Source organism: Eretmochelys imbricata, chromosome 2 (assembly GCF_965152235.1).
Source record: "Eretmochelys imbricata isolate rEreImb1 chromosome 2, rEreImb1.hap1, whole genome shotgun sequence".
NCBI lineage: Eukaryota > Metazoa > Chordata > Testudines > Cheloniidae > Eretmochelys > Eretmochelys imbricata.
The window spans coordinates 71,652,527-72,229,242 of NC_135573.1; the positions used below are offsets into that span (position 1 = coordinate 71,652,527).

Consider the following 576,716-nt stretch of genomic DNA (forward strand, 5'->3'; position numbering starts at 1 on the left):
CACAAGTCAGTCAGATGGTCAGGCTGTGATATGGGGGAGGAGGGATTCTTCACTCTCTCAGTTCTGATATCCGTGCCACTAAAATTAGCTTTTTAATGTAGAAATTTCCTGTACTCATTGCAGTTTGTTGGGTCCTGTTAATCTAACATTGTACAGAATATACTTTTGGAGAGTATAACTAGAGACCATCTACAGCAGTGATTCCCAAACCTTTTACTAAGGTGACCCACCAACTGCATCTTATTTTTGTTTTTTGGTTTTTTTGTTTTTTTTTTTTGCAATCCAGCCAGGGTCCAGATTCATGGGGGAAATACAAAATCATAAGCCAGAACCCTTCTCCTCACTTTGAGAGGGCACTGACCACCCTCTGCAGCACCTTCTGCCCTGACACTGCAACCCTAATCCTGGCCTCGTGTGGAGGAGGGGGTTGGAGGGCAAGCCTGCTCCACACTCACCACACAGCAATGACTCCTATTCTGTGGGGCGGGGCTTGGTTCCCCGCTTTAGGGGTTGCGGCACTATTCAGGTTTGGACCAGCTGCCCCTTCCTCATGGCAGAGAGGTAGCTGGGACAAATATGAATGACTGGTGTTGTGACTTGGCACACAGGGTTGCACAAGTTTGGCCCAGCCATCTCTCTATCATGGCATAGTGTTATAAAAATTACAGCACTTATTTTTTTTTTTTTACCAGTACATCCCTTTTGACTCTACTTTCCCCAAACAGTTGAGTTACTAATCTAATACAGGCAATACATTTTCCATTTATCTTTGATTTTTGTTTTTATTTTGGTTAACTGCATTTCTATAAATGGGATTTGGTGTTTCAGCCATTGTAATTAAAATACACGTGCTGATTTAAGTCACAAATTCTAAACAGGTGCCTGTCTCTGTTTTATTTTCACCATACAGGCTATTTTTCCAAACACGATTGTTATGTAATAGGAATCTGAGGGAGGGCAGATGGAAGGAGTGGTTGTACTCTCCCAAGCTCCGACCTCAAGCCAAGCTCTTCACACTGAAGATCCCCAGATGAGATTCCACTCTCAGAAGACTGGATAAGTTCAAAACATGATTGTATGTGCTCTGCTGTGGTTCTCAGGCTTTGCACTCTCTCAGTGGGGTTTGGATACAACACTCAGACAGGCCTGAATTCCGAGCATAAGATGACATATTAAAAATAAACAAAATGAGCATCACAGACTTGGCATCGCCTAACCAAATTGAAATCCTACAGGGGATATGCTGTAATTCTTGCATTAATTTGCTACTGTCAAACCTGAGATCATTCAATTTGGGATGATCCCAGAAGCATTCAATCATGGTACCTACCTCAAAAGTGCCTTTTCTCAGCAACATGCTGCTCTTTCAGCAATCTAACTCATTTTCTAGTGTAAAAGCTATATTAAGAGCTGTTCAGTATTTCAAATGCCTATTTAAAAAGGCAGGTTGTACTTGACTTAAGGCTGAAAAATGCTGCTGAATGGGCTGCTGAGTTCCTGGGAGATCTGGAACAGGGAGGGGAAGAGCAGCCAAATGGTACAGAGAATCTTAGACCATTAACAAACCACACAGATTGAAAATTGCATACATGTACATAATGTCCTAGTTCCTCCTATTAGCATGGCCCAGATTCTCTGCTGTGTCCACCACGGGAGTAGGCACATCAGTCCTCATGGTATTTCTTCACAACCAAGCACCAGTCACACCCCTTCCCAACCCTCAACATGTTCCCTGTACCAGGGACTGTAAACAAAGAAATGTAGACTGATTTTACACTAGATGCAGACTCCCTTATGCCAGAGATGTCCACAGCCAAAGATTTACACTTAGTCTCCACTAACTTTGCCTCCTTGAGGGAGAAGAGCTTGGCCCAGAACCTGCCCCTTGTCTCTCTGTTAGAAGCCGCTTGGGTTAGTGAAAGAATACAGTGCATAAATCCCCACAAAACTGTTATAGGTTTTTACAGAAACTGAAATGTAACATAAAAGAGCCCTATGATAATAGCAATAGACTGCTCCAAGATGTCCATGAATAGGCGCAGTTCTTGTGTGGCTGAAATAATTCAGCATTTAAACTTGACCCTTACTTATAGGCTATTCATGCATGCATCATTATAGCAACTTTATAATAACCTGAATGTAGGGATAAATTAGAGGTACACCACAATGTAGTGCTAGTTCTAGATTGAACATGCAGTATTCTCATTGTAATTCCACCCAGGGATTCAAAACATAAGATCTTAATTTAAAACAATTAAAAAGTAAGAGTGCTAATTTACTTGGTTATTCTATAACTAACATATTTAAAATCTACAAATTCAATATGTAGTAACAATAATTTGAAAAAAATCCCATTGCAATTCCATTCTTAAATGACATCAGTTTCTTCTCATTCCTACTTGGAAGGATAGTGCCTAACTTGCAGGTATTAGAAGTAGTTCAAGGAAACGGGCATGTGGAAAATCTTAACATGTGGGAAATGGATCTGAGGGAATTTTAGTTTGATTATTCCCAATGGAGTTTAGAGTGAGGTTAAAATTGGTGCAATGAACACATTCACAGCGTCAAAAGAAGGCATCTTACATCCATTTAAACTTACTTTAGACTTCCTCAGTCTTATCTCTAAATTTAGTCATATGCACCTTATCAGGACGGTAAGGCCTGTAGAAAGAGATGAATCTGTCCAGCTACACATATGACCCTCATTGCTTTTGTACTTGAGAACTTCATATTCACAAATGGAATTCTATCGTTGCAGCTGCCCTTTGAGATAAAGAAAATCCTGTCCCCATTTGTGGGAAACTGAGGCACTCGTTAGCTTAAGCTACTTGTCCAAAGTCATAGAGGAAATCCATGGCTAAGCTAGGAATCAAAATGAAGTTCTCCAATCCTAGTCCAGTGCCCTGTCCACTAATTAATAATCAATAATGCTTAGCTCTTATACAACACTTTTCATTAATAGATCTCAGACCATTATAAATCCTTTTCAGCCTCTCAAAATATAGTAGTCCTCAAATGTTCCAAAATGTATTTCTCCCAGTATTTGATAGTGTTCAGCCACTTCTGAAGCTTAAGTGTCAAGTTAGCTAGGTGAAAAAAGTCACGTTTTATGTCTTCCCTGATTGTCTCCAAACATTTTAGACTGAAATATTGGAGTTTAAAAGGTCAAGCAGTCAGAATAGAAAGTATCTTTCTTGCTTTTAAGCATTGCCAATCTCATTTAATTTCTGTGATCAGAATCTCATTGCACTATTAAGTGGAAAATGCCCTATGTAATGAATCCCTGGTCTAAAACTAATTTTATTATCTGCATATCTTTGTGGCAGGAGAAAAAGGTGAATTCAAGGAACTTTCTTGTGCTTTCCTAAAAACATCAATCTTTCTCTGAGTGCCCTACTTTTCAGATCAGAACTGTGATTAGATGCAGGTAGAAATGGGGAAGTTCCCTTTTGGTTACCTCTTTCTCAAATCTTATTGCATATCATTATAAGTTTCATTTATTAAGGTAATGGCCAGATTCTCAGAGTTGTGCATGCCATTGAGTGCAATGTGGGTGCTCAACATCTCTGAAAATTTGGACATTGGACTCCTTTGGCATGCCACGCAAGCCTCCTGCATCAGTGCTGCATCTTCCTCCAAGTTGGATTATTACAATGAACTCTACTTGGGGACGCTCTTGAAATGTACCTCAAACTTTAAAGTAGACCAGACTGCAGCAACTTTCCTGCAGAGGCATCACTGTGGAGTGTATTTTTCAGGGTGCTGATTCAAAGCTGCTCATCGCTTTGCAAGACTTGTCTCTATGATCATATAACACATTCTGTATTGGCTACCATTTCACTTCTGAGTACAGCTCAAGGAGTTGGTTATTTAGGCAGCCTTACATGCTCTGGGATCCACTGATCTGAGAAATCACTTCTCTCTCTGACCCATCTTTTGCATTATGACCCACGGGTCCCACTCCTAGATGATATCTGAGCTGGGATTTATCATTTCAGGGTTTTCTCCATGGATTGCCCACAGACTTTTTCACAACTCACTTTCAGTCAAATGGTTTGTCAGAGCTTGAGCTTAAACAACTTCAGGTTTGGGTTTCAGAAGCATTGGTGTTAAACCTATTTCTGCCTCTGTTGAAGACAATGTACTGTCTGCTTGGCCAGGTCTTTGTCAGATCTTGTATTCATAGTTAGAACAATGCGATGTTAATTATGGAGCAGGAGGGTTCCTTAAAATAAAAGTCTGCTGTTATAAAATTGTTTGGCAGCTTTATACATGTAAAGTATCCAGGTGATAGACACCAGTAGAAAATTCTAATAAATAAAAGGCTCTAATATAGCAACTCTGGTTTCTTTTTCCTCTTTAGCAATCTTTCATCTTGGATACATCATAGCTGTGTTGCATACATGCCTTCCAATCAACTCCTTCCCTTCCCTCAGGTCACTGTGGATATAAAACATGATCCTTATATGATGTGACTCAAACGTGGGAGAACCCTAACTTTGGGTCTCCTGCTTTGGGCATGAATAACTAAATCAAGCAAGCTTACTGAAATAGTCATGTGCTGGCTTCATCTTTGTGTAGAATAAGGGATTTTTCTTAATCTGCTCCAGAGGGCCATGACTGCATGGCAAGGAAAATGACCTACTTTTGTTACTAAAGTTGAGATTCAGTGATGGGGCAATGTGGCAAAGTGCCACTATTCATGCTACACTTTGTGAATAAATAGTGCTATCAATCTCTCATTCATTACATTCAATTAATGTTGTTTCCCCTCCATGACCTGCACACACAATTCAGCAAATCTTTTCTCAGGGAATGCAGAGAGGCAAAACAGACAGAAATTTATCATGTCAGAAGTGAGTAACCCCTGCCAGGATTACTCAATTCTGATGAGTTTGGTCTCTAGTACATGGCATTTGTCCCTTACTTCAATGAACACCAACTCCTCTTGGATGGCAAACCAAAAGCAAAAATAAAAAGTCATATCAAGATCTCTAATCAGGATGATAGAGGATAAAAGAGAATCAGCCTTTAAGAATCAGAAGTCTCATAATATAAAAATAAGGTGTTCTTGGTGTAGTGTATGTGAGATGTTTAGTCTATTAAGCCAGACAACTATTCAGACTGTTCACAGATAAATGCCCACAGCCATTTCCAACCTGACTGCTAACAATGTGCCTGGGGTGGTATTGTCAGAGTAACTGCTGTTAATAAACAGAGTAATTGCCATAGCAACATCTTTCTAACATGGGACCCTCATATAGATCTGTTCTATTAAGATGCAAAGAAGAAGAATGTATTTTGCTATCATTGACAGTCTTGTCTTCCCACTGAAGAAGTGAGCATGGGTGGTATTCTTCATAAAGAACAATGAATTCATTAAGCTTTTCATAGCAGGAGGGAAAAGATACTACAGTACTTCTTGAATCCTTGCTATATGTTTAAATCTGCCAAGGAGTTACCGCCTGATGCCCTACGGAAATCTCTAAACATTTTAGTTATAGTGCATGAAACTCTGCTGACATGATTGAAGCTCTTGATCAGGTTTAAAAAAAAAAAAAACCAAAAAACTAATGAATTCCATGGTATGGTTAATCTGAGTAAGAATTTCAGGACAGCATTCAAGGGCATTTGCACAATAATAGGATTATTATTTGATAAGGGCTTTCTTTGCTCCTGCTGCTTTGAGTCATAATTCTTTGTTTCTTTTATCTTTTCCACAGCAACTAATTGTCATGTCATGGAATTATTACTTCAGGTGAGAGAAAAAAAGGAGATGAAATGCTAAACTACACAGATTCCATTAATAAAATGTCTTTTGGGGAATAACAGAAGAAGAGACAATGCAAATATATAACAGAACAGTTTCTAAATAAGATTCCTTTCCAGCATTCTTCAGGAGGTGTCTGTGAGTTTTAATATGTATTAGAAGAGTGTCAGGGGGAGAGAGGTTTCACAAAAAAACTTGTAGAATGAACAAGAGCAAGTCCCAACCTATAGCTGAATTTAGTTAATCCTTGTACATTATTATCTCCATACTCATATGTGTATCAGAGCTGGGCAAAAATTTTCAGCTGAAACTTTTTTCACAAAAACTATAGATTTGGGTTCACCGAAATATTCAGGAAATTCATGTCAATTTCAGTGAATTGTTTCCACCCCCCAAGCCCAAATATTGAAATGGTTCAGTTTGACATTTTTTGGAACAAAAGCTTCAGATTTTGTGGGGGGGGGGCGGAAGGGGGAGGAGGAGGCGCATTTACAAAACTGAGGCGTAGGAGGTGCCTTTGCCACTCCTGTACCCCCGCCCATACCCAATAGCCCATTGGTAGTTAGGACACTCGTCTGGGACGTGGAAGTTCCAGCTTTGAATTACCACTTTGGAGCAGGGACTCGAAACCAGCTCTGCCCCTCACAGTGGAGGGGCCTAACCACCAGGCTATTGGCTTCTCTGGCATAGGTCTCTCTCAATCTCTCCTGCTGAAGTGGTTTCATTTTGTATCAATAATTAAGTACAAGGTGAAAGCCTGTGCTCCTGTACAGGTATAATTCATAGGTGTTAAAAAAAAAAAGCCAAAAATGCATGAGAACGTAAAAATTGGAGGGTAACAGATGGTGAATCCCAGTGATGATTGAATCTGGTGATATTCGGAACAAAAAGAGCACTCAGCCATGCTTATAGCTATTTCCATTGCTTCACATTGACTCAACCCACAGTCTAACTTCCAAGTGGTACACAAACAGAGAGCTTATTATATAGACATATAGATTCATTGGGTCAGAGACAGAGAGAGAGAGAGCATGAGTTTGAGAATGACTCTATAGCCAAGTGACTAGGGTATTTACCTTAGGTGGGTATTTTCCCCTCTCTGTGGTATTTATAAAATCCTGACTTAGGGCCTGAGCAAATCCTACTGAAGTAAATTGTGGGGGAGGGAGGGGAACCCTGCCATTGACTTCAATACGCATTGGATCAGTTCCCAGTAAAACCATTCTGAGCAGTGGGTGGCATGGCCTATATAGGTAGTTTCTCTTCAGAGAGTAAAAGATTTTTCATTATGAAGAGCTTTCTATCTGCTTAGTGAAAATTCTGATCATGCTCAAACCAACTCAGTCACTTTTGAGATAGCAGATCCATTTAAGTTGTTGACAATGTCAAAGCTTCTCTGCTTGGATTCTAACCAGTCTCACTCAGAGCCTCTAGAAAGGCTAGGGGTGACTTTGGACTGTGACCTGTGACTTGGAACAATGCTTCTCTTGGGTGGCAAAATCTACCAGAGAAAATATGGAGTCCATTAATCATGACTGCATTTCTCAAAGTGAGCAATTGTTCGGCCTGTGACCCAGGAGGCAATCCATGGTTTTGATATGCTTGCCATTTAACACCCTGTTGCTAATCTTTCTTTACGGGAATGAGGGGAAGATTATTGAGCAGATTGTGGTGGTGCAGCTCTGCAGTATCTGTGGACCAGAGAGACCCTTGACTCCTTTCAATCCATTTTGGTTTTGTTCTGGGTATAGTACAGACACTTTCTGGCACTGACACATGTTAAGTGTCCATGCTGTCTTTTTGTAAAGACCTCTTGCCTATCCACTGTCTGCCAAGCATCTGTCCTTGATAGAGTTGATCAACATGGTGATGTTGATCCATCTAGAATCCTGGCAGAGAAAGATGCATGAGAGGCTATGTTCCTTTTTGGAGAGAGGACCAAAAGAGCTGTCTGAAGGGCTCTGATATGTAATACATGGGTCTTTTCTGTTAGCCCTTATACCTGATGTGTATTGGGCAGCTTCATTTTTCTACAGTGTTTGGATCATGTTGCCATCAGTACGCTGATGACAATAAGCTCTACATTTTGTTTCTCCAGGCTCAGATGGCTAAATGGTTTGGATTTCCCACTCTCCAGCCAATTCTGAGCCCGAGATGAGCCGCTTGTGCAAAAGTCAATCCCAATTAGAGAAAGATGATACTAGTTGACTGGTAGTCCTGTTAGAGTCTGAGATGTTTCTGGATATCCAGATAGCAACCGTGTCTAAAGTGATTTTTCTCTTCTTTCTCCCTACCCTCTCCTTTCCCTCCCCATCTTTTCTTAGCAGGGAGTTTGTGATCTTTTCTCTCAGATATGGACCAGTTATCCATAACTGGATTATTTCAATGCATTCTACCTAGAACTACTCTTGAAACCCACTCAAACATTAGCTGATGTAAGCAGGGAACCTCATATTATGGTACGTAAACGTAGTTCACACACATGGCAGATTGCACCTCTATGCCATAGATTAATCTGACTTCCCATACCTTTTCTGGAGGTAAAGTTGCTTGGTCTAGAAAGTACTTTTTGACTTAGATTTTGGCTGCCTTAGTGACAGCTTCTTTGTTTTCTGCTAATTTTAGATCACCTAAACCTCTTAAAATGGAAATTCTTAGATTTATATCTCTGGGGACCAAGAGTAGAGGGGAAAAAGTCTAACGTTACCTATCCCACTTGATCTGTCATAGTGTGGTTTATAGGCCTTTAGGGAATGTGTGCAAGACCTATCTATTCTTCTCAAGCTTCTCTTAAGAAGGAGGAATGAGTTTCTTTTCTGTTTATAGAGGTCGGAGTGGCTTCCTGAATACTAATTTGACTTTAGTTTAATTAAGGAATATATGTATGTTCTTAGATTTAAAAAAAACACAAAAATACTCTGCATACAAAAACATCTTGATAGGCACATTTTATAAACTAAAAGATTAAAATATGAGCACTCACAAATTCCACCAATTCAAAAGACTTTAGAAGTTTCAGAGATTTATCCTCTTTTTTAAAAATTGGGGTTCTTTTAGATTCAGGGTAATCTGTCAAACCACTAGCAAGCATTTTAATTATGGAGGAGCAATTTAGAATTATGGCAGTGGCCGGTGCTCACACTACAATGGATGAATCACAAAATCCTCTTATGATGCTACCTAGTCATCCTCTGTAATGAGTTTGGCTTGTTAAGACCAGCAGAGAGCATAAAAGTAAAATGAAACAGAGATAATATGTTGGTACTTGGGGGAAATCTAAATGCAAATTGAATATTTTGGGGCCAAATTCTGGCAAGCACTGGTAGGTTCCTATCACAAAACTCCAGCAGCACAAGCATGAATTAGAAATCAGCCACCTTCTGCCCAAATACATGGATTCACTTTTCCACAGGACTCCCATGAGAGGAGCAGAGGTGGAGCCAGGGGTCTAAACATCAGGTTGAGTGATCCACATGTTCATACATGCTTCCTGACAATAGTACAGATATCGTTTGGGTTTTTTTTTTTTAAGGCAGGCAAAAATAGGTCTTCAGGAATACCTTGTTGATTTTTAAGGCCAAAAGGGACTACTATGATCATCTAATGTGACTTTCTGTTTAACACAGGGCAAAGAACTTTATCCAGTCATTCCTGAATCAAGTCCATAGCTTGTAGTTGAGCTGTAGTGTTTCCTAGAAAGAGATCAAGTCTTGATTTAAAGATGTCAAGTGATAGAGATTCCACCATATTCCTTGGAAAACTGTATTTATTCCATCACTGTTAAACTCCATTGGTTAACTCCCTCAATGTTAAAAAAAATCATTTTATCTCTAGCCTAAATGTATCTGTCTTTAGCTTTCAACTGTGGGATCTTGTTATGCCTTTGCTTACTAGAGTAAAGAACCCTCTACTATCAGAAAGCATCTCCCTATGTGGATATTTATAAACGGAGATGTAGTTACCTCTCAACTTTCTCTTTGATAAACTATATAGATTGAGCTTCTTTAGTCTCTCGCTGTATGGCAGATTTTTCCAGACCTCATTTCATTCTTGTAGCTCTTTTTCTGAACCTTTTTCAACATACTTCTTTGAAGTGCGGTCACCAGAACTGGACACAGTATCCCAATAATGGTCTCAGCAGTGCTATATACAGGGGCAATATCATATCCCTACTCCTACTCAATATTCCCAAAGAATATTCTAAGAACTGTAACATCCCTTTTAGGGAACATATCTATGAAGCAAGTGGCAGCCTGCGGAAGTGAGTCTGGACCTGGGTCTATAGAATTGCACCAGAGTGCTATAAAATATTTGTGTAAATTTTCAGGATTGGGCTGGGACTCTGAAGCCTATGAATGGGGTTGGGCTTTTGTTAGCTATTTTTAGCGCCATAAAATGTGTCTGAGTCTGTAGACCCAGGCTCTGAGACTCGCTGCTGTAAACTATGGGGATAGCAGCCAGAGCATAGCATTAGGTGCTCAGTGTTTGCAGTCAACCTCTTTATAGCTCAGGCAATGAAGATCCAGTTAGTGTTGCTTGCCATCTTTGTGCATTATTTAGAGGTACCCATACCCCAAGCAACTGAGAGCACATCTTACTCTTCTTAGAAGGTATAGCTACCCTCAGTCCCTTGTGAGATTATGGCAAAAAGAATAGGTGTATGAGGCTGTGGCTGCCTTAAATCTTTCCTGGTAAGGAAAATGTGTTTGCAAACCATCCTGACTGGGCTGTTAGGTACTCTCATAATAGAAAATTAATGAGGTTCTTGGTCTGACGCTCCCCTCCCCTCAACACACACACTTTTTATTTTTACACATTCAGGAGCTACTCAGAATTTGTTGTCTCATAGATAGAGAGATCAAACATCGGCAGGAATGGTCTAAATTTACTTGGTCCTGAATCAGTGCAGGGGACTGAACTTGGTGACCTCTCGACGTCCCTTCCAGCCCTACGTTTCTATAAATCTATGATCATATAGTAGTTCCGTGTTGTTCTGGGGGAGCAAACGAAGGATTGGGATTGGGAACTAGGCAGAAACCCTTCATGAGAACCAGCTATCAGACGGCATCCAACAATGATGGCTAAGCACAATAGCTGATTCTCCTAAAAGGATCAGCATTTAACAGTGTTTGTTCTTAAGCCTTCATCACTGAGATTCATAGTTAACACACTATGAGATAAATGGATGAGTTTATGCTTCTCAGTACTGTTGTTTCCAGGCTACCAGTTTACAGATGCAGGTTAGGACTACATGAAAAATGTAGGTCAACTCAGCTGTGTTACTAAAGAATTCTTCTGTCAACTTAGCTACTGCCTTTCGGGGAGCTAGATTAGCTACAGTGATGGCAGAACCCCTCCCATCACGGTAGTGAGTGTCTACACTGAAGCGCTACAGACGTGCAGCTGCGGCGTTGCAACTCTGCTGCTGTAGTTGTTTAAGTGTAGACATGACATCTGAAGAAGAACTCTACATCAGTTTATGTCCAAATGGTTTTATAATGGCCGAGACTTTTTTTTAAAATGAAATGAATCAGAGTTTCTGGTGCACATTGTGCAGCAGGGGGTAGATTCTGTGGGAAATTCTGTTACTATGGGATTATGTAAAAGACAGGGCTTTGGTTATGTGGAAAATAGACTTCTGCACTGTATGCCTCGCTGTATTTCTGAGGTGTGCATTAATCTTCACTGCAGCATGGCCTGCGATCTCTTATTGCTTCATTCTACTCAGTTTAAAAAGGAATCAGTTTTCAGTCTGAGCTGTTAGGCCAAGAATCTTCATTACAGTCTTAATTGTCATTCCTAAAGAGTTTTTAAGTGCCAAGAAAATGGGTGCCTCCTTAGAATTGTGCATAAAGAGTCCTGAAGGCTAGCGTTAAGGGAGCCTGAAGAGCAGAACTGGCAGGCAGAATTTCATTAATGATAATTAACAGCTCCCCTATGTATAGTATGATAGCTTGTTGTGTCAGTTTTTACTTATGTCAGATGGTGGCAGTATTTCAGGTACTGGAAAAAGACCAAAGAATCAGCTGATTTGGGGTATATTATAAGATAGGGAAATACAGCTGGGTATCCTATAGCGTCTCTGAGATAGATTATTTTTGTATATGGATAGCTTATATGCTGTTTCTATGAGAGATTCTCTGCACAACAGAAAAGATGTTATAAAATGAAAATCTGAATTCCCACAAGTCTAGGAAGAGGCTCATTTTTCTTTAAATATTAAAATATATTTTTAATATGAATAGTATTGTAACAAATTTCCAATATGGAGAATCAGCTGTCATGGCTGTAAACATACTTTTCTTCCTCTCCCCGTCCGCACTCCCTGTTTTCATTTTGCACAATATGCAAATCAAGAAGTATTTAACAGGATCTCTCTTTTGTAGACCTGACAGATACTGATTACATTACATAGTTGCCCTCCCCTGGAAATGTCCAATATCGCATACAAATTTTGATAATAGTCATGCGATTTTTGATGAACAGGAATGAAACACTGATTCATCATGGAAAAGATGGCTCTGGTAATGCCAGCAGCACAATGATATGAACAACTATGTCTTTCATTTTAAAAAAAACTGTTCAATGAAGAACCACACATTAGTTTGTGAGTCACTCTACTTATGATTTCAGCATTTTAGGACATTTATTGTGGCATTTTCCCCAGCCTTGCATGGGTTTTCAAGTGAGGGAAAGAGTAAAAAGAGCCCAGCTCCTTAGAAAAATAAGAATTTTCATGTTCAGAAAGTAGAACAACTCTACAGGGCTAACATCACTGTTATCCTTAGCCTCTCCTCAGGGGATTGGGCCATAATAAATAAGATGATAAAGGTGGAAGCTTATACCTTATACTCATAAAAAACAAGGTAACAGTGAAAGCTTCTTATGACATGACGGTTTAACAATGTTTTGAGATGTTTTCAACAAGAGCACCATTGTAAAGACACCTTTTGATTGCCCCTGTGCTGAGAACAGCTCAGCATACTGGAGGATCTAGCCCTGTGTATCTATTAGTTGCTCCAGAGGACACACCTTGAGTGTTCTCCATGTTTCTGAGTACTGTTTGTGGTAGTTATGACATGGCCAAAAAGCTGTGTATGGTGCTCTGTTAACCCTCTCAATGTACTTATGGATGATTTGATGAACATGCTTTCTCATAGCTGATTAGGATTAGCCAGATAACATTCCCTCAAGAAACACTTAACAAACTTTACACTTACGGTTACTCTGAATAACTGAGGAATAGCTCCCAAGTCATCATGTTCTTCCTTTTCCCACTCATCTATCCACAGTAAATGGGTCCATATTGGCTGGTTTTCAGCATATGCTTGACAGATCACTGGACTACCAGGCTGTAATGGGCAACAGTGGACAATCAAAAGGAGTACTAGTGGCACCTCAGAGACTAACCAATTTATTTGAGTATAAGCTTTCGTGAGCTACAGCTCACTTCATCAGATGCATTCAGTGGAAAATACAGTGAGGAGATTTATATACACACACAACATGAAAAAATGGGTGTTATCATACACACTGTAAAAAGAGTGATCACTTAAGACGAACTATTACCAGCAGGAGAGCAGGGCGGAGAAAACCTTTTGTAGTGATAATCAAGGTGGGCCATTTCCAGCAGTTAACAGGAACATCCCAGGAGCAGCGGGGGGTGGGGGAAATAAACATGAGGAAATAGTTTTACTTTGTGTAATGACACATGCACTGAATGCATCCGATGAAGTGAGCCGTAGTTCACGAAAGCTTATGCTCAAATAAATTGGTTAGTCTCTAAGGTGCCACTAGTACTCCTTTTCTTTTTGCGAATTCAGACTAACACGGCTGCTACTCTGAAAAGTGGACAATCAAGTGACCATCAGCTTCACTGTTGGGAGTCCAAATTAGTCTAATTTCAAATTGTCAGAGAGGTTGAAAATCACTTAAAATGGAAACTGAATCACTGCAATTCATCACAACTCTACTGTAAAATCAAAGAGGAAGAACTGTTTTAGGTTCTACAAGATCACTAAACTGAGTGTGAAACAGAGTGGTTATAGGTTGAATGTGGATGGAAGAATTGTCTAGCAATATAGTCTGTTAGACTGGAAAAAATAGATTAGTTTCAAGGGGAAGCAATTAAAGTTTCCATATTTGAACACTTAAATATGGGCAATGGGCTAGAAATCGTACTGAATGGAATAGTCCTGCACTGGCAAAGGATTGTATTTGGTAACAATTGTTTTCACTCTGAAGTCTGATTCCATAATTATGATACCCCAGGATGAGAGCTAGAGAATACTAATTTAAATTGTTAGACACTTGGGGGGGGGGATCTTAATTTTGGGGGTGGAGGGTTATATTGCAAATAGAGCTTGAGCAATGTCCTGGAAGAACTACTTTACTACAAAAAAAATCACAACAGAGCTACAATTCTTAGGACTTGAGGCTTTAAGTGCTTGTGGCAGAGAGTCCAGTATATTGCAAAATACTCAACATAGTGGGAGTTCAATTCAGTAACTCCACACTTGTCCTCTCGCTTAATGTTGTTTCGATCTTCTATCCCTGCACCATTACAGAACATGCTCACTTAAAGTTGTGCAATGCTCCACTATAACGTCATTTGGCTGCCTGCTGGCAGTCCCCTATCAGCTCCCCTACGTGCCCCCCACCTCCTGCCTGTGGCAATCAGCTGGTTTGCGGTGTTCAGGAGGGAGGTGCGAGAAGCAAGGACTCAGCGTGCAGGCTCCCCCTCCCTCCCCTGCCTCCTGAATACCACAAACCAGCTGATTGCCATAGCAGGAGGCAGGGGAAGGAGGGGGGAGGAGCAAGGATGCGGCATGCAGAGTAAAGGGGGAGGAGATGGGGGAGAGAAGAAGCGGGTTAAGGGTAGGGGCTTGGGGGAAGGGGTGGAGTGGGCAGGCTGGGGGTTGAGCCCCCCGTCCCTGGTGCTTGCACAGTAGGGGAAGCTGCCACTGCTGCTGCACAACATGCTTCTCCTAGCCTATGGCACCTTCAGCCTCCTTGCCTGCCTCATTGTCTGCAGTGCCAGTGGGCTGTGTCTGTGTGGGGTAAGGCGGGGGCACCTCCCACTGCTTCATACTCAGGGATGATGTTCCCATTGCTTCATTGTCAGCAATGATGATTGTAGTATCAAATTGTTTCTTTAAAATTGTTTATAACTTATACCTGTATTAAACTGCTTGTTTAAAATGTATGTAATGCCTTTTGTCTGGGGAAAAAAAAATTCCCTGGAACCTAACCCCCCCTATTTACATTAATTCTTATGGGGACATTGGATTCGCTTAACATCGTTTCGCTTAAAGTCACATTTTTCAGGAACATAACTACAACGTTAAGTGAGAAGTTACTGTTCTAGGATTGGCTCAAGTGCATCACTTTAAAAAACTTGATCAGATTGCAGTAGCTCAGAAATGTCATGTGAGAAAAAGAAATAATCCTTATGCTTCCTTTCTTATTAACATGAGGGGATGTGGTGTACTAATCACCTGTAGGTTCTACAATGTAGGAAGAAACATCTGCTGGCTAATTAAGCCACTTTGTACCATTCTATAGCATGACTGAAGCTTATCTGACCCCTTATGTCTTATTAAATCAAGGTTGAAGACCTTACAGATGTATATTTTCTTGGAGAGCTTTCCTTTTTAAGTGAGGAAAAATTGCATACATGTTGAACTGGAAGTGCACCTTGAAGGCCTAAATTTCCTATCAATTACACCAGTCTTACACTGAAGTTAATCTAATAAGTTAAATTACTCTTCATTTGTACCACTGTGAGTGAGGGGAGAATTGGACCCATTGTGTGCACTGAGGTGAAAAAATAGGCTACTTTACAATAGGTTGCTGTAAAGTGACCGTCTACTTGTAATCTGACATTGATAATTGACTTCTGTGTGCATTCAGTCAGAGTACATTCTTATAGGAAAATACTAGCTAAAATTAGTCATGATGATATGATCCATGGAAAGAAACGGTGTTTTAAATGTTTGTGTGTTTTCTGCAGGTACAATAAGTGTAAGGACCAAGGTGTGGGTAGTCATGCCTAATGGTTAGAAGTAGGAGCCTGGAACCTGAGCTAGAGCTATAGTCAGGTGCCAAGCCAAAGGTCAGAGCTGGAGACATTCAGGAGTCAATCCAAAGGTCAGAACCAGGAACAGATGGGGTTCTCGGATAATGAAAGGGACCAGCAGTAAAGAAAGGCTCAGGAGTCAAGGAAGTATCATAGAATCATAGACTATCAGGGTTGGAAGGGACCTCAGGAGATCATCTAGTCCAACCCCCTGCTCAAAGCAGGACCAATCCCCAATTTTGGCCCCCGATCCCTAAATCCCACAAATCCCCCTCAAGGATTGAACTCACAACCCTGGGTTTAGCAGGCCAATGCTCAAATCACTGAGCTATCCCTCCCCTCCACATGTTCCATAGTGGCAGCCAGCCAGGAATTCACCTAGTTGCTCAAACAACTTTCTGTTCCTCTTTCTGGTTTAAGTAGAGCGTCCTAGCCAATCAGTGGCTGGACATCTCCCCCAGTCAGGGGCTGTGTGGGTGGGGCCCTGTGCAAGCTACAGCTTCACTGTCTCCCTTCTCCAATGGTTTAGGTGAGCTGCTGAGTGATGGCTGGGGTCTGATTCCTACTTGGGCATACATGGGCCTGGGTTTCAGGCCTGGAATCCCACACAATAAATTTGTAATCTTTGTTTTCTACATATGCTGTTTAAAAAACCCACAGACGAGAAGGTTCATATTTGGAGGAAGGGACAGCAGAGGTATTGCATAAAATTTTTATATACAGCTCATGTCAAATTCTATCAATCAACTTAGTAAGAATGTTTAAACAGTGTGTGTAACAATCCTGTAAGAGTTCTGGTTTACATAATGGCATTTGTGCCCTTTGTCAGAGAAATATATATATTAGCTTCAGAGACAACTTAATGAGGCTGGCATACTTGTCAGTGGTAAAGAAATTCTGATTGTTGAAGTGTTTTTTATCATTAAACACATTCATAATTCATACATTTTTCTCAGACATTCTGGGAAACTAAATGCCTTCAGAAATTGGTAGCCATGTTAACTGGTGACAAAGAAGTTTGCATTGAGATTGAACAGTCTTTTGGCTGATTGTACTTTCCTAGTCTCTTCCTTATTATCAGATTCCTTAGTCATCCTTTATTTTTGTCCTGTAACTGATAATCAGGTATTTACAAGTCTGTTGTAAAGGAGTTCAGTATGTGACTTTCAATATAGTGGTGTAGCTCTATAGTTGAGTAATGCCAAATTGGGATCTTCTCTTGCATCCATTGCTTTTTCGGAGCAATTTCTTCACTATAAGTACTCCACACTCAGCTGATCCATTGGTTTAAGGCTACTTGGGACTAGATGTCTCATGATGAAAGCTGTGCATTTTAGCACAGTCCAGGAATTCCCTAGTCTTGAAATATGGTTCATCGTTAGTTTTCTACTGTTCTTGGAATTCCTTGACATGCAAATACGTATTTCATGTGGTTAACAACTGATGACCTCTAGTGTATCTTTAAGAGTGACTATGTCTGGAAAATTTCTAATGGACTACTTTACCATCAAGTGATCATGTCTTCCCAAGTTGAACATGTCAATTCCAACTTGTCCAATGGAATTTCACATTGTTCATGCAGAATCATTGTCTTTTTATCCTGGAATCTCTGTACAATTTCCATACCTCCTCACCATTTCTTTGATGTCACTATTCATCTGTGGCCAGAATACAACTCCAGTTTCCTTTTGGAATTGGGCATTCTAGGTGCCATTTGTGTATTCATTCCATTTTTTTTCCCTTCTCATCACTGTGGGAACCACAGTCTGTGTCCCTTTCAAGAGCACTCCTGAGATAACTGAAACCTCATTTTTAAAGTGGGAAGAGGCAGGTGAAGTATTGATTTCCCCGCTTCCCCCCCACCCCCATTACTTATCACTTGTATCACTGCTTGCAGCATATCATCTTTAGCTGTTCCTATCTGTAGTTCATCCCATATGCCTGGACATACGGTGACACCTTTATCATGTTTACTGCTTGTTCCAGATCATCAGACTGTGTATTGTCAGATGAAGCCTATGCACTTGATATTGTCCGCATTACTAAGTGGCACTAGTCCCGATTTTATAGGGTGACCAGATGTCCCGATTTTATAGGGACAGTCCTGATTTTGGGGTCTTTTTCTTATATAGGCTTCTATTACCTCCGAGCCCCATCCCGATTTTTCACATTTGCTGTCTGATCACCCTAAGTAGCACCAAGGTTGAAATTTCTGGGTAATACCATACTTCTGTAGTATCCTTGATAATAATTCTCCAGGTCCCTTTTTGTGTACTGCAGTCAGTGGTTTCTGGGTTGAAGGTATGATTGAGAAACTAATGAAATCTTGTACATCCATATGACATATCTAGTTTCTCTTTTTCAATACGTACATACATCTTCTCTGAAGCTATCATAGCCCTATATGCATGCGAGACTAGCAACAAATCAGTTCCATCATACTGTAATAGCGCTGCTCTCAGCCCTCCTTTTGAGGTATTTATGGAAAATTTGATGTCTTACAATGGATCAAAAAACTGTAGCACTGGCTCTGATGTCATAATGTCTTTAAATCCTTGAACTCTTTCATGTTCTATGTCCACACTACAAGGTAGGGGTGTGAATACCCTGTCTGCGTGTACATACGCTAGCTCTTATTGTGCTAGCACAAGTCTACATAACAGTGTATCCACGGTAGCAGCAACAGAGGCATGGCTGAGCCTTACTGAAAACTGACCAACCAGTTTCAAGTGGGTTTCTTCTCAGCATGAGTCAGCTGAGCCTTCACTGCACTGCCTGTTCTACCTGTTGCTGGCTAGTGTAGATGAAAACTAGTGCAAGTATATGTACATGAACAGGGAAATCACATTCCTAGCACTCAGTGTAGATGTAGCCTTAAGTGAGTTGTAAGAGTTGTATAGTTGGGTCATTGTCATCGTCATATAGTTGGGTATGAAGTAGCTGATATAATTAAACATAGCTAGCAGCCTTTAAATTTCCCTTTTAAGCTTTGGGTCACAGCATGTTCACTATTGCCTGAATCTTTGTTTCAGGGGGCAAGATCCCCTCTGAGGTCAGTCTCTTTCCCAAGTATGTTGCTTCCCTTGTCTGAAATTCTCTTTGGTCATATCCAGTTTAAGGCTCTTGCAATTTCCAGTACTCTTCTCAGTCATTCCTGACTGACAGTGGTAGTGCTGCCCCAAATTATGATGTCATCACTGTACATTTCCACACCTGCTAGCATCCGGCTCATGATGAAATACTTCTGGAGAGGCACATATTACAGTCTTAGGAAGCAATATCTACCTACTGATGTGATGAAAGTGCATATCTTGGAGCTCGCAGTGTCCAAGGGGATCTGGCAAAATCTTGCCTTCACATCTAATTGGTCGAAGAATTTGGCTATTCACATCACTAACAATAGTTTGCTTTTTTTTTCTTGTGGGCAAGTGGAAATGTTCTCTGTTTATGTTTTTGTTCAGCTCTCTAGGATCCACACACAGCCAAAGTCTGCCTCCTTTTTTATTCACAATTACTAAAGATTGCACCAAATCTGGTTCTTCTGTTCTCCAAAATATATCAACTGTTGTTTGTTGCGTGTCTGAGCTAAGGTAACAAGGTTGTTGAAAGAACTGGCTCAACTGGAATTATTTAATCTACGAATATCAAGAAGATTGGTATAACATTATACAGAATAGAGAAACAAATACATTACCACCCTTGGTTGTCAGACTAAGAGCTGGATATCTGCATCTGGAAGGGACATGCTGTCTTCATTCCCCCAGCTAAGTTTCCAAATCAGTATCATTATGTAGTGTTTCAGACAAAGGAAGCTGCATTGCCATTCTCCCATATTTACAACTGGGTAGACTAATAATTCTTCAAGATAATATCTGTTCTTACCCCACCATCATTCTTCCCTGTTGATTTACCCAACAGGAAACATCTGCTATAACAATCCTCCCTTATTAGTTTCCCAAGTCTATATATGCTTATGTAAGCATTATATATAGATATGTTAAGGAAATGGCTTCCAAGAATATCTGGAGTTGTATAGACACAAAGGCACCCAGGATTGTTAAAATATAGCAAAATAGATCAAATGCCTGAATTGGGTTACTTTTCAGTCAAGGACCAGTGTTCTGGGCCTTAGAATTCAGACATACTCTTTGTTGAAGATAAAGATTCTAAAGAATACTTGTATCTATATCTGTATCTATATATAACTGAATCAAATATACAAAAAGAAAGAACAACGTATTAATATTTACTAACAGGTACTAACATTTTGATTTGCAGCTCTTCTTGTCTTTTTCTTATGGCTGGTGGAACTTTTTATGTAGCATGTACCACAGGTTTTGCATTGTCTCTTAACTGTATCTTGGGAGGCAACCATTTCCTATGAACACATCTTATGAGGTTAAAGATTATTTAGATAAAATAGATGTATTCACATCTGCAGAGCCTTACAAAATTCACCATAGGGTTATTAAGGAACTAGCTGGAACAATAATGGAACCATTAGCAATTATCTTTGAGAACACATGAATGATGGGTGAGGTCCCAGAGGACCGGAGAAGGGTCAATATAGCACCTATCTTTAAAAAGGGGAACAAAGACACAGAGAACTATAGACAGGGCAGCCTAACTTTGGTTCCTGGAAAAATGCTGGAGCAAATTTATCAAACAATCAATTTGTAAGAACCTAGAGGATAATAAGTAATGGCCAATATGGACTTGTCAAAAACAAATCATGCCCCACCATCCTAATTTCCTTCTTTACTTGCCTACTGGATGGGGCAAGCAGAATATGTGATATATCTTGATTTTTTTTTTAGTAAGGCTTTTGTCAAATTGTCATGTGATAGTCACATAAATATGTGAAATGCGCTCTAGATGAAATTACTACAAGGTATGTGCATAAGTGGAAGATTGTATGCAAAGAGTAGTTATCAATGGCTCACAATCAAACTAGCAGGATGTATGTAGTGGGGACCCATAGAGGTTTGTCCTGACAGGGATCACTCTAGCTATAGGCAAGGCATCTGCCAAGGGTGGCAGGGGCAGCCAGGCCAAACCTGATTGGTGCTGCAATCCCATGTGCCAGATGACATCACTCTCGCAAATTTGGCCTGGTCACTCTGTTTTCATGAGAGAGGGGCAGCTGGGTGAAACTAGAGTGGCATTGCAACATCACACACTAGATCACAATGCTACTCACTCAAATTTGTCCTGGCTGCCACCTGCCATGGTGGTGTGGTGGAAAGGCCAAATCGGAGTGAGTAGCTCTGTATCCTGGCACTTAGTCCCCACCCCCTTCTACCATAACTATCAAACCATCAGAAGGCTCGCTGCGCTTCTCCTAGAAAGTCTGTCACTCCTTCCCCCCCCCAAGTTGAAAACCTATGTTCTAAAGGACAGGAGGGGATGATGCACTGAACTTTTGCCTAGGGCAGCAGATTATCTTCAGTGGCCTCTGTGTCCTAGGTCATGTACTATTCTATATTTTCTTTAATAACTCGGATAATGGAGTGGAGCATATTCTTATAACATTTATGGATGACACCAAGCTGGGAGGAGTTGCAGGCACTTTGGAGGACAGGTTTAGAATTCAAAACAACCTTGTCAAATTGGAGAATTGGTCTGAAATCAACATCGTGAAAGCCAGTAAAGACAAGTGCAAAGTACTACAGTGAGGGAGGAAAAGTCAAATGCACAACTACAAAATAGGGAATAACTGGCAAAGAAATAAACTGCTGAAAAGGATTTTAGAGTTTATAGTGGATAATAAACTGAATATAAGTCAACAGTATGATGCAGTTGTGAAAAAGGATAATAGGATAATAGTTGTGAAAAAGGATATCATTCTGGGATGCATTAAGAGCAGCGTTATATGTAAGACATGTGAGGTAATAGTTCCATCTGCAGGAGTAACTGTTTGCAGATTTTTTTTCATTGTTACAACCCAGGGCAATCTGGTCTTCAATGCAAAAGTCTTTTAAGGTTCCATACTCACAGGAATATTTGCAGTTTTAAATCTGTGACAGAATCCTCTATTGTTTCCCCTTCTTTCTGTGCTCTCACAAAATATGTCTCTCTCATATGAAACACTTTTTCTAGGGCCACAATGATCATCAAACATTTTCAATATTTCTGCAAAGCTTTTCTCTTTCTCCCCATCACCATCAATATGGAGTACACTGTACTTTTTTGCCTGTCACTATTAATAGCAGATAAATGATTACTTGCCCCTGTGGCCTCCAGTACAGCTCAAATTTCTGTTTGAACCTTCTTGAGGCACATTGAGCATTTCCCCTGATTTTCAGGACTGGTGGGGAAGTTACTTGCAGATGCACAGACTTTGTAACAGCTGGGTCTTCCAGCATGCTGTACCTTCCACTTGTGCTAACATTTAGTATCTTACTGATGAGCAAGCCAGTGTCAAAATAAACATTTTGTTATGAACAGAAACTATGTAACAAAACTTCCTCAGCCTGTGACTGCCATATCCTGAGATTTTTTTTCTTTTGTTTCTCCCTCAGCAGGAAGTATGTGTCAGGAAACCAAAGACTGAATCCAAAGTGTACAGGAAGTTTGGCATCTCTGCTTTTCCTGGAGGACTTATGCTATAGCATACCATTTCTTCATTTTGCTTGCGTGTGTATACCGTGATGGCATTAGCTTTTTTTTTAAGAGCTTGTGTTTAATTATATAATGTTCACTGTGCAGTGTCGTGTGGTCTAAAGGTTTTGTTAGCATGAGTTTAAGATGGCTGCATTACTCCTAGAGTAATAGATTCATACATTTTAAAATTATGATCATCTTAACAGTCCTTATGATCATCTAGTCTGACCTCCTGCAGTCTACAGTCCATAGAACCTCATCCAATAATTTCTGCATCAAGGGCTACTAATTAGCAGTGAAAGTTAATGACATTGCACTTGTAATTGAGGGCATAATATGGCAAAAAGGTTTCTCAGTTGTAATTGAAGGCATAACTTGACCTGCAGTATTTTATTATATAGAATGGTTGGGGTGGGGGAAGTATTACCCCATGATTGAAAAATTTTGGACAAATGTTGTTCAAAATTATATTTGTTTTTTTTATTATTTTTTGTAGAACAATTTGCAATGAAATATATGGAATTATTACATCCCTCGGCCCGCGCTGCTTCCAGCAGCTCCCACTGGCCTGGAGCAGCGAACCGCGGCCACTGGGAGCCGTGATCAGCTGAACCTGAGGACACGGCAGGTAAACAAACCAGCCCGGCCTGGCAGGGGCTTTCCCTGCACAAGTGGCGGAACAAGTTTGGGAACCACTGACTTAGTGCATTACGTTGGAACTTTCCCTTATTTAACATTAAGCCGTATCTTTTTTTTAAAGAACAGGGAATGTCAAGTTTGCATTAAGTTTCTCCCCCCTATCATTTACCCATAAATATGAAATGAGAGAAAGAGAGACTGAATATTAAGTCACCAATGGAAAGGGAAAAGGAGGGCTGAATTAGCCAATTCCTCCACATCCACATTCATATATTTTAATTCTTTACTCAAAGGATTATACACACAAACACACATTTTAATCCTTTGAGTAAAGAATATATGTATATATATATATACACATGGATACATATATGCATATATGTATACATATATGTATAATAATAATGAAAAGAGGTACACAGTGGAGTATCAGCTCAGCTATGCCAGCTTTCTACCAAATAAATCGTCAGCAATTACCTTAAGGCTTCTTTAAACTCCTTTCTGCAGCTAAAGAGGTGCAAAGGGAATTTAAGAGAGGTCAAGGATATGGCCCAATAACTCCTCTAATGTCCTCTAACAAATGTAGTATTTTCTCTCACAATGTCTGTGTGGAAAACTAAAACAGGCTTTGTTTCTAAAATCAAGCTTTTCACTTGACGTTTTTGTAAACTCTAGGGATCCCCTTATACTTAGCTATCTAAAAAGTATTCTGCTGCTCTGGGGCTGGTTTCCCCATCAAGAGAACCCTCCTTGCCCCAGCAGTACCGGATTGGAGGGAACTGCATTGTTGACCCTTTCTCCATGGAGAGGCCCTCTGTGGGAAGTACGGAGCAAGAGAGGAGCTGCCTGATTTCCGTTGGTTCCTGCTTGACTTTACACCAGTCCAGTTATGGCTGCTCAGTGAGGCATCCTAAGGTAGCTTGCTTGGCATATACTACTCCAGAATAATACAGATGGAAGTTCACCATGTTTTATTCAGCTGCTCGAAAGGATTTGTTGGAAAACAAAGAAGAAAGTGATGCCTTAGCTTGGTCAAAGAGATTATTTCCGAGACAGAAAATGGGCTGAGGCTTTATTCTCAAACTACCATTTAAGAAGCATTTATTGTCTCCCACCAAACATATATTTAGTTTAGCTACAGTTTGTTTTAAATAAAAAAAGTAAAACCAAATTATTTAGACTATATTGGACACCACAAGACTACATAAGATGACAGATCTTCCATTGGATGAATGCTGCCAAGTTAAGGGTGCACTTTTTGCGCACACTGTGGGAGTGGCCTGCAGTAAAACATTTGTGGAAAGAAGCTGACATTAGAATTGAAATGGTTTGGGGCTTTAGCAATCAGACATCCATTGAGAACTATATTTAACCATGTATTCGGGCCTCTCATCAGTCAACATTCTTAGTTCCTGAGATGATCATGAAGTGTGTGGTTTTATAGAGGTAGAAAAGGGAATCAATGGTATTTTGACTCCTCTGACCTAGCAGCCACAGGGATCAATAATATGAGTTTGAAGAAACCCAGGCTCCATTTTTAATAACATTTGACTAAGGAACACCCAATGTTCAGTGGCCAGTTCCGACTTCCCTCCCTTTTCTCAAACCCATGACACCTTCCTGTCTCCCCCACTTCCACACTTCCCCTCCCTTATTTATCCCTGATGTCCGCCCTCACCCCACCCCATCTCGTAAAGTATTGATTTGATTTTCTCACTTAATACTAAGGTGGTTAAAATGGTTTTTGCATGTGTATGTTAGTACTGTGCTGTATTCAACAGATGGCAATTTTTAAGTTTTATCATTTTCATTTTTTGTATTGGGATTTTTAAATTGAGGAGTAAAAAAAATAAAAATAATCAAAAATATGAAGACAGACCATGATCACCGTAATATATGGAAAGAGATCTAAAATTTGAGGCTGTGAAAGCACAGGTTTGTTTTTTTTTTTTTAAATGAGCATGGTCAGTTATGGTGCTAAGAGATTGAACAGCAGATCTGAGGAGACAGCTTGATGTTCCCAGGAAGATCAATGAATTTGAGAATTTTATTGATGATCCAAGCCTAAAATCAGCCCTGTAAAACATGATTTTAGAGGAGGACAAGCTGTTTGTTATAGGATGACTGACTATATTAGGTACTTATAGGGCACTAATCCGTGGTAACTACAATGCAGTAGAGAAGACAGACTATGCTACATACATAGCACACTGGAAGACATTTTCCCTTCTTTGGTCATTTCTGAACAAACTTTCAGAAACCAAATATAACTGCTAACTTCATTCTCTATTGTCACTGTTTCTAAGAATAGATCTTTTCGGTTTGCAGAACATGCACCAACAATTAATGTTTTCTTTTTTCCCCTTTCCAAAATGCCATATGTACATGATTTGTAGAAGGGAAGAGTGGCTAAGATAAATGATCAAAGTGAAAATCAATAAATGCAAATCTTGAATAATGAAACAAGACTTAAAGCAAAATGGATCTCCAAGTCACTGAGTGGAAATGCACACAAACATAAATACTGGCCCTATTTTTCATTCTTTGAGCACCCACAGCTACCATTGACTTCTGCAGGCACTTTGGGTAGACAAAGAATGCAGATTAGCTCCAATGAGATTGAGGCTAATGAGTATCTGTGAAATGAAACAGCAATGCAAGTGATTTAATAAGGAACCCTTTTCATTAGTAAATAGCGTGTTTTGCTATTTCATTGCTACTGAGAAACTACTGCAGAATTTTTTTTATATCATCCAAAACTATTGCTTGTGGCCTAAAAATACCCTAGGCTATACCAGAGGTGGAGATAGTACAAATGGATGAATTTATGCAAGAAGCAGTGATTAAAAATCTTCCTGAATACAGTGTTCCTTCCCCCCCCCATTTTGTAAAATAGGATATTTGTTGCGCAGGAGTGTATAACGTTAGGCAACTGGAATGACTCAAAATTAGGTAGGGTTCTTGTATTTTAGAGACCTCTTCTGTAATGCTTGACTAATATTGATTCTTTCCACGGCAGCCATGGTGCTTGGCCAGCAAACCTCAAATAGTACTTACTGAGGTGAGGGAATAGCGGACACTTCAATCTGGATGGACCTATGCACTTACACAAATCCCAGTTGAAATCAATGGAGAATCATGCACAGATGCAGTTGCAGGATCAGCACCTAATTCAGTGTCTTTATTTTTAAATGAACTCAAATGTTAATTTACATTTATCTAGTTTTATACGCTGTGAAAGGGTCGGGCCAGATGGTTATCAGAGAGTAATAGAAGGCAGATATATTAGCCCCAGGCTAAGTAGGTCCCTTTTCCCTGGGAAAGGTAACAGGGAAGGTTCCAGAACAATCAGGAACCTTCTGGAGACAATTAAAACAGACAGGCTTATTAGAATACCTGCAGCCAATCAAGAAGCTGCTAGAATCAATTAAGGCAGGCTAATCAGGGCACCTGGGTTTTAAAAAGGAGCTGACTTCAGTTTGTGGTGTGTGTGTGAGGAGCTGGGAGCAAGAGGCACTAGGAGCTGAGAGTGAGAATGTGGACTGTTGGAGGACTGAGGTGTACAAGCATTATCAGACACCAGGAGGAAGGTCCTATGGTGAGGATAAAGAAGGTGTTGGGAGGAAACCATGGGAAAGTAGCCCAGGGAGTTGTAGCTGTCGCACAGCTGTTCCAGGAGGCACTCTAGACAGCTACATTCCACAGGGCACTGGGCTGTAACCCAGAGTAGAGGGCGGGCCCGGGTTCCGCCCAAATCCTCCCAATTCCTGGTCAGACACAGGAGGAGTCAACCTGGACTGTGAATTCAGAAAAATGGCCAAGCTGAGGGCTGTCATGAAGCTCCAAGGCGAGCAAATCCGCCAGTCAGCGCAATACCCACCAAGGTAGCGCAGGAACTTTGTCACAACGTTCACACACAAAATATAATTTCAAGCTTTTTAAGCACCATGTTTGAGAACTGAGAACAATATTTTTTTTAAAAAAATCTAAATTTAAACTGAATTTAAATCTCACAGAAATGATGCAACCCAGAAGTCCTGTATTACAGTATTTGATTGAGAACAAGTTAATGAAATAAAGGCAGTAGTCAGAGGTATTAGTGAGTGTCATAAATATAAAGGGAAGGGTAAACACTTTAAAATTCCTCCTGGCCAGAGGAAAAACCCTTTCACCTCTAAAGGGTTAAGAAGCTAGGATAACCTCGCTGGCACCTGACCAAAATGACCAATGAGGAGACAAGATACTTCCAAAAGCTGAGGGGAGGGAGAAACAAAGCCTCTCTCTCTGTCTGTGTGATGCTTTTGCTGGGGACAGAACAGGAATGGAGTCTTAGAACTTAGTAAGTAATCTAGCTAGATATGCATTAAATTCTGATTCCTTTAAATGGCTGAGAAAATAAGCAGAAAGAAAAGGAGTACTTGTGGCACCTTAGAGACTAACGAATTTATTTGAGCATGAGCTTTCGTGAGCTACAGCTCACTTCATCAGATGCATACCGTGGAAACTGCAGCAGACTCTATATATACACAGAGAATATGAAACAATACCTCCTCCCACCCCACTGTCCTGCTGGTAATAGCTTATCTAAAAGCCATTTCCAGCACAAATCCAGGTTTTCTCACCCTCCACCCCCCCACACAAATTCACTCTCCTGCTGGTGATAGCCCATCCAAAGTGACAACTCTTTACACAATGTGCATGATAATGAAGTTAGGCCATTTCCTGCACAAATCCAGGTTCTCTCACTCCCTCACCCCCCTCCAAAAACCCACCCCCATACACACACAAACTCACTCTCCTGCTGGTAATAGCTCATCCAAACTGGCCACTCTCCAAGTTTAAATCCAAGTTAAACCAGAACATCGGGGGGGGGGGGTAGGAAAAAACAAGAGGAAATAGGCTACCTTGCATAATGACTTAGCCACTCCCAGTCTCTATTTAAGCCTAAATTAATAGTATCCAATTTGCAAATGAATTCCAATTCAGCAGTTTCTCGCTGGAGTCTGGATTTGAAGTTTTTTTGTTTTAAGATAGCGACCTTCATGTCTGTGATTGCGTGACCAGAGAGATTGAAGTGTTCTCCGACTGGTTTATGAATGTTATAATTCTTGACATCTGATTTGTGTCCATTTATTCTTTTACGTAGAGACTGTCCAGTTTGACCAATGTACATGGCAGAGGGGCATTGCTGGCACATGATGGCATAAATCACATTGGTGGATGTGCAGGTGAACGAGCCTCTGATAGTGTGGCTGATGTTATTAGGCCCTGTGATGGTGTCCCCTGAATAGATATGTGGGCACAATTGGCAACGGGCTTTGTTGCAAGGATAAGTTCCTGGGTTAGTGGTTCTGTGAACTTATCCTTGCAACAAAGCCCGTTGCCAATTGTGCCCACATATCTATTCAGGGGACACCATCACAGGGCCTAATAACATCAGCCACACTATCAGAGGCTCGTTCACCTGCACATCCACCAATGTGATTTATGCCATCATGTGCCAGCAATGCCCCTCTGCCATGTACATTGGTCAAACTGGACAGTCTCTACGTAAAAGAATAAATGGACACAAATCAGATGTCAAGAATTATAACATTCATAAACCAGTCGGAGAACACTTCAATCTCTCTGGTCACGCAATCACAGACATGAAGGTCGCTATCTTAAAACAAAAAAACTTCAAATCCAGACTCCAGCGAGAAACTGCTGAATTGGAATTCATTTGCAAATTGGATACTATTAATTTAGGCTTAAATAGAGACTGGGAGTGGCTAAGTCATTATGCAAGGTAGCCTATTTCCTCTTGTTTTTTCCTACCCCCCCCCCCCGATGTTCTGGTTTAACTTGGATTTAAACTTGGAGAGTGGCCAGTTTGGATGAGCTATTACCAGCAGGAGAGTGAGTTTGTGTGTGTATGGGGGTGGGTTTTTGGAGGGGGGTGAGGGAGTGAGAGAACCTGGATTTGTGCAGGAAATGGCCTAACTTCATTATCATGCACATTGTGTAAAGAGTTGTCACTTTGGATGGGCTATCACCAGCAGGAGAGTGAATTTGTGTGGGGGGGTGGAGGGTGAGAAAACCTGGATTTGTGCTGGAAATGGCTTTTAGATAAGCTATTACCAGCAGGACAGTGGGGTGGGAGGAGGTATTGTTTCATATTCTCTGTGTATATATAGAGTCTGCTGCAGTTTCCACGGTATGCATCTGATGAAGTGAGCTGTAGCTCACGAAAGCTCATGCTCAAATAAATTCGTTAGTCTCTAAGGTGCCACAAGTACTCCTTTTCTTTCTGCGAATACAGACTAACACGGCTGTTACTCTGAAACCTGAGAAAATAAGCTGTGCTGAATGGAATGGATATTCCTGTTTTTGTGTCTTTTTGTAACTTAAGGTTTTGCCTAGAGGGATTCGCTATGTTTTGAATCTCATTACCAATATTTACCATCCTGATTTTACAGAGGTGATTCTTTTTACTTTTTCTTCTATTAAAATTCTTCTTTTAAGAAACTGAATGCCTTTTCATTGTTCTTAAGCTCCAAGAGTTTGAGTCTGTGGTCACCTATGCAAATTGGTGAGGATTTTTATCAAACCTTCCCCAGGAAAGGGGGTGTAACATTTGGGAGGATTTGGGGGGGAAAGACGTTTCCAAATGGACTCTTTCCTAGTAACATACCAGTTAGACGTTTGGTGGTGGCAGCAAAAGTCGAAGGGCAAAAGGTAAAATAGTTTGTATCTTGGGGAAGTTTTAACCTAAGCTGGTAAAGATAAGCTTAGTAGGTTTTCATGCAGGTCCCCACATCTGTACCCCAGAGTTCAGAGTGGGGAAGGAACCTTGACAGTGAGACCGCTGGTGGAGATGGCATCATGCTGTAGAATTTTCTTCACTAATAGTTCAGATATAGTCAACTGTTCAGGTTGGCCTGTTTTAAGGAAATAGCACATGTTCCCACCAAGCATGGGGAAAAAAAAATTTCCTCCTCCACTTAAAGGGGGTAAATGAGTAGCAGTTATATATTTTGCATCTCAGAACATAACTAACCAAACCATTATATTCATAAATATTTTTCTCTCCCTTTGTATAATTCAACAGCATGAGAAATGGAAAAAAAACAATGCTTATTTCTGCTTTGTTTGGCATCAGAATATAATATATTCAATATTACTTATTCATCTTAATAACTTATGGTGCACAAGGTAGGACAATTCCAGAGATATTTTACTGTAGAAGCTGGTTGTTTTAGATCCAGATTTACTGAACTTAACAACTGTATTCATCTGAACCTATGCAATACTGGTGCAGACATCTTCTTTCATCCTGTTGCAAACATTGAATAATGTACTACATCAGTCATATTTTCATCTTTAAAAAGATTCCTGTCTGAGTGCTTTGGGTGCAAAACACCTTATTTACAGCTTGTCATTTGATCTGTAAAGAAAGTATCCCACACCAGTGTAAAGGGTCGTCTTCTTCTCATGCAGCTTCTGACTTGGAACTTGAGAATTCCATGAACTGATCTTTCTCCTTTCAGGCAGGCTGCTGCTGCTACAAGTCAGTGTATATATTCTGGCTTGCCTCCTGTTTTTACTGTTTTCTGTTGAGCTTCTTATTCCTTTTTTCCCCATTTTTGTGTGAGCTTCCAACTGGTTTCTTGTCCCCTGACCCTTCATTAACCAAATCTAACAGCACAGCGCTGACTCCCCACTGTTTTTCTCCTCGTGTGTTCATTTACATAGGAACAAATGATGAGTCCAAAGAGAATGTAAAACTTTATGAAGTCTGAATGGTAGGACATAAAATCCTGTTGCATTCAATTTGCATAGGGGTAAAGAACTATGCCAGGTGTAAGGAAATAGAGAATTGGATCCAAAAAGTTCAAATTGTGCTTAAATATCTGTGTGTGTGTATGTGTGTGTAAAATATATACATATATAAATAAAATTCGGGCCAAATTAACCTTTATCCACACTTGTCTCTTTATACTTCTAATGTCACAGCAGGCTCAACTTTACCTTTGAGCTTTATTTCTGTAAAGACATTAGTTGCCATTTCCAGTTTCTTTAGGTATAAATCAGTCAGCAGAGAGACTGTTAGTCCATTTTTCAGAGTGGTAGCCGTGTTAGTCTATATCCACAAAAACAAGGAGGAGTCCTTGTGGCACCTCAGAGATTAACAAATTTATTTGGGCATAAGCTTTCATGGGCTAAAACCCACTTCATTATTAACCAAAAAAACAAAACCGGATCCAAAGATTTGGAGTATATGCGCACATTAAAGGCCCAGGTATCTAGAATGTGTATGGTATGAGGGAGGGGGGAGGACAAGTGTGTATGTGGGAGAGAGTGAAACACACATTTTTGATTTTAAGGAAAATTCATAGATTTATCATTTTGTGCACCGTTTTTAGTCGCTGAGATAATATCAAAGAACTCTATATACTCTTAAAAGCATAGTAAAGGATTTTAGTTATAATGTATTCTTTAAGAAAAATTCTTACACAAGTAGCAATGAATTCTACAGTTATCCTCAACTATGACTGCAACACATATAAGTAAGGTTCCTGTTTTTATTACAGCACTCATCATTTGCCCTGTTATTTCATCAACAATGCCCAACATGCTTGCTTTCTCTTTATGTTCTTCTGGTGTCCAGTGAACACCACTGTGGCCCTAGGCATCCCATTCTACCAACTGCTGCAATGTTATTTGTACATACTATTTCTTGTAAGGCATCATTTGAAAATCATTAACGCTGGTCAATAATATCATTGGGGCAATGCTGTATGTGGAATTTTCGATACTCACTGATACTATGTTTTAAAGTCTGTGACTAACAATTGTGTAAACCAGGCATGTTGGGGGAAGGGGGGTCATAAACAGATTTTTTTCTGAAAGAAAGGAAAGAGGCCATCACCTCAAACCAAGTGTGGCCAAATTCAGTGGGTTATTCATTTGTATCAGGAGTTGCAGGAAGATAACATTTACATTGTAAAATAGCAACAGGAAACAGCACTAGGGAAAACACCACGTAACACTTTAATCAAGATGGAGTCAGCCCCCCAGAGGAGACAGGAGACTGAACCCCAGAGAATCAATTTGACCCTTGAAACAAAGGCAGATTTTAAGATATAAAGGACACACAGAGTTTGGATTACCTGAGGAGACAAGGAAAACCAGTGCTTTGGATTCTGTGGGGATCCTGGCTAAGAGTTAGCCAGCTATTGCTGGGAAAGGAGGTTTGGTGTAGAAACTACCTTGAACAAAAACTGTAACTTGTTAAGTTAGGTCTTTGCTTTTGGAAAGTGTATTTTTACTTTTCTTTTTTTGTAACTATTTCCATCTTTATTCCTTCTACTTGGTATCACTTAAGCTATGTCCTTTTGTAAATAAACTATTTGTTCTATAAACCAACTCAGTGCTGTGTTTGAATGGCAGGGTGTGCTTACCTCAGTTAAGTTGATAAGCTGTTATGTACTGACTCTATAAGAAAAGCAGCAAACTTACCATCTTCTGTGAATGCACGATGGTAGGGGCTGCGCATGTGGGGAGCTTTGAGGAGCTTGGGGGATGGAGCTCACTGATTGACAGTTACTTTCTAGGCAAATTTTGAGCTGGGAAAGCCTAGGGGGGTTTGCTGGTGAGGAAGATGGCCTGGTGTGGAAGGGAGATGAGACACAGTCTAATCTCCAGCAAAGCTTACTCTTGCTGAGGCAGAGTGGCTCATAGCATTTGCACTGCTCTTTCATCAATAACATCCAGTATCCTTGCTTTCTCTTTATGTTCCTCTGCTGATTAAAGAACACCATGTTAAAGGCACATCTGCAATGGCTTTATCCTCTGATCAAGACTCTGTAGCTTTTAATTCCAGCACATATAGTTGTTCTCATCTTAGCCTTATTCTATCCACAGCAGAATGACAGTAGCAACAAAGATACATCCAAGCATTCTGGGTTAGTCTGTCCTGACACTATAGTCCTGCAAAGGTTTCCTGTTTGTGTGTAGAGACATTTATCACTGTGTGATGCTGTGACCAAAAGAATGCCCACTGAGGTACCAGACACAGTGGTTCATGTGTCAAGTTTGTTTCGAAAATGGTGGCAAACAAATGATGGTGCTATCAGTTCCTGAAGTGTGTATGCCTGCCCAAAACAAGATCAATGTGTGCCTTGCAATATGGAGATAGAACTTTAATAGTTTTTCTTTGACATATAATACTAAATATCAAAGACTAACAATCCAGTCTGTGTATTCCACTTTGCTATGCCAGGTTCTCTTGTCTTGTCTACTACATTTAAATCAAAAAGTCTTAATTACTACCCCTTAGTTGAATATGTGTGCTAGTTAAAAAAGAAATCAAAGATTTACAATAGTGCTTAGTGGAAGTAAACTTTATGGAAATAAGTCCCAAGCTGCAGGTGACAGAATGATTAGCTGCCCTGCTTCTGAAAGGATGATGAACCGCTTCTGTTCACTGTTGTTGAGCCAGAGTATGCAGAAAGAATATTTGCATTCCCACATACAGTGTGTATAATTGAAGAGAAGGCATTCTTTTGAACTTTTTCAGTCAGGCAATGCATTTTTCATACTTCAAAACATCTTGCTTTCAAACCAGCTTCATTTTCAGCACAGTTAGCAGCAGATATTTTAAACAAAATAAAACTTGAGATAAATGTACCAAAGATCAAAGATGTTTTCCCATTTTACATGACACATTGTATCTCTTAAGAAAGATAAGAGAAAAAAGGATGGTTTTATTATTAGTGAACAACCTCTTATGGATTAAATTCACACAGTGGCTGAAAGACCGTGAAGGTCAGATCCTTCACCCAAATGTCCGGTCTATTATGCTAAGATCATTGTGTGAGTGAAGCAATCACATATAAAAAGGAAGGTGGGCAAGAAACAGATTTGATATGAAACATAAAAATTATGCTTTTTGTATACAAATTTCACATTCCACCCCAAAGAGAAATACAGATTTTTTTATTTTATTTTTTGCCATCTAAGCAGTTTTTGCTTTGCAAGAATGAAACACTTGCATCACAGCATGGAGGAAAGGAAAAGATCAAATGATAAATTCTTCTGATCAGATGCATGTAGACTCATAGCAAGGAGAATGTAGAAAAAGTTTCAGAGTAGCAGCCGTGTTAGTCTGTATTCACAAAAAAAAAAGGAGTACTTGTGGCACCTTAGAGACTAACCAATTTATTTGAACATAAGCTTTCGTGAGCTACAGCTCACTTCATCAGATGCATTCAGTAGAAAATACAGTGAGGAGATTTATATACACACAGAACATGAAAAAATGCGTGTTTATCATGCACACTGTAAGGAGAGTGATCACTTAAGTTGAGCTATTACCAGCAGGAGAGCAGGGGGGAGAAAACCTTTTGTAGTGATAATCAAGGTGGGCCATTTCCAGCAGTTAACAAGAACGTCTGAGGAACAGTTGGGGGGGGGGAATAAACAAGGGGAAATAGTTTTACTTTGTGTAATGACTCAACCACTCCCAGTCTCTATTCAGCCTAAGTGAATTGTGTCCAATTTGCAAATTAATTCCAATTAATCAGTCTCTCGTTGGAGTCTCTTTTTGAAGTTTTTTTGTCGAAGAATATCCACTTTTAGGTCGAAATCGCGTGACCAGAGAGATTGAAGTGTTCTCCGACTGGTTTATGAATGTTATAATTCTTGACATCTGATTTGTGTCCATTTATTCTTTTACGTAGAGACTGTCCAGTTTGACCAATGTACATGGCAGAGGGGCATTGCTGGCACATGATGGCATATATCACATTGGTGGATGTGCAGGTGAATGAGCCTCTGATAGTGTGGCTGATGTGATTAGGCCCTATGATGGTGTCCCCTGAATAGATATGTGAACACAGTTGAATGTAGAAAAAGGCATTTGAGTGGGCCTCTCCAAAACAAACACCTGAGGAACTTGTAGGGCTGCAAACATCATGTATGTTTGTGTTCTATTTTTGTGTGGTTTTGTCCACTGGCTTTTTAAGTAAACATAAAAATTAATTGACTTAGGTTTGCTGTAGGGTTTAGGTACCTACTGGCCATCTTAAATTTACCTATAGTTGAGGAACAGCAATAACAACTATGGGATAAGAACATCCTCTGGACGCATGATCAGAAATGTGGTGAGAGCAAGGTCATTCAGAAACTACCAGCTCATCACAGTCATTAATTGTGGAGCCAGCAGCACTAGTCTAAATTAATAGCAGCAGAGTTAGTTGTTCTGCAGTGCTCAGTGGTTGCAACTGATTGAGATTTAATTGCGTTCACAAAATTATTATGTTAATGAGACTCAGTTATATATATCCAGCAAACTAGTATCCATTCCACAGTCAGTCCAGACCAGTTCCCAACTCCTTCATCACAATTAAACCACTTTATGAAGGCCAGGAAAGAAAAAGATTTAGGATGAATATTTCTTTACTCAAAGATTTTTAAATTATAGAACATCCTCAGTCTTTAATGTATCTGAAATACCTGGCACACTTGAAGCCTTTTATAAAAATACATGAAATAGAAGGGACTTGAAGGCTAACAGACTTTCATTTGGAGACTTATTCCAATTTGTTGATATCAAAGTCTCATCTTATAGGTGTATTCATGGACCTCTGAGCTTTCAGAAGAATCGGTTCCATGACTTGATTTCAACTGCAGGAAGTTTGAAGAAATTTAGAGTGTAGTTCATTGCTTTCTTCCAGTCTAAATACACTTTAAAAATGGACTTTGATTCTAACTTATCAGGATCTCAACTGTGTTTAAAAGTCCCTGCTAACAGAGATAACATTTAATAGCTTTTCCTTAATGAGGGCACAGACTCATTATTTTAGTGATTTTTTTTCTTTGTTGATGCCTAAATTGAGAGCCCATTTGTAAGGGGCCTGATTTTCAATGGTGCTCAGCAGTTCTTGCAGATTGGACCTCTTTAAAATAATTTCCAATGGAGCATCCCAAAATGGAGGCACCCAAGTCACGAGTTACTTATTGATAACTTAGCCTGTCATATTTTTGTATATCTTCATGTGAAAGTGACTGTAATATGTCTGCACTTAACTGAAAGATATTCTGTAAACTAAAATGAAAATAATAACATAATTTCTTCATCGGCCATCAGTTTCACTATTCTAGTGTACTCTGCATACATCCCAGAATGCTTCTACAGTATTGAATAGTCACTTAATACTCATATAGCCATTTTCCCAATCCAGCTGCCATTAAAGATCCTGAAGAGCTGTGGGGCCAGGACCCAGGAAGAACAGATGACATAATAGGACAGGCAGTCAACTGTCACTTACATGGTAAACGGTCCTCTTGCCAGTCTTTGTCTCTGTTTTTCTTTGAACTCTAATTTGGGCAGAAGTATTTGTCTACCCCACCATGATGAACCATAATATTGTTTTGCAGTGTTTTTAGTATGCTCCTCCCTGCCATGCTACATCAGCACTTCAAGAAGCAATGGTTTTTATTTTACCTATTTTACCACCCCAAAACTGGATCCATAATAGAAACTCTTAAATAATTTTTGCCTTCTGGCTGCTCTGTGGGGACCTGGGGACAGACATAGGGATGGGCAGGTAATCATTCCTAAGATTCTGACAATCATCACTTTGTAATTGACTGTATTGAGCTATAAACACTACAGCTAGACCCATTCCAACTAAGAATTGGAGTAGTGGCAACTGGTATTAGTATAACCTGTTTATGCTTAAAGTGCAAAATCCTTAGCCACCAATACAATTGAGAGATGAAACAAACTAGAACATGGTCATCTCTGAACCATAACATGGAATCTCATTTGCTCCTAGTGGTGTCATGAACAATGATATGCCCACTGCTTGGTGCATTGATTCTCAAACTTTATTTTTTTTCCTGGTGCTCCACAGAACTAATCTTTAACATCCTGCAGATGGCTACATTTCATATCAGAACTTCTGGACATGGTTTATAACGCTAGCTGATCGGAGTGCCCCTCCCTACAATGATGGCTCTTTTTATCCCTTCCATCCTTAGACATTTTTAATTGTTTTGCTAAATTTGGCAGGCTCTGAGAGAGAAAATAGGGAAAAAAGAGAAGGCAGAGGAAACTGAGAAATCAAGGAGGGACCACAGACAAACCTTATATACAGACCATCTTAAACATACATTATAGCAATGTAAAGACTGAGTGCATTTATATTACAGTTTCATAAAACAGAAAATGCCAAATTCAGATCTGGCGTAACTCCCTTGAAGTCAATGGAATTACACCAGGGGATGAATTTGGTTGATATTGATTAAATAATGGGTATTGTAAACTCACTTCCACATCCCATTTAAAGCAACTGATCACAATATGGGCACTTTTCTATGTTTATTCTAGCTACCCCTTTATTATAATAACAAATGGAAATGTTTCCCATCTGCATACCGATTTTTTTTTAATTAAAGAGAGAAGAGCTGGTTCTCTGACTTATTGCAGCTAACTTTTTACATGTTCATATATTCGAGAGATTTTGAGCACAAAAAGATAATAGTATATCGCTTTATGAGCTGCTGGAGTTGTACTATTTGTGTTACAGCTAATATACTTGGTACTCTATTGATAATCACCTTACAACCAAGCAACTGAAAACAATATATTTGCACCTGCTACTTATGCAGAGACTGACATTCGGTGTCAATGTGGAGTATATTAGAAAGGCAGACAATGTTGGCTTTAACAATAATCCATTATTCAAATAGCACCATGTACTTGGTGCAGAAAATAGAGTTTTAGTTTCATATATCATAATGAATGTGGTTAATATTTAACAAGCACGGTGGGAGAGTGAAACCCCCATACATTATTTTATCCTGAACCTCAGGCAGCCACCATTTTTCCACTTTGATTACCCAGTGAAAGTGATAGGAAGACACAAATTGTTGCCTATAGCAGCATGAGAAAAATATTAGTGTCATATTTTTTTTAATAAAGATAAGCCAACCTGGTTCATCAAATACAGAGTACCATTTTTGAAGACCTATAAGTAGTCTTGGTGTTGTTTTGTCCTCTAGCTTTTCAAAAGGGGAATGTGCCACCTTACTCTTTTCTCAGCATTCTCAAAAGGACAATCTACATAAAATGTTTCAAAAATGACACATAGCACACTGAAAGATTCTGATGGGTTGGGACAAGATGTAACTCCTAGAGGTGCTTGAAAACTAGCCCTCTATAAAATAGGTATTTGCATTTTGTTTTACTAGGGGAGACAGAGCTTGTGGAGTGGATCTACCTTTCTGTATTCTCATACTCCAAAAACAGACACAACAAACTTCTTGTCAAGGACTCTGGGCAGTACAGAGCAAGAAGTAGTTTCCTGTATTAAGAACTAGAACTGCCACTAAAGGGAAAAATCAAAATTCACCCTCAGTTTCAGTCATTTATTTCTTACTAAAATCAATGGTGTTGCATGAGTGCAACTGAAGGCAGAATATATCCTCTGTGCAGAAATAACCACTTGGTATGCACAAAAATAAAAGCTGTTCCTAACTAAATAAGATCTTAACGCATCCTCCCCTCTGAACTTTTCATATCAATTTTTTTTTCAGAGCCTTTGTCTATTCAGTTTATAGAGCCTAATTATTATTTACATTAGGGCCCCTTTACGGAATGCTGGTAGTATAAAAGGGCCTTAAAATTGCTGTGTATGTAATTTAGACTGGGTCTTAAACTTATCCCTGCATTACATAAATACCTACCAGAGAAATGTAAAGGGGCCTTAGTGTACATGAGAATCAGGCCCTACATTCTAAACTCCATGTATTTTTTTTTTCAGTTGAAAATAGAGTGCTGAATCTTTCAAACTTATATAGGACCACCACCTGAGGCAAGCTTTTATGCATTTCTTTGTTGGGCAACTTCATGGGCATGTTGCCTGAGTAACAAATATTTGAAACCAGAACAAAACACCTCAATTTGTGACTCTGACATTAGCAAACCAAATTATTTCAATAAATTTTTAAAACATCCACATCTTCATGTCTATCTTCACCCTTCACCTCTAAATTGACATTTATAAAATAAGATAGTTAAATTATACTACATATTCAATATTTAAAAGCTCAAATGAACTGTCAAATAATCAGTCAACCAGTACTTGCAAAGCCACCTTCACATCTATTAGCTAATAGATTCACTGCTTGAATCAATTTGCAAACATGTCCCAAAGAAACAATTTACTGTAAAGTAAAAGCACGCTCTTCATGTGATGTGTGTACATACAGACCTGTATTACATGGGAGCCACCGCACGGCAAGTATTACTGACAATACATCATGACTGTAATGTGGATGGACTTTGGGCAAAACTAGGTGGGTAACGTGGTGATGTTATTCTTCCACATTATGAACTACTAAAACATATGACTTGTCTGTATCTTTGACAAAATTGCTGCTTCATAACACAACTAGTGCCTACAGCTGATAGAATTAATAACAATCTTACCTTTTGTTTGAAAGATGCCAAAATGTACTGCACTAACCAAGATGCTTCAGAAGCACTGCTGCTTTTGGCTGCTGTCAATCCCACAACATTAATCTACAGTATTCTCTGGGCTAGCCTGATGGCTCGAATGTTGCGGGGTGGAACTTCAACAGGAATGTTGGCTGGCAAGTGATCGAGCTTCACCTTAGAAAGGACTTTGAATGCAGTCCGCTGGTTGGATCATCACTTTCACTAGTATGACCCAGATACTCATGGCAGGTGTGACGAGAACACTGATTCATTGCTCCCTTCAAAAGCACTAATTTCCATGGATTACATTATAATATTTCTTTCCTCCTCTCAGATACATAGGGACAATGCTGCTTTCTTAATGTCTGATGGTGAGTTTTACTTTTGTTACAAGATAATACATTAATTAAAACTAATTATCTCTCTCCCATTAGTATTCATATCTCTCCTCCATAGACTTTCATCTTCTGGGAATATAAACCACAGATAAGCCAGTTTTAGTGGGTGTGGGTTTGGTATATTTTATCAATAGAGGAGCAATTTTATACCAGAACACACTGAACACCATTTTAGCTGTCTATAGCTGAAAAAGTCTTGAAACTACAAAAGAATTATAAAATGTCCATGGAAGATCATCAGCCCTCTTATCACCTCTAGTCTTGTGTTTTTTTTCAGTGCTTAAAACAGTTATAATTGGCTTTCTTCACCTTGTCTACTTGCCATATAATTTCAGGGATTAGCACACCGACTCTTCTATAAATTTGGTTTTATATGCTCACTCAATATACAAGTTAAAGGATGAGCTGAAATCTGTTTTTCTTTATTATGCCAACCCAGAGGAGTCCAAAATATATTACTTGTAAAGCTGCAAGTATCTTGTTTAATTTTAAAATATATAGGTATAAATAGCCACAGTTAGAGCAGATTCAAATGAAAACTCCAAATCCCAAACACCAGCATATTTATCAGAATTTACATCTAGCTCTGAAATTTGTAATTGGCCCCTATTTTTACAGGAGGCTGTACTGAGAGCATAACATTTGAACACCCAGAAATTTGGGATGGATATGTGTCTGCTATTCAGAATGTGGCTCTGGATCTGAATTTTCTAGAGCTGGTATTTGTAACTTTGGGTCGATTAGATTATTATCTGAATAAACATCAATAGAAGCCTCTAGACTTATTGTATTCTCTCAGTTGTAGGGCGATGTTGGTTGGGGGTCATATTTTTGAATGGATATTGCTGTGAAGCCACCTAGGGCAGTGGCTTAGAAGTCAGAGTTTAGCCATTTATGGTTTGCTGCTTCAATGTATCGATTTGAAAATCACCATAGGATGGGTAATCATCATTGGCTCCAACAGCAGACCTTATTTTGGTTCAGAAATATCATTTGTAGTTCTAAGGTCCAATCTATGTACACTGCAACGTCTACCATGCTGAGGAATACGGCCACAGTGAGTGATATTCCTCAACACCATAACACCATGTCAACATAAACAGAATTAACCCATGTTATAACTATGGTCCTGAAACCTCCATCAGCCCTGCTAAAGCCTAAGGCTGGAGCATGATTTGTAAGCACGATTTCATTCAAGACACTTTGTTGGCATGCCAAGCTCTAAACACTTCACTAAGGAGTAGGTATAATTTGTCCAAAATAAGGTTTTACATGCTTTTTGACATATTATCCCCTTTGTCCATTTCTTGCTGTTGTTCATTTTGACAGGCAGCAGTTTACTATATAACAGGATACTGTCTTCAGTAACACACAGGTCAGACCCATTTAAATAATGGCAATGAACCATGACCACAAAATACCATGTTGCAACTGTGTCCCCCATCACAGTAGGATGTATAGTGTAGCTGGAACCTACCAGTAAGTAGGCCATCAGACCCTCGTGACTTGACGACATTTAACTTGTCTAAGTAATTTTTAACTTGTTCTTTTCCTATTTTAGCCTTTGCTCCTACCTCATTTTCACTTACATTCACTCTATTAGATGGCCAATTGCTACTAAACATGTTGGTGAAAACCAAAACAAAAATGTCATTTTAGCACTTCTGCCATTTCCACATTTTCTGTTATTGTCCCCCGCTTCTCCCTTATTGAACAATGGGCCTACCCTGCCCTTAGTCTTCCTCTTGCTTCTAATATATCTGTATAATGTTTTCTTATTATCTTTTATGTTTCTAGCTAGTTTTATCCCATTTTGTCCCTTGGCCTTTCTAATTTTGTCCTGCATACTTGTTCTATTTGCTTGTACTCTTCTTTTGTAACTTGTCCTAGTTTCCACTTTTTTGTAGGACTCTTTTTTGAGTTTCTGATCATTGAAGATCTCCTGTCTTTTCTTTTCTTGGTTTAATTATAAGGAGCAGTTTAGATTGACGGTGGCAAAACAAACTGGGATCCGGTGGGACAGCACCCTATACGCTGTGGTTTGAGTGGATGACACCGCAGAGAATCATAGAATCATAGAATATCAGGGTTGGAAGGGACCTCAGGAGGTCATCTAGTCCAACCCCCTGCTCAAAGCAGGATCAATCCCCAATTAAATCATCCCAGCCAGGGCTTTGTCAAGCCTGACCTTAAAAACTTCTAAGGAAGGAGATTCTACCACCTTCCTACGTAACGCATTCCAGTGTTTCACTGGAGCAAGACTGGCAGGGCCCTGCGTTGCATCACAATATTTACTGGGCATTTAATGACAGCGGTTGTTTTCACAGCATCTGTAAATTCAGGCATGCTTGCAAAATATGTTCTTGGGTCCATTCAGCCCATTCTTGCCATAGAGGTAGGGAAAGGTCGCAGGGCGGAAACAGGATTGGATATGGGTCCAGTGCCAGCTACAGGATATGGATCAAGTATCAACTGGAGCGGGACAGTGAGGCCAGAACATGAGCAGAGGAGAAGGATGGGCTGAAAGCAGTGAGATGGGCAAGGGTACCATTGCCAGTTAAGCCAGAGATGTGAAGGTTTCTCCTGTGGGATTACCTCAACAAAGCAGATGGGGCATATTTGTGGGAGGGGTTTACTGTGAGATTTTGGATCCTGTTTACAGGGACTAGGATATATGTGATGTCAAAATAATTGAAATGAGTGGTGGTGATGGGCCATACTGTGCAGAAAAAGAGTATACAGGAGTTAAATGAGGATAGGGTAGCAAGGCCATTCAAGCAATTACCTATAGAGAACTTGCAGGTTTCCCCTCTGAACTAGGTCCTAAAGAAGGCTCTGGAAGAATTATCGATTAATTTATCACATTTCATACCCATGAGGCAGCTCCATTAACAATGGAATAGACCCAGTTCTGTGTTCCATTTGCTATTCTTTCACTGATGAAGTTGTGTGCATAATTAGATTGTGTGACCTGGACATGCACATGGCTAAGTGTGAGATCAAGCCTGCTTTTCAACTGCTGCTGGTGCATCCATTGGACTTCAATCTTTTTGTGGGGGTTTCTTTTGAGGGACAATTTTATTTTGACAAGGTTATGCCCATGGGCTGTGCAATATCCTGTTCAGAATTTGAAAAAAAATAGTATAATATTGCACTGGGCAGTGATGCAAGCAGCTGGTCTATGCCAAATAATGCATTATTTAGATGATTTTTTGTTTTTAGGCCAGGCAGGGTTGGATGACTTTGTTCACCTGTTGGACACATTTCAGGCCCTGGCTAAACAGATGGGGGTACCACTAGCAGAGGAAAAAAGAGAAGGCCCTTCCACTACATTAACTTACCTGGAGATTGAGCTAGACACAAGGGCGGGCATATCACAGTGCCCTCAGGATAAGGTTCAGGAGCTATTCCATTTGTTTCAGAGAGCTATACGAGCCAAAAAAATTACTATCTGAGAGCTGGAATCTATTATGGGGCACCGTAACTTTGCCTGCAGGGTTGTTGCCCCAGGACAAGCATTGGCCACAACATGCGTAGCAAGGCCACGCATTTCATATGAGTTACTAGAGCAATGAAGGAAGACTTGAATGTGTGGGAACAGTTTTTAAGCCAATTTAATGGGGTATATTTATGGAGAGAGGAATAGGTGGTTTGAAAATTCATTCGGATGCTTCGGGGGTATGGGGGTTGGGGTATTTTACCAGGGCAGGTGGTGTGCCCAGAAATGGCCTACCCTCTGATGCAAAATGGGATAGTGCATGACATGACTTTTCTGGAATTTTTCTCCACATTGCTTGCTGTGGTTATTTGGGGACCAGAGCTGGATAATAAAGCCTGTGCTTCTGAAGCAACAACATGGCAGTGGCACATGTTATCAATCACCAAACTTCCAGATCACACAGGATTATGAGGTTAGTGAGGACATTTGGGCTACAGTGTTTAAGCCTTAACATCTGTTTTTCTTCCAAGTATGTGCACGGGGTTTGATAATGGCATAGCAGATGCCTTGTCTCATTTTCAGTTTGACAGATTGCAGGAGCTTGCACCAGGAGCCAGCAAGGAACATGAGCAGATGCCACTAGCACTATGGAGCCTTGGTGTATGATGATGTTAGTGGCGCAATGATTTCTTGCAATTTCAGGATCTGGAACACTGATCACCAATATGGCCCATTACAGAGGAACGTGTGCTGCAGTATATGGTGTCGTTGGCCACCTGGCAACTAGTGTCCTCAATGATCTTCGCATGGCAGTTGGGGCAGTGGAGTTATTTTGGTGGATGGTGTTCACCTGTCGAACTTGGGGTGAAGATACGTTGTTCGCCGATATAAAGGGGGACAGTGGGAGATGGGAGTTCACTTGTCAGATTTAGGTTCCAACACATTTTTGACTGATATAAAAGATGGCACTGGGAGATGTCTGGAACCAGCTGGGTTTGGTGAGGAGGCAGCCAAACTAATTGCTGGTTCCCCTTGTGTCATAAATATAAAGGGAAGGCAAACCACCTTTCTGTATACAGTGCTATAAAATCTCTCCTGGCCAAAGGCAAAATCCTTTCACCTGTAAAGGGTTAAGAAGCTAAGGTAACCTCGCTCGCACCTGACCCAAAATGGCCAACGAGGGGACAAGATTCTTTCAAATCTGGATGGGATGGGAACAAAGGGTTTGGGCGGTCTGTGTGATGCTTTTGCTGGGAACAGATCAGGAATGCAGCCTTACAACTCCTGTAAAGTTAGTAAGTAATCTGTCTAGAAAATGCTTTAGATTTTCTTTCGTTTAATGACTTGTAAAATAAGCTGTGCTGGAGGGAATGTATATTCCTGTTTTTGTGTCTTTTTGTAACTTAAGGTTTTGCCTAGAGGGATTCTCTGTTTTGAATCTGATTAGCCTGTAAAGTATTGACCCTTCTGATTTTACAGAGGTGATTCTTTTACCTTTTCTTTAAATAAATTTCTTCTTTTAAGAACCTGATTGATTTTTCATTGTTCTTAAGATCCAAGGGTTTGGGTCTGTGTTCACCTGTACCAATTGGTGAGGAGTCTTATTAAGCCTTCCCCAGGAAAGGGGATGTAAGGGCTGGGGGGATATTTGGGGGGAAGACATCTCCAAGTGGTCCCTTTCCCTGTTCTTTGTTTAAAACGCTTGATGGCAGCAGCATACTGTTCAAGGACAAGGCAAAGTTTGTACCTTGAGGAAGTTTTTAACCTAAGCTCGTAAGAATAAGCTTAGGGGGTCTTTCATGCAGGTCCCCACATCTGTATCCTAGAGTTCAGAGTGGGGAAGAACCTTGACACCTTGTGTCAGATGTCCAGTGCAGGTACTCGATAGGGAAGGTACACATTGATCGGCTAAATGGCTTGGTAAAGGACTTCAAAATGAGGTACTGGTTAACGGAATGCAATGAGGGGAGGCCATTCGGAACCCCTATGAATGGTATGGGAGGAAGCCAACCCCCTTTTTCTTATAGCCCACCTTAACCCTCCTAATACAGGGGTGGGATGGATGGTAAAGTCCCAGCAATGAGTTGGCAGAAGCCCCCCCCACCCAGGTAATTAAAGAATAAACATGGGGTTACCTACAGTGTACACTTCTATTTTCCAGGTAGTTCCAGACATCTAATAATAAAGTTTCGGCCCGATTAAAACCATATCAAGTGTCTCCTGGGCTTCTTTTGGTACAGCCAGATAGCAAGGTGTGTTTTACAGTTGTTGCGCTGAACCAGTGAGTGAATGAAACCCCTGAAAGTCAGAAATAAAGACTTCCCTTTTAAAAGAAAGATTGTTTGCCATCCAAGTGAATGAGCTGTGTTACGTTTTACCCATCATCTCATGGGATTGCTATCCCTATCTTTGTGAAATCTGTTTTTGATAGCAAAGTTAATGACATCAGAAAAAATTCAATTATAGGATCTGAGGTTAATTGTGTATTAACTCAAAAGTTATCAATGCCATAATGTTTCCTCTTTATTCATTTTCATGTGCCTTTAATTTTGGGTCTGTGTCAATGCATTGTGTCCCTCCTAGACCTCATTATATTGAGATGCCATGTATATGATGGGTCATATATACGGCATATATATGCCAGATATATATGAGTCAACTGCACCTTCTGCTGTAATCTTTGCCCTAAATTTTCAAAAGTGACTAATGATTTGTGGTGCCCCATTTTTAGCCTGATTTTCAGAGGGTGGATATATAGCTCCTTTTGAAAAATCACTTTTGGGTGTTACAAGTTGCACAGAGAAAATCAGTAGTCCCTTTTGAAAGTTAAACCTCTGGATGAAAATCTTGGCCCTAGTGAAGTCAATAGATCCAGGACTTCACTCTCTGCTGGTTAGGGACCTTTGTAACTGAATCATTTTAGATCACATTTTGTTATGATGCAGTGCATGAACTGGCAGTTTGGCTGCAATGTTTTCCTAATACTTGAATTTAATATAGTCAGCTTTTTAGGCACAGCATGGATTGAAAACCAAGAAACCTAAAACAGGTAGTTTGGATCATTTTACAGAATATTCTTGTGCTATGTAGCAAGGAAAATATGTTTAAAACAAACCAAACAAGATGAAGTGTCAATTGCAAACAAGTTGAGAGGAAATAAATGATATAAGAAGATTCTTTGAGTAGCTCTAATCTGCTCTTGACAAGGTCACTTTTACAAATGAAGAGAAATAGAAATATAGTGCAATCACAATAACACAAACCACCACACAAGAGCATGGAAGTCATTTTATTGTACAAGGAAGAAGAAAGGAATGTTGAAGCATGAATCTTTCCAAGACTACAGATAAAGAGTTGGAAATGATTCGTTAGTCTCAGTATTTCAGAATACTGTATAATTACCACAACTCCCAAACAATTAGGGTCCTTGTGATGTCAGTTCCATTATCATCATAAAGTTTAACCAAGCCAACTTGATTTCACAATGCTCTGAGAATAATCAGTTAATTTGCCAGCGGTGAAATTGTCATAATTCAATGTAAAATTAAGTCCATGACATAAAAAAGTTTGATGAACTCAATCCTGCATGCTCTCATTTCCCACTGACCTGAATCAGTGTAAAGGGTGCTCAGCATCTCACATTGTCAAATTCTATATGTCTTCAAAGGCAGATTGGTTAAATGGGCTCCAAGACAAGCACCAGATGAATAGACTCTACATTGAAACTAATGTCTGGATTAGTTGTAGTGCAGTCTGCAATAAGTATACACAAGGGCATAAACAAACAGCATTACCAGGGTCTAATAACATCTGTTTGAAAATACATATCCATTTATTTTCTCATTAGTTTCCATACAGACCGAAAAATTTTTATCCAGAGCCGCAGGCGGCTGCCATTAACAAATGGTTGCAACCTTGTTATTTTCAAAATACAGATGACCTGCACAGAAGAGGGAAATTAGAAAAGGGAAAAATGAATAGCACTGCCTTAATGGACTCCATCAAAGATCAAAGGTTTGTTTACGCACTAGCAAATTATGATTAGACATTTTAATAAAATACTTTAATCCAGTTCTGGGAGAAACTCCATAGCCTGTGGCGGGAGAGGGCTGGATGGTTGTGTGTGTGTGAGTTGGGGGGGGGGGAGGGATCCCTTCTGACCTTGGAATCTGGAAATCCCCCTTGCTTATTCCCTCCCTTCACGGGCCATGGAGAGAGAACAGGAAGCTCTGCATTGTTCATAATATGTTCATAATAACACTTATAGCTCTACAAAAAGACAATGACTATAATCAAATCTCATGCTTCAGGAATTCACATGGTCACCTGCAGAGTTCAGGAAAGATTTTGTTTTTTGCCCATACGCAATTGGCCAGTTGTATTCTGTGGTGGTCTTTTTTTTTTTTTTTTTGTGTCTTTCTTTGAAACATCGGTACTGGCCACATCTGTAGCTTCCCATATATAAAGGATTAAAGTGGACATTGTTAACTAAGTTTTTACTGGGGGAGTTTTATTTTCAAATGAGAAATGTTTTCCTAAAAAGCCTTTTTTTCAATATTTTGAAATAAAACCCTGCTGACTTCTTTGAAATATTGTGTTTTTCATGAACTTTTATAGCTATATTTATTACAAATAACATTCTTCATTTACTGAAAATAAGTGCTGGAGAAGGGGTTGGTAAATCATTTACCAGTAACATGGTTTTTAATAAAGGTCACATTGACTAACCATTCTGATAATAATTTATGTGAAGTTTTTGATCCTTACTTTTCTGTTAATTTTTTCACACCAAATTTTCAAGAAAGAAATCATGGGTCTGTTTTTTGAACCCTGCAAACTATAAACAGGTTGGAAATGTCAAAACTTTTCATGGAGTTTTCTCTTCTTTTTCGACACACTCTAGTTTTTACTATGGCTTTCCTCATGGCAACACTCCCATTGATTTCAGTGGGAGCTTCGCCTGAATAAAAACTGCTCAAACACTTTAAAATATTAGCCAAATCACTAAAAGGAAAAGAAAATTCGAAGTATACGAATGTCTATCACTTTTACAAAGATGAATAAAATGAAAGATGTTTCAAGAAATCTGATTGGCTTCTGTACAGGGCATTAATTGTATTAAAGCACCTTGCACATGCTAGATGAAACTGCATCACCAGTTACAAAACCCCTCACATCGTGCGTGTGTGTCATCAATGTTAATTTCGTAACAATTGTAACGAACCAACTGCAGAGCACTCCCTAAGAATTAATGATTAGCTGCGGTTAATGGTCCTTGACGAAGCTGTTTGGTTATAAATTCCTTCCAGCCAATCACTAATCCCTAAGAAATGCATCTGCCTTTGCATCTCCCTCAGTATTGTTTAATTAAAAGCGTTGCTAATGAAGCAATAAGAAAACCACCAAACAACAAAGCCTTCTATCATGTGGAGGAGGACAATATTACTAGCTAATTGTTGGGCAAGGGTGTTTAACAACGAATCAGTTGCATGTAACATCATATCTATATGTTGGATAACAATGAAACCTATTCTGCATCTTTCAATAATTGGCTATTGGGTTCTTAGGTGACTCATCCATTATATGAATATAACATATATGTTGAAATAATGTATAGGTTACAATGACCTTGTTCTCTTCTCCACTAATGCTGGTATGGACATTATTATATGGTGCCTAGAGTTGTGTGTGTGTGCTCATTATTATTTAAAGCTGAAGAAATAAGTAAAATAATGTTTTCATACCTTCCTTCACTTACATTTTTCTGTGACTTTGTTTTTCTTGTCTGTCCGTTTTTCAGGGAAGATAATACCATGCACATTTATGGAGCTATTAAAATGACTAATTGTTAATGACTGATTCTAATAATATGAATGACTAAATTATGACTAGATTAGGTATTATTAATGTTACTTAGCACTTGTGCATTACTTTAGAGCAGTAGTTCTTAACCTGGGGTACACACACCACCTGTGGGTGCGAGATGCTCTTTCTGGCGGTGTGAGACATGCCAGATTTTTTTACAAGGTAAATCATCAAAAACACAAATTAAGCACAGGCACATAAGTACAACTACTTTGTTTCATCAAATCTATGTATTTATTAACATTATACATTTTTTAACGATTAAGGTAATATAAAAAAAGATTTTTCAAGTTTTTAATCTAATTGTAGTGAAATTATCTCACTACAAAATACAGCGTACTGCCATGTTGTGGGCTATTTCTTGACGCAAATTAAAATAAATATATAATTCTATCTCTTTCATTCTATAGTTATGATAAATCTAGGTTTAAAGAACTGACCTACTTCAACAATTTTTGATAAGGGGTGCAAGAACATATTTTGAGAACCAAAAGGGTGCAGGCTGCAGTAAAGGTTAAGAACCATTGCTTTAGAGTAACACCAGTCTCCTCCCCTACACCAGCAAATCAAGGGGCAGTAGATCCCAACGCTTTTATTATAACTGTGCAGCTTGTGGCTGTCCTGTTCATTTTTTTATTTTAACTCCTTTAATGTAAAGGGACACGGTCAGGTTAGAACTTCTACCTTAAGAAATACATGTATACTAATGCCGCTTTAGATTGTTAATGCCACAGTCATTTTAAAATTCAGACAACTTTTCACTGTTGCACTTTTTGGACAATGAGACTAGACTATTCTGGTTCATTTCCTTGGTCTCTTTGTTGAGATAGCCCACCTGAGTTGGATGGCGGTACATGTGCTCATTTGGAACTGGACTAAGATCATCAATGTCATTTCATAAGGTCAACCAAACAGCTATGAGTTGGAAGCAACTTTCAGTTGCTACCACTCTGGGCCGGATTTCAACTGGTGACAGAGATAAAAAGCTGTAGATGTCAGTATCCACCCCCTGAGGCATTAAGTTCCCATTAATACATGCATTTGATAATGGTAGATTTCAGACTTACTTAGCAATGTTCAAATTCCTTTTTACAGCTGCACTTATTTTGTTAGCCAAATGAAAAGCCAGCAGCAGACTCAGAAAACCTAAGTACTTCATGCACTGCATTAAGCTGTGTTTAAATGTAGTTTGCTTTGTGTCTTGCCATGACCAGTGCCTTTAGCCAGGTTCGGGTGGGCGTATGCCAATGAGTACCATGTTGAGAAACAATATGTGCTTGTTGACCCAGGAATTGCCTGTTCTAAAAATCTGCTTGATGTTCACTGGATAAGCTTTAACAATGAATGGAAAAAGACAGTTTTATTTTTTGTAGTGGTGGATTATTTTGATGTTTTAAATAAACATGCCAGTTCAAACATTATGAACAAAATTACTTACCTTACCTTAAAAGCACTTATGAGTGAGAGTGGATATTGCTTGTTGCTTACTGACAACTCTGCAGGATACAGTTTTCTCCTTTGTTTGTTTCTTCTGGAGAAAAGCCCATTCCTCTGTCTCTTTAGATGATTAGAACAGCCTTTTCAATGCAGCCCCATGGGCCACTTTCAGTGCAGCACTGTGCAGTGAATATGATTAACCAAAGAGGTAACAAAGCATCATAGCTTATTTCATTGGACTGATCATTTACCCAGTCATTTGATGAATTCTTGCAAACAAGAAAAAAACCAACCACCTCTATATCTATATATTTTCCAGGGGGAATATTCTGGGAAAACATACCTTTTGGTTTCCATATTTTACTTTTAAGGGCTTGGCTTAAGATTGGGGTTTCCTTTTAGATAAACCAACTCTTAAATCTTAGCCTCTAAGAGACTGAATATGTAGACCATCTCCTGGGGTAGGCCTACTTCGTAAAAAGCAAAATGTGATTCTCAAGCATCCTTAACATATCTCCCATGCCCATCCCCTCTCCAAAATAAGTTAGTGCTATGTGTTGAATTTGGAATAAATATTAAACTCACTCTTTTAAAAAATGTTTGCAATTTAAAGCTTCTATCAAATTATTTGTCACTGTAAGCTGTGTTTGTAGCCTATAGCAAGGGATGGTACAGAAGCACCACACCCCAGTGAGAGCACAGAGCTTTGCAACTTTGTTCCTTCTTCTTCACAGAGACAAGGTCAATGAAGTAATATCTTTTACTGGACCAGCTTCTATTGTCTCAATTAATCTCAAAGGAAAGTAATCTAGACCATAACTATGTTTGCTCCCTGTGAAGGAAAAACATAGCACAGCCATTACAGAGACACTGATGATACATCTACATGGCAATAAAAGACCCTGGGCTAAAAGACCACAGCTGGCCTGGATCAGCAGACTCAGGTTCGAGGAGCTAAAAACAGCCATGTAGACATTTGGGCTCAGGTTGGAGCCTGGGCTCTGAAATCCCGTGAGGGTTTGTGTCTCAGAGCCCGGGCTCCAGACTGAGCCTGGACAGCTACACTGCAGTTTTTAGCCCTGCAGCCTGAGCCCTGCAAGCCCCTGTCAACTGACCTGGGCTCTGAGACTCAGGGCCACAGGTTTTTTTTTAATTGCAGTATGGACATGCCTGTTGCAACAACCAGGCAAGGTACTAACAAGCTTCAACAGGACTTTATTTTTAAAGTGGAAACCTCTTTACCAAGCTGCTGCTGCACCCTCTGTAGCTTTCTCCCAGCCTCTCAACTCCTCCCCACTCCTTCCTGTTTCCTGTCCCTTCAGACTCCCAACAGCCAGTGCTCCTAATTCTAATAATTACAAGCAGCATCTATACACCACATTCCCTCCTCTCGTAAGAAACTCTCCCAATTAAAATAAACATTATTGTTCTAACCACAGAAACAAATATGAAACAAGACAAGATACTGTTGGCAGAAATATTACACTGAAAACACTGTAGATACCACATGACATAGTCTCTAGTCCAGACAGGTGGTCGTTTGGGGTCTCTAAAGCCCCAGTTCCAGGGCTAAGTCTTGTTGTGTTGGTACTATGGTGAAGTCATCCAATGAAGAATGGGTGTTGGCATAATCTCCTCTTGGTGCATAGGCAAGTGCAAGATAAGAAGCATTCCATACCCACCCATCAGAAAGTCAATAGGTGTAACATCCCTTCTTCTCTATTATTTAAAGAAGAGCTGTGAATTAATGGTCCCCTTTGTGTAAAATTCCAGGTTTTTGTATTCGAACGAAGGAACCACACTCAAACTTTGGTTCCTTAGCACCCCACCGCTTGTCTGTGAAAGCCTTAGACTTTGCTTGGTTCTGTTCAACTGTTTTTCTCACATCATCCTCATTTGGGGCATCAAGTCATCCCTTTAACAATCCAGCAATGTTCAGTTTAGTATTCATCTGTTTCCCATGCAGTAACTCTGTGGGTGATCTTTGCGTTGTGTCATGTTGTGTAGCCTGGTATGCTTGCAAGAAATCAGTAGTGAAGGGTATCTACAAATACCCTTCCAGTTTAGCCGTTTGCACATGCTCTTTCAAACTTCTGTTAAACTGTTCAATTTTCCCATTGGCTTGAGGGTAATATAGGGATGACTTTCTGTGTAAAATGTTCCTCTGTGCTAGAAAAGTTTCAAGCTCCAGGGAAGTAAATTGACTACCATTATCTGAAACCAGTTCTTTGGGGTTACCTTCCCTGCTAAAAACTGAAGAGAGGAACTTAATTACTGTGGCAGAAGAGATGTGTGATGTAAACACTACCTCAGGCCATTTACTGAAATAGTCTATTGAAGTGATGGCATAACAACAGTCAACTGGAGCAGTATCAAAGGGTCCTACAATGTCAATCACCACTTTTTCCCATGCAGATTAAGGAAGAGGAACAGGCTGTAATGGAGGGGTACATGTCACTGCTGTCTTACCATGCATTTGGCAAGTGACACAGGTTTTTATGAGTGCCTCAGTTTGAGAGTCCATCTCTGGCCACCAGTACAGATCCCATAGTCATTGTTTGGTTCGGACAAATCCTTGATGAGTATTGTGTGCCAGGTGTATGAGTTTTGACTGTAATTCTTCTGACACAAGGATCCGGTGTGTACCTCATAGCACACTGCTATCAAACAAAGAAAGTTCATCCCAAAATTTAAAAAAGGCAGCAAAACTGGGTCAAGGTTTTTAGGGTGACTGGGCTATCTCTTTGTCAGATATTCCCGTAGTTTTTGTTGAATTGGACACGCTGAACAAGCAGCTTGAAAATGTTCTCTTGTAACTGCAGTGAGCGTGCTTATAATAAGCGCAACCACTACATCCTCATCCTCCGCTGGGCCATCTGGTGAAGGCAGAGGCAGGCAAGAAAGGCAATCAGTGACCATATTTTGGTTTCCACACAAAGGCGAATGCCTCCACTCTTCTTCTGCGTCACTTCTATAGGTGAAACCCATTCCGAGGAGTCTCTTCAATAATGTCCTTTTGAACAAGATTTCTAAGTTCCTCTGAAACAGCTTCCCTGACTGAAAATGGTAAGCGTCGTAACTTCTGTCGTACAGGCATCACATTATTCTGCATTTTAACTTTATGCAGAAACCCATAAGCACAGCCGAGTTTCTCCTCAACTTGGTGCTGGGTCCCAGCTGAAACTGGTGTGTGTACCGCAAGAGTGCTTTGCTGAGGAAGATCAGTTTGTCCATTAACTACCCTGAGATTTAAAGCAGCCAATAAATGTCTGCCAAGGATGGGAGTGCCTTTGTGGACAATGTAGAATTCTGCAGTTACACAGCAATCACCAAAAGTAACTATTACTTGTTTTTCAAATAGCATACCAAGTGAAGTTTGGGTTCAGTAATAGGCACAGCTTTAAAGTAATGCAGATAGGTGGAATCAGGTAGTATAGATACGGCTGAGCCAGTGTCCAACATTAGCTGAATAGAGTGTGATTTTCCTGAGGGTATGGCAGAAATGTTTACAGTGCACTTCATCTGTTCTGGAATATGTGCAGTAGTGATTTTGTCCACACTCAGCACAGTAACATCTGGTATTGTAACTGCATGCACCTGTTGATTGAACTGGCTGCTGCGACATACTTTAGGAAAATGTCCAATCTTTTTGCAATGATTGCACTGAGCTACTTTTGCTGGACCTACTGTGTGGCTTGCAAGGTGTTGTGGGGATCCACAGCAGAAACATGCTTTTACTGTATTTTGAATTTGCTGATTCGGTTTTTTTTTCATTAGTTTTCCTCTTGCAATTGTGTGTCTGCAGCGGTAGTGAACTTTTCTGGAAAGGAGTCACAGCCTGGACTGTGCCTCCTGTATTCATGCTCATTATTTTGGCTTCAGCTGTAGCTGACTCAATCTGAGTAGCAATGGTTATTGCTTTTTCTAGTGTAAGTTGTGATTCTAGAAGTAAGCGTTCTTCTACATGAAGCACGGTTGTTTTCTCAATGAGCTGGTCTCTAATCATCTCATCTGTTGTATTCCCAAAGTCACAAATTAAAATCAGACTCCTCAGGGAAGCAATATACTGCATTATAGTTTCCCCTAGTTTCTGCTCACACTGCTGAAATCTGTAGCAATTAGCTACTACATTCACTTTTGGCACAAATTTTTTTTTTAATGAAGTGAGTGCAGTCTCATATTTATGATCTGCAAGGGGAAAAGTGTAAAATATACCCTGCCCTTCTTCTCCAACACACTGGACTAGCAGTGCATGCTTTCTGACTTCAGAAATCTCTGTAGCACGGATTGCAAGCAGATAAGTCTCAAATATATGGCTCCAGGTAGTAAACGCTATTGGAGGCTTACCTGGGCTTTGCAGAAAGGGTGCAGGTGGGTTCAGAGGCAGAAGATCTATCCTCGTCACCAAAATGTTGTATCAACCAGGCAAGGTACTAACAAGCTTCAACAGGACTTTATTTTCAAAGCGGAAACCTCTTTACCAAGCTGCTGCTGCACCCTTTGTAGCTTTCTCCCAGCCTCTCAACTTCTCCCCCCGTCCTTTCAGACTCCCAACAGCCAATTGCCAGCAGTGCTCCCAATTCTAATAATTACAAGCAGCATCTAAACACCACAATACCCCCAGGGAAAACACCCATCCACTGAGCACAGCCATTTCCAGTGTATTGAACCTCCTCTTTTCTCAGTAAAACTAACTGAGATTAGTTGAGTATGATAGCAATGCAACAGGAGTTTTGGGAATGTCTAATAAATGCTCACAAGGAAGCAGTTAACTAATTAGTCCTCTAATACATGCTGTGTTATTTAAAGAGATGTTAACTTTATGAACCAACATGATTAAATGCAATATCAAGCAAGACAATAAAGCATAGGAAGACGACATGTGGGTAACGTTCTATTAAACAAGGAACTGGGAGAAATGAAACTGCAGAAACACAGCCATATCTGTACAACTTAGTACAAGAAAGAGACCCATGTATACAAATTAATCTAATCATCAGAGTCTAATAGCGATCAGTTTAATGGTTACTTTGCCAATATTATTGGTGGGACAAGTAGTACTGCCTATTACTAAGGCTGCCCAACATGTCCAATTATAAAACACTGTTTTCAATTGCTTATATTTTTGCCAGACTTTAACTGTTTGGGCTGAAATTTTCCATTCTAGGAATCCGTTCCATGATGAATTTTTTGGAACTTGCAGCCCAGATGGCTCAGCTTTGGTACTTTGGTCTCATTTCAGTTGTTGGGTTCAGTGTGCAGGTGCTTGCTGGTGTTGGTGGCCTTGCAATATACAGGAGGCCAGACTAGATGATCTTGTGGTCCCTTCTGGTCTTAAACTCGATGAGAATGAGCCTATAGAAAAATGCAGTGTTGTTCAATGTTAAAAAAAATCTGGGGACCTCTACTTTGGAATGCTCTAGTGTCCCAGGCATTGGAGCAGGGGTTTGAACCTTAGCAAAGAGGGGTGGCCTTTGTGTTAGAGATGAGCCTTTTTGCCATCTCTGTGAATCCACCTAAATGTGGCCATGTTATAAGCCTTTGAAAAATCATAGTTTGCACATTAACTGTGAAGACTTATTAGATCTTAACAGCTAAAAATCTCAGAAGATGAAGCATGCTCAAGTTTCTCCCTGCTGACCAGACTTCACAAACAACTTCCCCATGGAGCACCTAAGCCTGTTTTCTCCACCCATAGCTACAGGGGTGAAGACCTTTCACTACAGTGGATTCTCCTAGCTGCTCGGCCTGTCTCTCCTGTGCTCTCAGTGACATGCTTCCTCTACCGCCACTCCCGCTGGTACCCAGACAGTGTGGAGAAGGAAGCTTTGTGATTCAAATGCAGAAAGGACAAGAGCTGGATCTAGGGCTTTGCAGGGGAAGGCTGGGAGAGTAAATTAGGACAAGGAGCCTGAGGGGTCGAAACAGGGGCAGAGGCTTGTGGGACATGGAGACTGGGACTGGGAGCCAGGGAGTAGAGTGGGGACTGCCTAGGCAAGGAAACTAGGTCTTGAAACCAGTGGGGCAAGAGGAAGGGGAGACAAATCTAATAAGGCGCTGGGGTGCAGGAAAAGAACTGTAACCAGTTTGTCAAAGAGACTGGGACAAGAAGCTAGGGGAGGCAAGGACACAGAAATCTGTTGTGAAGTCTGGGGAGGAACACTGGGACTGGGAGGCAGAGGGGATGAGCAACATGGGCAAGGGTGATTGGAGGACAGAAAGGGAAAGAGAGAGAGACAGATCAGGAGTAGAGGAGAGAACTGGGATTGGATGGGCAAGGAGATTGAGAGAGAGGGAGACTGGAACAGGGTGACTGGAAAGCTAAGAGTAAGATTTATGGGGCCAGAAGATCGGAGCTAGGATCAGAAACCTGAGGAGTGGAGACTGGGAGTGACAAGATGAGGAAAATGGGATTGGGATGAGGAACCAGGAGTAGAATAGTGACAGAGTTGGACAGGGAAAGATTGGAGTGGATGGGGAATAAAGGGTGGGTCAAGCTTGGTGGCTGGGGAGGAATGGGCAGAAGAATCCGTGTCTACTAGAGCCTGGAATGGAAGCCAAGATTCCTGAGTCTGACCATTCCTCTACTGGCAAAGGGTCCTATCTTCTTCTAGTGCTGGCCCACATAGAAGATACCAATCTACTACTGCTATCAGTTACTCCATTACCTCAAACATCAGGGGTCTTAGCATTGGATCTAAAGGCTCAAACCCTGCTGTTGACCCATGTGGGTGTCAATACGATGGAAAATGATAGAATTTCTGTTTTTCAGTCCTCAGAGGCGGATTAAGATGTATTGGGATCCTGGGCACAAAGCACTTTTGGGGACCCCGCTACTCCACCTCGCCATGGGGCCCTGCCCCCTGTTCTTCCTCTCAGGCTGTGGTAATAGGGTGTGAGTGTCAAAAATTCACAGTACAAACACACTGGGATCCACACCGCAGGCTAGCAGTGTCAGAACACATGTTCACAATATCATGGGGATGCACTCAATCCCAAGTGTAAGGGTTCAGATAAAGACAAGAGCACCTGCTAACAGCAGGATCTATACCAGGGGTCTGAAACTGTGGGTTGGGCCCCCACAGTGTGTCACGACCCTGTTTTAATGGGGTCACCAGGATTCGTGTTAAGGTTGCTGGGGCCTGGGGCTGAAGCCGACGCCTGAGTCCAACTGCCCGGGGCTGAAGCCGAAGCCCAAGGGCTTCAGCCCTGGACAATGGGGCTTAGGTTACAGCGCCCAACCCCCAACACACACCTGGGGCTGAAGCCACCCTGCCTGGTAATTTTTGCTATCAGAAGGGGTGGGGGGGGAGGGTCGTGGTGTAATGAAGTTCAAGAATCGCTGATCTACATGACTGACCCAGTAAGAATTGCATGACAGGGCTCTAATTCACAATCCAAGTGCAATGGCAGCCAGGCACCAGGTCTTTAGTACAATGATTTGTACTCCCAGAATAGTGGGCTGGAATTAGCCGAGAAAAAGCCCTCTGTGATCATCCCATCTTGGTCTATCTCCCTGCCAATACAGGGCTGCGCCTTACAATATGTATTGTCTAGTCTCCTTTTAAACGTCCCAAACCTTGGGGTTTCCAGCCCTTCCCTTGAGAGACTGTTTCACAGCCTAAGACAGAGTTTGCTCCCTCTTAGCTGTGTCCTATTACTCGGAGTACTGGTTTGTGCAGCACGGGTAACAGACCCAGGTGTCACCTTCCTGGCAGTGTCAGAGTCGTAGGCCAGCCCCAGCCAAAGGGGATGCTCACCTCCATGATCTTGGGGGATGGGGTCTGTTTCACCAGAGAGTGGTGGGAGAAGGCTGTCATGCCCTGGACTCTGGAGAGAAGATGGACATAGGGAGGGGTGCAGACATGCTTTGTTTCTTGCATGCAGTTTAAATTGGAATAGGGAAATGTCCTTGGAAGGGAGAAGGGCCAAGAGCATGGGGGGGGGGGGGCGCTGGGTGTGTCCTCAGGAGACGGCAGTATCCTGGATTGGGGACAGGGTGTGTCCAGGAGATCCCTGTTTGTAGAGAATGTATCCTCTGGGGTGGGTGAACCCAGGCTGTAGTGAAGGTATCCCTTGGGGTGAGGGGATTGCAGGCTCGGGGTGGGTGTCCCAGGGAATACCGGGCTCTGTGGAGTGGTGCACTGTGCAGGGCGGGCACAGGGAGAGGTGGGGCAGAGGCTGCCAGATCTCACACACTCCAGCCCCTGCACTCAGCACTATAGCTTCCGCAATCTGTGAACAAAAGTTGCAAAATCCCGTCCCAGCTGCTGCAGGGCAAAGAGCCCGAAATGCTGCAGCCCCAGCATCGCCCAGCGCCGATACCCGGGAACAGCCCCCTCCAGTGGCGCTGTGGAACAAGCTGTCAGGTGGCCTCTGCACATGGCAGGGGCATCACAGTCTGCTGTGATGGGGCATGGATGAGCTGAGGATTTAAACACTGCCTAAAGGGCAGTGATAGCTGAGGTGGGTCCACAGGGGCAGTTGCATCCCCTCCAAAAACATAGTTTGGGGGATTTGGAGGAGGGGGCAGCGTGTGTGTGTGTGTGTGTGTGTGTGTGCTGAAGCCAGTTCCCCTGGCTCATTGGCTCTCTCCCTCGGGCTGGAGGGGTACCTGGGGTGCTGGTGCTGTGGTGGGGGACAGCTTAACAGGAGAGGAGAGGGAACCGCTGCAGTGACCTGAGCACAGGAGCTGTGGCCACTCAGGCACCTCAGACACCCAGTGCCTCTCTCAAAGCTGTGCTTTGAATACATGCAGTGCAATGTAACACTAGATACTCCGAAAATTGGGTCACAGGTATCTCCAATTGGGCACCCAAAATTAGCGGATATTTTTTATTTGAAGTGCTCTGTGCCTCAGTTCCAAATTTGTAAAATGGGCATAATATCACCCATGTACCTCACAGGGTTGTGCAATGAATTCACTAACGTTTGTGACGCACACAGATACTCTAGTGGTGAGCACCATAAAGAAGTCCAAGAGGAAATTAATAATTCTGTCTTCAGAGCAGATTTTCAATAGGGTGCAATAAAGAAGTCATGGGGCCACACATTGAACAATGATTAGAAATATTGAAGAGCTGCTCATTGAGTAAACACCACCCATTCTGCGCTCTGAAAGAGGCAAGTGCCCTGTAGAAAAAAAGTAGTCTATAACACAGTTATCATAATGAGTATGCACAAATGGGGTGAATTAAGGTTGCACAGCAACCTTAATACTGGCATTCCCTCACTTTTGAGTGCTTGGCTTTGCAACCCTGATAATGTTCTTTTAATGTAGTTTTTTTGTATGGAATAAATTATTATTGTACTTATAATTTAGTTTATATTGAATGACCACTGATACTGTGCTCTCCTTTACTGTTGACTTTATCTGAGGAAGACTAATTGGCATCTAGTTGTAATGGGACTGGCACCAAATACCTTATGTAAGATACAGGCAGTATATCACCACTTGAGAGATAAAAGCTGAAAGTGCTCTACATTTAATAAGGTCAGAATAGAAAATTAAAAAACTGGCTGAATTGGGTTCCATTTATGGGGGAAAAAAACAAATAATTCTGTAGACTTTACATGTCAGTTTTATTGCTGTACACATAAGCTTAGTAAAGCAAAATCTATAATGCTCAGTGCTTTCTTTGTCTGTTGAATTTTGCAGCTTTTCCCATAATATGTCACCAAAGTTCAGCTGCACAACTAGGTACCTATTCTGTGCACCCATGACCATTTAACTGATGGCCATAATCACAGAACTGCCCATTTGTTCTTCCTTAAATGGAAGTTTTTAGATTCCAAAGCACAGCTTGCTGAAAATGTTTATGGCAAGGGTGGCCAGCCTGAGCCTGAAAAGGAGCCAGAATTTACCAATGTACACTGCCAAAGAGCCACAGTAATACGTCAGCAGCTCACCCATTCCCTCCCCAGCCCCCAGTGCCTCCCGCCTGCTGGCAGCCCCCACCAATCAGTGCCTACTTCCCCCTCCCCCCGCGCCCACTGCAATTAGCTGTTTCACATGCGCAGGAGGCTATGGGGTGGGAGGGAGGAGGAGCAAGGGCATGCAAGACTCAGGGGAAGGGGCAGGGGCCTTGGGGGAAGGGGTGGAGTGGGGGCAAGGCTTGGGGCAGAGTAGGGGGTTGAGCAGTGAGCACCCCCCCAGCACAATGAAAAGTTAGCATCTATAGCTCCAGCCCCGGCATCAGTGCCTAGGTAAGGAGCCACATATTAACCTCTGAAGAGCCGCACGCAGCTCTGGAGCCACAGGTTGGCCACCCCTGGTTTATGGGCTTGATCTGAAGTCCTTACATCAGTACATTTAAGTAGCCTTTGGATCAGGCCCTACCTGCATACAATTGCAATGGTTTATGTAATTAGGCAAGCAATTGCCAGTCAGAGGCATGGGTACATTGAAAATCCAGTACAAACAGTTTACTATTTCCCCATGTTTATCCCCCTCCCACCCCCCACTGTTCCTCAGACGTTCTTGTCAATTGCTGGAAATGGCCCACCTTGATTATCACTACAAAAGGTTCCACCCCACCCCCCCCCCGCTCTCCTGCTGGTAATAGCTCACCTTAAGTGATCACTCTCTTGTTACAGTGTGTATGGTAACACCCATTGTTTCATGTTCTCGATGTATATAAATCTCCCCACTGTATTTTCCACTGAATGCATCCGATGAAGTGAGCTGTAGCTCACGAAAGCTTATGCTCAAATAAATTTGTTAGTCTCTAAAGTGCCACGAGTCCTCCTTTTCTTTTTGCGAACACAGACTAACACTGCTGCTACTCTGAAACCAGTTCACTTATGGTGAGCACTCTCCATGGTGCTAGCTCTTTTTGCAACATAAAAAGCTTGGTCAGTGCCAGAAGCCACTGAGGCTAGCTAACCAGGTTGAAAGTCTAAATATCCTTAATGGGGATGCTTTCTCTTCAAATTGTCCACAAAATCCCTGAATCCAAATAACTATCTGGGGGTTATATAGAAATAAACTGTGCCTAGATATTGTTCATGGACACTGATGGACATCTATAAAACTAATAAACCAAAGATGACTCAGACTTTATAGTATACTTTTAAATTACTTTATTCTTTCTAAAATCCTCACCTCTTTGCATACAAAGTCTCTGAAAACAAGACATTAAATATAGCATGTTAACATCATTTGTTTCTCTCTCTGTTCCACAGTGACTGGGTTGATGAGACTGTTATTAGCTTAATATTGATATTCAGTTGTGGCTATCTCAAAGCATATACAGATTTGCCAGAGGTGATATTTTCATTAAATATTTGCTTTTTTAAATAACAGTTGATGAATTGTGTGTGGAGTTAGGCTTCAGTAGTTGTAGTAAGTAACAAAACAAAATGTAAGTGTGATAAAAATATATACTCTTTTCCCTCTGTCATTTTTACAATTATTCAATGACAGCCATTCAGTTTTTGATACTGTGTGGTTTTGGCGTGTGATGTTTTAGGTGTATCATTTAGTTATATTCATTATTCATTCCAATGAAGCATAATTTTATGACATCAATGACATTTTTAAAAGAAAGTGCCTCAAATGGAAAGAGTTCATTTATAAAACTGGAGGTGGGGGGAAGAAATAGAAACAGAATTCATGAAAAACAATTATGCATACTGTTTTTATGCAGGCATTATTAGAGACTTCATAGTGAAGGTTGTGTTGATTTGTTGTTAAAGCAGGATAAAAAACCTCTATATTTCACAGAGGCCTCTCAATCATTCCTGGGAGGAGGAGGGTGCTGTAATATTTACTAATATTTTTCAAAAGAAAAAGTTTAAATATTCTTTTTTTGAAGATTTCACCGGAAATTTTCATTATTTTAATAGTTGTTTGAGTAAACAACCATAGTCCCTACAAGCTCCAAACTCTACATACAGATTTTGATACTATCTCAGACATAAGTAAAATTTTCAGAAGTGACTTAGGCATTTAAAAGCCTGATGTCCCACTGACTTTAAGTGAGACTTAGACTGCCAAGTGCCGAAATAACTTTTTAAAATGAGTCAAGCTTTTATGTATAACTGTGAAAATAAGGGATTTTTCAGTTCATTGGCAATTCTGAAAAACTGAAAAAAAATAGGGTAAAACTAATTTAAATTTTTGGCAAATTTAAATGTTTTGTTTTGATTTCCAACATTTTAAAATATGCTTGATTAATTTTGTAAAATAAAATTAAAGGAGTTTTTTAAAGAAATGGTTGTTTTAAGCCAAAAAATTGAAACACTTCTTTTTGAAAATGTTAGAACAAATTTTTTTTTCAGAATTTTTAGGATTTATTTTACAAAAAAAAAAAAAAAAGGTGACACTAATATGAATTCAGAAAATATAAAATATTCCAGTGGTGCCAAATCTACATTTTTCACTGAAAACAATTTTTCCCTATTCTTCTGTTATGTCACTTAAGTGCTTTTGAAAATATTAGCCACAGACGCTACTCTCATAAGTATATAGAGGGCCCAAATCCATTGCTGGTGTGAGCAGGTGTGACTTCATTGTCTTCAGCAGAGTTATGTCCACTTATCTGAGAACCAGATTTGGCCTACTGAGTTTAATATTTTTTAATCCATCCTTGTCAGAGAATGTGTGACAAGGATGGACCAAGAAAAAAAATGAAAGTGGAAATACTTCCAGATTGGGTAGGATAGATCTGAGAAAGTTGGTGACTGGTAATATAAAAACATTTTCTCGGACATTTATTGTCCCACAACAATTCATAGTTTAAATATCTGGACTTCAGAAAGACATTTCCTTAAGACAAAGCCTCAAGGAAATGTCTCTATAGCTCTATCTGAGGAAGAAGGCTTTATTTTCACTAGTCTTTACATACATTACTTTTGTAATTCACAAGGGAGTTAGGGGGCATTATATATGTGAATCTATGATATGATTATGCACACTGAGAAGGGAATTCTCAAATAGAAAGTGTTCCTGAAATTAGGTGAGAGGAGAGTAAAATGCTGTATAAGAGAATATATTCTCCATGTTTATAGTCAAGTAGCGGAATTGATAATAATAGCATGCCTCCATTTAAATACCATCTTTTCTATGTTTTTTTTTTCTTGCTTCCCCTTAACACGGAGTTATTTTGCAGTCCTAAAAAATGGGGGCAGTGAAATACCAGATTATGGCACTTGGCTGCATATGATTTCTTGTAATGACAAAAGAGAAACATAGATAAGGTATAAAACCACAGGTGAATATCATTTTTGGTCATCTGTACTTAATATATATTGCTCTAATCAAAACAATCATTAAAAAAAAGTTAAGGTTTCTCAAGTGCATATTGGACCAAAAATAATGTCTTGAAATTACTAGTTAAGTCCTAACTTAACTCCTTGAACTGAGATTTAACCTTTGCCACTTTTCCCTTCCCATAACACACACTGCTCCTCCCTCCACTTGCATGAAAGATACCAGAGTACCTTGCACTCCAAGCACAAAGCTATTGAACAAACAAAATGCAACCACTTACTTCTACACAGAGAGCTTCCCCAGTGCTACTGCGCTGACTCCCCCATACGCCAACGCAGCAGTGCTCTGGCATTAGCAAATCAAGCACTTTCCACAGCACAGAAACATGCAGTTCTTCCTCATGCCAGATTGTCCACAGAGCCTTGTTTCTCCCATTTAGTACTCTGGCTGTCAGTCATTCTCATACTTTTCAGTGATAGGAAGCCTTAGAGGTTAGGGAATTTGAGGTGACATGGAGCTGATAAAGCTATGCAGGAGGAGTCCTTCAAGTGCCAGGACATTAGCACAGACAACCCTGATTCCCCCCCCCCCCATGCTCCTCAGGGAACATAGCCCTGTTGGTGAGGCTTGGGAGAGGTTAACAGAACCATAGGGTAGTATGAGGGGGTGAACAGCCATGTGGGGGAACTAGCTGTGCTGTGAACAGGAATGATAGATGTCCTCCCATTTACAGGGATTGGGAGAGCTCTTCATCTGCTCTCGTTGTAGTCCCAGAGTGTTGGGCCTTCTCAGGTCAGTTAAATCAGGTCTGCCCTGTGGTGAATTACAGGAGGTTCAGCATAGAAAAGAGTTGCCTTCTGAGTGAAGCTCATAGTTTCTGTCCTGAAGCTATTTCAGTGTCAAGTATTTCCCTCCCTCCCTCCCAATCCTATGCCTCTTTTTATGATGGGAGAGGGAGATTTGCTGCTGAAGCTGCCTCCAGATTGCAGCTACAAACTCTACTCATGAGGCAGCTTCTCCCTCTTGTAATCTTCCTGTTGTTTACTGGTGCGGAGACAAGCTCTGACAGGCTTGAGGAGATCCACCATTTTGGGACCTCAACTTGGAAGGGTGAAGAGCAAAGACCTCTTAGATATTTTATGGGAATACTGAAAGGGAAGTATGAATGCAGGTATGTAAAAGGAGGCATAGAGCGGAGCATTATTAGGGAAACCAAATCCACTGCTCTCCCTGCTATCTCCCTCCAACTGTGAATTGCTCTGATGAATGATTACCTCTGCCTTGTCTCTGCAGAAACATGAAGTAATACTTTCTGGTGTACCATAGGGAATCCAGTCTTCCTGTGAGGCAGCAGCCAACACCAGCCCCTGCATGTTAGTGTTCACCTTCACATCCCCATTCTTTCATTGACTGCTCAGAGTCCCATCCGTCTACCTTACCCATTTGAGCCCCGTTGCTCCCTATACCCTCACAAGAGCATCATCAACTTGACCCCCCATCCCTCCATGCTCCCTAGATGCCCCCCCCCCCCACACCATACATATGCTGTCCATGAAGCCTCTCTGTCTCCCCAGGGTCTATACTGAGTAGAGCTGGTAGCACAGAGAGGTAGGCTGACAGCATCAGAAAATGAAGCAGCTGATGGTGCTTGACATTAAATTAGGTCATCCCGAAGAAAAGGATGCAAGAAAGGGATGGCAAAAAGCAGTATTTTAGATTTTTTTTTTTGTTTGTGTGTGTGCGTGTGCGAGAGAGAGAGAGAGAATTTTGGAGTTTTTCAAGACTTTGGTGACTTCAGTTCTTTAGCTAGAAATCCGAGGAAAACAGGGAACATGTCGCAAAGGAAACATTATAAAATATTTATCCTGGAAGCGATGAAAAATATTGCATTTAAAATTAGATTGAAAATTCACTTGTACTATGATGAGTTCTTGTGCCAGATTTGGAGACTTAATCCGGTGATTAACTGTAGATCAGAAATATGGAGTTCACTGCAGTGTAGACATATACATCACATTCTCTGCTCCTTGAAGTCTTTAAACCATGATTTGAGGACTTCAATAGCTCAGACATAGGTGAGAGGTTTTCCGCAGGAGTGGGTGGGTGAGAGTCTGTGGCCTGCGTTGTGCAGGAGGTCGGACGAGATGATCATAATGGTCCCTTCTGACCTTAGTATCTATGAATCTATGATGACATAACATAGGCTACATTAATGTAATTACTCTACTCACTGTCAGTCAATAAGTGCTATTAAGATTTTTGCAAATGCTGATCAAAAGGTGTAAGTTTATGAGACTGGCTATAAAAAATATCTACAGGGTAAACACAAAGCAATGAGCTGTCTGTGATTTATCACCTTTTAATAACACAGACATGAAGTATACTTCCAGGTGTCTGAATTTTCTTTATCTGATTTATCCCTTTATCCTAGCTATCTCATTCCACCCTAGCCTTATGTTACTTAATCACCCACTTGTAACTTTCCAATTAGCCTCCTAGTGCCTGCTGGGACTAATCAACAACTTTTTATTTCTATAGTGTTTTTTAACCAATTTCTCAAACCTAATTCCATTTCAATGGCCACAGCAGTTTATGTCCATTCAATTTTGGTGTTTTAATAAACTCAAATTTTTTCCTTTTTAAAGTACAAACTAGTAAGCAAACATCAGCATTACTCCCTTCTTTCCATGTATTTCTATACCAGTGAATCTGCAATTCAAAATAGCAATTCCATTTATATGAGTGCCCCTTTATCCAAAAGTTTCAGAGTCCCCCAGGCTGTTCAGATAAATGGGAACCAACTATTTTAATACTCCCCACACTTTCCCGCTCCAATAGACCTTCTCTCCTATATCATCAATCACAATGTTAAAAAAAACACAGCTGTTTAAATGTTCAATTTATGGTGCACAGGTCTGAAAGACACTTTGAATAGCTCAAAGCATGTAACATTTTTTTTAAAAATGAGCAATTTGCCTCCTTGGAATTATAAAGCTACTGGAAATGTTGGACTCCAGAGATCAGCAGCCTAAAGCCAAAAGTGCTTTTATAGGTTTGACTAAAGGTGTGAGGACAGGACTGGCTGCTAGGGACACATGAGTTCTAATCACAGCTCTGACAGTCACTCCCTCTGTTATTTTTACTATGTCGCTGTTCCCCCCTCTATAAAATAAGGATGTCAATAGTTATAATGAAGGCAAAATAAATAGGTTACAACATATGAAACGAGGAAAAAAGGAGTATTGTATGTCACCTGCTAAATTATAAAGGTCCTCAGATGGATACATGCAACTCCAAAATTATGGCCTTAAATATATACAAAATATTATGCATGATTAAAGGGGAAAAATCAGTGTAAATTAATACTTAGTAGTTAATACATTCAGGATAAGATATGGCAAACATGTACATGCATAAGTAACTTCATTACCATGGGTAGTCCCATTCGCCTCCATGGTTCTACTCTATGTGCATAAGCATTTCCAGGACTGGGCCCTTAAAGCTGGGCTGAAAATTAAGTTCCATGTAAAAGCACTGTAAAAGCATTAACTAAGTAATCCTCACGTCCCTCCACCCACCATGAAGTACTGTGAATAAATAATTATTATTCGTCACATTTTACAAGAAATGGAGAATAGTCTTTAGGTGATTTGCCCAAAAACAGAATGTCAGAGTCAGGATTAACATTCAAGTATTCCTGGTTCCCAGTCCTGTGCCGGCACTATGCCTCTCTCAAAACACTGCTCTGGTTGGAGAGAGATTAGTACTTATTTGCGTTCCAGCAGCATCTAGCGCTCCCAGCATAGATTAGCACCTATTGCGCTTCAGCATTTCATAAATATAGAGTGAGAAACAGTCCCTACCCCAAAGAGGCAGACAAAGGGTGGGAGGAGAAACACGGGTACAGAGAGGGGAAGTGATTTACCTAAAGTCACACAGCTGGTAATAGTAGAGCCAGGAATGGAGCACACATGTCTGTGTCCCACTTCAGTCCACTGTCCACTAGATCATGCTGTCTCACCAATATGTTTTTGTATAGACCAAAAAAAGTCATAGAAGCAAGAGGACACGATCGTGGTTCTTCTATGTTATTGCTCTAACCATCATACTACAGAATCATTTTCTTGATTGTGCATGTTCTTGCTCCCTCTCTCTGATTATTTATCCACAGTGGAACAGCTTCAACAGGAGAGACTGAGGAAGTGCTCCACCCCATTAGAATATCCAGTAGCTCAATAGTTAGAGCACACGCCTGAGAGGTGGCAGATCCCTGTTCAAATCTCTTCTCCCCCTGAAGTGGAGGGGGGACTTGAACTGGGGTCACCCACATACTAGGTGAGTACCCCAACCACCAGGCTAAAAGTTACAACCACCCCCCTCCCTATTTTGCATACAGGGCCTGATCCAGTAGATGAGCTCTGAGTAGCAGATTGGGCCCCACATGTCAGTTAGGCAGAGGAACACCTACCTTCCTCCAGTTTGTATACTGCAGTAGGGCTAAGGTGTCCAGAAGCCCGTCATTGGAGCTGCAGTGTACATGGTCAGAAGCAGAAACATAGGTCTCAAAAAACTTTACTGCAAAAATTTAGGTGCCAAATGAGCTTAGGTGCCTACAGAGCTTGGTGGCAGCAGAGTGGGGATTTTGTGAATCCCAGTGGGACCTGATATAGGATTTATGCACCTAAATCTGTTGTAAATCTACCCCACAAAGAACAAAGAAAAAAATCCCAAAACAAAAAAAAAAATCTCATATGGTCCTTTGTTACCTTTTTTATTCGTGTTAAAGTTTCTGAATCCAAACTGGTGAAGTCCACTTGTAGCTGGATGAAATCCAACTCAGGATGGTATTTGTCAAAGGATCCCAGGATACCCAGTTCCATTGGGCTCCTTTGAAAATCCCTTCTTTAGTTTCCAAAAGGAGTTTCCCATGCTGACAAGTGATCTTTTAACCCTTCAATGTTTGCAGGTAAGTCACTTGAGATCAGTAAAACAATTTTTCTCCAAGAAGCCCATTGAGATAATGAGACTATACTATAGCTGAATCCAGAAAGAAATGAAATGAATGGAATGAAACAACAATGGTGTGAGTAGAACATTTTACCAGGCTCTGAGGGGAATCAGATATTGGAGAAACGGTTTAAATAATACACTGGTTTCTTTTTGTGCCACAGAGACAAGGAACTTTGAAATACATGTTTAGAAGAAGCAGTAGACAGTAACAAGACAGACAAAATAAACTCTGTGGTAGTAATGCATTAGTGCTATATACATAAAGAGAAAATTGTAATTGGGGAAATGGGAAATGCTGGCTACCTGCTTCTTTGCAGTAGTACCATGAAAATACTGGCATTTACCAGTATTCACCCCCATGAATTTTAAAGTACTCATTGCGATCACTTTTCTTGAGTCTTTGTTCCTATTTTTACCCATTGTGCATTATTTCTAGGTTATCACCACGCATAAAACCATTCATGTGTTTTTAGCGCCTTTTTTTTTTTTTACCAGTGATTTAATACATTTGCAGCCTCACACAGAAGTTATTTACAATGTGTTCTTAAAGATGATTGTTAGATGAAACAAACAGGTAAAAGGCTCTGAAAGTACTTTTACATTTATAGCCTGGAATAAGTAACTGTACCCTCAAAGACCATTGCGAGCATTGAACCCCAGTTGATCTCAAACTGATGAGTAATCCCACCTTGAACAACAGTTCAAGGTGGGACCAGTTGTTATGGTGTCTGGTACCCACTAATCTTACCTCTTTGAAAGATAAAGATGACTTCTCATTGGCAACAGTGTTTCAGTGAATGTCCTGATTATAACTAGAACTTGTATACACAATAAATGGATATAGTGTAATTTTCCATAAGCACCAGCAAATGAAGGGCTCATGAAGAATACAGCTTTAATATTATAGACAATAAAGTCAATAAAACTAAATAACAGGTTAAAAAAAAGTCACCATTATGGCTGTTGCATTGTAATGTATTCCTTCATCTTCAATTGGAATAATATATTGATGCTTATTATATGAGTAAGGTATGCTCAGTGATGTCTTTAACCAGTCATTTTCTTTCTTTAAAGCACCTGGGTTGTGTAACTGACATGATAAGTACAGTGTTGTCCCTTAGCCACCATAACTAATTAAGATTTTTTTTAATTTATTGGTGTTGTTTTCATTGATTTCTTTCTTTCTTTCTTTCTTTCTTTCTTTCTTTCTTTCTTTCTTTCTTTCTTTCTTTCTTTCTTTCTTTCTTTCTTTTATTGTGAAAATGAAAAAAGGATTTTACCCTGATTAATACATGGAATGGAAGATGCATCTGATTGAATTAAAACATGGAGGTAGCAGATCCAACAATAGCTGTAAGTATCCCCAGTATGTAAGGGATGTAGAAAGGACTTGTCAATGAGAACCAGCTGCATCAATGGAACACATCATCTGATGTCCTTGCTTTGGTCATTGAAAGAATTCAGTGAAGAGAGAAATTGTTGTAGAATATCATCTCCATTTGGTTTTTCTTTTCTATCTCAGCTTCAGTGATTGAGAACTGCAGTTTTCAAAGTTTCAGGGAACAGGCAATTTCTTAAGTATTTTACTCTTCCTGTCTTGAAAACTGCCAGTTTCAGAATCCATGATGAAAATCTATCTCCTGGTATATGTAGCATGGTTCTGCATATGGGCTAAAATGAGGATGCTGCCTGGAATAGTCAGTAGATACGTAAATTATTTGAAATTTGTGGCTTATTATGATGGCTTTGGGCTGAGAGAGGTAAAGAACATGTTAGTGATGTCAACAGAAATGACAAGTAGTAGCCATTATAAAATCTCTTAATCTGAAAAAGTACCATAAAGATAAATGGGCACATATTTATTGTATGCAGTGTTGCTATTGCTGTGTTGGTCCCAAAAAATTAGAGAGCCAAGATGGGTGAGGTAATATCTTTTATTGGACCAGCTTCTGTTGGTGAGAAGGCAAACTTTAGAGTTCACACAGAGCTCTTCTCTCACCAGAAGTTGGTCCAACAAAAGATATTACTTCACCCAACTTGGTGCTCACTTATTTATTGAGCATTTTCAAGGTGTAGCTGAAAGACTCTAGTCCTCTTTTAACACCAGACTAGCCTCCTGCACCTCCCTCTTCATGCAAATCTTGGGCCAGAGACAGATAGAATCACCCATATTTTCCCCAAGCATGTGGAGTTTCCGACATACCAACCCACAGTTTTACAGGCCAAACTCTGGGGAGAATGGGCCTCCAGGCCGACAGGGGAAGGATGATCAAGCTCTGCCATTCAAAGTGTGAAAGCTTTTTAGCACACAATAATGCTAGACAGGAGTCTAGATCAAGAAGGAAACTTAATTAGGCAACATGTCTTCCACTTAATTAGTCAACATGTCTTCACCCAAGTTATAATTTTGCCCAGATGTAGGAGCTAAAATCTTGGGGAAATTGCCACGGGAGCGCTAAAGACCAATGGTTAGAGCCTCAGTTTATGTCTCACAATACCAAATAACACTATACTAGGAAATCAATTCAAGAACATCTCAGAGGGAAGAATATCCTAAAGAGAGTCACCCACACCTCTCCCTGCAACAGAACATCCTATATCACTGTGCTAGGGCATTGAGATCACTATTGACTCAGGGTATAGAGCAACTTCTACTGAATCACTCCATGCTATGAGGTTTCACTCTGAGTCTTTGTTAAGGGCTTTCCAATCACCCCTCCCTTGATTCAGACAGAAAGCAGAAGTCCGAAGTGCAGGCAGTGCAATGTTTATTGGGGTTAGTGACAAGCAAGCATATCCATAGCTCTGATGCTGCAGAGCCTTTTCCCAGTGTTCCCGCTTCTCCCCTCCTTAGCAAGCACAATTATACCTGTAGTGCACACTCTTGGTCCCACCTCTTACAATTTATGGTCATGTTCCACTTTGGGGGGTGTGAGTCTCGGGGCTTCAGACCACCTCTTTTGTATCCTATCGGAGGGGTAAGGAGTGAGGTTATGTTTCACTCAGGGACAGGTATTTCTTTAGCCTTTTAGTGTTTCTTCTACCTTCCCCCCCTCCTGACTGGTTGCCTGACCTTATCTCGGGAGAGGAGTTTGAGGCAGAACTGTCCTTCAAGTGTATGTGTGTATATTATACTCCCACCATACCCAGAAATCCTTTAGCTCCGTTCTTATTTTTTTCTCATTATACTAACAAACCCATCTGGCTGGGCAGAAGCAACACACAGTGTCTTTGTTCTTTGTTCACACATATTAGTAAGGATATAAGAGTATCAAAAAATCAAATGGGCAAACAAGACCCAAAATTCTCTCTCTGGTGAATATTCAGGCCTCAATCCTACATTAACATTACCAGCACTCCTAACATGGTCTCACCTAACTGACCTTTACCCTCCTTCTGTGCCTTCCAGAGAGCAGTATTCTGATTCACTTCACTCTATATCCTATAAGAGAGGGCAGGAGAGACTGAATGAGTACAACAAGTGGTGGCAAACAGGGGGGCATGACTTGTAACAAAAGAATGAACATGCATACAAACTGGGAGCTGGTTAGCTCCAGGGGCTGGAGAGTGAGACTCCTCACCTCTTGGATGGCAGTTCTACCCTATGCCCAGGTTGTTGGAGCCAATCTTCAAGGAAAAGAGAATAGCCATTTCCCTATATTTAACCTGCAGTGAAGAGATGACCCTGTAGATTTGGAGTCTACAGTTCTGGCTTAGCATCTCTTTGGGCTTCACCCAACCAATCTAAAAACAGATGTTCATAAATATCTTCAATGAACTGAGGGGGTGATCCTCTGCCCCATAGAATCATAGAATATCAGGGTTAGAAGGGACCTCAGGAGGTCATCTAGTCCAACCCCCTGCTCAAAGCAGGACCAATCCCCAACTAAACCATCCCAGACAGGGCTTTGTCAACCCTGACCTTAAAAACTTCTAAGGAAGGAGATTACACCACCTCCCTAGATAACGCATTCCAGTCTTTCACCACCCTCCTAGTGAAAAAGTTTTTCCTAATATCCAACCTAAACCTCCCCCACTGCAACTTGAGACCATTACTCCTTGTTCTGTCATCCGCTACCACTGAGAACAGTCTAGATCCATCCTCTTTGGAACCCCCTTTCAGGTAGTTGAAAGCAGCTATCAAATCCCCCCTCATTCTTCTCTTCCACAGACTAAACAATCCCAGTTCCCTCAGCCTCTCCTCATAAGTCATGTGTTCCAGTCCCCTAATCATTTTTGTTGCCCTCCGCTGGACTCTTTCCAATTTTTTCACAACCTTCTTGTAGTGTGGGACTGGACACAGTACTCCAGAGGAGGCCTCACCAATGTCAAATAGAGGGGAACGATCACATCCCTCGATCTGCTGGCAATGCCCCTACTTATACATCCCAAAATGCCATTGGCCTTCTTGGCAAAAAGGGCACACTGTTGATTCATATCCAGCTTCTCGTCCACTGTAACCCCTAGGTCCTTTTCTGCAGAACTGCTGCCTAGCCATTCAGTCCCTAGTCTGTAGCGGTGCATGGGATTCTTCCGTCCTAAGTGCAGGACTCTGCACTTGTTCTTGTTGAACCTCATCAGATTTCTTTTGGCCCAATCCTCTAATTTGTCTAGGGCCCTCTGTAGCCTATCCTTACCCTCCAGCATATCTACCTCTCCTCCCAGTTTAGTGTCATCTGCAAACTTGCTGAGGGTACAATCCACACCATCCTCCAGATCATTTATGAAGATATTGAACAAAACTGGCCCCAGGACCGACCCTTGGGGCACTCCACTTGATACCGACTGCCAACTAGACATGGAGCCATTGATCACTACCTGTTGAGCCCGACAATCTAGCCAACTTTCTATCCACCTTATAGTCCATTCATCCAGCCCATACTTCTTTAACTTGCTGGCAAGAATACTGTGCAAGACTGTGTCAAAAGCTTTGCTAAAGTCAAGGAACAACATGTCCACTGCTTTCCCCTCATCCACAGAGCCAGTTATCTCATCATAGAAGGCAATTAGATTAGTCAAGCATAACTTGCCCTTGATGAATCCATGCTGACTGTTCCTGATCACTTTCCTCTCCTCTAAGTGCTTCAGAATTGATTCCTTGAGGACCCGCTCCATGATTTTTCCAGAGACTGAGGTGAGGCTGACTGGCCTGTAGTTCGCAGGATCCTTCTTCTTCCCTTTTTTAAAGATGGGCACTACATTAGCCTTTTTCAAGTCACCAAGACTTCCCCCGATCACCATGAGTTTTCAAAGATAATGGCCAATGGCTCTGCAATCACATCCGCCAACTCCTTTAGCACTCTCGGATGCAGCGCATCCGACCCCATGGACTTGTGCTCAACCAGCTTTTCTAAATAGTCCCAAACCACTTCTTTCTCCACAGAGGGCTGGTCACCTCCTCCCCATGCTGTGCTGCCCAGTGCAGTAGTCTGGGAGCTGACCTTGTTTGTGAAGACAGAGGCAAAAAAAGCATTGAGTACATTAGATTTTTCCACATCCTCTGTCACTAGGTTGCCTTCCTCATTCAGTAAGGGGCCCACACTTTCCCTGACTTTCTTCTTGTTGCTAACATACCTGAAGAAACCCTTCTTGTTACTCTTAACATCTCTTTCTAGCTGCAACTCCAGGTGTGATTTGGCCTTCCTGATTTCACTCCTGCATTCCCGAGCAATATTTTTATACTTCACCCTGGACATGCCTGCTAAGGACAGCATTGTGAAATCCCTCCAGGTGACTTTTAAGTTCTTGAGTTTCTGCATTTATCTATATAATCAATAACAGTTAAATTCCCTTACCTATCCATGTTGGAATATAAAGATGAATCTACTAGAATCTTCTCAGTGGCTCATAGTCCTTGCAAAAAAGTTGTATTTGTGTAAACTCTCAGTTCGGGGTGGAATTTGCCTTAACCAAGGCCTTGCTATGGGTATAGGCATTAGGAGGAGGTGGTAACAAACTGAGATCTGGACACCTGCTTCTGACTTAAAGGTGAAGCCTCTATCACAAAGATAGCCACACCCTCTGATTGGTTGCAACACAGATCAAGTCCTTCTTAGGCTTACCAGCTGAGCTAAAAACTCCTCAAACCATGGCAGCTGTGTGTCCTTACCATGTGTTTCATTGGTGTGAAGTCACCATGAGCAAATCTGTGATGACCCAAAAACCAGAGAGGGCAGCAAACATGCACAGGGGATAGAACAGGGCTTCACAGGGATCTAGAAAGATGGGACTAGGAGGGACTGCAGGCTGTGAGACTAGAGGCACTCCTAATGACAACAGTCCTGGATGTGGGAGGAAATAAATGGCCGACAGAGAGAAAAACAGGGCACAGCAGTTGCCCCTCTTGCACTGAAGCCTATTCATTTGTACTTAGTGTACACAAACAATTGGACAGTGGCATCACTAGTTTGCCACAGTCTAACTATTCATGTGCACCTTGCTGACACCCCGTAACAGTTCATTAGAAAGCTTTGATCTACTCCTCTTTGAAACAGGATGAGATCAAAGTGCATTTGCGGACTATTTATGTACATCAGTGGGATGCACATAAACAGACTGTCGGGGTTAGTTCAGGCTAGATTCACTCCCCTGTTTGCTGCAAACTAAATGTTCCTTGATCCAGACCTATTTTTTTTTCCTGTGACAAAGCATGAGAGTCAATGTCTTTTGTACCATGAGACCTGCCTCCTGCAGTAAGGAGCTGATGCACATGGCAGCGCTGTGCTGATTCTATGGCATAGTGCAGAAGTGTCACTAAATAAGCTCCACAGCTCCTGAACTGGGACAATGGGTGGGAAGGGGCATTTGTAGAAAGGCTGAACTGCTGGTTGTTGGAGGAACAGGGAGGAAGCTGACATCCCATTCAGTTCCCATGTGGCTGAAGAGCAGAGCCTTGGGATGGTGGTGGCCTCCTCTTGCTCTGTCCCAGGCAGTGCTCCTATCCCTCAGGCCAGTGTAGTCCACATCTGCCCACATAGTCCTGGTTTCCTTCCCTCAGTGCTTGGAGCATGTAGTCACTCACTAGGTGGTTCTTCTCTCTCTCCTGGGCTTTGTGGAAGAAACAAAGCAGGATCATCACAGGATTTCCCTTACCCACTGAGGGGAACTCTAGAATGAGTAACGATGTTAGTGGACCTCCTTTCCCCCACACCTGCAAGATCTCCTCCCTAAACACACCTGGAGAGGACAGTCTGTGGGTCCTCCTCATACTTGGAGAACTACCTCTTGAACAGCTTGACTAGGCCCTGAATTCAAATAGTTTATATTAAAATTGTTACTTTGATGATTAAACATCTGTCAGTCAGCACTGGCAACCCTCTTTTCTGTATATATTTGCTCAGAACCTATAGACAGTCACCTGTTTATTTTTTTCTCTCCTTCTTGAACTCTATAAAAACAAAGATGAGTTCAAGAGACTAGAATCATCACAGAACCACAGCCCCAGCCCTCAAACAAGCCCTGGAATAAACAGAGTTTGTAATTGCTAGTTTGTCTTTCCTACCCCCCACCGCCAACCTCTGCACTGAGAGGGCTATATCTAGCCCTTCTCACTCCTCAATCTCCCAGGTACTTGCAGAAGGCAAACTGCAACTCCCCTGCCCACTTCATTAATAGTTCTGTAAGGTGTGTGACTTCATCCTGTGTGAAAAATAGTTTAGTGTTATGGTTTTCCTGTATCTATCTATCACTGTACTATTCATATCCTTCTATTTATCACCTACTGTACATACCCTTGTATCCATCCATCTATCCAATCTCGTGTTTCTGCTGTTTTTTCTGTTCTCTATTGGAACAAAGGTGGTTTTTAAGTAGTTAGAAAGAGATGCAGGTCATTACAGCACCACAACCCCAGAGAAGCATCACAGAAAAGCCTTTCTGCCCCACCACAAGAGAGGCATATTTTTCCCTTTGCACTGAAAAGGTCATCTTCTCCCTTCCCCCTGCTCACATGTGTCTTGAGGGGAATGGGTTGCAGAGTCCCCGACACTTAGCCAGCAGTCCCTTGGCAGGATGTATTTTATTATGTATTTAAAACAGTTCATTTACTATGAAAATCACTGGAGTACAAGTCCATTTATATGCCACTGTATGCACTTGAGCTATACATTCATCCGTGCCTCATTCCTCACCATGGTATCTGTGCTCTTCAATGGTTCCTCATAAGACAAACACAAGGGCACATTTAATGAAACTGAAAGATGCTACTGAAGATGAGTGCCATTTAAAGGCTGAGCTTTGTTCCCATTCCATTCCCTAAGTCTTTAAGTCCAAGGAGTCATCTTGACCCAGAAACCCTCTGGCATGTCTTGTCCCTGACCCATGGTCAGAAAAGAGGAAGAATCATCAAGGGCCCCACAAGGGTTGAAAGGCATTCCCTCCTGAGAGGAAAGGTCAGGAGGTGAGTGCAGTGGGATTTTAGTGGTGGTTTGACTCAGGCAGACTGTATCTGGTCAAGACATCCTAAAAGGTTAGAGGATAAAATGGGAGCACAGCTCAGACTTCAGCTGGCACTCAGCTTAGCCCTACATACTGGACTGTCCCAGGGGTTACTCAAAGCAGTGGTTCTCAAGGTTTTCCCCTAAATGAGAGAGAGGGAGAGACCAACCTTCCTTCAATTATCTTGTCTCCAATCCCATTATTCAGTTCTGTAAAGCCCAGGGAATGATTTTGTGGCTACTCAAGTGCCCCTGAGTAAACATGTTAGGGACTCAAGGGATGCAAAGTCCTAGCAGATAGTGCTGGATATATCCACTTGAGATTCACAGCCATGAATCCTCTCCTACAGTAGCAACTATGTTGAGATGGATAAAGCCTCCCTTATAATCTTTAGTCAACTGATTATAGCACTCAGCTAGGATGTTGGAAAGCTAGGTTCATTTCCCCTATCTACTTGTTGGAGGCACTTGGGATTTGAATTTGGGTCTTCTACCTCTTGTCCTACTTAGTGGGTTATATGATATTCTAGAGCAGCTATTTTTCAATCTCAAAAATTAAATATGCAGACACTGTGTTTCCCTCCTTCCAGATGAGTATCCTAAAACTGGGCTATTGTCATTCTCACACTATTGCTAGTCCTTTCTGGAATGTTCACTGGATCAGGCCCCCAAAAGCAAGAGAGGTGGGGTAACACCTAGTTGGTGACTCCTGCTGGGGCTTAGGCACCAAGTTGCTGGGCGGGGTCAGGACTGAGGTGGCTGTCTGTATGTGTAGCTGCTGAAAGTAAGTCTGGCTCTTACAGGACTGTAAGTGCTGCCAGGGTTAGATGGCAGCTGAACAGGGGTTCTCTGAATGTCAGTGATGCCTAAGTGTTAGACTTAGGTGCCTAAAGTGGCATTTAGTGGCCTAACTCCTTTTGTGAATCTGGCCCTTTGTCTAAAATACTTTATGCCCATTTAAAGTTACCGGACATAAACACACCAAGAGCAGCCCTCTATATATGGCATAACCTGTCAGCTGCAGGGAACTTCTGTGGAAAAGCCTGTGTCATCACTCATTTCCCAAGACACTCCATTGCCTCTCATGAACTTCTGGTGACTGACTATATCCAGGAGCAGCTGCAGCATGCATGTGCCAGCAGGTCTGGCTATTGCATTCTTCTTCTAGTTTCCCCAGCCTTTCCAATATGAAGCATACCCTTCAACTGTGCCCCTGTTGGACACCAACAAGTGAGGCAGATACTGGGTTGGCCCATGCTAAGGGATTGAACCAGTGATCTCCAAAGCTAAAAGCACACATTTTCACAGTTTGTGCTAAGATCCCAGACCTTAAGCTAATAGCTGTTACTGACTCACATCCTCGGTGGATTGAGTGGGGCAAAGTCTGATAAATTACTGAAATAATAAATGTATATTTTGGTGATTATAACCATAATTTACAGGTTACTGTAACCATAATTACTGTAACCATAATTTACAGGTTATAACCATTTTTAAGTAGAAAATCTGTTTTGAAAGAGGTATTTTTGTTGTGAGTCATATGTATCCCATTCATATAGATCAACAGTACCTTTTGGACTTCCAAGAACTTAGTTTTGATCCTTACTGTTTGAGCTACAGGAATAATTATCAGCTCCATTACAGACCAGTCACTGGAACAGGTCTTTCCCAGTGAGTTACACAACTATTTACTAGTCAGCAGCACAATATGAGTTATCAGGAATCCTGGATTCCAACCCTGGCTCTGGGAGTAGAATTCTGTATATAGTGAATAGAGATAGGGTAACCCAAATGGTTTAGGCTCTTTGTAATTGAACTTCTGGCTTCTTTTTTCCCTTCTCAGGAAGCTTCTTCCTAGGTTACACAAGAACTTGGTAAGAAAATTATTGCTCCTTCTCTCGCTTTCCTTTTTTGTTGCCCATAGAAGTGCATGGCAATATTCACATTGCAACAGTCTTGTCATCTACTTCAGCAGGCTCATCCTGCCACACAAATTAGCAGTTGTGGCTTAAAAATTGTAAAATGCTCTGTAGACAAAAACTGTAGAACTGATATTTAAGTATTTAGCACATGAGGAGCCACAACGTGGCCAAACGACAGGTCCCAGAGGGTTTCAATTTCTTGCAAAAGGAGTACAAAGAAAAAGGAGCCAACCAGTGGAAAAAGTCACCAAAAGGGATGCTTTTTGAACTCTTCTTATTCTCTTTATATCGGATAGTTTTGGTCTGAAGCTGAACTTCGCAGCTGGTCTCTATTTCTATATTAAGCCAGCCAAATAATTGGATTGGCCAATCCTTTAATAATGGAAAAGTTTGCTTTTGGATCCTCACTTTAGCGCTCAGACCTATGTATCAGTCGGCTCTAGTCAGGTGCAATTATACTGACATTTCTCAGGTTTATAAAGATTCAGCACCGTTCAGTTTCTTGTTGTCTAAGCAGCGCCTATCAATAGAGGAAAGCAGGTGCTATTTAACTGCGCATACGTGGTGACACTAATAACATCAAGTTATTGTACAGCACATAAAGCAGCTACATTAAAAAAGCCAAAATTTTATCAGAGTCATCCTGCACATCTTTTAATCTAGGGAGGAGTTCAAAAGTTTTCCATTAACAGTACAAACATGAATACCATAAACACACTGGAATTATCAGCTTAAAAACCTAGCTAACGGACTGCCACAGCACCTTTCAAAGACTCAGTGTGCACGCTGTGGCACTCAGGAGAGACACAGATACATGATATAATAGCAGTGCTATTATAGCCGAAAGGTGGGTTTCTGAGGGTATACTGCAGGCAGTTTAGATTCAAGCGTAACTCTTTGCCTGAGGCTCTCCCTCTAATCTGCAAGGCCCAATCAAGATTCAGTGTGTCTGATTCCCCACCTGCCCCAAGTTGCTATGCTTTGACTCCTGAGAGCGTGTTAAAGTCCACAGCTAGGAGCTGAGAAAGGAATAAGACAAGGAGACAATGTGAGGTACTAGTGGAGAAACGTCTGTTAAGGGAGACTTGTAGCTCCCCATCTATGTTGTGAAAAAGCTAAACCAACCTTATAAAGAATTAGGGTACTGTGGTGTTTAGATGCTGCTTGTAATTATTAGAACTGGGAGCACTGGCTGTTGGGAGTCTGAACGGACAGGAAACAGGAAGGAGGGGTGGGGAAGTTGAGGAGGCAGAGTGAGAGCTACTGAGGGGGCAGCAGCAGCTTGGTAAAGAGGTTTCCACTTGAAAAATAAAGTCCTGTTGAAGTTTGTTAGTACCTAGCCTGGTTGCTACAACAGGTATCACCCGTCAAGATGGCTGAGCTTGTGCGCCATGCTAATGCAGCACTGTAGCATTTCAAATTTTGTCTCTCTCAATCTGCCTGCCAGCATACCCCACCACTTTGCTGTGGAGAAGGAGTTTTTCAGAGTACTGTCACTGACAGCAGCCATTGGAATTTCTAAAGCTTCTGCTGTTGTTGCCACCAGGGACTGCTCTTGATGACTTGGAAAGTATTGGAAATTATTGTGAAAATTATACACATTTAAAACACATCCATCCATAAAAACCTAATTTCCCTAGCCCATTGGTTTTATTTTTATTTTTCATGTTTATGGGGTTCTCTAAGCTACCATACACCTTTCCCCAAAAGCTAAACCACAAAAGACCACTTTTGTAAAAAAAGTAACAGAAACATACAAAAAACAAGAAATTGAGAGTGAAGGCTGAATTCCTAATATGCTTTCCATTCATAACGCACACTGTTTTAGTTTTCTTTTTCAGCAGCATCATTATCTACATTTTTCATTGTGCAACCTGGCTTTCTGTTCATTTGACTCACTGCTCCATTTCAATCCACAGCAGAGAGGCAAGCAGCCGTGCTGGGGTTAAGGACAGAGCAGCAGCTTGGATGTTTATGACTTGCCATTCAGATTTCAAGAAGGCTTTATATATTAAATTAACCTAGTACTTTGTGTGATGCAACTGAAGAAGTTTTCTTCATCTGGGTAAACCAATTTAAAATGTCTTGTGGCAAAGCCCAGAACCATGACTCAGGAGAGCTGGGTTCTAATTCTGTTTCAGGCTTCCCATGTGCTGCAGTATTCCTTAAGTAGAAACACAAAGATGTTATGAATGTAAATGCATTCCTGTTTATAAATTGCTGTAGATAACTGGGTATAAGCAGCAATGGAATTGCAAAACACTGTGATTATTACATTACAAAACTAAAGCATAGTTCACATGCTGTATATGGAATAAGACTGATAATCGGAATTCCCTAAAATATTTTTTATCATGACCAGAGCTGGTGTCTTTCTGCCTGTAAAAGTCTCAGTTTTTGTCTCAGAATGATGCACTTAAAATGTTTGAGAAAGGATATGGCTCGCAACACTGTAACTGTGGCTGCTTCACTAAAAAAGTTAACAGCCTTATCATTAGGTGGAGAGAGTTTTCTTGCTTAAATCTCACTGCAGCATTAGACCACCATTCACTTCTGCTGCTTCGCTTGTCCTCATTAGGTGTCTCAGGGAGAGCTGTTATATTGGTCTGTTCATTTACCTTTCTTAACTAATGGAAGGTTACAGTACAGTTCATGGTAATGGTACTAATTCTACTACATATGATGTGAGGTCATCTTATATTCAAAAATTTAAGCCTGAGTTTTGTTTAACAGCTCTGATATATATTCTTATCTCTCTGGCCATGTACATGCTTAGATAAAAATACAAAGGCAGTCATGAGCAACTTAGCATCCAACATTCAACAGTAACTGCATTACTACTGTATATCGGGTTCTCACCCAGTACTTGGCAAGTTAAATCTTCAAGACCAACTGTCATTTAGCTTCTGGTACCATAGAGGGTGTTGCAGAGTTGTACTGCCCCCCGGAGAGCTGAGGAACGGAAACACACTGCCTGCCTCAGCAGCCCAATGCATAAGCGGACAATGCAGGTTGCCCCACTTTCAGCATGAAGCAGCCTTCTCCCTCTGTTGCAGCTGACCCAGGCTGTAGTCCTATAACAAGAAAGCCATGGCGTTGCCGCCTTCCTGTCCTCTTTGAGACTGTGTGCCTCTGAGGTGCACCGAAGGAGCAATCCCTCTGTTCCCCTGACTATAAGGACTGCAACTGGAACAGGACCTCCAAGGGAGGTTCTTTGTCTGCTTCCCTTCCCCCGCAAAGGCCTGACACAATGCCTCCATCAATGTGAGGGACCCGGGAGACTTAAGCTCCAGCAATAATGATTATCATGGCAACAGTCACTAGTTTATGTAAAAAACAATGAGCTTTCAAATATGTATGTCTATAACTTACAACACAAACACATTGACACTTCTTTTGTAACATCTATATTATACAATTGTTTCAGTTCTAATTAGGACTTTGATTTCTGAGTGTGATTTTGTGTTAATGCACAGGAAAAGTATTCTAAGTTACTTGAATATGTGATAGAAACAATTATGCCTAAATAAACATAATAAATAAAAGTAAACATATTGCCCATGATCCACAGCCCACTGACTACAAACAAAAGACTCCCTTTGATTTTACTGGGCCTTGGATTAAGCCCATTCTGGAGATCTCTAGCCCCTGAGAGTCATTGCAAACTAGTGAACAGTACTACATGTTTGTTAATAGAACCCTTAAAATGGAATTCAATGTGCATCTGGATTTAAAAGAAGCAATCCCTTTCTTACTGAAAGTTAACCGTATCAGTGTGGGAGATTGGTGAATTCTGAGAAATCCAGCTATGTAGTTTTTCCAACAAAAATATAATTGGCAGATTACATTGACTTCTGTACTGGATGTGTATTTTCAACATCTCTTCAGGATGGAGGCAAAAAAGCAGAAGTACTGAAGTCTTGGGCATTTCTATTAACTTGAAGCATTCAAAATTTCCTGCTTGCTTCAGCTGTAATAAAGCACGGAGATTCAATTCTGTGATTTGGTTTTGATTATATATTGTTCCTTAGAGGTATGAGCTAGCTTGGATGACTGATGGTGTTTGGTGCCTTTGTAATACTGATGTGACATTGTACAGATTCACATCAAACTCTTGGTTTTCTTGCAAAAGTTTAGATAAAACATGAATGATTTTGCCAGACTTGGCCACAAACTTTTGTTATTTATTATCTGCTGATATTCAGTTTAAAAACAAACAAAAGTAACTTTAAAATAAGTGAAGCTATCATAATGGCTCCATCACTTTTTACTCTTAGGGCCTTAACCTGGGGCTTCAATGTTTTCCTGAGAAAAAGCTACAGGATCTTACTCTGAAGACATTTTGCTGCTTATTTAACTTATGTGGCATATACAGTAGACATCCTTATTAAAATTCAGCATTGACCAGTCATTTCCACACTGTTACTACAAAGATGCCCTAGTATAAATAAATAGAAAACTGTGATAATCTCAGATGCTAGAACATAGAAACTTGATGAATACTTTTTTAATGGTAACCACTCTTGCTGAATTACATGACTTAAGAGTGCTTCATTGTTCTGTTATGTAACTCCGTTATGGAAATGCAACTCTACCATTCCAAAATCAATATGAAACACAATGAGCTATTCGGTTAGTCACATGGAGCTTGGGGTCAGCCACAAAAGGGTTCTGGTCAAGCAAACCACCTTAATGCTAAGGAACATTAGAACCTTAAGAGTGAGGAAGACTGAGCTCAAAGTAGTTGAAATAATTAATTTGAGTTAATTAAGCCTGAGTACCGCACATTACACTACTGTCTACTCTATGGCACTTAGTAGAAGGGTGTCTTCCCCCTTGGCAGAGAAGTGGCTTTGGACCAGTTCCACAGCTGTTACTGTAGCTTTGAGGCTTCAGTAGCTTTCACTCACCCTCTCTTTGGTGCCTTGTAGAAGTTAAATAGGAGCCACCTAGCCCCTTCTTTTGCAAGGGAACACGCCACGGCTAGGGAAGCAGGAGCAGGATTTGATCCTAAAAAAACACTTAGGGTCTTCTCCTGCAGTCCTGAACCATGTTCCACTCCCACTGGCCTCTATGAGAGTTATGCAGAGGTACGGCCTGCAGGAATGGGTTTTTGTACAGGACATGACTTTCCAAACACAGAACTCAATACTGAGTGGGGATTCATTATTGAAATATAATTATACTAATATCCTAAAAATGGCCCTGGACGTGCAATTGACACCATTTGGACACACCATTATGCTCACATAGAGTCCCATTAACATCAGTGGGGTTCCTCCCAGACATAGAAGTCCTATTGTGTTGCCTGTGGAGCTGTTTTGTAGTAGTCTGTTAATACTGTATGTTGGCCTGACTCTGGCCTACTGTTTTCTGTTCAAATATTTTCATTTAAGTGCCTCTCGCTAGAGGTCTGTCTGAGATGGGTTAGGCAGCAAAGTGAGGACGTCTCAAGATGGTTACCATCAGTGTTCACTTAAGAGTCACTGAGGGACAATACCAGACTATTAACTCTGGCTTCTGGCTCAGTCTTTTCTCAACCTGTGGAAGTGGTTTGACCAGGTGAGGGTAAAAGCCTGCTACCACCGAGAAACAAAGATCCCTTCCAGGATTTAAAAGAACAATCTTGGGGATACGATCAGGAAACCATATTGAAAAAAAAATAATTCAGCAATAGGAACCCATGAGGTTGTCTAGCGAAACTAGGCCTTCCTAGGTCACCAGTATGAGCCACTAGGACTTTAGGTAAGAATACCTTTGTAGACCATTCTTTTGTTTTACCGTCTTTTTTTCTTCTTTTCCTAATGATTTGTCTAAAGCAAAGGTTCTCAACCAGAAGTTCGGAGCCCCCTGGATGGGCTGCGAGCAGGTTTCAGGGGGTCCACCATGCAGGGCCACTGTTAGACTCACTGGGGCCCAGGGCAGAAAGCCAAAGCCCCACTGGGCAGGCTGAAGCTTGGAGCCCTGAGCCCTACTACCTGGGGCTGAAGCCGAAGCCTGAGCAACTTAGTTTTGTGAGGCCCCCTGTGGTTGGGCCCCAGGCAGTTGCCCTGCTTGCTACCCTCTAATACTGGCCCTGGCTTTTATATGCAGAAAACAGTTGTGGCATTTGTGGGCCGTGGTGCTTTTACAGCATGCTTGGGGCAGGGGTCTAAAGAAAAGCACTTGGTTTTAAGAAAGCTGTTAGTCAGTATACCTGGTCACAAGTTCCTGCAAAGAGAAAACGTGTGCGCTTGAAATCCAGTTGGACCTCAAAGGAGATTACGTAATTGAGATATACAGAAGACTCCACGATTTTATCATGTGAAAGAGGTCAACGATGTGAGCTGAGTATACTCAAGGAAACCAGAAACAGGACAAACATGCACTTAGTGCGTTAAGTGGGGTACGTACTTCATGTCATCTGCAACATCAGGCCTATATTTGTCATGCATTTGACATTTATGGCCCTGATCCTGTAGTCTTACACACCCATAACTATCATTGAAGCCTGAAAAGCCTGTAGGCTAATAGTTTATATTTGATATTCTAGTATGTATTCGCTGTATTGTCAACTTGCAATGTTCAAAAATCATGAATCAATCCCTCCCACACAGAAAAGTCATGGCATTAAAAGAAAAAAGAAAACACCAGTGTTTTTCATTTTCCTTTTGATTTTTTTTTTCAACTTGTGTGTGGTCATCTCAGGTCAAAACTCCACCTTAATTACACACAAAAATGCAGGGGATTCAACATACTCTTCTATCTCAATGGGTGTAGGGAGCTACCATTTTATCCCTCTCTTCTCCACTCCCTAGCTGGACAGGATGGCCAGTCATCATGCTCTCATTCCACCTGAATGTTCCCTCACAGTTGCCTGTCCTGCACTTATCCCCTCCATTTATTTGCCCTCAGATCACTCCCTTTATGCTTTCTGCTTCTCCTGGGGAGAATAAGACCCTGGTACTCTAAGAAGGGGTGGTGCAGTACAGAACCACAAGGGCAGATCCAGGTGGGATCGCTATGTCACAATATGCCGAGGACATTTAACTTCTTCAGTCTGGCCCAGAACCCAATACTTGTAATAAAATTGTGAGAGCTGGCAACACAGTACTGGTTTTGCATGTGGGTTTAATTAAAACTTTGACAAATCTGTGCATCACTTTTGATCCAAACAGGGAATAATTGTTGGGGGAGGGGAGTATACTTCCTCACCAATAAAGTGGCAGTGGTTTGTGACAGAATCTTTCACATGGCATCAAGGTCACAGGACAGAGGCAACTGGGGAGGGCAACTATAGACCTGTAACAGCTTGAGAGCTGCTTTTGCTCTGGAAATAGCTGAGGAACTGATTTTATTCAGGTCTTCTCTGTTGCCTCACTTCATCCCCAAAGCTTCACATGGAATTTAATTACATGGCTTTAGAAACTCCTTCAGAGCTCAGCTTTAAGCCAAATTATTGTATCAATCGCCCTGAGTATTATTTATTTCTATTTTATTATCCTAATTATGAATTTAGATTAGCTGACAGCTTTGACTATATGCACATACATCCTATGTTGTATGCCAAAAACGAGCCAGAAACTGTGACATTAGCTGGGAAATGTGGTGATCTGCTGAAAACATTTGTCAATGCTGAATTGTAAAATATATTGTGAAAGAATTTTAACTCCTTTTAAGGTTCATTGCTTTTCATTGTATTTTTATTTTTTTCATTTGACAGCTGCCACAGGCAATGCTGCAAATTCTTGTCCTAATTATGTTGTGACTATGTAGGTTTCACTTTATGGTTATTAACATTTGACTTTCATTGGCGTTACACCAGATTTAGAAATGTAACTGAGAGCAGAATTTGGCCCAGAACAAGTTAAAAAATACAATAGACTGTAATTATTTTCATATAAACTTTCTCAATTTAATTTATAATGGCATTCCGACAAAACCTTTTTACATCAATTCATTGATTAAATTCTGTTAAAAGTGCTGCTCATTTCCACACCAATATTATTCAGTGGAATATTTCAAACCTTTACTTTCAGTGGAATGATATTTCTTGCTAAGATTTATAAACGTTATAATGGAGACCAAATTTGGTTGGGGCTTTTAGTTATTCGTTATTACAAACTGATTTTTTAGAGGACCAAAAATGATAGACCAATATCATTTTTTTCTCTTGCTTGTAAAATGCATGGCAAATAACTTGGGAAACTGTCCCTCTTTAACTGGAGTGCTTGAAAGACCCATGCCTGTGAGCTGCTGATCATTTTCAACTAGTGAAACATTTCACATGTAGGCACAACTGTATTTATAGTGACAGGTTTCAGAGTAACAGCCGTGTTAGTCTGTATTTGCAAAAAGAAAAGGGGTACTTGTGGCACTTTAGAGACTAACCAATTTATTTGAGCATAAGCTTTCGTGACCTACAGCTCACTTCATTGGATGCATACTGTGGAAAGTGTAGAAGATCTTTTTATATACACACAAAGCATGAAAAAATACCTCCTCCCACCCCACTCTCTGGCTGGTAATAGCTTATCTAAAGTGATCACTCTCCTTACAATGTGTATGATAATCAAGGTGGGCCATTTCCAGCACAAATCCAGGTTTTCTCACCCCGCCCCCCCTGCCACACACACAAACCCACTCTCCTGCTGGTAATAGCTTATCTAAAGTGATAGTATCACTTTAAAGATATCACTTTAGATAAGCTATTACCAGCAGGAGAGTGGGTTTGTGTGTGTGTGTAGTGGGGGAGGGGGTGAGAAAACCTGGATTTGTGCTGGAAATGGCCCACCTTGATTATCATACACATAGTAAGGAGCTTGATCACTTTAGATAAGCTATTACCAGCAGGAGAGTGGGGTGGGAGGAGGTATTTTTTCATGCTTTGTGTGTATATAAAAAGATCTTCTACACTTTCCATAGTATGCATCCGATGAAGTGAGCTGTAGCTCACGAAAGCTTATGCTCAAATAAATTGGTTAGTCTCTAAGGTGCCACAAGTCCTCCTTTTCTTTTTGTATTTATAGTATATATTTTGTAATGAGACGTCACACAGTCCGCCATCCAAACCACAGTCGTAAAAAACTTAAAAAATGAGAAAAACTATGTTTTTTAATACAAATGTCAAATCACTGCTGTTCTAAATTTTCCTGCTATCATGTTCTTGTTTTTTTTTTATCTCCCTTCCCTGTAACTTAATTTTTCAAATTTTTAAATGAAAGAGAAAACAAAAACACATTTGGCAGATTCTGCTCTCATGTACACCAGTGTAATTCCGTTGACCTTAATGAAGTTACTCTTGATTTTCACACTAGTGTAAGTGGTGGAAAAGCAGATCCGAAGGCATTTCAACACTAAATATAAATGTCTAGCACTTATATAACACTTTTCATCCACAGATCTCAAAACACTTTACAAAAAAGGTATAATTATAATTTTACAGCTGGAGAAAAAGTCATCACACAGCAAGACAATGAAATACTTAGAACTAAAACCTCAGTTACCCAAGTCTTAGTCCATTGCCCTGTCCACTGGACTATGTGTTGTTTTTGAGGAAGTCAAATACAATCTTAAAGCATACTGTTCAGACTCAGTTTAATCTTAATTTTTACATGTGATTTGATGAGCAATAGTGGAATCCAAAGACAAGTGAAATTTGCTGTGGGGAGAAATGTAGAAGTGCTGTGAGATCCTGCTGATAATTCAAAGGAATATATCATACATTGTTACCAGAGAGAGGATCTTACACTCTTGAAGGGAATGTCTTCTGATCTACCATTCTGCCTTACAGTGAGAAATGCTGCATTAGAATTAAATCAAACTGGAAGCCTGACCTCCCTGGGGAAACTTTCGTCTTTCCTAGGGAAGAATTCAAACAAGCCAAGGGAAAATAAGAAAAAGAATATTTTCTCCTTTTTTCATGGATTTTTCTGACCTAACGCATGGCACCCACACAATTCATTTTTGGTACACTGAGTACTTTTCTCCCTTTAAATTAAATTGAATTGTGAATTGAAATTCTGGTGCGTGAGACCCATTCATATATATGAAACTTTACTTTATATTAGGAAAAATTCTTTTCCATTGTCAAGGTTAATACAGTAACTTGCATATCTGAAGTTATATTGTTTAATGTGCCTTTAATCTACACCAGTACTGTTCTGGCTGGATCCAGAACATCTTAGTATAATGTGATACCAGACAAACCTATCTTGAAACACATGCGTATTCACAGTGGAAGTTAAACAGGTAGGAAAGGTGCTAAGCAGAGGCACATGGAAATGGAGGAGGAGAACTTTCCCCCTGTGACCACAGAGCCACTTTGAACAGACTCTGTCAGTCCAATGGTTACACTCTGTTCATATCAGCCACTTATGCAGCCTTCCTGTAGGACAGAACACAGAAAGATCTGCATAGAGACAGATCTTCTAGTTCTGTTCCTCCCATAATCTCCCCTTGCTTACACCTCCTTGCCAGCTTATAGGAAACTGTTATGCAGCTCTGGGCAGTTCATGCACCTCTAAATGTCCCTCCCTCATGCCAAGTAGAATTATTGGGAATATAAGATGGGAAACTGAGCACAAATCCACCCAATTTAGGCTTCATTTAACCTTTATTTTCCATCAGAATTATTGTCACATAGTGTCTGAACACACATTTATGCCAGATAATACACACATAAGAAGGAAAAGGTAGGGACCCAAATTTCCCAATTCCAGGGTACCAAGAAACTATTCCGTACTTCATGATCATCATTGCCATCTATGATTCCTGGTCTGATCCGTCCGTTCTATTCCTTCAGTTTCTGGTCCAGTATTTCTACAATTCGGGCCCCTCCTTCACACGAATTCTTATGCATGTCCACACTACATATTCATCAACTTTTCTCCAATCAGCATTAAGCATTTGTCTTATTTTGCACAACTTCTGCTGTTCAGACAATTTTCATATCACGATGGTCCCATGTCACCTTAGTGGTCTTGTCTTTTCCAAGTTACTTTGGTCTTGTTTTCCCAGTAAAGGGACTTTGAGCATTAAAGTTTGTGTATTTGTTTTACTAATTAACTTTTCCTTTTACCTAAAATCTTCCAACACAACATATCAACTTTTTTCTGTCTGCAGTGACATTATTTAAGCAAATCAGCAAATCTATGTAAGAGGAGAAGAACTGGAAAGACAATACTCAGGCCAGGCAACATTAGCCTGGGCCTTGATCTAAGTATTACTTCATTTACTATCCATAATTATAAATTAGCGAATTATAACTAACAAACCTTTTAATCTTATCAATCAGCAATTTTAATTTCTTTCTTTTAATATTGTAAATCAGTATATTTACACACTGTATAGACACACACAAGCATATTATCATGACCTTTATTTGGGGGTATTAGAAAGTGCCTTGACATCAAGCGGTCAATATTTCTTTCTCTTTTTAAAGGTGGGTTTTTAGGGACATTTCAATTCAAAATCCAGCATTATGTATGTAAACTATACATAATATACATATAAAACTATATACTATATACAACTATATATACAACTATACATATAAAATACATATATTTTAAACTTGTTAGTAATCTTGCTCATTGCATTCTGAGGGGTGCTTTTTATTTTAGGACCTTAATAGCCATTATTTCACAAGAGCACCAGACTGGTTTGGCGGGAAGCGATCTTCTGTAGCTGAGAAGGCAGAGGCAGTGTTTAATTAATATTAAACACATAACAGGTATGCAGAAGAGAATCCTAGGTTAGATATACAGACAGAGACATCCCATCCAGCTGGGACAAAAGCATGAGAGAAAACTGCAAAGTAAAGAGTAATCATCAAAAAATTGTTCACAATCAATAATGAGTAGCTGAACTGGTGAGAGGACCAATTTAAATATCTGAGAGGAAAAACAAGAAAAAATACACTCAAGCACTTATAATGACTTTGCTTTTTCTGCATCCTATGAGAAACTAAACCAGCAAAACAGGCTGTGATGTCCACTTACTTAAACTATGTAAATGTACCATTGCTTCTAAGGTACTTAAACTATGTAAATGTACCATTTCTTCATAAGCTTTCATGGGTGAACACCCACTTCTTCAGATGCGTGGGTATTTACCCATGGAAGCTTATGCTCCAATATGTCAGTTAGTCTATAAGGTGCCACAGGACTCTTTGCTGCTTTTACAGATCCAGACTAACACGGCTACCCCTCTGATACTTGACATTTCTTCTAAGAGTTTTCAGAGAAGCAATTCATCTCCATCATCCTCATTCTCCACCGCCACCTTAAAAATACCAAGCTTATGCAGCTTTAGAATAAGTCTATTTTCCTGATTCTTGCTACACTCTTGATTTGCTATCCGAGGAAAGCAACTCTTTGTCTGATTCTTTTCCATTGTCTCATGAAAGGGGGTCAGAAGTTGATATTTTGACCCAAATAAAAGGAAAAAATAATGGCAAAATTCAGGTCTCCACGAGAAGTTTCTGGGTGATAAAGCCATAAAATGGCCAGAGCAGAAGTGCTTCACCATATTCCAAACCATAATGAAATTTAATACAGAAAGTGGTGACATACTGGTCAAATCATTAATTTATGCAATGCGGAGCAAAAGTGAAAATAGTTAAGAATTATTAGGTGTCACTTAGGAATGCAACAGCTGTATGGAAACCCTATGCTGAGGAGGTTACAGTTTAAGCCCCAATTCTGCAATGAGACCCTTGTGTACCCAATGCATTCAAGGGGAGCCTACACTGGGCATAGTTGTCTAGCTGTGTGAATATCATTGCAGGACCAGGGCCTAACGTTAAATATAACATGAGGACTGAAGCTACCAAATACAAGGGAGGATATGAGATGAAAAAGGATAGATTTAAAGCAACAAACTCATACGGTTGTTCTATTTTGATATGTGCATGCCTTGATGGCTCAATATAGTATATATATTAAATGTGTTTGTGTAATTATTATTATTAACTTACTTCTAGTGTGCATCTTCCAGATGGGCCATGTATCTATACGGATGTGTACTTTTCAGAAACTTCTTGAAAAGTCAGCTCAAGTATTTCCCTGTTTGATGGAAGATGAGGGGAGAAACTTTTGGCCAATAAGTCCCAGGACAGTACAATTCCTAACTATTCCTTCTTTAGCTACTCAAGATCATTCACTAGTAGTTTTCATCCTTTCAACTCAGTCCATGTAGTCACGCCAGATGCACACTGGTGTAACTGAAGGCAGAATTTGGCCCAGTGTTTTCTGTGTTGTTCTATGACTTGACCCAGATTACAACTATTTCACAGTCTATCTTAAAAATGTGTTGTTTATAAATTGTTCTCTGACACAATATGAGTACAAGGCGGTGCACAGTACACAGATTAAAGTGCACAAGTACGTGAAGTTGATAAGATATTAATATGTAAACACCACATTTAAATTAATAGAACTGAAAAAGAAAATGAAACTTAGATTTAAAAATAATCACAGCTGAAATTAAATCTTATAATACATTTAAAACATTTATTAAAAAAATAAACAGTGGGCCACATTAGAGTCAACATTTGCTAACACCTAACACCCAGTTAGCTTGTAGTTACAATATTTAGTTCTTATAAAGGGAAAGGCTGTGGTAACTGTTGGTGAAAGGTAAGTTATTAATGGTGATGGCCACTGAATATATTTAATAAACTAAACAAGGGGATATAATTTTGTTGTTTTAATAAAGGGAACAATTTTTTTTCTATCTTGCTTTTGCCTTTGGCTGTAAAGGAATGCAGGAAACAAGAAATATCATTCGCCTGTTACTGCTTACCATTTGTGTCTTTGCCATGAGACATTCCAATGTCTTATGACTCAGAAGGATAAAGAAGTTATTTTCTTGCATAGGAATACACCATGACACTAAAGCTGCCTTGTATGTAGACAGTCGTCTGGATCTATTTCTACGATTAATTTAAAACTGATGTTTCAAATAAAATGTATTTCAAATACTTGCTCTAGTAATAGCCTCAGGCAGATTTCTCAGTCTCCCAACTGTGGATATTCTTGAGACCTATGGCTGTTTTTTAAATTCTTTTTTAAAAGCCTTGATTCAGCTAAAATAGCTGTTATAATCCTTGGATACACAGTAGTTTGGTTTGTGCTCATGAGAAAACAAAAGTTGTGCAATTTAAGCATCAGGCCTGCCTTTTCACACATATTTACGGTTTTGCCCAGCCAGTGTTGGATGGCTATACTCCTACTCCAGCAAAAAATAGAAAACAAAAAAGGTTTCAGAGTAACAGCCGTGTTAGTCTGTATTCGCAAAAAGAAAAGGAATACTTGTGGCACCTTAGAGACTAACCAATTTATTTGAGCATAAGCTTTCGTGAGCTATAGCTCACTTCATCAGATGCATACTGTGGAAAGTGTAGAAGATCTTTTTATACACACAAAGCATGAAAAAATACCTCCCCCCACCCCACTCTCCTGCTGGTAATAGCTTATCTAAAGTGATCACTCTCCTTACAATGTGTATGATAATCAAGTTGGGCCATTTCCAGCACAAATCCAGGTTTTCTCACCCCCCGCCCCCCTCTCACACAAACCCACTCTCCTGCTGGTAATAGCTTATCTAAAGTGACCACTCTCCTTACAATGTGTATGATAATCAAGGTGGGCCATTTCCAGCACAAATCCAGGGTTTAACAAGAACGTCGGGGGGGGGGGGGGGGTAGGAAAAAACAAGGGGAAATAGGTTACCTTGCTTAATGACTTAGCCACTCCCACTCTCTATTCAAGCCTAAGTTAATTGTATCCAATTTGCAAATGAATTCCAATGGCCCAACTTGATTATCATACACATTGTAAGGAGAGTGATCACTTTAGATAAGCTATTACCAGCAGGAGAGTGGGGTGGGAGGAGGTATTTTTTCATGCTTTGTGTTTATAAAAGATCTTCTACACTTTCCACAGTATGCATCCGATGAAGTGAGCTGTAGGTCACGAAAGCTTATGCTCAAATAAATTGGTTAGTCTCTAAGGTGCCACAAGTACTCCTTTTCTTTTTGCGAATACAGACTAACACGGCTGTTACTCTGAAACCTGTCATTATGCAAGGCACTGCATTTAGCCGTATGGAGTGGAAATCTATCAACTGCATGAAAAACTTATACAGATACAGACAGACATCATCTTCCTTTCCAAATGCAAACAGATGGACATCGTACCAAAAGGACTGAAGGTAAAAAATCCATTACAATCTACATACCACACAGACTATGCTGACAGCTTGTGCCACACGCTCTCAAAGAAACTGCGGAATCACCTGATCAACATCCTCTACAGCAAACAGGGAAAGATTAAGAATGAGCTCTCAAAAATGGATACTCTCATAAAAAAACAACCTTCCACACAAACTTCCTCATGGCTGGACTTTACTAAAACTAGACAAGCCATTTACAATGCACCCTTTGCTTCTCTACAAAAGAAAAAGGACACTAAACTTTCTAAACTACTACTACATGCCACAAGGGGCCACAACAATTGTTCCCTCAACCCACCCAGCAATATTGTTAACCTATCCAACTACACTCTCAGCCCAGCAGAAGCAGCTGTCCTATCTCGGGGCCTCTCCTTCTGCCCCTCCAGCCCCATGAACATGGTACAGTTCTGTGGTGACCTAGAATCCTATTTTCGACGTCTCCGACTCAAGGAATATTTCCAACATACCTCTGAACAACATACTAATCCACAGAGACCTCCCTACCAACACTACAGAAAGAAGGATTCTAGGTGGACTCCTCCTGAAGGTCGAAACAGCAGACTGGACTTCTACATAGAGTGCTTCCGCCGACATGCATGGGCTGAAATTGTGGAAAAGCAGCACCACTTGCCCCATAACCTCAGCCGTGCAGAACACAATGCCACCCACAGCCTCAGAAACAACTCTGACATCATAATCAAAAAGGCTGACAAAGGAGGTGCTGTTGTCATCATGAATAGGTCGGAATATGAACAAGAGGCTGCTCGGCAGCTCTCCAACACCACTTTCTACAAGCCATTACCCTCTGATCCCACTGAGAGTTACCAAAAGAAACTACAGCATTTGCTCAAGAAACTCCCTGAAAAAGCACAGGATCAAATCCGCACAGACACACCCCTGGAACCCCGACCTGCGATATTCTATCTACTACCCAAGATCCATAAACCTGGAAATCCTGGGCGCCCCATCATCTCAGGCATTGGCACCCTGACAGCAGGATTGTCTGGCTATGTAGACTCCCTCCTCAGGCCCTATGCTACCAGCACTCCCAGCTACCTTCGAGACACCACTGACTTCCTGAGGAAACCATCGGTGATCTTCCTGATAACACTATCCTGGTCACTATGGATGTAGGAGCCCTCTACAGACCCTGTGATTCTATGAATTGGATTTCGAGATTTTTTGGCAATCCTGTGGTATAGTTAATAGCTATTGAATATGCAGAGAATCCCTGTACCACATCTGGCAGGGTGTGCCTGCATGCACAAAGCCACAGAGAAGCACCACCCTCCTTCAGTATTTGCATGCCTTTAACTCTTATCAAAATCTATGGGAATTTCTCTTATGAAAAAAAAAAACCCTGAAAAACTGGGCAAAAATATATATACATGTACTTAATAAAGTAATTCAAAACCACACCACCATGATGATCAGCCATCAACAGTAATGAAACGATATATGATCATGTAGGACAGTGGGTATGATGATCTGAGTGTTGGATGACTACTTCCATCAAAAAAAAAAAGGAGGACTTGTGGCACCTTAGAGACTAACAAATTTATTTGAGCATAAGCTCTCATGAGCTACAGCTCCTTTTCTTTTTGCAGATACAGACTAACACGGCTGCTATTCTGAATACTTCCATCAAGTTACCTCTTCCAGTTGATAGTATTAGGCTTTCAGAAATAGTTTATTATCCCAAAATGGTTGGATAGTCTGATGGTCTCTCAGACTTGCTTAGAACAATACAACACACACTGAACAACTGAACACAAAAAAATAATTTAAAAAGTATTTATTTTCTATTTTTTCTGGTATGTTCCTTTACAAAAAGAAAACAAACAACAAAAACCCAAAACAAAACAGAGATAAAATTTTATTAGTGGTACATTAATGATCTTAAACAACTATGTGACTTATGTTTGTCACACATACATAATCACAAACAGCCACAAAAACATAATTAAAATGAAATAAATAATTTGAATGGTTTCATCTTCATTTTTAAATCTTTAATATTTAGAAATATATAGCAATTTCTGTTACATTTGTTCAGTCATTTCTTTCCATAAGAAATTAAAACTCATGAGATATACTGCAAATGTGCGAAGGGATAAGAATAATTCAAAAATAGCATTTTTGGAGGTGTGGGAAAATGAGATTGCTAATGAAAATCAATTTATTTATTCCATATCCAGATTGTGCACCTTTTTCAACAATAGTCATTTCTTGAACTAATATACATATTATTACTTTAAATGTATATTCTTAGCACATGAAGTGTTTAAAAGATAATATTTTATGCCTTCATGCTTGCTTTGGTAAGTTGTGGCCAACGGATATATTTTTTCTTAATATATATTACACTGGCTGGGATTTTTATTTGGAAGGTGTTGAAGCTGGAGGTCATACATATTTCTCAGAAGTGACAACTGATTATATTATCTGAAGGAGAATGGTTAGATTATACCTTGGCCCAGTCTATTTTTATCTAGATTATGATACAGGGAAGTTCTGTAATAATATACAGAATCCAAATAGAAAATATTTTTATTCCCTTGAGTAAAAGGTGATAACTAACATGAGTTGAGTGGTTGCTAGCATTTGCCACCAATTACAGCACTATAATGCAGATAGCACAGTATTTTCCAGTGCTCTCAACAGAAGACAACTGCCACATCTCAGATACCACTGCTAGAAAATGGTGACTTTTTAACGGAAACTTGTACACAAAATTTAGTTGAAATTATAGGCCTTGATTCAGAAATGCACTGAATAGCATGCTTAAGACCATTCCTAATCAGGAAAGCACTTATGCACATACTTAGCTTTAATCACTTTGATCTTAAAGTTAATCACAGGCGTAAGCACCCTCCCAGAACAGGGATGCTTTTCTAAATCAGGACCATACTCCTTATTAAGGACACATACTGTCCCCTCCTCCACAGGTACAGCGAGTTCTGTGTGTAGCTGAAGCAGTATAGCTCTTCCGCATGACAGGGATAGGCGCTTAGAAGGCTGCACAGGGGCTCTGCAGGCATGCAGTGCTTCTGGGTGGGGTATGTTTATAGCAGGGCAATGGCTGGGTAGAGCAGCATTACTCATTGCTCCTCAGGTTTTGCACCTTGTGTAAAGGGAAAGGGGCCCATATTAGGCTCAAACATTGGCTGTATTGAGATTCCACCATCACTCTGCAACTCGAAGCCAGTGAAATGTACAATATAATGTACCGTGATCACTATTAATTCATCAGCATTTGCCAAATGATTCCACGGAGTCAGCACACACTTGCCCGAATTAATTCATATTTTTAAACACAGGAAAAGTTGTGGTATCGTAGATACCACTGTATGTAAGTGTTGGGTGCTGCCTTTATAATGGCATCCACTGTACATTCGCATGATCTTATGCCTCTTTGTCAGTTTATTGGACACAAGATACATCTTAAGGCATTGAAGGAATTAACATCATTTGTTTAAAACAATATGCTGTGGATGGCCAGGGTATGTCGACAGTGCAATTAGGTGGTGTGAAGGCAGCATGTATAGACATACCCGAGCCAGCTTTGCTCTAGCTACACAGGAGGTAGTATAACTGCATGGTGGTACCTGCTTGAGTACATTCCCAGGGTTCTGAGTGGGTGGGGGTAGGCCATGCAGCCTCCCATGGTGCTTTGGCTTCACTGCTATTGTTATTCAAGCTAGCTTTGATCCAGCTAGATCTAGCTAGATCAAAGCCAGCTCGGGTATGGCTACTCATGCCGCCATTATACCATCTGATTGCAAGGCAGACATACCCTTAGTTAAGGGAGCTGACACTTTTGTTCCAATCACAGTGAAGCCAAAGGGATTTTGACATTTACTTCATTGGGAGCAGAATCAGGCATTAAGACCCCAATCCTGCAAAGGCTTACTCATATGTTTAACTTTATGCACTGTGAGAAGTCCTACTGAAGTCAAGTTAAGCATGTGTAAGTCAGGGCCTAATTTGGTGAGAAAGTGTTTTGGTGTCTAACTCTAAATGCTATAGATACAGTATATTATAATTTTAAGGAATGAGGCTCACCGTATTCCTAAGAATTCTGGTTTGAGTAGTCCAAACTGAAAGCTAGGGGCTGGGTTTTCAAAGTGCTGAGCGCCCATAGTTGGGGCCCTATATTCAAAAGATCTCAGTCAGCTGAGTACTAAATTCTTTCAAAAATCTGGTCCTAGATTTGTAAATAGATTTAGGAAAGTGAAACATATAATTTCTTCACTGGTCAAATACAGAACATTGTAGCATCAGAATCTACAATACTTTTATAACAGAATTACATCTATATTATACCCATGAAACATACCAGCCTATGGTTAACTCTGTGAAGTTCAGGTCAATCTAAAATTTTCCATCATGACTCAAATCAAGTATTTTAACCTACAATTAACAGTTGTATATCTTATAAGATAGACAAGGTACATTTTGTGTAAAGAAATATTTTGATCAAACTAATTCCAGGCTCAATGCCAGAGATAGTACAACACACATATTATTCCAAGAGTTTGTTTTTTTGTTTGTTTTGGTAACAGAAAGGTTGGTATCAATTGTAACACAGCCTTTTCCCAGAAAATGATAGTTTCATTACTTGTATACAGTTTTTATAGTTGCTTGGATGCACAGAATTATAAACTTTTTAATACATCCAATTGTTTGACTGTAATATTTCCTGTGTTAATACTACTATACATACATTTTGGGGTTGAACACATGTCCATGAAGTGATTAAAATGGGAGACTCATAAATGTATCCAAGAGAAGTTAATGGCCCTTAAACATTTTTATAACGTATTTCACATTTCTCATGACTTTTATAGGCTGTGTAATATATACTTTGAAATTTGCCTCCCTTGGTCCCAATGTTGACTTTCCAATTACCAGTTACCCCTCTCTAGGATGAACAACCTGGCAGGCATATCTATCGCTGAATAAATTGGGAAAAGATTTATTTCTGTGACACTAGTATGTAATGGTGGGGTAATACATGCCAGTCCCAGGACACAAGAAAGACAAGGATATCTCTGTCATTGGACCAACTTCTCCCAATAAAGGATATTACCCCATTCACCTTGTGTCATTAGTATGCAAGCGTTCTTGTATTTGTATACCAAGACAGAAATGCAGTCAGTGCTAATGTTATGACTTCAGCTTTTTGAAATAAAAAATACTGATGAATCCCATAAGTCCATTTAGATCTTCCAAACCAAGGAAAATTTCTGCTTTCCAATTTTCACTGCAGCATCTGTTAAATATTCTATACTTGTTACATGTGCAAAACTCCCTCTGGTGATAATGGCAGTTCTATATACAGATTATGTAACAAATCTCCAGTGTAGCTTGGAAGGGGGGATTTTGCCTCAAACATTTCACTGATCCTCTTCAGCACTATGTAGAATGTGTTTGATTTCAAATCACATTCTGTCATATGAAACTCTTCAAATCTTAGTGCTTTCACATGGAGTGCTATCAGTTATGTTTCATATATGGTACTATATTCAGAGTTTTATATGAATTTAAAGAAAACCTCGTAAATTGAGTTGGGCCAAAGTCTGCTCTCAATTCCAGTAGTAGAATCCTGTGTATAATGTGTACTGGTGTAAACTGAGGACAGACTTTAGCTCTATATATGTTGATTGATTTTTAGTTCTGGTACCACTAGCAATCTATTTATCTAGGTATTTATTTACACCACTACTGCAATAGCTGAGAGCCATAATAATGATTTTTAAAAGGGGGGGGGCAGTAAAACTATTCTTAAAACAAAACTTGTCTCCTGTTTTTAAAATTTTCATTGTTGCATTATAATGTTTCCACTTGATGCTTTCTTGACAGGAAAAGAAGCCCAATTACTATGCTTAACCCCTGAGATGGTGACAGTTTCAGATTCAAAACATCTGGAGTTCATGTTATCTAAGGGCCAAATCCTGGGTCCCACTGAAGTTCATAAGAATTGTTCATAGGTTTCAACAAGGACAGAATTTGTTCTTCAATGTATTGAGAATATATACACACACAATAGTTATTAAAAAATCATTGTTTGCCAACAAGTAGCTGAGATACCACAGTATGGTAGTTAGTATGAGAAATAACCATGCTAACTAGGTAAAATGTGCTGGCAGTTTTTTTAATGGGGCAATCAATGTAACTGTACTTAATGTTCTGTGAGTCAGGCCCTACTGTGAGTATAATGGGCAGACTTTCAAAAAGGTGGGCTCCCTCTTATGTGGGTAAAGCCAAGTGTTGGTGATAAAAATCACACACACATAGAGAAACAAGCAATCAGATATGTCCCAAAAATTCATTTTGAATTGTGCCCCTTCAGAAAAAAAAAAGTTCCTCTAAATGTATGTATGAAGATAAAATAATATACATTACCTGGAACACTGATGGATTTAACCTGTCTGGCACATAAGGCAGAGCTTTAAAAAGTGTGTCCATAACTCTCACCTGATATGTACATTTCTAGCTGATAGAACGCATGGAGGAGTTAGACTGATCCTGCAATTTATGACACATAGATGGATCCCAGCATATGTGCAAGGGTCTGCCCATACATTCTAAATGGAAGGACTGGGACCTAAATGTAGAATTGTTACTTTATATTCATACTAAAGTATTCAAGTTTTTTGTTTTTAAACGGCTGAATCCTTTTCCAAACTTGGGAACTTTTCTTTTCCTCCCCCTAACTGCCACCCCAACATAGTCCAGAAATAACAAAAGAACAACAGAATAATGATTAGTATTTAAAACATTGTACATAAGCTACAGCTGCAGCAGGCTATATATGCTATTTTATTTATAAAATAAATATATATATATATATATATATATTTATTTTTGCAATAAAATTTGTGTGTGTTACTGTAGGTGTATAAATATTTGATTCTTTTGCGTTATGGGGTCATGTTTTTTAAAAAAAGACCCTCAATTTACTAGGTTTCAGCTACATCACACTCATATTCCCAACATTTGATCATATTCAGAGATATATATGCTAGTTCAAAATTAAAGTCATTTCCAAAAAATGGGTATTCAAGTAATGTATCTTTGGATGCATGGAGAGTAGTTCCAAATTTACTCTTTGAGTTTTACATTCATCATGAAGTGAGGCTCTTCGAATAATATATATAATATGTAGTCCTGGATTACGTCATATTTTAAATATAGAAAGCTATTGTGTATTATGTCAATTATTCTAGCTTTGCAGTTTATTTAATTTGTTCCTATCTTAAACTAAATAAATACATAAATAGAAAGGAATAATGCCATTTAATTGATAAGAATTCAAGGTGTGGAATCATATTTCTAGTGTTACTGCTAGTGCCTGTTTTATTAAGAGCCTGAGTGGAACAGAGTTCTTGCCTCCTTGCTTATCATATGGAATCAACATTACATATTGAAACAATCCGCTAGATGTATGTCTGAAACAAAATTCAATACTTAGGTTTTCTGTACAAATACCGTTAGCTGACAAGACCTCCTTCCCTTTAAAACAGGAGAATGAACAAAGCAACTGTTGTACCAGATCTGTCTCTAACTTGTACTTAATTTATAATTGAAATCAAAATCATATCCCACCTATTTTGACTTGAAGAGGGTCCTGTGTCTGTAAAAGTTTCTCCATTATATTTGTCTTTATGTGCTCGACCAATATGGCTATAACTTTATCATTACTATTAGAACAGAATGACAACAAAATAAACAACAATAGCAGGTTTCCAAATAGGAAAACAGTATGAATTTACAAGAGTGTTTAAAGTGCTTTCTTCTTTGCGGAGATACTTACACAAATGCCCTTTCATGCTTATCTCCTTGTTGTCACAAACAATATGCCTCTTGCTTGCTGTTGTGTCATTTATACTATTATGATATTGCCCTACGTTCATACTCAGAGCTATGTATGTTGTCATATAAAAACATCTGAAAACAAGTAAATGACAATTCTAGTTGTGTATTATTACAGACAGCTGAAAATTTTATTAAATACTTAAGTGCTTCACTGTATCGTTTTCCCCCTTTTGCCTCCAGTGTTGCTTAAAGCACTATGTAAGTACAAACAGATCATACTAAAAGCATATCCATCCTATTCCAGGGTTTCAGCTAGGATTATTTACTGGAGTTGCAGAACAGAGATGAATGTATGATCCCATGTGACCATTTTTCTGCTGAAACTGAGGCATGGCTTGCCTTTTGGATTGGTTTCCATGTTCGCAGTTCCCCAAAGGTCTAAATTTGATTAATATTTATACATTGTTATGTTCTGTTGGTAAGTGGCAGTGCCGAAATGCAAGATGTCAAGTAGTATACTTTAATTTGCCAGTACCAGAAGTCGTGGCAACAGCAGATGTGGCAGCTTGACTGCCTACATACAATGGGTCCAAACAAGCCACTTTGGCAGCGAAGAATGAGTGGATGCAGTGAAGGACTGCAAACAGATTGGAAAATTCCAACTCCTGAAAGTGAAAGCAAAGAGATTAAATATAAGAAACAAAACAATACATCACAAAGGCACCCCCGTTACTGAGCTTACATAAGTGGTCTTAATTGTATGACAGAAGGTTACTAACATGGCTGGCTTTCTTTTTCATGGTGGGAAGTTGAACACTGAACTTGCTCCATGCATAAAGAATTGTGCATTGTGGCAAATATGGTTGAATTTCTGAGTTGAATACATTCAAAATTCCCACTGAAATGTAAAAGTCCATCTAGTTCAGTGTAAATTAAAGGAGAAAAAGAGAACACTTTGATGGCTTCTTCTTTTTTCCACATTGCCAAGCAATATATAGGGTCCGTTTACAGACTGTTTATTTGATCACTCTGGACGGTATTTCTAGGGTGTCTAGAATAGATTTTTTTTAAGAATGCTGAGAATATTGTAGAGTCAACAAAAATTGCCAGATCCCCCCAAAGTGACTGTATCTCTCATATTTTTAAGACTGTAATTTTCTCCTGTCCATGACGTTGAGGGATAGATAACTTATCTAGATAATTTTGCCTTGTGTAATTCAATGAAACATTTACAACCTTGTGCCAAATGCTGAAAAAGCCTGAAAGTAGAAACCCCGGCTCGGGGGATTGTGCAGTGATGTAATAAATGGGTGGGTCTTCATTAATCTCTGTTAAAATCTGAGCAGATAAAATCTGGCCATGCTCAGAAGTGAATTTTTAATTGCTCCAGAGTTCTTTCTCAACTCCCCAAATCACTAATTCTCAACTAAAATGACTAAGTTTATGCCAAGTTTCACACATCTGCCATCTGTGCTTTATTTTTTAAAAAAAATCTGTTTAGAGTGTTTTTTGTTTTTAAACATTGGGAGAAGTGAATTGTCACCACTCTGCCAGGGATTTTACTCCAATTTTCCAACAAAAAATTATTTTCAGATGGAAGCCAAGAATGGAAATTCAGAAAGCTTTGAGCATGAGAAAACAGGGTGTTGTCATAGAAGCTGCTTTGCAACATGAACCAACACTCACTATAATAAAGTAGGGTTCCATTTCCTTTTCTACCCCTACTTCTGCAAGTACAATTAAATTATACCTAAAACTCAAGAGCAGAAACCAATACTACACTGGAACACTGAAATATTTATTATATTGATACTAGGTATTATGAATACAAAGCATATAGTTTTCCCTGTTTTTTTTCTCAACAGACTAAGATTTAATTTAATTTAATATGTAATTATTATTATAGTCTGAGAATTATAGTCTGAGAATTATTATATTATAGTCTGAGAATTTTTCAAGTCAATTCAGTAATCTTACTAGCTGAATGTTCCTATATGCTTCATAATTATCATTACTGGACATTACATTTTCAGTGCATTAGCATAAATATTATCAGTTAGCACATGTGTTTCGGTAATTGTAACCCTGAAAAGATTCATTGTTCATGGGCCTCAAACAGGTACCTGTGAGGTTCATTAAGACCTTGTAAAGATTCTGCTGTTATTATTATTCATAAATATTACATTAAAAGAAAGTTATTTAGGTTACAAACTAAAGCACTTAAAAGTTAGGAAATGCCAGATTTATGGTTGTTTGTGTAACCTTAATTCTATCCCCTTGTATATCCACCCTGTACACTAAATTAGGCAGGGATTCTGTGGAAAAAATAGTATGTGATCATGTAATAAAGGAATGTATCATAATGCATACGAGAGGTTTAACTAAAGATTCCAACCAACGTTCAGGAAGTTCCAGTTCTTTCTGTTTTCACACCATTTGCCAGCAAATCAGAGTTTCCAAACTCCATGCAGCAAATGAGAGCAGTCAAACAACCTTGTTAAATTTCCTGATATATAATAACTTAAGAAAATGTGAAGACAACAATGCTTTAAAGCAGCGTCATATGAGTTGTGGAATATCCCTCCCCCCCCAAAATAGTTAATGATCGAGGTGTGGACAGACTCAGTTCTTCTCGAGAAACTCAGCTTTTCTTTCATCTCTATTCTTTAAAAACAAAATCTTGAATTGCTATGGTTGTGAAGAAAGCCTTCTAAATATTATCTGAGGTGCAAAGACGTCTACTTGAGTTTGCAAAGAGCCTGAAGCTATAGCTTTGAGGTATAAACTGCATCATTCATATCAATGCGTACTAACTCAGATATAAAGAACAATAGTTTAAAAGGTAAACATTGTTAACTGTTTCACTGATCATCAAAGCATGTAAGAAAGGAGAGAAAGAATCATGTTATGATGGTCTACAACAGCATTTTCCAAAGTGCTAAGCAGGAATGAATAGACAGGATCAGGGTGCAAAAGACATATAAGTTATGTTGATGCCACAGAACTAAACGATTTGTGTCAAAGTTCTTGTATATTTGTAATAATAATAATAATAATTAACGGCAGTGAGACAGCCTTGGTTTCAATCATTTGCTTAGAGGAAAGGGGGACAACTGATAATCTTGGTTTGTGCATCATTAAAAACTGATTCAGATTTATGTGCAGGCATTTTAAAAAGCATTAATTGAATTTAAGTGCTGCTGAGAATTATACTACATTACACTGTAATTTTGCTCATGGATGGATAGCAGGAAGGATGTCATGGGGCACACAAAGAGCTTACCTGAATTCATGTATCCCAAAATAAATAGAAGACCCAGAGGGATTTCTGTCAGCAGATCACCACCCAGGGATCAACAGAAGATGGTCCCTGATCACCAATCAGGGAGAAAATGATTTTTATCAGGGCCAATCTTACTTATAGTCTTTCCTGCCACCATCAACAACATGAATGATACTTTTCACCTGCATAAACACTGTCAATGTGCAATAAAAATTAGTTTGAACACACAAACTTTTTCATTATTTGTGAACTAGGGAAAACACTGATTTATTCTTGGTTTTGTCAGTTCTACTTCTAAATTGTACTGTTCGCGTCTTTCCCAAACTGTTAACTCTAAGGGCGTGTCTACACTTGCCATTTAAAGCGAAAAAAGTCCCTTTTTTGTGCAAAAGCCATGGGAGCATCTATACTTGCCAATGACTTTTTGCAGTGAAACTCAGAAATTTCACCGCAAAAAGAAAACCACCTCCACGAAAGGCGTACAGCTCTTACAGGTGATGCTTTTGTGGTGATGTGCAAGTGAAGACACGTTCTTCCTGTTTAAACAGACTTTTAGCCTCCGGAGGCTATCCCATGGTGCCTAGGTGACCACTCTGGCCAGAAGCTCTGTTGCCAGGTAAACAGACATCCACCCATCCCCCTGTAAAGCCCCGGGAACTTTGAAACTCCCCTTCCTGTTTTCTTGACAAGTGCTCACTTATCTGGCCAGGTGACAATGCCTGCTCCAGGGAGCAAAAGATCCTCTGCTTGGAGCAATGCTGAGCTACTGGAGCTTGTCAGTGTTCGGGGAGAGGAGGTTGGGCAGGGACCCAGGATGCCCCATGATCACACACACCCCTTCCCCCTACCCGTCAAACTGGAGAGAGCTGCACTGGGGGATAGCTGCCCTAGAGTGCTCCTCTCCTCGGTGAAAGTGCTGCTAACGTAAACACTCTCTGACGCCTGAGGAATTCAGCGAGCACACAAACTAGTGCTTTACTTTCACTAGTTCCCTCTCACCTGTGAAACTTACAGCGCAAAAACTCTGCAAGTGTAGACATACCCTAAGAATCAGTGACTAATTGCCAGGTAAGTGCATTTGCAACTTTACTTGAAAGATCACTAGATACTTATATTGATCACATAGACTAACCCTGATGAGTATTGCCCTAAGAATGCCCAATAGGATATAATAATTACTATCCCTTTAAATAAAATGTAACTAGATCTGAGTTACTCTATTGACTAATTTTAATCTGTTACTAATTCACAGATCACAACATATGAAAGCTAATAGCAGTTACCTTGCATTACTGTGGAGAGGAAGGCAGAATTACTGGGCAGAATACAATAAAACACTAACACTTGCTTTCAAAAAAACTAAATATGTGGAAAGGCTAGGACTTGAGGCTTGTTCTTACTTAAAAAGATATTTTGTGGTAATCCAGGAAAAGCTTTTTAGATTATAAAAGGGATTGGTAAAAGTGACAGGTAATTTTTTCCCAATGAGGAAGCGTTCACCCAATAGTAAAAGGGAGACTAAAATGAGAAAACTACAGAACCTGGGCTGAACTGTTGAACAAGAATAATGTGGAAAAATCTACAGGGAAGGCAACTAAAGCACAGTTCAAGAGCCACCTACTGGTACTCTGGTTTCTGGGGAGGGAGAGAGTAGGGGAGTATAGTAAAGAACTGGAAGGTGATGTTGAAAGCAATGAAAAATGTTCAATTATAGAGGGGACCAGATGGATTTTTCTTATTTCTTACACTTCTTTTCATGTAAGGCGCTGCTGTGATTTTAGAAATACACCTCAGAACAAGTTACGATACAGAATCCTGCATAATGCACTCAAAAGATATAAGTGGTTCTACAATGGTTGATAGTAATCTATTAAAACATTTATATATTCAATAAAAATCGAGTTAGAAAACACAACATATATGTAAATAGATAATCTAATTAGAAATGTTTTGTGAATAAAGTATGTATAGCTCAGTCACCAAAAGCATAAGAATGCTAATTTTTTTAAAAGATCCAAGTATCTTTAATAATGTACCATTTTATGCTTTCAGAAGCAAGTCCCCTATACATAGCTTTGAGGTATAAACTGCACCATTCATATCAATGAGTACTAACTCAGATATAAAGAACAATAGTTTAGAAGGTAAACATTGTTAATGGTTTCACTGCTTATCACAACATATAAGAAAGGAGAGAAAGTATCGTGTTATGATGATCTACCACAGCATTTGTAGAGACACAAAGAGAAAATGAATGGATGAAGACCTAAAGGGTTTTCAAAACAACACAAGTGACTTAGGAGCACAACTCCCATTGACTTTCTATGGGACTTGTGCCCATAAGTCAATTAAGGGCCAATGAAAACTCCACATCTAAACCACTGAAGGAAAAAGAAAAACGTATATGATGAACATACCAACATGCAGCTACCTGGCAGTGATTTCCTAGTGAGGGTTGCATTCTAAAATGTGCTTAAAAGGGGACAAAATTCTTGTGTTTCTTTAAAAGGAGGTCGCCACTTGGTGTGAAATGTCATACGGGGTTAGTTTTTATGTCCTACGTAGTGTTTGTTTGGTTTCTCTTAATAACATATGAATAAGAAGTCTTTGAATTTGGACTCTGGATGAATTTGTTGCTTGACAGTTTTACTTTTCATTGGTAACTAAAAACTCTTTAAAAGTTTGTCTATCTACACAAAACTTGGTAAAGATGTGGATTTTGAACAGATCTAGTACAATGGGTAGTTTTTGTTTGTTTAAAGGTTAGGGTCATCTTTATCTATTGTTCACATTATAATTGAAGATTTATGCATTATGCACACAAACCTGATTGATCGGTGCTGAAGGCACACAAATGTGACTAGTGAGAGGCACAGATTCATGCAAGCTTCACTGATGGAAACAGGAACACATAAAAGCTTCTCCATCAGGAGCTACATTTTTCTGACTGATCCTATCCTATAAGGGAGAAGGGTTGATATGCAGCTGCTGCCAGATAAAAGTCACCCAACAGTACTTGTCCATCCACAATTACACACCTTACTGTTACCACAACTACTGCTCAACACAGACTGAGCACCTCAACCTTAACTTTGCCCTCCTATGGATGCCAGCCTTCTGTCTATCCCTCTACTAAATAACCTTCTCCCAACACAACCAAATACTACACCAAACATCCATCAGTTCTATGGAAGGGGAAAATCTAATTTGGTAACAAGGTGTGTGCAAAAGAGTGAAAGCAGAGCAGAAATTAAGTTTGTTGTGCAAGTTCTGTGTACAGTAATTGGGATAACTCTCAGAGTAAATATACACTGACAGGACCAAGTAAAAGAGAAGACAACACGTCTCAAGTGTGTAAATGTATATTTGTGGACTCAAGCATCTGAGTATGAATGACATGGGCAATAAACATCTTCTCTCAAACACAGAGAAAGAGGACTTGTGTAGGTTGATTTGTTGTTTTCTAAAATCTGATTTCAGTTTCTATAAAAACTGGCATTATATAAAGAGAATGACACCACAGATTTAAAAATATGGTCCACGTGATGAGGTTAACAGTGCTGGTCATATAATGTATACAGCTACTTTAGTACTTTGAGCTAGGAATCTAGCCATCAGAATTTGAGTTATTAGGCTGTACAAATCCCAAGTCTATACAATTACAACCCATTTAGAATTGGTTATTCCTCACCTGAAGATTGCTTTGAAAATCACAGAAAAATTCAAGGCTGTCATTCAGTGAGAGTTATAATTTGGAGGACACAGAAGATGGTTGAGATAGGGGAAAGAAAAGCAGAGATAGGGTATGAAGAAAAGGTGAGTGCATCACAAAAATATCTGAAATACTATATACAAGCAAAGTATTCACACTTGAACAGCAGCACCTCATTTCACCTGTTTTATTTTAGGTTATTTTTGGTAGATGACTTAAAGAACACTTTCAATGAATCTCTATTTCTCCCATTGGAACTGTTCCACTTTGTATAAAATACTTCAAGAAACATCAGAGCAGGGACTTGAACTTGAGTCTCCTGTGTCCCAGGGGAGTGCCATTACCACCCATAGAGTCTCTCTTAATCCTTCTGGCCCAATGATTATTCAATTATTTTATGAAAAATGAAATATACTCAAAAGGAGACATGAGAGAGTATAGCCTCTGGTGGTGGTTAGGGCACCTATGTGGGAGTGGGGAGATGTGGATTCAAATTCCTGCTCCAGATTGGAAATTCAAATCTGGGTCTTCCACATCCCAGCTGAGTGCCCTAACTGGACTAAAAGTTATTGGGTCGGACCACCTCTTTACTCCAGCGTGATTTTTTTTCCCCAGGACCAAACTGAATAAACTATTGATCTGAAAAATTCACCAAGCTCTTGTCTCTAACTTGTGTCAGCAGATAATAGCTCTAAGATTTTGTTTTGATGGCTTGGATCACCTGAGCTCACTGCACATTGGCTATCTGCCTGAAGCCGTGATACATAATATCCCATCTCCCAGCCTCTACAATGAGCACCTCCTATACTGGAAGGACAAGAAGAATAGATTCAGGCTGAAGATACTGCCATGCTAGCAAGATTCTCTGACGATATCTTGGAGCAGCTTGAAATCACCCTCTATGGCATGCTCCAGGAACTCTGGTTAGTGAAAATTTTGATAATACATTGTGATCAGAAGTGGGTTGAGCTGGATATCATTCAAAAGCCCTTTTCTCCCACAAACACAATGGTACCAAACACGGCAAACTAGAACAATTATGCACATATATATTCAAGAAAATGTTTTTTATGCTTTATTTCAATACAGGAATGTCAAACGTGCAGCCCTTGCGAAGTTAAATTGTGGCCCTTGCCTGATACTACTTGTGGCACCTTAGAGGCTAACCAATTTATCTGAGCATGAGCTTTCGTGAGCTACAGCTCACTTCATCGGATGCATACGGTGGAAAGTGTAGAAGATGTTTTTATACACACAGACCATGAAAAAATGGGTGTTTACCACTACAAAAGGTTTTCTCTCCCTCCACCCCACTCTCCTGCTGGTAATAGCTTATCTAAAGTGACCACTCTCCTTACAATGTGTATGATAATCAAGGTGGGCCATTTCCAGCACAAATCCAGGGTTTAACAAGAACGTCGGGGGTGGGGGGGTAGGAAAAAACAAGGGGAAATAGGTTACCTTGCATAATGACTTAGCCACTCCCAGTCTCTATTCAAGCCTAAGTTAATTGTATCCAATTTGCAAATGAATGCCAATTCAACAGTCTCTCGCTGGAGTCTGGTTTTGAAGTTTTTTTGTTGTAATATCGCAACTTTCATGTCTGTAATCACGTGACCAGAGAGATTGAAGTGTTCTCCGACTGGTTTATGAATGTTATAATTCTTGACATCTGATTTGTGTCCATTTATTCTATTATGTAGAGACTGTCCATTTTGACCAATGTACATGGCAGAGGGGCATTGCTGGCACATGATGGCATATATCACATTGGTGAATGTGCAGGTGAACGAGCCTCTGATAGTGTGGCTGATGTTATTAGGCCCTGTGGTGGTGTCCCCTGAATAGATATGTGGGCACAGGACAGGACTAACAAAGAAAATAAGAGAAAGCCACAAACCGTCACCTTCAGCCCCCAACTAAAACCCCTCCAACGCATTATTAAGGATCTACAACCTATCCTGAAGGATGACCCAACACTCTCACAAATCTTGGGAGACAGGCCTGTCCTTGCCTACAGACGCCCCCCCCCAACCTGAAGCAAATACTCACCAGCAACCACATATCACACAACAGAACCACTAACCCAGGAATCTATCCTTGCAACAAAGCCCGTTGCCAACTGTGCCCACATATCTATTCAGGGGACACCATCACAGGGCCTAATCACATCAGCCACACTATCAGAGGCTCGGTCACCTGCACATCCACCAATGTGATATATGCCATCATGTGCCAGCAATGCCCCTCTGCCATGTACATTGGTCAAACTGGACAGTCTCTACATAAAAGAATAAATGGACACAAATCAGATGTCAAGAATTATAACATTCATAAACCAGTCGGAGAACACTTCAGTCTCTCTGGTCACGCGATTACAGACATGAAAGTTGCGATATTACAACAAAAAAACTTCAAAACCAGACTCCAGCGAGAGACTGTTGAATTGGAATTCATTTGCAAATTGGATACAATTAACTTAGGCTTGAATAGAGACTGGGAGTGGCTAAGTCATTATCCAAGGTAACCTATTTCCCCTTGTTTTTTCCTACCCCCCCCCCCTTCAGACGTTCTTGTTAAACCCTGGATTTGTGCTGGAAATGGCCCACCTTGATTATCATACACATTGTAAGGAGAGTGATCACTTTAGATAAGCTATTACCAACAGGATAGTGGGTTTGTGTGTGGGGGGGTGGGGGGGGTGGAGAAAACCTGGATTTGTGCTGGAAATGGCCCAACTTGATTATCATACACTTTGTAAGGAGAGTGATCACTTTAGATAAGCTATTACCAGCAGGAGAGTGGGGTGGGGGGATAGAAAACCTTTTGTAGTGGTAAACACCCATTTTTTCATGCTTTGTGTGTATAAAAAGATCTTCTATACTTTCCACAGTACGCATCCGATGAAGTGAGCTGTAGGTCACGAAAGCTTATGCTCAAATAAATTGGTTAGTCTCTAAGGTGCCACAAGTACTCCTTTTCTTTTTGCAAATACAGACTAACACGGCTGTTACTCTGAAACCTGATACTACTTGTTAGAAGAAGAGAAGCAGGTTGACCCAGAGGCGGATTGAGTAGATGGAATCCTTTATTGTGATACTTGTTCCCCTGGACCCAATTGCTCAGTAAGCACTGAATTGATTACAATACACTTTTTTTCTTTAGATTAGTATGCACACACTTAAATTTGTTACAATACCCCCAAAACACTTATTAAGTAATAGAAATTCCCACTGTTAGTAAACCCACCCCTATTTATTACTTATAGCATTACACGTTACTTTTACCTCGAAGATACATTTCTTTGCAACAATTTGTTGCCATAAATCTCCCTCATCAGCAGTTCTCAGGGGAGGGAGGGAGGGCCTGTGAACAGTTCTCAGGGGAGGGTGGGGAAAGGGCCCTAAGCCAGGGCTTGTTTATGTAGCTGGGAAAGGGAGGAAGGGGACGATAACATTCCTTTTACCTTCTTTTACACAAAGAACATTTTACACAAGAGCAGTGGGGGAGGTTTAGGTTGGATATTAGGAAAAACTTTTTCACTAGGAGGGTGGTGAAACACTGGAATGCGTTACCTAGGGAGGTGGTAGAATCTCCTTCCTTTAGAAGTTTTTAAGGTCAGGCTTGACAAAGCCCTGGCTGGGATGATTTAATTGGGGATTGGTCCTGCTTTGAGCAAGGGATTGGACTAGATGACCTCCTGAGGTCCCTTCCAACCCTGATATTCTATGATTCTATGATTCCTGAAGTCTCCTTTTCAGCTGCATCCTTATCCATCTTTATAAGCAACAGAGAAGGGAAGAATCTGACAACTTATATTTTAGACAAGGAAATACTGAAGAATTTGTAAATTATGTATTAGACAAAGTAATACTAAACAATCTGTAACTTATGTATTAGACACAAAAATATTGCCTACATATGCCTTTGTCCCCTGATAGCATGTCAGCACATTAGCAGCTTATTGTTGTACTTAACCCTAACATATCCCAACACTACCGAGTTATCAATTAGTGCTCAGAACATGCTGCCTGATTAATTTTTTCATGTTACAGGTTACTATAAATGGAAGGAGTACTTTAAGTTGATTTGCCATCATTGGCAAAAAGGAAGTGGTTCAGTAGTACTGGTTATCAGCTTTGTTTATGATGCCAATAGTGTTGTAGTGAGGCACTTGTTAACATGTCAGCATACAGCAAAAAATTACTATCTGCAATCAGTAAGCACATAGTTACATAACATACATTACATAACATAATACATTACAATCCCAAAGTAATTTAGAACAAAATCCTTGGTTTTACTTTGAATTTGATGATTTTTTAGGCATCAATGGGGAGACGAACAGCACTGACTAGTAGCCAAATTTTTGGAGAATACCACTGTGGAGGATCTGGTTAAATACTATGCTCAATGGCACCTTACATGCTATAAGAAGTGCACCCATAAACTCATCTGGCAAGGTTGGAGAGGAATTATGTCAAGCACCAGTAAAAAGTTGAAGATTCCAGGACAAGTGTCAGCTGTGGGCATGTTTCACCTTATACTAGGTCCCATGGTATGTGTTTCAAGAGGAATACCTGCTTCTTCCGCCAGAAGCGCAATGGCATCAATTAAGCACAGTTTCAAGACAGGTGAGAAACTGTAGGAAGCAGTCGCTCTTAATGAGAATGTTGCAAGAAATGTAAAATTAAGTGGGTGTATTGACCCAAAAGATGCCCACACATACGACACTGCATATCACATCAAGTGTTATATCAAGACTGTGTTAAATGCTTTGCATGAAAAGGTAAAAGGAACAGAAACGAATACTGATTTTACTACTGCAAACTGTGTGACTCAGCTGGAGTCACAGCGCTAATGGATGGGAAAGCAGTGCCATTGGTTGATATAGAGGCTAAGTACAGAGAAATAGCTTCTTTGAATGGAATTGAAGAGGAACAAAATGTGAGGGATCATGGACCTCAAACCCAGGCCGGGCTCAGACCACAGTTGCCTTCGAGCAGTTCACCTGAACTAGTGCAGTAGGGGGCCAGTGAAGCTCTAGCTTGCAAAGGCTCCCTGGCCCCAAAGCTCCTGACTGGCAGGGAAAGTCCAGCTCCACCAATTCGCTGGGATACTCTATTTAAACCAGAAAGAGGCTCAGGAAGTTGCCCAGGCAATGAATCCTTGGCTGGCTGTTACTACAGACCCTGCCTGACTCCTGAGCCATGCCTGTTCTTGGTTCCTGTCCTCCTTATTCCAGACCCCAATCTGTTCCTTGTTTCTACTTTCCTGCCTCACTCCAAGCCCCTGCTCCTACGCTGTACCACTGACTCTGGCTTTGACCTTCAGCTTGGCACTTGACTCTGACTCCAGCCCTAACCCTGACTCTGGTTCCAGGCACCTGACTCTAACTATTAGGCTTGACTGCCCATGCTCCGGTCGCTACAGAAAGGCTCTTAAAGCACTTATTGAAGATGAACTGTGGGATAGAGACATACTTTTTAGCAATCCTATTTGCAGAAATCAATCATAGCACATATCCTTAAAAACTGAAAAAGATATATCATCATCAAAAGCAGAACATGCTGATGTCAACAGTAGTATGAAGACTGTTTGCAGCTGTTACATTTTTATGGAAAAGCATTTTGTCCTGCAGTATATGGGCGTTTCAGGGTTCCATAGCTAATGCCAAACCTGAAAAGGACCTGTACTTCTTCTCTAAGTGGTGTACTGGTGATTGCAGTGACCTCAGCACAGGCAAGTATGATGGAAAGGAAGGGGAGCACAAGGATCCCATGTTATCACAAAGCCTCATATATGAGTGCTTGAGTGAAAGGCAGGTTTCCGACACATACACGACAAATGTGCACTGTACGTGGAATTTCTTTCTCTCTAAGTGGCTGTTAGCTTAACAATTCATTCCAAAACCTGAAGCAAATTCCTCATGCAGCTGATGCACAGCATTGGCTTCTCCGTTGACTACGATGACAAAGTACTCTGCCTAGAGACTGAAATTACAAAAAAGGTTCTTCACTACGTGGCACTGCATGAAGGGTTGTACATTCCCCCAGACCTTGTCAATGGTATACCTTGTCATTTTGTGCTGCTGCTAACTTAGATATCGTAGAAGATACAGCAGATGGCAAAGGTACCCTTCATGCTACTGTTACGGTCAGCTATCAGGAGCATCCTAAAGGGGACCAGTCCGATCCTCAAGTGCTGTCTGGACCAGCAAGGAGCTATTCCTTGAAGAAGCTTCCTGACTTCAAGACTCACTCACTTTCCCACAAAGGTCTGAAAATTCTGAAGCCAGAAATCCAGTTTTCAATGAAGCAGCAGTCAAATAGACTATAGTAGATCTTTCTACATTCACTAGCCTTGACCTCAGCTGGTTATTGTGCAAAAGTGTGATATAGACCAGCTGCAAGAAAGGCCTTGAGCATGGCTTCAGCTGAAGAGAGGCATGACATATCTGAAAATGATGTAGACACCCAGGACATAGAATAACCATTTCAGGAGATCTGTCGGGACTGCTAATTGGGATTTGAACCTCACAGCACTGGAAGGTTTTAAGAAATACTTTTTTGCTTTAGATGTAACCAGCTATTCTGCAATGATTGCCTGGTAATTCACTGGCATAAGAGGTGTAGAAAAGTCTGTAGAAAGGAAATATTGGAGGAATTTCAGAAAGGATATTGGGTTGTTAAAAGGTTACCAGTTCCATTCTGTGCACTTGGTTTTGACAAAGTCCTAGAACCTAAAAAAAGATAAATGAAAATTGCTGGGGTTTTGGTGGGCACAACACAATATCCAAATCCTCTCTCTCCGTTATTTCTTACAACCCCAGAACTCAAATATTTTAAAACAAACAATTGTTTGTTTCTTAAACAATTTTCATATGATAGTTCCACGTTTGTCATGTTTGGTACCATTGTGTTCATGGAGAAAGAGCTTTTGAATGATACCCAACTTGATCCATTTCTGACAAAATGGTATTATCAAAATTTCTGCCGACCGGAGGACCTGGGGGGAGCAGTGAGTCCCCATTGCCATGCCACAGAGGGTGACACCACTGGAATTATTATTTGTAGATTTTTGCAAATCAAATGATACCTCTCTTTTCTTTCTATCTATAACTTGCTCATGGAATTAGATTTTACTACATTATGCTCTCAGTATTACTAATATTACTTGCCCCTACCATCTGAGCAGCTGTGTTCCCCATTCCAGACTTATAGTTTTGTTGCCAGAGTCAGGATGGTCCCCCAGTTCTTCCCTTCCTATTGACTTCCCATCCCCCTGAAGATTTGTCTATAAATGGGCCTTCCATTGTTTTGCTTCCATAATGCTAAATTTACATTGGAGACAGGTAGATAGCTACCTTCACTCCTGTCTGGGAGAAAACCTGTTTCTCTCTTTGTTTGGTCACAGACTTTAAAGCATAATATCAATGATTAGGCATGATTCCTCATATAGTGATATTACATAATATTTCACAATGATATTAATCACCAGTGCATCACCAACGTTCATAAAATACCTTATTTGAGACAGTTTTATAACACAGTAATATCGTATACAACCAGTTACTTATTCTTCAATTGCTTATTCTTTGGTGTTCAGGCTCCCTATTCTCTCCCAAGGTATCTGGACCCTAATTATCACAGTCCCTTCTTTCTAGGGCAACCTTTATGAGGACTTATAAGGAGTCCAAACAAAAAATAACAGTAGCAAAACAAAGATAGCACGACAACGAAGAGTCTCATCATACAGACCTGTGGGCATAGCTGCAGCTGGACCCCTCCCTGCTACCTCCTAGACAGCCCTTTATGTTTCCACTGCTCCCGCTAATAGATCAGAAGTAATTGGCTGCATAGGCGCTGACTCTGTGGGTACTCCAAGGCTGGAGCCAAACTCTGGGAAAAATTAGTGGGTGCTCTGCACGCACCGGCAGCTCCCGCCCCAGCTCGCCTCTGCCTCTGCCTCCGCTCCGTCTCTGCCTCTGCCTCCTCCCCTGAGCTCGCTGCGTCTCCACTTTTTCCCCTGGCTTCCAGTGCTTGCGCCGCGAGACAGCTGTTTCACATGGCAAACACTCGGAGGGAGGGGGGAGGGAGGGGAACGCGGCGCGCTCGGGGAAGAGGCGGGGCCAGGGTGGGGATTTGAGGAAGGGGTACAATAGGGGCAGGGAGGGATGGAGTTGGGGCGGGGACTTTGGGGAAGGTGTTCGAATGGGGGCAGGGCAGGGGCGAGAGAGGGCAGGGGTGGAGTCGGGGCAGGGCTGGGGGGAGGCTCAGCACCCACAGGTACCAGGAAAAGTTGGCACCTATGATTGGCTGTGGCATTAAACAATTAGGGTCAGGCCTAGGTAGTGGCCTTTTCCCTGTCACAGAGTTTTATAATAGGGATGTTGAAAAAGAGGGCCAAACTCGTCACTGGCAAGTTTGGATGCAACTCTTTCCACCATGTACACCATTAGTAATTTGGGCCATTGAGGTGTTCTTACTTGCACATCTACAATATTGGTGTTAAAACAAAACAAAGGTAAAATAAAATTTCCTACAAGTTATAATTACTCAGTCTCTGTTTTACAAACTATGCAGAAGAAGTGGTATTAATTGTAGATTATCTCCTCTGCTAACTATACTCACAAGTATAATATAATTGTAAAAATCTAGGCTTGGATAATAGTGGCAACAAAGGCAAATGACAGAATACACACAAAAACCCCAAGATAGTCTATAGTATAGTATAATATAGCTTTTCAATGCAGGCATTTCAATGGGTATATTCCCCATCTGAATGTTGAATGATGTGAAGTTTTGTACTAACATTATAAATTTGTGCTTTTACTTTACAGTGCACAAATGTAAGGTACATATTATTTACTCAGTATGTGTTAAAAGTAAACCTCTGAATCATATAGGTCCAAAATCTATTCTAATTTACAAACTGTGCAATCCCATTTAATTCTATCAGGGCACACAGAGTGGTAGTTTATGAAATCTTTATGTTTCTTTGCTTACTAACCTCAAATGGAAATGATGTGTGGTGAGGAAAGAATCTCATAATGTCAGTGTCTCAGTTTGGAGGGTAAATGGTACTGTGTTTTTTGGACATACCTCTAATAAAACAGAGTCTCGTATTATTTTAAATACTTTGTTTTTGTCAGAAAACAATATCAGAATTGTCTCCATTGTATTAGTTCATCATTTCTTTACAGAACTGAATGAAACTGAGAAATGCAGTGCCTTTTGAAGTTACTGCAGCCCGGCGACTGCATTAACAGCCAGGAAGCTCTTGCAATGGAGAAGAGGGACACTAAGGAGCCACCCGCGCATGCACACCCGCAAATTTGTAATTTAGAGGGAGGAGTAAGCTCTGCCCTTGTTTCTCTTCCTCGTTTCATCTCCTGATTCTCAGGGAATGGAGAAAGTAAAGAGAATCCTGTGCTTCATAATTTCTCAAGCTGACAGCTCTATTTTGTAGCTCTTATTCAGGAAAATCCTGTTTGGCTGCTTGGATCTGTGCAGTCTCTCCAGCTGAGTGACAGCTGGGAAATAGCCACTAGGAATCAGAGCCCCTGGAGGGTATCTGTGATTAATGTTGCCCTTGAGTGATTTTCTCATCAGGAGAAACTTAGGCTTTGCCTTGCAGCCCATCAAGGGCAGGTGGTTTCTTCTAGGCAAGGCTCCATGAACACTCCAGTATTTGCCCTATTAATGGATTGCTTAGTCAGAGTAAAATTGCTAAGGACTATCAAGAAACAAACTATCAAGAGACAACTAACAAACTGGCCAAGAAAAAGCTACAGTACAGAGACACTAAATAAAAGTAAGCCATATTTGCATATTTGTGCAGAGTAATGTAAATGTTAAAATGTACGTTAAATGATTTTTCCAGGTGAAAAGAAATACCTCTGCTAAAGCTGTAACTAAATCTATAGCACACGGTGATGTGCATGACGTCAGAGCATGCTATTTTGCATTTTGTTAAGTCAGGCATGAAATACACTATAAAAAACACAGTCTAGCAGCATTATAAAAATATTAGGTATCAGTGTCACTGAAGGGCTTTCCATTGTCATGCGGGAATATAAACTCCAGGATGATTCAGTTAAAAAAAAAAAGGCTAACTTTGATGAATGGGTGCTGTTCTACATCTTCTGGCAGCAAATTGTTTTTGTAGCTTTTTCTAACACTAAAAGTGATAGTGCTACATAGTCCACCAAAATATTGGAGAATTGCTGGACACATCAGGCTATACTGCAAAAATTTAAAGTGCATAGTTATTTATTCTTTAATATAAACTTCATGCTATGATCTGTGTTATGCTTTGATCATTAGGAGAAAATAAATACAATAAAACTAGCAGACATTTTCTTCCATTTTGCTGCATTGAGAATGTGCAGACATGATAAAGTGAAAACATTATGAAGCAACAAGGGATTTAATAACATATAATGATGATGATAATAAATTATGGCTGGATTCTGTCACCCTCATTCAAATGAGTAACATCTTACACTGTGAGAAGTCCCACTGATTTCAGTGGAACTTATTGCAGAGAAACGCACCGTTCAGTGTAAACTCCACTTGGAGTTTCCCAGCTCCTGGAACTATGGACTGAACCTCTAGGTTTCCTACTCAATGAAAAACACAATAGGCTACCAGAGCTCTCTAATATCCCAGTATGCTTAGAGTCAGGGGTTAGGGAAGAATGGACTAGAAACTCCTGCTGAAGCCAATAGCGAGACTTCTGCATTGCACAATATGGACAAGCAGTTTGCTGGGCCAATGATGAGCCGGAGTGGCTCAGAACCTCAGTGGGAGGGGACAGCCTGACTAGTTTTTTGCTTCATCTTTGTGTTTGGGAGCTGAGTGAGGCAGAACAGCCCAGGGAGTCTCTGATTAACTGCCTTTCCCCACAAAGGGAGTCTTTGAACTGCTGAGCATGGGTCAGGCAGTTCCAGCCCTTCAGAGACCAGCATCCAGAGTGGCAGAGATCCAACCCACCACTGGCTACCAAGAGCCAGCTGAGACCTTCACAGACACCAGAACAGGGAGACAGGAGAGGACCTTTTGTGTCCTGTGCACAGTGATGAGTTGTCTTGGGTGGAGGCACCACACACACACACAAAAAGCCAGGACTCACTTGAGGACAAGGAAGAAAGCACTCCAAGTAGCAAGCAGCAGGGAGAATGTTTGAGCCACAAACATTGGCTTGAGTCACTTGGAGGAGAAGCTATATCAATATGTGTAAGAATGGCAGAATCTAGCTTTTGGGAATACTTAGCACTCATGTAGCATTTTTGTGAGGCCATCACAAAGGTAGGTAAGCATTATGGGCCAGTTTTTAAAGGTATTTAGGCACCACTGATTTCAGGGGGATTTAGTTGCCTTTAAAAAGCTGGCCCTATGATCTTAATGTAGGCATACAGAAATATTCAGTGCCCAACTGTGATATTCCTTCAAAATGCACATTTTGTAATAAATATTTTGTTAAATTTTATCCATAACATGGTTATTTTTAGTTCATCTGAAAGCAAGAACCATCTTTGCATTCCTAGAAATTCCTGAAGAAATACTGCATCATTAATTTAAGTAGTTATAAAAGAAGAGCCTATGGTACTAGAACAGCAGTAAGAGACAGATAAGAACAAAAAGTGAGTGGTTAATTTTGCACTGTAGCTACTTAGAAGTATGATAAAAGTTCCTAATTATTTGCTGAAAGGAAAAATACCATATGACATTGGGTTGGTGGGCTGTGCTTTCCTATTAGCTAAGAGAACAAATTCTACCTATTACTACATTATTTGAAGGAAATAATAATTAGGAAAATGTCTCCCTTTAAAATACATTAAAACCCTAATGTACTCAGGGACGAATTCTGACACCCCTCACTGTTGATGATTTCACTGGGAGCTTTCATGGACCAACTGAGGACAAGATTTGGTATTGAACAGATAGGTGTAACTCATAGTATCAATAATCATGTAATATACACATTACTAAAAGAAAGAAAAGTGTAGGGAAAAAGATTAGATTTTTACAGTGACTACTGTACCTCAAGGTTTTTTTCTTGAATTTCACAACTAACCCAAACAGTGTCTTTTTCCTAACATAATTTATCATGTCATAATTCTTTGATACAGTAATTTAAATTTGTTTTGTTTCCTTTCAGATCTCGTATTATTATTCAGAGTACTGTTCTTATTTAAACTCATTTTGCCAATTCACCTCCAGCACAGCAGGATGAAACTCCATTGGCTTTAGTGGTGCCGCACTGCAGCATCGTGTCTGCCTGGAGAAGTTTAATTCTGTGCTGTTTGGATACAATTAGATAGACATTAGGTTTGGAGATTCTCATTCAAATCACAGTGAGGTTTCAGATTCAAAGGCAATTCTAACTAATAGAATTCTTGTGAGATCAGCTCATCCTACAAGGGTTAGACTATTTGGGATGGTAGAAATCTTGTGTTATCATTTATTCTCACAAGGCATTCACCAACCTATGCAGAAGTCTCACAGGTATTACTATTTCCATGCATTTTCTTTGAATCAAAACCAGAACTGGAAAGGAAACATCTCTGAATTTTGAATCTGACATGGAACCAGAACTGTAATGACAAGCTTTTATATGGCGATTAGAAGCCACCCTATATCTTTCACTCCTGAGAAAGTTCACATGTACTTTGGTCCACATGTACTTTGGAACATAATACACATTATTGCTGCTGCTCATGGAGAGAAGCATGAAGATACGTTAACGTGGAGAACACACCAGTTCAAGATGACGAGACATGCGTCTTGGCTTTCTCTCTTTCTGTGATAAAAAAGTAAGCTGACTATCATGCACAAAACATACATATTGATTTAATTTAAATAAAAGATTAAACCCCCCTCTTTTAACATACTAAAATTCCTAACTAATCAATTGCACTGTGCACCTATTCACACACCTCTGCTTAGTATCTACTGTGTTTTCACTTATTTCACATATCACATTAAGCTGAACATCCTCTCAGCATCAGTAAATTAGACTGAACTTAATTCTCTCATTCCCTGGTTGTTCTGTTGTCAACCAGTTTTAATATACTTCTGGCTTTATAACACAATGTTCTTTTTTTTTACCTTTGCTTCAATCTGCTTAGTATCTGGATTTTGAAACAAAAATTTAATTTTGCTCTTGCCATCATCTGAAGACCCTTTAAGCTGGGAAAACTTGTACCTCCAAAGCACAGCCTAAAGGAAACAAAACATACACAGAAAGGTCAACACAGTTAATGTACAGAAGTGTATTAGAAACAGAGGATCTTCTTCCTAGGTAGTTTTTTAACCTGCCTATGGTACATAATTAAACCAATGTAGCGCCATCTAGCCTGAAGTCCCTTTGATTATGTGGATGTATTATACTTTGGCAGTGTCTGATTCAGATCAGTCAGACTGCATTTGTGAAATGTTCTTTGAAACCCCTTTAGCTTTATTCAACCCTAGTTAATGAAGAAAGGGTCACTTAATTCACTGTGATGTCAAAAAATAAAAGCCTTTTCCCTTGAGGATAAGTCAGACTCCATCTCTTAAGTGCTAACTTGTCATGGAATTACTTTATTTTATTTTGTTTTGTTTTGTTTATTGATTTACTTATTTCCATAGAAGAAGGTATCCAGTCATGTATGTGAGTCTGTATTCATATGAACTACAAAATAAAGCATGTATTTTTAAAAGTAAAAATAAACAAAACAATAGAGATAAAAATGACACTGTACAGTTTAGCACTTACTCACGGAAAGTGATTGTCTTTGGTCCAAATGAGCACTTAATGCACATGCTTCAGTTTAAGCACGTAAGTAGTTAAGAGTCAATGTGTTTGATAATTGCTGAACATTAACCATGTGTTGAAGTACCTTGCTGAACTGGGACCAAAATGCTCAGCCCCTTACAGGATTGAACTTTTAATGTGTTAGCAGATCCAAATATTAAAAGATGACAATATATGACAAAGTTTCCCACTCCACTATGAATTTTGTAATAAGGTTATCAACTAAACAGAAAAGCAGTAAATATTCAATGTTACAGATAAATAGAAATGTATCTTCTTGGTATGATGCAGTACCTTCCCGAAGAATATACAGGAATATTGTTCCTAAAGTCTGTTGCATTTCAGTAACTAGTAATGTTACAGAGCATCACACCCATCAGCCTGGAATCAATATGCAGCCTACAGTCAATTTCACATTTCATGTGTAAGTAAGATGGACAAGAATGTGTCTTAGTGAAATGTAAATGATGAGCAGAACTATTACGGAACATTACGGAACAATCACTGTGCATCTTGTACATATGACTTCACACTACTACTGGCTGCTATTGGCTGAATTCTTTCTCATTGCTGCACTAAAAAATCTGCATATCTACCAAATTTGTTTACATTCACAATAGTGTCTGCATCAGATTCATCTTCCTTTTTTTCCCCTCTGCTTTTGCCTTCATTAGCACTGTACTGTTTCCATCAGAATCTCAAACTGAATAATTTTCTTAAACAGAATGCCTCTATGCTGTAGGGAGAAATACAGAAAAGTGGTGAAAATTTTATCTCAATATTCATTTAGATCCTTATTGTTTGCTGCCACTTGCTACAGAAATAAATGTTAACCTTTTGATAGCTCAGAATTTTGTAAACTTTTTTTTTCCTTTTTGCGCGGGCCTTACTTCCCCTAACAATAGTATACATATCTAATGAGCAACAGCCAGCATGAAGCACAGACTTCTGGATAAATAGGTAAGCAGTTTAATTTCAAATTGACTTTACATTGCTAAGCAAAAATTTTACCTTGCAATTGTTAAAAATAACATTTTTAACTTTAAAAATTGGGTGAAATTGGTGTTAATGAAAGTGAAGGATCAATAGCATTGTGGTATTCAGAAGCTTCCCAACACAGCTCTGTCAATTTGCCTCGCTTTCTACCTGCATCACTCCTACTAGTCCAGTCCTTGTACTTATCTGAACAGAGAATGCAGGTCATACCAAATCATACCCTAATTCAGAAAAGTACTTAAACACACACTTGATTTAAGCATGTGGGTGGTCATACTTCAAGTCAGGCATCTGCTTATGTACTTTTCTGTACTAGGGTCCATAGCAATGAAGGGACAAAAGACTTCTAGTAGCCGGAATGTTCTCACAGCACATTAAGCCATGGGGCCCTTGGGCTAGCTGGATAGAGAAAGTGAGTTCCCCCTTTTAACTGCAGGGATAGGGCTTGTCCAGCAGGCTGCTAGGAAGGGGGTCATTGCCCCCTTTAAGGCCTCTGCCCACCCAGAGAGGATTGCTGGATTCCAGGTAAAGAGACAGAAAGCCGTACAGCTAGAATAGGTTGCAGGGGCCGGGGACAGGGACACTGTCCCTTTCCTCCCCAGCTGACCAGATACAGGGTGGGATTATACCCAGGACAGTTCCAGGAAAGCCCTATTTAACCCAGACCAGACTAGCAGCACCCACCCTCACACCCACCAGCATAGGAAAATTACCAGCTTTTGTCATTATACACCACAGACATGACACTCGTTGCCCCTTTTCTTGGGGCTTTGGGAAGGAATTTTCCCTCTCTGCCACATTGGTTGAGGCGAGGTTGGCATCTTGCCTTCCCTAGAGTGAGTTATGGACCTGGTGGGGTATGGATGGGGGAAGGGAGTTAGGCTACAATGATGCAACACATTATGTAAGTTTGTGGCAGATGTCTAGTGCAGGTACTCTGTGTGCAATGGATATAGTGATCAGATAAAATTAATTGGTAAAGAATTTAAATGAGGCATCCTTTAAAGGGGAGGAGAAAGGGGGTTCAGGGCTCCTATACTTGGTATGGGATGAAGTCCACCCCACATTTTCTAGTTCCCCTTAACCCTTATACAAGAAGGGATGGTGGGGTCTCAGCAGCAGGAGGTATGGAACCAGGACTGGAAAGGGGAAAGGCTGACAGCCGCTCCCCTGGAATATGGAAGTATATATGGAATCACCTGTATTGTACAAATTTATCTGCAGGGTACTTCCACATATTTAAGAATAAAGTTTCAGCCCATTTAAAACCACATCCAGTGCCTTCTGTCTTCTGGCATAGCCGAACAATGTGGTCAGAATGAGATTTCACTTGTTCTTCTATCAGGATTTTTAATATAATTCCTAGAACTGAAAGTTCAAAAAACCCATTGAATAGAGGCAACCATATCTTACTCATCCTGTGTAGTAAGGGATAGAATCTTCACAAATATTGCAAAAAAGGATTCACGAACACAAAGCAATCAATTTGCTTTTGATGGCTGTTCTCACATTTTATTCATTTTTCACAGACATTCACATGAAGCAAGTTATGTTTGCAAAATGTTTGTGAAAATGTGAACATTCATCTGGCTATATATTGGTACATAAATACTTGTACAAATTCTAAACGAGGATTCACATCAAAAGTGTGCCCCATGATCATCTTGAAAGCTTTTTTGGATTTAGAAAGTTTCAGAGTAGCAGCCATGTTAGTCTGTATCTGCAAAAAGAAAAGGAGTACTCGTGGCACCTTAGAGACTAACCAATTTATTTGAGCATAAGCTTTCGTGAGCTACAGCTCACTTCATCGGATGCATTCAGTGGAAAATACAGTGGGAAGATTTATATACACACAGAACATGAAAAATGGGTGTTATCATACACACTGTAAGGAAAGTGATCACTTAAGATATATATAAATGTATATAAATCTCCTCACTGTATTTTCCACTGAATGCATCCGATGAAGTGAGCTGTAGCTCACGAAAGCTTATGCTCAAATAAATTGGTTAGTCTCTAAGGTGCCACAAGTACTCCTTTTCTTTTTGGATTTAGAAGTCATTTGGTAAGGAAACAAATAATACCATGTGACTTAGGTGACCATGTGACACATATCAAATAGGAAATCAAGTATACAGTTTATTCAACCATTGTTCATGAGTGAAACATAGGCTGAAATATGTCTGCATGAGCCATTAGTCAAATTTTGAATAATAAATACATTTGTAAAATTGAAGTCTGTTCACAAATAGAAAGAGAGGCTAAATCTGTTGTATAAACTATTCCCAACTCTATTGTTATTACTTATAAGTACAATAGCAGTGACTACAAACCGCAGGCAAGTTGGGGTATTATTTTACTAGGTACTCTATGGTCAATTCTGGTGTGTGGGGGGGGTCCTTTATTTAACAAGAAATTAAAAAAGGCTATGCCTTTGTATGAATCTACAAAAACTGTATAAGCGTAAGTAAGTACATGTTTTAGGAACAGTATAGCATGTTTCACTCTAACAGACTTGATTTGACAAAGTATTTTAAATACTTTTCTGTAATCAACAACCCAAACGTAAAATATTTTCCCACTCTGAGATGAATGTTCTGGCCACATTCACAAAACTCTGGATGTTCAGAAAACCTGACAAAGTTAACCAGTTCTTATAGAAATGTATAGTATGGCAGACAATTCCACTGAACAAACAAATCTGATATTAGATTTAACATATTAAACAAATGCTGCAACTCCTTTTCCATGTATTATTCAAATATCCCTAGAATATCCCTAGAACTTTATCACTAATGGTATAGCATCATTTCAGACCTTTAGCATCAATAAATACTGGAACATAATCCAAGCAAGTAAAAAAAAAAAACAGGCACGTGGCAAACTAGATACAAGACATACCCTGAAATGGTGATACATTCTGGCAGTTTGGAAATGCCCCAAAATGAAATCCTATAGGATAGGAATTTTGCCATTGATTTCAATTGGAACAGGATTTCACCCCAACACTTTAATTAAGAAAGAGTTCATTATAATTTACCATTTAGCATTTGTGTGTCTTATATTCTGTTGGTGGAAGAGACAAGATTTTGAGCATTGTAGGAGATGACTCAAAATAAAGTGGGCAATTAACACTGTGATGCTGGCAGACCGGGTGCCAGCTCATGCCAAGGCTGACTGCTGACAAATATATGAGCAAGTCTGGCTCATCTGTGTGTTGGTATTGTTAAAATAGGAATTAGAATTATAAGACTGTGTTTAGACTTTATGAAATGCTTGTAAGTTGTTGCATGCACTAATCTCACTTATAATATCTGTATCCCTTGTTATAAGATATTATTTAAGTGTTTGCCCTGTTAACTGTAAGACAGGAGAGAAGCATTTACAAGCGTGAAATACTAGTTTCCAAAAGAAGGCCCGCTATGCTATTGTGGAACATCAGAGAACAAGAGACTATTGTTTGCTCCTTACCCACAAAAAGGAGCCCTGCAAGTGAATTCTTCTCAAACTGAATTTGCAACTTAAGCCAAAGAAGGAAAGGAATAAAAAGCCATAACAAGGAGAAACTGAATCTTTTATGCTGCTTGACTCCCAGGGGCCAGGGTTACTAAGCATAAGCAAACCCCCTCCCACCCGGCGCTTGGCCTGGGGTAGCAGTAAAGGACATATAAAGCTTGTTTATTATAGACTAACTATATACTATTGCTTTTTGAAACTTAACATTGGAACTTATTTGTGTGTACATATGTTTACACGCTTTAACCTTGTAAATAATTTTTATTTTATATTTCTAGTTAATAAACCTTTAGATAGTTTATTACACAAGCATTGTCTTTGGTGTGAGATCTAAGGTGCAATTGACCTAGGGTAAGTGACTGATCCATTGGGACTGGGAGTAACTTGAATATTGTTGTGATTCTTGGCATAAGGAACCATTTATCACAAAAGCAAGCTTACCTGGGAGACAAGATCGCTCACAGTACCCTAGGGGACTGTCTGTGACTCCATGTTAGGGCTGGTATAGTGCTTAAGGAGTTTACCCTTGATACTTGGTTGGTGAAATCTAAGTATGAAACTCACAACCAATTTGGGGTTTCTACCCTCGTTCTTAACAGTCTCCTTTGAGGTTGGTGCTCACGCTCTTGAGCCACTGTGGGAAAACTTGGCAAACACTTCTGCAGTCATAGGGCAATGGAATAGGCAGCAGGGTGTTGCAAGTTGATTAAAAGGACAATGAAACCAATGTCTCCATTAAGTCCATGGTTTTTAGTGTCCAGCAGAGTTATGAATTTAAGTGCTCAGTTTTGTCTTTTGAAAGTGCTGTGCAGGTTTCCTTTGAGGACAATTGGTAATTGTTTTGTGAAAAGGGTTTGTCCATGGGTTATAGGGTGTGTTTGTCTTTTATCATTTTTCAATTAGTTTATTTGAGAGCATAGTGATTGTCTGGTTTCACCCATGTAGTTGTTGCCGGGGCATTTGATGCACTAGATAAGGTCCATCACATGTTGTGATAGGCATATGTAGGACCCATGATTCTTGAAAGGTGTGTTGCAAGGGATATTGATCATCACAGCAATGGTGATATGTGTGCAGGTTTTGCATCTGTTGTTTTGGCAGGGTCTGGTGCCACCATAAGTTGGTGTGTCCTGGTCTGTGGGGAACTTGCTTTTGACGATAAGCTTGGCAAGCCTGGGGGATTGTGTGAAGTTCAGAAGAGGGCTTCAGGAAACATTTCTTCAGGATGTGGTCCCCGTAAGTATAGGTTGTAATTGTTTGATACCCCATATAAGCTCTAGTGTGTTGTGGCAAGTGACCACTAGGAATGTGCAATGATATTTTTTTTCCTTGTATCGAAGCAGGTTCTCCTAGCATATTTGGGAGGTCCGATTCATGATGAAATCTACTTTTCTGGTGGCGTGTCCTTATATTCTTTGTAACAGTGTTGCCTATTATGTCCTGCCAGTGTAACATTGTTATAATTCACCCACCTCTTTTCACTGGTTGTGTATTTGTTTTATAGGTACAGTATCAAAGCACCAAGAGAAGCTACTGCCTCCAGCCTCTGTGGTATTTTGGCATGGTTCCTCACAAGCACACAAATTGATGAATGCTACATTCCTTTTCTCTTTCTAATTCTAGAAGACATGTTCTTCAACAATGCGTAGAAAATGTTCTCAGTTATATCTGAGTCGTACTGCGTTTTGTTACTTATTGCAGTCGTTTCACATTCTTGTACTACAAAATGTGAGCTTCTGAGGAGGTACTACATTCTTCCAATGGTACAGTTAAAACTAGTTTGTTCTGCCTGACATATCAGAAAATAATAAGTAATCCATCATGGTTTCATGACTATTCAGGTTTTTTTTTATCCAGAGAAATATGAATTCTCCAAAGAACTCAGAATAATCAGGTCTGTTTGTGTTTCATTTACTTAACATACTCCTAGCCAGATTATACAACATGAGAGTATAAAGTAATCAGTAGCTCCTTCCATGACTGTTTGATCCAGGCGAGGACTCAGAGAAGTCCTCCCTAATGATGCAAGGAAGCAAAAGCTATGCTTAGTCAGGCTGGGAGCTTAGAGAGTGAGAGAAAATTCTAAACTGTCCAGTAGTTTTCAGAAAGGGCTAACTTCATATTCATTACAGCAGTCCTCCCTCTTCTCTATCACATTAGACCTTACAAGAATCCTGAGCTGTATCTGAAAAAAAATGTGCCCTAACTGAGCCTGTAAAGTAGAATTTGCACAGGTAAATCAGGTATAGTAACGGCATGTGCTGAAGTAAGTAACTACCTAATCGAAGAATGCAAATACCAGTTTCCAGGGGTAAACAAAATTTCTGGAAATGAATCATAGGTGTACACACTTCAGATTTTGGCCCTATATTATGAAGTGTTCAACTGTAGGCATATAAACGAAAATACACCCAGAACAGCAATTCCAACACTCCCTTTCATGAATGCAACACATAATGACAATGGGCCTCATTTGGCCTCCAATTCTGTACATGGAAACAATTAAAGGTGTATGTCAGGATTTTACAATGATTAGACAACTAATTTCCAGACTGTGCGTACAAATGCTATAGAACATGCTTATTATTTAAGGATGCAAAATTGGACGCTATATTTTTAAATATTAGTCTCAATAAATAAGTTCTATTTTTTGTTTTATACAATATACCTTCAAAAGACTTAGCTGTACTTTTTAATCACATTTAGTCTCATTCAGTACTTTGAGTTATTAAATCATACTTTTGTACAGCTTTTGAAGACAAAATAAAATATAGAATTCTTCTCAGTTGCAGTTAAGATTCCTTTTAAGCTAATGTCATTTGTCTGTTCAGTACCATAAGTGGTGCTGCTACAACTTAAACCTAATCAGTGCTAGATACATCTGTCCTGTGGGTCCTTCCTGTCAAGGATAAAAGTAATTGGTAGCTTGGGCACCTGGGATGTGCATTAATTTGGCAACACACTGCTTCTTCCCATATGGAATTGAGAGATTGCATTCCTGTGAAGTGACACTCTATCCATATTACTAGCAGTAGTCTGGAACTGACTAGGATCAAAATTTGGTTCCTACTCAATTTCACACTGCTACCAATCTCACAGGAATGCCTTACTGTAAATAATTATGATCTGAGTCAATTTCCTTTGTCAACAGGTAGGGCTTTATAAGTACAATGGGAAAACCAGAAGAGGACATGGAGAGTGAAAAACAAAGGGGTCCAAAGGAACAGAGAGAGGAAAAATCCCTACTAATAAAATAACCAATCTTGGCAAACTCTAATATCCTATGCACTGTTTACAGAGTACAGTCTATTTTCTTAGTGCTGAGTGATGAACTACAAGATCTTGCCTTTTGTTTATTTGCTGGACTATATGGCTACACCAACAGTGCCTGGTTCTTTGAACTAGAGTTGTAGCCACCACTATTCAACTTTAATGATTTAGCCACATAATAAATTATTATTGTTACACAGAATTGATATTTTAAATGTCCCATCCGTGAACCAAGTGAAGTTCCTGTTTGGTATCTGTGCTGTTAATAGTAATTGTCATATTGGTGATGAGGAGAACTTTAATACATACTGGATCAATTCATTTGGATATCCAGAGTGCACATTAAGTCAGTACAAATGAAAGAAATGGTAGGCTTCTTTTGTATGTCTCGTCATGAGTAACCTTAACATAGACAGAGTTTATTATTTCAGGAACAATAGAAGTCCTGTACTATGTGGCTAAGTATCCATTTGGCACAAAAAACATAAAAGTATTTACCATGCTACTTATTCCTCATAATGTATTCTCTTTTGATGAAGCAATGTGTTTGTAAAATAACAGATGACCACCACAATGTGTTTTGTTGATATACACCTAAGGGGCCATTATGGAGCCTTTTCTTACTTTGTTCCAGCAGCATTGTATAATTTACAGCATTTACAATTTATTATCATTTTCTATAGGAATGAATTCTTCTTCTGATAAATGGACATTTTCTACAGCCATTTTAAAGACCAGTAAATACTCTAGAGTGCAAACACAGCACTTTTGCGCAGGAAGATATATTGCATTATATACACAACATGCACACATGTATATCAGTAACTGTAAATGTGTATATGCACACATGTGTATGTGTATAACATATTCTTTTGTATGTGAATGTGTGCAAATAAACACACACAAATGAACAGATATACAATTAGATGTATAATGCTCTGCATACACATCCACACACCCCATTTCCACCTGTTAGCAGTCCACCAGGTCTACAGTAACAACGTGGGGAGAGAGTGGCTAGAACTTAGTTCAATTGGGGAAAGACCCTCTGACTCCCGTGTATATCAAGGATGCCAGCCATACAATGTAGTTTTTTTTAGCACAAGTGACTATGTTGGTGCAGTTTTGTATTTTTGGCAAGTTATCAAGTTATCAAAGGTCAGTAGTACATATAAAGAGAGGTGACACTGGCTTGTATGTTTCTCCGCCAGGGGCTGGTGTGAGGGTGTCTCAGACCTATGCCAGAAGTTTGCCTCCCTCCAGCCTGGCAGTCCGAGGCCAATAGGATATCTGGTAGCCAGCATCAAAGCTGTCCTCTAGAGTCCAGGATGAAAAGTCAGATGAAAAGCAGTGACCTGCACAGCCATATAAACCCCATATTATAAAAGGACCAACACTGAATATATCCCTTTTGGCTAGTCAAGGGGTAGAAGTAGTTGATATGATGTAAGGAGAGGTATTGATGTTTTGTGCCTATAGGAAATATGGTGGATGGAGAACACAGTGAAGGATTTGAGCTTAGATTGTGAACTCTTCCACACAGGTGAAAAATGGGTGTAATGCAATGGGTGGTAGTAAGAGGAGCAGATGAGGAAGATGGTGATTGAAATTTTTAGAGTAAATGACAGGCTGAGAGCTGAATGAGTCCAAGTTAAAAAATGTGCTCTGTTTGTGATATCAGGGTATGCACCTCAACAAGGAGGCAATGAAGAAGAGAAAGTTTCCAACAATGCTAACAGACACTAGCAGACACAGCAACACCAGAAGAGCTGATATTGGTATGTGGAGATATGAGTGCACAGAGAGGCAAAAACCAAAGGGAGTATGAAATGTGCTTAGGAAATATCAGTCTAGGCACAATGAATGAAAAGGGAAAGTGTTACTAGATATAGAATCATTGTACTGGAGGGGACCTCGAGAGGTCATCTAGTCCAGTCCTCTGCACTCGTGGCAAGACTAAATATTATCTAGACCATTCCTGACAGGTGTTTGTTCAACCTGCGCTTAAAAATCTCCAATGATGGAGACTCCACAACCTCTCTAGGAAATGTATTCCAGTGCTTAACTACCCTGACAGTTAGTAAATTTTTCCTAATGTTCAACCTAAACCTCCCTTGCTGCAATTTAAGCCCGCTGCTTCTTTTCCTATCCTCAAAGGTTAAGAAAAACAATTTTTCTTCCTCCTCCCTGTAACAACCTTTTATGTACTTGAAAACTGTTATCATGACCCCTCTCATTCTTCTCTTTTCCAGACTAAACAAACCCAATTTTTTTCAAGATTCCCTCACAAGTCATGTTTTATAGTACCTTTAATCATTTTTGTCACTCTTCTCTGGACTCTCTCTCTCTCTCTGGACTCTCTAGACATGTGTATTACCAATCAATGGATGGTAGCCAATACATGGTTCCAAAAGAAAGAGTCATTTGGTCATCAGTGGTGCATACCAAAGCTAGATTGATATGTTATTCCTGAGGAAATTTCAGTTGAATCAAGTTATGGACTGCAAAGTGATACCTAGTTAGATGGTATCACAAGCTTTTCACAATAAAGATTGCAAATAAAGCTTCGGACAAGAAGGGAAAGACACAAGATTAAAGTATGGGAAGTTAAGGGGAAATGCAGCAGAGAAGTTTGTGGAAGCAGTACAGGATAAGTACCAGGAAACAGACATGACATAGACTCATAGACTTTGAGGTCATGACCTTCTAGTCTGACCTCTTGCACATTGCAGGCCACAGAACCTCACCCACCCACTCCTGTAATAGATCCCTAACCTCTACCTGAATTACTGAAGTCCTCAAATCATGATTTAAAGACTTCAAGTTACAGAAACTCTGCCATTTACCCTAATTTAAATCTGCAAGTGACCCATGCTCCTGCTGCAGAGGCAGGTGAAAACCCCCCAGGATCTCTGCCAACCTGACTTGGGGAAAAATTCCTTCCTGACCCCAAATATGGTGATCAGTTTTTTATCCCTGCCTGATGGACCTTCCTGTGCATGCTCTAACTCAGTGGTGGGCAATCTGCAGCTCGCAGGCTGCATGCAGCACATCAGGGTAATCCACTGGCGGGCTGCCAGACAGTTTGTTTGTATTTGCATGGCTGCCTGCAGCTCCCAACATGCTAAAGGATTGGCAATTATTAGGTAAGATCTAAGTTATATATTGACCTGGGTATGTGGCTGGTCCTTTGGGAACAGAAGAACCCTTTGTTTGATGAAACTGGTTTTAAATAACCCCTCATCATTAAGTCCAGTGTCTGGGTGTTGAATCCAGGCCTGGAATACCCAAGGAGGCTGCATTTCTGACTTTTTGTTAGCCAGTGTGGTGAGACAGAAATTTACTTTTGTTACTGGTTTGGTATATCTTATGGAAGAATAACCATCAACCGAAAAGGAGGGAACTACCCCAGAAGAACATGGATTGTGGCATCAGCAGAGGTTCTAAAACAATAAAATAACATGTAAAAGAAATAAATCGAGTGCAAATGAAAGCAAATACAAAAAAATCAAAGCATCAAAACTACCCACAGCTGGCTGACAAAAAGATCTATAGCATTGCAAAAGTAGACACAAAGGGAATGTAGTCAATTATTTTAGTTTAATTCTCATTTATAGTGTGATGTTATGATCAATCAATATGTTTATATATATCTTCATTGTATGTTATTAGAGTTAATTTGTAGGATTATAAAAGTATAAGATTGATCAGTATTTAGAGGAATCAAGTATTAGACATGAGTAAGACAAGCTGAAACACAAGAACCTGTAGGTTGAGGTAGGCTGCAAGCCTTTAGATTAGCTTTTTTGGGGACAAGAAATGATGGCATAAATCAATGACTGAGAAATAACCCAAAAGATTATGGGAAAAGAGGTACCAACTGGTAATATTGTGAAAGTATACTTGGGAAGATTAAATTTAAATGATAAAATGCTGCAATGGTAAATATTGTCTCCAACATATGCCTTAACCACAAAATAAAAGTGGTATGCCAATGTTAATGAGAACCTACACAGCCTATAGAATGTGGGGTCCCTTGTGTTTGTAGGGGACACAGACCAATAAGCAATAGAGGGTTGACACTTTCATGTACATGCGGAGAATGTAGGTATAGACAGAATCACAGGATAAAAAGGGTGCCCAGAGTAGGAAAATTGAGCTTCCTATGGGAAACTCCAGCAGGAACCACTCCCATATTGATGATCAATCCATTAGAGAGCCTCTAATACCATCTAGGAGGATGAGAGTATGTCTGTAGGTATAACTGGTACATGGTACTTATCTTTAGGAATTGTATATGCTGTGACATTTATAACTTTTTTGGTAATCTTAATAAAACTGCTAAAAGTAGATGTCCTTGTAATTGTACGTTATTTGCCTATGGTTTCATGTCTTCCTATGGACTTCAGATCCAGAACAAACTGTTGAACTTTAGAGTGTAGCTGCCAGAACTGAACCCACTGCAGTATAATTAACATTAAATAGACTAAAAGGCTCCACAAAGGAGGATGGTACTGCAACACCATTTGTAAATGATGACCAGAGGAAACTTATAATAACACCCAAACACGTGAAGGAGAAGAGGAAACAATACTTTGAGAGTCTCTTGAATGATGCAACTCCCTTTTGGGTGGAGTTGCTAACATGTGATCTTAATGTTGTGTCTGAGTCTGATATACAAGAGGAGCAGAAGAGAAATGCAGTCCAGGTAATGAAGAACAGTAGGGAAATGGGACCCAAAGAAGTGACAGCAGACCTGGTGAAAGTCTTGGGCAAGAGAAGTATAAAATGGATCAGCAGAATAGTTAAAACTGTATGTTGAGACAAGAGAATTCTACAAGTTTGGCGCACACCTATCTTGCTTCCAATACATAAGAAAGGAAGTATCCACTGAGAGATAAAGTTACTGTTGCATGGGATGAAGATAGTGGAGCACATCTGGGATATGAGGAATAGGAGACTAGTGTAGCCCATCCTCTAAGAAGAGTTCGGCGTTAGGAAATTATGAGGAACCACAGATGCTATGTTTGTAATTCAGGAAGTGATAAAGAAGTGGCTAGAGTATCAACAGGCTAGCTTCTGAACTTTGATAGACCTAGAAAAGTATACAATACAGAGGAGAAAAGGATGCTCACACCAGTGCTGAGGAAATAGGTGTGAAGATTTAATAAATATGGTGAATACACTTGATAGATCATGTAAAACAGTGATCTGAAAATGTTTTGGAATGACATGCCCTTTTGAAGTGAAATTCAGACCTCATCATGGGTCAGTCCTTGCTCTGCCACTGTTTATCATGTTGATGGACCATGTCAGCAGGAAGATCCCAATGGAAAAAAATGAGAAACTACTATATGCAGATGACATAGCAATAAGAGCATCCTCAAAAATAGCCTATGGGGAAACAGTAAACTGGTGGTATGACCAACTAAACTGGCAAAGGATGAAAATGAACATGTCTAAAACTGAGGTCATGTGGGTCAGCAGCAGTGCCATGGGGAAACTGGACAGAGATTTATGGAGTGAGACTAGACCATACTGGCCAATCAAGTACCTTGGCAGCTGGAGTAATGGAAGACAGCAAGCTTGAATGTGAAACACAATCCAGTGCGGGGGAGTGCTGGAACTGTGTGGAGTAACATTCAAGTCTTATGTATGCCACCAAGACTGAAAGTCCAGATGTACAGAACAATAAGACACTCTGCAATGCTCAATGGTGCAGAAGCATGGGTCCTAAAGAGACAGGTTCAATGCCTACAGGTGTTTGAGACAAGATGTCTTTGCTCTATTAAAAGTTACATGAAGAGACTGATTTTTAAATTAATGAAGTCAAAGTATGTGATGTGGCTGACAAAATCCAAGATGCACCACTTCACTGGTTCAGCCACATACAGAGGATAAATGAAGAGGACCTGGTCAAGACTGCATGGCAGGAGAGAGTCTGTAGGAAACAGATACCCAGGCAAAGCTGTGGAAGTGATGGATGGATTGCATCAAAGAAGATGGTAAGCAAGTGGACCTTAGTGCCGCTTCGGACAGATGAAGGTGGAAGATACTTGCATGACGACCCAACCCCAGATGATGGGGTAAGGGGAGTATGATATATGTGTGTGTGTGTATGTGTGTGTGTGTATGTATACACATACACACACACAATGCAATGTATATTGTGCAGCAGTGATATGGTCGCATACCAAGGTGATAGGTGTAAACACACATACAATATTAGTTTTTGTGCCCATTACTTTGGTATCTGAGTACCTAACAAATTTACTAATGAGAACATAGGGGTCAGTTCCTCCCCTGTACTCTGTCTGCTTTGCCCATGTTGCCAAACTGCTCTTAAGTCAGCACTAACCAACTTCAGCATAGGGGAATCCTTAGGAGTGAAGAGCCACTGGTATGGGTCCTATGACACCCCACTTCTTGAACTCCAGTACACGGGGTATGACCAGGGCATTCCTATGCTCTTGTGCCAGTCCCCTGGGGATGTGAACAGTTGAGTGTAAGCTAGAGTGGCGACGACTCTGCTGTAACTTAAGTCAGGGCCTGCACTGACTCCCAGATAACCAAAGAGTATGAGCATAAATACTCTTCCACCCCCACCCCACCCCCAAACTATGCTGAACATAGTTCAACCACAGCTCAGGATAAAGTCCAAGGAGTCTAAGAATGAAGCTTTAGGTCTTAGGGATATACTGCTGACCTTTGTCATATTTAAACTTAGGAAAAGGCGAAGACACTTTACATTACTTTAAACAAAATGGAATCTGATGCACTGTAAAATTATATGTCAGTAATATTGCATTGTTGAAAAGGTCTTCTGCTCTGTCTTGGAGATGGTGTTTTGGAGATTATGGGAAACAGGTCAGGTAAACATGCACTTTGTAATTCATAGAGACTAGGGTTGGTGCGTTAGTCACTTTAGAATGGAAAAAAAATCTATTTTGTTCCCTTTTGTAACATGGGTATGAAACTGAGGGGGATGAGCTGAACTCTGAATCCACTCATCTCTGATGGGCCATGCTTGTCATTAGGAAAATAAACCTGAAAAAAAGTTAATTATAAATTATAAGTGAAACCCATCTGAATATTTAAGCAATTTTGAAGTTAATCATTTATAAACAAGGTTGCCAGGAGTCTGGTTTTTAACTTGAACGCCCGGTCGAAAAGGGACCCTTGCAGCTCTGGTCAGCATTGCTGACCAGGCTGCTAAAAGTCTGGTTGTAGAACAGCAGGGCTAAGGCAGGCTCCTTGCCTATGCTGGCTCCGTGTTGCTCCCGGAAGTGGCTGGCATGTCTGGCTCTTAGCTGGGGGGCCAGGAGGCTCCGTGCTCTGCCCCTGCCCCGAGTGCCAGCACCGACACTGCAGCTCTCATTGGTCGGACCCATAGCCAGTGGGAGTTGCTGGGGTGACACCAGTGGACTCAGGCATTACACAGAGCCCCTGTCCCCTCCACCTAGGAGCTGGACATGCTGGTCGCTTCTGGGAACCATCTGAGGTAAGCGCCGCCTGACCAGAGCCTGCACCCTTAACCCCCGGCCCAGGTCAGCACCCCCTCCCATATGCTAACTCCCTCAGAGAGCCCTCACTCCAACCCCTTGCCCCAGCCCTGAGCCCCCTCCCACACTCTGAACCCCTCAGCCACAGCCGGGAGCCCCTGTCTGCACCCCAAAACCCTCATCCCCAGCCCCACGCCAGAACCCGCACCCACAGCCAGAGCTCCCTCCTGCACCTTGAAACCCTCACTTCTGGCCCCACCCCAGAGCATGCACCCCTAGACAGAGCCCAAACCGCCTCCTGCACCCGAACCCCATGCCCCAGCCTGGCGAAAATGAGTGAGGGTAGGGCAAAGTGAATGACAAAAGGAGGGATGGAGTGAGCAGAGGCAGAGCCCTGGGTAAGGGGCAAGGAACGGTGGGGTAAAGGTGTTCAGTTTTATGTGATTAGAAAGTTGGCAATCCTATTTAGAAAGATCCACGGTGCCAAAATGAGCTACACTGAAAGGATGTAGAAGTGTATCCAGATCATTTACTGTACATCAAGAACCCAAGATGTGATGAGCAAAATGTTCAGTTGGGATTACATTAAAGAGATGTAGAACTTGATGTAACCTTTTGCAATTTTGCAGAACCAAGGGAAACATCTCCCACAAACACATTCTGGCAGCAGCAGCTGGGAAACTGAAACAGAAAGTAAAACATTTGCCTTACACTCTTGAACTTTGATGTATGTCTATCCACACCACAATTAGACAGCTAAGGCTAAGGGGCTGTTTAATTGTGGTGTAGACATTTGGGCTTGGGCTGCAGCGTGAGCTCTGGGATCCTCCCACCTCGCAGGACCCAGCCCAAGCCTGAACGTCTAAACAACAATTAAACAGCTCCTTAGTCCAAACCCTGCGACCCCAAGTCAGCTGGCACAGGCCAGGTATGGGATTTTAATTGTATACTAGACATATCCTAAGAGCCTACAGAAAGGAAAAGGAGCCTCTGGGACTTCAGTGGTCCATCTAAATTAGATGCCTGAGAATAAGAAGGCCTGTAGCAAAAGCGGAGATGTCAACTGGCTGGTAGTCTGACAGACGTGCCTGGACAACCAAGAGGAAGGAGTCCTGCACTGGTCTTTTGATCTCTGTTTAACTTCATTTTAATAGAAAAAGAAAGAAAGAAAGAAAGAAAGAAAGAAAGAAAGAAAGAAAGAAAGAAAGAAAGAAAGTTCAGTAACAGCATTCTGTGTGACATCATACATCTTAAATAATGTTAATGAAGTAGCTTAATAAAGCTTTCAAACTTTCCTCGGTGAAGCTGCTAATGGCAGATATGCTGTGAGTACAGTTATGAACCATCTGAATTAGCTTCACATATATGCCACTAGCACAATAAACATTTTTACACAATATGCATACTGACTATTTCAGTTGGCACTTCTTGTGAATTTGTCCACATAAACCACTAAGCAGGTTGCCTTTTCACCACAGCTATGTCATTACTGTGAACAAGTGAGCATGTGGTAGAATTTAATCCTAATCAAACACTTGCTAAGATCATTACTAAGCTATATATTGTAGGGCTCCATTACACTGTAAATCTTGAATGATAAAAAAAAAATCTCTTGCTCTTGAACTTTAGATTTAGAGACTGCTTTAGAAGAACAAACACTTCTTTGAGTTATAACTTTCCTATATCAAAGGGGCAAGAGAATTATATCCTTCCTTATTTATCTTGTAGGGCCATCATAATGCTACTTGGTGGTTTACAAAACTGTTTTGGTAGGTAATTGATATTTTCCTGTAAGGTTGGAAGAATCAGATTTAACTAGCAAGTCTGTTCATTCAAATCAAAATAGCTTGTTTGTAGAGCAACATAAACTGTCAAAAAGACAAACTGCTGTTGGCTCTGTTTTTCAGCTGTCAGCTAGGGAATGAATGAGAGAAAGCAGGAGAGATTTAAGAGAGAGAAATGATATGATTTATATCAACACTGTTTAATCACTTCACACTATGGATTTATTTTAAATAACACAGTTTAAATAGGTTCCATATTTATGTAAGTTTTTGCACAGATTCAGAAAAATGTTTTCTAGATATTTTTATTGAAATATGACATGATCCAGTTTAAATAGGGTTGATACAGATGAAAATCTATATCACTGAGTTAGGGCTACAATTGAAACATTACTGCTCATTAAATGATACTAGACAATGTAGCAATCCATGGAGATTTTTTATGCTTTTTTGTCTTGGAAGTGTAAATTTACACAGAGACTTGCTTACATGTAAACACACACATAAGAATTGCTAGTGACTTTCTTCTTTGTCACATTTGTGAAATTTAGCCCATTATTTGCCCATCACATTGAATAAAATTTATTAATCCACAAAAAAATCAAGTAATTTAACAATGGGAAGTGTGATAATTTGGGATTAAGGTTGTAAGGAAACAAAACAATTAAAATGCTGATACCTTGTTTAAATAACTTAACTGTCAATACAACGGGATAAGTGTCCACTAATGAACTGGAGAGCTATTAATCATACTGGTCCAGATTCTCAGACCCTTACTCACACTGATGTGCAGTTATTCCATGAGTAGTCCAATTGATTTCAGTAGTACTATTTGCTTGAGTGACTACTCACCATTGCAAGTTAGGGGTGAATAATCTGGCCTGTCGGATGCAATAGAAGGATTTCACCGTTTCATGGTGACTGTGGGATCTAAAGTAGTTTTCACATTTCAAAGAGGCAGATTAGTAGGGCACAAATGAGGAGTTACAAGGTCCCTATGCAGCAGAATAAAGAAGCGGGCTTCCCAAATGTGCTGAAAAGATGACACCTGAGTCGAATGAAGGGAAAAGGACATGTGCTCTAAGAAACATTAATGTGCTACAAATTAAAAGCCAAACTTGCCATGAGAACTACTGTGTATGTTTCTGAGTTTGCTAATATACACAGTGTGTTTTTAATTTTTTAATTCTTGTTGGCTGGTTTCTCATCAGTTTTTATTACATATTATTTATATGTGTAGCACCAATAGCGGGACTGGTAATGAAATTTTACCATTGGCAAAATTGCAAATGGGTAGGAAATTCATAAGCACAGATGTGCATTGAAATTCACCAGTTATCTATCTAGGGGGAAGGGATTGCTCAGTGGTTTGAGCATTGGCCTGATAAACCCAAGGTTGTGAGTTCAATCCTTGAGGGGGCCATTTAGGGATCTGGGGCAAAAATTGGGGATTGGTCCTGCTTCGAGCAGGAGGTTGGACTAGATGACCTCCTGAGGTCCCTTCCAACCCTGATATTCTATGATCTATCTATTGCTTTGGTCTTGATGCATAGTACAAATCTTGATGCAAGAAGGAATCAGTCATCTCAAACAGCCTATTAGACTAGATGGATGCCCTGTTCGGGCACACATAACAGCCATTATGCATTTAAGAGCCAGGCCAACTCCTGAGTTATTCTAATACCCAAGTTTAAGTGTTGCTTTTTTTAAAAAAAAAGCTCATTTCCTGTTCAGGCAAACACCCACTGACTTAAATGGATGTTTGTCTGACTAGGGTCCAAGTAAAAATGGAATAAGGAACTCTGAATTTGTTTCTTGTTATTAATCTTTTGGAGAAAACATCATAGCACCTTTAACTTTTAGCCAGAGAATTATCAGATATAGGCAAAAGGGATCTCAGTTTAATGAAAACCTGCCTTAATAAGCAAATAATACAAATATGAAATTGGTACTAAAATATGCTCAGCATAGACACTGAAGAAAATACATTTTATAATAGTATCAAGGCTCATCCTAGCATGAAAATGTCCTATAGAATCCTGGAGCTGTAACAGCCTAATAAGGCCCTATCAGAAAAAAAGTCAATAGTGGAACTGAGAAATTCTCAGTGGTAGCAAACCACAAAAGTTTGAGAAAGATTTTCTTTGGGGTTTCAGTTAATTGGAGTATGATGTGTTTCAAATTCAGGGAGCTGTATTTCTCCTGTAGATCAGAGCATTTGAGGGCACTCAGTTCAAATTTCTGACTGCTTTTTATTGTTTCCAAGCATTAAGTTTCAGAACACAACAGTAGTCCTATTGATTCTGCAGTGGAAACCACAAGGGATTAGTAGAAACCAAAGAAGATCAGATGAAATATTCTAGTGGAAAGTGCTGGAATTTTAACTAGGGGAGCTGAAGCAGGCTGTCCCTTGGAGCTCCTCTGGGTTCTGATGCTGCAAACTAGGGAGGGATGGAGGCATCCATCTCCTCTGAAGATGTGGCAGGTAGAAGAGTGGGCTTTAATGGTCCCTTCTGGTCTTAAAGTCTATGAATATATGAAAGGGGTTTGCATGCCAATCCACATCCAAGAAGATGAAATATCTGGGAGGGAGAAGGAGATTGAAAATGAAAATGGCAAAGGGATGTAAGCCTGGGTCTGCTTGGTGGAAACGGAATCAAATGACTTGTATGTGTTAGTGGAAGCAAAACTGGGACAAGCATATGCAAACAGGTGCATATATATATAGGTTCATATCTGCATTTTTGCTGGTAGTGAAACACACAGATGAACTCAAGTGTCTGTGATAGGTTCTCTTGTGAAAGGTTCTCATAACTCTTGTCTGAAGCTGAATTTAATTTCTTTTTGAAATAATCTTTTAATTAAAAATCAACAAAAGTCAAGTATTCTTTAAATTATTAATATCCTTGTGCCAAAATAAAATAAAAATATATTGGAAAAGTATTTTTCCTCAGTGCAGTGTTCATTAGTGAACATATCTAGTGGCAGTTGGAGCAGTACAAGGAATTTTGTAAAAATCCTAATTTAAAAAAAAATACAGTTTACATTTTTATAAGACAAGTTTTTTTTAGTTTAGTTTCATTCACATTGCTACCCTGCATACTAATCTCTGCTTTGATTTGTTTCCATCTGCATCCTTCCTGCCTAGCCAAAGCTCATTTGAACCCTCCAGCAAAATAAATTTGATCACTAGGCAGAGATATAATAGTTTAACTTAAATCATCTTTGCAAAATTATCCTGAAAAATTATAAACACTAGCTCAAAACTGAGTCACCTGCTCTCACCTTAATAATTAAAGGCTGAGCAAGGCTGAGCAAATTCAACTCATGAAATTTTGCCACTTTTCTGCGTGCAGAATGTCTGTGAATAGATTGAGATTTCCTTAAATTTATTCATTATTCAAATTCACCTGACACATTTTTAATGATTCAACATCATCTTTAATCCTATGGATATATTGCAAACAGTTCACTTGGTGTATCTGAGCTTGTGTCAGTTAGCTGGAGATGGGTCACACAAGCTACATGATATTCTTTTTGTTCTCTGATTGGATGAACATCTCTCTTATCAGGTGGAAGTTCTGGAGCTCTAAATCTCTCAATAATTTCGGGAGAAGGTGCAGATACATAGAATTATGGAATTTCAGAAATTTCACTCTCTCATCCACTCAGGCCTTTTTCAAGGGATTCTTCCTAGAATAATTTGGCTCCTGTAAAATGTATTTACTGGGTGCAGAGGTTACAGCAAATATTTTCTCACTATATTCACATAAAGACATTTTCTGTATATGTGCGGTTCTAGTTGTGAAAGGTACTGTCAGATTATTGTCTAATCATTTAACTGCCTAGGTCACATGCCAGGGCGTGGAAAATCTCTTAGGATACTGGTCTCCTTGTGGTGTTAAGCAGTGTTCCATCCAGACCCAATATACCAAGAGCACTACATTTACTAGCTGGCAATTTTCTGTCATTCTCCCCCAGTCATTGTTACAAAATGTGTGTGTGTGTGTGTGTGTTCATTGCTGTAGCAGCAAAGGTAGCGGCACCCTCTCTTTTGGCTGCACCTAGCAGTCTTATATGCTTTATGGTCCAGATGCGGGCTTGGGCCCTAGCACTGCAGCTTTGGGACTGTATAAGCTGAAGAACTCTGAGTAATAGCAGGGCTAGCAAGTGAACCTGCAGCCATATATATCCCAGCTTCAGTCAAGGTTATAAAATCAAGAAGGTTGTGTGGCAGTTCCATCTGTCAACATTTGTCAAGGTCTGCTGGCCTTTTTTCTGGGCCTATTTTTTCCACCATCTGGCTCAGGCGCTCTGACAACTGCCATTCAGAGATAAGCAAATCAGTTCACCTTGGCCACACTTATAGATAGCAGGAAGATCCTACCCATCACCTTCCTACTTTGAGCCCTCATTCTTCCTTTGCTACTTCTGCCCCCATTCCCAGACATTACTGTGGGGAGTTACCCCTTTGCTTGGTGACTCTTACTTCCTAGTGCTTTCCTTTCTTCCTTTGCACATGGCCCGATGGGGTGGGCTGGGGTGGGAGGTACACAGGTTCACATATAATTTACTGTGCCACACTTGGATATGGACTTGTGCTTGGCTTTAAAATTCCCCACCAAACCATAGTCTCAGATTCCTGTCAAAACAGGAAACGATAATGACAGCAGATAGCTGTGGCTACTCTTGCAGGATCACTCTTTGCCTCATTCAGCCTCATACTGTTGCTAGGGCTATTGTTTTTGGGCTCATTATCCCTCTCTGATTCTCTCCCTTCTCCTCTCACCTCCCCTCTCCTACCTCTTCCCCTGACACTCCCAAACTCACAAAGCAATTACAAACAAAATGTACAAATGCTCATACAAAGCACATTTAAAACTCACTATCTCGAAGTCTTAAAATGTTTGTTAAGCAAAACTCAACTGATCTGATGTGCATGGAAAGTGAATACAAAAGGGACACTTGGATAGACCAAAGTACATTAATTACTTAATTCAAGCAAATAGTCAAGGAAAGATACTCATAATATTTGGTGCAGCTCTATGAGAACTAGATCCAAAGTGCACTGAAGTCAGTCAAAAGACTCCATCTGACTTCAGTGGGCTTTGGATCAGGCCAATAATAATCATAATGTGAAAACTGATGATAATGAAACAACTTGTCTGTCAAAACAAATTACTCGCCTCAGGTGACTGAGTGAGTAGATTTTTTTTAAGGCTGGGTGGGAATATTACAAGGCATACAGACAGAGGCTGAATCCAGTGGCTGCTGTCTGCTCCTTTTTAGGTGGCTGATGTACCTGTGTTATCCTGATGGGAAAGCCAGAAGAGGTACACTTTGATCAAGATATTTGTGCGATGACTTTTTGTATTATAAAATTACAAACACTACACATATAAATATGAAATAATACAGATATGAAATTGCAATAATAATCATACTTTCTACTAGTGCAATGGGAGATGGGGCATGATGGGTTCTCTTTGAGGAATTCCTGTGCCACTATGGATTCCTACAGGATGATTTTGCTTTAAAATTTGATGAAAACCAGGCAACACCAGGAGAATGACATCAACCTGTATCCATATCCTGTTATAGTATGAGGATTTGACACTTGGTCAGGGTTGACACTGGCTTCTCTGTAACAACTGCATTACAGATTGCAACATCCCATATCATTCAGAAACAACCCCGCAGGATTACAAAAAAAGTACAAGGGATTTGACATATGATGGCCTACCAAAATACTGAAAGAACACATTTCAAGGATGGCTTAACTCTCCATCTCAAAACATAATACTTGGAAGAAGAATATTAATACTGTATTGGATGCAGGTCTCAGATCTTTACCTTTGTGGCAGCATCAAAACAGACAAAACCCATGCCGAAGTCAATAGTAAGCCCCATAAGATGACTCTCCAAAACACAGGCATATGTCTTGCACTGCAAAAATCAGAAAACACAGTTACTATACTAAGTAGCACTGTACTTGTCTGTTAGCTCCAGTAAATTCTTTTTGTTTGCTCCAATGCACACATCTCAAAATTATTGTCAGAGAAAGGATTGCGTATATGTATTAGGTCAATTTCATCCCAGTTGTAGTTCAAACTAGTGGATTTACACCAGAGAGGAAATTGTGCCTTTAGAAAGAGTCTTTAATTTTATTTTGAAAAAACAAAAACATAATTCAACAGTAATTTTAACGGATTACTGTAGCAGCTGATAAAAAGAAAGTCTCATTTTATAGCCAGATTTTTCAATGATGTTAGAAGATAAAACAGAGTACCATCACTAAACCTTCTTATATCCAGATTTAGAATAAATAACTGTGTTTGCAAAGAAAATCTGTTTGAGATGCTGTTTGCTTCTTTGTTATCTGCTCAACCTCAGTGGTACAATATGGTGAAAAAGAATTTATGCAATCAAAAGAGAACTTTCATTGTCGACTAGCACACAATATGTAGCTCTAACCATAAGCTTTTATGAGAAAACCTTGACATTTTAAATGGCATTCGTTCTTTGGTTTCTTTTTTTAAGAACATGGCATTTTGATATACGACATGAGAAATCAATTAGTGACATTTTCTTGATCAAACTGAGCTCTCTACTTCAAAGCCGGCTTCAGGTTCGTAATGGCAATCTTGCAATGTTCAACACAAATTCTGATTTCCCTTGTCAAAAATATTTAATTATGTCAAAATCTGATGCACCAAAGTGCTTTTAAAGACCATATTTCACACAGCTGCATCACAAGGGAAATATTTATGGGCATTTTACTTTTCAGATTAAAGTCAGAGACAATTAAATTCCCCAAAATCTTCGCCCTGAAGACCCTAAGCAAGAGCACAGATTGAAGGATTTTTCATTTTCATCCAGTTCATGGATGTTAATACAATGTGCACACTATGTCACAGGACTGAATATTAATTATTAATATTGACGTAAATCGGTTATTGTTGTACTGTTTTTATGAAGACACTTATTTCTATGGAACTGTGACTATCAATGAATCTAAAATAAATAGCATTTATTAAAATTTCTCTTTACCAAGAAACACTCCACCAAAACACTATCTTATTTTTCTCATGATGCTGGCTTCAGAGCTACCCCAGGTGTGGACACCATAGGTAAATTCCTGGGCCCACTAAAGTTAATTGGAACATCTTTATTATTGTTTCATGAGTTTTTTTAACAATTCTAAGACTTTTGCCCCAAAACGTAAAAGCATAGGAGTTGTGGGTGTTCAGAGCTTCCAAAAGCAAGGCCATATTTAGTTAGGTGCCTGAATATGGATTTAGGGGTTTACTTTGAGAAACCCTGGTTTGGAAATGTTGACCTTATTGTCTCCTTAAATAAAGAAACTTAGGATAGAATTTTCAAAAGTGATCAGTGTTGGCCTAACTCTGACGACAATGGGAGTTTTATCATTTACTTCAGGAGGAGCAGAGTTAGGCTGACGCTGAGTATTTTTGAAAATCTTACCTTTAATATTTTAGTAGTTATATGTGTCCTGGTGTATTATTGCATCTTTAAACAATTTTCATTGAAATATGTTATATAGCAGGAAACCTGACAATGACAAACACAGAGTAATTTTCATAGTACAAACACAATAAAGTCAAGAGCTAGGGTATTTGATGGTTGTGGAAAATATGCATTGCAGATATTCATATCACATCTTTTTGACATTTTTATTACTGTAAATGCCATTGATTCACATGAATGAAGTACTATTTCGACATTAACATTGTACCACATAAGGGGCACCCTAAATAAACACACACACACACACATACACACACACACTTATTTATTTACAGCTATGAACAGAATGGCTTTACTTTTTGAAGCACACTTAAATGGGCAGTCCCCTGAAGACAAGGACCACAAACTACATCTTCTTTGTGGAAAGGTTCTTCTGCTCTAAAAAGATGAACCATGTACACCTGCTTCTTAAATTGCAAGAAACATTTATTACTTGATATATTATTCTCGGATTTGAACACAGACATTTTGAAAACTTTAAGCTAAGTACACTTTGTGGAACTGAAATAATTGCATCTTGTTCAGTTAATATGCTGGCTGATATACAGGTGCACTACCTTTCTCTCCAGGATAGAATATGGTGATGGCTGCATCAAGACACATACCATAGTTGTTAGATAAACTGTACAAGCACATCACATAATTCAAGGCTTTCAGCTTCAAATATGCAGACTTCTAGCACCTAAACTAAAGTAAAATCTCCATTAGTTGTCATTAGGGCAGATATTAAATTTTTCTGCCAGTCACTAGACAGAGTGAGAAATGACAGAACAGTTCTAGTTCCTTCCTGTAGGGAGAAGTTGTACACACACACTTCAACCATTTGACCATGCAACATGTGAACTGTAATTTATTTTGATGTGGTCCCATTCATTAAAAAAGTTAACTAATGCTATGTTAAGAAAACTCCCACTTTTATTCAAAAATCAGGGTTTCATTTTGTAGGTTTACCTTCATATTTTATTTGTTGTTGTGTTTTCAGAAGTGAGAGGCAGTTTTCACTGCAAATGTATTGTAAAAATGCTATTATATTATAAACATTAAATCTTTTTCCCATGGGTCAAGTATGGGGGGCAAGGGGCGGGGGAGGAGATGATTTTGGCTTTGGCAACATTTCATCCCATTGAAGGAAAAATGGGTTCACATTTATAAAGTAGCACATTTCACACTCGATCAGATTTATGAATTCCCAAATATTGAAAATCTCTCAGGTTTTTTGCATGCAAAGCAAAAATTGGTAGCGGCAGAGTTCTATTATTAACTCACTACAACATGCATAAAACAACAACTGCTTTATTTACATTGCTCCAGCTACCTTAAGTAAACACGAACACTACACTGAGGACTAAAATTTGTCAAAAAGACAATATCTCAGACTGGGAATAACAGTCTGCTCTAATGGAGCTGACCTCCTATTCCAACAGCATAATCAGCAACTCCACCCATATGGAAGATCAGTCTCAATCTATCACTTCAGCCTAAGGTTTCCGCTCATCTTTTTAACTCCTAGAAATCTTGCAGAGGTATCTAAAACACAATTAGCAGAGTAAAAACAAACAAACATAAAAACAGGTAAAATTTATAATGGCCTTTGACCAAATGAGACTTTAAGGTCTTTGGGACAGGGGCCATCTTTTGTTCTGTGTTTGTACAGCAGCGAGCACAATGTGGTCCTGATCCAGGATAATTAAGGCTCACAGGCACAGTGGTAATACAAATAATAATCCTAAGTAATAATTCATTATTATTAAATTGTTGCAGTAAGTTTGGAATATGCACTATAGGATAAAGGTAAACCTAGTTAACTCTATTTATTCTGGGTGTCTCTTCATATTGAATTATTCTGCTATCTTTAATTCAGCTCCTCCTTCATGAACTTGGAGAGAATAAAATGACGAATACTACCCAGGTGCATGGATAATGCCAAAGTTATTACAGCTTTAAGGAAAACCCTTAAAGGTGTACTAAAAACCATAACAAACCATGGAATGATTTCACATTGATTATTGGCTTCCTACACAAAAACATGAAACCTTGTCAAAAATGTGTCCCAAAAAAACAGCCACAAAATATTTCCTCTCTCAGTCCCAGTGCACTCCCACAGTATGGAATCTTAAACTGGGATCATGAATAATTCAGGAGCTCAGCTCCAGAAGATGACAGCCCAAAGTACTATGTTCCTCAGATCCTACGCCCTCAGTTCACACTACAGTTCCAAGGAGGTGTTTAAATTATGGAAGGCGTGATGTGCTATGAGCATATTGTAAGCTATTTCTGAAGCTTGGAGAACCTGAAAACACTTGGGTTATAGGTTCAAGAATCAATTCAGACTTTAAAACTCAACTTTTCAAGCACAGAACTTCCATGGGGGCAAACTTTACAATGTAATCACAAGACAGGCTACACAATAATACTCATCTTCTGGAGTGAACAGCTAACATAAAAACAAGAACAATAGTAAGAAAGTACATAAAGGAAGCCCATAATGCAAGGAATGCAACATTCAACATAAAATAGTAGGGACTTCAAGAAAGACTGTCAGCCGCATTCAGTTGACTTCAGTTAATTTGAACACTACTATAAATGCTGCAGATGTCTTGGGTTCTTCTCACACTTTAAAAAAAATGCTATAAGACAACAGGGAAAAGGATTTTTTCCCCCACTATCTATGTGACTTCTGTTTTTTCTTTAAATATCTAATTATACGCATGGATGTTCCTTATTGCTCTATAGAAAACTAATTAACTATAACATAGGTATAACATAACTCTACAATGGCACCTCTACAGTATTATAAATTGCATGACATGTTAATGTCAAAGTGCTATCAGCTTTATTGTTTATTTGTCTTCCTGAAATCTTATTTTTTCCTAAGGGAAGTTTGCTCTTTACTTGTGTGTTAGAAGCTGCAGAAGCTATGAACTTGGGTCCCAGGTCAGCAAGGTACCTATCTGACTTCATTGACTTTGACTTCAGTGGTATTTCTCACATGCTAGAAGTGCGGCAAGTGCTTAAGTATCTTGCTGAATTGTGGTCTTAACCAGGTTTATTTTTAAATAACTATATTTGTAATAAACTCTATGGACTGTATTCTTTGCTGTTGTAAATTGGCATAGTTCCATTGACTTCTATGGAGATATGTTAATTTATACCAGTAGAGAAATTTTGCCAATAAAGTGTGACTATAGTAGAGTCCAGCCTACATTTGGATGATATTTTTAAAATGAAAAATTAACAAAATCCCAAATTTAATTAAAATGTAAAAAATATGGATGGCTTATATGCAGAAATATCTGCATATACGTGGGTTTGCACTGAAAGTGAATTGTATATGCAAATAAGACACTGAATGCAGTTACCCATTTGCTTGTGATGTGACTTCATAGAGACTTGATTTTAAATATCAATATAATTATTATTTGAGAGTGCCCGTTTATATTTTTCTGATCATCCATCCATGAGACCCCATTCTGATTTTAACCTGGCTCTTTCCTTGTCACAGAATGATGAGACTCATTGGCACTTTGTAGAGGCCAATCATGCCACTTCTCAACTACCACTGAAAATCTATTATGTGTTTGATGATAAATATGCAACAAAACTGTGGGAAGAAGTCACAAACTATTGAAAGAAAATTAGAGCAAACTAAAAGTAATTCAGGTAATGGAATGGGCATCTTGCCCATCCCCTTTCCCCCCTCATTGGGATGTAGGAAGAAGTTCACATACAACACTAAAAGTGTACACACAAAAGATGAAACTGATTCTGTGAATTTTGGCTTTCTGTCAATTTCACAAATGATAAAATATTTTACTGTCGATAGTTCAGTTTCTCACGTGTGCTATAGCCAAAATGCAACTTTGGCACGTAAAAAAATACTTTCAGCTCAATAAAGACAAGATCACAGTGGGGAGATGTGGGAATAAGACTGTTAGAAGAGGTATTACTGGGGACACTGAAGCACATTAAATACATTTGAAGTATAAAATCTAAGAGGTAGAGCCAAAAATCAGAAGTGGAACAGCAGGTACCCCTATAAGAAAAGACAAAATTGAAGTAACTTGAGTGCTGATGGTTATTATAGATGTTTTGTTATATTTTCTTTTGTGGAATGCCCTGTAGTGCAGTTACAAACATTGCCTCAGGTAATGATATGAGAAGTAAGAGGTATCTTGATGTTTCTGAATTAGGAGATTATTTGTTTTTTTGTTTTTTTTTTTTTAAATAGTAACTGCGTCTACATTTTCCAGCACAGTAATAAAAGTTCAAACTATTCCTTTAAAATGTAACAGAGAGTAACATTTTTAAGTTAAAAATTGGCATTTCTGAGATTAACGGAATTAGCTATATGCATGAAAAGTGACAGCATGTGTAATTCTGCCAAATGGGAACCAGTTTTATAAACTAAACGTATTTCATCTCAGCTCTGATGGTTTTGAGATCAGGAGGGTATTACCATATATAAACATTTAACATTTCACTTAAACAATAAGCGCCCGATGTTCAAATGAGGGCACAAAAAAGATGTATGCATAGAAACTTGTCTTTGAGCACAAACCAGCATTTACATATACCAAATAGGGGCGGCATCTAACACTTAGATGCACAAATATTCTACTGATATGCAAATATGATTTTTTATGTGTGCAGCTGCAAGACTAATCATGACAACATCTTTGCAGATGTATCTAAAAAGATATTTTTCTGATTGCTATATCAACATTACAGCTAGGAATGGGTGAATCAGAAAGAACTGGGAACTTCTATTTATATTTTAACATAAACTATCATTCACTATTGGTCACCTTAATTTCACAGTAAAATGCTGACTGGGCAACTAATATTACCCAGCTTGCTCTATAATTATAGCTATAGAATAGTCCACTACTAATCTCTACTCTGGTATCACCTACTCCTCACTCTGGCATCTGATAATTAAAAAGAAATGGCAACAAACAAGAAATGTATGGAAAAAACAAAACAAAAGTGTTAGGCTCAGTTTTGCCCTCATATTGGTGCAGCACCTATGAACTGCAATGAGAGTTTAATCCTTGTGAGGTCAGAATTGGGTCCTTTATATCATCTGATTGTACAACAATGCTGTCCAAACAGCTGTGTTACCTCCCCATTGTTTAAAGACTCTCTCTCCTGTTATCCTTCTGTCCCTACTTTGCCTATTGCCTTTTGTCATTATTTATTGAGTTACCTATCCATGGTAATTAAAGGCAGAAATTTGAGATGGGTAAGGATGTCCTAAGAGCCTTTGATTACAAACTCCATGGGAAAGGTGACAGTATCTTCTTGTACTTAGAGCTGAGTAATATAGAGAAACGCTAGACAGACATATAATCAAAACACCAGGAACAACTAGGACACTGTATAGTTACAATAATAATAATGTGAGTAATCCATTAGAAGGTTAGATGATTCCATCTCACTTTGGCTTTTTTCTTATTCATTTTCATCCCAGACCATCACTTATTAAGTTTCCAAAACACAGGCATTATGGCAGCTGTCTCACCTGAATTCGTTCAACTTCTAAAAAAGTTGCTGTTTGGAAGGCTTTTTCCCATAGGGTTAGGTCACACTCTAACTCCACGGAAAAGTAGAGGTCCTCTCCAGATTCAGATTGGACACCGAAGCAGTGTTTCCGACGATCCAACAGATCACTGTCCTGATGAAAGCTTGAAGTTATATAATCTGGCATACATCATTTATATTTCTTACTGTAAATATCTATGCCTCAAATCTAACATTATAGTTGAGCATTGCTAACTTTGTACATACTGCATTAGTAGGTGAAAGTTCAGGAATTGTGAAGGAAGGCTTGGGTCTAAATGTTGACATCTGAAGGAATTTGAAACAAGACGTTATGTTGAGAGCTGTGCATTTTAACAACATACTGTACTAGGGTTTACAGAAAACCACAAGCATAACTTTCAACATCTTAACAAGCCATTTCTCATAAAGACTGGGTGTTTATTTTTAAAGTAATGAAGCGTCTATAAAATATGTCTTCTATTTATCCACAGAAGAGGTCAAGCACAGAGTAAGATGAGATTCTTTAAACTGCCAACCTCACCAATGTACCCCACCAATGGAGTGACAGAATACTTCAGCATAAATAGTAATTCTGTCCTTGGCCTCCCTACTGAGACCACCAGAAAAGAGTCCATATTTGTGCTAGTTTACTAAATCCAGTATTAAAAGGTATACATTGTTACAGCCAGCCAGAAGAGATTTTTGTTCATCCCAATAGTAGAGTTGCTCTTTTTAGAATTGTTTGTCCATAATTTAATATCCAGTGAGAGGAGATTACATATACTACCAAGAAAGACATTTGATATCAGACTGTAAAAAATATAGCATTAAATAGTTGACAGGATTTATAATTGAGAAATTTGCAATGAAATCCACCATTAAAAAAACGTATCAATTAATTTTTTAAAAAGTACTTTGAAAAACAGGAACATTGTGGGTTAAAATTCTGGCACACAGTTCACACAAACACACTTGTGAAAACAAGAAAAGAAGCACCCCGAAGGATCACAGTGCAATAAATTCATTGTCACAAATGACAGGCAACAAGGTCACCACTTAAACTGAGCACATATGGCATCAGGAATAAAAAGAAATGCCTTTGGCTCTCAAGGTGGGTAAGGTCATATCTTATCTCGGACCAACTTCGGTTGGTGGGAGACAAGCTTTCAAGCTTACACAGAGCTCTTCCTCTACCAGCTGAGTTAAAGGGAAGTCTCAGTTAGCTACAGTTCATTAGCATCTGCACGCACTGTAGGCCAGATATTAGAGAGTGACTTAGTATGTGATTCAAAACCTACTGAAGCCACAAGGAATCTTTCCATTTACATCTGATAGCAATGGATCAGGCACATAATCACAGACATTTGAACCACAATAACACAGGGAGTAGGTACTCAGATACCATGGAAATGTGATGGCAGTTGTGAACTGCATACATTCTTGGAGGCTCAGATCCTCAACTGGTGTAAATCAGCATAGATCTTTAAAAGACAATGGAGTCATGATGACTTACATCAGCCTAGGATCTGGTTCTCTCCACGTGAGAGAGCACAGTGTGAAAATACAATGTACAAAATACAACATTTGTGGATGCACATTTACAAACTATACATAGCTCTTCCACATACTCGACTATTTAGGATGTTTCAAACTTCTCACAAAATAACAATTGCCTGAATTGACGTATTTATGTAGGACTTGTAAGATTGATTATCTACCCAAACTATCATGGTAATATATGGTTAGAGACTGAGAACTGACCACAACATTTGAAAAAAAATCAATTATTACTTTGGGACAGAATCACTGTCCCGTTCCTTTGATTTTGCACCATTCAGGCAGTGTAAAAAGTGTGAAGCCCACCAATTAGTCCCTTTGTGGGATGTCCCCTGGCATAAAGGGTCTCCCAAAAGGGTGTAGAGCTGACATAGCTGGCTTCGTCTAGTCTCTGGTACAGGGGGTGTATTGAGGGTGAGGGAAGGGGATTGGCTGCAATGCTCGGCACTCTGGCCTGATCCTTCAGGGACCACAGCCAACAGAGACAAGTTAGGGCAGCACCCTATAGTGTTCTAGCCTGCACTGGGGCTGAGGGAGAGAATCTGTTTGTTGGTCCTCAGTGTCTCTTTTTCTGCTGTACTGTGCTGCTCTAGATGGCTGAGGGAGGGAGGGAAGGATGTTATCCTGAGCCAGGCTCACAGAGCCAGTTGAACTATCCTGCTGACTCTGGGGCTCTCACTGATGGGTAGGTAAGCAGGCAATGGGAGCTGCCTGAACTACTTCCCTCCTTTCCCTTTGATGGACCAGTCAGACACCAGGCAAGATGCACAAGAGGTGAACCAGGGAAGGGACAGCAGCTGCTCAAGACCGCCCTAAGCTCACACTAGAACTGCTCCTAGAACTGCAGGGAAGTAGTGGGAGACAACCGGCGAGGTGACAACCCTTATGCTTCTCCCCATAGTGAAAGCATTCCAATTTAAAAATGTGTAGAGCACCACTTAGCAATCTCATTTTTCAATAATAATCAAATACAAATTTTCTTAACAGCCACCTTAAAGGCCAGAAGTTAGAGCCCAAGGGCCATAAGTGTCCCCCAGTCCTCAGGCTGGACACCCCTAGGTGAGAAGGGCAAAGCATAACACTTTTATATTTGGATGGTAGCAAAGAACCAAAAATAAACATTATCCCATAATGTGCACATACTACTAACAACTTAGAAGGTACCCGGAATTGAATCTATCACCATCATATTTAGAACACTGATAAATAAGGCTAAGATTTTGTCACAGGTATTTTTAGTAAAAGTCACAGACAGGTCACGGGCAACATACAAAAATTCACGGAGTCCGTGACCTGTCCGTGACTTTTACTAAAGATAACCATACAAGCTGCGTGGCAGAGGTGCGCAGCCCTGGCTGCAGCCCCCCGCTGTGTGGCAGGAGTGCACGGCCCCAGCTGCGGCCCCTGCTGCAAGCCCTGCGGTTGGAGCTGCCCCCATCATGGGGCAGGAGCACACGGCCCCGGCTGCGCCCCACATCACAGAGCTATGTGGGGAGCATGGCCACAGTTCCAGCCCCAGCCATGGCTCCAGCCCTGGTTTCAGCTGCGGACAGCTGAAGCTGAAGAAGTCACAGTGGTCCGGTAAAGTCATGGAATCCGTGACTACCGTGACCTCTGTGACTAAATCCTAGTCTTACTAATAAATAATAACATATTGCTTATTGAAAACACTCTTGTAACTCTTGTCCAATGAAGTACCCTGTGCTAATGCTAAAGCTTCTGGGTGTTTCTGGCATGTCTCACACAGCACTATGAAGTCTATAGAAAACAGATAATAATGGCTCTATATTCATATTTGGTAAGCAATTGAAGATGATTTATGAGGACTGTCAACCACATACATCCTGAATTTGGCATTCACCCTCAAAGCTACAGTTACATTGCTGCAGGTTTTTATCCCAATGAGTGTCCATTTGCCATAGCAACACACGACTCTCAGCCAATATGAACTCAAGCACTGGAAATGATGCAATCACCATCAGTAAGGGGCTGATGCGTAAAAGTGCTAGACACCCATTTAGCACAGTCTGCAACTCCTGTCCCAGGGCTCAAGCAATGATTTAATTTCAGATTTTAAACTGGTTATGACTTTGAATGTGTGGTGGTCATTATCAATGTCAGTAATACCGCTGCACGTTCAGTCATAAGTTTATTTGAAAGTGTATTAGTGTTAGAGGTTCACACCACATATTATACCAGGGCAGCAACCACGGCAGGGTGAGTGGGGCAGCCACTCAGGGCGCAAAGCCAGGGGAGGGAGGCAGAAAAATGGGATGGATGAAAAAAGAAACAGTAGGAGGCAGAGCCCTACAGTGGAACAGGGATTCACAGGTCCCATACCTGCCACCCTTACTTTTCCGCTGCTTCTCATGGCAGTGCTGCCTTCAGAGCTGGGTGGATGGAGAGTGGTGATTGCTGGCCGGGCACCCAGCTCTGAAGGCAGCGCTGCTGGCAACAGCAGTGCAGAAGTAAGAATGGCATGGTATGCTAATGGGACCCGTGGGACCAACTACCATTTTACTTGTCCATCCTATTTTTACAACCCCTACTCCCCCAGCTTTGCACCATGGATGGCTGCCCTGCTCACCCCACCCTGGTAATGGCCCTGATGGATACGACTGTGTTGAGAATTTAAAAAAAAAAAACATATTTCAGAGCAAAAAAGAGAGATTTTCAAAACTTTCATAACTGACATGACAAGCACAGATGTGCCAGGGCTATGAAGTTCCAAGCCTAGCAGTGCCTGGACTGAGCCCAGGCAAGCTCCCACACAAATTAAGCACTGAATAGCATACACAGGGACAGGAGAGTAGTGCCTGTCTTCACAAGGTTGGATTTAACTCATCAGGGTTTCATGGCCACACTCAGATAAGTCAATGGATCTGTTCAGCAAGGGGCATGACAAAATAAACATGTAAATATGCAGTTTTCCAAAGAGTGAGCCTCACCATGCTAACAAGACTCTGAGCTATACCTATTCCTTTGGCCATTTTCCTTCTGCTAGGCAAAAATTATCCGGTAGCTGAGCAGCACTCCTCAATGCAGGATTGAGTTCCCTTACACTCCCTGAGTTCCCTTACACTCCCTGCCCTTTTTATTACTATTTCACCTGTGCATAGGTGTGCAACACTCCAGACCTGTACCTATGTATCTAATTGTACTTTCTGTTAAATAATGGATAAGCAGGTCAATGGACTGACCAGTGTGTGTATAAATTCTTTGAACAAAAGTGCTATGTGCTTGTCCCATATAAGATATTAGTTCAGGGTAGTATGCCCTCCCCCAGAAAGCATGAGAAATTCTCTAACGGATGCTGTAAATATGAGATAACAATGTCTGGAGTCTTGTACACTGAGCTGGACTAAGAAGCCATCCTTATTAACTAACTTTTCATCTCATGGAAGTTGTTTTGTTGATAAGATGTTTCACTTCAGTACAACTATAATGCATTCAGACACACGCCTAGTGATTATCATAATCTTGTTCTTTTATTATCACTTATTAGTCTGTGGCGGCTTTTATTGAACTTTGTGATGACTTCATATGTGCTGTATGAGACTAATAATGATTTAATTGTAGTATTTGCCTGCGAGCACAATTAAAAACAAATTCTCTGGGAAAGAATTGTCACAAGAAGGGAAAGTTGTACCAGTCTCCTGACTCTCCACTCCAAAAAGGTCATTTTATCTACCCATTTATTTATTTATAACAGAAAGTCCAAAGAAACAGCCTTGCAGCAGAACTGACTGTCAGGAAGGTCTTTGGCTCATGTCCACATGCTGTGTAATCCAGCATCCCTGCTGTCAGGAGGGGTGACTCCTGTTTGCCCAATTAATAATGATGTACCTATTAAGTAAGAGCAATACATTTCTCCCAGGGAAACTAGCATGGTTCATTAACTTTAAAAGATCAAGTTAAAGTGGAATACTTCACAATCATTGGATAGTGGCATTATCTTCATATCTCTCCAGAAAGTCTATTTTCTTTAAAAACTCCATGCTCTCCAGATAAACACTGTTCCTTTTTTGAAATACTCCCTACCTTTTATTTTACTTAAAATGTAGCTGGTAAACACTAGTAAGTAACCTCTTCTTTGGGCCAGTTGTCCAATATGTGAATGGCCTGAGCTTCCACTACAGTCAGTGGGAGCTGAAGGTGTTCAGAACCTAACAGTACCTACTCAGCAACAGCTTCCAAGACTGGGTGACCAAAGTATGCCTCACTCACATGGATCATATTGGGCTAGACGGAATCCCTTCCTCATGCTGGTGAGCCATTTTTGCAGTCCCACTGATGGCAACACTCACCAGCATGAGTAAGGGGTTCACAGTCTGTCCCAATGAGAGTTATTGGGCAAAACAGACTCTTTGGTATCTGGTGACTTTAATTTCATTTTTTAAAATAGATATTCAGTTCAGCTACCACCTTCACATTAATGGAAATGATTTTCTTATATCAAATTTTATACTACGTAGATGGGAAAAAGTTGATAAGTTCCTCTGCTGATTGGTGAAGCCAGCTCAATGACCTCTTTGCATCACAGTAGAAATGCAAAAGGAGCTTACCAGACACAGTAATTGGGCCCAATACTTGTCTAGGTTCTTTAAAGATAAAAAGCACTATACAAATGTAAGCATTAATTCTAGAGCACATTAGGTGTAAAGAGAAGTTAAAAAAACCATTTAGCAGGAATTTTCCACCTCCAGTCATCATTTATTTAGTCACTGAATATTAATTAGTTCTTCACACTCTCTGCCCTGGTTTACTATTATTTTAGATATTAATCTTCCCTCACATTTAGCTGCTGGGTATATCTGCATGAATAAAGAACTCCATTTTCTAAGTGGTTCACATGCTTCCTTTTGTATTCCTCTTTTTAAGAACAATCTCCTTGGCATCACAATTAGTTGCTATGGAGATGATTTTGATAGCACTTACAAGCAGCAAGAGCAGATTCACTTCAGAGTAACAAAGATATTGTTTCATGAAACATTCTTATTAATAAATAATAGGGAAGAGAAGGCATAACATAATGAATGTGTACACACACACACACACACACATATATATGCACCCAGGATCTGCTGCCTGAACAGATACTTTTCTCAGATTTCTGTTTGGTGAAAATAGCTCCTGATATTTATTTGCTGAGAAACATGCTGAAGTGTGTGTGCGTGCTTGTGTGTGTTTGAATACGCTGAGATTATATAATTCTTCTAACATTGCAAAGAAGCATTCATGGCAGTTTTCACCAAATGGAAATCTGAGAAAAGCCTTGGTACAGATGATTGGTGCAGTGAGATGCAACACGCTGAACATTACCTCGGAGGTGCTGAGCTCCCAATGAAGGGCAGCATGCTGCAGGATCAGGCCCTTGAATATTACATATTAGTGTAGGTGGAGAAAGTAGTGACATCCAACATTAAGGTTGCCTGATGCTTTCCTTTATAAGACCCTATTTTCAGTTGCTTATAACTTTGCCCGTCTTTAACTGTTTGAGCTGATATTTTCCATGAAAGGTATCTGCTTCAGGCTGGAATGTTCTTATTAAGTGTCAGCTAAAACAGTTTATCCAATTCTGAGAACGAGGTTACAAAAACTATGTTGTTTTGCCCATACTAAAGAACTTTGTACAACTGTGTTGTTGACAAGCTCTCGTTTCCATGCTTTGCAGCATGAACTTCAAATTCAGAGATGGTGGGTGGTGATGGTGGCACTGATGTCAGGGATGTGCCTTTTGCCATACCCATTAAAATCTGTCATAATTTTGTCACGTTAATTGCTTTTTCAAAATGAAAAGGAGTACTTGTGGCACCTTAGAGACTAACGAACTTCTTTGAGCATAAGCTTTCATGAGCTACAGTTCACTTCATCAGATGCATACATTTTCAAAATGGTAGTTCACACGCGATCAGTAGAGACTTGACAGCTAAATTCTCCAGAGAGTGCACACTGAGCATGCTCTTCACTCCCCATAGGGCAACTGAGTTTGCTCCATCGCAGGGTTGCAGTCGACAAGCAGAACTTTCCCTGCCATTACTCCTCCTGCCTTCTGGGGGCTGCTGTATAGCCAGGTACTGAGAATGAGGAGAATGTTTCTCCTGTTATCTCAGTGATCTCCCTGATGAACCCCAGATAACATGGAAAGAAGGATGAGGCAGTCTGTCTTGAATGCAAAGTGCTGGGGAATGGGGTTGGAGGTGAAGAGATGCAGGGCATATGCTGGGGAAGAGAAGCAAGAGTTCAGCGTACATGGGAGTTAGCAGCAGGAGCCAGAAGGTTGGAGTAGGGATAGGGGCAGGAAGAGAAGGGGACAAATAACTGTGTGGGTCTGTCAGGGGGAATATAGGAGGGAGTAGAGGGAAAGGGGAGGATAGGAGATAACTAGGGTTAAGGGAGGAACTATGGAGAAAGGAAACATGGCAGACTAAGTAGCGGGAGCCCAAGGAAGTGACACAAGAGTCCATGAGGATAGCAGCAGGGGAAGGGACGAGAGCAGGAGCTGAGGAGGTGGGGAGAAGAGAGGCTGAGGCAGGCAGAAGCAGAAGTGAAGAGAACATTGCCCTACAGAACATGAAAATTAACTAAAGTAAACAAGGCTTTGGTCTCTGTTACTGGAGCTATCAATTAATACAGCCTCCTAGGGTTGGATCCTTAGCTTGTCTACATTGCTCTGGCAGCATAAAAACAGACTAAAGGCAGCTGAAGTGCCTAGCTGAGAATTTTCTTTGCATCAGGGACTCTTTCAAATGTACACAACTTGTATAGCCAGCTCTTCATCCTTGCTTTTTCATCCCTCGGCATCAGAGCTATGGCCAATGATTCCTCCCTGCCTGAATATCCCTTTGGCAGTATTCATAGGTGGTAGTATTTTAAGCAGCCTTGAAGCTGTTTAAAGTTATTTCTTGAGACCAAATTGGTCCACAGCAAGCTATGCTGATTGTCAAATAGTATGCGAAGAATCCAGTCTTATATCTATAGATTATATCTATCTGTCATGTATTTTTGTTTGCACTGGTGTGTCATGATAGCTAAATGCACAGCTGTGTCCTGTATTTCTCCCTTTTTCTCATCATATCTATTTATATAATAAAAATATACTGAAGGAGTAAAATGAGTTATTTTTACCACCAAGAGTAATTATTCTGTGCTGAAAAAATTAAGGTCAGAGGCTGCTGTTCTAACTAGGAGTTTAATTTGAGTAAAGAATGCATCATTAGAGCACTCAAGATAAAAATGAAAAGAATCACATTTAGTGAGTCATGCACACAGGGATAGTTGGGAAGTGAGAGTTTGAAATATGACATGAGCCTTCTGTGCCTTCAGGTTGGAGCTGATTAGGAAGATAGTAAGGAAATAACTGCACTGATATGAATAATACCGTGCATAAACTCCAGCTGTTCACCATCCTGACACCTTGCCTGTGTGGACATAATCGTCCTCTATTTCATTTCAGAGCTAATTTGCCATCAGACTACAACTACTGCTCCATGCCAAATAAAATAGCATTTTTACTGTAGGTCTCAAAATATCTGTGATTTGACACCCAGGAACTAGAGAGGAGGTGATCAGACTACGAAGGGATTTACTCTTGATTGAAAGTGAAGACTTCTATGGTGGTAAAAATTAACTTTAGGAAATAAAGGCAATTTTGACTGTCCTGGATATAATATTTTAATCTAATTTGCATAACCTGCCTAAAAGATTATACCACACTGGATTAAAAATTTTAAAAAATGGTCTACATAACAAAATGTTTAATTATGTAGTGCCTTTTATCTCAGAACCTCAAAGCATATTATATTTACACAGGCTAATATTTACAACACATTCCCTAAGGGCACCCACCATTTTAGCTGGATCCACATTGTAGGTCTGGGCTGAAAATATGGGCCTACCTCTATAGTGGTGCTGTAGCAACTCCTATCTTCGTCTAAGGCAGGGATCGGAGACCTTTGGCACACAGCCTGCCAGGGTAAGCCCTCTGGCGGGGCGGGACGGTTTGTTTACCTGCTGTGGCCGCAGGTTCAGCCGATCGCAGCTCCCACTGGCCACGGTTCACCGCTCCAGGCCAATGGGGGCTGCGGGAAGCGGCAGACTGCACATCCTTCGGTCTGCACTGCTTCCTGCAGCCACCATTGGCCTGGGACGGCGAACCACGGCCAGTGGGAGCTGCGATCGGCCGAACCTGCGGACGCGGCAGGTAAACAAACTGTTCCATCCCTCCAGGGGGCTTATCCTAGTGGGCCGCGTGCCAAAGGTTGCTGATCCCTGGTCTAAGGGTTTCTCTTGGTCAATCCTGCTGCATGTAAAGAAAGCCAGAATTGGCTGGTAGTTGGCAGAGCACTACACAGAAAAGACAGAGTCTGTTAAAACAAGTTTCTTCTTGCTTCCATCATTGAAAACATCCCATCCTACCTACTTCCATTCTTTGTCTTTCTCAGATTTTGAGACACTCTAAATGCTGCATCTTTATCTTGGACAAAACCACAAGTGCAAGGCAAACCTGCCTGAGTGTAGTAGTTGGGAAAGTCTAGACCTATGTTTGGGAAAATAATATTCACACATTTTAACACCAGAAGCAAACAGTAGATCATCTAGTCTGACTTCCTATATAGTACAGGTCATAGAATTTAATCCAGTCACTCCTATATTGGGTCCAATAACTTGTGTTTGAGTAAACCATATTTTCCAGAAAGGCATCTGGTCTTAATCTGAAGACTTCAAGAGATGGAGAATCCAGTTAATCCCCTCACTTTTGAAAATGTGTATCTTATTTCTAATTGGAATCAGTCTTGCTTTTACTTCCAGCTATTGTTTCCCATTATGCTTTTCACTAAACAGCCCTTTGGTACCTGGTATTTTCTTCATAAGGTACATATATATCATAATCAAGACACTTCTAGATCTTCTTTTTGATAAACTAAGCAGATTGAACAGTTACGTCTTTCACTGTATGGCTTTTTTTCCCCAGCCCTTGAATAATTTTTGGAGCCGCATATATTTATATTGACTTAATATCCTTTTAATGGGGCTCAATATTACTCTTCTACATATTTCATAATGAACAACTCATTCTAATTTAACTGGAATTTGTTTGATAAATGATGCAGTTTGGACCTACTATACAACATCTGTATTACATGGTAAAGTCTAATATGCCAAATTGAAATTCTTTAATATGAATAGTCTTTATAAAGTAATGCAGATTTTTTCAGGGTATTTAGAAGACTTAGCACAGAGTTCATATTTATTTTGATGTATATTATTGCCTTGATGAAATATTCACATCAGCTTTTGAAATAATTATTTTATTCTAAAAACTTGGAATTAGAATTAATGGGCCACATATTTTAATTGAAAGTCAATGGAAGCTGCATTTAATAGTCGTCTAACTTAATTAGGTATATTTTCTACACAGAAAAAAGAGGATTATAATAACTACATACCTCTTGGTATTATAAGGATTAGTTAGTTGAAGTTTATATAGTACTTTGAATATATTATTCAATATTCTCCTCTAATATTAAGTATTGTAATAGCGGTGTATATTTTGTAGGATCAGGTAGTTCATCCTCAACCACTTATACCACTCTATATGTTTGTATGTGATAAGGAAGAAACTAAGCTTTCCCACATGAGGAAAATCAGTGTCCTGGCCTAAAAGAGAAACTTGTGGTGGATGTCTCTAATCACAACTAGTTTGCTGCTGCCTCATTAGAGCTGTAGTCAGAGTTGGGAAAAATGAGGGGAGAACTAAAGATGACCTGGGACAAGTCTGAAACAGGTTCTCCCATTGTGTCATTGGTATGCCTTGGAATTATAGGAGGGATATTTAGTGGAGAAAGTTGCCAGCATATATCAGGAGAAAAATGCTAGTATAGCACTCAAAGTTAAAAATTATGTATATGCCGGTGACCGAAGTTTTTTAGCCTAACACACTGAAAACATTTTTAAGGGATAACTCATTCTAAGAGAGACTTAGCTAGGTGAGTCTGATATGATCACTAAGATGTTGAATTGCCTGCTATAAAAATATCAGTCAAATAAGTTAAAGTGGGAGGCTTTAAATGTGCCTTTCCAAATACATGATTTTGGTAATACTGGCAAATAAATAAATCCTCAGCACTGGGGAGGAAAGACTGTCAGATTACTATCCATCTGTCAAATTACTATCCAAATGAATAAAGTTGGATTTTTGTCACAGCTGTCATGAGAGTCAAGACATTTACAGATTTTCAGAAGTTATTCATTGCTTTTGAGATTTTGGGACTTTTGTGTGCAAATGAGTGGGAGGATGGATTTTATTTACAGCAAAACAAAATTCCTTAGGACTGCAAAGCTGCACCCTGAACTCCATGGTAATAGAAAACATGAGTTCAGAAACAACTGGTAGAGACGCAAGGAATCAAAGCACTGGGCTCTAGCAGCTCTAATTCCCAAAGCATAAAAGTTGTCCCATCCCTGAGATAAACGGAACATTTTCTATAATTTGGAAAGCCGTGTGAATAAAAGACAATTTGGCAATTCCAAAATACATCTGACATTTTAGCATATATATTCCATGATTTTCTCTCAGAAAACCTACAAGACAAACCTCCATTCCTTATCGATGTACAATTTGCTAGATGCATCAAGATTCCTGTTGGAAGAGTACTTAATAATCCTCCATCTCTATTGAGCAAAGCACCATGCATGTTCTTAACAGGAATGAACTTAAGCTTGTGCTTAAAGTTAAGCATGAACAAGTGCTTTTAACGAATCATGGTTTAAAAGATTTTTGTTGTGCCTCCTCTGAAGAATAAAATAACCTGATTCAGATTCAACCTATTTGATAAATGATTTGTTCTCCTACGACAACTCCTGAGTGGGACACAGTTCATGAAAAAATAAGGTTTACATATTTGTGTAAATCAGTAGTATTTATAGTTCTGCAGTACTTCCCTTTGTGGTGTTAAAACTGCTTTATAAACATAATTTGATTAAATCTCTCAACATTGCTGTAAGATTGGTTAAAATAGGCATAGTGCCACCTATGAGAAATCTGAAGGTCAAAGACATTAAATGGCCTGAAGAAAATAATAAAACAAGTCTGTGACAGTTAGGGAACTTTTTCCTAAAAATTGTCACGACTTTCAAAATCCATAGAATGTATTTAGAAAAATATGGTTGGTTTAAATATTTAGAGTGGCTATAAACATAATATTAACAACAACAGAGAAGGAACACAAGACAGATTAGGCAAAGACAAGGTTAAAGAACATTCAGATAAATTAAATGTATTAAAGTCAGCAGGGTCTAATGAAATTTGCCCTAGGGTACTTAAGGACCTAGCTGAAACAATCTCAGAAGCATTAGCAATTATTTTCAGGAACTCATTGAGGATAACCTAATTTCCTTCTTTTATAGGGTTACCAGCCTAGTGGATAGGAGGAAGTAGTAGACATAGAATCACAGAATCATAGAATTGTAGGAGTGGAAGGGACCTTGACAGGTCATCTAGTCTACTCCCCTGCACTTACGGCAGGACTAAGTATTATCTAGACCAGTGGTTCCTAAATTTCTTCGGCCGCTTGTGCAGGGAAAGCCCCTGGTGGGCCGGGCCGGTTTGTTTACCTGCTGCATCCGCAGGTTCGGCTGATCGCGGTTCCCAGTGGCCGCAGTTTGCTGCTTCTGGCCAATGGGAGCTGCTGTACGTCCCTCGGCCCACACCACTTCCAGCAGCTCCCATTGGCTTGGAGCAGCGAACCGCGGCCACTGGGAACCACAATCGGCCAAACCTGCGGACGCGGCAGGTAAACAAACTGGCCCGGCCCGCCAGGGGCTTTCCCTGCACAAGCGGCGGAACAAGTTTGGGAACCACTGATCTGGACCATCCCTGACAGGTCTTTGTCTAACCTGCTCTTAAAGACCTCCAATGATGGATATTCCACAACCTTCCTAGGCAATTTATCCCAGTGCTTAACTACCCTGTCAGTTAGGAAGTTTTTTCTAATGTCCAACCTAAACCACCCTTGCTGCAATTTAAGCCCATTGCTTCTTGTCCTATCCTCAGAGATTGAGAACTATTTTTCCCTCTTCCTTGTAACAACCTTTCATGTACTTAAAAACTGTTATCATGTCCCCTCTCAGTCTTTTCTTCTCCAGACTAAACAAGCCCATTTTTTTTAATCTTCCCTCATAGGTCATTTTTCTAGACCTTTAATCATTTTTGTTGCTGTTCTCTGGACTTTCTCCAGTTTGCCCACCTTTTTCCTGAAATGTGGCACACAGAACTGGAAAAAATACTCCAGATGAGGCCTACTCAGCATGGAGTACAGTGGAAGAATTACTTCTCATGTCTTGCTTACAACATTCCTGCTAATACATCTCAGAATGACGTTTGCTTTTTTTGGCAACAGTGTTACACTGTTCACTCATATTTAACTTGTGATCCAGTATGACCCACAGCTCCCTTTCTGCAGTACTGCTTCCTATGTAGTCATTTCCCATTTTGTATATGTTCAACTGATTGTTCTTTCTTAAGTGGAGTACTTTGCATTTGTCCTTATTGAATTTCATCCTGTTTTCTTCAGACCATTTCTCCAGTTTGTCCAGATCATTTTGATCCTATCTTTCAAAGCACTTGCAACCCTCTGTAGTGGGGTGATCACCCGCTGTGGCCTTAAAGGAGAGGGCTGTGGCTTGGAGCAAGCAGTTCCCAGGCTGACTGTGGGAAACAGGCTCCGCTGTGGCCATGACCCAATCAGGGCTCAGCTGGCCCTTATAAAAGGGCAGTGGGCCAGGAGCAGAGAGAGTCTCCTCTAGCTGTGGAGGGAGATGGGCCTGGCTGCTGGGGAGTGTACCAGGGTACCTGAGGTGAAGCAGGTTTGGGGAAGGCCAGAGGAGCTGGGAGGCTCCAGACTGGAAAAGCCCCAGGCTGCAGGCCTGGCAGACGGCCTAAGACAGGGTACTAGGTTTGCAACAGGACAGCCCATGGGTAGGCAGAGACGGCAGGTCCAAACCCTCCTTGCCTGTGATGATTGGCTTATACCCTGCAGTCTGCTCCAGTGCGTGGGGGTTCATTGGTGATTGGCAGTAGCCAAAGACTGAGGTGAGGTGGGGATAGTGGGTGTGGATTCCCCGGGGAGGGGAGACCCAGAGACTGTGGGGGTACTGCCAGGGGGCAGCACCCTGGGTAAAAGGGGCACCAGGGTCTGGGAGGGATACGGGGGGCCAGCGGCAAGTGGGACACTGGCCTGAAGAGGGCTTTCCGGAGGCTGGAATGGTTATTCCCTGGATGACCAGCAGGAGGTACTGCAGGCATGAGTCACCACACCGTGACACCCTCCCAGCTTGGTATCATACACAAACTTTGTAAATGTACTCTCTGTGCCATTATCTCAATTACTGATCCAGATATTGAACAGATCTGGACCCAGAACTGATCCCTGCAGGACCCCATTCACTATGCCCTTTCAACTTGACTATGAACCACTGATGACTACTCTCTGGGAATGGTTTTCCAACCAGTTATGCACCCCCCTATAATAGCTCCATCTGGGTGCCACATTTTAGGAAAGATGTGAACAAATTGGAGATAGTCCAGAGGAGAGCAACAAACATGATAAAAAGTTTAGAAAACATGACCAATGAGGAAAGGTTAAAAAACTGAGCACATTTAGTCTTGAGAAAAGTAGAATGAGGAGGGATTTGATAACTCTTCAAATATGTTAAGAGCTATTTAAAGAGGATCACAGTCAATTGTTCTCCATGTTCACTGAAAGTAGTAGAAGTAGTGATTGGCTTAATCTGCAGCAAGGGAGATTTAGTTTAGATATTAAGAAAAACTTTCTAACTATAAGGATAGTTAAACATTGGAATAGGTTACCAAGGGAGGTTGTGGAATCCTTGTCATGGAGGTTTTTAAGAATAGGTTAGACAAACATCTGTCAGGGATAGTCTAGGTATACTTTGGTCCCCCCTCAACACACAAGGGATGGATTAGATGACATCTTGAGGTCCCTGCCAGCCCTACATTTCTATGATTCTCTATACCAATATAAGAGCATAGGTGTATAGAAAGATAATGACACCGATTATTATATTTGATCATGACAAGTAATCTACTCTCTTTTCCCCCCTTTAATAGAGCACTGCTCTATGGAAACTTCCTTCTTCTCTCATCTTGCATCTTGTTCAAATCTTAGAATTTCTTTAGGTTTTCCCTTTACATGGTTTGTGCTGATTAACTTTCATGATCATTCCAATATATATCTAACTAACCCTCCATTTTGCAGTTCTTTATGGATATCAAGATGAAGGGACTCACCTCTCATATTAAATGAATGAAAAGGCCTACACCCCATTTCAATGTGCAAATTATGGAGTAGGTAAGATTTTTGTTTTCCATCCAAAGGGGGAAAAAATATGTTTGTGGAAATTTCTGCATATCATCCCATCAAATGACAAGGCTTGCTTCCCTATGGAAAGGTCCACAGCTTGCTCATAAACCTGACCAATCCCCAGGGATCTACAGAAGACCAGGGTAACTTTCCTTGGCTCCTGAGAAGAATAGTTGTGTTAGAACCCCCTGGATTCAGCTGCTTCTGTAACCACAAGAAGGTGCAGGGTGGGGGAGTGGTCTGTGGTACAGGTAAGAGACTGTGGGGTTGGGGTTTTTTTTTTTCTCATAGGCCATCCATTTCTCTCTTTGGTCCGCCCAGTTTCCAACCCCTCTCTTGACACAGAAGCCAGATGACATGAAGAGGCCTGTGCAGTTTATGGAAGGATGGTATATAGTGCTGAGAGGGTGGCTGTCACAGAAGGAAGGAGATTTTTCTCTATGTTGAAAGCTAAGCAAAACAACTTAGGCTAAGGCATTGCATTCACATCTGACATTCCTGCCCCCTCACCCAAACTCATTCCTTAAGGAAAACAAATTCACAACAAAAGTACACAATGTACTAGGGAAGGAGTTTGGATGTGAGAATAGACAATGTAACTAAGTCATTTTTCTTAGCTGCATCTATTTCAGTTATATCCATGGAGTGTGTCTAGAAGCATGCACTGTTAAAATCAAGCAAGATTTATGATGCTGACAGAAATCCTGAATAACCTCCAATCTCTACAGAGACCCTCTGCGCCATTGGTAATGTGAAGCTGAAACTGCATATTTTTTAATGCTTTTATATTTAGACATAACAGAGGCAAAATCCACGGTACAGACTGCAGGACTGGGAAAAAGTGGATTAATGGAAGAGTAAGGTGATTTTTACTGTTATTTTTTCCCCCACAAATATTTCACCTAAAGAATCCACTCTGGCTCAGTTTCAGACTTCAATAGCTAGCCCAGGCTTGCAGATAACACAGAAATAATTAAATATTAATTAAGTAGTAAATATATACTGAAGATTTTTTCTCCCTCTTTTCTTCTCCACCACCCACCCACCCACCCATTTTATTTTAGCTCTAATTGTATTATTATGGAGTAGTTGAAAAAATCTTAGGCAATAACTGGGTAAGGCCATCAGCCCAAATTAAGTTCCCTTGGCATTGTTTCAGTGGCATAAAGAAAAGTTAAAAGTTGCCCTTAGAGAAACCCTCTCTCTTAGGGGAATCCTCTAGTGATACACAGCCAGTATGGCACATATTATACCATCTACTCCTTCCCCCTGCACATAGATGGTGTTGTCAGGCAGGCCGGGAAGTGAGAGGGGTATGGCCAGATAAGCCTGCAGTCTGTAGCTCCTTAGCCAGCCAAATGACTCCTAAAGGACTGTTCCAGTTGGCATACATTAGAGTGGGTGCAGAGCTATTCTAACATGGGCAGAGAGCTGTTTTAAACCCCAGCCAGCCTCAGCAGCCAGGCCAGAAGAAAGGTGACTTAACAGGACTGAATTTTCTCTTTATGGAAGCCTAGCTTCTGCTATTCATGGGAGAGAAGGCGTGAAGAAATCTGTATCATTTGGAAAGATGTTCAAGGATGACCTCCTAGGGAACAGAGGAAGATAGGGGAAAAGGAGAGATGGTTAATGGGGAAAAGGATGAAAAGAGTAAGCAAGTGAGGGAGGGAGCAAGTTAGCAAAGAAGGGAATGGAGGAATAAGTTTAAAAAATGCTAAAAGGATCTATGTAATATTTGTATTTGTTGTTTTTAATTAAACTTGTATAATAAATGTTTGGATGGGACATTGTCTTGGTACTGACTTCATGAGCACTATTTGTATGAGAAAAATTACTCATGTCCTTAACATTACTGTAAATATTTGCATTTGACAGAATTCTTGATACTTCCACCAAACTAACATTTTAATATAATGTAACTGGGAACTTTTTCTAACACAGTATTTACAAAGGTTGCTATTAAAAAGTCAACATTTCAGATAAGTTGCCACGCCATAGAAATATCACTATTGTTGTCCTATCACAGTGCTGACAAATGATAAATGACTTCTAATAGAGGCCACGTTAAAAAGTTGAGAAATGATCAAATTCCCTTCCACATGTATCAGGGAGAAAAAAAAATAAGGGAAAGTATCGTTTCAAATGTATGGAAAGGAAACATTTCCATAATCTCTGTTTTGTTTTCTCCAATTTTTACATTGCATTTCAAAAAAACGAAAATTATTACACCCCTAGAGAATGTTCAATTTCCGTGATGTTTAAAACATAGAATGTCAATATATAATAAGCCTGAAATGACATTAAATATATAATATGCAATACTGTTACATGCAACATGTGATCCCCTTAAAACCTTGCCATTTGCAGAGATAACTGTTTAAACATTATTTAGTTGTTCATTCTATGTATTGAGAATACAGCAAATGGAGTAAATTATGGTAAAAGTGGTAAATGACAAGTTTTTAAGAACACCTATGTATACATTTTCAGAGCTCTATCCAGGCCACAGGTACATGGGTGCAACCTTCTGTGGCAGTCAATGAAAATTGCATTCATGTATCTGAGGGCAGAATCAATACCAATTTTTGTAGTTGCTCAGTTTAAATTATTTATATTCGCTATATTGGTTGTGAAGTATAAAATGATTTGCCAATGTAAAATACATACTAGATCATGGTGAAAAAACACTTTCCCATGTGGACAGTAACCCAGTTAAACTCATTTTACATCCAATCCTGCAGCACTTTGGAGAAACTTTGCTCATCATGTACCCACTCATGTCAATAGGAGTTTCACCATTGACTCCAAAGGGAGAAGGTTCAAGCTCTTCTTGACAGCATGTTGTGCAATTTATCTAGCTATGATGTTTTCCCCCTTGCCTTTCAGCTGCCACCTCCATAACTTTTTACATTTGCTCCTCATACCTTGAGAATTTTGCACATGATCTCATAAACTGAAAATGTTTTTTCAGCTCGTGTCCAATCCCACGTGGTGACCTTGGAAAAACCAAACAAAAATACAGTAAACAATGTATTTTTTTCTTATTGATACAGTTCATAGACTATTTCATCCTGTCGCAAAGATCTTCTTTCATTGATACACTGTGTATGCACAGAAGAGATACAGAACATTGCCTTAGAGAACTGTTACCAGCCATATTGACACATTTAGCCCTCAGGTAGGCAGTGCTGAGAAGGCACACTACCCCACAGGGAGCCCAAAGAGACACTGTACCTCAGCGAAGCACTGTCCCTCCCTGAGTGTCCTGAAGCACAGTGGGACTTTATTCAGGCAGTGTCATCCTTTACGGTGGTGCAACCAGCTTTTCTGTAGGATCAGTCTGTTGGCTGATAGAGAGTGGGGTGGGGCCAAGCCTCCATTTTCTTTTTGCTGCCTTTGGAGTGTTGTTGGCTGCTGATGATGCAGTCCCTGAGCAGTCCCTGAGCTCTCCTAATAGACCTTTGCACAGGACTTGTAAAAAGGGAATTATTTTTGCGTTTCCCCTCACTGAGCAGACATGTAAAGGCCTGTTGCACACTGCCCCTATGTAGTGTTATTTTTATTATTTATATTGCGGTGAGGCCCCCCAATATACACAAGGACACTACTGTGCTAAGCGGTGTACAAACAACTAACAAAAGACAGTCCCCAAAGTTTTGATAATCCAGAATTTAAGATAAAGACGACAGATAACAGATGGAGAATCGTATTTGTGCTAACAAGTGTCTACTCTTGCACCCCTTCACACCTGAAGCTCTGAAAAATACTTCTGGCCTACCTAAAAGTTTATCCCAGGATATAAAACTTATTATTACAAGTATTAATTTTAAAATAATTGTATTACACAGAAACATTACAGATTATAATAAAGAGCCAATAAAATGATATAAGGGTTAATGAATAGGATTTAGAAAGGACAGAAAGAGACAGCTAACTTTATACAGTGTAGAGAAGAATCAAGAAAGATATGATCACACTCTACAAATACATTCAAGGAAACTGAGAGAAGGAAAGAAAGGAACTATTCATAGTCTCAGAAGACAGAGGAACAAGGAACAATGGTCTGAAAAGTTGAGGTTTTATATTTGAAAAAAAGTTCTTAACAGTAAAAGAAATTGGACAGTAGAACAGAACCCTATGAAAATGGTTGAGACATAATTGCTATTGATATTCAAGAACAGGACAAATGACAGAGCAAATGTATTTGGTCTCCAAGACTTGAAAATAAAAATATCCTTTAAAATGTCTGAAAGAACTTAACCCTTTACCTAAGTGAAACAACAGGCATGCATGAGAGAGGTTTGTTAGATTGTTGAGGTGCTATTGTGGGAAGGCTTGGGTAATATAGCAATCCGGGACTTTATAAAGTGTTTGCCCACTTTTTATGTTGTATTATGCACAATTTGCTTAACTATTTTATAATGATTACTTCAAGATAACTATTAAAACACCAAGATGTTTGCTGGTATCATATAAATTTCTATTTTTCATCTGTTTTCTACATAAATGAGACCTGCTAAAGGATAACACCGTGTCTTTACGGTTAATTTGATTATGGAGTTGCATGACAAATGTGCTGATAGTACTAAATCTTGTTGAGCATATTGATTAAAATAATTGAAACTGACACAAGAGAAGCACGAGCCCAATCACTTTATTTTACTAAAATAAAATTCAGTAAATGAAAAGATCAAAAAGATTAAAGTGTTATATTTGCTCTTTTAATAGAGTTCTAATTATCTGCAGTCCTGTACATTACATGGTTCCCCCTCTCCCCCGTTTCTATTACAACAAACGATAAAAAGGATATTTAGATTCAATCATATACATCCAAATCCTGCAGTCTTTACTCAATCAAAAACCCCATTTCTGTGGAAGGGACTTTTGCTTGTGTAAACAATGCAGGATTTGGCCCTTATTTGTTTTCTCTAAACCTCTCTTTTATATCCTTAATTACATTTAGTACGGAACAAGGGTGTTAGCACTGCATAGAGTATAATTAACTTCTTATCTGGTCTGTAGCCTATTAAAGGCTTGGTTTATGGGTGGCAATCAGAGAAGCCCATACAGGAAGCCCAACAAAGGAAGATTTTCTTAGTATGAGTTACCATCGTGCAAACCTTTATTCATACAAATAGTCCCCTACCTCACATGAGTAATCATAATAAAGTAAATGGGACTACTCATATGAATAAAAATTCTCATAGTGTCAGGTCCATATGTTTTATGTTTGATAAAATGTACTGCAAATATGTTATAAATACGTCAGCATATGTACACATACATGAGGACAGTTAGATGCTGTTAGTTGACAAACCATATTTGATAGAGTGCTACTACTGAGAAATAGGGAATTATGTGAAAATATATAATCACTTTGTATTTGAATCTTACTTGGCTACACAGAGGAATAAGGACAGGCGAAGCACACACTGCCCATACAGAACCTACTCAGACCCCAGCTCTGCGCATGGGGATGGCATATAGGACACTTTACCCTCTGAGCAAGAGGAGGGGGAATAGGTAGAGCCCTGGCTTCACCTCTTCCCAAACACTGCCCAGCATAGTTGCCTAAATGCGAGAATACTTTCTCAGGAGCAGAGGAAGAACTGTGAACTCAGAGAGTGTCTGAGACACAACGCCTTTCTGCACTTGCTCCTGGGGTGGCCATCCAGGGCTCAGTCTAAAAGGCCAGTCTTATAATGAAGATTGGTTTGGAGAAGAAGATGGCCTTTTTCCTAGTGAGAGACTTCTTTTAAGGTGCAGAGTTTATTCTGAACAATGTGTATTCAAAGCAAAAGGTAACTGTAGATTCAAATAGTTCCAGGAGCTTTGGAAAACTGTTGTTTTCCTGTTTTGTTAATATCTATTTAACACAATTGCCTGAGTAACAATTAGGAGAAATGTTTCAGAGTAACAGCCGTGTTAGTCTGTATTCGCAAAAAGAAAAGGAGTACTTGTGGCACCTTAGAGACTAACCAATTTATTTGAGCATGAGCTTTCGTGAGCTTCATCGGTCTTCTGCAGTTTCCACAGTATGCATCCGATGAAGTGAGCTGTAGCTCACGAAAGCTTATGCTCAAATAAATCAATTAGGAGAAATGATATCTTTGTTAAAGCCTTAACACACCTCTCTTCACTTACAGCTAAAAATCTATATCTGAGACCTCCAACAGTTCAACAGTAAAATCAAGGAGACCGGACTTAACACACTTGATCGTTCTAAAATATAAAAAGCAGCTAGGAAATAAGTTAAAGAGGCAAAACTACCTACCTTTTAGAACTGAAAAAAAAAACAAAAAAACAAAGAAGATAAAAAGTGCCATGGCTGCTTTTTAGGAGAAAGTGTTATTTTTCAAATGGGAAGAGGGAAAAAAGAGCAGATAACTCACTCTGTGCCAGCACATGCACTCCTGGTATTACATAGTTTATCACAGGCCAAAAAAGAAACTTTCTGTGAGAGCTGCTTGTAAAAATATTAGCAGCACATCCCTGGTTAGAAAGCAACTTGATTCAGGGAGCTTACGCTACAAAAAACTATAGTCCTTTTATGACTCCCTTTTAAGTAACCCATAATTAGAAGCTGAAAAATTGTAGTATTGAAACAGTTTGATACTAATCTTTGAAAATTAAAAGAAAAAAAAAAGAACATACATAGCTGTCTGATTGCAGACATAACACTGTGCACAAATGTGTTGTGGTTATAAAACGTGACATTTTTATAACTATTGCAATCTTTGAAAATAAAGCAATTTTGTCCAATACCCCCAAACATGCATGCATTGCACTTACTGTCTGGTGAAAATGACTCACACAAAGTTGTTTTTTTTTAACACACTCTTAGTGTCATTCTCTTTCAATGTGCTCTATAGGACATACAATTTTACTTTGGTTTCCTTCCCAGCTCATGGAGAAAAGACCTTTTTTTCTCTGGTTCTAAACTCTAATTTTGCTTTGCCTGTCTTAGAAACAAGGGCCAGAGTCTGATACCCTCTGATACTCTTACTGGGTGGGATACTTTGCTGCACAGAACTTGCAGTCCAGGAGAAAGGAAGGGTAAAGTGGCTTTAAGCCCTGGGAACTGTCCAAGTTACTCCAGCCTTTTGGGGCTGCCCTAAGTGCAGCACGACTGCCTGGAATCTCTGCAATACTGAGTGCTGTGGTCCCTCCTGCCCCTAGCATATCTGCTTTGTATGTGTGTTTGTGTGTGTGTGTCGGGGGTGGGGTGGGGAGGAAGGGTTATGGCCATCTTTTACAAGTGTCTGTGCCAAGAGAATCCTTCCATGGCTAGATCCAGAGCCTTTAGAGCCACCTTATGCTTCTTGAGCCTTTTACCCAGTGTGAAAGGGCCAGACTAGCAATGAAACTCTCATCCAATGTCAACCCTCATGATTTTTATGTGAGTTTGGCCCAGAGCTGGAGGCAGTCAGGGATGTGAGAATCTCCAGCCCTCTTGCAAATGCCAGCTTTTCCTGGGGGAGAAACCCCTTCCGATTGGCTGTCTTCCCCACTGCCCCACCTCCTGCAGAACAGTATAATATTTTTTATGAAAAAAAAACTTCATAAGTCATTCCATTGAACTCAGTAGGACTACTTCTTGAATAAGGTGCTTCTCCGCACCAGTAAGAACCTCAGAATCTGGTCCTGAATGAAAAACATTTAAAAAAAATCAGATCTCATTGAAAAAGTTCCCTCCAAAACTAACAAGTGAATGATTGTGCTGTCTCGGGGTCAGATTCAGTCACGCTTATTCACAGTGAGTGGTAACTTTCAATCTGCTCTACAGGACATAGAAATGTACTTCTCTTTCCCTCCCAGCTCATAGAGAAAAGACATTTTTTTCCTCCGGTTCTAAGCTTTAATTTTTCTCTACCTCATCTCAGAACCAAAGGCCTGTGAAGCTCCACTGAAATAACTGAGACTTCTTGCTCAGGTCCTGATTCATCAAAGCACCTAAGCGTAGGCAGTATAGCTAATTCCAAAAGTTCAAAAATCATGAGATCCTCCTGTGTTTTCGGTCTGTCTTTTGAATTTTTAACTCCCCTTGCCACTCCCAATGTGTGTGACAATTGATGTGCTTATCTTAAGCACATGCTTAAATCTATTCCTATCCAATAAAACCCTTAACTGTGTGTTTTACTGTAATGGGACCTCAGGACTGCTTAAATGTTTTGCTGAACAGAGATTAAAAAAAACCTGCTTAAATGCTTTGTTGAGTTAGGGCTCAAGTGAGGCACTACTCAACATGAGTAAGAGTAGTAAAAATTGGCCCTAAACCTTTTGCTGGTTAAATCTAAATTACATCAACGATATTACTCAGTCCACTTTTCCCTTCCCCTTCCCCTCTGCTGCTCACACACAGTATAAAAAAGTAACATCCAGGATAAAATCTGGAGACAGAGATGTTCTGAAAATTCATTTCCTCAGCATGCAAAAGGCTCTGGTAGTCCCCATGCCTTCACCTGTCTGAATCTGGAAGGTTGGCTATCATTCAGCACAAATCTAACCAGTTTGCTTCAGGCTGGTTGACCTTTCCATAGTTAGCAGCAAACCATGTGTTTCCCTTCCAAATTTGCCAAGTGCTCCAGGTAAGTGGGCAGAAAGGTGCTTACTAGCTGCACTTCATACCTTTGATAATTATTTTACAGAACTTTAACATTTTATTCCCCATAATTTTTCACTATTATAGAAGACATCCTGGTACACAGAGGAAAGATCCACCTATCACTGTGTAAAACACTTGTATGCATATTTAGCGGGGAAAAGTGTATTTAAAATATGAGAAATATACTTACTGGAGGTGCTATAAATTTGTAAAGAGAGGAACCCCTCAGAGCTAGAAACTTTGGTGTGTACATTCGGTCCTGAAGGGAGTCTTGTTCCCGTTCTTCTGTCCAGCCCATATAGACTATCTGACGGAAAAATCAGTAGTGTTGATGAATTCCACATACATTACATGTTCATCATACACATTATGCTGATGCCCTTCAAATCCTATTTAACTAAAGATCCTGAACAGGTGACTCAAAATTACATATTTTTAATTCACTTATAATTACATAATCACGTAAAGAAAGCCTATTCAAATGGGAAACTGCCAGAACAAACTTTCATTGTACAAACAAAAGTAAAAGGCAGATATATATTCAGCAGATATCAGAGGTTTATCATCCCATAAAAAAATTGCTGGAGTCATTCTAAATATGCTGAAAATTCAAATGAAAGGACCTTAATGAAACTGAAGTGTAAGAAACTAAGTAACCGTAAAGCTAGAGTAAATATCAAGTAGCGGTTAAAAGCTCTTATTTGTGTAATCCTGGGTGGTGGTCTGTCACCTTCTGTGGAAAGAAGGGATTCGGTATGAGAGAGAAGGCATGCTATTTGTATTTCACAATTTTATAAATTCATCCAAGGACCTTAACATAATTTTCAGACATTAATCAAATATCATGGTATTTGGTTGATATTATTTTACCAATCTGACATACAGATAAACTAAGGGTCAGCAAACTTCCATGATTTACCCCAAACTACACAGCCTGTAACTGACAGAGTTGTAAATTAAAACACAGTAGCAGTATACTTCACTTATCACTATAAAACAGATTTCCACTATAGTATGAATGAAAAAATACAAGCTAAACCACCCAAATATAATGTATACATATTAAAACTGAAATATTGTATACACCTCATCAACTGAATGCAGCATAGAATTATTCATGTTGTTAGTATACTATCTACTTTAACTATGTACTCCAGTTCAAAAGTCTTAAGTTAGAAGCAACATGCCCATCTGAAACTTGGAAAGTATAATTATAATTTTAAATAATTGGGTTAAGAAAGGAATGCTACCTAATTTTTACTTTGTTTCAGGGTTTTTCTTTTTGTTGTTAGTTTGTGCTTAGATAATATTATTTCCTCCTGCATAATATATTTGAACATTTTCTAAGAATTGTAACAACTATGAAAAACAGAGATAGACCCAATGGCCTCTCTGCCAAACAAAAAAAATAGGCCAACTCCCCTTTCACCATCACCAAAGGCAGAGCAAGGAAAAAGAAGGAACACTGGAGTAACACTGTTATTTCATGGTATAACTACAGCTACACGAACCAGATACAATTTTGTGATTGTCTAATGACAACCTTTGGTTACTATATTTATTCAATGGGAGTTACTGGGTGGATCAACCCTTTTGAAACTCAGACCCCTTATTTAGGTGCCTAACATGGATTTAGGAGTCTGCCTTGAGGCACTTTTTGAAAATTTTAGCCTATATTTACACTGTATTTAGAGAGCTGGGGATTCCTTAAAACCACTATCTCCTCTTTGGAAATTGATTCATTAAATTAGAATGTAACTATACACCCATCTATGGTATGTGAATGACTCAAGACCAAAAGTAGAAGAACCAGAGTATTTCCAGGGTACTGGTATCCATAGCTGTGGAGAAACCATGCACAGGGACATCCATGAACACCTGATAAACTAACTTCCAGTGTAGAAAGTAAGATACCACAGAAAATAGACAAACCAATATGTATTTCATATAGAACTGTTAACGAAATAGACCTGTTAATTTTAGAGCAATAAGATTGTATAACTTGTTTCTACCCTAATAAAGCATGGACTTTTCTCTGTTCAGGGTTCTGATGTATTGCAGATTGAGTAGGGAGATAAAAAGGCCCCAGTCTGGCCAATGCTAACGCATGAGTAATTTTATACACATTAGTCGTCAATAGGACTACCTAAGTACAGCAAAATTACTAATGTGAGTAAAATGACTCACCTTCCTGTTTGCACGGTTTGGGCATGACTCAACCTATGCTATTTCAGGATCCTGGATGGAGAATGTTCCATTGTTTTTTAAGAGCAGAAACAACATACACAAGTTTATTGCTCCAAAATTAATGGGTCTATATATTAATACCAGCTCTAGGGGTATGTCTACTCCACAGTTAAACACCCATGGCTGGCCTGTGTCAGCTGACTTGGGCTCTTGGGTCTCAGGCTAAGGGGCTGTTTATTTGTAGTAGCCATTCAAGCTCAGGCTGGAGCCCGAGCTCTTGGACACTCCCCCATCATCGGGTCCCAGAGCCTGGACTCCAGCCCAAGCCTGAATGTCTAAATAGCAATTGCCCCTTAGCCTGAACCCCACAAGTCTGAGTCAGATGACACGGGCAGTGTAGACATATCCTATAGGGTTTAAATGTGTTTCTGCTTCATTTTATTGTTGCCAGTGTTCTGTCAGACATCAGACTAAATTATCATTATGGTCCCTTCTGGCCTTAAAATCCATTAACTCAATGGGTCCCCTCCAATGAGCAAAATTAAGCATAAAGCTTAATCCTTTTTTGTAAGATTCCAAGGGAAAAGTTATATTACACATTTTTCCTAAGAAGTGAGAGAGACGATCGGAAGTACAGTGAGGCAAGGTTTAAAGAACTATTCCACTGAAAACCCTAATTTATTTCCCTTTATTAATGGTACTTGGGATGTCATTCACAGTGCCAGAAAAATCAGATGTATGTGTCTGAGATTTCTCAGGAACCCGAGGGGCAACTGACTTAAATGCCACTACTCAAGTGAGTAAAATTATTCACACATATAAGACTTTGCAAGGTTGTGACAAGAGTTAGCAAAATATTCTTGCTGGTGTCAGATAAATGGCAAAATGATTGTTGATTTCTGGAGATTGATACAGTTGGAAGGAATTAAACTGAATTTAGTAGGTTCTAGCTTTTGATTGGTTTCATTGGAATTGGATACACAGTGAGATACCACTAGACAGGCAAAAGACCTGTTAAGCAAGTATATCCGAAACAAAGGAATGTGTGTTTTACTCAATTTACATATAAGTAGTAAACAGGGTCCTTAAGACAGCAGGGAGAGGAAATGGAGTAAACAGAACAATTTTCATTTCAGCACACGTAAGTGAGAGAAAGAGTGTGGAGCTTCCTTCATCACCAGACTCCATGTCACCTTCCTCACTGCTTGAATAAACATTACTTGGAATGGTAACCTTCAGAAGAAAATAAAGGGGCAGAAACCCCCAAGTTCTCTCTTTCACCCAAGAAGACAAATGCAGCTGTGCCTTTGGGAGGCTGTGAGAAGAGAGGCCATCTTGAATAAAACCATGAACCAAAATTTGCTAGATTAAGTTTTTGACTCTTAGATGAGTGTTTTCATTTTTATTCGCTGGTAACCATTTCTAACGTTATCTCTTATGCTTGAATTCACTTAAAATCCTATCTTCTTTTGGTAATAAACTTGTTTTATTTTTAATCAAAACTAATCCAGTGTTGTGTTTAAACTGATCGGATTGATAATTTCAGTTAAAGTAAAAAAAAAAAAGAAAGAAAAACTGTTGAATACTGACTCCTTAAAGGGGCAACAAACCTTAATATTTCTCTGAACTGACCAGGAGAGGGCTGAACATTGCAGAACACATTTTTCTGGAGAAATTTGGGACTGGGTGTGTGTTGAGGTTATCCTGCAAGTAGTAACTGAGGCTGGTGGGAGCCAGAGTAGGGTTGTAGACCAGCTGCTCAGGTCAGAGCTGCTGAATCAGGGCTGTTTAGCACACGGACACTCAGGTTGTGATATGCACGCTGTCAGGCTGTTTGTGAGCTGCCCAAGTTGGGAGCTACATCAGCAATGCACCCACCGTGAGGCATACAAGTTTACAGGGCAGGTAGTGACATAGTCACTCACTGTTATGGATTCCACCCCAAAATGTGACAACCACCTGGCTTGAAGATATTTAATATTTTTTGTAGTATGGTAAGTAATTTGTGTTCAGCTGATAGTTTCTTTTTCCCACAACTCTGATTACATTTTATAAAGTTTGTACTTCTACTATTCATCAGCCTAACAGGATAAAGTCACCCGTGCTATGTGGATGTATTGATATTTTAAATTTGATTACTTCGATACTAAAGCAGCCATGAGATATTTTCCCCTTGACTTTATATCTTAAGAGAAGAGAAGAAGTTAAACTGATTTTGCAGACAATATCCTTTATTGAGGATTTATTAACAAAAAAGGGCTTTTCTCTTTCAAGCTAAAATACCACCATCAAACCTACAGAGGAACTATTAATCAAAACACTATCAGATTATCAGTAAGTATAATTATAAAATTCCTTTACTGTGATTTAAATGAATGAAACATAGCAATACTGATTCTAAAGAATAGAAAGGTTGGCCCAATATATGAGTGTTTTATTTTTTTAAATTATTTTCTAACACAGTGGCCTCAAGTTCTTATGAATAAATTAGACATGTGAAACTGGAGAAAGCATAGGTGCTGCACACATTAAGATGATGGGAAAGGGATAAATATCCTGTCTTTCAGGAGATAAAATGGAATCCATAGCCTTGTGATATTTTAGATTTTGATAAACATGCTCACTTTGATTCAAAAACAAAATCTTGAACAACAATGGGAAGCTCATTAATTTAAAATGGACAGTTTTTAATTCTGGAGATCGATGGCTCATTTATGAAGTGTGATAAATATAAAGAAAAACTTTAAAACACAAAAGATAAACCAAGGAATTATGTACCACGGCAGGTCCTTCTGATCCTGCACAAGGATCTGCAAGCATGGACTCCATCACAAAATCTCATTCAATTTAATTGGATTCCACATGGAAAGAAAGAACAATGATTCTGAGTCCCTTTGCAGAACTAGGACCTAAAGATCCTTGGCTGCATACATACAAACACTGAACTCATCCTATATCCAATCATATATATGTAGAATATAATTTAAATATCTATCCACTGAGCTGAAGGAGTATCACTTCTAATTCAGCCAGTAAAGGGAACTGAGTGGCACATCAGGCAACTTCATGTGTCGTAAGTGGTATGGATACTGCACACCCAGAGAAAAGGAGTGGAGGCCCTAAAGGAATAAGGCATGACCAAATGCTATGGACATTTAGACATTTGAATAGCATTTTCATCTTCAAGAAGCAGCAGCTTTGTCTGAGGACTGCCAACCTGCTCAGTCCTGTCACATGGAAAAAAGAGAACAAGTCTTATTTCTGATAAACTTCCAACCACAAAGCAATTTTTGCAGCTGTTGTAATTTCCAAAGGCAATAAGTGATGCAAAATTTATTAATTAAGTGCAAGTTGATTCTGCATTAAGGACTCAATATATTATTACGGGTTCTCAGATGAACCATGGACACTTGAAAAAGTCTCTATATCTACATGATAAATGAACCAGAACCCTCCTTTCAGTCAAAAATCCATATACACCCAATTCAAAATGTATTTACAGGATGCAGACGCTGTAGCTGAGCAGGACAATACTTCATAACCTGATAACGTGTATTTATTAAATCCACATTTCATATCTTCCCAATATGTTGTCAAAATTATTTACTTACATAGTCTAAAAAGAGTCTCTCTGTCTAATGTATCATTTTCACAGTTTTAACGTGAATGTTTAATTTTACTTTATAAAGAATGAAAAGATATTAAACTCAAGAAAATTATGACAAAATAATGCTAAATAAAGGTGAACTTGATAATTGGAAATAAAGCAATTCAAAGATCAGGACAGAATTACTGCCACTTTCCCTGGGAGTTCTCAGACTAACAAAATATTATGCGCAGCAGTGGAGTGGGGCAACAGGACAAAGATACAGCCAGAGGACAAATGAACATGTTATACAGCAGGAAGGTAGATCTTGATGGCTTGGTGAAGAGCTTTGATAACTGTCGCCCCACTGCTACCGACATTCTTGTCCCAGCTTAGTACTCCCAGAGTTTATCATGGTTTATGGTTAAACAAAAAATTCACTCAAACAAAACAGCTGGGAAGAAGATTGGAGCCTGGTTCAGCTACAGTCAGTGGCAAAAGCAGCATTGACTTCAATAGGGTCAGGGTTCCCCCACAAGTGAATAACTGTTTTTAAAGATATCAAAAGATTCCATTGTGTCTGTATGTGAGTGAATAAAAGATCAATAATAAATATGAAGAAAAATATTTTGCTCACATGTAGACATGGAAAAACAAATGCCTAGCAGAGCTGGCCAGGGTTCTGAAGTCTGGCTCATTCAGAAAATCTGTTCCTTGAAGCAGTCTTGCCATTTTATATCTGTAAATGATTTTCTGTCTTCCTCACTAAGCAAACAGGATTATTAAAGACAGGTTCTCTGCACTAGGAACAGAAGGCCAGGTTTACCAATATATAAAAGAGAAAGGCCACACATCCATCTCCATGATCCTTTCTCAGTGATTCTTATGCATTCTATTCTTACTTTTTCTGCTATGGAATGTGGGGTGCCAATAAGGCTAAACTATAAGGAGATTTAATTACCGCTCAAACTACTTGATATTGAAGATCTGTTTGCTTGTAATCCAGTCTGAGGCCTACCTTTTTGGGGGATGCTGATTGAGCAACACATTGGAGAAAATCAGGAAAGGATGAGATTTTTAAATGTTTTACACTCTGGTGTAAGTGGGCTTATGGCCTCAATTACATCGTTAATTTTTGTAATGGCTAATAATTAGAGCTGGTCAGGATTTTTTCCAGCAAAACAGGTAAGTGCTTTGCTGAATCGGTCACAAGGTAAGGTCCACCCGATCTATGAGACTAAGTGAAGTGAATACAATTGCTTTATAGGGATTCTGTTAATTTCTTTTGGGCAGATTCCCATCTTTGTTGTTAAATAACTAATCACCAACTCCAAATGCCCCCTCATATGGAGTCCTTCAGGGATCATATTGAACAACAGCAGCAATGTGTATGCAAAGTCACTAGGAGAATAGATAAGGCAGCATGCCTTGATGTATCCTCAATCTGCAGATACTCAGATCTATCTTACTGTCCTATATGATCATTGTTATTCCATCTCAGTGCTAAAATTCTGCATTGCATGGTGCATATAACACAGCTGATTGAGTCTCAACGTGGATATGACAAAGCTCACAGAGGGGTAAAATACTTATTTTAATAAAAAAGAATTGCCATTTTGTTCATGTGTGTGGAGGGGAATTACTTTCACAAAGTTGTTGCTTTATTTCATTTTAGAGAATTATTCTTTCATTTCCCCTCACCCCAGAGAATTTTAGGCCTCATTCTTATATAATAGGACTGATTCTTGCAGTAGCTATGATAAGAATCCTTCACATAATAACAGGTTTCAGAGTAACAGCCGTGTTAGTCTGTATTCGCAAAAAGAAAAGGAGTACTTGTGGCACCTTAGAGACTAACCAATTTATTTGAGCATAAGCTTTCCTGAGCTACAGCTCACTTCATCAGATGAGGCCTTTTCTTCACATAATAGGGACTCATATGTCTATATTTTCATAGCATTAACGTCACAATTCCAAATAAATACATTGGGAATTGTGCAGCTAAGTCTCCAGAGCTCGTTGCTTTGAAAATGTATATTCATTGGTGTAAATACCTTGTTTAAGTAAGCTTTTTCTCCTTTCAACATTTGTTTAGAATGTTTCGCAGAAAACAGAGACATTCCACAATAGACAAGGGTTTACTGCATGTGGTGTTTGTGTGTGTGTGTGTGTTTGTGTGTGTTTGTTTGTTTTTAAGATGATGCTTCAAATAGAGCTGGCAATCTTCATCCTTCAGTGCTCAACACAGGTGTATTCTTTTCTCAAGTAATCCACTGACAGGAATGCGTCAGGTTCTATTAGTATTCATCATGCAAGGTTTTTTATATGTATTTTGTGATGGTCTTCATTATAGTCCCAGGGAATATTTGTATGTGTTTAACACCTCCCCCCATATATTTTATCAAAAGCAATTGTTTACTGGACAATTTTGTCTTCAGTTCTAAGCAATATACTAGGTCAGTAATTTATTATGATTGAGATTGTTGTGTTTTCCTGACAAAGCAAAGGAGAATTCTTTCCCCCAGTCCTTGACCTAACAATGATTTGGCTTATTAAACTCTGCAGACAAGTACTCAAATAAGATAAACATTTAGGCTTCTACAGTACTCTCACTATATGATTCTTAAAACAATCCATATATGGGACAACCTGGTAAAAACGTAAATACAGTGAACAAATTGAGCTGTATCTTTAATCTTGCATGGTGCCATTTTAAACTTAATGGGAAGTATTACAGCCTGCTTTATTGACATTAAAAATCTGACTTGATGTAGGAACTGCTTTGTATGGTAGCACAGACTTAGTGCACTTTAGAGTCTCTCACTCCTTTGCACTCACTTTGCATTGCAATGAGGTATAGCAGATACTTATGTGTGTGGTCAGTGGCATAGAACATAGGTTCTCAAGTGAGGGGACTGCGTCAAACTTTCAAGGGAGGCATGGCTACAGATACCAGAGGTGTGGGGGAGGGTAAAGGACCATACCCCTCCTCCTTTTTAAACAGGGGAATTATGCCCCCCACACACACTTTTGAGAACTTGAATTTGACAGGGGAACAATGAGGAGGGGATGTGCCCCTCCACCTTGGCCCCTGACAAGCTGGATGGCGTAAGGGCAGACCTCTTTCCATGCTGGCAAGACAGAGCGGGGACCAAACCAAATCTGAGTAAGCAGCATTGCCACCTGGCATACGAGGTCACTGCACCGCTCACGTGTAAAGGTAAGAGGTACTGTTATAGTACCACTCGACTTGCATTTTGATTTAAGTAATTTGACTGATATCGCCTGATCCAATGCATTAGCAACACTAGGTGGCAGTATCCTCGCTATTGTAAGGCGGGGTGAGATCAGAGAAAAAAAGAAAAAAAAAACCAAGGCTAACATGGGGCGTGATTCAAAAAATGTTGTGAAACCCTGGAATACAATAAAGAAAAAGAAATATGAAAAATAACTAAGACACTAGCACTCAAAGTAATTACTGACATTATGAGGGGTTATCCTTCTCCCCTCCCTACTGTTTTCTCCTAGCCTAATACCCATTTCAACACCTTATGTTTTGGAACCCTCCATGGAAGAGTAGCCCCCTCATACATGAGCTGCTTACTGCTAGATTATTTAATTTTAAATGAACTCATTATTCCCATTACAAGGGGATCAAAGGATTAAATAAATTAATGTATTTAATGTACTTGAATTTCCTTGCTGGTAAGAATTTAATTTCCTCTTCACCCTATTATCATAGGTAGCTTGAAAATAGGGGTTATTTTTAAGTATAAAGTAAACTTTTGAAAAATATGATGGGGATTTAAACTAAAACTAGAAAATAATTTTCAGCTATTTGCACATTAAATTAGGAGGATCTTCCCATTCTTCTCCATGTAACTGAAAAATAGACTGATCATAATATGAAAAAATTGAATCATAATATTTGCTCACTTGAACACAGAAGAATATAATCACAGAGGGAGTAAACATTTTAAGCAGGCAAGAATTACTCCACTGAGAACTACAGGCAGTACAACACAGAGTAACCAGCCAGAATGATATTTGCAGTTTATTACTGTACTATGTTTCATAGCTGAGCTCTGTGACACTCCTGCAGTGCATTTCTAGCAACTTCAGATGTAACCTTAGTTCAAAGCTCATTGTGTTTGCTAATTGAAACCCACATTTGTGAAAGGGTCACAAGCATAAACTCAGGTTGTTTCCCATGCCCCTTGGCCTTCTGCCATCCCCTAACAAGTCCAAATGACTTGTACTTCCCTCACTAAAATTCTGGGTGGCCCTCTTTGCACCTTCCTACTTTTCATGTCAAGTACGGTTAGCCATTCCTTTCACATCCATCAAGTAGTTGGAGTAGTGTCTTCTACAAGCTGGGTGCTTAAAGAGGCTACTGGCTACAGAATTTGCCTGCCTATCTGTCCCATAGTGCTTTCACTCCCTGTCTCTATTAATCAAGGAGATGAAGATACCTCAATCCCTCACCGTGGCTGCAGGTTAGTAGGTAGAATGTATTTTCAAAAGAGTCTTTTTCCCCCTCATTTAAGTTTTTAAAGTGCTCACTCATTGCAACAGATTCCTGTAATGACAAAGCCAATTTCAAGACTAATTGGATAACCACATGCATTTGTCAAAATGACAGAATTGAAACAAGAACTTGTTTTCCCCCTAAGGATTATTCAGGTCAATGAACAATTTCATGTAGTTAAAATTCATTACAGTATGAATGTGTTGTTGTTAATACAGGACAGATTAGCGTTGAGGAAGCATGGCTCCCAATGGTAAGGATTCTTCCAAAGGGGAAAAAAAATACTTACCATTCCTGATACACATCAGAAAACTCGAATGGAACTTTCTTTGCAGAGCCAAATTTTGATGCAAGCAGCAGGCTTGGACACTGATTTATACTGCCACTTTTTCTCAAAGTAATAGGAGATGGCAGTAAAAAAAGATTTGGTCTAGTTATGCCTTAAGGATTAATGACTGAATCATTTTTAAATACACCAACTAGAGTGGGCAGTTATCTTATGCACAAATGTGCTGAATGTGTCATAACACAGCATGAGTTACTTAAAATTCTCTCTGTGTCTGGTCAAAATGGAATTAGAATGCAACACTTGCCTAGTTAATAGTTAAAGAGCCAATTGGTGAAGTTAATATACTTTTTGTTTTCTCTAGAGTGATCTGGCTTCTTCACTTCCATAAACTTCCTTTCTTCTTGTGGAGATTTTTCTTGTTTACTTGTCACATACATCATCTTCATAGCAGTTTAACACACCCTTGATCAGGTTAATTAGGCTGCTAGTTTTATCATTGAAGGGATCCCATCCTTCTGCCTTCAAAAGAATTTTACAGCCAACTTGAAGACTCCAAGACATTCTTTGTCATTCTCAACAGAGCAGCTGTCAACATTTTGATAATGAGAGGATCCCCATACATTCTGGCTACAAAAACTTACTGTATATCATAGTGTCATCATCCTCTCTCATTGCTGCTGCACAACTGCAGCCATGGGAAAGTATTTTCTACTGAAAAAAATTATCTCTGTAAAATAAGGACAGATTTTGAACTGACTGCATGCCCATTTCTCATCTACTGAACTTATTAATGGAGTTAAGTATGGTTGTGAGAAGGTGACAGGGTTCTTGATATTTAATGTAGAACAAGCTTTGTGATTTTCTTGTGGCCTGTCACAGGGTGGCTGGCCACTATAAATTAAGCAGGTCCAGTCCCTCTGAGCCAGAACAGGTGTTCCCAGTTTGGCCAGTTAAGAGGACGGGACATCAGGGAGAATCAGAAATGGGGAGACCCGGTGACTCAGAGAAGTCAGTCAGGAAAAGGGTAGGTGAGAACTGCCAGAGACTAAGACTGGAAGAGATTCCTGGGAAAGGCTGAAAGTAGGAAAGCAGCAAGAAGGATTTGCCAACTGACCTACCCAGAGACAGGCCAGAGAGCAGCAGAGAGAATTGCCTGTTGATGCCTCTAAGCTGGAGAACTGAAGCAGAGGGCCAGAGAGGGCTGAAGGCAGAGGACCGGTGAAAAGGCTTACTCGTTCATCTCTCCACATTGGACAGCTGGGTCAGAGGAATGGAGTGGGCTCATGGTCCAGGGGGAGTGATGAATGCTCTTTGGGTTAGGATGGTCTCCCTGCAAAGTGGCTGTGGGGGTTCCTGTTGGGAAGAACAGGGTTGTACAGCACCTGGAAGGGCCTGCGTGGCTGTCCTGACACACAGAGAGGAAAGACCTGACAAAAAAAACAGGTATGGTGGAAGACACCGTGTGGTATGTGGACCATCAAGGGACTACAAGTCTTGGGATTTTAGGGACTATATGCACAGGGGATGACAAATAGTCTATTTGTGGGGACTTATATTTTATAATATGTGTGTAACCCTCACACCTCCTGGGTGTGGTACTATGTCCCATCTAGTGGCAGGAAGAGGGAGAGCGAGAGAGAGAGAGAAAGAAAAGAGTCTGCTCTACAGCCTTAGCTAACAGGCATATGGCTTTTAGCTCATGCAGTAGAGGCTCATGAATTTAGCTCCAGAGAGCTCAGGTTCAACCTCGCCCGTCGACGACCGGGGTCTGTCGGTGTTACATTTGTAGGGTGTCTGTAACATAGCAGCTCAGGTAGAGTATTATTATGGCAAAAGAGCCTGGGATCGAGTTACTGGGGACTCAGAAGGAGAGAAACTGAGACAGGTGTGCCAGTTGTGCTGTGGAGCATGCTCCAGGAGGGGCTGCCCTATGACTACACCTCAAAGAAGATAAAAGATAAAATAGACAGAAAAATCTGTATCTGAGTAGTAGAAAGGTACTCCCCCTTAACTTCAGAAATTGTTTTGATCATGTTTAGTACTATCCAACCTCAAAGCATTCACAAGTCTTTCCCCCGACATGTACACACTGCAGAATTCTTACTTATATATTTAGTGAAGAGTTGTCCGCATTTATCCATGACTTTGTCGCCTTCAAAAAGTTTATTGTAACATGATTTACTTGCTGTATTTAAAAAAATAAAAATAACCGTAACAACAACAAGCCACAACAGTGTGTTTATAAGTGGATGCCTCGTCGCTCCAAAGCTAACCGATCTGAGCATGCACAAGCTGCACATCCTTTCCTTGGGTCCCAATTTAGGCACTGACCCTGGACACACTTAAGCACCTGGGTAACTCTGTTCATGAGCAATTCCATAGACTTCAGTGACTTCACATAAGTAAAGTTATACATGTGCTTAAATGTTTGCACGATCAGGGCACTGATGCGATTAGCAATGCCTGAGTGTATATAACTGTTCATTTTCAGAACCCAATATTCAAATGTTCATACTCTGGTGAAACCAAAATCAAATTTCTCTGGAATAATACCATAAACTGCTCCTGAGTGAAGACCATTGGCAAGCCAAATTTTGACTTTTAAACCTCAGGCATTTTAGCTGCAAAGCTGTTAAAGAGGTTGCCATTTTTATGATGTTTAGGAATAAGGGAAATGACTTATTAATACTCACTCTGCTGTGGCATATTGCCATAGTTGGGACATCCATTTTAGCAGCCTGTGCATAGACACATAAGACTCTGTAAGCTCAACGAGTTTTAATTTTTTTAAGACAATAAGAGCCCAAATTCACCATTTTTTGAGCTTTGGAATGTATAAATATAAAACAAAATTACCCATAGTATTACATTGCAGTGCTGAGGCTGATTCATCTTTTGAAAGAGAAATCAATGTTTGTAAATGAAAGAGGACAAAGTAATCAAGGAATGAAATTTTACTTTCAAGCCTATCAGAGGGAAGTACAAACCATGAATAATAAAAGAAAAAACTGAACACTATAAAACATGTACTTGGCAATGTCACTTTAAATACAACTTGTATCACTGGTACTTTTTTCTGACCCACAAATTATTTGGAAGGCTAAAGGTCAAAATAGTTTTTTACACTCTGAGAAGCTTTTAGGAGCTAAACATTCTTGGCTAAGGTTGCTGAGCCCCTTCCGAAATGCAAATGATATATAACTGGGGTAAAGTCATGTGGGCTTGATTCACTGCTCACTGAAGTGAATGGGAAGAGTTCTATAGACTCTTCAGTAGGCATGGATAGGTCCTACATACTCCTTTGCACAGAAAACACAAAAAGGTGCCAGAGAGCAGTACTTGTCAGAAAACCACAGCTGGGAAGGGAGGGCCGACAAGACCATTCGGTGGTTAGAAGAAAGAAAGCTATACAATGAATATGATACAGGCCTACTGGACAGGAATTAATTTCTTAAACCATAAGCTTTTTAAACCACACAAATATCTAAGAAAGGAAATATTACACATTATTGTATCAGGTAAAAAGGCCCTTTGAGGAAGAGGTTCATTCTCAAAAGTGTGTATAATGAATCAAATATAGTTTGAATGAATCCATTTCATAGTTACCCAGACAGTACAATGGCTTCCAGAGACAATTTACCAATAAATAATTTGTTAAAACAAACCACAAATCACTATAATACAAACCTCTTCTAGAATCAAGAACACAGAGCCAGATGTTTAAAGGAATTTTGGTGTTGCTCTGCTCATCTTTGCAAGGCCTAACTGACTTGGGAGCCTTCCTGCTGAAATCATCATAAAATTATAGAATATCAGGGTTGGAAGGGACATCAGGAGGTCATCTAGTCCAACCCTCTGCTCAAAAGCAGGACCCATCCCCAATTAAATCATCCCAGCCAGGGCTTTGTCAAGCCTGACCTTAAAAACTTCTAAGGAAGGAGATTCCACCACCTCCCTAGGCAACGCGTTCCAGTGTTTCACCACCCTTCTAGTGAAAAAGTTTTTCCTGATATCCAACCTAAACCTCCCCCACTGTAACTTGAGACCATTACTCCTTGTCCTGTCCTCTTCTACCACTGAGAATAGTCTAAAACCACCCTCTCTGGAACCACCTCTCAGGTAGTTGAAAGCAGCTATCAAATCCCCCCTCATTCTTCTCTTCCGCAGACTAAACAATCCCAGTTCCCTCAGCCTCTCCTTATAAGTCATGTGTTCCAGACCCCTAATCATTTTTGTTGCCCTTCGCTGGACTCTTTCCAATTTATCCACATCCTTCTTGTAGTGTGGGGCCCAAAACTGGACACAGTACTCCAGATGAGGCTTCACCAATGTCGAATAGAGGGGGACGATCACGTCCCTTGATCTGCTCGCTATGCCCCTACTTATACATCCCAAAATGCCATTGGCCTTCTTGGCAACAATGGCACACTGCTGACTCATATCCAGCTTCTCGTCCACTGTCACCCCTAGGTCCTTTTCCGCAGAACTGCTGCCTAGCCATTCGGTCCCTAGTCTGTAGCTGTGCATGGGGTTCTTCCGTCCTAAGTGCAGGACCCTGCACTTATCCTTATTGAACCTCATCAGATTTTTTTTGGCCCAATCCTCCAATTTGTCTAGGTCCCTCTGTATCCTATCCCTGCCCTCCAGTGTATCTACCACTCCTCCCAGTTCAGTATCATCCGCAAATTTGCTGAGAGTGCAATCCACACCATCCTCCAGATCATTTATGAAGATATTGAACAAAACCGGCCCTAGGACCGACCCCTGGGGCACTCCACTTGACACTGGCTGCCAACTAGACATGGAGCCATTGATCACTACCTGTTGAGCCCGACAATCTAGCCAACTTTCTACCCACCTTATAGTGCATTCATCCAGCCCGTACTTCTTTAACTTGCTGACAAGAATACTGTGGGAGACAGTGTCAAAAGCTCTGCTAAAGTCAAGATACAATACATCCACTGCTTTCCCTTCATCCACAGAACCAGTAATCTCATCATAGAAGGCACTTAGGACCCAAATCTGTACATACATGTGAGGATCTGGGTCCTAAGTGCCTAACCCACTTTTGAAAATGAGATTTAGACTCCTAAATCAGTTAGGCATTGCAAGACTGAGTGGAGTAATGCTTAATTACCTTTTAAAATCTGGGCCATATTAACACTGGACTACATCTGGGTGTAACTGATTTAACAAACTCAGCAGTTCTCTTGCTATACAAAGTATAATGGAAATCTCTATAGAATTATCTCATTGAAGTTAAATTTTACAGGCATCAATTCCTTCCACCAAGTGCATATAACCATCTTCCAGACAGGTTTGCTAAGAGAGTGACATATTGAAGAGGTTAGGTCCTATTGATGAATTACTGCAGTAACAGTTTGCAGCCACAAAGTATTACCCATAAACTATAAAAAGCTTAGCAGATGTGAAGATATTCTTTGCATCTCTAAATTCTCTACAGTATGCTCTCATTCCACTACCATCACTGATGCCACAATAAAAATATGGCATTATCATAAACTGGCAAGATAAAAATGTAATAGCCAAAACAGTCACACATTACTGTACTGAGGTATTCAGTTTTAAAAATAATTTATGGTACTCAAGCATGATTGCTAACTAGGAAATACAATGTACCTTTCTTGATCTTAAAAATTCTTAGTGTGTTTCACTTAACAGTAATTACACATTACAACCAAATCTATTACTTCCATATCCAGGAGTTGCTGATCTGTTGCAGCTTCATTATCCACCCCGAGGCACGCCGAACACTTAGCCAATATTCTTTTGAGTCAAAGTACATTTCAAAGACTTCTGGGAATAAATTCTCATCAGCAAGAGGGACAGAAAACATTACTGCACTGGGAAGCAGGATGCGGTGGCAGCAATTCCTGGCGAGAGCTCACTACCCTCAAACACATCAGCAGAGCCGTCTTCTTCCAGTGCTCAATTTTGATCTAAATGAAGAAGTTGTAGCTTTGGACAAAATTTTAAAAAGCAAGCAAGTGCATTTGATAATGGAAAGTGAATTTGATGAAATGAGAGAAAAGTGTATAGTACTAAAAAAAATCACAAAGCAGTGACTAAATGCCACAGTTTGGCATTACTAATGATTACTATTATTGGTATCCACTGTATAATGCAGATTAGGTGAAACAGAGGTCACAGCTTTCAATTGTTCACCTTTTGTGAAAGTGAACTATGTTGGAAGAAAACAATCGAAGAAGGCAATAGTATAACCTCACCCAAACATCTGGAGGGAAAGATATTAGAGAGACAAATATAAAACTTTAATAGGCCTGAAAAGCTATATAATGCTCTTATCCCATGCTTGTAACAGACACTGAATTTAACAGATAAAAAAATCTCATAACTAATGAAAATACACACTATTATAATCATAGCATACTTCGTTCTTGGTCACACACACATAATCTCTAATTACGGGAGAATATTATCAAAGATATAATTTCAGGACCCTCTACTATTGCTATTTAAATGGGAGAGGTCTCAGTGTACAAGAAGATTCATAATTCCAAAGCCATTATGATCATCTAGTCTGATCTCCTCTATAACACAGGCCATAGAACTTTCCCAAAATAAAAACCTAGAGTTTATCTTTTAGAAAAACATCCAATCTTGATTTAAAAATGCCAAGTGCTTGGTAAATAGTTCCAGTGGTCAGTTACTCTCACTATTAAAATGTATGCTTTCTTTCCACTCTGAACTTGTCTAGCTGCAACTTCGAGCCATTGGATTGTGTTATACCTTTCTCTTCTAGATTGAAAAGCCTATTATTAAATATTTGTTCCCCATGTAGATACTAATGGTCTGATCAAATCACCCCTTTAACCTTCTTTTTGCTAAACTAACTAGACTGAGATATTTGAATTTATCTCTATAAGACATGTTTTCTAATCCTTTAATCATTCTGGTTACTCTTCTCTGAACCCTTTTCAATTTATCACTATCCTCCTGAATTGTGGACACCAGAAATGGACAAAATATTCTAATAGTGGTTGAAAAAATGCCAAATACAAAGGTAGAGTGTTCTCTAATCCTACTTGAAATTCCTCTGTTTATGCATCCCAGAATTGTATCAGCTCTTTTGTCCACATCATCATATTGGGAGCTCATGTTCAGCTGTCCTCCACAACTCCTAAAACTTTTTCAGAGTCACTGCTTCCCAGGATAGAGTCCCCCGCTCCTGTAAGAACATTCTTTGTTCCTAGATATATACATTTAGCCATATTAAAAACACATATTGCTTTCTTGCACCCAATTTACCAAGTGATCCAGATTGCTCTGAACCAGTGACCTGTTCTCTTCATTATTTACCATTCCCTCAATTTTTGTGTCATCTACAAACTTTACCAGTGATGATTTTGTTTTATCGGTGACTGATAAAAATGTTAAACAGCATAGGGGCAAGAACCAAACCCTGCAGGACCCCACTGGAAACATACCACACAGAATCGGTCATGATTCCCCATTTACAGTTTCATTAAGATCTATTGGTTAGCCACTTTTAATCCACTGAATATGGAGCAATGCATAAATACTGCAGGTAAAGGTATGGAATCCTCAGAATGCAGATATAGTATATGAAATCTATTTATATGGACACAGCAGCAAAATGAGGACAGACATATGCATGGAATTAAGTGGCAGGCCACAACTTTAACACAAAGGAGGGAAGCTACCCGCCCATCACCCTACTTTCCTACACCAGGCATTTAACTGGTTCCACTGTGGAGGTTACAGGATTCCTTACCATATCACCCATAATGTGGGGTAGGCTCACCTCAGCCTGCCCCCGCAGGACTCAGCGTTCCCTGAGTCCTAGCATCTTCCCCACCATGAGGGGGATACAGGATGCAGGAGGGTGGGAACCTCAAGCGCCACCAGGTCTCAACCTATCACATGAGCCCAAGGCCCACCAGCAAAATCCTAGGACTTTTACCTCTGGGAGCTGTTCATTTCATTCTTTTAACTGTGATGGAAACCAGCCAGACATTGCAGCTAACAAACACTATCACTCAAGTACCTCAGGTAGGTACTAAACATGGTCCTACACAACCCACTTTGGCTTGAAGGTGCTGCCAAGAAGGCAAAAAATGCACTAGGCTAATTGGCCCATGGAGGCGGGTGGGGGGGGGGAATCCTTCCTGATCCACAAACCAGGTGCCTAATTCTAGTGAAAGAGGGGCTGGGGCTCAAGCAACTTTTTTTTTTTTTTTTACATTCATGACTGACGTGGTGATCCCAGACATGCTGGGGCTATGAACGGCCAAGCCTAGAGGTGCCAGAGCTTAGCCCTGGCAAGCCCTGGTACAAATTAAGTACTGGGTGGCCAGCTACACCCGCAGCATCTGTTCGGCCAGGTTCCCATTCTTAGTTTGGATGAGTAGTATGGGCTGATGAAACAGAGCCAAAGGAGGCTCCACATGGCCCCTGCTCTGGGCTAAATTCTAGGAGCTGGGGAATGCTGGCCAGTCAGCACCCTTCTCCCCTATGCGGCCCGTAGGTGTCAGAGACTCCCGGGGTGGGGGGAGCTACTATCGTCCCAGCATGAGTGTCTCCCTTTCTTGCCACTGGGACTATCCCCCTTTCACCGCTGATCCCAGCAAGTTCCCCCACATGTTGATGCAGGTGGGTGGCATTGTCCTGAATTTCCATTCAAGCAGCTTACAATAAAGTTTGCAAATTATAGAAACACTGAGTACTTCTAGTTCCTGGTGCAGGAGTGCCTGGTGCTGGAGGCGGACTGCCACATGCTACGGGATATCACAAAACAAATAAGATTAGAAGAAAACACTGCTATTCAAGCTTATGAAATAATCAATATGTTTCAATGAATCCTACTGTCTATATTTAGGTTTCTTTCATACTCCTTAACCTGCCCCACAGATAGTTTCTCACCCTATTGAAGTATTTCATAAGCTACAGAGACTTGCTATCACAGGCTGTGAAGACCTTCTTTTAAAGAATTAGTCAGGGTGAAGAGAGAAAAACTATTATGGCTTATTAACAATATTGCCACATAGAATATTCAGCTCCCATTGCAATTAAACGGAGAAACTATTATTAGCCATTCTTTTTAGGACTTTGAGCTGAGCATTTTCGTTATATGACAATAGCTTGGAGAAATACAATGAATCCAGTTCTATAAAAATAAATTAAACATATTTGTCAACTGTACTTGCAGAAAATGAAACTAAAAATGTATCTCACCAACTGCAAGGAAGGAATGTTATTCAGTAATGTCTGCCTTACTGAGTTGGAGCCTAAAACATTTCTTTGGTGGTTAAAAACACCGCAATGTCTGTCATGTATCTTAAACTTATTATAGCTTATTAACTAAATATGGTACTGTTGATGATTATATTATAAATCTATTTTTCTATGGCACTTATATCACCAAACCCAGAAAGTCAGATTTCTTAAAATAATCTAGATAATTTAAGAATCACAACCAATTTATTTTAAATTGTTCAGTAGGTCAACTCTTCTCTTTCAGACTTCCATTGTGGAAGATACTCTGATAGAGCTCTTCCTACGTACCACTACCAGCTGAAGTATTTTAGGGATATGAGTGAGTGGAATGCCACCACCAGTCTGAGCCTCCACATATGCAAACACTGGAACATGAAGGACTGATCCCACCATTGCTTCTCCATCACGAATGGGGGAAATGCTGAAGGCATCCTTGCATTGAACTTTTTCAAATCTCTCTGACTGTTCTCCACTGCTTTTGAAGTCCCACCTTGAATTTGTTATATTTATTTTCATTAAAAACCTCAGCTTTGCCTTGAGCATGAGACAAAAATTATCCTTAACAGCATCAGAGTCCATTGCAATCATATCTAATCAGATTTTTTTGAAAAATGCACAGGGTTTCATCATTATAACCACAATTTGGATTTCGTAGTCTGATTTTTATGTTCTAAATGCATGTCACTAGGAGACAGTCTGGCAATAGGATTTAAAAATAAATGCCTCAATCTTTTGAGGACTGGGGGTTTGAAAATTTGGTATTCTATGTGTTGTAAAATAGCATGGGCTTCATAAATCTTTGCCCAAGAATATATAAACCAAATGTTCTTCTGTGTGCTAAACCTATACAACATATTTATTGCTCGGTAAATGACATTCCTGTTACAGTCTCTGTTACTAGCAGTAACTGCTTAAAAGGACAAAAAGTTTTATGTAACACATTATGAATTGAGATTGACTTTTTAAAAAAAAATCTTTTACACAGTATTTGTTTAGCTAGTCTATTATTTTTAATGTCAGTTCCACTTGGGATATCTTTACTAATTATTGCCTCTCAGCTTTGTTTTGTTCCGCAGTTACTCCATAAACCAACATTACAATAAGTATTTCTACTGCCTACCACATTACTTTAGGAATCATATACTCATAGGCATAGCTTGACTGTTATATGTGGAGGGGGGCTAGTGTTGGGTGGGGGACAGAAGCCCCAACCGCCGCTGCTGCAAAGACCTAAGCCCAGGAGCTGCAACCACTCTGGCACAGGCTGCCACAGCTGGACTTGATGGTGTCACTCAGTGCTGCTGCCTTCCTGCTGGGGCTATTGCTGCTGCCAAGGGGATGCTGCATGCCAGGCTCCCGCTTTCCCTCACCACACGGACACACACAGCAACTTGGGCTCCACCGGCACTGCCAATCCAGCCAGCACCCCGAGCGGCTGTGGGGGGAGGAGGAGGAGGAAGTCGAGGGGGGCTGCTGCAGCACTGAGCCTTGCCCCCCTGACCACGGCATCCCCCTGACCATAGCACCCCTGCATAAGGCCAGCCCTGTTGTGGGAGGGGGGTGGCAATGCCTCCACCCCAAAAAACCCCTACTCTCATGCAGGGTTAAGACTGCCTTCAGCCTGAACTTTAACTTTTTCTGCCTTTGGCCTGCCTAACTGTGTAAGCTTGACAATGTGTCATTTTTATACACATATACAGACTACACAAACTGGTTTTTTTTCTTGTCTACTGAGAAGTTTCTAATTTCTGTGCTATGTAAAACATACATACGCAGAAGGAGAAAGACATTGTTTAGCTAGATAAAACTATAGTTAGGATTGTAAATGCAGTATTTCATTAAGAGATCAATAACTAGGACTTTAAAAGTGCATTGATATAGGGCCTTAATAGATTTTCTTCCCTGGCCTCCCATGAAAAACAACACTATTATTTGTAGGCAGCTGTATATTTGCACGTTCTAGGCAGCAGACTGAAGAGATTTAATTCAGATGATCAATATTTTAATATGATGATGCAATAAAATGATGCCAAATATTCTATAAAAGATATTAAGAAAATGAAAAATGGAATAAATATTTTATCTCAATTAGATGATGAAGTTTAAATATGCCACAGTGTGAAAAGGATACACCAATAAAATGTCTAGTGTCTACTGAGTTTCTGCTCCTGGTATTAAAATAATGATAAGAATAATATTAACTTTTTGATAGCATTTAATCTGTGGATCTCCTTGCACTTTACCAAAGGAGGTAGGTAGCATTATTTTCCTTTTACCATTGTGGAAATTAAGGCAAAAATAGGTGAAATCACTTGCCCTAATTCACCAAGCAGCCCAATGGCAGAGCTGGGAGTACAACCCAGGTCACCTTAGTCCCAATCCAGTGCCCTATCCAACGGGGTGCACTGCCTCCAATTACACAAATCTCTCACAATTGTATTTCTTGTCCCACTTGTTAAAGAAAAGAGGAACATCAATAGTTGACTGTGATAGGTAAAGCTGTGCAGTGCTATATTTTTAGGCGTTAGGAAGGGAAGTGACAGATCAGGTTTTCATAGACGCCACAATATTATAGAAGGTGCAATCCAACTATTTGAGCACATATAAGACAGGGAATGAAAAAAATAAGATGCCATTGTAGACATTCCCTCCCACTCCCCCCCCCCCGGTAAATTGTAATTAAAAATAACTTCAAAAGGTTCTTGGAGTCCCATGTGTTTCTTCAAGAGCAGATACTACTAGTTAAAGTATCTGCTTCATTGGTTCCAATTAGTTTATTTAATTGACACAATTCCCCAAGAAATAATATTTGTGTAGACTTATTGAAGATTTTCATTCTTGTCTAATAAAAATAATATTATCCTTGGGAACTTTTAGACTCTCGCTCCATGCAGTAAAGAAGGCATCACAATAAGTGGTTACAGTGACTTTAGTTCTAACATCATCTTCAGCTGAAAATTCGAAAATGATCATAAAGAACAAATCCACATCTGGTAAGTATGCACTAAGCTGAGTTTATTAAGTTGAGCTTTACAGAGAGTTGGGTGTTGTCCCCATATTTGGCCTTTCTAAATATGCCTAGATATAATGGAGAAACCTGCCTTTTAAGTTGAAGTGTTATTGTGACAAGTTCATGTTTTGGGTTAGTCACCTCTTTTCGGCACCTCGTGTGAGGACAGAGAGGTCCACCACATGGCCATCATTTAGGACATCTGTTTGTAGACAAATGCTCTGCTTGCACAACATTATTTCTTTGTGAAACAGGCTTGCTTCAGTGCCTGTTTTGATGGGAGTTAAAAAAACAAAATCTAACAATAAAATGTAAGTGACCAGAATGCAAACGTAAAACTATTAAAATCATAAGTGAACATTTGTTGCTTTACCAAATGCTGCTCACACTATCAACTATTGGCTCAAACATCTTCCAAATATCACTTTTTAGAAAAAACAGAAATCCTTTATTTGTCTTAGTCATTTGTAATGGGCCTGTCATTGTACTATTTACACTTCCAATGAAAGCATCCAACTTCTTTGAAGACTTAACAACGCCAATATACAACATCTAATACTTTTTTCTTTAAAAGACATACCAACAAATAACATTTGTTGGTGTTTACAAACCTACTCTAATACAGACATCTTTTCTTCTACTTTACAGCCCATCTCCTCCATGGAGAGAAAGAGGGGTGTAAGTTTTAAATATATGTATATTTCCTTTTTTGTTCAAGTGAAATGTAAATACTTAATCAATATAAGAATTTCTAGGCCTTAAGTTATGGAGTAATCTATGCCTAGTTGCATGTAAGGCTGACAATGTAATAGAAGGCAATGATCACCGCAGAATTTACACCGTATTGTGCATTTCTGCTTAATTCAACAGCACAAATTCAGCTTCCCCTCAGAGTTTTAATAAACACTTGACAATAGGAGCTTCATTACAGACTCTTCCCCCTCAAATAAACCCGATCAAAAACTTCACTGTGACAACAGATGGTGATAGTACAGATGTACCATAGGACCTGAAAGTTCATTAACTGTCAGTTATGAGATTCAGAGTGGCAATTCTGAGGAGCAACAATTATGATGTATTGAAAAATAATTAACTCAATAGACCTGCAAAGTCAAAAACCCCAAATGAGGCAGAACATAAACACGGTCTCCCATGTGCTGCTAGAACCATATTAAGGGTATTTTATTTGAGTAACATCTCACTTTTTAGCAGAACATCCTGTTCCATCATTTCACTTTTTAAAATATTATAAAAGTGATGTCTTTTGGGAGGTTATAATCCCACAAGCAAAACATTTGTATGTTTCAGCACAGATGACTATCACTCAAACAGATGTTAACCTATCAACCTGCCCAAGTAATGACATTCACCTTTATGACTGGTGTAAAGGTCCCTTTATTTCTTCCTGAAGCTGGCATTTTTGGTGGCTAATGAAATGGCTAATGGAATGGCAATATAGCAGAAAGAATGGTAAAGCTTCAGCAGTTTTTGGATGGCTGGATGAATTTTCACCTGCTACAGAAATTTGCCTCTTAAAACAGAAAGAAACATTTATGTAGTGTGTAAGCACAATGTGCAAATATTGGACAGTATATTCCAGTGCTATTTTCTTCAGTATAATTACTTAAAGAGCAGTTATCTGTTTTACTTATAAAAGGTTAATCTTGGCTATTTCCTCTAAACAGAGTATCAATTATATCACTCAATAGCAGCGTCTCATGTACATATCATTTTCTTTTTAAGTGGGTCAGCTCATCACTAATACCATGTAATTGCAATTTGTGCTTTGCCTCTATAGCACAGAAGGGTGATGATCATAATGTACTGGTGAGAGTGAAATTTAATGTAGAAGTAAATCAATAACATAGAAAATTACTCAGCTGATTATAATATACTCCCTGATATTGAATTTACCCCCAAGGTTACGCGGGGGGAGGGGGGGGGTGAAGGCACACAAGTCTGAGGGTATGTAAAGGAAATCCACAGCAGAATATAACCAAACATTGTACAAACCTAACCAAATATTCTAGCTACTTCTCTGTGTGGGAGTGCAGTAAGGGGAACCTAAGGAGTCACCATCTCCTTGCACAGCACAGCCTCTGACTGCACTCTCCTGAGCACAGACTCTTCCCTTGCACACCTCAAAGGTTGCACTGCACCATCAAAGAGGTTGGACATACTGGGGTGAGCAAATGTGCCCCATTTTAATATGGTACAGCCTGTGTAACCCCATGTGCTCCACAGAGCACAAGGAGGGATGCTTTCCTGCTCCAAGAAAATGGGAAATTCTGTACCTGAGACTAAATTTCTCCCCAGTCTTCCCTTGGAGCTGCACAGTTCTCTACCATCCACAGCACAGGGCTGTCCTTTAAAGACACAGGCATTTTCTTCTTACCTGTGCTTAAGTCTCTTGATCTTTGAGGAGTTGTACAATATTTTTTTGTAATTAAGAGAAAATAAGTTTAAAAACTGAGATCATAAAAAAATTGCAGCAATGCAGATTAGTTCAGGTATTTCTTTGCAAACTGTCCGGTAGGTAGATATAAAATAGATTAAGACTTGATTTTACGTACATAGCACTTTTAACACTCAAAGTGATCCTCCAAAGTACTTTACAATAATGTAATAACTGTGCTCAGAAAGCTACTGGAATGTTCCCTTAGCTCGTCTATAAATATGATCCTCAAAAAAAGAAGGGAATACTGATCAGGTTACTATCTTCAGAAAAGCGTGATGAATCCTTGAATTACCAATTGGAGAGTATTTACAAATGGGCAGAAGAAGGGACACCTGTTTCATGATTAACATGGTACTGCCTGTGTTTTAGCATCATGTAAATAATCCAGAGTAATTTTAACGCATGAGATATAAAAAAATGTAGTATACATTTAAAATTGGGGGAAGAAACTGCTAGATTTTAATCCAATATGGGGCAAAACTAACTTTGAATCCAGCCCTTTATAATTTTCAAGGATGATTAGATTCAAAACCATGAATGCAAGCCCTCTCTCACTGGTATTAGAATGGATCTAGGATGGATAAAAAACTAGAAAAGTTTGGGTGCAGCTGAAATTTCATGAGAACAAAGGATTTTGAAAGTTTCACTCTTTAAGAAGGTGCCAGGTCTCTGAAATTTTCAGTCAAAAATTTCACTTGGCAGCACTGAATATGTTACCATTGAATCCAAACTCAGCCGCTAGCTATGATTCAGCCTTAAATCTAAACCCTAACTCCATTTTAAAACTAATTCTCATCTGAACAATATCTCAACACCCTGTTAACTTTCCAATCATGATGCACGTTCCATGTGGATCACAAATGAAAACTGAGAGTCCCAATAGCTGGTGAGGGAACATACCCAGAATTAGCAGCAAGATCTCCAGCAGCTGGGAGGCAGGTGAATTTGGCTCCCCTTGCCAAGAAGGGAGGTTGGTAGGAAGGTCTGTTTGAGATCTCTAATCCAGGAGGTCTCTGGCAGGCTGTGAGGTAGATTTCAGATTGAGATTTGTCCATTGGCAAGAAGTTACAGACTTATTAGGATGAACAACATACAGGAGGGTTGGGGTACTCATGAAGGGGTAGTGTATGAGATCAGGACCCGCAAATGGATATACACTACATGTCCTTTTACCGAGGAAAAAAAGTATATTAGTCTGCAGTGTTGTAAGGGTCAACAAAGAAGTCAGTGTTACTTTTTTGAACTCACTCTAGCCTCCTGTCTCTCTCAGGAGCTGACATTGTCAGTGCTTCATACAACAGCTGCAAAACAGTGATGAGCTCCAAGAAAAGGTGACATCTGTGTTTCCTGCCAAGGAGGAACAGGTCAAATATAGAAGCCCTTGGCTATCACCCTGAGATATTCTAACCTTCCTGCCTATCTGATAAAGGGCCTGATCCTCTTTCCACTGAAGGGATTTCCGCACAAAATGTATGAAACTGTAATTTAAATCTAGGTTTTTCTTCAATTACTTGTATTTATTTTATTAGATAGCATTAGATATGGAGAATGGATAGGGTTCCGAGAAAATAAAAATATCATTCGGTTCTAAGATTGTGCTTATTTTACAGTGGTATTTTTTTTACAGCCATCACCACACTACTGTTATATTCTCCTTCCTCAGCCTCCCCTAACTTTATTCTCCCCATTTCCCAGAACCTTCCTGACACCCAGCCCCTTAAGGACACATCCTATTCCTTTGACCCTTTTCCATCATAGAATCATAGAAGTGTAGGACTGGAAGGGACCTCAGTAGGACCTCAGCAGGCAGGAATAAATAATAACTAGACCATTCCTGAGCGGTGTTTGTCTAATATGTTTTCAAAACCTCCAGTGATGGAGATTCCACAACGCCTGTTACCATTTTGTTCCAGTGCTTAACTACCCTGACAGTTAAGTTTTTTTAACCTGAGCAGAATACAGAGAACGAAAAAGAGAGAGACAGACAGGCTGAAGGACCTGCTGAAAACATAATGTCTGACCGTAGAAGGTGAGGTTTTGGGGTCAGAGGGGCAAGCTGAAAAGAGTGTTTCTGGTGCTGCGATAAAAGCAAGTTTTTTGCTGTTTGATTCCGTCTGTGGACTTTGCACATTCTTTGTAAATAAACAGAACAGCATCAAAGAATTGCACCAATTTCTCTGCCTAACTGGAACAACCTAAGAGACCCCAAATTTTTGGCTAGCTGTTTAGCTCAAAAAGGGCTAATGCTATTTTAGCTATAGCTTTTATAAAATGATAGTCTAATATAAATATATTTAATCACTTTCAGTGACAATGACCTGTTCAATCTCCTCTCCTCCTTCTAGTTTTTACAAAGTAAAGTTCTGGCACCAACTCAGTCTCTTTAGATGAGATTCAGAGTCTATATTTAAAGAAAGTGCACATTTTGGTCCATATTTTTGCACTATGAAAAAACAAACACCTAATATATTTGCAAATTTCACTGCCAAGGGAAAATTGTGTATGAAGCTTCTATACACCCAGATCAACATAGATGAAAAAGCCAACTAATGTATGCACATCTGAAGCATTAATAATGTCTAAAATTAATAAAGTCAGTTATTTTAGTAGCTGAAATTTTAGCAAAGGAGGATATTGATGAGAAAGTAAATGCCCCCGTATGGAAAAACCAGCAATATCTTTTTGAATCTTTATATATTCAGCCAAATATTTTTGAATTTTGCAACTGATTTTGATAGCCAAATACTCATACAAGCCATTCCTTATTTGTAATAGTAAAATATAATATTCTCCATAACTTGTTTGTCAGCCGGTTTATTTGCAATAGAAGTCAGATAAAGATGTTTAAATTAGAATAGCTGATCAATATGGGCTCAGGGCAAGCATGTGTAATTTTACTCACCTGAGTAGACCTATTTGCTTCATTGGGACTTCATGTGTGTAAAGCTGTTCACATGTATTAAAGTAACCCATTTTGAGCCCTACCCTAGTTTCTGTTATTGTTTACTATATAGCACCTTACGTGTTCATGGGTTTTTAATTGGACATAAAAAATGAGGAAGCTATTTTCCTGAAAGTGTTTGCATACTAAACAAATAAAAATATACAAAGTTTGAGCTAATCACTATAGCTAAAATATGATATTGTTAAGAAAATCCCCCAAACTAATTTCCCAGTCAGAACAATTTCAGAGTTCATGGTTTCTTATTACATGGGCACATTAATAATGTACTTTCATAAAACAAACCAGTTAGTTCCTGTATCCCCATAGTTATTCAACTTCAGATAGACAATAACTCATTTTACTAAAATAAATGTGGCAATGACAAAGGTACACAAGACTGTAATTTAATTAACAGATAAATAATGTGCGGTTAATGGAACAACAAAATGGCTTGATCCTTCTCTGAAGTTCATGCTGGTGCCAGCTATATATTAGAAGACAGAAACTAGCCCTAAATCTGTGTGTTACTGGAATCTTTTCCTCACCAAACAGATATACACTATTCAATTAAGACCACACAATATTTATCTTCAGTTCAAATCAAGCCAGGAAGGACATCTGATTTTGAAATCACAGATCTCCCAAATTCCTGCATCCTCATAGATCAGTAAATTATTTTCTTTCTATATATGAAATTCTCTAATCTGTCTACCTCCTTTCAAATTGATATTTTGGCTGTCTTCCCTGAAATTCTCTATAGTAAGTCCTGAGGGAAGAATGAATTAATTGCAGACTCCTTTATAGATAGCATGCCCAACAAGCTACTCAAGTCAAGAAAGTTATTTTTAAGCCAATGAAACTCTAATGAAGAAGAACCAAATGCCATTCTAATCACTGGTGCCAGGAGGTTCAGAATAGCAGAAAGCATTGCATACGTATATACTAGCCTGCTGAACCATTATATTTATTATTTATATTTGTATTATTTTTGTTGATTGGTAATTAAAGTTGAGTGATGAATTCAGAAAAAAAATCCCGATCATTAAAACCTTAACTTGCTAGTTATCTTTTGTTTACTAAGCAATTTTGTCTTTCCTTATTTTCAGATCAGTCAGCAGCAGCCTTTATGCTACTGAATACTAAGTGATTTTACTGTAGCTGTTCTTGAAGAAGCTCAAGGTGAATTGACATCTTCAGTGAAAACAGATTTCTTATAGATACTTATGGTGCAAATACATTCTCTACTTCTGTGGATGATTAACAATCTTTTAGGAAGAGTGAGAGTGAGGGAAAATTCTTTTAAAAATCCAGGTCAGCTTTAAAAATGAAAGTGTCACCAAAGAGGAGAATTTTTCAGAATGTCTTCATTCTCAAGACACAGTATATCAGTATATAGAATATAATAATCCCACTCCTCTTTTCATTATAAAAGTAGAAACAAACGTAGATGCATTTTGGAAACAATGGACAAAATCCTTCTTTTCTTGAACACCTCAACATCCCTTCATTTCAATGATCTAGTGTAAAGGAAGCCGATTAAGAGCTAGCATCCCTATCTTCTCTGAAAAAAACAAAACAAAACAGAGCAACAAAACAATTCCAACACAGATGCTATGCAAATTATTAATTTTCCAAATGTTTCTCTTTCTTACCTGCTGGTTTACGGGAAAATTCCTGTTGATTTTTTTTATCTATAAAAATGAATAAACAATTGATTAATAAATATACTAAATAAATGCAACAATAAAAGGCATTGTGGATGACATGTGAAACACTTGTGAGATATTGTCCTCCAGATTACACTGGTGTAAATCAGGAGAAACTCCACTGAAGTTAATGGAGTGATACCAGTGTCTAACTGTTGTGAATGAAAGGAGAATTCCTTAACTCAGTATATTGGATTGAGTGAAACAATTGTCCAAGCTTATAGAAATTACAATACATGCAACTTTCTTTCTGAACTTTACAGAATCAATGGAAAACAATCTCTATTTTTAGAAATTCACAAACCTTAATTTTAAGTGTAACCTTTGTGTAATATTTATATTTGGGTAAAAATAGCTTTTGGGAAGCATCAAAATGTCTAACAACATGAGAACAGCTCTCAGTCCTTGAAGTCATTCAAGCTACATTGATCTAATAAATAGCAAATACCTACCCCTCCTAAAAACACACGTTAAAAAGTAGAGATAAGCGCACACTAAGCCCATGGAATCATGGGCAATTTAGATGTCATGGCTAGCTGCTACTTCTATTTTAGTAGCACCAAAAGCCCAAAGCACAACACTTCCAACTATGGGAGAATCTGAATGCGCAAGAGACTTAGCTGTTCCTGTAAAGAAGAGTAAATCCATCCATTCGTGTGTGTGTATACACACACACACACACACAGAATATCAGAACAAGCTTAAAGGGAGCAAATCTTGCAACTCTACCATCTGCATTCTTAGATGAAACTTTAGAATTGATTTTAGAGTTTATTTTTCTCTCTCCTAAACCATCTTACTGCCAATTGTCTCTGTGTCTTAGAGGAAATGAGAAAAATGCAATTCAAACATTAAAGGATAAACCATATTGTCAACTAGACATCAACGGCAAAGCCATCCAGGTCCCCAAACCAGAACATAACATTTACACTACTCCAATGTAATGCATGACATTTTATGGGAATGAATCACTAGAGAACGTGTTTCCGCCAAAGTTTATAATCTCATCTAAATAAACATCCACACATAAAGCTGAAAGAAGCACTTCAGTGGGTAAACTTAAAAAAGAAAAAAGTACTTTACCACAGTATCAACCCCCTCACCAGTTTATCAAGCGGATATTAAACACTCTGCAAGTCTTGAACAGGCAGTTCCCACAGCTTTGTTATCAAAGCATATTTAACACTGTCAAAAATTTGCCAGCAGCTGCTCAGTTTATTTTTGGTTCACCCTGACTCCAAAATGTCATGAGTCTCAAAGCAAAGGCTCCCCACAAAAGTCTTGGTATCCTCTGTCTTCTGGGTTCATCCTTATTCAGGGAAAGAGAGTTGGAAGAGGAATATTCCAGCTGTTCCAAAATATTCAATACAATTATTGGACACTTATATTAAACATAAGCTTCATCTACACTTACTGCAGTGAGTAGAGTACAGACCCTAGATCCCCAGTTAGCATGGATATAAATAGCAGTGTAGATGGTCAGACATGGCTTAGGTGAGTAGAAGAGAGTGCCCTACACACCTGAACCCACAGGGTGCATACCCTACACGGCTCCTACATGCCCTAGCAGTGCCTCCCATATCTACACTGCTGTTTTTAGCAGTGTGGTGTCCTGCTGCATCCCTGATGTCAGAGACTTTACATACCACAGTGAAAGGTTCCAGCAGTGGGGAAAGGTTGTGGGGAAGGGGGGACGCAGTGGAGGAAAGTTCTAGCAGGGGGAGGCAGTGATGAAAGGTGCAAGCAACAGCCAGAGCGTTTCCCCACTGCCTCCCCCCTACTAGAGCCTTTCACTGTGGCATGTAGCTACACATATAGTGTCTGTACTCTACATGCCACTGTATGTGTAGGCATAGCCATATAACAGATGATGTACAAAGATTTTGAGCCTTATGGGTTTTGTTCCTAAATTCAACTTCTATAGAATAACCCCCTGTCATAAATATAAAGGGAAGGGTAAACACATTTAAATCCCTCCTGGCCAGAGGAAAAACCCTTTCACCTGTAAAGGGTTAAGAAGCTAAGATAACCTCGCTGGCACCTGACCAAAATGACCAATGAGGAGACAAGATACTTTCAAAGCTGGAGTGGGGGAAAAACAAAGGGTTCTCTCTGTCTGTGTGATGCTTTTGCTGGGACCAGAGCAGGAATGCAAAACTCCTGTAAAGAATTAGTAAGCAATCTAGTTAGATGTGCATTAGATTCTGCTTTGTTTAAATGGCTGATAAAATAAGTTGTGCTGAACGGAATGTATATTCCTGTTTTTGTATCTTTTTGTAACTTAAGGTTTTGCCTAGAGGGATTCTCTATGTTTTGAATCTGATTACCCTGTAAGGTATTTACCATCCTGATTTTACAGAGTGATACTTTTAGTTTTTTGTTCAATTAAAATTCTTCTTTTAAGAACCTGGATTGCTTTTTCATTGTTCTTAAGATCCAAGGGTTTGGGTCTGTGTTCACCTATGCAAATTGGTGAGGATTTTTATCAAGCCTTCCCCAGGAAAGGGGGTGTAGTGGTTGGGGGGATATTTTGGGGGAAGACGTTTCCAAGTGGGCACTTCCCCTGTTCTTTGTGTAACACTTTGGTGGCAGCTTTTAACCTAAGCTGGTAAGAATAAGCTTAGGGGGTCTTTCATGCAGGTCCCCACATCTGTACCCTAGAGTTCAGAGTGGGAAGGGAAACCTGACACCCACAATAACAGTGTTCGTCACTACCTGTAGGTACCATTAAAGTCTTGCCATAATTAGGGCCCTACCAAATTCACGGCCATGAAAAACAAGTCACGGACTGTGAAATCTGGTCTCCCTCTGCGAAATCTGATATTTTGTGTGCTTTTACCCTAGACTGTACAGATTTGACAGGGGAGACCAGCGTTTTTCAAATTGGGGGTTCTGGCCCAAAAGGAAGTTGCAAGGTTGTTTTAGGGAGGCCACTGTATTTTATGGGGCCACCCTCACTTCTGTGTTGCCTTCAGAGCTGGAGAACGGCAGCTGTTGGCTGCCAGCAGCAGCACGGAAGGAAGGGTGGCAATAACATGCCATGCCATCCTTCTGCGTGGCTGTTGGCAGTGGCTCTGCCTCTAGAGCTGGGCTCCCAGCCACCAACTGCCACTCTCCAGCTGCCCACCTCTGAAGGTAACGCCACCACACCAGCAGCGCAGAAGTAAGGATAGCAGTACTGCAACTCCCCATCCAATAACATGGCGACCCCCACAACTCCTTTTTGGCTGCAGGCCTGTAAAATTTCTGTGTAAATGTTTGGGCTCAGACTGGAGCCTGAGTTGTGGGACCCTGAGAGGTGGGCGGGTCCCAGAGCCCAGGCTCCAGCCCAAGCCCAAATATCTACACAGCAATGTTAGTCCCAAAGCCCAAGCCCCATAAGCCCAAATCAGCTAACCTGGGCCTGCCACGCCCATGCTTTTATTCTGGTGTAGACATATCCTTACGTGCTTCAGGCCAGATTTTTTTAAAGGATTTAGGCATTGCTCAGCTGAGCTATGCCTAACCCCTAGATCGCCCTCTGCATCAAGAAGTTTTCAGCCCCAAATTTAGCCTCCCTATAGAGTATGTGAGGATAGTTAAGCACCTAAGAAAGGGATTTTCAGAACCTGGTGAGCTGAGTTGGGAACCATCTAAGCTAGCCAACTGTTGCTGATTAGGTGCACGTGGCTGACAGGACAGAGAGAGATGCCTCCCTTTGCTCAGGATCCTCAGCCATGAACACCTTCTGGGATTTAGGCCCTTGAGCCAGGTCAGACACTTTAATTAGCCCATGTCATAGCAGCCAAAATTACTTTTCTTTCTCTCTCACACTCATTCTGTTTCCCTTTGCCCCTGGTTGTCTTGTGTGTGTGCTGTGCTGCCCCTCCCTATCAGTGGTCTGCATCTGACCTTCCTCATGCAAGAACTCACCACAGGCATGGGAACCAGGGGTGCCTGAGCTGAGTCTTTGAAAATATCAGTGGAGCCAACACAGTGGATTTAGTAATCTATCTGCCTGCTAATGTGCCTAAACTGCTTTAAAGAAATCTGAACCTTAGGCTCTTAAATCCTGGGACTTAGACATTTTTGAAAATGTTTACCATTAGCCTGGAAGAAAATGTAAAAAAGATAAACAACCTACCAAAACTTTACACTAAATTGATCTTAACTCCTTGACAAATGTAACAAACACAGGAACAAAGCAAACGTGGCCAAGTAATTTATTGATCTGGAGTAATTTGGAGAGATTTTCAGAGGCACAAAGGGGATTTAGGCATCTAACTTCCATTGAAAGTCAACAGGAAGTGGGTACCTAAATCCCCTTTTGTGACTTTGAGAATATTCCAGTTAAATAAGAAACTGCTTACTGCAAATGTCAACTATTTAATTAAAGTTCCTGCATTTTAATTAAAGTTTCTGATGGTCAAACGTGCAAACGTGATGGTCACAGGGCCTAATAACATCAGCCACACTATCAGAGGCTCGTTCACCTGCACATCCACCAATGTGATATATGCCAGCAATGCCCCTCTGCCATGTACATTGATCAAACTGGACAGTCTCTACGTAAAAGAATAAATGGACACAAATCAGATGTCAAGAATTATAACATTCATAAACCAGTCGGAGAACACTTCAATCTCTCGGTCACAAGATTACAGACATGAAAGTTGCGATATTACAACAAAAAAACTTCAAATCCAGACTCCAGCGAGAAACTGTTGAATTGGAATTCATTTGCAAATTGATACAATTAACTTAGGCTTGAATAGAGACTGGGAGTGGCTAAGTCATTATGCAAGGTAACCTATTTCCCCTTGTTTTTTCCTACCCCCCCTCCTCAGACGTTCTTGTTAAACCCTGGATTTGTGCTGGAAATGGCCCACCTTGATTATCATACACATTGTAAGGAGAGTGATCACTTTAGATAAGCTATTACCAGCAGGACAGTGGGGTGGGGGGAGGTATTTTTTCATGCTTTGTGTGTATAAAAAGATCTTCTACACTTTCCACAGTATGCATCCGATGAAGTGAGCTGTAGCTCACGAAAGCTTATGCTCAAATAAATTGGTTAGTCTCTAAGGTGCCACAAGTACTCCTTTTCTTTTTCCCAAATGTCTGTTATTCTTGTAAAGAGATGCTGGAAGGCCCTGAAATAATCTATCATGGGTGTGTTAGATGTAATCATGGCCTTGTCAGTTGATGATTATATGGCATGAGGAATAGGCTGATCCTCATATTCCTCCATGAGGTCTTCCTCCTCGCTAAGACATTCTTGTTCATCAAACTGAAGGAGCTCCTGAAGGGATGATTGGGACTTCCTAGTAGAAACTGCAGGAGGAAATGACCTTATTCTGAAGTTGTCAGATATGGAGCAGATGGCATAGGCTGAGGTTTCATGGAAACCATTAGGGCCAGGCCTGTGCCCCATAAGGGAGGGGGAAATGGTGTCACAAAGGTGGGAACCAAGAACTGTGTGATCACTCTGGACCATGGGATCTGTGGAAAGAGGGACTTTATCCATGGGCACTCCCAGAAATCAGTCTGGGGGGGGGGGGAGACCTCCTAAAAGAAGGGTGCCTACTACCATGCAGAGTAGAGAATGAAGATGAAAAGAACTCTTCCAGTGGAGAAGAGCCCTGAGGTGTAGAAAGAGGAACAGCCATAGATGTTATAGTACCAGAGACAGGTACTGGTACAATTGAGGTTGAGTAGAAAGATATTTTTATCTTTGGTACCCATGGGGGCTGGGCTGCTGTGGGGTTCCCTCATCCCCATGGTAGCTGAAAGCTGAGTTGGTGGGGGGAAGGCTGGGAGCTCCAGCCCCAGGGCAGAAAATGTCATGGAGGTTCATGGAAGTCACAGATTCTGTGACCTCCGTGACATAATCATAGCCTTAATCATAATAAACGTGTTTGTACTATAAGTACCACTGTATGTCAGGATGCCTGAGTTTCTATACTTGACATAAACGGAAATACCAGCAGTTACACCCGATAGTATCCACATTATTGGATGTACCATATCAGAAAGCTACCCTGACTGTTTCTGGAAGCGACAAACACATTATGTTTGATTCACTCAGAAGATGTGCTAAGAGGACAGCCAATGCTATGAGTTGCAAACAAATGAAAAAAAAAATACTAGATTAACCTTGGAAAGAAGTACAGTTAGTGTCAAGACAATACCTTGGACAGATGAAATGGAATAATTGTAGTTTATATCATAATCTGGTAGCTTAGTTACTAAAGGTATCAATCATTTTGACTGGAAAGAAGCAGGCAAAGGCAACACAGCAAAACATCACCTCACAGTGTGTGTAATATATTCCTCGAGTATCCAAACTTGTAATTTAAAGCGGTTTTACTACATGCCTAAAAAAACCAGTATACAATGAAAATTTATGTAAATGATTTGTAGATGAGCTACATTCCTTTTAGCTTTTGATGAAGAAAATTATATAGACACTTGAGTCAAGATGCAGTACACACAGCAACTTCCAATCCAACCAGCTTCACTTCATGCGTGAGGGCCTCTTATTTGAAATAGGATTCTGCTTTACATATGTTCAAATTATGTACACTACACTATCCCTATCCATGGATACTTTCATTAACCTACACAGCAGCTGCAGCACCATTCTCTAGAGAAACTAGTTTCTGGGGGCAGTAAGAGGCCCCTCATAAATACTTTGTTATTTTTTTATTTGAATTCCAAAAGCTCAATATTATGTCTAAAAATGTAAGGAAAAATTCCCATCAAAATTTGACCTTATATTCAATGGCATGATATTTTACCTAGTTGGTTGTTATACTCTTCTATTATTGGAATGAAAGTCCATGACCCAAGTTCAGTTTAGAACATCTAACAGTTCTAAACTCTCATAGTAAGAATATGATGCAGCTTGTCTAGAGGTTAGAGCAAAAAGATTTGGCACTGGGAGTCTGTAGGTCTGTTCCCCAGTTTGCCACTGATTAACTGTGTAACCTTAATCAAGTCATTTAATCACTCAGTTTCATTTTCCTCATTTGTAAAATGACAATAATAACTTACCCACCTTTGTAATGGATATGAAAGCTCCCAAGGATGAAAAACGCTATGAAAATGCCAAATATTCTTCTTCTTATTTAATGATTATGTTAGGATTAAGAAATGTCACTGATCAAATTTGTTTTAGTCGTCTTTGAAGCTGGGGCCAATATTTTTTTAAAAATGTAAATATATATGCCACATTTTTACAATTACTTTGTGATACAGATTACTATTTAATCTGTTATAGTACTTTTGTTTTTAATATAAACTGGTTTACAGGGTAGCAACAGATATTTACATAGACACATATGAGAGCTGGAGGACTGTGTCTTGAAAATTATCTTCTATATTATACATTTTCTTCATGAGTTTGTAGCTCCAGACTAAAGAGGGGTGGAGGGTCATGCTGCAAAAATCACTTCTATATTTGAAAAAAGAAAAGGAGTACTTGTGGCACCTTAGAGACTAACCAATTTATTTGAGCATGAGCTTTCGTGAGCCACAGCTCACTTCATCAGATGCATACCGTGGAAACTGCAGCAGACTTTATATATACACAGAGAATATGAAACAATACCTCCTCCCACCCCACTGTCCTGCTGGTAATTACCAGCAGGACAGTGGGGTGGGAGGAGGTATTGTTTCATATTCTCTGTGTATATATAAAGTCTGCTGCAGTTTCCACGGTATGCATCTGATGAAGTGAGCTGTGGCTCACGAAAGCTCATGCTCAAATAAATTGGTTAGTCTCTAAGGTGCCACAAGTACTCCTTTTCTTTTTGCGAATACAGACTAACACGGCTGTTACTCTGAAACCTGTCAAAAAAATTCTATATTTGAATGTCCCCCACATACAGGGTTGGTCTGATGCAGGATTTTGGGGAGAGAAGTTGGCAATTGAAAACATCTAAGGGATTAGGATCTTATGGGTATCCCTCCTGCATTCTGTTTAGAATAATTGATGCTTTCATGACTGCATGGAATTAAATAAAAAACTAACAGCTGGCTCACATTCTCTTGCTTATACCCACACACCTTTATTTGCTTTCAGGGGCTTGTTTGCTATTACAGAATCCATGGTAAACTGAGTACAAGCTTTGGCCAAATGTCTTTAGTAAACTGAGTAAAATGACCTTACTTCAAATTCTTTTAAAAATGCAGTAGCAGACGTTTAAGCATACAGGTTTGGACTATGACATTGACCAGCTTTATATTCAGTGTGTTCAGGCTTGCAAGTTCAGGAGTTTTCATTTTGGTAAATCAATGACATTTGACAGTTCGGCATCAATGTTTTATAATCAATCAATGTTTTATAAGACAGAAGGCAATAGAAGGAAATACATTAAAAAAGAGAAGTATTTTACACAATAATATAAAATATAGGCCAATGAAACTCCACTTCCTGACTGAACTTGATACTCTGTAGGAATTCGGCTGGTGATTTTTAAAATATATGTAACACTTATGCAGAGGTGCCTGGGTGTACGAGAGATTGTGCTGCTAAACTCCAATACATTTGGCAATTGCCATTGGCATAGACAAATGTCTGTATCTGAGGCAACAAGGTTAAAGAGTTTTTCTGTAGGCGTGAGTGGTAACATAAGAAATCCCATCTGGGCTTGCTGCATTTGGCATTTGAGTGAATCACAGCCACCTTTTGCTTCCTTATCCAGCCATGAGAGTGTCATTTCAGAGGAGAATTCTTCCTAAGAAGGAAATCTTTGCACTACCTTAATGAGAAGAGACTGTGATTCCCCTTAGTTGGCTTGTTTTTTAAATAAAAAAAAGTTACTAAACTCTTAGCTTCAGATGCCTTGAATCTAGTTCCCTCCTTAAAGGTTTAGTGTCCTTTCTGGCAGCTGTACCTCTCCTCTCATCTAGCTAGCTTACCGGCTAGCCTCCTAGTGACCATGGCAGAAGGGGCATACGCACCCCATGATAAGCTCCCAATTTAGGATGGGTAAAGAGAAGGTATTTCAGAAAAGGAGTTCAGAGTCAGATGCTGTACGAGATGATTGCCTATAGGGATTTTAAAAAGTTGCAAACTTTTTAAAAAAAAAATCAGGAGAATATCTTTCCACTCTCCTTTTTATTCAAATATGGCAAAATTGTTTGGCTCAAACTTCTCAAAGTTCAGCTTCATGCATAGAGAAAGAATGAATTTTTTCAGCTCACTAGACAAATGTTGGAAAGTTATAAGTGATTTAAAACAGGGCATTAGAATGAATGTGTTTATGCAGCCTTACCTATAGTGGTCTCTACAACTTTATTCTCTGGGGCCCTCATTCTGCAAAGCATTTAAGCAGGTAATGGAATTAAAAATGGAATGAATTCCCACTGACTTCGAGAGACTTATCCATGTCCTTAAGTACTTTGCCAGATAGTCATGGACATAAGTAGATAGCTAAAGTTAAGCATCTGATTAAGTGTTTTGTTGCACTGTATAATATATTTTACTTCTAAGAGTAACAAAGTCCTTTGCAAATGTGGAAATGCTAATTGGGAAAATTCCAATGAAACTTGTTGTTGTAGAAATTTGCCAGTTCGTTGCAATTGAAATGTTTCAGAGAGGGGTAGATTTTAAAGTTCTGATGAAAGCTTGTCTACCCAATACGTCTATCCACCCTCCCAGCTCCTCAACAATCCAGGCTGATATGGTGCAGAGAGCCCAGAAGCCTTAGGAGTCTACCCCCCCAGTCTCACAGTTCCTTTGCATCCTGGATTCCTAGGGTTTCAAAGGTGCAAGGTGCCTAGCTCCATGACAAGCTGCCAGGTGGACTGCCCCAAAGATAGGGCTCCATACCCTTTTGTGGGGAATTTTGGAATCTGGTTTTCATTCTGAATCAGAATTAAACCAAATGCCATAATATTGAAATTCTCCATGAAATGGATTACCCTTCTATGCACAGATCTAGTGGTAAAGAATATTATACCCATGATGGAAACTAGAGCAACAAGGGTTACGTGACTTGTGCAAGGTCACACAGATTGTCAGTGATAGAACAAAGAATGAAAACAAAATCTCAGCTCCAAGTCTCCTGCACTTACCACTAGAGTGCTTTGTCTCCTTATATTCCTATATCAATTTGGAGCTGAACTTTTCAGCTCAGCAATAGATAATTTTTATATTTACAAATGTTACAACAATCCAGATGAAGCATGCTCTTACAAGTAATGACCAGGTTCAACTCCTCTGGCCCTCATTAATGGCTAGGAAAAAATGTTAAGGAGGTAATTATTGGTTAGTAGCATGTGTTTAATTTTTTTTTAATTCTTTTTATATGCTTTTACTCATTGTCTCTTTTGGCATGTTTAATTATTTTTTTCTTTCAAATAATTTTGTTGCATTCCACGTACATTTTAAGTGATATATGCAAAGGTTTGGATACAACTTCCACATGATGAAGTAAACAATACTGTTGAAATTTTGATCAGCACTAAAAAGAAAAAAACCTTTAAATTGACATTCAGATGCTCAATATAGAAATTGTCTGTTTACAGTATTTCCTAAGAGAAATTTGAAGATAGCTAGAAGAAATATTTGTCCTTTATTGTGCTGCAGTACACCTCACCTATCACTGCCAATTGTTCCACAAATTTTAATGAAATATACAGATTAATACAAGGCCAGATTCTGTCACTCTTACACACATTGTTCTGTGAGCAGTCCTACTGAAATCATGTTCCTTTTACCTATACCATCTTTACTGTAGTGGTCCATTAAATGGCAGCTACTGTTCTTTAAATTATTACTCAGTGGAAGAAAGGGTAGCAGAATCTGACTATATATTACTTACCATATTATTTTTGTTACATATATTGTAGGGTCAGTGTTGTGCCATCATAGTAAGGATTGTACTTGGTTCTGCCACTAAACCCAAAGTTCAAGGTCTTTGTTCTATATGAAAAACGCAGTGTATCTTCCCCCTATTTTCATCTCTGAGTAAATCTGAATTTTGAGGAGTTTCAAGAAAATGTTAGTTCCCAAGTTATAATCAATAACAAAATTGCCCCACTCTAAAAATGTTCACATTCTGAGTGTCATGATTTGTTTAGCCCCTCTAATTTAAGATGGGTTGAGGTCTCTGGTGTTATGTAATTATTATTTTAACAAACAAAAAAACCCCAAAACAGTTACCATGCTTTGTGATTAATAGGGTCTGTTGAAATGCAGTAGCTGTTGGATCAGGAGTTCTGTACAACTGTTCACAGATCTCAGTTTTCTCAATCATGAGTGATTTTTACAGAGCTGTACAGAACAGATGATAGGGAGAAAGGCTGGGGCACAGTGAAGGTTGTGCTGTGTTCTTTGTTGGCTGTTTGAGCAGTGAGATATCTCCCGCTGGGTGGAGGAGTAAACATCATGCCATGTTAGATGCTTTAAATGTTCATTTCTTGCTTTTGTCATTTTGTGTTAGGTATGTTATAGAGAGAGCAACCTTAAATTACACGAGGTTGTGCTTTTGTGTATTAATTTTATATTACAAATCTTTAATTTGTCAAAGTACTTGGCAGTGAGAGGGGATGAATACTATTGCACTGTAAAACCCAGAGTAATGTAAGTTTCAGAGAAAAGATGATGTGGATTTACATATAAATAATCGCTTGCATTTGACGAGCTAAATACAGCAGAACTGGCATAGGGAAGAGGAAAGCTGTGTCAGCACCCCGTTGGAACTCTGGCAACTGGACCTACTTTAGAAATCCACTGCATCAGTTCACTCTCTGACTACCTTGGCCACATCCCATTTTCAGATGTTGGCACAGAGTTAGGGAACCTCTGCCCTTTCCTTCAAACAAGTGGAGTTGTGACTGTTTTACGCATCCAGAGATGGGTCCTCTGGTGATATCTCTGTCTCCAGGCAATTTGGTTACTTTGTATGCTGGCATGAACTGCCAGTAAATTTAGCTGAGTGAATCTCTCTCTCTCTCTTAGTCAGAGAGACATATATCAGTTTACTTTTTCTCCACTTAAGGACCTGTTCTTGCAATCCTTACTCAGGAACAGTTTTGCTTAAGAACTGCAAAATCAGGGCCTAAAACTTCATGGGTTCTGCCACTTTCTTCAGGTCCTAAATGAATGCGGCCATCTTAGAAGTTTAAAGAAGAGTTCTGCTTTATTGTACATTTCAGACTTAACTATGATAAAGCAATATACTAATGGTTACATTTCACTGCATTACACCAGGCACAATGTCAGCTCCTTAAAATCCTCTCTCTACTGAGAACAATTTATTTATAGGAAAAACAATTGTAAAAAAGCATTTTAGTAAAAGGATGCACCTCCTCAGGAGAGAGGGCTGTCAGAAACCTGAAAAAAAGTTTAAGCCCTTTCACCATACGTCCATTTGTCTCAATATGTTTTTAGAGCAGAAACTCGTTATCTAATTTTTTCATAATAATATAATAAAAAGATTGTTTAGACAAAAGTAAAGATTTTGATTTCAGTAAGAAGCAATAGTCTCTTATTGTCTTCCAGAAGAAAAAGTCTCATAAGTTAATAAACATATGCAGGCTATCGTTTCAGGATATCACAATGTGTAAACCAACTCATCTTCCTCATTTCTTCATAACAACTTAGTAAACCATGAATCACAAAATCAAGTAATATTGTCTTGGTTTATGCAGCCAGTTTATTCGACAACTATATATTTTGAAGGAATGAATGTACAATGAATCCAGTGCTCCACAGCAATATTTTATACAATGCTTTCTTTCTCATTGTACTAATGAAGTTTCTGTAGTTAAGCACAGAATACTACCTCATACTGAAAAAGAAAGCACACAGTACATGCATGCTGTGGACATTACTACAATACAATACCTCTGAGAGAAATTATATAATAAAGTGTCAGTAAAGATATACTGGACCACAACGATGAAAGCAGTGTAAGAATACAAGAATTATAAAATACCCTGTGTGTCTAACATTGCAGGAAAAAAACTGTATGTTCTTTGAGAAATGGCATGTAGGTAAACTATACCAGAGTGTAACCTTTGTTCTAGTGTGTCCTGATGTTTGAGTTTTTACCTAGGCAGCCTTAATGTTATTTTTAAAAAGGTGGGTTTTTTTATAAATAGATTTGTGTTGTATTTCCAGAACAGAGGCCTCTCTTGAGCAAACCAACTGAACACTGAGTAATCCCATCCCTATTCAGCAAAGCATGTGCTCTGGTGCTTTGCTGAAATGCAGTCATATGTGGGAGCTGATGGGAAGAAGAGAGCCCAGTGTTTATTCAGGGGTGGGAAAGAAAATAGTCAGAGCTCAATGAGGACCAGAAGTTTGTATGTAAAGGCAGAAGAGGACACAGTGCCAGAACTTTTATTCTCCCAGTCTGAGTAATGACTTATCTAACAGCAATTAGGCATTTGTGCATGCGATGCAATTAGTAAAGGATTTTCCATTTGAGCTGTTAATAACTGCATGAACAAGTAATTAAATGCAGTCATAACCAAATGAAAAGAGTTTATATTGCAGAAACCACATCCACCCATATACAAAGGCTAGGATGCCTCATAGTACCATTTTGTTTGACCTTGCAAATTTCTATACGCAGCAAATGAATTTGGAGCAGGGATGCAACCTTTTACACCTTATGACTAGTGTAATCAGGAAATGGTTTCCACATGTCTACTGATTTCTAGAGTATTTCTTTTCTCTTTGTACTAGATTCAATTATAAAGAATTTACACTATTAAAAATTATTCCTGTTAAACTGTTATTACTTCAAATGGTCTTGTAGTCGTAGGGGTAGTATCCCTGCCATTAGACATTACACTGGGTCTGAAAGAACATGTTTTTCAAGGCCACCAGGCTTCAGGTCTTTGAAGCTGCCCATGTTCTGTGAGGGAACTGGGATTCTGAATGCAGGGGTGTCTTCTCAGTTTGCAGTTCACGTACCCGCTAATGCTGCCCATGCATGCACTTTTTCAGAAAATTCTGGGGCTGCCCCTTGGCTTTTGTGTTAGCTGGGCTGCAGCCATGGCTGACACAGTATTTTTAGAGAAGCATATAATACTGGTCGAGCAGGATGGGTAATCATGCAGGTATCTCATACTGCGAGATATCACCATCTATCAGTTTCTGAATAACTAAGAAGAACTTAGACACCTAAGTGGCAGTTAGTTGCCTAAGTCCCAGAGTCAGGTCCCACTAGGATTCTCAAAGCCCCCACTCAGCTACCACTAAACACTGCAGATGTGTACACTCACTTGGCACCTGCCTTTTGCAGTCAAAGATTCCGAGGTTCCTATTGGTAACTGTGCATGTGCACTACGCCCCACCCCAGGCATTCAGACGTCTAAAGCCCCAGAGCAGTGCATGAACTGGGGGAAGATAAGTGATCCTGTGCCTAATTCTCCTGTGGGGCTCACTCCAGTAAATACCTTCAGAGCTCACCTGCCGGTCTGGGTCCCTATAGACGAGATTACATAAAATGGCCCGTGAGAGGTTGGGAGGGAGCAGAGCAAAGGAGGACCTCCCTCATATCTTCCAGCCTAGGTGCTGAACTCAGACTATGTGAATCTCAGTGATTTTCTAGGTGCCTAGAGGTTAGGAATGATAATGCTCAGATATTAAAGCCTTTTAGCTGAAGTGAGAGGGATGAAATGCTTTAGGATCAGAGGGTTTTCTCTTCTGTTCAAATCTCAGCAGAGACAGACTTCTTAGACTGCAAAGTTTCTGATCAGATAAAAGGACCAAATTCAGGGACATTTTATGGATCATTAATATGATGCAAGGGCAATTTTCTCCATAGCACTTCCATGATGACTTGATAAAGCTGCAAAGAAACTTCTAAGTCATTAAAACACAAAGACTTAATGGTGTTGAGCCAGCAGTGTCGGAAATGTTGTTCTAAAGGTGGATTCCACCTCCACAGTTATTAATGTAACTGGAAGTGCATCTCATTTATAAAAGAAAGGAAGACGACAAAGGCTTATGTCTCCTTTGGGACTAGGTTTTGCCCTACAAGATCTCCAGTTTCTAAAAATGTATCCTATTTTACTGGCAGGACCTGCTACAAACTTTTAATGCTCCCCTGACAGTTCCTGTAGGCACTCCATCCAACCAGGAGGTCCATTCTCTTCTGCTGATTTTAACTGCATTTTGCATTTCACGTAAAACCAGCTGAAATCTGAACAGATTTTTTGGCACATTATAATTCAAGCTGACAATGATACTTAGGTGTCAATGCTGCTGACATCGAGGTAGTTAATCAACAAATTGATTATAACTAGGTATACTATTGCTTCAAACATTGTTGATTAACTGGTCAATTTACAAGGAATATTTACTAACTTTCAAAATGTAATGTCAAATGTATTCAAGATTATCTTGGTCAACAGTTTTCCAAAAATACAATCCTTACCCATCTAGGTCTCACCTAGAGATATTGGGTATTGTCTAGGATATGAAGGAGAAACTAGTGAAGAAAGCACATGATGTGATAGGACCTAGCAGAAGGATATACTTGGTATTTTGGGAACCTGTGGGGAAGGAAGAGGAGATGGAGGGTGCAACGAGAGGCGAGTACATGAGGCTGTGCAAGGGTTAGGGAAGAAAGTATCAAAATTAGGTTCACTGCACTTTATTATTGGATCGAAAATGTTCCAGTAACTGAATAATTTACCCATTGGAATGCCAAAGTACGTTGCATTCATATAATAGTTCAGGAAGCATTTAGTTTAGTTTGCAGCAAGGGAGAATTCAGTTAGATATTAGGGAAAAATTCTAACTATAGGGATAGTTAAGCAAGGGAACAGGATAGACAAACATCTGTCAGGGATGGTCTAGGTATACTTATTCTTGTCTGAGTGTGGATGAATGGACTAGATGACCTCAAGTCCCTTCCAGCCCTACCTTTCTATGATTCAGTGTCAGGTCACTGTCATAAGAGACATTTTTATTCCCTTGAAATAAAAGTAAAACTTCTATGTTTAAAACCACATAGAAAAGGCTCAAAGACTAAATCAATTTCCACAGAAAATTGTTTACCAAGTAAATAATTCTACATTAATGGGGACAGACAATAGTTCACTTCAAAATAATTCCCCAGCTCATCCACTGCCATTCGCCTTTCCGCCAGGGCTAGCTACCCTCCTCCATACCCTCATTTTATATTTGTCTACTAATGAGCATCTGCCACCGTCCCCATATATCATTCACCCATTGATCCCCACGCTGCTCCATTTTCAGTCCATTTTCATCTACAATTCTTCTTTGGACCCACATTAATGCCAATTTTGAATTTTACAATATTTCATCTCCTAATTCTTAATGTTGGTGATTAATTTCAGCCTCATTTTTTTCACCAGTATTATTCAGCTGCCATTAAAATAATTCTCAGTCAACAATCATGTCTTAGAATCAGACTCTTTCATAAAGATTTGTCATCACTATTGTTTAGCCATTCATTTTATTCTACAATATGCTACATGCAAGTTTCTAAACTCTAATAACAAAGCAAAATTAAACTCAGAAAACCAGTCCCTTCTTTACCATACAAAAATCCTCCCACTTACAGAACTTCAGTTGTGAAAAAATATTTCTCTTATACTATTTTCAGTGAGCATCTGGAGTGCAAACAAGTCTCTGGTCACAAGAAAACTTGTATAATTGCATAATTTAAATACCATTTTCACCAAAATTATGCTATTCACTATTTTGATTGTATTAGCATTCTAATTTCAAGTATTAAAATGGATCCAGTTGAGTTATAAACTTCCCATAAAGTGTTAGTCTTTTAAAATGTTTAGGGGACTAAATCAAAGCCTGTTAAAGTCAATGAGAATCTTTAAGTTGATTTCAGTAAACTTTGGATCAATTTCTAAAACATTCAGGTGGGACTTTCAAAAGGGCTTAGTGCTGTTCTAACACCACTCCCACTGAAGTCAAAAGTAATACTCTCATGGAATTCAATGGAGCTGTACTAGGCCAAGACAGAGGACTCCTGAAAACTATACCCATAAACTTTCATATATCTATATCTCAAAAATATTTGAGCTATTTCACTCAGACTTAAAACATGCCCACATTTCTGGCCTCATGCTAACCTTGGAAAGTTGCAGGTGAACATTATTTAGAGTTATTTCCTTACTCTCTGTATTGAAACTTAATGAAACTTTTCTTCCAATTTTCAGATGGCTGTAGGGAGTACAGATACTATACTGTTTTAGAACTTGTTTATCAAAGAAAAGTAACTGTTATAATTTTATGGTAGTAATTTTGCTTGAGTACACATAGATTACATTTAGAAGAAAACCCTGAGAGCCATTTATGTTCAGCTGCTGTACTGGGAGAGACTTCTAATATCAAAGAGAAACACTACAGACTATGGTATATCAATTATTTAAAGAAAATATTAACAAAACATTTAGTTTCACCATACAGTGGGGGGTTATGTTAGCCTAAGGACATTTCTGTGCTACTGTTTGAAGTCCATTGTTTATGATTTCAGGAAAACATACCATTAGAAATTGTTATTGTAAGACAATGAAGCATAAATATTTTAATAGAATGCAAATTCCATAAAAATAAGCAAAACCTTCTGGTTTAATGAGTAACCTGTGTATTTAACACGAGAGAATTAACTGAGTGGTGGAAGATTATTTATTATGTGACTGATTGAGTATTGGATTCCACTGTACGCAGGCATATTCATGTGTTATATATGCAAATTTATTACACTGAAAAATAAAGAATGCTGCATCCATATTGCTCACACCCTTCAAGAAGGGTATCCTGTATCAGAATGTAGAAGCTACATTAGTAGAACTAATCAGGAATTTCTTGACTCAAGATTTTATCATCAAAAATGCAGATTAATCAAAACTGAAACTTTTCATGGGAAAAGGTTGGTTTTGATATTTTTTTTAACCAAGAAATTATTGAAATTTCAATTTTTTTCTCCTCATTTAGAATAGAAAAATCTTCCAAAGTCTTTCAAATGTTCATGGGATGGGAAAACTATTTCCTTGACCAGCTCTAGGTGTTGGCATTATTTATTGGTGAAAACACAGAAAAAATCATGAGGATAGTTATCAAAAATAATATCATGCACTCATATAACACCTTTCATCTATGTATCTCTAAGTACTTTACAAAAGTGGTTAAGCAACTTTATCCCCATTTTAAAAATAGAAGAACTGAGGCAGACAGATAAATTAATCCATGAATAAGCATTATTCAGTGAGGGTAAAGGTATCAGAATCTAGCTTTAAATGATTTTCTAAGACCACCCGTCGAGCTACTAGCAGAGTCAGAAATAAAGACCTACTCTGGTTTTTTTTGGGGGGGGGGTGGGGTAGAGACACCCACATATATGAAATGGCAGTATCATTAGCAACAGGGTTCCTGACACCCAAACTGCTGTTCTAACAGTAAAGAATTTTGCCTCCCTGCTTATCTCTTTGTATCAATTTCATCTCCATCTCTAGTACTCATCTTCACATACAGCGCTACAGTGAAGATACTACTATGCTAATGGGAAAGCTTTTCCCATCAGCGTAACTAATCCATCTCCATGAGAGGCAGTAGCTATGTCAAAAGAAGGAGCTCACTCATCGACACAGCACTGTCTATGTGGGGGGTTAGTTCGGAATAACTACGTTGCTCAGTGGTGTGGATTATTTCCACCCCGAATGACACAGTAATACTGATATAGGTCAGTAGTGTAGACCTGGCCTTACTATTTTCTTGAGGATATTACACAATAGAATATAGATTTACTCAGAGTCTTACAACTAAGTAAATCTATATTCTACAACTCAGTTAAAAAAGACCATACTCATTATAGCTGATATTTTTAGGAAGGATGGAAGGAAGGAATGTGGGGAACCAAATTAAACTGGCTGGAACAAGGGAGTGATCTGGCAGATTAACAAATGTTCTGATTTACAGTATAGTCTACTGAAATGGACCAAGGCCAGAATTTGTTAGTTGCATGTGGCAGATATTCTGACTGGCTAGTCAAAAGGTTTTCATCAAAACTGCTTTTGATGGAAAATGGGGTTTGGTGTGAGTGAGAGAGAGAGAGAGATACAATGAATTATTTTCTTTCCATGGACAATTCTGAACTATTTCAATTTGAATATACTGCCATGTTTACTTTTAGGAGTTGTATGTTTCTCCTTTATAGGCTGGGCTCCCCAGCCAGACTACATCTTCCATGATGCAACTGCCTCCGCTTACCATGGGAAGAGAGAACTGGTGCATCATGGAAGATATAGTCCAACCAGGGAGCCCAGCCTGTAGAAGAGAATGGGAGCACAAGGCAACCACGCTACAATTCTCATCAGGCACAATGGCAGACTTTCTGAACTGAGACATTTTGGTTTTGATTTTTCACTCAAAAGTTGAACTTTTCAGTGGAAAAATTTGATATTTCCCCCCTTTATTTGGTCAAAATTTTCACAGGAAAAACACCCTTTTTCTGATCAGTTCTACATGTGTTCCACATGCTTTAAACTTAGGGGCTCAAGGATCCTTTCTAGAAAACTAGGAACATAGAATGACACAGAAGTAAGAATCATTAAGCTCACTGTCCAGGTGCTAATCATGTGCCATGTCCAGGTGCCAGTCATGTCTGTGATACTTCTTCTAATGTTCAAGCAAGGGTGTGTTTATTCCTCTCTCTGTACTACCATCCTCTCTCTCACTCTGTCCCTTGTTATCTCCTCCTTCTCTTTCAGGGTCATAATCAACTGAACAGCAGAGAGAGAGAGACGAAGAGTTCTTTCCTGAGCAACTGGAGGTCAGCACTATTGTGGAAGACAAAGCTAGTGCATGCTTCAAACCTTTCTGCTGGGAAATCCCAATGTGCAAAGCATCTGCTCACTTGCAGAGACACTCAGAAGGTGAGAAAAGCAACAACTACAATGGATGGATGAATGGAGAAACAGGAAAAGGAAAATAACAGTTGCTTTCCTTTTTTGTCCTTCTCTACTTCATTATGTGGCTGATGCCACTGCTTTCAAACAAATGGAAAATACTGGATTGGCTTTGCCTACCCTGAGGAATTTCCACTAGTAAAACATTGAATGAAAAGAAACTGAGAACACTATATGAGCTATAGGATACTTAATTCACAAACTAACTCAGTGGGCTTCAATACTCAGGTCTGGCCAAGCCATACTTGGTGGCCATACGTTTCCTTTGAATTCCCATAACCCCATGAAGCTGTTGGGCTCCAGTTCAGTCTCTTGTGTAAAGTTAGAGCAGCCTCAAGGGGCCATTCAGCCATCTATGGATTGTTAGAGAATAGCAGCAGGTGAGATAGAGCAGTTGTAACTTACGATACCAGCCATGAATTTCTCTACCCTTTGGCAATCCTCAGCTGCTCAGTTGAAAACAGCTTTATGGGGCCCACTTGTCCGGCTTTGGTGGCATCAGCAAGAATTTGGCCATATGCTAACACACAGAAATGTTATATATACACACGTAAACTACAGTTAGTAGAAGCTGAAGTTGTGAAAGGACACACTCCATTTACCAAAAACCTTAAAAGAATGCAAACAAGAAGCTAAGGAGAAAGACTTGTGCATTCCTTTCCACCTTCATATTACCTACAATATTATTCATGATGCAACTCCATGAACTTTCTGCATCCATCTAAAACCAATAGCAAAAACAATGTACCCCAACTTCATCAAAACTGCACACACTAAAAACCCTTCACAATAACTTCTTATGCTTTTATATGTATTGTGTCAACAGATCAACACACTGAATGTCATCAATTCCAAGCATTCAGGAAGTTGCTGAGGTCACTGTTAAGCTTTTGTGTTTGAGTACAAGTTTGATGAAGTTAGGGTGCACATTTCCTTTTCATGTCTACTGAAGATGGAGTGACAGCCCTTTGGAACACTGGAATGCGTTATCAGTAACTTTGTAAGTGTGTCAAGATGGCTGATGTTAGTATAGTGCATCCTGCACTTTTCTTGGCAGGGCAGCTAAGACGCCACCCCTTGCCCCTGTTCTTGGGCCACCGAGGTCCCTGCTAGTGGCCCGAGAAGGTGGTAGAGGAGGGAAATGGGGGAGGGGTCTGGGTTTGCTCCTCACTCTGAGCCCCAGCCCCTCTCAACCCCTACAGGTTCTTACCCTCTTCCCCTTTGGGTGGGGTACCTTCGGTCCTTAGACACTGGGGAAGGGAGTCTCCTTCCCCTGCTGGGGCAGGGTCTCCCTTACTTCAGTTCTCTGATCTTTCAAGCCTCACAGCACACCTCCAAGCTCCAGTCCTCTCTCCTTTTCCCTGACTGCCTGAAGCAGGGGGGTTTATTAGGTTCCTGACAGGGCCTTAATTGACTGCAGGTTCTCCAATTAACCTGTAGCCACCCTCCCTAGTCTACAGGGAACCACACCTTAATTAGCCTTGGGATTATATATTTCCCCTCTAACACTGCTCCCTGGCTCTCCTGTATCACAGTAGGCTATACAAAGATGGAAAAGTCTTTCCTTTTCAGGTCTTATTTCCATTATTTTAAGGTTTTGGGTGAGTGGTGCATGTCCTACCACAACCTCAACAGCCACAAAACAGTTTTCATTAGCTAGTTTCCTAGGGGTTTTTTTTAATGCAGCTTTGGTGTACCTCAGTCCATAGATTCCCAGTGTCATGAAGTAGGAGAACGGCACCTGCCTGGTAATCAGAGAGGAAAAACTGCACTGTTGAAGCTGCTCCTGAAGATTTTGACCCTTCTGACGGGTGGGGGAGGCTGTAACGTGCCTCAGTAAACATTTTATGCTGATGCATAGATACCAGAGCAACCCTCCATGGTCAACAGTGATGATGTAACCTCTAAGCTGGAGGGAACCTACATGAAGGAGACTGTGACATCCTTCTCTTCCCTAGACGCTCTGTAGCCTCTCACAATTTTTTGGAAACTAGACACAGCCGCAGAAGCAGGATGTGTGCTGCATTGTACCACAAGGCATGCAGTGTGCATTGCGATCCCTTTCCTCTGGGCCTCTATGCCTGACAGTATGACAAATCTTTCTCAATGTACAAAAATGCCAGTGTGGGACACCTTCAAATATGAGAGCTGTCAGGCTGGCCAACATTGGGAGCTGAATAAATGACCTCCAAAGTTAGAAGCATAAGTCTTTGTAGGTTGTCCTAAACAGCCAAAATTTCAAACAGGAAAAGGAAAATAACAGACTCCTATCCTTTGTGGACTGGGTACTGGGGGCATGGGCATGGGTACTGGGAGAGTGGAACACATAGCACACTGAACAGTAGGTTACACAGCCAAATGCGTTGCAAATGACTGAAATGTGAACTTGTGTGTTCTGCTTTTTCACACTATAGTTTGCAGATTATCACAGTTTTTTCATAGAAAATGTGTATTCGAGAGTACACCGAGTACATCACATGCACCAACGCCAGGCCCCCTGAATCAGCAGCAGTGTTTGACCTCCTTGACTTTCAGATCCCTATGTTAGATTTAAGTGCTAGCCCCTTTGAATAGTACCTGGAGGAGGTCATGGCACACACTTTCCCAGTGTGTTACACAACTAGTTACTCTTCAGCAGAGGACTATAGTGGCTAGAGATATCATAACTCAAACAGGTTTAGTCACTCAGAAAGGCAGATTGGGGTTTCTCATATGAGAGACTGTGTTCTGTGCTTTCACTGACCTATCAGCTCTCTGATAATGAATTAAAAACAGAAGTAGGGGGAAGGGAATAGGTTTCATCAGCAGTTCCGAACTGCCTTCTCTGTTGGGGCTCATAATCTTAGTGAATTGCATGGGAATTCAAACAGTTAGAAGAGATGAGATCTGACCTGTCAGTTGCCTCTTTCCCAGCTCAGGCAACTTTCCCCTAGGCCAGTTGGACATTTGCTGAATCTCTCAGTCTCTCTGCTCCAGACATGAGTGACAGTACTCACAGCACAGCAGATCTGTCATCAAATTAAAACCCTTTGATTTCAGTTTGGCACACATTTTCTGTTATGGACAAAAAGTTATGAAATACTCTGTAGACAAACACTGCCCACGCATAACCAATATTCTAGGAATTGGCACATGAGGAGTAACAATGTGGACAAAGGCCGGGTCCCAGAGAACGTTAGATTTCTTACACAAGTATTAAAAAGAAAAGCAGCCCAGTGAATAATCTAGTGAATAATCACCAAAGGGGATAATATTTTAATTCTTCTTTTTGTATCAATTTATTTTTCATCAAACCACCACGAAAAACTTCAGTACTGTAGTGCTCAAAGCCTATAGTCTGTGGTTTGTTTTTTGCTATTTCAGTGACACTTTTTACAAAATTAAGTTTTAAAGATGTAAAGATAAAAATTTTAAAAAGTATACGAACACGCATAATAACTAATGTATTTAAATATTTCCAATAATTAGTGAATGATTACTGTATAACACTTGGAAATGCAGCCTCTTTCTTCAAAGTATTTCAAATACCTTTCCCTGAAGCAGAGGTCTTCAGAGATAATGATTTTGTAAAGAAACTAGCATACTGGGAAAAACGAAGAACTGATGTCACTAATTTGGCAATACTGGTTGTGGCTCCAGTTATTATGGTATTTATGTTCTATTTATTTTGGGTATAGTTTCTATAAAGTAATACATATATTGAATTAATGTAAATTCACAAAATTGCAATAGTTAGATATTAAAAATGCAATAAATAGACATTAAAATAGAAAAATAAAAATAAAATAAAAACTGCTGTTTTTCAGTCGTAGGTAAATAAAAGCCACATTATTATTTTTTTAATTTTATGTCAACCCTATAATATGAATCTCCAGCCTAGAATGATCTGCTTCCCTTTTAACTTCTTGCTAGTAAAATTACCTCAAAGAAGTATTAATTAAGAACTGTGGGACAAATTCAGATCTTATGTAAGCCACAGAAGCTACCAGTGCACTCCACTGAACCTTGTCACTTTGTACTGATCCTGGCTCTCCAATGCTCCTGACACAGACCCGGGACAGCGTGACTTTAACAGAACCATGCTGAGAGGGCTCATGAAGCCAGTGTCATTCCTTGAGAACCCTCCCACTGCTGCTTAAAGGTGAAGGAGCACCAAGAGAAACAGAATACAACCACTAGCCATATCACATTTGCTTCCTGGGCTCCATGAAGCTGGTAGAAGATGATGCATGCTCCCTACGACCTTCCTCTGCCAACTCGAGGATCCCTGGAGAGTCTAATATACAGATTTGGGAATGCTGCTGTGGAAGAGGACAAGTGGAGGAGACATGCACAAAGTCCCTTCCATACATAGTCCATGAATTCATTTTATCAGCCTCCATTACTGATAAAATCCAAATTTTGGTCACAAATTTTATCAACCAAAATCTGGGATTTCCATTTTGGAACAGATTCCTCTATCCTCTCTGCTATCAACCACAGCGCAGTGGTCACCTTTTTGCAATACCTATTTGCTACGGATTGCCAAATTCAGCCATTTAAATATGTCTGTGATTTGTCTCTCCTTTTGTGAGAATTTAACAAACTATTTTAAAATACTTAGCCCTTCTAACATTTAAACTCATTCTTTGCCCATTCAAGCATATTCCACACAAAGAGATACTGTGGTACCTACATGGGCTTTGTGGACTGTTTTTTTTATTACTGTTTTCTTCACTCACAGTGATGCTTTTTAATATCCAATCCAGACACACCAGTTTGTATTCAAAACAAGAAAGCCTACATATAGAGAGTTGGAAAGCTATGAATTAATTATGTTACAAAGTTAGGAGGTCATGGAAGTTTGAAGTAGAAAGAAGCATAAATAGAAATGATAAAATGTGTGGTTGTGTATGAAGCTTTTGTTCAGTAAAACATCCCAAGGGTTTGGTTTATAAAGAACACATTTCAAGTCGTAGTTTGGAAGAAAAAGAAAGATTTCTGACTTGAAAATCCCACAAGTAAAGATACAAAACCTAATGCACTCTTCAGGGGGACATATAGTGTCTGTTGTTCCTTTTCAACAGAACAAACCAGACTACAAAGTGTAATTAAAATACTCTCTTACTATTTTAGCTTTGTTTCTGTATTCCGTTTTATGCTGGTTAGCTTATTGCATTGTTTTAGTGAACTAAAAAAAAAAAGCTTATTTCTAGGTCATTGTAATATATTCACGTTCTCTTTATTGTTCTCTCTTTTAAAGCTTGGTTATTGATTAAATTCGTAAATTTGATGACTTTGAAAGATCAATCTTGATCAACGTCTATTCTCAATTATAGTTTTACTTTAAAATTTGCCAAATTTATTGCATATGATGGATCCTAAAATTGTCCATTATCTGAGCCAAATAAAAATTAACAATTACTTTGATATTAACCAAATACATCAGATTAATATGCTTTCTGGATTAAACCCTGAAGTATTTATTTAGCAAAGCAACACACAGTTTGAATTCATAAAGAAAATAAAGGCAAGCAGGTTTGCATATAACACATTTTATATTTACTACGCACATAAAACCCCTAAATTAAAAGAACATTATTAAGGTTGTAAAGTCCAGGAATCAAAAGTTAGGAAATGCCAGAATTAAAGTTGCCTGTACAACCTCAGTTCAGCTACCTTGTGTGTATGCATTTTGAAACAGTCTTTTATTACATCATCATGACACTATTTTTTCTACAGGACCCTTGCCTCGTTCAGTGTACGAGGTGGACAGTGCTCACTGAAGGAGCAGCTATTCAATATTTTGTTTACTCCTCATGATGCAGTATGTGGCCCCAGGTCTTATTTACTGCACATTATTCAAACCCTGCTCTGAAGACAGAATTATTAACTTCCTCATGGACTTTTCTTGGGTGTTCATCAATATAGTATCCATATGCTTTAAAAAAAAATCTATACATTTTACAGAGGCACAAAGATTAAGGCGAAAAGTCGCCATTAATTTTTGGTGCTTAATTTGAGGCAGTTAGGACTTTTAGCAGCAAACAGCATTATATAGCACATTATATGTTCAAAGCACTCATATATTCAAAGCAGTGAGCTATGACTGTTGGGAGCTTCTGCAAATCAGACTCCCAGGGTCTAAAATCAGGCAACCAAAAATGAGACACAGTTACTGACCACCTATGTAATAACTGGTTTGAGTGAATTGTTTAGCATCACACAGGATGATCTGGAGCAAAGGCAAGGATAGAATCTAGTTTTTGACGGCAGTTTTTGAACTGCCTCAACCAAGAGAACATCCCTTCCCTTCCTGCCACGCTCTGCTTCATTCACTACAACCTAACTTCTGCAACAAATGTGTGTAGGACCTAGTCTGTTCCAACTATTTCCTTCATTATGAAACCCTGACTCATTTCTTAACTTCTGAGTGCCTTTTGAGTTCCTGCTCCCAAGCATGGGGTTCTCAGGTAAGAGGTTACCAGCATTTTTCCCTCTAGCTTTGTTCTAAGAAACGGCTGAATTGTTTTGGTTGACATTTAAATAAAAAGCCTGAGACAGACACATGGCATGGAAAATTTCAGCCCAAGTGATATTAGATGGTGCTGCTACCAGCCCTGACGCTCTGTCTCTCTATATATAAACATATATATTCCATGTTTTATTAACCGTGCCAAAAACTCAGCATGCTCAACTTCCCTACATTATTTTTATTTGTATTACCATAACACCTAGAAGCCTGGGATTACTTAACATATGACCCTCTTCCCCCCCCCCCAACATTTTTGAAAACTATCCCTGGGAAGTTGTAGCTGAGCATCCTCATTTCATGGGCACCCCTTTGTCTCTGCTCATCGTGTGACATGGGGTCCTTGTCTCTGGTGCCCCTATTAGGCTCTCTGCTGGACATGCAATAGCCTTTATCAGCCTGTCTCTTCAGACTCCTCTCTGGGTGCTCTGTGGCTTGGCTCTCCAGCCAAGTCACATAAAAGTCTAATCCCTTTCCAGGGCAGCACAGGCAAGTCCAAATGAAAGTCCAAATGGATCTTCAAACTAACAGACCTTCCGCCCCTCTCAGGTTTCACTGTAGTTCTCTCATTTGCCCTACCACAGGGCTTCCTTTGCAGGAAGGAGTATCCTTTCCTTCCTAACCTGCTCTGGTTGTTTCTTCCTCTGTTGTATCCTGCCTGTTAAACCCAATCCCAGTGCTTTTCTCTGCCAGAGAGACCTGTCTCTTTTGCAAGCTCTCCCCAACTGAGATCCCTCCGTTTACTTATAAGGCCTAGCTCCACCTCATCTGGCCAGGAAGCAATGAGTTAATCTCTCTGTCACCGCAGGTGCGGAGCATGACTAACTGGAGTTCTTTTTCTGTGACCCAAGGATCTCTGGATGTTAAATGGCAGAGGGTACAGGAATACATAGATGCCCTGGGTTCACCAAAAGAGTACCATGGAAGGGCTCTAATGAAAGCCTGTGTCACCTTCGTCATCATAATCATTGCTGGATGTATATATGCTGAAAATTATGTTCTCTAGACTTTTTAGTTAAAGGCGGGTCACTCAAAGGTGACATATCTTGAAACAAACTTCTCCAGACAGAAGGTAGAAGATACTTATCGCCCTGGTGGATTATTGTTTATTGTGTGTTTTACAATAGAAGTTTATTGGCATACTGAGTCAAATGCTAATGAAGAGCTTGCAGAGACTTCAGAAGGAAATTAAAAGAACAAAGTAAACAGCAGGGGATGAAAGAGACCGTATTTTTAGGTGAAGTTCAAAGGTCTGGTCTGGTACATCTGAAGGTGCAGAGAGACATTCTTCTATCTGGGAGATCAAACCCCTAGCAGGCTTGGTTTTGTGAAAGGAGGATCTCAGCCACCCTGGTTGAAAATGCTAGGGAAAAAGTCTTGGGGTAAGCTACCCTATAGAAATTGGGGACGGTCTTGTGTCTAGAAAGCATATTATGATTTTGTCTGATATGTAACCATCTGTTTCCAATATTCTTGCTTTCTATCATTTGAAGCTCTGTCCTTTGATGATAAATGTATTCTTGTTTTCCTTATAAGTATATTTAAATGCTGTGTGTCTAGTGATGATCCTGACTTGAACCCTGTAAACTGGTGTGTACTATTTTTTGGGGAGTCATGAATCTGAGAATTCTATGAGCGTTCAATGGAACAGGGTTTGGGAACTCCAGAGTGACGCACAGAGGACTCAGTGGTGTGTGGCTGTTCCCTATCCAGAGAGAGCCAGGACTGTGGAGGTGTTGCCAGAGGCTGGTGGAGTCAGGGAGCTCATTCACAGCGAGAACAGACAAGACTTCCTCAGGCTAAGAGCAGATGGTAGCAAGGTGCTTCACAACCCTGGGTATATGTGTGAAGTGTCATATTTTCCTTGCCTTGCAGGTGATGGGCATTAAGCTCCATTACAGACATGCATCCCTTTTTACTGGGTTTTCTAATTTTCTGTTTGCCAGAAAACTAGGTTAGAAAGCTGGATAAAATTTTTTAAAAAATCGTATTAATAAAATTTTATGAACCAAAATATTGTTCAGTATCCAATTCGTACAGAATTTTTTTCTCAGAGCTAATATGTGCTACATGTACACTTCAGAAAATTTTTTTTTTAAATTCTGTAATATAAGGAAACCTGAACCACAATCCTAGCAAATTTGGATTGATTTGGAATCTTACCCTGAATCCAGATTCGCCTTTTTAATCTGATCTCATATCTGGTTAAATAGAAAATAAATACTTTTGAGAGAAGACAAAACTCATCTTAGGTTGCAATAGAAATAGAGACTGCATTTACAATTGGAGGTAGAGGTATGATTCTCAGTTTGGGTAGACTTATTTGTGCTAGCTCTCATTGAGCAAGCATGCTAAGAATAGTGCAGTGGCCCTGACAGCATGCTGGGGCAAGTGGAATCCCGGGCTAGCCACCCTGAGAATGAATGCATAGGGTTCAGGCAAGTTTGCACACAAAATATAGGAAAAAGCGGATAAACCATGCTGCCAGTCTTTTCAGCCAATGCTAGCATGGCTGTTTACATGCCAGCTTGATGAGAGCTACTGTGAGTATGTCTACACAGGCTGGGAACCACACCCCTAGCTTCCAGGGTAGAAGCAGCCATTGAGAGAATATTCCACTAAGTACACAGGGTGTCATGGTTACAAGGCTACTAGCACCTCTGTCTCCTTTTTCATCTCTCTGAGTGCACCCCCCTCAGGTATTAGGCCACATAATCAATGGATCTCGGTAATACCAGAGTACAAAATATACAGAAATGTTTGAGTAGGTCATGCTGTTGGGGGCGTGTAAAAAGGCGAAAAAAGAATGTAAAGAGCAACTAGTAAAAGACACAAAAATTAGCAGCAGGGGTGTTGGGTTTTTTTAAGTATATCAGAAGCAGGGAGCCTGCCAACCAATCAGTAGGGCCACTGGATGATCAAGGTGCTAAAAAAGCACTCAAGACAGACAAGACTCTTGCAGAGAAGCTAAATGAATTCTTTGCGTTGGTCTTCACTGAAGAGGATGTGAGGGAGATTCTCATACCTGAGCAACTCATTTTGGGTGACAAATCTGAAGAGTTGCCCCAGACTGAGGTGCCAATAGAGGAAGTTTTGGAATAAATCGATAAATTAAACAGTAATATGTCACCAGGAGCAGATGGTGTGCACCCAGGAGTTCTGAAGGTACTCAAACTGCAGAACTACTAACTTTGATATGTAACTTATTGCTTAAATCAGCCTCTGTACCAGATAACTTGAGGATAGCTAATGTAACACAGATTTTTAAAAAATGCTCCAGAGATGACTGTGGCTACTGCATACCAGTAAACCTAACTTCAATACCTGGCAAAATGGTTGAAACTATAGTAAAGAACAGAATTATCAGATGCATAGATGGACATGATAGGTTGCGGAAGAGTCAACATGGTTTTTGTAAAGGGAAATCTTGCCTCACCAGTCTATTATAATTCTCTGAAACTGTCTACAAGCATGTGGACAAAGATCATCCAGTGCACTTGAACTTTCAGAAGGCCTCTGACAAGATCCCTAAGCAAAAATCCTGGGATAAGAGGGAAGATTCTCTCATGAATCAGTAACAAGATAAAAGATAGGAAACAAAGAGTCGAAATAAAGGGGTCCATTTTCACAGTGCAGGGTGATAAATAGCACGGTCTCCCAAGAAATCAGTGTTCTTCAACATAAATAATCTGGAAAAGGGGAGTAAACAGTGAGGTGGCAGACCATACAAAATTACTCAAGACCGTTAAGTCCAAAGCTGAATGAGAAGAGTTTAAAGGTATCTGACAAAACGGAGTGACTGGACAACAATATGGCAGATGCAATTCAGTGTTGATAAATGCAAAGTAATGCACATTGGAAAACATAATCCCAACTATACATATAAAATGATGGTGTCTAAATTAGCTGTTACTACTCAAGAAAGAGATCGTGGAGTCATTATGGATAGCTCTCTGAAAACATTCACACAATATACTGCAGCAGTCAAAAAAGCGAACAGAATGTTAGGAACCATTAGGAAAGGCATAGATAATAAGACAGACAATATCATAATGCCACTATGTAAATCACCCATACCTTAAATACCACATGCAGCTCTGGTCATCCATCTCAAAAATATTTTAAAATTGGAAAATATGTAAAGAAGGGTAAAAAAAAAGATTAGAGGTGTGGAACAGCTTGCTGTCCTGGGCAACACAGTATGGGGAGGAGGTGAGCCGCCCTCAGTGGTGAAAGAACAGGTTAAGGACTATTTAGAAAAGCTGGACATGCACAAGTCCATGGCTCCAGACCTAATGCATCCGAGATTGCTGAGGGAATTGGCTGCTGTTATTGCAAAGCCATTGGCCATTATCTCTGAAAACTTGTGGTGACTGGGGGAGGTCCGAGATGATTAGAAAAAGGCAAATATGGTGCCAATCTTTAAAAAAGGGAAGAAGGAGAACCTGGGGAACTACAGACCAGTGAGCCTCACCTGAGTCCCTGGAAAAATCATGGAGCAGGTCCTCAAGGAAACCATTTTGAAGCACTTGGAGGAGAGGAAGGTGATCAGGAACAGTCAACATGGATTCACCAAGGGCAAGTCATTCCTGACCAATCTGATTGCCTTCTATGATGAGATAACTGGCTCTGTGGATATGAGGAATTCAGTGGACGTGATACATCTTGACTTTAGCAAAGCTTTTGATATGGTCTCCCACAGTATTCTTGCCAGCAAGTTAAAAAAGGTATGGATTGGATGAATGGACTATAAGATGGATAGAAACCTGGCTAGATTGTCGGGCACAATGGGTAGTGATCAATGGCTCGATGTCTAGTTGGCAGCCGGTATCAAGCACAGTGCCCCAGGGGTCAGTCCTGGGGCCGGTTTTGTTCAATAACTTTGTTAATGATCTAGATGATGGGATAGATTGCACCTTCAGCAAATTCATGGATGACACTATGCTAAGGGGAGAGGTAGATATGCTGGAGGGTAGGGATAGGGTCCAGAGTGACCTAGACACATTGGAGGATTCTGATGAGGTTCAACAAGGACAAGTGCAGAGTCCTGCACTTAGGAAAGAAGAATCCCATGCACCGCTACAGGCTGGGGACCGACTGGCTAAACTGCAGTTCTGCAGAAAAAGGACCTGGGGATTACAGTGGATAAGAAGCTGGATATGAGTCAGCAGTGTGCCCTTGTTGTCAAGAAGACTAACAGCATATTGGGCTGCATTAGTAAAAGCACTGCCAATAGACTGAGGGAAGTGATTATTCCCTTCTATTCGGCACTGCGTCCAGTTTTGGGGCTCCCACTACAGAAAGGATGTGGACAAATGGAAGAGAGTCCAGCAGAGGGTAACAAAAATGATCAGTGGGCTGGGGCACATAACTTACAAGGAGAGGCTGAGGGAACTGGTCTTGTTTAGTCTGCAGAAGAGAAGAGTGAGAGGGGATTTGATAGCAACCTTCAACTACCTGAAGGGGGTTTCCAAAATGGATGGAGCTCAGCTGTTCTCAGTGGTGGCAGATGACAGAATAAGGAGCAGTGGTCTCAAGTTGCAGTGGGGGAGGTCTAGGTTGAATATTAGGAAACACTATTTCACTAAGAGAGTGGAGAAGCACTGGAATGGGTTATCTGGGACGTGGGGGGGAAATCTCCATCCTTAGAGGTTTTTAAGGCCTGGCTTGACAAAGCCCTGGCTGGGATGATTTAGTTGGTGTTGGTCCTAAGTTGAGCAGGGGGTTGGACTAGATGACCTACTGAGGTCTCTTCCAACCCTAAACTTCTATGATTCTATGAACAGCTTCCATAAGAGGAGAGATTAAAAAGACTGGGACCGTTCAGCTTAGACAAGAGAGGACTAAGAAGGACAGAAGGTATGATAGAGGTCTATAAAATCATGAATGGTGTAGATAAAGTGAAAGGGAAAGTATTATTTATCCCTTCACATAATACAAGAACCAGGGGTCACCCAATTAAATTAATAGGCAACAGATTTAAAAGAAACAAATGGAAGTACTTCTTCACACAACACACAGTCAACCTGTGGAACCCATTGCCAGGGCATGTTGTGAAGGTCAAAAGTATAACTGAGTTCAAAAAAGAATTAGATGGAAGCCTAGGAACTCTTGAGACCCAGCCTGGTGTCAGTTTTCCTTCCACACATCTCTCCCCTCACCCCCAGCCTATCCTACCCCATCAGGAAAACGAAATCTCTTTTCTCAAAGCCCTACCACCCCTTCCTGAGCCCAACTGACATATTGCCAAGTGGCTTTTGTTACAGGGCCTAGGCATGAAATCTTCCATTTGCCTTCTGCTGCTTTCTGCCAGTGGGCCAGTCAGGACATCTAGGAAAATGCCCCTGTAATTGTTCCATTGTTTGACAGTTAGACTTGTTCACAGTCTTAATGGCTTACCATTACAAGTCTCCCAAGTGTGGGAGTGTGCTAAAATTGTCTGCACAATCTCTGAAATCCTATATATACACACCATATTTTAGGTTTAGATACAGATTCATCACTGGGCACCCCTGTATTTGTCACACAGGGCCAAGCCCTCATCTGGAGAAAGTCAGTGTATCCCTACAGAAGCCAGTGGAGCTATGCAGCCAGCTGAAGACCTGACCCATAATGTCTCAGATTATGTTTACCCTAGGTACAGTAACAGAGTTAGTTGGGTATAACAGTTCTCACATAACTAAAATAAGCATATTTGTAATAAATCATGAAATTCTAAAACCCAGCCTCACAAACACATATGTAGTCCCATTGAGTTTGTGTTGGCATGGCAATCATTACAAAGGAACTGTGATCAGGTTGCCTCTATGGTACCCCTTTATAGCACATCAAGATTCCTCCCAAGGTGTCAAGGTTCCTCCCTTACTCTGAACGTTAGGGTACAGATATGGGGACCTGCATGAAAACCTCCTAAGCTTATCTTTACCAGCTTAGGTCAAAAACTTCCCCAAGGTACAAAGTATTCCACCCTTTGTCCTTGGATTGGCCGCTACCACCACCAAACAAATACTGGTTACTGGGGAAGAGCTGTTTGGAAACGTCTTTCCCCCCAAAATACTTCCCAAAACCTTGCACCCCACTTCCTGGACAAGGTTTGGTAAAAAGCCTCACCAACTTGCCTAGGTGACTACAGACCCAGACCCTTGGATCTTAAGAACAATGAACAATCCTCCCAACACTTGCAGCCCCCGCTTTCCTGGGAAATGTTGGATAAAAAGCCTCACCAATTTGCATAGGTGACCACAGACCCAAACCCTTGGATCTGAGAACAATGAAAAAGCATTCAGTTTTCTTACAAGAAGACTTTTAATAGAAACAGGAGTAAATAGAAGTAAAGAAATCCCCTCTGTAAAATCAGGATGGTAGATACCTTACAGGGTAATTAGATTCAAAACATAGAGAATCCCTCTAGGCAAAACCTTAAGTTACAAAAAAGATACACAGACAGAAATAGTTATTCTATTCAGCACAGCTCTTTTCTCAGCCATTTAAAGAAATCATAATCTAACACATACCTAGCGAGATTACTTACTAAAAGTTCTAAGACTCCATTCCTGGTCTATCCCCGGCAAAAGCAGCATATAGACAGACAGAGACCCTTTGTTTCTCTCCCTCCTCCCAACTTTTGAAAGTATCTTGTCTCCTCATTGGTCATTTTGGTCAGGTGCCAGCGAGGTTACCTTTAGCTTCTTAACCCTTTACAGGTGAGAGGAGTTTTCCTCTGGCCAGGAGGGATTTTAAAGGGGTTTACCCTTCCCTTTATATTTATGACACAAGGTTTATTGGTTGACCCTGTTTTGTGTTGTAGTGTTTTTTTGTTCTGGATTTTTTTCTGGACCTTAACACCCCAGAATGGGTAGGACTGAAGTGTGCATTGGTCTTTTCAGGGCTTGTCTCCAAACAGTCCATACTTCTCTTGATCCCTCCAGGTCTGGCTCTCCTTTCTAGCAGTGACTCCTCTGGCTGACAAGCTGGCTCAGTGTCTGACCTACAACCAGGCTTCTCTCTCACCAAGAGAAGGAGAGTTCTGCTCTCCTTCCTGGTCAGCCCTGAACTGGTGTAGTCCGCTCCTTTTAACCCCCCTCTCCATGCCTGACATTTGCTGCAGGTGTTGTGGGGCAGAGCCAGCTGGCTCCACAGGCTCTTCTTAACCCTCTCATTGCCAGTGTGGGGCTTATCCGCCCCTGTCATAATTATAAAGGGAAGGGTAACCACCTTTCTGTATACAGAACTATAAAATCCCTCCTGGCCAGAGGCAAAACCCTTTCACCTGCAAAGGGTTAAGAAGCTAAGATAACCTAGCTGGAACCTGACCAAAATGACCAGTGAGGAGACAAGATACTTTCAAAGCTGGAGTGGGGGGAAAACAAAGAGTTCTCTCTGTCTGTGTGATGCTTTTTCCAGGACCAGAGAAGGAATGCAGGTCAGAACTCCTGTAAAAAAGGCAGTAAGCAATCTAGTTATATGTGAGTTAGATTCTGTTTTGTTTAAATGGCTGATAAAATAAATTGTGCTGAATGGAATGTATATTCCTGTTTTTGTATCTTTTTGTAACTTAAGGTTACAATGACCAATGAGGAGACAAGATACTTCCAAAGCTGGAAGGAGGGGGGGACAAAGGGTCTGTCTGTCTGTGTGATGCTTTTGCTGGGAACAGAACAGGAATGTTTAAATGGCTGGTAAATAAGCTGTGCTGAATGGAATGTATATTCCTGTTCTTTGTGTCTTTTTGTAACTTAAGCTTTTGCCTAGAGGGATTCTCTATGTTTTGAATCTGATTACACTGTAAGGTATTTACCATCCTGATTTTAGAGAGGTGATTCTTTTACTTTTTCTTTAATTAAAATTATTCTTTTAAGATCCTGATTGCTTTTTCATTGTTCTTAAGATCCAAGGGTTTGGGTCTGGGTTCACCAATGCAAATTGGTGAGGATTTTTATCAAGCCTTCCCCAGGAAAGGGGGTGTAGGGCTTCAGGGGCATCTTTTGGGGGGAAGACGTCTCCAAGTGGGCTCTTTCCCTGTTCTTTGTTTAACACGCTTGGTGGTGGCAGCGTAGGGTTCAAGGACAAGGCAAAGTTTGTACCTTGAGGAAGTTTTTAACCTAAGCTGGTAAAAATAAGCTTAGGGGGTCTTTCATGCAGGTCCCCACATCTGTACCCTAGAGTTCAGAGTGGGGAAGGAACCTTGACAGCCCCATCATAGGAAGTTTTTGTAAATCTGCAAATATTAGCGGGACATGCTGACATGAGCAATTATTCAATAGCTCTTTATAGATTGGACCCTTTATAGATTAAATGCAGTTTATCACTTCCAGCTCTGTGTTGTCTAAAATTAGTTTTAGTGATTGGGCAGATATCCAGCTGTTGTAAATTGGTCTAACTTCAGTGAAACAGAATTATGTCGATATGCACCAGCTGAGAATCTGCCCATTGTGCCCATCTGACAATAATAATAAGCCACCACAGCACCTGAATTTCTAGACCGATGGTGGGTATCTATAGCCCTTGTGTAGTAGGTGACCAAGCAAAGAGTACTTTCAACCCCAAGAAGTCTAATAATAGCCTACTAATGATTCATACCCTGATGTGGCTTATTGCTACATTTCTCATTAATTTATCCTTTAAAAAAATCTTTTTTTTTTCTAAAATTGTTAGTGAGGAGAAGGATGAGACTTCCAATGTATCTATCACTAGGAGACATATTTCCTGGAGGAATAAGAGAAAAGAGGGACTAAAAGTCATTTAACTTCTATGTAGTCAGTTTCCCTACCTGAAAAAAATAGGTATAATCTGATTTGTCTTGAAACCTACATATGAAGAGTGCTACATAACAACTAGGCATTTTTGTTATTCTCTCTCCGTCTAGTCCTAGAAGCCTGGATACTATATCAACAGCAGTTAGTGATTCAGTCACCTTCAACACTGTCTATTACAAGAAACTCAATTTGGAGTACCAAACAGTTCCCAGTACAACTGAATCTGGGGTGAGTGTCTAGAAGTCAGAGTAGCAGCTGTGTTAGTCTGTATTCGCAAAAAAAGAAAAGGAGTACTAGTAGCACCTTAGAGAATAACCAATTTATTTGAGCATAAGCTTTCGTGAGCTACAGCTCACTTCATCGGATGCATCCGATGGAGTGAGCTATAGCTCACGAAAGCTTATGCTCAAATAAATTGGTTAGTCTCTAAGGTGCCACTAGTACTCCTTTTCTTTTTGTCTAGAAGTCCCCACTCTACTGTTGAAAGGTTAGTTTGACCATTTGGCAGGAAAGAGTAATTTAAAATTATCACTTTCTCCCCTCTCTTCACTCCCTCTCTGTAAAATCCCAGCTGCCTTTCCTCATTCCCTCCCAGGCTGGTACTAACATTTTTGTCCCTCTCCCCATTAACTCTCCCTTTAGTATTTAATATAATGAGTTTAGAGATTATGGTTTTGTTTTTCAGTGATAAGGTCCCAGCTCTGCTCCACTGGGGGTTGCTGTGTGGGAAGAGCATTATCTAAAAGGACTTAGCAACCAATCAGAATATGCATTTGGACTATCAGTAACTGCAGACAAACTTTAATTCAGCTTAGACAATGGAGGGAAAATAGCCTTACTGCTATACTTTAAATCCCACATAGGGGCCAAAGAAAAAGTATTCTCGCATTTTTCTTTTCAGCTCAATGTGCACATAATACTACCATTTATCATTTGACTACATACTAGCGAAGGAGCAGCTATTCCTACCTCTGAACCAGCATAATTGAAATAACACTCACAAAACAAACACAAAAGGTATTCCCTCTGCATCAGTGTAATGCAGCTGGTTTGGCAACGGAATGTATTTTTTTTTAAAGCTTACAACATTCTAGAGGTAAATTATGGCTCTACTGTTTGAAGATATATTTAATAAAACCCAAGGCTTTTTCAGTTTATCCTCTCTACGGATGTGTTTTGCTCTCATACTGCTTGTAGTTTGGGGCTGTAGTAATATATGGAAGCATGAATGATAATATTTTACATCAAGTGACACTGTAATAGCTGTGAGACTAATAAGTAACATTACTGCAGAGTGGTTCTTTCCTTTTAGTTCATAATAAAAACGGACATATTGTGAAAAAATAATTTGAACATTTAGGGGCAAATGAAAAGCATACTATCTGCCAACTCTGGTAAAAATGGGGCTTCATGAGCTGCCTGAATGCCTACAGTGACTAAATCAAAGCTGTATTCCAAATCCAAGACCTGTCATCTTGCACTGTCACTGTGATCAGAACACATAACAACTGCAGTACTCATGAAAGCACTTGGACCTACTGCGAGTTCACATTAATCCCAGACAATGTCAAAGCTAGTTTACAGTGTTATGGATGCAGAAGCATAGCCACTTACATTTCATTTTCTGAAGCTGTTCCCCGGCACCACCATTGTGAGAAGCACACTCTTCCCACTTGGTAGTATTATTTGCCCAAATTAAAGGGCTTCTGGGTAAGCTAGTGAAACATACTGTAATTTTATCAAGAAATTTTTGAATTTCATGCCTTTGCTCTGAGGCTGCACATAATGTAAATCTGGATCAACCAGTCAGAACTACATCCCAAATGGTGTAAATTACACCATAGTTCAAAGCAAATTACAGAAAATGTAAGTGAATACCTAAGAAATAAAAGCAAACCATAGGAACACATCAATGACACAAAAACATGAGTCTTCAAATGGCAGATTGAGCATAACCCAACATTTACAAGAAGTGGAAGAACAGGAGGAGGAGGAGCTGATTAAAATAATTTTGAGTGTTTTGCATGCATGAAAACTTTCAGTCAGGTCATCGTGTCTCAAGAAACTATGAAAACAAAAATGTACATCCAATCTTTGTACTGCGAGCGTGTTCAATTTTGAGCTCTCAGATGAGGTAAATGTTTCCAGAAGGAACATAACAGGAATGGGCAAACAGTATGGGAAAGAGGGCCTTCAGGATCTTCTTCCCATTACAGACAGGAATGATGGGAAAGAGGTCGCAAGGTCTTTGGAATCACAAAGATGTATGTTGTTTGGGGGACAGCTGGAAACACTTTAAACTAAATAGAGCCTGTTTTACATGAAATGTGCAGACTTTTTGCCTTGGTAGAAAATGCCAGATAACAAGTTTAGGACCATTCAGTACATAACATTTCTCCCACTTCCAGACCGGTCACATTCATCTTTAGGTTTCCATTTCTTCCTTACAGGCTGTCAACTAGAACTGGTTGAAAACTTTTCTAGAAAGCATTTTTTTCACTGAAACCAAAATGTTTTGTGGAAATATATATGTTTCCTGACACACTTTTTGTCAGGATTTTCCCAAGTCCAGGATGGATTCTGGGTGTAGGGGGAGCAGAGGAGGCCAGAGGAAGGAGAAAGACCCACAGAATAGACAATAACCTATTGGTTAGGAAGCTCACCTAGGCTGTGGGAGAGCCAGGTTCAAGTCCCTGCTCTGCCTGATTCAGATACATCTGGGAGGCAGGAAAGTATTACTATACCTAGGGCTGCCAGTTGTGGTTGGAGGTTTCATAACATTACATAATCTTTAATTAAAGATTACTCTTTAATTCCTGGAGACTCCAGGACAATCCTGGAGGGTTGGCTGCCCTAACTATACCCAATTTACAAAAGAAGAATGGAGGTAAAGAGATGAGATCGCTGAGTCAGGAAAGCACTTAAGCTTGTGTTTAACTTCAAGAACATGCTTAAGTCCCATTGACTTCAATTGAATTTTAAACACAGGCAAATAACTTGCCAAAGGTCACTCAGGATCTGCTGAATCCTAGTCCAGTGCCTTAACCACAAGGCCATTCTTCCTCTGCAGGGCAGTATGGCTGTGGCATAGTAATTTCACAGATATGTGACATCTTGTAAGATTTACCTGGAAAGTGTGCAATATCACCATTTTTACCCATTGAATAAACTGAGATACTGTAGTAAATCTCACAAGATCTTATACACGTTTCTGTCGTACATTTACAATTCCTTTTTGTCACCACTTTATCTCTTGGATGACGTATGCAGGTTTAGCTGTCTTTCTGGAGTTAATGTTTGACAAAATATTTTATCGTAAAGTACTAGCTCTACGGTAACAGTCATAAGCAAAACTATTACTTTGCTGAAGAGTTTCAAGGAAATGATGAAAGGGGAAAGGAAAGACATGGCAGAGATACTATCACACTATGTAGAAATATTTCACAGAAAGAGGAATGGGCAAGAGTGACAAATGGACACAGAGGATAACCCACCAAACATACTGTTCAGCCCTACTCTAGGCAGATACCTGATGCACTGTATTTACCTGTAACAAAGATTTAAAGCTTCTGTCTTTTTTTCGTGGTTGCAGCACTCATATAGCTCATTGTGCCACAGAATTATTTTGAACTGAGCTGAGCTTGATAATGATCTTTGTTGAAATTCTGTCCCCATTGAAGTCATTCAGAATTCTGAAATGATTGAATCCCTCGAGAATATACTGTACTGATGATTGAGGCCCTGGCAAGTGGTGGACACAAAAGGTCCTCATAAAGACCATGACCCCTGAGTCAGTCCCTTGGCTCCTTACAGCACAGTTCCCTTAAAAGCCAAGGTGCTATTTGCTGCCACCTTCACACAACTACACAACTTCCCCTCCACAGGAGTAGATATTCAGCAGAAGTAAATGAGCAGAAGTTAACATTTCTTTGAGCAGAACTACTCAAACAGCACAGGGCAACCAAGAACCAGGTGAGGACTATAGCTGGGTGAAATTTTTTAGTCAAAAATCCAATTCCAGAGCAACTAAAGCTATTCACAAATTCATGTCAAATTAGGCAGATAGTTTCAGCTGAATAAAAAAAATAAGGAAAACAATTTCAAAAATATTGAAACAGTTTCAATTTTAAAAAGCAATCAAAATGACATTTGAAACATCATTCAATGCCAATTATTTTTTTTCCATTTCTTGCTGAAAGAAAAAAACAAAATTCAGCTTTGGTTCAACAACTTGGGGTTTTTTTGGATTTTTTTAGTTCTGCTACTAAATGAAAATATCAATTGCTTGCTCAGCTATAGTTCTGAAGAAACTTGTGGCTCACACCCCACTGGCTGAGAACAGCAAAATCTCCTGTTGGAAAGTCCCAGTGGGAACCTGGGTAAAGGAAGGAAGGATCAGCTTGCTTGTTCCTCATGCTCCTGCTACTTCCAGCTTTACATTCACCCTCCTGCCCAGCATCCAAACTGGCAGCTTCCCATCCTCCTTCCACCCACACAGGTCTCAGTTAGAAGAGACCAGAGGGCTGCTTCCAGGTGTTTTGGAGCCACAGATCACTGCTTCTGACATCTCCAAACTAAGCATTGTGCAAGCAGGGAGGAGAGGGGAAAGTCTTATCCTCCCCCATGCAAAGGTTTATGGGATTTGAGTCACCAAATGGTCTTTCTGCCATTTTGTGGGTCATAAATTAAAAGTTCTCCAGCTGAGTTCTATTGGCTGAGAAAAGTATTAACTTCTGCCAGACCATTATTCTGCAGCATGCTACACTGACCCGCTGTTCCTTACCTGTACCCAAACACTAACCAACAGAGCTTCAGCCACGCACAGTTTCTATGGAAGAGGCTGTCAGGAGTTATTAAGACTTTTCTGACCCTTATTACTTACATTTGCTCAGTGCTGTGCCTCAAAGTAAAGGGTAAATGCATTGACACAACCACTAGGAGTAAGTATGAATGTAATTCAAACCAAAAAATCAGCAGAGTAAATATCTATTTGTTTGTCTTCTCGTTTATAGGAAGGCCTGTAACCTTTTTGTCATTTGTAGCCTTGCATGTCAAGTTAGAATAGAATCAGTTGTGACCGCAACTAAATGTCTTATCTTTCTCAGGCAAAAACATCGTTAACAGCAACAGTATGTGAATGTCAATATCCATTCTGTATGGAGATGAATCAGAAGAACCTCTCATCTCATCTGATCATTGTGCAGAGCAATGCAGTTACTTTCCTCATATCTGTGTCTCCAAATGATCGTATGTTCACACATCGCTGTATGATGTCAACTGTAATTCTTACTGGTAATTGATATTTTTTAAAGAACAGTATGACCGCATTATAAATAACAGAGTCCTTATCACTTCCCATGAGTTCAGCCTGGCCATGGGCAGGCTGGACTTCAAGATATACATATAGACAATTATTACGCAGAGGGATTATAAACCCTGACAGACCCTCAATTAAAGCCATTCCACTGTGAGCCACGGTGCTAAAACAACATCCTAAGATTTGCACAATAAAGGAATAATTATCCATTTACCTCTTACTGTAGAGTGTTGCCTACATTTGTTCCTAGTGTTTTATGGAATCTACTGTGGAATTATATATTGTGCTCATTTTAAAATATTGAAATAAGACTTGTCATGTAACCACAATGTTTTAGCAAAATGAAGTTACTTTAGGTAGCTGTGATTACAGCATAATCAGAGCCATTTAAAGCGATGCCAGATGGTTGTGTGCAACAACGCATTATTATGAGAAAACAAATGCTCTATTGTAAATAGCAAAAATAGTTTATAGTACGATCTAAAGTTCGTAACAGAAAGAAAGAGCATCCTCATTTGTCAGGATCCTGGTGAGACTAGCAGTCTTATGCAGCAACAACATTACAGGGATGAATAAATAGCCAAGAAATTTGGCTTGTATCGCATGGAAGCTTACAGATGGTGGATGAATTCATGTCTATCATGTTTTTTCCAATGCACTGACTTTTACATATTGCTGCCAGCTGGAACATAGTTTTGCAACTAGAATATAAATCACCTTCAATGTGCTCCCAGCATTTGAAATAAAAACAAATTTTGAAGCAGGTAGGGGAAGGTAATTCAGATTGAAGGAAATCTTATGGGACCTAAATTAAAACCCAATGGGCTGAATTGTTCATTGGTGAGTTACATGGCTTATAATATGGATAAGTTTAGCCCCATGTGTATTTGCCCCCCTTGAGTAAAGAAAAACATACAATGCAAAAGTTGATACACAAATGATATCTAATCTACCAAATACCCTGCCATTTTATCAGTAAGGTAGTTTGGAAAAGCTTTTGCATTAAATGTATCCTCAGTAGAATATGAAACATCTCTCACATAAGATTAAACCATGAATAAAGTAAAGAGCATGAAGCACAAATGCATTATTAATGTTATGTGTTGATATGAGGAAGCATCCAGAGGCCCGGATCAGGACACCTGTGTGTTAGGATGATGTGCAAACACAAAGGTAGGCATGATCCCTGCTCTAATGGACTTACAAGGAAAAATATATTTCTGTTTTTCAAAATGTATAAAAATAACATTTACTTTTTACTTGCAGACATGCATAACCAAGTCACCTGATCTTCCTAAATTTCAAGCTCTGTTTCTCTAAATCTCGTAGGTACTACTAAAAAGCAAATAATCCTGATAGTGAAGAAGTGGACAGTATAGCTGGGGAGAAAATCATTTCCCTTTCAAAGAGTTTTCAAAAAGTCTGATTTTATGATAGACTGAGCTGACTTCCCTGAGGAAATCTCAAGCATTGTTTATGAACAGATAATTCTATGCTTAAACCTATAAGACATTTTACAATAGCGATGGTCAAATATGATTTGGAAATCCACTGAACCACTTTGATCTATACTTACATTGTGCTTTGTGAGGTTGGAAATGTTAGTTGCTATTGCTTGTAGCCAGTCCATACAGTCTTCAGCAGAGAGAGACTGAATTATTCCACTGCAAACTCCATCCACAGCAATTATTTGGAATGCATTTTGCCTATAGACATTTCATAACAGATCAGGTCAGCAGAAAAAGTCATCTGTTCTAACATATCATCTTAACACCACATGTAGAAAAGCTTTTCTTTCAACCACAATGGTCCACTGCTGAACTCTCATCTTAGTTATCTCATTTTATATATATCTAACTTTAATTAAAATGAATATAATAACAGGTCAATTGAGATTATATTTAACTTTTATAGATGGCAGAGCTACAAAGATAAGAATGGTTGCTTGGAAATCTTGACCAACATTTTCAAACCTGACTATTTAAAGTTAAATTCCTAAATCTGTATTTAAGCAGTTGATTTAAGTTCTTAATATGGATTTAGAAGACACCCAGGTTTGAAAGTGTTGGCCCTTAGACTGAATGATTACTCAGTTCTGGGAAATTTTATGATGCCTCTACATCAGTTATAGAACAATGTTTTCCCCTCAGAATTCCAGTTCATAGAGTCTCCTCAAAATACTTACCTGAATAGTCTCAGAAGCTAAATAAATGAGAATATCTGGTGCATTTTTAAAAACAATTCAATATTTATACAACTGTATTTGGGATTATTTGGAAGTTTAACAACTGTTATATGAAGTGAAAAAGTACAAGTGTAAGAAATTCATTATCAAACATTGAAAGCAAGGTTTCCTGAAATGTCATATAATAAAAATTTCATCCCTAAAAGTTTTGATTTTAAAGCCATTCTTCAAATGAAGTTAGCTTAGTGTCTAAATTGTTCTATGCTGGTTCCTATAAGTGATAGAGTTTTTGTTTTAAAATTATCCTGTTCTAAACTACTTATGAAAGGATTGGAGAATTCAAAATTGATCCACAATGATTTTTTTCATATTACCTTTCTGCAATATTTGAGCATAAACTAAATACAATGGAAGTCTATGAGATACTCATTGACATAAGTGACAGGTTTCAGAGTAACAGCCGTGTTAGTCTGTATTCTCAACAAGAAAAGGAATACTTGTGGCACCTTAGAGACTAACCAATTTATTTGAGCATAAGCTTTCGTGAGCTACAGTTCACTTCATCGGATGCAACCGATGAAGTGACCTGTAGCTCACGAAAGCTTATGCTCAAATAAATTGGTTAGTCTCTAAGGTGCCACAAGTACTCCTTTTTATTGACATAAGTGGAAGCCTTCCAAGTAGCCTAATCTGGGCAGTTATATAATGTGTTGTCATGCATTACAGACTGATTTACTGTAGTTGAATGCCAGGCAATTACAAAGCAAGAAAGAACATTTGTATACTAAGTACAAAGGGACTTAATTTCTTCAGTAAAGAGCCTTTCTGGAATGCAGCCTATAGGAGGCTCCTGGGTCTCTGGTTTAACAGCCACCGAAGCCGAGCCTCATTTCATCTCCCAGAACAAGAAATTGCAAAGCACATGGAGACTATTGCATCCCAAACTTGGCATTCTGTGAGAACTCCATCCTTCAGCACTAAATTCATAGTTCAAAATTAGGCATGTGTCAGTCAGGTACTGTGAGAGTAGCTCATCCACAATCAGTCATCCTTAAGAGGAAGATTGGGTCTCACGTAATGAAATCAGTTGCTGACATCATAAAATATTTTGTAAAGATTCTTTCTACTTCTTAAAACTGCATTATAGTTCTGTGGAATGTCCAGCTGCTGTATATCTAGTACACGAGGGTTCTTTGTTTTAGTGAGTTAGTAACTCCCATATTCAGGGTGACTGTTGCGTTCATCCACATCTAAGAGCAGAGCCAGTCAAAGACATGCCTGTTTTCCCTTTAAATGCCCCCATCATAACCTCAAAGGCATGGAGTCTTTCTGAACCATCCAGAAAAAAAAAAGGATAGCAGTTCCTTGAAGGTTCTCTCCTCTTCCATTTAGGTTGGAAAAGGTGGGGATTAGGGTAAACTACTGGCTCCTGTGCATGCAGGGGAGTGTATATAAGCCCTGTTCCTCCAGCCTGAGCCCCCTTCCCATGATTGGATTGTTCTGGTCAAAGACACATCTGTTTTCCCTGTAAATACCCCTTGTGAAAGTCAGGCCCTTACTTCACATAAACTCAACAGAGACCATGTTCAGGAAAACAGACTGATTCTCTGTTTAGAGCAGAGAATGTTTTCTTCAGGACTCCTGGCAAGCAGACAGTCCGAGTCCCTTCTTAGCAAGGTGAAAATAGAATTTTCCTATTTCTTCTTTGCAAGGAGGGAAAACAAAGGATTTTTCATCCAACAGAGTCAAAGAGAAGTTCTGGCTCTCTTTTAGGCATGGAAAAAATAATCAGAAATTCCTTCTTGACAAGGGGAAAAAGTCCCTTTTCAGCAGGATATTGGGATACACACACTCACTCACAAACACATGCATACACACGCATAAAAAGGTTGACCACCTGGTTTCAGGGAAGCCAGTTCTGACCCCTTTCTTATCATCAGGGAGTAAATGCAGCTTTTCCTAAGCCAAAAAAAACCCCAAAAACAAAAACAAAAAAAACCAAGGCCTTCTACTGGCTGAAGCTTAATGAGCATCAGTTAAAGGACTCTCCTCCAGGCCTGGGGATGTTGAGATGATAAGAATCTCTTCTTTAACCCCAGTGAAAAGTTGGAATCCCTTTGCTGTTCATATACATGATCATGTAGACACAAATAAATCAAACTCAGGGTTTGTGATATATAGAAGAAAAAACCTGATTTGAAATACCCTTTGGTTTGCACCATGTTTTTCTATTCTATGGTACAGAAAATATTTAAGAACATTGGTTCTGTCTGCCAGTTGATTTCTTGCTGAATTAGTTGCCTGAGTAGAATTTGAGTTCCTGGGCTTCTGCAGCATGAAATTCGTGGAAGGTTTTAAATCAATAAGTCAAAAAGCATAAATCTGGCAGCATGTGGCTTTATTTTAAGGTTAAAGTATTAGTATGTTGCAAATGTTGCTCTTTGATTAGCTTATACTTTAATCCATGTTATCAAGGCTGTGTGCAAGAATTTGGGTAATCATAAATGTGAGCATGTGTATGAAACAGAATATTTCTGTACAGTAACATTTTTAAAAGGTGGTGTAAAAAAACCAAACAATTGAAAGCATATCAAAGTCTTTTTGAACACTGTCCTGAATTAACCTTCAAATTACTAGAAGTTTCCTCTCCAATACTGTGCATAAAGTGGTCCATTACAAGTAGATAAGTGATGATGATGATGATGATAATGAATACAATAATGATACTTAGTTAATACTTATATATCATTCTATATTTTCAAAACACAAATATGAACTAATTGAGACATAAAAAGGCATCATGTAATACAATTTGTTTAGTGAAAACAGGCTTTTAATTACTAATTAAATAATGTGCAATGAATCTATTTTTACTCAATATTGTTTTCAATATCCTCTCATTAATATTGCTTTCAATAGCTTCAGTGTTTTCAGTCATCATTATGAATTTATCTGCATTCCTCTGATAACACTTTTGAGACACTATTGTATTCCAGAGTAATTTTCAGTAATCAGAAGGGCCAGAATCTGGCTTACCCAACACAACTAAAAGCTGTTTTTAAACAATTGTCCACCAAAACATAATTTTTTCTCATTGCCAGCTCAACTTTCTTCCATGTAAATTGTGTTGGGTTAATTGTTCATGTTACATAGTTAATTGTTCATGTTACATAGTTAATATAGGAGGATACAGGAGATTGTGCAATTATTCTAGGATGAAAACACATAACATTATTTTACTTTGACCTAGACATACTCATAAATTTCTTTTCTGGAAATCATGGGCTGGATTTAAATCTCAGATATATGGTTACTTTCTTAAAAGAAACTGCTATACCTAAGTATGAACTCCATAAGTCTATGCATGTTAGAACCAAAACAAATAGAATATAATTGTATTTTGTCAGTGTTCAAAATTAAACTTTAAGGCCCCAGATCCAACAACTAGTTACATGCATGCTTAACTTTAACCATGTGAGTAGTCCTCACTGAAGTCAATTGCTTAGCCCTGGTCTACCTTGGGAGGGGAGGGGATCGATCTAAGTTACACAACTTCAGCGGTGAGTCAACTGCTGCCGGTCCCCCATCGACTCTGCCTGCGCCTCTCGTGGCGCTGGAGTACAGGAGTCGACAGAAGAGCGCTCAGGGGTCAATTTATCGTGTCTACATTAGATGCGATAAATCGATCCCTGCTGGATCCATCACTGCCCACCGATCCAGCGGGTAGTGAAGACATACCTTAAGTTGAGTTTACAGCAAAACAGTGTTCAAATTTGACCGAAGTAATGACATGCCTTCCATTTCCCCAGAGAAGTTTCCTGTCCCCATTTTATTCCCATTTTTTAAATTCTCTCTTTCTCTCTCAACATCCATCACTACCTAGTAATGAGTAGTCAGGGTATGATGTAGTCCTCATTCTTCCTACACCAAGCCGAAGAACAGTAAATGAAGCTAATGTCAGGAACAGAGGAGGTGAAATCAGACAGTTGGTTTAACTGAAACTGTTGGCAAATTCAGTTAAAATTTGGCAAATTGTTTCAGCCAAAAGCAAGCAAAAAAGGAAAAAAGAAAAAGCAATGGGGAAAAAATTTCCAAGAGAGTCAAAACATTTTGACATTTCAAAACAACACATTTCGATTTTTCATTTTGAAATGATGTTTCGTTTAAAAATGTGCCTACATTTAACACAAAATAAATAAATAAATAAATAAATAAAACCACCTGAAAACACAGGAAAATATTTTGTTTGACCCAAAACAACCTTTTTTTTTTTCACATTTTTTTGGTTTAGCCAATGAACCAAAAAAAATATTTTTGCTCAGTTCTAGTCAGGAATACCAGCTAATCATGAAATCTACATGGTAACTGATTTGTTACCTTTTCCATCAGAGTTTTGTATTTTAATTCCTGTGATTCCTAAATGCTTAAGAACAATTTTGTCTTAGTTGGTTGGAGGCACAGGTGGCAGACTGAAGTATGGACATGTACTGGGCTAGTGTGCATGTACACAGCTGCCTCTTAGTTACTTGAGTAAAACTCATACTGACACCTATTAGAAAATGTCTATTGCTGTATGTTGCTGGCAGAATTGAAAGCAATGATATCTAGGTGTTCAGACCATTAAAATGATGAGCTTATTAAGCTTGCTTTATAAGATTCCTGAACAAAAATCAACTTGAATGCAAAATATTTGGGAAGATTTTCAAGTATAACTATTATTTTTTTAACTTCCTTGCTGATGTCTATTAAAATTGGCTTGGGAGCCATGATCAACAGTAGAATGATTATTAAACTAAACCGAGACAAGTAGTCAGAGGACTGAACAATCAAGCAGCTCTATGGCCCATGACTATGGGGAAATATATATTTATCTTTTCAACTGAAGTGCTGATTTACTAAGTTACCATTAAGATTATATCTATCCACAAGCAAGACAAATTTGAAGCATACATACTTATTTACCTGCACAAGTCTGATCCTGGGAGGTACTGGGAAAAACGGGAATGAAGGAGCGGGATTAATCGGAGATCACACCATCTCTTCTCCCACCTAAGCCCTGGTGATGTTGGCCATGAGGAACATGATAGCGTATCCTGGAAGAAATTTTAAACACTTCTGATTTTTGGCCTTCATCATAATCATCTACCATAGAGAGAGACAGACTTTTTTCCTTCAAGTATTTGGTGCCTTGTTTTATGTAATAAAATCTTTCCTGAAAATTCTATTTGATCAGGTTTAGTAAGCTGTGGAGTGATCCCACACTTCTTTTTTTTTCACTTTTGATTGCAAAACAAAAACTGAAACAAGTATGGTTGTAGGAACTGCGAACAACTGCCATCCCCTCAACCAATGCTCTATATTGTAAACTATAGAAATGAATATTACAAGCCTGGGGAAAACAAAAGAACAGAATCAAATGTTACTGAATCATGTTATTGCAATGAATAGCCAAGGAAGGTGTTCAAAATTCAAAGGTAAAGGACAATATTTTGAAGTGTTGAATATAAAAGTAGCTATTCAAAATGCCACAATTTAGGCTTATCATACGATATTTCATAAATATTTTGAAATTCTCATGTTTGACAACCTGCAATTGCTTTAGTACCAAATTGTAAAATGTCTTATATTTCAAGGGGTCACCATATTCCTCCCACTTATCATGTGTTATATTAATATGCAGCCAGGAACATATACATTAGATATTAGAGGAAAAAACATTTTAATTATAAGGGCAGTTAAGCTCTGTAATAGGCTTCCAAAGGAATACATAGAATCCCTGAAGGGCCAAAATCCATTGCTGTGGATGAAAAATCTTTACCACAGTTTCTGTTCAGAACTTTTAATATAGGCCCGAAGTCCACAACTTGGCCTGGGGCATGAGGGCTAGCTAACAAAGAACAATACATGGCTAAGAGAAAGCTGGGGTAGACAGACAACCTTGTGTGTTTCAAGTCGATGAGCAGAGTCAGCATAACTCCAGATGATGAGCCCTAATTGGGTGTCCTTATCGCGAGTTACAAACACACAAAGCGCTGAGAAGGGTCTTAAAGTTAACTCCCTGGTGCAGGAAGAAGATAGTGGTACAATACCCCTCAGACACCAGAACAGAGTTTGGGAAGAGGCCATGATTGACATTAGTAATGACACCCTCCCCTCACAGATGTATGCCAATCCTAGTCCATAGAAATGCAAGGATAAAACTATAAACAATTGTTATTTTTAAATACTAATTACTGCTTTTTTGCTTTAAATCTCCAGGAATGGACCTGTTGATCAACCGTGAGAGCTGCTACCTCATTCCCCTGGACCCCAAAATTAGGATTTAACCTATATACTTTAATAGAGATAGTTTGAGGGTAATCACCTGTGTATCAGCAATATGTTAATCTAAACCATGGGTGGAGCCATTATGCAATCTTTTAGACCATTTTCTTATTGTGCTTATCTTGTCTTGCTGCTAGAACCTATCCAGGGGCTTGGGGACTCCCACCCCATCACTTCTCTCCGCCCAGTGAGCATTCTATATAATCTATTGTAATCAATTGTTTTGCAGTGTCTCTGAGCCAAATAAGCAAAGTGACACTCCTCCAGCGCTGTGCGTAATAAACTCCTGTGCTTGACTCTACATGGTGTCCATTTCTGTTCCTTCAATCCCCATTATTGGAGGATTTTAAGAACAGGTTGGACAAATACATGTCAGGCATGGTCTAAGTATACTTGGTCCTGCTCCAGTGCAGGGGGCTGGATTTGTTGACTTCTCAAGGTCCCTTGCAGACCTATATTTCTAGGATCGTATGGACATAATTAAAATGACATTAAAATAAAGCAAACAGAATATCTTCACAGTTTGCAATGTGTACATGTGTTTTGCATATGCTCCCTTGACCTGCAGAATACAACACATTTTACTAGAACACCCCAAGGCAATTTTCTACAACAGTAATTTTACTGTCAAATTTTAGGTTTCTACTCTCTGTTCTTCAGTTGTTTCCAAAATGCTGAAGAATATTTTTGGGGCATGCATTGTCTTTTTAATTAGTGCTTGTGCTGTGCCTAGCACAATGGGACATAAATCCCTGATTTGAGATTTTTAGGTACTACTGTGATATTATTACTACCACGAATAATAATAATAATAATTAATAATTAATAACTTAATTATATTAACATTATAAATGGGAGACACATATTATTCCCCACTCCCTTCTTAGTCAAAAAAGGCAGAACTACTTACAAACAAATGAACAAAAACTGCAACACCATTAAAGCTGAGAGAGGTGAAATTCAGACCCCAATGAAGTCAATGGCAAAATTCTTATTTAGTTCAGAGGGGCCAGGATTTCACCCCAGACCTGGTGAACATTTCAGAAAGTTATGAATGAAAAAGGGGTTATAATGGAAATACACAGACAAGATTAACAACAGCGATCACGTCCTAAAGCTATACTGTATCACATAATCACATACTATGTTTAACCTGTGCCTGAATGACGCAGGGGGCCTTGTTACCCCTACATATCACTGAGGAAATCAGTACTCACTGTCCGTTCTGTCTACCAAGAACCCAATATGCTTTAAGTTATACCTATGTATAATTTACTCAGTGAAAACAGCCTTTTAATTGCTAATTGCATAATGAATGTGTAATGAATCTACTTCTGCTTAATATTGTTTTCAATATGCTCTTATTAAATATAACATTTTCATTGTATTACTCTAGAGAGTTACACTCTGGTAATTATGAATGAGATATAATTCATACCATGGCATAGGGCCACAGAATGTAATACCAGGTGCATCAATGCCCCATTCTGTGTGTGTAACTCGCATGGAAAAATAGAGGTCTGTGTTGTGTAGGCATGTATAGTGCCAATAGAATGGAGGGAGTTCATTACTGAAAGAACCCCTATCATTATGCATATTCCATGCAGGCAGAAACTTGTGTTTTAAAAATGTAGCCAAGTCAAAAATATTTTTATCAGACCACAGCAGACCGAGAGATGCTTTTTCATTATGAAGTAGGGTCCTGGTCCCTGGGTTTTCCCTTCCACAGGGACCCCATCAATTTCTGTCACCTCCTTCCTAATGACAGGTTTCAGAGTAGCAGCCGTGTTAGTCTGTATCTGCAAAAAGAAAAGGAGTACTTGTGGCACCTTAGAGACTAACAAATTTATTTGAGCATAAGCTTTCGTGAGCTACAGCTCACTTCATCAGATGCATTCAGTGAAAAATACAGTGGGGAGATTTATATACACAGAGAACATGAAACGATGGGTGTTACCATACACACTGTAAGGATAGTGATCAGGTAAGGTGAGCTATTACCAGCAGGAGAGCGAGGCAAAATACCTTTTGTAGTGATAATCAAGGTGGGCCATTTCCAGCAGTTGACAAAAACATCTGAGGAACAGCTGGGGGGTGGGGTGGGGAATAAACATGGGGAAATAGTTTTACTTTGTGTAATGACCCATCCACTCCCAGTCTTTATTCAAGCCTAAGTTAATTGTATCCAGTTTGCAAATTAATTCCAATTCAGCACTCGCTCCTTGAAGTCTGTTTGTTAAGTTTTTTTGTTGAAGAATTGCCACTTTTAGGTCTGTAATCGAGTGACCAAAGAGATTGAAGTGTTTTCCGACTGGTTTTTGAATGTTAGAATTCTTGACGTCTGATTTGTGTCCATTTACTCTTTTACGTAGAGACTGTCCAGATATAATTCATACCATGGCATAGGGCCACAGAATGTAATACCAGGTGCATCAATGCCCCATTCTGTGTGCGTAACTCGCACACAGGCCTAGGTGAACAGAACTCCAGGCTGGCAGCAGGCTGAGCGGGCGGGCGGTGTAAGATCAGCATTTTAATTTAATTTTAAATGAAGCTTCTTAAACATTTTTAAAACCTTGTTTACTTTACGTACAACAATAGTGTACTTATATAATATATAAACTTATAGAGAGAGACCTTCTAAAAAATGTTAAAATGTATTACTGGCACGTGAAACCTTAAATTAAAGTGAATAAATGAAGACTCATCACACCACTTCTGAAAGGCTGCCGACCCCTGCTCTAGTATCTCCTCTGGACTCAGGGACTCAGTTCGTAACCACTTTCGTGAAAGATGGATGAGGTCATATAATTGGGACTGCGGGGTTTTGTTCTCCTGGTACCTCCACTCATGATATCACTGGGCCCACACTGCGGTTGTTACCCCAGATCTGGCCAGGATCTTTGCTTTCAGCTGGAGGTAGTCTGCCGCAGACTCTTCAGGCAAATCATAGTAGGCCTTCTGGGCCTCCCCACACAGGAATGGAGCGAGGATGCCAGACCACAGTTCTTGGGGCCAAGCCTCCCGCAGGGCTGTGCTCTCAAAGGCCAGGAGGTACGCCTCTACATCACCATTTCACGTCATTTTCTGCAGCCAGTTGCTGGCCCAAATCATCTGCGTCACATCACAGCCACGGTTCAGCTCTGTAAGGGCAGTTTACCAGTTCCCGCAACATAGCCCGGTCTTGAGCAGCCTGGTCCATCAGTAGGTGATTAGTCTCTTGCTACAGCCTCACTGCCTCCTGTTGAACGGCTGCCTGGACACGGGTAGCCTCCTGCTGGGCAGCCATGGCTTGCATCAATGTCCGTACCTCAGAGATTCACAGCGGCCCTCAGTTTGGCCACTTTTGCTAGCGGCTCAAACCTGCCATTCACTCAGCTAACCTCATCACTGGCCAGCATGAGGAAAAGGAAGGAGAACAATCCCCACAGTCTCTGCTGGTTCACTTAGTGGGTGGGGGGCCGGCCAGGGACCTTCCCCTTAGATGGGATGCACGGTCCAGGTCAACTCCTCCTGTATCCAATAGGGAGTTGGGGGGATGCGGGGAACCCGGGCCCGCACTCTACTCCGGGTTCCAGCCCACAGCTGTCTACAGAGTTTCGTGTAACACCTGTGTGACAGCTACAACTCCCTGGGCTACTTCTCCATGGCCTCCTCCCAACACCTTCTGTATTCTCACCACAGGACCTTCCTCCTCATGCCAGATAGCATTTGTACTTCTCAGTCCTCCAGCAGCATGCCTTCTCACTCTCAGCTCCTTGTGCGCCCCTCACTGACTAAAGTGAGGTCCTTTTTAAACCAGGTGCCCTGATTAGCCTGCCTGTCTTAATTGATTCTAACAGCTTCTTAATTGGCTCCAGGTGTCCTAATTAGCCTGTCTGACTTCATTGGTTCCAGCATGTTCCTGATTGTTCCAGAACTGCCCCTGTTACCTTACCCAGGGAAAAGGGACCTGCTTAACTTGGGACTAATATATCCGTCTTCTATCACTCTCCTGTAGCCATCTGGCCCGACCCTGTCACAATATGCCTTGCCCTTTAAACTAGGTCAGTTTTTTAACCAGTGTAGCCTTCTTCCTCGATTTTGGGGTTGTTGCTTTATACGCATCTCCTAAGGTGTTCTTAAATGATTCCCAATTATCATACAAATTTTTGTGATTAAGTTATCTCTCTCAGATGATTTGGCTCATAATTGTTTTCAGTTTTGTGAAATTGGGCCTATTAAAGCACAAAGTATTTTATATATATTGTTTGCACACTATAAATGTGTTCAAGTCATGATCACATGAACCTAAGCAATCATTAATCTTTCAGTTCTGTGATCAGTTTCTCTTTATCTGTTGAGACAAAGACTAATAAAGAATTCCTCTGAGTTGGTTGTAACACTTCTTGAGTTAGGAAATTGTCATGTATAATGTTTAAAAATTACAAGGATCTTTTAGTACTGGTAGCATGAAACCTCCTACATACGTCACTCAAATTGAAGTCCCCCATGATCATGCAGCTTTGTTTTTCTCTACAAATTCCAGATAGGTGTATAAGAAGTGGTCATCCTGTTCTCTAGTGAAGTTTGGTAATCTGTAGCAGACAAAAACTTATACCCTCCTCATGTGCTTTACCTATTAGAATATTGATCCATAAGCATTAAAAATAATTTTCTTCTGAATTATGAGTGACTTGGGAACAGGTAATACCATTTTTACATAGAGTGCCACTCCCCATCCTCTTTTAACCATTTGATCCTTCCTAAATAGGTTGCAACCATTGATTTTAATATTCCAGTAATGTGAATCATCCCACCAGGTTTCAGTAATACCAATTAGAGAGGATTTCTAATTCTAATTCCTCATTTGTTACCCAGGATCTTAGCACTGGTGTGAAGCCAATTAAAGAATTTCTTCTCTTCATATCCTTTGGTTCTGTAATAAATTTTGTTCTCAACATAGATTTCCACCACAACTTCAAGAACCATCACCTGTTCATTAAACTCTCTCTGAAACACTTCCACACTAGCATCAACTTCCTGGACACCGCTATCAGCTGCAACAATGGAACCCTACAGACAACTATATACAAGAACCTCTGGATCACCACACCTTCCTTCAGAGATTCAGCAACCACCCCAAATACCACCCCAAATACACCAAGAAATGTGTTATCTATAGCCAGGCACTCAGACACCACAGAATATGCTTTGAGGAAAAAGTCCAGGATATGCACATTAACACTCAAAATTGCCTTCACCAAACAAGGACACTCCACCAAAGAAGTAGATTACATCCTTGAACAGGCCACCCAACTACCCCGAGAGAACCTGCTTTAGTACAGAAATAAAATTCTCTGACCCCACACCCCTACTTGTCACTATCACCCCAAACTGGAACCTATACAGGGTATCATCAAACAACTATAACCCATACTCAATGTGTACCCTAGCCTGAAAGAAATCTTTCTTGAACCCCCTCTTCTGGCCTTCAAAACTACTCCCCAATCTCCAAGCTCATCATCACAAGCAAACTCCTCACAGACCAGGACACACCAACTTAAAGCAGCATCAAACCCCACCAGAACAGATGAAAAATCAGCAGACATATCTTCACTGCTACAATGATCAATACCACCACAACACACTTTGTAAGATACATGGGTCCTACACATGCCTATTACAATATCTAGTGTATCTCATCCAGTGTGCCCAATGCTCCAATAACCCCGGGGTTATTTGCAGAAAATAATGTATAAGCGCGGGCCTAGGGACGTACTGGCTGCCGCTTCTAGCAGCTCCCATTGTCCTGGAGCAGCAAACCGCGGCCACTGGGAGCCGCGATAAGCTGAACCTGCAGACGCGGCAGGTAAACAAACCGGCACAACTCGCCAGGGGCTTTTCCTGCACAAGCAACGGAACAAGTTTGGGAACCACTGGTGTAGAGCAATCTCTTTATTATGAAAGTGAAACTAAATGTAGATTTTTTTTTTTGGTTACATAATTGTACTCAAAAATAAAACAGTGTAAAACTTTAGATCCTACATGTCCACTCAGTCCTACTTCTTGTTCAGCCAATTACTAAGACAAACAAGTTTGTTTACATTTACGGGAGATAATGTTGTCCACTTCTTATTTACAATGTCATCTGAAAGTGAGAACATGCATTTGACTGGCACTTTTGTAGCCAGCGTTACAAGGTATTTACATGCCAGATATGCTAAGCATTTGTAAGCTCCTTCATGCTTTGGCCACCATTGCAGAGGATTTGCTTCCATGCCAATGACGCTGTCATAAATATAAAGGGAAGGGTAAACACCTTTAAATCCTTCCTGGCCAGAGGAAAAACCCTTTCACCTGTAAAGGGTTAAGAAGCTAGGATAACCTCGCTGGCACCTGACCAAAATGACCAATGAGGATACAAGATACTTTCAAAGCTGGGGGGGGGGGAGAAACAAAGGGTTCTCTCTGTCTGTGTGATGCTTTTGCCAGGAACAGAAAAGGAATGGAGTCTTAGAATTTAGTAAGTAATCTAGCTAGATATGCGTTAGATTCTGTTTTGTTTAAATGGCTGATAAAATATGCTGTGCTGGATGGAATGTGTATTCCTGTTTTTGTGTCTTTTTGTAACTTAAGATCTTGCCTAGAGGGATTCTCTATGTTTGGAATCTGATTACCCTGTAAGGTATTTACCATCCTGATTTTACAGAGGTGATTCTTTTATTTTTTTCTTCAATTAAAATTCTTCTTTTAAGAACCTGATTGCTTTTTCATTGTTCTTAAGATTCAAGGGTTTGGGTCTGTGTTCACCTATGCAAATTGGTGAGGATTTTTATCAAGCATTCCCCAGGAAAGAGGGTGTAGGGTTTGGGGAGGATTTTTGGGGGAAAGATGTTTCCAAGGGGGCTCTTTGCCTGTTATATATTTGTTAGACGCTTGGTGTTGGTAGCAATAAAGTCCAAGGGCAAAAGGTAAAATAGTTTGTACCTTGGGGAAGTTGTAACCTAAGCTGGTAAAAATAAGCTTAGGGGGTTTTCATGCAGGTCCCCACATCTGTATCCTAGAGTTCAGAGTGGGGAAGGAACCTTGACAGACGCTCATTAAAAAAATAACATGTTAATTAAATTTGTGACTGAACTCCTTAGGGGAGAATTGTATGTCTCCTTCTTTGTGTTTTACTCACATTCTGCCATATATTTCATTTTATAGCAGTCTCAGAGGATGACCCAGCACATGTTGTTCATTTTAAGAACACTTTCACTGAAGATGTGGCAAAACGCGAAGAAGGTACCTGTATGAGATTTATAAAGATAGCTAAGGCACTCAACCCAAGGTTTAAGAATCTGAAGTGCCTTCCAAAATTTGAGAGGGACGAGGTGTGGAACATGCTTTCAGAAGTCTTAAAAGAACAACACTCCGATGCAGAAACTACAGATCCCAAACTACCAAAAAAGAAAATCAACCTTCTGCTGGTGGCATCTGAGTCAGATGACGAAAATGAACATACTTCGGTCCGCACTGCTTTGGATTGTTATCAAGCAGAACCTGTCATCAGCATGGACGCATGTCCTCTGGAACGGTGATCAAAGTGGGAAGGGACATATAAATCGTTAACGCAACCGGCATATAAATATCTTGTGACACCTGCTACGACAGTGCCATGCGAATGCCTGTCCTCACTTTCAGGTGACATTGTGAACAAGAAGCGTGCACCATCTCTCACAAATGTAAACAAACTTATTTGTCTGAGCGATTGGCTGAACAAGATGTAGGACTGAGTGGATTTGTAGGCTCTATAATTTTACATTGTTTTATTTTGAGTGCAGTTATATTTTGTACATAATTCTACAATTGTAAGTTCAACTTTCATGATAAAGAGATTGCACTACAGTACTTGCATTAGGTGAATTGAAATACTATTTCTTTTGTTTATCATTTTTGCAGTGCAAATATATCTTAGAAAAAATAAATATAAAGTGAATTTACTGTACACTTTGAATTTTGTGTTGTAATTAAAATCAACATATTTGAAAATGTAGAAAAAATCCAAAATATTTAAATAAATTGTATTCTAATATTGTTTAGCAGCACGATTAATTGCAATTAATTTTTTAATTGCATGATTAATTGCAATTAATTTTTTGTTAATCACTTGACAGCCCTACTCTATATAGATACTTTTGTATGATGGTGAGGATGAAAATGGTACCTCTTAGCTAGGCTAGCCCAGACCTTCATACAACCCGCACTATAGTTACCTTATTTTTGTCCGTTGTATAAGAAAAGGAGCCAAGGAGACATGCAGGGGAAATCATATGTACTAATGCACGTTCAGTTTTCACCCATGGGAGAAAAAGGGTGCTAGCATGTATAACTTATGTATCTCTTTGTATTTGTCTTTTTTTTTCATTTAAATACATCAATTAAAAAAATTAAGCACAAAAAAAGAAAATCTCTATCCCAGTTTCACAGGTGGAAGTGAGTGGGATAAAGATGTAATATCTGAGGTGTTATTTGAACCACTGGGTTTTTGACTTTCATCCTTCATTAGTTGTGATGTACCATCAAATGACATTCCATTCAACACGTGTGAAGTAAGCTCATTTAAACCATATTTTAAAAAACAAACATATTATATAACATTTTATTATTTTACTCTCCAAAATAATTTCACAGTTGGATGAAGCACAAATATTCTATGAAAACCTGTGGCTGAAATTAGACTGCAGCTATTTGGTACCCATACAACAAGAGTTTCATCCTAGACATGATTAGGTTTAATTATTTATTGGTAATAATGTTTGTTGAAAATGTAACCCTTCCCCTATTCATTTGTTATTCATAAAAATTATCAAATTTAAAAATGGGCAAACTTGGTCAAAAATGTTCACCTTTGTGTTGTGCAGTAATGGTTCAGTCAGAATATTCATGATTTGTGGTTTGTCACAGGGAATTGTTTCTGCTCCCTGATTACATAGCTGTAAGATTTTACATGGGAGAATAACAGATAATGAATGGTGAATAGCAAACACCTCCTAGTATGCATTTTTGAATGAAAATAAATCCCCAAAATTTCACAGGTATTTTCTCAAATTACTAAACATTTTTATGAACCGGAAGTTATCCAAAAACTTACAAATCACATATAATGGAATCCACTCAAATAGCAGTAGAGTAAAGTCACTGACATTTACTTATGAATGTATTTTTTAATATTCCTTGACAAGCAAAGACCTGATCCTGAAGTCTGATCCATGGAGGCAGCCTTTTTTGTCAGTGCAGAGACCCAGTGAAGTTAGAGTCCAGCTGATTGTGGCTTGAGGATGGAGTATACATAAGCACTTATCTTTCCAATTCAAACTCTGATATTTTATTGCATATGTAGAGGTTTATAACATTACTGGTAATATGCTGTAGGAGTTATAATGGATAATTCCAGGTGAAAGGTCTTGCTTATCATAAAAAGCCCACCTATGAGTTGTTTGATACAACAAAAAGAGTATGACATGTCAAATATCATCTTCCGGGACTCTATAAAGTGACCACCACTTTGTTTTTCCTGCATTTTAAAAATATAATCTTATATTCATGAGTTAAAGTCTTTTCCTACATTGTGAAGAGAGTGTACCATACTCTCCAGAGGTATCTCTGAATATTAATCTGAATATTTATCTGTAGAGTTTCACCTTAAAGTGACAGTTTGCCATTATACTATCACTTTTTATTAGAATTTGTTATGCTACTTAATGAAATTTAAACTACATCCCTTTTAAGAAACATGCAAAAAGGTACACTTAAATATTCCACTTTATGAAAGAAAATCTTCTTTTGATTGTACCAGAAAATGAGTTTTTAGAAGTGACAACGAAAGCATGGTTTGAGTTCAGCTGAAGGTTTGGGAGATGGTCCAGAAGAGTTCTTATTTTATTTGAAGAAGGCTGCCTAGCTCTAATTACTAAGGTCACCAAATATAAGCTCAGTTGACTTGGCTACACACGGCAAGCCAGGGTGTGAATGTACAGTGTTGTAGCCTGTTGCTCACTGACAAGCCATGTGGACCTTGGTACTGTACACCAATCATTCTCTAGCATGCCTTGATGTACTTCAGTTTGAAATAGCAGTATGTCAGACTACACTATAGAACTTTTAGTGTGCAGTAGCAGGGTCCACACAGCATGTGCGGCAGGCTAGAGTGCTGTACATTCACACCTTGGCTTGCTGTGCACTAACTGTGTAGCCAAGTCAACTGAGCTTATATTTGGTGACCTTAGTAATTAGAGCTAGGCAGCCTTCTTCAAATAAAATAAGAACTCTTCTGGACCATCTCCCAAACCATCAGCTGAACTCAAACCATGCTTTCGTTGTCACTTCTAAAAACTCATTTTCTGGTACAATCAAAAGAAGATTTTCTTTCATAAAGTGGAATATTTAAGTGTACCTTTTTGCGTGTTTCTTAAAAGGGGTATAGTTTAAATTCATTAAGTAGCATAACAAATTCTATTCTCAATCTCTGCATAGAATTTTTAAGGTACATAGGGTCAGACACTCAGCTGGTATAAATTGTCATAGCTTCATTGACCTCCAATTGAGAATTTGCCTCATTATCTCTACCATTCCTGTCCATGTCCCATTTTCTGCACTGGTGAGTCACAAAGAGGTTTCTGTAGAAGGGAGAAGATTTTACTTAACTGCCTTCTGTAATCAGTGGTTTCTCCTTGGCTAAGCAGCTCTCTGCCACATCACTTAGCTCAGTGTAGGGGGACAAGAGACAGATATCTATGTTTCATGCTTAGCAAGAGAGATGAGATGGGGAAATTTTGTTTTAGGAGACATTTCTTTTCTCAGGAATAAAGTAATTGGTTTGCATTCTTGGCGTGTGTGTGGGGGGGGGGGGGGCAGAATTCAGTAGTATTTTAAATTATTTTCAAGGTATAGGCTCTATTTTTGTGTGTTAAAATATAAATACAAAGTAAATACTGAAAATGTTTTGTTTTGTATACGCTATGTATGTTTTGTGGGATTATTTTTAGAACTTGTAAACTGTTTTCCCATGCCATGGAAATTTTCAAAAATGATTGTGGGGAACTGGGAGGGTAATCTGGAAAAAAATTGGATTGTGTCAATGACACATTTCAATAATTTCAAAAAGTTGAATTTCAATTTTTATATTTTGCCTATACATTTTGAAATGAAAAGTAATTTTGACCCCCAATCAGAATGTTTGTGTTTCAACAATGTCAAAATGGGATGTTTTGACAGTTTCAAACTTTTTTCATTTTTTTTTTCAAAACCAAAAAAATTGTCACAACGAACCTTTTCCTTCAAAAAGGTTCAATATTGACAAATCAGCATTTTCTGGTGAAAACCATTTAACTGACAAATTCCCAACCAGCTGTAACTATTTTATAGTTCAGCAACATCCGGAGTGACTTTGAAAGTTTTCTTACCCTTACTTTTTAAGAAGCATTTGAAATGCAAGGGGCACAAATTAATTGATTATACAAATATTCAATAAGAATGCTCTCTAATTTCAAAATATCTGTTTTCTCACTAGTAGCTAATTAAGGCAGCAGTGGAAGAGCTGCCAGATCCACTTCTCTAAATATATAACACTGACGTTCCTTTATATTCTGTGTGTGTCTCATGGTAATTATACCATGCTGCATGTTGTTTCTTTGGCAGTTACTCTTCAAAAAAGGCCAAAAAAAAAAAAAAAAGAAAAGAAAAGAAAAATAGTCCCTAGCTCACCGGTTTATACATTTAGACAAGTTTAATTGAAAATCAATATAGGATGCCTCAGAACAGGATGAGTCAAAAATGTTATAGGTATATCCAAGACTAAAGGGAAACTCTTATTCACCAACTAAATCCAGTGTTATTTAGGTGACCCCCATCTTTTCCCATGCCTTTTCTGGGATATTATCCATCACCTCATTAATGAGTTAGCACTGAAAGGTAAAACAATCTCTTACCGTATTGTTGGGATGGTAGTTGAGATGCAAACCGCTGTCACAGAGGGGAGATGATGTGCCACTGCTTTGGTCACTAGGGACACCTAATAAAAATAGTCATGCATATAACATTGTCCTATATTACAGGATGTTAGAATTTGTATTCAGACAGTTACATTTTTGTCCTAAGCACTGTCATGGGTACAACTAAGCTATTCACAGACAACAGTTTGTTTGTTTCTCTTCTTACTTGTGAAATATCCACAGACTGATTTTTATGTGTTTGTTATTCAAAATTAGCCAATGAATACTGACACAAATAGTCAGCCTATGGATTTTTCACAAAGTATTACTATGAGCATTAGCTTCTAATCATTCACACTCTGATTAGTACAGAGAGAGACTCTCACTGGATAGCCCAGTGGTACGGAAGTGGATTAGGATCTGAGGGTTCAAGTCCCCACTCTGCTTCACTGTACATTCCAGACAGCGCCTATAAGCAGGCAAGAGAGTTCTTCCTGGACCTGAGAAACCTTCTTGCAAAACAATCACTGAAAAGGAAATGTATCACAGAACATTTTGGTTTTGACAAGACAACTGTTTTTCAATGGAAAAGTTTCGAAAATATTTTGATTAGTTCTGCTTGCAAACAAAAACATTGCCTGTACGAAGTTTGTGAGAAATAAGGAATTGATCATGAATTTATGCAAATAAATTAAAATATTTTAGAACAGATTTCATACACCCACACATAATATATATATAGACACACACACACACACACACACACACACACACTAAATAGGTTTTAGACCTAAAAACTATTTTTTGTTCTCATAATTAAAAACTAAACGTTATCTTCACACTTTCAGAAAAAAGGAAGTTGAAAGAAAGCAGAGGTGAATAAAGACATACTCACACATATAGACAGGCACAGATATACTGTAGCTATCTACAAAGGTGTACCAACAATTATAATGTATTATAATTAGAAGCAGGCAGCTGCTTCCATACACATCTTTCAGATGCCCATTGGGGCTAGTCAACTAAACTTCTGTTGCACTAAAACAAAATACTATTCAGCTCAGAGTTGAAGGTATATCACCACTAAAGCCCCTGAATGAAATTTAAATTGAGAAGATAAGACCTTAAAATATAAATGTGCAATCTCAGTTTTACATTTAGAATATATAAACCGTTCCAATTTCAACGCCATTGTATGTTTGAAAGAAGGATCTTTAAATACTTTGGGCCCAAACCTTAGCTCGTGTAAACTGGTGTAGCCCTACTGATTTCAGTAATGCTATGCTGATTCACACCAGTTGAGAGTATTGCCTCCTGTTTCTCAAGCAAAGATAGCATTAGCTTGCAATGAATGTCAACACAGCACCTGGTGATATTAAAAGTTCATATTCAGGCCACAAAAGTGGCTGCAACAGCTCCTGCCAATTACTGACCGTGCACAGGAAATTTGGAAACTAACGGTAGAGGTTCACGTGAACAATGAATAGAATTTTCTTGTGGCTAATCACAAATGCTTACAGGCACAATCTTCATTCAGGGGCAATTTGAGAAAAGCAGGCGCCCTTTTCAGAAAGGACACTGTTAGGGTCACTTCTTCTCCAGCATTCCGAAGAACCTGAACCTGAAGATTCAATAGAGAAGGCATCAATACATTTTTTTTAAAAAGACAGTAACAGTGGTAAACAAAACCCAAGTTATCTCTCACAGCTCATATTTGCTCTCTGACTTACTACAAGATACATAAAAAAAGAAACAAAATCATGAAGCCTACCACAGTCTATTCTCCAGTGTCCTTAAACAACTTTGTTTTTATCAAGTGTTATTTTGTAAACCTTTCCCATCAATGCACAGAGATTTTATATTTGTAGCTTCCATGAGCTCCTCATAAATCTACAGGAATTGTGTGTAAATCCCATCCTGGGGCACTGGGTATACAGAAGCAATGATGATAGGATCACAACACATTAGATGCAGTATCTAAAACTGACTTTGCAATTGTGCTGTGCTGTCATTGTTCCCCCATATCTCTTGGCACAGTTTAGACTGTGGCTGCTCTAAACTAAGCCTTTTTGGCTATGACCCTCAAGAGGCCTTTCTGCTAGCTAGGGATTCCCAGAAAGCAGTGTCTTGATCCTGGCACACTCTCTGTGCGGGGTGGTGTAGCCCGCGCCTCTTCCCGCAGCCTCCATTGGCCTGGAACGGTGAAGTGCGGCCAGTGGGAGCTGCGATCGGCCGAACCTGCGGATGCTGCAGGTAAACAAATCGTCCCAGCCCACCAACGGATTTCCCTGATGGGCCGCATGCCAAAGTTTGCCGATCCCTGGTCTAGGCATTTACCAATAGGAGCTGAATACCTCACAACAGCTAGTCTATGAGGGACGTGAACACATTATATAAGGGGAAAATGCATATTATTTTTCCCTCTTTCAACTCCCTAAATGTCTATTCCTAGCTCCGTGAAGTTCTGGGATAAGTATGATGTCATACTGTTGTGCATGCTGGGCCATCTCATCGGAGCAGGAAGGGATGACCATAACAGGGTTCAAAAAAGAACTAGATACATTCATGGAAGATAGGTCCATCAATGGTTGTTAGTCAGGATGGGCAGGGGTGGAGTCTCTAGCCTCTGTTTGCCAGAAGCTGGGAATGGGTGACAGGGGATGGATCACTTGATGATTTCCTGTTCTGTTCATTCCCTCTGAAGCATCTGGCATTGATCACTGATGGAGGACAGGACACTGGGCTGGATGGGCCATTGGTCTGACTCAGTATGGCCGTTATGTTCTTATGATGAGCTTGAACCTTTAACATTTCTATTTATGTAAGTATGTATTTGGGAAAAGGAGTGTTTGTACAGATGAAAAAATAAGTTACTGGATTAGGCCCAGGATATTTTTTATTCATATATATGAACACAGTGAAGGAGAATCCAGCTGTCAGTGATAAAGTCATTGATAAGCATTTTATCTTTTCTGCCATCCAACCATCATAATGAAGAAAATGGGGACTTACCACACGTATCAAGTTTCTTTCAGTGGATTTGTCAGTTATATCTATTGCAGTGATAAGTTAGGAAGTGTTTCAAGTTTGCTTTGAAATGTAAGATAAGAGGATATCTTTTGCACAGTAAGAGAATATTAACTGATTTCTCAGGCCATCTTAGAGCACTTTGGTATTATCACAGTAACAAATTCTGCTGAACCATTGCCAGTACCTACAGTGCATTAATTGTAGCATAGTAATGAGTGGGGAGCACAGAACTAGGAGTTGTATGCTGCTTTGTGCAATAAGGTACAGCTCAACTGGGAACCGGCAGTGACTTACAAGGGGTGAGTTTGGCCCTCAGAGTTGGGATTTCAGGGTTCTCTTACTGGCTTTGCAATAACTACAACCAGGAACAAATACTTTAACCTCTTTGTGCCTTTCCACACATGTAAAATGGGGATGATAACTACTCACCTCAGAAGAGTAATGTAAAATATTTATTAGTATTTGAAAAGTTATTTGAAATCCGTGGGTGAAATGTGCAATACATGTGAAAATAATTTAAATTAAGTGCTATAAAACATTGTTTCAGTATGGAATGCATTTCTAATAAATAGAGAGAGTTGTGATTGCCTAAAAGCATGAAAATGAAAGGCTGAATATAGCAATATTAAGTTAACATGAATAAAAATGGCATTAATGAACATTTTGCTTCATATAGGAAGAAAAAGTGGGGAAAGGGAGACCAATGGATTCTCTAGGTTTTTACGTACTATAAATTATATTTCTTGGTCTTCAAATATTGTTTAGTAAATATTTACTAGACTACTACCTGCTGGCCATTAGTTTCTTTCTCTTCCAATGGTAATTGCTTTACTTTTCAAAATAAAATCATAAAGGGAAAACAAAACTAGTTTTTAAAACTGATTGTGTAGAAGAAAATAGCTTACAGTGCAGCTGACTTGATTTTGCTATTGCTTAAAAACAATAGGTGGACCTCATCATCCATGGGATATGGCATCTACAGGGCTTTACACCAGGCCATACAACTGGTTTGTTATGTGACGCTGGGCAAGTCACTTAACCTATCTGGTCACTTGTAAAATGTGTATATTACTACTTACTTAGTTCTGAGAGCTCTATTGCTTAATAATATTCTCTCTATGTATTGGAGAGACAAGGTGGGTGAGGTAATACCGTGTATTGGACCAATTTCTGTTGGTGAGAGAGAGGAGCTTTCAAGCTAACATAGAGCTCTTCTTTCGGTGACCTTCACCTTCCCCTTTGTGTTAGTTCGAAAGCTTGTCTCTCTCACCAACAGAAGCTGGTCCAATGCAAGATATCTCTCTAATATCCTGGGACCAACATGGCTACAACAACACTGCATCTCTCTATATAGATCTTTTAAAATGTAGGACTAAACCATAACTCTAAATGGAAGTTTAAAACACTTAAAAGGGTGAGTAGAGGTATGTGGTTAAATTTTCCAGTAGCCTGCTAAATTCTATACTTCTCCTCCACTCCTTTATACCAACAGTCCATTGATCTTTCTTAGTAAAACTACTCCAACAGTTGACAGAATACATTAATGAAATGCTCATTTTCTGTGTCTTGTTAAAGCACAACCAGCAGTTTAATTGATGAAGGGCTATCTAGTCCATAACGAATTACCTTAATTTAAAACAGAAAGTGGCTATTTTAAGAAACACCACTCCATAATAACTGAACAGGTGAACTACTAAAGACGCCAAGTTCTGCAGATAATCTGAATTATAAGTATTTCATATAATTCCTTGAGCCAAATTCAGATCACCTTAATTCTCATTTGGAAAAGAGGTTTCCAAGTGGGGTGCACTAGTTGCATGCTACCACACTGTTTCTCATTCCACCTGTGCAGTAACCAGAGATGTGGTTCTAGGGAAAAGCCTATTGTCCTGTGTATGATCAGGCCACAGTAGTAAATACACTCTTTGATTTGGTCATGCTAACACCAATTCAGATTACTTAGAATAACTTGTACGGCATAGTGGGCTCTGCATGGGGGTTTAATCAGGTTAAAGTACAGATCACACAAGAAATGCACTATTTTTGTTAGTGTTAGTCACAGTTCATCTACCATAACACAGAGTATGCCCTGAATTTGGCCCATTCTCTATAACATAAAACATAAGACTAAGGCAGCAAGGTTTGGGGTCTTGTTTATTTTTAAAGCCACACAAAACCTGTTCAACAAATAAATTATTTCTTTCAACAGAGTCACCTAGAAAATGTAGTTAACCCAGTTTAAGGTTCTATATTTTTATCAGTGCACAATGTGGTTATGCATCCTTAACCAAACTAAAAATGCTGTCAGTTTGCAGCAGACAAAAAGCCAAACTGATGCACCAGCATATGCTTGATGCAGGAATGGGAGAGTTGCACTGTAAAGGAGCTGGTTACAGCTCCCCAATTCTCTGTCTCATTCATCTTCAGCCATGGCTGTTCTAACCTAGGCTCAGTTGTGCCCAAGCAACCATCTGCTGGCTCAGAATTCATTGGTGCTCCAGTCAATTCTATTCAGTCCATGATTCTGTGGCTAGCAAAGTAAGTAATTTAAGTTCCTTCTCCTTTTAACATCAAATGAGTTAAAATATGGCAAATATTAAGTATTATTATTTCCACAAATTTTTTCAAAAGACCCAATACTAAAGTGGGTAGCAAGATGACAACCTGTTTCCAGAAAATGAAACAGCAGATTTGGATAACTTGGGTGTCTCCTCAAAACATTTGGATCATGTAGCTAAGTATCTAAAGTATTGGGCATTTACCAGAAATTAACCTGAACCCTTGGTGGGTCATCCATCTGTAGTATATTCTATGGAGAGACAAAAAGGTTCTTATAAGAACCAGTTCAAATGTTAGTCTGAATGTTAACCAGCCCATCCCTCGGCCTGCGCCGCTTCCTGCGGCCCCATTGGCCTGGAGCGGTGAACAGCGGCTAGTGGGAGCCGCGATCGGCCGAACCTGCAGACGCGGCACGTAAACAAACTGGCCCAGTTGGCCGGGGCTTTCCCTGAACAATCGGTGGCCCTAGTTTGAGAACCACTGGCCAAACAAGATATGCATCTCTCTCTCTCCCTGTCTGTCTCTGGCATCGCACCCAAGACAACAAAGGAAAACAGCCATTGGACTCCGGCGTGGAGGGTTCTGACCTGAAGAGTTTGGACAGTGACCTTTCTGGAAGTATGTGGTGAGAAATTTCACTTGACTCTAATATAGTTTGTTAAATTATACAATAGTAAGCATTTTATATTCATTTTTCTCATAATCATTTCTGAATTTTATGCCTAATTACTTGTACTCACTTAAATCTATTTCTTTGTAGTTAATAAACTTGTTTCAATGTTTCCTCTAATCCAATGTGTTTAAGTTAAGTGTCTGGGTAACTCCATTTAAGGTAATAAACTGGCATATTATTCCCTTAAAGGAATGAAAGACTTAATATATTTGTCCTGTCCAGGAGAGGGCTGTGCAGTACAGAACATACATTTCTGGGGGAAAATCTGGGAATGGGGTGTGTGTTGGCATCACTCTGCGATATAACCGAGGCTGGTGATAGCCAGAGTGTAACCCAAATGTGGCTGGCGGGCTGCAGTTACACACAGACACTCAGGGTGTGGTTTGCATGCTGGAAGGTTGTTTGTGAGCGCCCCACATGGGAGCCACTTCAGCCAGGTAATGTAAGGAATTGTGCCCCAGTATGCCACAATGCCTCACGCAGCTTATACAACAGCCTGTATGATGAACAGACCCACCTCAGTAAACCCACCAGAACCAGAATCAAAAAGTAGTAGATACACAAACTCAAAAACCCTCAGTTGGTGTAAGGTAAATAACTTCCCTAGAACTGTGGAGGACCTATATGGACCCGTTGGGGTAAGGTTAGAGGGTTATTCCAAGTCCCTAGAGATTGCCTCGCCCAGCTTCAATAGGGAAACATATTGGAGATAACAACAATTGGCACGGTCCTAGTTAAACAGGGGAGGAGCACACACTGAGGGAATGCAGGAGTGTCCCACTCCTTCAGCATCTCTAGCCAGTCACTGGCAAGCTTGGAGAGGACAGGAGATAACTGGACCCTCATCCTCACTTTTTATTAATGTAAACCTTAACCTGGGCCACTTGGGGCCTCTTTTTGCTGAGTTCCAGGGTTGTAGAGATAGTCTTTCCTCTCATACGCTGGGATGGCTCAGTCTGACCCTTCTGGATGCATTAAGAGTCATTGCCTCTGACGTATGTGAGCATTCCTTTGTGCAGCTTTGCTGGAGAACATGGGTCTTGGATCACTGCTCCATGGGTGTGAGAGTCTCAATTTCCATGATTTGAAGCAGATGAGGCCCACCTCATCAATGCTCCACTGTGGATGAAGAGTTGTAGGAGGAGGGGAGAAAGAGGACATGCCCTTCATCCCAGATGGAAGAGCAGAGTATGATGGGGAGATCTCGATGGACAGAAACTCAGATCCCAGCTGGGACCATTCACTTTGCAGCTGCTGGTGAGTCAGAAAGGCACATCCCCTTCTCCCTTATACAAGAAGCACACAGGTAAGACTCAGAATTGGAGTCTGGGGACAGTAAGACTCCAGCCTAATTGAGTTTGAACTGGAGGATGGAGAGAGTGTCCCTGGGCCCCTAGCCCTTAGCCTGCTACTAGTCCAGTGTAGGCCCCAGGGTCCCAAGGATGGGGTTCACCTGTGGCCCACAGGAGGGAAGGGATCTGATGAATGTCTCGTTCCATTATGCCAGGGTAGCTACTCAGGTCCTTCCACCCTTGGCTGTGATGACTAACATCCCCTGCCCAACAAGGGATGTGGGGTAAATTGGCTAAACCATTGGCCCTGGTTGCCCAAAGACTAGGCAGCCTGCCAGAAAAAGTTTCCTCCCACCCCCAGTCAGATAGACAACACTATCACAGGCTTGGGGTGGAGCCCATGTCTCAGCAGGCCATGGAGAAATCAGGGCAGGAGACACACTCATCTCCAGTTACTAGCACACCCTCTGGGGCCTGATACACTGTACCTATCTCTGATGACACACAAGCAGGAGACATGGGAGCCAATGCTCCGAGATCTTTTGTGAGGACTGATCGACCTCTTGGGATGCATTTAGCAAAATAGGTAGAAAATAAAAAAATATGGAAAGGAGAATTTATGGATTTATTCACCCTACTTTTTTGTGAGGTTCAGGCAGAGAACACTTTAAAGGGAAAAGAAAGATGATGACAAACCCTTCAGACCTACGTTAACTCTGATCCTTGGAAACTGGGCTGTGACATTTTGCATATATACAAGCATAATTTGTGAGAGAATCCCTGAGAGAAGTGTTAGCTTGTTCAAGCATGAGGACTTAATAGCAAAGGCTCACGCTTCATACAGGGGTATAACCTGGTCAAGATATGATAAAGAATTTAGACAGAAGATGAAAGAGGAGCCAGAATTACCATGGAATTAAAAGACCGGGACCTCTGGCTGGAGTATATTGCTCCTTATCATTGTGTCTAGCTGGCTTCTACAGACAGTGGGTTGACAGTGCCAAAACCACAGGCACTAAGATAGTTTCTTTTGCATTTAATGGTGGGAAGTGTTTTTGTTCAACACCACTGTAGGAAGTGTTGGGGTCAGCATGGCGCCTTCCTTTGCTATAGAGGCAAGGGAAAGGCTCCATAAGGTGGTAAGAAAGGAAGTCAAGAAGGGTGCAATATTTCAGCAGAGGCAATGGGGGGATGTAGCACTTATGGGAAAAGGCCTCCTTTCCCCAGTTAAATCACAAGCATTATAGACTATTCTAAAAAGATGGACACAGCTTATTTATTAAATGGATTTTCAGCTTGTCAAGGTTCCTCCCCAACTCTGAACTCTAGGGTACAGATGTGGGGACCTGCATGAAAAACCTCCTAAGCTTATCTTTACCAGCTTAGGTCAAAAACTTCCCCAAGGTACAAAATATTTCCCCCGTTGTCCTTGGACTGGCCACTACCACCACCAAACTAATACTGGTTACTGGGGAAGAGCTGTTTGGATGCGTCCTTCCCCCCAAAATACTTCCCAAAACCTTGCACCCCACTTCCTGGACAAGGTTTGGTAAAAAGCCTCACCAATTTGCCTAGGTGACTACAGACGCAGACCCTTGGATCTTAAGAACAATGAACAATCCTCCCAACACTTGCACCCCCCCTTTCCTGGGAAATGTTGGATAAAAAGCCTCACCAATTTGCATAGGTGACCACAGACCCAAACCCTTGGTTCTGAGAACAATGAAAAAGCATTCAGTTTCTTACAAGAAGACTTTTAATAAAAATAGAAGTAAATAGAAATAAAGAAATCCCCCCTGTAAAATCAGGATGGTAGATATCTTACAGGGTAATTAGATTCAAAAACATAGAGAACCCCTCTAGGCAAAACCCTAAGTTACAAAAAAGATACACAGACAGAAATAGTTATTCTATTCAGCACAATTCTTTTCTCAGCCATTTAAAGAAATCATAATCTAACACATACCTAGCTAGATTACTTACTAAAAGTTCTAAGACTCCATTCCTGGTCTACCCCTGGCAAAGACGACTACAGACAGACACAGACCCTTTGTTTCTCTCCCTCCTCCCAGCTTTTGAAAGTATCTTGTCTCCTCATTGGTCATTTTGGTCAGGTGCCAGCGAGGTTACCTTTAGCTTCTTAACCCTTTACAGGTGAGAGGAGCTTTCCCCTGGCCAGGAGGGATTTCAAAGGGGTTTACCCTTCCCTTTATATTTATGACACAGCTGATTTCCAAATTCCATAGAAAGAAGCAAGTTGTCATATTTGGGCTGAGGATATCAGATCTGTTAAAGGATTTGAGCCTGTAGTGCAGACAATATTTGAGCAGAGGTTACAGTGAAGAGAGTAGTGGGACTATTCTCAAGCCTTCCAAAATGACATTCATGAATAAAAGTTTTGTTTCTGGTGTGACAACCAATCTGTTGTTCGGATAGCGAATGGGCAGCCAGCTAAGTCTACTTAATTACCTAGTTTGTACTTGCAAATCCAATTCTATTTAGGTCACATTTAAAGAGACCCACATGACCTCCATGCAAATCAGGTCATGGAGTTGATGGATAATAAGACTGCAGGTTTGCTTATAAGGTATCATCACAGTAATGGCATGTTGAGATGAATGAGTGAGTACATGCAGTGGAAGGAGGACAGTTTATTAATATTTAACAATGATTGAATGCAAATATAATATACAACAGAAGTCCACAAAGAAATATACAACCACCTTTTAGGTACACCCATTCCAAAAGACAATTAAAAATTCCAGCAAATGAAGTTGGGTATATATTATATATGCTAGTTTTTTCTAAAGGAGCAACTATTTCTAAACTCACCAATGAACTCGCCTGCAAAACTTAGTGAAGTATTTATTGAGATAAATCTTTCAGACAGCTCAACCCTTTCAATTAAGTAGTATTATACACCTCAATCAGCATTACAAAGTACAGTAATATTTCAAATCATGATAGCAATAGAACTGTGATTACTGATTAGCTACATGTTTATGCTCTCAACATTAAGTTAGAGATGTGTCAGCAAAAAAGTACAATGCCCGCAAATGAGAATAAAAGTTTTGTAAAACAGAAGCATGAAAAAATGCTGTGACATCATTTTTCCATGCTTCTCTCTTACTAATGCTTGATACCATTAATAAATGCCATCCCAAAGAACATCGCTGTAATCAGATAACACATTCCCACATCATGTACTCTAAATCCTAGCTCTGAGTTGCTAAATACTGTATTCACTGACCTCCATAGTATTTCAAACCATATACAGGCCATCAGCTCCATATGGAGATTATGAAAACCAAGGAGTTTAAAAGTTATGTATTTAGATTCTGGCCTGCAAGAAACTCCACCCCAAAGGGCACCTATCCAAAACACCCTTGGCATACAATTGAACAATATGTTTAAACGCAATAAGAACCTGGCAGTTACAAAACAAAAGTCACCCAAAACAGCAGGACTTCTCCTTCCTCCCTCCCCAGCACACACCATTTCATCATGTAAACTTAACAACTCCTTAAACCCCTCACCACACTTTCCCAGCAAACATAAATCCCACTCCCAACGGCTTCAGCTCTTTACCAATATCCAGTCAGACTGACATGTTTTGCACCTTGTCCAGAAGGTCAAAAATATCAGGTGATTTTGGATGACCCTGGCGGGGGCTGCAGAACCACATAGAAACCATTTCAAAGGAAAGAGGTCCTTATAGAGAACAGTTTGTCAGCAGCCCCTTTCTTTTATAATGAGGGGGCTGGGGTTCAAATGAGCTTCTGCTGTGGCAGGCAGTTTGACATGGGGAAAGAGGCAGGACTTGAGACATTTAAAGTTCTATAGGTCATAACCAACGCCTTATACTCCACTCGAACAGTCAGGCAGCCAGCACAGATCACAGAACCCTGGTAATGCATATTGCCACTGCAAGATCCTGTTTAATAAACCTGCTACTACATTCTGAAACCGTTTGTTTCCAGATTGATTTAAAGTGAAGCCACACGTAGGCTGTACTGCAATAATCCAGACTTGAAGTGACAAAGGCATGAACAGTAGTAGCAAGGTCCACATCTGAAAGAAACGGGTGTAATCGCCAGGCCAGCTGCAGATAGAGAAATACTCTTGGCTGTTGATGCAAAATGATGATCTTATAATAGATGAAGATCCAACACAGTGTCCAGATTCTGCACTGGAGTAACAAAGGATGGGCAAACACCCTCAACAAAAGGGGCTGGGGAGCATCAGCCTTACCATACTTTTAGTTGCTTCCAACATCGATCTGGACTGGCGTTTCAGCCTGCCAATTCTAGTCCATGTTCCAGTTTCTCCCAAACATTGGGCTAGAGTAGTTATTCATTTTTTCATGAATGTGCTAAACTATCCGCTAAATTTACCAAATATTTTCTGGCCAGATGTGGACTTTCCTTCTCTTGGTATATGCACACAGCACAGTTCCAAGGCCAGAATTTGAGCCTTGCGTTAAAAACAAAATGAAAACAAAACAAGTAGTGTTTGGCTCACTATTCACAACAAAGAAGTTATTCACTGAATTTAGTTTTCTCTGTATGTTCATTCTTTGTCCATCAACAGAGCACAATTTACAAATGTATTTTCTGTTCAAAGGTTTTATGTGAATATATTTCAGCTTCTGGAATGCTCACCGACTCTTCGCTTCATGTATGGCAATGGGTATTTGATATTCATGATTAAAAATGTGTACCTTTTGCTTGAACACTCAAAATCTGTTCCATGACTGGATAGACAAAGCTCTTCTAATCAGATTTCTTGTGTGAATACTTGAAATTAAGAATTTAAAATTCATTTACTGTGAATTTCTGCAATATTTTTTAATATTTACAGTTTTGGTGACTGTTCCCACTGAATCAAATTTATTTCAAAAATCCTGAATACACACACATGTACAGTGAGCATCGAGCTTGATAGCCAGCTAGTTACCAACATGTAATCAAATCTAATGTATGATACTGTATGGTGTGCTGTGTAGGACAAGGATAATATACAGTGCTGAGACTGATATATTTTAACTAATTATCTTATTTTATGCTTTCTAGTGAAAGGCTAACTGTCAAGAATTAAATACTTACTAGGCATGTAAAGACTACACATTTCACTGTTCAAAATAGATGTGCACATATCCGTAAAAGGGGATTCTCTCAGATTGCTCCTATGACAAATATAGGTGTCACCAGGAGAAAAACACAAATAATTCTTTGCCCATTTTCATGGAGTTTAATAAGAATTTGAGTGTGAGAATTTCCAGTGCCCAAAATTTTAATGAAAAATTAAGAAATTAAGAAGAATGTACCCAGTTACTGGATCTATGCCAGATATGAAACAAATTTTTAGGATGGCATCTAATTTATTTTATCCTCTCCTGCTCCATATCTGCTTCCAATATTACCTCCTGAACAGCTTATGAATGGGTGCCACAGTAGAACCCTAAGAACATTTAAAGCAGGGATCGGCAACCTTTGGTACGCAGCTCACCAGTGAAAGCCACTGATTCGGACAACTGCAGCTTCCACTGTCCCCGGTTTGCCACTCCAGGCCAATGGGGGCTGCGGGAAGTGGCATGGGCTGAGGGATGTGCTGGCTGCCACTTCCCACAGCCCCCATTGGCCTGGAACAGTGAACCGCGGCCAGTGGGAGCTGCAATTGATCAAACCTGCTGATGCTGCAAGTAAACAAACCATCCCGGCTCGCCAGCGGATTTCCTTGATGGGCCACGTGCCAGAAGTTGCTAATCCCTGATTTAATGTGTCCTCATTATTTTGCTGATTAACTAAGGATAATCACAGAAGAAATAAACACTTGTCTCTTCCATACAGATTCTTTTCAAAGGCTTGTAAGGCACTAAACATTAGGGTGAAACTCAAACTCATGTAGAAATCCTGCACAAGGTCTTTGTGCTTCTGAAGTCTCCCTGTAGCCCTCATTTGAGCATTGACATAACCCTTGTGTTGGTCCTCTGCATAGGTGAGTGTTACCCATTAAGCCTCACAGTACCCCTGTGAGATGCTGTAGCTAAGTATTATATCCGCAGGCTCTTGGATTTAAAAGTAATAATACTAGTAGATCTTTATACATCATTGTACAAACAGGAAACACATACAGAAAGGTTAACCAATTGCCACATATCACACAGCAAGACTGACAGAACAAAGAATGAAACTCAGATCCTCTGCCTTCCAAGCCTGATTCCCCACTTTAACAATTAGACCAAACTTCCTCTCAAGAGACATAGACAAATAACACTCATAACTGGTAACCTGCTAGTCATTCAGTTCTAAAATTGATACTAAGAAGAATCCAGTAAGTGACTCAAAAAAGTATTGAGAATGCTTAAGAAAATCAGATAACTAGGTCCTTGGTGTGGTTGAAACTCAGTTGTAAATTATTTTTCTCACCATAATTTTTCCCAAATTAGCATAAAAATATAAATTTCTGAAATCCACTGGTTCACAAAAAAATTAAACTAGTCAGTCTCAACAGCGATCAACATTTTTTAAATCAAAGTTCTAGCCTTGGTTAAGTTGGTATTTATAATAGATACACTTTCTACCAATAGTGTATACTTAAACATCATAAAAGTACTGTCCCAGGAGAGGTGAAAAGTATGTGGTGATAATACCAATGTTCTGCAACTGACATGGGGTCCAATAGGCCTTATGTGGGCCCAATATAAAATGTAGAATATCACGGTTTCTAAACATCCAAATCCAGATATCAAAATTCTATAGAAATGTAAGCTTTTCTTCCATTTAGGACTAAGAACTAAGACAGTGCTACTACGTCACTTCCAATTCAAATATTGACCAGGTGACAAATCTGAGGAACTGTCCCTGGTTGAGGTGTCAATAGAGGAGGTTTTGGAACAAATGAATGCATCTTATGTATAATAGTCACCAGGACCAGGCGATATTCACCCAAGAGTTCTAAAGGAACTCAAATATGAAATTGCAGAATTACTTATGGTATATAATCTATCACTTAAATCAACTTCTATACCAGATAACAAAAGGATAGCTAAATGTCACACCAATTTTTTTAAAAGGCTCCAGAGGGGATCCTGGCAACTACTGGCCAATAAGCCTAACTTCAGTACCAGACAAATTGGTTGAATATATAGTGAAGAACAGATTTATCAGACACATAGGTGAACACAGTTTGTTGGGGAAGAGTCAATGTGGTTTATATAAAGGGAAATCATGCCTCACCAATCTAGTAGAATCCTTTGAGGCGGGTCAAACAACACATGGGCAAGGATGATCCAATAGATATAATGTACTTAGACTTTCAGAAAGCCTCTGACGAGGTCCCTGACCAAAGGCTATTCAGCAAAGTAAGCAATCATGGGATAAGAGGGAAGATCCTCTCCTAGATCAGTAACTGGTTAAAAGATAGGAAACAATGAGTAGCAATAAATGGTCAGTTTTCAGAACAGAAAGAGGTTAATAGCAGTGCTCCCCAGGAGTCTGTATTGGGACCAGTACTGTTCAACATATTCAAGAATAATCTGGAAAATGTGGTAAACAATTATGTAGCAAAGACAATCCAGGAAGTTTTTGGAAAGTGTAGGGGACAATTTCCTGGTGCAAGTGCTGGAGGAACCAACTAGGGGCAGAGCTCTTCTTGACCTGCTGCTCACAAACCAGGAAGAATTAGTACGGGACGCAAAAGTGGATGGGAACCTGGGAGGCAGTGACCATGAGATGGTCAAGTTCAGGATCCTGACACAGGGAAGAAAGGAGAGGAGCAGAATACAGACCCTGCACTTCAGAAAAGCAGAGTTTGAGTCCCTCAGGGAACTGATGGGTAGGATCCTTTGGGAGAATAACATGAGGGGGAAAGGAGTCCAGGAGAGCTGGCTGTATTTTAAAGAATCCTTATTGAGGTTACAGGGACAAACCATCCCGATGTGTAGAAAGAACAGTAAATATGGCAGGCAACCAGCTTGGCTTAACAGTGAAATCCTTGCTGATCTTAAACACAAATAAGAAGCTTACAAGAAGTGGAAGATTAGACAAATGACCAGGGAAGAGTATAAAAATATTGCTTGGGCATGCAGAAGTGAAATCAGGAAGGCCAAATCACGCCTGGAGTTGCAGCTAGCAAGAGATGTTAAGAGTAACAAGAAGGGTTTCTTCAGGTATGTTAGCAACAAGAAGTAAGTCAAGGAAAGTGTGGGCCCCTTACTGAATGAGGGAGGCAACCTAGTTACAGAGAATGTGGAAAAAGCTAATGTACACAATGCTTTTTTTGCCTCTGTCTTCACAAACAAGGTCAGCTCCCAGACTACTGCACTGGGCAGCACAGCATGGGGAGGAGGAGACCAGCCCTCTGTGGAGAAAGAAGTGGTTTGGGACTATTTAGAAAAGCTGGACGAGCACAAGCCCATGGGGCCAGATACGATGCATCCGAGAGTGCTAAAGGAGTTGGCGGATGTGATTGCAGAGCCATTGGCCATTATCTTTGAAAACTCATGGTGATCGGGGGAAGTCCTGGATGACTGGAAAAAGGCTAATGTAGTGCCCATCTTTAAAAAAGGGAAGAAGGAGGATCCGGGGAACTACAGGCCAGTCAGCCTCACCTCAGTCCCTGGAAAAATCATGGAGCAGGTCCTCAAGGAATCAATTCTGAAGCACTTAGAGGAGAGGAAAGTGATCAGGAACAGTCAGCATGGATTCACCAAGGACAAGTCATGACTAACTAATCTAATTGCCTTCTATGATGAGATAACTGGCTCTGCGGATGAGAGGAAAGCAGTGGACGTGTTGTTCCTTGACTTTAGCAAAGCTTTTGACACGGTCTCCCACAGTATTCTTGCCAGCAAGTTAAAGAAGTATGGGCTGGATGAATGGACTATAAGGTGGATAGAAAGTTGGCTAGATTGTCGGGCTCAACAGGTAGTGATCAATGGTTCCATGTCTAGTTGGCAGCCGGTATCAAGTGGAGTGCCCCAAGGTTCGGTCCTTGGGCCGGTTTTGTTCAATATCTTCATAAATGATCTGGAGGATGGTGTGGATTGCACCCTCAGAAAATTTGCAGATGACACTAAACTGGGAGGAGAGGTAGATACACTGGAGGGTAGGGATAGGCTACAGAGGGCCCTAGACAAATTAGAGGATTGGGCCAAAAGAAATCTGATGAGGTTCAACAAGGACAAGTGCAGAGTCCTGCACTTAGGACGGAAGAATTCCGTGGACCGCTACAGACTAGGGACCGAATGGCTAGGCAGCAGTTCTGCAGAAAAGGACCTAGAGGTTACAGTGGATGAGAAGCTGGATATGAGTCAACAGTGTGCCCTTGTTGACAAGAAGGCCAATGGCATTTTGAGCTGTATAAGTAGGGGTATTGCCAGGAGATTGAGGGACGTGCTCGTTCCCCTCTATTCGACATTGGTGAGGCCTCATCTGGAGTACTGTGTCCAGTTTTGGGCCCCACACAACAAAAAGGATGTGAAAAAATTGGAAAGAGTCCAGCGGAGGGCAACAAAAATGATTAGGGGACTGGAACACATGACTTCTGAGGAGAGGCTGAGGGAACTGGGATTGTTTAGTCTGCGGACGAGAAGAATGAGGGGGGATTTGATAGCTGCTTTCAACTATCTGAAAGGGGGTTCCAAAGAGGATGGATCTAGACTGTTCTCCATGGTTAGCAGATGACAGAACAAGGAGTAATGGTCTCAAGTTGCAGTGGGGGAGGTTTAGGTTGGATATTAGGAAAAACTTTTTCACTAGGAGGGTGGTGAAACACTGGAATGTGTTACCTAGGGAGGTGGTGGAATCTCCTTCCTTAGAAGTTGTTAAGGTCAGGCTTGACAAAGCTCTGGCTGGGATGATTTGGTTGGGGATTGGTCCTGCTTTGAGCAGGGGGCTGGACTAGATGACCTCCTGAGGTCCCTTCCAATGCTGATATTCTATGAAAGTATGCAGAAGATACAAAACTACTCAAGATAGTTAAGTCCAAAGTCTACAAACTGGATTACTGGGCTACAAAATGGCAGATGAAATGCACTGTTGATAAATGCAAAGTAATGCACTTTGGAAAATATAATCTGTACTATACATACAAAATGATGGGATCTAAATTAGCTGTTACCACTCAAGAAAGAGACCTTGGAGTCAACATGAATTGTTCTCTGAACACATCTGCTGAATGTGCAGCAGCAGTCAAAAAAGCTAACAGAATGTTGGACCCATTAGAAAAAGGATAGATAATAAACAGAAAATATCATATTGCCTCTATATAAATCCATGGTACTTCCACACCTTGAATACTGCATGCAGTTCTAGTCATCCAATCTCAAACAGATATATTAGAAATGGAAAATGTACAGAGAAGTGCAACAAAAATTATTAATGGTATGGAACATCTTCCATATGAGGAGACATTAAAAAGAACAGGACTAATAGGCATGGAAAAGAGGAAACTAAGGGGGCAGGGGGAAATATCATAGAAGGAAATATCTGGTGTGCAGAAAGTGAATAGGGAACTGTTCTTTACCCCGTCACATAACACATGAGTCAGGGGTCACCAATAGGCAACAGGTTTAAAACAAAAAAAAGGAAGGACTTCTTAACACAACACACAGTCAACCTGTGGAACTCATTACCAGAGGATGCTCTGAAGGGCCTAAACGATGATTGGATTAAAAAAGAATTAGATAAATTCATGGAGGATAGGACCATCAATCACTATTAGCCAAGATGGTCAGGTATGAAACCCCTTGCTCTGGGTGTCCCTAAGCCTCTGACTGCCAGATGCTGGGACTGGAAAACAGGGAATGGATCACTTGATAATTGCCTTCTTCAGTTCATTATCTTTGAAGCACCTGGTATTGGCCAGGGACAGAAGACAGGATACTGGGTTAGATGGACCATTGGTCTGACCCACTATGGCCGTTCTTATGTTCAAAGCTTCTTTGGAAAATGTGTGCTATACTTATCACTGAATGGCAGTAGAGAAAAAAACATTTACTGAAATTGAAAAAACTAGAGGAGATATTCCTCTTTGAGTTCCAGTGGTCTTCTTACAAATTCTGCACAATCTCCAGAACAACCATCAACATTTTGCACAGCACCAGAAAAGTGCTTAACAAGATGGAATAGGTGAATATAATTTAGTTTACACAGATCTAGAAAAGGCAGCTAGATATTTCCTAATGTATCCCACCAGATATTATGGTGATAGATACTAAAACCTTTAAACTGAACTAAACTAAAACAGAAAGTATTGTTTATATAGAGAGTTGTACTACAAAGTTAGGAAAGCTTTGTTATAAGTAAAGTGAAAATTCATGAATATTACCAGCATTATGATAATGTAGGTACACAACTGGCTATCTTCCACTAGCCTGCAAAGAGAGATTTCTTATTTTAGGCACAATTTCTGAGACCATTCATAAGCAAGTCTATGACTCTGTCCACCCATCAGAGGCATCGGCAACAGCATACATTGCTAATGAGAAAGTGCTGAAAGTTGTACATTTTTCTCAAACAGACATTGCTGAGAACATACAAAGAAGCTGAAATATCTGGAGAAAGTTTAGGTCACTTTCCTGGGCCTTGCACATGTCTTGTTCACACAGACAATGATAGCTATATAACAAAACATACTTAAGGATTTTCACCTCAAAATATCCGCCACTTAATCTACTATTTGAATTTAAGAGTGCTCTACATTTTCAAAATCTGGACCATATTTTCATACACAGATTGCCTATGACAGCTACTCTCACACACACAACTGCATAACATCCCTATGGCAACTACAACTGCTTATGTAGAATAGTAATATTAGGAAAGATATTCATGTATTTTATCTACCTTTTAATGCAGTTTAGCCCCTGGAAACAATTAGAAGAAGCTAGCACCACATGACTTGCCAGCTCTTCATAGACCACTGGCAACTGCTCAGCAGATTGCCAATGGTCAACAGACCACAGTTTGAGAACCTATCTTAGTTCAATCATACACATTTTCTTGACAATGAATGCAGGTGACAACCCTGTTGGGAATGTCAGCAAGACTTGCACTAATTTATAGGCCACTAACAGAAAACTTGAGACACTTTCCTGAATCCAGCAAAAGATCCAAAATCCAATGAATTTAGGATATATGTTCATACATACCAAAAGGAACTTTCCTATTGCATGGTTAAATATGTTCTTGATTACAAAGGTGTAACCAAAAGCAAAATAATACCGTATGCTGATCTTGAAACCCTCTAGCTGCCACTAAAATAGTCAGTATTGAAAGTATCATTAGGCTCAGTTATCTCACTCAGCAAGCTATTAAAGTATTAGGTGAAGAAAATGAGTGAAAGCTAAATAATGAGTTAGGTCTTAGCCATACCCTGAACTTACTTGGTCATATGACCAGTGATGAAAAGTTGGCAGTGACTGAGAAATTTAAAAGAGACAATATTAATTACATTGTTAGAATCTTTTATGAGGAGCAGAGAGTCTGAAAAGTGCTTGGATTGGGGAAAATGTGATGGCATGTCTCTTCAAAAGCCATTGTAGTTCTTAACTTTTGTTTTTTTCAACTATCAGTCAGGAAATATGGGGAAATGATCATAGAGACATAAGTGGTTATGCCAGAGAAAGGGTACCATACAAGACTCAGAGGAAAGAAAAGACTAAACCCATAAGTAGGCTAGTTAAGTTGTGGTACTGCTGCTCATCATGTATATATTCCAGCTACCTCTCCACAGAATCTCCATAGTAGTCGTACCATATATGGCTGTAGGATTTCTGTAGCACCAATTAATGGCATGATAGAAATGGGTAGTGACTAGAGCTGATTGAAAATTTTACCATCAGAACCCTCTTCTAACAGAAATGTGTGTTTTCAATTAAATGACAAACTGAAAAAATATAATTTTATACTGAATACCAATCATTTTTCAGTTTTTGGCTAAAAGTTTTAAAGTTTTCAACAAAAAGTCGAAATTTTCCATGGGGAAAAATAAACCATTTTCTAATAGTGACTAAGGATAACCAGCAGTCATTGAAGTAGGACTAAAATTTCTAAAAGGGCAAGTGCTCCAGATAACATGTGGGACAGCTATAATGAGGAAATAATTCAAATCAAATATTACATTTGATTAATAATTTGCAATAAATAAAATAATAATAATAACTAAATTAGAAATGACTAAATTCTAGTTTATTCACTATGGGCTTGACCTTGCAAGGTCTGAGCTCTCTAACGCTAACTCAGCAAAGTACTTAAGCACCCATTTAATTTAAAACTGTGAGTAGTCCCATAAAATCAACAGGACTACTCACATGCTTCAGATTATGTGTACAATTATGTGTTTTGCCTGATCAGGGCTAATGCACAGCACCTTTTGGGACTGGAGTTCTATTTGAAATTATTCAGCAAATCTATTAAGTGAATAATTTTTGTTCTGCACATGGTTTCTGAGGAAGTCATAAGGAATATTCAAAATGTGCACGTATTGGTTTGTTACATGAACCACATGACATTATTTCTGTTCCTATTTGAAGCTCTGAATTAGGAAACTAACATGCTCCTAAATGCTGTTTGAATAGGAAGGGACTTCAGAACATGCTTGAGGACTTTCTTGAAATTTTGTCTGAATGATTTGTGGAACTAAGCCAACACCCTGATGCTAAAAAAGATCCATGAAGACATAAGGGCTTGCCCATGCTAAACTCCCATTGTAGGACTGGGGTCACATACAGAGCATATTGAATATTAAAATGTAAAGCCTCCAATGTGAAAATTGCTTTTGGGAAATATGAGCTCAACATTTACTTTTCATGAGAGTTTGCACTAATTAGTTCTCAAACTATTGTACTGGTGACCCCTTTCACATACCAAGCCTCTGAGTGCAACCCCCCCTTATAAATGAAAAACACTTTAAAATATATTTAACACCATTATAAATGCTGGAGTCAAAGCAGGGTTTAGGGTGGAGGCTGACAACTTAGGGTGACCCCTCATGTAATAACCTTGCGACCGCCTGAGGGGTCCCGACCCCCCGTTTGAGAACCCCAGACATACATATTTATGGAGAGTGAATATAAGATCATTAAAGAGGTTGAAATCAAAATCCATTTTCAAATTTGAATCAAAATGTACAGACAAGTCTTTTACTATTGCTCAGCTCTAAATGTTTTGGAACTTCACCTTACATAAAGCACAATCTTTTGACAATCTTGTGTTTGAAGCAATACTTTAGATCAGGGATTCCCAAACTTGGTTTGCGACTTGTTCAGGGTAAACCCCTGGCAGGCCACAAGACGCTTTTTTAACCTGAGCACCACCACTTCCCACAGTTCCCGTTGGCCGGGAATGGTGAACCGTGGCCACTGGGAGCTGCGAGCAGCCTTGCCTGCAGACGCTCAGGTAAACAAAGCATTTCACGGCCCACCAGGGGCTTACCCTGAAAAAGTTGTGAACCAAGTTTGGGAAACCCTGCTTTAGATCAATACTTGGAGCTACCTCCACTTATTTAAGATGCCCAAGCTCTAATCTCTGTTGAGAAAAGCATTTTTAGTTCTGCAGTTAGATGTGGTCAAATGACAAAAGAACTATATTGTCACCTGAAAGCCATGTAAATACCCTTTACTGCCACTCTGTATGATGGCAGCATTTCAGGCAAAGATGAATAATTGCGCTACATCTAGTTGAAGTAGATTGCAAATATGTAAAAAGAACAAAATGTCCAAAGCACTAAAAGACCCCAATTCAGCAAAGTACTTCACATGCATAACTTTAAGCACATACTTAACTGCTTTGCTGAATCTGAGCTCCCAGATCACCTTGTATTGACATACCTTGTGAGATCTGACAAGCTAAGCAAGGTCAGGTTGAGATGCTACTTGATATGAGAGCTCCAAAGGACACCTAGATATTAGGCAATTGCTGCTGGCAATTCAAGAAACTGACTTTTCCTTTTGAGTCATTATTGAACTAATTCATGACTCCAAGATTAACTATATTATTGAAGGCACCATATTTTGGATGAGATGCAAACCCAAGATTTGACTGCTGTGTCATTAATGTCCTTAGCATTTGTAAAAGTAGGTTTTTACCACATCCTGGACAAATTCTAAAGCCCCTCTTCATCTTGCCCCCCCCCATTTCATTTGGGAAAGGTATGACCTCCCTGTCCTAAATCTTTTATGATGTTTCTTGGAATGGTAAATCGTTGATCCATTTTACCTCAGAGATGCCTGCATTCAATGACAGATGGAGTGATGCCTCCATAGGGGAGGGATAGCTCAGTGGTTTGAGTGCTGGCCTGCTAAACCGAGGATTGTGAATTCAATCCTAGAGGGGGCCATTTAGGGATCTGGGGCAAAACTTGGGGATTGGTCCTGCTTTGAGCAGGGGGTTGGACTAGATGACCTCCTGAGGTCCCTTCCAACCCTGATATTCTATGACTTTGTAAAATTTTTGGATGCTTCAGGAAGAAAGGTTCTGTACACATGCTTTATTCTATAACTCTCTCTCTCAGATAGTGATAATGCAGAAGTAATATAATGAACACAGCAAATTTGATATTAGATATTTATTTATGTAAATATTTGTACAAGAACTTGAGTAGGTAAGAGAGATGTGGTAAGCGTATTTTTTACTCAAAGTGTCTGTAGAAGCTTGCAGTATACGAATGCACTATATTTAGATTAATTATGTAAAAGGAGTTTAAATTCAGAACAACATTTTGCAATGATTCCAAAAGTGTGCATATTGTTTTCCAACACACACCAGCATGCTGTTATTTGTGGAAATTTATCATTTAGGTATTTGCTTTCTGGTGTCTATCTGATGACGACTGTTGTTGTCTTATGTATCAGTGTCTTTGTTGACTCAGCCAGGGCATATAAAGTAATATAGGACTGTAGTTTACTAAACAACATGTTTTGTTGTTTTGGGGGTAGTGTTTTCTCATTAAAATCTTCTCTCTCTAGCCTATTTCCATAGGCTATTAGTCTCAAATATTTATCAGAGAAAAACAGTAACAATATGAAAAGGCAATGGTCACAGCAACTGCTGCAGGAATCTGTACCAGAAGTTTTACAAAATGGGCATCATTAGTAAACATTAAATGAGAGGACCATCCTGTTTCTACCAGCATTTCACCTACTATCCATGAAACTTTTACTACTGCATCCAGTTCCACTGGGCCCTTCCTTGAAAAACAAACACCTCATGTAGAACAGCAAGTGCTAGCTTTTAAACTTGTATAAAGAAACACCAGTGCTATCAGGGTTAGAGTGGAAGAAGGGTACACATCTGGAAAATAGGTACTAAGAGACCAGTGTTGACATACTGATACCAATACACCAGTACCATACTATACCATACTAGTGGTTGAGAAGTATGGGGTGGGCCTTCTGGAAACCTCCATGTATCTGTCTGGAACAGTCCAACACTGGATACTATTGAAAAATACATAGGGTCCATTCTCCTTTCCTCTTCCTCCTCCACCGAACAAAACTGTCAAAAGACAAAGACCCATTGTAGAGAAAAAAAAAAGACCTAAAGAACTTTCAGGTGTAAGTACTCCCTCCCTGTGCCCTTCTGAATTAATTGTGGCCAGAACAATTGCCCATTTACTAACAATCACCATCAGAAGTATAGTATGCCACACAGTTTCCAGTTAGAGGAACAACAGTCATTGTATCTCAGATACTGCTGTGTGGTGAGTATTTGTAAATGTTAACTTTTTGCTGGTGACCAGTGTACATGTAAATTGCTTCACGTAGACATGGTTTCTAAGGGATCATTAAAAGATTTTTCCCCTTCCCACACTTGTTTTCATTTCAATCTGCAAAATGCTTTTATACCTTGATTTGTTCTTCTTTCTGTTCACTGGACGTGGTGCCAAATGCTGATAATGCTTGTTTGTGTCCATGTGTCCAGTTCCAATGGGTTATTATGGTGTATTTATTTCAAGTTAACAACACAGAGGTGGCTGTGTATTCTCAAATATAAGCCACACATTTGCAGTTTTAGGTTAACTGAGGTTGGGTGCTCTTTATGCATATTCTTATTTTTACTTGTATGGCACTACAGTTATGCATAGCACTTTTCAAAGCAAATAAACATGGAGTCTCCAGCCCAAAGTCAAATCAAATACAGCTCTGTATTTACAAAGTGATATCTTGCAAAAATGTTTTGGAAAAACTACTCGTGTTGATTTCTTGCGGGAACAAAAGGAAACTGTAGAGAAAATAGTATATCAATGTAAACCAGGTCACAAGCAAAGTGGTCTACACTTGTAGTGTAGATAAGGCAGGCTACACTACAAAACCAACAAACCAATCAGTGATCAGTCTGCTCAAGAGAAGCTCAGTAATAAAGTTGAACAGTAATAAAGTAATAAAGGAGTATCAGAGGGGTAGCTGTGTTAGTCTGTATCCACAAAAACAATGAGGAGTCTGGTGGCACCTTAAAGACCAACAGATTTATTTGGGCATAAGCTTTCATGGGTAAAAAACCCACTTCAGATCTCAAGAAGTGGGGTTTTTACCTGAAAGCTTATGCCTAAATAAATCTGTTAGTCTTTAAGGTGCCACCAGACTCCAGAGTAATGAAGTTGTATATCAAAATGGGGCCGAAGAGCAATGACAAAACTTCTTGAATAATACAGTATGCTACCTGCTCACATCAGGCTTCACTTTAGCTCCTACTCTCTGATCCTCACTTTTCTGAGCATTAAATGCAAACAATCATTTTAATCCTTGAAGATATTTTCCGAGCTAATCAATGAAGAAACAATTTTATTAGTAGATTCATAGATATTAAGGTCAGAAGGGACCATTATGATCATCTAGTCTGACCTCCTGCACAACGCAGGCCACAGAATCGCACCCACCCACTCCTGCGAAAAACCTCTCACCTATGTCTGAGCTATTGAAGTCCTCAAATTGTGGTTTAAAGACTTCTAGGAGCAGAGAATCCTCCAGCAAGTGACCCAGGCCCCATGCTACAGAGGAAGGGGAAAAACCTCCAGGGCCTCTTCCAATCTGCCCTGGAGGAAAATTCCTTTCCGACCCCAAATATGGTGATCAGTTGAACCCTGAGCATATGGGCAAGATTCACCAGCCAGATACCCAGAAAAGAATTTTCTGTAGTAACTCAGATCCCACCCCATCTAACATCCCATCACAGGCCATTGGGCCTATTTACCATGAATATTTAAAGATCAATTAATTACAAAAATCATGTTATCCCATCATACTATCTCCTCCATAAACTTATCGAGTTTAATCTTAAAGCCAGATAGGTCTTTTGCCTCCACTGCTTCCCTTGGAAGGCTATTTCTAGTGTATGTCTCATTGCTTCTGTTTCACTCAATCCAATTCACGATGAAGAAGTTTCTTATATTAGAGGTTGTTAAATGGACTGCCAAGTAGTGAAACAGATGGATTCTCAGTAACACAACTCTTGTTTAACTACAAATATTTTGAGGGGGGGGGAATAAAATAAATATAAATTATGAAAACATGTAATGCTGATTAATGTATTTTAACTCTACAGAATCAATGAAAGCAATGAATGAATATCAGACTTTACCTGAGATTGGCACAAGATTAGTTAAAATGACAATTTACACACCATAGGTAGATTTGGATTTTTATAAAAAAAAAAGAGTCAAAGACACACATGCAAGATTACAGCTGCAGAATGAATCATCCCAGTATGAATGATTGTCTAAAAACAATGTATACAACATAGAATAATATGGCAAATTATTTACAACAGTTTGTATCCTTGCCAGTCTACATACACTCATTTCAGATAATTATGAAACATTTAGCAGATTATGATTAATTTCAAATACCATGTACTAAATACATTGTAAATATATTGGTCATGCCAATAAGTTGAGGTGGTGGCAGCATAGAAAAGAAGAGCTGGGGGGTGGGGAGGAGTTATTTAGCTACTTGTGAATACATATCTTTTGGAGTATAACTTAGAAGTACTTTTATTTTCAATTATAAATTTGGGGCTTATTAATGTTCTGATTACAGAATACCAACATACAAGAGGTCTTAGAATTCATGTCTAATTTTATCAAATTGGGAAAAGGGTAATATATCATTATATGATACAACCTATGCAATATAGCATAGAGATCAACACCATAATAGTGAAAGATGGTGTACTTAAAAAGTGTTGTCATCACCATGGTCATATAACACATGAATCATAGGTGATTCACAGAGACCTTTTCCATTAGATGATCTCGAAACACTTTACGAACAATACTAATGAAGCCTCACAACAGTCCCATAAGGTCAGTATTATCTCCACTTTGCAGACAACAAAATGAAGACAGAAAGGAAATAGGATATGGCTAAGGCAAATCACTCAACAAGTCAAATCTGGGAATGGAATCCAGATCTCTGGACTCCCAGTCCTGCGCCTTAACCACTACATGACAATTGTTCTCCAAATAATGGTTGTGGAAAGCGGTTACTGAAACAGAGGAAGAATTACATTTTGTTTATTTAAACAGCACACACTAACTCACTGTTTTTAAAAAACCAAACCAAACAAAATCAGATAAGAACTTTCAACCTATGGGCTTCATTTCAAAACCTGTATTTGCTACTTTGTAACCAACAACACACAAAATAAGAATGATTCTAACAATAGACAACAATTGCCTTGCAACCTTGAAACCACTACAGGCTATGAAGTCAAAACACCTATATTGACATGTGGAACTCTCGTTTTAATTGATACGGTACTTGGCACAATGGCAGCAGAAGCTAGTGTGTCTGAACACGGTCTTGTCTAGATTTGCATTAGATGTACAAGCATACTGAATTGTCCTACCACCTTCCAAATCTCTCCTTTGAATAATAATAGTTTACACTTTTATCCAGGCTCTAAGATCTTTACAGACTTTAATTATTGATCATAACACCTCCATCAGGTAAGGAAATATTATTCCCTTTTTCATGTGGAAGACAAAGAGGGGTTGAGTGACTAGTCCAAAGTAACACAGTGAGAGAGTCAAGTGGCAGTCAGGATTAGGACTCCAGAGGCTTGAATCCTAGGTCCTTGCCCTAACTGCCTACATTATGGTCTCCTTTGAGTCAAGACATCTAGATGTCTTGGGGAGCAGTGATATATACAGAGTGACAATTTTAAAAGATTAACATAGCAATGTTTTAATCGTCACATGCATTACAAACCAGGTTCAAGATGCATGTCATGGATCCCGTATGTCCCATTTATGCTAGTGATGTAATGGCACTGACTGCACTCCAGCATTGAACAACAGAGAAAGGATAATAGCAAACGCTATTACACATGCTATAGGACTGGCAGTGGTGAGGGGGGAACAGAAATGTCTAAGGAACTGGAATGTCTAAGAAGGAATAGGAATAGGAATGTCTAAGAAGATTTGTTTTTGCCTACTGGTCAAATTGGTTTAGAAGGATTTTCTAACTGCATTTTTAACAGAGATAATAAAAGAGGATGAGGGCCAAGTGTAAAAATAAGTAAACATACACACCCTATTCACATGACTGCAGATCAATATGCAAATATGTAATTGTGCAAGCAAAGTATCCATGTGTACAAATTTGCATTCATGTTTCTTTTTCTTTGTTTTGTTTTTTGGGAAAGTGGATGTTGACCATCTCTTTTTACATGCATGGTCATATTTTTTAATTATCCATGTATCATTGAAATGTTTCCAGCAATTGTTCCTGTAGTGCCTAGGCACTAAAATAGCACATCAAACTGTAGTCCTAATTGCAACATATCACCACCTTCCCCTCTAGAAGTTACACAGAACTCTCTTTATTCTGGGTAGGAATTGAACTTTTCCTTCCCAACACATAACAATAATACCAAAAAAAAAAAAGAAAAAGGAGAAAATTCTAATTCTATTATGGTACATTTTATTATTATTTTTCTGCCTTTTTGGCATATTAGGCAGAGATTTCATCTCACAACAAGCTTCAGAAAATACAAAAAGCAACATCCTAAACAAAATAGTTTTATGTCGCTGTCACTTATCCTTAAGCACATCTGGTGCATTCAGCATTTGCACATTCTCTTTTATGTATACTGTTCCAATCAAATCTGGACTGAAAGATGATCATTTTAATGTTCACATAAAAAGTTTTTGTCTGGGGTCAACTAAGGGCATGAAGCTATCCCCCCCTCCCCCTCAACTTCTGCATAAATGCCAATCTTATGGTACTGTACTACATGGACTCACAGAATGAGAGGTCATTTGGGGATTCAGATTGATATCTGCAAATAAAAAAAAATCACAGACAGTTGTGTAACTTATTTTAGGGCTTGTTGATACAGGGATTTTAGTGTGCAGCAAGCCAGGTTGTGAATCTACAGTGCACAACATGCTGTCCACTAAAGTCCTATATGATCACTGTTACAAGCAGCTCAGGATGTTCACTGTGTTGTAGCAGTGTCCACATTGCGAGCTGGTGCACAGCAAATTAGTGTGCTGTAAATTCACACCCTGGCTTGCTGTGCAGTAGCTCGCAGTGTAGACAAGACCCTAGAATTTACTAATAACTTATAGTTCTGATATATTTTAGATTCTGGCATAACAAAAATTCAAGATGGAATTTGGACAAGAGGGAAAATGAAAAATAGTACCTGAAACAAAATTCTGCTCACTTGCTTACCTCTAAATGAGACTGAAGGATGTTTGTTGTATTTCAATACAAGCCAGTTCCAGCTGTAATTTCCAATAGTGAATATAGTATGTGAGGAGGAACAATAAGCCATTTGTCTCTCCTAGGGAAAAAAACCCTCCTAAATTATGACCAAATCCCTAGAGGAGATAAACACTTGGAAACTCCTATTAACTGCTATGAGAATTGCGAAATGCTCAGCCTCAAACAGGATTTGACTCTTAGAAAGTAAAAGCAAAGCACACACAATCTAATATAAAGTAAGCTCATTGGAGCAGGAACCACCTTTTGGTTCTATGTTTGTACAGCACCTAGCACAATGGGGTGCTGATCTGCGACTGGGGCTCATTGGCAGTATGCTAATACAAATATAGAAAGTATGTCAAAAGTATCAAAGGAAAGAAATGGGTTTGTTAGAAAGCAGAATAATGGCTGTTTATGGAAACAAATGGATTGTCTTAATCCATTTCCAGCGTAGCCACATCACAGAAACCACCATCACTGTTGGCAATCATTAATACCCTTTATTTATAGTTTCAGAGTAGCAGCCGTGTTAGTGTGTAATCGCAAAAAGAAAAGGAGTACTTGTGGCACAAGCTTTTGATGAAGTGAGCTGTAGCTCATGAAAGCTTATGCTCAAATAAATTTGTTAGTCTCTAAGGTGCCACAAGTACTCCTTTTCTTTTTATTTATAGTGTCAACACAGAGGCCAAGGATTAACGGTCCAATCTTGTTGTTGCCGAAGTCAAGAGGAGTCTTGCTGTGGACTTCAATGACCCATATTGTCCCATCTGGACTCCTCTTTCCACATGAAACGGGCTCAGTTAGCCCCATGCCACTGCAATCCCAACCTACCTCCTGCAAAGCAGATCCAGCAGCGGACTCTCTGCAAGGTATGGGGCATAGCTGCAACTAACCACTTCAGGACCGTATGTCACTACTTCCTGATGGTTCCAGGGGAGGAGTGCAGGACAGAACCCCCTCTTCCCAAATCTGTCTTGACTAGTGGGGATTGGGTGAGTGGGCCAGGCTAGAGTCATGCTGGGATGGCTGTTTACACCTCTGGCTGCCAGTGCTACATTTGAAGTACTCTCAAAGGAAAACTGTCTGCAGCTATCTTGGATGGAGTATCCAGAACTCCATTTGTGGCTCCCAATCATGGCCGCTGCTGCCCCAGTGGTACGGTATGGGACCCTTAAAAGGACAAGCATACGCACCAGCAGTGTTCCAGCTGGTAGTGTGTTGGAGGAAAGAGACATCCAGCCAGGAGCTACCCCTAAAAGTTAGGCACCTTTGTGATCCTAACTGCCCCTTTATGCAAGCTGGCAACTGACACACCCAACATGCTATTATCAGAATATTTAGCCAAACAGTGTCTGGTCAGATATTGTATAAAAACTGTGACCTATTCGTTATCAATATCATTGTGTGATGTGTACGAAGAGTTATGTACGAATACTGATAATATGTTCTTAAAATGCATGATGGAGGCGTTTGATGAACACGTTTGTCATAGACAAAGGAAATTTGTTCTGCCTGTTTGCCTGTGTCTTCATTGTAAATTGAGTAAAGTGATGCCAGAAACAATGGAAGTTCATTTGCATTTGAGGTCTGGTCTACACTAGAAAATTAGGTCAGTTTAACTACGGCAGTCAGGGGTGTGGAAAAATCCCCTTAGTTAAGCTGACTTAAGTCCCCATGTAGACAGTGCTACGTCGATAGAAGAATTCTTCTGTCAACCTAGTTACCACCTCTTGGGGAGGTGGATTAATTACACAAGTGGGTGAATCCCTCCTGTTGGTGTAGGTGGTGTCTACACTGAAGCGCCACAATGGCAGAGCTGCAGCCGCATGTCTATAGTGTTTTAAGTGTAGACAAGCTCTCAGTCCACAGGAAAAGATAATTGAGAGGAGAGTGAGGAAGAGAGGATGGCATCTACTTCCTGGAGCATAGGCACCAGGGAAGAAAAAAAAAATTCTGAGGATAAACTTCAAACATATACATTTCAAAGATTTACTGGACTATAATAAGGTGGGAGGAGAACCCCAGAGTTATCCATCATGTAAGGCACAAATGGGACCCGCACTCTTGGAATCTGAAAGGGTGGATCTCTCAACTATGTGGCTTGAGGACGTGGAGAACTGACTATAGCTGAGAAATTACCTGATACAAGAATTGTAATCTGTTAAATTTTAGACACTAGAAAGCGTGTTTTATTTAGTTTTTATTCATCACCATTTCTGTTTCTATTATCTCTGCTCAATATCACTTAAATCTCTATTCTTTATTACCAAACTCATGCTTAGTTTTACTGTAAACTGTCCCAGTGCTGTGTATCAAGGTAAATAGTGTATCCTCAGTTGGGTTAATAGGCTTGTGCATTTGTACTGTCTCTTTGGACAGTGGACTTAATAATTTCTGTGAGTGTCCAGTGAGAGGGACTGGACCACTACAGGGAACTATGGAACTGGGGTTCACTGAACACTCACTAGCAGAGTGTTGAGGAGTTTGCTGGTGAGCTGGACATACTGGCATGGGAGGGAGCTGACACACAGTTTAAGCTCCAGCAAAGCTTTCTCCTGCTGAGGCAGAGAGGTTACACAGTGGCTGCTGTTTCTGGGCACCTCAGAGAGTGTCACAGCACCCTAGATGGCTGCCAATGTTGATGACCCCTAATTTCAGCCCTGAAAGAGTCCAGACTAAGCAAAGGGTATAGAAGTGGATGGTAAAAGGAGTAATGGGGAGGTCAGGGGTAGAAAGATCACCATGATCTTAGAAAATTCCTACAATGCACCAGGTGCTACTGCAGGTGAGGAGGCAAACTGAAGAGATGATGTGGGGGATCTCTATGAGGTGTTCTACATACAGATTTCCTTCCCATAAGTCTCCTCCCATGTTGATATGGACCAATGCGAGCAGGAGGAGACTCCTAAAGACGTATTCATCACAGTGCAGAGAACATGCCAAAGTTTCCATGCACTTAAAACCAAAAGGCCTTTGGCTTAAGTCATACATAACCTCCACAATGGGATATATATTTACCCTCAAAGATCATTAAGACTGAACCATCCTCTCACACCTATCTTAGGCATCAATATCCATCGTCACCCCACTTGAACCCCTCACAGCACCCTCGTGAGGTAAGAAAGTGCTATTATCTTCATTTAACAGATGGGGAGCTGAAGGCACACAGAAACGTAGGTCCAGATTTTTAAAAGTATTTAAGCAGCGCAGCTCAGCATTGCAATGCCCAACTAATTTAGGAGCCCAAATCTCATTTTTTAACAGAGATTTAGTCAGTTAGGCATTGCAAGGCCAAGTTGTACAACATCTAAACTCCTTCCAAAATCTGGACCTCAGTGACTTGCCCAAGATCACACAGGAAGTGTGTGGAAAAGCAGGGAATTGAACCCAGGTCTACCAAGTCATAGGCTGGTGGTCTAACCACCGGACAGCCTTACCTCTCCCCTCTACTGTTGATCCCTCCAGGCTCAGACTATGGCACATTGGTGGCGCAGAATGAACTTTGTTCCTCAAAAGAGGACCTCTGTCTCCAAGGCTCTGAGACCAGCTAAGTTTATTAAGAAAGTATGAATAGATCTATACCTACTACATAAGGCAGCACTCACTTGGTTAAACAGTTTAATAAAAATGTTCATGTTAAATCATTTTTTTATTTGCCTAGTACAGTTGTCAGTAAAGCACAGTGACATTCCAGGGACAATTTATCATTGACGTAACACAATATAAGAACATAACATAAGAATGGCCATACTGGGTCAGACCACAGGTCCATCTAGCCCAGTACCCTGTCTTCTGACATGGCCAACACTAGGTGCTTCAGAGGGAATGAACAGAGCAGGTAATCATCAAGTGAACCATCCCTGTTGCCCTGTGCTGCACAGGCTCATTCACTGCTCAAATATGTAGATGAGACCCTTGTTTAAAACATATCAGCATCCTGCAAAAAGATTTGGTAGGCCTGAAACTTTTCATGAATAAAAAGAGGGAAGGAGAAATGACATGAATGAAAACATATAGAATGCTGTTTGCTGTTATTTACACATATTTGAATCTTTCAAGTTTGGCTTCACTTGGAAGCATCACAGAATAATCATTATATTGGTTTATTTTTTAAAAAAGTATTTTAACGGCTACTAAGACATAGAAATAAAAATTACCATATTGTAATATCATTAGCTTGTGGCGAGGTCTTACACTGCTGCACAGGCAGTTAGAGAGCGGCAAGCCCTCAGCTCCACCAAACTTGTACAGTGTAGGCCTACTCACACCACCCCTGTTGCTGTGACTGGGCTCGAGGGGGCACAAAAGTGGTTCAGGTTCCATTACTACTTTTCCTCATGAGCAAGTGACTCCACTCCCTCTATTCCCCAGCCAGCAGAGCTGGTAGGATACAAGTGGGGAACATTTTGCACCCCGCAAAGAGCTGTAGTATCTCCTTCCCCATTGCAAAAGAGGAATGCGGGAGCAATGTTGCCTTCAAGCTGTATCTAAGACAAAATGCCTCCTTTATCTTATGGGTCTTAAGCTAGGTTTATCTACCATCTATTGCTATGGATATGATTATTTGCATGGAAGACTATTTCATGGTTCTTTCATTTGTATATGCTATCAAAGTAGTAAAAAGTTTGAAAACAGACATATAAAGTAATCTCTTAACACACTAAAAATGCTCAGATGTCAGTTATTTGTTTACAAGTTATATTTACACACTTTCCAGGAAAGAAATACTGTGAAGGCCAAACATATAGGTTTACTAAGAGAGAGAGAAATAAAGATCAATCTGGGATAGTGTTGTTAAGCTAACAGGAGCCAACACAGCTTAACTTTCATTTTATATCCTACTTACATAATCAGATGTTCCTTAAACTGCAGCTCTACCTGGATCACAGTCTCAGAACAGAAATGACTGGCAGCACATCACCACAGGTTTGAATGTTTCTTTGTGTGTGGATGTGTGAGTGTTCTCACCTTTACTAGTCCCCTGTTTTCCATTCTTGAAATTCCAATAATTCATTTCAATCCCCTTGAGGGATTTACCACATTAATTTAAATGATGATTACAGTAAAGCGCGTGAAAAGATGAAAATCTGATCACTATTGGAAGGCCGAAGCTGGAAAATACAGTAAATAAGGGCCTATGCACACAAAAGCGGTTATGATTAAGCCTTTCTTAGAGGAAGCTATATACTGAAGGATGGTGAATCATTTCCATCCCAAATCCCAAGCACAAATCCAAAAGTGAATGTGCACTCTGACAAGTGGCATTAGTAGAATGGTTTAATCTTTCACACGGCACTAATCTGTTTCATCAGAACTTCATCTCAATTTGTCTGTTGCCATGCTGTCTGCATTTCAATGGCAAATCTTCAACAGCCTACCATACACCACAATACAATAGTTTTAAAATGTACCACGCTGTTAAATGAGTATAGATCTTCTTTGCAGAGGTGCTGGAATAATTTGTATAGTGGGGGTGCTGAGAGCCATTGAACCAAACTGTAAACCCTGTATATGATGGAAACCACTTCAAGCCTGGGGGTGCAGCAGAACCCCTAGCACCCCTAGTTACAACACTTATGCTTCTTTGTATTTGTGATAGAGACTAAACTTCTGTACATGTCCCTATTACAACAACATTGTAAAACTTTGCCTATAAATTCCCTGGATTTAAATTGAATTTAGGTATACTCTTTTATAATCATATTTATCTCCCCTCTACAATACAGATTTCCCCATTCTAAAAGGACTTAGAGGAGCCGAACTCCCTACATTATAGTTGAAAGTGGAGGTCAAAGGGGACTGGCAAATAGATTAGGAGCCAAAACATAGGAGACTTTATAAGGCAGTCTTGATATGAGAGAGGACATTGTATGTCTCTCAAATACACACTATGCCTGTCTTTTCTCCTTAATGTCCTGCTTTTCCCCAGAGCTATTGGTTTAATAGAAGGACGGTTTCTTTGAAAGCTGATATCCATAGGAGGAAAGACAGAAGAATGACCTTCCTTGGAACTTCCGGCCAATCTGGAGTGATTGACAAAGCTTTTCAAACTGAAATGAAAAGCTAGAAAGCAACAGTACTGATGAAGTTTAATAGAGACGGCCAGACAGAGCAAGCTTGGAATAAGTTCATCCAAACTTCCAGTAATAAAGTGCCCAACTCTACTCGAGGAGAACAGATTTGAGGGCAGTAAAGAAAATCTATGGAGAAGGAATTGTATTAAGGGCAGGGCCATTTGGCAACCTAGGAGGCATAATCCGATCTGTGAAGAAAGAGTAATGATGAACAACACAATGATGTCAAGTACCAGAGAGGTAGCCGTGTTAGTCTGGATCTCTAAAAGCAGCAAAGAGACCTGTGGCACCTTATACGTCTGTTAGTTTATAAGGTGCCACAGGACTCTTTAACGCAATGATGGTGCACTGAATGTCAATGTTCTTAACAACCCCAATGATTAAGAAAATGAATCCAAGCTCACCACTTCTTCATGCCTGCATTTTCTTACATTAATTCCATTAATCTGTTAAGGGGAAAGAAAGACAAGACTGACTCTGTATATCATAAATACAGATTGTAAATTACTTTTCTGGAAAAAAATTCTAAACAAACATTAACAGTTTTACATACCTGTAGAATTCCATCTCCTATAAAGAGCAAACCTGAGAGTTCAGCTGTAAACAACAGAGAGCATATTTTTCACTTAGATATTTTGTCCAATACAGCATATTGAAAAGACATACACACACACTTTATCAATTTATCTAGTGTATATGCCCAGCTTGGGTCAGCTCTGAAAATGTAAAATGAATAATGAAAATTTAAAAAACCCTAAAATATATCAATACATGGTTTTGATTCAGATTTCTTACTGCACCAATATTTCTAACTACAAATACCAATGTATAGAGTTTACCAAAAAGTGGAGGGGAGAGGGAGAGAAAGATGTTCTGTACAGTCTTATCAGGAGACTCCCAGCAGACCATCTCTTGGTCTCCAACCTCCCTTAGAGCCTGAGTTCAGCAGATGTTTAAGTGTTTTGCTGAATCTAGATTGGTCCCTCAATGACTGAGAAAAGATGGACTTTGCAATGGGGAAGATTAACATATCCAAGCTCCAAGGAACCATGAAGGGAAAGACCAATCCTTATAGAAATCACTTTCAAACACTTTACTTTCCCTTTGCATATAATCAAGCAAACTCCAGGTCTTGCATTTCTGTCAATCTCAGCTGCATCTATATATTGGGAGAGGAGGGCCTTCAGGTAATGGGGACCCAAGCCACTTAGCGCTTTTTATGGTAAAAATAAGCACTGCAAATGACATCTAGAAACATATCATAAACCAATGCCTCTGGGTTCCAAGTAGGTCACAGAAGGATTTTCTTGATCCCAGCTCCCTCTATGATGCCCAGTTTAACATGCATGTAGAGTGTATTACTACTTGTGGTCTGGACTTGAGGTGGCAAATGGTAGCCAGGTCACACTAGAAAGAAAGTCTTACTCTTTTAGCCATACAAAGATGAAAACATCTTTTCAGTGTACACCTTGTACACTCTGTTCTAGACAAAGGGTTGTCTGCCTAATCCCAATGTAATGTTTTAGTAGTTTGTACTCAGGGCAGTCAGAGACTGCTTCATTCCTTCCATAATTATTACTATTTTCTAAACCTTCGCTCCTGAATAAACAAACACACACAAGGAGAGAGAACAAAATCACCAAATATGTGTATTCTTAATTCTAATGCCAAAGGGTATGAACTACCGGTAAGCATGTACTAGAATGCACAGGATTAGTTTTTTTTAAATCCCAGACCAGAGCCGGACTGTAAATACATTATATAATAGAAATACATTGTAGATACTTTATTTTTCCAGTATTTAATAATTAACCCAAACCACTTACTAGTCCATACCTTTAGAAGGAATGAATGATAATACAATGCCATCTGTTTGTATGGCACGTTATACAGAAGTAAAAGAAAATCCCTACCTAGAAGAGTTTGCAACCCAAGGGTTAATCCTGCAAACATGTATGTATAGAAGTATTTTTACTCACATGAATAGTGCCACTGCTGGCAACATTATTAATATAAATAATGCTACTCCACTGTATGTTTGCAGAATTGATCACCAGATTAGACATAGCATAGAAAGGCTTAAAACAAGTCACCAAGAGCAAGATCCTGACTTCATTGAAGATAACAGCTAAACTGTCATTGATTTCAATGGAACTGGGAGTTTCCCCTCAATCTTTCTGTTTCAGGGTCTGAGACTACTGTTTCTCATACATGGGATGAGCTTCACATATGTGAATTGAACTCAAAGGGTGGATGTTCAGCATTCCTGAAAAGTCAGGACCCTTTTATGATCCCCAATTGGACACCTGTGTGAAAGTAATTACATACCTTATGAAGCTGCCTGGGTTTTGTTCTCTCTTTTCCCTCTGAATTTAGTTTATAGGTCTGAGTGATTGTAACCCAAATACACACACCTGGGAACCAGTTTGTGTTATCAAGGATCACGAATGACTGCAGCAGCTGCAGCGGGTTAGCCCATTAAGGCAACAGGATAGAATTATAAATGGGATAAAGGAAAGGACAAAGCCAGTAAGGAGGTAGGGCCAGTTACTGTCTAGGATTTGAGAGTGAGATTATTAATGCTGACAACCTCTGGCATGTCTCTTGATGATTTATTGTTCTGTCCTTTTCCTTTCAAAATGGGGAAGGGCAGAATCACTAAAGATACTGTAGTTTTTACCTGACTGACTAGAATACCAGCGCTATAAGCCAGGCTTGCCCCTATTCAACTCCTTTCTCCGCCCCACCCCACCAACCAGAAAGAGGAATTGAACCTGAGACTCCCATATCTCAGGTGAGAGCTCCAACCACTTGGCTAAAAATTAGATGGCGGGTGGTGTATCCTCTTCTGGTCATTTGGTGTGCAGTGAGACAGGTGTCTAATTCATTCTCACAAGAAATGACTAAGAAGCCTAAGGCCTCTGACTTCAACAGAAAGGTTCCTGGTGGTAAATCACATGCAAAGATAGTCATCCTTCCGCAACCTGGACTTAGGTACCTATCTCCATGAGGGGGGCAGGGTTTAGGACGCACCCATTTCCTTAGCATCTCACATTGGCTAGCTTAGGTAGTTCCCTGCTGGCTTTTGTGGATCACATTCTTAGGCATCTGCCCCATTCATTGTATAGAGAGCCAAGGTTTCTAACTCAGGCTTTGTGGATGACAGTTGTATTGCTGTGGTTCTTCTATGTGTCTAAAAGATAGACCTTGCAATTCTCCCTTTTGTGGATCCAGGCCATGGGGCTTAAAGCTTAACTGAAAAGTTTTAAACAATAGCCCTGTCCCTAATTTTCAGTATCTCAGATGTTTAATTCTACCAATAGAATCACCTTTTCTTCAAAAAAAATGAGGGTCTTTCCTTCCTGAAAACACATGGGCTAGTGGCCTCATGCACTAAACCTGTTTTTTTTCCCCCAGAGTTCCTCTCTCAGTGTCACTTTGGATCTTCTCTGGCCTCTGCAGCACTTGATGAGACCCACCATTATCTTCCTGTTCATTGGCCTCGGAGGGGGATTGGAAAGGAACTGTAGGGATGGACAAGGTTTGCAAAACATAAGAGTCATGGGTTTCAGGTGGATGAAAAAGGTTTTCCTCCACCCTAGAACCCCAACTCAGCCCCACATCACCCATCCAGGGCAGGGCACCCCCAAGTGGACACCTTGGTAAGAACAGATATTCCCTAGGAAAGATACCCTGGAAATTAGCTAGTTTCCTAAGGCTTAAAAAATATTCAAGTTGCCACACCACTAACACTGTATATGTTTAGGCAAATGCAGTTCAAGAAACATTAGTTGAAAAAGAATAGGAAATGTTTTCCTCCTTAACATACTAGGTTAAACTTAAATCCAGAGTATTGTATTTTCCCTGTTGTGGTTGATGACATTTTAATAGATAGGTGTAGGTAGCCTAACACCATATTATTATTTATACATCCCCCCCCACACACACACAAATGTATATAAGATACAAACAAACAACATACACACACACACAATTATCAATTACTTTATCATATATTTTTGATCATATCATCTGCCCTCCACCAACTAATCTGTCTCTGTGGGACTCACTCCACCAGCTTTGCACCACTGCCACTTTATGAAAAACAAACAGTGTAGCAGAGAACATTGTCTCTTTTTCCCTCAAAAAATGGAATTTAACCACAAAATTACACCTCTCCAAGATCCAGGGGCCAACATCAAGTCCTGAACCAGTGACAGCTTTTCTATGCATAATTTGTGTCAGCACCAAACATGGTGCTGCCTATGGTGCCTGCCAGTTTTGCAGGGGACAGAACTAAGGCTCTGCCCTTTCCCATCCCTGACTGCCCACTCCCAAGCCAACCAGCACAGGGAAACCAACAACAGCTCTGTGTAGGCTATTTCCCCAACCCCATGCCACTGCCCACACTGTGGGTATCCGTTCCAGAGGGATAAGGGATGCAAAAAGAACCACAATCTGGATCATCATCTTTTAGCAAAATTAAAAAAAAGATCATTTTCATATTAGAAGAAATGGCAGAAGTATGATTTTTTTGCATGTTTTCATTGTGAAAAGATATCTTCACTCATAAAAAATTGGCCCCCATTCTGCACTTTATTGGGCAACCTTAATTTAGAGAAAGTTCATTATGTCACACATACACAAATGACACATCAAAGCAGAGCTATGAACAATTTGCAGTATGTTATCTCAAAACAGTCAACACTACCCCCCCAAAAAAAAATTAAGACTCCACTGCTTTAAGTAATGGGTTGAAGCCATAAAACTGCACCTGTTATTAGGCACCTACCTCTTTGTTCTTTCGAAATTTTGGAAATGACCACTGGAATATTATGTTCTGCTCCACCCTAGAATTAGAAAACAATTATATCTCACTGAAATTATTTTCATTCATAAATATGTTTATAACCCCTAATGCATCTTGTGCATTTTCCAGACACAAATAAAATGCACTGACTCTGTGTAATAGCTTTCTTTCTGTTTTTCTAATAGGATGGCAATCAGTTACTTATTGCCTTACAGAAAATCAGTTGAGCAGGTTGTTAACTGAATGATAGACCATAGTCTATAAAGGTAAAATAAAACTCACTGTAGGTTTCTCCAAATTTTCTACAAATTAGTATATCAAATCCATGTTATACAAGGGGAAATGGGCATAATGCTGTAATGGCAACCATGCTGTGATAATTTTTATTTTCATGCTGGCAAGAAACAGACAAACAAAAGGCAAAAAGCAAGAGGTTTGGACACCAGATTTTGTTTTTTTATGTCTGTCACTGCACACAAAAAGTAAGCCCGCAGTAGTATAAGTACAAGGAACAAAAAAGGGGGCTCTATGTAATGGAGCAGCAGGTATTCACTAAAGAAAACAAACTGGACCATCTAGTATAAAGAAGCATTCAGCTTTACTGTTTCACTCAGTGTTTCCTGTTGGGTTTGTAGACCTGTATGGTGCTTTGACTAACATTAAAAATAAAGGTAAAATAAAAAAAAAGAGATACAGTAAAGGAACGAAGAGTAGGCAAGTGTAGGCAGAGATGAAATTTGGGGGCTTCCAACCCCAAAACTGCAAGTCCTACCCTGGCCAATTTTGGAAGTTTTCTACAAAGGTCAAGGCTAATCATAACCTTCTTGCTCTTTTCTTTGTGGAGGTCAGCCTAAAAACGTAAATCTGATTAATACCGATAGCAACTCAAATCACTAAAACTGACAGTTTGTCACTGTCATTTTTGCCTAAAGACTTTGTCATCACTTTGCCCTCAACAACACCAAGGGATCCATGACACCACTGCATTGGGTCCCTCAAGTTTGAGGATCACCCCAGACTAATTCACAGCTATAGGGCACAGCATTACCTCCTGGGCGACTCTTGATGGCCTAGGGATGCTATGTATGCCTGTAGATGAGTGGTCTCCTCTACTGAGCAGTTACTTTGATCTCTTATGTGAATAACATGGTCCAGTGGCCTAAGCATGGAAATGAGAACCAGATGTTGCATTCTAAGTCCACTGGCCCTTCCTCGTGGTTATCCAACTTATTTGGGGCAATGTCCCTTGAAAAATTTTTACTGTGTCCCTCTCCTCTTCCAAGCCCTCTTGGGTCTTGTTGACTTCCATCTCTCAGAATAGCCAGATGGTCTCTCTTCATATCTGTAGCTTCCTTGGAGGTGGAGACAAGAGTAGGAGCTGCCAGGTAAGAGACACTATCATCTCCATTCTCAAAAATGCAAATGTGTCATTGTGACAATGATGGGAAGTGGCCTGAAATTTTCTTGGAGCAGTAGAAGGGGGTTAAGGCTTCTGGCAGTGGTTGAGAACACAAATATTTCTTCAGGATTTGACTGTAAGCTAGAGAACCCATAGACATTCCCTAGCAACTGGATGCAAGGAGGGAATCCCCATGCTTTCTACTGCCAGTGAATGGGGGAAGCTACTACAGGTATGCACAATGCATAAACTGCCATATGTGTGAGCTGATTGTTCAATAAGTAAATAGAGAACCTAACCCCCCCTCGATTTCACATATGTTCAGGGATTCAGTTGAACTGTTCAAAACTGCTAAATAAATGTACACCTTTATGTTTTAAATATCCTTTTTGGTTTTTCTCATCCATCATCATCATCAACAAAAGTAATAGAGCTTTCTTTGGCTAAGAAAACCCAGCTCAAGTCAGCTAACTTTACAGGTCTCACATTCAAATACCGCCACTTACATGCACACATAATTTTCTCCACAACCTCAAAACAAAAATCACTCACTACCAATGCCTTTGCAACTCCCCCGGCCTATATTCCTCCTTTACACGTGTCATAAATATAAAGGGAAGGGTAAACACATTTAAATCCCTCCTGGCCAGAGGAAAAACCCTTTCACCTGTAAAGGGTTAAGAAGCTAGGATAATCTCGTTGGCACCTGACCAAAATGACCAATGAGGAGACAAGATACTTTCAAAGCTGCGGGGGGCGGGACGACGGACGGACGACAAAGGATTCTCTCTGTCTGTGTTGCTTTTGCTGGGACCAGAGCAGAAATGCAGGTCAGAACTCCTGTAAAGGGCTAATAAGCAATCTAATTAGATATGCATTAGATTCTGTTTTGTTTAAATGGCTGATAAAATAAGTTGTGCTGAATGGAATATATATTCCTGTTTTTGTGTCTTTTTGTAACTTAAGGTTTTGCCTAGAGGGATTCTCTATGTTTTGAATCTGATTACCCTGTAAGGTATTTACCATCCTGATTTTAAAGAGGTGATTCTTTTACTTTTTCTTCAATTAAAATTCTTCTTTTAAGAACCTGATTGCTTTTTCATTGTTCTTAAGATCCAAGGGTTTGGGTCTGTGTTCCCCTGTGCAAATTGGTGAGGATTTTTATCAAGCCTTCCCCAGGAAAGGGGGTGTAGGGTTTGTGGGGATTTTGGAGGGAAAGACGTTTCCAAGTGGGCTCTTTCCCTGTTATATATTTGTTAGACGCTTGGTGGCAGCAATAAAGTCCAGGGGCAAAAGGTAAAATAGTTTGTACCTTGGGGAAGTTTTAACCTAAACTGTGGAGAATAAGCTTAGGGGGTTTTTCATGCAGGTCCCCACATCTGTACCCTAGAGTTCAGAGTGGGGAAGGAACCTCGACAAAACGAGTACACAGAAAATCAGTCACGCCCTTGCGCCCAGTGCATCTTAGGGCTGAGGCACAGTGCTTAGGACTTTGGTTTTCCTTTGCCACAGATATTTCATCAGTTCCTCCTTCACAGCAGCCTGACCTGCCTGCCTGCCTCCCTCTCTCAAGCACTGGTCCACAGGGAGGAGGGAGGCTGCCTCTGGACCAGCTAGACCAGGCCTTGCAGTATCCTACAACTTGTTTAACACTATATAAATAGGTGCTTAAAGGAGTATAAAGCAATACTTCAGAGAGTAAAATAATATTACTCCTTTTGGCCTGAGCAGCAGGCCAAACATGTTAGGCCTTGTAAGTTGTTCCAACTGGAAGGAGAAATTGGTGATGGAGTTAGGTATTTCTCTGATGCAATTTTGATTTATTTATTTACAAAGTGCTGTTTCCCTGAACATAGGAGGAATCAAACAACAGGAGACAGTTTCCTTTCTCATTCTTATAAGCCTCTTTCAGCCTGTACCTGACCCAGAACCTCTCTCGGCTTCTCCCAGAGCCACACACAATGCTTGTCTAGGTTGTCTGCAGATTCCTTCCCTATCTGTTTCTGTATGCTTCTCTGCTGTCTCCCCACATACACACCTATTCAAATACTTCCAGACTGATATTATTCATAAACCTGTTTCTATGATTTTCAATGAAGGCAACAGTTACACCCACTTGCTTCAACAAATTTTATCCCAACCTTTAACAATTAACATCCCTCTCTGTGTCTTAGTCATGGCACAGGCACCAGAGGACACCAGCCTAAAGGTTAGTCAAAGGAGGTATAGCCCCATAGTATGAGAGACAAGAATCTCAAAGGAGACGGGAAATGGCCAGCCTCTCATATATAATATTGTGCATCAGATTATACTGTAAGTGATTTTGGAAATCTGCAGATGTTCCATGTGGCATCTTGCTAGACGCTGTTGCAATACTAACCCTGATTCTCCCCAAAACTCCCTAGTAGATCAACACACACATATAGGTTTAAATTCTACTTGTAAGTAACAACCCATGGAAGCTACTGGGGTTATTATGCCTAGGGCATAATGCCTCAGAGCAGTGAGGAGCATGGCTGTTAATATGCTCTTTGACAAGGTTCAGCATGAACTTCTCTCCCTGCTCTGTGAAACATGAGGCTGGATCTTCTGACTGGAACAAAGCTCTGCTAGCTTTGTGAAATCTAGTACCACTGGCCTGGAGCCAGGCACAATTGAACCCACAAAATCATTCTAATAACTGGTCTCTAGTCTGTTGTGATGTGCATTTTCTTCCCCAAACACCTCCCTTAGTTAACAAACTCATACTCAGCTGCCTTCTTATGCAGAATATTTGGTAAAAAAGAATAATCAAAACAAGGGAGGAAAGAATATTGTACAGGTCTCTGAGAGCCAGGAGTAATATTATAACTGTAAGGCTTAATGTCTTTAATGAACTATCAATCTTATTGCCTCCTTCAGTGATAATGCTACACTCTGTCAGATTACTGAGAAGCACAATGTCCTTTCAAAAGTTATACACCTCGCAACATAGCTCTCCGAATCTGTGCAATTTAATCTTCTCAGTAAGATATGAAAACATGACTGACCTACAACAGTTCATTCATCAATCTCTAAATCTCACTCCGGGCTCATCCTTTATCACAACTATTCATTAATGGGTGTTTGGAAGGAGATGTAAAAGTTTTAGACAATAAATCCATCTGAACTACTGACTGAAGTTTGTTTCACATAATTGACCTCAGAGACTACATAAGGAGCCCAGTTCTACTCCAAGTGAAGTCAATTCAAGTTTTGCTGTTGACTTCACTGACATCATGATCAGGTCCAAGGTCTAAGGAGAAATTGGGTCTGCATTCCTGCAAAGAAACACATCAGCTTTCCTTTAGTCACACATAAAACAATTGATCTCAAAGTGATGTCAAAACTACAGAAGTAGACAATATAAATTGAAAAAAAATCTTCATTCTTATGCTATTACACTGAGAAGTACTTAGTCATTCATGCAGTCCCCCACTGAGCTAAACTAATTCTCCCTCTATTGCAATTGTTGATGGAGCTGCACCAGTGGTAATGCAATGGGGGAGATTTTCCCCAAAGACTACTAACCAACAGCTAGGCAAGGAGCACTGAATTCCAAGGGGATTATAACCTATCTTCCTTCTGCTCATAAGAAAAAGGTCTGTCTGGAGGCCAGGAAAATATGCCATATAGTGAAAGACTTAAGAAGCTCCATTTAGTTTATCCAAGAGAAGATTCAGAGATGAATTGGTCATGCTCTACCATTACGGATACGGAGAAAAGATTTTTCATAGTATATAGCACTTTAAAAAAAATTGGCAGCAAAAAGTATAATGAAATCCAGTGGTTGGGAGTTGAAGCTAGACAATTTCAGATTAGAAATAAGGTGCAAATTCTTTACCATTAGGGTAATTAACCTTGAAACAACTTACTTAGGGATGTGGTGGATTCTCCATCACCTGAAGTCTTAAATTTAAGACTAACCATCATTCTAAAAGATATACTATACTTCAAACAGAAGTTATGGGCTCGATGAAGAAATTACTGATTGATATTCTGTGGGCTGTGTTATTCCCATAGACGAGATAATCATTCTTGTCCCTATTGGCCTTAAAATATTAAATTCTATGAATCAATGTGGTTAGAAGGATCTTTGTGTTGTACCACAGATGAAGGGAAACACGAATGGTCAGTAGCTGTCCAAGGCTCAAGGATAGGCCTGGAAATCACAGGATAGAACATGATCTCATACGATTTCCAAAGTTTCTTCCTTTTAGTTGGGTCCGAATAGAAGATTTTTGGATATGTTGTCAATATTTCTATCTGTATTTCAGGAAGAGCTAAAGCACACATTTAAAAAAAAAAGAGTTAAGAATCCTACCTACTCTCACCTGTTGGCTAATAAAAGTGTGGGAGTCATGGAAAAACACTATTGTCCACCAACAGGAAGAAGAATAACTAGATAGATAGCAACCTTTGTATGGAATACCAATATTCCAGATCAAGTTGAGAAACATTTTGGTATAGTCCTGGAGATATTTGATTCATTATCAAACATAGATAAAATATATATTATCTCGCTATGTGTGCATATAATATTTGACTGTATCCCTATCCCAACCCTCTCTACATCCCTTGTCTTCTTAATCTAAGAATCTTATGACTCTCTGTCTTCCTATATGTTTATAAACTACGTTATATAATAGGGCCGCAGTTCACAGATTTTAAAGTCAGAAGGGACCATTATGGTCACTTACTCTGATATCCTGCATAATACAGACTTCAGCCTTGGAGTTTCTGCATCAAGACCATCTCTTGTGGTTGAGCAAAAGCTTTTTAAACACACAGCCATGCAATCTTTATCTAAAGACTTCAAGTGAAGAAGAATCCACTATATTCCTTTGTAAATTGTTCCAGTGGTTAATGTCCCTATCTTAAAAATACAGGTCCTATTTCTAGTCTGAAATTATGGACCATCAGCTAGCAGCTATTAAAGCTGGGGTGGGCAACCTGCGGCACACGGGCTGTATCTGGCCTGTCAGGGCTTTGGATCCGGTCTGTGGGATTGCCACCCCCGTGTCACTGTGGGCCCCTCACCACTCCCAGAAGTGGCCGGCACCACATCCCTGTGGCCCCGGGGGCGGGGGGGGGGCAGATGGCTCCATGTGGTGCCCTCACCAGTAGGCACTGCCCCCCACAGCTTCCATTGGCTGGGAATGGCAATCTGTGGCCAGTGGGAGCTTCGGGGAGGTACCCACAGGCGAGGGCAGCGTGCAGAGCCCTGTGCCCCCCTCCCACTTCAGGGGCCAAAGGGACATGGTGCTGGCCACTTCCGGGAGTGGTGCAGGCCTAGGGCTGGAAGGGAGCCTGCCTTAGCCCCGTTGCGTACCGCTGCCACACCAGAGCTGCTGCAAGGTAAGTGCCCCAATCCCCTGCCCTGAGCCCCCTGCTGCACCACTCCTGCACCCCAACCCCCTGTCCTGAGCCCCCTCCTGCACCCCACACTCCTCCCTGCACCCCACACTCCCTCCCGCACACCCAACCCCCCTGCCCCAGCCCTACATTCATGGCCCTGCATGCAATTTCCCCGCCCAGATGTTGCCCTCAGGCCAAAAAGTTTGCCCACCCCTGTATTAGAGTCAATTCTGATTGACATTCTCTGTGTGATACAAATAAAACATAATACGTTATATAATCTGAAAAAAAAATTCTTGTATTTTAAATGCATGATTCAGCAACTTTACTACAATTTGTTCCAACTCCCTTGGCATATGATTATTATTTATTATTTGTATTGCACTAGCAATTTGAGGCCTTAATCAGGGGCTTGGGACACACTGGGGCTAAGCACTTTACAAACACAACAACAATATGGTCCCTGCCCAAAAGAGTTTACAAGCTTAGAGATCAAAACTTTCCAGATATTCTAAAGTAGAACCTTTTCATTTAGTAGTTTATAATGGTCATGTACTCTCCAGGAAAACTCCTTGAGAGCAATGTACATATTTCAGTGGAGATAACGTACTTCCCAAGGACTCTTTCACTTATGTTCAGTAATGTTATTTTATTTGTTACTATTTGCCTGTTACTTAAATAATAAGATTATTGCAACCTATCCACCCCCAAATTTTGCATTCTACAAGTGACTTCATAGTACTGTATACTTAAAAAAAAAAACAACAAACTGTTTTTGTGAGTTTTCATACAAAGTTCACCTTCCAAATCTCAAAAATCCTGACTTCTAGGCCCAGGTACTGTTTTTTTTCTTATACTAGCAACACAATTTCACTCATCCTATTAGTAACCTGACAATGACATGCCGTACTTTATGATTATTGAGTAAACAACAACACATAACAACATTTCAGGAGAACAACTTGCTTGCCATTGACTTAGTTCATAAGCAGTTTTGGGCCCAAAATAGCAATTAGTTTTCCATGTGTGTCGGGGGGTCCTTCGGGGTCAATAAGATAAAAGCAAAGCATCAAGACACATTTTAAGAACTAATATTTCTATTCAGCAATTTTATTATCAATGACAATACAAGGAAGGGCACATTCCTCTCTTTCTCTGGGACATAATGTCAGCCCTAAGACACATGCACAAAATAAGTCTATATTCTTAAATTCATATGCATAACTTAAGGCTCTTTTGCACTCATACATAGTATATTTGATTTTCTCCACTGCTATCTTAAAGCTGAAGAGTGCTGTGTTTAGAATAAAGATAAAATTAATGACATATTACCTACACTGTGATTCAAGGTTGAAGTAAGGTATTCAAAATGCTTAACTCTTTCCCTCTCTTTTAAGAAAGAGCTCACACAGGCCTTTAATGTCCCTTAAATCTTCCTAAGGAATGAAGAAAATAAAGTTGCTCGATACATTGCTGCTGTTGTCTCATCTACAGCTAAATAAACAATATGAAGAAACAATAACACTTCCAGTCTTATTAATGACTAAAAGTGAATTAATGTGATATTATTTGTAACAGAATTGATGATGAACTCATTAGCGGTTCCCTGTGCCTGCCACTGTAATTTAGCATTCATTAACAAGCACTTGAATTAGAGTATTTTTGAACAAAAGAACAGTCTGGTGCAGTTGCATACCCTGTTTCATTTTCATGTAAAATCTTATTAGAGAGACCCGCATCCTCAATCTTAAGGGGATGTGACCTCCATCCATTCCATTCCACCAGGCAATGTTTCCACTGATTGCCTATTGTGACAGTAAATAAATATTTTAACTAACCCTTTTAGAATTTGTTTGTGCTATTGTTTCATGTACTGTGAAATACAATTTGCCTTCATTAAAATACATTAACTAGAAGACAAAAACATGTTTTGTGCAACCTGTGGAAAAATAAAACAAACAAAAAAAGCATACTACCTTTATACTTAATCCAAATCCTCCTACAGTTTGTCTTCTAATTGTTACCGTTCTTTCCTGAAAAAGTTAAATCAAGTTCAGTTAGTTTTAATATTTCCTGCCACAATATCTACATTAATTCTTCTATGAATAGTTTACATCCCCCACATCATCCTGTCTTGTCATAAACTGTCAAATCCCAAGAAACTCATGCTGCAGGTGAAACAAGAAGAGAAAATATGGAGTTCTTGTCCCAATCTAAAACTCATTTGTTCATTTTTATGATACTGTTGAATGAACAGCAATGACTGAAATAATCTTGCCTGAGTAACAGGTGAATCAATATTTATAACATAACATCAACATTTTCCCTGCATTATGCTTTCTTAAAACTCAATGTATAGAGCTTATATACTGCAGACTTATACATTAGTCTTGCTTATGTATATTTACAAAAAGACAAGTACGAAATATTTTATAGGCTCGTCTGCCCATCTTCATTCTGGGATAACATTTAATATTAGCTACTTTACATAATTTTGACCATTATATTTCACTTGTACACATATACCATTCACAGAGATGCATATATATATATGTACACACAACTTTTGATGCCTTTACATCTATGAGTGCATAAAATTCACAGCTCAAAAGCCACATCTAATTATAAACACACACATGGGTACACACATGCACATACTCCTGTGTATGTGTGCGTGTATATATCCATATGTGTATTTATGATTTTATTGTATTTATGTGTGTGTGTGTCTATTTGATATAAATATAATATAAAATTAGGACACATACACTGCAAAGTGAATAGGTCTCCTATTAGCTTTCTGCCTAATCTGTAGAACAAATAATCTGGCAATAGCCTAAATAAAGAGCCAAACTACAGGCTTTTTCTGTGCCCATGCAAGGGTGTAAAGAGACACAGGGCAACGCTTCATGAGCCTTCTGTAGAGCCTTCTGTAGAGCCTCTGCTTTTCTTCTTTCCCCACAGGTGGACAGATGAAGGCAGGAAATGATGTGTGAGGTAAGGTCAACACACTGAAATCATTGAGAATTTGGATTTACTGAATTTAGGATGTCGGGGAAAATACATATGCCACGTACATTCTCTATTTGTGATCAAAGTGAATGATGTAAGTATAGAAAGAACAGTCATGAGCAAATCCATTGTATTGGATGGGGAGACAGCAGGGATGGATTGAATCCTGCATGTTAATACTTTACATATAATTCAACAAAAAGATATTACCTCACTCACCTCGTCTTTCTAATACTTGACACAGTAAGTTCTCATTTCCAACGTGTTAACATCAGTTAATCATAAAATCATAGAATCACAGAAGATTAGGGTTGGAAGAGACCTCAGGAGGTCATCTAGTCCAAACCCCTGCTCAAAGCAGGACCAACCCCAGCGAAATCATCCCAGCCAGGGCTTTGTCATCTCTGGGTAAAGGCTATTTAATTTTGTTTACACTTTTTAAAATGTTCCGGTGATATATGCTGGATTGCAAGCCTGAAGACTATACCCCTGTATTTAGCCACAACCAGGTACAGCATAAACACACTTGCCTACCCTGCCCTATAATTGTGACTTTCTCCTGGTTAGGTAGCAACTCTAGGGATGAAGGAATAATTCGCTATCCAAACCCATTAATTCTTTGGCCTCTCTACCCAGTTTGCCTTCTTGGGTGTCAATTAGTTCTCACTAGGATGTAATTTTTATGATGCCAATACACGTACACTAGGAACTGGGCTGAGACCACAAACTTACTTCATTTAGGCCAGCAAACTGCTCTCACAAAAAGCCTTTGGACACCAAGATATTATAGTGATACCTGATAAGGATAACATAGAAACAAAAACTAATCTGGGCCAGAACTCCTCATCTTTAGCTTTTCCATTTGTGTGATCTGTTGGGCATTACTGCTCATCCAGTGAGATTACTCACATGTATATCAGGTTGTATCAATTGTGGTATCTCTGTTGTCCCCCACTTCCTTTCCTATCAATCACCAGAGTCATCACATGTTAAAGAACACAGTCTGTTTCTAGTTTTTGTAACTATGCAGTTGTCACATGCACAGAGGCCTGGTTGAAAATCTCTTGTAAATGTTTTTATATAAAAGTGTACAAAGCCTAAATTACGTTACAAAATTAATATATATTACAAACAAATTCACACCACTTGGTTCCACTCCTCAAAGTTAAAATAAAAACTCCAGCCCATAAAACTGCCATTCATAAATGGAAATGGCAAATAAGAGATTATTTGCCTATAATAAATGGAGGATGGAGTACGTATAACTGAGGAAATCAACAAATCTACCTCAGAAAACTGCTAATTTGCAATGTTCACCCATCAGAAATCTTTTCTGTTGTAGGAAGTTTATTCTTAGTGAACTAGTGGTCTAAGGTAAATGGTGGTTCTATGCAGAATAAATTCTTAAAAGGCAGTATTTTGTATTATTTTAAATGAACTCTACTACACCTTTAAGAAGCCTAATAGAAAAACTGTTCTCCAAAATATTTGTGACTCGTTTTGTCCACCTTCTTAGTGTTAAAATCATTGAAAGCTCTTTCTGGCTTCCTCATTATATAAGCATGTGTAGGGTCACTAAAGCCACAAAAAAACCCAAACCAAACCAAAACAGGAAAAACAAAACAGTATTTGGGGACTTGTTTGACCTCACACAGGCATCTGATAGGAAACTGGACATATTTTCTTCTGAAGACAGTCCTTAATGTTTATCAGGAGAAGAACACTTTAAAAACACCTTTTTTTCCAACACAGATAGACAAAATTCTGTAAAAATAAATAAATGGAAGCGAAAGCAAGATCTATACAAAAAACAAATTTAAGATTGGGGCAGGCAAATATCAAAAGATTTCAAGCTGATTTGGTTTGATCAAGAATCTGAATATTTGAATGGTTTTTATCAGAAACCTAGCCAAACCTCTTCAGACTGCAAAATTGGGATGGATATCTTTTGCAAATGCTTCCCACAACCCTCCTGAGCTTTAGAGGTGTGTGTAGACCAGCAGGGGAAAGAAAAATTCTGGCCCTTTAAGGACTGTAAATCCCCACCCCTCTTTGTGTCTTGAAAAGGGGAGGAGATGGGCTCTGTGGCTGATGGGTTGGAGAGAAAGTACAGCCTAAGCTTATTGGATCCACTGCACCCAAAGGAGGCTAATACGCTGCACTGAAATAGCGCAGGGACCAGATGTAGCATGAGGATCAGGGGGTTGATGGCAGGCCCCACCAGATATCATGGATTACAAAGAAAGGATGACCTATACTGGATGAGTAATTGGTGGATAGTTCCCAGATAAGCTACTTAATAAAGTTACAGCCTAGTTAAACCATATTCCCAGTGTCTTGTGTTTTTTTCCAGTATTGTCTAGGGCAAAAGGCCCTGTTATACCAATCAGACCAAGTGAGTTTGCCTACCTCTGAAACTGACTGTTACAGATTTAAGACCAATGGACTAGAACGCTAAACTTTGGGGAAAAAAAACTAAAATCATGTAACTGGGGTCATGTTAAGAAGAACCCAATGCATGCGGGATTCTTGAATGAACTTTTGTTTCAAGAACTGGGAGTGGACTGCTCAGAGAGACAAGATGGGTGAGATAATATCTTTTATTGGTCCAATAAATAATAAAATATTGGACTAATAAAAGATATTGCCTCACCCACCTTCTTTCTAATATCCTGGGACCAACACAGCTACGACACTTCATAAATTTGGACTGTTAAAGGAGATATGTTTTGAGTGAAATTAATGTTGACTTGTTTGCAAACTGAAAGTTATTTAAATCAGGAGAATTAATGGAAAATTTTGGAAGGACTGGTATGAATAGCTAGTAGTTTTTCATGGACTGAGTAGTATAAAACACAGAGTAACCCAAAAGAGGCTGTTCTTTGCATTTGTTTTTATTTCTTTGTTTGGTGTAATTCTGTTTAGTTTTCTTTCTGGTTCTAACTTGCAATTTGTCCTGCACACTAAGGTTTCCAAAATAGAAGATTATCATAACATGTGGTTACTGAGCTACTAAAGCCTTAAGTTATGCATATGAATTTAAGAGAATAGATGTATTTTGTGGATGCCTCTTAGGGCTGACAGTAAGGCTGACAAGCTAACAATTAAGGGCCAGATCCTCCAGTAGCATAAACAGGAGTAGCTTCATAGAAGTGATTCTAGTTCTACGGGAGAAAGCAAAAGTATCAAAGGAGTATGTAGGCCCACAGTAAAATGTAAGTAAGTGCAGAACGAGAAAGAGGAAATTGTAGTAGAAATTCAGCCCCCCCACCCCAAATTAAACCAATGCTATTTACAAGTAACTTAGAGTGAATGCGTATAATGGTCTACACTGTGTGCTACATGCAGTAATTGCTGGGCACAACAGAGTTGGGAGGCTGCAAAGCAGTGGCTTCTGGCTTCCCCATTTTCAGGCTGGTTCTACATCTGGAGGCTGTTCTATATTATACCCTGCCTACCTCTCTCAGATAGGTATCATTTAGTGAAGAACAGCCAGAATGCAGTATCCAAGGCAACAAGGTGAATTTGTGGGCAAGATGAAGATTGCAGAAACCACGAGAAAGGAGCTCATGTTTATCCATAAGTCAGACAGACACCTATACTAGAAACATATAATGTTGAAGCAAGAAACATTATAATTTTTAGTTATTCATCACAGATTAATGTGTCATGAAAGTTTCACAGTTCTAAGAAAACCTATGAGAGCTAAGTCTGATATTTGAACAATACTCTTTGTAAACTTGTAGAACTGAGTTTACCCATGGAAAGGAGACTCCGTCACAACAACCATAAGAGATTCACATGTTGTTTAAATGTCTGCCTGTGAAGCAGTCCTAGCAACTCAAGATTTTCAAAAATGATTAGTGATTTTGGGTACCCAGACTGAGACACTTTAATGGAGCCTGATGTTCAGAAAGTACTGACCACCAACCCTCTAAAAACTTAATTCCCTTTAGAGGTGTCTCACGATGGGCAGCCAAAAATTGAGGCACCAACACCTCATTATCAGTCACTTTTGAAAATATTGCCCACATAGCTTATTGAAACTGAATTATTATTTTATTAGAGTAGTATTTAAGGGCTCTAATTAGGACCAGGGACCCAGTCTGCTAGGTATTGTACAAACAAGAGTACCTATAGTCTAGGGTTATGAAAAGATGCAAAACATGAATAAAATAGACAAGCCAGAGTGGAAAGTGAAATGAGCGCACCAGGTAAGTAAAAAAAGATTATATTTTGCATGGCAGACAGTCTCAGTTGGCAACTTACGGATGTTAAACAAATTGAATATTGGGTAACTGAAGTGTGGAATATTCAAACATTGAAATGAAATATATTCCTATACTAATGATTACATTTACTATTAGTTAATAAAATAAATTATCAAATCTTCTCTTGTTCTCTAATATTAATAATTATGTATGTACTTGATATAAGAGAATTCACATGAATCTGTAACTGATGTGGGGAATAAACTCTGGGAAAAGAATTAAGACAGCAGTTAGCTGGTTCTCAATAGTAATTATTAATTAGTAACTGTGACACAGTCGGGCCAGATGGCTATAGGAGAGTAATAGAAGGCAGATATATTAGCCCCAGGCTAAGTAGGTCCCTTTTCCCTGGATAAGGTAACAGGGAAGGTTCCAGAACAATCAGGAACCTTCTGGAGACAATTAAGACAGGCTGATTAGAACACCTGCAGCCAATCAAGAAGCTGCTAGAATCAATTAAGGCAGGATAATCAGGGCACCTGGGTTTTAAAAAGGCGCTCACTTCAGTTTCTGGTGTGTGTATGAGGAGCTGGGAGCAAGAGGCACTAGGAGCTGAGAGTGAGAACGTGGACTGTTGGAGGACTGAGGTGTATAAGCATTATCACACACCAGGAGGAAGGTCCTATGATGAGGATAAAGAAGGTGTTGGGAGGAGGCCATGGGGAAAGTAGCCCAGGGAGTTGTAGCTGTCTCACAGCTGTTCCAGGAGGCACTCTAGACAGCTGCATTCCACAGGGCCCTGGGCTGGAACCCGGAGTAGAGGGTGGGCCCAGGTTTCCCCCAAATGCTCCCAACTCCTGGTCAGACACAGGAGGAGTCGACCTGGACTGTGGGTTCAGAAAAACGGCCAAGCTGAGGGTTGCCGTGAAGCTCCAAGTTGAGCAAATCTGCCAATAAGCACAAGAGCCACCAAGGTACAGCAGGAATTTTGTCACAGTAACATTTTCTGGGTATTAAACTCCTGCAAGGGTGAGCCAGTAAATCTAGTGTGTTCTGTTAATTTGCCTATAGGGTACTGTTTGAATTTCACTTGGACTGAAGAACCACAATATTCCAGAGCTCTTTATATAACTGATTCTCCAATTCTCATATCTTTCATGTTAAGATACAAAAATGATGCTTTCAAATTGGGACACTGGTGATTATGGTGGAAATGTTATTCTCCCTACATGATTGAATACAATACACACCCTTAAGTATTATTTCCCTTATGTTCACAATGAAGACGAGGGTTAGCTTCATAGTGAATGTGTATAGACGTGGAAGGGTGGTGAATAAGAGTGCATGGAAGAGAAGGAAAAAACAAGAATGTGGGGAAAGGATAATGGATTTGAAGAAGAAAAAAATGGGTTCATGGCAATAATACAGAAAAAGATAACTAAAAAGAAGAAAAAGTATATCACACATACTGTAAGAATACAACAAAACAAATATAATGGACCTGTTGACAACAGCAGCAGAGCCAAAGCTGAATTGGCATTTGAAGTTAAAATCGTCTGTGTTCATACTTCAGTGGATTTATTGCCTATCATTACTAGCACTACAATTTTACACAAGAATTGAATGTTCATGTTGTCTGTTTAGTGAAATATTTACTAGATGCTTCAAAAGGAACATTTTTAAATGTTCTCATTTTGAATTTTTGTCCTGTTTTTGCTTGCATGTATTTGGATTCCTCGACCTGAAGAATCACTGTCCCCATAAACTCTAAACTTCACAATTACTCTGAGAACATCTTGGGCACAAGTCACTTGTGATATTTTAAAATTAAATACATAGTTATACCATTGGATTATGACCAAAAGCAGTGCTCAGATCTGCCAGCTACTTCCATTTTGTGATGCTGCCAGTTTGTCTCATCATCTCTGCTCAACTCGCACAACATGGAGCCAGGTTAAGTGGCAAGGGTCTGAGAGTGGACTCTGTGGGACAGATGGCCCCTATTATACCAGTGGAGGCTTGGGCATAGTGGAGCTTCCAGCTCCTCCACACTTACATTGAGTAAGGAGAGTGATTGGCTAGACTACTTAATGTGCTGTATAATTAGTGCAAATTGGCCAGCGTGGACCTGATCATTCAGCCCTCTGCTTGTTCTCACATCAAAAAATAATTGCCATTACTACAGCATAGGCCCTTAGCTAGAATTGCTCATCTCAGTTTTTCAGAGTTCCTTTAAAAAGGCACACATCGCTCCAGTGCTGTCACAGAATCACAGAATATCAGGGTTGGAAGGGACCTCAGGAGGTCATCTAGTCCAACCCCCTGCTCAAAGCTGGACCAATCCCCAACTAAATCATCCCAGCCAGGGCTTTGTCAAGCCTGACCTTCAAAACCACTTACGAAGGAGATTCCACCACCTCCCTAGGTAACGCATTCCAGTGCTTCACCACCCTCCTAGAGAAAAAGTTTTTCCTAATATCCAACCTAAACTTCCTCCACTGCAACTTGAGACCATTACTCCTTGTTCTGTCATCTGCTACCACGGAGAACAGTCTAGATACATCCTCTTTGGAACCCCTTTTCAGGTAGTTGAAAGCAGCTATCAAATCCCCCCTCATTCTTCTCTTCTGCAGACTAAATAATCCCAGTTCCCTCAGCCTCTCCTCATAAGTCATGTGCTCCAGCCCCCTAATCATTTTTGTTTCCCTCAACTGGACTCTTTCCAATTTTTCCACATCCTTCTTGTTGTGTGGGGCCCAAAACTGGACACAGTACTCCAGATGAGGCCTTACCAATGCTGAATAGAGGGGAATGATCACGTCCCTGGATCTGCTGGCAATCCTCCTACGTATACATCCCAAAATGCCGAAACTGTCAATCCAGTTTCTTTCACAAACAGTACTTAGTTTTTTAAAAACAAAACAAACAAAGGAAAGAAAAAACACAAAGTCACTCTGCCCCTGAATACCTGATGCTCACTGAGAAAACTTTTCACACACTATACTAATTAATGATGCTTTGGCTTTTGAGAAGTTTTGTGTTGCTTTTTGTCATTAGACTGTCTGATAAAAGAAAAGACCCAATCTCTATGAGAATAGGCAGGGTATTTTGATCTCTCAGATTTGGCCTACTAAATAGCAGTTCCAATACACTGTTATAATGAGTCACATTTTTCAATAGATGCAGAAAAATAGAGGGGATTGGACTGTCTCTAGATAATAGTTGTTTAGATCAGTCAGTTCTGTGTCATTCATTAAAAGCTGTCCAAGCTGGAAGTGAACCAAAGTTACCACTATCTGATGGCTTTTTGGTGGCTTTTGTGAAAAGAGTTGGAAGTCTCAGTCCTCTTCCTAGTTGACAGGTATCCACATTACAAAAATCACCATCACAACTGGCATCTTTGTTGCCAGTTTCAGTCGAGAAAACAAAGATGAACTACCTTTTTGTTCAGGGTTAAGGCAGCTTTCACTGGCACTAAGCTGTATTATTCTTCAGAACTAAGCTAATATTAAGAAAAAAATATGTTAAAAAATTTGAACAAATTTGCTTCACTTGTGTTTACCTTTCTCTAATGTTTCCTTTTTACCATTCTTGTAACTGAATTTGACTTAAATTTAAATATCTAGTGCTCAATCTTTAGATTATGTATTCATTATATTGATTATTTAAGAATCCCCAGTTATCACTTTGATGGTCGACATGTTCTTGTCCCACAATCAGGTCCAGTATTATTCAAATTATTATATAGTTGGGAACCCCAGTGTGGACAGTTGCAACACTCACAAAATAGGAACTATTTTATATTTACAAATATCGTTTATTCATACATTTAGCATAGTCACAAACACCCCAACTCAGTAAGGTAAATTGAGATACTACAGAATGTACATCTACACATCCATATAATCACATCATCCCCTGTAGAACAACCTGAAGTGTTAGCCATTATCTTCCTCATCACCATCACCTTCCCCATCATCACCAATGACCATCATTCTGGTACCTCCCAAGGACTACATCTCACTCTCCTACTGCCCCCAGGCTGTGATGCCACTTTTATAATACACTGATGCCGCTATGTTTGATGCATATTCAGTAGGGGATTTTTCCTCTCTTTCCTTATTTGTATTTCCTCACCTTACTAATGTTGGAGTGTCTTTTTCCTATAGGTCAGTTGTCATAAATATAAAGGGAAGGGTAAACCCCTTTGAAATCCCTCCTGGCCAGGGGAAAGCTCCTCTCACCTATAAAGGGTTAAGAAGCTAAAGGTAACCTCGCTGGCACCTGACCAAAATGACCAATGAGGAGACAAGATACTTTCAAAAGCTGGGAGGAGGGAGAAAAACAAAGGGTCTGTGTCTGTCTGTATGCTGGTCTTTGCCAGGGATAGACCAGGAATGGAGTCTTAGAACTTTTAGTAAGTAATCTAGCTAGGTATGTGTTAGATTATGATTTCTTTAAATGGCTGAGAAAAGAATTGTGCTGAATAGAATAACTATTTCTGTCTGTGTATCTTTTTTGTAACTTAAGGTTTTGCCTAGAGGGGTTCTCTATGTTTTTGAATCTAATTACCCTGTAAGATATCTACCATCCTGATTTTACAGGGGGGATTTCTTTATTTCTATTTACTTCTATTTTTATTAAAAGTCTTCTTGTAAAAAACTGAATGCTTTTTCATTGTTCTCAGATCCAAGGGTTTGGGTCTGTGGTCACCTATGCAAATTGGTGAGGCTTTTTATCCAACATTTCCCAGGAAAGGGGGGGGTGCAAGTGCTGGGAGGATTGTTCATTGTTCTTAAGATCCAAGGGTCTGGGTCTGTAGTCACCTAGGCAAATTGGTGAGGCTTTTTACCAAACCTTGTCCAGGAAGTGGGGTGCAAGGTTTTGGGAAGTATTTTGGGGGGAAGGACGCGTCCAAACAGCTCTTCCCCAGTAACCAGTATTAGTTTGGTGGTGGTAGCGGCCAGTCCAAGGACAACGGGGGAAATATTTTGTACCTTGGGGAAGTTTTTGACCTAAGCTGGTAAAGATAAGCTTAGGAGGTTTTTCATGCAGGTCCCCACATCTGTACCCTAGAGTTCAGAGTGGGGGAGGAACCTTGACATGGTGGCATAGTGGTGGGATTAACCTGAAATCATTTTGAGATCCAGTTGAGATTTTTTGAACTAGAAATACAGATTTTAAAAAGAAATTATTTTTTCCTTTGGAAAGGAAGTCCAGAAAGCAGTTGAAACTGAAAGCAGATTGTTTTTTCTCTGCTTTGTGGCCAAGCAGAGACAAAAGGGGATTATCTTGTGAATTGCAGGTTTTCTTTGCCTGGAGGCAGGGTACTTAACTCTTGCAGGGAAATTCACAGTCTTCCAACCCAGAGGTTTTTTTTTCTTTTCTTCCTAAAAGTAAATAGGGGGTGTGTGTTCTACCCATTTGCTTTTTCTTTGGGCTGGGTAAGCAGGTTTCCAAGTAGTTGGAGGTTTTTTGCTTTAATTTGGGCCCAGAGCAGAGACAAGGGAATTGTCTTTTTCTGTAGGCTGACAATCGCTATCAGAGAATAGGTATTCTATTGCAGCACAGCAAAATTTTACAGCCAAGTTTTGTTTGTTTATTTCTAAACCTCGGGTGTAAAGTTAGTTAAAAACAGAGAGGTTAGAATGACCAAATCCTCAGCTCGACTACAGCTGGAATTAGCCAAATTTCAGGCTGAGGAAAGACAAAGGGAACATGAAAGACAGATAGAACTCATGCGGCTGAAGAAGGAACAAGAAAGGGAGACAGCGAGAGAAGCAGAACAACACCAAGCGGCTGCTCACAGGAGAGCTATGGAAGCAAGGGACAAAGAACTGGAGGAGAAGGAAAAAGAGAGGAAGTATGTGGAGGAGATGGAGAAGATAAAGGCTCAGCAGAATATCCCAACAAACCCTAGTAATCCTTCTCCAAGTACCACTTCCCATCCCAGAAAGTTCCCCACCTACAAGGCAGGCGATGATATTGAGGCCTTCCTAGAAAACTTCGAAAGGGCCTGCCTTGGGTACAACATCTCTACTGACCAGTACATGGTAGAGCTGAGGCCGCAGCTCAGTGGACCCTTAGCTGAGGTGGCAGCTGAAATGCCTAAAGAACACATGAACAAGTATGAACTGTTTAAATCCAAGGCGAGAGTCAGAATGGGGATAACACCCGAGCAGTCTCGTCGGAGGTTCAGAGCCCTAAGGTGGAAACCAGACATGTCATTTACCCGACATGCCTACCACATTGTGAAACATTGGGATGCCTGGATATCAGGAGCAAGTGTTGAATCTCCAGTAAATTTGCCCTTCCTAATGCAAATGGAACAATTCTTAGAGGGTGTTCCTGAGGAAATAGAAAGATACATCCTAGATGGGAAACCCAAAACTGTAATTGAGGCAGGAGAGATTGGAGCCAGATGGGTGGAGGTGGCAGAGAAGAAGAAAACTGGTCGCAGTTGGAGCGGAGACCAGAAGGGACCACCCCAGACCACACCCTATTACCGGGGGCCGCCCAAAGCCCCACCTACCTCCCAAAGAACCCTCCAGACCCCTTATCGTCCCACTACCCCGTTCTCCAGCAACCCTCCTCGCCCCAGTGACCCATCAGCTGGACGATGTTTTAAGTGTAACGAGCTGGGGCATGTAAAGGCCAACTGCCCCAAGAACCCCAACAGGTTACAGTTCATTGCACCGGAATCACACCAGAGGTCCACAGGCCCAGATACCTCCCAGATACCCTTGGAGCGGAGGGAAACTGTGAGTGTGGGCGGGAAGAAGGTCACCGCGTGGAGGGACACCGGAGCACAAGTGTCAGCTATCCATGCTTCCTTAGTGGACCCCAATTTAATCAAGCCAGAGATCCAAGTGACGATTCAACCCTTCAAGTCCAACTCTTTCAATTTGCCTACAGCCAAGTTGCCTGTCCAGTACAAGGGCTGGTCAGGAATGTGGACTTTTGCAGTCTATGATGATTATCCCATCCCCATGCTGTTGGGGGAAGACTTGGCCAATCATGTGAAGCAGGCCAAGAGGGTGGGAACGGCCACCCGCAGCCAGGCTAAACAAGCTGTGAGGCCTAGCTCTGTTCCAGAAACTTCTATCAGGGCCCGGTCAGAGGTGATGGACCCAGACCCCCGGCCAATGTCTGCAACAGCAGTAGTGGATCCAGTCCCTGAGACCCAGACAGAACCAGTCCCAGAACCAGAACCAGCCGAACAACCAACACCAGACCCCGTGTCAGCACTGAATCCAGTACTTGCAACCTCAACACCAGAGGGCCCCACCGAACCTGAACTGGCAGCAGCCGATAACCCGACCCAAGAGTCGGGTCCCAACATAGTGCACCAGCGGAGAGCGGTTTACAGTCAACAGAAACAGCTCCATCCCCTATATCGCTTCCAGAGGGACCAAGCCTAGGTCCACAATCCAATGAGGAACTGATGTCTCCAGCATCAAGGGAACAGTTCCAGACCGAACAGGAAGCAGATGAAAGCCTCCAGAGAGCTTGGACGGCGGCACGGAGCAACCCACCGCCTCTCAGCTCTTCTAATCGATCCAGGTTTGTTGTAGAAAGAGGACTTTTATACAAGGAAACTCTTTCTGGTGGACACCAGGAAGACTGGCATCCTCAGAGACAGTTGGTAGTTCCAACTAAATACCGGGCCAAGCTCTTGAGCTTAGCCCACGATCACCCTAGTGGCCATGCTGGGGTGAACAGGACCAAAGACCGTTTGGGGGGGTCATTCCACTGGGAGGGAATGGGCAAGGATGTTTCTACCTATGTCCAGTCTTGTGAGGTGTGCCAAAGAGTGGGAAAACCCCAAGACCAGGTCAAAGCCCCTCTCCAGCCACTCCCCATCATTGAAGTTCCATTTCAGCGAGTAGCTGTGGATATTCTGGGTCCTTTTCCGAAAAAGACACCCAGAGGAAAGCAGTACATACTGACTTTCATGGATTTTGCCACCCGATGGCCGGAAGCAGTAGCTCTAAGCAACACCAGGGCTAAAAGTGTGTGCCAGGCATTAGCAGACATTTTTGCCAGGGTAGGTTGGCCCTCCGACATCCTCACAGATGCAGGGACTAATTTCCTGGCAGGAACTATGAAATACCTTTGGGAAGCTCATGGGGTAAATCACTTGGTTGCCACTCCTTACCACCATCAAACAAATGGCATGGTGGAGAAGTTTAATGGAACTTTGGGGGCCATGATACGTAAATTCGTAAATGAGCACTCCAATGATTGGGACCTAGTGTTGCAGCAGTTGCTCTTTGCCTACAGAGCTGTACCACATCCCAGTTTAGGGTTTTCCCCATTTGAACTTGTATATGGCCGTGAGGTTAAGGGGCCATTGCAGTTGGTGAAGCAGCAATGGGAGGGATTTACACCTTCTCCAGGAACTAACATTCTGGACTTTGTAACCAACCTACAAAACACCCTCCGAACCTCTTTAGCCCTTACTAGAGAAAACTTACAGGATGCTCAAAAAGAGCAAAAAGCCTGGTATGATAAACATGCCAGAGAGCGCTCCTTCAAAGTAGGAGACCAGGTCATGGTCTTAAAGGCGCTCCAGGCCCATAAAATGGAAGCATCGTGGGAAGGGCCATTCATGGTCCAGGAGCGCCTGGGAGCTGTTAATTATCTCATAACATTCCCCACCTCCAACCGAAAGCCTAAGGTGTACCATATTAATTCTCTAAAGCCCTTTTATTCCAGAGAATTAAAGGTTTGTCAGTTTACAGCCCAGGGAGGAGAGGACGCTGAGTGGCCTGAAGGTGTCTACTACGAAGGGAAATGTGCTGGTGGTGTGGAAGAGGTGAACCTCTCCATGACCCTTGGGCGTATGCAGCGACAGCAGATCCAGGAGCTGTGCACTAGCTACGCGCCAACGTTCTCAGCCACCCCAGGACTGACTGAACGGGCATACCACTCCATTGACACAGGTAATGCTCACCCAATTAGGGTCCAACCTTACCGGGTGTCTCCTCAAGCTAAAACTGCTATAGAACGGGAGATCCAGGATATGTTACAGATGGGTGTAATCCGCCCCTCTGAAAGTGCATGGGCATCTCCAGTGGTTCTAGTTCCCAAACCAGATGGGGAAATACGTTTTTGCGTGGACTACCGTAAGCTAAATGCTGTAACTCGCCCAGACAACTATCCAATGCCCCGCACAGATGAACTATTAGAGAAACTGGGACGGGCCCAGTTCATCTCTACCTTGGACTTAACCAAGGGGTACTGGCAGGTACCGCTAGATGAATCTGCCAAGGAAAGGTCAGCCTTCATCACACATCTCGGGCTGTATGAATTTAATGTACTCCCTTTCGGGCTGCGAAATGCACCCGCCACTTTCCAAAGACTTGTAGATGGTCTCCTAGCGGGATTAGGAGAATATGCAGTCGCCTACCTTGACGACGTGGCCATATTTTCGGATTCCTGGGCAGACCACCTGGAACATCTACAAAAAGTCCTTGAGCGCATAAGGGAGGCAGAACTAACTGTTAAGGCTAAGAAGTGTCAAATAGGCCTAAACAGAGTGACTTACCTTGGACACCAGGTGGGTCAAGGAACTATCAGCCCCCTACAGGCCAAAGTGGATGCTATCCAAAAGTGGCCTGTCCCAAAGTCCAAGAAACAGGTTCAATCCTTCTTAGGCTTGGCCGGTTATTACAGACGATTTGTACCGCACTACAGCCAAATCGCTGCCCCACTGACAGACCTAACCAAAAAGAAACAGCCAAATGCTGTTCAGTGGACCGGAAAGTGTCAGAAGGCCTTTAACAAGCTTAAAGCGACACTCATGTCTGACCCTGTACTAAGGGCCCCAGACTTTGACAAACCGTTCCTAGTAACCACAGATGCGTCCGAGCGTGGTGTGGGAGCAGTTTTAATGCAGAAAGGACCTGATCAAGAATTCCACCCTGTAGTGTTTCTCAGCAAAAAACTGTCTGAGAGGGAAAGCAACTGGTCAGTCACTGAAAAAGAATGTTACGCCATTGTCTACGCTCTGGAAAAGCTACGCCCATATGTTTGGGGACGGCGTTTCCACCTGCAAACCGACCATGCTGCACTAAAGTGGCTTCACACCGTCAAAGAAACTAACAAAAAACTTCTTCGGTGGACTTTAGCTCTCCAAGATTTTGATTTCGACATCCAACACATCTCAGGAGCTTCTAACAAAGTGGCTGATGCACTCTCCCGTGAAAGTTTCCCAGAATCAACTGGTTAAAATCGTCCTTGAGATGTGGAAAATATTGTTAGTCTTTATGTACTTGGTAGTATATTTAGAGATGCATGTGTCTTATTAACTCTGTTTTTCCTAGAGCTCCAGGAAGAAATCCCAGCCAGTGTTTCACCCTAGCTGAGATTTGGGGGGCGTGTCATAAATATAAAGGGAAGGGTAAACCCCTTTGAAATCCCTCCTGGCCAGGGGAAAACTCCTCTCACCTATAAAGGGTTAAGAAGCTAAAGGTAACCTCGCTGGCACCTGACCAAAATGACCAATGAGGAGACAAGATACTTTCAAAAGCTGGGAGGAGGGAGAAAAACAAAGGGTCTGTGTCTGTCTGTATGCTGGTCTTTGCCAGGGATAGACCAGGAATGGAGTCTTAGAACTTTTAGTAAGTAATCTAGCTAGGTATGTGTTAGATTATGATTTCTTTAAATGGCTGAGAAAAGAATTGTGCTGAATAGAATAACTATTTCTGTCTGTGTATCTTTTTTGTAACTTAAGGTTTTGCCTAGCGGGGTTCTCTATGTTTTTGAATCTAATTACCCTGTAAGATATCTACCATCCTGATTTTACAGGGGGGATTTCTTTATTTCTATTTACTTCTATTTTTATTAAAAGTCTTCTTGTAAAAAACTGAATGCTTTTTCATTGTTCTCAGATCCAAGGGTTTGGGTCTGTGGTCACCTATGCAAATTGGTGAGGCTTTTTATCCAACATTTCCCAGGAAAGGGGGGGGGTGCAAGTGTTGGGAGGATTGTTCATTGTTCTTAAGATCCAAGGGTCTGGGTCTGTAGTCACCTAGGCAAATTGGTGAGGCTTTTTACCAAACCTTGTCCAGGAAGTGGGGTGCAAGGTTTTGGGAAGTATTTTGGGGGGAAGGACGCGTCCAAACAGCTCTTCCCCAGTAACCAGTATTAGTTTGGTGGTGGTAGCGGCCAGTCCAAGGACAACGGGGGAAATATTTTGTACCTTGGGGAAGTTTTTGACCTAAGCTGGTAAAGATAAGCTTAGGAGGTTTTTCATGCAGGTCCCCACATCTGTACCCTAGAGTTCAGAGTGGGGGAGGAACCTTGACATCAGTGATCTCAACTTATTATCATATACGTCTGTTCATTACCAGGGCTCTTTTGTGGTCAGGTATCACATTTGTTATTTCTGTCCTAACTGGTTATTTTGGTTCTTTGCAATCTCCAAGTTGTGGTGTATCTGTTCAGTTTAAAAGGGTATTAATTTAGGAAAGCCCCTATGCCAACCTGCTTTAATGCATCCTCTATGTTAAAGGTTGCAGCCATATATGGACCTTATGCTTTAGCTCATCACTATCTATCCAGGTGAAAGCTCCCAAACATATGTATGCTAATTTTGCCTTACCTCAACGTACAGGATGTGGCCAACAGGTCCCTTGTGTTACAGCCAAAATATATTCTAATATAAACCTATAAACCTATTATAATAAAACAAATAAACAAACCCATAAGAAAATAATAAATTTATAAGAAAAGATATTTAGGCAAGCAAGAAAGGTAGCCTTAGATGCATCTCATGTACCTGGTATGTACATCAGTTTGTTGCCAGGACTCATGTAGCTGTGGTCAGAACTTCCCCTTAAACTCTATTTTCAGCTCCCCAAATACTTCGGGTTTTCTGCTGGGCCATTTATCTGTGCAAAGTTTATCTGTTCAAAGTTCATAGGCCTCAAGCCTCATGCTAACTTGCTGAAGCTAACAGATTACAGGATACAGGCCTGTAGGTTTCTTGCATTACTGCTGAATATAATGCAAAGCAGAATATAATGCAAAGGCAAACTAGCTCACTGGGCTACATACATATGTACATAATTGATACATACATAATTTTTAAGCTTCCACACTCAAATACTCATGGAAAACAAAATTAAAATTCACAGAATGCTGCAAAAATGTACCTACCGATATTTAATTATAGCTTACTATGCAACAACACAGAATCAGACCAGTCAGACTGAATCAGTCACCTGTGCTTTATAATTGTGGAAAGAATTTGAACTCTGGTGGTATTTGAACAGATGCCCTTTGGATTTTAAAGCAGTAACTCTGCCACCAAATCTAAGAAAATCACTAACAGCCATCAGTAATACTTACTGTGATAATTTAACAATTAGAATAAGTCCAAGAACTACCATTTCAGACTACCCTAGGACTTTTCAGTGAACCCCAGAACTTCAGAAAAGCACTACAGAATACCAGTAATCAATGTCTCGTATTGCGGAATTATAGCAATACTTTGTCAGCCTGAACACACTGTTTTCATAGCAGTCTTACCAAAAAAGAAGAAATACTTTAAAACATCCATTGTTTTAGAGTATTCGGTTTTCATATTGTTGATTTTCTGGACTGGCATGGGGATGCACTTCAGCAAAAAACTCCTTCACGGTAAGAATTAGTAATTCAACAACATCTATTACAGAAACAACAAGAACGATGCTACAGAACTTGGTGGCTCCTCATCTTGGTGAATTAGTGTTTTTCATAAAGTACTGTTGTTGTAGGATGCCACCATCAAGCACACCTTCTTGTGGCCCAGGAAATGTGTTGTCCTCAACTCCCTCTTGGTTCTTTCAATCATTTATTCAGACCTGAACACCTCAAACAGATACCCCTTTTGTGGGGTATAAGATTTGTTAACTCTTTTAGAATACAAACTTTAGCCCCTCTTTAGCCCTTGAAGTCCAAGCCCTTATGGGGTGTGTATAAGGGTTCAGGTAGGATTCCAACCTGACTTTCAGGAGTCTCCAGGCCTTCTCCAGGAGCTGGGTTGTACTTCAGGCCAGCTACAGATCTCAGCTAGCTTCTCCACATGTTGGCTCAGTTTCCCACATTTATCTTGCCCTCCTTCTCAGGGCTCGTCACAGTTGACTGGGAGAGAGGGGAGCCTTGCCCCATCCTGTGCTAATCCTGGGCCCTAAAGGGACAGTAACAGGATTTCTCCCTCAAACACTAAATATTTTCCAAGACTACTTCCTCTTCACCAGTATCTGCCTCTGTCATTTCCTAGGCCTTTGCATACATCAGAACTCCCCAAACCTTAAAGGACCATGCCATGAACTAAGGGTTGGCTAGCCCCTTGGCTCTACCATCCTTAATGAGAACAGACCACTCCGGTTACAATTATGCTTTATAGCTCTTTTATTGTAATTTCAGATGTGCTACTGAAGTGTTGGGATGTTATGAATTTTCATTTGCTTAACTTAACAATGTTGGTCTTGGAATTCTTAAATTCATAAAACGTAAATCATAATTCTATGGATGCATAGCCATGATTTATAACAAATACAAACTGTATCAAGGGGTTTTACTTTTTTTCTTATTTTCTCCCTTGGCCCTCAATGTATCCACTCTCAGTACAGCCATCTTATAGAATCATAGAAATGTAGAACTGGAAGGGATCTTGATAGGTTACTATAGTAGTCCCTCACTCTCAAGTTGGGAGGAAAAGCACTTTATCTCACTGCATCAGGCAACAGTAGGTGGGCTCGGGCCCTGTTGGCTGGGGCCAAGCAACAAGCAGTCTATAGCTTGCAGCCTCCTGGCTGTGGCAAACAACATTTAACAGTCTGGAGTTCTGGCCCCCAGGCAGGGTAGAGCAATAAGCAGTCTTTAGCCTAGAGCCTGCTGGCTAAGTCAGACAGCAATCAACAGTCTAAAGCCCACAGAGTCCTGGGTGGGGCAAACAACAATCAAGGCACAGGCCTTCAGGCCTAGAGTGAGTGTGTTGCCTATCCCCAGATGTGGGGAAATGGAAAAGGGGGTAGGGGGAACCTGGGCCCACCCTACTCCACTGGGTCCCAGCCCAGGTTCTTGTTAGTGGCAGGGGGTTCCACCACTGGATTGGTGGGGAAACCGAAATCTGCTGCCTCGCTTTCCAGCAGCACAAGTTGCTTTCTACCCCACTTAGCTGGAGTTGCTCTGTCAAGCTGGGGTTCTGTCTCACCATGTTGAGCTGGTTGGCTGCCACTTCTGGGGGTCCTTTGTCTCTTCACTTAGTAGGGCACTATCTGCTCAGCTGCTGGTTCAGAGTCCCATAGAAGGCTCGGCTCCCTATAAGAGACATCTGCCTCCTCCTCTGGTGCAACCTCAACTGAGCTGCAGGGCCCTTCCTCTATACTTTGGTACTTCCGGCGAGGGGGTGAGGTGAGGTGAGTTTGGCTCCATGTACCATGGAAAGTCCAAAGAGAGACCACTCTGCCTCACTACAGTTATCTAGTCCAGTCCCCCACAATGAGGGGTATTAGAAGTATTATCTAGACCATTCCTCTCGTATTATCTAGACCATTCCTGAGAGGCATTAGTGTAACCTGTTCTTGAAAACCTCCAGTGATGGAGATTGCACAACTTCCCTAGGTAATTTCTTTCAGTGCTTAATTACTGTTACAGTTAGGAAGTTATTTCTAATGTCCAACCTAAATCTCCTTTGTTGCAGTTTAAGCCCATTACTTCTGGTCCTATACTCAGTGGTTAAGGAGAACAATTTATTACAATTTATCTTAAAGCAGGCTATCCATCTGCATGCCTGAATAGATTGGACTTTGGACTTAAGAGCTGATCTTAAGAGGCCTGGGTCTTGTACCATCTGTGCAATATTTTGCCTTTTCTTTTTTCTTTTCTTTTTCTTTGAACAGCAAGTAGACAGTCTCTTGCAAGTTTAAGTTCATTGCCATTCTAGCAATCTGCTAGCAAAGAATGACTCTTATGCTTATATAAATAGTATGACATAACTGAGGGTTTGTTTGTTTTATATTGTTTAGTTTTGATTTGGTTGGGTTTTTTAATAAAAAGGAGTAATTATCCTGATTATTACTCAGACAGGGTCTTCAGCAGTCATGGAAGTTTCTACCAACTGCAAGTACTTCTCCTTATTTTTAAGATTGCAATGCTGTTCCACATCATAAACTGACATTTTGTGATAGTCCAGTACTGTGAAAAGCATTTTTTTTTTCTGGATGTAGCTTACCTAATAATCATCAATCATAGTTTTATATTTTTCTCACCCCAGGTAACCATGAGTACCACTAGAAAAAACTATTGGCTAGGAGAGTCAGTTAGGTTAGTGAAGCTACCACCCTCTGCCCTTTGAGTTTCACAAAACTTTCTTACCTAACACTAATACATTTAGTACAGGGTGCTAGAGGACAGGAAAACTTCTCTTGAAAGATTAGTGCTACTTTATTCCCATTCAGTTGATTTTTAAAAATAAATTTTGTTTTAGCCACATATTCGAAACCTTACACAACAAAAGAAGGTACAGGGTTCCTTCATATCTCCCCAGCACTTTGAAATTAAAACCTCTTCTGCAATAAACATTAAACGGACTTAATTAAGGCCTACTTTCTAATAGCCACTCACTCATATGAGGTAGTACCTCTGTCATAAATATAAAGGGAAGGGTAAACCCCTTTGAAATCCCTCCTGGCCAGGGGAAAGCTCCTCTCACCTGTAAAGGGTTAAGAAGCTAAAGGTAACCTCGCTGGCACCTGACCAAAATGACCAATGAGGGGACAAGATACTTTCAAAAGCTGGGAGGAGGGAGAGAAACAAAGGGTCTGTGTCTGTCTGTATGCTGCTTTTGCCAGGGACAGAACAGGAATGGAGTCTTAGAACTTTTAGTAAGTAATCTAGCTAGGTATGTGTTAGATTATGATTTCTTTAAATGGCTGAGAAAAGAATTGTGCTGAATAGAATAACTATTTCTGTCTGTGTATCTTTTTTGTAACTTAAGGTTTTGCCTAGAGGGGTTCTCTATGTTTTTGAATCTAATTACCCTGTAAGATATCTACCATCCTGATTTTACAGGGGGGATTTCTTCATTTCTATTTACTTCTATTTTCTATTAAAAGTCTTCTTGTAAAAAACTGAATGCTTTTTCATTGTTCTCAGATCCAAGGGTTTGGGTCTGTGGTCACCTATGCAAATTGGTGAGGCTTTTTATCCAACATTTCCCAGGAAAGGGGGGGGTGCAAGTGTTGGGAGGATTGTTCATTGTTCTTAAGATCCAAGGGTCTGGGTCTGTAGTCACCTAGGCAAATTGGTGAGGCTTTTTACCAAACCTTGTCCAGGAAGTGGGGTGCAGGGTTTTGGGAAGTATTTTGGGGGGAAAGATGCGTCCAAACAGCTCTTCCCCAGTAACCAGTATTAGTTTGGTGGTGGTAGCGGCCATTCCAAGGACCACGGGTGGAATACTTTGTACCTTGGGGAAGTTTTGACCTAAGCTGGTAAAGATAAGCTTAGGAGGTTTTTCATGCAGGTCCCCACATCTGTACCCTAGAGTTCAGAGTGGGGGAGGAACCTTGACAACCTCAATGCACAGCTAGTCCCATTGATTTCTATGGTACTGTTCCTGGAGGATCAAGTTCAGGAAATCACTTAAACACCTGCTGAAGTTTGTCACTATACAGGAAGACATGTAAACATATTCTTCACTTTAAAGTTAAGAATGTGCTTACACTGACTTCCTAAATAAGAAAGTTGCTGAGTTGGGACCAAAGGAAGGTATTATTCCATTTGTAAGGGTAGCATAATCTGATCCTAACATGCATTTTAAATTTAATTTTAAATATGTACTTATAAAGGATCACAAGCTACTATGTCTACTGGTTTGAAAAGTTTAATTGTATTATTGTTCTTCACATACAATAAATATTTTTTTCCTTTATAGTACATTTTATAAATGATTCAGTGTTGGAAACAGACCAGAACACATCCATTTATAGTACCCATGTTTTTAAAAAGGCTTAGATCATTCATATTAACTAGAATGACATGCAAAGAATACCCAACACTCATCAAGAACTAAACAAAACAAAACAAAATCTGACAAGTAAAAGAAGAGGAGCCCCACTGGACCAGTTTAATCAGCTTAGACAACTAGAGCACATGATTCAAGATGATTTAAATGGCCTATGACAAAAGGATAGTTAACAATCTGTGAAATGTCTATCATCCTTAGTTAGAACGAACCTATTGATTTAGTACCTTGTCTTAATCCCAGACGAAATCAGGGTAAAGGGCTCAAAAGTGTCTAGCCCCACAGTGGCACTGCCAAGAGAATAGAAAATCCTCATCACCACATTGATATATAGCACATGCATATTGATATAAACTATGCAATTAATCTGGGGCAGGATAATCAATTAAGCAAATCATTTGCTAACTTTTACAATAATCTTCTGAAAAGACAGAAGACAACAATTGTAAGGGAGAGCCTTCATGTTTAATGAAAAATATTAAATATGCATGTCATGAAGTTATTTAAAATGCCAAGTTCAGCATAAGTAATAGATGTCACAGCATATTAATGAAAGTCATTTTGGAAGTGATAAAATCTTTTAATAAATACACCCAGAACTGTCCTGGTGAAGGGACAGTGCTGCAGTGTGGTGCTATTAAGGGAACAACCAAAGCCTGAGTTTGAACTTATGCTCCCTTCTGCCTGGGTTCATGGAGGCTCAATGTGCTGCTGAGGGTAGTCTATGAAATGGAAGGCACAGCCACAGATTTTATACAGCACTCCATGGTTGATAAAAGTGACAGCCACACTCCTCATACAGTACACAAACCAACATCAGCAAACAGTGATGTACACATTTCATTCATACAGGACTGAACAGCCAAAAGCTGAAATCACACCACACATGCAAATAACCAAGCTGTTCATAGAGATTGTGTCCATATCCTTTCAGTGCATATAGGGAAGCCTATTTATTTACTCATATTGAGATCTTTAAAGAAGTGAAGGTGATTTAGTCACCCCTGTTCCCTTTAATCTGTTTCCCATACGCCTCTCAATAGTTCAACCAAAGACTTTTTTTTCTCAGAGGGTGGGTATAGAGAGGAGAGTAATTTACTTTGTGGAGAGATCATGGGGAGTTATTTTAGTACTGATGACATTTTGTTGGCTGATTTTTGGTATGTGCTTTTTATATTGTTATTGTGACAAGGTGTCACGGTTCAGGAAGGTCGGCTCCAATCCAGACCGGTTAGGGACTGTGTCACCACCGGCCCTGTAACTGCAGATGCCTCACAATGTTTGGTTGTTGTAGCTCTGAATATGGGCCACTCACAACCAGCCTACCAGCATGAAGGTCAAACCTTGAATGTCTTCTTGTCTGAAAAGCCTGTTCTGACTTTGACAAAATGTTTGCGCTGTGTATGGCTGCATCAGACACTGGTTTAGGGACGGTACTAATGCACTTGGGGAGAACAAGAAGAAATGCCCCATTGTTTCCTGAAGGAAGAAACTGACACCCACTGAGCTGAATTATTCTGTCATAGGGAAAGAATGTTATGTCATTGTGTGGTCAGTCAAACAGTCACAGCCATATCTTTTTAACAGAAAATTCAGGGTACTAACTGACCATTCTCCAGTAGTCAGGATACACAAAACTAAAAGCTCCAATTCTAAGCTACTATGGTGGAGCATCATACTCTAAAAATATGATATGGAAATTGTACATGTAAAAGGGAAAATAAAATATGTTGGCAAATTCCCTGTCTGGGGAAGAGGGCTTTAACCTACTGTCTCCGGGTCAGCCAGTGGCTAACCTTCCTGCAGCTTTGTAATGGAGGAGGTCTGACTCAAAGCACCCTACACAAGACAGAAAATATTTTATTGCCTCTATATACATTTATGGCACACCCACCTCTTGAATACTGTGTGCAAATCTGGTTGCTACATCTCAAAAAAGATATATTGGAAAAGGTACAGGAAAGGGCAACAAAAAGATTAGGGGTATGGAACAGCTTCCATATGAGGAGAGATAAATAAGGCTGGAAAAGACAGCTGCACCTTTGAGCCTTTGGGAGAGATCCAGTCACCATCTTGCTGGAAGGCTGTGGGGAGAAAGGCCATCTTCAACAAAGCCTTAAACCAAAACTTGTTAGATGAAGTTTTCGACTGTTAAATGAATTTTTATTTGCTGCTACCATTTCTAACCTTCTCTCTTATAGTTGAATTCATGTTAAATCCTATCTTCTTTTGGTAATAAACTTGTTTTATTTTTAATCTAGGTCAATCTAGCACTGTGTTTGAACTGAACTGTTTGGTAACTCCAGCTTATGTAATAAACTGTTGCATATTTACTCCTTAAAGGGGCAATGAGCCTTAATATCTGAACGGTCCAGGAGAGGGCTACTCATTGCAGAATACAGATTTTTGGGAAAATTGGGGGCTGGAAGTGTGTTGAGGTCACCCTGCAAGTAGTAACTAAGGCTAATGGAAACCAGAGTGGAACTATGGACTGTAGACAGGCTGCTAGAGTCAGAACTGCTAAACTAGGGCTGTCTAGCACACAGACACTCAGGGTGTGACCTGCATGCTGGTAGGTGGGTTGGGAGCAGCCCAGGTTGGGAACCACAACAGCAAAGCACTGTAGGGCACACAAGGTTACGGGGAAGGTGGTAACACAACCCCTTGCTAGTCTGGATTGAACCCCAGAATGTGACAGTTATTACAATTTTATTTAGAGATGCTATAAAATATAGAGGAACAACAGCAATGATTATTAATTAATACATACAACAGTCCTAGAAAATTGACAGATACAGACACTGTGTAGTTCTCTCTCACAAGATGTTACATGAAACCTTGTGATAGCTTCACTTAGCGGAATGGGAGAAGAAAGCATTTATAATTGTTGGGAGTAAACCTAAAAAAATCTCTTAAAATATAATTATAGTCTGTATGGAAAAGTCAATAGAAATGAATAGTAACTGGGTTTCATGAGTTTTGGAACCATCTTCTAAAATGTAATAAAAATATATATCCCAGGTATAGAAGTCTGTCAGTTATAGAATAACATCCTTACTCTAGGTTTTTGAACTAACAAATTCTATAGGTCTCTAAAGTAATTTCTATAGCATATCATTAAACTATAGAACCACATTACTTCATGCCTATTAAAGTCAATATGTCATTTAAATGAGAGTATTTCTGTACTTTTAAGTGAGACTACTTCCGGCACTTCTATCCCCTAACAACAAACTGTCGTAACTAAAACTATGGTAATACATCATACATGGATGACTCAGTGGTTACAGTACTGAAGGGGAGTTAATGACTCCTAAAATAATACACTGTTCTAGTTGAACTCAAAGTGATAGCCACTGCATGGACACTGAACCTAAATAAAGTCCAGAGTCATGGTAATATATTATGGAACCAATAGCAGCAGAGAGCACCATTCATAGAGCCTGATCCATCAAAGCATCTAACAACATGCATAACTTTTAGAATGTGATTAGTCCATTGACTTTAAAGCAGCTACTCTCATATGCAATTGCTCTCAAGGATCTGGATCATACAGTATCACATGGAAAAACATTAGCTATATCATTTATATGTTATCCAAAATACGACGGTCTCAGCATTCAAACAATACCGCATGACTGAGTAGTGAAGGGCACACCTTACAGCTACTTCCTAGACCAGTACTGGTAAGTATTAACTGTAGTATATTTGCATATACTTAGACATAGCTCCATCAAAGGGAAGACCAAGTTGGGTGAATTATAAAATATATACACTGTTATTTCATTTATAAAATAATCCTTAATGGAAGGAATAAAAGACTACTTACACCAGAATAGAAAGGCTCACCAGACACACAGATCACATCCTGCTCCTGGATCATCAAAATATCTTTGGCTAAGTGCAGTCGCACTTTGAAAGGCTCCTGATTACCATCCTGCAGCAAACAAATCCCTGTCTTTGTCTTCAAAGGAAGGAACAGAGAGAAAAGTTTGCTTAGTTTCCAAATTGTATTATCAGCAACGCCCACATTATAAAGCAAATTAATTGATATTTCCTAGATGGGTTATTAGTAATGGAGTCACCATAACTTAACTCAATATTTCCAACAGTTATCACAAAGAGGATATGCAATTATCACAATTACTTGTAACAGTTGGCAAACGTTGACTTTTTAAAATGCTGTGAGCCTGACCCTGCTCATGAGTTACGAGTTAAGAAAACTTTTGCCGTTAGCTTCAATGAGAGCATATACTTTGGTGGCAGATAATTAACTGCTGGATACTTAATCCATCTGCTCATGAGATAAGAATAGCCATCTACTAGTATATCCAACCAAAGGAAGGAAACTGAGTTTAACATCTCCAAAATATTTGTACATAAATAAAAAGAGTAATTCACAAAAGCCAATAGTTTACTGTCATGTACAATATCTAGTTTGTACAAAGTGTACTTCACTCATGCTTTTGCAGAGTGGATAAAAATCATTTACACTAACAAAAATAATATTTGAGCACTACATATTTGCTGATGAAGTTTGAAAGAAAATTAAACCTCACTGAACTGGTGGAAATGACTGGCTAAGTACCTGGAACCAGAGTTTGAAGTGCTAGACCAGTTTTGATATTGTTGTATCTTCTTCTGATCATTTCAATTTATTTAACTAGTTCAATTCAACGATTGGTTCATTCAAAGTTGAGAAAATGATTGGGAATTGAAAAAGCAGGAAAGTGTATTTTCCTCCTCCAATTTATGAATACAAATTCAGTGTAAGATGATGAGTTCTACTAGTTCTAAAATCTTGAAGGACATGGTGAGGAGGAACAATCAGCTCAGCTCCAACTACAAATAAACACTTCCTTTGTTTAATAAATCAATTAGTTTGAAATGCAAAATGTTTTGATAAACTTCCTTTTTTTCCTTGTGTATCCACATGTTTAAAGTATTTTTACATAATATATACAATTTTAAAATACTGTTTTATACATTTTAATTGAATTCCAATTTCTATCCAAATGTATCTTGACAGAAAACAGAAGTAAAATATTCATCATCATCATCATCATCATGAGAATAAATGCATTATTCACCATTTTCAAACAAAAAATAAAAATTATACATCTGAATAATGTACATTAAGCTAAATAATTGCTTAAATCAATGTGAATAGACATAATGTATCTTTGGATTATCAAAAAGAAGTACTAACTTTAGTGTAAAGGCTATAGTAAATGGCAAATCAACATGTCTCAGTGATTACCAACCAATTAGAAGAATCAACCTTTCTTTTGCAAAATAACTAACAAATACAAATGCAAAACAAGATTAAAATCAAATATTTAAATCAAGGTTTCCTGATTGCTGATTTAAATCATGATTAAAATCAATTATTTAAATTAATCCACCCTGTGCTTTTGTCATACTTTTTAAACAAGGCAGACTGCAGTTAAACAGACAGGGAAAAACTGATCATAGAACCTAGCTTTGTCTGGTATTCTGCTTCATACTATGGCTTTTACTTTTTATGTTTTAAAAAACAGTGTTACAAATCAGAAAATCTGTAGGGCCTTTCAACTTCCATCAACATGGTTTTAACCTAATGCACAGTGGCATTGTGGACTTGTCTCTTATACCACTTTTACCTGTAGACTATACATGAAAGGTCTGGGAAGTCAAGTGGCTGAAGGAGTGTATGCATACAGTACTTATTAATCTTTACGTCAGAGTCTGTGTTGAAAACACACAGCAAAAATCTCTCTGTACAAGACTTCATGCAATGCCCACAGCCAGAATGACAGGAACCCGGGACTTTTGTGTGCATAGGGTTTTTTGGTGTGAGGAAATTGTTCATAAGCTGATATTAAAAGGACACTATCAAGATCATTTTACAAAATTAAAAGAAAAAAAAACCTTTATAAAAATCCTCTGGGAGGCAAACAAATATTCTTTTTTTTCTATTACTTTTCTCTCTTTTTTTTAGCAAATATGTTTGTACAACCCCAGCAACTGGCAAGAGGCAGGTAACCACATTCCGAGGTGTCAGTTCTTGCTTAAAATCAATCAGTAGGGGTGGGGCATGTGTGTATGAGAGAGAAAGTGCTACAGAATGAAATTGTCCTTATTCTAGGGCGTAAATAAGCAACTCTTCACTCGCTACTGGAGCCCACCTTTTGTAACGACCTAGGATAGCATCAAAAGGTGAGCTTGGATCTTTATGAAGGTTCAGAGTTCAGCTCACTTCTGCAACAAGTTCGCTCTGAAAATCAGAATCATTCTGGGAAATTCCAAAAGTCCAGAAACCATGAGAATTATACACTGCTAATAAAACATGCCAGGTGAAATCCTAGCCTAATTAACATCAATGGTAAAATGCCCATTGATTTCAAAAGGTGCAGGATTCTACCTGCTGGATATAAAAAAGGTTTCTTTTCCTCAATCTAGGGAGGGGTGAAAGTCAGGGAAATGTTAGAGCTCACTATGAGATGCTCTGACAAGGAGATGGCTAAACTGAGATGTTCGTTGAATCTGATGAGGGGAACTGTAGCTGCTCCTTCGCAGACAAGGAGTACTAAGGGGTTTTAAGGAGGAGCTCCCAATAATAAATTGATGAAGCCTTACTTCAAGAATGTGCAGAAAGTACGTGTGTGTATATACAGTTGAGTGAAGAGGACGGGAGAAGAGAGATGAATTTTGTTGCTCTACATGCTGCAAGGCCCAGAAGGGATTCTGGAGATGCAGAGTGGTCTCTATACTGCTCCACACTGACACGTACTCTGTTCTGTTACTGCTGCCGTACAAAGGACACAATCATGGATTTCCTGTGGACACCAGCAATCAAACCTATACAACTTGCCCTCTTACACTGGGAGACAGTTAAATGTGGCCTCAACCCCCACATAGAGTTGCCAACCCTCCAGGATTCTCCTGGAGTCTCCAGGAATTAAAGATTAATCTTTAATTAAAGATGATGTCATGAGATAAACTTCCGGGAATACAGTACGTCCAACCAAAATTGGCAAACCTACCTCCAAGTGCGGTATCACATCCACAGTGAGCCACACCAAGCACAATCACAACAAGGCCCATAATCAGACAAAACCAGGCTAAGCAGCAGCCTGGCTCAGGTGGAAGGGAGCCCCTAACTATTGTGCAGTGCATCATGTCAAGTACTGATGGGTGAGGCAGAACAGGAGCAGTACACCTATAATTGACCATGATAGATCTAATTTTGTCACAACCCAGCCAACTCCTCCAGAATATTGAGGAAAACCAAATATGTAAGTTCACACCAAGTTCCTGTTATCAAACATACAGAGATGCTGGTGCTTGACCTCACCTTCTCTTATCAAGAGGACAAGGCCTCCTGGAACAGATGGCTGCTGTCATTTGAGAATAGCAGCTAGGAAGCCCTTGAATGTTTGAAGGATGGGGCGAAAGGGCAAAGCTTTTCATTTTCTTCTTTCATTTTCTATTTTGGTGGGGGGAGAGGGTAATACATTGTTTTCGTATTTGAAGCATTCCAAATGGCCCACCTTTTTGTTATTTCAAAGGCTTTCATAATTTTTTCTATAGTATTATTGAATAGGCTATAGACATATTTGGTTTACTGAAAGCTGTTTTCTTAAATGAAAAAAGGAATTATCTTTTCAATATCTCTTTTGATAAAACTATGTATTAAAACATGACAGTTTTTGAAAAGTTATAAAAACACTTGTAATGTCAACATTTCATAAAAAATGGCCTTTTAGGAAAAAAAGTCTGCTTAAAAACTTTGACCAGCTGTACTCAAATCTGGCCACCAAGTAAGTTAAAATGAGCTCTAAACCCCACCAAATCTACAATATTATTATTTGAGCTCGTAACATCATTTGTTTTGTACAAGTGATATTCCTGAGGGCATTCTTCATCAACAAATTAAAAATTCTGCACAAACTATTTTAAAATTCTGCACATTTTATTTGTCAATAAATAAACGCAGAGGCTCCAGCATGGCAGTGGGAGGCACAGGCCACTGGCTCCACGAAGGTGGGAGCTCATCCTGCAGCCCCCCTCCTGCCCTCCAGGACATGGACTCAGCGGTGAGGCTGCACCCGACCCTGAAACAGCACAAGGCCTGGGCCTGCCCCAGAAACACCATGGGGCCCTGCCTCTCTACACCAGGTGTGGGGCAGTCAGGCTCAATCAGGCAGGATCCAAGTGTGAAGAGGCTCAGTGTGGAGTGATCCAGGTGTGGGGTGAGAGGATTCTGTGTGGGACAATCTGGGTGCAGACATCTCAGTGGGTGGGTCTAGGTGTGGGGGGATCTGGATGCACAGAGGATCATTGGGGGGTTCCAGGTGCAGGTGCAACGAGATTCTGCAGGGCTTCCAGGTGAAGGTGGTCGGGGCTCAGTGGAGGGGTCTGCATGCTGGGAGAGTGGGGCTTGGTGGGGTGAGGGTCTGAGTGCAGCTATTTGGGGATCAGTGGCGTGGGGGTCTGGATTTGGGGGCTCACAGTGGTACAGGAGATGGGGTATCAGGGTGGGCATTTGAGCTCAGTGGGAGGTGGTCTGGGTGCAGGGGTGAGGGCCAGAGGCAGGGGGGCTCCAGATGCAGGGGGGCTCCAGATGCAGGGGTTGGGTTTCAGTGGGGTGGTTTTGGTTATGGAGCGCTAGGGGGGTTCTGGATGAGGCATGGCATGGGTGTCTGGGTGTGGGAGGTCTGGATGCAGGGGGGTTGAGTGGATGGGGGAGAAGCTCCCCATACAGTGACCCCTCCCCCCACAGCTGAGGAGCAATGGGAGGAGGAAGCAGGGGAGGATGCTGAGATTCCTGAAGCTGGGGGAGGTTTCTGGGGGTCGGTTTGACACAGCCCCAGCCATTCCTTGTAGGGGAAGAGGAAGTCCCATCCTTTCCTGCCTCCAGCCCAGCCAAGACTAGCAGATGATCTTGGCTCAGGGTAAGAGCCACTGACTTGGCGTGTCCACAACCCTGTGGTGATTTACCTCTCTGCCAGCTGCTCTGGGTGCCTGAAATGATGTACCTGTGCTGCTAGAGAGTGGTGCATGTGCTCTTGCAGCTTCCCTTTGTTTCCCTGTCAGAAAGTCATTATTCTGCAGGGAAGCAAAGAAATTTGCAGGGGACAAGAATTCTGTGCACGCACAGTGGCACAGAATTCCCCCAGGAGTAAAGTGCCAAGAGGAAATATTAAAGATCACTATTTTGTAAGTGCTCAACATCAAGAACTCCCAGTGAACTTAATGGGAGCTTCACCTCGAGAGCCCTTCAGAGAGCAGATTCACTATGTGGTTGTGCGAACATTTACTTCTCTTTTTTAAAAATGGAAGATCCACAGAATGGATTAAATGGAATGGCTAAACGTGGCCTAATACATATACAGGGGGAGATTTTTCAAATACAACAAGGCAGTTAGGTGCCCCCAACTTCCACTGAGAAACTCTTTCCTGCAGAATATGATAATGTCTATACTGAAGGGATAATTAAATCTCTTCAAATATTCTCCCTATGACTTACTTCCTTGTTGGAAGAAATCTCTTCCTGACGTGTATGTCACAGGCAGATCCCTGGGTTGCTTCCTGTTAGGGGATCTCTTATGGCAGCAGGAAGTGGCTCTGAATGCTCAACACAGAAGGTTAGGAATAACTACTGTTGGCCAAGGAAGGCCAGTCGTAAGTACCCACAGCCCCTAAATTACCTGCACATATCAGTGGGACAAGTACCCACAGCCTGTAGGAGATCTATGGCTGGCAATGGGGTAAATTCTACCTCTAATACATTGTTTTTAGAAGTTGTGCTTTACTTGACTGCACATTTCTGACTTGGTCAATTACCTGATAAAAATCTCTAGAGAAAATTCCTGCACAAAACAGAGGGGCTTCTTTGCATGAATTAAGTGGCACATAACCGTAGCAGACACAATTAGGCATTGCAATCAAATTAAAAGTCAGTAGCTAGAGGCATGCGGGCAGAGTTTATTCAGTCCGAACAAGGAAGCCCACTGTGGGAACAGCAAAACATTTTGGTCCTTTGGAAGACTGATCACACATGCTCACAGCTCTAATTTACAACAGAACACTCTAAAAGGTAATGAAGCACAAGTAGCTAGTCATGAAAGCTGGTCTGCAATACAGCTCCAAATTAAATCCTCTGTTACACTGTCACCCTTCCTCTCCTACCTGTGAGCAGAGTTAATAGATATGTAAAAGGAAAGACCAGAGCACTGAAAGATGGCAGATTCTCAAAGAGGCAACTAAGGATTTAATTAGTAATGGAGCAAATAAATTCAAACCAAGCCCTTGAGAACACAAAAATGTCATTTAATTTTTCCTCATTTTTGTCCACCCCTGCACTGCCAGCAGGCTCTAGAAATGGAAGCAGCAAAACTGTACAAGAACAAGAACTACTTGGGAAATTTTTAGCAGGGGATCAGATAATTTGGATATGATTTGAAAAAAACATTTGAACTCTCACATTTTTAGTCAGTCTCTGAACCAATGGAGGACGACCCAGATACTTGATTTAAGGTAGAATTAGAATGGAAAAAAATCAATACTTTTCCCCCCAGTATGATCCTGGTTGAACCCTAGCAGTTGGACTGCCTGGCCTAACTTCTCTCTATCTCCCCACCAGTACAGAATTGTTTCATCCATATTCAAGACATTTTTAAATCCTAATTTTAAAAACCCACTAAAAGATGTTCCACTGCTTCCCTTGCCAGACATCTATATTCCAATCTATTTAATTGTCAGAAACTGTTTCCCAATATTCAGCCTAATTTAATACTTTCCATTATTCCTAGTTACACATGTATTCGGGGAGGGAGCAGTGAGTGGCTGGATGTACATGTTTGTGAAGTGCCTGGGATAGACTGGCTGGATGCATGTGGAGAAAACAGTGAGTGATGACTGACTGGGTTTGTGCAGAGGAGGGGAATTGAATGGTTCATGTGTATGGTAGGCCAACGAATAGCCGGGTGCATGGGCGAACAAATCTGTAGCTGTGCCTCGAGCAATAAAGTTAGTGCCTTTGCTTTGCACACCATCACCTCCTTAATCGGATTATAAATCCATTAATTTGACCATGGAGGAATACTGATGCTGCAGTGTCTTAGAGCCTACATAGGGGGCAGGGCTTGTAAACTACTCGCCCTCCCTCAGTTGGTTTAGTGGGAAAAGAGGAGGCGAAGTTGGGATACTTCTCCACACCAAATGGTGCTGGGTTTCTCACTAAAGACTAGCACGGTTAGAAGAGCCCTCCAGCTGCTCTAAAGGCACAGGGGGCACAGCCACGCACAGAGCATTATCAGCACTAAGAGAGTGCAAAGAAGAGCTTTAAACCATCTTTGCACACCACATCTGATTTCCAACATGTGCATTTTAACCATATGCAAAGATCTGGCCCTAGTATCTTTTAAATAATATTTATTATAAATACTTAAAGATAACATTTTGATGTAACATTTTAGGCCTTCAAAGTGTTTAAGAATCTGAGGAAATAAAAAGCAATAATTAAAATAAAATATTTACACTAAATACAGCAAGTGATCACTGAAAGCATGGTCTGCTATGAAACAAATGCAAAGATCTTCAGTGTTTGAGAGATGATTTAGACATGATTATTGGGTTCAAAACTAATTTTGAACAGGTTTTCAAGTGTTTCCCCCCCCTTAATTTGGTATATGCTAGGAAGACGTCATTCTTTTTGCAAGAGGGATTTTGTTTGTTTGTTTTTGTTTTGTATTTTTCCCCGTCATTGATGTTAAACAAGAATCACAGTGATTGAATTCTTTACATGTGTTGACCGTGGGAGATTTATTCAGTGTGCTGTGCCATGGGTTTTTATCTGTGACGTCAATATAAGTTTCTCTTATTTTCTCTATTTCTTGCTCTGAAAAGAATAAAATAGTTTTTTTTTCCTCTTCCTATTTCACACCAGTAATGCTCTGATGTCTTTCCAGCAGCCACAAAACAGACAACTCAATAAAGTAGTGAACAAGGAGAACCAACAAAAAAAGAGAGAAAGGGAACTTGCCAGTCAACCCCAAAACGATTTCTCCAGCCATCCCCCAAAGAGAAAAGAAACTGGCGAGTTTCTGCTTTTGTCTGGGTCAAAATGTCTCTTACATATACTTGTAGAATAAACTTCTGTAACCCCCATGAAATACAATTTTCAATAGGCAGAAGCTGGGACCAGTGAGGGGATGGAGATTTTGTATGGAGAGAAGATTGCAGGAACCAATCCAAAAAACTGCATAGTATGCATCTGACAAATATTTACACTTCTTCACATTTGCAGATATGCCCATTATACAATGAATAGTGTAATTATGAGATAGAAAATGGACTCAGACGTATGAGGAGGTAGTAGGAATGGGGTACAGGAGGCAGGCTCGGTGCCATCGCTAGATGTCAATGACACGTGAAGAATATTTTTCAAATGGTCCAGCTACTTATGCCGCTGGGATGTTGTCAGTCTGCCTAAGTGGACAGCACTTTAGTTTCAAGGAAGATTTGGATTCAGCCCACAGGCTCATGAATGTGCTCAGTGTGTCAGTGCTCAGTTTGTAAAAGATCTGCTAAAAGCCTGCTCTTGTTAATCATCCTTGTGTGTACTGGAATTTTCAAACCACAAAGGATAGAAAGTCTTTCCTAATTCACCTCTTCTACACTGCAACCTAAAACTACCTCAGGAAAACATTAGATTTCTGGCTTACTCTTCTTCCTCTTTGCTCATTCTCCAGTTGTAACCTAATGTTCAGACCTATAAAAGCTCTGGCATTTTCTGAACCTTTGTTTACTCCAGGAACTGTTTACAATGTATACATTTTGCACATTTATTTCAGTCAGATAAACTCTATATTGAAATGAGACATAGGTTGGGGAACTATTCTTTCATATTAAGGGTAGAGGATTTTCTTACTACTACTAATAAATAAATAAATAATAAGAAACTCATAGGAGGTTCTTACTGAACTAAGGCACTTCCTTAGATAAAAACTCTTCCCGTCCTGGCAATCTAGCCCAGATGAGTGTGATCTCTGAAGTCTGTTTAAGACATTCAAACTGGATTATTTCATCACAGTGGCAATCAAGAGATTAAAACTGCTGATGAGAAATCATTGAAGCTTATTGTGTATATATTTGTTATACATGAATTTAGCAAATGCTGCACCAATGGGATTCCGCTACCACATATCACCTTCATAGGTCAATCACCAGACAGTGACCTTTTCATTCTAGAAAAAATTCCTCTAGTGGCTCTACTCAATGTGTTTCTTCACAGAAGAGTCATCCTTCAGGAACTGAGACCCCACTCCTACTGTGGTTGTAACAATGGGGGATTCTCCTGAGTTTGCCATTGTGAAGCAGGTGGTCTGGTTTGTAGTCTCATTTCTTGACATCCCAGATGGAAAGAGCTCCCACACTCTGCATGTTTCTCAGACAATTGGTTCCTCCACTCCTTCCATGCTGGGACACCAGTGCTGAAAACCGTTCAGCAGAAATTGATGTCAGTTCGACCCTCGAACTCCCTCCCAAACAGCAGACCAGGAAGTATAAAAGACCTGCACTTCAGGTCTGCAGCTCTCAGAGATGGCTCCATCTCCTTCAGCTGCTTGGTCAAGCAGAGAAGCAGCAGCTGGCTCACACCATATGATAAGACTGTCCACCAGGATAAGAACCATCTCCCAGAGGGACAGGAGCATTAATTACTCAATACGATTGATCTCTGATAATGTGTGTTTTAATTGACAGTTTCTATTTCAAGTGCTTAACAAGTTATTTATTGAGCTCTGTTGGAAATGAAGACTAGGTTAACATAAGAATACATTTTTGAGTCTAAGTGCTATGGAAGAATCTAAACTGAAGAACCTCAGTGGGTACAGCCACAAGACAGTGGCTGTTATCATCAGTTGACTCTCCCCTCTACCTTATGAGAGTGAAATTATCTCAGAAGTCCTTGTATTGACCTTTGAGACAAAATAAACATATTCATAACTAGATACACAATTGTTTGCAGTGTTGCAGTAGCTGCGTTGGTCCAAGGATATTAGAGAGACATCTTTTATTGGACCAACTTCTATTGGTGAGAGAGACAAGCTTTTGAGCTTACACTGAGCTCTTCTTCAGGTCTGAGAAAGATTGTCAGAATGTCACAGCTGAACACAATGTGAAACAGGTTGTTTAGTTTAAGGAGTTAACATGTTGTAAGAGACCATTTAAGGTGAAGTGGGGAGTTAACATTTCTGCAGTTGTAGGACAAAGGAGGGTTAGTGGGTTGTAGATTGTTGTAATAAACCATAAATCCAATGTCTTTAGTGTCTAAAAATGTTATGAATTTAAGCTCTGAGGTTTATCTTTTGAAGGTGTTGTGCAACTTTCCTTTGAGGATGAGGAATGAGAGGTCACATATGAAGTGATAATTTTCTGAAATGTGTTCACCCAGTATTGATATGGTGTCTCTTTAGCTACAAAAACAATGAGGAGTACTTGTGGCACCGTAGAGACTAACACGTTTATTTAAGCATAAGCTTTCATGGGCTAAAACCCACTTCATCAGATGCGTGGAGTAGAAGTATATATAGACAAAGTCCATGAAAAGATGGGGGGGGCCTTGCCAATTCTAACGAGACAATTCAATTAAAGTGGGCTATTATCAGCAGGAGGAAAAGTCACTTTTGTAGTGGTAATAAGGGTGGCCCATTTCAAACAGTTGACAAGAAGGTGTGAGTAACAGGAGGGGGGAAAATTAGCATGGGAACATTAGTTTTTAGCTTGTGTAATGAAGGTGCCACAAGTACTCCTCGTTGTTTTTGCTGATACAAACTAGCACAGCTACCACCCTGAAACCTGTCTTTAGCTACAGTTAGTGGAAGAGGAACAAAAAGTTCAAGTATGGTTCCGCAAGAGTGGATTGTCTCATGAGATTTCTGGTCCTTCCTGTCTGTCGTGTGTGAGAAGGAGAAAAATGACAAACATTTAAAGCTACCAATAATTTTACTTTGGATTGACGGGTTAGCAATATTCTAGCTTAATCATTGTGTCCATTTTATTTTTGCTAACAATAGAGGCTAATTTCCAAATGACAGTCTCTTTACTTGCTGTCAAGCATGATTGAAATAAAGTGAATTCATATGAAACATCTGCTGTCCTATAATTTTAATCACAAAATATGTGTCCCATGAACAGAGCCGAAATGTGTACCTTTTATTTAATATATACTGAAAACAAAAACTAATCAGAGCCTCGTATTTTCAGGTGTACAATGCAGGAGTTTTCAACATTATGATGCATTGTGATCATAAACAGTGTTCCCAGTTATCACCTTCTATTCAGCCTTTTGTTTGTTCTTTTCAGCCTGTAAACTGCAGTTTCCCCTTCTGATTTTTGCTATAATAATGTATTTATGAGGCTATTCCAGGTTGATGTAACTGGCCCACTCCTAATAACGAAACACAGAGGCTCATGAATCACTACAGTTGTGAGAATGTACTATTTTTTTTTTTTACATCATGTATATTCAAAGGAGAAACTGGATATCTGCACAAGCATTTGCAAATTTATTTCTGGAAGAACTTCTGCCATTTTGCAAGAAAAAAAAAAGTAACATGTTTTTGTCCTTGGAAAATTGTAAATCTTGGTTGGTTGAGATTATTTTGACTTGCATTGAAATTTTGAAAATGTGTGTATTTTGCATCAAAACTACCATTTCATTTTGGCACAAAATATCTGGTATTACTGGGGTGGTGTGGGAGAGGGGAATTAAGAAATGAAAACAAGTTTTCAGTTTTTCTTAGTTGACCAAAACCAAAACACTCCCCAAACCCCCAAGGATTCTCCTTTGATTTTGATAGCATGTTATGTTGCCAGCATATTCCTGTTTCTCCAGTGCTACCAATCCTCATAGGTTTCAAGCAATAAACACTCATCTGGGACCTGATTCTGCCACAAGGTGAATGCAGGCAGACCCTGCACATGTGTGGAACCCAAATGAGGTCTATGGGAGTGTTTCCACACAGAACTCGTTGCTGGATCAGGGGCTTTAATTATAGAATAATAGAACTGTAGAGCTGGAAGGGACCTCGAGAAGTCACCCCATGTCGAGACAGGAACATGTAAAACTAGACCACGTAAAACTAGACCATCCCTGACAGATATTATCTAACCTGGTCTTAAAAACCTCCAGTGACAGGGACTCCACAACCTGCCTTCGAAGCCTATTCCAGTGCTTAATTATCCTTATAGCTGGACTAGTGTAATACAGTATAGTATAATCTGAAGTATAATTAGATCTTTTTCCTAACATCTAACCTAAATCTTCCTTATTGAAGACTGATTCCTTCTTGGTCTACCTTCAATAGACATGGAGAACAGTTGATCATACCATTCTCTTTATAATAGCCCTTAACACATTTGAAGGCTATTATCAGGTTCCAACTCAGTCTTATTTTCTCAGTACTCATAATTACCTCATTTGAACACTGATAAGTAAACAGGCATATAATCCACTAGAAAAGCATGCCGCCAGCATATAGGGATTATCTAGTCATGTTTACGGACTCAGTTCTAATTCCTTGCACTTCAGAAATAAAAGATTGAGAACAGAAGACTAAAAAGTATATTAATGTTCATATCACTTCTTTGAAAATAAAACATTCTGATCCTACCTCTTCACAGGAGGTCCTGAAATCCATGTGCTATGGCACAGCAAGTAATATTTGTCTAAAATAGACAGAAAGATTTTATTAGAACTCAGTACTACAAACTAGAACAAACAGATTGCAAAACATAAAAGGTAGTTATCTAAATTAAGTGGGAAGACACTGCATTCCTCTGTGTGAGCTTTGTTTATAGTCATTGCTTAAAAGCAGGAATGATTAAGTCAGCAGGAGGGTAAGGATGCATACGGAGCTGGTAGAAATTGTTTCTGGATTTTATGAAGTCCACCTACTGATTTTATTCAGTGTGATTAAGGGAGAGCTGATGTTCCTATTAGCCTCTCCATTGCACTAGCCATCCAAATGTACTCTTCTGTATTACGGACCTTTTATCTGAAATGTTGTCCCCACCCCCACCCCCACTTATCTTTGAAAGTAAGAATACTTGAAAAGAAATCTTTCAGAAAGAAACAATTAAGTTTTGCTTTTCATAAGGTTCCCTTCTATAAAAAGTTGATTTTTCTCCTCCTAATTAAAAAGCTTTATGCATGAATACATTTTGTTCCATTGGACTCACAAAATTGTATTCCCAAACATTATCTCTGCAAGAAAGCTAACTTCAATTATCAGAGAAGTGAATTTAGTGAAACATTTAAGTACTGAAGGACTGAATGTTACAGAAATCAGGAATATGTAAAATGTCACAGCACACCAGATACTCAAATTATTGGTATGATGGGTCTGCACCCACAATACATTCATCCCAATACACACCTGGCATGCATTTAGTCATTTTTACTTATGAGATAATGTTTATGGAATAAGTAGTTATTAGAGGATAATAGTGTCCTGCTGCAATATAAATACTGATGCAAAAGAAAGAGGCATTTATAGAAAATTATTTTCTAGGCAAAACAGACATTTATTTTCAAGTCTAGAAATACTATTATTCTGACTGACTCATGCAATTCAATCATTTAAGAAGTTCTTTTTTATGATTTTTATTACAGTAGTGCTAGAAGCCCCAACCAAGACTGCAGCTTCTTTGTGCTAGGCTTTGTCAAACATATATAGGCTTGACAAAATTCAAGTTATATTTATAGTTTTGATGGATAATATCAATGTTTATTTATAAGCTTTTTTTATGTATCTATTTAAATTTTCACAGTTGTGCAAAATCATGCATTTAAGCTTTTTCATTTTTTAATCAATTTAAGTTTTCACAACTGTGGGAAATTACTGTGGGAATCAGTAATTATTTAATGACAGTAGGCACTGAGGTTCAAAAAGTTAAAGCTTTATAATAATGGTTATAACACAAATAGTCAATATGACATGTCAAAATATACAAAGTAAACATCCTTAAATCAAATTCCAATATATTTTCAAGTACCTTCTTTGTTTGTTTTTTTCACTTTGTCTAGCTATAAATTTCAATTTTTAGTGTTGGAAATATTGTTTCACTGATTTGTGCAGTCAAGTCATTTACTGACATTTACCAACAACATTCTAACCCTTCCAAGTCTAAACATATAATAAAATATAGTTGTTGCCCCAAATGGTGTAAAATCTAAGACCACAATCATGCAAAAATGTTTGTCTTTCCCCGCTGTGTGTGTGGTGCCCTTGATTCATGAGGTACAAAGTTAAGCACATGCATAAGTCTGTACAGATCAGCTTCTGCACGGGGGGGATATGGGCAGGTAGTTTGCTGGCCCAAAAATGAACCAAGTTTGCTCAGACCCTCAGTGGGAGGGGACAGCCCAACTCAGAAACAAGATGACTAGTTTTATTTTCAGTTTTGAACTTTAACTTGTGAGAGCGGAGAGAAAAGCAGAACAGCTCAGGGAGTCTCTGATTAACTCCTCCTCCCAACAAAGGGAGTCTTGGAACTGCTGCTGAATCTAGTGCATGAGTCAGGCAGTTCCAGTCCTGCAGAGACCAGTGTCCAGAGTGGCAGAGATAAAAACCAGTGGCAGCTACTGGGAGACAGCCATGACTTACAAAGGTCTCCAGCCCAGGGACCTATGAGAGGACTCTGCCCCAGCCAGGGGTGAAGACACAGTCCAGACACCTTTATTATGTAAGCCAGCCAGTGTTCACAGCACTCATCTCCACACTAGGATTGCCAGGTGTCCGGTTTTTGACTGGAGCGCCCAGTCAAAAAGAGACCCTGGTGGCTCTGATCAGCATTGCCAACCTGGCCTTTAAAAGTCCAGGCGGTGGGGCTGTGGGTCTAAGGCAGGCTAGACCCTACCTGTCCTGGCACCGCGCTGTGCCCCGGAAGCTGCCAGCAGGTCCGGCTCCTAGGTGGGGAGGCCATGGGACTCCACACTCTGTCCCTGCCCCAAATACCGGCTCCACATTCCCACTGGCTGAGAACTGCAGCCAATGGGAGCTGAGGGGTTGGTGCCTGTGCCTGAGTGTCAGAGCTGCATGCGGAGCCTCCTGCCCCGCCCCCCCAGCACCACCTAGGGCTGGACCTCCTGGCCACTTCCAGGGAGGAAGCCTACCTTGTGCCTTAGCGCCATTGAACAGGAGCCTCCCGAGATAAGCCCATGCCCCAGTCCCAAGCCCCAACCACCTACCCCAGCCTTGAGCCCTCCCCCCAACCTGGAGCACCCTCCTGCACCCCAAACCCCTCATCCCCAGAGCCCGCACTCCCAGCCCAGAGCCCAACCCTAACCTTTTTGTTCCTCGGATCCCGTTTTCCTGCTCCCAGTAAAGTACCCCCTTATTATACTGTTATTTCTGGGTACATCATTCTTTTTGCTTTGGTTTGTGTTGATGTATTTTGTTTCTTCTGTCCAAGGGTTTTATACTTTTGCCTGTTAGTAGCATTATTTGTTTTTGCAAGGGACAGGACTGTTTGTGTTCCAGGCAAATCCCCACATGGAGTCCTACATTCTCTCCAGCCGGTAATATGTACAAGTTTCTACTCCCCTAAGTAAAGGGTAGAAGATGTGATGTATGTTGGAAATAGATACATGCAGGTATAGGGCTAATGTTCTCTATTTATGGTGCTCAGTTTGTTTTGTGATCTCGCAACTTGTGCTCTAAATTAATTTCCAGCATTATTAGGCTTCTCAGGTTATGATGCAGGGGACTGAAAGAGACACATCATTACTCCCTCCTCATCTTTTTTTTTCAAGCTCACCACGAGCTAATAGACATATACATTTATAGTTTTGATCTCACAGTACTCAGTAAAAGCACCATTGCTATTATAATCCTAAAGACTTTCTTCACTGAAGGGTTAGACATACAGTGGAACAGGTTCTCTTGACTCATTTACTGTACTCCTTTCCAAATGTTATGCAAGCTGAAGTGGGCATGCAACCCACCGCACCTTAGAAAAGTGTTTTGAAACCTAATCTTGCTTGTTGAGGCTTGTGCTCCAGAATCTATAGGCTTATGTCCCTTTAACTGCCACACAAGTTGTACAATGATTTTCATACTCAGGTCCTATGATTGTCAGTGCATGAGCTATGGAAGTATTTAGAACTACTTGTGCCCATCTTAAAGGTGAAGGGTGAAAGGGTCAAGATGTGGTCCATAGGGAAGATTTGAACATTTTCTTCATACCAGCACATGGGATATAACTCCATGTTATTGATTTTGAGCCCCGTAACTAACATGCATTCAAGAGACGGAACAGTCATTATGAATAAAGCTAGCTGTCTTCACCATAGAACACACAAGTCACAACAACACAAAAATGAAGTCAAATTCTAGAAAGTTTCTCTATTAAGGACAGCACTGGCCATTAAGAATGTGCTTAAGTGCTGCCTTGAACAGGGATAGACATAACACATAGAATCATAGAATCATAGAATATCAGCGTTGGAAGGGACCCCTGAAGGTCATCTAGTCCAACCCCCTGCTCGAAGCAGGACCAATTCCCAGTTAAATCATCCCAGCCAGGGCTTTGTCAAGCCTGACCTTAAAAACCTCTAAGGAAGGAGATTCCACCACCTCCCTAGGTAACGCATTCCAGTGTTTCACCACCCTCTCAGTGAAAAAGTTTTTCCTAATATCCAATCTAAACCTCCCCCACTGCAACATGCTTAAGTGCTTCCTGAATCAGAGCTATAGACAACAATGTTATACATCCTAGTTTGAGAATAAGAATCTCTCTTAACAAGTCACATAAATTGGCTAAAGAGCTCTTGACATCAGAAAATGTAAACATTTATTGGGGAATAAGTTGTCTGTACTAAATACATGCAATCCATGATGAGCTAGCACATTTGTTATACTACAGTATGTACTTATTTTTGAATATTTATTTTTTAAATAGTGGCTTAAGGGAACATCTGAGCTTCCAAATGTACAAAAAAAAACAACCAGGGAAAGTAAGAGTGGGAAACTGTAGAAGAGATATATAAATAAACAGAGACTTTGAAAAGTTAGTAAATTTTTCTCTTTCCTGTCTAGTTGTCTTGTGTCTTGCAGGTACTTAAATACTTCTAAATTACCAGACTTGTTCAGGCCATCTCTGCTGATATATGCAAACGATATAACAAATGACAGATACTGGAACTGACTTTGACGCTCCCTCAGGGGCATGCACAAGGGGGGGCAAGCAGGGGAATGGGGCCCCCCAATAATCATCGGGGGCACAGAACTCCTCTGGCCCCAGGGGTGCAGTAGTGGGGGGGTGGGAAGGATGGACCAGAAGATCTCCTCCCAGCACCATGGCCACGGGGGGGGGGGGAGGGGAAGAAGGGGAGGGAAGAGCGATCTCCTGTTGCGGTGCGCAGGCGGGGGCACAGAGCATGTCCCCCCTAAAGGGATAAAAGTTAAATTTCTGCACACGCCCCTGCATCCCTTGGCAGAACAAGCATTTATTAAATTCTGAACTGCCTTATTCAAGCATTCTTGTTCTAAAGGGAAATCATGACTAAAAACATAATAGTGTAGTTGAAGGCTATGGCAGCCCTTGCAGACAAAGCAATTCTGCTTCATTTAGGATAATGCACTGAGTAACTGAGCTATTCTGATCTTCCTTTAATAAATCAGGTCGTATTTCAGTGTTGCGGAAGATATAATTTCACAAAGTAATTTCATGATAGGGTATTTTAATACAATTTAGTAAACTGATAGGTGACAAAAGATTATGTCATGCATTTTCAGTAGCAGTAATAAACATGTAAAATTTTGAACATGCCATTAGCCAAGTATCTTTCTCTTGGTTACAATCACACAATCAGAATACAATTTTATTTGCACAAGTACGTGTACATAGAGTGATATATTGATAAATGAAGTTTAGATGATAACTACAGCTTACATTACTCTGGGAATAATACACTTGCCTGGGAATAGTAATTCTTTTTTGGGAGTGGGATGAGTAAAATACCATTACATTTTCTCCCACATTATTCTCCTGAATGGGCAAACAACTGCTTTGACTCAGCTGGTAGAATTTTCCTGGCACTTAGTCAGCCATGCTTATTGTCATTGTGAAAGCTCTCGTTCAGGTTATGTTTGAATTTTCAATATAACCTCCATTGCCTTCACATGCCCAGAACCACAAACTACTGCAAAAGTCTCCTTTGGAAATGAAATGTTCCACATTTGGGACCCGATCAAGCAATGACTTCTTCACAGGCAGACACAGACCTCTTTCGACCAGGTATGCCCCCCCCACCACACATCTCCAGACACACACACACTCCCCATTATCTCCTCTCCTCTCAGATAGAACTCATTTCAGGGTAGGTGTCTTGATGAGATTTTCAAAGATTTGACTCACTGGCACTTATGCCTTTGTCAGCATCCCCCTTGGTCTTAACTCAAGATTAGGTGTTTTTCTAAAAGCTATGCTCTATGAATGACTTTGGGAAGTTCTATGGCCAGTGTCATACAGGAAGTCGGATTAGAAGATCACAGTGGTCCCTCAGGGCCTTGGAATCTTTGACTTTGGGGCGGGGGGAGGAAGGGAAATCCCTTCATCCAATTTTTAATTGTTAGGGAGTGAAAACAAACAAAACTGCCTTTTTTGAACTCTGCAAACTTTCTTGCTCAGCAGTAATTCAAAAACTACTCGAAGCAGGGAAAAAAATACCCTTCAAAACATTACATATAATTGGTACTTCTTGAAAAATAAACCCTCTTTTAGGTTTTGGCAGGAAAAATAATCTAAATTATAAAATACTGGGGGAGATTGGCAGGAGTTTCTGAGCATTTTTAACTGAAATTGTAATGAAGTTCTCTCCACAATGTCCAATTTGCCCTAACAGCACAAGGGATTGGTGCTAGAATACTTTGCAGGAGCATGCGTGCACCACAGTCCTCCCAAAGAACCAGGTTAAGGCCATGGTTTTCAAATCTGGAAGCCTAACATGAAATTCCAAATCCATATTTACATATCTAAACATTATTTTTCAACCAGGTCTCGTTATTACAGGTACCATATCTTTTGTATTTTTTTAAATATGTAACTTTTACATTTAATTATCAAAGCCATTTACTATCATTAAGATCATTTTAAGCACAATCTATTGCTCTGACTTACTTCAAGATTTAGACTCCAGTCCCACAAAGACTTATATACACAGATCACTGCACCGACACACAGCCCGAAATACCCAAGGCTTGTTTCCACGGCAATTTAGTGTGCAGCAAGCCAGGATGTAAATCTGCAGCACACTCGCCTGCCATGCACTAACTGACCATATGGATCCTGCACTAGAAGTTCCATGATGCACTTTGACATTCTGGTGTGCTACAGAACTGTTAACGCATGGCAGCAGGATCCACACAGGCATCCGCATCAGGCTAAGCCACTGTAGATTTATATCCAGGCTTGTCATGCATTAAATAGCCATAGAGACAAGCCCTCAAAGTTTGAGGCTATCAAGCGTTATGTACTTTAAGGTCTCTGGTTATAGTGCTGGAATTTAGATGAACTCTGCAAACTCACCAATGCTGTGAGCTCTTCTTCTAGTGATAAAGAAAGTACTGTAATCAACTGCTAAAGCTTTTTCATGAAATGTCCAGCTCTTAGAGAAGTTCATGCTTCAAAAGAACCAAAGTTGGCAATTAGTTGCTAACAAGCTTTTCAAGTGTTCAATTAATTTTAAATTGGCTAAAACAAGAAGAACATTTACTTGTCATAATTTATTATTTTAATTGCAAGTGTTCTTAATCAGCAGGCCCAATTAAGAATTCACTGTACAAACATAAAGTTTGTCAGGTAAGAATCAAGGAGGCACAAGGCAATATTAAAAGACTTAATACATGTTGCAGTAGCTATTATGCTGGGCTCCTGGTTAGGACTGGTTATTCAACATTCACAAATTGATTTATTCTGGAGTTCAAACTTTCTTTGGCTTGTCAAACTTGGGTAAAATTGAACCAATAAGTAATAATAATTAAAACCTAAATCCAGATTTAAAAAATCTGGATTTGAGAACAATCTAGAACAGCAAAATTCACTAGTAATGAATCTATGAGCCATGACGAGGCAACTTTACGCAGGTAAGTTTGTCTTATGATCATGGCACCGGATGGGGGCCAGCCCGGCCAGGAGATCTCTGGGGCATAGAACTCTGTTCTAATTCTTCTCTGACCTAGGATAATTAACTTAGTGCAAATTTTTATTATATAATTAAATTCACTCTGTCAAATTAAGATAATCCTTTGCCCCCTCTGCCCCCTCCCCCGGAAGACACTATCACACATATATTCCAAACTCTTTCTCACAAGCAGTTTAAAAATTAGAGTGACTTGAGAGGGTGGACATTGGTAGGGCACATATGGCATGTTGCTTAGGAAGGCTGCCCTGGAATGTGGAAAGAAGAAGGAGCATGTATCTGGAAACCAAAAGCAGTGGGGTGGAAGCAGACTGGAGAGCATGAGGTGGGGGAAGAATGCTGTCTGAGAAGTTGGAGGGCGGAGAATATGGGGCTGGCCAATAAAAAACCCAGTAGGCCAGCAAGGTGGAAAGGAGGAGAGGCCCCACCCAAAGCAACTGCAGAATTGTTCAGCTAGGCCTTGATTTAATGAAAGGGTTTTAGTGCTCTTTGAGTGTGCCTCCCACCCCCAACACCATTTACACTACCTGGGGCCCCGCTGGCATTTGCTGATCTGGCCACCTGTTATATCCGCCCTTCCTCTGTCCTACACCCAGACCTCCTGTCCTCCTGGGTATACAAGGGAGTCCTTGGAAAACAGCTTGTGACCATCTTCCTCAGTTCCTGTACCAGGAGAATCCTCCTCTCCATCCCTGCCCACAAAACATACACATACACAGATGGATCCAGGCTGTTAGACCCCCTTCATGCCACTCTGTCCCTTATATCTGGTGTAAGAGGGTGGGGTGAGGGTAAAAATCTCACTCTGGAGTGTTTTGGTTTCCCTAAATATCTCACAAGGGATTTGGGAGAATAAAATAGTATTTGTAAAGCACTTTTAGTTTTTCATATATAAGGCTCTTGGGAGTTGCTTAAGTAGATCTTACAAATATAGGAGCCTTTGCTCCTATTTCTTTCCCAAATACAGATCTTTCTCTTTAAAACTACTCTGGACTAAGGTCCAAAAGAGGAGATTATACTGTTTGTTGGCAGATTTACTGTCTATATGTCTGGTTCAACCTGATGAGAAACAGGAGCTAGAAAGAGGAGAATCCAGCTTTCTAATGAAACACATAGCACATGCATTTAAACCTTGAACCTCTAGAGTACTACACTTTTGAATTTCAGGAGGATGAATGGAAAAGCTGTTTTAGGAAATCTAAGGTTTTCTATCCCTTCATGGCCAAGACAGTGAGACTGATGGAAAATAAGGCAGACTGGCTTCCAGTTGGAGGGATGGGAAAAGTATTACCAATAAAAAATTAAATATACACTAAAATATTCCTAAAATATATATTTCACAGAATAAACTAACATATGCAGAACACTGATGTGTGTGTGTGTGTGTGTGTGTGTGTAATACCTTTATTGGAACTGTTTGGGCTAACTTCTAACTCGCTAAGGGTCTGATCCTGCTCTCATACAATTCAATCACAAACATCCCATTCATTTCAATGGTGACTTTAGGGTTCAATCCCGCATTATCTCCAACTCATACTGATAAAACATTTACACTGTACCACACCTTATGCATGTATTTTATATAGATACTGAACCAGATCCTTAGCTGATGTAAGTTAGGGCCTGTTTACATGAACACTTAGTTCAGGGCAAGCTGGGATGTAAACCTACCTCACAGTAGCCTGCCACACACTAAGTGTCTGTGTGTCCCTGCTGACAGGCACTAACAGGTCCTTGGTGTATTTTGATTTACCGCCACTTCCACTGGAATGTGTATAATATTATATATAAATAAAAGATGTTTCTGCAGCCCAACATCTCCCAGTACTACACATGGGCTGCTCTCCTCTTTGCAACTTCTGAAGATAGTTTAAAGCTGCAGCACAGCTTACGCTGGCTATGTTCCTTCTCCTGCTTGCTGACAGATCTTCCTGAATGGAAGCAAACAGTGGTGTTCGCTTAGGTCCCATCCCATTTCTTTTGTCCATGAGGGCGGGGGAGGGTTGATGCGGACAGTTTGGATATTTTGTTTTGCTTCAACACTCCTCATTCCCATAGATGACAAATGAAAATGTTCATAAGTTAAACACAGATCACTACGAAATGTATTCAATAAATCATAATATGACTCAGTTCAGAAAATGTTAACCTGTCCAAAAGATCACTGCATTTGTGAACAAAATTCAGTGAGGCAAAGGCTCTCGACATATACATTGTTTTTTCAACTGTTACTATCATTTGGTTACAGAACTTGATTGCTTGTCAATAGATTTCTTAATACATCTCATTTGGAAGCATATAGCGGATTGTGGAAGACACTGTTGGGTAGCTACACTAAGGCTTTTATAATTTCTGAAATATTAACTTGCCATCTCAAAAGAAACCAAAGTTTATGCAGCGAGTTTTCTCCCCTATATTTTTCACAGAACCTGTGGGGATGGCTACCAGTTCTCATCTCACTTCATCTTTACCAAGTCTCCTTCACATTCAAGCAGTAGGTTACCAATTGTCATGACAGTACTTCTAATTCTTCAGAATAGCTTTGTGTTGGGATGTGTAAATGCCACACTGGGACACAAGCGGTTAAGGAGCAGGTCTGGGCCCAGATGATCCTCTCCCGCAGCACCAGCCAAGCACACTCCAGCTGGAGAAAGAGCTAAATGAGGACCAGACACCTCAGATGGAAGCCAGACAGAGGAGGAGGAGGAGAAGACCTGTCTTGGGAGCTCCTGAGTAAGGGTACAGCAGGAGTCCTGCTGCAGGGAAAGGTCCGCAAATGGCAGCTACCCCAGGCCCTTCACTCTAACTTCTGGTAGATCTTTTGTGAGGTTTTGACCACACCTTGGACTGGGAAAAGAAGTGGTAGGAAATGGCCCAGGGAGGCAGCCACAAAGCCATCCAGGGTGTTTCCTACTGCTGCCTCTTTTAGGGCTCAGGGCTGGAGCCTGGTAGAGAGGGAGACTCCAGGCTCCCCTACCAACCACACTTTCTTGAAGGGGGAACATACTCCTTCCCCCCACCTTCAAGATAAGGGAGGGGGGCATAGACGTAATACCTGAGTCAAGGTTTTGCCATCCACAGGGGCCAAGCTGAAGACCTTTTTTCTGGGGATATTAGAATACATATATATTTTGTTAGACTCTGTTATTGTGTAAGGGGGTGAACTCAACTGGTAACCTGGCTGGAGGATCAAGTTGCTACGTACTGGATGGAGGACCATTAGATCATCAGAGTGATTGCTGGCAAGGGAGAGAGCTTGGAACCAGTGACCTAATCACTATGCAGCACCACTGGTTACCCCCCGCCCCCAATCACAAGCTTGTAGGTTGACTTTTGTTTAAGATTTTGATAACTGATGGCTGAAGAATGAATAGCTGTACAGGAATCCAAAACCTGTAGATGAAGGAAATCCAGCTTTAAATTTGTTACATCTTAACTTCCTTGTCCAAACTCTCTTTTTTGGTAGAAACCCCACAAACACAAAACTTTGAACAAATACCAGCATCTGTAAATATCTAATGCTTCCAGCAGATTGTGTATCAGAAGCTGTCATAACCATAGGGGAAGCCTATATTTCTCCTTACCTGTAAGGGGTTAAGAAGCTCAAGTAACCTGGTTGGCACCTGATCAAAGGAACCAATGAGGACAAAAGATACTTTCAACTCTGGTGCGGGGGGAGACATTTTGTTTTGGGTTCTTTGTTTCTGTGGCCATTCGCTCTTGGGACTAAGAGGGACTGGACATCAATCCATGTTCTCCAAACCTTTCTAAACAAGTCTCTCATATTTCAAACTTGTAAGTAACAGCCAGGCAAGGCATATTAGTTTATCTTTGTTTTCTCAACTTGTGAATTTTCCCTTTGCTAGAGGGAGGTTTATCACTGTTTTGTTGTAACTTTGAGACTAAGGCTAGAGGGGGTTCCTCTGTGCTCTTTGAATTTTCTGCTACTCTGTAAGGATAACTACCAGCCTAAGTTTACACAGGTGATTCTTGTACCTTTTTCTCTTTAAATAAAATCCTTTTTTTTTTTCAAAGAACCTGAATGGTTTTTCCATTGTTCTAAAACCCAGGGGTATGGGTCTGTAGTCACTTTGTAATCAATTGGTGAGGGTATATGCTCAAGCCTTCCCCAGGAAAGGGGGTGTAGGCTTGGGGGAATATTTTGTGGGAATAGGACTCCAAGTGGTCCTTTCCCTGATTGTTTGTTAAATCACTTGGTGGTGGCAGCGATCCCCAGGCAAGAAAGGAATCTGTGCCTTGGGGAAGTTTTAACCCAAGCTGGTAAGAATAAGCTTACGGAGTCTTTCATGCAGGTCCCCACATCTGTACCCCAGAGTTCAGAGTGGGGAAGGAACCCTGACAGAAGCTTGCAAAACAATTCTAACTATTCAAGAAAAGAAGGGTTTCCTAACATCTATCTGTGGAACCGGTAAGATTATCTGTGGTCACAGACATAGGCCTCTCACTTCTACTCTAGGGTTTTGTTTTGTTTTTTTTAAGAAAGGAAATTTCTTGCTATTACAGTTGCAAAGAAAACCTTGAAAATGTGACCCAGATGTAACCGATGCAGTAATTGTTGTTGGAGCAGTGTTGGTCCCGAGATATGAGATACAAGGTGGGTGAGGTAATATCTTTCACTGTACCAACTTCTGCTGGTGAAAGATAAGCTTTCAAATGCCAAAGCTCTTATGTCTGCCTCAAGTTGCAGAGAGCCTGAAACTATACCTCAGAGGTTTGACTTGTCCTAATTGATTCTCATTCAGATGTCAAATGACAATTTAAATGTCAACACTGTAAACTACTGCACTGCTCAAAGAATGTAAGAAAGAAGAGGAAGTATCTTATGAAGATCTGCACAATCTACTCTGAGTGACTGCCATTATCATTGATTTCATTTTTCAGCTCCCAGAAGTTTGGGAAATACATGGAATGTACTGGATAAGATAAAATATTGCCTGATGTACTTTCATAGTTTGTTACAACTTAACACTTGTGAGCTTCAGTTGCAAGTTGAATTTTTGGCATACTTTCAATGTTGGTTTAAGTTCATATTACTGTTTGAGAGGAGGGCTTTGCATAAGTGACTTGCATACAACACAGACAACAGTTTGTTTACCTGTGCAAGGCAATGGCCTATGTTTTGAGACTTTTGAGAAACTGCATCCTTGTCATTCAATTTATAGAACATCTGCTAGGCCACCATGTCACATTGTGCTCCTGTGTCAGACTTGAATATGACATCCCTGCCATTTACTTCCAACAAGTCCTTCCAGCTCTCCCCAATGCCATTGCTGTCACTTATAGTGAAAGCATGCAGCCAACCCTTTGCCTGGGCTTCACAGACGTCAACAGTTCCAAAAATAGTCTTGTCCTTTGTTCTGCTGCATGATCTTTCTGAAGCTGAGCTTGCTGCCTTAATCATTCCTTTTGTGACAGGTTTGCCAAATCCAAGACATTAATACTTCTCATAAATGTGCCCCATACACATCCACAAAACACACATTCTGTTCCTTTATCTGAGGTTTGTTTTGATATTTGGAACTTGAGTTTAATTGGGGTGGGGGAAGAGGGGGCTCAGTGCCTGTTACCTGAATGTTTCATGTTTCATGCCTCAGCATATACTGTTATCATTTGAGGGATATTCACTTTACTTGTTCTAATTCAATATGTCACTGGCTTTCCGTAGGAAGTATGCTCTCCTTACAGAAATAGCTAAGTTAAAGATGTGACAACTACTCCTTTCAAGCAACAGAAATTCACAAAGTATCCAAAAACTTCACTTCAATGACCTGTTCGTTTACATCAGTCATAGTAGAAGCAGTGAATTTTGATAGTTCAAGCAATCTTGTGACAAGAACTCCTATTGAAAATGTGGCATCATCATCATCTCATGGCTGATGAAGCAAATTCAGCTACAGGGAAGAATTAGAAGCCCTTGGGAGAAGCAGTAGCTTTCCTACAGTGTACTTACAAACTGCATTTTATGTCTAAGAAAATGAACGGTGTGCAACAAAAATGCATTAAATGAAAGTTAAGGCTTTTTAGTACACCATAATATGCACATGCCAAGCTGCCAGGTAGAAAATGCCCTGATGATATTTGACCAATGATATTGTAATTTACTCTCTGCCAGTGCCTCCACCCCTTGCCCCCATCCCTCCCCAAGACTTTCTTGCTGTGCCTACACCTGATGTTGCAGTCCCTATCCCACACCTTGATCCATTGTTCTACAGTTTCCCTCCAGAGGCCATATGGGTGTGCAGAAATGATCCAGCTAGTATCTTTAGTGTTGCTCAAAAAAATTCCCCCTCTCTTCACCAAAGCCATGTGTATGCACATGAATAATATTTTTTTAAAAAAATCCCAGAAGAAAATGTGGTTTCCAATAGGCAAAATTCAAAATATTTTATTGGTTTTTTTTAACAAATACTTTGGCTTCCCATTGTAGGTTCAGTTGATTTCCTTCTTCTTATTTATTTTCCATTTTACTCCCCCTCTTTCTTCCCTCCCCACTGGCAATATCAGTGAAATCCACAGGCAGAGTATATCTCTAATTTGCCTCTAGTGCTGCTGTTCCATAGGGGATATCAACCTATTCCCTGTATCAGTTACTCTGTTAGCTCAAGTGACAGAACTGGGGAAAAGGGAAAGGAAAGGAGAGGTCAGAAAGTGTGTGCATGCGTGTGGGGGAGAGAACCTTATTTTTGCAGTTTGTTTTTCCTCATTTTCTCACACTTACTATTTTCAAATTGTTTCCAGTTTTCATTTCAATCATTTTGAATTTTCCTGGAGGAAACCTAATATTTAGACAAAAAATTCAAGCAGGCTTTTTTTTTTTTTTTTCAGGAAAAAAATTCAGTTTTCTGACTTACTTTAATATACAGAGACATATGATAGATAAAGAGCCTGATAAAGTGAGAGGGAAGTTTGTGGAAATTTTATAAGCCATATGGCTACATACTTATCAAACTTGTACCTTCTTATTTATTGTAACACCTTGATATTAAACACATTTTAAAAGGCTTTCTCTGTCTCCCTTGCTAACTGTCTCCTTTTCTGTTCCTTCACTCTTTGTGTGTGTGTGTGTTTGTTTTCATTTCTTTCTGTGGTGTCTCTTTCTCAGTATGTTTCCTCTTATTACAATTTGATCTACTTTGTACTCCTCTGCCTTCTTACATCTCTATTTTTGTTTTGTTCTCTTCCTCCTTCCTACACATTTGTTCACTTTCTCTCTTTCTTGTTCCTTATGCTCAATATCTCCCACTCTTTCCCCTTGCCCAACACCTTCAAAAGACGAGCCTGATTACCAAAGTTATAAATTTAAATTGACACTAAAAATTATGGCCTTAAAGACGCTAGACTTATGAATTAATACAACTATCTAACCCATTACCCTCCCGCTCCCCCTTTTTTCTGTACTATGACTACAGGGTGTTAATGGGCCACTTCACCTTGAATGCAAAAAACAAAACAAAACTGAGGAGTACTTGTGGCACCTTAGAGACTAGAATATGTACTAATTACTTGTGACAATCTATCAGTTCAATCTTGTATGTAGCTGTGACACTCTCAGTAGCTTTTCCAGATCTGAAGAGCACCTTAGCTCAAAAGCTCGTTTCTCTCACCAACAGAAGTTGGTCCAGTAAAATATGTCACCTCACGCACCTTGTTTCTCTAATAGCCTGGGACCAACAGGGCTACAACACTGCGTAGTTTCTCTTTAGACTCAGTCATTCATACACTCCTGTTAGCCTTTATCTCCACTTAAACTGTCTACACTATACATTACTTTAGTATAACCTATGTTGATCAGGGGTGTGAGTAATTCACACCCTGAGTGACATAAGTTATACCAACCTGAGCGCTGGGGTAGACAACACCATGTTGACGGGAGAGCTTCTCCTACCGAAATAGCTCATGGAGGCAGAAGTTATTAAGCCAACAAAAGAGCTCTCTTCTATTGGCTTAATGAGCTGATGTAGCTGCACCACTGTAAATGATGTAATGTAGACTCAGACATACTAACAATAGACTTTGGTATCAGTCCCACAGGAACTTCTTTCGAACCTCAAAGGCGTGAGGAAGGTACACAACATGTGGATGGAATTTACACCTCATTCCTGCCCCCTGCAGGCATGTGGAGGCAGCAGGAGACTCTAAACTGCCCTTCTTCATAAGTAGCATGTATAATGAATTAGTAAACATGTTCCTTTAGAGATTTTTGTCACTCTTTCTACCAAGGATTTAACTCTATAATACATAGCATATTGCCTTCTCTACATGCATTACATGTGTCACACACAGGAGCATGCTCATTTGCTTTGTGGGATGGCACGTGCACAGTCTGGTCAGCACTAGGAGCTGAGAGAGGCTCATGGAGGATGGAATCTTTGGAAATTTTTGTAGTTAAGCTCTACCAAGTCTCGATGGAGCATGTGCAAAATGTGATTTTTCCAAGGCTTATAACTTGGTCCACTTTGGGATGATTTTCACAGGAAGAGTAAAAGGTACATCCCTGACTCAGGGTATGTCCACACTGCAATTAGACACCTGTAGCTGGCCTGGGCCAGCTGGCTCAGGCTAAGGGGCTGTTTAATTGTAATGTAGACATTTGGTCTCAGGCCTGGGCTCCAGGACCCTATGATGTGAGAGGGTCCTAGAGCCCAGGTTCCAGCCAAAGACTGACTGTCTACACCACAATTAAACAGCCCCTTAGCCTGAGCCCTGCGAGCCAGAGTCAGCAGGCATAAGCCAGCCGCAGGTGTCTACTTGCAGTGTATACATACCTATAGAGATCAATCTCCTGTCAAATTTTAAGTCCCTGCTCCAAAGCATGAGATGCTAGAGCTTTTCAAAAGAAAGACAGACCAAATATTTAAATGGGAAAAAACACCATAATAAAAAAAAATCAAAGCCCAAATGGTTAAAGTTTGGGAAATGTTATAAGCAGCTGAGTATACAGTCTTGTGGTGGGAAGTGTTGGGCAACCTTAATACCTACCAGGCCTGCCTATAACATTTACATAGCATCATAGATGAGCACAGAAGTCTACAAACAGATACAAGCAAGTTCCCACTGCTTTTCAGATTGCAGTCTAAATTAGATCAAGAACACAAGAGCATGTCAAAACAATATTGGATAACAGGACTCTAGGGAAGCAATAAAAGAAATAAGATGAGGAGGGGTGTTGATGCAGGAAGTTTTATTCCTCAGAGCACTGTTTCCCAAACTTGGGACTCTGCTTGTTTAGGGAAAGCCCCTGGTGGGCCGGGCAGGTTTCTTTACCTGCCATGTCCGCAGGTTTGACTGATCCTGGATCCCAGTGGCTGTGGTTCACCGCTCCAGGCCAATGGGGGCTGCAGGAAGCTGTGGCCAGTACGTCCCTTGGCCCACGCCGCTTCCCGCAGCCCCCATTGGCCTGCAGCGGTGAACCGCGACCAGTGGGAGCTGCGATCGGCTGAACCTGTGGATGTGGCAGGTAAACAAACTGGCTCGGCCAGCCAGGGGCTTTTCCTGAACAAGCGGCGTCCCATGTTTGGGAAACACTGCCTCAGAGAATAGATCATTTGATTATTTTACATTTCTTGCTGGTTTCCCCCCCTTCCTTTTGTTTAATATTTATATTATTTTAAGCTCTACATTTTCCTTGTGTGATCTGCATATTTGACATTCTCTATGCATTTTGACAGTGTGTCACCACAAAAGCTACTTCCCAATAAATAAACTCGACTGCATGATATCATAATAGGCCTCTCACAAATTCCTAGTTTATAGAGTTCATAAATAAATAGAAGCGTTCTGTTACAACCAAGTAAGAACTCAAATGCAAGATCTAATTATGCTGATTAAACTTTCAGCTTACACATGTCTTTGTTTTAGAAGTTGTCCAAATATCTCGGGTAAGAAAAAATTGGCAACCAGTACGTCCATTATGTGGCTCTCTCCAGATCCTGAATAATTTCCCTATGCAGTGTTGGGGTAGTCATGTTGGTCCCAGGATATATTAGAGAGACAAGGAGGGTGAAGTAATATCTTTTATTATCCCAGCTTCCGTTGGTAAGAGACAAGCTTTTGAGCTTCACACAGAGCTCTTCTTCAGGACAGAAGAACGGAACAGGCAGATGGGTATGTGGAGATATGAGTCTGCCAGTTCCACTGAGATTGTCAGACCCCCTTGACACAGCATGGCACTAGAAACTCCATCCAGAATTTTGTTTTCTTCATTCACTTTTAGAGCCTTTTATGATCCAGAATGACTCTGACTTCCCCCATGCACTTCCAAATGATGAAGAAGATGACTACAACCCTGAGAACTTTTCTTTGAAGGAAGTCCTATGGCTCCTTCACTCTGAATCAGTTTGCTCTTAGTGGGATCAGTGGAGACAGGGAACTAGATGAAAGAGAAGTGTGGTAGGGCCTGTAGCTGACAGAATTAGAGTCGGTTGCCTCGGAGCCTCTGCCAAGTGTGAGAAAGCTCTCTCATATATAGGCCACCTTTTTGGTTTTACCCAGTGCTTGTGTGGTTGTTCTGCCATGCCTGATGAGGGGCAGAGGAGCCGGGCAGGGAGGCACTGCCCTGGAAGCTCCAGGTGGCTATGACCACCATGTTGCTCAGACCAGGTCGAGGAGACAGACACTCTTTGCTAATATTGTAAACGATGAGGGGAATAGCTAATATGCAAATCGATCTAATATACAGGATTAGCTAATATGCAGGAAAAAGAGGACTAAAACATTAACATTTACTAACATCATCACATTTTTGCACTGGTTACAATGGAGTTACTCCTGAGTCTCCCTCCAGGGAGAGGAGAAATGTGAGGGAGGGAGCTGCCTTTCCCCACCGCCAGAATCTTTCCCTATACTGGGGAAAAGATCTGGCAGAGGGGAGTGGGACACTGCTAAAAATAGCAGTGTAGATGGGGAGGCACTGCTTGGGAGCCATGTAGGGTATGCACCCTAAGGTTCTGGCATATCTTTTCTCTGCTCGCCTAAGCAGTGCCGCGCCCTGTACACTGCTATGTATACCCATGCTAAGGGGGCATGCAGTATATGTACTCTACATGCCACCATAACCTAAGACTTACTGGTCTGGTCATATTTGAATTACAGTTTTGGGTATAGTATAGGATAAAAAGATTTTTCCTAAGTGCGGTTAGGGTCAAAACTATCAACATTTCATCTTTGAAGAACGCCAACATCTGAATTTTTGGAACTTGTGTACTCGGGAGTAATCCAGATAAATAAATTATGTAAAATCCCCAACACACACTGGTTAACATGATTACTCTAGAGATTCTCAGGGAGGAAACATTTATATTTACAGAATTTTGTTCTACAGCATGCCTTCTGAGTAAAAAAAATCTGACAAATTTATAAATAACACCGTAATTGCTTTAGCTGTGGCTCAAGGGGTCCATGTTTGATGGAGACTCAAAAGGAACTCAAGTTCAAAATATGACATTTTTAAGGCTGTTAATAAAAAAGGTAGTGTATCTACACGGATGCTTTTTCTCTCATTGTTTTTGTATTTATTTTTTATGATTTCCCTCACTCCCCTTTCAGTAAGGACACTAAAGAATAAGCAACAATAAAAACTGAAGGCTAAGATTTAGTCATGGGTATTTTTAGTAAAAGCCATGGACAGGTTATGGGCAATAAACAAAAATTCACAGCCCGTTACCTGTCCATGACTTTTACTATAACTACCCCTCACTAAAACTTAACAGCTCCTGGGTCCGTGGGGCACCATTGCTCTGGGGGCCCCGTGGGCAGATAGCTAGCACCTGCTCTGGTGGTGGGGGCTGACTGCCTCCCACCACCCGCTGCTCCGAGGCCCCCGGGGACCACTGATCCGATGGCCTCTGGGGCAGCCCTCAAGTGGCCGACTGCCCCCAGGGCCAGCTGCTTGAGCAGCCCTGGGGTCAGCCACACCAAGTTATGGAAGTCCGGAAAGACACAGAATCCGTGACTTCTGTGACAGACTTACAGCCTTAGGGATAATAGATGTAAGACTAATACCAGGGTTCAAAATAGATAGGAATGAGAATAGGTCATGCTGGTGGCAGGGAATGGCACTATATGTGAAAGAAAACAGAGTAAAATATAATAAAAATCTTAAATAAATCAAACTGCACCATAGAAGCCCTATGAATAGAAATCCCATGATGGAACAATAAGAGTGGACCAGTAGAATATACTACCAAGCACCTAACCAGGATGGTAACAGTGACTGTGAAATGCTCAAGGAAATTAAAGAGGCTACAAAGGCAAAAAATGAAATAATGTGGGATTTCAGTTATCTCCATGTTGACTGGGTATGTGTCACCTAAGAAAGGGATACAGAGATATACATCATTAATGACTGCTTCTTGGAGCAGCTTTTCCTGGAACCCACAAGAGAGAAGCACGTGTTAATCTAATCTTAAATTGAGCACAGGCTCTGGTCCAAGAGGTGAACATAGCTGAACTGCTCATTAATAGTGAACATAATGTAATTAAATTTAATATCCTGGTATGGGGGGAAAATGCCGAAGAAACCCAGCACAGATGCATTTAACTTCAAAATGGGGAACTATACCAAAAATGACAAAGCTAGTTAGACAGAAATTAAAAGGAGCAGTCACAAGGATGAATTGCCTGCAAACTGCATGGAGATTATTTAATATCATAATACAGGCTCAAACTAAATGTATACCTCTAATAAAACACACAGTAGGTAAATAAACACAGTAAAGAGAGTAAGAAGATCAAAAATGCCACCCTGGCTAAATAGCAGAGGAAAAAGGACATTCTTTAAAAGTTGGAAGTTAAATCCTAATGAGGAAAATAGAAAGAAGCATAAATTCTGGCAAGTCAAGCGTAAAAGTATAATAAGGCAGGCCAAGAAAGTACTTGAAAAGCAACTAACTAAAGACAAAAAAACTAACAGCAGTTTTTTTGAAGTACATCAGAAGCAGGAAGCCTGTCAAACATCCCGGGGGGGGGGGTCCTCTGGATGTTCAAGGTGCTAAAGGAGCATTTAAGAAAGATAAGGCCATTGCAGAGAAGCTAAATGAATTTTTGCACCAGTTTTCACTACAGGAGATGTGAGGGAGATTCCCATACTTGGGCCATTCTTTTTAGGTGACAAATCTGAAAACTGTCACAAATTGAGGTGTCAATAAAGGAGGTTTTGGAATAAATTGATAAATTAAACAGTAATAAGTTACTAGGACAATGTGGTATTCACCCAAGAATTCTGAAAGAACTGAAATATGAAATTGCAAAACTACTAACTGTGATATGTAGCCTATCACTTAAATCAGCCTCTTACCAGATGACTGGAAGGTAGCTAATATGACACCAATTTTTAAAAGAGGCAATTATAGGCTGGTAAACCTAATTTCAATACTAGGCAAATTTGCTGAAAACTGCAGTAAATAACAGAATTTTCAAACACATATATGAACATGATATGTTGTGGAAGAGGCAACATAGCTTTTATAAAGTAAAATCCTGCCTCACCAATCTATTAGAATATTTTGAGGGGGGATCAAACATGTGGACAAGGGTGATCCAGTGGATATAGTGTACTTAGACTTTCAAAAAGCCTTTGACAAAGTCCCACACTCAAGGCTCTTACACAAAGTAAGTAGTCATAGGATAAAAGGGAAAGTCCTCATGGATCTGTAGCTAGTTAAAAAATAGGAAACAAGGAGTTGGAATAAATGGTCAGTTTTCCCAGTACAGACACATAAATAAAGGGATCCCTCAAGGATCTGTACCGAGACCAGTGATGGTCAACATATTCCCTAAGTCAAGGGTTGGCAACCTTTCAGAAGTGGTGTGCCGAGTCTTCATTTATTCACTCTAATTTAAGGTTTTGCGTTACAGTAATCATTTTAACTTTTTTAGAAGGTCTCTTTCTATAAGTCTTTAATATGTAACTAAACTATTGTTGTATGTAAAGTAAATAAGGACCCGGGCAGTATGTGTGCCATGGAAAATCAGCTTGCGTGCCGCCTTTGGCACATATGCCATAGGTTGCCTACCCCTGCCCTAAGTGGTCTGGAAAAAAGGGATAAAACAGTGAGGTGGCAAAGTTTGCAAACAATACAAAAATTACTTGAGATAGTTAAGTCCAAAGCTGACTGCAAAGAGTTACAAAAGGATCTCACCAAACTGGGTGATATGTAACAAAATAGCAGATGAAATTCAACATTGATAAATACAAAGTGACCCCAACTATATATACAAAGTGATGGGGTCTAGCTGCTGTTACTACTCAGGAAAGACAACTTGGAGTCATTGTGGATAGTTCTCTGAAAACATCCCTTTAATGTGCAGCGACACTCAAAAAAAGCTAACAGAATGTTAGGAACCATTAGGAAAGGGATAGACAATAAGACAGAAAATATCATAAAGCCACTATATAAATCCATGGTTTGCCCACACCTTGAATTTTGCGTGCAGTTCCAGCTGCCCTATCTTAAAAAAAAAAAAAGATACATTAGAAGTGGAAAAGGTGCAGAGAAGGGCAACAAAGATAATTAGAGGTATGGCACAGCTTCTATATGAGGAGAGCATAAAAAGACTGGGACCATTGAGCTTGGAAAAGAGATGAATAAGGGGGAATATGATAGAGGTCTATAAAATCTTGAATGGTGAGGAGAAAGTGAATAAGGAAATGTTATTTATCCCCTTTATATAACACAAGAGCTGTGGTCACCCTATGAAGTTAATAAGCAGCAGGTTTAAAACAAACAATAGGAAGCACAGCTTGTGAAATTTGTTGCCATGTGGATGTTGTGAAGGCCAAAATTATAACTTGATTTTAAAAAAAGAATTAGGTAAGTTCATGGAGGATAGGTCCATCAGTGGTTATTAGCCAAGATGGTCGGGGATGAAACCGCATACTCCCGGTGTCCCGAAACCTCTGACTTCCAGAAGTCGAGACTGGATGATCACTTGATCAAGAGGGGATGATCACTTGAAATTGCCCTAATCCATTCATTCCCTCTACAGTGTCTGGCAAAGCCACTGTCAGAGACAGAATACTGGGCTATATGGATTGTTGGTCTGACCCAGTATGGCCATTCTTATGCTCTTTTGTATTTTGGGTCACCATATTGAAAAAAGTCAGCATTTAGTTAGATGTAGCATAGCATAAAACTAAATATGGTAGGTAAAATGATGGAATGGTAGTAGAAAAGAGATATTAGTATTAGACTGGGATTGGTCAATCCTCAGAGATGATTAAGAAGTGATACGACAAGTGTTTAAACTAGCCCTGGGTTATAACATTACATCTGATTATCTTTTTGAGGTTAGTGGACAGGCCAGAACTGAGGGTTTTTTGCTGACTTTTCTCCCACACTGATGAAAAAGAAAGGAAGAATTTTCTTTATTCAATATTGCCAACCCTAAGTATAGTTAGTAGGTTAGTAGGTTCCTTCAACCTCCACACTGGGTCAGTGATGTTGCACTGGATGATGATGTTCCACACTGGGTCATGATGTCAGTGATGATGCTCCACACTGGGTCAGTGTAGGTTAGTAGGTACCTTCAGCCTCCACACTGGGTCAGTGATGTTACTTGTTTAGCCACATCACTAAAATATAACACCTTCCAGGGTAACAGAAGTCCAGACATACAAGCAAAAGATTCTTCTATCCTCTTCAGCCCACCTTTTGGGGTACCTTCAATTCTTTCCCTTGTCTTATCTGTTAAAGAGTGGTGATTACCAGGTTGCTTTCCCTGAGTCCCACTCAGTCTGCTACTCAGCAGAGTTCCCTGCCTTCTACAAGAACCTTCTTCCTATAGTTCCACTCTGAATTCTCACAGCCATTTTTATGTTCATCAGGCTATGACCTAACCACATTAGTCCAACCCACTCAGATTGGGGGGCAACTAATTATGGCACAGGCAGGGTGGCTCCATTTTATTGGGGCCAATCACCTTGTGGTAGGTGGCAATTCTGGATGTGCAGCACATATATAATTCCTTTGGATGTGTGTGGAAGTTATTCAAGGAAAACGCACTTCATGATCACCTTCTTCTCCCACCCCACTCCGAATGGACTTCTTTTCTCAACAGAAACCCCTCCTTCAAAAGACTAGCTTCTTACATAAATCTGTTTAATTATGTTCACTAATAATACCTGGACCAGAGTGATGTTAAACCTCTGATCTGTATACAGCATGCACCTGAAATATGTCCTATGTTAAATGTAGACTGGAGATCCTTGGGGCAATAACCATCCCTTTTCTTAGTGTTGCCAGCACTGTCCCAGCCTGTCAGCAATATCAACAAATAACAATTAATAAATAAAACCAAAACACCTGCTTCTCTTGCTATCTTCCAACCTTCTTTACTTTTGTCTTTATCTACTCCATGATCAATGTCTCTTTTAGTCATCCCTCTGTCATTCCTCCAAAATCCATTTTGCCTGTTTGTTACTTTTCTATAGTAGTTCTCCCTCTGTTCAGACCCGTGTCAGATGAAGTTTTCATAGGCTCCAAATTCCTATGACCTCGCCCTAGTTTATATCAAAAAAGCTCAGTGGTGCTGCTAAACTAGGTTTTAAACAGCCTTTCCTAGATCATACCATGACCACACAGTCTTTGGTGATCAATAAAAATCCCAAAGCTGGAATTGAATGATTATTCTCCAGGATTAGTACCCAGAACTGCAATTTTCCTTTTTTAGTGATAGCTAATTCATTTTTTAATTCAGAAGAGGGAGTACATCACATTCCCCAACTATGGGAAGATTGCAGATCATGTCTTTTACTCTATTATGCTCTAAGAATTGCCTGAAAAAGCAAGAATTTTTATCTCACACATACAAAGATGCCATTAGGTATCATCTCTCAAAAACAGATGGTTGTTCAGAAACAGAAGAGGCATTATTTTGGAAAACAATTTAATCTTGATCTGACCAGACCAGCAGGCAGAAATTTGGAAAACACCTAACCCAAAAGTCACGCTGTTCTTGCTCCTGAATAGGGAAAAACAAAATAAGATAATGCTTGATGTGATTCACAGCACTGTCTCAAGTCATTCAAAGGACTAGTTTCCCTAATATAAAAACATCCAATGGATGGGCTGTGTTCAGGAGGGTACCTATTGCACATAAACCTTAACTTTAATTTAACTGTGACATCATAAGTTAAATAAAAGTGCAGTTTGAATTTAGGCTCTGGGCCAAATTCTTCACTTTCTACTCCACAGTAGCCTTTATTTAAAAATAATACATAATTAATTTGGTTACACAGCTACAAATTCTCATTCACTGACAATGTTCTCCCCACAACTTTGTATGTATGTGCGGGGGAGGGTTTCATGTGGGCTTTGTCTGACCAGGAGGAAGAAAAGGAGGCCATGACTCTTTTAAGGATCCCCCCCTCATTTAGGTTAAGGGGATGTGGGTCACACGAACCAGGGACGGACCAGAAGTGTCTCAAGTGGGCCAGTAGTTCATGGGAATGTGGTGGAGGGAGGGTATTTATATTCTCATCCCATGAGGCAGAGATGATTTTGTTTTAAACGGTGCTGCGTGTCTGCTGTTGCTCTTATAATTTTTGTTATTTCAGGAATAAGCAGAAGCTCCACCCCTGCTGCCCCCCACCCTCCACTCCCCCTACACACTACAGAGCACAGTAATCCCATGGTAGAAGCCTTCATAGGTACGGTTCTAAAATATGGAACAAAGCATCTTAAAACACACGTTCCACTTTCAGATTAAAGCTATGCAGCCCATTAAATTCTACCATCTCCTTTTTTTCAGACTTCTCAGAACTACATCAAGTCCATTCACTCGAAGCAGGTTTTGCATTCTATTGAGAAGAGCCTAATCACAAAAATATTAAACATATTAGGTTGTTAGAGCGCCACATTTTGCTACTATTCTGTACTAAGACTGGAAACGGTCTAGGGACCGAAATGGTTTTCCCTGATCCTCAGGCACAAAGGACAACTGATGTCAATAGCATATGGTTGGAGTGTACTCACTATGCTTTTACCATAGTGACCCAGGTTGAAATTAAATGCTGCAAGCCCAGGGACAGAAGCTGTCAACGGTATGGCTGGCATATGAATTCAGCTAAGTACAGTCAGTTCTAATTAATGAAAAGCATAGGCTTCTTGCCTAGACAGATACTGCAAAGAGTTTATAAGAACTCTCTTGGTAGTAATACCAGTTAGCAGGACTGTTATGTAGGGAAAGAGGTAATTTATGTATGTTGGCTCACAAATTAATATACTATTTTGTTAATTAATACAGTTTCTGCGGGGTTCAATGACTGAGAATTTCTAACCACTGACAAATTTCTATAGAAAATTGCATTCCTTCTCCTCGCCACATATTTTCCTCCTAAAACCGCTCAAATCAATAAAATGTGAAACCCTACATTAATGCAAGAGTAGGCTAACAAATTCAAACAAAAAGAGTCAAGAGAGAGAGCTGCAAAACTAACTCAATGTTACTTTGCCACATTGTATATTCTGCACAGTATAGTGTTCTAACAGTTAAAGCAGATATAAACAACTACACATATACAATGGGGCTAAGTTAATGTTGGTTTTGGAACTTCAGTGTTTGTGTGATGGCTGCCATAACAGGGACCTCCACAGCTAAAGGATAAACTGCCACCGCTTGAGCTAAAGCTCCATAAAGAAAGCAGTACCAACTTATATCCTAAACGGATCAGCACAGAGGGGGACTTGTAACCCTCTGGCGACCGTGTTACATTTGCATATGAAAGTCAGGGCTCCCTCCCCACTCTGAACTCTAGGGTACAGATGTGGGGGGCCACATGAAAGACCCTCTAAGCTTATTTCTACCAGCTTAGGTTAAAAACTCCCCAAGGCACAAATTTTCCCTTGTACCTTGGATTAGGTAACACTGCCACCACCAAGTGATTTAGACAAACTCACGGAAAGGACCACTTAGCATTCCGACTCCCCCCTAATATCCCCCCAAGTCCCCGAACCCCCTTTCCTGGGGAGGCTTGAGAATAAACAAGATGAGCACAGACCAACCTTGGTTTTTTTAGGACACACAAAAAAATCCAATCAGATTCTAAAAGGAACAGAACTTTATTAGAAAGAAAAAAGGTAAAAGAAGCACCTCTATAAAATTAGAATGGAAGATAATCTTACAGGGCAATCAGATTCAAAAACACAGAGGATTTCCCTCTGGGCCAAACTTTAAGGTTACAAAAATAAAACCAGAAGTACTTCTTCCTCTCAGCACAGAGAAAATCACAAGCCAAAACAAAAATAAGCTATCACATTCCCTTGCTCGTACTTACTAATTCTAATGGAGTTGGAATGCTTGCTTCCTTGATCTGTGTCCTGCAAGCGCACACAACAGAGAGATCAAAACCTTTTCCCCTCCTCCCCCAGATTTGAAAGTATCTTGTCCCCTTATTGGTCCTTTTGGTCAGGTGCCAGCCTGAACTTCTTAACCCTTTACAGGTAAAATGATTTTGTGCCTCTGGCCAGGAGGGATTTTATAGTACTGTATACAGGAAGGTTGTTACCCTTCCCTTTATATTTATGACAAAGTACAACAAAAAATGAAAAGATATCAATTCTATAACTAATAGGTAGGGCCCTACCAAATCTGTGGTCCAGTTTGGCCAATTTCCTAAACAGATCAGCACAGAGAGGGACTTGTAATCCTCTGGTGACCATGTTACATTTGCATATATAAGTACAACAAAAAGTGAAAAGACATCAATTCTGCAAATAATAGATAGGTCCCTACCAAATTTTTGGTCCATTTTGGTCAATTTCAGTCAAAGGATTTTAAAAATTATGAATTTCATAGTTTCAGATATTTAAAATCTGAAATTTGACAGTGGGGGTCTGACCCAAAAGGGGATTGTAGGGGGAGTCTCAAAACTAATGTGGGGAGGGTGGTTCTGTTGCCACCCTTACCTCTGCACTGCTGCTGGTAGCAATGCTGCCTTCAGAGTTGGGCCCTCGGCCAGCAGCCGCCACTCTCTGGCTGTCCAGCTCTGAAGGCAGAAGCATGGAAGAAAGGATGGTGTGGTATGGTATTGCCACCCTCACTGCTGCATGCCTACCTTTTATTTTCTTTGGTAATTATCTCTGACCTTTTCTGCCTTCCACTTATAATCACTTACAATCTCTCTGTCTGTAGTTAATAAACCTGTTTTATATTTTACCTAAAACGGTGTTAAAGTGTGTGGGAAATCTCAGCTCAGTTTACAAAGGCTAGTGTGTGTCCTCTCCACATCTAGGGAGGAGTGGACTGGGTCATGAATTTTCACTAGTCAGGTTTCTGACCAGGGCAAGACAGTACAGTTCTGGGTTGCCATGCTGGGGGTTTGGGAGATTTGCTGGTGCTTTTCTCTGTGTGATTTGTGAGTGGCTCAGGGAGCATTCTTGCAATCTAGCTGGGTATGGGGCACCACATGCTGTTGTACTGAGTGCTAACAGCACCTGGAGGGGGTTGCTGCTTGTCACTAGCAAAGCAATGTGAGAGACAGCCCAGGCTGGAGACTTAAGAGGGCACAGCAGTACCCCAGTTCCAGGTTATACCCCGGGGATCCCGTCACACTGTGAATTTGGTGAGGCCCTACTAATAGGCACAAGTGGCCAACTGCCATTCAAGGTTGATCATAAGCTATGAACCTGAAGATGCAGCGGGGCCCAGTTAACAAGAGGTCATCAAAAGTAAGCACTACAGACCCAAGGTCACATTCAGCTCTCTTGCACCTCTGTAATGCTCACTAATTCAGCTCGGTTGTAAAAGTAACTGAGGACAGAATGTGGCTCTAATTATAAATGGCATACATGAGCATTTATAAACTGTATATTTCTAAAAAAAAACATAAGACAAGGAATATGAGATTTGGGAGAATGTTTTTCATGACTTAGAAAATTCTCAGCCTTTATACAACTCAGGCAAGTTATACTGATCTTTTGGTTTAAGGTTGGAGACTGGTTTAAAATTGCAAGTCACATTGCACATTTTCCTCTCCCTCTCCCCACACAATTCATAGGGGGAAAGTTTCAAAAGGGCCTGGAGTTCAGGCCAAGAGACAGGAGAAATAAGACAGCACACTTCAATTGCTGCATGCACCTGCCAAGTTCTCCCCCCGCCCCTGAATTCTTTTTTATGTTCTCAGTATGAAATTTTTGATTGCTCCTAACTTCGGTACATTAAAACCAACTCTTTTCAAACCAGACACTAATCTTCAATGACTACTATGATGTGCCAAGTTTCATCATTCAGATTGCAGAAAGGCTGTTTTGATGCAGGACAATTCAAAAGAATGTGTGTTTGTTTGTTTGTTTTTAAATGAGAATGTGTAATTTCCCCATAACATTAAAAATCAATCATAGGATTTTGCTCAAACTTGCCAACTAATTTAATCTTCGTGAATAACCCAAGCATAGAAAAATTCAGGCCCGGGGGTGAATGTTTCAAACTTACAAGTACATGAAAGTGAGGTTAAAAGGGGAACTGTTCCGCATAATTATTTTATATAATTTACTATAAATATGTTTGCTACAATAATCGGGAGATTGTGATTCTAGTTGAAGTTTAGCAGGAACAACAAAGTTACACTGTCACAATCTTACATGGAAATTGTAGCATAGCTTAAGTTCACTTAGGAAACCTCCAATACAGACTCTAGATAGGGAAAAATGGATTAAGTCTCTGAAATGGCCTACTTTCCAGTTAAGATAATAGGATATTTCCTTTTCAAGCATTACAATGAGAATGTTAATATGGGATTTTGACTGAAAATTAAGTATGGCATAACATACTCAGGGAATGTCAAACCATTCAGTGGGTTTCAGTCTTACAAACAGAACAAAATACTTTAAAAAACTTCTGGGCTGAATTCTGGTCTCATTCACAGCAAAGTCAAGACCAACTCCATTGGACAAAATAGAGTTACCCCAGATTTACAGCAGCATAGCTGAAAGAAGAAATTGGCCAAGTGAGTACATACAGCGTAGCTAGAGTTTAAACATATTTTTGCTGGTCATTGATGTGACAAAGTGGGATGTCTATCAAATTGTCATTTCCATTTTGCATTGTAACCTGCATCTTGGGTTGGAGCGATCTTCATTTCATAGTGTAATCTCCATTTTGGATTAGAACATCCATTTTCTAAAAGGCACTTGGCATCTGGTTGAATGACTATGACTGAAACCGTCATAATGCTTTTGAGTGCCATTAACTACTTTGTGTCTCAAGTACCAGACCATTATCCTAGGAAAATGGACCCTACACAGAAGCCTGACCAGAGAGAAGGGGGAGGGCTAGAATTTCATAGCTGGAGCATGGGGAGAAAAAAGGGCAGATTGTATTTAAGGAGCGCTTCTCTGACCCAGGAGGGCATCCACATGCCAAAAGACTAGGCTAGAGAGACTGAACAGACTCTGCTTGTGCATAAAATGCTAACCAGACAGACTCATAGAAGGGGTGAGATTGGACTAAGGAGAAGGGGGAAGAGGAGGGGTAAGTGAACACAGCACTGTTATTTTGCAAAGATTTGTAACTCTGTAGTCGTGCTTTCTTAAGAGTACAAGTGACTTTGGTTAAGAAATTCCTTTGCTAAAGTTGCGTTCCTTGCTTGCCTGCCACATTGTCCCTGAAGGGGTTAATTGAGATGCTCAGAGCATCCACAGTGAGATGCATTCTAAGGAAATGTGTATAATCAACCAGTGTCTTGGAAGGGCTAAGTAATGGTTTTAGGGTCCAAGGTGGCTGGGCTGATGTGCTCTGTGCACTAAGAAAGGGTGGCGGACAAAGGGTCTGTTCCTGGGAGTGTTCTTTGGAGGCCCAGAACTACAAACTGTGAGGTGGGTCTACCCAGACCCAGAAGTTGAGTCCACTCATCAGACAGGGTGTCTCACCAGAGAGATGTGACTGGGCAACGTTGTGACAACTGAATGCTGAAAGACATTGTAAGGACAATTAATCCTTACAATGCCAGCACAATTCTGAGGTCCAGAGTAAGGCACCCTTACTCACTGAGTAGTCATTTACTTCATGAGTAGTCCCATCATTGGGCTACTTGAAGAGTAAGGGACTACTCAGTGGCCCAAATTGTGCAGCTGGCTGCTTGTGGGCAGACCTGATTGAGGTCACAGATCTAAACGGAACAACTAACAGAATTATTTTCTCTTTCACAATGCTCTGATCACTTCAGATAAAAGGAGACTCCATTGTAAAGATTAACTAAAGCGATCATATTACAAATTAAAATTATTTTGATTCTGTAAACGCTTTGGAGCAGGGACTGTCAGGAACTATATGTTTGTCCAGTGGCCAAAACCAATGGAGCCTCATCATATAAGTGTTAAATATATATTTTTTTAAATAAAAGTACAACCACAATGATTTACAGCTGCATGGTCTTTTTCCTCCCATTCTTCAAATTCCACTGGAATACATTCACATGTGAGGTGAGGAACAACTCCCATTTGGATCACAGTGCTATGCAACAATTTAGGAGAGGAAGTTAATGTCTTACTCAAATAGGTTAAAAATTGTTGAAAATCATTACAAAAAATTAATTGGATGAAAATGTGTTTAAGAAGGAGGTTTTTACATGAAATAAACACATGTAAGTATGTTTAGTAACATCTCTGAAATTCTGAAATTTTAGCAACATCTCTAAAATTCTCAGATTTGTTTTGGTCCATGCTCCAATAGATAAAAAATTCTAATCAAAGAAATACCTATGCTTTACAAAATTATATTTAGTGTCTGGACAAGTTAGGTGTATAATAAAATCCATAAAAACAAGCCTTAATTCTAGTATTGAAATATTACAGTTCCAATTCAAACAAATCTAGAATATTTTGATACCGTAATTTAAAACATAGGAAAAAAAACTTTCAGCCACTTGGGCGGCATTACTCTGGATTTACATCCGTGTAACAGAGGAGAATCTGTCCTCTAAGGCTATGTCTACACTATTTGCCTGGACAGTTATTTAAAATGTTTCATTCGGAGACACTTCATAAATAATTTAGTTAACACCTATATGTTTGTGTGAGATTAGCTCTATTAGTGCTTATTTTCAATTTGAAACATCACTCAAATAAGCAAATTTAATTTTGTTAAAACTGAATAATTTTGTTACTTGTTTTTTTAGATGAAATGCTACTTATTGATTATAATTACAGATTAATGACTATAAATGACAAATTGTTGACTGAACATCTAAAGAGATCATCCTACCCCAAAGAGCATGTAACATTTAATACTGGTTGTAAAAGTCCCTTTATTACAACTAATGATTAATACCAAGCTTAATGAAAAGGTTACAGTGTCTGTGTGTTTCTAGGATTATCAATTCTGGCATTTGCTTCTTTTTGGAAAGCAGTTTCATGTTTAGTTTTGAGAGGCACCGAGCCAAATTCAATCTCACTGATGATGGTTTAATCCATTTATTTCAATAGATTTCCTCCTGATTTACATCAGTGAAATTGAATCAGAATTGAACCAATGTGTCCCAGAGATTAAAACTAGGGGGGATGGGGCCGATACCTGAACTCTCATTCCATCTCTGTCACTAAGTTGTTCAGCAACCTTGAGCAATTCACTTTAGTTGCTGCCTCAATTCACATACTTTAAAAGGGCTTAATTAGTGTTTGTAGAAAGTTTTCAAACAGGCATTTTGCAATCAAGTGGAGAACCCCACCTCCAGAACTCCCAAGACCTTTTCAGAAGAAAGCCTTTTTTTCACTAATCCCATCAGAACTATCCATGGGCAAACCAATTTGATAAACAAGGAAAGGCATTATTTTTCACTAGTCTCAAACCAAATCAAAACTGAAACTGAAATTTGAAAAAGTTTGGGTTGTCGTTATCATCTGTTTTTCTATCATCTGTTTTTGTACTGCTTGGTTCTTACTGAGACCAGAAGCAGGTGTATAAAGTGTTCTGTCTCTCTCACAGACACACAAACATGCACTCCTCGCAATAGGTCTATCTTGACCACAAGAACAAAAAACTCCTCCTAGATGTTTCTCCAACTCAGTTTAGCAGACCCAACCAGTTAGAATAGTTTGAATAAGATTCTGATAAACATATGGGTGCTTTTTTGAACCAAATATTTGAGATTTTTCCATGTTTTACTCGTGATAGAATCTCTCCCTTTCAGTGATAACGATGGGTCGGGCATAAAAGAGAATCAACTTAAACAATAACAGAGTGGAGAGATGGAATGTGAGCTTGCCCCATTAGCAGAGGTCTACTAGGCTGCACTAGGAGGTTTAAAGAACATGTGCTTCTCAAATAGCAAACTCAAGAAGCAACAAACTTGTAATCCCAAGACAACAATGGGCTGGTGTCGCTTCTAAACAATCTTTTCCTTCAATCTAGCCCATTTCTAGCTGTCCCTTTCCTGAAGAGCCTCTCATATTCACCAAATTTTCAAACAGTTTGTACACAGCTGAAAAGGGGGAAAGATCTTATACAAGTAGTCTGTAAGATTCTTCTTTGCACTTCTCGTTACTGAATTTCATCTTGCTGAATTCAGACCAATTCTCCAATTTGTCAAGGTAATTTTGAATTGCAATTCTGTCCCCCAGAGAGCTCGCAACGCCTCCCAACTTGGTGTCATCTGCAAATTTTATAAGAATACTCTGCATTGTATTATCTAAGACATTAATGAATATATTCAATAGTACTGGACCAAGGATTGACACCTTGGAGACCCCACTATATACGCCATCTCTGTTTGACAGCAAATCATTGATAAAGTACTTTTGAGTAGAGTCTTCCAACCAGATGTTTACCCATTTTCAATGCAATTTCATCTGGACCATACTTCCCTAGTTTGCTTTTGAGAATGTCATGTGGAACTGTCAAAAGCAGTGGTGGGCAATCTGCAGCCCGTGGGTCACACGCGGCCCGTCAGGGTAGTCCGCTGGAGAGCCACTAGACAGTGTTTACATTGACCGTCTGCAGGCACGGCCGCCCGCAGCTCCCAGTGGCCATGGTCTGCCATTCCCAGCCAATGGGAGCTGCGGGAAGCGGCAGCCAGGACATCCCTGTGGCCCGCGCCACTTCCAGCAGCTCCCATTCGCCGAGAACGGCGAACCGTGGCCACTGGGAGCTGCAGGCAGCTGTGTCTGTGGACGGTCAATGTAAACACTGTCTCACGGCCCGCCAGTGGATTTTCCTGATGGGTTGTGTGTGGCCCGCGGGCTGCAGGTTGCCTGCCACTGGTCAAAAGCCTTACTAACAATCAAGATATGTCATGAACTGCTTCTCCCTTGTCTGCTAGGCTATTAACCCTGCCAAAGAAGGAAATTAGGTTACATGAACACACACAATTTGCAGAAGTACAGTTCACAATTCATATGCAAACCGCACTTGATGGGAAAGCTTTCTGTGCAAAGTGGAATTGAGAAGGTTCCTTAACAGAGTAGCCAAATGCTACAGGTTGTGGCTTCCAAAAACCATAGCTGGAGAAATATATTTAAAATCACAACTTTAACACTAGAAAGTGCAGCTTCTTCATGACTATACTCTGTTCTCAATAATGCTCTCACTGGCAGCTAAACATTGCAGATTTTATACATCTAACAGAAGAGACAGAGGGTCAGGAAAAAATGTTGAGGTTCCAGGAGAAAGGTTATTTTTATTTTTAATGCTACTGAAATAGCACATTGATCATTCGGGAATAGCCATTGATCAAACTGTCCATTTAACTGTGGAGGAAAATTAAAAGATAGAAAGGCAGATCTGCAGGGTCTCAGTGTGTGGATGAGATGGTGGTGTAGGGAGGAGTTTAGATTTATTAGGAACAGGGGAATGTTTTGGAGAAAGGGGGAGCCTATACAGGAAGGATGGGCTCCACCTAAACCAATATAGAACCGGATTGCTGGCACGTAAAATTCAAAAGGTCGTAGAGCAATTTTTAAGAAAAGGGCTGGGGGAAAGCCGACAGTTATGGAGGAGCACATGGTTCAGACTGAGACATCCTTTAGGGAATGATCTATTAATGGAGATTCTCTATATTCAATAAGGAGGAGAGGATGGAAGATGATAAAATATTGTTAGAATCTGATGAGAAAGTCAAATGAAAAGGAGTCCAGTTCTATTACATCACATAATGGCAAACAACTAATTTTTAAGTGCTTATATACAAATGCTAGAAGTTTAAATACTAAGATGAGTGAACTTGAGTGCTTTATATTAAATGAGAGGTTTCAGAATAACAGCCGTGTTAGTCTGTATTCGCAAAAAGAAAAGGAGTACTTGTGGCACCTTAGAGACTAACCAATTTATCTGAGCATAAGCTTTTGTGAGCTACAGCTCACTTCATTGGATGCATACTAAATGAGGATATTGATATAAGCAGCATCACATCACATGATGGAATGAGAATAATCAATGGGACACAGTAATATCAAAGTACAAAATATACTGGAAGGACAGAATAGGTCGTACTGGTGGGGGAGTGACACTATATGTGAAAGAAAACAGAATCAAATGAAGTAAAAATCTTAAATGAACCAAACTGTACCACAGAAGCTCTATATAGGAATTCCATGCTTGAATAATAAAAATGTATCAGTAAGGATATACTACTGACCACCTGACCGGGATGGTGATAGTGACTGTGAACTGCTCAGGGAAATTAGAGAGGCTATTCAAAAAGACAACCCAATAATAATGGGGTATTTCAACTATCCCTATATTGATTGGGTACGTCACCTCAGGAAGGGATGCAGACATAAAGTTTGACACCTTAAATGACTGCTTCTTGGAGCAGCTAGTCCTGGAACCCACAAGAGGAGAGGCAATTCTTGATTTAGTCCTAAATGGATCACAGCATATAGTCCAAGGGGTGAATATAGCCGAACCTCTTGGTAATAGTGACCATAACATAATAAAATGTAACATTCCTGTGTGGGGTGGAGGGGAGAGACATAAAAGCAGCCCACCATGGTAGCACTGAATTTCAGAAAGGAGAACTACTCAAAAATGAGGAAGTTAAACAGAAATTAAAAGGTACAGTGCCAAAAGTGAAATCCATGCAAGCTGTATGGAAACTTTTTAAAGACACCATAATAGAGGCTCAACTTTAATATATACCCTAAATTAAAAAAACAGAGGACCAAAACAGTGCCACTGGGACTAAACAACAAAGTATTAGAAGCAGTTAGAGGGAAAAAAAAAAAAAGGTAACCTTTAAAAAAGTGGAAGTTAAATCTTACTGAGGAAAATAGAAGGGAGCATGAACTTTGGCTTGTGAAGTGTAAAAATATAATTAGGAAGGCCAAAAAAGAATGTGAAGAACAGCTAGCCAAAGACTCAAAAAGTAACAGCATTTATATATATATATATATATATTCAAGCAGGAAGCCTGTTAAACAACCAGTGGGGGCACAGGATAATCAAGATACTAAAGGAGCCCTCAAGGAAGATAAGGCCATTGGGGAGAAATTAAATTAATTCTTTGCATCGGTCTTCACAGCTGAGGATGTGAGGGAGACTCCCCAACCTGAGCCATTCTTTTTAGGTGACAAATCTGAGGAATTGTCCCAGATTGAGATGTCATTAGAGGAGATTTTGGAACAAATTGATAAATTAAACAGTAATAAGTCACCAGGACCAGATGGTATTCACCCATGAGTTCTGAAGGAACTCAAATGTGAAATTGTACTGTAGTCTGTAACCTATTGTTTAAATCAGATTCTGTACCAAATGACTGGAGGATAGCTAATGTGACACCAATTTTTTAAAAAGGCTCCAGAGGTGATCCCGACAATTATCGTCTGGTAAGCCTAATTTCAGTACCCAGAAAATTGGTTGAAACTATAGTAAAGAACAGAATTGTCAGATGCATAGGTAAACATAATTTGTTGGGGAAGAGTCAACATATTTTTTGTAAAGGGAAATCATGCCTCACCAATCTACTAGAATTCTTTGAGGGGTCAACAAGCATGTGGACAAGGGGGATCTATTGGATTTAGTGTATTTAGATTTTCAGAAAGTCTTTGAGAAGGTCCCTCACCAAAGGCTCTCAAGCAAAATAATCAGTCATGGGGTAAGAGGGGAGGTCCTCTCATGCATCTATAACTGGTTAAAAGATAGGAAACAAAAAGTAGGAATAAATGGTCAGTTTTCAGAATGGAGAGGGATAAATAGTGGTGTCCCCCAGGGATCTGTACTGGGACCAGTACTATTCAACATATTTATAAATGATCTGGAAAAGGGAGTAAACAGTGAGGTGGCAAAATGTGTAGGTGATACAAAACTACTCAAGATTGCAGTCTGCTTTGGACTTAACTAAGAGCTACAAAGAGATCTCACAAAAGTGGGTGACTGGGCAACAAAATGGCAGATGAAATTCAATGTTGATGAAAGCAAAGTAATTCACATTGGAAAATATAATCCCTACTATACATATAAAATGATGGGGTCTAAATTAGCTGTTACCGCTCAAGAAAGAGATCTTGGAGTCATTGTGGATAGTTCTCTGAAAACATCTACTCAATATGCAGCAGCAGTCAAAAAAGTGAACCAATGTTGGGAATCGTTAGGAAAGGGATAGATAATAAGACAGAAAATATCATATTGCCTCTATATAAAGCCATGGTACGCCCACATGTTTAATATGGGGTGCAGATCTGGTCACCCTATCTCAAATATATATACACGTTGAAATAAACTGGAAAAGGCACAGAAAAAGGCAACAAAAATTATTAGGGATATGGAACAGCTTCCACATAAGGAGAGATTAATAAAACTGGGACTTTTCAGCTTAGAAAAGAGACAACTAAGGGGGGATATGATAGAGGTCTATAAAATCATGACTCATGGAAAAAGTAAATAAGGAAGTTTTATTTACTACTTCTCATAACACAAGAACTAGGGGTCACCAAATGACATTAATAGGCAGCAGATTTAAAACAAACAAAAAGAAGTATTTCTTCATGTAATGCACAGTCAACCTGTGGAACTCTTTGCCAGAAGATGTTGTGAAGACCAAGACTAACTGTGTTCAAAAAAGAATTATACACTAGGTGAGGACAAACTAACCATACTTCACAGGAAGACAGCTGTTCCATCTGCATAGTGCTGTACTGCTGGCATTTTTTCTTTGACATTGTAATCATTTAGTACACTGTAAACCTCAAATATCTGTGACATTAATGCTAGCTACTTCATAGTTCCTCTTTTTTCCAGAGATGGGAATACAATAGAATCTCAGAATTACGAACACCTTGGGAATGGAGGTTGTTCGTAATTCTGAAATATTCATATTTCTGACATTATGGTTGTTGTCAAAAGTTTACAACTGAGCATTGAATTAATACAGCTTTGAAACTTTACTATGCAGAAGAAAAATGTTGCTTTCCCTTTTTTTTTTTTTTTTAGTAGTTTACATTTAACTCAGTACTGTACTGTTTTTTCTTCTTTTTTGTGGGGGGAAGGTGGTTCTCTGCTGCTGCCCGATTGTGTACTTCCATTTCCAAATGGGGTGTGTGGTTGACTAGTTAGTTCGTAACTCTAGTGTTCATAACTCTGAGGTTCCACTGTACAATCTATTGTAATGAGCCTCAATATGAATTGCTAGTAAAGTTTTAAATTCAGAAACAGAAGGCTGCATTAGTGGGCCAGTCAAGAGGACTCAAACATAAATTCTTAGTGGTAGATAGCTTGAAACTTTCATGTAATATCCAACTTTGTGTTGTGAGTCACAAGACCTCAAGTAAAAATTAGATGTTAAAGTAAAAACATACTTACTACAGATCTTAAAAATCAGGTATGATACAGACCTACAAGCTGGTACGTTTGCATTATTGCAAGATGGAGTAAGGAAAGAATCACACAAGTTTGGAGACATGACAAATGCTTTGGCTGCACACATGCTAGACACCACCTAAAAATCTTGCAAGGATAGACTTAGAAGTTTCAGCTCCAAAGAGCAAACACTGTACCAGTTGAGCTAAATGACACTGTTTGATGTAGCAGTATTACTACATCCTCTTTAAACCAGCTAACTTTGCATCCAGAATAGGTGGTACATAAACAGAGTAGAGGAGTCAAATAGAAAACCTATCTAAGTAGGAGAAGATTAAGCAAGTTGAAATCTCAGAAAGATATCTTTGAATAGACTGGATATTTCAGAAAGCATCCTTAAACAGGCCCAAACAGAACATATTGAAGCTGGGCTAACACCAGCAGAAAACAGCAAAGGTGCCTGATGGTTTCAAGATTCTCTCCCACCCCCAATCCCACAGTGGTGGCCCAGTGTTGTATTATTAATGTACGCTTGAAGAATTCTGTAGTGTGTGTGGTACTAGAATGTGAAGCAAATGTTAACTGCACATCTTACACGTAAAGTTTTTAAGAAAGGTTAAAGAAACAGCAGCTCAAAACCAACACATTTTTAGAGAGAAAAACAGAGAAGTCAGAAAGAAGTATTGGAGCAACAGACATAAGAAAAACAAACATGCTTCAAATGTCATGCCCATTTAGCAGAGATTAACATAAACCTGTCATAACATCAAGAAATTTATACTGCCTCAACATTATACATTTTATGAACCAGATAATTTTTTTTAAATCTGCTGACTGTTCCTTCAGGTCATTTAGAGTTCCATAGCAAGGAAACAGAGCAAGAAAGAACTTCAAACACAGAACCTGTATTTTTTGTCTTTGGTTTAGAACATAATGTTGGCAATTTCATTATTTAAGTGGAGAAAGTATACTTGATGGAATATGGCGAACCATTATAAAGTGCACAGAGATGGCAGTTTGAGTCACAACCATATTCTAGGCTTTGCCATGTGCACTTCTTAGTAAGATGTTATACCCATTACTTTTGAGTTGGATACATCTAGAGAAGTAGATTATTGCTAGATAAAAATGTTTCGCTATCTTTTTTCATTGTTTCATGCCATGCCAGGTTACACTACATGAAGTCATGTCTCATTATATTACACAGGACATAATCTGAGATGTAGCAGTGAAACCTAACACTAACAGAAATGAGAAGACTTGATACATAATGGCTTATTTTTACCATTTCTGCTGCATAAAGCAGCCATAACCCCAATTAAATCAGCTAGTAAAAAAAGATAACAGATTTGCATCATAGGAGCTGGATTATGTGAGTGAATCTGGCCCTATATTAGCTTTTAATGTACTGCTTACTGTGAATATAAACATAAGAACATAAGAACAGCTATACTGGGTCAGACCAAAGGTCCATCTAGCCCAGTAGACTGTCTTCCGACAGTGGCCAATGCCAGGTGCCCCAGAGGGAATGAACAGAACGGGTAATCCTGAAGTGATCCATTCCCCATTGCTCCTTCCCAGTTTCTGGCAAACAGAAGCTAGGGACACCATCCCTGCCCATCCTAGCTAATAGCCATTGATGGACCTATCCTCCATGAATTTATCTAGTTCTTTTTTTAAGCCTATTATAGTCTTGGCCTTCACAACATCCTCTGGCAAAGAGTTCAACAGGTTGAGCAGTATCATATGGAGTAGTTGAGCAATATCATATGGAATAGTTCAAGATTCATTACCAAGATTCCTAGTTACCTCGTTTTATTAATTATTTAGCTGAAAGTTGACAAAGATCAACTTTTTCAACACTCCCAAAATCAGAGGTGTAGAAAACTCAGGAGAGAACCAAACTGCCACGCCACTTCAGAATAATAGAGCCGTGGGCTGCATGTAATGAGATGTGATTGAAAAGAGACAAATAGCATCAATAAAAATTAAGGGGAAACTAGCTGAAAAGTTGCAAGCCGAAGAAAGAAAGAAAGAAAGAGGACTGATAAAGAGCAAGGTCTTGCATTGTGCCACTGTTGTAAAAATGAAGCAAAGCAAATTAAATAAAATGTAATGAAACCCAGTTCTGTTCTTGGACACAGATATAGGTGATTGCATATAAGATAGGGAATGCTACTTTATAAATCCCTCGGGCAACCATATTTAAAATACTGTGTGCAGTTCAGTTTATGAAGGATATACTGTAGCAAAACTGAAAAACTATGCAAAAGAAAGGCAGCACAGATGCACATTTTTGGAGGGAAGTTAACTGGAAGATTTTTGTTGAAGGAAAATTTTGACAAAATAGAAAAAAGGTTTTGTTTCCAGCTCTAGCTTGGAGTTCAAGAAACAAGAAGAAAATAACAAAGCCAAATGTTTACAGTGTACAAAAGATAACTTGGAAGAGTTTATTTATATCATTGAGGTATCAACATAACAGAAGAAAAATATGTATTCATGTTCTCAGAGGATTGCAGGACATGGAGCAAATAGCTAAAAGAACAAATGTAGACTACATATTAAGTTACTGGTGCAAAAGTAGAATGAAAGTGGAACATACTGCTAAGGGAGGAGTTCAAGATACCAACACTGCAGATATTCCATAATAAAAATAGATAAAAGGCATTGGTAGTAAAGATGCAATGAGTCATTCTGCAACATGCCAGGGTGAGGGGCAGTGGGAAAATCAGATTGGATTGCTCACAAGTTCTTTTGGGGCTTTACTACATATGACTCTCATCCACACCTTTATTATTTGTAATAGCAAGCAGTCCATCTTTTACCATATTCACACCATCTGGTCACTACATGCAGTGCTAGGTTATTTGTTAACTGGTTAATTATTTGATATAGATATATTCCCTATAAATACACCATATTTTTGGTTATGGATTCCAGTTTTAAATTAAACCAAAAACAAAGGAAACATGTAATTGTAACATTTCCAAGCATTGTTTTTAAAACAAATCAGAAGGGGTAAAAATAACCCCTAGGAAGTGACATGGTTTTTGGAAAAAGGATCTTGGAAAAACATTGCACATCCTGTTCATGAGGGCTACTGTAAACTACACTGCAAGGATACATTGACCAGTATGGCTATTCAGAGGCATGTTTTTGTTTGTTTGTTTGTTTTGGGGGAGGGTGGAGGGGAAGAGGGGGTTGAGCACTTGCAGAATGTTTCCTAAGCCACTTACTACTACCCTCCCTGTTCTGTGCAGCTAAGATGACAGCACTGGAGAGCTTGAAATGGAAGAGATCCAAACTTAATTTAATTCCTGTTCATATGATCTGCTCTATGATTTCAAGTTGGCAGTGTCTCTTAAGGAACAAGTAAAAGACTATTCATTTTAAACTATTGACAAAACACCAGAAATGCATGAACCAGCTCTGGCAGCTTCATTTAAAGTCATAAACCAAGTTATGCCAGAGTTTAAAATGTAAGACCCATGTGTTTTGTTCAATGGCATTACAAAATGTACATTTAGCAGCTGGTAATTCAAAAATCATGTTGTTTTTCCATGACATGTTCGTGGCATTATTCAAATAAATATACAACGGAATTAAAGAGCGGATAACTCTGCTGTTTGCATGACATATGTGCTAATTAAAGGCAAAATTCCCTTTGAACTAGGGCTTTAGTGGGGCAGAGATATGGTCCTGGCTGTCTGCACCAGATGGGTGAATATCACCTGAGGCAATTCCTAATGTGACTCAGTAAATTCCATTATTGAAGCCACTGATGTGTTTATAGGCTGGCAACCATTCACTGCTCAGCAAGGAAGTTACTGAGGGGAAACAAATATACTTCAGGTGAGAAATTAAGAGAGCCAGGCTTAATGCATTTTCTTTTTTTTAAATTTGAGTCTTTGTTTTTGTTTCATTGCTAGTGATGAAGCAGCAGATTTTTGCTCACTTTATACAAATCTCAATTCAGTTCAAAACCTGATTTCTCTAGGAGGTCCAAAAAGTTCTAAGAAGCCAAGTAGAAACAGCAGCCCAAAAAAAAAAAAAAAAAAAACCAACAACAACAACAACAACAAAACCCAAAAACAACCTAAAATCCAGGAGTCCCTAATTATGATCATTTTATAAAGCTGTTTAACCTATAAATCTGGCATCTCAGATTATTTCCAGCCATTCTGTCTTCTAAAATTGTACCAGACATGAATAAAGGTCATGACAAGTTACATACTTGCTCCATTTAAACATAAAGTTCTTTTTGTGAATGGCAGAGGGAAAGTGAGGAGAGAGACAAGAATTACAAACTTTCAGCCAAATGGTTACAGCTTTATTTTAAGTAAAAGGTTTCATATCTCCTGAAGACAAACTTTCATCTTAACTGGGAAAAGTTTTTTTTGTTTTTGTTTTTTGTTTGTTTGTTTGGGGGGGGAAGCAGTGGAAAGCAACAGCTACTCTAAGCAGTAACTGATCCACCCATTTTTCAATACTCAAATGCCAAGCATCACCACATTTCTTTGGCCTAGCAAACCTGGAGTATTTCAAGGCTATAGCCATTGGAAGTGCTGACCGTTTGCACAAGGCAGCCTCCAGGCTCAGATAAGAAACAGATGCCCATGCAATCCACAACTCTGAAAAGGGAGCGAGAAGGTGGGTGTAAGGCAGTGCTAGCCCACTGGGGGCCCTAAGCGGGAATAATTTGCCCCCCCAACACATAATTAAAAGCATATGGGGGCCTCCCTTGAACTACTCGGAGCCCTAAACAATTGCTTAGTCTGCTTATGCCTATCACCGGCTCTGGTGGAACTCAGAACAGCATGTGATCCCCACCTGATCCCCAAGCTTCCCATTAAAATGATACTTTTGGCACTGAAACTTGACAGCCATAAAAGCTGGGGTGTATCACATTAGTGTCCACTTACTTTTATCAGTGCTTGTGATAGCGATCTGGTATGACAACTTTGTTTCCAAACAAAGACTGAAAAAGCTGTTATCAGTAGCCCATTGATTTCATATTAGGCAACAGCTTGCAAGATTAAAACTATTGATCTGTGGCCTCCTGAGGGAGACAGAAACCCTTGAGAGTATAGTTAGGTACCTTAACAGACTGACAATAAGATGCAAACTTGAGTTTTAATTGATGGAGTATATGTACAAAGCACTGGGTTGTCTACCTGAAATGAACCACAGAAAAGATACAATCTGAGAACAGGTAGTGTAAGCTTCTTTACACTCCACCACCAACATACCTGACTTGCAAGCTGAATGGATCACTCGCTGGTGGTGAGAAGTTGGTTCACTCTTCATGCTCTTTGAATTCTTGCCTTCTTTGCTGAGAGTGCCACAAAGAATGCCAATTTATGCATACTGTATAGTGGTTGTTTTTATGACATGAACACCAGTCGAGTAGGAACTGGAGTGATTCCACTATTTTATTATGCATATGCCACAGAACGGTCATCAGATGGTAGGAGTTTCGGATAGCTACCGAAAGAAGCCAATAGAATTGTGACTTGAAAATGAGACTCCATTTACTAATAAGAAGCTCAACTCTGAATCCAAAGCCCATTTCTTCTTAATTCGTCCAAACCCCTTTAGGATGAGCTTTCCAGGTAAGCCAACCGGTTATTTCACTGTTAGACTAAATGTGTGTTGTGTTTTCTTACTTTCTCATTCAGTACAAACTACCTAGAATTGCCACGAGGGAATGCAACGTATTTCTAAATTTATGTTCTCTTCTGACAGCTCCATCGGAGCAGACCTGGCTGTCACATCAGGACAGGAGTAGCAATAAAAAGAATGTTCAAGTCTTTCCTGAGCATTCAAATTCTATGAAAGCAGTAACAGATCTCTGACTAAGCAGGGTGAAAACTATTTGTGTACAGTAAAAAATAATGAGCTATCTGCATGTTAAGCTTGTCATGGTCACAGATACAGGGTCCACAAGCTAAGGAAGAAACTGGATTAAAATCAGTATTCTAGCCAGATTTCCACAACATCAAGTGTTTGTCATGCTACATTATAAATCAAATGACAGGCTTAAAGATTTCAGTATTTAAATTTTTAATAATTGGAATCACCGGTATAGGGGTCCAACACCACTTCCAGTCATATTCACTGATAAGCTCACCATAACATCCTCACAGAACAGATTCAAGAAATATCTTTAAGCAACTATTAAAGCATAAAGTCCCTTTCCCTCTCCTTCATGAAAAAATAGAAATTCTGGCTACTTTTCCTGAGTCAAACACATCTTACTCAGTAGAGCCAGAAAAATGGGGCCTCACCTACCAAGTGTGGACATATGGTATGTTCTTCCTGTCTTCAGGTATGTTGGCAACAAGAAGAAAGCCAAGGAAAGTGTGGGCCCCTTACTGAATGAGGGAGGCAACCTAGTGACAGAGGATGTGGAAAAAGCTAATGTATTCAATGCTTTTTTTGCCTCTGTTTTCACTAACAAGGTCAGCTCCCAGACTGCTGCGCTGGGCATCACAAAATGGGGAAGAGATGGCCAGCCCTCTGTGGAGATAGAGGTGGTTAGGGACTATTTAGAAAAGTTGGACGTGCACAAGTCCATGGGGCCGGACGAGTTGCATCCGAGAGTGCTGAAGGAATTGGCGGCTGTGATTGCAGAGCCATTGGCCATTATCTTTGAAAACTCGTGGCGAACGGGGGAAGTCCCGAATGACTGGAAAAAGGCTAATGTAGTGCCAATCTTTAAAAAAGGGAAGAAGGAGGATCCAGGGAACTACAGGCCAGTCAGCCTCACCTCAGTCCCTGGAAAAATCATGGAGCAGGTCCTCAAAGAATCAATCCTGAAGCACTTGCATGAGAGGAAAGTGATCAGGAACAGCCAGCATGGATTCACCAAGGGAAGGTCATGCCTGACTAATCTAATTGCCTTCTATGATGAGATTACTGGTTCTGTGGATGAAGGGAAAGCAGTGGATGTATTGTTTCTTGACTTTAGCAAAGCTTTTGACACGGTGTCCCACAGTATTCTTGTCAGCAAGTTAAGGAAGTATGGGCTGGATGAATGCACTATAAGGTGGGTAGAAAGCTGGCTAGATTGTCGGGCTCAACGGGTAGTGATCAACGGCTCCATGTCTAGTTGGCAGCCGGTATCAAGTGGAGTGCCCCAAGGGTCGGTCCTGGGGCCGGTTTTGTTCAATATCTTCATAAATGATCTGGAGGATGGTGTGGATTGCACTCTCAGCAAATTTGCGGATGATACTAAACTGGGAGGAGTGGTAGATACGCTGGAGGGGAGGGATAGGATACAGAAGGACCTAGACAAATTGGAGGATTGGGCCAAAAGAAATCTGATGAGGTTCAATAAGGATAAGTGCAGGGTCCTGCACTTAGGATGGAAGAATCCAATGCACCGCTACAGACTAGGGACCGAATGGCTAGGCAGCAGTTCGGCGGAAAAGGACCTAGGGGTGACAGTGGACGAGAAGCTGGATATGAGTCAGCAGTGTGCCCTTGTTGCCAAGAAGGCCAATGGCATTTTGGGATGTATAAGAAGGGGCATAGCGAGCAGATCGAGGGACGTGATCGTTCCCCTCTATTCGACATTGGTGAGGACTCATCTGGAGTACTGTGTCCAGTTTTGGGCCCCACACTACAAGAAGGATGTGGATAAATTGGAGAGAGTCCAGCGAAGGGCAACAAAAATGATTAGGGGTCTAGAACACATGACTTATGAGGAGAGGCTGAGGGAGCTGGGATTGTTTAGCCTGCAGAAGAGAAGAATGAGGGGGGATTTGATAGCTGCTTTCAACTACCTGAAAGGGGGTTCCAAAGAGGATGGCTCTAGACTGTTCTCAATGGTAGCAGATGACAGAACGAGGAGTAATGGTCTCAAGTTGCAGTGGGGGAGGTTTAGATTGGATATTAGGAAAAACTTTTTCACTAAGAGGGTGGTGAAACACTGGAATACGTTACCTAGGGAGGTGGTAGAATCTCCTTCCTTAGATATTTTTAAGGTCAGGCTTGACAAAGCCCTGGCTGGGATGATTTAACTGGGAATTGGTCCTGCTTCGAGCAGGGGATTGGACTAGATGACCTTCAGGGGTCCCTTCCAACCCTGATATTATATGATTCTATGATACTGGTGTGAAGAAAAATTGTTGTAAACCAAGAAATGGGTTAGAAAAGAGATTGAAGTTTTGGCATGTTTGGTGAAGTGGAGGCATTGCAGAAGTAGACAGTTTACTACATCATGACAAACTGCAATAGAAAATGAGAATGTATATAGAAGTTTGCAAGGGAGTCCCTAACACACACTGCTTGAATTCATAGGGCACAGAAGGGATGAACAGGAACTTCTCTGAAAGCAAAGCTTTAGAAGTCTTTTCGTTTCAAGTTATTCTTATTCTGTTTCACTGCTTTGTTACCGCCCCAACATTCCTTTATTAGGACTTTGAATGAGCAAGATAATTCATCTGATGTTTACAACGAGCCCACTGCATGGTGAAATTTGAGTCTGAGCTGGCCGAATACTTTTACAACGCAGACATGATCAGTGAAGCACAGAGTTACAGTTTGTCTATCTCTAATGATGAGTCTCACTACTTTGATTTAAATAGCACCTCAGAAGCATGAGACAGAGCAATGTCATGACTGCCAAGTACTTCATCTGAGGTGACAGCCACGTATCTGTCTCTGCTATTGCTCTATCACTCATAAGCAGGGCTGCAGGGAGCAAGAAAAGTTTCTTCTAAAGTTCCTTCTTGTGAATAGAATATTAGGGGCTGTTTGGGCTGCTGAACATGTAGACAATTCCTCTTCCGTTCTCACTGCTCTCCTTGCTGACTCCCATGCTGTCATTGGGCCTCTCTTGCACAGTGAGACTGACTAGAGAAGAGAAAGAAGTCTGCTGTACATACAATATGCAAAAAAACCCCTAAGTTATTATGAAACCAAATATGCCCAAATCTTCAAACATATCCAACTTGCGATTTTTATTACTATTATTATATAGAGTAGCTACCTTTTATATTTACATGACTCCCAGCTTCAGTTGTGCTTCATTAATAAAATGTGAAGAATAAATTCCTTTCTTAGTTATGCTGGTATAAAATGAGTAACACCAGTGCAGGGCAGGAAAAAAAGAATTTCTCATATCATTCAACAGCAGCAACCCAAGGCATATAATGTAATGGCATTAACAGATTTGGGTCCAATCTTGCCAGGGCAGTGTTAAAGACACTCGGCACCTAGCAGATGGCGGTCCACACTTTAGAAGATCAGGCCCTTGTGAGAGAGTCCTCCATCCAATTTTCCCCAGCTGGGAAACAAAGTATATATTAGAATGTTGGAAGCTGCCTTTTTTTTATGGGAAAAAAGCCATTGCCACGTCAAACCCAGTGGTTAATTTTCATGCCAATTCCAATTTCAAAGATTTTTGGTAAGGAAAGTATGCAACTTTTATACTTAGTTTATTGGGAATTAATTATTATAATGGATAGAGTGGGCCACAGCTAAACCACAAAAGCTCCAATTTACTCTGTGCTGCAGAATACTGTTAGAAGAGTTCAAAATTGTTGTGGAGGAAAATAATGATATGAGGAGAATATATAGGTGTCAGCGAAAAGGAAGGGGAAATTGGCTAAAATAAACCTGTGGACCAGTAGAATAAATGGTTATGTAGTCAAATTTAAGACTAGAGGAAGATAAAAAGCATGAAAAGAGCTAAGAGGGAAATACAAGGGATTTTCAGCGCCATGGCAGCTTGATGCAAACAAGTGGGAAATGTTAATATGGGGTTTCAATACTGAAGGATATAGACCATTTAGAACAATCAGGAAGAACAAGATAGGAGAAGAAAGTCTTTTTTATATAGTGAAAAACCAGACTGAAAACAATTGAGGTGGTTGAACTTGAAAGAAATCCATTGATGTAGAATAATTTTGGCTTGAAAATAAATCAATAAAGTAATTTGATATTAGAAATTTATTATAAAATATTCCGAAGGACTGAAATAATGAGTAAATAACCAAAATAAAATCTGTTATAAAAAGAATAATTAAAATCTATTTGGATCTAAACCAGATAGAATGTAAAGTCAAGATTGTAAAAAAAAGATGGTAGATGCCTCCTTAAATAACATAAGATATTAATAAAGGGAATAGAAAGGGAAAACCGTGAATTGGACAGGAATGGTGTCCCTAGCCTCTGTTTGCCAGAATCTGGGAATGAGCAACAGGGGATGGATCACTTCATGATTACCCGTTCTGTTCATTCCCTCTGGGGCACCTAGCACTGGCCACTGTCGGAAGACAGGATACTGGGCTAGACGGACCTTTGGTCTGACCCAGTAGGGCCATTCTTATGTTTGTATGTAATTTATTTTAATTAAAACAATTTGGGCAGAGAAGGAGATTTACAAAATCAATTACCATAAAATAATTACACCGGTACATGTGAAAACAGAAGTAAATGGAGGTTTAACAAAAAGTGCAGGACAAATGATGTTAAACTACATCCTAATACATTCTGGAAAGAAGCATAAAGGATCCATGGAATGGAAAGAAACAAGGGAGGGGTGGGACACCAAGGAGACCTTGGAAACGTTTAAAACTAAATTAATGTATGCCTGATGTTTACACAGATAAACTAGCAACCAACTCTTGGTATAATGAGCAAGGTTGATTGCCAAAGAAACACCAGTAATAACTAAATGTATGTAGTAGCCTTACAATAACATTCGGTGGAAATGGGGGACAGGAGAGATTAGAAAATAAAACTAAGTGTTCAAAAGCATTAAGTAAAGATGAAGAATGAAGATTGCCCAAGAGATAACATGCGTAATACAAACATCAGAAGTATATTTTCTAAACACAAAACAAGAGAATATTGAAGAGGACTATAACAGAACACAAGTATTTATTGACAAAAGGGACACATCAGCTAAATAAATCAATGTCATTTAGTTGGTTATGGATCTAGAAAAAAAGTGTGTGAAGAATACAGATGTGTAAAGCTGCATTTAGTGTGACTGGGGAAAAAAAGTTATAGAATGTAAGCCTGTTACAATGAATCCTCTGTTACATGAGTAATCCTTGCATACAAATAATTCCAGTGTTCTATTTGTGCAGGTAAGGATTTGTAGTACCATGATTTATAGCAACATCCTTGCTTTGGTACTAGTATGTTTGCAGTAGTCAGGGGCTATGTCTATTGAGAACCAAATAGGCTATGAGGCCAGAATTATCTAACACTGGGCCTATGATGTCAATCAGGAAGCTAGGCTGGGCAACTTGTCAGTGAATTATTTTCCTTCCTTTGATCCCTCTTCTGCTCCAATTTAAGTCAATGGCACTGGGCTTTTAATGTATAAATATCTTAGCAGCAGCAGCATGAAGGGAATGACAAAATTACTTGATAACAAACAAGGCAAAATGGATGGGAAGCAAAATAAAAAAAATAACCTTTCCGGAGGCAGATAAGTTGCTTCTTACAATGTAAGATAGTGAGATGTATACTATATTAACTCTAATATGGATACCATTCTTAAAAATAGAATAAATACACAGCAGCCATGTACTACAAAAGTACTGAGCTGGAGAAGGATCTGGAAATCGTTGTGGATGCAAATATCGGCAGTAGGTGGAACTTAAGTAAAATAATTCTGTTCTGTAGAAATAGAAGTACTGAATGTACTTCAAGTCAAGGAAAATATTCTAACACTTTAACAGGGACTATGAGGTCACATCTGAAAAAGCAATTCTTTTTTTAAGTATATTATAGAATTGGAATGTGTATAGGAGATAACAGCTAGATTAATAGAGAGTTACTGAAAATGATTAAAGAAAAATTCAGTTTTTTCTCTACAGGAAGAAGAGAACTTACCAACATGAACATAATGAAGTGAGGATTGCTACAACACTGTGTGAGTTGTGATAAATACAAGAACAGAGAGTCAGGACTTCGGATTAAAAAAGGGCAAATACTAAAGAAATATAGGTAGGATTCCATCAGCCTGTGAAGTGAAGGGTAATGATAAATAGTGCTGGGTGAATTTAAAGAATTAGTATTAGTCTCTGATCATTCAGATTGTTATCTAAACCTTTTAAATAATCCTCTCCTTCGATAGTCTACTCATGTTAAACCTTAAACCACACATTTGATGTTAAAGGGTCCTAGTGAAAGTTGATCTGCGGGAGTCAGACAATCAGCCCGTTCCTTTCCTCTTTAAGTAAATACTAGATGGGCCACCCATTTCCATCTTCCAGGTGGCAGGGTTAGGAGGGGGAGGCCTTCTTCCTTTTTCTAGAGAAGGTAACAGTGGGAGGTGGGATGCAGCAACTTCTGAACTTAGTCTCGGCTACCCTTTTCTTCTGGGAAGAGAGAGGGAGGAGGGATTCCAAATCTCCCTAGACCAGCCATAAAGGGGAGCTAAGCATTAAGAGTGCACTAAGGTCTATGTTATTTTCTGTTCATCTGCCGTACTGGTTTCCCCATCCATACTATATTAACAGCCCAACGAAAGATTACTGTAAAACTAAAAGAAAAGGAGTACTTGTGGCACCTTAGAGACTAACCAATTTATTTGAGCATAAGCTTTCATGAGCTACAGCTCACTTCATCGGATGCATAAAGTTCAGGCTGATTAATGATGGAAACTTACAAGCACAAGAGAATCATATCCTCTCAATACTGTAATGCTCCAAAGAAAGGAGATAGTCAGGCCAAGTGAAAAAAATGCATAGATGGTGCAAATTAAATGATGGGGACAGGGAAAATTAAAAGCTTTCACCAAATGATGTTGAGGTAGCCGACCAATTTTAAATAATTTTCACAGACATTAATAAAGTTTGCTTCTAACAAAGTATGAGATTCCAAGTTAATCATCAATCTCCAAAAATTGGCCCCAATCCTAAAGAGCTGCTCTGTGGGGGTGACTTCCACGAAGCCTATGGGGCTCCAGGTAGGCCCAGCTGTCCACCTGCACACAGCAGCATGTAGGGTTTGGTTTATCGTTAGCAAAAGTCCCAACCGCTGTGGATGTGGAAGCAGACTTCTCAAAAGGATCAGAAGACCTTCAGCATCAGTAGCAGCAGCGTCAAAAGGCCAAGTAGGGGAAAAGAAATCTACTTCCTATTTCTCCTTGTATTTACACAAAATACGCACATGCGTATTCCTGCAGCTCTTGTGGGGTTAGCTAGCTGTGGACTGAATCACGTAGAAAGGAGTGAAGGAGTGAAAGGAATGAAGGAGTGAACCCCACAAACAAGCCAGTTGGCTCAAAGAAGGGACGGAATAGGGACACATCCCTATTGTATAAATTGTACAGTTGACCTTTAAAAATGTGCTCTGTACCACCCACCTCATACCCTCACCTAATGATGCTAATTGAAGCTCTATGATCCAAGCCATATGTCTATGTGCTGTGCCACAGATTTTTTTTTAGGGGTGGTGGTGGTGATGGTCAAAGTATATTATTTACAATGTTATGTAGTTGCCTCTGGCACCTAGTCCACTGTTAGCAAGAAGGGAAATGTCCTGGCTTTAGTTCAATTGGAATTTAAAAGCTTTTTTCTCTGAGCGTCTAAGCAAAGATGGCAGCACCGTAATATCAACATTTAGAAAGACAATACACAAATAGATTTTAAAAAAGTCACTAAATATATGTGACCAGTTAGAAACCTTCTATTACTTCACTGGAGATTCTGTTACACCATGGATGTATTTGGCCCAGGGTGCCATTTTATTTATAAAGTATCACAGTTGACTTTTAAGAAAAAGATAGCCATGTCTGTTGAGACGCATAAAAGCACCAAGTATGTGATTCCTATTTCACGTGAGATTTAAGATTGGATAAACTCACAAATAACCCATATTTCTTTGGAGTAGGTTTTCAAAATGTTTCGCAGACTGCTTCAGAGTATTAGCTTGCGAGAGATGACTTAAATCTGCTATAGAAGACTTCTAGACCTGGAGATTATTTAAGCCATCCCTCCTACCCCATCACCTGCCTTTTATGTATGAAAAGGCATTTCTTTTGTTTCAAAGTTGGCAGAAAGAAACCTAACTAGTTTATGAGGGAAGGACCCTGCAGCAAGCAGAGGCCACATATCCACACTAACTCAAGAAACTGAGAATCTTCCTCAGATGTATGGACTGAATCTGCCAATTTAGGCAAGTACTTCACATTAAGAATGCACATACTCCTGTTGAATTTAATGGAACCACTCGCATTTAAAAGTGAAGCATGTTTAAGTATTTCCAAACTGGGATCTTAGTTTGTTGCTTCTTTGTTTCCCCGTTCTAAATCTATAGTGCTTTGCTTCCCCGTTCTAAATCTATCAGCACAGAGGGACACTTTGTCCTCTCTGAGATTCATTACCTTTTTATCATCAAGAATTTATGTAGTACAGTAAATAAATACCCAGCACCTCATAAGTGATAGAATACAACACTACTTATGCTATATTACACCTTCTTGACCAGAAAAGTAAAACAAATATCCAAAAATGTTATATGAGTTAAGAGTATGGAAAAACGGCCTAGAATACTTTTCTTTTTTTAAATACTGGCATTTTAAAAATGTTAACAAAGTGTTTGTGAAGTTTCTAGACGAGGAGAAGGCCACAGACAGGCAATAAATAGCATGTTGCAATATATCTAGAAACAAAAGATAATGCAAGCCAAACAAGAGAGAGAAGAGGATATGCTACAACCCTGGTCTTGGAAATATTGTGAAGATAGCTAAAAATATGGTCCATGTGTTCAGATTCAAATGACACACACACCCCACACACAATACCAGGCAGGTATACACAGAGGTACAGTCCTTATCCTGGAAATTTTCATGAATAAAAAGTTGTTTAAGTGCACAGTAGACTCTCTTTCTTAGAATCCAATGGAGAAAACTAGGTGCTTCAACCCCCCTATTAGTAGAAAATTAGAATGTTGTGGTAGTGATTTTACAGGCCTAATCCCAAATTTCATCCCTGAGGGGTATGAAGTAGAATTAGTATAAATGAGAATAAGCTTGAAATCAGATTCTGTTAAAATCCCATCGTTACCTCTTACTCGAACAGTTTAATGGGACTAAATCAGGGGCCCAGGATAAGCTTCATCCAAGAATATTAAAGGAACTGGCATATGAAATTGCACACCCATTAGCAAGAATTTTTAATCAATCTGTAAACTCAGGGGTTGTACCATATGACTGGAGAACTGCTAACACAGTTCCTATTTTCAAGAAAGGTAAAAAACTGATCCGGGTAACTACAGGCCTGTTAGTTTGACATCTGTAGTATGCAAGGTCTTGGAAAAAAATTTTGAAGGAGAAAGTAGTTAAGGACATTAAGGTCAATGATAATTGGGACAAAATACAACATGGCTTCACAAAAGGTAGATTGTGTCAAACCAACCTGATCTCCTTCTTTGAGAAGGTAACAGATTTTTTAGACAAAGGGAATACAGTGGATCTAATTTACCTCGATTTCAGTTAGGCATTTGATACAGTTCCACATGGAGAATTATTAGCTAAATTGGAAAAGATGGGGATCAATATGAAAATTGAAAGGTGGATGTCAAGGTTCCTTCCCCACTCTGAACTCTACGGTACAGATGTGGGGACCTGCATGAAAACCTCCTAAGCTTACTTTCACCAGCTTAGGTTAAAACTTCCCCAAGGTACAAATTAATTTTATCCTTTGCCCCTGGATTTCCACTGCCACCACCAAAATTTAACTGGGTTTACTGGGAAACATAGTTTGGACACGTCTTTCCCCCCAAAATCCTCCCAACCCTTCCACCCCACTTCCTTGGGAAGTTTGGTAAAAATACTCACCAATTTGCATAGGTGACCATGGACCCAAACCCTTGGATCTTAGAACAATGAAAAAGCATTCAGTTTTCTTACAAGAAGACTTTTAATAGAAGTAAAGGAATCACCTCTGTAAAATCAGGATGGTAGATACCTTACAGGGTAATTAGATTCAAAACATAGAGAATCCCTCTAGGCAAAACCTTAAATTACAAAAAAGACACACAGACAGGAATAGTCATTCTATTCAGCACAGTTCTTTTCTCAGCCATTTAAAGAAATCATAATCTAACACATACCTAGCTAGATTACTTACTAAAAGTTCTAAGACTCCATTCCTGTTCTATCCCCGGCAAAAGCAGCATACAGACAGACACAGACCCTTTGTTTCTCTCCCTCCTCCCAGCTTTTGAAAGTATCTTGTCTCCTCATTGGTCATTTTGGTCAGGTGCCAGCGAGGTTACCTTTAGCTTCTTAATCCTTTACAGGTGAGAGGATTTTTCCTCTGGCCAGGAGGGATTTTAAAGGGGTTTACCCTTCCCTTTATATTTATGACACTGGATAAGGAACTGGTTAAAGGGGAGACTACAGTGGGTCACACTGAAAGGTGAACTGTCAGGCTGGAAGGAGGTTACTAGTGGAGCTCCTCAGGGATCAGTTTTGGGACCAATCTTATTTAATCGTTTTATTACTGACCTTGGCACAAAAAGCAGGGATGTGCTAATAAAGTTTGTGGATGACTCAAAGCTGGGAGGTATTGCCAATACAGAGAAGGACCGGGATATCATACTGGAAAATCTGTATGACCTTGTAAACTGGAGTAATAGTAACAGAATGAAATTTAATAGTGAAAAGTGCAAGGTCATGCATTTGGGGATTAATAACAAGAATTTCTGTTATAAACTAGGGACGCATCACTTGGAAGTAACAGAGGAGGAGAAGGACCTTGGAGTATTGGTTGATCACAGGATGACTATGAGCCGCCAATGTGATATGGCCGTGAAAAAAGCTAATGCGGTCTTGGGATACACCAGGCGAGGTATTTCCAGTAGAGATAAGGAGGTGTTAGTACCGTTATACAAGGTACTGGTGAGACCTCACCTGGAATACTGTGTGCAGTTTTAGTCTCCCATGTTTAAGAAGGATGAATTTAAATTGGAATAGGTACAGAGAAGGGCTACTAGGATGATCCGAAGAATGGAAAACCTGTCTTATGAAAAGAAACTCAAAGACCTTGGCTTGTTTAGCCTAACCAAAAGAAGGCTGAGAGGAGATATGATTGCTATCTATAAATATATCAGAGGGATAAATACCACAGAGGGAGAAGAATTATTTAAGCTCAGTACCAATGTGGACACAAGAACAAATGGATATAAACTGGCCATCAGGAAGTTTAGACTTGGAATTAGACGAAGGTTTCTAACCATCAGAGGAGTGAAGTTCTGGAACAGCCTTCCAAGGGAAGCAATGGGGGCAAAAGACGTATCTGGCTTCAAGACTAAGCTCAATAAGTTTATGGAGGAGATGATATGACAGGATAGCCTAATTTTGGCAATTAATTGATCTTCAACTATTAGTGGTAGATATGCCCAATGGCCTGTGATGGGATGATAAATGAGGTGGGATCTGAGTTACTACAGAGAATTCTTTCCTGGGTGTCTGGCTGGTGAGTCTTGCCGACATGCTCAGGGTTTAGCTGATCACCATATTTGGGGTCGGGAAGGAATTTTCCCCCAGGGCAGATTGGCAGAGGCCCTGAGGGTTTTTTGCCTTCTTCTGCAGTGTGGGGCATGGGTCACTTGCTAGAGGATTCTCTGCACCTTGAAGTCTTTAAACCACGATTCGAGGACTTTCTAACTTTACAATGTTAAAACCAAAGTACACTTCTTTTATCCTGAAATTTCTCACTCATACATTTCTATCAACCTCCTTTTCCTGGTACCTAGATACTGAGCACAATATATCCAACACAGAGGAAAATTAGAACTAAAATCCAATATGCTCCTTGAATTATACAATATAATTTCGGGGAAAAAACTGTTGTTTTTTTCACTATTCCATGCATTTTTCTCATTACTTTTTGTCCTGTCCTAACAAAAACAGTATTCTCTATAAGTGTTCAAAATATGCTTGCCTAGCTAGTCTCTAGGAATTCATCAATAGGATCAGTTTTATTAATATTTTATTACATTCTAAAGGTTGAATGTTATGAGGTCTCCCAAGTCAGTGTGAAGCCCTATAATGGTTGAGAACTTTACCTTACCTAAGCTTCTACTGTTTTAAAAAAAGTACAGTGTCTGGTCCCCTTCCTTGCAGCAATAGCCATGGATGATTTTTGCAGTGAGGTAGTGAGGAGGAGACTTTGGGAAATGTGAATCCTAGAGATGGAAGGTGAGGCTGATACCTCAAATCCACCGATTTTGAAGTGCACAGCTTCCTACCCATAGCAACTTCATCTAAACCAGCTTCCCTCATCCCCCTTAGGCAGCAAGGGACAATTTCTTCAATATTTCTCCTCCAGCATTCAATCTCATCCACAGCTGCAAAGGACATGCAATGTTATATATGGTGGTATACATACAACACCATGTAGATGGTGGGGGGAGGAGGCAGGAGGGCAGATGGCAGCATCTTTACACACCAATCCCAGAGGTAGGATATATGGTAACATCTGGCCCCATATTCATGGTGCTTCTTTGACCAGGGAAGCAGGGAAAGTTATGGGCTAAAGAAACACAGATGGAAAATCTATAGCATTTATAACTTCTGTGAGCACCATGTTAAGATTGCTTCCCTACCAACCTTGCAAGACAAGGGTTTCAGATTTAACGTGCCCTGCTACATGTCCATTAGAATAACTGGGAGATGGCATCCAGCAGCCCTTCTCCGAGCCCAGTGTATAGCTCTAACTTCCTTTAAAGATGGAGGGAGAGCACATTTATCTCGTTTTACTCTTTAGAGAAGATCTGCTATAATTTATAATGATTAAATAAAATGGTCAGAATAAATAAGTATAAGCTATGCGACCATTTTTCCATCCCAAAGTGCAAACACTTCCAGGGAGGAGTAACTGTCCAAGACTGCCTAGAGGGGCAGGAGTCAGAGGTGCCACTTCCATGTTCACCACATTTGGCAGTGCTAAAAGGGTCAAGATCCACTGAGACCACTGGTTTCTGAACAAGCCTCTTTTAAACACTGAGCTTTTTGAGCCATATGAATACTATGCCAATAAAGATTTTAGGGCCTGACCTCAGGGCAACAGAAGTCTTTCCCAAAGGATAATGCAAATGCAAGCTATAATACGTAAAGAAGATACAATACAACACAGGAAGCCAATTATTTTTGGCCAACATTTCGATGTAAAGCAATGCCAAGTTATATTTCAGACCAATGAAGAAACTCATGGTAGACTGATTATTAATTTAAAAGATTCAGAAAGTCTGGTAAAATCAATGACTGGATACATGCACTGTGAATCTTTAAAGTGCCTATGCTTTTATATAAATCTAAATTAAATCTATTTAATCATGTACTGCCACTGTATTTTCAGCACTAGTTCAATAGTGAAGCTCTTATCTCTCTGGACCATATCACTGTTTTCAATAAAATGCCCCTTTGTGCTACAGAATCTGTGTATAAAACCACCACCATTCTCTAATCCTACTACAGAACATTATTTGCTACCACATGACTTATTACTTTTGTACTAAATCATGATTCTTTTTGTTAGAGGTTGTCAGAGACCAATACAAAAATGTCACATTGTTGAAATAGAACAAAACTAGGATATTAGGAAAGTAGAAACAAGTTTTTGATGGAATCCTGTCACTACAATCAGTGGCATACAGTTGGATAGCATCTAGAAAATACATTAGTATTAAACTGAACCTTTGGAAAGTAGCAATTTCATTTATAAATCCAGAAAACATTTTTTTTAATGGAAGTGCAACTTTTTTTAAAATTTCTTTAAATCGGAGTATTCTAATTGCCACATCCAAACTATAGTCTCGGGAGTCAAGCACACATACACTATATGACAGGCATAGTTTGAAATCCAGAAATGAATACACTTTCATACTCAAAATTTAAGAGTTAGTTTTTTAGAAAGGTATGATGCTGTAAATGTTCACTGCACAGAGCAGATGGAGTATCATTTGTAGGCAGGCACATCATCCAGGGCTGGAAGTAAGGTGGATATCATAGACCTCGTACATTTTGTCAGAAGTGGCTAAAGGTGAACTTTCAGCCTGCAGCACACAGAGGAATAATAAAAGAATGCTCAATCCAAATTAAGTGTAATTGGCCAGCACACTGACTTCCATTTCTCTTGGCTATTATTGAAGATATTAAAACATAAGTGAAGGTTTCCCCATGCAGTTAAGTTTCTATTTCTCCAACTTGAAGTGATATCGTACTTTGGTCCTTATTTCATCATAATATATTACCAAGCAAAGGACAATTCATCTAGCAGCATTACATCACTGCAGGTTCAAAGAGGAACAGAAGAAAGCCCTCCCACACTGTCTGATCATTAGAAGACTTGGTTAAAAACAATCATGAAAAATAAATCTTAAGAACTGAGTATGTCTGACTATTTCCAAATAAAGTTCATATAAGTTTTCTGAGATCCAGCAAAACAATTTGCATGCATGGTTTACATACGTATTTTCAACAAACCTTATTCTCTGACAAGTCTCATTGATTTCAGTGGGTCTACTCATGGAGTTGGTTTTACTCAAATAAGCAAGGCTACTAGAATCTGACCTATGGTAGTACACAAAGCCTGGCAGGAAGTATTTCTCTTACTTATATAAGCTGCTTCTGAGAAGAAAAGCAAAAAATTACTAAAGCAAAAAAGCACAGGAAACAGTGATGCCCAGACTAATGATGAACAGTATATGGGAATTTTAAAAAGGAAATCTAGAAGAGGGATAGGAGGCTTGGAGCAGGGGTTCGAAAATGGTCTTTGGAACTCTTGCTAGAGGCGTTTGTAGAGACGGAAGTGTTTGGCTGCTCATTAGGGATTCATGTCGCTAAATCCCATCAAGGTCACAGCTGTCAGTCACCTCCAGACAATGTGCAAGGTGGCTAATGCAGTACTGCCTGATGCTACCTGGAGAATCCTGGTTGGCTTGGAGCAGATTCTGCATTACATTTGGCTGCCACTGAAGGAATCCTTTGTACATGGAGCCCATTGACTGCAGCAAGCATTGGGAAAAGAAATGGAGTTCAGAATATAGTTTCTGTGGAGCTACCAGAGATCTGAAAAACATATATATATCTGCTTGATGCCCCTGTGCTATAAGAACTTCATGAGCTGCAGACTGCAGGGAGCATGGGCAAAACAGCAGAGGAAGGAAACAGAAGCAAATAAAGGCCTGTGAGGCTAATCCACAATATGGAATTATTCAACTCTGTACATGTTCCCTGCTGCCTCCGCTCCTTCTTCTTTAGGATCAGTGGCAAATAACTGAGGGGGAGAGGGGCTGTCATAAATATAAAGGGAAGGGTAAACACCTTTAAATCCCTCCTGGCCACAGGAAAAACCCTTTCACCTGTAAAGGGTTAAGAAGCTAAGATAACCTCGCTGGCACCCGACCAAAATGACCAATGAGGAGATAAGTTACTTTCAAAGCTGGAGTGGTGGGGAAACAAAGAGTCTCTCTGACTCTGTGATGTTTTTGCTGGGACCAGAGCAGGAATGCAGGTCAGAACTCCTGTAAAGAGTTAGTAAGCAATCTAGTTAGATATGTGTTAGATTCTGTTTTGTTTAAATGGCTGATAAAATAAGTTGTGCTGAATGGAATGTATATTCCTGTTTTTGTATCTTTTTGTAACTTAAGGTTTTGCCTAGAGGGATTTTTTTATGTTTTGAATCTGATTACCTTGTAAGGTATTTACCATCCTGATTTTACAGAGGTGATTCTTTTACTTTTTCTTTAATTAAAATTCTTCTTTTAAGAACCTGATTGCTTTTTCATTGTTCTTAAGATCCAAGGGTTTGGGTCTGTGTTCACCTATGCAAATAGGTGAGGATTTTTATCAAGCCTTCCCCAGGAAAGGGGATGTAGTGCTTGGGGGGATATTTTGGGGGGGTAGACGTTTCCAAGTGGGCACTTCCCCTGTTCTTTGTGTAACACTTTAGTGATGGCAGTGTTTAACCTAAGCTGGTAAGAATAAGCTTAGGGGGTCTTTCATGCAGGTCCCCACATCTGTACCCTAGAGTTCAGAGTGGGGAAGGAACCTTGACAGGGACACAAAAGGGATTATGATAAGGAGAGGGGGGTGGGGGGGGGAAGGATCTGTGCCTGGTGGTGCGGATGCTTGTTGTCAGGAAGAATAAGGAAGGATTTTGAGCCTGGAAAAGAGTTTTCTGAGTCTAGAGGGTTGTATGTGTCAGAGGATGGTATTCTGATTATGGGGGTGTCCTGTGGGAGAGGCTTTACAGGTGAAGGGAGTGGTTCTGATCTTGGGTGAGTTAAGTAAAAACTAAAGTGGTTCTCATCCTGAGAGTGTTGGAATATGCTGGGAAGAGAAGTTTGGCGGGAGCTGGGGTGGGCGGGCTTGAAGAGGTTCTGAATCAGGAAGGGGACAGGTTGAGTTCAGGGAGAACTGAGTCAAATAGTGGTAATGTGTGTGTGTGGGGGGGATGATCAGGTAGAACTACAAGGGAGGAAGAGGGATCAATAGTATAACCCTTCCTTCCATTGTAATGGGTTCCAAGCTTGGGAGAGGAATAATCGGTAGATGCAAGAAGAGAGAGTCCTTTTCTTTTGGCTTTCTCACAAGCCTGCTTTATCCCCCTTCTAAACATTACCCTGTAATACCCAGCCATAATATCCTAGTTTTGCTGGTTTGAAATACGGTCCTCCTGAAGAGGAGAATAGAAAGATGTATCAAAGGGCACCCTTCACTGCACCTGCCGCCAGACCATTTATTTTGGCAACCAGTCACCACTGTGTGGAGAGCTTGCTGGTCTCAATATTACTGGTTGGCTCTCCTTGTTTTCAGCCATTCTCTTACATGAAGTACACTAAAAATTACAGAGTGTATTTTCCTATTGCTTTTCCATGTAAACAATTGTTGTAGCTACCACAGGGATATTATGCAATCGTGAATTGGAGGGAAAGGAGTACATGGGATTACACACACACACACACACCCTCAGCACTTTTCATTTTAAATGAAAGATACACTTTGTTGGCCTTGCCTTTGCTACTATAAATTTTTAGCAGAGAGTACATATGATTTATTAAGAACAATTTTCCTTTTCAGAAGAGAATTTTTTTTAAAATGGCCCGAGCTGCTTCATTCACTCATACGCTTTTGGAAGGGGTTTGGATATCCCTTCTGATGAAAATAGTGTAGGAACCCAAACAGAATAGAAACAAGAAGGGGAATACAAGAATAGTTCCATGAGACTATCTCTGGATTGAGATGAATTTTTTGACCAACTCTATAGAAATGTCAGATTGGTCCAATCCTGCTCTCAGTGAAGTCAATATTGAACTTTTCACTATTGAAATCAGAGGGAACAGAATTTGCCTACAATAGTTCATTCCTCCTGAGAGAACTAGGAGGGCTTGAAAGAAGAGACCTACTTTTCTGAGAGATTGACCATGAAGACTAAACCTCTTGAACTAGACTAGATATGGCTGGGTGGCCATTAGTGTCCCAATAATCAGGACAGGAAGTTCCAATTAAGAAAAATGTCTTTGATCCCAAGCACATATTTACAGATACAAATGTGTGTGGGGGGAGAGGGGGGCGGGTAGCGAGTGTTGAAAGACTGGATTAAAATGTCACCCACAAACTTGCATGTTGCTACTGAGCTCAAACCTGGTAAAGTTTGGGATGCCTATTAATATATGGATAAAACTATTCAGTTTGAATGTGTGTAATTATGTCTGGCAATGACACTTCCTATCATGATAACATTTTGAGGAGATGCAGTCCTCTCTGTGTGTGGCTTGCAGTTCATATCATGATAAAAAAATGTAATGTTTTCAAAACAAAATGGGCTTCTAAAAAGGAAAATAAGGATAAATTTCCCAGTATAAACAGGCCCCTCTTTATCAATTTATGACATCTGACAAAAACATGTACTGTCCACAGGCCAGGAGACTTAAGTTGGAAAATGTTGGCCACCCTCCAATATGTAATTTTAATTTACAACCTGAAGTTCAGCTACAGTAGTGACTCAGTTCACCTGTAACCCTAAAGTCTGACCAAACTAAACTATAGCCATTTTGGGTGCATTTAGCCACCATTAATTAAAAACAAAATGCCACACAAATAAAAATAATCAGGGCTCTTACGGGGAAGGCCAAATTGCTGCAGGTGCAGCTTTGCTAATTGAAATACATTAAAATAAATTAAACCATAAAAATAAAAGTGAATAGTACTACCTTGGTTCTAATTACCCCAATGAATAAATTTGATTATTTACTAAAAATACTAAAAATGATTTGCTAATAAAAATAAATGATTTATTTTAGCTAAAAATAACCCAGTAAAAATTACTATAAATTCTGTATTTTATAAACAATTAGTTATAAAAAAATAAGTAAAAGCAAATGCCCCAAAGCAGTCAGAGAGCTTTTCTTCAGGCAAGGAGCTGATACCTAAACTCCCCATAAGCTGGATGGAAAAAAGACCCCTGGAAAACCGGCTGGTGTTCACTCAAAACCATCTCAGACTTTGGGTAATTATGTTTGAAGTGTTTTAACCTATAGCATACCAAAAAAAAAAAAAAAAACACCTGGGCTCATGAATTGCTGTTTATTTTCATGGCCATAAGGGGATATGTGGTTCTGCATGAAGCAACCCCAATTAAAGCAACAGACCTCCCAAAATAGACCCTACAGGAAGGTGAGGGCCAAAGGGAAAAAAAGAGAAGAGTGTTTTGCGAGGGTGCCCATAGCCTGGAATAATGACCATTTTGTCATGCACATGTGCTCAAGATGTGGGATGGGATGTCTGAAAGAGATTGTGTGTGTGTGTGTGTGTGTGTGTGTGTGTGTTAGTGTGTGTGTATAGTGAATAAAATTCAGGAAACAGGGTTCAAGGTAAGCCCCCAAAATGCCCAGTTGTGCTCCCAACAAGTGAACTACCTTGGGGTGACTCTGGGACGGGAGGAACATTCCCCTGACCAACAGAGAGTGGAGGTGATTCTTAAACTTCCGATTGCCACAAATGTATCAGCTCTTAAATACTTTTTAAGAATGGTTAATTTCTTCCAAAATGTTATGAAGGGGTTTTCAGAAAAGGCAGCACCGCTGCATGAATTGTTAGAGGGAGTGGAGTGGGATTGTTGCTCTCAACAGCAGGAAGCCACGGTCCAGTTAAAACAAGCTTTAACTCAGGCTCCAGCCCTAGCATATCCTGGGGTAGGACAGCTGTTTTTGCTGCAACTGGCAACTACTAAGAGAGGGATGGGAGCTGTACTATATCAAAACATGGTACAGGGCTCTGCCCTGTGGAATATGCCTCCTAACCTTCCAGTGAGGTGAAGAGGAGATTCACCCCCTTTAAAAGGAGATTTTTGGCACTAGTTTGGGCTTTGCAGCATTGCTAGGGTGACCATATTTCCCAAAGGAAAAATGGGACATTGTGTGGGGCTAGCTCAAGCCCCCGCTTTCCCTGTTGGACTGGCCCGAGCTGCTCATCCAAGCCCCCCCAACCCACATGGAGCTGGCCCAAGTTCCTTGCCCAAGCCTGTTCCTCCTCCCCACATGAGGCTGGGGCTAGCACCGGGCTGACATCGCCACTCCAGGCCTCACACTCACACATATTACTCTACATCCCACTTTTTTAGTAAAGAGGGAGCAAACAGGAAAAATGCCCATTTTTGCAAAAAAAGGTAGGGATGGCCAGGAGAGGCTTAAAAAAGGAACTGTCCCAGTCAAAAGCATTGGGAATTCCCTTACCCTTGGGAATATCTGGTGGAATTGTACCGTGTTACTGAAAACTGCCCACTCTCCAGTAAAATATGTGCTCACTGGCAAAATTAACAATGGTTATATATCCAGCCCTAGCAAGCCATAAGTAAATCAGGGCTGATGAATTTGCTGAGCCCCATGTGGGTGCTCAAAGCACAGTTAAAAAATAATTTAAAAAAAAAAAAAACACCTCTCCAAAAAATAAGGTGGGGGAGGAGTTACTCAGACACATTTAGTAGTAATTAGTAAGTAAAGTTAGTAATTTTAGCTTAAATGTCTAGCAGTACCTCCCACTATATAGGGAGAGGGAAAAGTTTGTTTTGATTTGTGTTTTAAATTGTTAACTGTGTGAATGCTGAAAGACCTTGGAAACTGTGCACTCTTGTGTGCTGCTTTTGCTGGCATTTGGATTGCAAATCTGCTTATTTAGTGGTGTAAATGCGGAACCTGTTATGTTCAAAGCATGGGGAAACTTCCCTTTAAATAACAGCAAAATGTAAGCAAACAATACCCCTAACATCACTCATCCCAACATCCCAGGAGAAAAATCACTTTTTTAGGCCCCTTGAATGAATATAATTCCACTGCAGTAAAATTGAAAGGCTTCAATTTGGACAATGTAAATATTAGCATGGAAATGAGCGAAATTGGCAACGTGTTATGGTTTGGGTTGCAAATGGTCTATGCTGGCAAGTACAGAATCCCTACCATTTTGGTGGCAATACCACCATCCTCATATATGCATAAGGGCTAGTGGGGAGAGGGTGCAAATTTGTTAATGGGGGCAAATTGGATGGTATCCAGTTGGGTACGGTTGTCTCCGAGTAAAAACTGACAAGGTGTTATTTAATTGTAGTAAGCCCAAAGTAATTTATGGACTGACATCTCCAAGCAGACAATACTGGGGAAAAAGTCAATTCATTTTAGACTGAAACAATCCCTTTTACCCCCAAACATTGGGCAATAAAGTCAGGATGAGGAGAGTCTACAAATAACACTACCAGAAGGAAAATGGGAGGTTATTCTGCCCTGAACTTCAAATGTCCTAGGTCCTCAAAAAAAAGTACAACAAAAATAAAAATATATAAATAAAACAATTAATGCCTTAATAAAATTAATATGTAGCCCAATATAACAAAAACTGGCTCCTTCAAAAATCCATAAAATAATAGGCATAAAAATATTAATTTTAAAGCCCCCTGTAACCAATTTAGTCTGGGTATATGTAGTTCAAACCAATATAAAAAAGCAATAGGTAATTCAACCATCCCACACCCTAAAAAAAAAGTAATTATGAATCTCACTTTAGCAAACATTTTGGTCCTAAAATCCCACTGCAGAAAGTTTGTCCAAAAATTATATGAGAGCTAAAAAAAAATTAAATATATCTTCATAATGTCTCCAAGTTGCACAAAATTCAAATGTATTGTATTTGTAATTATTTTTATTCATATTAAGAACTTTTATTTTTGTGCTAATTGCTTTATTATATATACGTAGCAATTAGCACAAAAATAAAAGATCTTAATATAAATAAAAATAATTGCAAATACAATAAGCACAGTAGAGCACCACATACAAATATTGGCAATACCCCATAATATTGGCAGTGGTGGGCAACCTGGGGCCTGCAGGCCATATGCGGCCCATCAGGGTAATCTGATTGTGGGCTGCGAAACATTTTGCTGATGTTGACTGTCCGCAGGCACTGCCCCCCGCAGCTCTCAGTGGCCACAATTCTCTGTTCCCGGCAACTGGCAGCTGCGGGGGACGGTGCCTGCGGACGGTCAGCGTCAGCAAAATGTCTCACAGCCTGCAGACAGATTACCCTGATGGGCCACAGGTTGCCCACAACTGCCTTAATCAGTTAAGCTCCATACAAGACAAAGTGGCACAAGTCTTGAAAAAATGGAAGCAATCCCAAGGAAAGGATCACTTCTGCCTCTTGCTGACTGCTGACGTGCTCTAGGACAATGTTTCCTTGGCTCTGGCATGCAGTAATAAAACCCAGAAACCACAAAGTATGGACCATAAAAAAGGCCCAGTGGTAATACATAAATAAATAAATAAAAGCCTGCTTAAAATATCAAAAATTGAATATTTTGTAACAAAAATAGTTCAGAGTCACAAACTATATATTTTAAAGTAACCAAAAAAAACAAAAACTTTTTGCCTTTAATCCTTTTGCAAATAAATCTGTTGTTGTTTATGTGGATAACAGCTGTGTATGTCTTAAAAGTTGGTGCCCAGTGCTCATAATTATGTGTACAATATAATTTATAATCCCCTCAAAATAGTGTTTTGCCATATTGTATCTATTAAATGTAATTTTAAATGCCTAAATTAAAATACAAATCAATTAACAATAAAATACACATCATACTCTTATATAATGACTGTACCTTTACAATAAATTTAATTGTAGTAAAAATATTATTTAAGCACCCCCAGTTATGGAATTATTTATATGTCAGTAAGCAGGAAGCATGCAGGATCATGGTCACTGTGCATTATTCTGCCAATAAATTTTAAAAGTAATTAAAAAGGTTAGCAGAAATTCAAAACACAAATGGTGGGAGACATTGTTGGGCGTGTCCCGCCCAGCAACAGGAAACTTTACTTTAGCCTTACATACAATTGTAGTGATTCTGATGTTTCATGTGGCATTGGTGGCTTTATTCCTGGCACTGGCATGCTGGATAAGGAGAAAGATCAACTGGTTGAAAAGCCAGTATTTCTGCAGACCCTGAGTACGCCTCAAAAACAAATAAAGAAGGTCTGATCTCTAATAAGGCAAAATAAGGGGTAAAAAGAGAGTGCCAGTGAGAAAATTATTGCTTGGTCTTGGTTGAAACCCTTGAGCCTATGCTGGGGCCTTTCACTAGCAACCAATTAAACTCATTGTGTATGAATGAAGGTTCTAATAGTAAAAACAAAATATGATCATCACAAGGAGGGGAGTGTAACCCCAAAATTTGACCAAACTAATCCACAGCCATTTGGGGTATTAAGAGCCACCATTAATTAAAAGCAAAACACCACATAGCTAAAAATAATTGTTAAGGCTCTCATACGCAAGGCCAAATTGCTGTGGTTACAGCTTTGCAAATCAAAATAAAAAAATTAACAAACCATAAAAATAAAAAAGTAAATAGCAAGCTTATTTCTAAATACCCCTAACAAATGTTATGTTATAATAACTAAAAATACTAAAAATGATTTGCTAATAAAATAAGCAATTTATTGAAGCTAAAAATTATAACCCACTAAAATTACTATAAATTATATATTTTATAAAAAGCTAACTATAAAAATATTAAATAAAAATATATACCTTAAAGCAGCCCAAAAAAAGTTTTTTTTTTGGGCAAGGAGCTATCTCCTAATCTCCTCATCAGCTAACAGAAAAAGAGCCCCGGAAGCCCAGCTGGTGATCATTCAAAACCATCTCAGACTTTGGGTAACTATATTTGGAGTGCTCTAATCTTACAGCATATATGTCTATGTGCTTAAAAACTAATAAAAATGTAGTTTTAGGTAAATGATTGATACAAACCAGAGTGCTTTTATCAGACAAAAAAAGCTTTGTCCCCATTAATTTATTCCTGACACCGCCTAAAAAAACAGTTAAATTACTACTACACTGGGTTCTAAAATGATGGTAACACACCTAGGACTAGGAAAGGGTGAAATAATCCTTAGTCTGATCGAAAATTTAACCAAACTTGGAATTTTAAAAAATGAGCTTCTCAAACACTTCCATACTTTCTGGCTCTTGTTAGCTGCTTAAGTTTCAAAACATCATAAGAAAACCTTCCCGTAGTTTTCCTTTACTCAGCTTTACAGACTAAAGAGGTCCAAATAGTTCAAACAAACATGCAGACTTTTGGAACTTACCTGAATAGAAATTCCAAGTCATTTGAGGTTTGCCTGTCACTACAGTAGATACATCTGTTTAAACATTTTCTCAACTGGTATTGAAATGCAATGCTGAAAAATGACTGCAAAGAATGATTGATGACTATACCCAGTTCCTAGTAAGTAGTAGGAGGAAGATGTGGTTCAATTGGTATTTTGTTATAAATTGAATTACAGGAATCCTTTCCACTTAAAGAATGGGATGAGAGGTAGTTAATTTGGAGTGAAACAAGGCTAAGAGGAATGCAACTTGACAAAACTTGCATTTTGAAGAACTAATGGTGATTAAATTAAAGGCGGTTAAATTGTTTCCATGAATTAAAATGAGAAGTCTAACGAAATTAGTATTCTAAACAAATGAATATTTCTGTGGTGATCCAAACATTGAATGTCAGACAGATTTTTGAGGAACAAAGAAGCTAGATGCCCAGCGTGTGGCCCTTTGGGGTGGGGGGGAGGGAAATCAGCCTGACTGGGAAACTCCACTAACTCCACTAATTTTCCTCTCTAGAATGAGGACAAAAAAACTAAACAGCAAAAACATCAAGAAGAAAATTGAATGTTTAGAATCTTAATTTTAATAATCAAAAGCTTGACTAATAATGAGGGGAAAACAATTGGTTTTCTCACAATACATTTAAAAATGCTTGTATAAATTGGAAGAGTTGTAGTTTTAAGCTTATGCACTAAATCTGTTTGAACCCACACAGATGCAGTTTTGCATATTATTTACCCACATAAAGATTTTAGGACTGGGTGTAATATTAGCAAACCATATTTTGATACTTCAATGTGCACTGAAAGTCCATGAGTAGTCTAATAGACATGGAAAGAAAGTTTGATCCTAGATAACGATTTTGCTGTATTAATTAAATTAAAAAACCAACAAAAAGTTGTCTGTAACAAATGACCTAAAGAGTTTGATACAATTAATCTGGAAGATAACTTGAAGTAGTTAACATTCAGCAGGCAGGTAGCTTTTGAGGGGTAGAGGTAGACACGGGACTCACTTTTAGAACCTCAGAGTTTCAAACACCTCGGGAATGGAAGTTGTTCTTGACTCTGAGCAAAATGTTATGGTTCTTTCAAAAGTTTACAACTGAACATTGACTTAAGACAGCTTTGAAACTTTACTATGCACAAGAAAAATGCTGCTTTTAACCATCTTAATTTAAATGAACCAAGCACAGAAACAATTTCCTTAACTTGTCAATTTTTAAAAAAAATTCCTTTTTATTTAGTAGTTTACATTTAACACAGAACTGTACTATATTTGCTCCCCCCACCCCCGCTGCCTGATTGCATACTTCCAGTTCCAAATGAGGTGTGTGGTAGACTAGTCCGTTTGTATCTCTGGTGTGAGTAACTCTGAGGTCCTACTGTACTTCATGGCATATTTTAGATTACATGAAAATCTGTGATCCCGTGTAGAGCATATAAGTGATTGAAGAAGAGACCACATATCCTTATCCCTTCTCAGGGACAACTTAAATCTTGCTAACATTGTTTTATGAGGGAGATAAAGAATTGTGGAAAGTACAGATGACAATTTCTATCAAACCCCTCCTCCAGTACCAAAAAGCTTGAGGGTTTTTTATGTTCATTATGTCTAAACGGAGGGCATATGAATAAAGATCAAAGCAATGAATGCCCGTGCATCATTTAAATCCAGACTTAATAACATCCCATGACAAATAAATACCATGAGAACATTAGCTATCATAAGTCATAACCTGTGAATATTAAGTAAAGGTAATAAAAGACTGCAAAACACAATGTTAAGGTCATTTGCCACAACCTGTAGATTTTCTTTTCTTCATACTGTCAGGAAGGAGTTAAAATTCAGCCATCAGAAAAGCCAGAAACTGCTGAGAAGCAAGGACATAGTTTCTGTCAATACCTGATAACTTAGCTCAGCTTATATGGTCAATGCCCACCCAGTAACTCAGTTCTTAGAACAATGCTAACCCTCCCTTCACAACCCACTGGATGTCTGTAAGCACTCATCCCACCCCCCCACCTCCTTCTCCCACAAGGTAGCCATAGATGCTTGATGCAATAGGTTCACCTCTATTCATACGTGCTGTTCTTATTTTTATCTTTGTTTAGGGTTCTCTCTTGACTTGTAACAATGTCTGTCTCTGTATGTACAGATAAATGCAAATGAATTGATAAGAGAATGTGTATAACTGGTCACTATGGCACCATATTTTTGAAGATGCTTGTAGGTCTTCCCGGTACCGTGAGTAACCCCTCTTCAGTATTGTCTGTGCTTGCCTGATTCTTGGGGAAAATAATCTTTTTGCCTAACAATATAAACAGTAATAAAATATTAAAGACAGTACTGGCTTATAATATATATATCCTGAGCTTTGACAAAAGCCTTTCAATATTTAACTTCTCCAAAGATTAAAGTCTATTTCTCAGCATCTAGTTTAATCTATTTTAGGCATATCATTAAGGCCTCCAGAACCATCAAGGGTCATAAAACTTCAGAAAAGAGAAATATTATTAAATGCCATTATTGTAGATTATAAACTCTTTGGGAATATGTTTTCTTGAACATATGAAAGCATGCGGAGCACATTTTTGGCACTAACAATCTAAACAGCAATAATTACCATTTTAAATCCCAGCAGGAAGGGGTACTGGAATAATTTTTTAGTGGAGGCACTGAAAGCCACTGAACAAAGCCTGGAGGCATTTGGCTGGTATTCTTACTCCGAGTCAGGTGGTTCTACTGCATCCCTTTTTAGCAGGGCACCCTTCATGTGTCTGACAGTAAATCCAAATAAAATACTTAGAATTAAACATAAGTGTCCAAATGTTTATCATCAATGAAAAGTTTCTAGAATTATTTATAAAATTCTGTCAACATTTTCCCGCACCAACTCTAGGTTTACTGTGCCTTTCAGATGAGACTGCAAGGTGACAAATGGGCAGTAATGATCCCATGACTTAAAGAAAAAAAACCCAAGATGTGATTAGCCCCAGTCTCCTTGGCCAAGTTTCCACTATCTGATATTATGTAGTGCTGTATATAACATCCTCCACCTCAGTAGTAGGTACTGCTCAATGATGAAGTGATTTTTATTCAGAACTGAAGTTTGCAGTCCGCTGTTAGGATCCTTTAAGTTGAGAGATGCTATATTGGTCTCTTTTAGGTACTTATATACCCCCCATCCTTACCTGAGTGCCTGACAATCATGTTAAGCATTTATCCCTTACAACACCCCTATGAGGTACTATTATCCCCATTTTATAGATAGGGCACAGAGATCAAGTGACTTGCCCAAGGTCATATAGGAAGACTGGCAAGATACAGTCTTGAACCAAGGCTTCCCAAGTGCTAAACTAGTGCCCTAGCCACTGGGCCATCAGTATCAGTGCAACTGGAACTAACACCACCCAGGACCAAACCTCAGCTGATGTGAAGCCAATGGAGCTGTCAATTTATACCAGCTGAGCATCTGACCTAATCTGTTCCATCTTGCAGAAGACTACTAACAAGGGTTGCATGAACATTTGCAATGAAAAATAATTTTTATGAGCCTGGGTTTGAACTCAATTTGCAGCACATCTTGGCAAACAATTCAGTTTGAATCCACCCTCTTGCTCAGCAGATGTGACTGGTCCATTGTAAAAATCTCAAAACTGAGCTTGTAGGGTCTGCACAACCCTATATCCAAGCATCTGAGAATTAAATTCACCTGTTCTATTCTTGGACTTGTCTGCAGATAGTTATTTTATAAATTAAAACACAAGTTACTGTAACACGATGACTGCACACATTTGAGAAGAACTGTAGTAGAAAGTATTTGTTTTGGATGATTCATCCAGAGTGGGAGAATCATTCAGTTTACATAAAAAAAGGAATAGCTCATCTTTGCAAAATAAAAATAGTGGCGGGATTAAGAAAACAGCTCAACACACTATGTGTAATTGGTGAGCTCAACAGATTTGTAGAGGGGACTCAGGCGCTCTATAATTAGATAATAGTTCAATTATAGTCTGATTTTCAACTGTCCCCATGCTATTTACCACTGCGCCCCCCAGCCACCCCCCAAAGAGAAATGTAAGAAATTCTCCTCAAAATTTCACATTATATTGCATCCCAGTTTAGAATTTTTTCTTCAAAATGTCACAGAAGTGCCCCACAAGGAGTTTTTAAGATGGAGGACTAGCTCTCAGCTGATGCAAACAAGGCATAGCTCCATGAATGGGACTATGGCAAAATACACTAGCCTACAGACTGGACCAATGTGTTTTCAAAGTTTCCCTCTCCTTTAATTTAAAGATTTTTCTAGCTTCATTCGCACCTTATATGTTCAAAATGGCTTGAGCTATAAATTCCAGAATAGTTTTGTTCCTATGACAGGGAGAAATGTTACTAGTAAATCAGGTGACAGATTAGGTGTAGAATACAAAGTTCTGAAGAGCTGTTTTTTGCATGTAAACCAGAATACATTTATACAATACACTGACCTGGTGCCATATTGTGCCACAGCAGCTGATGGACTGAGTCATTGGAAAGAGTCATGGGAAGAGAGGAGACTGTGTGGGATGATGCAGTCATGAATCCAGTATGGAAGATATATTCTCATTCTCATAATGGAGGTATTCTGGATTGGCAAGAAAAAGGGATGCTTGGAAAGGGGAAGAAAGGAGGTTGGTGGAGTATAAAGGAATGGCAGCGAAGGGTTTAGGACGTGTTGGGGCCAGGGAGCACTGTTTTCAAGGTTTATGTGGCATATTTTATGTACATAAAATATTTACATATAAACCTGGACCTGGACTGGAGAACAGTGCTCCCAGAACAGCAGTCTAAAAGTAGGCGTAGAAGAGGTTTAGGAAACATGGTGAGATACAGGAAAGGTGTGGGGTGATAGGATGGCATGAGAGAAGTCAGAACGTACAGCACTACTGTTATGCAAAAACTTGAAGGATGGGTTTTCAAAAAGTTTGGCCAGCTGACTTCACTGGAAAAAGAGTTAGACCAATGCTGAGAGCTTTTGGAAATCCCATCAGACATGTAAACTGAGACTGGAGAGCATGGCTCCAAGACAGTTTCACACCCCTGGACTCCCTCCTGGTACTTTCCCCTGTATGCCCAGATCCAAACTACCATTGTGATGTTTGAAAAGGTTAACACTGGATCCCTTTTAAAATGGAGGGTATTCATCCTCTACATCTCCACTTCCCTCCTCCAATAAAATCTATGTTAAAGTTAAGTGTAGGAAGTGAAGAAAGGGAAAGCTAGAGTTATATAAGTCACATCAACCTTAACACCCAGTTCTTCACTCACACACATGTCCCCTCCCCACCGCCACCAATTAAACACTTTCTTGCTGACCACGGGCATACCAATTTTAACACTATCGCTGTGGCTTTGTTAGTGTTCTACATGCCTTGTTCTATCTGCTATCTAGAGAAGTGATTACTACTCTATATAACATATGGAGAATTGAAAATATGATTTACACAGAGCATTGCTTGTATAAGTGGGTTTAGATACACATTTGCTCTGTATTACTAACTGTAATGGTTTGTTACAACAACAATTGATGTTCTCACATATGGGACAGTTTTATTATCTTGCATAAGATTTAGGATTTTTCATAAGCGAGCTTTGTGTCTAATGAGATTTATCTTAAAAGGGTTGTACGGAATTATTTTGCTCAGGGGAAAAAAGATTGTTCCGTGTGCATGATGTTTAGTCTGGAATTGTTACAGTAGCTTTGCTTTTTGGATGGTTTGTTATACCAACATCCAAGCTTTGTACAGTATTTGTATGAATAAAAGCAGAGTATGAGAGTTCTTTATGCATTTCATGAATCAGAATTGTGGGATGAATACATAAATGTAGACATAATAGCTGTTTGTGTAGTGGTCAGTGATAATGTTTGTACTGGTGGATGTGTGTGCAGGAATAGTGATAGAAAACCTCTAGGTGTGAAGAGCAGCTGAAATTCTCCAAACTATCCAGAGTTCTTGAGTCTGCAGCATTGGACTGGAAATGACATAAGAATAGTTTATTCTCTGAGATTATTTAATATTTCCAGTTAAAATGGAATTACATATGAGAACAGGCCTTGTTTTATTTAGGCATTTCTTCTTCTAATCCTCAAAAGAACAAGGACAGGTATAAATATAAGGAAAAAAATTGCCTGTTTCCCAGTTCTCCAAAACAAAGAAACCCAACTAAGAAGAAAAGGAGTACTAGTGGCATCTTAGAGACTAACCAATTTATTTGAGCATAAGCTTTCGTGAGCTATGGCTCACTTCATCGGATACATTCAGTGGAAAATACAGTGAGGAGATTTATATACACACAGAGCATGAAAAAATGTGTGTTATCATACACACTGTAAGGAGAGTGATCACTTAAGATGAGCTATTACAACAAAAAGACTTCAAAAACAGACTCCAAGGAGAGACTGCTGAATTGGAATTAATTTGCAAACTGGATACAATTAACTTAGGCTTGAATAGAGACTGGGAGTGGATGTGTCATTACACAAAGAAAACTATTTCCCCATGTTTATTCCACCCCCCCCTCGCCCCCCATTGTTCCTCAGATGTTCCTGTTAACTGCTGGAAATGGCCCACTTTGATTATCACTACAAAAGGTTTTCTCCCCCCACCCCCCGCTCTCCTGCTGGTAATAGCTCATCTTAAGTGATCACTCTCCTTACAGTGTCTATGATAACACTCATTTTTTCATGTTCTGTGTGTATATAAATCTCCTCACTGTATTTTCCACTGAATGCATCCGATGAAGTGAGCTGTAGCTCACGAAACTTATGCTCAAATAAATTGGTTAGTCTCTAAGGTGCCACAAGTACTCCTTTTCTTTTTGCGAATACAGACTAACACGGCTGCTATTCTGAAACCCAGATAAGAAGATTCATTTTCAGTTTTAGCCAACAGGTTAAGTATGTTCTTATTTTATCTTTGGGGTTCCATCCAGCGCTAGTATAGTAGCCGATATCAAATGAATATAGCCTTTCAACTCTATTTGTTTACTTTTTAAAAATCTTATTTCCTTACAATAATAGTAATCTATTTTCCCCATTGGCATGTTTTCTTTGTATTAATCTATGCTGTCACTGAGGGAATTCAAAGCAGGAAACATTATGCCCAATCAGGGTCTTCACAATAAGGTTTTGTGATTGTGACTTTTTCCTGACCTTACCTAAGTCTTTTGTACAATTTGAAAAAAGTGTGTTCTTGAAGAACAGACATTTTCTCTGGGGCAGGTATGTCTGTGCTTTTACTTACAGACCACACAGCAAAAATGACATTGTGTCCGAGAGGCTGAAATGCCATTTTGGTTTCAGACATCCATCTTTTATTTAACTTTCACTCCTGACACAGGCTGCAGCTTTTGTCAGAAGGAATTTTGGTTTGGATTTTAACTTTGTATTTATTGCAACAGAAGGCTCTGACACATTCAAGTGTGGTCCTTTCCTTAACTTATCCACTCAGTTAAGAGTTCAGTTTACCCTGATGAACTGACTCAGGAAAAAAGCTAGTTGGGAGGTGTGGAGATAAACTAATAATAACACTATTTTTTCCATGAATTATGCTTTCTCCCTGACTAATCACCCTTTCCACAGAATCTTATGGCTGCGGAGATAGGCAACAGCTTGGAATAGGAATTGCCATACAGTTTCTGATCAGTGATCCACCTAGTCCAATATTCTGTCCCTGATAGCAATGAGTACAAGATGCTTCAGAGGAAGATGCAACTTCCCCTCCCACAAGCAAAAGATCCCCTAACTGCCTAACTGTAGGGGTAAAGAAGATATCCCCCTTATCTATGCTACTTATATGTCCCCTACCCACATTATCACAGTGTCTTAGACTCATACTTTAATGTATGTATTCACACGCCACCAAGGAAGTATTATCCCCATTTTACAGATTGAGAAGGGAGGCACAGTGGTACTAAGCGACTTACCTCAAGTCACACTGGAAATTTGAACCTAGGTGTCCCAAGTTAGCACCCTAATCACTAGATCTTCCTCTCACCCCGAATCATCAGTATTTATATCCCTTCCAAAACTCTAATTATTATAAACTCTGGATACTCTTGTTATCCATATAAATGTCTAATCCTTTTTGGAATCCTACTCACCCTCATTGAGGATGGGGGGAGGGTGAAGCCATGCTCCTCTTTCATTGCTTTTCCTAGAGGCTGAACAAGTCTTACTTGTTGATCCCTGCCCTATGCAACCTTAGAGTAAGAGGCACTCACAATTGGCCTTCACATTGAACCTTCTCCAAAGAAACAATATTATATGACATTTTTCTTACTAAGGTTGGGACATACATTGATGTAGCATGCTAGTATTGTCACCATTCTTATAATCGATTCTTACTGTCATTTAAAACCTGAAGAACTCTGTGTATCTCGAAAACTTGTCTCTTTCACTAACAGAAGTTGGTTCAATAAAAGATATTACCTCACCCACCTTGTCTGAGATAATTCAAGAGGCCCACAAAAAATACGTTATAGATAACATACATACTGAAAATTCCCTAACCTATAATGCCTGGGAGCCTGGGTAGGCCCTTAACACTTTTTAAGGTCAGCAACACATGCTAGAGGGGAAAACACTATGCTCCTTTTTGAGATGTCCAGAGTGCACTCCATTCAGCTATCCTGACAGTTCAGTACAACTCAGGTCCCAGTGCTTATGCTGTTGAATACCAGCTCTACTTAGGCATTTGGTGTGCTTTATTTCAGTCATGCAAAACTCTGAAGTTAAAACATTTAGGGCCTCATCCAAAACCCACTGAAGTCAATGGAAAGACTCCCATTAATTTTAATTTAGGGCTTTGTAGATAGCAAATTAACCTTCTTAAAGGCCATCTCTCAGGATGATCTCTTGTTGCTGCTTAATACCTTTTTTCTTATTTGTTACAAATGAGTTGAAATGGCATATTGGTAATGTAATTACCTCTGATCACTGTATCAAATGGAGATGATACAGTAGACGGTAAAACATGAAGCACCTGAATACAAAGCATTTTCCAGTACATGATCTAGACCGTAAATGAAGACAAAATGTTAATACATATAACAATGTATTTTTAAGTGGCACTCAGTGGCAGTACCTGATGTTGGTATTTTAGTTTCAAGCAGAAATATTGACAAGTCTATTGGAAAAAACTGAAATGTCATTTAACATCATAGGAAAAAAATGTCAAAGACAGTAAATCTGTAGCATGCCTGCTAGACCAGACCACTATGAACATTTAGAGCATACTGATGTGTTCATCATCTGGAACTCAGTATTCATTGGCAATATGAATACAATCTGCATTTGGTTTTCACACCCATCTAATGTATTTACATAGAGGTTCATTAATTAAATGGTGAGAAGTTTTTATATAATATGATTACAGTATGAAGCATGGGATCATCTAACCTACCATGAAAGAATGACAGAGGGGAAACAGAAACTAGCACATTTTTTTCCCCTAAATTCACACACGCACATTTATTCCCTGGGAACCATCCTCCCTAGGCTGCCCCACTTCCATGAATCAGGCAATAGGGAAGCCATGGCCCAGGAATCAGGGAGTCTGGCTCTCTGGGCTTCCTGGCTACCCATAGCCATACCAGACAGAAGTTTGTTTTGAATCTATCAAAATAAATTGTTACAATTAAAAAAAAATCTGGATTTCTGTTTCATAAAGAATTTTGGAATTTTTTTCATTCCAAATTAGAACAAAAATTTTCAAAATTCAAAATCCTCCAGGAAACAGTTATTGTTCTTGGCTCAGCTCTACCGACACTCTCTCCCTAGTTCTGCATCTCAGTCTCTGTCCAGCCAGTCCCAGTTCTCCCTGGCACACTAACTCCTTGACAGCCATATCTGTTTTGTTTCCTCCTGCCCTGTTTCCCTCATCCCAATCTCTTTATTCAGACAGTCTCACTCTCCCTCCCTCATCCTATCTCCTCATCCTATCTCAGTGTCCTTCCCCTCTCATCCTCCATCAACTGACACCTAGTCCCTGTGCCAGCACCCACCCCCTCATTTCCCTCACCAACTCCTGGGCCCAATCAGTGTCTCCTCCCTTTCTCCCAGTCCTAATCTCCTTGCCCAACAAGTCCCAGCCTCCCATCCCCACCCAGCTCCAGCAACAACCTTTCTTCCCCCACCATCAGACTTCGACCAGCCAGGCCGAGTGCCTGTGTGGGGAGTGGAAGTCATTACAACAGAGACATGATCCAAGCTTTCAGCTCTGGTGCTCAACCATAGCCCATCCCAAAGCAGTTGGCTGCATCTATTACTGGGAACATAATGGTCAACACCAATCACCAGGAGTTCATCTAGTCCAGTATCCTGTCTTCTAACTCTGGACAATGCCAGATGACTCAAAGGGAATGAACAGAACAGGGCAATCATGAAGTGATCCATTCCCTGCCATCCAGTCCCAGCACCTGGCAGTCAGAGGCAGGGACACCCAGAGCATGGAGTTGCATCCCTGATCATAGTGGCTGATATACATTGATGGACCTATCCTCCATTAATTTATCTAATTCTTTTTTGAACCCAGATATAGTTTTGGCCTTCACAACATCCTCTGGCAATAAGTTCCACAGGCTGACGAAGAAGAAGTGAAGAAGTACTTCTTTTGCTTGTTTTAAACCTGCTGCCTGTTGATTTCATTGGGTGGCTCTTGGTTCATGTGTTATGCTAAGGGTAAGTAACACTTCCTTATTCACTTTCTCCACAGCATGCATGTTTTTATTGACCTCTATGATATCCCCCCTTAGTTGTCTCTTTTCCAAGCTGAGTGGTCCAGTCTTTTTTTTTATCATATGGAAGTTGTTCTGTACCCTGAATAAGTTTTCTTCCCCTTCTCTGTACCTCTTACATTTTTAATATATCTTTCTTGAGATGGGCGACCAAATCTGCATGCAGTATTCAAGGCATGGACGTACCATGGATTTATATAGTAGCATTATGATATTTTCTGTTTTATTACCTATATTCTAATTGTTCCTAATATAGCTTTCTTTTTTTCTTTTTTTCTTTTTTTCTTTTTTGACTGCTGTTGCACAATGTGCGGATGTTTGCAGAGAACTATCCGCAATGACTCCAAGATCTTTCCTGAGTCGTACCAGCTAATTTAGATCCCATCATTTTGTATCTATACTTGGGATTATGTTTTCCAACATGCCATTAGTTTGTATTTATCAACATTGAATTTCATCTGCCATTTTGTTGCCAGTCACCCAGTTTTGTGAGATCCCTTTGTAACTCTTTGCAGTCAGCTTTGGACTTAGAATCATAGAATCATAGAATATCAGGGTTGGAAGGGACCTCAGCAGGTCATCTAGTCCAACCCCCTGCTCAATGCAGGACAGATCCCCAATTAAATCATCACAGCCAGGGCTTTGTCAAGCCTGACCTTAAAAACTTCTAAGGAAGGAGATTCTACCACCTCCCTAGGTAACGCATTCCAGTGTTTCACCACCCTCCTAGTGAAAAAGTTTTTCCTAATATCCAACCTAAACCTCCCCCACTGCAACTTGAGACCATTACTGCTTGTCCTGTCATCTTCTACCACTGAGAACAGTCTAGAACCATCCTCTTTGGAACCACCTCTCAGGTAGTTGAAAGCTGCTATCAAATCCCCCCTCATTCTTCTGCAGACTAAACAATCCCAGTTCCCTCAGCCTCTCCTCATAAATCATGTGGTCCAGACCCCTAATAATTTTTGTTGCCCTTCGCTGGACTCTCTCCAATTTTTCCACATCCTTCTTGTAATGTGGGGCCCAAAACTGGACACAGTACTCCAGATGAGGCCTCACCAATGTCGAATAGAGGGGAACGATCACGTCCCTCGATCTGCTGGCTATGCCCCTACTTATACAGCCCAAAATGCCATTGGCCTTCTTGGCAACAAGGGCACACTGTTGACTCATATCCAGCTTCTCGTCCACTGTCACCCCTAGGTCCTTTTCCGCCAAACTGCTGCCTAGCCATTCAGTCCCTAGTCTGTAGCGGTGGATTGGATTCTTCCGTCCTAAGTTCAGGACCCTGCACTTATCCTTTTTGAACCTCATCAGATTACTTAACTTTCTTGAGTAATTTTGTATCATCTGCATACTTTGCTACCTCAGTTTACCCTTTTTTTCCACATCATTTATGAGTATGTTGAACAGCACAGATCCCAGTATAGATCCCTGGAGAACACCACTATTTACCTCTCTCCATTCTGAAAACTGACCATTTATCTCTATCCTTTAGTTTCCTGTCTTAACCAGTTACAGATCAATGTACCTTCCCTCTTATCCCAGACTGCTTAATTTGCTTAAGAGCTTTTGGTGAGAGACCTTGCCAAATTTCAAGTCTCTGCTTCAAAGCATAGGGGGCATAGACCTGTGCAAATAAAAGGTTACTAGAATCTTTTTCATATTGGCAAAGCAGTGATGTTTTCCCTAGCCTTGTTCTCAGAAACAGCTGAATGATTTTGGAGGAAAATTCAGAAAAAAAGTTGAGCGTAATGCTGATACCCAGCATGGAAAATTTCAGAGTGAACAGTTAACGTTTGGCAAAGATATATGCAACCAAAACCAGAGCCTTATAATGGGAAGTGTCAACTAACCTTAAGAGGCAAAACTACCAGCCCCACCTGTAATAACTGAAGATAAAAATTCACGAGTGTACATATAAAAACATCTCATAGCCTATTAATGAAATATACAGGTTCTTTAACTGAACTGTAAAGACTCAAAACCAGGTGGTAAATAATAAAGAAACACTCAGCAGATATAAGATTGTATAAAATAGGTAAAAATATATGTACAAAAGACTTAAACGTTGTTTTTTTCTAGTCTTTAACAGACTAAAACTAAATATTGTTATTGGATGAACACTGATTTTCACCTCTAAGTGCATTTAATAGAGTTAATATATCTAGTTCTTAAAAGCAAAACAAACACATTAAGAGTGGAGGATACCAACTCTATAAATAAGCTCCACTTTTGCAGCTATGTCATTATATGAAATAGGAAAAATATGCTAACTGCCAGAGCTTTGGAATGAACTCATGCAGAACAATGAAATTATACAAATTAACAGACAATCTGATGATACATAATTAACCTCTGATTAATTACTTTAATTTAGGCACCAGGATTAATTTTTTTTTGGTGAAAACCATAACAAGCAGAAAGAGCCACACAAGGTGTTTTCAATAAAAGTGTCTGAATTTGCCAACATTCTTCTTAACTCAGATCATCCTTTCCCATTATTACATCTCTCCTGTTCAAGGCTTAAATATTGTCAGAGTTTGCTCTTATTTTTAATCTTACCTCTGCTGGAATTCGTAGTCATGCTTTAAATTCATTCTTGTCTTTTTTGCTGCCATTAATTTTTTTATGGGAGTCCTGAATCCTGATTTCCTAATCTTGGGAACATGGAACATGGAAAGTAGGCCACACTATCATTCCAGAAAAATGGGACCATAGTATATTCTCAACTACTCCACATTATGACAGGTTTGAGACGTGTCAGAGTACTATTAAATGTGCCGAATCATGTAATTGAGGCTAGCACAGTACCATTTAAGTATCCTACTATAGCAATGGAAAATGAAAATAGAACAGCATCACAACTCATTTTACAGATCCTGAAGTACTGGTTTTATAGTTTGTCTTGTTTCCAGATTGTGTCTGATATTTTGGTTGTGGCTGTTGAGCAGTATGTGTATTACATTAGTAAACACCTGTCCATGCCAAAATCCAATTCAAAGTTGTAGTCCTAGCAATCTAAAAATGTTAGAACTTATTTTATCCTACCTCTCTAACTTCACTTATTCAATTCACTTCTCCAGTCTTTATCTCTGCCTTTTCCCTGTGATTCTTCACAGTTGAAGACTGTTAGCTCTTGCGCCGCTCCTCTATTGTTCCCCTTCAGAGTCATCTCTTCTCTGTCTATCTATCCAGAGACCTTCTGTTTTATTTAGCTTCTATTAAGGCTTTCAGTGAAGCATTTTAAAGTGCTCTATGGGTGCACAATAGAAACAAATTATAGAATATTGTTGAATGCCAAACCATCAGCTTATTGCTTTTTCAGCATCAAATTAGAACTTCTATAGACAATTTTGAATACTGTATTTTAATAGTGTCAATAAATTTCTGAAAACACAGTGTGGTACAAAATATTGAGGAAACAATTTTTTTTTTAGGATTCACTCTTACCATAATTAATTGAACTTCCATTACTATTAATGGGAATTATGGTATATGATCATAGCACTGTTTCTTTCTATATTAAGGAATCTGCTTATATGCCAAGTAGGCAAAATTTCAAACAAAACAAAAACATATTCATAAACATAATTCATTCGTGTGAATTTGCTTTATATTCACAGCCCTATACACAGCTTCTTTTCAAGTATTAATATGAATGTACATTTGCTTGCAGAATGTGTGTATCGAGAAAATGTTGTGAATACCCATGCAATTTTATATTTGCATGAGTATCTCCCCAGAAGAGTTTGAACAGTCATCATGAAAGCTCTTTGAGTTTGGAAACCAGGGAAAAGCACTGCCTGCATAGAGCACATGGGAGGAAACAATTATTAAACCAAAGTAACATCCTGTTTTCAGAAGACCTCAGTTGTTCCTTACCTTAATACAGCTGACATTTGCTAGGCTTTGGCATCAAACAGATACACACACCCTTTCTTTCTCCTTCCCTCTGTAGGCCTATAGAATGGTGCAACATTATTATTTCAACATTTCCCATTATTTCATTGACATATATGGCCAATTTAAGGTCCTGGCAGTCAGACACTGAAGGCCTTTGCAATTCCCTAGAGTCAAAGAACCATCACACATGCACACTGTCTTTGACAGGGAAGTAGCATCTGACACTGACCCTGGGCAAGTCAAGGATTTGGCTAGAAAATGCAAACCCAATTCCTCCAGTACCTAGAACCAGCAGCTCTTCTTAGATCTTTAATGTTGCCTCTGGCACCCTGAAGTTATGTCCCTGAATTTTTAATACAATAGCAAATAAATAATTGAAATAAGTAAATTAAATGCCTGTACCAACAAACTTTTAATGCTGAAGTGCACATAGCGGCCTAAAGTGACAACCTACTATTTTTTTTACCCTTATTCTCCTTCCCTCATTCATTCTGCATTGCCACTTTATCACATCTTGTCTAAAATTTAGGTCCCAATCTTGCCAAGCTACCTAGCTCTTATACCAGCACTTTTCATCAATAAATCTCAAAGGTGGTCAGTACTTGAGTACATGCAAAACTTTGAGAAATTATCTGCCTGCATGCATCAGCTTGCAGGACCAGTACCTTAGTTTAAAGGCTTTGGAGTAGTGACTTCACCATTTAAAGATACTGCAAAGTGCTGAGCACCTTCAGCATGTATGCAACCTAACTGTTTTTAGCAGTAGATTAAAGTAGCTATTGACCTTTGTGATAAGTGGTATATATAAACTCATGATAAATAATAAAATTAGGGCTGTCAAATTAATCATGATTAATCAAATGATTAAAAAAATAATTGTGATTAATTATTCTGCTAAACAATAGAATATCATTTATTTAAATATTTTGGATGTTTTCTATATTTTCAAATATATTGATTTCAATTACAACACAGAATACAAAGGGTACAGTGCTCACTTTATACTTATTTTGACTACATATATTTACACTGTAAAAAACAAAGAAAATAGTATTTTTCAATGCCCCCATTACAAGTACTGTAGTGCAATCTCTTTGTCATGAAAGTTGAACTTACAAATGTAGAACTACGTACAAAAATGACTGTACTGAAAAACAAAACAATGTAAAACCTTAGAGCCTACAAGTCCACTCAGTCCTACTTCTTGCTCAGCCAATCACTCAGACAAACAAGGTTGGTTACAATTTGCAGGAGATAATACTGCCTGCTTCTTGTTTACAAAGTCACCTGAAAGTGAGAACAGACGTTCACATGGCACTGTTGTAGCTAGCATTTACAAGATATTTACAAGATGCAAGATATTTACATATCAGATGCACTAAAGATTCATATGTTCCTTCATGTTTAACCACCATTCCAGAGAACGTGTCCATGCTGATGATGGGTTCTGCTCAATAATGATCCCACGCATGTTCATTTTCATCATCTGAGTCAGATACCACCAACAGAAAGTTGATTTTCTTTTTTGGTGATTTGGGTCCTGTAGTTTCCACATCAGAGTGTTGGTCTTTTAAGATTTCTGAAAGCATGCTCCACACCTCGTCCCTCTCAGGTTTTGGAAGGTACTTCAAATTCTTAAACCTTGGGTCGAGTGCTGCAGCTATTTTTAGAAACCTCATGTTGGTACCTTCTTTGTGTTTTGTCAAATCTGCAGTGAAAGCGTTCTTAAAATGAACAACATGTGTTGAGTCATCATCCGAGACTGCCATAACATGAAATATAAGGCAGAATGTGGGTAAAACAGAGCAGGAGACATACAATTCTCCCCCAAGGAGTTCAGTCACAAATTTAATTAACACATTATTTTTTAACAAGCATCATCAGCATGGAAGTATGTCCTCTGGAATGATGGTCGACCCGTGAAGGGGCATACAAATGTTTAGCCTATCTGGCATGTAAATACTTTGCAATGACAGCTACAAAAGTGCTCATCATCTTGGACGATTGAGCCTTGAAGGCAATCCACTCACTCACTACAACAGATCAAAATCATGAGCTCCATCTTGTAAACTCTCCAGGATTCTGAAAGCAGAAATTCTGTCAGTAAAGGTCCTGTAAGATCAGGTCACTTATCTGGACACTATAACCAGCAGTTACTGGAACTGAATTACATGGGGCTATGCATTATTAACAAATGTAGAGTTTAGTCCTTAAGCTGTTTGAACATTACCAGCACTTTACAAGTAGCATGGTGTGCTTTCACACTTTTATTTGTAATATCAAATACTTTATGCATTGACTGCTCTGAAGTTTCTAGCCTTTATCAAGAGGTACACATCTGCCTTTGGACGTACAAGATGCTGCAGGATTTCCATCAGATCTTTTAGAAAAACATCAGATTTGGCGCAAAGCCACTGCACATTTTATGGCTATTATGCTTTTTGAATCCAGTTTATGACTTAGTACCCATTAAGAAACAATTATCTTATTTAGCTCCTAACACAAAAGATGATATGCTTTAATATGGCATTAGATGACTCACAATGTCACATCCTTCTATATAAAATTGCCTAATTCAAGCCATGCAGTCAGAGGAATATTCATTGTAAAGCCTGACTGAATGAGAAATCCTTGCAGCATGATTTGTAACTCAAATCAGCATGATTTGTAAATTCAAAGGCAGGGGGATGGAACTGATAATGCTCTGCTGCCCCAGGTTGTGCTGTCCAGGACAGCATGGTGAACCTCAGCTGCCACAGAGGGCCCAGGGAGAAAGGTAATCTCTTAGAAAACTGGATTACCCAGACATTGTGGGATTTTTTAAAAAAATTATCACAAGCAATTTGTAAATGGAACTGCATAGCCTCTTGCGAGCATGGCACATGTATTTTGTATCCACTTTAGTCCACCCCACTCAGGAGGTGGGTGAGACATTCTCCAGTGTGCAACTTGAACTGCTGTGTACCTTACCTCTCCAGCCTGGGATACCTTTTACATTGCTTGCTAGTGAACAGAGCCTGTTCACTCACAGCCACCAACATGCAAAGTCACTCCCAGCTGAATACATAAATGCTATACCCAGCTTTTCATGAATAGATACATGGTAACACCCGCATACCCCTCAGTCCCAGTCTTTACCCCCAGAAATGTGCAAATTGTACTTTTCAGCAGCCCACCGGTTGGCACAAGCTCATACATAATCCATCATTGCAACAACTGGTAATGCATATGCACTAGCCTGGTTGACCTGAGTAGAGATTTCTGAAACACTTCAGTCAAAACACACTGGTTGAGAAAAAACAGTCAAAGAAGTTTAAGATAGATTTGAAGTGATTATAAGTGGTGAGGAATAAAGGTCAAAATTGGTTAAAAAAATAAAAGGATAAACAGGCAAGCTAATTCCTCAATTTTACCAAGCTAAGTGACCTTGAAAACAAAACAAAACAATTTTTCCCCTCATCCAAAAGCTTACAGCAGTATGTACTAGCTGAAAAGGCTTCCACGTAGAACCCCTGGTTCTAAAAGCTTCCTTTGTTCTTTCAAACATTGTAGCTACTGTGAGCAGAGATTGAGGGGGAGTTAATTTGTGTGTTGTGAGCTCTCCATTCTTAGGGCATGTCTACTTTAGAATCTGAAGTTGACCTATGTTGGGGCGACTTACAGCCACCGTAATAATTACTGTGGTGGGTCATGTCCACACTACCCTCCTATTATCGGTGGTGCCAGGAATCTGGGAGCCACCCAGACTCTGGGCATGGAGCTTGCAACCAGGAGCCTGGATGTGGTGGCAAGCCAAACCAAGAGACCGGGGTGGGAGGGGGAGAGCAGCCAGGCTCCTGGCAGCAGGGAACCAGGCAGTCAGGGGGGCAGTACTGAATCTGAGAGCTTCCCGGCAGTACCGAGGTGGAGGGGACCCGCCAGAAGTACTGGGGAGTCAGAGGTGTAGCAAGGCACCGGGAGCCTCTGGGCAGCAGCTGTGCTTGGAGGGGAGTCTGGGGAAGCCAGGCTCCAAGCGGAATGGGTGCAACCTGGCTGAGACCAGGCATGACAAGTAAATTTTTTTTCAGTCTGTCCTGCTGGCAAATGATTGTTTCAGCACTTAACAGTTTTCTAACACCTGTGGTCAGTCCCTTGTTGTGTCTGAGGAGCTAGTCTGTTGGCGTTTCACAGAATTACAATATATTTCAGTTACAAACATCGTAAAATCTCATAGCTGTACACACATTTTAACAATACAATGATGTTCAGCAGATTATGTTATTTCAAATGATACCTTATGAGGCATACTTTGTACAGAATATATCAGTCATGAAAATGATGAACATGGGGTACAGTATGTCAGTGGGATATTATATTCTGCGCCAGATGCATTACTGTAATAGCTACAGAAACTAACATGGAGGTGACAAAAGCATGGTCACAGTGCAATGTCTGCACCTGGGAGAAAGGTTGTTGTATTATGGCTGGTCTCAAATGGAAAAAAGGAACGAGAGGCCACCTCTGCCAAATGCATATCATGAAACCATACAGAAATAGTAGGACCCTGATACTCTGAACCTTGCCGGAAAAAGACAGCACAACACCCTCGAATGAAGGGCCAGGCACAATCTTCCTCTATTCCTCCAGATAATTTTATACCCCAGTGCATTTCTTCAGCCTTGTGTGGATGAAATCTTATCCAATATGTTCCTAGCCATCGCCAAAGCTCCTGAAGGCACTGAGGCAGCAGAAGAGCTAGAGGTAGGACTGAGATGCAAAGTTTAGAACCGAAATTTATAACTCGTTGTAAAGCTTTGAAGATGTCCATATCTGAAGCTTTCAACTAGTGTCTCTAACAGACGGATCTATATTCAATTAAAGTTAAAGCTATATGCCATCTTCAGACTGGTTACAGCCCTTGCCTCCCAACCTTTCACACAAGAATTACATGTATTTAACAATACAGGGGACAAAATTCAACCCAGAAATACCTAATATTTGAAAACCTTCAGGGATGAGGTAAACTTACAAAACTCTATTGCTCAGTGTAGAGCGAGCAGAAAATGTTTAAGGTAGCAGCACCTATATTTAATGTTGCTCAACACTTTCCACTTGAGACCCTGTTTTCAGTTGTGTAAACTGTTCTAGCTGGAATTTACCATGCCAGTTGCTTGCCTCCAGGTGATTTTTTTTTTTAAAGTTACACGACAGTGGTTCAGCCATTTCCGAGAACAGGTTAAAGAATAATACGTTGCTTTGTCCATGTTAATTATTTTTTATAAGAATTTAGTTGAGAACCTCTATCCCCTCAAAGCTTTGGAGCAGGGACTTAAATTAAGCAAGGAGGTGCCTTTGTGTCAGGGATTAGTCTTTTGCCATCCACATGAAGATTTGACCAAAGCTGACCAAGTTATGAATCTCTGAAAAAAATATCAGTTGGCACGTATTTAGTAGAGGCTTGTTAGAGTTTGGCATCTAAATTCTCAGAAGGTTCCATCTGCACAGAGCACACTCCATCATCTCCCAGCTGCTGGGGTTGAGCAGCACTTTTCCGGAAATTGCTCCTTTCAGTTGCAGGGGGCTATTCTCATGCCATTTCTACTGTACTCAGTTCTTTCCCCTCTCTTCTTCCCTCCCCTCTACCCCCATTCAGGTGCATATGTAGCTTCGAGGAGAAAGAGGAGGCAACCTGATTGGAATGCAGACAGGCAAAGACTAAATGGAGTAAGATGGAATATACGAGGTTGGGGGGGAGGATAGGAGTCTAGGGAAGGGAGGTTAGAAGAAGGAGCACATGGAGTGGGGAAGAGAGCCACAACAGACAGGGAGGAGAGGATAGGAGCTGACCTGAGGAAAATGGGCAGGGGGCAGAGACAGGAAGGAGTGGAAGGATAGAAGAAGGCGGGGGGGGGGGCAGGAGTTGGAGAGGGGAATGACAGGGACAGAATGGGACAGGGAAAGTGGGGTTGGTAGCAGAATGGTTTGTAACATTCCTCTATAGACCTGAAATTGAACCTAGGATTCCAGGGTCTTGATATTTCTATGCTGGCCACCAAATAGCTGTAAAACCCAATAGGCAAAGTGTGTGTCTCTACTCCTTTTTCAGCCGGTCCACACAGAAGATAAATTTCTATTGCTAACAGTTACTCCGCTAGCTCAAGCAACAGAGGATTGTACTGTGGATCTAGACATCTCAACTCTGCTGATAACCCAAGGTGGGGAGCAGCATGGTTTCATGTGGTGATTTCTGGTTTTTCAGTTTGCATTAAAAAACCCCGGAAGTTACATCCCAGAATAAAACCATTTAAAAAGAATGCTAATATTGGGGAAAAAAACCCACAAGTTAGAATAAGTCAGTATTAAGGTTGCCCATGCAACTTTAATTCATCTCCCTTGTGTGTAGGCATTATGATACAGTCTGTAATTACATGATCACACTATTCTTTCCACAGGACCTCTGCCTGATTCAGTCCACAAGACAGTCTGTGCCCTGGGGACCAACCAGAGTTGTAAAGTGAATGAGCCTGTTATCTGTAGGGCCTCTCCTCAGTTGCAGCAGTTGGGATGGTCTTGTGCTAAAGGCAGTTGAGTGCTATGCTAGAAAATTGGATTCCATCCCTGCCTCTGTCACAGAATTCCCACGCGATGCTGGATAAATCACTTAAACTAACCTTTTCACCTGTGGCTACTATGTGATCCTCATACTGATTACCCAAATTGAGACACCTGGGGTCTGATTCGCAGAAGTGCTGAGCACTGATTTCATAGATTCATAGATATTAAGGTCAGAAGGGACCATTATGATCATCTAGTCCGACCTCCTGCACAATGCAGGCCACAGAATCTCACGCACCCACTCCTGCGAAAAACCTCTCACCTATGTCTGAGCTATTGAAGTCTTCAAATCGTGGTTTAAAGACTTCAAGGAGCAGAGAATCCTCCAGCAAGTGACCTGTGCCCCATGCTACAGAGGAAGGCGAAAAACCTCCAGGGCCTCTTCCAATCTACCCTGGAGGAAAATTCCTTCCCAACCCCAAATATGGCAATCAGCTGAACCCTGACCATATGGGCAAGATTCAACTGCCAGATATCCAGGAAAGTCAAAGATTTGCAGAAGTCAATGGGAGTTCTGCTCTGAACATGTGAAATGCTATACAATACTCCGGGGAAAAAAGTCAGGCCATAGCCTTCTCAAACGGAGCCTCCAAAATTAGGTGACATTTGACAAATTTGGCCTTAATCTCTCTATGCCTCAGTTCTGCCTGTGTAAAACAAGGATAATAAATAGCACCTCACCTCACAGATGTGTTGTGAAGATAAACCCATTTATGCTTTTGAAGCAACCAGATATTATGATGACAGCAGCATAGAAAAGCCCATAAGGAAATTAATATTGTAGTCCAAGGTTTCAGTGGTGTGCAGTAAATAAGACATTGGGGAGCGGGGAGGCACAATGAATGATGAAGAGAAAAGGAAGCATTTAAATAACCACACATTCGGTGAGCACTCTCTGTCCTATTCCGTTGAAAGAGACAGGTGTCCTGTGGAACAAATAGTATGTGATCATAATGCACATACACAAAGGTGCCAAATTAAGGTTGTTCAGGCAACCCAAATGCTGGCATTTAATTCATCAGAGCTTGACTTTGCAATCTTCCCATTCTTTTAACACAGCTTTGATGAAATATTTGTTAATAATTGTCCATTTTTAGTATATGTCTCTGTAATACAGTCTATAAGATTACATAATTTTGAGGGGTAAAGTATACTATGTTCAACTGTGCTCTAATAAACAAAGGAAATTTGCCCTTGGAAAGGACATCATAGATGTTTATGGAATTATGCATATAGTCAGAAAGTAATTACTTTAATGTCCAGAAATCACTCTCTCAAAAGTTAGGGGAGAATATCTTCAATCTGCAAGATAAGTGCATAAATATTGATATCAGCAGGGATAGCACTTCTGTTTGCAGTAGGTATAACTAGAATGTGAAAATTTCTTTGTTCTTGCAGGTTTTAAATTGCTCATTTGGAGACCATTTCCAGAACAAAATGCTTCCAACGTCTAGCACTTTCATTTTATTTCATTCACAAAGTTCCTTTCTGGTGCATATGCAAGATTACTGATTTGGTTTCAGTGCCCAGTTGTGTATCCCTGCTATTTTTTTCATAATTAAAGCAATTGTAAGGACAGTGTGTCAACCACTAAACAACTCATGCAGAGCCACCGATTTTTGCTGTGCATCATCATGTGTACTTTTGTGTAATTTCAGAAGTCCTTGATTATGCTTCACAGTATAGTCAATCAGAAGGATCTCTAAAGAGATTTTCATTTCAATTACACATGCCTCATTATCATGCTTTCAGCAAACTGGAAAGTACATTACAAGGTGAGAGCCAACATGATGAGATGGCAAACAAAACGCATAAGTATCTTATAAGGATTCATAAATTTGTGAGAAATGACATTAATTTGTGATCATATTAATCATTAATACAGCATTGTAAATGTATATGGCATTTTACAAACATCACCTGCAAGCTCTTCAAAATGTCCTGCACTAGAGACAGACAAGACAAGACCTGGGCCAAGGGTTCAGTGAGGTATATGGAGAGACAGAATTGTCAGGGGAACAAGTTAGGAAGAATTCCTAGAAGTAGTGGTTTTAAAGTAGCATTAAAGAGGGTTTGGGGAAAGAAGTAGTAACTTAGCAGATGGGAAATGGGAAACTATTGTAAACATGGGGGGGGGCAGCGTGAATGGGCTACAAGACTAGGAAGAGGTGACAAAGGGAGCTAATGAAGAAACCACAATTGCACTATTTAGCTCTCCAACTGTAAGATAATGCCAATTGTGGAAGTACATCAGCAAGTACCATCAGTGTGTGCTACTGACCAGAGCCAAACATTAATTAATTAGTGTGATGATGGCACACCAGGTGCCAGCTCACGCCAAGGCCCCAGGCCTCACTGAACATTTAAAAAGGCATGGCTGGAAACCAGTCCTGCTTCTCTGTGTGTCAGCATTATCAAAATAGATATTAGATGTTAAGTTGATAAGAAAGAATTTAGACTTTATGAAATGCTTGTAAAATGCTGCATGTATTGATCTCACTTACAACCTCTATAGCCATTGGTGAGTGTTTGATTTGTAAACCTCTGTAATTGTGTAACTCAATCAGGAAAAGAATCTAATCATAATGTAAAGTGCTCATCCTTCATACAAGATGGCCCACTGAAGGCAAATGAGGCATTGTGTACTATCAAAGGACAGAGGCCCTGTTGATTGCATTCTTAACTCCCTCCCGGAAGGAGACCCCTATGCATGAACTCATGCCATCAGTTTGGACTCTGGGGTGGAGGGCTTTAGGAGTTTACATTTGTTACTGGGTTGGTGAAATCTAATCACAGAACATACCACAAATCTGGGATGTCTGCCCTGAGGCTGCTACTCATGGTCATGTGCCACACCAGACAGTGTGATAATTAGTATAGATGTGTGATGAGATATTAGGATTTTATTTTAACACAGCAGCCAAAGCACTACAAAAATTTTAGGAAAAATAATTAAACTTAAAGCTAATGCAGTATAATATATACTAGAGTTAAGTGATGCAAATGCTAAACAGAATATGTATTTAGAAGACACAAGTAGCAGATAATCCACACACTGAAATTAAAATTTGGTAGCGACATATTGCAAGCTCTTCTGCAGCTTTAATTATTTATCTATGGCTTGCTGTATTCTCCCACTGAATAAATTATTGGCATTCAAGCAGCTAAGCAGAGTAGAGGCCATTTAAAACTGTGGCAGTGTGAGATTCATCTCATAAAGTTTATAATCTATTAATTAGTGTAAAGCGAGGCTGGATTTCAAAGATCTAAAGAAGCTCTGAGTGCAGTTGAAAACCAGCACATTTAGCTCAGACCTGTCTTGCTAAAGAGGATTACGCACTGTGAATACTGCTGCTCCAGTGTAAAAAGCTACTTGTGTGGCTAGAAGAGGACATACAGACTGTGGAAGCAAGTGGGATGTTTGGTGAGCTTATTTGCATATCAATAGTAAAATGTACTTCCATCTCACAGCTATTTTAAGCAATGCTGATGTTAGAACTAAGAACAAATGTAAAGGTGTGTACAGTGAGTTCTTTTCTGCACTGTACTTCCAATCAGGTGGCTAAATTCACTCTACCTTGAATATACACACAAAACTACAATTTTATAGAAGCATTTATCAAAAATGGTACAGGTTGTGTGTCAAGCAAGGGGGAGCTATCCTGGCTTCTGCAGCTTGTATTTGGGCACAGAGACGTGATTTAAAAAACATCATAATATGTGCCAGTGTAAAGGATTTACTTCCATTTTCAATGGTCAGAGTTTGGCCCAAAAATTGCACTGAAATTGTGAGGACTTCTTGCATAGCTTCAAATATTTTGTACCTTGGGACCATCTCAAGTCACATATTGCAAACACTAGATTTTCTTCAGTTTCTTTATCCTCATTTCTTTTGCTACACTTCCTTCTTAGGATTCATGTTAAAAGCCTCTTATTTTCTTGTTAGGTCCAAAACACATTTAGCATTACAACAGTTTTTGTACTTCCTCTAGAAATGTGCATCTTTTATTAACTTGCATATTAATTTGGGTAACTCAAGATAACAACATACTGATCCTGTCCTCAAGATTTTAGCGTGGTACTTGTCACAGGCAGGCCAAGTAGAACTCCCCTTGGCTGGACACTCACTAGGCCGCTGCATTTGGGCCACATACACTAGGCCCATGTGCTCTTAAACTTCTCTGCACTTCAATAGTAGGCTGTCATACTATCTCTTCTTTAGCACATTTCCTGGGCACTAACACTGTCCATCACCCCTTAACAGGAATGGGGCCCTCACAGTCCAGCTGCCGTTGGCCCCCAGGACCAGTCCTAATCGCAACAACCCCACAGCAGCTTAATCAAAGCCCTTCCCAGATCTCCAGGCTGGTGGCCACACTGGGTTTATAGTTACTTCTTCAAGGACACATGACAATGAAGCAAAGAGACACTTGGGCTCTAAGGATTCCCTCCAAAAAAAACCCCCAAAAAACCCACACCACTTTTGCTTTAGATAGTACAAGACATAAACAGCTCTGTACAAAATAATACACATACCTCTACATAATTCTCTGCCTCAGTTTCCTTACCACTCTTGAGTAATCTTTGGGCTTAGGTTAAAATCCTCCCTCTCCCCCTACTCTCCAACATATAGCTTCTCCTACAAATCATGGACTCTCTCGGGTTTCTTCTTCCTCTCTCTCTCTAAAATTGCCAATGTAAGACCCTTTCTTTTATAACCTCCAGACTCCTTTGTCAGGTGATTCCCTGATCATCCTCATCAAGTGATCAAAATCTCCGACCAGATGATCCATTGCTTAGTTACCATTGAAGTCAATGGAAGTTTTGCCATAGACTTAGGTGGGGGCAGGATATCATCCCCAGTCATTTAACTGAGGTCTTCATTAAAGACAGAAGAATGGAAAAATCCTAAGCAACTATATGGACTGGAGAGACAAATTTAACGTGAGTTCTTATCGTGCTGTAAAATCTTTTGAGAAGGTACATATTACAGCATAAGATATTTTATTTTAATTAGAAATTGTAAAATGTTGAGTTAGTTATAAATTGCATTTGTTACCTTTTTTGTGCTTTATTTTCATTAGCATCTTGTAATCTTATTTACATTTTTTTCCTGCTTAATTGACTTGATGTCTGCTGGGAAGCATGATGTCATTTTAGTCTATTGGGTTGAAGGCTGGAGGAGTACAAGTGCAATTGCTCTCCTGAAGCTGTAAGTCTTCTGCTGAAATGTTAGCTTCGCCCAACTGTGTGTTGCTGTGGAGTTTTGTTTGTTTTTGTCTTTCAACCTACCTCTTCTTCTCTCCACCTTCTCCCTCCCTCCCCTGGACCCTTTTTCATTTAGTTTCTGTAATGGCTTGAAGTTAAATTATGGGAGGGGCTACTGATCTTACCAAGCTTTGGCTACAATCCTGCAAACTGCTTTGTGTAGAATGACCCCCCTGTACCTACATGGAATCCTATTTGTGAAACTGCATTTATTTGTAACTTTTATTTATTTATTTGTACTTTTGTTTAATCAAAAGTACTTGTTTTGTTTTCAGACAAACTTCTTTCTTTTACACATATGAACATATTAATTTGTGTTTGAGTGAAACAGTATGATATATTACTGTCACGATCAGTTTAATGACTTCCGGTAAGCCTGATTTATACCAGTTTTATGTGGAAAAGGTTTAGTTATTCAGCCAAAAGTTAAATGCTCCTTAAACTCGTTAGGCCTGAAAAAAGCAGACTAGTAATCTCCTGGCCAAAGGGTTGCTAAAGTGTTTTCAGTCAAGCCACGTATGCACTTAGAATTTTTAAAAATGTAGAATGTATTCTTTAAAAAAGGCAGAATATTTAGAACTTTTAAATGTTTAGAAAAGTGTGGGGGAGGAGGAAGGTTCATATTAGCAATTATTATAGTGGAATCGCTTAATTCACCCCAATGCTTCTCTATTGTTTTGGAATTTAAGGGCAAAATCCTGACCTGCTTAATCTGTCAAAACTTCCACTGAAGAGCCAATAGAATTTTGCTTGATTAAGACCAACAGATCTAAAAAGTAAGACAGACCTAAACCTTTGATTAGGATGTATCATTCCCTCCTTACGTGGGATGAACTCCCATTCGTAATTATTGCTGAGGACAGGCTGTAGTGTTGCATTTAATTCCTTGTTTGTTTTGTTCTTCCTCGGCTATCGCTTTTACTACCATTCAGATCTGTACTTTCTCCTGCCAGTATTTCACCCAGCACACAGTTTGTGAATTCCTCTGAAGCACTCATAAAAATATATAAAAGGGACACTGTCTACCTTTAGACTCGCACATATTTTCCCCACTTTAAAAAAGGTTTATTTAGCAAGTGTAGTAGGTTGTTGTTGGGTTTTTTTGCATGAAAATGAAAAGCCCGCCTTTAAAATGTTAAACATACCTCTACAATGTTGTGAACTCAAGCCAACCACATTATCTTAGCACATGAAAAGTGGAAAGTCAAACTGTGTGTGTGTGTGTGTGTGTGTGAACAAATTATTTGAGTTTTATGTCAGTTGTTACCTTGGTTACCTTTTAATGGCAACCAAAATTCCATCAGTCTAGCTAATCTTGTTGGTTAATCAGCTCCAGAGCATGTGTCCTACACAATTAATCTTTATCCCCAATTCAATGTCGTTGATCATAAATGCTCAATTTACTGCCCTGAACCTTTGAGATAACTGAACATTTTCTCTCTGTATACAAATTACAGATTCACCTGGCACTAGCAGAGAAAAGCATTGTTGTACATTTCATATCTGTCAGACACCAGACAGGATTTCTGGATATCTTCTTCAAAATATTAGTTCTTTTTGCCTCAATACCATTTGTACACATATCTACAGCTCAAACCAGGTTGTATCTGCATTTTGAATCATCTTACCTAACTTTTTAAAGTCATTTGGTTTATGTTTTGCTTCAGAAAACTGCCAATTTACACTTAATAGAGGTCCATACCTCAGCCAACTGTTAAGATTTCCCATATAACGAGCTCAATATTCTCCTTTATTACATGGCCGGTAGAAGAGAGCAAATTGGTGGTAAGTGCATGCAGACCAAGCCAAGAGACAGCACAGAGGGGAATCACAACACCTAGCTCTTATATAGCACTTTTCATCAGTAGATCTAAAGGGAGGTCAGTGTCACTATCCAGATATTACAGGAATAGTGGGGCTCCAGGGGGAACTGGCAGAGAGAGAGATAAAGTGAGTTGCTCAGGATCACCCAACAGGCAGAGCTGGAAATAGAATCCAAGTCTCGTGAGTTCCACTCCAGTACTCGGGCCATCGCAGTGTCTACCATCCAGAATCACCTCCAGGCTGTAATGCCGCACACTTTGTGGTGACTACAGAAAGGAGGAGTGTGGCTGTTGAGAAGGGAGCCTACTTAAAGAAAAGCTGCTGCCCTGTATGATGTGTTACAGTCTAAAGTTTTTTTGTTATGTAGCCTATTACAACCTCACTTAACAGTGAATAAGTTACCAGTGACATATACTGTTTGACCTGTAACACCTGTCAAAGAAAAGGGCTACGGGTGACAGCCGATTGGCAGCTGAGACAACTTTTGGACCAGCACTGAATGAGAGATGGGAATTCAAAGATGTGTGTAGCACTTGATGCTACCCAAAGAGGCTGGGATCCACATGAGTTGTGGATTATATCGGAATATTGTTCAAGGCTATTAAATTAATTTAATAAATACTTTATCTGTTTTAGAAGTACATTTTTAAATGTGGATGCCTCTCCCTTTGTCAATACTAAACCCAAATATCCCAATAGGAAGTGCTCAGCAAGATGCACTGCCCAAACTGGAGGGAAAAAATATAATCGTATCTTAAGGATGCTCCTCCCAGCATGCTGCTCTGGCTATCAGGAATGTGACTGGCTCAAGGATTTAAAATTCTCTAGTCACTACCAATTCTTGTGAGCCTGTTTTTTTTTTTTTCTTTTTTCTTTTTCAAGCTTAGTGTTTTATTGTAGGGAAAACACCACCCTTTTTCCATCCCCTCATACAACCTTTTTTTCCCCTATTCTTTATTTCTCCTTCTTTGTGTTTGAAAATAGATTACTATTTCCTAGACTGCTCTGCTGGCTCCAGTGATTTTTTTTTCTCTTGATTGACAAGGTAGGAAGGATGGCGTAGCCTCCAGGCCACCAAATACTGGAGTTAGGAGGCAGTTTATATAGCCTTTCTGCAAATGTCAGGGTTGGTCCAGGTTTCATGATAACTTACTGCTCTCTCAAGAGTGAAGCTATTAAGATACACAAAACAGGCAGGTCACCAGATTGCAGCAACTGTGAAACCACAGGAGTCATTGCTAGCTTTCTTACTCTCTGCTTCTTCATCCTAACAGCACTTCCTCTTTAGGGCTCCAGGACAAGAGCTGAAAGGTGTTCCCTACTAGTCTCCTTATTCAGTAACTAGTACTTTAGCTTTGGTCTTTTGTTAAATCCCACAAGTAATTCTTAAATGGGGCTATCCTTCCTTTAACACTAGGTGTGTTTGACAATTCTGACAATCTCCTCAGTTACAATATTCTTTGCATTTTTATTAGGGTTGTCAATTAATTGCAGTTAACTCAGGCGATTAACTCAAAAAAATTAATCGTGATTAATCGCACTTATGACTATGCAATACCAACTGAAATTTATTACATAGTTTTGGATATTTTTCTACATTTTTGACATTGATTTCTGTTACAACAAAGAAAACAAAGTGCACAGTGCTCGCTTTATATTATTATTTTTGATTACAAATATATGCACTATAAAAATGATAAACAAAAGAAATGGTATTTTTCAATTCACCTCATACAAGTATTGAAATGCAATCTCTTTATCGTGAAAGTGTAATTTACAAATGCAGATTTTTTTTGGTTACATAACTGCACTCAAAAACAAAACAGTGTAAAACTTTAGAGCCTACAAGTCCACTCAGTCCTACTTCTTATTCTGCCAATCGCTAAGAGAAACAACTTTGTTTACATTGATGGGAGATACTGCTGCCTGCTTCTTATTTACAGTGTCACCTGAAAGTGAGAACAGGCATTCACATGGCACTTTTGTAGCCGGCATTACAAGCTATTTATATGCCAGATATGCTAAACATTCCCATGCCTCTGCATGCTTCAGCCATCATTCCAGAGGACATGCTTCCATGATGATGATGCTTGTTAAAAAAATAATGTGTTAATTAAAATTGTGACTGTACTTCTTGGGTACAATTCTGTATGTCTCCTGCTCTGTTTTACCCACATTCTGAATATATTTCATGTTGTAGCAGTCTCGGATGATGACCTAGCACATGTTCGTTTTAAGAACACTTTCACAGCAGATTTGACAAAACGCAAAGAAGGTACCGATCTGAGATTTCTAAAAATAGCTACATCACTCAACCCAAGGTTTAAGAATCTGAAGTACTTTCCAAAATCTGAGAGGGATGAGGTGTAGAGCATGCTTTCAGAAATCTTAAAAGACCAACACTCTGATGTGGAAACTACACTACAAACCACCAAAAAAGAAAATCAACCTTCTGCTGGTGGTATCAGACTCAGATGATGAAAATGAACATGCATCAGCCCGCACTGCTTTGGATCGTTATCAAGAAGATCCCATCATCAGCATGGAAGCATGTCCTCTGGAATGGTGGCTGAAGCATGAAGGGACATATGAATCTTTAGCACATCTGGCACGTAAATATCTTGCAACGCCAGCTACAACAGTGCCATGCGAATGTCTGTTCTCACTTTCAGGTGACATTGTAAACCAGAAGCAGGAAGTATTATCTCCTTCAAATTGTAACCAACCTTGTTTGTCTGAGTGATTGGCTGAGCAAGAAGTAGGACTGAGTGGACTTGTAGGCTCTAAAGTTTTACATTGTTTTATTTTTGAATGCAGTTTGTTTTGTACATAATTCTACATTTGTAAGTTCAACTTTCATGATAAAGAGACTGTACTACAGTACTTGTATGAGGTGAATTGAAAAACTTTTTTTTGTTTCTTACAGTGCAAATATTTGTAATAAAAATATAAAGTGAGCACCATACACTTTATATTCTGTGTTGTAATTGAAATTAATATATTTGAAAATGTAGAAAACATCCAAAAATATCTAAAATAAATGGTATTCTACTGTTGTTTAACAGCGCGATTAATCACAATTAATTTTTTTAATTGCTTGACAGCCCTAATTTTTATGCTTTGATTTTTTTCCCTCGTATTCTTTGTTCCTTTTATTTCTTCTGTTATTCTTGGTCTTTGATTTTAGTGGCTTATTAATAATTTTTCCTTTATCTAATATCTACATTTCTCTTCTATAAGGGATTTTATTTCATACAAATATTCATTTCCAATCAACATTTTCAGGACAGTATGAATTCTTTCCAAGAGCTGAGTTTCACTTATTTGACAATGAGATGATTACATTTATATAGCTGATTTCATCTTCAGCGGTCCCAAATAATGATGGTCTGGAGCACACTGCTTTTGCCAGAACTATGTTTGGACTCTGCACACAGATCTCTCATTTACTGGGGGAGGCGTATTTTGGAGGTCAGCCACCTTCATGGAGCTCTAAACCTGTAGAGGGCATACTGTGGGTCTGAAGGAGTCAGAGACTGAGTGGATGATAGAGAGAAACTAATTTTTCCCACTCCATCTCCGTGAAGCTTAAGCCTGAAAGATGATAGTCTGGGGATGTTCTGTCCGTATTCCACTAAGCCATACCTCCAAAAGGCTCCTGGGGCAACTACAGCCAGAAAGAGTATGATTGGACCTGGGGCCAGAGCATGTGTGGAGACACAAGGGCTGCATGTGGATAACCTGGGTATATTGTAGATCCTGGGACTCTGCCAGGTTTGAGAGGTAGTTCCTGCTGCATATTTCATAGAGAGGACTGTGGGCAAACACCAATGGCCCTGTCCAAACAGTGCTGAAGGAAGGCTGTTTGGGGATTCTTACTGAGATTTCCTCCCCAAATCCTTTCTTGTGGGTTTTTCCTCCAGAGGGGATGATCTAAGCCTACCTAGTTACATGAATAGTTTCTCCACCACTAATAAACCCACTTCTTGGGTAGAAGAAAGTTATTTAACAGAAAATAACAGCACTTAACAGTTTAGGATGGTCAGGAAAGAAAACCACCATATCGTCTAGATACCACAGTTTAGTTTTGTACTTGGTTTTAGTAAGGAGATTACTGAATTCAGTAAGATTTCCCCTGCCAGAGTGTTTCCACAGTTTTTTCCTTCTCAGTACCCAGGCAGCTGAAATACCTAGAGATAATTATTTTCCCCATCTCCAGAGATTTTCTCTTTTTGCAAAAAGATCTACTAGTTTATCTTTCAATCTTAAGGTATTAATATTCCTATGGCTGTTCATTAATTGTGCCATATCTTTCAATTTGTTCATTTCAAGTCAACCTGGCTGCTGCAATCCTCAGACTATGCACATCTCTTCCTATAGAGTTCTCTGATAGTAAATGGAAAACAACATTCCTCCAAGAGAAAACATCAAATACAAACTTGGCAAATATGTAAGTATAAAAGAACAACAAAGTATACCACATTAACACATGTGTATCTGACATGTAAGAAAAAATGCATGAGTGTACGTTGGATAACTGGAGAAAAATTAAGTGATCATATAATGAAAGACTTTTGCAAAACCTGCACACAGGACAGAGAAAATGTTCTTCAAGAAACCTCAACTTTGCTATTTCTTGATTTCTGGAGCTAAACTACACATGCATACTTTTCTGTTCATTTAGAGATTATATATTCCTCTGGAGATCAGTGGTGGTAGTGAAACATCAGATCCATCTATTTTCTCCTTCCCATCATTGTGCAAAACCAATCAATTCCCTGCCTTCATTCTCCTCCTACCTACTAAGAAAGGTCCGTTGACTGTTTCATACCTCTTCCTCTCAACCACGTATACACTCAGTATTAATAACAGTGCATACATACTTAATGCTAACTTTTATTAGACATGGTCCTAAGTGGCCTCCCAGAAGCTGTCATAACCACCATAGACATCCATCAGCTTCAAGAGAATATCTGGGTCCCTAGGTAAGGTCCAGGATGCGGAATTTATTTTTCATTTCCTAGAACTTAGGACAAGGCTTGCATATCATTTAAGTTGTTTACTGGGAAACAACTGACAAAGGAAGAGTTTTACTATTTTGCTGTGAAACTTGTCATACAGAAATGGAAAAGGCCAAATTTTGCCCTTGGGAAGAACATGACTGGGTGCGCTGCTTTAGAAATTCTTAACATTCCTTTTTACTTATTTGGAATTTAGAACTCGGGGATTTCCAGGGGAGAGGAGCTCTTGAAACTGTGTTAGTTTGTTTTGGTTAAATAACCCCAGAGCTCCTGATGTGGTGGCAGCTCTATTCTTTTCCCTCCATGTTAGCTTGAGGATGGCTCTTTATTTAATTTGTAGCTCCTTCTCTGCATAGAAAGTTCTTGCTCTTGTGGAAGTTCAGCAAGTGAAGGTAATGCAGAAGGATACAGAAAAGATTTATGCCCCTTTCCTTCTCTTTAGAGCAGCAGGTGGCTAACTTTTCCAACCCTCCTTCTTAGCAGAAAGGAAAAATTGTTCTTTCCCTATTTAAAGGATTAAATGTTCTCTGGGGGATGTTGTGGGTGGCTCAGCTAACATGACAAGAACCCCGTATTACTTACGGTGGGAGGGAGTTTCTGTTTAGTTTTTCCTTTTTCCCTGGCTCAAAGAAGTAGACGTTCTTATTGCAGAGAAGAGCACGTGATAGGGTTGTATTTAGCGTTTGTTTGTTTTTCTTAGCTTGAGCAAGGAAGACACTGAATCCCTTAACTACTTCCTGATAGTTGTGATGGTTATTGGTTTCTGACCAGCCTAGATATGGCTAATTTACGGAGTCACAGGTGAGTAAGATTCATTTAGCAAGAACTGAGGCAGCCTGGATACTATTTGTTACTTGAATGGCTTCTGTCACAGAGGCCTATAGTTTATTTGGGGTAGAAAAAAGTCTTAGTTGGGATATACATATAGTCCATGTTAACTTTGTTTTTTTCCTGATAATAAATGTTTGTGTACACGCTGGCTGTTATCCACTAGCTCACAGTCACCACATTTTGGAAACCTCTCTCTTCACTTGGGCTACAAAAATAAGTGAGATTCTTCATGACACATTTTTGTGTGCAAATACCATAGGATGCAAACCTGGGTACCTTCAAAACTGCTGTTCCTGAACTGAGCACTTGGTCTCTAATATGTTATTAAATTAAAAGCTGAAAGGATGTGTATAGCAGAATGATAAACCTTTGAAATAATTTCAGTGGCATGAATAATTAACAGGGCTGCTATGTTCCCAAACTCCTATGCATTCAATCATATCCCAACATTCTTATTACAATCATACAAATATTTGGCTTCTTTTTATGATAGAAAAGGTTTATGTGGTCATTTTTCTCTTTCCAAATAATGTGTTCTTTTCCATTCCTACTTTTATCAGGTAGTTACGTCTTTGTACTTGAAGTCTAGAGGAGCCATAATTTTTTGTCTTCTCTTGGCTTCTCTGCCCACTTCCCAGTTGGGCTGAGCTAATCCAAGTCCTGCTTGTCCTTATTAAAAGCATGGGATACTCCTCTATACATATTTATTCAGTATTCTGTAATTCTACTATGCAAGTAAGTCTCTTGATTTGAACAAACTTAAGTGACTAACCATATAGTCCCTTGAAATTACTCTAAAGGCTTCTAGTTCTACAATTACTTACACAAAATAAAAAGCTCTTTACAAAATGATCGTGCTTTCATCACTTTTCCAGTTCTGTTTAATGCACTACAAATTAAAATTGGTAGTCAATTAAAATCTTGCTTTATTTTTCTTTTTGCAGTGCTCATCCACTTCCTTAAAAAAAAGAAATACACATTACAAAATGTGACTTAAAAATGGAGGTCTGTTTGATTGCAGGAAGTCCACGAATACAGCAATGTATTGAGCACTTTCACTTGGACCTACAGAAATCAAGGGGAGTCTTAACACTGATTTCAATACAGCCAGAATTTCATCCTGTAAATCTTGGAAGGCTGGATAGTACAATGGTATTGGTAATGGGCTACAGAACCTTTCATCTCTAGGTTACTAGTTCAAATCTGATTTAAATCAGAAATGACTAGCAGTTACCAAAAGATGGTTACGTTTGGGGTCCTGTGTTAAACAAGTTAGTGATCCCAGTACAGTACCCAGGGGACAGTTCTACACATAATAAAAATCATCATGACATCTGACACAATGGTTTTAGTTCTAAGCAGAATAGGCAAGGAATGAATAGTCATGGAAAGTAAACTCCGTTCCCATTGGTAAGCAAGGGAGTCATCCCAAATGGCAGTTAAAACTATATAGCATGCCCTCAACTTCAGGTACTACTACACACAGTTATGTTCTAAACAAATATATACCATTTACAGGTGATGACATCCAGTGCTATGTTCCTTTATTGTTCCAATCACATGATAATACAGCTTTATCATCCCATTTTTATTCTGCTTGTTAATCTATTTCTGACTTCCAACCTTCTAAATTTCTGGGCAGCTTTCACAAAAGCTGTTTTATAAAAAGAACCTCCCACAAGCCATGTTTTCTTCTGTCTTCCCATATGTTGTGTTTGCCCCCCAAGATTACTCCTGTCTAACACCCAAGACAGACACACTTCAGTATGGACCTATCGCCAAGTAAGTGTCATATAACTGGAGAACTCTTTTTGAACTCTCCAGTCTAGAAATGCCTGCCCTATGTCAGTGAAAAGGTGGGAATGCCTCCTTTGCAGCTGTATAGTTTAAATAATTTGTTTATAGCTCTGACAACCCACAAGAAATCAGATCCCAAGTGTGAACCGTAATTTATAAAAAAAACCAATAGATTACCTTTAGAGGATTATTTAATACTGTTTTTTTCTGAGATTCCAAAGCCTGCACATTTGGACTCCTGGCAATTAAGGCAACTGATTTACCCCACAAATGAAAAATAACTTATGCACTTAACTGGTGCCCATAAGTCTCCTGTAAGTATGGTAAGGTTGGTGAGGCTGGAATTAAAGGATGCCTCAAAGTGCTAATGAAACTAATATGGTGTATGTAGTGAGCTTCTTTATTTGTTGGGAATGAGAGTTCCTTGTGGAGAGGCAGTGTCTGATTGATGTATTGCACGTTAAAGCATGTTAAAGCAGGTTTCTTAAAAGCAAGGAAGTGATCAAGTTAAGTTACCTTAACTGGATTTTTAAAAAAAGTTTTTTTTATTGGTGGGAGTATTTCCTAACTATTTAATTAACTCTTCAGAATACTGTATAAAATATACATAGTAGAGTTAATACTGAAGGTAGATTGACCCTCGATTGTGTAGATCTCCTCATGACACCTCGCGGCATTGTCCAATACCATCAACAAGTGATTGGCTACATCCTATCAAGTCACTATAAAAGAGATAACTGTTGTTACCATCTTAACCAGAGAACCCAGACTCTTCATATACATCTGCGAGTGGAATACAAGTAACTGTAGCTAGAATAAATAGGTGCTCTGAAGGAAGACCCAAAGAAAGCCCACTAGCCCTGTGGGCAGGGGCGGCAAGTTTTATGGTGCCCAGGCTCCAGCAATATTCAGAGTCCGGGGGCCCAGCTCCACCAATGTTTAGGGCTGAGTCTCTCCCCCGGCCCCGCCTGCCACCGCCACACACCTCCCCCAGGTGTCCCCCGGCCCCCACTTGCTGCCCCCACACGCCCACCCTGGGGCCCCGGCTCCCTGCCTCTCCCCTGCAGACGCATCCTGTGTCCACTCTGCCGGCTCCTGGCATCAACTGCTGCTGCAGGGTCCTAGCGCCCCCCATCCACCAGTGGCAGGGCAGGCTGCCCTTACCCTCGCTTTCCACCTCAAACCCTTACATTTTCCAGCAGGACCCTCCACCAGCACAGCCCCCACCCCCACCCGCAGTTACCGCTCCTGCCCCATGCTGGGCAAGGGGCAGCCCCATCCCTCACCCCCAGTTAGGCTACAGTGAGGGGCAGCAGCAGGGAAGGCGGCGCACATGTGATGGCAGACCCCCCACCCCAGCACCCACCACAGGGGAGGCAAGGGGGCTTCCTGGATCTGAGAGGGTGCCTAGGAGCATGTGCGGTGACAGTGGTGCGGGGTGAGCATGCTCCCAGGGGGAGAGGGTGACCCCTCCCCCAAATCTCACTGCTGCTGGTGGAGAGAAGGCTGTGGGGGGGAGTCCTCCTCTCTGGGGCAGCCTGCCTGTACCCCAAACTCCTCATCCCCAGCCCTGCCCCACCCCAGAGCCTGCATACCCAGCCAGAGCCCTTACCCCCCCCACCCCAACCCTCTTCCCTAATCCTGAGCCTCTCCAACACCACAAACCCTCATCCCCAGCCCCAGACAAAGCCCTCACCCCCCCACCCCCGCACCCATACCCTCTACCTTACCCCTGAGCCCCTCCCAAACCCCAAACCTTTCATCCCTAGCCCCAGCCAAAGCCCTCATCCCTCGGCACCCTAACCCTGTGCCCTAGCCCTGAGCCCCCTCCTGCATCATGCACCCCACAGCCCTCACCCCAATCCTCTACCCTAGCCCTGAGCCCACTTCCAAACCCCTCATCCCCAGCCCCACCGCAAACTCCTCACCCCTGCACCCCCTCCCTCCGCACCCCTTCCCACTTCCAACTTCCTCCCAGAGCCTGCATCCCCTCCAACCTCCCTCCTAGAGCCTGCGCCCCTTACCCCCTCCTGCACCCCTGCCCCAGCCCACAGCCTGCACCCAGCACCCAAACTCCCTCCCAGAGCTTGCACCCCTCCTGCACCCCAAACCCCAGCCCAGGGCCTACACCCCCCCGACCTCCTCCCCCTACCCAAACTACCTCCCAGAGCCTTAGGTGGGGGGGTGGAGTTTGGGTGGGTGGAGTTTGGGGGGGTGGGGGCAGGTTCTGGGCACCACCAAAATTTCTACAAACCTGCCACCCCTGCCTGTAGGCCCACTAGACCTCTAAGGTACCATGAATATCTGCATAGAAATCCAGGCAAGGAAGGCCCCAACGGGCATATTTAGTCTCTGGAACACTTGCTGTTCCCAATGAAGATGCTAAGTGTTTTATTATCCTAGTCCACTCTGCTTTAGAATTCCTAAATCAATTGCACTACGATGAGTGTGTGCCATATTTCAGGGTAGTAGCAGGGTTTGCCCAGGAAGGTTTGAAATGGCTCTTCACTCTGTCAAAAGCAGCTATAGGACTATATTGCATTTCTTCACATATTATTCATAACCAATAATATTAAAATTAGAAATGAGCCAAATCCAATTTTATAACAGCAGTTCATTTTAAATGCCACATGGTCATCAACCCTGTCATAAAATTCAATGTCCTGTACTGTGTAAGCACCCAGTCCTGATCACCTTAATCCCATGCAAGGACATGTCTCCTTGTCACAGGAACTCAAGGTAAAATATAGATAACGAGGCTGGTAACGAGAAAGGGAAAACATGTAGTTTGCCATGAATTATCCAGTGAATATGCAAGTTAGTCAGATTACACAGTATGTAACTGAATCAGAAAGAAGAAAACACAGCGGAAAATCACAGATGAGTAGTTAGACATACACCAGGGATATCTGCCAACAATCATAGCTACAAAACAGACTATATCGGACAATGGTTTTGTTATTGGATTCATAGCAAGAAAAGTAGATTTTCATCGTAATCCTATATCAAATACAGGAGTGTTCTAGATGATTTAATGAAGATTAACAAAACATTTGAAGAGTAAATACAGATCTTTCCATAATATTGTAATGCTAAAATGATTGTAGTCACAGAATGCTAAAAGATATGCCCAGCTGATTCAAGTTCATACCACAGACTCCTATGGAATACTACACCAATTCTTTCTCATGTTTTTTTTTCCCCCATGATCTAGCTGTAATACTTTGAAGTGTGTATGTAGTGTGTGACTTATTCCCTCTATACTATCCATGCCTTCCATTATCCTGGAACAGTAAAATAAACATATGGCAAGCTTTTAAAAAAAGATAAGCTAATGTCTTTACCTAAAGAACAAGTTTTAAACTACATCACTTAGCTGAATGAGAAGGAAAGACTACGAGGCTTGTGACAATTTTAAAGGGGAAAATGATATCCTTCAGCTTTGCCAAAGGGACGTTCATTTTTCGCAGCCAAAAGTATAGCAAGATACATTCTCAGACTCTCTTGAAGAAGGTCAATAAAACCAAAAAGCTTGTATTGTGACATATCACACCTGAGAAAAGAAAATAAGGAATACAAGAAATATTCACCGGAATTTTTATAGCACAGTATTTCTAGTTACTGAAATAAACATCTGACTGTACAGTTCTAGTATTGTTTCAGCCCCATTTACAAATGATAGCTTTTTATTCCTTTTCTTGCATTATAGACTGTTTCCTTTCCTTCAGTCATCACACACACACACACACGCATGCGGCTACCTCCTCAGTTATTCTACCACTATGTTAATAGCTCCCTCTCTCAGGTAGTCACCTGTCACTTCAGTGACATGTGCAGCCTCTTCCATTAAACTGAACTGGACTTGTTCTGCCACTCTTTGGGCAAATTAAGCAACACATTTCTGGCTACCCATTTTTTTTTTAACCAAAATACACAAAAATGGACCAATGAAATACATAGTAAAAATAAATTCTTTTTACCTTGAGCTTCAACATTTGTTAAGGAACACCTGTATGCTAGGTCAATTGTCATATGTAAGAACACAAACCAAAGCTCACAGAAGTCAATGGAAACACCCTTCATGTATTAGAAACACATCAGGGGATTAACTGTCTTTTCTATCAATTGTTATTACTTTTTCATCAAATGTAGTGGACTCATACAGGAATGGGAATGCCTGACTAAATTGCTACTGCAGTGGCCTCATATGCTTGCTATTGATTTGTAAAATCTCCATGCAGCACCAAGAAATGATTTCCAGGAATGAGAAATGTCTGATTTTTTTCATGTGTAGTGTCCTTTAGAAAAAAATCTTAAATGTCCAAATTTGATGGCATAACACATTGGTAACAATCATTTCTTGTACTCTAGAGCCCTATAATAGGATAGTGCTTTCATATGTGTGTTGTCTGTTATGACAAGTGAAGTGCTGGAAGTGCCTCAAACTGTGTCTCAGATATTTCTTGTTCAGTAAAGGCACAACATTTTTTATGTTTAAAAGGTAAACTTTAGCTGGTCAAATTTGGCTGTGTCATTTTCAAGTGACCTGAGGGCTCCTGCAGAGGCGACATGCTTAGTATTTGATGTGTATAATGCAGGCTACGCCTTGTACTGGATCTGCTGAACTGCGTTCAGAATGTCAGACAATTGTTGCATCTTACACCATGACAACACCACCATGTATATTAATGACACTCAGGAGGAAAGTGATACGCTAACCAGAGCCACTAAGAGATGGAGGATCCGTACTGAAACTATGTAAAAACAAGAGCTAAAAAAGGCATAAGCCTGTGCATAGATGTTGATGTTTAATTTTCTGTTTTCACTGAACTACAATCTGGTTAGACACATGAGCCTGTGTGAGCCTGCTATGCTTGACTCTTAAGAAAATGAACAACACAATTTCATGCTTCTCAATAATTCAAGACAAATGTTCACACTAGTTTTTTTGTTTGTTTGTTTTGGTTTGGTTGGTTGGTTTCTACATCCATAAAGAAGAATGAACAAAAAATGAACAAAAAGAATCTGGGCAAAATGAACACAGCATACAACTAAAGGAATGACACACAATCAAATTAAAAGTGTGAAACAATAAAATATGCTGGAAAAGATTTTGGGTAACATTCTTGTACTACATGGATGCAGATTCCTTGGATCTCAAATCTGAAGGTTTCTCTTTACCCATCGTGGATTGGTAAACTTTGTCTACTATTTACTAATATACATAATACTTCAGACCATTTATAACATTTTACAGTATTCAGCTATTTGACTTGGGTTTATCTGTCAAGCACACATATTTTCATGATGACAATAATCTACATGAAGGTTTTCCAGGGTTTCTAACTCAGTTTGTCAATGAAAAAGAATACAATCAGCTTAGTTTAAACCAACACGTTCAGTCTGATAACCAAACCATTCAGAGTGTGTTAATACCCAAGATGCACTAAGCACTTTCTAAACCCAAGAGAAGGTAGTCCTTAACCCAAAAATCTTACATTATAAAGAGACAGATGAAAGAAGAGAGGAAAGGGTTTATAAGAGCATTTTAACAATAGTTATTACCAATACAAACAGAGTGTTGCTTTTTTATTTATTTTTGTTTTAATTAAACACATTAAATCAGCATTTTTCCTCCACAATTCAATTGTCTTGTCTTCCCCTATAGCAGTTCCTTGTTTTGGTCTGTGTCATTACACACATTCCTCATTTCCCTGTGCTTCATTAAAGATCATGCTGGGAAGGAGGAATAACACAACTAACTACAGCACAACTAGTGCCTCAAACGGCTCTCCCTATCCCCCACAAGTTATACATATTATAAAGAGGTAGAGGCCATAATCCTTTTCCCTTCTTTTCTCAAGGGTTACTGTAGCAAGAGATATTTTGTTTATATGAGGTGAAGAAATATACCTCAGATGTTTGCTTATAAGGCCTTTTCTAAAGCAAAGGGTGCAAAACAACTAATACCTAAATGCTTGAGTGTGGGAATTGAGGTGTTACATAAGGAAAGGGGGAGAAACAAAAAAACACAATAGCAACAACTTCATAAAAACAGAATGAAATCATGTTTGAGTTATGCTGTGTTCCCAGATTCATTAAAAAAATTCATAAGACTCGAGTTGTTTGTAAAGTCACTTTTGTGTAGTTTCTTCAGCACTTTCATTGAACTCATTTCAATATTGCTGCTTATTTTCTAGCTTTGGGAAGAGAAAAAACATTTAAATTGCAGCTCCTCATGCACTTAATCATCCGGCAAGAGTCCATCTTCTTTTCAGTATGACAGTTTCAGACAGATAGCTGATTGCTTGAATTTCTAAGCCTTCCCTGCCTACATGCTTACCTAAAATTCCATCTGTTCATTAACACTGTTACTAGTAGGGCAAAATTCTTTCTTTCTACCTGCTGAGAAAATGCATACAGTACACAGCAGTAAGCAGAACTGACACAAGGAATTTGATATCAAGATTTCATAATAAGTAGAAGTTTTTATGCCATTAATTCCTCTTGTGCCCTGAGTCGTAATCTATGATTTTCACAGTAAATGCAAAAAAGACATTTATAAATGGCAAACAGCCTAAGTAGTTTATTACTTCCTGATTTATAGTATTCCATTATGCCGTTTTATATAATCAAGGAACTTTCAGGAAGCACATGAACTAACCCATCAACATTTCTGTGGCCAGGAGTAATACAAGATTGCATCATCCCTGGGTTTTGCTCCTCTGTTTGGCCTCACCACTATTTTCCTTTTCCAAGGATCTCATACTATTAACATTTACTAATATACATGCTTAGTTTTTAGCATGTGAATAGTCCCAGACAGGTCCATGGAATTACAGGCAGGCCTATAAATTAAGTACATATGTAAAAATGTCCAGGATTGGGGCCTCAGTCTCTTCGTTCCTTCTCAAACAGGAATGGAGATTAAAAACACTGAAGCACAGTACCAATAGATGATCCAGTGCTGAGTATGTGATGCAAACAATCTAGTGATATTGTGGTAAGGGCTATGGAAGAGTGGAAGTATTTTGTGGCTGTCTGCCCTTGAAAAGGGCAGAGCAGTTCTTACTCTAAGAACCCTTGGGGGAGTGGGGAGAGAGCCAACAGGCTCAGAGAAGTACACTGTTTGGACACACATTCCTTAGGGGAGATTTTATTAAATAAAGGATACTCTATATTCTGGTAAAAAGGACAGATAGGAACTGAAGAGAAACAGTCTAATGAAAAAGTCTCATTCAGTTACATCATATGGAGGCAGACAACTAAATATTGACAAATGTTATAAGTGCTTGTATAAAAATGCTACAAGTCTAAATACTAAAATGGGTGAACTTGAGTGCCTGACATTAAATTAGGCTATTGATACAACAGGTATCGCAGAAACTTGGTGGATTGATGATGATCAATGGGACACAGTAACACTAGGGGAAAAAATGTAAAGGAATGACAGTAGGTCACTTGTCAGAGGAGTGGCATTATGTGAAAAAAAGTCAAATATAGTCAAAATCTTCAAGTGAATAAAACTGTGCCATAAACTCTCTAGGGATAGAAATTCCATGCTTGAATAATAAGAGTATAGCAGTAGGAATATACTGCTGACCACTTGACTAGGATAGTGATGGTGACTGTGAAGTGATCAAGGGGATTAGAGATGCTACTAAAACAGAAAACCCAACAGTAATAAGATTTCAGCTATCTACATATTGACTGAGTTCATGTCACTTCAGAATGGAATTGGAAATAGACACCACTGACTGCTTCTTGGAGCAGCTAGTTCTGGAACCCACAAAGGAAGAGGCAATTCTAGATTTAGTCCTAAATAGAGCACAGGATCTGGTGAAAGAGGTGAATATAGCTGAACCATTCAGTAATAATGACCATAATGCAATTACATTTAACACCCTGGTGTGTGGGTGTGGGGGAGGGGAGATACCAAAGAAATCCACCAGAGTAGCATTTACTTCAAAAAGGGAAACTATACAAAAATTAGGAAACAAGTTAAATGGAAAATAAAAGGAACAGTCACAAGCGGAAAAAGTATGAAAACTAAATGTATACCCCAAAGAAAAAAAACTAGTGAGAGGACAAAAAAATGATAGCATGGCTAAACAGCAGAGTAAAAGAGGCATTCTGAGGCAAAAAGGCATCCTTTAAAAATTGGAAGTCAAATCCTATGGAGGAAAATAGCCATGAGCATAAACTCTGGCAAGTCAAGTGTGAGTATAATTAAGCAGGCCAAAAAAGAAATTGAAGAGCAACTCGTAAAAGATACAAAAATATTTTAAATACTTTAGGAGAAGAAAGCCTGCCAAACAATCAGTGGGGCTATTGGATGATCAAGATACTAAAGGAGCACTCAAGGAAGACAAGGCCACTGTGGAGAAGCTAAAGGAATTCTTTTCTTCAGTCTTCACTGCAGAAAATGTGAGGGAAATTCCCACATCTGAGCCATTCCTTTTTGTGACAAATCTGAGGAATTGTCCCAGAGTCAGGTGTCAGTAGAGGTGGTTTTAGAACAAATTGATAAATTAAATAGTAATAAGTCATGAGAACCAGATGGTATTCACCAGAGAGTTTTGAAGGAACTCAAATATGAAATTGCGAAACTACTAACTTAAATCAGCCTCTGTACCAGATGACTGGACGACAGCTAATGTAAACCATTAAAAAAAAAAAAGGTTCCAAAGGCAATCTTAGCAATTACAGGCCAGTAAGCCGAACTTCAGTTCAAGACAAATTGTTTGAAACTATAGTGAAGAATAGAATTATCAGACACATAGATGACTATGATTCAACACAGCTTTTGTAAAGGAAAATGATGCCTCACCAATCTACTAGAATTCTTAGAGGAGGTCAACAAACATGTGGATAAGGGTAATCCAGTGCATATAGTGTACTTGGACTTTAAGAAAACCTTTGACAAGGTACCACACCAAAGGCTCTTAAGCAAAGTCAGCAGTTATAGGAGGAAAGGGAAGGTCCTCTCGTGGATCAATAACTGATTAAAAGTCAGGAAACAAAGTGGAGGAATAAAATTATTATTTTCACAGTGGAGAGAGGTAAATAGGGGATCCCCCAATGATCTGTAGGAGGACTTTTTCCTGTTCAACCTATTTATAAATGATCTGGAAAAGGGGTGGGAAACAGTGAAGTAGTAAAATTTGCAGATGATACAAAATTACTCAAGACTGAACTCAATTATGGATTTAACTACAAAGGGATCTCACTAAACTAGGTGACTGGGCAACAAAATGGCAGATGAAATTCAATGTTGGTAAATGCTAACTAATGAACATGGTGGTAAAATAATCCCAACTATTCATACAAAATGATGGGATCTAAATTAGCTGATACTTCTTAGGAAAGATCTTGGAGTCACTGTGGACAGTTCTATGAAAACATCTACTCAGTCAGCAGCCACAGTCAAAAAAGCTAACAGTGTTAGGAAGCATTAGGAAATGGATAGGTAAAACAGAAAATATCATTATACCACTATATGAATCCATAGTGCATGTTTATACTGCATGCAGTTCTGGTCTCCCCATCAAAAAGATATATTAGAGTTGGAAAAAGTCCAGAGAATGGCAACAAAAATTATTAGGGATATGCAACAACCTCCATAGGAGGAAAGAGTAAAAAGAGTGGGACTATTCATCTTGGAAAAGAGATGACTAAAGGGGTCTATCTGATAGAGATGTGTAAAATCATGAATGGTGAGGAGAAAGTGAATAGGGAAATGTTATTTACCCTTTCACATAACACAAGGACCAGGAGTCACCTGATGAAATTAATAGGCAGCAGGTTTTAAACAAAGAAATGGACGTATTTTGCACAATGCACAGTCAACCTGTGAAATACGTTGCCTGGAGATGTTGTAAAGGCCAAAACTATAATGTGGTTTTTAAAAGAATGAGATAAGTTCCTGTAAAATAGGTCCATCAATAGCTATTAGCCAAGATGGTCAGGGATGCAACCCCATGCTCTGGGTGTTCCTAAACCTCTGACTGCCAAAATCTGGGACTGGATGACAGGGATAAATCACTCAAAATTGCCCTGTTCTTTCATTCCCTGTTAAGTATCTGACAGTGGTCAGTGTCAGAAGACAAGCTACTGGTCTAGATGTAGCATTGGTCTGACCCAGTATGTTCTTCTGAAATGTTCACATCCTGAATTTCAAAATTCTATCAATTTTGATTACATCAGAATTAGTCAGTGCTGTGGGAATAGGTGCTTCTGGTGGGCAATTTCTCTATCTTTCATCCCATACACACAGTAGCAACAAAGATCTCCCTGCTGAGAATAGGGTGTTAGTCATGATTGGAGTTTGGCAGCATAAGGAATTGTGACTCTGCCAGACCAGGTGCCAGCTAATGATAAGGCCATCACTGGCAAACACATAGCTGGAGTCCAGTCTGGTTCACCTGTGTGTTAGCATCATTAAATTAAATGTTAAGTTGATAAGCATGTGTTTAGACTTGATGAAATGCTTGTAGGGTTCTGCATGTATTGATCTCACTTGTAGCATCTGTAGCCCATGGTATAAAGTTATGTTGAGTGTTTGCATTGTAAATTTCTGTAATTGTATAATTCAAACAGGAAAGAAGCATTAATTAATACAGTGTGCTGGTCCTGCACATAAGAAGGCCCATGAAACCAAATGAGCCATTGAAACAAAGGATAAAGATTGTGTTGATTGCCCCCGCACACACACACACCTGTACACCTTCATGGAGAGGCATGGATAAGTATTCCATCAGTTTTAACTCTGGGGGAAGGGAAGAAAAATGCCTTCCCAAAAGGAATTGTATCACTATGCTGCCTGGAATTTGGAGATGGCAATATTTCTAATCTTAAACAAGAGATCCCCAAGCTGCTTAGCCAAGGTTACCCCTAAAGGACATGTAAGGTTGCATATTACAGCAGCTTCTATTATCTTTTGGAACTTCACACACACAAATGAGTAGGTCTATGTTTACCTGCTTTCACTTTGTAAATAACTCCTTTGTCTTAGTTAATAATCTTTAGTTAGTATTATAGAATTGGCTACAAGGGTTACCTTTGGTCTGAGATCTGAGGTACTACTGACCCGGGGTAAGTGACTGGTTAATGGGGACTGGGAGTAACCTGAATATTGTTGTGATTTTTGGTGTAAGGGACCATCTATCACAAAGGCAAGCTTGCCTAGGTGGCAAGATAGTCCCCTTGGGCACTCCACTCTGTCTGTGACTCCTTGTTAAGGTTGTTATAGTGCTTGAGGAGTTCACACTTGATACTTGGTTGGTGAAATCCAAGTTTAGACCACACAACTACTTTGGGGTTTGTGCCTTGGTTTGTAACAGTCTGCCCTAGGGTTGGCACACAGTCATGAGTCACACTAGACACCTTTACAGAGAGGACTCTTCATCTGAGGTAAAAATGAATTAAAAAGTGTTTTAGAGCTAGCTGAATTTTAAGTAGCTAAATCACATCACAATACATGAACCTGGAAAATGGCACTTTACTCACCCAGTCCTGGCAAGTTTCCCTCTCAAATCATTCAGTCTGATTAGCGATAAAAAGACCAACCTTGCATTAAGCACTTTAAAAAAAAAAGCACATAACTAATTGGATTCTCAAACACTGAATTCTTAAAAGCATATTTTAAGGCTTCATCTCCTAGATAAGTAAAGGGGAATTGGAGGGAACCAAAGCTTTTTTTCCCCCTCTTCTGAAGGACCATTTCGGAGTAAAAGAAAGTATTTTCTCTGTAAATTGTTTTCTCTGCTGCAGTTGTGTTCAGCTTACTGTGCTGACAATACTCAACTACTGAGTGAAAGGCAGCATGGTGTCATGATTGAGCATCCTATCTGATCCATTAAGACATAGAAAAGAAGTCTAATGTCGTAGATAATGAATGTTAATGGTAGTGAACAGGAAGGGCTAATGGGTTTTATATCACTCAACAGTGTACAAGACAACTCAGTATGTGTTTTCAAATGTTACTGTTGAGCTGAAGTAGAATACAGTTATGTCAGCATTGTGGAATTCATGAGCTTAGCAATACATATTTTAAGTTACATTCACAATTGTTTGCTAATGTCCTTCCAAATATAATGTGGACCCACTGTGCACCTAAATATATTGCATACCACTTGTACCCTTACAAGAGCTTATTATTCGGTCATTAGTGGCACAGGCTGGCCTGCTGCTTATGTATATGTGATCCTATACATTCTGCAAAAGTGTTAAATGCAATTTCCAAGAGTTCCTTCACTTTAGATAGGACATAAGTGGAGAAGACTCAGACGTAGCCAGAGGTGAAAGTAAGCCGGTCCGGTCCGGTCCAGCGTACTGGACCAGCTTCCCCGGCGGTGATTTAAAGGGTTCGGGGCTCCAGCCACTGTGGGGAGTTTCAGGCCCTTTAAAGCACCACCTGAGCCCACTGCCAGAGCCCCTGGGTAGCGGCAGCAGGGCTCTGTCGGCGATTTAAAGGGTCCGGAGCTCCACTGCGGTAGCAGCGGCCGGAGCCCCGGGCCTTTTAATTTGCCCCTGAGCCCTGGGGCTCCCAGCCGCCTCTGCGGATTGTAACTCCGGGGTGATTTAAAGGCCCTGGGGCTCCAAGCCACAGCCCGGAGCCCCAGAGTCTTTAAATCTTGATGTGAAGGCCCACCTCTTCCGGTTGAGGCCCTGCCTCCTCCGGTTGAGGCCATGCCCCCGCTCAGGACTCCGGCGTACCGGTAAGTCCTTTAAGTTGCTTTCACCCCTGGATGTAGCAGATCTGGTGTGGGAGGCACAAAATGTGGGACTGTAACCTCCATGACAGTGTCTGTCACATAATTCCCTAACATGTGGAAGAATCTCCCTAGGTACTACTTGTTGGTTTGTGCTCTGTGGGAAGAGGAAGACCAGACTGGGGGATTTGCACTCTCTGTAATGTTGTTCCCAAGGGGCGACACATCATTTTAGATTTTTTTTTTAATAGTTAGTCTGTTGGAAGATAATATAACTTGCTTAACTTAAACAATCATCAACTTTCCTGTACTTGCTAGATTATTTTAAAATCAGCCTGGGATCGGGTATACCAACCCCACAGTGAGCCAGAGTTAATGGGCTGGTTTTTGTGCCCTGTCTTGCTACCCCCTTCCCCACCCCACTCATCATCAGGTAATTAAGGAGCAGTTAAAAACTGAAGACAACAGCTCAGTTGTTGACTGACAAGGAAGGAGTAGAGAACTTTCATCCTTTGCCCCCCTCCCTCCTTCCTTTCCTGGAAGAGACAGCCTTGGACTTCTGTAGTGACTGAATGGCCAGAGCCCTGGTGGAGGAAGTTGGGCCTGACACAGGACTAGTAAGTTTGACTATTTTTTCTGTCCTTGATAATAAAAAGACTTCGGTCCTAGGCTTGGCTGTGTGGCAGAGGCAGGAGGGACGTACTAAGACTGTTGCAGGGAACCCCTACCCAGGAGGAGTGCAAGGAAACTCCCTCAAACTTTAGTCTTTTTGCACACCACTTGAGTCTGTCCAGTGGTTTTTTCTTGGATACTGAAGAGCACATGGTCACACAGCCATACCTTATAAATACAACATTAAAGGGATGTTAACTGCATGTATATTATGCCATTTTTATTTATTTACAAAGTGTTATTCTATTAACTCAAGTTCCTTGCCTTTCAGCTACCACTGCTTCTGGATCTCAAGACTGAAAGTTACTTCTAAAGTTAAGAGAAGTTCATCTGTGCAAGAGAAATTCACATAGCTGGATACCAAAACTTGGGTGGTTACCAAACCTTTTGTCCCCAACACTGTTCTGCTTCTGTTACGCAAGAACATGTGGACACCTCTAATTGTGCACTCGAAGGAACCAGAGTAAAGCTGATCACGACAGAGGGTCCTCGACTGCATAACTTGCTACCTCTGGCAATTCATCAGTGGCTGAGTATTAGATTTTAGAGGGTGGGTATCAGTTCAGTATAGCATGTAAGCCTATTCCTAGCTCCATCCCTAATCAAAGTAACTTCAGTATATGTTTAACTTTAAGCATGTAAAAAGTATCTAAGTTGAAGTACCTACATAAATACCTCAACAAGGGATGGAGTTCTGAATCAAGATCTTAGTGCAAGATTTAACTTTCATGCCAATTCTTTGCTGAATGGGGTTGATCAGATACATGGAGAGGGGGAATTCTGGCCTCATTGGTGTCAATAGATATTTCACCCAGTGGCAAAACTCCTAGCTCCATTCTAGTTACTGTCTTTTCTGATCTGAGAGCTGTACTGGGTTGTCTCATCTCCCATAGGGCATGGGGATAGGCACATACACAAATATGAGTAAAATAATATCTTAAACTTTACTCACAGGTTTTATTTACGTGAAGATGTTCCACTTCTGATCTGAATACCAGCATTTATCAGCTGCAATGGGAATTATCAAACATCATCAACCTATATCACTGATCTACCCTAGAGACATGGTTGGAAAGTCCAAGATTAAGGCACAGGTCTAAAACTATATCTGTATTTTTCCTACCCTAACTTGTATGTCAAACATACAAAAGAGCTTTATAAACTAGTGTTTCCACAGACACAAAAAACAACGCACCATTTTTTTTTTTTTTTTTTACACTGGTGCAAACAGGCAACTTCACTGAATTAAGTAAGATGTTAGGAAAACTACAGTTTACTTTACATCTATTGTGCAGCACTTCTATACAAACAGGAAGCTTTTCAAAACTGATGAGGATGAAAACAACAATTCATTTACAGTGATTAAATGGTTCTGGCCACGGAAGTGCAAAGCAGTATCATCAGGCAACCCTGTTCCATCTAAACTTTTTTTCCCTCAGAAGAACTCTACTGCTTTGTTCTTTCTTCCTATCACAGGGGTGGGCTAACTACAGCCCACAGGCTGGATCTGGCCCACCAGCCATTTTAAGTCAGTCCTCAAGCTCCCGCAGGGGAGCAGGGTCTGAGGCTTGCCCTGCTCCAGTGCTCCAGCTGGGGAGCAGGTCAGGGGCTGCTCCACACAGCTCCTGGAAGCAGCCGCATGGCCCTACTCTGGGGCTCCAGCTGGGGTGTGGGGTCGAGGGCCGCTCCACGTGGCTCCCAGAAGCCATGGCATGGCCCCACTTTTGGTGCCCCAGTGGGAGCTGCAGGGGTGCAGGGGTGGTGTCTGCAGACGGGGCAGCCTGCAGAGCCGCTTGGCTGCACCTCTGCATAGGAGCCAGGGAAGGGACTTGCCACTGCTTCCAGGAGTCGCTTGAGGTAAGTGCCACCTGGAGCCTGCATCCCTGAGCCTCTCCCCATGCCCCAACCCCCTGCCCCAGCCCTGATCCCCTTCCTGTCCTCCGAACCCCTTGATCCCAGCCTGGAGCATCCTCCTGCACTTCAAACTCCTGATCCCTAGCCCTGCCCCAGAGCCCGCACCTCTAGCCGAAGTCCTCACTCCCGCACCCCACTCCCCCACCCCAGCCCAGAGCCTCCTCCCACACCTTGAACTCCTCATTTCTGGCCCCACCCCACAACCTGCACCCCCAGACAGAGCACTCATCCCCTCCTGCACTCCAACCCAAATTTTCTGAGTATTCATGGCCCGCCATATAATTTCTATTCCCAGATGTGGCCCTCGGGCCAAAAAGTTTGCCCATCCCAGTCCTATTATGTTTCACATTCATTTGAACTACACTACCCAGCTCCTGGAAGACTACTTGGTCTCTTTGTACTAAAGTGTACAGGATTAGTAAAATAGTGAAGTCTCATTAAGTAAAAAATGAGCTCCTGTGAGGACCGGTCTACCCACAAACTTGCACCATATAACTACCTCAGCCTTTTAAAACTGATTGAGTTTTTGAATGGTATTTCATTAACATTCTACATGTGAACACCTTTTTGGAATAAAAGTGACTAAGGTAAATTTAACTAAGGTTGGTAACAAATTAAATAACTAAACTGATTTTAATTTGCACCTTTTTCTTGTCTTTGGCTCAACTTCAGAGAGAGGGGATAGCCAACAACCAGAGAAACCAGGCAGAAGAATTCAGCAGGTCAGCCAAGGACCTACCAGCCATGGAAACAGGCACTCCTGTGAGGATCCAGCCATGAGAGAGACACCAGAAGGGGCGGACTAAAGGTGTTCTGAGGGGTGCAGTGGCACCCAGGTCATACAAGGTGGCTGTGCATGAAGGACAAGGAGATACTTATAAGCCAGCAGACACAACCCCAGATAGTCTACTGAGATAATCAGAGAACAGAGACACAGAGAACCATCTGGAGGCCCACCCCACAAGAAGAGGAGAAGACTCCACAGAACTATAGTTTGCTAGACTTGGAGTCAGAGAGAGAGAGAGAGAGAGAGCGCGCGCCAGCGCACTCCCAGTCTGGCTGCCTGTGGAGGAGACCAGACTATGTAACCAACTGCACCTGTGGTAAATATGAGACTCCAACTCAGCTATATGTAGCAATCTCTGGCCAAAGGGGCAGGGTGGATAGGGGCCTGGACATTGTTTTTTTTAAATGTTTATATTAATATTTGTAAAATAGGGAAGATGTATCTAGATCAGTGGAACTGGAGTCAGAAGGCCAATGTTGCCTGCACGGATTGTTGCAGATAGGACACCAGTGGTGCAGGGAATGTGGGGTGCTAGGCTGGAAGCAACCCAGCCACATGGACAGAGCAGTGCAGAGGGTCTAATAAAGTTCCACTTGTTCAACCTAAACTGCATTCATTTGCTGAATGAAACATGCAGCAGCTTTAAAAGTCTTTAGTAGTATTTTAATATCCTGTTACGGAGGAGAGGTGTGGCACTGAGAGCGATTGCTCATTGACTGGGTTTAATGTGGATGGAGTTAAGGAAACAATTTTCCTGGGAGCTCTGGAAGCCTGAGTGCAGCCTGGAGGCCTTGCAGAGAGGTGCAGTAGTCCTGACACATCTCATTTAGCCTGGACAAAGGCTTGTTCCAACTCAGGAAGGTTTCAGTTTAGCTGGCAGCTATAACATTTTGAAGATGCTACAGGAATTTCTGTAACTTAAGATAACAGTTCCTATGGGTCCTAAAATTAAGTACATATTTTCTTTTTATTTTAAAACTCAGACTTTTACTGCCTATAACCCCATCACCATAGCTGAATCTAACCTATATTTCACATGCAACAACCTCCCTAGATAAATATTAGAATATAAAGTATTTGTACAAGATGTTCCAATATTAATTATCTGTTTCTGAGTTTTGCATGGGTGCAGTTTAACCAGCTGTTATTCATGTAGGTGCTAATTTTGGACCAGGAATCAGAAAGCAAGGAGATGGTGCTATTTATTTATTAATTTTTACTCAAAGGCATGCTGGGCATTTCCCATGTACTGGCTTCCGCACAGGTTGTCTCAGCAGCTCTTCCAAGAGCTCCATCAAGAGAGGGGAGATGGGGTTTGTCATTAAAGGACAGGACTAGAACTTAGGAGTAGAGCTGAATGTAAATTTTTCATTCAAAATGTATTGTCAATGAAAAATAGCTTCATCAAAATGGAAAATTTCCATGGGACATGCCATTTTCTGCCACTCTTTTGGCTTTCCATCAGAAAACTGATAACTTGAGTTTTCAGCGACTGACCATTTTCAGCTCAAAATCCCAAACTAACACTTCGGGCAGAGTGTTAATTTGTCATGTTCTTAAAAAAATCAGCTTCCAGATTTAAAAAAACAACAAAAACAACTTTAATAAAATGTAGACAAAAGTAAAAAAACAAAAACAAAAAACCCCACAACCTCATCAAGGTTTTTTATGGGGACTAAACATCTCCTGAGCAGCTCTATTCAGTGATCTCGAGTCAGATCCTGGCTCTGGCACAGATTTACTGTGTGATTTTGGGCAAGTCACTTAATCTTTTAGTCTCAATCCCCTTGAGTTAGGAATAAAGAAGATAGGAAGGCCATTAAGTGGCCCCTAGGAGGAGAGGAGAGAGGCATCATGTAAATATAAGAACAATTGCAGAGATGTTCAGGTTAGGACCATGGAAGTCTAGCATCCTTTAAAATACAGTGGAGTGAGTAGTCTCTGGTTGCAGTGTGAGACTTAGAATCATAGGATCAGAAGGGACCCCCAAGAGGTCACATAGTCCACCCCCACCCAACTCAGAGGCAGGATTATGCATACCTAGATCATTGCTGTCAAATGAGTCACACTGCTCATAAATACCCTTGTTTTATAAAACTGTAAAATGTAAGGTGAAAACTAGGTAGATGAACTTTTTTTATTTTTTTTTGCAGCACTTAAGCTACAACTGTAGGGTCATTTCAAAAGCATGTGTTTACTTTTAAATGACTGACTAATACTTTGTATACCAACTCTGTTTAAAACATTTACCATTATATTCATGTATATAGGGAGGCAGTATTTGTATACTTTTCTTTTGTTACCCAGGACTCAAATGTGAGATTCTGCATCCCAGTGTGCCTAATTAAACAGATTGTGGGTTTGTTTACACCTGAGTTAATCCACTGAAATTAATGGAGTATACTGTTCTGCTGCCTGGAGTGGCTCATGACCATGAGTGCCTCCCTCACAGCAGAGTGGCAAAAGCAGGGAAGACACCACAAACTGGTGGTATGTTCTATAATTAGAATTCAACAAACCAGAAAACAAATGGATCACTGCATCAGTCTTAGAATAGAATCACAGACAGTCACTTTAGGCTCCCCAGTTTATCTGTCACCAAGGCAAACTGGACTTAGTGAAAAATGGTTACTTACAAACAAACAAAAAACACAACATATTCAGGTTGCTTCCAGGCCCAAGAGAGCAGTCACTTACCCTAGATAAACTGGTATTTTAGCTCATGCCAAAGACAAGGCCTACAGTCAATTCTGCAATAAACCTTTTGTTAGTTTACTAACTAGGGAAAAGAAATAAAAGTTATTTACATGTTAAAGAAACAAGCATATAAGACAAATGAGTTTCAGTCTAAATCCTAAGAGTGACAGAGTTGTAGTGGTCAAATTAAAATGTCTTTTTTCATGGCTAACCCTTTTTTCAGGGCCAAGCAACATAGGAATCTCCATGCTTTGTCATCAGACGTCACCGGTGTGGTGCTCTGCTCTGTTCAATGATGATGACAGTTGGCTGCATGCGTGTGTTCCCTCTGTGTGCTGCCCCGGCTCTGTAGATCGCTGGCACAGCAGACCCCAAGAGAACCCCCAATGACCACAGACTCCGATAAGGTACGAAGGCATCCGGCCAGGTGTATTGTCAAACGAAGCACAGGAATAATTTCCCCCCAGACTCTACAGGACATACTACGAACGTGTGCCCCCTGACAATAGACCAGCTCAGTCAGTGGTGGGATTTATCACTGTCCCCTAGGCCAAACAAAGACAGCCCATCAGGGGTACACTTTTATACACAGATAACAAGTTACACATCACTCCTGACGTATTGAGGTGCAACCCCTTTACATGTCAAGGTGCCACCTTTACCAAGTACATTTTGGTTTGAGCAAAACAACTCTATCCATCCTATCATCCTTTTAACCCTGGGTCAGCATGTTCCTGTGATCTCTGTGGAACGTGCTAGTGCTGGAGTGTTCTGGTACCATCCTGGCCTGTGTTTACACCACTTGTTCCCAGTACCTTTTAGGTATGTGTGTTTTTGGAGCATCAGCCCTCTTCATGCCAGATTTTGTGAGCAGGGCCTGCCTCTTGCTCACAGCTTAACTTTGTTTTATATCAGCAAAGTCTTGACCATTACTTTTGCTCTGGTCATAGGCCTCAGACTGGGCCTCTGATACAAGGACTTATGTATAAGAACCTCATCTTACTGCATGCTTATGTTTAGGAATCCTTGCCCCTCAGAGTCCAGACAGCATAAAAGAGATTCAGTTTCTCCTTGTCTGGGATTTATCATCCCCTCCTCTCCAGAGTCCAAAACTGATGGATGAGTTCATGTGTAGGTCTCTCTAGTGGTGCTGGAACAATTTTTGTATTGGGAGCGTAGCGCTGAGAGCCATTGAACAAAACTGTAAACCCTGTATATGATGGTAAGCACTTCAAGCCAGGGTGCTTCCACACCCCCAGAATCCCTAGGTCCAGGACCCTGGGGTCTCTCCTTCCTGGAGGGAGTTAGGAATGCAGTCAATAAAGTCTCTGTCCTTTGATGCTATACGACATGTCAGTTGCTTTCAATGGGCCATTCTTGTATGCAGGGTGTGCACTTTACCTTAGTAAATGGCTTCTTTTCCTGTTTGTTGAGTTACACAATTAGAGGGGTTTACAATGCAAACAGTCAACTTTATTCCGTGGGCTATAGAGATAAGTGGGATCAATACATGCAGCATCCTACAAGCAAAAAGTCTAATCACTAAACACATTCATATCAACATACCATCTAATATCTATGTTGATGATGCTAACACACAGGTAGACAAGACTGGTTACCAGCTATGCATCTGTAAGGGTTAAGTGAGGTCTGGACATGAGCTGGCACCTGATCTGCAAACACCACACCCACCAGTTTAAAAACAGCTGAGAGATGGAAATCCTACCAATAATTTCTGGATAGAAGCTGCACTGGTGAAAATAATCAGAAGCTGAAGGTATTGCTTATGTTGGTCCCTGCTTGGCTATCGGTCCCTGCTTGCTAACAGTGCAGATGAACATTTGAGCAAGTGACTGGAAACCTTTCAGTTACAGGTTGATTTTATAAAACACCAGCTCTAATATGCTAAAGACAGAGATTATAGAACATTTTTACTATTTCTGCCTGCTGCCTATTTCACAGCATGCTACAAGCTGAGACTGGAAACCCCTGCCAGAGAATGCTGTTTCTAGCTCTCTTAATCCAATGCTTTTGGCAACACCTGATCCAGAAGTAGATAGAGGAGACTTAACAGTGGGAGGCAGAAATGTAGTTGAAGAGGTAGAGATTCATGTACCTTTCAAAGAATCACGTTGCACCACTACCTAGTTTGTGTTCATGCATGCAAAATATGAGCGGGCCAAAACGGGAGACTTTTTTGAAATGTCTTTTTTTATGGACAAAAACATGAAATGATACATATTACATATAAAAACAATTAGAGTTGGTTAAATTTTCAAACACATTGCAACAAATGGACAGTTCTTTGCAAAAAATAAAAATAAAAAAATCTTGACAAGTTTTCCCATTTTTCAACAGCATATGTATACATTATATAAAATTGGTTTGCAACATCTTCAGTTTATTGTGTGTGGGAGAGTTTAAATTTAAAGTGTTTCATAACAATTAAATAGAAAATGTTTCAAAACAATTATTTTGTTTAAGAGTTGTTTTACATCATGCCACGTCATGCTGGGTGAAATCTTGGCTCCACCGAAGTCACTCAGTGGCAAAATTCCCATTAACTTGAATGAAGCCAGCATCTCTCACTGTGTTAAACATAATGTGCAGCAAAGAAAGAAGAAAGCAACCCTGGTGTGTTTGACAGTGAAGTAAACTGCAGTCACTTTTCAGCATTGTATGTTGGAGTGGGTAAATCATTTAGCTTTGCTGTGCTTCAGTTTTGTCATCTGTAAAAGGGAGTTAATTAAGTAACTAAAATTCCTTTCAAATACGTAAGTCAATGAAGTATATTCTTCATTATCCATTAGTCCTGCATATGTTCACTTGTCATATATTTGTAAATATTGAAACAGCTGAGATTCTACAGTATAGCTAAGAGACCAAACGGGAAAAGTTAACGCTTACAAAGTGGCAAAGGGTGCTTGTTGAAAGTGATAGGTGATTTCTAAATAGTTTGAGAGCTTTCTTAAACAAAGGGTATGTCTATGCTACAAACACGACAGTAGCACAGCTGGAGCTGTGCCTCTCTAGAACTGAAGAGTAGATCCTTACTGCAGTGAGGGAAGGGGGGTTTCTGTCAAAGCAGTAAATCTACCCGCTTGAGTGGCAGTGACTAGGCAGATGGAAGCATGCTTTCAGTTTACACAAATATAAGTTGATATTGGCACACCATTACTCCCTGGTTTGAAAACATGACCAGGAAAGATTGAAAGACCAAGGTTAAAACAGAGATGTCATAGTTCCTTTAAAAAAAACCACAACGTTAAATAAGAATGGGGGGTTGGCTCCCTGCCGTACCAATCATAGGAGTCCCCAATTGTACCCCGTTCATTCCTTTAGTGAACACCTCTTTTTAAGTGCTTTTCCAAGCCATTTATCCAATCACTGTATTCCTTTCCTATGGAGTACCTGAACTGGACATCTGCCACAAGGAGGCTCCAGCAATTAGCTTGGCTGCCTTCCCCCCCAAACCCAGTTGGGTTCCCAAACATCTCCAAATGATGTGCATCTTTTATATCAGTTAAAAACATGACAGCACCTAAGTTGGACAGGTGAACCCCATCTTCCCGAAACAACTCTACTGCCCTATATACTATGCCAGGATGTGAAATTACTGCCCCTTCAATGGTCCAAAGGAATTTAGGTACCTCCATGTTCACATACTTCCTTGCCCTGTCCACCCTGGGAAGGAGGGCTCATGGCTCCCCGCCAGACTCTATGCTGAAGCATGTCTGACCACACAATGTTAACTCCTACTATGACTGTTCATTTACACATTTCTTGGATTGTATTTAAACTGTTACTGCTGGATTTGCTCACACAGGGTGTGACACCTTGGCACCCCAGTATTCACCACTGTCATGTAATTAGGATATATTTCGTAAAAAGTATGCCTTGTGGGGTATCATTCTAAAACTTTTGATCTGCTAGACATTAATATCTCACTGGATGTGCTATCATTGTTTGTAAAGTTAGGCTATGTATGTGTTACTGAAACATGTTGTGAGGTTGAAAACACCCACAAGCAGCCTTTCAGGCTGTAAAAAGACCAAACAATGTTAATGGCTTATTGAGGAAATTCACACAAGCACACGGATTACCCCAGAAACTGTGTAGAAACCTCTCAGAGATAGCACTACCCAATGGGAACTGTTCGACCCAGGTCACAGCAAAAGAGCTTCCCAGCAACTGGGAAGACAATATAAAAGGGAGAAAATGACATTATCTAGGTACCTCATTCTCCCTACAACACACCTGGAAACAGCTGAGGAATAAAGATTGAACAAGGGGGAATTGATGGTCCCAGGCTAAGGGATTGCTAGCCTGTGTATGAAAACCTGGGACACCCAAGCTGCAAAGCCAATGCACCTTATGCCTTAAGAATCTGCCAACCTGTTTATCACTCAGAGTGAGAATTTGCTAATTCATATCCTACCTATCTAGTATGTTAAACTCAGTTTGTAGTTTTGTTTATTTACTAGGTAATCTTCTTTGATCTGTTTACTATCACTTATAATCACTTAAGATATATCCTTTTGTAGTCAAATATATTTTATATTTTAATCCAAACTAGTGTGCATTTGACTAAGGTGTTTGGGAGAATCTCAGCTTGGTTACTACAAGTGTGCATGGTCCTCTTCACATTGAAGGAGAGGCAGACTGGTTGTTAAACCCATATCTAGGTCAGATTTGACCAGGGCAGGACAGTACTGCTCTGGGGTCCCAGGCTGGGAAGCTGGTGGTCAGAGAGCCTGCGTGTAACTGCAGCTGGGTGTGTCCCTACCTGTATGAATGCTGGTGAAAGTGAAAGTTGGGAGGGCTTTGCAACTTGTCACAGCACCACACTGTGAGAGGAAGCCCAGTCTGGTGGGTCAGAGGGCTCAGTGGTACCCCAGTTCCAGGTGGTGCCCCGAGGGGAACCAGTCACACATGGCTAGAGATAGCTAAATAAGCATGTACACATGTGAACTGGACATCTGAACTGGACAGAGACCTCACCTGGAGTACTGTGTGCAGTTCTGGTCTCCCATGTTTAAGAAGGATGAATTCAAACTGGAACAGGTACAGAGAAGGGCTACTAGGATGATCCGAGGAATGGAAAACTTGTCTTATGAAAGGAGACTCAGGGAGCTTGGCTTGTTTAGCCTAACTAAAAGAAGGCTGAGGGGAGATATGATTGCTCTCTATAAATATATCAGAGGGATAAATACCAGAGAGGGAGAGGAATTATTTAAACTCAGTACCAATGTGGACACAAGAACAAATGGATATAAACTGGCCACTAGGAAATTTAGATTAGAAATTAGACGAAGGTTTCTAACCATCAGAGGAGTGAAGTTTTGGAATAGCCTTCCGAGGGAAGTAGTGGGGGCAAAAGATCTATCTTGCTTTAAGATTAAACTCGATAAGTTTATGGAGGAGATGGTATGATGGGATAACATGGTTTTGGTAATTAAATATTCATGGTAAATAGGCCCAATGGCCTGTGATGGGTTTTAGATGGGGTAAGATCCAAGTTACCTGGGAAAGAATTTTCTGTAGTATCTGGCTGATGAATCTTGCCCATATGCTCAGGGTTTAGCTGATCGCCATATTTGGGGTCGGGAAGGAATTTTCCTCCAGGGCAGATTGGAAGAGGCCCTGGAGGTTTTTCGCCTTCCTCTGTAGCATGGGGCACGGGTCACTTGCTGGAGGATTCTCTGCTCCTTGAGGTCTTTAAACTACAATTTGAGGACTTCAATAGCACAGATATAGGTGTGAGGTTTTTTTTGTAGGAGTGGTGGGTGAAATTCTGTGGCCTGCGTTGTGCAGGAGGTCAGACTAGATGATCATAATGGTCCCTTCTGACCTAAATATCTATGAATCTATGAATCTGCATGGGCACAACGGGTACACCTAGAAACTGACTGGAAAAAAAAATCAGATAAAAGCCCACAATTAGCTAATTTGCATGAACACATTCCTAGCAGTTTGCACAAATGTAAGTTAATACTGGCACACCATTACTCCCTGGTTTGAAAACATGACCAGGAAAGACTGAAAGAGCAAGGTTAAACAGAGATGTCATAGTTCCTTTAAAAAAAAAACACAATGTTAAATAACCAAAGTTGGAATTTATGTTCGTCATGGATTCTTAATGGCAATATATAACAGAGTCAATTAACAATAATGCAACAATAAAATAGCAGACCAGCACTAGAGCCATGGCAGGTTTAGACAAGACATTACTGACCAAGTGGTACTGCTGGAGTGAGGTAGATTCTTGGCTAGTATAAGTCAGCCTAGCTCCAGCTGAGGATCTTGTCCAGAAAGTGTTTAGTAGACATGGAGCCCACACATAACCTTTGATCTAAAGATATCTGAATACAATAGAACATTTACATGATAACAATAATAATCAAAATGCTTTGTTCAGTTTCATTAATATCGCAACATACACAAACATCCTGTGTGATTTAACAGAGTATATTTTCTCCACTTCCCAAAATACAGTGGTTTCAAATAAGAGAGGTATAGGATTATATGTTGTTGTTGACTTACAAAAGAAAGTTTCTTGCAACACAATCACAATTGAAGCACATTGTTAGCATTATGTCTACAGAATCACGAAAGAGCCAGGATAATAATTTGCATGCAATACCTATAAAATACAAACCAAAAGGTTCACAATAGTACTTTCTTCCTAGAACCTCAATAGATACGCTAGTTAATAACACTTTCTAAAAGCAATTGATTGCAAATGACACAGCAGAACATGGAAAGCAGACAGTTATAGTGGGGGGCCAAGATTTTTCTAATTCAAAATGTAGGTTTCTAACTCCATAGTTAGGCACCTAAATAAGTGACTGTGTTTTCAGAAGTGCTGAGTACTCAGCAGCTCCCATTGGCATCATAGTTTATCTCTGAGACATGTAAGTCTGCAGCCACTGTAGCAAAAATAACTGATTTAATTTACAAAGTATCAGGTATTTCACCAATATTTAATATGTATGCCATGAAACAAATAATTGCACCTGACTAGTCACAAGAGGAATCAAGCAGTATGTATCTGTACAACAGCTGTAGATAGAAAATACAATTTGTTGCTATCAGGAGGTGAATTATTTCTCACAACTGCAATAATGTCTTCCTTTGCACACATAATCTTACAAGAGCTTTCTGTTAGTCTTTATCTTATTTGTAACAACGAAGAAAGTAGACTTGATAAAATTAAGGCATGTGTGCATCTGAGAAAGAGAGTAATTTAAATTGTATCAGAATATGTGAGAAATAAACCCAGAAATTAGAAGGGCTATGACCCTATTAAACGTAGGCAATGCCACAACACAACAAGGCAACATTCTAAAGTTTTTTATAGTTACATCTCATGGTTTAATCTGAATCACAATTAGGTATTCCTTGATTTATAATACACAGTGTGGGCTGGATCCTGGGGACCAGCTCTTTTGGAGCCACCACAGCTCAAGAGTGGGAGGCTGATGTAAAGGTAGCTCGAAGCCACCTTTGTAGCTTTCTGATCTTTGGGTGTTAGGTATTAATTCCAAGGAATGATTTAGAGCAACCAGCAGCACTAGGCCCCAATGGCCTGTTCTGCCAGCTAGAGTTTGCTAGATTAACAGTGCTCCAGCCATGGCCCTTACACACATCCTCTATGCTGGGTGGGACAGTGTAGAGTAGGCTATGCTAGCTCTGTGTCACCTGGGGATTCAGCATACCTGGGGTATCTCCAGCTGGCCACTTAAATGGATTTTCTGATACTTTAAACCTCTGGAACAGTCTAGAATAAATGCAAATCCAGGCTCTGGCCATTTGTGCATAACTAAACCAGCTTCAGTCTGTAAACTGAATTTCTTTTTGTACTAAAAGTAGAGATTCAGAACCCTAAAAAACTATTTGCTGAAGTGCTGTTTAGTATGATATTATGGTATTGTTCAATAAATGGCTATCATCTGTCAGTACTTCCTCTTGTATCCAATTCTCAAGTTTCTAGTCCAGCCAATAACTTGCTCTGACCAAAGTGACAGATTCAATTATTCTAGCTGAAGAATGAAGGAAACAATCTTCAAATGTGAGTCGAAAGTTAAGGTTGCCTTTCTTACATGTAAGTGGCATAAAAAACATCTGGGACCAGTTTTCAGATTCTGTCTATAATGTATGGCAAAAAGGTAGTTTGTGGGTAATATTATCAGGATGGTACTCCACAAAGTCCTCACCCACACTTTGCATTGATCAGGAGGCTGAAAAATGCTTTTTGGTACGTACACACACAATCTCTGTCTTCTCTTAACAGACACAATTGGAAACAGAAAACTAATGATTCCAAGCAGATAATTTGGCAGTGAATGTATGTCAGTCACTGGGAAGAAGATAATCTATTAAGTTTGTCTTTAAATGAATAATATTTTTCAAATATTAAGTCATTTACAGCTCTTTTAGTAAATAAAGTTGTTGATCAAGTTGCTTCATCATTGTATCATGAACAGCATTGTATGAACTATATATTTAAGACAGAGAGTGTGATTCTCATGTACACTAAGGCCCCCTGACACCACTCTGGTAGTACAAAGGGGACTTAGTATAAATGAGAATAAAGGATTTTTTGCGTCTGTTCATAACAATTAAGATTCTTAAATAATTCTGCCCTGAAAAATGCACCATGATGGGAAAATGACCAAAGGAACTGCACCTGTGTCTGGAGTTTGCTCTATGATACTCTCTCTACCAAGATCATGGAGACCAAAAGCACAAAACTGACGGGAAAAATGTTAAGCATGCATTATTTTCTACCGAACCAAAACTTTACATCTTTGATCCGGCTGTGAGCCTGGGAGCCCCTCAATACCAACTAGCAGAGGAAACACCATACAATAATTCACATCAGGCCTGACAAACCCACTGCCCCAATACACCATTGTCACAATCTGTATGTAAAAGGTTTCATGTAAGATATCCTATGCACACTGGTAACATGCTGGTCCCAAAAATCATTGTGTGATATATGTTCAGGGTATATACAAAGGTCTATAGATGTGTCCTGGAAATATATTCTTAAAATGTGTTTGGCAGGCAGCAAGTAAGCCCCGCCTCCTCAGGCAAAGGAATGTATATTTACATATCTGACCAGCCTGACCACTGGCAGAGGACAATGATGTACATTTACACATAAGTAGGCAGTGTACCAAATTCACAGCCCTGAAAAATCGCATCACAGACCGTGAAATCTGGTCTCCGGCCAGCCAGCTGTGAAGGCAGCAGCAGTGGAGAAGTACAGGTGGCACGGTACAGTATTGCCACCCTTTCTCCTGTGCTGCTTCTGGCAATGATGCTGCTTTCAGAGCTGGGCACCTGGCTAGCAGCCACCAATCTCCTGCTGCCCAGCGTCAGGCAGCAACAGTGCAGAAGAAAGGGTGGTAATACTGCGACCCTCTACAATAGGCTTGTGATTCCCTTTTGTGTCAGGACTCTCATGTTGAGAAACGCTGCAGAGAAATCACACATTTTTTGTGAGTTGGTCTTGGAATAAATAGCAAATTTCATGGATCTGTAAGTAGACCCATACATATAAGGAAAACAAAGCATTAAGCTAACAATCAGGGAGAAGATTGTTTAATGATCATGAAGCTGGGCGGGAGGGGATTTGCATTCCAGGGAGCTTTCCTGTATCTTGAGACAGACAATGCTATTTGGGGAATATAAAGACAGGCAAAGAGCCAATCTGGTTATTCATCACTGAGGGAACTTAGGGTTCAGTGCCTTCTCAGCCTATGAAAGCTAGATAAGAGTCGTTGGAAACTGACTATGGGTGAGAAACCTGCTTAGACAAAGATCACAAACTGCTGAAATTAAGTTTTAGTCACTAGAAAGCATGTTTTTTATTTGTTTACTTGTAAGCATAACTTCTGTCTTTTATTCTTACTGATCACTCTGTTTCTTGTTAATCAACTATTCTTGTTTTATTACAAAACTCTCTCAGTGCTGTGTATTACAGTGAAGTGTAAGTCTGCAGATAATCTAACAGGCTGGTGGGTGTTTTCTCTTTGGAAGCAGCAAGCTTAATAGTTTGTGTGAGTGTCCAAAGAGAGGGACTGGACACTGCAGAGAGACATCTCGGGGGAATTCAGGAATGGGGTTCACTGATTGTTACCTATTGTCCCTACTTTGGGATTGGCAGAGTCCTGAAGAGTCTGCTGATGAGCTAGAGTATCACACAGCTGACATATAGCTTAGCAACAGCAACACTCCCAATTGCTGAGGGGTAACACAGAGGTTCACAGCTCTGAGTGTCCCCAAGCAGGATGTCACACTGGCACTTTCCATATTTTCAGAAAGATTTCTTCTCATACTTACATGCAAACAAAGGTTATTCCAAACCAAGACTTAGACTGGGCTCACCTCAAACTACATAGTTACTACTGACACCTCCACAATAAGTAGTTCTCTCTCACTAACATAATCCAAGCTATTATTTTGCTTTGCCTGGCTGTAAAATAAAGAGAAAAGGACACCTGTTCAAATAAAATAAATGGCACAAGGGAGGTTCCAGGAATTGAGAAGCTTTAAGGAACAGAAGGGCCAAAGCTTTGATCTCTCTCATAGTACACTGAAATCCCTAAGCCAGGTTCATTGTAGAGTTGCTACCACAAGTCATGGCCAATTAAAAAGACTGTTGATGGAGGCAGATGTACTGTGTACTAGAAGGAAATAGCAATAACATCAAACTTTAACGAATTAGCTTTTGATGCTCTATTATATTTTAATTAAGAAGTATTTGTAATCTCTTGGGGGGGGGGAGGGGAACCAAAAGCTCAATTTAATTCTGCTGGTGGTTAACAAAAACCCATTACTTTGAAGGGATTGATAACAGTTGAGATGACAAACACTTGTATGTTGAGATTTGCCATCACGTTTATCATTCAAGCTTGTCAACAGCAGGAAATTGCAATTCTCACAAATAGCTATTCCCTGCTGAAAATGTAGAATTAGATGTTCTCTGAAGTGTGCAAAACATTTCCTTGTTGGGGTTAGTTTTGGACACTATCATGTGTTATGAGTTTTTTCATATGATCATGCCACGATGGAATACACAATTATACAAGATCAATAGGATAGATCTAGTTCATTTTGTTTAACCTAATTTTGAAAATTAAACTGAAATATTTCCTTTGATTTTTAAGGTTTGAGACACACAATGAGTCAACTCCAAAGTATTTAAAAATCTTCTTAAAGGTGGATGGCAGCACCAGTAACCACCAGCTTTGTGATATAAAATCTATGGTGGAGAGCCAAATGCAGAATTTAAAGTTGGGGGAAAGAGCAAGAGTCCTAAGTGTGTGTGTATGTATATATATTCTCTCATCTCAGCGCAATGTTTTGCATCTGCCTTCTCTAGAGTGGAAAAGGAACCCAATCTGAGGCACAACGCTCTTCCTAGGGCTTCATAGCTCCACTGCACTACTTATGGGTCTTTGATTTAAAAGCCAGTCTGGTCCTAAGTGTTTACAGGATGGAGAAGAGCTTGGTGGTTGTTTTTTTTAAAAAATATCAGTCGGAACATATAAAGTAACTACATAAGATTCACTAATTATGTATTTGTGCAAGACTCAGTCTTGATAGCTGTGTAATTTGAATGCACGGGGCAGTAAGTGATTTTATATGACCAACCCACTGAAATATGTTAAATTGTAAATAAAACATCTTCAAAGAGAACACTTCTTAAGGCCAAATCTTCAAAGATTACAGTAGAGAAGACACACACAAGTTCACTCAGCAGATCTCACAGAAGGCTCACAGTGCTGTGAAACTTCAGACCCTAAGCAAAGGAGAGAAAAAAACTACCTCATCTCTGAATGGCTTCACAAGATGCCACTTGTAGTCTGGGCCTAAGACTTGAAGACCGTGAATATTGAGCAATAAATCTTCGTATCCTAAATACTGTCCATAAATATTTATCACATCTAAGTGAATAATTATTACTATTAACATTTAAGACAAAAGTATCGAGGAAAATATATTTTAACATGGTAAAAAATGTATGCCATTTCTCCACACATCAGCATAGAGAAATGCCCAGTATGTGCTGGCCTAGTTCAGCTCTGTCCAAAAAGCTCTATGCAACAGTACCAGTGATAGATACCACGGTTCTTAAGCCAACATTCAACTGTATATTGCTTGCATAGGTGGAAAGTAGGAAATTCCAAGCAGTGAGACACGAGGGAGAACATTTTTAAAAAAGAAAACAAAAATATTCTTATAACTGTGGATAATTCACCCAGAGTTAAGCCCACCTCCCCCTCCCTACACACAAACCAAATGCTGGACATCAGATTTCCTTGACAAATTCTAGTGCCATCACATGGATTTGCTACAAACACTAGCAATTATGGGTTAACATAATTGAATGCTAGCACCATAAACTATGGCAGTTCATGTATTTATTTTGCAAAAGCATGCCACCGTGAGGCTAAGCACCCCTGCAGTCACACCATGCAGTATACTGCAATGGTTTTTACACAAAAATATTCCATGTGAGGTATCATTTGAGAGCTAATATCACACTGGTCAATAATATCATTGTAAAATATATGTAACAATGTTGATGGAGGCAGATGTACTGTGTACTAGAAGGAAACAGCAATAACATCAAACTTTAATGAATTATCTTGGGATATTTTGGATTCTCCCTAATATTATGCTTTAAAAGCAATGGTTCTCAAACTTGTTCTGCTGCTTGTGCGGGGAAAGCCCCTGGCGGGCCGGGCCAGTTTGTTTACCTGCCGCATCCACAGGTTTAGCAGATTGCAGCTCCCACTGGCTGCGGTTCACTGCTGCAGGCCAATGGGAGCTGCGGGAAGTGGCGGCCAGTACGTCCCTCGGCCCGCACCACTTCCAGGAGCTCCCATTGGCCTGGAGCAGCAAACCACGGCCACTGGGAGATGCAATCGGCCGAACCTGCGGACGCGGCAGGTAAACAAACCGGCCCGGCCTGCCAGGGACTTTCCCTGCACAAGCAGCGGAACAAGTTTGGGAACCACTGCTTTAAAGTTTCTCACAAAAGGGTGTTTAAACCAGGTTTGTCAGAGGGGGTTGATAAACAGATTTTCTCCAGACACAGGAAAGAAGCCAACACCTCAAAGTAGGTATGACCCAAATTCAATGCGTTATTCATTTGTATTGGTCATTGCAGCAGGAAGAGATAATCTGTGCACTAGCAAGCATCAGTGGGGGAGGAACAGGAACCAGAACAAGCTGCTGTGTTTTTGTCTTTTTAAAGGAGCAACAGATCTTATTACTCCTCTGAATGTTCCACGAAAGGGCTGGACCTTTCAGGACAGATGGTTTTGGAGAAATTCAGGAATGGGGGGGCAGGGTTGTGTGTGGAAGAGAGGGTGTTGGGATCACTTTGCTAATAGTAACCAAGGTTGGTGGTCACCAGTGTGTGGCTCTACTGTAACAAGCAGGCTGCTGGAGTCAGAGTTGCTGAACCAGGGCTGCTGAATGCTGACTGGGAGCTACACCAGCAGAGCATTATAATGCACTCAGGGTTATAAGACAAGTGATGATAAAACCTCTCAATGGTCTGGGTTGAACACCAGGTTTGACAGCCACCCTCTGAGTACGGCTATTAGTTATTTAGTATTTCAAAGGGAGTGTCAGTTTTGCAGCACTTTACAAACGTCTATTTATCAAGGTTTTCAGAATTTCGTTGAAGGTAATGGACAAGCAAAAAAATTTAATTATAGACTAGGATTATTTGAAACTGCCTCTGCTCCCAGTTAGTGAAGGATAATTTAGCCCTCTCTTTACAGCAAGCCTTTTAACAGCCTGATGAAAAAGCTAGGGTGAAGTTTCCTCTTTACAGCTTTTAAAATGTAACTAGCCTGGTTGCAAGCATCTAACACTGGCACTATGGAAGCGGTATTTGTAATTTGTTTGCAGATTTTTGGCCCTTCCATTAATAAAAAGCCTAAAGCTTTCATGGAGCGTAATCTGCTCTGAAATGCAGCTATTAGGAAACAAAGATATCTGAAACCTTCCTTTTGGGTCAGCAACATTTTTCCAAAAAGTATGACACTGCAGCTGGGATTTTTAGAGGCACCCACAGGGAGCAGGTGTAGCACTGGTTGGAAATATTTCAACTAAACAGATTTTCAGTGAACAATGCTAATTCATTGAAACAAACATTGTGGGAAAGGCTCGGTTTCGGTGAACCTTTTATAGGGAAGGTTTCTCAGATCCAAGATAGAACTTCTGATCAAAGCCACAGAAAGACTGACCCCAGAATAACCAACAGCTTGGTACTTAAGGCACTTACCTGGGATGTGAGAGCTAGGTTCACACCCTTGGTCTGAGTCAGGCAGAGCAAGGACTTGAAGCTGGGTCTCACAGTCCATGAGAGTGCCCTAATCATTAGGTTATTGGCCTCTGAGATGGGCCTCACTTTGATTTTTCATGAACAATTTTGAAAGGTCTCAGTTTCATTCCGATGCGGAATTTGATTTTTTTTCTGAAATTTTCATGGGATGGGAAAACTATTTCCCACCCAGCTTTAGTTGGGTGCACAGATCCCATTGAAATTCAGTCATAGTTGGGTGCCTAATTTGTTTAGACTCACATAAAAATCCCAGCAGGCAGATAGATCTCTGTTCTTGAGTCACTTAACTTTCTTTGTTTTTATTTTTTAAGGTTAGTTCTCTGTTATTTCACCTCCCGGAGTGTGTCTCTCATCAAGGGTGAAGAATATCATGCTGGCAGCTCTGGGATATAAGTTTAAAAAAAAACAAAAAACAAAAAACAAACTCAGCTGTCAATTTTGAAGCCTCTTAGGAAGTAACTTCATAGTATAGCAAGATCTGGTAAACTACACATGCATCCAGGAATTTCACAGGATCAATCTCTCAACATTGTAAGTGGTATTGTGATTTAACTTTCTACTTCTCTTTAAGGTTGAATGCATTACACTAGACCCAGACTTCTGGATCTACCCAAGATTTTTGTGATATAGTAAAATATACCTGATGGACTGTAAAAGGATTCACTCACTGCAGGAGCACCTCCTATGGTCAGGCCTGGCATAGTAGCTATCTCCTCATATGGTGTTGCCTGTCAGTGGTTGCACCATCACCGCAGTTGTCTCCCTTCCCACAGCTTAGCCCTCCAGCCAGGGTTAGTCCACCTCTTCTGGGGTAACAGAATCCAACCAAGCTACAGTCTAATGACCTTATAGCAGGTCTTCCATCTATCCCTGGGCTCTGTGATCCTTACACTCCTTACCTCAGATGGAGTCATCCCACCTTCCCCAGTGAGTGATAGGAGAACCCAAGCTTTCCCTAGGCTCCAGCCAGAGATACCATAGCTGGCAGTCAAGGTCTACTCCCTCAGACTCCTTGTTGCCTACCCAGAGCATTTCTACCTCTTCTATCCTCCAAACAATGACTGCAGATTCTCTCCCTACAGCACCCTTTCTTCTACTACTTCTTGTATTTAATGACATAACAAACTCACATTCTGAGGCCATAGCCATCAGGTGCTGGATTTCATGAAATATAGTTAGTCTCTTTTTTCCCTCAATTTTTTTTTTTTAATTGTAAGGTTGCTTTTAGTGTTACCCAGTAAGAGCATCAGGAAAATGGGGCATTTTAGTGTAAACTTTGTAATTTTTAGGTGCCTGAGTTTGTCATACAAAATCTCCCTATCAATGTTACACTCTTTAGACTCTGAGGATGTGATCAACCTCCTTTGACCTTGCATGTCTCACACAGCCTGGCTTTGTATTTATTATTTAAGGAGAAATTACCGAACACTGTGGCTTAAACAGTAAGTATGTGTAGTAGAGCTATCTCACTCTCTCTCAGGTTCTTGCAGTAGGTCAGCATTTTCATTAAATATGCCCCAGAATCGAAAACTTTTCCACCTTATTTCCTTTGTCCATAGTTCCTGACACTCCTCTTTTATTCTCTTCATTTTTAATTAAATTTTTAAACATCTGTTCACTTAGAGGGACCTCTATGTCAATTTTTGTTGTTGTTACAGCATTTTTGCTACTTTATCTGCCACCTCGTTTCCTGCTATCCCAACATGCACTAGTATCCATGCTATTTCAATGTTTACTCCTGTGTATTCCTGATACTGAATATGAGACCTGTCTCCATTGTCATCTTGTCAGATTCACTATCCAATATAACACCAACATTATTCCTGCTAGTTTTACAGTCATAAAAGCTACAAAATTGAATCATCTAATGGATTTCTTTAGTCCAGGCATTGGGACACAGAATGCTCTCCCTGCTCTCCCAGTTCTCTCACCATTCGACCCATCCATAAATATTTGGCAAAGCTTGTTCCATTTACCATATATATAGCAATTTGCTATATTTCAGTATTTAGTGCTCCTTCCCCTTGTCATATCATTGTATAGTTCCACATTTATATTATGGACAATATGCATTTTCCACCTATAATGCATTTTCCCTTCACTATATATGCTAATTTATTTTCTTTGTTCCTTTGTCTATATTTTAATCTTATTAACATTAGGCATTTTTGGTTTCCCCATGTCATGCTGTCCACTAAATTCCCCATGTTCTTTATATATTTGTTAGTGTTTCCATCATCACTGTTTCCTCTGACTTTTGCCCAAATGGTTAAAACCAATAATTTCATTCTTAATGCTACAGGCATTTCACTAGCAGCTATCTGCATTACACACAAAGGAGTCATGATGAAGGCACCACATGCAATGTGTAATGCCTGGGCTAGAATTGAGTCTAGCTTCTTAGTGAGCTGTAGCTCACGAAAGCTTATGCTCAAATAAATTTGTTAGTCTCTAAGGTGCCACAAGTACTCCTTTTCTTTTAGCTTCTTTAGGTTTGTTTTTGATGCTGAACTAAATGTTGGCATCTGTACTCAATGGATTGATCTTATTCATGCTCTATAAAATATTACCATTGCTTTCTTATCCATGTCCCAGGTGGTTCCAGAAATACTTCTAAGTAGATAGAAAATATTGTAGATAAATGTAAAGGTAAAATCTATGTGATCCTTCCATGTTAGCTGGCTATCACAAATGTCACACCCAGGAATTGTAGCACTTAACTATATCTATTTGTTGTCCACATAGAGTTTACACTCTTTTAAAAGTGTGTTGACCAAAAATTGCTGTCCAGAGTGTTTACACTCTTAAAATTTTCTTTTTAATGACAATCATTCCTTTAGTTTTGAGATTTGAAAAATTAAAGGCCTACTTTTCCCATTCCACACTTTTCCTAACTGCTTTGTTAATTCACTTCTCAGCTATTTTCTGGTTCCTGTTTTTAGACCATATGGCAGAGTCATCTGTAAATGAGGAAGTGCCTATTCTTGCACTCATCCTTTTTGGGAGATCATTTATCATTATATTGAATAAGGTAGGGCGGATGACACTCCTCTGTGGAGTACCATGTGTATATGTTACAGTAAGCTTTCCCAATTCTGACCTACATAGTTTTTACTTGACAAATCCTTTATCCACCTATACATTCTTCCTCTTATGCACATGGATGTTATGGATTCAATAAGCCCTCTTTCCATAATGTATCAGATGCATTTTCAATATCAAGGAAAGCTACTCATAAGTTCTTTTTCTCATTCTGTGTGTGTGTGTGTTTCTGTCTACTATATGCTCAACTGTATTCCTTCCCCTCCTGAACTCACTTTGCAGATTGTCCATAAATCCATTTCTCTCTAGATAGTTAATCTTTCAGTCACCATTCTTTTTATGACTTTATCCACACATGATGTAAGAGCAATTGTCCTGTATGCATCAGGTGTTCTTCACAGCTTTCCTGGTTTCCACACTGGGACTAAACTGTATATTTCCACTCCACTGGTAGCTCATCTTTTCCACATATACTGTTGTAAGGGTTGGCAGTATTTTCAGAGCCCTCTTTCTGCTACGAACTTTCTGGTTTTATAATCACCACCCAGCCCCTCCCTAGGTGGACTTCATCAATTAAGCCTGGCTTTCTTTCTCTCATAGCTGCTACCAGGTGTGATATCCGGCCTGTCAGGTCCACATTAACCTGTTCATGGCCTGTGTGAGGTACACATCCCATCACAAGGACACAGTTACCTTCTTTTTTTATAACTAAGCACAGCTCGGTCTGGGACTATCAAACCAGAAACAAATTAGTCCTCCCGCTCTCTTTCTATATACAATGCCATTCTGGGTCATCAAGCAGGCTCATCACCTTCCATTTTATTTTCTTTACCAAGTCAATTCATTGCCTTTTTAATACGAGGTATAGCAGACAACTGTGACTGCCTCTGTTGTGGTGTCTTTAGAGTTGTGGTAGCTATAGATGAAGATAGATTCACTTAGAACCCTTTCTCTTCTCCTACACAATTCTGATCTGTCATATTTTCCCCTTTCCTCATGCATTTCAGTCAATCCAACAACTTTCTTTTTTATTATTATTTTTTTATAGACCGAACGGATTCAGATAAGTTTACCTACGATCCCAAAAGGGAGCTGAAAGTATTTAAAAATCACACTAAACCCTTGAGTTTTGAGGTTCGCCAATCATTAAAAATTCATATGAATCCTCCCTAAAACAGACAAAAACCAGACATTTATTTCATCTCTATTAAACCTGAGCAAGTTAATTTAATCTGGGTGCACTGCAATCCACTAGAGTGTCTCAGTTAGATATGACAAGCATAAAAATAATTAAGTTATTTCCTCAAGAACAAGCATCATTCTACAACTGGTTTGGTTAATTCCACTCTGATATAGGAAGGAATGTGTCCTCTTTCTGTTTAAAGAAAAAGGCAGTCCTCAGAACACAATAAGAGATCAACCACAGTCTGTGCTGTAGTGCTCTCTAATGAGTCATGTCATGTCTTTTCCAATGGCTTGTTAATTTTTTAAAAGTACATCATTAAATTGGTATCTTGAGGCTAATTTCATGTGATTTTTTTTAAGCAGGCTGGAGGCTTCAGTTCTAAGATCAGGGGTAATTTGGGAAGTGGATAGGTAAGATAAATTACTGATATTCTATGTCTACCTGCTTACATAAGTTGATGTGAAAATATCTGCGTAGCCAGGAAAAGAGACCTATTCTTACAGCACATCAAAATGTCTCTCTTGCATTCAGTTTCACGATTCAGTGAATATAAAAACAAAACAAAAACAATTTTAAGAGTGACAATAGTTAAGTTTTTTTTTAAATCTCTGACCAGAAGCTATGGTTAAGTTTAACAGAGCAGTATGTTGGGTACCAAAAGCACCTCTAGCACTATCCTCCGGTTCCAGTTATCTCTGCTCTGAAGTACCAGCCTTCTAAAGAAAGATTACACTTCAAAAGACACTACCATTTTCTACTGCTAGATAGTGAGGTTGGAGGCAAACAATAGTGAAGGATAATTCAGTGACAGCCCCATGTATGTACTTGAGAGCATAATCAGAATCTAAATGAATAACCTTGGGTTGTGTTCTTCCAGTCAACCAAAGTTAGATGTTTTTCTCCTACTATAAGCGTGAGTGCAACGGTGGCAGAGACGGTTCTCCACTAACCCCACTGCTGTCCTTGCTTATGTTCTCTAGCACATTGATATATCATTAGGAAATCAAGGGGAAATATGCTTGCATATAGGAAACAGATTTGGTTAATGAGAATATTATTTACACACACTTTCATTGTCTGTAGGCTCCTAATAATCCTGAAAAGTGTTTTAGAGTTAGCGGTCTTACTGACATGTATTATCTACTGCTTGGTAGAGTATGACACTAAATGGGAAGTTTGCCTGGACAAGGATTAGGTAAAAGCTGATTAAGGAATTCAGCATTTGGCCCATCTGTATGGCTTTGCATAACTTTGCTTTAAAAAAAAAAAATCAGAATGAGTTGAGATTTCTCTCTCTGCTTCATTCAAACCAAACATAAGTGGCTATTTTAATGTTCTGTTTGGCAACCAAATGAAAAATCAGTTATTCACGCAGCTCTGCTAAAAAGCTGCATTATTCTCTAGACAGGCCACCTAAGCTTAGGGAGGAAACAAACCTGAATTTTTCTCCATTTGCATAAGAATTTATACTGGAAGGATTTCAAGATATGGATGATCGCTTGAAAAATTACAGCTCTTCAGATAGTATTTTACATTTCCTAAAAATATGCATGTGAGATTACAGATTTCTGAGAAACAGATTAGTTAAGAACTTTAAAACACTTAATGCTAAATAGTCCCCAAATACAGCCAAAATTCTTTTTAAGTCACGAATATCCCTTACTGGAAGTGACTTGTTATTTATGGAGTTGCAGGTCTGAAGTGCCAAAACATAAGGGTAAGGCATGTCTGGGCCTCTTAATTAGAATAGCGCGTTACACCCTAGTGAATTTGTCTGTCCTTTTGGTGAAGTCACGGTTTTGATTTTTTTTTTTTTTTAATATCAAATGTTGGTATGGTGCACTGTTTATGGGTAAGCTTTTGTTTGCTAAACTTTTTATTGTATGAATTATCACGGTCTTTACTCTTTCTTTGAATAACACTGGTGCTAAGTAATTGGGAAAAGGGTCGGAACAGTGTGAAGCAGTGGGTTAATATTTATGATGCCACGTTAATGTTGATTGCCGCAGTTCTATTTTTTTTTAGCAACAATGATTACAAGCCTCCAGCTCTCAGCTACATTTAGTAAAAAAACATTACCTTGGCAACGAACAGAAAGAGAAGAAGAAAAATCCATCTACTTTAATAATACACTCACTGGTTTAAATCTATAATATAATGAGCTATAGCTTTGCATAGGGGCTACTTGGACATTATTACACCTAATTTTATCTGATTAATTGTGACAACCTGTAAATGAGGTTTATTGTTAAATTAGATATTTTGCAAACCATAGCTGGCATTGCAAGTTGTTACTTCAATGTCAACATTCAATCGTGGCAACAAGTATGAAAAAATATATAGGTATTGTAGCTTGAAAATGCAAAAATCATTTTTATAAGACTCAGGCCTATACATCCAAAGCCATTATAAAATTTTGAACAGCACTGCAGTATCAGGATACTGTCTTCCAGCTGACTTTCTCAAGCATTGTAAATATTGTAATCTCAAGAGAAGCATTTATGAAAATATTTACTGCCTCCTAATAGACTTTCAAAGGCCAAAGCATTTACAATATGAGCTGTTGGAAATAAATTGTTCTTTTAGATGTTCCCCCTGACTCAATGGTGGTATTTCTATATCCCAACGAGTCCTCCCTCATTTTTCACTTCTTTAATTCCCCCTAATTTTGAGGATTCTTATAAGAACTCCAAAAAGAAATGGATGGATGGAACTCCCATCACCTGAAGCTCCCATTGTACTCAATGAAGTGTGTGATTCTCAAATTACAGTTATTTTTATTTTATTGTCTAAATACCAATATAACTTTAATTAGCAAAGTTTGGAAATTTTGGACAATACAATGCAGTGCACTATTCCATAATGATCTTTCTAGCCAATGAAAAAGTATTATTGATTGGTTGTAGAAATAATTTCATCCATTACTTGATGGCTCCCTAGAGTACTCTTTATATGACCCAGAAAAGGAATGGACTAAATGAAAGAATCCTTGTTTGAAATTCTATGGCCTGTGTTCTTCCAGAGGTCAAACTATATGATCATAATGATTCCTCTAATTCTTACAGGCTATGAACGTATACTACCTCACCATTGTTCCACACCACTGAAAACTTAAGGGAATTGGAGACTAAGGTTAGAAATTAAACCTGGATGTGGCATCAGTGAAACCTACCAAGTAGCCCCAAGGTTTCAGCATTTAAACATAAAATTGAATTATGAGGAAAAAATAGCCTTTACTGCTTCTGTGTCCATTATTGGTAATCCTCCATCACAGAGCTAATACACTGGAAAAGCTCATTAGAAATGCTAATGTGCAACATAATCCAATACAATTTATCTCCATTTATTTGCAGCACAACATAAATGTTATGGGTCTTTCTAGTCTTGTGATCAGTTTGTTATAATAACTTTATACAAGTTGAGAGCCACATATTATGTATACAAGCAACATTATAAAATTCGTAAAATGCAATTTGCCTTTCTTTAAGAGTAAAACAAAGCATAATTTATTTATGGCTCTGAGTGTCTGGAAATATAACATGGAACAATAAGCAGAAAGTCAAAATGTCTATAAACACCAATACATATTTATACAATAGGAAAAAATAATTTAAGAAAAAACAAAAATGAAACAATTATATTAAAAAATGCTGAGGGCCAAATGCACAAAACATCTGCTGGCCTCTAATGGAAGAGAAAAATAGGTGAACATATAATAACTAATACTGAATTTACTCTAACAATCAGATTTTTATTATTCAATATATTTGAGATATTTTGCAAATACAAATGGCATGAATTTTATTGACCACTAAAGTGAAAAATGGATGTCACTGGGTAGAGAAAAGGTATGCTACAGTATGAGGAGCCACAGTGTTAGCTTCCCTATGTAGATCTGCTAATGAAACTCAGTTTTGCCATGCAATATACCCTGCTACCCCAATCCTGAAAACATCCCAGGCCAGAAAAGGTTGCTAACCATTTTACACATGCTGGGTTTCCACACAAAGTCAATCTTCTTAGAGCTGAATTAGTTTCAAATTAATTTCACTTTCTGATCTGTGACATTATTGCTAAACCTCAAAAATAAAAGGATAGAAAGTCAGTTCCCCCCATGCCACCATTTCAAAATGATGGTTTCAAGCTCATCTGTGTAAGGTATTTTGAGGTTCCATGTAAAAATGGTAGTGGTGATTTCAAAGAGACATGGGTATACATTATATAGTCATATAAAGGGAATTTATAAAACTCTTAAAAATGCAGCCATTAATATTTCTCCAGAAGTCAGCAAAGTATTGACCTATTTAAGGTCCGTCTATGCTCTAGATTGAGAGAATTCCAATGAAAAAAAAAATAGGTCACTACGTAACGGATATGGATGCAGTGCAAATGACCAACCTTCCTCTTGTTTTTAGTTTCTTCTTTCCCTGACACTTTGTTCTCATTTCATTTCATTTCTGTATAAAAACCATGGCAACACTTATCATAGATACACTAGGTGGCCAATTAGGGAGGCACATATGTGGTGGGGTGGAGGGACAGGTTTCTGGCCAACCCCTCTCCTAAAGCAGCAGGTCCCACCTGCACCCTACATCACATGGATTTTCACAAAGCTGAAGTTTTGCTTTTGCTTTCAGTAGTAACAGTGCATGGAGACATTGAAGAGGGATAAGCAAAGAACAAGTGATCCTGAAGGTGAAATTGAGAGGGAGGGACATGTAACAGGAGCAAACAGGCAGCAAATGGACAGAGGTGAACTGAGGATATGTAAGGAATATGGAAGAAGAGCATGTAGAATGAAGACAGAAGGATGAGAGCTTTTTCATGGGGGGAGGAAGAGAGAGGAGGGCACAGAAAAAGGAGGAGGTAAAGTGATGGGGAAGAGACCCCCAAGGGAGGGAAAAGTGAGTGAGTGGGGCTGGAGGTTTCTATATTCCTAACTATTACCCAAGGAGTCAAAAACATGGGAGGAACAGAAAATTCCTCAGCTCCAAAATGATAGGGAGGGCCCCCTACACCAGGCATATTCTGGAGGAGAGGAACCTTATGTCTGTGTCTAACTCTCTCCCATGATGTTTTTCTCCAGCATTGGTGGACCACTCAAGTTACTTCTCCTTTTCCAGCATTGTTGAAGCTCGCAGAACCACAATGTGACCACTGATTTGTAAAAGGATAAACACAGCTAACAAACTCAATCTTGCCAAGATAATGCAATTTTGATCATAATTCTCCATTATCTGATTTTCAGGAAAGTCTAGTGTTTACAAGAAAACCCTCCCCCTTTCAAAAAAGGCAAAATGTCTTGGCATCTTCTCACTCCAACTAGGCCAGGTACTCAAATTAAAATGTGAATTTAAAAATCTGTTTCAAATACCAGAGTCTAACAATAATTATTGAGACAGTTTAGTTCTGTACCATTGTTCCTTTCTTAGCCTCATAAGGTTCCATTTGACCCAGTTTCAGAGGGGTTTTTTGAATCTACTTTTATCTTCTGTTCAATGAAGCTGGTGAAACTTACTGTATTCATACAGATTTACTGCATTAACATAGATTTATATTAAAAACAGCATGTCCTGCACTGTTCCCTCTAAGCTGTGTGCGTGTATGTGCGTACACAGATCCTAAACCCTGTACACATAGCGAAACACAGTGTGCACAAAAATTTGCACAAAAGCACAATAATTTGCACAGAAGAATTTTTCTGTACCTACGACCTGTCAAAAATTAGAGGGAACATTGTCCTGCAGAGAAATCTGTTATTTGTTACATTGATTATCTTTTTGCCATATACTTTTAGTACTTCAGCTTACAAAAAGGAGGTCTCAAAAATATATTCCCTAGTAATTTGACTGCATAAGTAGTAACAAATTACCTATATGGCCTTTTATTTATTAATGTTCAAGTAGGTGTTTCCACTAGTATCTTGGAGATCCTTCTTTTGTCATTAGTATATGGAAGTGTCTGGATTCTTTCTGAGGGAGGTAAAATGTTAAATTTCAGAAGCTTCAGAAGCTTTGCCTAAAAAAAGCTCACAAAACCAATATTCATGAAAAGCCAAATTGTACTGTGATGCCCTAAATCTCTCTCTCTGATGGAAGGCCTGTGCCTTAAATTTAAAATTCCTATGCTATCTATCCATTTTATATGAGCATGCAGCATATCAGGCTACTGTAGTCACTGGAATACTAGAAGATACACAGTGAAACAGTATATAAGTGTTCATATTAATTCTCCCTAACTGAAAAATGCATTCCATTCTGGAAGATGTTCTAGAATGCTTTTTTCAAGTAGAAGATTCTACTAAATGTAACACATTCATTACCAGTCCATTTGTTTGTACTTACATTTATGTTTTGCACTGAATAATAAATATTAAATATGTATATACAAAATAAGCCTGTTTAAGCATCTGTGGCTCATATACCCTTCCATTCTGGAATACCTGGAATCTGGGAGGAGGACTAACTGAGCTCCCTTTTTCACTCCCCTGGACCCCACACAGCATCAGGAAACACCTGGCAGCTGTTTCCTGGCTCCTATATCACTCCGCAGCATCAAGACAAGAGATAAGAAGCATACACAGATGGAAGATAGGCACTTACAAACCCCTCCATGGGCAAGGGGGGAAGCCAGGAGATATGAGGCCATGGAGTTTCTACCACTTCATGCAGTCATGGAGGGTAGATTTGGCTACCTGACAGCAGGGGTGAAAGTAACTTGAGGACACTTACCGGTAGGGGTCCGGGGTGGCTCTGGCTCCCAGAAGGGGCAGGGCCTCTGGCGGAAGGAACGTGGACCCTATGAGATCATGGAAGCCGTTGCGGAGGTGAATTATAAGGTGAAGCACCCAGACTGCCAAAGGCCAAAGCAGATATACCATGTCAACTTACTCTTTCGGGAGATGTACCTGGTCGTCCTGCTGGCTCCATCCCAGGCAGATGGCCCACAAGGGCAGGTAAAGATATCCCCCAAATTAGCCCCGGAACAACGAAAAGAGGTCATCGAAATGATCCAGCGGAACCAAGACGTGTTCTCCACAAAACCAGGCTGTATGATGCTGATCCAACACCATATCATCACCTGTCCCAGAGCAAGGATGACGATAAAACCATGTTGCATACCAGAGACAAAAAGAGAAGAAATTAGGGCAGAAGTAAAGAAGAAGCTGGAACTTGGGGCGATTGAGGAATCACACAGCAGTGGTCTAGCCCTATCTTCTTGGTCCCCAAGCTTGATGGCAGCCTGAGGTTTTGTAATGACTTCCGGAAGTTAAATGAGGTATCCCAATTCGATGCCTATCCAATACCACATATTGATGAGCTGGTGGATCAGTTAGGCAAGGCCCGATACTTGACCACCTTGGACTTGACAAAAGGCTACTGGTCAAGGAAAAAATGCCCTCTACACCCCATGGGCTTTTCCAATATACCATCCTCCCTTTTGGGCTCCATGGGGCCCCCGCGACTTTCCGACGATTGATGGACAGATTACTTCGACCCCCATGCCAAGTATGCTGCCTCCTATTTAGATGATGTGGTAATCCATAGCCCTGACTGGGAGACGCATGTGGGGAAAGTGGAAGTGGTACTAGATACTCTTAGACAGGCTGGCCTTACCACTAACCCATCCAAATATACAATAGGGTTAGCCAAGGCCAGATACCTTGGGTATGTAGTTGAAAGGGGCCTGGTGAAGGCTGAATGGAACAAAGTTGAAGGCAATACAGGAATGGCCTTGCCCGATCTGCAAGAAGCAAGTCAGAGCATTCTTAGGGATAGTGAGGAACTATTGCCAGTTCATCCCTCACTTCATCACAAGGGCAGCGCCTCTGATGGATCTGATAAGAGCTTGGGGCCCGGAGACAGTTAAGTGGACTGAAGCGGCAGAAGAAGCTTTCACAGACCTAAGGACGGCCCTTTGCAGCCATCCAGTGCTCATAGCTCCAGATTTCAAAAAGGAGTTTCCTACAAACAGACACCTCAGACGTAGGACTTGGGGCCATCCTTTACAGATGGTGAGGGATGAGGAGCACCCAATCCTTTACCTTAGGCGAAAGCTCCTGCCCAGGGAGCAATGGTACGCCATAGTAGATAAAGAATGCCTAGCAGTTAAATGGGCCATGGAGATACTACGGTACTACCTGCTTGGCCAGCAGTTCACCCTTGTGACAAACCACGCCCCACTCCAATGGATGCACACAATCAAGGAGAGGAATGCATGAGTGACTAGATGGTTTCTATCCCTACAACCTTTCCACTTCCAATACAGCATAGAGCTGGAAGCCAACATGGCAATGTGGACAGCATGTCACAACAACACTGTCTCATCCCAAGTAGCCCAACCCTGTGGTGTTGAGCAGGGGAGTGAGGATGTGTGATACAGGAGGGCCAGGAAGCAGTGGTAGAGGGGAAATATATAAGCCCTAGGCTAATTAAGGCATGGTTCCCTGTAGACTAGGGAGGGTTGCTACAGGTTAATTGGAGCACCTGTAGTCAATTAAGCCCTGTCAGGAACCTAATAAACCCCCCTGCTTCAGGCAGTCAGGGGAAGAGGAGGAAGGAGAGAGGAAGGGAGCTTAGAGATGTGTTGTGAGAGCTGAAAGACCAGAGAACCAAAGTAAGGGAGAGCCTGCCCTGGCAGGGCAGGGATACTCCCTCCCACAGCATCTAAGGACTGGGGTAACCCCACCCAGGGGGGAAGGAGGTAAGAAATTCACAAGGGTTGAGAGGGGCTGGGACTCAGAGTGTGGAGCAAACGCAGCCCCCTTTCCCGCTTCCCTCCTCTACCACCTTCCTGGGCCACTGGCGGGACCTTTGGCACCGAAGAGCAGGGGCAAAGGGTGTTGTCTTAGCTGCCCCCCCCCCCCCCGCAAAGAAAAGTGCAGGACCCACCATACAAACATTGGCCATCTTGTCACTATATATATACCCAAATCATGCATTTAGAAGCATGTACTTGATTTACCTTTTCTTGAAAGCACCTAGCATGGTAACAAGTTGATGCATACACTTATAGTAAATTAACCTGGCTATATTCTATTGTAGTCAGTAGATCTAAAATGAATACTTTTCTCTTAATAAAAGTTTGACTGCGTTAGTCTAAAGGCAGTTTGTAAATATTATAGTTCACCTAGAATCCTGTAGTCAACTTACTAGTGAAGGTAGTGACAACTGTTTACTCAGACGGACCTTCACTGACAATTCAGGTGAGTGAACTTAAGAGTCATAAAAATAAATGTAACAGTAATTTACCATTTTCCTGCATGTAGTGTCTTGGTTTCCCCTTGATAGATTAGTTCTCCAGCTCACCTGTTGTCTTCCCCTGACAGTGTAGTAACCAACATAAGTGTTGTGTAAACATGACCGAAGATCCTAATTGGGTTTGCAGTTCTGCACACTACCCTCTTATTATCTTGAACACTGGTCTGGGACCTGAACAAGGATTTATCCTCTCAGATACCCCACGGAGAGATTAATGGAATAGGAGAGTCACATTTGAGGAACCAGCAGTCTTTTTACATGAACCCAAAACAGGTATAGCAACAAATAATAATAAATTATAAAAAAATTGTTTCACGTTTAAATAAACCCTCATTTTAAAATGTAAAATACAATAAAATATCAAAGAGAATGAAAACAGTTTTAAAAAATGAAATCCAAATCAAAATATTCTGATTGACAAAACCACCCCCTCCCCCACAGAAATTTTGTTTGAGGAAATTTCAAAATTTCAACTTTTTGTTCAAATTCAGAATTTTTTTAAAAAAATACCAGAATTTCCTGCAGAATGGACATTTCAAGTTTCAACCAGCTCTAAAGACAAGTTATAAACTAGATGGAACAGCTACTAAGCAGACTCAAGATGATAACCAATTTCAATATTTAGTCCTGGGTCTAGCTAACAGATTGTCAGTCAGTGTAGGTCAATCCCAGCTACCCAAACCTTGTGTCAGACATTAGAGACTTCAAGGCAACTGTTAACTAAGAGGAAAACATGGCGTATACCACTTACTAGGTTTAAAAAGAGATTTCATATTCCTAGCATATCACAGAAACTTCCGAGTCAACAAGGGAAGTAAAACTAAGCAGCAAATTTGACTAAGGGACAGCCTCAGTCACTGTAGCCCATAGAGCTAGCTTTAGCATTTTATTTTACTTCACAGTAATGTAAGGAACTTACAGAATCCTGTAAGATATCTAGCTTAAGCAGATAGCATTAGGCGTGAGCCTCTGAACTCTGGCATAGATAAATGGCCCAACCATTTTCCCCATCTGAGTTTTGGGGAACAGGAATAGCATGCTTAAGGGGGAAGTTTGTACATAACAAAACCAAATAACCACAGGAACATTGAACTCATACTAAGCATGGATAATTTAGGATAGAATTGTTGGCTGATGCTTAACCATGAACTTGCCTTGGCAACAAGTTAATGTATATGGTAATAAGCTAAAATTATTAATCAGTTTGAATGACTATTCATGACAGGCCATAGGCCCTATAATAAGCCAGACCATCATGTAAATAGGGTTGGTCAATTTCGACTTTGGTCTGGATTATCTGACTCGTTTGGCATGCCAGGGACAGAGCAAGTTCTTTGTATTTCACTACCAGATCTCCACAGAAGGGTGGGAGTATATTAGTAAATGCAAGGGATGGTACAAAAGAAATATATAACAGTAATAAAAAGTTAATATTGTGGTTTGGAGCTTCTGTCTTTACTAATTGTGCCAATAAAATGGCTAAAGCTTTGCTTTGTCCCCAGTGTAAGTGCCTTCATTGTGCACACCATGGTTCCCAACCAGATATTGACCTCGATAATCTTGATTTTTGTTGTGCTGGATTCTGGGACTAGAACCCTACCACCCCCAACTCTGTTAGTCAGTAATAGTTGGAAATAATTATCAACCACTAAAGAATTGGGCTACAGTCACAATCCTTCCCCAACTTTGGTCTTTCCCATATTGAGCTCCCACTATTTCTTATACAGTCCCTGCAGGCAGTCACCTGACTCCTCAGTACTATGCTCATTCTGGCAACTAGAACACAAAACTCTGGCCTTAAACTCAGGCCATGTCTCTGCAACAAGCATGCTGAGCCATGGATGAACTCAAAGGACTATGATTCTGTTAAAAGACATTTATAATTATGAAGATTATTCTACTGCCAACTTCCTATATGCCACTGGGTAAGTCACTTAGCTTCTCTAAGCCTCAGTTCCACATCTGTAAAATGGGGATAATAGTATGTCAGCTCCTCATTGGAGTGTAATGCGGGGAGGGGAGAGTACATTTTTTGATTGTGAGGTGCTCAGGTATTACAGTGATGAGGACCATATAAGTATCTAAGATAATCAAACATGAAAAATTCAAGAAATGAGTTTTCCTTCTCTATTAATATCCCAACCACTGTAATAAATCCTGAAAAATTGTCCCTTTGTTATAATTGTGAGAAGTCATAACAAGAATAAGTCCACATGATATCAGTGTAACATTTTACTGTCTTAAGAGCAATAAATTGTAAACAATCAATTGCAAAATCTCACACTTAGTTCTTCCTACTCTAGATTTTCAAAATAGAATATTTAGTATCAAAACAATATCAAAAAAGCAAATTGTGTACATGTCTAAGAAGACATAGCTTGCAACCTTTTTATCCTTTTTATTAAAGCAAAAAAGTGTATATTTTCCTCACAGCTCATGCAGCTGTTTGATGACAAGTTTGTCAAGATGAAAAATGAAATGTGGCTCCTGTACTTAAGTTGACAGTTTGTACTTTGATGATAAAACTTATAAAAAAGCAATATTTGTTATATATTTTCATGGAAAGCCACCACTAAGAAAATGAACACTTGGATAATGAAATTCAAAATATGTGGGTTAAAAGCAGGCTTGCTGTATGTGTGATAGATATATTACTTGTTCATTTAGCTTAAATGCAATCTTTGTTTCAAGATTTGTCTTTTTCATATGCTTGATTAAAAAAAACACAAAGACCTCTGGATTCTTACCACCTTATAAAGGACTTCAGTAACAAATATAATGCTCATGAGCCCTTCAGCATAGCAAGAACTTTAATACATGCACAGGACTGAGTGAGATCACTAATTTATGTTGCACATAATTATATGAACTTCAATTATACTGAATATAATTATGAAGACAAGACAGTCTAATTTCACCTGGGAAGCCTTTATTGATGGATCATTTTAAAAGATATTTACTAGTAATTTCATAATCCAATCCAAATGAGAGGTTTCGCTGCCCTATTTAAATAAAAAGATAAAGGGACACTACTAATGGCAGTAGAAGGGGCCAGAGAGAGAACTCAAGACTAGATAGCAACTATACATAAAGAGGAACCTTGCAGTTTGAACTACATCTGAAGATCAAGGACATGCAGCAAAATCAGAACTTCCTAATTTGTGTGAAGGTAAAGTCATAATTTGCTTCCAGTGAAGTGTAGTGAAGTGAATTGTCAATTGAGTTTGCAGGCGGAATGGCTCAGGGGATTGGTAGTGGTATATGAAGCTTTTCATCACTAGGATGTTCATGAAAATCCCACTCAGATTCAGTAGAGACAAAGTCCTTAATCTCTGCTGGTTCTTTGTTGATCTACAAGAAATGAGCTGTGATCATGGTCCAGTGTCTAGGGGCACAAGCATGCATCTCAAAATCAGCACAACCAGCACTAAACACTGTTCTTGGCAGGCTCTGTAAAATACCAGTGATTGTTCAGGCAGAGAAAGACAGCTGTTATCCTGTAGAGCAGGTCAGAAAAGCAAAACGTTTCCCAAGAAAGATTTCATGGAAAAAATTCCCAATGATTTTTTCCATTTTCCACATGAAATTATGAAATGCAAAATATTTCAGTTTTTGGATACTGAAACAAAACAACGTGTTACGTTATTTTGGTTTTAAATTTTTTATTTCAAAAGTTTCTGAAGGACTCTTTTTAGGTCAAAATGGAAGTTTTCCACATGAACATTTTCGACCAGCTGTACTCTCTTCTCACACAGAGAGAAGTATCCTTTTAGGCTAGAGCTGAGATGCATTAGAAGGTAACTTGAATGCTAGCTGCTGGTGCAGTACCTCTTTTGTGGAGAAAGCGGAGGGGTAATTGGTTTAATAAATGTGTAGATTCCAAGGCCAGAAGGAACCATTGCGATCATCTAGTCTGACTACCTTTATAACAGGCAATAAAACTTCCACAGAATAATTCCTAGAGCAGATCTTTTGGAAAAAACATCCAATCTTGGTTTAAAAATTGTCAGTGATAAAGAATCTGCCACAACCACGGGTAAATTTTTCTAGTGGTTAATTACCCTGTTAAAATTTGAGTTCAGTTGTCAGTCCATGAACTTCTACAACAACTAAATTTACAACCAAAAGTTAAAATAAAATTATCTTGACTGAGCCAATCCAATAGTTGTGCATGACAGTGAGAGAGAAGGAACTTATTAACAATGCAGAATGCAGGGAGTGTGTATATTCTGGCCTTATGTCCTTGATGTGAAGTCTTCCCCATACTGCTCAGGTTTTCTAAAGGTAAATACTACAAGGAAAAGTGAGTTTTCAGAAGAAAAGGCTTAAAACAATTTTCTAAGGTAGGGAATAGACTTTACTCTTTGGTTTTGAAAGAAGTCGGAGAGCAGTAAGATGGAACACCCTTCCATGGTGCTCAGAAGAGAGGGAGAGGAAATGAATCCCAGAATAAAAATAAGGGGATGTGTACTGCAAAGGGGTCCACAACTATTGGGTTCCCTACTGTTACAAAACAGAGCGCTTGGTTGATCCAGTTGAACAATGCAGCCCAAAGTGAAGAAGCATCTCTCAGAAGTGTATACTCAGTGGTGAGCAAGGGGAGAACATAAAAATGACTTCAGTTAGATTTGTGGATGTTTAGTACTAGAGATGGGCAAATTGATTTTTCACTGTGTTGGCAGTCCCAATAAAAATTAAAAGTTTTGGGTTCAACCAAAAATGAACTTCTTTTGGCAAACTGAAAAGAAAAAAATGGAGTCAGGTCAACATGAAATGTTTTTGATCTGACACCAAATGATTGAGCATTTTTAAAAATAAAGGACAAGATTCAAAAAACACCAGGAGATGGGGATCTCCCTTATAACTTTTAGCCCAGTGGTAAAGGTACTCTTCTGGGATGTGGAATAAAGTCCACCCTCTCTGCTGGATAGGAGAAAGGATTAGAACAGTGGTGAGCAACTTGTGGCCCATGGGCCGCATGCTGGTGGGCTGTGAGATACTGTTTACATTGACCGTCCACAGGCCTGGCTGCCTGGCTGCCTGCAGCTCCCAGGGCCTTGGTTCACCATTCCCAGCCAATGGCAGCTGCGGGAAGCTGTGCAGGCCACAGGGATGTGCTGGCGACCACTTCCCGCAGCTCCCATTGGCCAGGAATGGTGAACCATGGCCACTGGGAGCTGTGGACATCCATGCCTCTGGACAGTCAATGTAAACACTGTCTTGTGGCCCACCAGTGGATAACCCTGATGGGCCATGTGCAGCCTGTGGGCCATAGGATGCCCACCACTGGATTAGAACATGGGTCTTTCACATTGCAGCAGATTATCCTAACCACTGGACTGTAGGATACTGTCATTTTTTCCTCAATCTTTTCTGTTGAAGCTATTCCACTGTATATAAATACTAAATAGTCATTGGAGCCGGGACTTTAACATGGGTTTCCTATACCCTAGGTGAATAAACTAACTACTAAGCAATAGATTCTCTCAATCTTTTTCCCTGTCCAAATGACTACTCATTGTCATCACGAAGAACTATGAATTGTCCCTGGGAATGACAAGAATTGAGGTACATGGGCAACCAGGTATGGAAGCTTACACAACACTTCCTAGTGCTATATCAGGATATGCCTTGTGTTGTCTGTCCTTCATTTGCAGGACCTTTAAATCATCCATTTTTGTTAAATGATAAAATGGGCAGCGGGGGAGGGGGATTCTTAGAGGTGAAATATTATCGACGTAATTCATATCAAGACAATTTCAGATTTATGTTTTGCCAAAATCTTTTTATGTTTTGCTAAATTTTAACAGTACACATCTCGCACATTTCATAATACAATTCACTTCATTCAGCTATTGTATTGCTCAAGGCCAATGCTAAATTAAATTCAATGAGGAATTGTAAAGCTGACAGCCAAAATAAAAACACACATCCCATATACAGAACCGATGCAATAAAATGTTTGAAAAACAAACTTGGATATTCTGCTTCTTATATTAAGATGACAAACATGGTAATGCCTCAAAAATTAATAGCCTTCAGGAGAGCAGAGAGGCAAACAGATTAACTGTGGGTCTCAGTAACATTCTGATTCTTTTGGGGAAAACCACTAGGACAGCCCTATAAAAACGAAACGTATTTTCTCTCCTTGGCAAGAGCCTCAAGAGGAATAAGCTAGGCTTGGAGTAGGGTGACCAGAGGTCCTGACTGTATTGGGACAGTCCCAATATTCAGAGCTTTGTCTTATGTAGGCACCTATTATCCCCCACCTCCTGTCCCAATTTTTCACACTTGCTATCTGGTCACCCTAACTTGGAGCAAAGAACAAACTGAGAAGGTGTGATGTTATTGACATGAACTGGGACTGTTGTAGATCACTGTTGCAACCAAGGTCCTGTAGTGACTCCAAATCTTGTATAAATGAGGTCAAATAAGGTGCCTACGACAAGGTTATGGTTTGCTTGTTATGATTATGCTATCTGTATACATGTATCATTTTTGTATATAAAGTTATAAGTCCGGGATCAGCGACATTTGGCACACAGCCCACCAGGGTAAGCCCCCCGGCGGGCCGGGCCAGTTTGTTTACTTGGCACATCCACAGGTTCAGCTAATTGCAGCACCCACTGGCAGCAGTTCACCGCTCCAGGTCAATGGAGGCTGCAGGAAGCAGTGGTCCGCACATCCCTCGGCCTGCGCCACTTCCCACAGCCCCCTTTGGCCTGTAGCAGCGAACCGCGGCCAGTGGGAGCTGCGATCGCCTGAACTATGGACGCATCAGGTAAACAAGCCAGTCCGGGATGCAGGCCAAACATTGCTGATCTCTAAGTATTGGCTCTATACTGTCTGTATTCCAAACTTGTGCTATGCTTCTGGGTGGCACCCCAGACAATTTGGCATCAGCACTGCCTAGCCTGCTTGATGGCCCATTAAGGACCATCAGCTATACAACTGACCCACTGAAAGAAGGCAGATACACATTGTGACTCAGCAAGGCATTCAGGGACATGCCTATGGACAGAACTCTATGGTTTTTCATGTGACGTGCTGGATAGCTTGTCTCTGGAACATAGAAAGAGGCAACATGGCAAGAGACTATAAAAGGCTTCTGCAGTTCCTCCATCTTGTCTTCAATCCTGCTTCTTACTTCTGGAAGAACCTTGCTACAAACTGAAGCACTGAACAAAGGACTGAACGGCCCATCCCAGCTGTTGATGTACTCCAGAGACTTGATTTGAACCTGCAGTTTATTCCATCACTGCTACAAGCCTGAACCAAGAACTTTGCTATTACTGTATGTAATTGATTCCATTCAACTAGTTTTAGCTCTCCTCTATATTTCTCTTTTTATGAATAAACTTTTAGATTCTAAAGGATTGGCAACAGTGTGATTTGTGGGTAAGATCTAACTTGTATATTGACCTAGGTCTGGGACTTGGTCCTTTGGGATCGGGAGAACCTTTTTTCTTTTACTGGAGTATTGGTTTTCATAACCATTCATCCTAAGTGGTGCTGGGGATATTGGGAAACTGGAGTATCAAAGGGAATTGCTTGTATGACTTCAGTTTTACCCCTTTGGATAACCAGAAGTCCTCTCTGTTTGGCTGGTTTGGTGTGCAAAGGACCTTAGCCTTGGGCTGTAACTGCCCTCTTTTAAGCAATTTGTCCTGAATTGATACTCTCAGTTGTGTCCCACCAGAGGCAGCATCATTACAGAAGGTTAAAAAATAAAAAATAATCCAAACATATACTCCAAGCAGCACCCTCAAAATCGAGGAAGAGAGAAGAGCAGAGTAGAAGATTCATGAAGTCACTAGGGACAATGTTTTCCAAATATAATTGAAATGGAAGGTGCCCATGCACTGTGGTGATGGGGGTCAGTGTCAAATCCTTTGACAGACAGAAGATTAAGAAGAGAATATACAACCCTGACTAAAACTGGATATAACCTATCCCTCCCTCCCCCTGACATTTGAAAGCAGAGGAGCCAAAACACAATGAAAAAGAATGACTAATAAAAAACAAATAGCTAACTAACAGAGATTAGAAAACAGACAAGTGTAAATGTGGTGTGACTAAGTTCCAAGCCTGTAATTGTGGGTCCCACACTTCCTGGCAGATCCAGGTGCCTCTGAAACTCACTAAGGCCCCCATGTGACCTTCCTTTCACTGTGTAGTGACACGAGTCACAACCTATTGAGTTACTTTCATCACAGGCCAGTATGGAAGATGGAAAGGGGAAATACCCCACAGTCTTTGTTGCTCTGTAGAGCTCAGTAGGCACAGTTTGCCCTCCTGAAGGGACTAAGTCTTACTTCCCCTTTCAAGGGGATCTCTGTAGAGGATGCAGGGGCTGGGGGGAGACCCAGGCCCACCCTCTACTCCGGGTTCCAGCCCAGAGACCCTAATGGAAGCAGCTGTTGGTGGTTTTCCCTTCACTGCTAGATGCTGCTTTGATTCCTAGGGCCACTTCCCCTGTGGTCCCCTCTTCCTAGCTTCACCCTTACCTCAGGATACAGCAATGCTGCTGCTTCCTCCTCCAGCTCCTTTCACCTGGGGTCTCCCTAGGGAACTGGAAAGGAAAGCTTTTAAACAGTCTGAGTGAGACCTTGATTGGATCCACCTGTCTCCATTAGCCTAATGACCATAACTGGTTAACTGGCATCAGGTGTCTTGATTGGCCTGGAGTAGCCTTTGTTTGGCTATCCAGGGAACAGGGACCTGCTCATCCTCAGGCTGATATACCTGCCTTCCACTACTCTCTTATATCCTTCTAGTCTGTCTCCGGCACAGTGGATAGTCATTTTAATTTCATTAAGTGACACAAAGTTGGTGGCAGTTCAACCACAAAAATAAAAACAAAGTTTTTCAGTCAGGACTTCCTCAACATCTTGCTCTTGAGGTTTCGGAGTATGTTGTTTAGAAATAAGATTTTTGTTTTATAACTGTAAAACAAATCCAGTTTGGGTTACTACCTCAGGCTTTTAACAAGGGACTTCAACTTTAGTGAAATTCTCAGGCCTTTTCCAGAATTTCAGGCCTTGCAGACCTGCAATTGTCAAAATGATACTGAATAGAAGAGAGGAGGAGGAGAGGGTTGGTCCCAAATAGGCAGTCTGTAAAGAACACAGTTCTTGAGCTCCTGACATTTGCCCTTTTCCAGCATCACTTAAAATATATTATTTCCTTGGCCCAAATTTTGAAGAATGACCAGTGATTTTTTGATGCCTCCATTTTTGGGACACCAGCTGCAGATATCTTAAAGTCCCTTGATTTCATTTTCTGGCTGACTTTTTTAAAATTATTTTTCTTTATGTCAGTTTTTCCCCTGACATATAACAAAGAGACACCTTGTGGATGAGGATGAAGTAGCCAAGTTGAAAACCTAAGGATATTTAATTTTGAACTGTAAATAGGTGTGGAGCTCTCCCTACCTAGAGGCCGCCTTCTTTGACTATCAAGTAGCTGTTTTTTACAGAGTTCCCCGTTCACCATCTAAGGCCATGTCTATACTTAGAAGCTTACAGGGGCACAACTGTACCAATACAGCTGTGCCGCTGAAAGAATGCTCGTGTAACCATGTTATGCCGATGGGAGAGAGCTATCCCACTGACATAATAAAACCAGCTCAGTGAGCGGCAGTAGCTATGTTAGCAGGAGAGTGTCTCTGCTGAAATAGTGCTGTGCATATAAGCACTTATGACGGCAAACCTTATGTTTCTCAGGGGTGTGGGTTTTTTCACACACCGGAGTGACAAAGTTTTGCTGATATAAGTGTTGTGTAAACATGGCCTAAGACCTTAATAAGGTTTGCAGTTACCAACAGTGCCCTCTTACTATCTTGAACACTGGTGTGGGATCTGAACAAGGACTTATCTTCTCAGATACCCCACGGAGACATTAATAGGATCGGAGAAAGTCACATTTCAGGAACCAGCAGTCCTTTTTCACATGAGCCCAAAGCAGGTATAACAACAAACAATAATGAATAAAATAATAATAATAAAGAATTATAAAAACATATATTTTGTTTTTTCATGTTGAAATAAACCCTCATTTTAAAATATAAAATACAATAAAAATAATATCAAATAAAATGAAAACATAAAATTAATTAAAAAATGAAATCCAAATCAAAACATTTTGATTGACCCAAAACAATTCCCCCACCCACAAAAAAAAATTGTTTCTGAGGAAATTTCAAAATCGCAAATTTTTGTTGCAATTCAGAATTTTTTTTTAAACATCAGAATTTCCTGAGGAATGGACATTTCAAGTTTCAACCAGCTCTAGAGACAAGTTTGAACTAGATAGAGCAGATATTAAGCAGACTCAGGATTCTGACCAATTTCAATATTTCAGTCCTGGGTCTAGCTAATGAGTTGCCAGTTAACAGAATGTTTATATCCCTTCAGTTAGTATATGTCAATGACAGCTACCCAAACCTTGTGTCAGACATTACAAACTTTTAGGCAACAGTTAGCAAGGGTGACTAGATGTCCCGATTTTATAGGGACAGTCCTGATATTCAGGGCTTTTTCTTATATAGGCGCCTATTACACCCCACCCCCTGTCCCGATTTTTCACGCTTGCTGTCTGGTCACCCTACTGTTAGCTAAGAGGAAAACATGGAATATACCGTTTACTGGGTTTAAAAACAGAATCTAAATTCCTAGTATATCACAGAAAAACCCCAGGTCAGCCAGGGAAGTAAAGTAATGATGAAACTAAGCAGCAAACTTGTCACACAGCTTCTAATAGCCCCTTACACATAGGAAACAGGTGCAAGTTGGACTGTTAGGCTACTCTGCCTTGTGCCTGTGGCCCCAGGACCCGCAAGCTTTCCCTAACCACATCTGAGGATCTGGGTCATTAACTAACTGATAATCACAGGGCAAAAAGGAGTGAAGCAAACCAGTAGCTCATACTGAACGAGAAATCAGAGCTAGTGGGGATATAAAAAAGGATATAAAAGGAGCTTAAATACTAACAAAAATGTTGATGATGTTGGCAGCTTATTAATGGAAAGTCCTTCAATACTACTGTATTGAACAAATGAATCATTGCAGCTGAGTGGTAGATGAACTCCAGTTAAGCATTCAGACTCATTATAACCTGCTATGCCTGCCCTCCATCACAGACCCGTGCTGCTTCTACCTGTGCCTGACTCACACTGCAGTTCCAAAATACCACTGCAAAATTTTGGGAATTCACAGTTTACACCAGCTGAGGACATTGTCCCTAACAGTTTCTTGTTCCTTTCTGATGTGTTTTTATGCATCCACAGTGACTGTTCCCCATGGAAACAATGACACTGGTAATCAGTGATCAAACAGCCTCCTTAAAGCAAAGTATTATTTACTTAGATGATGTATGCATTTAAGAGAAAACCGATTTTAAAACAATAAACAGACTGCACGCTTGTCTAGCTTACCAGGTGTTTTACCATCTTCCACACGGGGATCCTGATCAGTCCAACTTCCTATAGACTCCTCTGAAGAGCCTGCCTCTGTGTCAGCTTGTCCATTTCAGAGCTCAATGATTACTCCCTAGACACTCCCTGGCAATAGAAAAGCCTCCCCTCTCCTCAGAGGACTTTTAACTGTTCAGAATTTTTTGCTCTCTGAGCACCCAAACTGGCAAAAGGAAGGACTGCATCTTCGGAGGAGACTGGACATAGAATCAAACTCAATAGCTTCCTCCCATTATCCTTCAAGTGTGAGCAATGTTGTTCTTACCAGGGGAGCTATTGTGTTGCCTTCCTGCATAATGCCCAATGAATTCAAGCATTCTAGACATATAATAAATATTTCACTACCCCCCCCCGCCCCGTATAAGTTATACAGTCTCTCTGAATAGCTAGGCTATATATCAGTATTCTTAGGTTGTTACAAAGCATCTCCATATCCATCACAATAGAGTATTAAGATTTAAGAATCAAATATAATGAAGCTAGACCTTTGTGATTCATTTGGGTCTTACCTGAGGACAATTGTTCCTTGGCTGGTACTTAGAAAATGCTGGATACAGCATTAGAGGTGTCCTTGTAATTCTACCATGCATGATCTTGGTGCTACTCTTTATATACATAAAGCTGTCCTAGTTTCTGTAGTTAAGTGTTGGTTGTACTCTTACTGGCTGTCCCATCTGAGAATCAGGAAGTTGTATCATAGTAGTATTTGGCCTGCTGTCACCGCTGTTCAATTCTATTACCTATTCCACTTCTTTAAAACATACTTCTTTAAAAGTATGTTTGTTGTAGGCAATAGAGCCCATGTGCAGCTTTACATGAGAGACTCTTTTGAACTCCTGCTCATGCCTTTTGTCGGTCTACACCTCCAGTTCAGTACTGCTGTCCAGGAGTCTCTATTTTGGGTGAGATATACATCTTCCACTAATAGATTTTAATGCCAGAAGAGACCATTCATGATCATCTAGTCTGACTTCCTACACATTGCAAGCCACAGAATCTAACCCAGCCACTCCTGCAATAGACCCATAACCTCTGGCTGTGTTACTGAAGTCCTCAAATCCTGATGTAAAGACTTTACGTTACAGAGAATCCACTATTTACTTTAGTTTAGTGATCCAGACCCCACGCTGCAGAAGAAAGCAACCCCAACCCCCCACCAGGGTCCCTGCCAATCTGACCCCAGATATGGCAGTCAGTTGGACCCTGAGCATTTCAGCAAAACCCAACTGTCAGCACTTCTGATGTTTTCAAATGAAGTTGTTCTTTGCCTGTTTGCTGCTCCGGCATCTACCAATTTCCAACTCTGACTGACTGACTTAACAGCAGTGAAGAGGCTCCAATGATAGCTAAGCAGCATGGTCACCTAGTGCTCATCCCTCAGAATGCGAGACTTCGGAGAGGACCGATTTTTGATAATTCAAGGAAAAGTAGTCTGATGTAATAAAATTAATTTCCTTACCTGTAATTTTATCTTGTCCATGTGAGCAGCCCTGATCTGAATTGAATCAAGCTGAATCCTTACTGGAACTTTCTATGGCTCATATTGTGCCTCCATACAAAACAGCTGGAGGCTTCCCAGCGAGGGTTTTTTGTCCTTTTTTCTCTCCCTTTCCAGCCTAGCAATGATTCTGGTAAGAAGAATCCTTAAATGGAATTCAGAATAACCATGAAATTACCCCATTTTAGCACTTTTCAGCATTGCTGTGGTTGAAGTGGGGTCCCGTGTTCATATCAAAGGGATCTGTATTCTTATTCCTACTCAGCTCAATGCACATACAGCTTCTCCTGTGTTCAAAGGCAATATCTGTCTGTGGAGACTTGAGGTTCAGTTACAGCAGGTTCCTCTTTACAGATACCCACAGTCAGTTTCTCTCCTATTTCTTCTTCCAGAAAATGATAAAAAAATAGTCCAAAAGACCCAAGGGTTTGGTCAGTCAGGGGAAGGTTATACCTAATACATTAGAACCCTAGATTACTTCAGTGACAGCTGGTGAGAATACCCAAACCTTGCATGGATAGAGCTGAATAACCATCATCCTGCTTGCCAGACACAGCTAGCATATGTACATGGGTCAGGGCTTGGGCTGTCTTCCAACTCAGTTGGTTGTACTCCCATAGCTTGTGGCATGCTTAAGGCCCACTGGCTGGCCTCACTGCCTAGCACTCAAGGGAACAATCTGTCTCATTTATGCATCATCTGTAACCAGAGAGGAAACACTTTCATTTCACCTTCTCCCTCCTCAGCTCTCTCAGGCAGGGGCAGCCAGGATTTTTCCCAGTGTAAAAGATCAGTTTTAAGAGGTGGCTTGCTTCTTAGCTACACTGAAAATCTATGGCACTGGAAAGGAAACAGGTTCCCTCCACTCTCAGAAGTGTATGGCAAATAGTAAATTAATTGTCTTCTGCAACGGGGTAAGGAGGTAGCACAATTGCATTTCAATAACTCTGAGTACACAGAAACAGTGAGCTTTAACCTGATGTGGGGGCTGGACCAGGAATTCAGGAGAAGCAAAGTTGGATTTTACAATAATGGCTAAAATGAGTTCTCTTTTATTAGAAAACTAAACTATGTATATTTCTTACTGATTTTTTTTATGTTAATAGTGATTCTAGGGATTTTGGCCTAGACTAATCTTTAAAACCCCTGCAACATTTATGTCACTGGAAACCAAACAATTAGATAATTATTTTAATTGCAGCATCTTTTAGACATCATCCCTAATAATGTGATAACCAGCTATTTTTTTGTAATATTTTTCTCTCAGTATAAATTGAATTGGTTACAAACAGCTGTTCTTAGATGTCACACAATGTGTACATTTTGAGACCACTACAGAAACTACAGAATTTTCATTCATGGATACTAAGTTTGAGCTCATATAGTAATGCTGAACCGTCCAGGGATAGTATTACTTGTATTCAGATTTATGTAGAAGAGTATTCCTTTTTAAATATAAAATATCACACCTGATAGCTAGTAGAGGTATAACAAGATCCAATGGCTGGAAGTTGGAGCTAGATGAGTTCAACTGAAAATAAGGTTGCACATTTTAACTATGAGGGTGTGACAGGGTGCTGTTAGCAGCTATAAATAGACCCCCTTTGGGGATGCAGCACTCTGGTCACTTAGGGAGTGTCTATACTGCAATTAAAGACCTGCTGCTGGCCCATGCCAGCTGACTCAGGCTAAGGGGATGTTTTATTGAAGTGAAGATGTTCGGACTTGGGCTAGAGACCTTGCAGGGTCTCAGAGGGTGGGCTCTAGTCCAAGCCTGGAGTCTACACTGCAATTAATCAGCCCCTTAGCCTGAACCCCATGAGTCTAAATCAAATGACATGGGCCAGCCATGGCTATCTAACTGCAGTGTAGACATATCCTTACAACATGCAGGGAAAAGGGTACTTAGGGTAGGAGGGAATTAGGTAACCTCGGTTTGGAAGTTCAGTGCGGATCACTTGCACCTCTAGGGAGCCTAATGAGGTAATTAGCTCAGCAGCTGGATACCTGGGAAAAGAAAGCAAGCAGTATAAAAGGCTAAGCCAGAGATCACGCCCCTTCTACTTGCAATGCATTGTCTCTGGAGCATAAGGCAAGAAATAATAATAAAGGCACTTGATGAAGGTACCCAGTGGAGTATGTGTGCTGTTTAATCACCAGGAGGCCTTATCAGCCAGGGTTTCCAGGGCTGGAGGGAAAACCCACTCAGGTTGGATTCTCTATCACTTTACATCTTTCAGTCAAGATTAGGTCTCTTCTACAAGACATGCTCTTGTTCAGCCAGAAGTTCTGGGCTTGATGCAGGAGTGAGTGAGTGAAATTCTCTGGCTTGTGTAATGCAGGAGGTCAAACTGGATCATCACCCTGGTTGGTCCTTTCTTGCCTTAAAATCTAGGATAATTTAATGGAAATTCCTTATATTAATTAGTATCTTACAAACCTAGGCCCCCCCCACCTATAAATAATTAAGTGCATGTGTAACTTTATTCCTGTGAATAAAACCGAAATAGTTTAAATTAAGCCACATAAAAAACCAGACAGTTATATTTTTCTGAGCCTATTCTTCCCACTTCAGTTTTTCAGACTAACAGACACCAGCTGTTCCATAAATGAACCTCCCATTGAAGCTAAACAGAGTCAAGTGTGGGGTAGAATAATGTTATATGGGTCAGATTTTTGGCGCTGGTCTAATTTTTGATACCTTGTCTTGAGGCTGGAAATAGTTCCATCCACATTTTTGCTCCAACAATAAATTGCAAGCACAGGTAGGAGCATTTAGACATCCACTTGTTTTCAATAGACTCACACAGATAGATACAGACTAACGAGGCTGTTACTCTGAAACAGATAGATATGTAACTACTTCTGTTTGTATCTGCAATATGATTGCTCAAAGGGAATGTAGCTGAAAATCTGGTCTCTGAGCAACAAATAATTTCATACTAGCACTACTGTATCCGATAATTATGATCCAAACCTACAAGCATTTAAACATATGAATAACTTTACTAATATGAATAAGCTCATTCAATTTAGTCAGGTTCTAACAGAATCTGGGCCCTTTGTTTACTGAAATATAATTACATATTTAAAATAATGAGATTATTCTGTGTTTTCTTAAATTCTGTTTTATGTAAATAAAGTTTACTAATGTGGAAAAAATCAAGAAGTAGCATAATATAAAAAGTAGGGATTCTTTCCAATTATTTAGCTTATGCTGTAGTTAGGATGTCATTTTTATGTTGAATCATAAAGGGAAAGAAAGTTTTATAATAGGCTTGTACAGCTACATGGCCAGTATGACACAACAGAGTTTAGGCTGGTACAGTCCTTTATACAAAATGTACTGAAATGGGAAGTTATTTTATAAAGCAAAATTTAACCTTATGAGATTCCCACTGACAGAGCTGTACAAAGGCGCAGCAATTCTGATTCTCAATGTTTTTTTGGGGTTTAATTTATCTTGGTTCATAAAGGCTAAATTTAACTGCATTTTGGCATTCAAACCTCAAAGCAAAATTCAGTCAAAATTGTTGAATTGTTGACTTTGCCTTAGAACCACATGCAAGTTTATTATAGTAGCAAGTTTGCAAACCTTTGCTGAGTTTTACTCTGTAACAGACTATAGGACATTCCTGGTTTTGTAACTAAACTTTTACAATGCTACTATTTTTAGCCAAGAGTTTGGGCGGGAAGGTCGGGGAGGGGGAGTTTTAGAATCCAAAGTAGAACTCACAGGCAGTTAAAAAAGAGTGTAACATACATACCAATCTTAGTGTTTACCCATTCTCTGAATGGAAAAGTACTGACCTAGAACTTGGAAGACCTACATAAAACCCATATCTGTAGCTCCTTTCAAGACCCGACTACTTTATCCACTAGTTGCTATTAATCTAACAGAAATTAGGGATGGGTTCAAAGTCCAAGGTTTTGTGTTGCTCCAGATCAGCTCTAACAGTCATTGATTCTGGGTTGGATGATCCTGACAAGGATCAAATTGATAGTGTCAAATTTATCCATTGAAGACATATCAAGAGCCATCTGTGTCCAACAGCTGGGGTCTAATCAAGTACTCCCTGTGTCCCTAGCCTTCACATGGAGCATTGAAGAGCCCAGAGGAAGAGCACATATTTATATTAGGGCCTGCACTACAGACTACAGTGAAGGCCAGGAATCTGGTGGAAAATTATGCTGCATCTGTTCAAAACTTACATGTTGAAGGGTACGTTTCAAGTTCACTTTTACAGCCTTAAATGCATACTAAAGTAGGCTCAGATTTATTTATGTTTTGGCACAGTTCCCCAGCCTTAGAAATTACAGCAAAGTATAACTGGATAAAAGGAACTGTCAAATATAAATAGTTCATTTTTTCATAAACAAGTACAGCAGATTTTCTAGATGAATACTCACAAGGGAACTAGTGACAGGGTATTTCTTTAAAATGAAATAATTTCCCCCACATATACATTCTAGGAAAGTGCTGCTTATTGGTCTAAGGAAACCTGAAGCGAGTCCACTTCATTCAAAATACATATTTTTACCTGGACCCAAAGCATATAACGTGAGTCAACCTTCCCTAATAGGGTACTTTCTGTCTCTGAAGTAGCAAAGCAAAATGTGCATCAGGGACTAGTATAAGTACCACAGTGAGTTCTCATGGGGGACTGAATCTGTGACTTTCAGTGCCAGAAGAATGAACCATTACTACCTGAGCTAAAGGAGTCACTCCATTGGTTGCCAGCATAGTAGACTCACAACATCTATTGCCCAGCCATGGTCCAACCCAGTATGACCATTCTTATGAGGTATTCATAGCAACACTGACCAGCAAATTACATACTTCCCCTGGTGAGAGTAAGGCTGGCCTGAGTGTCTGAGGTCCACAGCCATTCAAATCCCAGGTAAGCCACTATTTGTAATAGCTGACACACTGGGTTGTCACTAGAGCTGGTAGACATTTTTCCAATGGAACAGTTTTCTGGCTGCAAATGCTGATTCAACCAAATGAAAATGTTGCATGGGAATGTATTGATTTTGTCAAAATTTGCAATGAGAAATTAGCAAAACAGTTTTGATAAGGTTGAAACGTTTTACTTTTGCTTTATCATTTTGGCTATTATATATTAATGTTATAAATTATGATATAATATAAAATATAAAAGTTGAAATGATAAAGATGAAATGAAAAATCTCAATAAGACAAACAAAATATTTCAAAATATTTCATGTTGTGAAAAAATCTGAGATTTCAAAACCAAAATTTGAAATCTTGGTGTTTCCTATAGTATGGAAATTCCATTTTTCTTCCAGCTCTAGTCATCACTACAGATAGAACCTGGGACCTTCAGCACTAAAAGCATGACCTTCTATCATATTAGATAAGAAGCAGCAACTTTAGTACCTAAATGTAATATGCTCATTCTCTATAGATTCTCTGTGGCTCAGCCACTAGAAAAAGATGAACTTACACCAAACACTGGATTACATTACCACAATGTGTGTGATTTTGTACTGAATATTCACATTGTGAATTTCCCCTCCGCAATAAATACATCATGTGAAGCCCATATGATGAGTTGTTATTTTAAATGGCTGCTGTCTGGAGGCAAAACTGATTCATATGTATTTTGTGAATAGAAAATTTAACTGATTGCAAACCACATGGACCCGGTAAAAGGGCTTTACAAGTTTTTTTACTCTCCCTAGATTAAACATGAATTACTTCTTGCACATAGCCCAAATGAGTAGAGTCCTCAGTTGTGTACAATGCATAATTTAGGAAAACATTTTGAAGGCAATATATAGCATCAATAATACGATTAATTAAAAAGATTAAATGTACTTACTGGTTATATAGTGCCAAATGTGTAATAAGCACTTTAGGGATGGGAGTGGTTGCAGAGTGATGAAAATATTGGCAATCTCACTCATAAGAAATTACAGGTCCAAAGGTTGGCTTCTGTATGTTACATATGCAGTGTAAGACAATTGTTTGCTTACCTTTATATCTATGGGTAGCTGCTAACCAAATAATAATACTGACTGCACTAGTATCATTGACTTGGATTATTTGCCCAGAGCCAGACTGGGCCACTGAAGGTATACTGCTCCCAATGAAGTCAACAGAAGCTTTGCACGTGCATTTACAAGCTGTACTTTTCCCCAGAATATTTCATAGTGCAAATCTTGCATGACTTATTCATGTAATCAGTTGCATTAACATGTATACAATACACTTAAAGTATTCTGTCTATTGGACAGAGGCTACCTATCACCAAGGGATAAACAAATATTTTCTCTATATCTTTGGGACTATTTTTTATAAGCTGTGTTGACAATGATTTCACCAGTTGGCAACTATGCCTAAAGTACCTAGCAAATATTTGGAGGGGAGGATTTGACCCATAAAACACTGTAGCACAGTGGGACTATTTTGCAAACAAGCTGAGCAGCATTTGTCCCTCTATACAGAACAAATTTTCCACAGCTCCTTTTAGGTGTATCCTTTCTATAAACATATCCGTAGGGAAAAAGGTTGTTTTCTCTCTTTATTCTACATAGCTTAGTGCACAGTTCAGGTATAGTCTCAAAGGCCATGATTCTTAGTGGAAGCAAAGATGTGCACAATATGGACAAGGAGGTGGTGCAAGGAGGGGTGCAGAGGTAGCTTTAAACCACCTTTCCAGTCCCCTGATCTTGGACTCTCTGTGCACCAGACTGCTCTGTCTTGTTCAGAGGAATCCCAGTCACACCCAACACCCTCCAGCTCTGTACCATCACAGGGAGGTGGAGTGGTGTAAGAGCAACTGCAATGGCTGTGGAGTATGGGAGGATCCTCTACACTGAGATACTCCTCCAATAGACAAGTGAAAAGTGGTCCTAATGATTTGGGCCCAAATACTGAAAGGCTGTCATCCTACTAAGTGGTGTATTCTTCTCTCAGCAGGGCCAGATTAACGCATAGGCAAACTAGGGAACAAATCTGAGGGGAGGCATTTTTTTAAACCAATGCGGATTTGTGTATTAATTGAAAGAACTTCACTCGAGTGATGGCATTGCAACCTGGCACACGGGGTCACAATGCCACTCAGTTTTAGCCCGGCCACCCCTCTACCCTGGTGCAGAATTCCACATAATTCTCCATGAGAGAAGATGGCACTTGGTACAGAAAATGTTTCCTTCTGCTTCATGGCAGGGAGACAAGTTCATGTTTGTCTTGGGCCCAGTGATGGGTCAATCCAGCCCTGTCTCTGAGTACTGCATGAGAGCAGTTATCAGAACCATTAATGGGAATTATGACATTAAGACAAGACCTCTGAATCTGCTCTCCGAGATACACATTTTCAGTTGGCAAAGAAGTTTTATAGCCATCTCCAAATAGTCATGAAGCAAAGGTGTGATGAGCAAAGAACCGCCGACAGTGTGAATAATATTTGGTCAGCATATCTCTGGTTAATATTCTCAGCTGAGACCTTGAGTCAGCAAGCATTCACATGTGGAGGCCAAAGATGGGCATGGCATGACTGGTTAGCATAAACCAACCTTGTAACTGTGGAAAAGGTGAGCTACCTATAATATAGAAGGGGAAAAAGAGGCATTGCAACATACAAAGATTGCACAGAAAAAAATTCTGCACACAAAATGAAATCAAAAACGTCTGACCATTTTGAACAGGGCAAAAAAATTAACTTTTCACAGAGGCAGTTAAGTATCACGCTTGTTGTCATTATGTAATGGACATTTTCAGCAAACTGTTTTTCCCTTTTGTGAAACTGGAAATACATCACAGCAAATATGGGTAGTAAAAATGAAGGGATACGTTCCACTTCGACATATCCTTGTCAACTGCATTATTTAATAATAACCACTGAATTGTCAGTGCAAATGCTCTAACATTCCCTACAGAGAGGACAGGAAAGGGTGCAGTTGTAAAGAAAAGCCTCAAGAAAATGGAACTGTAGGGCTGTTGACATGATTTTTGGAAGCTTTCAAAGTCAGTGCTTTCAGGAGTGACGGTGATATGGTTTGATGCTCCTGCATCCTCAGAGATACTCAGGTATTTGGAAGTAGGAACAAATACTAAGGTACCATGCATTTCAATTCTAATCACTCTGTCTTTTGCTCGGTGTCACCTTTATTTAAATCCAGGGCCACAGACAGAATCCCAGAAGTAGGATTAATATCCCTAGTGAGCAAAAAAGCATTTTAAGTTGACAGTTCTTATAATAATTGATGATTTTGGTCACAAAGTTAACTACCATAAAACCAGATTTAATGCATTGCTCAGAAATGATAGCTACAGCAGTATCTGTTTTTATTCAGTGTTTGTTAATAAATTTACTTTTGGCATAATGTGATAAATGTAGCAGAGAAAATGAATTGGGGCAGATTTGAAATTGCAGAATTGGAGTTATTGTATGTTCTAAGAAGCAAAACAACAACAATAACAAAATAAAGATAGGAGTTTTATAGCCTATGAGCGTTACTGAAAGATGAAGCTGAAGTGAGCCCTTGCATCAAAAGCTTTGCTTGCATATGTTCGAGCAAGCAGTATTTCTCTGAATGAACTCTAAAAGTTGTTTGAGAGGAAGGATATAAAAAGCGTGAAGATTTCACTCTGTCTCTCTCCTAGGTGACCATATTCAATCGTAGTCACTTGATAAGTTTTCTATCAATATAGAATTTGTTTGTTTGTTTTTTATTTAGTGGATTTAGTTGATCTTCTGTTTATTGACACATGACAATTATGCTTCCTCTCCTCCTTCCAGAAAGCACCTCCTGTGACAACAAAGATGTAACAATAATTTAATGTTTCTCCATAATGGAATATAGAACACCTAGTAAGTGTGGTGGAGAGAGCTACATAAATCTTAGCCAAACTTCAAAAACTAATATGTACAAAAACTAGAGGAGCATCCACTGCAGTAAAAACAGTGATTCACACCAAGGGAAGTATGATAATAAAGATACAAAGCAAGCATATTTATCTTCATAAAGACTAACTGTGCTGTTTTACAGTTAAAGTGGTATAGAAACCAGAGACTAGCCAGAGCATAAAGATGATTTTCTTTGAAATTTCTGTAAACCCAGCAGGGCTCAGACTGAGGAAAGACTGTGAGGTGTACACCATTCACATTGCTAATATAGGTGAGAAAAGGGGACAAGGAAAGAGCAGACATTTCCCAAAAGATATTGCAGGTTGCTTAAACTATCCAGATAATTTTAATTTTTCATCCACTATAGAATAGGCAGAAAGATTTGGCCAAAAGGTGTATCTGTAGTTAATCATGTAACTGAAATACTTTTTAAAATCTTCAAAAATCCCAATTCACTAACACTGGAATTCATCCCTATATATAGAGAGAGAACCAAAGGTGGCCTCTCTACACAGGAAGCATTTCCCCCTAAAGGAACACAATATTTTTGAAGATTTAAAGAACTTAATTATGATCCCAAGAACTGAGTCATACACTGCCAAAATGTGATTTGAAAGGCTTGTCAAGCCTATAATCTGTGGTCTCAGGTTTTTGTGTTTCTTGTATATGTTTCATGGACTAGTTTAACCCTAAAGCTGTCAGGAAGCTGTCTTCCTAACTCTGATTTAGAGTTTTGAGATGTCATCATAGGTAGCCAGGGATATAGCGACAAATAATAGCCTTAAACCAGGTCATAGTAAGCAGCTGTAAAAAAAAAAAAAAAAGACTGATTCATAAAACAATTTTGCAATATTCAATTAGACACATGTATGCTTATGAGGGATTTCCAGAAGTTATTGTATTATTTTTAAACAGTTCAGTTCATTTTAAATTAATCATAAAGGGCAATGGAAGTATAGCTGATGTATACATAATGTACATTTCAAAACTGAAATAGTAATGCCTATTTCTACCTATGCTAGACTATTAGTTTTCCTACCAGAAGAGTATGACCCTCAGAAAAGTGACTTAGGATATTAAATTACTTATGTCAAACTTAGTGATAATGAAGTTTTAGTGGGATTTTATTTCATAAAATTTCATTAGTAGCTTGGGTCATATTGATCTGCAATTAGATGATGTATTGTGATATTGTATAGGGATTCTGAACCCTTATTCAGGGCTTGGTAAACTGAGCAATGTCCATTTTCAGCAGGCAGATATATAAAAAGAAAAACTCTGTTTTCAAAACTCAAAATCCCAGGGTCTATTTAACTAAACCATCTCAACAGCTGGGAGCTGGAGGGAAGGTGGAGTAGGGGAAGGGGGAAATGGTCAGATAAAAATTCTATTTTTTCCTAGCCCTCTAATATAGAAACCAGGTTGTGTTCCATTTTTGTAAACATTTTCAGTCAGGTTTTGATTTTGGAAAGCCAAAAGCAGGAAAGTTTAGTTATGGCTTCCATTTTATTTAAACCAAAGTTCCCATCACTTATTTTGATTTGTGAAGCTGTGTAAATCTTTTTACAAATTGCACAGAATAACTAGCATTGAATATCACATTAAGGTTAATTTATTATTCTGCAGAACACAGGAAAAAGTTAACTTTCAACCTTCTGTAGTTATGTTCTCACGTACATAGGGTAAAATCCTGAACAAAACCTGAATAAAGATAGCTGTGCAGGGGAAGAATGTGTGCTAGGAGACCAATGCATGGTACAAAGAGAGGCTATGAAACTCCCATGCTCCTGGTAGACTCTAGCATGTTCCTTGGTGCATGTCCAAGTAACTCTGCTGGCTCCTTGAGGCTCTGCTGATTGCTCTTTGTCCTGAACTATGTGAATAGCTTGTTAGCTGTGGTTACTGCTTGTCCTGTGCTGGGAGGCAGAACTGGCCTCTTCGTACCCATCAAGTCCCTCTGGTCAAGAAGAGATGGTTAGAGCACTGCTCAGTATCATTCTACCCCGAGCTCCAAGTTGCTGGCCATTGGAGGATTGCAGGATGTGATAGGGTAGAAAGGCACTTCAGAAGCCCCATTGCATAAGGGATTAACCCATATTCCTGCCCATCCTATAAAACATCTACTTCCCTTGAAAAAATGTTGGTTGATCATTGGAAAACTGAAAACCAGAAAATATTACTGATAATTTTCTGCTTTTCTGGTCATTTTTGCTTTTATTTGCTTTCAGTTGCTACCGATGTGGGGGAAAAACAGTTCTTGTGCATTCAGCTTTCCAATGAAAAGCCAAAATTTTCCTTGGAAAAATAGCTCATTGTCTGACCAGCTCTGGCAGTGGGGAAGTGGCTGTGAGGGCAGCTATCTGAGAGGCAGGGAAGTGGGAGGGTGTCTCCTTTCCCCTTTCAACTGGTTAAGAAGCTGGAAAGGTCTCTGGTAATTGGGACCCACTTTGATGGGTGGCTTATTTTGGTTTGGAATCTTTTGCATGTGAATCAATAAAAGCAAGCCCTGAAGAAAAGAGACTGAAATTTTGCTGCTTGTGAGTATTATTCATCTTTCTCAGGTGGTGGTTCTGCTTATAGGGGATTATTTTCTAGATTACATAACTATGGTATTTCTCCTGGTTGGGTCCCCTGTGGCATTCAGTGGTCTGCTTTTCATTTGGGGTCTGAATTGTAACTGATCAGTATTGAATTTGTATAACATAAGCCGCTGCATAACACAGAATAAGAATGGGTTCCAACTGATGCATGCCAGAGTCTCTTAAAAGTACAATTCCCCACATCTTCCTTCTCAAGTCAAACATAACAATAACAGTCAACAATCAGCATTAACATAATGCACAATTTCAAAAACTTATAATGATCTATTAATTAAACCAAGTAGCAATGTTCAATTAGCCTTTGAGGTACCCTGAGCTGTCGTGTGGTCCTGTGGGTCTCCCAGCATCTATGGTTCATAGTCCTAGAGCACCCCAAACCACAGAGACCCCTCCTAGATCTTACTAGAGTAGAAATAAATTACCACAAAGAAACAGTTTAAAAGCAGCTCCTGGCCACTAAGAACTCCCAATACAGAAAAGCCAGGATAAAAATGCAGTAATTTCCCCAAAAAATGGCCGGCAGTGATCTTGTGGCTGAACATGCCAGACAATTTCACATGGGGGTTTAATGTGCATCCTGGATTCAACATCAGAAAACTGAGGCCAACAGCAGATCCCTGCAAGACAATTATTTCTGTTGCTGAAAGGCAAGATCTGCAAAAGGCTACATCACTGAAACCAATTGTATAATGACATGAAACACTTCTTTGGAGGGGCAGTGTAACCAAGTGGGCAGAGCACTGGACTGGACTCAGAAGTCCTGGGTTCTGTTCCCAGTTCTACCACTGGTCTATTGCATGTCTGGGCAAATCACATCAACCCTCCATGCCTCAGTTTCTCTATGTGTAAACTAGGGACAATGATACTGACCTCCTTTTTTAAAGCACTTTGAGATCTACTGATGAAAAGCCCTATATAAAAGCTAGGTCTTATATTACTATTGTCCCTCAGACCCTAAGGTTTGTTACCCCAGGTAAATGGTGAGCCTTAGAACCAGTTAAGCAAGAATATGTGAAGAGATGCCTACAGTAATTAGAAGTGGCCAAAGGATAGCTCTAAATGTCTGCTAATTGTTAAAAAATGTGTTTGGTCTCTATAGGTGAGTTTGCACGGCACCATGTGTTTCTTTAACTGATTTAGCCTAGGAAGACAATTTCTATCACACCACTCTCCACTGAAGAGTGTCATCATAAAAAGATGAGAAGGGACAAGTATGTTAGTCATCTCCTCCCACCCCATGTCAGAGTGGGAAATGGACTTGATTCAAATCATACTATTTTAACACATCTTCCCTCTTTGCTGGTTATACTCAGACTGAATGTTTTTTCACTTCTATAGCTTGCCTCCCTGCATGGGGAGACTTTAAATATCTTAAACCTTGTTAAATTCTAAGACAAAATATCAAGACAGAAAGAAAGAAAATAGCCTCAACCTAGAAAAATGCAGACTAATACATCTAAAGAATGGTCATGCAGAACACATTCAGTGGGAGAAAAAATAGTTTATCAAATTAGACAGGCTTTTAAAGTGCAACATGGCACCAATTGGGGCTGCTTACACAGTCATCACATGACATATCTAGGGATAATAAAATTCCATTACATCACCACAATAATGGGCACCAGAACACCAGCAAGAGGGTGATATATTGGAAGGAATTTAGAGAAAAGTAATAGAATGGAATTAAAGGTCTTGAAGGGTTGACTTCCAGTTTTCCAAGAGCCATAGTTACATCAGATAGAATGAATAAATAATAATGCAGAGACCTAAATCCTTGTTGCTTCAGGGCATAAACCAACCTCTAATTGACAAAAGCAAGATAACCTGCCCATAAGTGGAATTTTTATGCCATAATTGTCCACTACAGAGTATCCGTGGGGGGAAGGGAGGGACCTCCCTGCATATGGGCGGCAGAGGGATAGGAGGGGGAACAAAGGGAGGTACTGTGAATCAAGGGGAAAGGAGCAGCTGGCTCAAGGCTGAGAAGAAGGATTCCAGGGGTCCCCATGTGCTCCCAGGCCCATTCCAGCCCCATGCAGGTCCCACTCTCTGCTCCCAAGCCTGATCCTGGGCACTGTGGCAGATACTTCAGCCTTTCTGGGTCCTGCTTTCACCTCCTTTCCACACTTCTCTCCCCCTGCTCATCATGTCCATGGATTTACACAGGTGCAGAACCTCCACAATATTTCCATTGTGGAGCCATTAACCTCCCCACCACCACCGCCCCAGGTTCCACCACACCTGGAGTTTCTTGCACTTTCCTCTTGAATATCTGTGACAGCCAGAGATGGGATATTCGTCTAGATGGATCAGTGACATTTATGTTCTTTCGTCTAAAATGCATATAAATAAGTGTGTGTGTTCAGTGGCCATTTCACTATGGATCTGATCATACATGGGGAAATGCATGCACCAGCCCAGGCTCTACACAGCCATAATGGTCTGCACTTGTTTATCCCTTTGACCTATTACCGTCTATTAAATTTCAGTTTCAACCTTTGGTTTATGAGGCCTTGACATCATGAGTAAGTGCACCACATTCTTTATGTTTCACCTCTGCAGATTGTATCCATTATAAAAGGTTCAGCTCAGCAGGCTGCCAAAGGCACTGCATACCTTCAAAAACTCTGTGTGGTTCTAACTATGGCAGTGCCTACTGATTAAGTTACATGATAAAGTGTTTGTTTTGGGTTTTTTTTGTTTTGTTTTTGGGTTTTTTTGCAATTCAGACCAACACCTACATCTGGGAGCAACACCTTCTGTACATGGACACACTGGGACTTCATTCCCAGAAGTGCTGGAAATAATAAAGGGTGGATACTTTGCTGGCTCAAAATAGCATAATTCAAACTGGCATAGCACCATTCATCTAGTCCTGTTCCTATGAACCACTTATTCCAGTATTCTGTCTCTGACACTGAATGAGTCATACTGATTTAGACTGGCTGAGAATCTGGCCCTGATTCTTTAACCTGCACTATTGTAACTAATGATATTTATGGTTACTATTACTTTCTGGTGAGCTGTGATGGAGAAAACAGCTGGTGGGAAGCAGGTCTAAAAACAAGCTAGTGGGGAAATTCTGCTAGTTTGCCCCATGATTTGGAGATGGAGCCCATGGCTTAACATTCTTCATATTGTGTATATGTGTGTAAAATGATTAACTGTGTGGTACTAGAGTTTGTGTAAGCATGAATTATTACTTTTATTTCCAAAAGTAATACCTGTTAGAGGTAATATTTCTGGGAAAGATGTTCTGGCTGGATATACAGATAAAAGGGAATGCATGTGCACATAAACTCTGTAAGACAGAGGTAGTGAGTATTTTAATAACCATGTATCTCTTATTCAGAATATCACCTGTGGCTCATATTAAAATTCCATACTGTTATAAGCCTATCTGGGTTGTTTTCTATAATTGATCTCAGTCATCCCTTCATTCCTTTTCTATGTTTATAAGCCTGAGGTAAAATTTTTGAGGCCACCGTCCATTATACCCAGCAAGAACCTGTTACACACTGTGGACAGCAGTCATAACTACCCTGCTATCTGCAATATAATAAATAACTGTCAAAAATGTTCAATTGTAAAAACATTGCGGGCAATTTAGCAAACTCCATAAAATAAATATGCTGGCTGTGCAAACGAAGTGTCACACAAACAAAATTGGAAAAGCAACCTGGAGTGAAGTTACCATCACTGAAATGAATGACAGTTATGTAATAATTGACCACCTGCTGTGTAAACTGGGAAGCTTCATGATAATCGCATCTACTTGTTTTATTGAAACCAACCTGATCTTATTGATTTTTGCATGACTACATAAACAGAACTGCCACTTGGTAACCGTAGGGGGTTTAAAGTAAGGTTAATACCACTATTTTGGTTGCATAATTTTTTAGCCTTCCAGGCAAAGAAGAAAAAGAAAAATTGGACTAAAACCATTTTATTTAATATTTGTATTATGGCAGCTACTAGAGGCTTTACTCAGCAGTAAGCCCCCCTGGGCAGGCATTATGCAAACAAATAGTCCCTGCTCCAACAAGCTTACAATCTGTTTAGGACCTCACATTGAAAAATGACTGATTTTATAAAAATACACTGATGAAAAGTGCCAACCCTGAGTGCATAAAGTTAGGCTCCATAATAGAAACAAACGGATTTGCAGGTGCTCAGCAGCCACGGCTGCCATTACATTCAGTGGAAGTTGTAGGTACTCCTCATTTCTGAAAATCTGGCCACTTTTATTTAGGTGCCAAAAAGGATTAGGTGCCCAACAAAAGTCTGAACATTTTGGCCAGAGAATTCAATCCAGCCTTTTGATATATGAGTATGCAATGACATCTATTTTATGAAGTCAGAAATTGCAAACGCTTACACATGAGTAGTAAAGAGCATGATCCAAAACCCACTGAGCTCAGTGGTGGACTGGCACCAGCTGATTGTATGATCATATGAGCAGTATAACTCCGCTGTGTGGGACAGCCTACTGGATAGTAGGACTGAGTCTGAGGGTGCCATTTTGAGGAGCATTTTAAAAGAAGCACACAGCACTCATCTATTGTACAATACACCTGCTACAATAATAAGAAGTGAGTTAAAGGCCAGAAATATTTTGCAAACTACTGACAAATAGGTCATCCCATAACTAAGAACATAATGACCATACTCTGTCTCTGCCAGATGCTTCAGAGAAAATTAACAGAACAGGGCAATTATCAAGTGATCCATCCCAAGTCATCAAGTCCCAGCTTATAGCTGTCACAATTTTAGAAAACACCCAGAACACGGGATTGTGTGCCTGACCATATTGGCTAAGAGCTATTGATGGACCTATCCTCCCTGAATTTATCTAATTCTTTTTTGAATCCAGGTATACTTTTGGTCTTCACAATATCCTTTGGGAATGAGTTCCACAAGCTTTGGTTAATTTTTCTTCAAATTCTTTTTTGGCCTGCCTAATTGTACTTTTACACTTGACTTGCCAGAATTTATGCTCCTTTCTATTTTTCTCTCTAGGATTTGAATTCGAATTTTTAAAGATGTCTTTTTGTCTCTAATCACCTCTTTTACTCTGTTTACTATAGTGGCACTTTTTTGGTCCTCTTAGTATTTGTAATGACTGTGACACATTTCAAAGATATGAAAAAAGGTATGAGAGTGAAAAAATATTTATATTCAAGAACAGAGGAGGTAAAAATACATTCAGCAGTTGCAACCAATGATGTAACTGGCGCTCAGATAATACTGTGAAATACAGATCCATAAAAAGGGAACTGGAGGAAAAAGGAGAGTGGGACTAGAGAAGGGAAAGCAATGAATTTTATTTCACAAAGAAAATCACATATCTCTATCCTTTTTGTTTCATCTCTCTAAAATTCCTGCTCTAGCCAACATCAATAAAGTAAATAAAATTCAGTTTATTGTTAACCCAATTTTGTTCAATGACTAAACTTTTCATTTTTGGTTAGAAACCAAAGTATTACACTATTTGCCTGAAATATTCTCTCTGATGGGGTGCTGGGAAAAGCCGGGGAAGAGAAGGAGCATACCAAGAGAGAATTATGGAGGTGGAAAGTGAGTGAGGAGGGAAAAGAGAGTGAGTTTCAGAAGTGTGGATGAGACCAGACAAACCTTTTTAATACTATCAGAACTACTCCTTGCAGCAAAGGGAGTGCTGCTAATTTTCCTACCGAAGGTAGAGCTAGAAAAGATACTGGGGTTTTGATGAAGGATAGGTGGTTGAGACACAGCTAAGAGTGACACTATGCCTGTAGATGTGGGGAAGTAAACATAGGAATTGGAAGAAGTTATTTATTCTCCAGTGCCAAGAGGGGGTCACAGACAGCGCAATTCCCTATAGCCTTATATGTTCTAAGGGTGGAAAACTCAGTTCAGCTGGAATCCTGAAGTGACAGGCAAAGGTACTGCAACCTGCAATATAATACAACCCGCAATGCAAAGACTACAGTGTCTGCAATTGTGCTGTTTGACTGGATAATACTGGTGGGGAGTTAACACATTAAATTACCAGCTGCTCTGCTTATCTCTATTAAATATTTTTATTGAATTTATGGTAAATCTATTGAAACACTGTCAGACTGACTGCTGAGCACAGGAGACACCATCAGATTCCTATTTAAAAATGGGTCTGCTAATACAGATTTTGGGAAGGATTACCAAAAAATGCCTTGCTAACCTGAATCCTTAAGTGAATGCAGAACAAAACCAAAGATCACATAGCAGATCAGGACTTCAGTATCATGTGCAAAATTCAACAGCAGAAAGGACAATTCATTTCATGTTCTCAATATGAAAAAAACAAAACATTTAAAGAGAAAAGGCCAGAAACCGAGAGATGAGATTCAGGTCATGAATAAGGTAATGCTGAGATATTGCTAACCTGAGAGCAGAAGAGGGATGTCAATGAAGTGGAGGGGTGAAATGTTTGTGGGAAGGAATAAAAGCAGTACAAAGAGCAACAGGAGAAACCCCAAGGTGTAAATAATCTCAAAAAGATGGTTTATTTTACTTATAAAAAATGTTTGTACTGAAAACACTTTCCTTGCTCATGACTTGTAATTTGTTAGAATTCTTACTGGGAAAGTCATGACCAAGAGTCAGAGCAGGGTCAAACCTAAGGGTCAGTGTACCAGAGAAGTTCATAGTCAAGTTCCAGACTGGGGTCAATATGGTGTCAGAGTTCCAATCAGGTTTCAGGATCCAGGAGAAGGCATGGCAGCTATAGAAAAGCCACACTGTTGCCTGGATAGTTCCTGGAACACCCTTTGGGTTTTTATAGGGCAGGGACCAACCAAGAGCCATGAGGCTGCTGCCTGCCAAACCCCTTGAAGTGGGACTTCATGTGAGCTGTGTCCTCAGTGAATTGTGGGTAGTGGAGCACAAGCGGGATATAATGTTGCTGGGTGGCAGTATGGAGATATCTGCTGCCTGGCAGGCCTAGGTTCAAGATATGATGGGCCTTACACATTACTAGGTGCTAATTAATAGGTCACTCTTTTGTGGAGCTGAAATCTTGAATGTTATATTTAAGAGTGTTTACTTACATATTATGTTCATTTTACAAGGGTCCCTAAGTACAGTTGCCAACTTTCATGTGGTAAATAAGCACCCAACTTTCATAATAAGCCAAAAATCAAGCTAATCCCATTTCAAAACAAGGCCCAAACAAGCCAATCCCTAAGAACCCCAACACTCTATGTGACTAGATCCCCCCGGCGTGCAGTCTGGGACTGTGGTGGGCCCGGTGTGCACCCCTGACTCTCTCTCCCCCCATGCCCCTGCTTGCCCCTTAGCCCTGTTTGCTCCCCTCCACCCCTATTTGCCGGGAGCCAATAAAAAAAAAAAGAAGCAACAAGCTACAAGCCAAAAACTAGCCAACAAGCAACTCACAAGCCAATTAAGCAAAAACAAGCCCAATTTCTGCATTTTTTTCACAGATTTGGCACGTCATTCCTGAAGTCCGTCTCCCGCCCCCACCCACCATGAAAGCAAACTGCTCTGGCTCTCAGCACCACAGCACATCTCGCTATATATTTAAGATCCCCATCACCATAGTATCTGAGAGCCTCACCATCTTTAATGTATATATCATCACAACACCCCTGTGAGGTGGGAATACTACTATTATCCCAATCTGTACAGAAAGGAAGCTGAGCCTCAGGCCTTGTCTACTCTGGCAGCAGTGTGTAAGGTGTGTGTAGCTTAGTGAAAAGCAGGTTGAATCCACACTGCAGTGTGTAGCTACACTTGGCAGTGAAAGGATCTAGCAGAGTCTCTCTCCACTGCTGGAGTCTTTCACTGAGGTGGGGAAAGACTCCGGCAGTGGGACACTATACTGCTAAAAATAACAGTGTAGGCATGAGAGGTGCTGCTTGGGCATGTAGAGAGACTGGTAAGGTACATACCTTAAGGTTCTGGTGTGTCTTTAGTCACCTAAACAGCACCTCACTGTCTACACTGCTATGTACAGCCATATATGTACTCTACATACTGCAGTAAACATAGACATAGCTATAGAGAGGCTAAGTAACTTGATCTAGTAATTCTGGGACAGAGCAGGGAATTGAACCCAGGTCTCTAACACCTAAACTAGTGCCCTGACTATTGGCTCATCCTTCCTTTCTATCCTTCAAAATCAATAGCTCCTTCAGAAAGCGCTACAGAGAATGAACTCATTGAACTTTCTTCTTAAAGTATGACCACATTTAAGGTAAATTCAGTATTTAATTCAGTAACCCCTCTCCATGTGTTATCACCAGACATGTTCTGCACCAAAACAAGAGCAACACTAAATATGGTGCATCCGATGCAGTGAGCTGTAGCTCACGAAAGCTTATGCTCAAATAAATGTCTTAGTCTCAAAGGTGCCACAAGTCCTCCTTTTCTTTTTGCGAATACAGACTAACACGGCTGTTACTCTGAAACTAAATATGGTGATGTTTGGATTTTCTATTATGAAATAGTTTTTAAATATTTTGGGGAAAGAAAGTTAGGGATGCTCTGTTTCACCCTTTCGAAAGCACTGTGGGATGGACAGACTTGTGCTTAAGGCACTACCCTGGAATATGAGAGCGCTGGGTTCAATATGTAGCTCCACCACAGATTTCCTGTATGACACTGGGTAAATCACTTATAAGCTAGATTTTTAAAATCAGCTTGCATTTTGGCACTTAAATAAATCTAATTCTAAAAAGGGCTTATGTTGTGTGCTAAGTTCTTTGTAATGCTCATGATAGAGTGTTTCAGTGGGAGCTGCTGAATGCTAAGGATATTTGAAAATCTGACCCTTGATCGTTGTGCACTTCTGCCTCACTATCTTATTTTCTCCCACCTGATATCTCTCTTCCTTTTTTAGACTACAAGCTTTGTGGGTGAGGGACCATACCTCAGGACCAGAGCCACCAAGCAGCTAGCAGTATCCCTGACAAGGCAGTGATGTTGGGCAGACTGTGAATTAAAGAAACTAGGAACCTGCCTTAGGGTAACTTGGTTAAATCCTTGCTTGTGGACTGGCTAGATTCTTAGGACTCTGAGGTAATTACCTCAGATGACTCATCATTTTTGTACAGTGTCTAGCACGAGACCCTGATCTCAGCGCCATTGTAATACAAATAATGAATAAATTGCAATATACTGAATATATATATTTTTACTTTTTAAATATTTTAAATAATTTATCCCAGTATTTAAATAAAATATCTATATTAGGACAAAACTTGCAGTGAACATTTCCCCCATATTAACCATTCCCATAGTACTTTGTGTACTTCTCTTAATAGGCTGCTCTCAGTAGTAGAATACCACCAATTCCAGTAGCTGGAGTTTACATAAAGAGACCCTGATTCATGCAGAAGAGAGAGAAAAGCTAAATGAAAAAACTGCCAGTCATTCTGCATTTATTTAGTGTATTTCTTGATATGAACAGGAAGTATGACAGGGGGTTACTTATTTGTGGCAGACATCTAAGAAAGCTCAGCAGGACTGCCACACAAAAGCACTTTGGAAGAAACAATAATATTTCTCTCTCACCTTTCCTCAGTGGGATATCAAATGTAGCAATTGGTGGGAGGGAAATGCCATATTTTTAGCATGCCTGCCAGCATTGTCAAGCAGCTGGTACGTGGGTGGCCCACAATATCCTCAGTGCCATTTTGTTACAATTTATATTCCTTACTGTTATTGTACCCCATTCAGCTTCTCAGCTTTTCTTTTTATTTCTGACTTCTCTAAGTTTTTAAAATTTGAAGTTTGAAATTTAGTTGACTTTGAAAGCACACTAAGCTTGGTGACAAAGTCCAAGGAAAATGTATTTTCTAGCAGATAGGTTCCCTAGATCCTCCTCTGAAAAAAGATTTTGCTCTCAAAAGTACCTGGGCATCTCTCATTGGAGTTCAAAAGTTCCCTATGTTCCACACACGTGCGGTGCCAGCTCCCTTGAATTACCGAAAATTATATCAGTAATTCCTAAAACTGGGGTACAGAAAAAATGTTTATGCTAAGGGAATCCCACAGCATTTTTGAATAATTTTGGGCAACCATCATTTTGCATCTGTGTCACACATTATGTCCCATATATTAGCCTTAGTAGCTGTCCATTCTATTTCCTTTGAGATGCTGAGGATACTCCCTCAGTGGGTGCACAGCAGTGGAGCAGGCTCCTATGTCATCCTTCAGTCCCCTGTGGAGTGGGTGTTCTAGGAATTTGGCTGTGTGTGTGTGTGTGAGAGAGAGAGAGATAGAGAGAGAGTGAATGGGGGGTGGGGGGTGACAGCCTTTCAGCAGGGATGACGACTGTCATTCTGGCTTTCCCCAGCTGGTAAATGGTCTCTATGGGCCATGGTGCAGAAAATCAAAGAGCCATAACCAACTTACTGACAGCCCTTTGCCCCAACACAGTGCCCAGTAGAAGCAAGACACAGTAAAGAATCTGTCTCTTTCTTCTAATATAGTATCAGATAAGGTCACATTCCAACATGGAGCAAATTCTGACCAAGTTATATTACTCCTTTGAAAAGTGGGGTCTGCAGCAGAAATCTTAATAGGACCATAAGGACTCTAAACACAGCATAGGGAGAAGAAATGGTTTAATGCACTGAGTATAACCACATTCTCCTATTTTTCCATTTTGGAGGAAAGTGGGTATATATTCAAGTACCACTAACCACTAACATTATTAAACTCTATCATAGTTAACAAAACCTGCCAGCAGCCTATGTATGTGACACTCATCAATATAATGCATCACAGTTCATTGGGACATACAGTGAAAATGAAAGCGGGGAAATGAAATTTAAAATAGAAAGAAATTATTTTATGCACTGTGTAAAAAGAAAGAGAGAGAAAGGATGTGTGTAATTCATTGTTGAAATGTATTATTGAGACTATGAGTGTAGTAGGTTTCCAAAAAGTATTCAACACTTATATGGATAATAGGAATTTTCACAGTCACATTAGACACAATAGAAAACAACATACAAACCTTTATGTTTCAGTGCATAAGCAAGCTTCTAGCTGCCTGGAGTTAAGAAACTTCCCTCGGGGCAAGTTATATCATAACTGGTCTATTAGCGAGTTTCTCACACTTATGTCTGAAACATTTGGTAGCGAACACTATCAGAGACAACATATTGAGATAGACTGACCCATGGTTTGATCCAATATGGTATTTGCTATGCATAATATTTTCTCTTTTGCACAAAGAACCCCTTTGCTTTTACTCCAAAGAAGCCTATATAGTCCATAGCTACACAAAGTGAAAAGCAAGTCTTACACTCAGTTTCCTTTTACATACAGACACCAAGCATATGTCAACAATCTAAACTGCAGGTGCTTGAAATACTCTATTTACAATAGTAGGAATAGGATTTGCAGTTCATATCACTACATTTCAATATACTTTAACAACTCTTATCTCTATAGATATTACACCTGTATGAAAAGAAATCAGATGTTCTTGTGTGTTATCATCATCTGCAGCTCAGGGGCAGGAAAAACAAAACCAGAAAAAGGTATCATGCAGGCCTCTTTACAAACCAGATTTACAAGTGCAGCTAAAGAATTAGCTCTAATTATCACAAGGAAAAAGGAATATGAAAATGAATTTTAAAGATCAAATGGAATTTAATATCAAATGTATTGTCCCAAAGTGAATGTAATTTACATACTTAAATAGCATTATCCAAAAATACATTAATAAACATTAGAAAGTTTCAATGGTAGCAAACAAATTCTTTAGAGATGTGGCAAGCTGTTCAAATTATATGTGGATACAAACAATGTGGACCTCTTGATAATTATAATATACATGTTAAAAGCTACAGGGGTACTGTACTAAATGCATTTCTTCTGTTTTTTCCTACTGTAACAGATGGTCATTTAACTTTGATACATACAGCACTATATTATTTTTATATACAGTCTATGTGGGTATTCTAAACTGCTAAAATGCAGCTCTGTTATGTCCTTACATTATATGTGCACATTTTCTCTTTATGGACCTGTATATTTATCTATATACATAGTAGAACAGTGCAAGAAACAACTCTTCACATATACCATATAGTCCCTTCTTCTTTTTGACATGTAATGACTTTTAATGTGGCCTCTCATTCACAGGTAACATTAGCAAATCCATATCAATCACGTCCTCTACATCTTTCTGTGTCTCTGTAAAATAGTCCTGTTACTGACAAACTGAAAGTCCCCTTTGCATTTATACTTTTATTTACTTGTTTTTTAATGTAATCTTACATTGAGAGGCATGGGACTTAGAATCATAGACGTATTCTATAGACTAAAAGAAAAGGAGTACTTGTGGCACCTTAGAGACTGACCAATTTATTTGAGGATAAGCTTTCGTGAGTTACAGCTCACTTCATAGGATGCAGCTCACGAAAGCTTATGCTCAAATAAATTGGTTAGTTTCTAAGGTGCCACAAGTACTCCTTTTCTTTTTGCGAATACAGACTAACACGGCTGTTACTCTGAAATCTATTGACTAAGGTAGTTACGTGGGAGCCATATTTTCAAACTTGTCTACCAAGGTTCATTCCTAACTGCCCACATAGGTATTGCAATGTGGGTTTGGAGACCTAGAGTTTAACAAATGATTTATCATCAGGAATTTCTTCTCTCTGTTAAGTGGAAAAGAATATAACATACAGAGGATCTTATTCATGGTATCTCTTATTCATGTCTTTGTATAAAAATATGTAGAGCTAGGTTCTGGTCTGGACTGGGTGACTCTGCAAGAACATTAGGGAGGATGAGATCTTCCGCATACCCTGATGCGATGCAGCTTCCACAGACCTTGTTATAGGGGTAAGTTGGGTATTGTCTGCTTATTCTTCCCTAGTTTAAACCGATAGGTGGGAAATGTGTAAGCCTTAGTTCCACCTCTATAACTCATGAATCAATGGAAAGAGTGCACCAATCTGCCACTGGTATAGACCCATAGCAAAATACTACCCTCTGGGAGCAAGCGTCAGCACTGTTCACGAAGCAGTGCAGCTACACAGGATAGACTGGAAAACCATAATCCTGCCTTAGCATTTTTCAAAGGGTTAAAATTATAATGTAATTGCATATTAGAGTATTATTAATGCACCTGTATTGTAAAAATAAATGGACTAAGCTCAACATTTACAACAAAGAGTTCCTAAACCCAAACACCTAAATCCATATTTAGGCACCTAAATAAAATTCTGGTCTTATTTTCAGAGGTGTTCCGCACTTGCTACTTCCAATGACTTCAGTTAAAATTTTGAATTCTCAAATTTTCAGAAAATCAAGTCACTTTTATTTAGGTCCCTAAATGTGTACACCCAAGCTTGAAAATGTTGGCCTAAATACTGAATGAAGATGTAACTGCAAGAAATTCACGCGTGTAGCTAATATCCCACTTAGGCAGGGGTGGCTCGAGCTTTTTTGCCGCCCCAAGCAAAAAAAAAAAAAAGCAGCCAGAGAGGCGCCGAAGTGCCACCCCAAGACTGGCCGAAATGCCACCCCTTCACAGGGGCCACCCCAGGCATGTGCTTCCTTAGCTGCTGCCTGGAGCCAGCCCCGCACTTAGGATTTGCTGGTAAATATTTGCATGAAAGTGTGAACACAGGGTATTAATGAATGTCTATTTTGAATCTCTCTATGACTGGACAAGAACTGAATTAGATCATATAAGACACAGACTCTTCCCTAAGAGGTTTATAATATAAACATTTGCTAGATCGCTTTAGTTAAGACTAAGGCTCTGATTTTGTCTTGGAAATTTTTAGGAAATTTCATGGTGGAGGTGCAGGAAAAACAAAATCACAGAAAGGTCACAAACCTAACTGGCAGAGTCGTGGCTTTGTTTTTATGTAGATTAGCCATAAAGGTCTCATTTCAATGCATTCCAAAGGAAGATTAAGGTGGGTGAAGTAACATCTTTTATCAGACCAGCTTCTCCTAGTGAAAGAGACAAGCTTTCGAGCTTACACAGAGCTCTTTTTCAGGACTACAAGCAGTGTTCCCTCTAATTTTTCCCACACATCTGCAGAATGAATTTTGTTATGAATAACATAACACATAACAGAATTCATATGGTGGGGGTGGGGCCCAGGGGTTCGGAGTGTGAGGGGGGCTCAGGACTGTGGCAGAGGGTTGGGGTGCATAGGATGAGGGCTTTGGCTAGGGGTGTGGGCTCTGGGGTGGGGCCAGGGATGAGAGGCTCAGGGGTGGGGTAGAGGGTTGGGGTACACAGGGTGAGGGCTCCACCTGGGGGCGCAGGCTCTGTGGTGGGGCTGGTGATGAGGGGTTTAGAGTGCAGGAGGGTGCTCCAGAGCTATGGCGGAGAGAGAGGACTTCCCCCAGCTCTCTCTCCCCAAAGGCAGCACCTGGGCTGGGGCGGAGAGGCACCTCTCCCTGCCACAGCAGCTCCGAGGCTGCAGCCATGGGATAGGCGCCCCTCCTCTGGCTGCGGCAGGTCCAGACTGGGGCTGAGTTGGGGCTGGGGGAAGGGAGGGGTGCCCCGGCTGTGTCAGGAAAGGGTTGGGTTCGTGCCTCCCCCGGCCGCAGCAGGTCCAGGGCCGAGTTGGGGCTGGGGGAAGGGTTCCCCCATAGGCGCCGACTCTGTGGGTGTGCCAGGGCTGGACCACCCACAGAGAAAAATTAGCAGGTGCTGCTCAGCAGCACCCACCGGCAGACAGACAATCTCCCCCCACCTCCCAGCACCTCTCACCTGCCAGCGGCCCCACTGACCAACTCCTCCCCCTCCCTTCCAGCACCTCCCGCCCACTACGAACAGCTGTTTCACAGTGTGCAGGAAGCTGTGGGAGGAAGGGAGAGGCGCAGGGACAGGGCGTGCTCTGGCAAGGAGGCGGGGAAAAAGTGGGACGCGGGTGGAGCAGGGACAGGAAGAGGCGGGGCAGGGACTTGGGAGAAGGGATGGAGTGGGGGCGGGGCCTAGCTCTGAGTCGGGGGTCAAGCACCCCTCGGCTAGAGGGAAAGTTGGTGCCTATGGGCGCGCCTCCCCTAGCCATGGCAGGTCCCGGCTGGGGGGGTTCCCTGAGTGCCTGCACGGCGCTAAATAGGCTGCTGTGCAGCTCACAGGGAACTTAGTCTATGAGATAGGAAAAATTGGTCCAATAAAAGATGTTAACTCACCATCTTATCTCTCTAATATCCCTGGACCAACACGACTACAACAACACTTCCTGTGCTTGGTTCTCAGGGGCTCAAATAACGTCAGTGAAATCTTGCAAATAGCTGTGGGAGGGATGGGAAGGTGGTTTTGGAGAGCAAATGGGGAGGGATGGGAAGGTGGTTTTGAGAGCTCTCTCACCCTGCACTCACCTCACAGTGATGGCTCCTGTTTTGCATGAAGTGAAACTCCTGCAAAGTGAAACCATCATATTTTACAAGATCTTATGCCAGAGGCAAAATTCAGCACATAGAACTCCAGCAATAGCTCAAAGTTAGAATTCTCTGGTGCTTGACCATGTTCCATGTTTTCTTTTTCCTGAACAAACTTCCTAATTATCATTTACTGCTACACATACGTTATTACCTATTACCAAATCCCTATGTCAGAGTCAGACTATTTCTCCAGTGCTCTTCACTTGCTGGGCTGTCCATAATCCACTAAGTAATCACTTATTAGGAATTGTTTCAGCAATTCTTTCACTATCCATTTTTTGTAAATTATGCTCAGTGATGAGCTGTCAAAATCTGAAGAATCGGTTTCTTCAGTCGCTCCGGGTCTTTGGCGGCATTGAAGGACCCGCTGCCGAAGTGCCGCCGAAGACCCGGAGCGAGTGAAGGACCTGCCGCCGAAGTGCTGCCGAAGACCCAGAGTGTCACTGGGTGAGTAAAAATTAAAACGGGATTCTCAGGCAGGGGAGCCTCCCCAGCCAGAAGCTCAGGCAGCCGGACAGGATGTGGCCCGCGGGCCGGAGTTTGCCCACCCCTTTAACAACTGGTTCTAAACCAGCTTCAAAATTTAACAACTGGTTCACGCAAACCGGTGCAAACTGGCTCCAGCTCACCACTGGTTATGCTCTTCTAATAGTTGCTATTGTGTTTGTCAAACTGTGCATGCCTTTGTTTTCCAATATTATTTCTCTGTGGTAAGTATGCATTAGTATGTTTCTTCATCTTGTTTTAGAACAAACAATCTTGAATAATTTATTTTTCTCTGTAACAAAAGACAAGATTTGTTTTCCCCAAAAAAATTCCTAAATTTTGCAGTGTTAAAAATGCTAAGTATGAAATGCAAATCTGAATTCTATGAGCAAAGGCGATGCTCACTAATGAGGTAGCATCTTCCAGATGATTGTGGAAGTATAGTTATATATTGATTCAATATCTGGAAAAGCATTTGATTTCAAGAGCCTAATTCAATAGATCAGAGGTTCTCAACCTTTTTCTTTCTGACCCTCTCCCCTCCCACAAACATGCTATAAAAACTTCACAACCTACCTGTGCCACAACTAATTTTCTGCATATAAAAGCCAGGGTCGGCATTAGGGGGTACCAAGCAGTGCAATTGTCTGGGGCCCCATACCACAGGAGCCCCATGCAAAGCTAAGTTGCTCAGGCTTTGTCTTCAGCTCTGGGTGGCAGGGCTCAGGGCCCTGGGCTTCAGCTCTTCAGCTTTCTGCCATGGCCCCCAGTGAGTCTAACACTGGCCATGCTTGGCAGACCCCCTGAAACCTGCTTGCGCCCCTTCCCCCCGCAAGGGCCCTGGATCCCTGGTTGAGAACAACTGCAATAACTGAATAACTGCAATAACAGAATAACTGTAACTCACAGATTGCATATTGTGTAAATCTTTTTAAAAGTGGATTTTGAAACAGAGAGAATTAAATAGTTTCTAAAATGTCATTTTGCTTTGTTTTGCAAACCTTTACTTATCACTGGACTATTTTGTACACTATAATACCTCTTTTAGAGCTATGGAGCCAGATTCTCAGCCAGAAGTCAACATAGCTGAACTGATTTACAGCTTCCAATTACCTTACAGCAGGTAAGGAACTGGCCCACAGTCTATTATGTCCATTTGACTGCTCCATTTGTACTCCAATATTCACATCGCAAATGCAGCTCACTTTTAATATATCTACTAAAATCAAATACTATTGCACTACATGCATAAATAATTCTTAATTTTACATAAAAAATGTACATCTAGATAAAATAATGATAATTTATATTTTTACTGGTCAAAAGTTGCCTTTTATGGAGTCCTAGACATAGAATTTTTTTTCTAAACTCTGAAATTTTCCATTTTGTTATTAATACATATTTTAGTTGTTAGAATAATTGTGCAAAGTGCATTACAAAGTTTTCCAGTTTTATTTTTACATTGTGCTACTTTTGGTAGTTGTTACTGGTCAGAAACATCACATGACATTGGTTGGGGTTCCCTGATTGGTTAACCTACTCTCCGATGAAGTGAGCTGTAGCTCACGAAAGCTTATGCTCAAATAAATTGGTTAGTCTCTAAGGTGCCACAAGTACTCCTTTTCTTTTTGCGAATACAGACTAACACGGCTGTTACTCTGAAACCTACTCTGCATAGTTAGGAGTTAGCAGAAGCCATTTTAGTTTATTTTCTCAGACACTGGCTATAACTTTGTCCTTAATCTCTTTCAGCAGGAGAAAGCAATTTGTTGCTGCAGTGGTAGGATAATCAATACAAATTCTATATGAAGCCAATAGAAACAAAAATAGGGTAGTAAAAGTCAATAAAATTTAAATGCACGTATGAATTAAGAATCTGCTTAGGTGCTTTGCTGAATAGTGATGGGATAGTTTATGTGTTTAAGGCTAAGTATATGCTTAAATACTCATTTGAATCAGGTCCTAAATGACCACAATAATAACCCAATACACTGTCTTATCACTACTAAAAACTTGCTTTAATGTAGAATATTTTAGAATTATTTGGGTAAGAGAATACTGATTAATAGCTAAAAGGACTTCTTATGTCATAATGCTTTTCCAACCCATTAAGTGACTCATTTATTCATGAAACCCACTCATCACCATGAAACAACTTCAAAGTATTCCTGCCCACCCATACTCCCATAACAAGGGTAAAATCTAGGTTAAAGACTAAAGCTGTCTAAAAACTAGGAAAATAATTGCAAAGTTGTTTCCGTTTTACAGAATTCAAAATAGACCCATTTAACATTTTACAATAGTGCCAACAGACTAGGAGAGAGATTGTAAGGAAAGGTTACTAATGTGGGAGTGACTATGCAAATGTCTGCTTCATGTTAGTATGAGAGTGACTATATATTAATGTCTGGGCAAAGTCTCCAACCATGCCTAGTGAAAACTGCGTTTTCTGAAGCCTGGGAAGATTCAGAGTGATTTGAATGTTTGTCCAGGTAATAAAAAAGTCTTAATTTTAGACTGACAAATTTAACTCCAGTAGTACAATCATTCTACAAATTACACCTCTATACATTCTTATATGGCCTCCAATGGTCTAATATCTGAACACCTCACAAACATTACTGAATTTATCCTCACCACACCCCTCTTTGGTAGGGAAGCACTATTATCCCTATGCTAGAGAATGGAAAAGGTAAGCTTGTAGCTCGGATGAATTTCACTGGGAAATACAACTATGCAACTGACAGGATAGTCATACCCCTGTGTGCTATTTAAACATAAAAGATCAAAGAAAGCACTGAAATAAAAACAGAGCATGCCAAATGGTCTTTTGTAAGGCGTGCCTTCCTTACAGCCAGGAAAGTAAGTAGTATTTCTCTAGAGCACCAGTGACCAGCAGGTTTAGTGGCAAGTTAGACCAGATTTGCTAAGTATTTTTCTCTTGATTCCCAGAAAACATTACGTTAAAGATGAAGTTAAATACCTATCAATACAACATAAGGGTAAAAAACCATGATGGGGGGATATTCTAGTTATCCAAATGCCACGTACAAATCCAGTAAATTCAGAGTAAAGGTTATGTTTAAAAGAAATCCAACATGTTAAGGAATGGAAATTAACAGTTAAGGCACCCAAACAATCTTAATTCTGTCCTGTACCGGCACCATAAAATGTCAATATAATTACAATTAAAGGATTTTAGCATTTGTTGTCCCAGATTAAATTAAACTGAATTTTAAAAGGTACATTTTTCATATGTTGCCCTTCATATTGTTGTACTCCTCCCCGCCTCCCTCAGTTTCCCTAGCAGTGCTGCTCTGGTGTGCAGTGGAGCAGAGGCAGCCATGCCATGGGGAGGCTTTTAAGCACTGATTCCCCAGCTAGCATGCAGCAATGGAAACTTTAAAGAGCAGCAACAGACAGTTGGGCTAAGTAACCTACCAATGAAAACTTTTGACATGTTTACAGTCCCCATCATACCACTAAGTCATTACAACCAGCAGAATTGTTACATGCAACTTAGCTGTAGAGCACTGTTTCCCAAACTTGGGACGCTGCTTGTTCAGGGAAAGCCCCTGGCGGGCCAGGATGGTTTGTTTACCTGCCACGTCCGCAGGTTCGGCCGATTGTGGCTCACACTGGCTGCAGGCCAATGGGGGCTATGGGAAGCGATGCAGGCCGAGGGACATACTGGCCACCCCTTCCCGCAGCCCCCATTGGCCTGAAGTGGCGAACCGCAACCAGTGGGAGCCGTGATCGGCCAAACCTGTGGACGCGGCAAGTAAACAAGCCGGCCTGGCCCACCAGGGGCTTTCCTGGAACAAGTGGCGTCCCAAGTTTGGGAAACACTGCTGTAGAGGATGGGTGGTGTCACAAGGTGATCTGGGCATGATCTGGGCAAGGGGATAAGGTCCCAACCTCTGCCCTGTGTATGGGTGTCACATTCTGGGATGCAGTCCAGACCAGTGAGGGGTTGTGTTACTGCCTTCTCTGTAATCTGGGGTGCCTTAAATTGCTTTGATGCTCTAATGCCTTTCTCTGGACACTCCCAGCCAGCATACAAGCCTGAAGTGACTATCTCTGTGTTAAGCAGCTCTGACACAGCAATTCTGATTCCAGCAGCCTGCTTGTTACACCCCAGCCACCTCCCATCCCAAAATTTCCCCAAAAGGTGTGTTCTGCAATGTCCAGCTGTAACGATGCTGGTTCTGGTGGGACCTAACCGAGAGTGCCAATTCAGGACAAATTGCTTAAAGCAGGGCACTTACAGCCCAAGTCTGGGGTTTCTATGCTAACCAAGGTAAATCCCAAACCAGCCAAACAGAGAAGACTTCGTTTTTACCCCACTGGCTAACCATAAGTCACACAAGCAATTCCCTTAGACACTCCAGTTTCCCAGTATCACCACCAGTGCCACTCGTTATGGGGACAAATGGTTATGAAAACCAATACCCCAGTAAAAGAAAAGAGGTTCTCTCGATCCCAAAGGACCAAGCCCCAGACCCAGGTCAATATACAAATCGGATCTTACCCACAAATCACACTGCTGCCAATCCTTTAGAATCTAAAATCTAAAGGTTCATTCATAAAAGGAAAAAGAAATAGATGAGAGCAAGAATTGGTTAAATGGAATCAATTACATACAGTAATGGCAAAGTTCTTAGTTCAGGCTTGTAGCAGTAATGGAATAAACTGCAGATTCAAATCAAGTCTCTGGAGTATATCCACAGCTGGGATGGGCCATCAGTCCTTTGTATAGAGCAGTGGTTCCCAAACTTGTTCTGCCACTCGTGCAAAGAAAGCCCCTGGCGGGCCGGGCCAGTTTGTTTACCTGCCACATCTGCAGGTTCAGCCAATCGCGGCTCCCACTGGCTGCGGTTCACTGCTTCAGGCCAATGGGAGCTGCTGGAAGTGGCGCGGGCCGAGGGATGTACCGCTTCCAGCAGCTTCCATTGGTCTGGAGCAGCGAACCCCGGCCACTGGGAGCCGCGATCAGCCGAACCTGCAGATGCAGCAGGTAAACAAACTGGCCCGGCCCGCCAGGGGCTTTCCCTGCACAAGCGGCAAAACAAGTTTGGGAACCACTGGTGTAGAGCTTCTGTATGTAGCAAAGTCCCTCCAGAGATAAGAAGCAGGATTGAAGACAAGATAGAGGAGCTGCAGCAGCTTTTTATAGTCTCTTGCCATCTGGTCTCTGCTTTCTTTGTCCCAAAGACAAGCTGTCCATCAGATGGCATGGAAAAACTTCAGAGTTCTGTCGATAGGCAGGTCCCTGCATGTCTTGCTGAGTCACAAGGTGTATCTGCCTTCTCTCAATGGATCAGTTTTATAGCTGATGGTCCTTAATGGGCCATCAAGCAGGCTAGGCAGAGCTGACACCAACTTGTCTGGGGTGTCACCCAGAAGCATAGCATAAGTTTGAACTACAGACATTATAGAGCCAATACTTATAACTTTAAACACAAAAAAGATACATGCACACAGATAGCATAATCATAACCAGCCAAGCTTGTCTTAGACACCTTATTTGACCCCCTTTATACAAGATTTGGTGCCACTATAGGACCTTAGTTGCAACAATGATCTATAAGGTCCCAGTTTATGTTAATAACATCACACCAGCCCCCACCCAGACCATTCAGAGAAATATTAAAGTTTGTTTGTTCCTTTAAAGATGCAATACCCAGCAGTTTGCCACATAAACTGGTGTTAACCCTGACTTTAAATCAAACATAGCACTGGTTTGGTTTAGATTAAAAGTAAAACAAATCTGTTAAGAAAAGGAAATAGGATTTTAAGTGAGTTCAGGTATCAAGTATACAGTTAGAAATGGTTACAGGCAAATAAAAGTGAAAAACGCTTTCTAGAGGCTAAGACAAAACAAGCTACAGCCTTTGTTCTACGTAGTTTCCTTACCACACTACCTTCCAGTAAAACGGCTGACAAAGCCCTCTACTCATCTTCCACAAAGTCCAATGTGGTTAGGTGAAAGATAACATGGACTTCTTTGCCCCTCTCTTTTACAGCCCTGTGCACCTTTGAAATGGATTCTTCTGAAGGTTATTCCCCAAAGCAAAGAGCACTCCAGCTGTGAGGAAAGTGACATGGGTTCTGGTGGTGAAGGAAGCTCCATGCTGGTTTCTTCCCCCACTGGTGTTTCCTAAAATGCAAATTGGTCCATTTCCTGCAATCTCCTCACTCTGCTGTGATGCTGAGTGGTTATGTCCTTCCCTTATTGGTTTGATGGTCCTGTTTGTCTTCTGTGTAAATTGCATTCCCACTGTCTCTTAATGTACCTTGGAAACACTTTCAAGGTGGTAGAACCACATTCCTTTGTCTGGGGTGGGGTAACTTTAGCCCTGCCTGGCAGACACACATTGATAACATAATTTCCAATATGTTGTAATGTTGAATTTGTCCTCCATCCATACACTGCACAATAATATTAACAATCAGGATATTATTGGGGTTTTATTGATATCTTACATGGCATATTCTACATCAGAGTTTCCCAAAATTGGGACGCCGCTTGTTCAGGGAAGGCCCCTAGTGGGCCAGGCTGGTTTGTTTACCTTTCACGTCCACAGGTTCGGCTGATCGCGGCTCCCACTGGCCGCAGTTCACAGCTGCAGCCCAATGGGGGCTGCAGGAAGCGGTGCGGGCCGAGGGACATACCAGCCACCGCTTCCCACAGCCCCCATTGGCCTACAACAGCTAACCGCGGCCAGTGGGATCTGCAATTGGCCAAACCTGCAGATGCGGCAGATAAACAAACCGGCCTGGCCTGCCAGGGGCTTTCCCTGAACAAGTGGCGTCCCAAGTTTGGAAAACACTGTTTTAGATACAGGTTATGACATTGGTGAGTTGGGGTACAATGAAGCGGTCAGGCCAGCTGAAACTCAATACCAGATATTAGTGAGCCCCTTGCCCTCTTGCACTGGGATGCTGTTAGGGCCATAAAACAGCAATACAGAAATATGTCTCCCATAAGGTGGGATGCACATTCACACAGTGAAAGAGTCAGAAGGCTCTTCTGCAGTAAAGTCAGTTTGGTGGCCGGCAGGAAGCTTGCCAGGATTCAGGTGATCCCCTGAAGGGAGCACAAAGTGCTAGGAGGTGCTCCATGGTGGGCCCAAGGACAAGAGCAGGAATCGGCAACCTTTGGCATGCTGCCTGCCAGGGTAAGCCCCCTGGAGGGTCGGGCTGGTTTGTTTACCTGCCGCATCTGCAGGTTCGGCTGATCGCAGCTCCCACTGGCCGCGGTTTGCCGTTCCAGGCCAATGGGAGCTGCGGCGCAAGCCGACGGATGTGCTGGCCACTGCGGGATGTGCTGTCCTGGTGGGCCACATGCCAAAGGTTGCCAATCCCTGGACAAGAGTCTTGGAGAACCAGGAAGTCCTCACCCGATGCAAGGACCAAAAGGAGCTGTTGAACCCCCTACAGGACTAAATTACCTTGTAGGGTTCTGGAAAAAGCCAATGGTTGCACAGACAGGGAAGGAACCTGCAGCCTTGTTCTGATAAATCCAATCCAATACCCTTTGCGCTATCATCATTCCTGAACAAAACAAAACAAAATAATGTCTTTGGCTTTATACTGTTAAAAGAAGTGGTCAAAGCCCAAAATGATGTAACCTGAATTTAAGAACAGAGTGTGATTCAGTATGTCAAACTGACAGGAATATTGTTTCATAGTGCTTCTGTGCACTTCCTTAAAGATCAAGGCTCAATGGACTTAAACTGGTATGTTTGATGAAGCTTTGAATGTTTGATGTTTACTTTCATATGAAGTAAGCACCAAGAAAACAGAATGCTAACAATATAACAATGCTACGTATAACAATTAAAAACATTAAAAACAATGAACTGCTTATAACTAAATAGGGAGTGTGTTTGGGGAACATATTTTAAAATGCAAATATCACAATGTATAGTTTGAAAATGAAAAAAATAATGAATACTAAGTATGTTCAGGCATCCTCTCTGGGCTCATCAGATTTGCTTCTCCTCAGTGGGATCTGATTAACCAATGAACTGTGCTTGGCTCCTAAGGCTTGGAACTCCCATGGTGAAGTTTGCATGACTTCATGGACTCTGCTAGGCTCCTTGTCCTTGGCTCTTGGACTTGAAGGTAAAAAAGTGGTAATGCCTCTCCTAAGCCCACTCCCTTGTGGTGCAAAAATGAGCCCTCTCTCACAATGGATTGTGCAGATCTTTGTAATATAACCACTCCTCTCCTTTTACATATATTTTAATGAGTTTTGAAACAGGCAACAATAGTTACCTTTAAAGTATTATCTGTTGGTGGGGGGGATACCTGTGTTAGCACCCCTGAGGTGAAGGTGGTAGGTCACACCTTTCACAGATATTTTTCAGAGTAGCAGCAGTGTTAGTCTGTATCCGCAAAAAGAAAAGGAGTACTTGTGGCACCTTAAAGACTAACAAATTTATTTGAGCATAAGCTTTCATGTAGCTCACGAAAGCTTATGCTCAAATAAATTTGTTAGTCTCTAAGATGCCACAAGTACTCCTTTTCTTTTCAAAGATATTGTTTTAGGTTCTGCAAATGCAGGCAGATGTCACTGCAGTTAGACTTGAAAACATAAACTGAGTATATCTCAGCAATCTTTTTTTTTTTAAATTAAGTCTTAAATTCTGGAAAACAAAAAGACAGCATGAGAGAAGTGTCAGTATATTACACTCATTCAAGCTGAGCCCTGAAACCAACAATTTAAAGACATTATCTTTATTAATGCCCTGATTCTTCTAGGTAGCAATTGAATAGGTGGAAGTATTCACATGCTTAAAGCCAAGCACATGCTTAAGTATCTAACAATCAGGGCTTAACTAAGGGCTTGTCTACACTTGAAAGGCTATAGCGGTGCATGTACTGCTGTAGCACTTTAATCTAGACACTACGCTGAGGGGTTCTCCCATCAGTGTAGGTAATCCACCTCTCTGAGAGGCGGTGGCTAGATCAATGAAAGAATTCTTCTGTTGACCTAGCTCTGTCTACACCAGAGGTTAGACCAGCTTAACTATGCTGCTCAGAGGTGTGGTCTTTTCACACCCTTGAGCAATGAAGATGGGTCTACCTAACTTTGCAGTGTAGAAGAGGCCCTTCTCAGGCTTCTCCTCTGAGGTATAAGAAGGGTATACATAATTTGAGAAGATTTTAAGTGTAATCTTTTTGAACGACAGGTAGAGAGGCACTAAATTCACTGATTACACTACAGACATTATTTTCATCTAACACTGCCTGAAACTGCCCATCATTTTGCTCATTAGAAGATGGACTATGCATAGAGAGAAAGGCACTGGTTCCCAATCCATATTCTTCTGCTTTTCTTCCATTCCCTTGTGCTTGCTGATTAGAATGTTCTAAGCAATGACAATAATTCATAGATTCCAAGGCCAGAAGGAACCGTTCTGATCACGTATTCTAGTCTCCCATCAGACATGGGTCATAAAACTACCCCAAAATAATTCCTGAAGCATATCTTTTTAGAAAAATATCCAATCTTGAATTAAAAATAGTCAGTGATGGAGAATCCAATGCTAAGGTTAGGTCAAACCTTCATTGTATGTGAGGATAAAAGGTGCCCAAACTGTGATCTGTGGACCCATTTGAGGTTCACAGAGAGGCATTAACATCATCCTGTGCTGTCTCCTCCCCCTTATTTCCAGCAGCTAAATTGCATTATTTTCACCCTGTCATCCACCCACCCACACTAAAACACATTAGATACTTTCCCATGCAATCAATTGCTCTATTTCCTACAGATTTGCAAATGGGAGGACAGGTGGTCCACAAGACAATCTGCATCAAAGTGTTGTCAACAGCATGAAACATTTGAGAACCTCTGTGTTTTAGCATGCAAAACTGAATGAGAGTTGGCAGGTATTAGAGGGTACATTATAAATCAGACTCTTGTAAATGGGTAGCACTTATCAGTGATTCATTCTCAAATGAAGACATGTGAAAGAACTGGGCACTCATGGACTTTGCCAGAGTAACATCTTGTCATTAACAGAACGGGAGATTGAGACTGGATTTGTTTAGGTAATCCAATCTGCTCAAGCTCTTCATATGTTCAAAGCACTTAGAAATAGTGTGTGTGTTAACACAATGTTTCTGTTATCAGTACTGTTACTTTTTTAACATCCTCATTTTGTATGATCAGATGTCTCTAAAGATACTGTGTCATCTAGACTGGAGGCAGAACATGAAAGGGAAATGAAGCAAGTAGCACGTCCTTCAGCACTTTATTTATGAGAACATCCTTTCAGCAATCTGTAGCTCTAGGAGATGAAAATATTTCATTCTGCCCGTGAGCTAAGGTGCAAGACATATGGCCAAATTTATGCTTCTAGTACATGCAGGTCCAAAAAGTTAGCCTTCTGTCTTTAAAACTGTTTCTAAAATTTAATTTCCTCCTGTAACTAGGTTAGAATTATTACTATTATTGGTGGGGATCGTGGGATTTGGAGATAGGGTAGCATTTACAGGAAAGATATAGTTCACAGTTCATCCTGAACTCATTGCTAGTAGTAAAGTGATCCTTCATAAGGCTATTGAAAATAAAGTTCAAGCAGTAAGGACATTAGAACCTCAGAGTTACGAACACCTCCGGAATGAAGGTTGTTCATAACTCTGAAATGCTCATAACTCTGAACAAAACATTATGGTTCTTTCAAAAGTTTACAACTGAATATGGACTTAATACAGCTTTGAAACTTTACTATGCAGAAGAAAAATGCTGCTTTCCCTTTATTTTAAGTAGTTTACATTTAACACAGTACTGTACTGTATTTGCTACTCTTTTTTTTCCCTCTGCTGTTGCCTAATTGTGTACTTCTGGTTCCAAATGAGGTGAGTGGTTGACTGGTCAGTTCGTAACTCTGTGGTTCTACTGTCACACCTACCAAGTATTACTTCACTGATGATGTTAACTCTGTTGTCCCGAGCAGATGCAGGAGTTGATCATTCAAACTTGAGCAAAATCATAGTTGTTGCTTTTGCAGAAGGCTGATGCAAGATGTGACTCACCCAAATGTGGATTGCTCGGCATGTTTCCTGCTGACATGCCATGGGGAAACTGACAGACTGGAACAATGCCTGATGCATTTTGATTGATATGATTTAGTCCAATATTTGAGCACTTGTCCCGTTAACGTACATTTGTCCTCTTCTCCCCAGGTTCTCTGTAATTCCCTTCAATCTGCCTCACATACCCAGGTGGAGCCACTGGGCTGCTGGTTGTGCTAAGTATTGCTGATCTACACCATATAATCTAAACCTGCTCAAAGCATGGTGGTTTGACTGCTGGTGGCCTTGTCTGCAGTAGTACTTCCTCCAGTTTTATCATTGAAAGAAATGTACTGATGGTAGGGAAATAGAAAGAAAAAATACCTATTGTGACACTGTGTATTAAACAATGCCTTATAGTATTAGAATTGCTAATAAGCATGAGGAGGGTTGAAGACAAATGAGGGGAAAAAACAAATGATTTCTCCATCCTTCCCTGTGAGCCTTGTCGTCTGGTTCCCCCATTATTGTTTTTGAGTCATTTGTCATTGCTGATAATCTGTCCCCTGTAATGTAATTTCACCAACAGTATTTATCTTTATTTCAGCCTAGCACAAAATGTTGAACATGGAGTCACACTACTCCGGAAACAGGATGCATTATTATAGAACCACAACTACAAACTACAAGGTAACAAATAGGCTTCCATCTGAAGTGTATGCCAGCTTTGACTCTGTTGTTTACCAGAGATGACACCCTGCCTGGTACTCTATATAGCACACAAATTCATCTGGTTGGTTAATAATACACTGTAAGTAAACATATAACTACAATAACAAGTGTATTAAAAGAAAAGTTGTCGAACTGTGATTTCTTTTTCACTGTGGATTATCATAACTGGATAAAGACAACAGAGCCAATGTGTACCATTTCTTAAGCAAAGCCAAGTTTGTATTTCACTTTATACCATTTCCTGCCATGAGTATTTCTTCTTCTTCTTAGGGCCTTGTAGTCTTCTTAGGCCCTTGTAGTGATACTTTCAGATACCGATGTCTACTTACTGCTTCCTTCCATTATATTCACTGAACAAACCTTTACTTGCCCTTTCCTGCTGTGCCTGTGAGCCACTATCACTTCTTCACTTTGCATTAGATTCATTAGACACACACAGCAATTAGATAGACAGATGTAACACCTGCAAAGTCTTTGAGTTCTTTTTTATCAGAACGTCAGGTCTTGAGCTTTTCCAGATTTGTTTACTTGTTTCCACTTGACTCCACAAAAATGCATCCTAGAAATAATGCTGCTTGTCAAATAGTTAGAGAACAAGTGAAATGACTGCCAAACGTAGCCAAAAAGTTATATTGCATACAAAAGACAGAGTGGATTCTCAGATGTGGAAAGAACTTTAGATTGGATACCCCTCCTGGTTTTGGCAGAATTGTATACCTTCTTCTGACCACTATCATAATATACGTATTCACTACAACTCTTTCACCTCCTCCTCAGAGGAGAATTAATCAAATTATCTAAGAGTGATTATCTATTGAAACAACTTAGCAAGGGTCATGGTGGATTTTCCCTCCCTGCCAATTTTTAAATCAAGTTTGGATGTTATCTCTAAAAGATATGTTCTAGTTCAACCAGGAATTATTTAAGGAAAGTTCTATGGCCTGTGTTCTACAGAAGATCATACTAGATGATTCCAGGTGCTTCTGGCCTTAGAATCTACAAACCACTAACAGTGAGAGGTAGTGCATAAATAACAGACCAACCTGCAGGTAGAAGGGTACTTACACGGCATGTAGACCCACATTTATTTTCAAAATGGACTAAGGTTGCATACACAACATATGTGTATAACTGCCTCTTAATACACTTGTTATTTTAATGATATGTTTACTGGCAGGGTATTATTAACCCATTAGATGAATATGAGTGCTATATAGAGTACTAAGAGGAGTGTGGTCTCTGGTAAACAACAGAGACAAAGCTGGAAAGCTTGTTGTGTAAGTGCAGGCACAAACAACTAATTGTGCATGCATGCAAAATATTAGGTTGTGTGTGCAAAATTAGTAACTGTGCATGAAAACTCTTGTTTCCACGTGTATCTGGAATTTATTTTGAATGAGTAACGATCCATTTGCCTATTGTCATTGTCATAAATATAAAGGGAAGGGTAACCACCTTTCTGTATACAGTGCTATAAAATCCCTCTTGGCCAGAGGCAAAATCCTTTCACCTGTAAAGGGTTAAGAAGCTAAGGTAGGCACCTGACCCAAAATGACCAATGAGGGGACAACATACTTTCAAATCTGGAGGCGAGGGGAAGGCTTTTGTCTGTCTGCCTGTGTGATACCTTTGCCGGGAACATATCAAGGATGAAAGCCCTTCAATTCCTGTAAAGTTAGTAAGTAATCTAGCTAGAAAATGCATTAGGTTTTCTTTGTTTTGGCTTGTAAATTCGCTATGCTGGAGGGAATGTGTATTCCTGGTTTTGTGTCTTTTTGTAACTTAAGGGTTTGCCTACAGGGATTCTCTATGTTTTGAATCTGATTACCCAGTAAGGTATTTACCATCCTGATTTTACAGAGGTGATTCTTTTACCTTTTCTTTAAATAAAATTCTTCTTTTAAGAACCTGATTGATTTTTCATTGTTCTTAAGATCCAAGGGCTTGGGTCTGTGTTCACCTGTACCAATTGGTGAGGATATTATTATCAAACTTTCCCCAGGAAAGGGGGTGTAGGGCTCGGAGAAATAATTTGTGGGAATAGGACTCCAAGTGGTCCTTTCCCTGTTCTTTGTCTAAAACCCTTGGTGGTGGCAGTGTTCTACCTAATCCAAGGGCACAGACTTTGTGCCTTGGGGAAGTTTTAACCTAAGCCGGTAGAAATAAACTTAGGGGGTCTTTCATGCAGGTCCCCACATCTGTACCCTAGAGTTCAGAGTGGGGAAGGAACCTTGACAATAACAGGTGTGTGGCCACCTAGTAACATCCCAGTTCTCCTTATACTACACCATACCAACCTATGATTTCACAGATATAAGCAAGGATAGAATTTTGAGTCCTTCTGCCCAAAAATCACTGGCTTCTTCCAGCGATTAAGATAACTATAGCGTATTAGGCCTTATGACACACTCTTATGGAGGAATACCATTCTATCACGGAAGGCAGTGGTACATGCAAGCTACTCACTACATTACAAGGCCAGTTCATTTATTTTCCTGGAGCAACTCAGGCAGTGATGTTCAAAAATGGGCCATATCGTTAACAATATAAAAGTTTGGGGCAGCCTTGAAGGTTCTATTTGTTTATGAAATTATATCCTTTTTACCTGATTAAACATGCAAAATGTTTCTAGGAGGGTTCTTCAGCCTAAGTAGACTTTAATGCAAAAATTTTATTACATAATATTGAAGGTATCACCATTCTAATTTGAGAGGGAATTCCTTGAGTGACAAAATCTTCCTTACATCAGTGGTATTGAGATTACACTTTGAAGAAGATATGTTCAATGGATACGTCTTTCTTTATTGACTAACTAGACAGATTTATACGCTTTGCTGATTAAGTTGCAGAAAGTGGTGAATAATTTTCTGATACTGAACATCAGTAAGGTATGGCATTGGAAATCATAGACAGATCTCCAACTACAGGTTGAATTGTCAGACAAATGTATATTCTCACTTTAAAAACTGCAAGAAAAATAATTCACTCCATGAGCAGAATTAATTTTTTTAAAGTCATCTTTTCATCTATTAAAAAGTATTTTTGTCTCAAAACGTTTGCACTCTTCCACAGTAACAAAAATAATTATTGCAGGCCAAAAAAAAAAATTTTACTACAAAAATGATAATGAGAAGAAGGGATTTTCATGTGTGGTAGACAACTGAAAATTTGTGATTTGTTTCCAAGTGGAATTTTGCTTCTCCTCTACCCCTTCTCCCCACAAAATAAAAACAAAACAAAACAACAATTCAGGAGAATTGGGGAATATTAGACCTTGACTAAATTTGTGAATGTTTACCATGTTAAGTAAAAACTGATAGTCTCCCAACACCACATCATCTATGTTTGTACATATCTAAGCATCCCTCAGTAATCACAAATGTTCTAGCAGAGCACTGAATTTCATGCATAAATAAGGAGCAAGTTTCCCCTAACCTACCCCCGAGATTAAAGGAAATTTACACAGATCAGTTTTAAAATCATATTTAGCTAGGGTGACCAGATGTCCCAATTTTATAGGGATAGTCCTGATATTTGGGGCTTTTTATATATATATGGGCTCCTATTACCACCCACCCCCGTCCCAATTTTTCACACTTGCTATCTGGTCACCCTATATTTAGCTGGCTGTTCTATGATAAATAAAACAAGATCTAGTTTTAGCCTGCACCAACATGGGTTTATTATCATCATCTCTGTCTTTTGGAAAAGATAAGAACTTCATACAGCTTTCTTACAAAGGGTCCTATTCACATGCCATCAGATCTCATGAGATAATCTGGTTAGAAACTGATTGTGTTACAGAATCTCTCCTTCATATCATAATCTCATCAATAGCCTCATGAGTATTCCATCATCATTGAATCTAAGTGTAATTGTATTCCAGCTACATGATGAATAATGTAAATACCCCTTTTATAATCTTGTTCTCTGATGGATGCTACTTGCCTTCTGTTGTAGTTAAAACACCTCCCTGAAGACTTCTCAGGCTGCCTACTTCACAACAGACTTTTAATGTTTTGCTGGCAGTGAAGCACTGCATTCCAAAGCTCCTTAAATAGGGATGAAACATTAATTTTATTACATGTCTTTATTTTTCAATGCATATTTAAAATAGCATTTTGTTCCTTTGAAGTGCAAAATACTTCCACCACAGCTATATGCCAAAGCACTAACGCTAAGATTTCAAAGCAATGTCTATCTTATCTTTTAATAATCCTGCTATTTTTAGGAGGAAATGGGGTGGGTGGAGAGTTATGTATACTGCAGTCATGCCCTAATTATTCAACAGCATATCTGTTATCGCTTTAAAATCAAACCTCTATAGGAGCTGAGTCTTTTAAATGGAAATAATATAGCGTACACTGGCACACAGAAAAATCAAAGATGCCAGTTCAAGACTAGACTCTATCTGGCCTTCATCTGAATTCATGGGGAGAAAGTTGTGTGGTCCCCTCACTATCACAGATCATTTAAGGAGTCGGTAGAACTGCAGTCTCCATACTCAGGAGTGCAGGAACTGTTTCCTCTTTACTTCCCCAGGGGCTCTGCAAAGTGGGTGAGGAGGAAAGAAAAGTATGAACATAGCTCCACCTTTCCCCTTCCAGGGCGATCTGGTGCCGCAAGGGTAGTAAGTGGCATCCCATGATAGGGTATAGCACCAAGCACACTTCCCCAGAGCCCCAGGGAGGAAGTCTTCCTGGGTTCCCACACGGGCGATGCAGCTCTGCTCTCCCTCCAGCAGGGAGCTGTGCTTAAATCGAACCCTGACTGGCAAAGCTGATGATGGTTATTTGTATTGCAAAAGTGCTCAAAGCCCATCCCAACACAGAGGAAGAAAGTCCCTCCTATGAAAGAGGTCCCCACTGGGCTTTTTGATATTCACCTTTATGTCTTAAGATTGTTTTAAAAGTTTTCATAGTCCGAAGCACCAACATTTTTAGCAAAATTATATTATGCTAAAACCAACTTTTTTGTGGCTTTAAAGAAGCAGCAAGAGAGCAGGAAGCTGCATGAAATGAACTAAATACAGAGCTCGTAAAACATCATTTAAATGGGTGAGGGCTCTTTCCTGTTGCCATTGAAGCAGAAGTTAATTTTGCCGTTGCCTTCTCTGGAAGCAGGATCGGGTCTGTGGCTCAATGGGCATACAGCTCCTAAAAGTTAAGCTGTTCTAGCATGGTTCTGATCACAGTGGCCTATGAATCCTATAGTGAGGCTATCCAGGGATTATTTTACAGAGGATGGGAGAGGAGGGCATAATTTGCAGGTTCAAAGGTCAAGGACCATAGGTTAAACTAAGATCTGGGCAGGTTAAAATATGTTTAAGAAAATACCAATTACAATAATTATACCAGTTGCCCAATGCTCAACAGAAATGTAAGTATTTGTCTTGGTTTCTGAGAAGTCAAGAAGTATCTGGACTTCTCGAATGTGTTCATTCTTTGTTGGGAGTGAAATGACCAAACACAACCCTAATGAGAAACACTCCCAGTCTTTCTTTTTATTTACAATATGCTCATAGCTCTTATAGATGCTTTGAATGAGGTGATTAAACAGTATAATCAGCAACAAAACTTACAAAGAAACAGCAGTACTTTCAGAGCTCGGGCAAGTTCTCTCTCAGCTTCCAACCAGAATCCTCCCACACACAAGCCTTTTAAAACAGCTGGAAACATGTCCGCAACAGATGAACAAGATGTGTTAGCCAAAAAGAGACCAGAAGGAAAAATAAATCACTGAAATCAGTGATAATAAGGCAAAGTCTGTCAGAAAATGATTCACTATTTGACAAAGAATTGAAGCTGACATTAAAATCAATTCATGACTGTGGAGGGATTCTTCACTTCATATATGGATTGAATTTCTATTTCCTGAACTGAATTTTACCATCCAGTATTCCACTCAGCTTTGACCCAGAGTACTGGTTTCCATTATTGAACTGAAGTGTCAGCTTCAGTCATTCTCCCTAAATCAAGATGTTTCCAAATGGATATAGCATTGATGTTTTTTCTGACTAACTATAATACTGGACTAAATCTAAGTTACTGAAATATTTCCTTTTTAGAAACATATAGAGAAAACATTTCATTACAGACAGTTGCTCGATTTTTTGTTCTTTTTTTAAAAAGCAGTTTCTTAAATGTATTTATAAACACACAAAACTGTAAAAATATTTTAAACTAAACAAAACTAGGAAAATAATAAAGACAATATAGGTGATATATATTTATTTTAATAAACATACTAATCTATATTTGTTTGCAGTGTTTTTGTAGCCATGTTGGTTCCAGGATATTAGAGAGACAAGATAGGTTAAGTAATATCTTTTATTGCACCAGCTTCTGTTGGTGAGAGAGACAAGCTTTCGAGCTAAACAGAACTCTTCTTCAGATCTGGGAAAGGTACTCAGAAGATCACAGCTAAATATAAGATGGTACAGATTGCTTAGCATAAGTAGTTAATACATGTTCTAAAGGACCATTCAAGGTGAAGTTGCCTGTTAACACCTCTGCAAAAAAAAGGACCTGTTACAGATTGTTGTAATAAGCCATAAACCCACTGTCTTTGTTAAGACCCCAACAACACACCTTTCAGGATCCATGTATCCTACACATGCCTATCACAATATGTGGGGTACCTCATCCAGTGCACTAAATGCCCCAACAATCGTTACACTCTCGAATGAACTCTCACAGAAAAATGATAAAAGACAAAAACACCACATCACCTGGGGGCAAACACTTTTCACAAAATGATCTGACCTCTCAGTCCTTGTCCTCAAAGGAAACCTGCACAACACCTCCAAATGATGAGCCTGGGAGCTTAAATTTATAACTTTGCTAGATGCTAAGAATCATGGTCTTGATAAAGACACTGGATTTATGGCTTATTGCAAAAGCTTGAGTTTATGGCTCAAAAGCCTCTCTCTTTCACCAACAAATGTTGGAACAAAAAAAGATATTGCTCAGTTCATATTAGGATCTCAAGATACTTTGCAGACATTAATTAAGTCTCACCAGGACTAATGAAGTGTACCTATCCCCTAGTTGAGGGAACTGAAGCAGAGAGTCTAAAGATATTAAGCCAAATGGCAAATCAGTAACAGTCAAGAATAGAATCCAGGATTCCTGGCTGCCCATCCTGTAGTGTAGCTACTAGATAACACTTCCAATCCCATTCCTTCAACTATATAGATATTGCCAGTACATTACAATCATTTTACCTTTTGTACCAAACTTAACTTTATTATCGGGTTATGTAGAGTTTTTAGATCTTTGTTACAGTAGTTCAAATTGAATGATGTAGAAAGGACACTAAATATTTTCAATGAAAAATGAATGTCAAACTACTACCAAATATGTCCTTTGATCTGTTTAACCTTTGCAGTTGCATACCAAAAGTATGTGTGATATGGCATTAAAGCAACACATGACATGGATAGGTTAATAGGTGGTGTTTTAACCTGGAACTACATACAAGAAAGATTCAAACAGAAATAAATGAGAGATATGAGCATGAAAACAAGCATTTGGGGTAAATTCTGTTTTCTTCAACCCAACAGCTATATATGGGACAAAATGTAATGCAAAGGGCCTTACAGTCAAGAGCCCACACAGGGGGAAGTCTACAACCCTGCATCCTGTGGACCAGAGTTCTATGCCACAATTCTGACCAGGAGTGCAGGGATGGTGAGAAGAATCAGGATAGACTGGATGAGATTGTGTATGTGTGTGTATGGAAGGGGAACGTGACATGGGATCCACAGGTAGCATGGAACCATTGATCCAAATATTTCTAGGCCCGATTCTTACTCTTTAAGTCCAGTTTTTTTGCTGATAAAGGCTGTAACAGATATGGTAAATTCCTGCAATATCCATGGGCGACTTTACTGAATTAAGTTTAAGTATCTTTGGGTTCCATTCTACTAAATGAATGGTTTTTGTATTATTGTGGGCCTCAATTCTATCCATTTTCTTGAGGGCAGGACATGTGACAGACATCAGAGCTGGGGGTTCACAGGACTATATTGAATAATAGGCCTGACAAAAATGGACTTTTGGAACACAAGTGTTAAATAAATGCAAATCCCCCACCTCCAGTTATGCAAAACCCCAGCCTTTTAAAGCTATACCCTGAGGAGTGGCCATTTGCTGCAGATCACTTGCTACATGAGGCCAAGATCAAAGACCCAAGCTATATAAAGGTTGTAAAAATGGCTGTTCTGGTTCTGAATCAGAGACAGTTATTAACTTGTAACCACGGGGAAAACCCAGATGTGGGTAATGAAGGTGTGACACCTACCCCAGCCCAAGGCTGGAGTTGGGGTGACTTCTGGTAAACTTTTCAGCATTCGTGTAGGTTGTTTTATTGTTTTTCATATGTTTTCTCTATTAAGCTTTCAGCTTAAGATTAAATGTGCTTGCCTAGGAAGTGCTGCATGGTAATTTATAATTGAGGTCCATTACACTATTTGTAGCCTCTGGAGAGAAAGCAAAGTGCAGATCCTGGCCTGTATCCTGGCATATCCTGGCCTGGCTTGCTGGAAATATCACAGTGTAGGCAGGGGACTGTGCAGCCTGGAAAAAACCTGATAAGGAGGGAGAGAGATGCAGTTCTCTACCCAAGAGCAGTTATGGCTGAGGAGCTGAGAGCCTAAAAGAGGCTGCCCTGAAGGAACAATGGAAAAGGAATACAGCTGAAGCAGTCCTGAACTGTGACAAAGGCAACTGAGTCAACAAAGTCTAAAGCTGGTGTACCAGAGCAGAGTATCAGACCAACATGTTATCAGAGGAATTGGGGGTTAGTTCTCCTGCAGATTACACAATCCTAGTGGAGAGTCCAAATCTCATTCTACCAAAAGCAATCACCTTGCCATAGTTAAGAAAGTTAAAAACTTGCATTTTGCCTTTCCTTGGTAACATATAGTATTGTTTTTGTGCTACCTGTACTGTAAAAAGAGGTTCTTGCTGTTGACTTTCCTCTTAGTTGACTGAAGTCCTTCTCAGTCCTATTCCAACTTTTATTAATTATTAATTATTATTATTATTACTATTCCATAAAAATAACTAAATTAAAATAGTTATTTTGATTGTAAAGTCAAACACTGGAAAGTTAGGAAATGCCAAATTTGCGGTTACCTGTGCAACCTTGATTCAGCCTCTCTTGTGCATTCAAACCGTGCACTGACTGAGTCAGGGGTCTAGGAGAAAAACTACAGGGTGAAAATGTAACTAAAGATTATAATACATAACCAGAAGGGTGCCAAATTAAGGTTGCATGGGCAAACATGAAAATAAATATTTTTGCATGGGCAAACACGCAAAATAAATGTGGGCAAACATGCAAAATATTTAGGGTGCAGAGTCAAACACTTACCAGTTAGAAAATGCCAGCTGGCATTTTCTAACTGGTAAGTGTTTGACTCTGCACCCTAAATAATATTTATAAGATATTTTTACATGTAATTGTTGAGGTTTTTTTGGTTTTGTTTTATTAACAACTTCTTCATGCAGTGCCACCTATCCCCTGGGGAGAAGAAATAGAACAATGTGGTCACATGCTGGGACCAACGGGGACACAGGGAAATCCCAACCTGGCTCCATCCCTGTTCCAGCTGCTCCGCCATCTCCCAAGCATTCCCAGTATGCAGCAGCAGCATTGGCCAGGTTTTTTAGAATGTTCATTGCTTTTGGCAGGATACCAAAATTTTCCTGAAGGGAAATGCTGATTTTTAACACTTTGCAGCTCAGCTAAATCTGAATTTAATGGAACAAAGAAAAGGCATTTATCTAGCCCAGTGGTCCCCAAATATTTTATGTTGTGCCCCCCCCCTTACTCCATCCATTCCCCACACCCAGGAACTGTGGTCGGGAGCCAGGGCCGCAAGCAGGGCTATGGTCAGAGACGGGTCCAGAGCTGTGGTTGGGAGCAGAGCCACAGCCAGGAGCCGGGGCTGCAGCTGAGCTGGGAGCAGAGCAGGGCTGGGTGGCACTTCCTCCCCATCCCGTGTGGGCTGGCCCGGGTCCCACCGTGCCCCCCAAAATGTTCCTTATGCCCCCCTAGGAAGCTGCATCCCCAGTTTGGGGACCACTGATCTAGCCCCAATGCTTTATGCCCAAGGAATATCAAAGACCTCCTGCAAACAATGAGAGCACAAGTGCCTACTCCGTGAGTGCTCCAGGGCTGGAGCACCCATGGAAAAAAAGTAGTGGGTGCTCAACACCCACTGGCAGCCCCACTGATCAGCTCCTCCTTCTCCTGCCCGCCAGCAGGACCCACTGACCAGCTCCTCTCCATCCCTCCCATCACAATCAGCTGTTCAGTAGCATGCAGGAGGTGCTGAGGGGGAAGGAGGTGGAGTGAGGGCAGGGCACGCTTGGGGGTGGGGCGGAGCAGTGGTGGGAAGAGGTGGGTTGGGGGCTGAGAAGGGGTGGGAAGAAGCTGGGCAGGGTGGGGGCTTGGGGAAAGGGGTGGAGTGGGGGTGGGACCTGGGGCAGACCAGGGGCAAGCTCCCCCCGGGAACTGGGGAAGTTGGCACCTCTGAATGGAAGGTGTTAATTTTACTTAAAAAAAAAAAGAGCCACAAGAATCCTTTATAATGGAAAGTGTTAAGCAACCTAAATATAGGGGTCACTGCCAGGTCCCCTGTAATTATTTATTTAAATATACCTCAGAAATAGTGGGGATATTTGAACTTTAGCAAAAATGTCTTTAGGGTAGGCTTAGCTATCAGCTATGGAGTTCTTTTTCTGGGTGAAATTCATCCCCATACAGAGGCCTATGCACTACTTAATCCCTCCGCTGGTCTTCTACACAGGGGTGAATTTCCCCCACTGAACAATTTAGCATAATAAATACAGTAACTAATGTTCAGATGTTGTAAACATTTAAAGAACTAAACTGCACTTCCTACTTCCACCAAAGGCCTTCTGAATCTAATTCCTTTATATAAAATTAATTTGATGTTACACAGTAATAAAAGATTCCTCTGAGTGGGTTATTTTGTTTCAATTTTAGTCCCTTTAGTCTGCTTTCATAAAATGTTCATATAAATTCTTATCTCTACATGCTAAGATTGAAGCAGATCCCATTGGCATCTTAAGCTATACTGGAGTTTTCATAGTACATTAAACTTTGCTCCAGTTCCTAACTTTGTTTCAGTTTATGATAAGTGTTTGTTTTTCCCTATATTAAACATACTGATTTCATTTATGTGCATTTTAAACTATATTTAATATGCATTAAATCTGCTTCAGGAACGTGAGTGTTTAGTACTCTAGGCATCTGCACATATTAGAAGGCTTAGTATACAAAAGGTAACAAGTAACACATAGTTCATATTTTGGGAGACTGTGTGTATGTTCAGAACATTTATTTCTTGGTTCTTTTGCCCTAAATTACATTTCTAGTCAATTTCCCACTATCAGCCATTCTTGGATATTTTCTAAAAATATTTAAAATCAGCATAAAAGAGCACTTTCCTCCCACCCTAAAGAATTGGCCAGGATCCAGCAAAAATGAGGACAGATTAGTAAAATCGTCCATCTGTTGAAAAAAGGATTAACACAGGATGCTACTGCTTTTAGTCAAGTAAGTATATGATGAGCAGTATTTTTAGATTTAGGATATCAAAATATGTATCTGGGCAGTTTCACTCTCTTTTTAAAAGTGAAAGCCTACATCTGAATTATCCTAATTTCTCAAAAAATAATACGCAAAGAGATGACAAATGCCAAGTTCAGTCCAGCTATTGAGAGAAAGTTCAATATTTTCTGCTTTATACCAAACCAAATAAAATTATATCTGTGTGTGTGTTACATTAAAAGAAGAACTAGGTTAAAAGAACACGAAGGCTGCAAAGTCAAGCACTTGAAAGTTAGGAAATGCCAGAATTAAAATGTTATTGTCACCACAGGTTCTCTCATTCTGTGCAGAGGATGAACTTTGCTCAGGGAATGAGACAGCTGTTCAATATTTCTTTATATGCTAACCAATTCAGTGTGTGATCACAATGTCTTATTCAATGCACACCATCCAAACCATACATTTAATTCAGAATTATCAATTTCCTCATGAATTTTGTATAGTATCTAAGTAGCTGAGAAACATTGATTAGTACATATTCACAACTCCTCTGTAAGACAAGGAAGTGTTATTATCCCCATTTTACAAATAAGAAACTCAGGCACATACAGTTTGAAGGCCAAAATATGCCAAAATATATAAGGAGACTCATAGATTCATAGACTTTAAGGACAGAAGGGACCATTGTGATCACCTAGTCGAGGGATCGGCAACCTTTGGCACATGGCCCGTCAGGGAAAGCCGCTGGCAGGCCGGGACAGTTTGTTTACCTGCAGCATCCACAGGTTCGGCCGATTGCGGCTCCCACCAGCTGCGGTTCGCCACTCCAGGCCAATGGGGGCTGCAGGAAGCAGCATGGGCTGAGGGATGTGCTGATGTATTTACAGAGAGCAATCCTATCTCCTCTCAGCCTTCTTTTGGTTAGGCTAAACAAACCAAGCAATTTGAGTCTCCTCTCATAAGGTCGGTTTTCCATTCCTTGGATCATCCCAGAGGCTCTTCTCTGTACCTTGAACAGTTTGAATTAATCTTTGTTTAACATGAGAGACCAGCGTTAAATACAGTATTCCATCTGAGGTCTCACCAGCGCCTTGTATAATGGTCCTAACCCTACCCTGTCTCTACTGGAAATACCTTGGCCTGACGCATCCTAGGACTACATTAGTCTTTTTCACAGCCTCATCACACTGGCAGCTCATAGTCAGCCTGTGATCAACCAATACACCCAGGTCTTTCTCCTCCTCTGTCACTCCCCCTGATAAGACCCCAACTTATAGCAAAAATTCTTGTTAGTCTCTAAATGCATGACCTTGCACTTTGCACTATTACATTTCATCCCATTTCTATTACTCCAGTTTACAAGGTCATCGATATCATCTTGTATGATATTACAGTCATTTCCATATTGGCAATACCTCCCAACTTTGTGTCATTGGCAAATTTTATTAGCACACTCCTACTGTTTGGGCCATGGTCAGTAATAAAAATATTCAATAATATTGGTCCCAAGACCGATCCCTGAGGAACTCCACTAGTAAGCTTCCTCCAGACTGACATTTCCCCCTTAACCAGTTTCTTATTCACTTTTCAATTCTCATATTAATTCCCATCTTCTCCAATTTAACTAATAATTTCCCTTGTGGAACTGTATCAAATGCCTTATTGAAATCCAAATAGATTAGATCTACTGCATTTCCTTTGTCTAAAAAATCAGTTATCTTCTCAAAGAAGGAGATTAGGTTGGTGTGGCATGATCTACCTTTTATAAAACCATGCTGTATTCTATCCCAATTACCATTCAGCTCTATGTCCTTAACTGCTTTCTCTTTCAAAACTTTATCCAAGACTTTGCATACAACTGAGGTCAAACTAACAGGCCTGTAGTTTCATGGATTGCTTTTTTCCCTTTCCTAAAAATAGGAAATATATTAGCAATTATCCAGTCATATGGTATGACCCCTGAGTTTACAGATTCATTAAAGATCCTTGCTATGGGCTTGCAATTTCATGTGCCAGTTCCTTTAATATTCTTGGATGGAGATTAGCCGGGACTTTTGATCTAGTCGCATTAAGCTGTTTGAGTTGAATTCCATCTTAGATGCGGTAATTTCAAACTCCATATCCTCATTCCCATTAACCACCCTGCCACTACCTCTAAGCTCTTCATTAGTCCTATTAAAAACTGAGGCAAAGTATTTGTTTAGGTGTTAGGCCATGCCTTGATTATCTTTAATCTCCACCCCATCCTGCATGCTTACCAGTCCCACTTATTTCCTTCTTATTTTTATGACTATAGAACCTTTTACTATTGATTTTAATTCCCTTTACAAGGTCCAGCTCTGCTTGGCTTTTGGCAGTTCTCACTTTATCCCTACACTTTCTGACCTCCAAGAAGTAGTTTTCCTTGCTGATCTACCCCCTCTTCCATTCCTTTTAGGCTTTCTGCTTTCTCCTAATCACCTGTTTGGGGTGCTTGCTCAAAAACTTGTCTCTCTCACCAATAGAAGTTGGCCCAATAAAAGATATTACCTCACCCACCTTGTCTCTCTAATATCCTGGGACCAACATGGCTATAACAACACTGCAAACACTAACATATCTACTAATTTGGGGGGTCTCAGTGATAGGAATACTCACTGAGAAAATTCAGAGGGCTTGATTTGTTTGGAGTTGCTGAGCAATCATAGTATCTATTGACTTCTGTTGCAGTTTTGAGAGCTCAGCACTTCTGAATGCCAGGTATCTTAGACTAAACTCGGAAAATGAAAGTGGCCACTTCCTAAAAACTTTAGTTTAAGGGACTTTATCAGCATCGCATAAAAAGTGGAACAGAGTTACGGATAGAGCCAAGCTCTCCTGGAGGATATTCAACTGCAGCATCCATCCATTCTCTTTCTGTGGTTCGCAGCCTCATTCATTACAAAGCAGAAAAATTAGATGCAACAAACAGCCTCATTAACTAGAGAATCCTAATTTATTCACTCATCAGCATCCATCCTGTGCATTAAATAAGACAGGGGTCTTTTGGAAAAGAATATTATGCAATCATGTAATAAGATTGTATCAAAATGCATACCACATGGTGGCTAAATTAAGATTGCATAGATATTTTCTAATATTTGAGTGCTTGACTTTGCAACCTAACAACATCTTTTTTTGCCCTTTCTTACATAATTAGCATCAGGTGCAATGAGATAAAGATGTCACCACTCTTGCAGCTATTTTCTTACGGGACTTGTGAACACAGGTATTATATAAAGCATCAATACAAAAAGAAAAGATGGTCCTATACAGCCCTCATTCTGGACAAATGACAATACAAAGAAACTGTGGGTAAAAAAATCCATCTCTTTTTTGCCAACCACAACATTCTAGACTTCTTTGCATGATGCAGGCAGGGGAAAACAAGGAGGCCCTCACCGATGGAGATTTGTTTTGGTAGAAGCTGTTCTTTGGAGAATTTTTTTTGACAAAAATTGTTGGCCACAACCTATTCCAACCTCACATGTAACTGAACTACTGTGAATTATGCCTCCATTAGTCAAAGCAATGCAGTCATAACATGCAACGTGAAAAATACAGGGTGACAACTCCCACTGACCTCAGTAGGAACAGGATTTCACCCACAATGTAGCTGTTTGGGTTTCATTAAAGGAAATCTTTGGCCAGCCTAGAGGGCAAACTATTATTGCTTAGTCATTTCTCATTTCTTTTTATCAACTTAAGCTTGTTTTTCATAAATAACTTTTGGTTATATATAACATATGCAACACCTGGCTCTTCTAAAGAAAATTTCAGCAGCTGCTCGGGAGGCATCCTGAGATTTTGCATATAAAACGTATTTCCATTTGATTTATAAATAGGTTTTAGAGAGCTTAGTGTGAACAGGGTTCTTTTAAAAACAACTGCTCAAATTGCTTTTGAAAGGAGTTCCAGGACACCAACATAATTAATAAAGGAATATTCTCTCTCTCTCTCCCTCTTGATTGCTGTCCGGTGTATGCCCGAGTTATTCATTTGTGTCCAAGGAGCAGAGTTGAGGAAATGAATTGAAAGGAGCTAATGTGGGCACAATAAATCACATCCCACACTTTTCCCATGGGCATCTTATTAGCGTCAGAAATGAAGATATAATTATTTCAGTGTTTATTGTCAGTGTACAAATGCCTTCAATGTGTCTAAAAATGCCAGAGAAACCATAAGGATGCCATGTTGTTGTTTAGACCTCTTTTCGAACTGAAAATTAATAGTTATTTTCTTGCTGAACACAAATGATTAATGTGTCTGGAGAACCTGTCTCACAATTATTGGAATGCCATCTTGCAAGACACTTGGGTGCCAGAACCACTAAGCTTTGCTTCATGGACCTCTCATCTAACGAACTTCTGAGTAACTATTTATATAAAAAACTGTTTTGGTGTATGCTGCATAAACATGTATATTGGCACAAAAACAGGAGACATTAATTCTTGGGTTTATAAACTGAGTACTGGATATGAATTTTATGATGAAACTCAGCAACCTCAGTTCTAAACCTTCACACCATTAATTTTCCCAATAGGAAAATCTTGGAATTTGGGCACAGAGAAGGTAAAATACCAAAAATGGATGGAGATTTGTTACTTTATTAATTTTATTTCAAGTATTTTCTTGTAACTTAGAGTGCAGTTTTTGAGCCTTAATTGCTTAAAGACCAAAAGCTTTACAAGTCACTTTCCTCATGATGCCATTAAGATGTCTTACTAAAGTATTTTGTCAGCATTTGCCGTGCCTTATTCGGTGAAAGTTTATGCAGCTATTGCATAGTTATATATGGTGTCCTATAATTTATACAGGTGTGC

At 40.0% G+C, this 576,716-nt stretch overlaps 1 protein-coding gene across 1 annotated transcript; it reads right to left on the reverse strand.

Moving 5' to 3' along the window:
- Nucleotides 1-102,841: 102,841 nt before the first annotated feature.
- On the reverse strand, nt 102,842-345,754 carry SNTG1 (syntrophin gamma 1). The gene is made up of 17 exons (XM_077808685.1): nt 345,731-345,754; nt 344,772-344,906; nt 318,679-318,735; nt 309,910-309,967; nt 305,671-305,714; nt 305,522-305,563; nt 271,293-271,395; nt 269,772-269,854; nt 256,456-256,586; nt 250,885-251,014; nt 207,770-207,808; nt 178,027-178,143; nt 172,156-172,227; nt 153,271-153,423; nt 146,055-146,147; nt 122,446-122,556; nt 102,842-103,000 (listed from the first exon to the last, which is right to left on the reverse strand). Exons 1-17 carry the CDS (start codon nt 345,752-345,754, stop codon nt 102,842-102,844), a joined length of 1,551 nt encoding a protein of 516 aa, XP_077664811.1.
- Nucleotides 345,755-576,716: the final 230,962 nt, after the last annotated feature.

Coding starts and splice junctions, on each gene's coding strand:
- SNTG1 (XM_077808685.1), bottom strand. CDS start 345,754: ATGTCCTTCAAGATTTTAGAACTA. Junction 305,715..309,909: donor AATTTCGAAAGAACAAAGAG/GTAGGTGCCTAA, acceptor TGTTGTTTACAG/CTGAACTCTCAGGTTTGCTC. Junction 122,557..146,054: donor GTTTTGATGCTGCCACAAAG/GTAAAGATCTGA, acceptor TGTTTCCTTTAG/GCTGTGCTTTGGAGGTACAA.